This window comes from Pleurodeles waltl, chromosome 1_2 (genome assembly GCF_031143425.1).
Source record: "Pleurodeles waltl isolate 20211129_DDA chromosome 1_2, aPleWal1.hap1.20221129, whole genome shotgun sequence".
NCBI classification, from domain to species: domain Eukaryota; kingdom Metazoa; phylum Chordata; class Amphibia; order Caudata; family Salamandridae; genus Pleurodeles; species Pleurodeles waltl.
Window position 1 is genome coordinate 983,576,187 of NC_090437.1, and position 514,043 is coordinate 984,090,229.

Genomic DNA, 514,043 nt, shown 5'->3' on the forward strand with positions numbered 1-514,043 from the left:
TAGGCATAGTGGCCTCCTAACAAAAGTACTGTCATCCTTAAACCAGCAGTCTTGCCTAGAGCAAGAGTCCAAACTACGACATGGCGCCACCAACGATGGTGTTTAGGCACTAATTTATGGATACCCTGATTATCACTGTCTCACAGACAACAGGTACCCTAAGTACCATTAAACGGAGACGTCCGTGGTCTTTGGGAATATCCTCCTCAGCTGAAAAGGTAACACATGATTAGGCTGTAGGTTGTTCGAGCTCGAACTCATAAAAGGACTTACTCCCCCATTTGGTGTTCCGTTTCTCTAACAAATATGGCTAACGTCATAGAAATTCCTGAGAATGCTAGACAAGCATTAACATAACACTTACTAGCGCATGGCCTTACACCAGAAGGCGGGATGTTACTCTTATAATAGAAGCTAATTAAGCATACCAAACTGAAACATTTTACTTTTGGGTCACCTTTCCTGAGGTGGACCAAAGCATGCATGCATTCCACACATACGAAATTGCAAACGTACCTCAACGGTACCAAGCATACCAGTATCATGAAATATCGCTCACATATCAAGAGCATCAGAACTGGTTTGAAGGCGCCCTACCACATGTAATACAAAGAGTGAGACTAGGTCCTCTAAGTAATGATGGACCAACATGGCCTATGTTTGCCACATACACACCTCACCCAGGCATACCAAATCTGCAAATAGCATTTCTGCAAAATTTATATAATGAGTTAGTGACACTTAATAGACGACTAGTCCAATTCGTAATGCAAACTTTGAACACAACACCATCTCGTCCATCTCCACCAGCACCTGGTGGATACCAATTGGCTACTGGGATTAATCCACAAACAGTGCATACTATCTTGGGTAAAATACCCACAGAACGAGAGAAAATACAGTTCTGGATAGCTCAGAAAACAAACCAGCTGGAAGCTGTGTTTCCCCATACGGGACCACAGGAAAAACATAGACTTCTCACAATGTGCTTTCCCTTTGGGATGGTTCCCTTGGTGGATGACTGCGCCACATGGGGTACAGCTATATATACTACCATACATGCCGATTTACCGGAAGTGTTAAAACAAATACAGAATGAGCACGGGCTGCACCAGCCTTAGATTTGGGGATGAAATTAATGCGTAACTTTGACGCAGTTTCCTCAATAATACTCAGTGATATTAAAGGGGAAGCGGTAGCACTGGCTATACGCCAAGGTCTCCGAGAAACTCCACAATTGGAAAAGGAGAGACAGCTACCAAAAATTATTTCCTACACCTGTACTAGTATAGGGCGGGATAGTTTAGGAGACAAACCAAAGAAATTGGAATTACAAAGTACCACCCTTAAGGAAGGTACGAAGCAGGCACAAGAGGGCTCTAAAAAGTGCTGGGAAAAACTGAAAGAACTTAGGGATAGACAAAATAAGAGAGCTGATTCTCCCCACCCGGGAAACTCCGAAATGAGATACAATCTCAGAAATAGGGAAAATATAAAAACTCCTGATAGATATACTGATTCACGTCCCTCTTGTTCCTTTCAGGACGCACCGGATAGACGTAGCGAGAGAGGGGGCCGTCCTGAATACGTGAAACAAAAGAAAGACTTAACACAGTCTACAGTCAAAAAAGAAGAAAAGACTCCTCAACAGAAGCCACAGTTTAAAAAGAAAAAGGTGGCAGCACTGTCAGCTAAAAATGCCAGTACACTTGAGAACATTGTTGAGGAACCAGATGTGGGCAGTGACACTGCTAGACGGCGCAGCAGAGGTCACGATATGTCGCCAGAGTCTGAAAGATCATCCGGATGTGACAGCAACTAGCAATTTTATTGCAGTTGAGACTGCGGACGGATGCGTTCTCCCACCCAACAGGGTTTATGATTTAAAAATTCAAATAGAGGGAGACGTGGAGCGCACCATTGGTGTGATATTCTGGGATGAACTTACTAGTGATATCCTATTGGTCGAAAGAGACTGGCCACCCGAGCACGTCCGTAAGCTCCCACATGGGGAAGATGTCATTTTGCCTTCTTTCTCTAATCTTGTTCCAGAAGCAGAAAAACAAGCCTATGCTATTGAATGGGCTTTAGCGCAGGCACCTGCATTATACCGCAATCATGTGGGTTGGGACAAGGACTCTCGTTGTCATGTAATTCCTATTAGATCCACACCCCAACCTCAGCCACAGTATCCTGTTAAACATGAAGCAAAAGCTCCGGTGAGGGAGAGCCTCACTCAGCTCGAGTATCAGGGAGTAATTGAGCCCTGTACATCTGCAATGAATAACCCGTTATTCCCAGTTGCAAAGCCAAACCATTCCTACAGAATAGTTATAGATTACAGACATTGAAATAGTCATACACGTACTTATGCTATACAAAACTCACATAGCACGACACTATTAAATAATACAGTACGTAAAAAATATAAAACAACGTTAGGTATTTCTAATGGGTTTTTCTGCCAGAACTTAGCACATGAAAGTCGGGACCTGGGTGCATTCTCATTTGGCTCACAAAAACGCTTTTGTCGTTTACCCCAAGGCTATAAGAACAGCCCAGGACTATTTTCAGCCCGTGTAACATCAATATTACATGATATTGATCCCGAGACGTTATCCTACGTGGATGACATATATCTCACGGACGACGACCTCAACATTCATCTTGTAAGGGTCGATCGGATCATTTTGGGCTTTGCAGACCTCGGTTACAAATTCAACTTTAAGAAAAGTAAGATTGCCTTTCTCAGTGTATTGTTCCTGGGATACGAGCTATCGAACGAGGGGAAGAGCCTGGCCCCGCACTTTCTAGAGAAATGTGCACAATTGCACCCTCCTAACACTCTCAAGAAACTACAGTCATTACTAGATTTCTTCAACTTTGGCAGAACATACATTCCAGGCTATGCACAGAGTATCAAGCCACTTTATGACTTGACACAGCCAAACGTTTCTAGCAGACACTGGACAGTTGAACACACACGCATCCTTAGGGAATTACAACAGGACATGCTAGAAGGTAAACACTTGCACACACGTGACAATAAAATGAATTTGGTCGTCAGAATAAGTGCCATTGGATTTACTTATGTCACCTTCAATGAAGGCGACACGGTACCCAAAGCATATAAATCACATTAATACTCAAATGCAGAACAACGTTTTGCACCTACAGAAAAGATTCTGACTGCAGTTCAAATGGCTGTCATAAAGGAGAGGTCACTTGCCCAAGGGAAACGCATTATTGTCGTTACCCCGGTGCCGGCCTTAGAGGCTGTCACCAAAGCAAGCGTTCCAAAGGCTAAAGCATTACATCCACGTTGGATTCAATGGGCAACGTCTCTGACCGCCACTGATGTTGATTACATCTTTGATGCAAAACTTCAGACACAAGAGTTTCTCCAGTATGAACAGGAGTACCCCGCTCCTCTAAATATCTTGCCACTAGACAGATACCATACTGTCATCTACACTGATGGTTCAGGACAACCAGCTGTAGGTACCAAACATCAATACTCAGCCGCTTGCACAGCTGTGAGTGGTGCGATGGAGGATGGAGTTTTCCACCCTCACAACACCTAAACACAGACCCTAGGGGACTGCACAGCTCAGTTGGCTGAACTTAAAGCTCTAATATTAGCGCTAGAACACACAGAGCCAGGATGCCTGACTTTAGTAGTCTGTGACTCGTGCTACTGCGTCCAGTCATACAATGATTATCTTAATCATTGGAAGCTGAACGGGTTTAGAGATTCCAAAGTGAACACCATTAAACACAAAACATTGTGGGGGAGGGTGGCTGATCTTAAGGATAAGCTACCGTGTGTCCATGTAGTACATACATTGGGCCATCAACGTGTAGGAGTACACATTATCGGCAACACTTTGGCTGACGAAGCAGCCAAATTTGCAGGAGCTACAGCTTCTGTAGCTGCAGTGACTTGTTCACAAACGAGATTGGATAATGAAATACTGACTGCCGTAAAAGCTTCGGCTGAAGGCAAGCCCCTCCCGAAAGGATACCCTACAAATTATTCTTATCATATCAGTGCACATAATGTTGCCTACGCAACAATTTCTGAGGTTGGAGATTGAGTGATCCCCAACGAAGACCAGAGATTAGATCTAGTATAAGCAGCGCATGAGGGTGTCGCTTCTGCACATGCTGGTATTTCAGCCACAATAACACTCTTACAGAAACGCTTCTGGTGGCCTGGCCTGTGCAGACGGACAAAAAATACGCCCTTTGTTGTGACATTTGCCAGCAAATAAAAGGCTCCAATATCAAACATCCACCACAGACATCCCTCTTAGTGTCCAGCAGGCCACTACAATGTGTTTACCTGGACCATTGCGGTCCACTCCTGATGGTGCATACAAATACATCTTAGTCGCTGTAGATTCTTGTTCTAGATTCCTGTGTGTATGGCCGCACGGTCGGCTGACGGTTGAACTGTTATAAAAGACTTGTTGATCTTCATCGGTACATATGCGTTTGCAGCATTCCATTCGGACCAGGGCCCTGCATTTGCCTCTAAGGCATTCAGGGACACCATGGGGACGATGGGTGTTGAACTCCATTGCTCCTCACCATACCATCCCGAGGGAAATTCGGTCGTGGAGAGGCAGAACTGTGATCTAAAGCAGTCCTTAACAGCTTGAGTATTAGTTTCAGGCCGCAGTTGGCTTTCATCACCTATATGGGGTCCAGAGAGCACTGAATAATCTGCCAAGACGGTCCTTGGGGGGATGCACTCCTTATGAGGTTCTCTTTGGGATACCTATGCATATCCCAGATCTTGATGGCTCTGGTTTGGTGGCAGCAGAAACACCATTTGAAATAAATGAACGTCTCACTGTCTTACAGGAGCTTCAGCAATTTCGTGATGATAAATCATCTACCAGTGCTGCCACCTTAGGATTAAGGGATTTAGCGAAAACTTCGACTGGCTGGATTCCTAAAGTTGGGGATCTGGTTTGTGAGAAGACCGCTGTGAAGAAGGAATTCGGTCCATCATACAGAGCACCTGTCCCGGTCTTGGGAATTCAAGGTACCAGAACTGTCGTCTTACCACCACTGCCTGGTTCCAGAACAAACAGATTAATTTCCATTGATGACGTCAAAGTTCACCATGTGGCCGATCCTTCACAGTAGACCAAGAGGTCCCTTGGGTAGTGCCCGATCCCCTCTCCCTATCCAACAGGACATACCTCTACATAGTAGAATGAACAACACTACTACGGACTATGCAACAATGTCCAACACTGTCACAGATACCTCCTCGACCATGGGGAGGCCGGAAAACGAACTCTTGCTAGTTCCAGTTACCACTTCAATGACAACACCTGTCCAAGATTTGGTTGTTTTTTACACTAACACTACACAGACTGATGATGCGGTCTACCATGAGCCTCCATGTGAAGTGGACCAATCTACGAGTAATGCACTAGCTCCAGCATTTGCAGAGACTGCCTCTGGCTATTTCGTAGACATTGATGATTTTTCTTCAGACTCATCCACTAGTATGATTGACAATGTTTCAAAAACATGTAAGCTGTATCAATGGCTTAAAAAGAACTATTTAATCTACCCATGGAACTATTTATGGTTCTGTTTAACTGTTACTGCATTATTTTTTTGGGTTGGTTTTGTGACTGTTTTCTTTTTGCTTATAAATGGTCATTACATTCCTGAACGCTCCTCTGTCGAGCCGGTGGATGAAGTCTTAACTCCATATCATTCCTCACATAAGGTCCGAAGAGACTTGTCCCTTGTGAACATTCAGCAATACTGATTTCTGTGGGACAATGTTCCCTTTGATATATACGGGCCTACTGAGGTCAATACGGGCCTACTGAGGTGTTCAAAATATCTATGACAGATGTGGTTACATCTGATGTTGTATCTGGTGATTGGGATGTCCAAACAGTTGATTCCATGCTAACTGAAATGAAGGACTATTCCGTATTTGAAAGTGATGATGTATATGAACACACAATGAATTATGGGGAAATGTTGTGTTCGAACAATTGGGGACATTACTATCTACACCGTGCCACTAGACACAGGCTAGTATTGAACTATACACAGTGGGACCACTGTTCAACACCACCAGTGGGGAGCCCAAAACACTATACAGATAAATTTACATATTTCACTGGGCATGACATAAAAAATGCAGAGAAATATTATTTCAAATTACCTCCATCACAAATTAGGAAAATGTAGCTAAGTAACACAAAACTGGTTTATTCAGATCCCTTTGTTTCCCGGCTCACAGTTGAAGGTTACGAATACTGGAAGAGCACTATTGACTTCAAAAGTGTATGGGGAACACAAGATTGGCAAATACAGGGTAAGGAAGTTTTATTTAGAGCATGCCTGATTCCTGTGCAAATGATTTTTTTAAATGACACCATTCAACAGACATCCTGTCTGGGGTTAGCGAAAATTAAAGACATGAGCACGCCCAGTATCCCCACACCGGCGAAGTTTAATGATTGGCAATATTTACTCGATATCACTGAGGAAAGGCTAGATGCCATGGTTAAGGCTGGTACCTATAATTCTTCACTTTCCAGTCCCGGTGGGTGGTTAATATGGCCAACTGACACCAATAGATGTCAAGCACGTTTTTTTAACTCTTCAGGGGGTTTTACAACTAACAGGCCAGACCCTCGCTTTGTATCGTGTCAACACACAAGTATATTTACAACATACAGTGTGGGTAAACTGTGCCAACAATGGGTACAGACTAACACATTAGCCGCAGTTAAAAACATCTTAACACTCTTTCTGAAGATGTAGACTTGCAGGATTTTCTGCTAGTTTCTAGGAAACAGCGCTCTAAAAGGTTCCTATATGCTATGTATAATGAGATCTGGAAACTTTCACAGATAGAAGCTGCTGCACGTTTAAGGCAATTAGATAAGGAAAACTTAGAGAAGGCTTTAGCAGTTGTCGACAACGGCATGAACACTCTGTCCAACAGAATTTATTCACTATCAACATTATGTCGTCTGCTATAGATATCATTCAGACAGACATGTCCCGTTTATATCATAGACAAACACAGCTGCGTTCCATCATGCAGCTAGGTTGGACATTACAGACACTGACAAATGGCCGCATTCCATGGAAGTATGTTAACGGTAGTAAATTGTTCACTGCTTTTAATCTTTCCAGGGAACAGCAGACAATGGCTAAAAGGGAAGCTAGTTTCGCCTTGCTTCACATTGGAAAGTTAGATAAGTTGCCCTTCATGGTAGCAGAGAGTCCTTCAACAATTTGGCTCTTACATGGCATAATTAATTTGCCCATTTTGACCTTTCGTTTCTCAAATTTCTTGAAACATCTTGCATTGGGCAGGTTCGAGCAACTAGGCAATAGCTATATTAAGGAAGAGTGGGAGCTGCCCTTTGATTATAAATGTTTGAACGGCGAAACAGAGGTTTTTCTAAATGGATGCGAATGTGAGACTACTGTTAGTCATTCAATGATATGTAAGCAGGTGTCCCTTCACAGCCTTTGCAATGCTGGGGTCGCAAACTTGGCCTGTTTTCTGAAGGGTACTCCCGCCCCTTTGATTCAACCGGTATTTCATGTACTTTCCAATGGAAGTTATGTGGTACTGAGCGATCAAAGTTGTTGCGGCATGCAACCAGGAATTGCCTATCCAATCTCGGTCTCAAAGGTCGTTACGTGTTGCGGACATGTTATATTCCCCCCCAAACGAGAAATAAAAGTATTTGTATAGATACTATTAATGTAAATTATGACAAGCTGAGCAGACTAAAGGCGCTACTGTTTCAAAAACAGGTTGCGTTGACATCCACTAGAGAGACGTATGCTCTCCAGATAGCGAGATCATCAGCAGAGATACAATCCCTATTAAATACCAACTTCCCCAAGCACTTTGGAGAACTGGTATCCAGAATATTCAATGCTTCAAGCACTGCTGGGATTGTCCATTTCTTTAAGGCTGTCGGGTCTGGATTCGTGTCCATCTTCCAGACTGATTTCAGAGCCATCCCACCAGCTATCCATTCACTCTTTTCAAGTGTGTTTGGTGGTTTCCCGATTATTTTGGCATTGATTGGCAGACTACTACTGCTATTTCTTCTGATTCGCAGTGGTTGCTTCTTTCCAGCTACACAGAGCAATGGAGCCGCTCCCACCAACTCAACTATGCGTGAACGCATGGTTCGGATCTTCGATGCTCCTTGCTGGTGGAATTGGAGCATGATTGGTCGTTGTCATTTCGGCCACTTCTCTGGTGCATACAACCAGTTTTCCGCTGTGTGTGGTGCCTCTTCGAACACCTGCCTATGGTGTGTCTTGCAGTTGCACCGGCATCTCCTGTGGACCAAGAACTGCTGATGTCCCCGATGAGGGTTCATTCACGGTCATGCCCCTTGAGACTAAGGCTGCTCTGCGAGGCCACTTATGAGCCTTCGGTTCTAATATCTGCTATGGACAACGGCATTGCTGCAGGTGGACCTGCACAAGAGACTGACATGCACTACTGCTCTGTGGATCTGTTTACCCGCCCGGTGATCGATCTATCATCTGACTATGTGGACTCATTTTTTAGGTCCTTGGTTGGTGACTTCAATGACACTCTTTGAGATCATGACTATAGCAAATAATTTGAGGAATTGGCTTGCCATTCCCGATTCAAAGTATGCATTCAAATTGCCTTTACTTTGTCCAGCTGTGCTTGTCATGGTTGACATTAACATTCTCTGTATGAATTATTAACTCATATTTTTACTACCTTTTAACAATTTTTTTAACGTTTTTAGCTAGTTCTTATGCTTTTAGCTTTTTAGTCCAGAGCAATTTTAGCGTTTGGATTCATTCACCTTCGTCATACTTGTTACGGCAATGGGGAAGGTGAAGTGAATCCTAGTTTGTTTTAATGGGATAACAGGAGTTAGCTTAGCCTTTGGCTTGCAGACTCGTGCCCCTGTCACCTAGTGACTTTTAACCTACTTACCTTGCTCTGTCTTAGCCCATTTAATTATTTAATGCTTCTAAGATGGCTGCCTTGTTTATAGTTAGGCCACTTGTTATGATTTGCATTATCAGTGCCACCGCGTTAAGGCGTCAAGATCAAGTGACAAAGACAACCAAACTGTAGGTGTTCATACTTAGGGACTTTCCCTCTCCATGCTTTCGAGGGAATTGTTTATATTAATTGCCGCCCCAAGCATGCCTGTTATCTATTGTTTAGGAACAGACCTACGTCAGGGGTCCCAGTAGACCTGTATAAATACATCACACTTTAGACAGATTCTCAGAGGGATTCCGACCAGAGAGCATCGCCACCATCGCTGATATCGATGCTGCACGTCGTCTTGACGCTGACTCAGTCTTCGTGTCCCTGCGGAGTCTGAGATAGTGACCTCATTCCAAGGTAACAAGGGTTCGGGGCTCCTCTCATGGACATGGCGTTGGCAGATTAGGTTTAACATACCCAGCTCTCCTTTAGGTAGGAGGTTAGGCCTATCATGATAGGGTATTAGGACATTGTGACGGGGTAAACCCGATCACCGCAAGACGGGAGGCCGGAGTTGACGTGTCGGACTCCTCTGACACGTCATCTCCGCGTTTCCCTGTTACCGGGGAAACGCGTCCCGAGCGAGGCCGGCGTCAGGACGTTGCCGGGGAAACCTGGATAGGTTTCCCGACCCCGGATTGGCCAGAGAGGGACGGCGTCGCGAATGAAAAGCCGGTCGAGCCGGCGAGGAAGGAGAAGGAGGAAGAGACCGGAGACGACGGAGAAGAAGACGGAGACGACGGCGAACGGAGGGAGACCGAGGCAAGGGACCCGACGGCAAGCGCGGCGAGAGACCAAGAGAAGGAATACCACCTGGAGGACGGAGAGCTGGAACCAGGAAGCCGTATCGAACCCTACCTCAGCGAGGACCACCTCAACGCCCGCCACGGCCCCGGAGGGTCGTGGCTCACGAAGGTACGGTCCTTCTGGACAAATAAAGGGTGCACGGCAGGGAAGGGGACTGGGGAAGGAAACTAGGGAAGGGGTAGAGGGTGAATGGGGAAAAGAGGTGGGAGGGCACAAAAGAAGCACTAGGGACACAATAACACGCTAGTAAAATTAGTAATAAGCACTTCCCTCTATTCCGCACAGACACCACCCCCTCCCCTCTGTTATCCACCCCAGTCTGATAAATTTAATAAGAAAGACGTATCTCTTAACGTCCCACTTACCCTCGTTTTCCTTATTTCCCTTTCCGATATCCTCATGGGACGTCCGCGAGACTGACAGTACCTCCACCTAAAGAGAAGAAAAGGGGAAAACACATCAGTGACAAGAAGAACTTCGCGAGAGACTAAGAGCAACAACAGAACGAACTTTCACTTGATTTATCCTTTTGTTTAGAAAACAATAAACACTTACCTGAGCACCATAACTTCTTGTTTTAGTTGTCCTCATCTTGTTCGGTCTGTCACAGTGGTGTCAGAAGTGGGATCCTTAGGGGCCCTACGACAACCGAACAGAGTACACAATGAGTGACAACCCTTCCCTTGAGGATATGATCAAACAGCTAGCAGAAGGACAAAGACATTTGCAGCTGGTATGGGAGGCTCACCAAAGGGAAGCAAAAGAGGACAGAGAGGCTTTACAATCGGCCTTGAAAAGCCAGGCCACCATTCTGGCAAATAACCAGCTGGTACACGAAACGGCCATGACAAAATTAACCGAGACCATTGCCGCTAGTAAAGTCCACCCGAACGTTCCCAGCTCAGTATTGCAGAAATATCAAGAGGGAGAAGACCCAGAGTCTTTCTTTACTAACTTTGAAAGAGTGGCGTCGTCAGCTCAATGGCCTGAAGAACGCTGGGGACAATATGTTGCTCCATTACTAACTGGCCTCTTACAAGCAGCCTATCAGGCTGCTAATCCCGGAGGCCTCACACCCTACAAGGATATAAAATCCAGTATTTTGGAACGTGTCGGGCATGATACTGAATACTACCGGATGAAATTCCGCAACGTCAAGTGGGGACCAAATGAGGACCCCCGGACCTTTTATTTCCGGGTAAAAGATTTGGCCTTAAAATGGTTGGGGCCTATTGGCGATAGCCGTGAAGAAGTGATACAAATAATTATACTGGAACAGTACTTGGATGCTCTACCCTTAGCCACAAAACACTGGATACGACAGCATCCAAAAGTAGACACTAACACAGCAATTGATTTGGCCTGCGCGTATCATCGCTCCTCCGACATAAGAAATATACCACCACGGCCCAATATAAAATCAGTCTTGCCACCTGTAAAAACCCTCCCAAAGAATCCACTGGACAATACCGTTTCCCGTAGAATCCCGGAAGGCCCCCCTATACAGGGACCCCAATGTTACCACTGCGGAGAATGGGGACATATCGCCCGTATGTGTCCTCAGAAACACGAAGGAGGTGAGCCGATGGAAATAGGGGTTACCAGGCGTAGGGTCCTATGTACAGGGAAAGGTAACCACAAGTTCAAACAGACTGTAAAAATCAATGGACGGTATGTGTGTGCCCTCGTCGACTCCGGGTGCAGCCAGTCTGTAATAAGGGAAGACCTGATAACCACTCTGGGTTCCGAAACGAGACAGTGGGTACATATTTGTTGTGTTCACGGGGACAAGGAGCAATATCCGTTAAAAATACTACAGATAGAATGGGGGCCCTACCGGGATAGTCTCCCGATGGGGATAATGCCAAAATTGATCGAGGATTGTATCGTGGGAACAGATTACCTTCACTTTCAAGAACTATTGGATCAGGTTAGAGACTCTAAAATCTCACAGGACTGGTGGGGTGAAGCCCCGTTTTCAGGAAGTCCAATTGAATGTCCAATAACCCGTAGAAAACTGACCCGAAGGGACAAAAGAATAGAAAGAGAACAGTTCCGAAATAGTACTAGTCAGGACACTATAAGAGGAGTGGTAGCAGAATTCCACGAGGCACCTGTCAGTTTTGCTCAACAACAGAGAGAAGATCCCTCCCTATCTCACGCCTGGAGAACCGCAGTGTCAGAGGAAATGGATGAGGTGGGTCCCTACTTCCTAATAAAAAATAATCTCCTGTACCGAGTAAACACCACACGTACCGGGGAAAAAAGAAAACAACTCATAGTACCTGAATACTATAGGGATCACATCCTTACGCTCGCTCATAATCATCCGGGAGGGGGACACTTTGGGAGAGACAAAACGGAAGAATATCTCCTCAGACGATTTTACTGGCCTGGTGTTTTTGCCAACATAAGAAAATATTGTGCGCAATGTCCCAGGTGTCAACTGACGGAACCAGGTAAACCAAAAAAAGCACCACTCATACCCCTCCCCATCATAGATGTTCCGTTTAGACGGATAGGGATGGATTTGGTTGGACCCTTGGTTCCTTCTTCAAAAGGACACACTTACATACTGGTCATAGTTGATTATGCGACCCGATACCCAGAGGCTATTCCCCTAACCAGTATGACGACAAAGACCGTAGCCCAGGCGATGATAACGGTGTTTTCGCGTCTTGGTTTCCCTCAGGAAATACTCACAGATCAGGGCACTCCCTTTACGTCCACCTTGATGAAACAAGTGTGTAAAACGTTAGGCATATCTCAGATCAAAACATCCGTTTATCATCCTCAAACCGATGGTTTGGTCGAACGATATAATCGTACGATCAAAACGTTACTTCGAAAGATTGTGCACGACACAGGGAGAGACTGGGATCAGAAATTACCGTTGGTATTATACGCGATCCGAACGCACGAACAGGCTTCCACGGGGCATAGCCCATTCGAGCTAGTGTTCGGGCGACAACCACGTTCCCTTCTGGACATGGCGGTAGAGGCCTGGGAGGAAGAAGCCATGGAGGGAGGGACTCCTTTGTTGGAGTATGCTCATAACTTGAGAACGCATTTACAGGGATTATGGGACGAAGTAAAAGACAATATGGAACAGGCTCAAAGAACCCAAAAGCATTATTATGATAAGGGGAGTAAGTTAAGAGTTTTCCAACCCGATGAACAGGTCTTAATCATGCGACCCACATCCGAACATAAATTGCTGGCGAAATGGCAAGGCCCCCATAGGATCATCCGAGCCGTCTCCCCTGTAACTTACCTAGTGGAAATAACAACCAACCCCAGGAAAACCCAAATATATCATGTCAATCTTTTAAAGAAGTGGGAGACACCCGAGACACCCAACACTACCCCAAGAATAGTTAGCCTTCTGTACCCGAGTAAGGAATTGAAGATTGAATTTTGCCCTACCACCCTAGCCAAGGGGACAACCCTACCCACTATAGACGAAGCATTAACGGAAGCGGAAAAGAGGCAGGTATACCGCTTGTTACAGCAATATCACCAATTGTTTTCAGAAGACCCCGGTAGAACCACCCTAATCCGACATAAGATACGAACAAAACCCGACACAGTTGTTCGGGTCAGACCATATCGCATCCCAGCAGCAAGGAAGCAGGTTATAGAAAATGAAATACAGAAAATGTTGACCCTAGGAGTAATAGAGCCCTCTACCAGTCCCTGGTGTTCACCCGTAGTTCTTGTACCAAAACCTGACGGTACGGTCAGGTTCTGCATAGACTTCCGGAAACTTAATGAGAACTCATTATTTGACACGTATCCAATCCCTAGGGTGGACGATGTCCTAGAGAAACTAGGAAAGGCGAAATATATGTCCACAATAGATTTAACCAAAGGATATTGGCAGATACCCTTAGCCCCCGAAGATAAAGAAAAAACGGCATTTTCTACCCAGTCCGGGCTGTATCATTTTACTGTATTACCTTTTGGGCTACATGGGGCACCGGCCACTTTCCAAAGGTTAATGGAGAACATATTAAAACCATACCCTGCTTTTTCGGCGGCCTACCTGGATGATGTAGTTGTTTTTAGCGATACCTGGGTAAACCATCTGGACCATCTAAGCCAAGTTTTTAATGCACTCACCGAGGCTGGGTTGACAGCCAATCCCAAGAAATGTGTTATCGGGAAAACCGACATTTCATATCTGGGATACAGAATCAGTCAGGGAACACTTCAACCCCAAGCCCAGAAGGTGGACGCGATCTTACATGCCCCTCTCCCGAAAACTAAAAAAGACTTACGCTCTTTCTTAGGCCTAGTAGGATATTATCGGCGTTTCATACCTCACTATTCCACTCTAGCCGCTCCCCTTACGGATCTTCTGTCCAAATCTCATCCAAATCAGCTATTACCTTTCTCTGCTATTCAAACTTCCAGTTTTGAACGCTTGAGGAACTCTTTAACCAAAGAACCCATATTGTTATGCCCGGATTTTTCAAAACCCTTTCACCTTTACACTGATGCCTCCGATGTGGGGCTCGGGGGGGTTCTGACACAGCCGGGAACGGAGGGACTCGATCATCCCGTTGTGTATATCAGCCGCAAACTGGGTCTTCGGGAACGTCGTTTCCCCATAATAGAAAGGGAGTGTTTGGCCATTAAATGGGCCGTGGATTGTCTACAGTATTACCTGTTGGGCCGGCCTTTTGTACTTTTTACGGATCACGCCCCCCTCACTTGGCTTGCCGCTCATAAAGATACGAATGCCCGGATTCTCAGGTGGTTCCTTGAACTTCAACCATTCTCCTTTCAGGTCCGACATGTTCCTGGGAGTTCGCAAGTCCCTGCTGATTATCTCTCTCGCTTCCCGGTTTCCGATTCGGTCCTGGAACAGGACCTGTCTTGGGAAGGGGTATGTGACGGGGTAAACCCGATCACCGCAAGACGGGAGGCCGGAGTTGACGTGTCGGACTCCTCTGACACGTCATCTCCGCGTTTCCCTGTTACCGGGGAAACGCGTCCCGAGCAAGGCCGGCGTCAGGACGTTGCCGGGGAAACCTGGATAGGTTTCCCGACCCCGGATTGGCCAGAGAGGGACGGCGTCGCGAATGAAAAGCCGGTGGAGCCGGCGAGGAAGGAGAAGGAGGAAGAGACCGGAGACGACGGAGAAGAAGACGGAGACGACGGCGAACGGAGGGAGACCGAGGCAAGGGACCCGACGGCAAGCGCGGCGAGAGACCAAGAGAAGGAATACCACCTGGAGGACGGAGAGCTGGAACCAGGAAGCCGTATCGAACCCTACCTCAGCGAGGACCACCTCAACGCCCGCCACGGCCCCGGAGGGTCGTGGCTCACGAAGGTACGGTCCTTCTGGACAAATAAAGGGTGCACGGCAGGGAAGGGGACTGGGGAAGGAAACTAGGGAAGGGGTAGAGGGTGAATGGGGAAAAGAGGTGGGAGGGCACAAAAGAAGCACTAGGGACACAATAACACGCTAGTAAAATTAGTAATAAGCACTTCCCTCTATTCCGCACAGACACCACCCCCTCCCCTCTGTTATCCACCCCAGTCTGATAAATTTAATAAGAAAGACGTATCTCTTAACGTCCCACTTACCCTCGTTTTCCTTATTTCCCTTTCCGATATCCTCATGGGACGTCCGCGAGACTGACAGTACCTCCACCTAAAGAGAAGAAAAGGGGAAAACACATCAGTGACAAGAAGAACTTCGCGAGAGACTAAGAGCAACAACAGAACGAACTTTCACTTGATTTATCCTTTTGTTTAGAAAACAATAAACACTTACCTGAGCACCATAACTTCTTGTTTTAGTTGTCCTCATCTTGTTCGGTCTGTCACAGACATATTATACACTTTATGTCTGTTCATGTTATTGCAAGATGGTGGGGGTCTTTGTAAAAATGACGCTTGTCTTTACAATTCTGTTTCTTGCACTGTTCATTATCCTAATCATTGAAGCCCATGCAACTTATCGCAGATTGCAGTTGTGTTAAATAAAAACCATTGAAACTTTACTGCATCTTCGTTATTGCCTGTGTTTGGATGAGGCATGATGTATCTGTGAGAAAGGGGTAATCTCCGTTTAACTACGACTCTCCCTGAGATGTCATACTCTCGAGTCCATGCGTAAAGGCTGCCACAAATCTCCTTTTACTATTTGGGTTTTTGGTGAGGTGCTGCTAGTGAGCCGGAAGGGTTAGGATGACAGCTGTGACTTGTTGTTGCCTACAAACATAAGTACTGTCATCCTTTAACCAGCAGTCTTGCCTAGAGCAAGAGTCCAAACTACGACAACCTGGTGGCACTGCAGGCTCCCCCTCCTCTGGGATGTATGGGATATTCCATCACAGTACGATGTTCTGAAGCATGCAGCATGCCACAGTGATCTGATACACTTTTCCGGGTGAGTAGAGGAGGGCTCCACCATTCCTGCCCAGACACCTAAATCTGGCCTTCAGGAGCCCAAAGGTCTCCTCCAGTACCCGCAGTGTTCTTCCATGGGCCTCATTGAAGCAGACTTTCCCTGGTGTAGTTGGATTCCTTAGTGGCGTCAACAACCAAAGACGGTTTGGATATGCAGACTCTCCTGTTAAGGAATGGAACATATGTATAACAATGAGTCACTCACTTCATGATTGTAGCACCAGACATTGCACACACACAAACAGGACAGATGTCAGGCACTCTTTGGGTGCAGTTGTGACATCAGCTGGGGTGTGGTGCTGTTCTGCATTATGAAGGAATCATGGACTGAACCTGGATAACTGTCACAGACGTGAAATGAAGAGATCTGCTAAACAAACAACTTGCACATTGATGGAATGGAAGTTCTTTCTGTTGTGATATACTCGTTCATTGGCCTGCGGTGGCACCAAGCCAACATGTGTGCCATCAATGGCCCCCACCACATGTAGAATGTGTGCAAAACCATAAAAGTCAGCCTTCACATGAGCTAAGTCCTCACGTTGGGGAAACCGGACATAGCTGTCAAAGCATTTCAACATTGCTGAGAGGACATCCTTCAACATCAGACTGAACATAGGTTGGGAAAGGCCAGCAGATAGGGCCACTGTACGTTGGAAGGACCCTGTGGATAAGAAGTGCAATACTGACATGACTTGTACAATGGGTGGTATGCTGGTTGGATAACTGACAGCTGGCAACAGATCTGGCTCTGGCTGACAACATAAGTTCATTATTGTTTGCCTATCCAGTCATTAATACACTATAATGTGTCTTTGCTCCATGGTCTAAAGGTCTGGCAGTAGACGGTAGACAGGAGGTTGTCGCATACTCCTTCTCCTGGGTACCTTTGTATGACAATACATGGTTTGTATCATCAGTCATTGTGTCTACAGCAGCATACATGATGCATGTCAATGATATCATGTGACAAGGCATTTCTGAATGGATAGTCATGGCAACCAGTACACATCACAGGAGCAAATAACACAAGGGTCACATGTGATTCCCCCATGGTTTTCCAAACGTGTTCACAACATATATATGGACCAAACTCAAAGATGTGCAACACAATTGCCCCTCGAAATGTGACTGGATATCCTGACCACTAAAATGACCATCGAAGACCACTGTTAAATGGCATCTGTGCCCTGCAACATACTACAGTGGTGTTTGAGTAGAAGGACCTACATGACAAGACAGGATAAGGATGATTGTGAGGTAAAAAATCATTTTTTGCAGGTTTGATGCAGTTTCTAAAGGCCAATACAGCATTTCAGGCCGCCAAAATGGAGGCTGCTTGACATGCTCCACTGGACATTAGGAAATGCCCGCGACTGCCGACGGAAGTGGTCATGGCGGTAGACGGTTACAACCACAGCAGATGCAGCCATAGGTTAACGTCATTGCCAGTGGCGGTCATGGGCCAATGGTGGTGTCCGCTGGTGGTGCTGACCGCGTACGCGGTGGACTTGACCGACATGTTCTGCAAAACTAACTCACTTGACTCCTGACACTGCTGGCTGCAACACCTCCATGACCCTAGCTGCTGTGTGCTGCGTCTGGGAGCAATAATGCCATGTCCAGCAGGTGATAGGGCCCCTGCTTCTCACCAGAGGAGCTGGAGAGGCTGGTGACTGAGGTCCTACCCATGTATGGACAGCTCTATGGCTCACCAGAGTAGCAGGTAAGTACCTCACATGGACAATTTTCTCTGCACTTCACCATCCTTTCCCTCCTCACAGGCTAGAATGTGCCCATGTGTGCCAGTTAGACTACTTGGGTGCCTGTTGCTGCAGTCTGTGTGGCATCAATGGGATGGACAATATGCAGGTATTGGTGGTCAGTGTCATATGTTAAGTTCAGTCACATTGTATGAGGTTTTTGTGGTCCTAAATCCTCTTTGTGTTGAATGCACATAACTAGGCAAGGAGACATTACTGCCATCCACTGAAATCTCTTTCCTCATGATTGTTGTAAACGTCAGACAACATGTATGTGCATGGCAGCATGAGCTGTGTGTGCATGTTGTATGAGTCAGTTGAGAATCATGTGAGCAATGTGTATGGTGCCACAGATCTATCAAACCACATCTGCCCTTCTAAACTGTTGTTTGGAAGGCATCTCATGACTCATATTGCCCTTCAAGTTGCACACACACCACATGACAAATTTGATGGAGTGTCATGTAGGTTCTGTCAGCCTGCGGAGACCAGGGCCTGTCAAATGTATCACCCAGTATGGGACGTAGTCTAGGCTGTGGTAGAGTCACTGTGGCTATGCAACTGTGGCACTGTGCCCACTCCCTGTACCCCAGCAGATCCTGTCATGTGGCCAATATGAGGCTCTAGTGGCAAAACCTACTCTGAATCCCTCATTCCTTTGACTAGATTAGGAATGAGTTCAGAGGTAAATCATTAATCTAGTCCATATGTGCATTTACTGTCATTGTCAATGTGTGTCTTAGACTCATGACACGTCCCTTACTCCCACAGCTCTATTGTCACCTTCACACAGGTCACATGCGCCCTGTACAGGCATTTTGCACAAATGACAGTCCCCGGGAGGCCATGATTTGTGACTCTGTAGCTTTGTCACATAGCAGAAACTGTACAATGCATGCCTTTGTTTGTTGGATGCCATCCCTGTAGCATAGGCACATATGTCCAAATGAGTGCTCTGTAGTACAGAGCACAGCCCCTGAAGTGGCATGAGTCTGCATTTGGTAGGCAACATGTCCACACACGCACAAGAAAGCACTTTCTGTACCCACCATGCCAGTCCCTTGATTGTTAATCATGTGTAATGTTGAAGTTTGTACTCTTGCAGTTGCCTGTAGGGACTGTATGTAGTGAGTGAGTCTCATAGAGTGTGAATGTGTTGGTCCATTCACGCCTAAGGAGTTTACCCTTCAGCAGTCAAAAGCGGTGTGTAGTGTTTCATTGTTGCTCACAGCAGCCACAAGGGGGTGGGTACATGGCATATTACTGTCTGTCACATTGCCAAGTGAATGTGTTAGGTTCTGACAGCTCCCTCTGACTATTAGGGATGAGCCATGTATAACACAGTAGATGAGTGATTGTGTAGGTATGTCATGTGTTGTATACTGATGTGCCTTGCCTTTTGGCCCAGGGACCTAGTACACAACTGTGTACACTCCACAAACAATGTGCTCTCCAGGGACAACATATGGCTTGTTGTTGTAGAGGGTGTAAATTCTAAGCAACAGAATGTTACAGGCCAAAGGTAAGGAGGTGATGGATCACTGTCCTCAGCCATGTGTCTGGGTAAATGAGTGTTGTTGTCTGCAGCGTATGACAGGTGCTGATGGCCATCATACATATGACAGAGCATACATTGTACTTTGGGTGCAGCCACAGATCAATACTTTCCCTTGGTAAGTGGGGAATGTTCATTGACATGATAGATGTGCCTACATCCCTTTTTATTAGCAAAACATTTGTAAGCTGCTGTTTCATGCATGGTCTATCTGTGTTGATGGGATAATGTCTATATTACCTCGCACATATGTACATGGCAACCTGTGTGTGGAATAAGACATTTACAATGGGGGTACATTTCATGTTATGCCACATACAGGAGTGTGACATTGTGTCTTCCGCCAACCATATTATGACTGCTGGCGACCCTCCACCCATTTTTAGACAGAGAACCGCCAGCAGCCATACTGGCGGTCGGCAGTGTAGTGGAGGCTGCTCCACCGTCACCGCCACGTCATCAGAACATCGCCCACCAAATTACGTCCCAGTATTCGGCGTGGCGGTGTTCTGGTGATGGGGTGCTGGCGGTGGAGCAGCCCCCTTGGATCCCGTTCCCTCCCGGAGGACCACTGAAACAAGATCGTCCGTCAGGGGAGGGGGGGGGTGTTGTGTGGTGTGTGCGTGCATGAGGGTGTGCGTGTGAGTGTTTAGAGGGGGTGTGTGAGTGCGTGTATGTATGCCGGAGGTGTAATGTGTGTAGGGGAAATGTTCTGTGTATGTATGTGTGCATGTGTGTATGTATGTGTGCGTGTATGTGTGTGAGTGTGTGAGTGTGCGTGATGGGGGTATGTTTGGGGGGTCTATGGGGTAGGGGCAGGGATGGGGAGGGGGTCCTACTACCTTAGGGGGTGGTAGGGGGGGTCGTGGGTGTTGGGGGTGGACTCAGGGGAGGGGTTGGGGGAGGGTGAGACCCCAATCAGTGCCAGGGAACTAATTCCCTGCCACAGATAGTGCCTACCACCATGGATTTTGTGGTGGTTCAAAACTCCACAAAATCCATGGTGGTATGCGGGGTCATGATACCGCTGGCGGACTAGTGACCGCCGCCGGGCTGGAGACTGTTGTCTCCAGCCTGGCGGTCGTTACCACCGTGGCGGACGGTGCAGTACATTGGCGGTTTGGCATATGCCAAACCGCCAATGTCATAATGGGGCGGTAATGACCGCTGGCCTGTTTGTGGTCCTACCGCCCTCATTGCACCGTCCGCCAGGGTCGTAATGAGGGCCATAGTGTGCACAGAGTCCAGGCGTTCCCCAAGAGGCTTGACAGAGGCATTAAAAGATAATACTAATGCTCCATTTCTAGTAGTGTGGTCGGGCAGTTAGGCTTATCAGAGGGTAGTCTTAAGCATTTGTTGTACACACACAAGCAATACGTGAGAGCACACACTCAATGACAACTCCAGGCCAAAAGGTTTTTATATAGAAAAAAATATTTTCTTAATTTATTTTTCGAACCACAGGATTCAAATTGCAGGTAAGTACATTAAATGTAAGGTACTTTTCATAGGAATAGTTAGAAATTTGAACCAAAACAGTAATGTACACAGTTTTTCATAAAATGGCAACAAGCTATTTTAAAAGTGGACACTGCAAAATTCAACAGTTCCTGGGGAGGTAAGTACAGTTTTGTTAATACAGTAAGTGAAGCACTTACAAGTTCAGTCTCCGGGGCATAGGTAGCCCACTGTTGGGGGTTCAAGTCAACCCCAAACACCCAGCACCAGCACCACAGGGCCGGTCAGGTGCAGAGGTCAAAGAGGAGCCAAAATAACATGGGCGCCTATAGAGACAGGGGGTGCTCCGGTTCCGGTCTGCTGGCAGGTAAGTACCCGCGCCCTCAGGGGCAGACCAGGGGGGTTTAGTAGAGCACTGGGGGGGACCAAGTAGGCACACAAACCACACCCTCAGCGGCACAGGGGCGGCCAGGTGCAGTGGGCAAACAGGGCATCGGGTTTGTAATAGGATTCCATGGAGGGACACGGTGGTCACTCAGACATTGCATGGCAGGGCACAGGGGGCTTCCCTTTAAAGATGGTTTCTTCTTTCGTTGGTTGGACAGGTGTGCTGTCCACAGTAGTTCTTGATCCTTTGTAGTTGCAGGGCAGTCGTCTGAGTTGGCAGAGTTTCCTGAGCCCGCAGGATACGTCACTGGTGCAGGTTTTCTGAAGTTGGAGACAAGCCGGTAGGGCTGGGGCCAAAGCAGTTGTCGTCTTCCTTCTTCTCTGCAGGGTTTTCCATCTAGGCAGTCCTTCTTCTTTGTAGGTCGTCAGGAATCTGAAATCCTGCGTTCAGAGTCACCCCTAAATACTTAATTTAGGGGTGTGTTAGGGTCACAGGGCAGTAGCCAATGGCTACTGTCCTTGAGGGTGGCTACACCCTCCTTGTGCTCCCTCCCTTATGGGAGGTGAGCACATCCCTAGCCCTAATGGGCTAAATCCTCCAAAACAAGATGGAGGATTTTCCAATGAGGGGGTCACTTCAGTTCTGGTCACCTCAGGGATGGACCTGGCTGAGGGGGTGACTCCTCCTTGTTTTTCTCATTATCTCCCCGGACTTGCCACCAAAAGTGGGGGCTGCGTCCGGGGGGGCAGGCATCTCCACTAGCTGGAGTGCCCTGGGGCATTGTAACACCAGGCTTGAACCTTTGAGGCTCACTGCCAGGAGATACAGTTCCTGCAGGGGGAGGTGTGAAGCACCTCCACCCAGGACAGGCTTTGTTTGTGACCACAGAGTGCACAAAGGCACTCACCCCATGTGATCAAAAACTCATCTGAAAGTGGCAGGCTGGCACAGACCGGTCAGTCCTACACTAGCAGTTGGGCTAACATACAGGGGGCATCTCTAAGATGCCCTCTGTGTGCATGTTTCAATAAATCCCACACTGGCATCAGTGTCGGTTTATTGTGCTGAGAAGTTTGATACCAAACTTCCCAGTATTCAGTAAACCCATTATGATGCTGTGTAGTTCGTAATGACAAACTCCCAGACCATATACTTAATACTATGGCTACACTGCACTTACAATGTCTAAGAATGGACTTAGACACAGTACGGGCATATTGCTCATTCAGCTATGCCCTCACCTGTGGTATAGTGTACCTCGCTTTAGGGCTGTAAGGCCTGCTAGAGGGGTGACTTACCTATGCGACAGGCAGTGGTTTGTGGGCATGGCACCCTGAGAGGGGTGCCATGTTGCCTTTGCCTTTTTCTCCCCATCAGCACACACAAGCTGCAATGCAGTGTGCATGGGCTGAGTGAGGGGTCCCCCAGGGTGGCATAATACATGCTGCAGCCCTTAGAGACCTTCCCTGGCCACAGGGCCTTTGGTACCATGTGTACCTTTTACAAGGAATTTAACTGTGTGCCAGGGCTGTGCCAATTGTGGAAAAAAGACAGTTTTAGGGAAAGAACACTGGTGCTGGGGCCTGGTTAGCAGGGTCCCAGCACACTTTCAATCAAAGTTGGCATCAACACCAGGCAAAAAGTGGGGGTTAACCATGCCAACAGTGGCACTTTCCTACATCCTGGCATTGTGTACTGTTTGGTATGTTAAGTATTTCATCTTGTATTGTCTAGTGTGAGCATGTATGGTGTTAAACTTGCCGCCCTGATGTGGATTATGGATTCATCTAATCTGTGGCAGCTTGAGTTTGGCAGACATGGAGTGTGTTTAATTGTGGTACGTTTGCTTGCATTTGACTCTGCAGGTGTCCATTTAGTTGTGTGTACCTTGCAGCTACTTCATGTAGAGGTATGTCCTATGCAGTTGGAGTTGTATGTGCTTTGTTGACTTGCACTTCCACATTGTGCAGATAGGCATGTCATTTGAATCTAGTATTGTTTGTCCCTGAGATACATGTAGGGCCAGTTCCTGTGTTTAAGGGACATGGGCAAAGTGACATGTGTCCCATTACAGCCTCCTTCCATGAGTGCTCCTGATGGGCTCATCCCTATTTTGCAGGTATTGTTTGCATAGTGATTTTGGATATTTGTCTCTCCGGCTATTGTGCATCTCATTGCCCTTCCATTGTGTTACAATGTTGGTGATGTGTGTATCCATTGCAGGGCTGTTTACTGGGAGTGGTGTTTGTGTTCTATGCCACATCCATACATATGTGTGTTGAATGTGATGACAGTCCATGGGATGTGAGGAATGTGAGTGTGTGAGTTATATTTGTAGATGTGATGTTGGTGTGTAGTTGGTCTTGTGTGAGACAATGTTATATCCACTTCACTGTCCCAGTGCCTGAGATGAGTAGACATTTTTTTGTGTAGTGTTGTGGTGCAGTGTGAGTGACCTACCCAAAGTGGGTGTATTGTTACTGTGAATGTGTCCTTCTTTCTCTCCCATTTCGATGGGGGACACAATGACAAATGTACTTGGTGCCCGTAGCGTGACCCCCATATGATGTGGCTGACGGTGCTACAATCTATTGTTGAGCGTAATGACAGAGGTAGGTGTGTGTACTTATGGTCAGTTTTGTCCACGGCGGCCTGGATTTTTGCTCCATTAATGATCAGCAGCAGCAGCAGGGCTTGTGTGATGGGCTCCATGACGGCACTGGACGTGTAAGGCTGCCTGCAGGTGAGTTTCTCCATTCATAGTCCCCATTTCCATCTGCTGGGACGTGGTGGTTCGACTGCCACTGTCAGTATGGCAGTGTGCAACCTCATAATCTGTCCGGCGGCAACACAGGCTCCACCGGCCTGTTCGTGCTGCCACATGACCACATCGGTCTGTGCTCCTTGGCGGTGCCGTGGGGATCGCAGGGATTTTTGCTCCATAGGCCCCAGTGCCCAAGTGACTTGCTATAAGGCGGTCCGACCACCAACTTGATGGTGTTTGGATCGCCAACACAGCCGTGGCGGCCCCCAGACTGTCAAACTCGTAATGAGGCCTAAGAGAGGTATTTACAATATTCCTACACACTTTGCTGGCCAACTACTACTGTTGCAAATTTAAAAAGAATGCTAAATTATAAGAGACAGAAGAGTGATCTTTCCCTGCGCAATCTAAACACTAAAGTGACATACTAGAACTTTCTCATCTTCAAGAAACTCATGAACCCTTCCTAATATATGATAATAATAGCTCTCTCAATAAAATCCTAATATTTGCAACAGCTCACAATCTGGTTACTCTTGAGGATAATAATATTTGGATGATGGGTAGTACTTTTAAAACAACACCCATCCTTTCACCAAATATATACCATCCTTGTTTAATTTATCACAACACAATTTCATTAGTCTATGCATTACTACTTGTCAACGAATCCTCAAACTTCAATGCATTCTTCTGCAGCATTCAAAATAAAACTAGGAACAAAAGTCCTGCAAAAGTTATTATTGACTTTGAATTAGCGATGATTATTACAATCACTGGATTATACCCAGAAATACAATACAAGGATGTTTTTTTCAATTTTTGTATGTAATATGCCATAAAATACAGAAAAATCCCTAGCCGGGAATTCTATGAGACATTGTAAACTACAATTTGAACTGAAAAAATAAAAGCCTTAGCTTTTGTAGCCTCTGAACATGTAGATGAATACTATACAGTAATTACACAAATACATTATTTTACACAAAACATAGAAGCATTGGCTCCAATATTAAAATATTTTGAACAAAACTGGATTGGCCACTTAAACAGGTCAGTTTGCAGGAATCTACCTTGCTATCGAATTGAATGGTGGAGCTGCACCTCAGCCTTTTTGGAGGGGGGTGCAAAAACGAAAATTTCCATGGGGAGGTGGTATAAGTCTTTCTCCTGTGCAACAAGTAAAGCTTTTAAACTTTACATAATTTCTTGAAAATGTTGAGAAAAGAACACGGGTTTCATGAAAAGAGACAAGAACAATCTTTTTCAAATAGCCTGCAACCCAGAGTTTCCAAAAAAACAAAAAAACATGAGTGAGCAACTCCTTTCTAAACTTCAAGAATTTGTTACGTTTGGGAGTGTTGACTAGTTGAAAATGATTGCCTATGTTCTGAATCACGAACGACTAAAACTACTAAATTCAAAATACATTTTTCATTTACTCTCCTATGTACATTTTCAGAAATTCAGAAACTCAACTGGCCATATAATATATTTTAAATTATCCTACCTGTAGTTGTCTTCTTTTTTCAAGCCTTGGTAATGTGTTAAGAACCATTTCCCAAGTCTTACTAGTAATCCACAAGGGTTTTTAATTTTTTAAAAGGTCTTTCAAAAACTCGAAAAATATTTGAAAAATGTAAAAAATGCCTCGTTAAGTATGAGTCAAGATGAAAGGGGAGGAAGGTGGTGCAAATCCTGAAACGATTACACCTCCCTTTTTATCATCTCAAATACATTTTTGGGTGTTTTAAAAACCTGTTTTGAAACATTAAAAAATTCAATGCATATTATTCTTTGTAAACAAAACGCATTAAAAAAAATATGTTCCCTTTTTAAAATAAAATATTTCAAAAACTGTTCTCCTGAAATGTATTTACTTTTTATAAATATTTAATAACTATAAACTAAGAATCTTATTTACATTTAAAAAAATGAGAATATATATTCAATAATCAAATTATTGAAATTACAAATGTGAGTGTTAATTTTAATACTTTAGTATTATTAAATCCACAACTTAATCATCTATCGCTGTTACAACCCATCCTAAATATTTATTTGTAGTAATTTTTAAAACCAAATTAATTTTACTAGGAAGGCAAAGCCCCAAACCCACTTTATTTTATTTATAAAAATTTCAAAAGTTTTAAAAAAAATGTTTTTACTTTTGGCAAATATTTAATAAATATAAATTAAAAATCGTTTTTGGAACTGTTTAAAAAAAACAATGTTTTTTGATTATATGAATTATTAATTTTAGGTGCTCAAGAAGGAATTTTAATACCTGAGTATAAATACACTCTAGACCTATTTCTCTATAAACCTTACATCCCACTGTAGTATTAACAATTAAATATACTTCAATTGGGATCCAAACCTCTCCAAAACCCCCTTATTTTATTTTTCATTTTTACAAAAATTATAGCCTTTAAATTAATTTACTTTTAACACATATTCAATAAATCTATTTTATGACTATTTTATATATATGTATTCATAAATACCAACTAAAAGTATTTAAACCTGAAATTAATTAACATTTTTATATATATTTACTCCTTTACAAAATGAAAATAAAAACTAACGACATGCAAGCAAAAACATACAAGTTAAATCATGCAACGTAAAAAGTATGTGGAGTAAAGCCATGTGCAATAACTGCATGTGAACTAAACATACTTGCAAAGTAAAGACGTGAAGTAAAGGCTATGCGAAGTACAATCTACGTGGTAAACAAGACATACCATTTTCTAACTTTAGCAATACAAATATGTGACCGCTGTGTCTCCATGTACAAGCAGGAGAATGGCTCCTCCTCCCCTGGGACCCTTTATTAGGAAGAGAGATTAGTTTGATCATTTTAGTCTCTGTAATAAAGGAAATAAAACTGTGAACTTTGGAATCTCTTTTCCACCACTCTTGGATGGGCTGACAGTTTGATAGTCTGCTCAACTTTATAGTATTCATAGTGTAAAAAGCAAACAAAGAACCTGAGGCTAACTACTGTGTTACAGTGTTTCATCATTCATGAGGGACCCTTGTACACCATGCTTACGGCCACGTCTATCAATTGAGTTGGTAGGATCTTTTTCTTTTTTTAAATTATTTATATGTTTGCCAGTGTGTTTGACTGTGTTCACTGGGATCCTGCTAAACAGGACCCCAGTGATTATGCTCTCTCCTTGTAAACTTGGTTGCTGGAACCTTTTTCACCCCACATTTAGTACACTGGTGCCCCCATGTAAGTCCCTAGTATATGATACCTAAGTACCCAGGGCAGTAGGGTACCAGGGGATCCCTATGGGCTGCAGCATGTATTATTCCACCCATAGGGAGCCCATGCAAAGTGTTCTCCAGGCCTGTCACTGCAGCCTGCGTGAAAGGGTGCATGCACCCTTTCACTACCAGGTCACTGCACCATGTCAATGTAAGTCACCCCTATGGCAGGCCCTCCTAGCCCAGAGAGCAGGCTGCAAGTACCTGTGTGTGAGGGCACCCCTGCACTAGCAGAGGAGCCCCCACGAACTCCAGCCCCATTTCCCTGGACTTCGTGAGTGTGGGGATGCCATTTTATGCATGTACTGGACATGGGTCACTACCTATGTCCCGCTACCTCATGGTAACCCTCAACCTAGGCATATTTAGTATCAAACATGTCGGAATCATATCCCAATACTATTGCAGATATTGGAAGTATGATTCCATGCACTCTGGGGGCTCCTTAGAGGACCCCCAGCATTGCTACCACCAGTCTCACAGGGTTTACCAGGCAGCCCAAGCTGCTGCCACCCCACAGACAGGTGTCTGCCCCCCTGCTGATTGATCTGATCAATCTTAGAAAGGCACAACAAAGGATTTCCTTTGGGAGAGGGAGGTAACACCCTCTCCCTTTGGAAATAGGTGTGACTGGCTTGGGAGGGGTAGCCTCTCCAAGCCACTGGTTGTGCTTTGAAGGGCACAAAGTGTGCCCTCCATGCATAAACCAGTCCACCCCGGTTGAAACTGGACAATGGCCATCACCACCCCAGGTGTGGTACTCAGAGCTCCTCCAGAGGGCCCCTGGGTTCTGCCATCTTGAATCCAAGGTTGACAGGGACCTCTGGAGCATCTGAGTGGCCAGGCCAGGCAGGTGATGTCAGAGTCCCCTGCTGATAGATGCTCACCTGGCTAGGTGACCAATCCCACTTTCAAGGCTATTTAAGGTCTCTCTCTTGGGTGGGTCCTCAGATTCGGCTTGCAAGATTCCAGCAGGACCCCTCTACAACCTTCACTTCGACTTCTGGCCTCCGGAACTGCGACTGGACCCTCCAGAACCCAACAATCTGCCTCCAAGAAGAAGAACTCTTCTGCAACATTGTTTCCAGGGCTCCTACCAGCAGTTGTAACATTTCCACCAGCTGTGCATCAAGTGAGGGTGGCATGTCTTTAGTCTGCACTAGAAGAAAGAAGGAATTTCCCTTGGAGTGAAGGAGTCACTCCCCTGCATCCGCAGGCACCTACTGCAACGATGACCGGTTGCGTGGATCTCTTCTCATCCTGAGCTGCGTAGAACCTGCATCACAGGTGGTGGTCCGGAGTAGTCCTCTTGGTCCTCTGTGCCAGCTGTCCAACTTTGCCGGAGGTAAGCCCTCGCCTTCTCACGCAGGACAGTATCCCCTTGCACCACGTCTCTTGCAGCTGCCATGGCTTGTCAGCACCTCCTCCAAGGGAACTTCAGGCTACGTGCAGCTCCAGCCCTCAGCACTCCTTCCTGTTACGCACAACCCTCTGCGTGGTTCACCTGCAGTATGGGACCCTTCTTCTGTGTGCCGCATCGGCTCATTCTGCATTTTCTTTGTCTCTGTCCTGTGGGGCTCCTGTGGGTGCTACCTCCACTCCTATGGGCTCTCTGTGTTGCTGAGGGTCCCCTCTGACTCCACCTCCTGGGTTGAGTCCGCCTGGGCCCTGCTGGTCCTCGGCAGCACCACTTTTCCACTAACCGAGGCTTGTTGGTGGAATTCCTGCACCAACACCCATGTGCAATCTTCCGTCCAGCGTGGGACATCTTTTGCATCCCTCAGGAGCTCTCCTCTGGCTCCAGAGCTGCAGTACTGACCTCTTCATAACTGTCAACCAACTCCTGCATGTACAGCTGGGTGGGTAGTAGCTCCTACTCCTCCTGGACTCCACTGTGACTTTTAGACTTAGTCCCGTCTCTCCACAGGTCTTCCCCTCCAGGAATCCACTGCTGGTTTCTTCCAGGCTTGTCTGGGTGTCTTCTTTTCTTCTTTTCCTTCCTTTTGGGTGGTTTGGGGAAATTCCAGTGATTTACTACGGCTTTCCTGGTCGCTGGAGGGGGGGTAGTACTGTGTTACCTACCTCTGTGGTTTTCTAGTACTCCCAGCTCCCCTCTACATATCCCACTTACCTAGGTGGAGGTCCTGTGTTTGCATTCCAATTTTTTAGTATATGGTTTGTACTCCCCCTAGGGTCACTATTGTGTAACTGCATTTACACTGTTTTCTAACCTTTTCAATGCCTATTGCTGTTTACTAGTCTATTACCCACCTCCTATTGGACGGTTGCCCTTCTAGTACTTTGTGGTATTGTGTGGCCAAAAATAAAGTACCTTTATTGTTGTACAACTGAGTGTTTTCTTTCATGTGTGTGAGTGCTGTGTGACTACAGTGGTTTTGCATGAGCTTTGCATGTCTCCTAGATAAGCTTTGGCTGCCCATCCACAGCTACTTCTAAAGAGCCTGGCTTCTAGACACTGCCTACACTTCACTAAGAGGGGATACCTGGACCTGGTATAAGGTGTAAGTACCTTAGGTACCCACCACACACCAGGACAGCTTGCTACAATTTCAATTTTTCAAAAAAGCAAACAAAAAAACATGCTTAACATTGGTGTGGCAGTACAGGTTTCTGAGCACACTAAGTAAGAAGGAGCATGATCACAAAGTGTAGCACATAGGCAGTGAAGTTCGGTATGATTAATGAGCTACACCTTATGAGGAGAGCACTCCTGAGACATCCAATCACCATTGCAAGTACAGATGTGAGGCAAATTCCGGCCCACTCATCCCTCCCCGCTGCCATCTCCCTCAGAGATGGTGCTCCACACTAAAGTTATCCAGGAGAAGCCTCCATATAACAATTGCATCCGCAGCTCGTTCATCCTATTGGGTCAGCCTTATGTGTGCCTCCTCAGCCACCTCCCATTCGAGCAGGTCCCTCACCCAAGTGGACACTTCTGTGGATCTCGTACTCATTCACCCAATGGCCACCCTCTGCTTGGCCAGCAAGAGGGCAAGTTGAACAAACCAGAATGGGAGTCTGCGCCCTCTGGGTTGTTTTATCCCTCCTAAAAAGCAAGCCAAGGAAGTCATAGGTATCAGTATACTGGTGGCACATGTTATCTGGGGTGTCACCATCCTTCAGATGGCCTGAACTCCTGCACACTCCCAGACTAAATGCATCAAGGTAGCCCCCAACTCCCTGCATTGGGCACAACTGGCCACCCTAGTGGGATCTATCCTGTTCAGGTGATTGGGAGTCACGTAGGTATGATGTAATAAATTAAAGTGAAGCAGTTTAAAACGTTGATTGCAGGATACAGTCCGTACCAATTTGCATGCACAAACCCGGTCTGCATGTGCAATGGGTTCCCCCATTTCCCTTTCTCAGGTCCTATGGGCCACATAGGGAGCATGTACCATGCCCTCACACAACGTCATGTAGGCTAAACAAGCACCTCCCCTCTCCCTATTGATCAGGCCACCCAGAACCCTCAAAGGCTGTGGTGCTGCTGGGAACCCAACCCATAATTCTCTAACAACTCGCTCCAGCCCAGCACAGTGGAGAAACTGTCTGGACCTACCCCAAAGCTTTCCTCTGCCTCCTGGAATGTGATGAAGGTTTCTCCAGGATATAAATCACCTGCCATCTGACATCCTTCTCCACTCCATCAGTCCATAGACATAGTCTCATCTAGCGACTGAAAGGGTAGGATCATTTTTAAGGCAGCACTATCACCTAGTAATTCAACCCTTACTTCCTACCACTGTTTTCCATGATGTGTTGCATCTGTTGGCCACATGCAGTGAAAGGATAAAAACAAGCACCAAGCCCACCTTACTAATCAGTGGACACGAGGTGAAACTGGATGACTTCCCCTGCTTTCTAGCTCTGGATCTCAATATGTGATGGGCCTGAGCTGCCTGCTCGTACTCAGAGGAAGAGGAGCATGCCAAAACAGCAGGAAAGCGAGAGGATGTGGAAAGCCTTTATGGGAAGGCTCCAGGTAAGAAATGGAACAGTGGGTGGTAGCATGGAGAGGTTGGGCAGAGAAGGCTAAAAATTCAGCAGTCCTGAGAAACAGGGTTTGTAGCAGGTAACAACAAAAATGTTTTTTCATACAGCAGGCAGACGATTGAATACTTATCCTCTTTTAGTAAAATGAATACATTGTTAGGACTCACCTACCACTTCCTCTTCTTCCGCTTGCCTTCACCTGGAGCATGGGTGCATTATTTGTGCCTTTCCACTACTCATTTTTTAGGTGCTACGTTTTTCTTTTTGATTAAAAACAGCTGAATGTTTCACTAGCTCTTGCCTTCTCCTCCGCATGCTCCCATTGCGCTTTTGTCCATTTTCTTTTCCTTCCCGTTTGTTTGGTTCGGTTCCCACACATTCCATGGTGCTTCCTTCCCACTGAACCCTTGTGTGGCTTTCCCCACCCTCTGTTGCTCACCATACCCCATCTTCCTTGATTCTGCCCTCGCTCTCCGTATTGCTTGTGCGCCCCTGCTCCAAGTTGCTGTTTCTCAACCGTGTTCCTCCCTTTATGCTTGACTCCCAGAGAAGCTGAGGATATTTGGAACAGTCCACTTTCTTGACACATTTAAAAGAAGTGTTTAACCTAATTCCATGTAGTTTCAGTCTTTGCAAACAAGGGGAGGAGAGGACTATGGCCCTCATTATGACATTGGCTGTAAGTCCCGCTTACTGCCATGCCGACTGCCGCCATCATACCGCGACGGTATACCGCTACCCATATTATGACCCACACATAGCAATTCGTCACTATACAGAACCACACACCAGTCCGCCAGTCCAAAGGTCAGTGATAAACTGGCGGTAGCAAAACCCATACCGTTACGCCAACAGAACTACGCCCACAGCATTATGACCCACGAATCACCGTGGCAGACATTCAACCGCTGTGAACCATTGGTGGTACATACCGACTCGCTCAAAATACACACAACCTAATAAAACAACACTACATTGGACAATTCAAACTACACACACCTGACACCCATACACACACCACACCCACACACCCACAACACCATAAAACACCCACCCACATTACCCACATCCTTTTACGACTAACAAAAGTTGCCACTAGAGAGAAATACAGCAAGAGCACCCACAGAACCAGAGCCATAGAATACCATCACCCATACACCATCCACACACCTCACAGCACACACCCCAACACATCACCCCACACACCACACACACTACACCCATGGCACCACAAAGACACCCCAGGTTCTCAGAGGAGGAGCTAAGCGTCAAGGTGGAGGAAATCATCCGGGTACAGCCACAGCTATTCGGGTCACAGGTGCAGCAGACATCCATCGCTAGGAAGATGGAGCTATGGCGGAGAATCGTGAACAGGGTCAACACCGTGGGACAGCACCCAAGAACAAGGGATGACATCAGGAAGAGGTGGAACGACCTACAGGGGAAGGTGTGTTCCGTGGTAGCAAGACACCAGATAGCAGTACAGAGGACTGGCGGTGGACCCCCACCTCCTCCCTCACAACTAACAACATGGGAGGAGCAAGTCTTGGCAAGACTGCATCCTGAGGGCCTGGCAGGAGTAGCAGGAGGACTGGACTCTGGTAAGTCAAATCTCTATTACTATCAACCCTCCTACCTGCATGCCATCACATACCCTCACCCCCATTACCCCACCACCTCACATACACCCCACCATCACAACACACCCATCCCAGTACCAAGCACTGCATGCAACAACAATGCATGGACACCACTCACAGCCCTGCATGGACACCCATCACCAGAGCATGCACACTAGAGAGAATCACCTAGCCCACAAAATAACTACTCACACAAGACAAAGCTGCCAGGGCAATATAAACCATACACGGCAACACACCCATGCACAAGCTGACACACACAGAAACAATAACACTGCATTTACATCCCCACAGGTCCCCCACCCAACGTCACCGAAGAGAAGGTGCCAGCAACTTCCAGCCCCCCCTCCAGAAGAGGCCCACAGTCATGACAGCAGCTCTGCTTGCCTGGATCAGGATCACCAACCTGGCCCCTCAGGGACCTCTAGACAGTCGGTTACCCAGGCACAGTCCCATACCACCACAGAGCCTCCCCTCAGGAAACACCGCTATGGCACCCACCCAGCAGGCCCATACCTCTGTCCCCAGGACATGTCAATCAGCAGAGTGTCCACCACTACATGGACTCCAGGACACCCCACAAACACAGGACGATCAGGGACCTGGGGTCAGTGGCAGTGGGCACACGGTTCAGGGGACAGAGGCACAGGACAACAGGGAAGCTGGGAGGACTGCTGTGCGACAGGGGGAGGACAGGCCCAGGGAACCGACTCTCTACGAGGCACTCACCAACATCCTGGGAACATACCACCATTCCCAGGAGACAACGGTCCAGATACTGGCCAAGTTGAAAGGAGACCCAGTGGCTGCAGGAGGGACAATATCTGGGGATCACGGAAGACCTGAGGGACATCCACACCACCCTGGTCACCATTGCAGGGGTGCTGGCAGACATGGCCAACACCATGAGGGAGGCAGTGGCACACCAGCGGGCCCCTGACACTATCCACACTGATGAACAACATTCCACCTCCGCTGATGCTAGTGGACAGGAACAACAGGCCACCAGCACCCCACCCCCTGCAGAAGGAGAACCACCCCGCAAATGGTCCCTGTGATCCAGGCAGAAGCCAGAGAATATTGCCAAGACCCCACCAGGAAATAAGACTCTCCTGATTGTCACCTTTGTGTCCCACTCTGTCACTCTGTCCACCTTCAACTGCCATTGCTCCACTTCCTCTGCCCCCTTGGACAATGCACCTGTGATACAAATAGACTGGACTCTATCCTGGACTCTCCTCCACCACCCCACCAGCCTATAGCAATACCCCATCCACTTATTATTACATGAATAAACATCATTGTAAAAAATACAAGTATTGAGTCTGTCAATACTGTAGCCATTGCAATTCAACTGTACAGTCATGTATACTTAGGTATGACCTGTAGTTTGCTGCAGTCAATACACCAGGAGCCAGAGTGGGATACAGATATCTGTGAATAGACATGTCAAAGGGTACAGTAAGTGGCCTTAGTAGTGGAAACATCAGCCTGCCAGTGAAAATGTATAACACAAAACTGCAATGGTAGGTGAAGGTACAGTGTCTTACCTGTGTGTTACTGGAAGTACTGTCGAATGATTGCTGTTCTGCTGTCCACATCCTCATCCTCTGCCTCATCTTTGTCACTGTCCACAAGCTCCAACGCTGCCACACGCCCATTTCCAGCCTCATCCTCCTGCAGAAAAGGCACCTGGCGATGTAAGGCAAGGTTGTGCAACATGCAACATGCCTCAATGATCTGGCACCGCTTATTGGGTGAGTAGCACAGGGAACAACCTGTTAGATGGAGGCACCGAAACCCGGCCTTCAGGATGCCAAATGTTCTCTCTATAATTCTTCATGTTCGTCCATGTGCCTCATTGTAACGTTCCTCTGCCTTGTCCTGGAAATCCTCACTGGGGTCAGTAGCCATGAGAGGTTGGGGTAACCAGAGTCACCTGCAAATACCGAGGAATGCCAGTTAGCCAGACACTAACCCTTAGGGCCAACCCCACACCCATCTACCAACATCCACTGGGTGGGGACCATGGGCTCACCTATTGGCCACACCCGGTGCCTCTGGAGTTGAGCCATCACCTATGGGATGCTGCTATTCCTCAGGATAAAGTCATCATGCACAGACCCAGGATACATTACATTCACATGGGAGATGTACTTGTCCGCCAGGCACACTATCTGCACATTCATAGAATGAAAGCTCTTTCGATTTCTGAACACCTGTTCATTTCTCCGGGGAGGACAAAGGCAATATGTGTACCATCTATTGCCCCAATAATGTTGGGGATATGTCCCATTGCATAGAAGTCAGCTTTCACTGTGGCTAAATCCTCCACCTGGGGGAAAACGATGTAGCTGCACATGTGTTTCCTAAGGGCAGACAACACTCTGGTCAGCACGTTTGAGAACATTGGCTGTGACATTCCTGCTGCCAAGGCCACTGTCACTTGGAAGGAGCCAGTTGCCAAGAAATGAAGCACAGATAGGACTTGCACAAGAGGGGGGATCCCAGTGGGGTGACGGATAGCAGATATCAGGTCTGGCTCCAATTGGGCACACAGCTCTTGGATTGTGGCCCTATCAAGTCTGTAGGTGAGTATAATGTGCCTGTCCTCCATTGTTGCCAAGTCCACCAGGGGCCTGTACACGGGTGATGTCTCCATCTCCTATTCATCCTCAGCTGTTGTAATCTAGGGGGCAAAACGATGAGCATCTGGTCATTTTTCAACATTTCCTAAATGTACAGTGCATTGCATGATGTAACAGAAACAGTATGTTGATGTTTAGCCCCAAAATGTGGCTATGTGTGCTGTGACGCAGTTAGGTGCCATGGCCTGCTCCCCCATGAAATGGCGGCCGCCTGTCCCGTGTGGATGGACAGGTGGAAATGAGGTAATGCCGCTGATGCTGTGCGCCACTGCGGGACGCGGTCGAGTACCGCCGTGCAACTCCTCATTGGTTAACATTGAACCCTATGGGTTACAGTAGCCAATGGTGATGTAAGCCGGCGACCATTTTCTATCTGTTCACTCACTTGCTACCTGACCTTCAACAGGAGAGGACCTACACTGCAAGTGCTGTTGTGACCTGTAACTGGAACCGACCATGGTTCGTGTCACTGGGGAAAGGGCCCCTGCCTTCACTGCTGCGGAGTTGGAGAGACTAGTGGATGGGGTCCTACCCCAGGACCAAATGCTGTATGGGCCTCCAGACCAGCAGATGAGTACAATGTGAGCACGATGCATGGGGCATGAATGCATGGAGTGCTGTATGTGAGGGCCTCGTGTAATGGGGGGTGGTTGAGGGGTCCTGGGCAGCGTGCAGCATGGATGGCGGGCAATGTATGTGCGTAAGGGGATGGAAGGGATATGGTGGGCCATGAGTGCAAACAGGCTGGACACTATGACTGATACCTTTTTCTATGTTTATTTCTCTGCAGGTCAGCGCCCATCAGAAAAAGGGTATATGGCGTGCCATCGCCAAGGACATGCGGACCCTGGGGGTCTACGGCAGGCTGAGCACCCACTATCACAAACGGTGGGAGGACCTGAGACGCTGGGCACGGAAGACGACAGAGGCCCAGCTGGGGATGGCCTCCCAACAAGAAAGGGGTGCCTGTCGAACCCTGACCCCCCTGATGCTCCGCATACTGGCGGTGGCCTATCCGGAGCTGGATGGACGCTTGAGGGCATCCCAGCAGCCACAAGGGGGTGAGTACAGTTCCCAAGATACTACTTGCACGTGGTGGGGTGGTCCCTGGGTAGGGGATGTGGGCCTGTAGGTACCCCTAGGCCAGGCCAGACATTGCAAGGAAGGTTACATGTTGGGCAGGGCTGATGAACTCCACCTCCAAACAAGCTAGTGGGCATCCACTACTGGGCAGGGCTCTGTGGGTCTCAGGTATGCTGCAACTGGCATTAGGTATTACTGTCCATGGTCTGGTGACTAGCACTGTGGCTGGTAGTGCATTGCCTAGTGTGTAGGGCTGTTCCCTGTGTGTTGTGTACGCCAACGGTGGTGTTGTTGCTGCCATTGACCAAGTGTATCCTCTGTCTCTTCCCCCGTTTTTGTTTGTCATCCTATCCTTCTGTGCATTAACATCACCTGGCGGAGGAGAGGAGGAGCAGAGGCACCGGCGACGGAGGGAGCTGCATCCCACCGGGCCCAGGAGGCCGAATCCACTGACGGTGAGGGCACCAGTGGGACAGAGGGCAAGGGGAGCACCACGGCGGAGACAGGAGGGGACAGTTCTGAAAGTGATACCGCCTCTGATAGAAGCTCCCTAATGGTGGCGGACAGCTCTGTGCCCACCCCAACTACAGGTACAACCGCCACCCCATACCAGCACCGCCCTCCCAGCAGCCCCTCAGCGAGTTTCCCGTGCCCGTTCCCTCAAGAGGATGGGCATCTCCTTCGCCCCAGTTAGCTCTGCTGCCCTCAGTGAGGAGGCTGTTGACCTCCTGAGATCCATCTCTGTTGGGCAGTCAACCATAGTGAATGCCATCCTGGGCCTGGCAGGGAATTTGCAACATACAAATGCATTCCAGGAGGGCATTCACTCTGGCGTGGTGGCCCAACAGAGATCATTCCAGGCTCTGGCCTCCTCCCTGATGGCAGCCATTGTTCCTGTCTCTAGCCTCCCCCCTCCAGCTTCCTCTGCCCAGTCCCATGACCCTAAACCCCAACCTATCCCAAGCACACATTCAGACCTGCATACACCCAAGACAACACACAGGAGTGGCTCAGGCAAAACACAAGCACCACACATTATCCCACAGGCACTCACACAAACACCATCCAGATGCTGACATAACAACATCCACTGCCTCCACTGTGTCCCCCTCCTCTTCGTCATCCACCTCCCTCCCAGTAGCATCTCCACTCACACCTGCATGTACTACATCCACAACCACTGCCTCCATCACCATCACGCCTATCACTACACGCCCCTCACTGTCAGTCACCACCCCCCATCCATGCACACGTCCCCTGTGTCCTCTCCCACTATGTCTGTGCCCCCTCCTTCCAAGGTAAACAAATACAAGCACTCAGACACCCAACAGCCATCCACCTCACAACTGCATCCAGCCCATACACCTGCACCCAAACACAGCAGACAGACACCTCCTTAAACCACTCCCTCTTCCTCCACTCCCAAACCTTCACCCTCTTCCCGCCCCAGTGTCCCCAAGAAGCTTTTCCTCTCTGCCGCTGACCTCTCCCTATCCCTCCCCCACCCCATCCTTCACATCGAACCAAGGTGGGCAGAACCCAGGCTAGCAACACAGCCACCCAGTCCGCAGCCACTATAGTTTCGGCAGCTACTGAAGGTGTGAGAGGCTCCAAGGAGACACCCATCAGCACTGGCAGTGTGCCTGCACCAGCTGCCAAGGGGAAGGGCAAGGATGTACCACTAGCTGCCAAGGGTAAGGAGGAACCACCAGCTTACAAAGGGAAGGGCAAGGTGGCACCACTAGATGGCAAGGGCAAGGAGGCACCACCAGACAGCAAGGGCAAATGGCCTGTCCCTGCAGGCAGGAGGGACAAGAGGCCTGGTGCTGTGACAAAATCTGAGCCCCCAACACCAACCATGGCGCTTCAGCCGTCCGAGGCTGCAGTGTAAGGGCTGGAGCCTCCCCATACCACTGGCAGCCCCGACACCAGCACCATTGCCAGCACCGCCACCTGCACCGCCACCGGCACCACTGCCAGCAGCAGCAGCCCAGTGGGCAGACGTCTGAGGCTGCAGGGGAAGGGCTGGAGCCTCCCCCACCACTGGCAGCCCCAACACAAGCACCACTGCCAGCGCTGCCACCTGCCCCGCCATCAGCACCACTGCCAGCAGCAGCAGCCCCAGTGGGCAGCCGTCCGAGGCTGCAGGGGAATGGCTGGAGCCTCCCCCCACCACTGGCAGCACCGACACCAGCATCGGCATTGCCACCACTGTGCAGCCTTAGCCGCTGGCGGATGGTCTGTAGTCCTGCCTCCATGGGGTGTAATGCATCCTGCCCACTGCAAATCCCGTGGGTATGACACCCAAGTGAGAGACTGTGGCCTTGCACTCCAAAAGATCTGCATCACAGGGCACAATGCCCCCTCCAGAACCAGTGGAAGAAGGCATCCACTCACCCTCTCCTTGCCAGGATGAAGCACACTGGGCACAAGGCCCCCTCCAGAACCAGTGGAAGAAGGCATCCACTCACCCCCTCCTTGCTAGGATGAGGCACACTGGGCACAAGGCCCCCTCCAGAACCAGTGGAAGAAGGCATCCACTCACCCCCTCCTTGCCACGATGAAGCACACTGGGAACTATGCCCCCTCCAGAACCAGTGAAGAAGCCGCCCACTTGAGAGGACATCGCACAGGGCATATTGCCCCCTCCAGGACAAGTGGTGTTATACCATCTTCCGGCTGAGGTGCCCCCCCATTCCCCGTCCCCGGAGGTGCCTGTGTATTTTCGACCTGATGCCCCACAGTGTTCTGTCCGTGTTGATGCAGGAGTAAGATGGGGCCATGGCCTAAGTGATGTGCCTTGTGGCCCATGGACATTATGGACTGGGCAGTGTCCCTCCATTTGAATATATGTAAATACTGTTTTGAATTTTGAGGACGTTTTTCTGGATTTTTATCTTATTACACTCCCTTTCATCAATTCCAGTAGTCCTTGCATTATTCCTGAGGGGTACGGGGTCAATATGTTTTATTTCTGCATCTGGTTGTGTGTATGGTGTTGGGGTGGGGGTGTTGCATGTTTGTGTCACTCTCTTTTTCCTCCCCCTCCCCTGTGTGCTAGGCGGCAATACTCACTGTGGTCATCGTCGCCGGCGTTGGTATTCCTGGTGTAGGAGGGGGTAGACCAGCATGGGGAAGATCTGCAGTTCGGGCTCCATGGCGGCGTGGTTGTTCCCTGGGTGTCCAGAGGTGAGTCCTTTGACTTCTGATATCTGTTTCCGCCGTGCTTTTGTTGTTGTTGGTACCACCCCGGAAAGGGGGCGGATAGGCCTCTTGAAATATACAGTGGGCGGAACCCTGTCTTCTGCCTGGCTGTTGGCTGTTACCACTGCGGTGCTTGTTGCTACTGCCGTGGCGGCCGGTGTGTTAAAGTGACTGTGTTGCCGGTTTCCGCTGTGGTCATAATTCGATTTTTTTTACTGACGGCTTGTTGGCGGTATTACCGCCGCTTTATCACCGACCCTCAAGGTTGTAATGAGGGCCTATGTTTGATAAGTGATTGACCAGGAACACAAAGTTTCGCCATCTCGAACTATGTTTTATAGCGACTAAGGGCCTGATTTAGATTAAAGCAATGTGGAATGTGCTAACGCGCCACAGAATCCTATCTATTATCAATACTGAATAGTGGATTTAGCGCTAGAGGACAATGGATAGAAGAGACATAGGTTTGCGGGGATGTCACCAATGGGAGGTGTGAGGACCATCAATAACAACAGCAATCAATATTATAAAGTTTCAGTCAATAACTACACCAGTTTAGTAATTAAAAGACATGGATTTATTTCCCTATATTAACAACGCAAGTGTCATGAAAATAACTCTCAAACACAAATGATAAGCATATAAGATCAATAGCGGCTGGTTAAAACGACGTACATATCTCAATCTAATTAATACAATCAAACACATTATCTCCAAAAGAATCATACTTAATAATAAAAAAACTGGTAATAATGGCAAAGTATACATTAGTTCAGCATCAAATGATCTCAGGACAAATCATGAGCATATCAAGATTAATTCCCTAACTAACCACAAATTAGCATTACATGTTGGGTTTCATGTGAAAAGAATTTAGTAACATTAATTTAGAAAACTCTTAACTTGATTATGTTATATAAAAAATTTATCAATGTGCAGCTATAAAATCATTAGTTGAAGCTGGTACCTGGAAAGCAAGAGAGACACAATTCACATTTAATAACATACATTACCACAATAGTAGTAACAGCAAATGATCAGCTTCAGCTTGAGGACACCATCAGCTATCTCATCGGAAGATTTTGGCCTAACGACAGCTGGTCTCAAACCTTGTCTGCTCTAGAAAAATAGCATGGGATGACGAATGACAAACCCCACCTCTAATCATTCTACACAGGTTGTTATACTAAAATCTAATCAACTCCTGATTGGTCAGTCTATGGGGTGGTTTCATTTCAGCCAATCAACAACTAAATTGATGACCTAAACTTAACAAATTTATGCTAACTATAACATTTTCTTTCGATGTATCTTTACTTCTTCCATCTCGTCTGTAACTCCATTGTCTCATCGCCTCTCGAATATCTTGTTCTCAGGAAGAAACTTTTACTGTATGCTTCTACTTCCATCCTCAAGGAAAGACCAGATATTAGTAACATATCGAAACAATAGGAAATTTCAACTTATGTAATGCTCAGTTAATACATGACCTTGTAAGACATAACACTGCAACCCACTAGGAGCAGCTGTGGATACCTCTACATGAGCTTTGAAAACACTTTTAATGAAAGCTTTGAATCATGGAAAATAACCACAGAGTTTGAATATAATTTTGCTTAGCCAAGAACAGAAAAACAAACATTTCAGAAGTTTCTCGTTTTACACATTAGTTCATTACACATTTTAATATGAAAATCATTAATAAACATATTAGAAAATTCACACTCTCACAAATGGAACCCACAAAATGCACTCTGCGACTCACAGTAACGTCCCCCTACCGCCAGTAAATGTCTTCTGTTTTTTTTGCAATTATTTATTTTTGTTATATTATGTTAATTCTATCATACAGTACAATATCAAATGGTAGCGTTCCAGATAGTATATGTTAAATAATGCTAAATGGAAACCTTGACCAAAGCCATTCTCAGTATTCAAGCGCTCAACGAGGCCACAACAGAAAGCATATTTTTGGCAGAGTAAGAAAGACAGGGATAGTTGCCAATGTTTTGTATTTTTACTTGAGCACGTGAATAATTTTATCGAAGTTGAAGGTTATGTATGTAGTCGCATGTGCTGTTTTAGTCACTGTGTCGAAAAGATAGGTCCTCTTTTGTGCCCTTTGTTGACTCTCAGTCCTGATATAATAAGATGAGTACATGGAAATGGGAAGGGGGGGCAATAGAGGTAGAGAAGATAAGTGGCTGTGGGGAGAGAAAAAGCAGACAGGTCACCTGGTTACGTATGTATCATGTTGTACAAAGTGCCATATATGGTCCCATATACGATCGAACGTTGGAACCTGGTTATGTTGTCTCTAAAGGATTCTCACATGTGCTGCTATACAGAGGAGTTTTGAGGTCCATAGGCCTGGAAACGACACTGACCCCCAGTATCTGATTAAACATACTTTTGCGACTGACAACAACAAGTCCATCCATATTTGCCAATGTGAGTAGGTGCTGTCTATGTCCGATGTGTCATGTAACAAGGGCAGTTTGTCAGAGGGTTAGAAGACACAGTCAATGGAAGTGGTTAGTATACACCATCCTTCCTGCTAACACATGCAATAGATTGAAGCTTGAGATCTTGCATTTTCAACACATGTCGCTTTTGGCATTGAGAGGCATATTTATACTCTGTTTGCGCCGAATGTGCATCAAAACTTTCGACGCACATTCGTCGCAAACCTTGCCCAATATTTAAATTTTGCCACCCGAGCCCGCGAACGCCAAAATTCCGCTGTGTGCATCATTTTCTGGAAGCGGGAAACCGCCTTGCGTTAATGACATGCAAGGTAGGCGTTCCCGTCTAAAAAATGACTTAAACACCCGTGCTCCATATTTATCCAACCACGCATAAATCCCGCACGGCCGGGAGGCGGAGGCAGAAAGTGACACACAGCCCGATTTGCGTCAAAAAATAACGCCTGGGTCAGGGCAGGTGTTAAAATGGGGCAAACACACCACTACTTAAGGAAAACACACAGAAGCAACAGCAGAACTCCAAAAGGAAGACAATGAGGTGCTTTTCATCCAGCATGCACGCAGACGCAGAGCACAGGACCAACAAAAGCAGCTTCTACAACACCAGCAGGGTCCCCAAAGGCAACGCAGAAGGCAGGAGAGGATATTCCGCACCAGGACAACCCTTCTGGGACTCCGCCAACAAGACATCATCCAGAGGTACAGACTCAACTGGCAAGCCATTCAGCAGCTGCTGCGCAAAATTGAGCCACAGTTGGCACCCAGCTTGCAGACACCCCACACCATTCCACCAGAAACCAAGCTGCAAGCTGTACTCCACATGTTGGCAAGTGGCTCCTTTCAAACCACTGGTGCCCTGGTTGCCGTGATCTCACAGCCCTCATTCTCTGCCTTCTTACCTAAGGTACTGGATGCCATCATCTCCCTCACACCCCGCCACATCAGCTTCCCAAACACACAGCTGAAGCAGCAGGAGACCAAACAGGGCTTCTACCAAATCAACGGCTTCCCACACGTGCTTGGTGCCATTGACTGCACACATGGACGGCTTGTGCCACCTGCTGCAACCGCACATCTATACCGCAACAGGAAGTACACACACCACATCAATGTGCAGGCCATTGCTGATCACCGGGGATTGATCACCAACATCGTGGCAAAGTATCCTGGGAGTGTACATGATTCATTCATCTTCCGCCACTGCACCATCAATCAACACTTCCAGGATGGACGATATGGAAATGGCCTACTTGTTGGTAAGTACAGAAACCTACTTATATACACACAGCACAGCAACCCTGTAGGACACACAACACATACTCCACTACATTGACACGTGGCCAGGAAGACACTGAGGTTGTGACACTGCTAGGCATGTGTGATATCCTGACCCATTTGGATACACACCTATGGACAAATGACAGAACCAAATAACAACAGATGCCACTCCACAGACACAAGGGAACAATTTAAAACAACACAATGACAATGACATGGCCTCAACTGGCAGTACAACTTGGAAGATTAATCTTTCAATATCACACCAATAACACTCAATCAAACACCCTTCCAAACAATACGTACTGTGTAAGGGGTATGTAATGTGTTTTGCTGCAGGTCAAACACCATGACACACATAGCATGATGATGACTACAATGAAGGTGGCATGGAATCATTGAGGCTGTACCAATATCTCATATCACTCCTGCTCTCACATTGCCCACTACCAATAAGCAAGTGGACTGTGCGAAGAACACATATTGATGAGACAATATTGAAAGTGCACATTCCCACACATACGGATTGAGACAATTTCACACACACACAACAGATGTACAGGCATGTGGACCATCTGACACTCCAAATGACAACCTCACAACCAAGTTAGCCAGCTGAACTAGAACATGTTCAGTAGTATAGGTACACGTTAGAACCGGAGTCGACTTGGCAAGGGCAGAGAAATAGGTCTGCAGAGAATTTGTCACACATGTGAAATTTGTGCATCGTCAATTGTCAATACGTCAGTGCTGACAATGTATGGAGATGTGTTGTACATTGTCACCTAGCCAAATCTAAGGATCTCACTGATGTTTAACTAATTCTATTACATATGTGAAATTGGATGGGATGTCCAGGGTATATAGAAGCAACCGTGTTACCACTACTGTTGAATTGATTCTGTGTATTGAAGTATCATGTCACCCCCAGTTAAGACACATGGACACCTCTTTCACATGACATAATGCAAGGGAGTACACAATGCACTGCAACTCTACAAAAATACTGCTGACATCTGGTCAATCAGCCAAACACCCTTTTAGATAAGGAAACAACCCAATGCTGATAGTACATCCTAGAAGCCTAGGATTCCACACAATAACACAAACACAGATGAGTCACAGACAACACAATAGAACAACTGCCATGCAAAGTGATAATCATGGTGCAAGCAACATCAACATGTTCTCACTCATTTTCTCTTTCAACTGATCAGGGGTATGGGATCCAGCCATGAATCATGACCCCATTTGCAAACCCAAGCACAGCATCAGAGTGTGCCTATAATGAGGCACATCGGAGGACACGCACCATAGTCGAGAGGACCTTTGGCATCCTGAAGTCAAGATTCAGGTGCCTCAACATCACCAGAGGCAGCCTCCTATACTCACCTGAAATGGTGTGCAAAATAATTTTGACCTGTGCCATCCTGCACAACATATTTGTAAGAAGGAACATTCCCCTATATGAACCCGACCCACAAATGCCTGAAAATGAGGAAGAAGAGAATGCTGTCCATCAACATGAGGGGGACCATTCAAACACAGCTGCAGGATTGCGTCGGAGACAACATATTGTCCAAAATTTCTTTTAACTCTACTCATTCATCACCACTGTCTTACCATATGTCAATAAACACCTGTACTATTCACTATATCATGGTTTGGGTAATCATTTTTGCATAACATTATCCCTAACAATCAGAATCAGAGTGTAGCCTCATGTAGCATTGCAGAAATACAGAATAGGATACAGAAAAATCCACATCGTATTTGATGGGTATGAATGTACACCCAACTTCACACACACTGTAAATGACATATATCCTGTCCATTTCACATTTGAAGGGCAATATCAGAGGAGCACAGCTATTTGACACATACATGTTGGCAACATGGTTCATTTCAGCATGTGGCACACAACTAAGACACCATCAGTCAATAAGGTAACAAAATGCCTCATACATGAGGCAGTGGATGTGCTATAGCATTGGTGACAAGAAGTTATGACCAGACCCTTGACATCAGTAAGTGTGACATCAGCTATCTTTGCAAGGAGTATGTGTGACAAGAAATCCATATAAGCAGCAAATGGATAGCACGAGTGCCCCAGGTGTGACTAGCATTGCTCACAAGCCATCCCCTGCACATGCCATCCCAGGTCATAAGTACTGCCACTGCTATGTTCCCTGTCTCAGCCCACCCTTCTTCAGAGTACCCTGGAAATTGAATATGTGTACCCAGATAATCCCTCATCTACACACTCCCAGACTCACATTCTAAATCCAGTGTGCTTCCCTCTTTAGTATGGTATGCCATAGTCATTGTTCTTCTGTCTGCATGGACTTCTGGTTGAATAATGCACTGCCTTGTAGTCTGTAGGACCTGTAATCACCTGTACATTGCTTCCCATGTGAAAGGTACTGTTGGCCCTTTGAACTTGATTCTCACCTACAGGACTTGTGAGAGACTGAAGCTGCACACACCTGTGAGCACCTCCATGCAGACCAGCCATTTGAACATGCATTGCCCTTGCAGCTGCCTGGAACAGCATAGAAGCTGCCATTTTATGTATAACACTGTTATGCATTGCCGTATAAATCACTTGTGTAACACAGGCCTTGGGTTATTGTGTTACGTTCCAACACACAGGACAAACACAGTTTTCATTTTCCACTGTGTTGTTCCTGCTTTGACCAGTCTCAGTCTGCTCACTGTGTATTTGCCTTGTTAAATTTTTGTTCCTGATTGACCCTGCATCCTGTTAGCCTGGCTGGTTCCTGTCTTTGCGTTACCATAAAGGTTCCCTGTGGCTACATTTGTTTCATAGTTGCTTTCTAAGCCCTCACTTTCCTCCTGGGGTATTGTGTCAGGTAGGTCTACAATGAATACTCAAATACATTGTATAGCATAGTCAGTTTTCTTATTGTATCAAGGGGTGGAACTTGTCTTCAAATAGCCTAATCATGTCCCATCCCTTGTCTGGGTTTCATGTATGCATGAGTGACAAATAGTGACAGTGTACCATGGCTGTATGCATGGATTGGGTATGGTGCCTCCAGCACAACAAACAACGTCCGATAATGTGCATGAAATGTCAACACATGTTAGGACCCTGACAGTCCACACGCTGATTCACATTGTCCCCAACATATTGATGGGGCTTGTGTGGTGAATAGCTGTGAGATTAATCAGCACAGAGGCACTGATGTTCCCGGATGCATTGGGAATTTTAGAGGCCACCCTGTGTACAAATGTTGTGAGTAAACCTGCCGGTTTAAAATTCCTGATCCATTAACTTTGTCAGCACACCAAGGTTGCCCTGTAGTCAGTCTCATAACACGTCTGCAGTGCCATAGATGGACTATCCCCATGTGTGTTCTCAATTCCTCTACAGCTTTCCTTCAATTCAGCTGTGAAGGATACTTTGTAAATGCAGGAAATGGCTCCACAGACTCATGACTAGACCTGCACGTAACTGTGACAGCATGGACCCCAATAATGACTCAGGCTACACATGGCCCCAAACACTTGAACCGGACACCTTTGTGGAATTAACCACTGGAAATATGTGCACACGTGCTGCTTGGTCTGCAGGTCCTCCACTGGCACAGGAGAAACATGGCTCAGTTATATGACTTCAACTGTGGCGTGACATGACATTTGTGGATTGTATTTGGAACTCGGTTTCACAAACACCGCACCCACATAGCATTATCCAATGCCTGACTCATGGGTAGTATACAAACAAGTGCCTAGGAAGTAGTATCCAACATTCCAGGACATGTGATGGCTTAGTCTTGGAACATTGCCTTGATCAACTGTCTTTTATCTATCCTGTGCATGGTTTGTCATTGGTGATGCTTATGTCCCAAAAAACCCATGAAGTTCACACAGCATTTGTTGCTACGTGTATGACAAACACATTTCCTTTCTCATTTCCACACTGAATAGCATCTGATGATTGGACACATTGAGTCCACATGCATACACGCAGATTTGAGAAAACGTGTTTTGTGATGTTCACACAGTGGGACAACTACGTTAGTAAGAGCCAATTCACACACATTTACACATAGGCATTGAGTTACTGTATTGAGTTGCGTAGCCTTGCTTTCCTCTATTGACGCAAAACATGCCCAAACTGGATAATACCTATTTGTATTCCACACATTTGGCCATCTGTTGCGTCAGTGAAAAGTGCAAATCCGGTACAACAACTAGAGGATCATGGTCCGCAGTAGTATGATCTGTCACATGTGCTCATACACCGGAATGCACAATGTAGGTGCAATCAGTCTATCTCTTTATTGTCACACCTGTCATGTACTATTACAAATGAGAAATGACCCAAACTCAGTCAAAAACAGAAATTGTGACGCATACGCATCAAAAAAGACGCACATGCACCAAAAGATGATGCATATGCGTTGAAAAATGACGCTCATTGCCATGATAAATCCATTGCCCCTGAGCGGTAATTCCCACACTGTACCCCATGAAATTGGTTAAGCATGAAACATATTTGAAAATATGGATGCAGGGTTATTTCTAAGCATATGCTTTAAAAAAAAATGACGCACAGACTGTAAGCGTTATAATATTTTGACGCATAAGAATAAAAACGCCCCACCTTTGAGGCAGGAAGTGATGTAATAGGATATTCTGTTTACAGAATTGGTACAGTGGGTGTACTTTCACTTTCACTTTGCAGTCTGTGATATTTCCTGACTGTGTGGCTGTGTTTTGACTTGTCTCTCTGTGCATTTTGTGATTTTGTCTCCTGTGTGGTCTTTAAATTGTCTTTTTGTGTTTCCTAAGTGTCTGTGGTATCCTGAGTAAGTGAATGTTTTGTCATTTCTGGTGTATACATTTGTCTTTGTACTCTTGGGAGTCTGTTGTGGGTAGTGTTAGTTTGGGGATAGTTGGGTTGTTTTCTGTAAAAAAAAAAAAAATTCCTTCTCCTACTTTCCCTTCATTCTCCTCTGTACCCCTTTATTCCCTTTTGTTTTGCAAGCATGTTGGGTAGGCCTCATCTTGGCAGGATGGGAGAGGAGGAGCTGGCGAGATTTATTTGGCTAGTGTGCCACTTCCTACCCTTGATGATAGAAGCAGGTGGGCGTGTGATACAGAGGTATCACACAGAGGCTAGGAGGCTCCGGTGGGCAAAGGTCCTGTACCATCTCAAGCGGTTCTACAACACACCGCGCAACGACTACCAGCTGAAACACCGTTGGGCTGACCTGGTTGCCAGGGAGCAAGTCCTGCTGGACCACCTGGGGATTGTGATTGGTGGCCCTGTTGGTGAGTACAATTCAGAGTAATGTGCACATTTAAATGTTCTGTAGGGACAGTAGCAGATTTGTTCTTATGCTGCAGGCAATGTTTTTGGACATGTGGAATGCAAGTTAAACATTTCAGTTGCCGTGAGTTATACAATAATTCCTACACATTACCATCATTTGTTGACGCAAAAGCTGCACTAACTTACAAAACACAACAGGAGCCTGTAAAGTAGTGCTGCCTTCACGTCAATAGATGATGCAAATGTGGCTCTAACATATTATCTATGCATGGTCTGTGAGTGTACCAGGAAAGACATGTTTTAATCCAGATATTTTCAAGAAATAATGTGTCCCTCAATTATTTCGGATACATGTCTGAACTGGATTCTGACACATACGTAACAAGTTATAACTGACCTCAGGTAACATCCTAGACTGATATTTGGACTTTGTTGTGCCACAATGAAATTAGGGATGGATGCCAAAAGTAATGCACACGGGTTCATATCTCAATGTTTGGTGCAACTTACCATAGCTGTGGCATAAAATGAAGCAAATGATACAAATTGAGGGGTAACAACTGTCCCTGGCCCTCTGTACATTGTACCTGTGTGTTTTACATTGGTCTTAGTCACAATAGCTGGGTGAGTGGTATTGCAGTCCTCCATGAAAGTGGCTTTGCATGTCTCTCATGGATACACATGATGAGAGGAATACACTCCATGAATGAGTCTGCAAACAAATGATGGAGCATGTTTGCCACCACATGATAGTTAAGGCCACTGCATGTGTGCAGATATGTGTGTATCACTCACTGGAGTACCTGGGTCTGTACATGTTTGCAGTGGTATGTCGGATGCAGTATCATCATGTCTGAGAGGCTTGACTTTCTGATTTAGTCTTACACAAAGTATTTGTATTTGGACGTGTTGTACAGTGCAATGACATTGAGCACATTTCTCCCTTCCATGCTTTACAGGTGGACCTGCCCCCTACACTATCGGAGAGGTGGCTCGATTTGCGGACACAGACATCTCCAGTAAGTGTTGATATTTCTGCTCTGTGTTGTGTTTGCTGCTGTTGTGTGATTGACTTCTGTGTGTTGGACACATAGCAAGGTGTGATGCGCTGGTCAATGATCGGATATGTTCCTTGAGTGGAGTATCATTTTTTTCCCATCTTTGAGTTGGGCAATCATTAGCGTATAGTCATAATTTGGGATTGTAGGGCAGTCCTGTAGGCACGGCCATGTGAATAGGGATGACTTTTGTGGATAAAACTTAAATTCAGAAAATGTAGCAGAGGACCATATTTGTGATTTAGTCAGCGAGTCAGACCCTAATTCTCACAGAATAGGGATGCCAAAGTCTTACCACAGACTTCAGCTTCCCTATTCACTAATGAACATGTTTGACTGTATGTTTGACTTCCTAGCAGCATGTAGCTCCACATGTTGTGCTACGTGTATGAGGCACTTGAGTACAATGGCCTAGGTGTGCATGCAGCTCATGGCCAGATGTGTACTTGCATCTATCTGCTTGTTGTAAGTCATGTGTTACTGGTAGGAAATGATGTTGACAATTGTCTGCATTTCCAAACATACGTATGGATGGGATTGTCAAAGGTTTGGGTGTATCCTAGTTGGACATCCTCCTACCTGTGGTGGACTGCCCAAACCCATGTACAGCTGTCCAAAGCTTCCTGGGTGTCCTTGATGTTTGAAAGTATTTGTTGCTTGTCCACCCTCCCCCCCTCAGGCACAGGCGTAGGGTTGTGAAAAGTGTACCTAGGACTGATGATCCAAGTTTAATACACAGAAATGTAAATCTGTAAGTCACTTGTCCAAACCTAGGATACCCACTTATGATTAGCAACTGCATTCTATCCTGGCAATTCCATTTACAACTCGCTGATCTTGTGGCCCTTGATTGTCATCCAGAAGATAGTCATTAGTTGGCCTGTCACTGGTGGAGGACTTGCAGCATTTTATTTATGTGACAAATGGCTGAACAATGATGCATAGGTCATTCAAGTTGTTACCCATCTTTTAGAGTATTGCTGTGCTGTTTGATAGGACATGTGTAGGCTGCATTGGCATGTACTTCCTCAGGGACAATCAGTGATCTGTATGATGATATGGGGTGTTTCTGGTACATTAAATGTATTGCCTGATTTACTTCTGGAGCCATATCACACAATGAAGTACCTAATGTTTGGTTTTATATTTGTTTTAACAGCTGCCAATATGAATCCCATCCAGATTCTGGAGTTTCAGCGCAGGGCGATGCGTTACCGCCACATTTTGGATGTGGAGTCTGGGCTCCGCAACATGGCAAGGCATTATCGCCATGAAAGAGCCTCCGGAGTGTGGAGGGCATTTGCCCAAGGGGGCCCTTCCGTGACCACCACAGCCACCACCACCAGCACCACCACTACCACCCAGGTGGCACCAACCTTAGCAGGCACCTTTGCAGGACGGTCAACCTCCACTGCTCCAGGACCTGTCACAGCACCACCTGCACCTCCTCCTACAGGCATGGCACCGACAAGGGGACGTACTTCTTCAACTGGCACCAGACCACCCCTGCTGCCGTCATTGACCCAGCAGATTTTCAGCAGATGAAACGGAACTTGGACCGTATGTTGAGGAAAACGACCAGGCTGCAGCAGGAGGTGGCACAAGTGAATAGGAGGGAGCGTGCCATAAAAAAGACCCTGCGGAGGGCCAACTTGTGAACAATATACCCTTAGCCATGATTCCCTCCCCTCCCTCCTCTTTCCGGGTTCTTTTCATTAGTGGGTTTAAGGGGCTTACTGTTAGGTTAGAATAGGTTGTTAGTTTAGTTAGTAGTAGTGGGTGGGGGATGGGGGTATGATACTTTTACTATCTGTTTTTTATTATGTGTGTGGGTGGGTGGGGGATGATGTTGGGGTTTTGGGGTTTCAAAAAAGAAAAAGAAAAAAATATAAAATATAAAAATACCAAAAAATATATACTTGTTTAGTATAAGATAGTATGGCCCTAATTCTAACCTTGGCGGACGGCGGAGGCCGTCCGCCAAGGTACCGCCGTCAGAACACCGCACCGCGGTCGAAAGACCGCTGCGGTGATTCTGACATTTGACCTGGGCTGGCGGGCGGCCGCCAAAAGGCCACCCGCCAGCCCAGGGCAAATCAACCTTCCCACTAGGATGCCGGCTCAGAATTGAGCCGGCGGAGTGGGAAGGTGCGACGGGTGCAGTTGCACCCGTCGCGTATTTCAGTGTCTGCTAGGCAGACACTGAAATACTTTGTGGGGCCCTCTTACGGGGGCCCCTGCCGTGCCCATGCCATTGGCATGGGCACGGCAGGGGCCCCCAGGGGCCCCCAGGGGCCCCGCGGCACCCCCTACCGCCATCCTGTTCCTGGCGGGCGAACCGCCAGGAACAGGATGGCGGTAGGGGGTGTCAGAATCCCCCATGGCGGCGCAGCAAGGTGCGCCGCCATGGGGGATTCTAAGGGCAGCGGTAAACCGGCGGGAGACCGCCGGTTTACCCTTTCTGGATGCGGCTGAACCGCCGCGGTCAGAATGCCCTGCGGGGCACCGCCGGCCTGTCGGCGGTGCTCCCGCCGACCCTGGCCCCGGCGGTCTTAGACCGCCGGGGTCAGAATGACCCCCTATGTGTTTAGGTTAGTATATGTTGTCCTCCATGTGTCCCGTCTTAAAAGGGGGGTGAGGGGGATGTTATTTAGATCGTGTTAAATGTGAAAAGTAAGTTTAGATTAGGTTAGTTAGGGCCTGTTGTGGGTAATGTGTAGTTAGGTTAGGTTAGGTAAGGTGTTTCCCCTGCTTTTAGCTTCTGTTTTTACTGTTTAATAAATATGTAGGTAACCCTTTACAGTATGTGTCACATGCTTGGGGATCAGGGCCTTGGCATGAGTGAACAGTGTCTCTTTAGTATTTGCTTTTGTGTCCCATCCTTCAACCAAATCCCAACTGAGCTGTTACATTGGCAGCTACACCAAAGCTACTTTGCTAAGATTCTGCCATCCATTGCATCCACCACTCAAGGTTACTATGGATCCCAAAGTGTTGTTAATTTTTGATGTATGTTTTCAATGTCACATACTTTGCTACCAGAATTGGTATTGAGGACACCGTGCTAAGTCTGTCTGCAGCCTGATGTCCAAGCAAATCCTTATAAGGTGAGTGGTAGTATGCTCTCATGTAGTATGGTATACATAACTCACACCTATCATTTGTTACAATGTTCATCCCGGTTACATATATGTACGTAAACTCATACACATCCATTCATGCAGTATGGTGTGTGTAACATTTGTGTCAAATGTCACATACGTAAGTTTTGGCTTGAAGAAAAAATAGATTAGGCAATAATTTGTGGCTTAGACATCCCTTGAGGAAGCGTTATTCTGTCCAACACAGCATTATGGTGTATAGTTTCTATTTTCCTCAGAATTAACCCTCAGGAAGGGCATATGATGGTACAATCCAGACCACTGTGCATAGTTATCAGCCAACATTCTTTCAGGTCAGGTGTATTGACAATCTATAATCATTGACCTGAGGTAAACATCACTGATCTCCCTCGGAGTTGATGTGTCACATTACACAGAGACAAAGTTGTTGTGTATGTGCTATTCATTTTAAAGTGCTGTAGTGCAATATGTACATTGCCCATGATTGTGAGTCCATTAGTGTGACACCTTCCATTGTGATCCTACACAAGTGCAAAAGGACATGTCATTGGACATGCTCGGGTGAAGTGTCAGACAGTGCAGAGGGACAGGATTTGCCAATGAGTTAGTAAGAGACAATCACAGGGCAGGGTGACAAGATAAACAGTGGGCTGAAGAACAGTGCTTGAGTACAGTTGTTGCAAGACTGGCATGCTACAAAGCACAAGACCTTGGCAATAGGTGACCATGTGGCAGGGACTAGTGCTACCGGGTACTCTTACGGGTGAAGGTGATCAGTTCCAAGTCTTCATCTTCTGATGTGTGTGTTGTCTCCTCTGCCCTTGGAGGTGGTGGTTGTGAAGGGGCAACACACACCTCAGTGTTTGAAGACGTGGAGTCAGACATCCCGGTAGCTGCCAACTGTGGGGCTTTGAAGGGCAGTACTGCAGCAAGGAGGAGCTGCTGGTTCTTAAGTATAGCAGCCACATCACTGTTGTACGCAGCCAGGTCGGCCCTGAGGGGTTCAATATTGCATTCGTGCACGCGTTGACAGGATTGTTGTTGTAGGTGTTGTGTCAACTCTCTTACAGCTGTGCTGATTTCCTTCAACCTTTTTTCAAGTTCCTGCAAGATTGATGTTCGCCCTTGCATGGCTGCTGCCTGTTCTGCAGTTGACATCATGCACAAACGCACCCCCTCTAGGCTGGCTGCCGTATTTTCCATCCCCACCCGCACCTCCTTGGCCAGCTCCCGCTGCACTCCAACTACAGTTCTCTCAAAGCTGGTGCCAGTGTCGTCGGAGTCCTCCGCTGTGTTGGAGCTGGCAGGTCGTACAATTAGGGTGGTGGGTGGGTCCTCTGTGATGGCTGCTAGTTCTGTGCTCTTCCTTGTGAATGAAGTTGGGGTCTGGAGGGTTCCAAGGATATCTTGGAGGGTCTGCTGGCTGATGTTTGTCAGCTCGTCATCCATGTCATCAGGGTAGTCCTGGACAGGCATATCCGCAGGAGAGCCATCGTCCTCTGCAATGAGATATGATACAATTAGTGTGTCTGTGTTGTGGGATTTGTAATGTGACGTGCCTGCCTTCCTATTAGTTTCACATTGTGATCTTGGTTCCTGTTCATTGTTCCTGTCTTTCATGTTAGCATTCTCCCAGGCCTATGCCCCACCTGCATGTCACATGTATTGTGGTCAGTTTGGGGACTTGTCAGCATCACATCCTCTAGGGGTTGGTTCTGGCCTATTTGTGAAGTTCCACCTTCTTGTCCTACTCAACCCTCCGTCTACTTCCATTCTCATGGTGAGGCCTTTCACTGGCTGTGGGTGTTCTGATGGCACTTGCACCACACTTAACAATCTGGAACTGACCCAGTCTCAGATATTTCACATCCACCTATATGTTGCTGAGACCTAGCATATACTATGTATTGCACTGACATGGCACAATACGGGTGTCATTGGTAGTGTGTACTGCTGATGTTGAGAAATGTGTGCTACATTGGATTGCACTGATGGTCCTAGCAGTGTTCCATTTCCTCCTCTGACTGTGCAGGTGTATTTCTGTAGCCAGTTACATATGTCCTCCCTCTAAATGCTGTTGTCTGAGCAGTATGACATTTGGGATGTTGCATGGTGTCATTGGAGCTATTGTGACCCAAGCATATTGTGGACCCTGACATATGCAGCATGGGTATGACATTAGTGCTGTGTACCTCATAATGTTTATGACAATGGCTGATGTTTGTAGCAACATTTGACAGGAGTGGAACATTTGTATTGATTTCAGGGGATTGATAATGTTGTCAACCCTCTAATTTGGGTGTGTTTGATCCATGGGGACGTTACTGCCATTAGCTACTTGACCTGCACACACAGCAGAGGTGGTAGTGGCAACTGTTGTCAATGTTAAATTCCACTTGCAGAAATGGCCTGAGATTGTTAATTGGCCCTAGTTCATGTAGGGAGAATACTGGCTGACGTGTGACAGCATGCCAGTTTTACGTTGTACCCTACCCCCCTGGCCTGGCTTTACCTTTCCAACATCCTTGGCATGGCAGCATACCCCCATGCAAAGGTTGTTGGTGTAGTGTAGTGTAGTACTGTGCCCCAGGTTTCCTCTGAATGGGCCATGCCCCCGTACCGTGCCCCTTTACCCATGCCACTTCCTGAATATCATGACTTACATTCATTGTGTAGTAGGTATGTCTCCCCCCCATTGCAGTTAACAATTAGGCATTTTAGTTCCCCATACAACTTACCCTGCATCTGTGTTGGCTCCTGGTAGTCTGCGCTGTCCTGTCCTTGAATCCCTCTGGCGATCTCCTCAGGGATGACGGCTGCCACCATCTCCTCCATGTGGTCTAGGGACTCCTGCGCTGCTGGACTCCCACCTCCGGTCTGCAGTGCTGCTTTCCTGTTCCTGGCCATCCTTTCCTTAGTCCTGGGCTTGCAGTCATGCCAGCGTTTCTTGCACTCGATGACTGTTCTCCGTTCTTCTGCCACACTGTTGATCTTGTCAACAATTTGTTGCCATATTGCCTCTCTCCTACTAATTGGCAACTTTGAGGTGACAAACAGTTGGTGCTGGTGTTCCGTCACCTCTTTTACCAGAATTTTTCTGCTCCTCTGAACTGAAATGCCACTTTCTTTTCTTCTTCTCCCTGTCCTGGGTCTTGTGTGGGTCCTCCTGGCTGGTTCCTGGTCTGTTTTCATCTTCCTGGGGTCTGTGCAAGCATCTGGGATCCATTTTGGCTCTCCTTAGCACATTTTGCTGTGTTTGTGCCGCTTTTTGACACAATTGCGGCAAAAAATGGCATGTTTCCGGTTTGCGACGTCGTAACCCGGCTCACAGTCATTTTCGCCGCGCAGCTCCTCTGCTGCAGGCACAGGCTCCCAGACTGCCCTACGGCCAATCCTGATGGTGCTCAGAGAAAATGCCTAGCCTGCTGCAGCTCATAGGATCTGCATCTACTCGAGCTTCACCAGATGCATCTACTTGTGCTTCACCAGATTCGCCAATCCCAGGGGATTTTAGGGTAGAGCCAATAAGGTTTTGCGCAGATGCCCATGAAGCGCTAAATGATATAAAATGTAATGCCTATTCACTATGCATTATAAAGGACTGCAAGCTCAGTGCAAAATGGCTTTGTGTCTCACAAGCTTCCACACAAAAATTAGTAAATCTACACCTATCATTTTTCTTGTTTAAATACTATTGTTTGCTGATAGAGCCTACATCCCACTGCTATACCCCGCCCCCCACCATGTTTAAGCATGTTCACAGACATGCAGGAGAAGTGATGCACTGAAGGATCGTCGGCGGAATCACCAGTGTGAGACTAGTGAGTGAACCTTATGATAGGTATTGTGGTGGTAGTTACCTTGGGAACTGAGGAAAGTAATGTGGGGTTAGTCATTTAAAAATATTGCCTCTTCTACCTAATTTACACTGGGGGGTATTTTAAGTCAGCAGCCAAGGCAGAAAAAGGAAGATAACTGTGCAATAAACTGTACTGGCAATAATATAGTATTAAATGGCTAACCGTTTCCTGAATTTAGGGAAGTGCAAGAAAGTGTACAAAGTTACTCTGAGAATTAGGGGCATTAGAGTTCGATTGGGTGTAAGATCAAATAACTTAGTATCGAAATCATTATTTTTATGTGTAGGTATGGGCAAATGTTGGAACAAATGAATCCCTGTTTTTCAGTTTTCCATGCAAATTTCAGTTTTCATCATGGTACAAACCCCAAGCAGATTTTGGTAGTAGGAATTATGCTTTCAGTAAAACTTGATTCTTGATCTCCATAATTTCACATTTTCATTATAACATAGCCATAGCATTGTGGGGATTTTCTTAAAGCACTTCTGTTTAGTGATTCATTGCACACGAACTGTGACACTGTCACTCTGATGATGTTTGGCTGGTCCTTGGAGTTCACTCCTGAAGCTGAGAGCCTGAGGGCCTGAGCTATGCAAAGTTAGCATTGCCTTTACATCATTTTTTGACACAAAAGCGGTGCAAACTTACAAAATATCATTATATTTGGTAAGTTTACACTGCTTTTGCGTAAAAAAATTACATAAAGGCGGCGCTAACTTTTCATATATCAGGCCCTGAGCCTTCACAGGTTTTCTCACCAAGAGGTAAAGGCAACCCCGCTCAGTAGCCACGGTTCTGCCAAAACAGGAAAGCGCCTAACAGTTTGTGCCTTCCAGAAGGAGCCCCAAAAAGGACACAGCCTGCACAACAAAAAACCTTCTGAAGTCTTGAAGAGAGGGCTAAAGAGTGGCAGGTCCAGCTTGAAGTGTCGAGATGGAGCTAAGACTGGAACGTCCAATGAAGTCAGAGTCGGAATGGAGACAACAGAGTGGAGAAGGAATCAACAGGGCAAACAGTAAGTACTGGAACAAGGAACAAGGCTGTAGAACGGGCAACACAGCAAACTATAGGAAGGACAGGAGTGAGGAAACACTACAATGACCACTCGAAGTGTTGGGACACAACGTGTAGTACCAGTAGTGGCTCGCAACGAGCAGAAGGGGCGGGGCAGCGCGTGGTGGGGGGTAAAGATAAATTAAATTAATTGAAAAAAAAAAACACTTACCCCCATTGTCGCCGCCGCAGCGCTCCATCTGCTCCTCTGCTGGCTACAGGTACAGGATCCAAGCCTGCCCTTCGGCCAATTCTGACCTGCTCAGAGCAGCGTCAGGATTGGCTGGGAGCACCCAGCCAGGGTGCTCCCAGGCAGACTGGAAGTCTATGCAGGCTCTCTCCATCCTGGCAACTGTGTTGCTGGGCTGGAGAGAGCCTACTGCGCATGTGTGTTTGGCCGGCCCGAGATGGACGACCAAACATACATGCGCACTGAGGGGGAGTGCTCTGCACTCCCCCTAAATGCTCATCACAGACTGTGGCCCTTCCCCTTTTACCAAAAAACAATAATACACATAGTTTATTGTTTATTATTGTTTTTTGGTAAAAGTTTTACAGCTGTCGCTGCTGGCGGGGGCGATGCTCCTCCGTCCTAATGGAGGAGCCGCCCCTGTTTAGTACATTTCCTCCTCTTAAATAGCCAAAAGACAGCAAGTGGGGAAACATCATGTGAGGGGGCCATGACAAGTTGGGAAGGTTTATGAGATTAAATGACGGTAGCCATCTTAGATTGGGAAGTTAATATTCCTCCCTGAAGTCTTACTAGAGGAATTCTGGGAAGAGGACCTGTAGGAAGCTGGCCTGGTGTCTGGTGGGTACCTATGGTACTTACACCTTACACCACGTCCAGGTATCCCCTATCAGTTTAATATATAGTCAGTGTCTAGAAGCCATGCTCTCTAGAGGTAGCTGTGGATGAGCAGCCAAGGCTTATCTAGGAGACATGCAAAGCTCATGCAATACCACTGTAGTCACACATCACTCACACACATGAAAAAAAACACTCAGTGTTCCAAATAAAAAGGTACTTTATTTTTGTGACACAATACCAAAAAGTACTAGAGAGGCAACCCTCCAATAGGAGGTAAGTAACACACTAAATATATACACTAGTTACCAGAAATATGCATAGAAAGTGATAGAAAACAATGCAAATGCAGTTAGGCAATAGTGACCCGGGGGGAGTACAAATCATATACTAAACAAATGGAATGCAAACACAGGACCCCCACCTAGGCAAGTGGAATGTGTAGAGGGGAGCTAGGGGTACTAGGAAACCGCAAAGGTAATTACCACAGTGCCCCCTAGCGACCAGGAGAAAAGGAGTAAGTTACTGTATTTTCCCCAAACCACCCAAAAGGAAGAAAAGTAAGAAAATGCAATACCCATACAAGACTGCAAGAAACCAGCTGTGGATTCCTGAAGAGGAAGACCTGTGAAAGAAGGGGACCGAGTCCAGAAGTCACAGAAAAGTCTAGGAGGAGTAAGAGCTACTACCCACCTAGCTGTGGATGCAGGAGTTGGTTGACGGTGATATGAAGAAGGTTAGCACTGCAGCCCTGGAGTCGGTGAAGAGTTCCTGAGGGATGCAGACAATGTCTTACGCTGGAAGAAGAATTGCAGTCGGTGTTGGTGCAGGAATTCCACCACAAGCCTTGGCAAAGGCAAATGTTGTAGTTGGCGGAAAGTGGAGGTGCCAAGGACCAGCAAGGCCCAGGAGGACTCAACCCAGGAGGCAGAGTTAGAGGGGACCCTCAGCAACACAGAGAGCCCACAGGAGCAGAGGCAGCACCCACAGGAGTCCCACAGGATGGGGACACAGGAGTCGCAAAAGAGCCTAGGCAGCACAACTGGAGAAGGGTCCCACGCTGCAGGAGAACCACACAGAGGGCTGTGCATTGCAGGAAGGCGTGCTCAGGGCTGGAGCTACATGTAGCCTGAAGATCCCTTGGAGGAGATGCAAACAAGCCTTGGCAGCTGCAAGAGACGTGGTGCACAGGGGTACTGTCCTGTGTGGGAAGGCAAGGGTTTACCTCCACCAAATTGGATAGCTGGCAGAGAGGACCAAGAGGACTACTCCAGACCACCACCCGTGATGCAGGATCCACGCAGCTGAGGATGAGAGGAGATCCAGGCAGCAGGTTGTTGTTGCAGTAGGTGCCTGCGGATGCAAGAGAGTGACTTCTTCACTCCAAGAGAGATTTCTTCTTCCTTCTCGTGCAGACTGAAGACTTGCCACCCTCAGAGGATGCACAGCCGGGGAAATGTTGCAGAAGTTGGAAGGAGCCATGGAAACAATGTTTCCAGCATAGTCTTCGTCGTGAATGCAGATTGCCGTTCCTGGAGGATCCAGTTACAATTCCAGTGGCTAGAAGTCGAAGTAGAGTTTGCAGAGGAGTCCTGCTGGAATCTTGCTAGCTGAATCTGAGAACCCACCCAATAGAGAGACCCTAAATAGCCCTGAAAGGGTGATTTGTCATCTAGCCAGGTGACCACCTATCAGAAGGGGGCTCTGACGTCACCTGCCTGGCCTGGCCACTAAGATGCTCCCAGAGGTCCCTGACAACCTTGGATTCAAGATGGAAGAACCCAGGGGCCCTCTGGAGGACCTCTGGGCACCACCCCTGGGGTGATGATGGACAGGGGAGTGGTCACTCCCTTTTCCATTGTCCAGTTTTGCGCAAGAGCAGGGACTGGACCAAACATGCCTAGGTTTGGAGTTACCATTATGTAGCTGGACATAGATAGTAATCTATGTCCAGTACACGCATAAAATGGCATCCCCGCACTCACAAAGTCCATGAAAATGGCATTGAAGTTCGCGGGGGCACCTCGGCTAGTGCAGGGGTAGGCCTGCAGAACACTTTGCATGGGCTTCCGATGGGTGGCATAATACATGCTGCAGCCCATGGGGATCCCCTGGTACCCCAATGCCCTGGGTACCCTGGTACCATATACTAGGGACTTACATGGGGGCACCAGTATGCCAAATGTGGAGTGAAAATGGTACAAGTTACCAATTTAGAAGGGAGAACGCATAATCACTGGGGTCCTGGTTAGCAGGATCCTAGTGAACACAGTCAAACACACTCACAAACAGGCAAAAAGTGGAGCTAACCATGCTAAAAAGAGGCTACTTTCCTACAGGACCTAAGGAGCAGATTTTGCAAACGTGAAGTTCCTCAGGGAGAGAAGTGCTGCAAGGAACAGCACCAGTGGGCTGGCTGCCGAGCATTAAGTGAGGACATAGAAGTCAGCTGCCTGCTGCCACTGAGGCAAACCTCTCTGCACATGAGGTGCAGAGGAAGGAGTGTGTCCCACCCGCCTGAGACCAGATTTGAAAAGAGAGGTGGGTGACACGGCGGCTGCAGGAGCAGCACACCAGACACTTAATCATGGATATCCTAGATGGACCTGTGCTGCATTTCACTTTGAGTCTGATGTTCTCCACTCAGACTACTATTGTGAACAGCCAATCTGTGACAGCAGGTCCTCATTGATAAATACATCCCTACCCACTTGACCCAAAGCACAGTATGGGATATGATGGAGTTGCTAAAGCCAGTCACAGTTTACTTCTGCCATCTAATTAACCTTGTGAAACAGTGATTATGTATTAGATCACATGAAGTAAACAAATACACAGAAGATGTCCTATGTGGCAGATGTATAGACTCAATGAAGTTGAAGTTTATTTAATAGTGTTCAGTTATTTAAAACCATTACACAAACAATAAAACATAATGTTAAAATACACAGTCCACTGTAGCTCACAGTATAAAAATACAAAGATTGACATTATGCTATTCATAGAAACCATTCTATAAACAATAATAACCAAGTTCAGAGCGTACAGGAAGTTTTGGCCTAGAAAAGGCTAAAGTGCTAAAAACTGGCACCTCAATGTCTATGATAAGAGTACAAAGAGCAGCGAAGCAGAGAGAGACCTTGCAACATCTGCACCATTAGAATACGCTCTATAACATACAATGTAAAATTGCAAAGATAAAAATGCAACAATTCATAAAAACTCTGAAATCTAAAAAAATAGATAGGCACCCCTGTGTCTGTAATAAAAGTGCAAACATTTCAAAGTTTGGGGAAAAATGTCTCCTCTATGATACACATACTGATTGTAACCATCTTTTTATACTCTACCCACACTACTTCAAAGCTCTATAGCCCTTCCTCTTTCTCCCAACGGGTGACGGGCCTAGAGATGAGAAGTCAAGGATAGTGGGAGTGGACTTATAACTTCCACACAATTAAAACTCACTGTCTCCCGCTTGATTTTCAGGGGTCCATGTAAGATAGGTAACTCCTGACTGTCTATTAAAACAGCATTAACAGAGCACAGTTAACCAATCGTGCATCAGTGTTCTGTATCCTTAGGCACTGAGAGCCTACTTCCAAGTTTATCTAAAATTTTCACCATTCTGCAACTGAGCTGTACACCCTCCCCATAAAACCCAGCCGAAATCGCCGGTCTACACCTGCGCAGCTGCCTTTGGAGCTACGCTGGCCGAAGGAGAGTCTTGTGGTCTGCCACAATGCCTTTACAAAGACATATCTGGTGGATCAATGTTTCCGGCACTAGTCCACAAAGCCAGCAAATGCCTGACATGACTTCTCCTTGTTAGGGCTTCGTTGTCCATTAACTATGATTGGATTTTAATGCTTCCTTTGGTCACCCGCTTGACTGCCTGTTACGAGCTAAGATGATCCCATTGATTTATTAGACCCAGTGTTGTCAGGGAGGACTGTAGGTAAAGCTTGGCAGGAGAGCTAGACTGCGCGTTGATATCCACCCAAAGAAGTAAGCTTAGTGTGCCTTGACTTGCTGCCTTAAGTTTGGAGCACAGGTTAATAAAGATCCCATTTCTCGCACGTGACTGTCTAACCAGGCCAAAGTCGAGAAAAACCTGGGCCAGCGATGTCTAATTTGGTAGACAGAACAGAGCCTTGAAGAGCTTAGTGACCATATTGTCGGCGCTTCACTTCCAAATGTTATTGTGGGAACTAATTTTGCTTGGATGACTTTTGTTAGAGGGAGATATGTCGAACTGCCAATAGCATTTTTGACACGTTTAAATTCAGAAGACAAAGCGATTTCCAGCTGAGACTCTCCAAGTGAGGTTTAAAGGAAACATTATTGTCAACAAGGACACCCAGATATTTGTATTCACACACAGACTCTATTTTGTTGTTGCCCAGGTGCCACTAATGCCAGTGTCGTGTAGTTGCTCTGAAATACATTGTTTTAGATTTCCCCAGGTTGATGATAAGAGCATTTTCTTCTGAATATTCAGCCATGGCATTTAGAAACCTCTGTAGTCCTACTCTGGTACACTAAAAAGAATGAGATAATTGGCGTACATCAGACATGCCATGGCAGTTTCCCCAGTCTTGGAGGGTGAGAGTTAACTTTGTCCATCCTTGGCGGTAAATCAACCAGAAAGAGGTTAAAAAGAAGAGGAGCTGGTATGCACCCCTGCCGCAGGCCCTGTGAAGTTGGTATTTCTCTGGATAGTTGCACGCCATCGCCCAATTTGACGCTCACCCAGGTATTTGTGTGGAGAAGAGTTATCACTTTTAAAAAATGGGCAGGAATGCCCCACTTTGCAAACTTTGTCCATAGTTTCCCTCTATCTACACAATCAAATGAAGCCTTGAATGTATGAATGAGAGGAAGAGGAGTTTTTTGGCTTGCCCACTCTGATCGAATAATAATGACACAGCCATAAGGTTAGCAGTCATACCTACCCTTTTGGAAAAGCCTGTTTGATTAAATGGAATTAGGACGTTATCTGCAGCCCAGGGTTCTAGCTCTTCCAGGAGACCCCCAGCAAAGAACTTGGACTCGACATCTAAAAGCGCAATCAGCCGGACGTTTGCTGGATCACCTGCTGAGCTCCCCTTGAGGTTTGAGGGCATTATTGAACCTCTCCATGAATATGGAATCCTATTGGTGGCAATTGTGCTTTTGTAAAGTGCTAGAAGATGTTTTGCCCAAAAATCCAGATCTTCTTTAAATAGTGCAGCGGGGATGCTGTTGGGGTCTCCATCCGACACTTAGTGATTCTCCTTCTGTCTGCTTCCCGGAGAATTTGAAAGCTGCTGCTTGATTGTGTAGAACATCATGCAGCTCCCAGTGCCTGGTCCTGAGTTATTTTCTGGTTCGAAGAGCGCTGGCCCTGAATTGCTTCATGAATTGAAGGGCCAAAATGGCAAGAAAGGTATTGATGCTAAGTGAGGTGGACTCAGAAATGTTTATTATGGAATAAGGACGCGTTGCAGTGTTTAGGCTATTTACAAGCTTCCAGAATTGTGCATGCCTGTTTGTCTTTAGTGCATTCAGGAGCCCAGCTGCTAGACTAGATGCCACATCTCTTTGCCATTCCCACAGATGTACCCTGTAGGTGGACCTGGAGGTAGACAGCAGCGTCCTCAGGGCTGTACTTCCAGGTTCCCTCTGAAGTAAACCTAAGGCGCTGTTTAGGTTGCGTTTAAGTGTCTTTGTTTTTGTTCGCAGGCCAGATGGTGACTCTTGCCTTAAGCCAAATGACTGGTGTGGGCAGGATGCAATAAATTTGCTTGTTAACTCGCTCCAGGTGTCTTGTGCTACTGGTGCTGCTCGTCAGGGGGGAGTATGGTCTAGTATAGTGTACCACATTCACTTGGCTTTTCCTGCCAGTTCAAAAATAGTGTCTAGTGACCATTTGAGCACCTTACTGTTGTTCGTATAAGTGGCACGCTGCAATGCGTTTGTTCCATCGTAGGTCGATTGCGTGAGCAAAGTACAGTGCTTGTGGCAGAGGATCGCTTTCGCCTTTAATTTCTATTTGGAATTTTAAAACTCTATGGAACAATGAGGACAATAGTATCGTGAAGTCTATTAGTGTTCTCAACTTCTGATTATAAAACGTAAATGAGGGAGGCTGATTCATTTTATAACTGCTGTTGATGGCTCAAAGATCCATTGCTTCTAGATATTTTATTAGAAATTTCCTTGCTTGTCCCTTTTGAAGACTGCATACGTAAATTAAAAAGGGACCTGCCAGAAGATGTTCTGGGCTGCACAGGCCTCCTCAGAGAGTTCCTTGCCCAATAAATTCATGTAGAAATCCCTAGACAGGACTAGCTCGAGGCAGAGAGTGTTATCTTTCAGCTCTTCTATCTCTTTTTTTCAGATGTGCTACGGCCTCTGATTTAAAATCTTTTCCTGGTAGAATACAGACATTCACAAGAGCTAGTTGGATTGTAGAGGGGCCTTGGGCCGTGGAAAGCAAGACTATTTGTAGGTTTTTGGTTGGGGACATGTGGTGGCTCCCCTTTATAGCAGAGGGAACGTGTATAATAAGTCCCTCACTCAGACGCCCAAACCAGGCTCTCCTTGTCACAGGGACGTGATAGCTCAGGCATCCTGGTATAGCCGGTGCTGTTTCAGTCCATGTCTCCTGAAACATCATTAATTGAAATTATGTTAAATAGTTCGGCAGATTTGTATCCTCCAACTTGTCCAGCAGACCGTTAATGTTGTAAGAGCATATGATAAAGTAGGCTTGTGTTTGGGTGATTGACAATCGGCCTATTTCTTCCTGATTGTCCTGCCACTGTGCTCAGAGTTCCAGGAAGACAACTCCAGTCGTCGATGGAGAGAGGGGCCTTAGGGCAGTGCGAGGGCACTCGGGTAGCTTGCGCTGCTGGAGATTGTGGTGACTTACTTTGAGTGCTGCCAGAGATTAACTGTGGAAGCTGAGTTCCCTGGCCATGATGGTAGGAGATACGGACTTGCCGATTCAGTTGTAGGGGAAACTTGAATCCCCCAGTTCCTAAAGAAACCTCCAACTCCCAGAACTCGGTTAGCTACTTCAATAGAGGTCCAGGTCACTTTGGCTGTTTCATTTGCATGGGATGAGGATGGAGGTATTTATTCCACTGACTCCATGTAGACAGAGGTGAGATTTGCCGTCTCGGTAGCTGAATCAACAGCCGAAGAATGTTACCCCGGTTCAGCAGGTCAAATGCGCCCCTTGATTTATATTACAGGTACATGAAAGTTGGTCTGGAACATACACATAACACGAAGTCTGTACTTGCGGCTCAGGGATGGCCTGAGGTGGAAGCGTCTTGCTATAAGTTACTGATTAAAGATAGATAGTCTGTTGAGGTGCTGGTGCTTCCGGTGGAAGGTTGCTAGCCTGCAGACTCCTGCTGGTTGTTCTTTGATGTGACAGGTCTACAGACACTTCAACCGACCAAGGTTTTTTATCAAAATCTGTTGTTACAGTAAGCGATGCATTGGAAGATGCACAGCTACCAGCTTTGGGAGGGGTAGTTTGGAAGGCACCAGGCTGCCTGGGAAGTTGATTTAATGAAGAGACGAGGCTTGACTGATTTGGCATCCTAGCAGCATTGGACAGTTTTCTCTGAGAGAACTTTGTCACCACCGTATGAGGACTGGCTAGGGTGTCATCCCTGATTTCTAAGTGAGGGATGCTTGCTTGAGTCCAGGAGGAGCTTGGTGAGATGCTCTGGCGTTGCCCTTCCAAGTGGTCTCCCTGTGTCCCTGAAGTGGGACTGGATGGCAATTAAGTCCAGCCTGTTTGATTGCTAAGAAAGGAATAGATTGTCTTCCTCCTGAGGGCCTTCATCCTCTGCTTCCGCCTTTTCCGTAGGCATTTCTTCAGGGGTTGGCTGGCGAATTACTTGTAGCTGGGATATTTCTTGTGCTTGGAAGATAGTCATCAGAGTTGGTAGCTAAGCATGGGTGCTGGCTGTCCTGAGGGCTAGGGGCTTGTGGTGCTGCTTTGATGGACTCAGGTGTTCGATTGATCTCTGGAGTCTGATGTTGTCCTTTAGACTCCCTTTTGTATGGCTTGGAGGACTCCTGACACGCTGTCTGCGGAGAGGTCAAAGGAGAGAAGTGTGCAGCTCAAGACAGCAGGAGCTGACCACTTATGGTGTTGCTAGCAGTCCTAGGGTTCCCCGAGGCGTATTGTGTCAGAGCGCTTTTCAGGTTCTCAGAACCACCAATTAGTATACCTGGCTTTTCCAGGATTGAAGAGCAAGACTATATCAGTGACCAGGAGTCAGCTGATTTCTGGGCTCTGACTATCAAGTTGTTAAGAGCTGTGATTTTTCGAGTCAATCCGTGATGTAAAAACTGACAGCATTTTTAATAATTTGATTTGAGTGTCCATCTTTATGGACTGGGAGTTGGCAGCTTCAGCGGTCAGCTGGAGGGTGTTCTGGACAGCACTCAGGACCATCGCTACATCTGGCTCTACCATGGTGTCAAAGTGTGTACTGATACCAATGCGGTCCCTGGGGCTGATGCAAGATACTTCGGGTGAGCACGGTGTAGAGCTAGTATGGTTATGCCCAGTGTCCCCATCGCCATAAGTTGCTATTATTGCTTCCCACTCAAAAGCAGTGAGCGAAGAAGGGTTCTGCTGCGTGTTGCTCTCAGAGCTGCCCTGGGGTGTGGGATTGTCAGAAGGGCGCTCACCATCCGGGTTACAGACTGGGTTACAGTAGCCTTCAACAAAGATTGACCACACATTTGGTCTATTTGACTTAAGTTGGGGTGGGCATCGCTGGGACTGGTTCCTAGTGGATAGTCTTGCTTCGATTCAGCCAGTAAAAGATGACCCCAGATTTGAACTTGCCGGCTGGGCCAGCTGCATTGGTTGTGTAAGAGCCGAAAATGAAGGTGGAGAGGGAGTAGGTTTTATTAATGCAACAGATTTATCTGCATGACTGCTGGCTCCATCCTCACATAGGACCACTGTTGCGGAGCCATTTGAATGCACTTGCGCCACCGTGGATGACGTGGTTGGAAAAGTGCAGGTGCATCTGAAGTGGCTGTTTGCTTGCAGAGGGGAGTGCCCTAAGGGGCGTGCATGAGAGCAAGTCCTAACCTTTGTTGAATACCATTGTATTTCCTGGGGGACTTGCTCATCAACCCTAGTCATACCAAACTGCCCGTTATCAGCAGCAGGGGAGGCTCGTACCTCTGGGCATGAGCCAGTGTGTGGGGTCAGTGGGTGGCCGTTGGCCTTGAGGGTTATATGATGTATTTTGGGCTAGGCTGAAGGCGGCCACTTGACTAATGATGATAGGCTCCAGTGGAGACGGCAAGCCTGCGATGCTTGAGTTTGCTGCATCAATGGCCGAAACTGGATCCTTGAGAAACAGGAACTTGCTGTCAATTTTAGATTGACGCTCAGTGGCTAAAAGCATCTCTTGCAGAGACCTTATGCCTCCTTGATTAGTCTTACCCTGTGTTTCCACCTTATTTTTCGCAGTTAAGATGCTGTCCTGTAAGTGCATCACTGGGGCAATAATGTTGGCAAGATCTTCAAGTATTTCAGCTCCTCTTGCCCGAGCTAGTCTCTTTTTCTGACAAGAGATTGGGGGGCCACTGGTCTTGCCAGAGCACATGTTTAGCTGGATTGATCTGCTACCAGTCCGGGTCAGGGGTCGGGCTCCTATAGGTTCCAGCAACCTCCTGTGAGTCCTAGGCACAAAAATGTACGCCTAAAAGACTCTGCTTATTGTTATGTTGTTATGTTAAATGCTCTGCCAGATGGAGCACCCAATGTCCCTCAAAAAGCCAAATCTCTGGTGATGAATTCGCTGGATAAGCTGGATCACAAGAAGACAAGCAACAACTCTGCAGTCAAAAAAGTATAATACAAGTGCTGGTGGGTCGTAGTAGTCAAAAGAACAAACATAGGATAATTCAGGCAGGCCAGGAGAGAATAAGATGGCACCGAGTGGGCCTCACCGAGGTTCCACAAACCGCACCCAGTCCTAGCTGGGCCACTTCTGTCAAAGAACCCCCTGGGGCACACTCTCAGCAGCAGCCGACTTTGGCTGCTGCGCTTGCTCCCCCCCAAGCTCCACGTCATTGCCGCTACCTTTTTAGGGTCGAGCCTGCGTCGCATGCGCTCGCGCATGCGTATCGCAGCGAGACGCTTTAAGTATTAGAAAAGGGCTCGGAGCCCTGTCGACGTCACGTCAGTGTTTTTCATTGGTTCGTGGGCTTGCCTAATAAAATCTGCTTGCTTTCATTAGTCGAAGGCATGCATACGTCATGCCTTTTCCGGTGGCTAGCCCTCCTCGAGCGCATCGACCAAGTACAGAAAACATGTGAGGCTCGCTGTTTTCTGTCCGGCTCGTGGACTAACTTTTCTCTATTTTCCTAGCGCAATTTCGCTTGGCAGAAGTCGAGCGCTTTACACAGTTAATTGCACTTTTTCGGGTTACCTACATAAATGCACTTTTGCCGATAGGTGAAAAGTCAGGTTAGGAGTTTACAACGCTATCAGCTCTAACATGAGCAAACGCGAGACCCGTTGCATTGCAAATGCTTGTTCCTTTTGTTGACGGACAGATAAACTAACTGTCAGTAAGGCAGGTGTGCAGTGGGCAAGCAGGCTGGCGGGCAGATGTAGCAGGACCCCTTACTCACGTGCTGGTATTCTGGTGTGCGGGGACGCAAGCAGGCAGAGCGGCAGAAATACCTCAGGTAAGTCAGCAGATGGACGGACGAGCAGTGACACGGCTTAACTCAGCTTCTGCTCTGCAGTTGCCGGTTTTCTAGTTAGCAGCGACTGCTTGGGAGAGGCATGAGTGGCAGATGCCACAGTAACTCGGGACACAGGGCACGGGGGCTCAGTCACAGTCTTCCCCTTGAGTGTTTACTTCAAACATGGGCCGGAGTACATTTGCACCTGTTTGGCACATTTAGGGCTTTGGTAACTTTAGAGGTCTAGTTTTCGAATAGCAATGGACTTTCTCTCTTTTGTGGTTGTGCATTTCAATTAGCATGTCTCTCCTTAAACCCCCTCCTTAAATTTCTCTGAACCCCTCCCATTTAGGTGTAAGTACTCTCCTTAGTCCCATTTACTCCCAAAACGTATACTTATATGTGCAGAGATTTCTGCCACTGTGGCGGAGATCTTCATATAGAAAAGATAGGAGAGGTTGAGGTCCTCGTTTGCAGGTTTGCAAACAACATTGTGTGGTATTATTGTAGTACCAGTTTACATACTACAAAATGCAGGTTGTGAATAGGCCCCTCTGATGTTTTCACCACAGCCAGCTTACAAAGGTGGTCCAATTTTGGATACACCAAGCCAGTGGCCTTTCGCATTTCACAATTGTAGAGTTCTAAATCTGAATAGCATTTAGTCCTTGTCTTTTGCTTGGATGTGGATTTACATTAAAACACAAGTGTATCTGTGGCAGGCTGAACGGTAGAAACCAGACTGAAACTGAGTAGTGCGGTAAGTAAGTAAGGCTTTTTATTATTGTTCTTTTTCTTGTCTGTTTTTGTTCAAAATATTACAGGTAACTATAGAGTCTTGAGTTATGGATCTTCTTTTCTTTAAACCTGTCGTTCTCCTTCCTCCCGCCTTCCAGGTCAGTGGCTTCTGGGAAACGCGGGCGGCTCCAGTGGAATACCGGCAAGAGAAATATGAGAACGCCAAGGTAAGTAAATTGGTTATTTTGGGGGTTTCTTTTCAGATAGGAAAAGGGGAAAGGTAAGTAGGGATATAGAGGTAGAGTGTAGAGACACCCGTGCAATGTACTAAATGATTGTGATGTGCTTTACTTGACACACGGTGCTCCCGGGTAAGATGCGATAGTCAGTCTCCTTTCTTAGTTAGGCAGTCTGCCCCCTCCTTTCTTTTCCCCCCCCTATCACGTCTCCCCAGTTCCCTTCCCCTGTGGGTTTTTCCCTCTACGGTCTATCGTCCCTAGCAGGGACCGTACCTTTGTAAGCCACGACCCTCCGGGGTCGTGGCTGGTTTCTGGGTTCCGTGACTCCGGCGCTCCTTCATGTGGGTTCTCCTTCTCCTCTCCTCCGTCTTCGGTTTCTTCCTCTGGACTTGCGACGCGCTGCTCCGTTGTTCCCCGACTCGTCTCCGTCTCTCCTTCGACTCGCTCTCCTCTCCGGTCGCGTACTCCTTCCTTTTCACCGCCGGCGGCCCGGAAGACGTTGAGCGTTTCCCTGGAAACAGTGAAACGCGACCTTGACGCTGAGAGCGTTCCCATGGGAACGCGGATCTGACGTGTTGGGTTTACCCGACACGGAGTTGGTTGACTCTTCTGGTGGTGCGATCAGGGCTGCCCGATCACACACCCCATCCCAAGAACGGTCCTGATCGAGGACCGGAGAAGGGCAGGGAAACCGTGACAAGTAATCCGCAGGGCCCTGTTGCGACCCAGGGACATGGCGGACCTGGAAGGAAAAAGGCTGTAGTTCAAGGAACCAGCGCAAAATCCTAGAGTTGGAATCCTTGTGGGAGGCAAGCCAGGTAAGAGGAGCGTGATCTGTATACAGTATAAAAGGTCTACCCAAAAGGTAATATTGCAGGTTCTCCACTACCCATTTAATGGCCAAACACTCTTTCTCAATGATGGGGTAATGACACTCCCAGGGAAGAAGTTTCCTACTGATAAATACAATTGGGTGATCCCTACCCTCAGAGTCAGGCTGGGCGAGCAACCCCCCCAAGGCCCACATTGGAAGCATCTGTGTACAGATGGAAAGGCTTAGAGAAATCCGGACATTGTAAAACAGGTTCCGATGTAAGAGTGGATCGTAAATGTTCAAAACTAGCCATCTGACCCTTGGTAAAAGGCACTAACTTGTTAGGGTGATGTTTGGATAACAGATCAGTAAGGGGGGCCGCGATAGTGGAATATCCCAGTATAAATCTACGGTAGTAGCCCACCAAACCAAGGAAGGAACGCAGATCTTTCTTTGTTTTTGGGGTTGGGGCGTTTTTAATGGCTTCAACCTTTGTAGTTTGTGGTTGTAGCGTACCATTGCATATCGTATAGCCCAGGTACGATATGTCAGTTTTCCCTAATATACACTTCTTGGGATTAGCTGTCAATCCGGCACCTGCCAGTGTGGTCAAAATTTGGTTGAGATGGTGTAGATGGTCTACCCAGGTGTTGCTAAAAATAACGACATCATCTAGATAAGCAGCAGAGAATGTGTGGAAGGGTTTTAGTAACTTATCCATTAATCTCTGAAAGGTTGCCGGTGCTCCATGGAGCCCAAAGGTTAGCACCGTAAATTGATAAAGACCAGATTGAGTAGAGAAGGCTGTTTTCTCTTTATCTTCGGGGAAAAGGGGAATCTGCCAATAACCTTTAGTGAGGTCCAGCGTAGACAAATATTTAGCTCTACCTAGCTTCTCTAGGACATCATCCACTCGGGGAATAGGATAAGTGTTGAACAAGGAGATCGCATTGAGTTTGCGGAAGTCAATACAAAATCGAACTGATCCGTCGGGTTTTGGAACCAGGACTACTGGAGAGCACCAGGGACTAACCTAAGGCTCAATTACTCATAAGTCTATCATTTTGTTTATTTCTTCTTCTATGATATGTTTCCTGGCCTCGGGAATGCGATAAGGTCGTAGTCGGATAGTTTGTCCTGGAGGTGTTCTGATTTGGTGACAGATCAAGGAAGTTCTTCCGGGTATGTCAGAAAAGACATGCGGATACTGGTTTAACAAGGAGTACAACTGACCCTTCTCTGACATTGTCAGAGAAGCGTTGATACAGGGCATTTTCTCCTGTTGTTGGTTTCCAAAAGGAAACAATTCTATGTCTAATTCTTTGCAGGGGGATACAAAACGGCCCATCTCTATTGTGTCGCTACCCTCGTCCACTGGTTCCCATTTCTTGAGGAGATTCACGTGGTAAATTTGTTTTTTTTGGGGGTTGACACTTAGTTCTATGAGATAGGTGACAGGGGAAACTGCTCTAATCACCCTATAGGGCCGTTGCCATCTAGCCAATAATTTCTGTTCAGACGTGGGCCGCATGATCAGGACTTGATCATTCGGAAGAAATGTACGCAATTTATTTCCCTTATCATAATAATGTTTTTGGGTCTCTTGGGCCCTTTCCAGATGCTGTCGTACATTCTCCCACAGTTCTTGTAAGTGTGATTTAAGTTTTTGGACATACTCTAACAATGGTCGTCCTTCCTCTTCCTCCTCTTCCTCCCAGGTTTCAACGGCCATATCCAACAGAGAACGGGGTTGCCTTCCGAACACCAGTTCGAACGGGCTATGTCCCGTTGAAGCCTGTTCGTGGGTTCTAATGGCATAAAGAACTAAGGGCAATTTCTGGTCCCAATCCCTCCCCGTCTCATCGACTATCTTCTTTAACAGTGTTTTAATGGTCCGGTTATAGCGTTCAACTAGTCCGTCTGTCTGGGGATGATAAACTGCAGTTTTTATTTGAGTAATTCCTAGTACCCTACATATCTGTTTCATGAGGTTAGACATGAATGGTGTACCCTGGTCCGTGAGGATCTCTCGGGGAAACCCTGTCCGAGTGAATACCGTTATCATTGCCTGTGCTACTGTTTTAGTCGTCATGCTTGCAAGGGGAAGGGCCTCGGGGTATCTTGTAGCATAGTCTACGATAACCAAGATATAGGTGTGGCCTCTAGATGAGGGGAGTAGGGGTCAGATTAAATCCATTCCCACACTGCTAAACGGAATGTCAATGATGGGAAGGGGTAGGAGAGGTGCTTTTCTGGGTCGACCTGGTTCGGTGAGTTGACATCTAGGGCATTGCAAGCAATATTTCCTAATGTGGGCAAAAACGCCTGGCCAGTAGAACTTCCTGAGGAGATATTCCTCCGTTTTTCCCTGCCGAAATGTCCCCCTCCTGGCTGATTATGTGCTAGGAGGAGTACTTGGTCCCTATGGGTTTCTGGGACAACTAATTGGTGTTTGCGTTCCCCTGTCCGTGTAGTGGTCACCCTATAGAGAAGGTTTCTTAGTACTAGAAAATAGAGACCCACCTCGTCTCTTTCTTCAGTTTTTGCTGTTCTCCAAGCATGAGTGAGTGTAGGGTCCTCTCTCTGATGTTGACGGAAGCTGATGGGTGCTCTACAAGTCTCTGCTATAACTCTTATGGGGTGGTTACTCTCCTTGACCGCCCGAAACTTTACCCTCTCGTCTCTTTTCTCCCGACGGGAAAGTTTCCTGCGGTATGGGGGACACTCAATGGGGCTGCAAAAGAAAGGAGCCTCGTTCCACCATTCGAGGCTCTCCCGCTGGGTCTGGGTACCATTTAAGAGTTGTTGAAAATGCACGTAGTCTGTGCCTATAATACATTCTTCAATCAGTTGGTCCATAACTCCCACGGGAAGAAAGTCTTGGTGTTTACCCCACTCTATCTCTACTGTCCTAAGAGGGTATTGTTCTTTGTCGCCGTGTATACAACAGATGGTAACCCATAGATTGGAGTTCATGTCAACCGGGTCTACAAGATCTTGTCGAATGACGGACTGACTACAGCCTGAATCTATGAGGGCAGAGAGGAGGCGTCCATTGATTTTTATGGTCTGTTTAAATTTGGCGTCCCCCCCTCCTGTACATAGGACTCTGCGTCGGGTTACTCCTATCTCCATAGGCTCAACCCCCTCGGTTTTCCTGGGGCACACTCGAGCGATATGTCCTCATTCTCCACAGTTAAAACATTGAGGTCCCTGCATTGGATGACCCTCCCCTTGTTTACGTGGAAAGGGTTCTTCTAAAGGATATTTCAGGATGGGTTTTGGTGGGGGGGTGAGGGTTTTTGAGTTGGGTCGAGGTTGTAGTGCTCTCACATCGGTGGACCTGTGGTAAGCACAGGCCAAGTCTATGGCCAGGTCTGTATCTACATTTGGATGTTGCCTTATCCAATTTTTAGTGCTGGCGGGTAGGGAATCCAGGTATTGTTCGAGGATGATTGTTTTTATAACATCCTCTCTGCTAGTTCCTATCGGCCCCAACCATTTTAGTGCCAAATCTTTGACCCTAAAGTAAAAGGTTCGGGGGTCCTCACTCTGTCCCCACTTTACTTTTCGGAACTTTACTCTATAGTACTCGGTATCGTGGCCAACCCGTTCCAAAATGCTCCTTTTTATGTCCTTGTAGGAGGTGGTCCCACCTGGATTAGCCGCTTGATAAGCCGTCTGCATAAATCCTGTGAGTAGGGAAGCGATGTATTGTCCCCATCTTTCTTCCGGCCATTGGGCGGAGGAAGCTACCCTTTCAAAGTTGGTATAGAAAGAGTCCGGGTCTTCCCCCTCCTGGTATCTTTGTAGGACCGAACTGGGGACATTAGGGTGAACTTTACTGGAGGCTATTGTCTGTGTTAATTTTTTCATTGCGGTTTCATGTACAAGTTGGTTGTTCGCCAAGATAGTGGCTTGACTTTTTAGGGCGGACTGTAAGGCCTCCCTATCTTCCTTGGCCTCTCGCTGGTGAGCTTCCCACACCAACTGTAAATGGCGCTGGCCTTCTGCCAGTTGTTTGATCATGTCCTCCAGAGTAGGAGTTTCACTCATTGTCTATACCGTTCCTTAGCCTTTGGGAATAAAAGATCCCACTTCTGACACCACTGTGGCAGGTTGAACGGTATAAACCAGACTGAAACTGAGTAGTGCGGTAAGTAAGTAAGGCTTTTTATTATTGTTCTTTTTCTTGTCTGTTTTTGTTCAAAATATTACAGGTAACTATAGAGTCTTGAGTTATGGATCTTCTTTTCTTTAAACCTGTCGTTCTCCTTCCTCCCGCCTTCCAGGTCGGTGGCTTCTGGGAAACGCGGGCGGCTCCAGTGGAATACCGGCAAGAGAAATATGAGAACGCCAAGGTAAGTAAATTGGTTATTTCTGGGGTTTCTTTTCAGATAGGAAAAGGGGAAAGGTAAGTAGGGATATAGAGGTAGAGTGTAGAGACACCCGTGCAATGTACTAAATGATTGTGATGTGCTTTACTTGACACACGGTGCTCCCGGGTAAGATGCGATAGTCAGTCTCCTTTCTTAGTTAGGGAGTCTGCCCCCTCCTTTCTTTCCCCCCCCTCTCACGTCCCCCCAGTTCCCTTCCCCTGTGGGTTTTTCCCTATACGGTCTATCGTCCCTAGAAGGGACCGTACCTTTGTAAGCCACGACCCTCCGGGGTCGTGGCTGGTTTCTGGGTTCCGTGACTCCGGCGCTCCTTCGTGTGGGTTCTCCTTCTCCTCTCCTCCGTCTTCGGTTTCTTACTCCGGACTTGCGACGCGCTGCTCCGTTGTTCCCCGACTCGTCTCCGTCTCTCCTTCGACTCGCTCTCCTCTCCGGTCGCGTACTCCTTCCTTTTCACCGCCCACGGCCCGGAAGACGTTGAGCGTTTCCCTGGAAACAGGGAAACGCGACCTTGACGCTGAGAGTGTTCCCATGGGAACATGGGAACGCGGATCTGACGTGTCGGGTTTACCCGACACAGAGTTGGTTGACTCTTCTGGTGGTGCGATCGGGGCTGCCCGATCACAGTATCTCTCTGTATTTGAAAACCTACACATACATTTCAAACAACCAGTTTTGGGGGTTCAGTATGTATTTCAGCAAATGTAGTGCAAATGAGAATAGATGCTTTCAGCTGAGATGTCATAAATTGTTATTTGGAAAGAGATTCAAATCTATGTTGGCCAATTCACTTGGAAACCAATTTCTTCTGCTAATTTTCATTGGATGGACGAGATCATTGCTCTTCCAACCTAATCCATGGAATGGATCCACTACGCACAGATCCTGCTTCTATTGAGGGCCCTCTATCTTATTAAAATCAATTACGAATCCAACAGCTGCACTGTAAGAAATGAGGCAATGTTAGCTTAACAGGTTTTTGTTTAAGCCAGCAAGGAATAGCCACCATACTTCCTATTGAGCCACCCAAGACCTCTCATTGGAGTTAGTGTAGGACACTGTAGGAGGCTGGCCTGGCTTGTAGTGGGTACCAAAGGTACTTACACCTTGTGCCAGGTCCAGTTATCCCTTATTAGTAGAATAGAGGTGTTTCTAGCAGCTTAGGCTGATAGAAGGTAGCTATGGCAAAGCAGCTTAGCCTGAACTAGGAGACAGGCAAAGCTCCTACTATACCACTTACATCATATGCACAATATCATAAGAAATAACAATACACAGAGTTACTAAAAATAAAGGTACTTTTTTTTATGACAATATGCCACAAGTATCTCAGTGAGTAGCCTCAGTAAGAAGGCAAGTAATATACACAAGTTATATGTGCACAAACCCAAAACAGGTAAGTAAGAGTCAGAAAAGTAATGCAAACAGTGTAGAATTACAATAGGTTGCAATAGGCAAATATAGGTCTAGGGGCAACACAAACCATATACTCCAAAAGTGGAATGCGAATCACGAATGGACCCAAGACCTATGGGAGCTTGTAGAGGGTCGCTGGGACTGTAAGAAAACAGTCAGGGTGTCCAAGATACCCCACCCCAAGACCCTGAAAAGTAGTAGTAAAGTACACCTACTATCCCAAAAGAGCACAATAGTCGTGATAGGGGGATTCTGCAAGAACCACAAACACCAGCAGTGCACTGAAAACGGATTCCTGGACCTGAGGACCTGCAAAGCAAGGGGACCAAGTCCAATAGTCGCCACAGTGTCCATGGGGGGCAGGAGCCCAGGAAACCCCGGATGAAGGTGCAAGGAAGCTGCCTCTGGATGGAAGAAGCTTGGAATTCTGCAAGAACGAAGAGGACTAGGAACTTCTCCTTTGGATGGGAGATGTCCCACGTCGCGATGAAGGTTGCAGAAGTGCTCCCACGCAGAAATACCACAAACAAGCCTTGCTAGCTGCAAGGGTTGCAGTAGATGTTTTTGGGTGCTGCTGAGGACCAGGAAGGACCAGGATGTCGCCCCTTGGAGGAGGAGACAGAGGGGGCACACAGCAACTCAGAGAGCCCTCATAGAAGCAGGCAGCACCCACAGAAGTACCTGAACAGGCATTTGGAAGATTTGTGAACTGGAGTCCATGCAGAGTTACAAAAGAGGGTCCCACGATGTTGGAGGCCAACTCAGCGGGTTGAGCACTGCAGGACGGAGTGCTGGGGACCCAGGCTAGGCTGTGCATGAAGGAAATCCTGGAAGAGTGCACAGAGGCCAGAGCAGCTGCAAATCACGCAGTACACAGGTTTGCAGTCTAGCGTGGGGAGGCAAGGACTTACCTCCACCAAACTTGGACTGAAGGGCCACTGGACTGTGGGAGTCACTTGGGTAGAGTTCCTGTGTTCCAGGGACCACGCTCGTCAGGATGAGAGGGGACCCAGAGGACCAGTGATGCAGTCTTTTGGTGCCTGCATTAGCAGGGGGAAGATTCCGTCGACCCACGGGAGATTTCTTCTGAGCTTCTGGTGCAGGGTGAAGGCAGGCTACCCCCAGAGCATGCACTACCAGGAAACAGTCAAGAAAGCCAGCAGGATGAGGCGCTACAATGTTGCTGGTAGTCGTCTTGCTACTTTGTTGCGGTTTTGCAGGCGTACTGGAGCAGTCAGCTGTCGATCCTTGGTAGAAGTCAAAGAGGGAGATGCAGAGGAACTCTGGTGAGCTCTTGCATTCGTTATCTGAAGAATTCCCCAAAGCAGAGACCCTAAATAGCCAGAAAAGGAGGTTTGGCTACCACGAAAGGAGGATTGGCTACCAAGGAAGGTAAGAGCCTATCAGAGGGGGTCTCTGATGTCACCTGCTGGCACTGGCCACTCAGAGCAGTCCAGTGTGCCCCCAACACCTCTGTTTCCAAGATGGCAGAGGTCTGGGACACACTGGAGGAGCTCTGGGCACCTCCCTTGGGAGGTACTGGTCAGGGGAGTGGTCACTCCCCTTTCCTTTGTCCAGTTTTGCGCCAGAGCAGGGCTGGGGCGTCCCTGAACCGGTGTAGACTGGCTTATGCAGAGATGGGCACCATCTGTGCCCATCAAAGCATTTCCAGAGGCTGGGGGAGGCTACTCCTCCCCAGCCCTTCACACCTATTTCCAAAGGGAGAGGGTGTAACACCCTCTCTCAGAGGAAATCCTTTGTTCTGTCTTCCTGGGCCAGGGCTGCCTGGACCCCAGGAGGACAGAAACCTGTCTGAGGGGTTGGCAGCAGCAGCAGCTGCAGTGGAAACCCCGGAAAGGCAGTTTTGCAGTACCCAGGTTCTGTGCTAGAGACCCGGGGGATCATGGAATTGTCCCCCCAATACCAGAATGGTATTGGGGTGACAATTGCATGATCTTAGACATGTTACATGGCCATGTTCGGAGTTACCATTGTGACGCTATACATAGGTAGTGACCTATGTATAGTGCACACGTGTAATGGTGTCCCCGCACTCACAAAGTCTGGGGAATTTGCCCTGAATGATGTGGGGGCACCTTGGCTAGTGCCAGGGTGCCCACACACTAAGTAACTTGGCACCCAACCTTCACCAGGTGAAGGTTAGACATATAGGTGACTTATAAGTTACTTATGTGCAGTGTAAAATGGCTGTGAAATAATGTGGACGTTATTTCACGCAGGCTGCAGTGGCAGGCATGTGTAAGGATTGTCTGAGCTCCCTATGGGTGGCAAAAGAAATGCTGCAGCCCATAGGGATCTCCTGGAACCCCAATACCCTGGGTACCTCAGTACCATATACAAGGGAATTATATGGACGTACCAGTGTGCCAATGAGAATTGGTAAATGTAGTCACTAGCCTGCAGTGACAAATTTAGAAAGCAGAGAGAGCATAAACACTGAGGTTCTGGTTAGCAGAGCCTCAGTGATACAGTTAGGCACCACACAGGGAACACATATAGGGCACGTACTATGGGCACTGGGGTCCTGCCTGGCAGGATCCCAGTGAAACAAGGGCTAAAACAACATACATACAGTGAAATATGGGGGTAACATGCCAGGCAAGATGGTACTTTCCTACACAACCCCCCCAAACGAAGGACAATAAGACTAGCCATGACCTGATGAGTCTTCATTGTCTAAGTGGAAATATCTGGAGAGTCCATCTGCATTGGAGTGGGTACTCCCAGGTCTATGTTCCACTGTATAGTCCATTCCCTGTAGAGATATGGACCACCTCAACAATTTAGGGTTTTCACCTTTCATTTGTTTTAGCCAAAGTAGAGGTTTGTGGTCTGTCTGAACAATAAAGTGAGTGCCAAACAGGTATGGCCTCAACTTTTTCAGTTCCCAGACTACAGCAAAGGCCTCCCTCTCTATGGCAGACCAACACTTTTCTCTAGGGGTCAACCTTCTGCTGATAAAAGCAACTGGTTGATCCTGGCCCTAAGAATTCAGTTGTGATAAGACTGCCCCTACCCCTAATTCAGATGCATCAGTTTGAACAATTAATTTCTTGGAGTAAATGGGGTTTTTAGGACAGGTACAGAGCACATGGCCTGTTTGAGATCCTCAAAAGCTTTCTGACAGCTAGCTGTCCATAACACCTTTTTAGGCATTTTCCTACTTGTGAGATCATTAAGAGGGGCTGCTATGGAGCCATAATTTTTTAATGAATCTCCTGTAGTACCCTGTGAGGCCTAAAAAGGCTCTCACCTGGGTCTGAGTTGTAGGGGGAACCCAATCCATGATTGTCTGGATTTTCCCCTGTCGTGGTGCAATCTGTTCTCCACCTACCAGGTGGCCCAGATAAACCACTTTCCCCTGCCCTATCTGGCACTTTGAGGCCTTGATAGTGAGGCCTGCCTTTTGCAGGGCCTCCAAAACTTTCCAAAGGTGGACCAGGTGCTCATCCCAGGTTGAGCTAAAGACAGCAATATCATCAAGATATGCTGCATTGAAAGCCTCCAACCCTTGCAGGACTGTGTTCACCAACCTCTAAAAAGTGGCAGGTGCATTTTTCAAACCAAAGGGCATCACTGTAAATTGGTAGTGCCCTCCTATAGTAGAAAATGCAGTCTTTGGTTTAGCATCTTCTGCCAATCTGGTCTGCCAATACCCTGCAGTTAGATCAAAAGTGCTAAGATACTTGGCAGAAGCCAGTGTATCAATGAGCTCATCTGCCCTGGGTATAGGGTGAGTATCAGTTTTTGTTACCTGATTGAGACCTCTGTAGTCTACACAAAACCTCATCTCCCTCTTTCCATCTTTGGTGTGAGGTTTTGGTACAAGCACCACTGGGCTAGCCCATGGGCTTTCAGAAGGTTCAATCACCCCCAAGTCCAACATTTTCTGCACCTCTTGTTTAATGCAGTCTCTGACATGGTCAGGCTGCCTATACATTTTACTTTTGACAGGCAGGCTGTCTCCAGTGTCAATTGTGTGTTCACACCAGGATGTTGTACCTGGGACAATTGAAAAGAGGTCTGTAAATGGGCCTAGGAGTTTGATGCAGTTGTCTTTCTGTTCTGCAGACAGACAATCTGCTAAAACTACTCCCTCCACTAAGGCATCTGCTTCAGTGGTGGAAAAGAGATCAGGGAGAGGGTCACTCTCTTCTTCCTGTCCCTCATCTGTTGCCATGAGCAGGGTGGGATCAGCCCTGTCATAGTAGGGTTTCAGGCGGTTGACAAGAATCACCCTAAAGGGACTCCTGGCAGTGCCCAGGTCTACCAAATAGGTAACCTCACCCTTTTTCTCAACAATTAGATGGGGTCCACTCCATTTGTCTTGGAGTGCTCTTGGGGCCACAGGCTCCAATACTCACACCTTCTGTCCTGGTTGGTACTGGATCAGAACAGCCTTCTGGTCATGCCATTGCTCTTGCAGCTCCTGGCTGGCCTGAAGGTTTTTACTGGCCTTTTTCATGTACTCAGCCATTCTGGATCTTAGGCCAAATACATAATCCACTATGTCCTGTTTAGGAGCGTTTAAGGTTGTTCTCAACCCTCCTTCACAAGAGTGAGTGGACCTCTTACAGGGTGCCCAAAGAGGAGTTCAAAGGGGCTGAAGCCCACTCCTTTTGGGGGTACCTCGTTGTAAGCAAAAAGGAGGCAAGGTAACAGGACATCCCATCTCCTCCTGAGTTTTTCAGGGAGTCCCATTATCATACCTTTGAGAGTTTTATTAAACCTCTCTACCAGTCCATTAGTCTGTGGGTGGTAAGGGGTGGTGAACTTGTAGGTCACACCACATTCCTTCCACATTGCTTTCAAGTATGCAGACATGAAGTTGCTACCTCTGTCTGATACTACCTCTTTAGGAAAGACCTGTAGTGGTCCTTAAAGGTATGGCTTCAGGATATCTTGTGGCATGGTCCACAACTACCAAGATAAATCTATTGCCTGAAGCAGTAGGAGGGTCAAGGGGGCCAACTATGTCAACCCCTACCCTTTCAAAGGGCACCCCAACCACTGGAAGTGGAATTAGAGGGGCCTTTGGAGTGCCACCAGTCTTGCCACTGGCTTGGCAGGTCACACAAGACTTGCAAAAATCTTTGGTGTCCTCTGACATACGAGGCCAGTGAAACAAGGGGGCAAGTCTTTCCCAAGTTTTTATCTGGCCCAAATGCCCAGCCAAAGGAATGTCATGTGCAAGAGTGAGAAGAAACTCTCTGTACTGTAGGGGGATGACCAATCTCCTGGCTGCTCCAGGTTTTGGGCCCCTTGCCTCTGTGTACAAGAGGTTCTCTTCCCAGTATACTCTATGACTGTCACTGACATCCCCATTTTGCTGTTTGACAGCTTGCTGTCTGAGACCCTCCAATGTGGGACAGGTTTGCTGTGCAACACTCAGCTCTTCCCTGGCAGGCCCCCCTCCACCCAAAAGCTCAGCAGTGTCTGCTGCCAGCTCTTCTGGTGTAGGTTCTGCACAAGGAGGAAATTCCTCTTCCTCAGAAGGAGAATCATCTGTAGAGGGAGGGATAGTGGGTAGGGATTGACCCTTGCTACCCCTAACTTTAGGGAGCACTTGGTCCATTGTTCCAGGATCCAAGTTACCCTGTCCTTTTTGCTTTTTGGCTTGAGCCCTGGTTAACGCAAAAATATGCCCAGGAATGCCCAGCATTGCTGCATGAGCCTCCAACTCCACTTCTGCCCAAGCTGATGTCTCTAAATAATTCCCTAGTAGGCAGCCTACACGTAAATCTGAGGCAACCACAACTTTCTTTGGACCAGTAACCCCCCCAGTTGAGAATCATAACAGCCATGGGATGGCTAAGAGTGTTGTTATGAGCGTCTGTCACTTGGTACTGCTGACCAAGTAGGTGTTGTTCAGGGTGGACCAGTTTTTCTATCACCATAGTTACACTGGCTCCTGTGTCCCTGTAGGCCTGAACCTCTACACCATTTATTAGGAGATGTTGCTTGTACTTATCCATATTAAGGGGACAAGCAACCAAGGTGGCCAAATCAATGGCGCCCTCAGAGACTAAAATAGCCTCTGTGGTCTCCCTAACAAGACCAACCCCAACTACATTGCCAATAGTGAGCCCAGCTACACCCTTGGATTGGCTATTAGTAGTAGATTTCCCACCACCACTGCTATTACTAGGGGCACTAGAATTTGTAGCAGGGGTTGTGGTGGTGGGAGGTTTGGTGTTTTTCTTTGGACAACTGGAATCAGTTGCACAATGGCCTTTGACTTTACACAAATAACACCAAGGCTTTTTAGGTTGATTATTTGAAGAGGATTTGGACCCACCACCCCCAGAGGATTTTTGTGGGCCTGATGAAGACTCAGAATGTTTACTTTTGTCTCCACCCTTGTCAGAAGACTTACCATCCTTCTTCTTGCCATCCTTGTCACCCCCTGTATGAACTTTTCTGTTCACCCTTGTTCTGACCCACTTGTCTGCCTTCTTTCCCAATTCTTGGGAAGAGGTCAGATCCGAGTCCACTAGGTATTGGTGCAACAAGTCAGACCCACAGTTGCTCAGAATATGCTCTCTCAGAATAAGATTATACAGGCTTCCATAGTCAGATACCTTACTGCCATGTAACCACCCTTCCAAGGCCTTCACTGAACAGTCCACAAAATCTGTCCAGTCTTGAGAAGACTCTTTTCTGGTGTCTCTGAACTTAATCCTGTATTGTTCAGTGGTTAAGCCAAATCCATCCAAGAGTGCATCTTTCAATACTGTGTAGTTGTTGGCTTCACTTTCTCTAACAGTAAGGAGCCTATCCCTACCCTTTCCAGCGAAAGATAGCCACAAAATAGCAGCCCACTGCCTTTGAGGGACCAACTGTACCATACAGGCCCTCTCAAGTGCAGCAAACCACTTGTTGATGTCATCCCCCTCCTTGTAAGGGGGGACTAGCGTGTTCAGATTCCTGGAATCTTGCTCTCTAACAGGATTACTATCAAGAATACTGCTGCTGCCACCATGGGGAACTAACCCCAACCTCTGTCTTTCCTTCTCAATGTCTAGGGATTCCCTATCTAAGGCCAGCTGTTGCTGTTTAAGCTTCAGTCTGGTCTCTTCAACCCTCAACTTTTTGAGTTCCTTTTCTAACAAGTTATCCTCAGGGTGGGTGGGTTGGGAATGCTTTGACACAGATGACAAATTGGAAACTTCAGAGGGGGACCTGTCCATAACTGTCTGGGCCCTGGTAACCTGCCCTCTAGGGATAAATGATGCCCTACTGTTATGGGAACCCTTATCACTACCAGCATCACTAGGTGCCTTGCTAGGGGGCAGGCCCTCATAAGAACCCTCCCCACCCTTCTCAGGGAACTCTCCTGATTCAGACTGGGAAGCTTCCACATTTTCTAACCTCTAATTTGATGGGCCAGACTGGTTCTGGTCATCCACAACAAGCATGTTAAAAAGAAACTCTTTTGTAGGGTTCTTTCCTATAACTAAACCTCTATCTAGGCATAGACTCCTTAAACTTTTGTAGTTCAAAATGTCATAAGTAGCATTGACAGTTTTGAGAGTGGAATCTACAACAGACATGGTAGTGAAAAGGTTTAGGGATAGGGAGAAGAGAGAAAAAGTTTTAGAACTTTTGAAAGTACAGAGAAAAAACTTTTTCTAACTTTTAGAAAACTGTTAGAAGTTTTAAGAAACTTTTCAGAACTTTGCAAAAAGTTTTAGGATAGAAAAGCAAACTTTTTGGGTTAAGTGTACATACACTGAACTGTTTGGTATATGATTCTCTTATGAAAAGTACAAAATTACAAAGTGGTAAAGCAGTTACAAGTACTTATCCCACCGCTGCACAACCAATGTAGGAGGCTGGCCTGGCTTGTAGTTGGTACCAAAGGTACTTACACCTTGTGCCAGGTCCAGTTATTCCTTATAAGTAGAATAGAGGTGTTTCTAGCAGCTTAGGCTGATAGAAGGTAGCTATGGCAAAGCAGTTTAGGCTGAACTAGGAGACATGCAAAGCTCCTACTATACCACTTATATCATATGCACAATATCATAAGAAAACACAATACACAGAGTTACTAAAAATAAAGGTACTTTATTTTTATGACAATATGCCACAACTATCTCAGTGAGTACCCTCAGTAAGAAGGTAAGTAATATACACAAGTTATATGTACACAAACCCAAAACAGGTAAGTAAGAGTCAGAAAATGTAATGCAAACAGTGTAGAATTTCAATAGGTTGCAAAAGGCAAACATAGGTCTAGGGGCAATGCAAACCATATACTCCAAAAGTGGAATGCGAATCACGAATGGACCCCAGACCTATGGAGCTTGTAGAGGGTCGCTGGGACTGTAAGAAAACAGTCAGGGTGTCCAAGATACCCCACCCCAAGACCCTGAAAAGTAGGAGTAAAGTACACCTACTACCCCAAAAGAGCACAATAGTCGTGATAGGGGGATTCTGCAAGAACCACAAACACCAGCAGTGCACTGAAAATGGATTCCTGGACCTGAGGACCTGCAAAGCAAGGGGACCAAGTCTAATTGTCGCGACAGTGTCCAGGGGGGCCAGGAGCCCAGGAAACCCTGGATGAAGGTGCAAGGAGGCTGCCTCTGGATGGAAGAAGCTTGGATTTCTGCAAGAACGAAGAGGACTAGGAACTTCTCCTTTGGATGGAAGATGTCCCACGTTGCGATGAAGGTTGCAGAAGTATTCCCACGCAGAAATACTACAAACAAGCCTTGCTAGCTGCAAGGGTTGGGGTAGAGGTTTTTGGTTGCTGCTGAGGACCAGGAAGGACCAGGATATCACTCTCTGGAGGAGGGGACAGAGGGGGTGCTCAGCAACTCAGAGAGCCCTCACAGAAGCAGGCAGCACCCATAGAAGTACCTGAACAGGCACTTGGAAGATTTGTGAACCGGAGTCCATGCAGAGTTACATAAGAGGGTCCCACGACGTCGGAGGCCAACTCAGCGGGTTGAGCACTGCAGGACGGAGTGCTGGGGACCCAGGCTAGGCTGTGCATGAAGGAAATCCTGGAAGAGTGCACAGAAGCCGGAGCATCTGCAAATCATGCAGTACACAGGTTTGCAGTCTAGCGTGGGGAGGCAAGGATTTACCTTCACCAAACTTGGACTGAAAGGCCACTGGACTGTGGGAGTCACTTGGGTAGAGTTCCTGTGTTCCAGGGACCATGCTTGTCAGGATGAGAGGGGACCCAGAGGACCAGTGATGCAGTCTTTTGGTGCCTGCGTTAGCAGGGGGAAGATTCCGTCGACCCACAGGAGATTTCTTCTGAGCTTCTGGTGCAGGGTGAAGGCAGGTTACCCCCAGAGCATGCACCACCAGGAAACAGTCGTGAAAGCCGGCAGGATGAGGTGCTACAATGTTGCTGGTAGTCGTCTTGCTACTTTGTTGCGGTTTTGCAGGCATCCTGGAGCAGTCAGCAGTCGATCCTTGGTAGAAGTCGCAGAGGGAGATGCAGAGGAACTCTGGTGAGCTCTTGCATTCGTTATCTGAAGAATTCCCCAAAGCAGAGACCCTAAATAGCCAGAAAAGGAGGTTTGGCTACCAAGAAAGGAGGATTGGCTACCAAGGAAGGTAAGAGCCTATCAGAGGGGGTCTCTGACGTCACCTGCTGGCACTGGCCACTCAGAGCAGTCCAGTGTGCCCCCAACACCTCTGTTTCCAAGATGGCAAAGGTCTGGGACACACTGGAGGAGCTCTGGGCACCTCCCCTGGGAGGTACTGGTCAGGGGAGTGGTCACTCCCCTTTCCTTTGTCCAGTTTCACGCCAGAGCAGGGCTGGGGGATCCCTGAACCGGTGTAGACTGGCTTATGCAGAGATGGGCACCATCTGTGCCCATCAAAGCATTTCTAGAGGCTGAGGGAGGCTACTCCTCCCCAGCCCTTCACACCTATTTCCAAAGGGAGAGGGTGTAACACCCTCTCTCAGAGGAAATCCTTTGTTCTGCCTTCCTGGGCCTGGGCTGCCTGGACTCCAGGAGGGTAGAAACCTGTCTGAGGGGTTGGCAGCAGCAGCAGCTGCAGTGGAAACCCCAGAAAGGCAGTTTTGGCAGTACCCGGCTTCTGTGCTAGAGACCCGGGGGATCATGGAATTGTTCCCCCAATACCAGAATGGTATTGGGGTGACAATTTCATGATCTTATACATGTTACATGGCCATGTTCGGAGTTACCATTGTGACGCTATACATAGATAGTGACCTATGTATAGTGCACGCATGTAATGGTGTCCCCGCACTCACAAAGTCCGCGGAATTTGCCCTGAACAATGTGGGGGCACCTTGGCTAGTGCCAGGGTGCCCACACACTAAGTAACTTGGCACCCAACCTTCACCAGGTGAAGGTTAGACATATAGGTGACTTATAAGTTACTTATGTGCAGTCTAAAATGGCTGTGAAATAAAGTGGACGTTATTTCACGCAGGCTGCAGTGGCAGGCCTGTGTAAGGATTGTCTGAGCTCCCTATGGGTGGCAAAAGAAATGTTGCAGCCCATAGGGATCTCCTGGAACCCCAATACCCTGGGTATCTCAGTACAATATACAAGGGAATTATATGGGTGTACCAGTGTGCCAATGAGAATTGGTAAATTTAGTCACTAGCCTGCAGTGACAAATTTAGAAAGCAGAGAGAGCATAAACACTGAGGTTCTGGTTAGCAGACCCTCAGTGATACAGTTAGGCACCACACAGGGAACACATACAGGGCACATACTATGAGCACTGGGGTCCTGCCTGGCAGGATCCCAGTGACACAAGGGCTAAAACAACATACATACAGTGAAATATGAGGGTAACATGCAAGCCAAGATGGTACTTTCCTACAGACACTTTTTTGCTTCAGCCATAGGGTACCAAAAAAAGATAGTTAGCATCTCCTGGCTAGCTTTTAGTGATTTGTTCAAACTGCTTCTAATGTCCTGATCCAATCTTGTGAGGCAGCTGACCATTCTATTATCAGTTTCCGCAACCACACTTTTTCCTTTAAATAATGAGTGCAGAGCATTCAGCCTTTAAAATATTCATCACCACTTTGTCCAGGGGTTTCCTAATCCATGGTTTTCAAAATCAAACCACAGCCTCCCTAACTAGAATTTGTTTTGTTTTGTTTTTCATGTTTCTTAAGGTAGATATGTTTACCTCCCTGGTGCAATCTATCCATCAATAATCGTACTATGCAACATCAATGCCAAGTTAATTAAAAATGTCCTCATAGGTTTTGTCAGTTTCATCTTCCTCAAAAAATAAATATCAAGTATGATAATATGTTCTCCACCCTACCTCCACCTATAAACTGTGAGGAGTAGAGTGTGGTTTAATTGCCCAAATAATAGTGCTCAAATCCAATGTATGCATACTCTGTCAGACAAAACGTTGACATTTATTTATTTCAGTCTTCTTGTGCCAAATATAGATGCCCTTTTTACCACAGAGATTTTATGCATATGTTTTGTTTTTTGGAAAACAGTGCCCTCGCTCACAACAGCCACAGTCTGCTTTTCTGCTTCTATATTACTTTGTTGTTCACTTTAATCAAAGATCAAAATTGCTTAATCTCAATAGTAATTTCAACCCATCAGAGACAGAAAACATAGTGTAAAATTTAATTAAATGCATCTCCAGCCAAAATGTTGATAGCCCTGCCTTGAATAGTCTGAGAACAAAAAATCAAATTGCTATATCACTTGAATTTACAGTTTTGTACATAGAATAGCAGTGTGTATTTGATGAGCATCTATTGTCATTGTTTAGGTGTTATGTTTTCATTAATTATTGTAGTCAGCTGTTGTTCTTTGTTTATGCCTCTTCCACACCCTAGTTGTATCAAAGTGCTTAATATGATAGGATTTTATCATATTTATATTTGTAATAAAATAATTAGCACTTCTATTTTCTTTTCGTAAATATTTTGCATACCCATTTAATTTTGTCACCAGCAACTGTGGCATTATCAAAATCCACTACAGCTGTATTCACTGTGGTTTAAAGACGTTAATATAATTTAAATAGTAGCACAGAAATAAGTATAAAGCATTCTATCTACAATTCATAATTGCACATCTCATAAAATATAATTTATACATGCATGCACTTTAATAAGGAATACATCGACGGCGTATCTAAGAAAAGTGTATTTCTAATCACAGGCATGCTAGGCTTAACATATCCTGTTTGGAGACATATAACACAATTTTATATATGAATTTATGTATTTTGCTGTTTTATATAGCATGCACAAAACCTGAATGAGTAACAAAAGATTTCACATGACAACAGCTACAATACATGAGCAATTAAAGACTTACAATATGTAATGTACAGAGGACAAGTTAAAAAACTGAGAGTTACTATTAACAAAAAATATAATTCACGTAGAAAATTCACATGATATCAATTAAACCATTCTATGGTGGCCATCAACTTAGAGTCTCTCATGTTGTTACTACCAGTCTTGTTGAATTTGATAGACTTTGGTCACAAGGTTACAGTGAATTTTTTTTTGGACTCCATCAGAACATATACCTAGATTTACAGCAACTTTTACTAACACAGATTATTAGCTGTTAGTTAGTCTTCAGTGTGACGGTGCTTCCTAACTGTTTCTCTTCATAAATTGACTTAACCCTGGTGGAAACATGTTGTCATTCTTGAGATATGGAGAGGCCATTAAAGGAAACATTTTCTTCATAAGTGGTTTCTAAACAGAGTAAACAGGGCTGATTGGATGTACATTTTAAAGCCCAAAAAAGTAAACTGGAAAATGTTGCCTCACATGCATGTTTTACTTGACTATAAAAGAAGTGTTTAAAAGCCTTCCCTCAGTTGTTCCTCTTTGGGTGGTGCTTCTAGCACCCCAAATGCGCTCTGTGTAGCTGTTCCCACTCTTCTTGGCTTTTAATCATTCCAATAAACATGTGAAGCCTGTTTGTAAAACAGCTTCTTTGCTGAATGTGGATGGAAGAGGTATGCCTTCAGTGAAAAGCTGTTATGGCACTGGTGGCATTTGAACTCTTGCATTTCGTGAGGCATGCCCCATTCTGGCTTGTTCTTGGTTTAGATTCAAGCTCGCTTTGCGTCCCCGTTGTTGTAGAGGACTGTTTGCTCTAGTCTTTGCAATGGTAAACAGAACACCTTAATGTAAAGTGATTGACAATCTTTTATTCTTCTTACTCTGAACTAAGACTGTCTGGGCTCATTCTCAGAAAAGCTCCCAGGTATATGCAGTCCTGATGAAAGAACTCACCCTAAAACTTCAGAATACATGCGATGGATATTTGCCTATGCTCAGATGTGAATTTAGATCCTTGTGTGAATTCTTCTGAGTCCAGGTGTGGCGTATGGGTTTTTAGTCAGTGAACTAATTAAATTGAGTGCAGAAATGAAGGAGTATTACTGTGATTAAGCATATTTACGAACTGAAAGCAAATCATGGCACTGAACACCAATAACCAGTCTTAAAATTTTATCTGAATAAATTACCAACTGATAGCATGGTATTGGACAGCAGTAATCACTCCTAAAATGTAACTGAATTCATTTGAAATGTTCTGCTTAGCAGTTCAGTAAAAGACCAGAGGGGTCCTCATGCAGGGATTTAGATCCAGTACACATTATTTGTAACTGGTCAACTGTCATTTACACAAGTGGATGTGCATGGCATGGGCCACCCTCTCCCAATTTAACTCACATTGAAATATTGAGATAGTTAAGTACCTGTATCTGTTTCTGTGAAATCCTAGCCGAGCCAAATTATTATCCAATAATGTGTTCCGATGCTAGATGCGCTTCTGGGAAATCGTCATAATACATTGGTTGCTTTACCTGGGCCTTTGATCACGTCCTTGCAGACCCGTCAGCTAGCAACATGCACTGACGGTGACATAGAGCTAGCAGCCCACAGCATCTGGAACCTCATTTACGAGGCCCTAGGGGCAAATTTCGCCATCGGAGCATCATTTTTTTGATGCTCCGGTGGCACAGCATGCCAGCCCATATTTATAAGGCCATGCAAAGCCACTTTGCTTGGCTTTTCATGACCTTGTAAATATGGACCCCTTTCACGCATAACACTGCGTGAAAGGGACCTTCCATGGGTGTTGCTTAGGGTGGTCCCCTACAATACCCATGGAACCCGAAGGAATCTGATGCATTCCCAGATTCACAAGTCTAGGAATGTGTCTGATTCCTACTCTACCTCAGGGGTGGTGTCTGAATGACGCAACAGGGAGAAATATACACAGAAAGAGGAAAACACCTCTTGTGATTGTTTTTGTGCAGGAAGGTATCCCCACAATGCAGGCACACTTGCACCATGGTGCAAGGGTGTCTGCGTTGGTGCTAGGCAGCAATTTGTGCACCCACGCAGGGGGAGAGGACAGAAATGTGCTGTTTCTTGTAGGTAGGGCTCATTTGTGCCCTTTCCCAGTCGCCGAAGCAAAGTACTTGTTAAATGAGGCCCTAAGAGTCTAGTTCCATACTTAAAACGGGAGAGTGAAATTACAAGTTCCATGATGCTTTGCGCTCTTGTTGCGAAATTAAGACTGGCTGACGGTCACCCCGTGGAGCTCCCTTCAGCCAATTAGTGTTCCTCGTTGGTATCTTTTTGAATGCAAGTATAATGAAACGCCACAGAATAACTAAACCTTCGCTAATAGAGCTAATGTCCTTCTACAATAGATAGCCATTAGCGGGTGTCATCTGTCGCGTTCCTTTCTCGCCTTCTCCTGTATTAAAGATAAGACGACCCTGGGGTCGAATCGATAGATCACCCGTTTCAATACTGCCTCGTGGTCACCTACAGAAACGCTGGCGCTAGCAATTAACTAAAAGCCCCACGTGCTACTCCCTTTAGGGCTGCACTAAAAATAAACATTTCAAACCTTATCGTGCTTGGCCTGGCATATGACAGCTTGAGACAGAGCAGAGCATACGAGTCAAAGATAATAATCTTTGCTTTGAGAGATTTAATTTACCTCAGCGCTGAGCAGAAGCGACGTACGTGGTGAATACCAAGCAGCGCATGAGGTAATGCCGGGCGCTGAAACCCTGCTGCGCACCAAGGCCCGGTGCCTGATTCCGATGCTGTCTGGTGGCACTGGAAATAAAATGCAATGGAATTATTTTGCAGAACAGAGCCCAAGCCTTTTGCTTAGTTTCAGGAGTATTTTTAATGAAACCTTTCATTTAATTATGGTTCATACCCATCTATTTTATCACTGGAAATGGTTACATAAATCCAAAATCTATTAAAATGTAAAGTGCTTTGAAACAGTTTTGGGGGTTTCCCAGCCCAATATAAATTCAATAAGCAAAAAAATGGAATCGCTCACATCCGCTCCTCCCCCACATTACCTTCCATGTGCCCCCTTCTCCTCCTTGTCATTGCTAATGGGCTGAAAGTCGGAACCAGGAATTTTCCCAACAATGTTTTGTATATAACTCTCCCACCTCGACGGGATAAGGAAAAGAGATTATCAGCATCCCCTGCGTTTTCTTAGAATTCATGTTTCTAAATAAAACAAGGATGTTTCTGGGATGGGCTTGAGGCAGAAGGTGGTTGTGTGGGGCAGGGAGGAGGGTGGTGGAAATTATACCTGAATACTTATCACCATTCGAGAACAGAGAAAGGAGAACTTAAAAAAAGAGTCAGAGGAATTATTTTCCCCTTTAACATGCATAGAAGTGGAGGCTTTTTTTAGCTGGAGAATGCTAAAATAATGTAATTTGAAAGTCGAGAGCATCCCGCTTGCATTGGGAGTGGTGACTCATATGTACCTGTTAAGCATTGGGCACCAGTGGCCACCATTAGCCCAAGAGACTGAGACTGGAATGAGGAAGATGCTTCCTTGATGTGCGCGGTGGCGCAGCTCTGCTTCTGCGGGTTAGTTCCCTGGATGTCAGAGCGAGTTACGCAGAGGCCAATGATTGCACTTCTAGGCATGCATGGGACCTTCGGCACCCAGGTGAAGCTGTAACTAAGCTGGGAGTCGAGCATTACAGTAGGACATGCGAACATTCTGGAGTGGACAGCTACAGGCTTTAGACCTGAGCATCAAGCTAACCCAGATTGACACCGGCCGTGCTACAGAAACCTTTGAATCCCTATAAACACGTGTAACCTGTAATCATGAACATTTTAGACTTCTGAACTCAAATAAAAAATAAAAAAGAGACAGCTACATAGTAGTTGGTTCTAGGTAGTGTTCTGTGTAGTATACTGAGAAGGTATCGTGGAAGAAGTTCACAGTGCCGATGTCCACTAAGACCAATGCAGCCCTGCATTCACCCTCCAAGCTGCTGTGAATGATTGAAAGCTGTTACCTCACCGTGTGGCTACCTGTATGGCTGATGTCTGTGCCTTACTTGTTCAGGCTTCTGCGCCTACTGTCGTCATTTAAGGGGTCTCTCAACAGACTCGGTAGAGAACCTTGGCCATGTGGGTCTCTCAGCCAGTGCTCTCTTTTTCTGTTTGTCCAGGGTGGGTCAGAAGTCCTGGAGGATGGTGACACTGTGACCCAGATGGGCCTCATGCTGCTGTTGCTATCCTGGCTTTCTGCTCTGTTGGGGCATCATGGGGCTCTAAAACATGGCAGACTGGTGGGTGAGAATGTAGAGAGAGCCTGGACACCATATGTGAGGTGGCCTGGCTTCTGCTCCTACTGTAATTTAGTTGCTGAGGATCTCAGCACAAAGAAGTACGCCTGGGTCTCAGGGTTGCAGTCTGACCCTAATTCCAGTAGTGTGTGGCAGACTCATGGGTACTGCTGTCGGCTTTTGTGGCCAGGCTAGGTGTATGCCAACTGGACAGACTGTATCTAGCTCTTGTGAATGGTCCTGGTGAGGACCCTGGGCCTGGTGTAGCCGCTGTAATGATGGCACCAGGGACCCATGAAACACTGGAAGTCATAGTCTGGGCTGCTCTGTCCTCATCTTTGCTATGCCCTCCTACACTTGGAGCAATTACTTCTCCTTTGTACTTCAGAAGAACATTGCAAACCAGCAGCAGTAGACTGGTAGGACGCAGGCAGCCACAGCCTTTTGTTGAAACCAGTAGAAAACCAACAAGGTGATGGATGGCATGCTTGAATTAATCTCAGCCACTGGCAATCACTCGGGACTGCATCCAAGTCTATCATTTTTTTGCCCACCATGCCACCCCAGTTTAGACCCAGTCATATGCAAATCAGTCTTGACCCTGCTCCCCATGGGAACCGTCCAGTCTGAATTGCCAGGCCAAGTCCTTCCTGGACCAGAAACAAGCATCCTGGGACCGGTTTTGGGGTATCACCCTTAATCAGCCAGACTAGCTTGAATCCAGTGGGCACTCTGTTCAGAACGTCAACACAATCCTGGCCATAGTAAATAAGGCAGGTTTTGATGGTTCTGCTTAGAAAAATATACATATAAAGAAAGATTTATAACATATTCAAATAGGAATACTCAATTGAGCACATATGTGTCTAATCAAAAAGCCAAAATTCTGCAAGAGGTCAAAACAGTGAAGGAAGATTGACATCATGAGTTGCTCCATAGGACACTATACTGGAATAGATCAATGACATTATAAACATTGAGTTGTGTCACATGCTCTTGTTCCAGTCTCTCCAAAGTGGCTAAGGTGGGGTGGATAGATCAATCAAAACATCAGAAAATCTTAGTACCAAAGCCCTGGTACTGGGAAGTCATTAGCCCATCAAGTGTTGGAATGGAACCTCATCAATGGAATATCATCGTTAAGTCCATGTATGTGGGTCTCAAGTTTATACACCCACCACTGTTCTCTTTCCAATAGTGTTCTGGGTCCATTAAATGTATTTTTAAGTGTATCCAGAAGTACCCACCACATATCATTGGGAGTGTGATGATTGTCGAAAAAATGGACACTAAGCTTAGTAGTTGCTCGTCCACATCTGATGTTACTACGGTGTTCGTTAATCCTCACCCTTAGTGGTCTTGTCTTCATGCCTATATAATGCAAATTGCAAGGGAAAGTAATCATATAGATGCAATTACGGGTGTTACAATTAGTGTGTTTTAAAAGGCGCTATTTGCCAATGGGTTCCAAGTAAAGTGAATCTACCCGTTTAGTCAGTGGACATACAGTGCCCACAAGGAAAATGACCTAGTACTGGTGGAAGTTGCCACAATGTTGCTTGGCTGGACTGCGAATGGGCTATCCTAGGTCGAGTGTGCACAACCAAGTCCTTTATATTTTGTGTCCTCTTGAAAGCAAATAAAGGTTTAGGTATGGTCACTTTGCCACCTCTAAGTATAGACCATCGCTTGTTTATAAGCTTTTTCACAGTAATGGACAGGGGAGTGTATGTGGAAACACACGCCAATCGAGACTGAATTCTTGGGTTCAATTATCAGTAGTGCCTCTGGATGGTTGTTGCATGCCCGTTTACAGGCTATGTTGATTATCTGTTGTGGATAGTGTCTCTCTTGCAACTTTTGTGAGAGGTCATCAGCTTGTCGTTCAAAACTAGCAACATTACTGCAGTTACGACGGAGCCGTAAAAATTTACCATATGGGAAATGATTCTGTAATGCCTGGGGATGGTGGCTGTCATAAAGCAGAAGACTATTATGATCTGTAGTCTTCCGATATGTGCAGGTCTCTAATTAACCCTGATTGATCGTGATCATGAGGTCTAAAAATGAAATGCCCTTGGTGGAAACAGTAGATGTGAATTTCAAAACCATATCAAACCCGTTAATCCAGGCCGTAAAGCAATCAACCTCCTGTGTAGGGCCATGCCAGATGATCAAGATGTCATCGATATAGCGACACCATCATTTGATGTTATCAATAAATGGATTGGAGTTATTGAGTATGAATCGTTGTTCAAAATCAAACATATACAGATATGTTGACCTATAGTTGTGGTTGAAGGAACACTTTTTTCAACCCCCCCTTCTTTTGTTGGTAGAGTGATGGAACATTGTCCCCTTTTCTCTCCCTGATGTTTTTAACCTTGACCAAGAAGCCTTACAATCAATAAAATATATAGGTTTTGTAGGTTCTCGAGCCAATTTTAAGTTTTCTCTCTCCAGCTCCTCTTATTATGTAGGTTCAAATTGATCCCTACATCTTTTCAGCCTGGCATGTACTTTGAGTTAAGATCTCCGGCAAAGAGCCCCCCTGTGTGGTCCGCCAGACATTGCAGCGCCAGTCGGACGAGGAGCAAGCCCTATGACGAAGCATGACATCCAATGGATGTGTGAGGGCTCTTGTTTCTACTTTTAGGAGTGCCTCATGGATCTCTTTCTTTTCTTTTGGAACAGTGTACTTATCTGGATTGGTTAACACTTATCGTCATGACCACGAAAATCGTGAGGACCATTCCAATAGCTGGATAGTGAAGAGGTGAAGAAAAAAATGCATTGTTGTCTAAATAACAAGAGTCACTCTTATCGGACTGTAATGGTGCTCAGAGTATTGCCCTTGGAAGGGTGAATGACTGAGTTGGCATTGCCAGAATTTAACTTGTCACCTGCACACCATACAGGTATCAGGAGTGACGACTTTTTGGGCTTTCTTTGTGTTATTAACATTTAGAATATTAGGGAGGGGAGTATGTCTTTGGTAGTGAAGTGACGCCATGCGTGGCATCATTATCAGATACCCCTTGGCATATTTTGTTACATGTTCGAATTGTTTTGCTTTGTGCCTATGCTCCCATCGGGGTTAGGCTGGAGGTTTCAGGATGTGCCATAGAGAATGGACCACACGCAGTGAACGTGGATACTAATATAGCAGTGAGAACACCTCCCTTTTACTTTATTCCAGTATGTTTCACTAAAGAGCATAGCTGCAGCACCCTTTTTAGACTGAAGGCCTTGTTCACAGATTTGAAATTTGAGAGCAACACCAGCCAAAGCGAGTCCACTTTGAGGGAGACAGACAGATATTCTGCCAGGCCTGGGTAGCTCGATTCAACAGCACACTCAATATCCCCACGCCAGGAGTTATTTGTTCATCCGGTCCTGATTTCTTTCCTTACAATCTCGTGCTGTAGTCTTACATTTCGAATGGATAAGAATAAAACTTCAAGTAAAGGAACTCAACCAAAGAGAAACATTTTGAGGATAAAAACAAAACTACAAGTTCTGGAATGCAACAAAAAAAGTAAAAACAGGACTGTATGAATCTCCTACTTCTGAAATGGGACAATTGGACCGTTGCCCCAGTAGGAATGAATATGTTTTTTGTATAGCGCTCACTTCTAACCGAATTACCTCTTTGAACTCAATTTTTACCCTGGTCACAAAACCTGATCAAATGGGAAAGTCAGGATTTCAATCTGGATCTGCAATATGGTTCCTCACAAATAGCCTTCCCAAGGAGAAGATAATGCCTTCCAACAACCTTCTACGCTTTGTAGTTGTGAATATTTTGAAAATTCACACGATGTCTTTATATGCGATTCCTTCTTATTAGTAAAGTTCTGTTAAAACAGCAATTCCAAGATGCAAAAATTAGCGTGGCACGAGTTTTTCCATTGGTTTCTTTAAGTTCCCCCTCCTGTTGGTTATTGGTGAACGCTCTAAGAGCAGCTTGTGGTTATTCGTCTGGAGCACAGATTGAGAGTTTTCTAGAGGGTAGTTGTCAAGTCAAAGCGATTCTTCATAAAAAGAAAATAGAATGGGGCTTCATTTAGGAGCATAACACAGTACAGGCGTTTGGGAACTTGCAAACTAGCAGTGCACACACGAAGGCAGTTGTGACACTAGGCAGTATGCAGCACTGTGATGCGTTGTGGGCGTGTCTGGCGCGCCCAGAGTCTAAGGTACGGGTGGTGAAGGTGGGGCAGATGTGTGTTCCTCAGACGCAGAAGGAGACTGTAGGGTGCTTAATGTGCACACATGGGTTACATACATAGCTGATCTTTACAATAAATTGTTCACATTTATGTTTCTTTGAATTGTACTCAGGATGGAACATCATCATTGAATACCAGCCAGTTAGATTATTTTGCTCTGTTTTCACATACACAACACGTGCAATGTTTTCAGCGGCATTTCAAAAGTGGTTGTTGATCCCTGCACTCCCGGTGGCTCTGCCATGTCTTCCGTTTCCACCTTGTCCACATGGTGGAAGGGTACATGTGGTTATCATGGTCATTATTGCCTTCTACCTCTGCAGCAGGTGTTTGGGTCCTCGGCCCCTACAACATGGACTTTGGCGTCTCACAGTAATACATGTCCTCCAAATAGCATGGTTATGCTTGCCTTGTCCTGTCGTAGGGTTCATATAAATGTTTTTTTATTTTATTTGTAGAAGTTTGGCAAAGAGCTGGTTGATGGTGAAATTCCACTTTGTAGCACTGTAAGCAGAGAAAATGAGAATTTTTTGCTGACATTTCTTATACACCCCATCAACCAGTTCTATTGCTTTAACAGATGGCGAAGGATGATAGATTGGATATGGTCATCAGCTGGGGTCAAACTGCATCCAGAAAAGCCATTTTATTTTATAGGAGCAAGCACAGTCCAGGACCTGGTATGGGTGACAAAGGCACTGGTTTTCTTTATTCATGAGGTTGAGTGGATATGTTAATTCCGGCCCACTGATATACATCCGTAAAAAAATGTTGTACAGAGATTTTCATTTTTGATTTGTGTTTTTGGATCATTAGAGAAGTAATTTAGCTTGGTTAGACATTGCTGATCTGGAGCAAATTTGTCTGGACGACATTTTTAATAGAAGATGAAGAGACATATTTAGAAATGAAACAAATAACGATAGCTTTTAATCCTTTTCAATCCTTTTATGTATACCCCAGACAATGTTTATGATCTGAATATGAAAAAAAGGATATTTATCATTCATGTTTTAGATACATTTTCATAGTTCACTTTATTTATTTGTTTCAGCAGTCATTTGTGGTACATTTGCAAAATGTTGAACATTTGAGAAGAGTATATTGGCAGGGACATCCTTTTGTAGCACAGGTTTTGCAAGTACAAGTATGTGCAAGTTCTGTGGGCAGTGGCGGGCGCTGCAAATCTCAAGTAGGGAAATAATTTTAAAAAAACATACCTGTCCTGCCACCAACGCTGCTGGCTGCCTCGCTTCTCTTCTCTCCTGATGGTGTCCCAGCAGTCCCTGTGACACCAGCACAGGCTCCCCACACAATCCTGGCACTGCTGTCATGCTATACCTAGCATAAGAGCAGTGCTAGGATTGGTCTGAGCAGCTTGGTCTGCCTCTCAGACAGTGCATGGGAGTCTGTGCTGTTTCTCCAACCAGGCTGTACAACACAGTTGGGTTGGAGAAACCTAAGAGTGCATGTCTGTTTGGTCAGCCTAGGACAGCTGGCCAAACTCACATGTGCACTTATAAGTGCACTCCAGTGACCCTACTCCACTCTCCTCCCCCCGGCCCCTCCAGCACATGCTGGCTCAGCCAGCAGCTGAAAAATAGAACAATAATAAAATATAGTTTTATTTTTCAGCTGCTGTCTCTGAGCCAGTGGGGAGATGCTCCTTTGCCATTGCGGAGTAGCCGCCACTGTCTGTGGATACCAGCTTTAGAAGTTTTGTAGGTTTTAGCATCCCATTAATATCTTCCCAATCAATCAATCAATCAGGCAATTTGTAAAGCGCGCTACGTACCCGTGAGGGTTTCAAGGCGCTGGGGGTGGGGAGGAGGGTGCTGCTACTGCTCGAAGAGCCAAGTCTTGATGAGTTTTCTGAAGGAAAGAAGGTCCTGGGTCTGTTGTAGATCCGGCTGGAGGGTGTTCCAGGTCTTGGCGACGAGGTACGAGAATGATCTGCCGCCTGAAGATTTGCGTTGGATGCGGGGGATGGAGGCGAGGACGAGGTTAGCGGAGCGGAGATGCCTGGTGGAGGTGTAGAAGCTGAGTCTGTTGTTCAGGTATGATGGTCCGGTGTTGTGGAGTGCCTTGTGTGCGTGGGTGAGGAGCTTGAAGGTGATCCTCTTGTTGACGGGGAGCCAGTGAAGGTCTCTTGGTGGTGAGGTGGGGGGTGATGTGGCAGTGGTGAGGGATGTTGAGGATGAGTCGGGCGGAGGCGTTTTGGATGCCTTGGAGGCGTTGGAGGAGTTTGGATGGGATACCGGTGTAGAGGGCGTTGCCGTAGTCGAGTCTGCTGCTGACGAGGGCCTGGGTTACTGTTTTTCTTGTTTCTGTTGGGATCCATTTGTAAACTCTGCGAAGCATGCGGAGGGTGTTGTAGCAGGAGGAGGAGATGGCGCTGACCTGCTTTGACATGGAGAGTGAGGAGTCGAGGGTGAAGCCGAGGTTTCGTGTGCTGTCGGTGGGTGTCGGTGGGGGACTCAGCGTGGACGGCCACCATGAGTTGTCCCAGGTGGAGGGGGTGCGCCCAAGGATGAGGACCTCTGTTTTGTCCGAGTTCAGTTTTAGCCGGCTGTCTCTCACCCAGTCGGCAATGGCTTTTAGTCCCTCGTGGAGGTTGGTTTTGGCTGTGTGCAGGTCCTTGGTGAGGGAGAGGATGAGTTGGCCAAATTCACATGGATCTTTCTCTACATATGCATGATCCAAAACATTTACACATCTTCTGATCAAATAGAATGCTCTTTTAATGTGTCCACGCACAGAATATATCAGTGGAAGGTCACTTAGCGGGCTGATCTCTTGAACTCACTATACCGAAGATCTTCAAATGTGTAAAGTCAGAACTTGTTTTCCACACATGCACAAAGTCTTTTTCTATGTCTTATTTATCTATGTCTTTAAAGTCACATTCTTCTTCTGTCTCAGCAAAACCTTTTAGAAACTTTACCGGTTCAGCAGTTAAAGCTCCAAGCTTTGTTCCAATTTTGCTCATAGTGTCATCACCCGTAAGAACACTGGGCATTTCTGGGTCATGTTTCTTGTACAGAATATAAAGTGGAATTAAGGCCCTCATTACAACCCTGGTGGTAAATTCTGCTTACCGCCGTGCCGGCAGCCGCCAACATACCATGACCACGGCGGTAATCCGCTACGGGTATTATGACCCACACTGAGAAATCCGCCACTATACAGACACTCACGCAAGTCCGCCACACCAAAGGTCAGTGATAAACAGGCGATAGCAAAACCCACACCGTCACGCCAACAGGAATACGCCCACAGTATCATGACCCACGAATCAACGTGGCGGTCTTTCAACCGCGGTAAAACATTGGCGGTACACACTGCCGCACTCAAAATACACACACACTTACAAAACACAACCGCATTGGACAATTCAAAATACACACACCTAACACACATACACACACCACACTCACACACCCACAAAACTATAAAACACACACCCACATTACCCACAACCCCTTACAGAGAAGAAAATTGAAGAATCAGAGAGAGAGAAAAGCAAAGACCACACCATCATCCAGAGGCACAGAACACCGTCACACCTACACCATCCACGCACCTCACAACACACACCCCAACACATCACCCCCACACATCACCCCACACATCACCTCACACATCACCTCACACATCACTCACCCCACATCATGGCACCTCAAAGACACCCTAGGTTTTCTGAGGAGGAGCTCAGGGTCATGGTGGAGGAAGTCATCCGGGTAGAGCCACAGCTATTCGGATCACAGGTGCAGCAGACGTCCATTGCAAGGAAGATGGAGCTATGGCGGAGGATCGCCGACAGGGTCAACGCAGTGGGACAGCATCCACGAACCAGGGATGACATCAGGAAGAGGTGGAACGACCTACGGGGGAAAGTACGTTCCGTTATATCAAGACACCAGATTGCTGTACAGAGGAATGGCGGTGGATTCCCCTCCTCCTCCCCACAACTAACAACATGAGAGGAGCAAGTCTTGCTGATCATGCATCCTGAGGGCTTTGCAGGAGTAGAAGGAGGACTGGACTCTGGTAAGTCAAAGCTTTACTACTTCATCCCCCACCCTACCTGCATGCCATCACAAACCCCTACCCTCACACCCATCACTCCAACACCTCACATATACCCCACCATCACAACCCACCCAATCCAATGCCAAGCCCTGCATGCAACAACAATGCATGGACCCCCATCACAGACCTGCATGGACACCCATCACCACAGCATGCCCAGTAGAGAGACTCACCCAACCCACATAATCACCAATCACACAAGGCCAAGGCGACAGTGCAAGCACATTAATACAGGGGAACACACCCATTGCACAAGATATCACACACAGATACAATAACAATGCATTTACATCCCAACAGGACCCCTACCCAACGTCACCGGACAGGAGGTGCCAGCCATATCCAGTCCCCCCACAGAAGAGGCCCACAGTGATGACAGCAGCTCTGCACGCCTGGATCATGATGACCAGCCTGGCCCATCTGGGACCTCTGGACAGTCGTTCCCCTGCCACAGTCCCAAACCACCACAGAACTTCCCCCTCAGGAAACACCACCACAGCACCCACCCAGCGGGCCCATGCCACTGTGCCCAGGACACGTCAATCAGCAGTGTGTCCACCACTACAGGGACCCCAGGCAAACCCACTAACCCAGGACGATCAGGGACCTCGGGTCAGTGGCAGTGGGCACACGGTTCAGGGGACAGAGGCACAGGACAACAGGGAAGCTGGGAGGACTGCTGCGCGACAGGGGGAGGACAGGCCCAGGGAACCCACTCTCCACGAGGCACTCTCCAACATCATGGGAGCATACCACCATTCCCAGGAGACCATGGGCACGGTACTGCCCAAGTTTAAGGAGACCCAGCGGCTGCAGGAGGGACACTACATGGTGATCAGGGATGATCTCACCAAAATCTACACCATCCTGGTCACCATAGCAGAGGTGCTGGCTGACATGTGCAAGACCATGAGGGAAACAGTGGCACAACAAAGGGCCCCTGAGTCTAGCCAAACCGATGAACAGCCTTCCACCTCTGCTGGCGCCAGTGGACAGGAGGCCCCGCCACAGGACCAACAGGCCACCAGCACCCCACCCCCTGCAGAAGGAGAACCACCCCGCAAACGGTCCCTGCGATCCAGGCAGAAGACAGAGAACATTGCCAAGACCCCCACCAGGAAATAAGACTCTCCTGATTGTCACTCTTCTGTCCCACGCTGTCACCCTGTCCACCTAGAACTGCCATTACTCCCCTTCCTACGCCCTATTGGACAATGCACCTGTGATACCAAGAGACTCGACTCAACTATAGACCTTCCTCCATCATTACCCCAGCCCCTTGCACATACCCCTATACTCATTAGCCCCTAAATAAACACCCTTTAATCACAAACCAATCTGGAGTCAGTCTGATCTTTCACAAATGTATTATTACAACATTAGCAACAAATAGCAATGTAAATGTTAATTTACTCATACCAATGCATGACAGTTGTTGGCCAGCAGTACATGTAGCAGAAGGCAGAATATGGTACCCAGATCTGCAATAAGTAAATTCAAAGGGAACAGTCAGTGTCCATAGACAGAGGTGAAGAGGCTTACATATACAATGTCCTACAGTATTCTGAAATGCGAGGAGGAGTTACAATCTCTTATCTGTATGTCACTGGAAGTACTGCATGATGATGTTCGTTCTGTCGTCAATATTTTCTTCCTCTGCCTCCTCTTCCTCATTGTCCACAGGCTCCACCGCTGCCACAAGACCATCACCAGGCTCATCCTCCAGCAGAAAAGGCACCTGGCGTCTCAAGGCCAGGTTGTGCAACATGCAGCATGCCACGATTATCTGGCACACCTTTTTCGGTGAGTAGTATAGGGAACCACCTGTGAGATGGAGGCACCGGAATCTGGCCTTCTGGAGGCCTCTCAATAATACGCATAGTTTGCCCATGTGCCTCATTGTAGTGGTCCTCTGCCCTTGTCCTGGCATTCCTCACTGGGGTCAGTAGCCATGAGAGGTTGAGGTAACCAGAGTCACCTGCAACTGTTGAGGGATACCTGTTAGACACACACTAACCCTTAGGGACTAACCTATACCCAGTCACCTACTTATACTAATTGGGGACCTTGGGCTCACCTATTAGCCACACCCGGTGCCTCTGGAGTTGGCCCATCACATAAGGGATACTACTATTCCGAAAAATATAGGCATCATGCACAGAGCCAGGATACTTGGCATTCACATGGGAGATGTACTGGTCTGCCAAACACACCATTTGCACATTCATCGAATGGTAGCTTTTTCTATTTCTGTAGACTTGTTCATTTCTGCGGGGGGAGAGCAAATGTCACATGTGTCCATTTAATGGCACCAATGATGTTAGGGATATGTCCCAGGGCATAGAAGTCAGCTTTCAATGTGGGCAAATCCTCCACCTGGGGGAACACGATGTAGCTATGCATGTGTTTCAGCAGGGCAGACAAAACTCTGGTCAACACGTTAGAAAACATTGGCTGAGACATCCCTGATGCCATGGTCGCTGTAGTTTAAAAGGAGCCACTTGCCAGGAAATGGAGCACTGACAGGACCTGCACTAGAGGGAGGATTCCTGTGGGATATGGATAGATGACATCAGGTTTGGCTCCAATTGGGCACACAAGTCTTGGATTGTGGCACGATCAAGTCTGTATGTGATTATGATGTGTCTGTCTTCCATTGTCGACAGGTCTACAAGGGTTCTGTACACCGGAGGATGCCGCCATTTCATCATCTGCCCCAGCGGTTGTAGCCTATGGAGGAGAACGGTGAGCAGATGGTAATTTACCACATAGGTTGCACAACTGTGTCTGCAGTAATGTTAGTAAATCCGTGTGTGAAATAGTTAGTCCGTATATGTGCCAAAATGTGCTGTGACGCAGTTAGGTGCCATGCCATGTGCACCCCTGAAATGGCGGCCGCCTGACTTGTGAGGAGGGACAAGAGGAAATGAGGTAACTGCACTGGCGTTGTGCAGCGTTGCGGCAGGCGGTCAAAGACCGCCGCACAACTCAGCATTGGTTATCATTGGGCCCTATGGGTTCCAAGAGCCAATGGCCATGTATGCCGGTGGTGACGGTACGCACCACCGTGGATGTGACCGCCATTTTCTATCTGTAAACTCACTTGATACCTGACCTTCAACAGGAGAGGACCCACACTGCAAGTGCTCTGGTGACCTGTGTCTGGAAGCAACAATGGCTCATGTGTCTGGGGAAAGGGCCCCTGCCTTCACTGCGGAGGAGTTGGACAAACTGGTGGATGGGGTACTCCCCCAGTACACTCTACTCTACGGTCCTCCAGACAAACAGGTGAGTACACTGTGAGCATGATGCATAGGCAATGCCTGTTTGGAGTGGTGTGGATGGAAGCTACATGTTGGGGGGGCTGAGGGCTGCATATGAGGATGGTCAGTGTATGTGGAACTGGTGGCCAGTGAGCATGACGGTCCGGACGGGTGTGTAATTCCCTTTCCTCCTGTACTTTTCCTCTAGGTCAGTGCCCACCAGAAGAAGAATATTTGGCGTGCCATCGCCAAGGAAGTGCAGACCCTGGGGTCTATCACAGACGGAGCACCCACTGCCACAACAGATGGGAGGACCTGCGCCGCTGGAGCAAGAAGACGGCGAAGGCCCATCTGGGGCTGGCCTCCCAACGAGGAAGGGGTGCCCGTCGCACCATGACCCCCCTGATGTGCCGCATCCTGGTCGGTGGCCTATCCGGAGTTGGATGGGCACTTGAGGGCATCACAGCAGCCGCAAGGGGGTGAGTACAGTGTCATAAAGCTGAGTCTGCCCAGTTTAGGAGGAATCTGGGTTGAGGGTGTGTGCTGTGGGTGCCCCTAGGCCAGGGCGGTCATGCCATGGTAGCTCCCTTGTTTGCAGGCTCAGAAACACCCCTACCCCAATGGTACAATTGGACAGCTACTAGTGTGCAGGGTCCTGTGGGTGTCAGGTGTGCATATTTCGGCGTTAGGCATTGTAACCCATGGGGTGGTGACTATCATAGTGACTGGTTGGGCATGGCCTAGTGCACAGGGCAGCTCCGTGTGTGTTGTGTCCGCCAACGGTAGTGGTGTTGCTGGCATTGACCATGTGTGTCCTCTGTGTTCCCCCCCTTTCTTGTTTTGTCACCCTGTCCTTGTGTGCATTAGCATCATCTGGCGGAGGAGCAGAGGCACCGGTGACGGAGGGAGCTGCATCCCACATGGCCCAGGAGGGTGACTCCATGGAGGGTGAAGGCACCAGTGGGACGGAGGGCGAGGGGAGCTCCACGACGGAGATGGGAGGGGATACCAGCGACAGCGACTCGTCCTCTGATGGAAGCTCCCTGGCGGTGGCGGACACCTCTGTGCCCACCCCAACAACAGGTACAGCCGCCACCCCCCTACCAGCACCGCCCTCCCAGCAGCCCCTCAGCGTGTTTCCCGTGCCCGCTCACCCAGGAGGGTGGGCATCTCCTTCGCCCCAGGCACCTCAGGCCCTGCCCCAGTCAGCCCTGCTGCCCTCAGTGAGGAGGCTATTGATCTACTGATATCCCTCACTGTTGGGCAGTCAACCAGTCTGAATGCCATCTAGGGTGTCGAGAAGCATTTGCAGAAAACAAATGCATACTTGGAGGGCATTCATTCTGGCGTGGTGGCCCAACAGAGAACATTTCAGGCTCTGGCCTCAGCACTGATAGCAGCCATTGTCCCTGTGTCCAGCCTCCCCCCTCCAACTTCCACTACCCCGACCCAATTCCCTCTACCTCAGCCTATCCCAAGCACACCATCACACCAGCATGCACACACATCAACAGACAAAAGTGGCTCAGGAAAACATAAGCACCACACATTCCACAGGCACTCACCCAAGCACCATACCCATGCACACATACCAAGATCCACTTCCTCCACTGTGTCCCCCTCCTCCAGGTCCTTCACCTCCCTCCCACTGTCCTCTCCACTCACACCTGCATGCACTACATCATCAGCTACTGCCTCCATCACCAGCACGCCCATCACAACACACCGCTCACGTGCAATCACCACCCCCACTACCATTCACACGTCCCCTGTGTCCTCTCCCACTGTGTCAGTGAGCCCTCCTCCCAAAGTACACAAACGCAGGCACACACCTACTCAACAGCCATATACCTCACAACAACCTCCAGCCCATGCACCCAAACTCAGCAGACGTACACCTCCTACAACCACTACCTCTTCCTCCACTCCCACACCCCCTCCATCTTCCCGTCCCAGTGTGTCGAAAAAACTTTTCCTAGCTAACGTGAACCTCTTCCCTACACCTCCCCCACGTCCGTCTCCCAGGGCCAGGATGTCTAGATCCCAGCCCAGCACCTCAGCCACCACATCTGCGTCTGCTGTGATCTGTGCAAGTCGGGGTGCATCGAAGGGGGCACCCATCAGAGCTGCCAGTGTGCCACCTACAGATATGAAGGACCACCCTACTCCGCCACCTGCAAAGGTCAAAAAGGGCCCGGCTTCCAGCAGGGGAAAGTCACACCACCCACCCAGCAAGGCCTCGCCCAAACTCGGAGAGGACAGTGCCAAGGTCCCTGCAGCGACTGCCAAGGTGGGGAAGGGCCACAAGACAAAGGGCAAGTCACCTCAGGGCACGATGCCTCCTGGTGAGGGGCTGGTGACCACCATTTCGTCAGCGATGGCAGCGACCTATACCACAGTCACCACTGCCGCAACGACTGCCACCTGCACCGCCACCTGCACCACCACCTGCACAGCCGCTGCCAAAACGTCAGTCTGCAGCATCCTCCCCAAGGATCAGCCATCCGAGGCTGCCGGACACGGTATGGTGTCTTCCTCAACCACAACAGACACTTGCACCATGGCAAGCACTGGCAACATCTCCGCCGCAGCCACCGCCACCTGCACCACCATCTGCACTGCCACGTGCCCAGCAGGTACCACTCTGTCGAACGTCAGCAGCATCACCAGTGGACAGCCGTCTGAGGCTGCAGGTGACGTCCTGGACCCTGGACACGCCACTTGAGGCACCACCTCCAGCACTGGCACGACCAGCAGTTGGCTGCCTAAGTCACCGCAGGATCGAGTGTGGCTCTGCCTCCATGGAGTATCATGCTACCTGTTCCAGGTAAATCGCGTGGCTCAGACACTCAGGTGAGAGGATGTTAACTGCCACACCCCAGGTGCAGCATCACTGGGCACAATGCCCCCTCCAGAACCAGTGGAGAGATACATCCACTCACCCAATCCTTGGCAGGATGAAGCACTCTGGGCACAAAGCCCCCTCCAGAACCAGTGGAGAGATACGTTTACTCACCTAATCCTTGGCAGGATGAAGCACTCTGGGCACAAAGCCCCCTCCAGAACCTGTGTAGCGATACATCCACTCACCCAATTCTTGGCAGGATGAAGCACTCTGGGCACAATGCCCCCTCCAGAACCAGTGGAACATGTCACCCACTTAAGAGACTGTGGCTTTGCACTCCCCAGGAGCAAGCAGTGGGCAACCCACCCACTTGAGAGATTGTGGCTCTGCACTCCCCAGGACCAAGCAGTGGGCAAACCACCCACTTGAGAGACTGTGGCTTTGCACTCCCCAGGACCAAGAAGTGGGTAACCCACCCACTTGAGAGACTGTGGCTTTGCACTCCCCAGGAGCAAGCAGTGGGCAAACTACCCACTTGAGAGACTGTGGCTTTGCACTCCCCAGGACCAAGCAGTGGGCATGGAGCCCCCTCAAGGAGCAGTGGCGTCGTACCATCTTCTGGCTGAGGTGCCCCCTCTCCCCTTTCCCCTGAGGTGCCTGTGTTTTTTCGAACTGATGCCCCTGCAGTGTTCTCTCCGTTTTGAGGTAGGTGTCATGTGTGGGCTTCGCCCCTGCTTTTTGGGTCCACTGGTCCACGGACATTAACAAGGGACAGTGTACGGCCTTGTGTACTTAATGTAAATATGTGTATATACTGATTATTTGCTTTTCTCTTGATATATCTGAATGTTCCAAAATAACACTGGTTAGACTCATTTCCTTTTGTCCTTGCGTTCTTCCAGGGGGTGACGGTGTATCAGTATTGTTGTTGGATGTGTTTGTGTGTATGGTGTTGTGGGTGAGGGTGGGAGTGTTGCCGCCTTCTTTCTACTTCGTGGTGTATTAGTAGATACACCAACATGGGTAGGATCTGCAATTCGGGCTCCATGGTGTCCTGGTTCTTCGTGGAGTGTCGAGAGGTGAGTGGTTCCCCTTCGTTGTTCAGTTTCCACCGTGCTTTTGATGTCGTTGGTACCGCCCCGGAAAAGCTGGCGGATTGGTGCCTTGTAATACGGTGGGCGGTGCATTGACTTCCGCTTGTCTGTGTGCGGTGACCACTGCGGAGTTTGTTGCTACCGCCGTGGCGGTCAGAGTGTTAAAGTGGCTGTCTATTGTTGGCGTTTTCTGCCGTGGTCGTGGTTCCATTTCTTTAACCGACGGCCTGTTGGCGGTATTACCGCCGCTTTAACACTGACCGCCAGGGTTGTAATGAGGGCCTAATTGTCTTTTCTCACCTGTTCCATAACTTATCCATAACTCTGACAATCTTTGACTTATAAACATTACAACATATCTAAGTAGCACAATAATAAAATCTGTGACATTTAACAGTAAGTACAATGACTCAATTGGAAGCATTTCGAACAGCCCACTCAACATGTGGCACAACACCGAGGTCAGTTTCCTCCAATTTGCTGTTAAATTCTGGAACAATATGGCCCATACCTTTTGAATATATATCTGCAGTCACCAACTCCTCATTGACAATCATTCCACTTGCAATAATTGGAAATTCAGTGTTTACTGAATCATCAGCAATGTTTTGGCGAGTTAACATCTCCAATTTTATCTTGTTTGATGTTGATGACCAGAATTTATCAAGTTGCACAGGTATAGGTGTCAAAGTTGATGCAGGCAAGGCCAATTGTTCCACTTGTAGACATTAGTCTGATTCTCTCACATTCTTTGACAGAGAGTTCAAGATAACTGTCAAAGACAATGTGCAGTTCATGCAAGGTGCACACTGACTTTGATATCTGTAGAACAGTCTGAATTACCTCTCCGAAGTTTTGCATGGATGAAATCTTGACCATTTGCAATTGTGACATGTAGGTGGTCATTTTGACTTTGGCAGTAAAAACACCTATTGCCTCGGTGACGGCCGCCAAAATACTGCCACTGCGGCTTCCATCAGTCCGCCATATTATGAGCACTGCCGGACTTCCACCACACGAAGGGAGGAAATCGTCAGTGTTCATAGTGGCGGACGGTGGTAAGGTGGCACTGCTACCACCAGCACCGCCATGCCAGTAGAACGCCGCCAGCCATATCATAACATGTGATACGGCCTGGCGGTGTTCTGCTGGCAGGGCGCTGCTGACAGTAGCAGTACCCCTTCCCATTACCTGCCGGAAGATCTCCTCAACAAAAGTAAGTCGGGCTTCCGACAGGGAAGGGGGGTGGGAGGGTGCAGGGTGTTGTGTGTGTTTGAGTGTGTGAATGAATGTGTGAGTGTGTGTGTGAATGCGTCTGTGTGTGTTGTGTTGTTTGCATGGTTGTATGCATGTGAATGAATGCATGTAAGAATGGTGACGTGAGTGCGTCTGCATGTCAATGTGATTGTGTGTAAGAATGTGTGCAAGCATGTCTGTAAGTATGCGTGTATGAATGCGTGTATGCCAGTGTGAGTGATTGGGTATATTTGTGGTGTGTGTCTGTAGGTGTGTGTGTGTATGGGGGTTGGTGGGGTGAGCAAGAGGATCAGAGGGGGTGGGTGTGTGTGTGTTTGGATCAGGGGATGGGGTGTATGTGAATGTCAGGGGGTGAGGGGTTAGTATCTGTATGGGGGTGGGGCTTTGGATGGAGAGGGGGTGGGGGATGTCATGTGTGTATTGGGGTGTAGGGAAGCCGCCTACCAGTGACACAGAAGGAATTCTGGGCCTACACCATGGTTTTCATTGGCATTGCTAACACCACGAAAACCATGGTGGTAGGCAGGCTCATAATGCCGCCAGCAGTACTGTGCCGGAGGCCAGGCTGGAGATTGATATCTCTGGTTTGGCGGGTGATACCACCATGGCGTTATGAGTGACGTAGTGGTGGGTCAGCTGCAGCCAACCCTCCATTCTCATAATGTGGCGGTATGTACCGGCTGCCTGTTGGCGGTACAACCGCCACATTTACACTGACCGCCGGGGTCATAATGACCCCATATTCTACAACAACAGCTGTTTTCAATGAGGACACCTTTTCAAATTGAAATTCTTCAGGTGAAAGTTTTTTTTTAACTCTTGTACGAGTTTGTGACTCACTGGTTTGGTTGCATCATCTCCATCAAATAATGTGTTTGTTGGAAGAAGATCATGTGACAGAATGTCCTTGATAAATTCACACCATTCTTTTGCTACATACATCCCTCTATGTGCTTGCAAAAGGTGTTCTTTGTCATCTGTTTTGTAGTGGCTGGTTAAACGAAACTCTAACTATGGTAATTAATGCTTGGAAGTTTAGCTTTAATGATTATGTCAAACAACTTTTCTCTTTCAATGCAAATCTCTCCTGCTTCATTTCTGCATAGTTTCGATCCATGTTCCAGGACATCTAGTAGACATGTCTTTATCTTGTTATCCACATATTTTCTGGTCACAAATTTTTGTAGTTGCATAGGCTTAGTCATTTCAAAGGGTTTTCCTTGCTGCTGCATGAAATGAAGAAGGCTGTCAGCATGTCCCCCCTCTTTCCCACAAGTTTGTGGTGAGGAACAGTTTCACAATGGTCCATTAATTTTGAAAATTGTCATCTCTCTGAAAACATTGCAAATAGAAAGGACTTCATGGTAAACTAGTTGCCATTGAACAACATATTCACTTTTACATGTCTGACCAACAATTCCCTTGGAGCTTTTCTGTGATCTCTAGATCGTATGTTCCAGTTTTGTACCTGGAGCCACAGCATTGCACCTTCCTTCTCTCTTTCACCACAAAATGTCTTTGGATGAATTTTCTGTAGAGGTGTGGTTTTTCCACCTCTAGCTTCTCCATTCTTTCCAAATACCAGGACCCATATCTCAGGTAGTTTTTGCAATCAAATTTGTGAAACACAGTAATCAGTGACTCCCATGCAGCTCCCAGTCACCTTTCCAATTAGCATGTACCAGTTTTGCACTAGAGCTATCATATGTAAAACGTTGCCATAGTACTGCCAGCACAGAAGTGTCGACAATGATGGAAGAGGTTGCCCACAGGCCAACAGAAAGGCCCTACCCGTCCAACAAATAATGAAGCACTAGACCTCCGTCAGTTCCAGGGCGGGACCAACCGCCACTCAAAGCTGGGCGGAAACAAAACAAACAAAAGGAAACACTCACCAGAGCCACACAGAACACGCCGAAGCAGACATGGAGAGAGAATTGGAAATCATGCCAGTGCTGCTCCTTGTCATATACCTCCGCGACCGTGACCGCCGGAGAATATGACGACGGTAAGTACCGCACCTACTAAACAAGGGAAGAAAGGGCACAGTTACATACCCACCCACTCCACCCACCCCGCAACACACCTACAGCCCCTCACAACATCACAAGCCATACACACCTAAGGCCAAGACAACCTGCCCAAAGTGCACACATGTGCACAACACCCCCCCACAATGAAACGATGAACCACGTATCCTGAGTGTGCCAACACCAACACTGGGCACACAAACTTTATTGCAGCTCCTGTAGCAACAGATTGTCCAAATGAGGCCATTGGCCAGTCCAAATCAAAAAGGCTGATCGGCCCAAATGGCCCGAACTTGATTCCCACATGTGCACATGGTACTCCACCATAAAGGGACATCAATGGGGCAGCCAGGCACCTCAGGGAACAGGGTTAGGGGGTGGTAGGGTTGGGGACTTACATCTGGGAGGGGGAGGTTTGGGCTTCCGTTTGGGAGGTGGAAGGGGTTCTGTTTTAAGCCTTGAAAGGTGGGGGAGCGGGCTTGGACCAGGGGGTGGCAGATGGACCAGGTCCAGCACGGGGCCTCTTACTCACTGGGGAAGGGGCGCGGGAATGGGAAGGGCGGACAGGAGTGGACTTAGACGTAGAAGGAGTGGACAGGGCAAGGAGATGTGCACGTTTAGGGATGAGACAGGGTGGGCTAGTGGGTTCAAAAAGGTCTACATGGGACAGGAAGAGTTGTTTTAGGGGCAGTCAGGGTGGACCTGGAGGAAGGTGTGGGAGTGGAGGTAGAGGTAGAGGGAGTGGTTGTAAGAGGTGTAGGTGTGTGTGTGACGTGGATGCAGGTCCCTGTACAGTATGCTGAGGTCTGGTGGATGTGTGTTGGGTGGGTGTCTGGGGATGTTTGAGTGTAATGGGAGGAGGGTGGTGGACACAGTGGGACAAGACAGGCTGCCAGTGTAAATGGATGTTGTCTTGGTGTCTGCAAGTTTGGTGAGTGTGCTGCAAGTGTTACTCAAAGTCATTGTGGTGAGTGCAGGTGTGGTGTCTCGGGTGCATGACTGGATGTCTGCTGTGGTTACTGCAAGAATGGGGCCAGCAGCAGTGAATGAGGGTGCAGTGCTTGTGATTGTGCATGTAGAGGTGACAGACAGGGAGGCGGAGGAGGTGGACACAGTGGGGGAAGTGGATGTTGTTGTGTGTGTCTTTGTATGTTGGATGTGTGTATGCCTATGGTGGGAAGTGTGGTGTTTGTGTTTCTCTGTATGTTTTTTTTGTGTTGAGGTGTGTGCATGGCTGTCTGAATGTGTGCTTTGGATGGGTGAAGGGAGTGGGGTGCTGGAAGGGTTAGAGGTGGTTGGAGGGGGGATGGAAAGACCAGGGACACTGGCTGCCGTCAAAGAGGAGGCCAGAGCCTGAAAAGATCTCTGTAGGCCAGACATGGCACTGTGAATGCCTTCCAGGTATGCATTGCATTGCTGCATCTGGGATGCTAGCCCATGCATGGCATTCACGATGGTTGTCTGCCCTACAGAGATGGTCCTCAGGAGGTCAATAGCCTCCTGAGTCAGGGCAGCAGGACTGACTGGGGCTGGGGATGAGGTACCTGGGGCGAAGGAGACGCCCACCCTTCTGGGTGAGCGGGCACGGGCAACTGGGTGGGGCACAACTGGGAGGACGGTGATAGTATGGGGGTGGCGGAAGATGTCAAAGAATGGGTGGGCCCACTAGGGTCTGCCACCACCAGGGAGCTCCCATCGGAGGAGGTATCAGAGTCACTACCTCCAGTGGTAGTTGCCTCCCCGTGGTACTCCCCTCGCCCTCCAACCCACTGATCCCCTTGGCGTCGGTAGACTCTGCCTCCTTGGAACCGGGGGCCGCTGCATCCCCACTCGCCGGTGCCACTGCTCCCTCACCAGATGATGCTGATGTACACAGACAACACAAGAGTACAGGGGTGGAGAGACAAAACAGGAGAGAAAAATATTAACACCTGAATGGAAGTACATATTTGGTTCACTCATACTCTCACCCAGCTAATACACCAACATGCAGCACCTACACCTATAGCCATGCCTATGCCCCTGACTAGTGGCCACAACCCTAGTATACAACCATCTCCCACATTACAAAAAGACCTAAGGAACTGCAGACCTGCCCCTTATCATCTAATTGCCCATGGTGGCCATATTGCTATAAGACACCAGTCAGAGTCCCTGCCACTAGACAGCATACATACTACAGCACCCTCAGACATCCATCAAGGAGGCAGAAATTGGTCTCAGTACTCACCCCCTTGTGTCTGCTGTGCAGCCTTCAATCTCCCATCCAAGTCTGGATATGCCACTGCCAGAATGCGGCGCATTAAGGAGGTCAGGGCCCGACGGGCACCCCTTCCTAGTTGGGAGGACTTCCCCAGCTGGGCCTCACAGGTCTTCCTGGCCCATCGCCGCAGGTCCTCCCACTGCTTGCTGCAGTGGGTGCTCCGCCGGTTGTAGATCCCCAGGGTCTGCACCTCCCTGGCGATGGCCTGCCAGAGTCCCCTCTTCTGATGGGCACTGACCTGAAGGGGACACACAGAAAAGAAAAACAGAGGTCAGACAATGCCCATTTGATACTGCTGGCTATACATCCCCTATGGGACAGACACTTTACAACATCATCCGCCTACTCACCTGCACCTCCAGTCATCCATGTAACTTGCCATACAGGGGTAGGACCCCGTCCACCAGCTTGTCCAGTTCCTCCGTGGTCAGGCCGGGGCCCTTTCTCCTGTGACTTGTGCCATTTGAGAAACCAGAGTCAGGACATAGCAGCACACTCAGTGGAGTACTTGCATGCACGGAATCCGGGAGTCAAGTGAACCTAGGGTGATGAAATGGCGTACGCTCCGTGGCGGTGTGCACCGTCACCACCGGCGGCGATCATGATAGGCCCATATTCCCCATTGACATCCATGTTAACCAATGAATGGGTGCACAGCGGTGAACATCGCCTTACGTCATTGCAACAACCGCTAGCGGTATGAGGTCACTTCCACTACTACAAACCAGGATGACAGGGGGCTGCCATTTTGAAAGTACTACGCAGATATTTTTAGGTCATGGGACCCATGCAGGCCCTATGGACCCCAGCCCTCATTCGCATGCACAAATGAAAATTTACTCACCACAACAGTCAAGACGTATCAGTTAAGACATGTCTCTCCAGTTGTACATCCTACACTGCTTATGTGTAACCCACATGTTGGACACCAATGTTTAATACACAACAGGTTGTGCAAATGAATTAGTGTCCCTCACATGTGTTCTCTACTCCTCTTAGGTACAGACCTATGTGGTGAGGGAGGGCCCTATATGTGTACAGACCTCTTCTTGATTTGGAGACCATGGTCGAACGTCACATCATTATCAATTACAGACTCACTTGTGTTACTATCCATGAACTTTGTGCATTACTGGATCCCGTACTGAGACCAGCAAATCGGAATCTGCATGCCATCCCTACTGAAGTGCAGGTGCTCTCTGTACTCCATTTCCTGGCCACGGGCTCTTTTCAGGTGACAACAGGAATGGGTGCAGGGTTTTCACAGCCAATGTTTTGCCTTATCCTGTCCAGATTTCTGGATGCATTTGTACAACACCTGCAGACATATGTGAAGGTTCCCCAAAGTGCTGAACTACCTGCCATCAAATCAGAATGTTATGCCTTTGCCAACATTCCCCATGTGATAGGTGCCATCAATGGCACCCACATAGCTCTCATCCCCTCAAGAGTGAGTGAACAGGTGTACAGAAACAGGAAGAACTTCCACTCCATGAACATACAATTGGTGTGTACTAGAGACCAGTACATTTCACATGTAAATGCCATGTTCCCTGGATCAGTCCATGATTCTTTTGTGCTGAAGAAAAGCAGTGTGCCACACATGATGGAACAACTACGAGGGGACAGAGGATGGATCATAGGTGAGTGTGTTTGACACTTTTACTGTACATAGCTGATAGGCTGTCTGCAACTGAGGGTGTTAGTTACAGCCCTGTTTCGCCCACTTTTGCAGGTGATTCTGGCTACCCCAACATGCATTGGCTCCTGACACCAGTAAGGAATCCTAGAACAGATGCTGAGAGATATTACAGTGAGGCTCATGGACCTACTAGGTGGGTGATAGAGCACACTATAGGTCTCCTGAAGGCTAGATCCCGTGGCCTCCATCTCTCTGGGGTGTCCCTGTGCTATGGTCCTGAGAAGGTGTGTAGAATAGTGGTGGCCTGCTGCATGCTGCACAATGTGGCTGTAAGGAAATCTATCCCCCTACTGGAGGAGGAGGGTGGTGTATATCCAGACCTGCTTCCTCTGAGACGGGATGAGAGTGATGGTGATGATGAAGAGGGGGAAGAGGGGAAAGATGTTCACTCCAGGAACCAACTGATCCAACTATACTTCCAGTGACTATGAGGTACTGTTCACTGATGATGTTGTCTGCACTGCATAATGTCAGTCTGACTTATTCACTATGTGGGCTCTGTAGCCATTGGCACTTTTACATGAGTTTCAGGTGCCATGTGACATGATAATGAACATGGTGTACATTTCCGTTCACTCCACACAATGTTGTGTGTGGGGTGCCATTCACGCTTACAATTGATTCAACATAATGACAGGGGACATTGAAATTGGTGTACATGTGTTTTAATAGTTGTCAAGGATGAATTGGTGCTCTTTACAGTGATAGGGAGTGAGCTGATGGTGGATGTCCATACTGGCTACGTGGTCTCAGCGATTGGTGGCAATGGGTATTGGTCTATCTGTACCTTACAAGTTGTTGGTTTGCTATTAGCCGGTGAGGATGGTGGCACAGTGGGAGACAGTTCGTGTCAAAGTCACTTCTTTGAGGGTGCCATGGTCTTGGCAGTTGTTCCAGTGCCATATCTTGGTCCGAGGAACCATTTGAGTGTCTGGTGCTGGGCTGTACGAGTAGGGATGCTGGTCTCCTGTGTGTCCTCAGACAGTGACACCAGTCCACTTGCTGCTGCTGATGTAAATGGCTGGTCAGTGTCCTGGGCAGTAGTAGGGGCTTCCTGGCTTATGGGGTTCTCAGGCAGAGTTGGGTTGTGGTGCTGCAGCACCCCTGCAATAGTGGCCATGGTGGCATTGAGTTGTTTCCACTGCTCCATAGTCTCTTGATGTTGGGCTATCTGCAGCCTTTGACTCTGCTCCAGGGTGGCCAAGATTTGGCCCATCCTGTCTTGAGTAAGGTGGTATGCTCCCAGGACCTCTGAGATCACCTCCTGGGCTGCAGCATCCATCCTTTGGCCTCCCCCCGGGACACTGAAGCCCTCCCACTGGGCCTAGCCCCCTGTGCCTGTGTCCCCTGCACAGGTCTGGGGGTACCACTTGTTCTGGGGCCATCGTCATCCTGCCTGTTGGTAGGTGGAGACTGAGGGGGTCATTCCGACCCTGGAGGTCAAAGATCACCAGGGCCGCGAATGACAGAAGCACCGCCAACAGGCTGGCGGTGCTTCCTAGCCCATTCTGACCGCGGCGGTAAAGCCGCGGTCAGAAAACCGGGGCCGGCGGTTTCCCGCCGGTTTACCCCCGGCTGGGCGAATCCGCCAGGGCAGCGCTGCCTTGGGGATTCTGACCCCCTTCCCGCCAGCCTGTTTCTGGCGGTTTTCACCGCCAGGAAGAGGCTGGCAGGAACGGGTGTCCTATGGCCCCTGGGGGCCCCTTCACTGGCATGGGCAGTGCAGGGGTCCCCTAACAGGGCCCAGGGCGGCTTAAGTGCGACGGGTGCAACTGCACCCGTCGCACGCCCGCAACACCGCCGGCTCCATTCGGAGCCGGCTTCTGTGTTGCAGGCCTCCTTCCCGCTGGGCCGGCGGGCGCTACCTTGGATAGCGCCCGCCGGCCCAGCGGGAAGGTCAGAATGCCGGCAGCGGTCTTTTGACCGTGGAGCGGCCAAATGGCGCCCTGAGACCTCTGTACCTGTGTTCCACCAGTCTGTGGCCTAGATACAGTGGTGTGGGGTTGATTGGCATGTGAAGATGTTGTTGCCTGGCTGGTAGGTGTGTCAGTGGTGTCCTGGGTGGGGCTGCTGGAGGGTGAAAGTCCAGGACTGTGTGACGGACCAGGGCACTCCTTAGTGTCCACAGTTCCCTCTCCAGTGTCCTGAGTGGTGCCTCTCTCTCCATGTGGGGCGCTGGCACTCCTTGTCCTTTCCGTCAGGGTGGCATGGGTGGTGGTGCCTGTGGGGGGGAATGGACATGTATGTTACATTGACTAATTCGGATGAGGGTGCACAGCTTTGCCCTATTTTGTGCAGTTTATTCCCCTGTTGGGCAATGCAGGGACCGTTTGTGGGGTTGCCATTGTATTGCTCATGGGATGTGGTGGTGCACTGTGGGTGGTGTAGTGCCATTGTGATACCTTGCAGGGGTGGGTGGCTGTGCACAGGGGGAGGGATATGGGCCTATTGGTGTGTTTGTGGGCATGCAAGGTGACTGGATGTGGTCATTGAGGCCAGGGTGGGGTGTGATCCTGGTGGTAGTTGGAGGGGCGAGGTGGTGCATGCGTTAGAGGTGTGGTGGATATGGGGGGTAATTGTAGATGACTTACCCAAGTCCATTCCACCAGTGGGTCCAGTGAGGCCCTCAGGGTGCAGGATGGCTAGTACCTTTTCCTCCCAGTCGGTGTATTCAGGGGGTGTAGGTGGGGGTCCTCCACCAGCCTTCTGGACAGCCATGTGGTGCCTCGATGCCATGGACCTCACCTTCCCGCACAGGTCGTTCCATCTCTTGCGGATGTCGTCCCTCGTGTGTGGATGGTTTCCCACTGCGGTGATCTTGTTCACTATGGTCTGCCATAACTCCATCTTCCTGGTGATGGGTGTGTGCTGAACCTGTGCACCAAAGATTTGTGGCTCAACCTTGAATATCTCATCCACCATTGTTCTTAGCTCCCTTTCTGTGAAGTGTGGGTGCTCAGGCGGTGCCATGGTGTGTGTTGTGGCGTTCAGTGTCTGCGTGTACTGTTGTCAGTCTGGCTTATCCTATTGGCGTTGCAAAGGATTGTGGGGTGTGTATGTGAGTGTTTTATAGTACTGTGGATGTGTGTCAGGTGTGTGGGTTTCAAACTTGCCAATGTGTGCATTTCTTACTGTTGGGGCCCATACTTTGTTCTTTCGTCATTGCCTTTGGCCCTTGTTCTGGCTAAACCACAGATAACACATTGACGATCCTCTGCTTTCTAATCAGTAGTTGGAGGTGGACGAGGAGTAGCCATCAATCTTTTATGTGGATAGGCACTGTGTTTGGTTGTCATCACTTACTCAGAAGACCTGGATTCTTGTTGTGATTCACTGGTTTCTGCTACTTTTTGACAGTTTTTTTCCAGGCTTTTTTTCATTGTATACGACTTGTAGCACTTGTTGTTTCAATGATAAAATATTTGATCCTCTTCATCTATCAGGTTCAACCTTTTGTGAACTTCGTAATGACATATTTCTGCAGCATCTCAAACTCTCTTCTGTCCAGTTGCAGTTGATGTTAGCTTTTCTTTTGGATTAGTTTGGAATACAACTATTTTTTCTTTGTTGAAGGATTCCTCAGATTTTGTAGTTAGTATCACTCTGTCAGGAGGTAAAGATCTTCTGCTACCACCTGCTTCGCTCACGTTCACAAATTTAAATCAAGGGAAAACCTGAAACAAAAACAATATTAAAATAAATGACCAATATGATGACTAAAACACATCATTTTAGATCCGCCATTTTGGACAATGGCGAAAGGGTTGCTCTGAGGAGCTATTTTCTGTCTCTATAAGGCTACTTGACTCCCAAAACAACAACAAAATGAAGTATATATGTTGGGAACTGGCTCTGTATCTAGAACTGGCTCTGTATCTACTATATCAAATGAGATATAGTGTGCACAGAGTCCAGGGCTATCCCAGAGGCTAAAGCAGATAATACTAATGGTCTCTTTTGTGGTAGTGTGGTTGACTAATTAGGCTTATCAATGGGTAGTGCAGAACATTTGGGCCCATATTTATACTTTTTTAGTGGCGCATTTGTGCCACTTTTTGATGCAAAAGCGGCGCAAAGTTACAAAATAGAATTGTATTTTGTAAGTTTGGGCCGCTTTTGCTTAAGAAAGCGGCGCAAATGCGGCGCTAAGAAGTATAAATATAGGCCTTGTTGTACACACGCAGTCAAGAAATGAGGCACAGACTCAGGTACAGATTTATGGTTTTTGACGCAAAACTGCGCTTATGCATTTTTGCATCAATATCCTTAGCGTCTGCTAGCGCTATCCCATAGCAGGCAGCCGGACACCATATCTATGGAATGGTGCACGCAGGCACTAAGGAATGGCTAACGTCTAAGAAAAAGACGCTAGCCGGGGGGGGTGGCAGTAGAGAAAAAGGCGCTAGTGGGACAGAAACGCTAGGCTGGTTAGCACAAAAAATATGCCACTAACCAGTCTTGTGTTATTTTCTGACACACTAGCCCCCAAATATGAATCCTGTCTTTGTAAAGACAGGAGTCATGTCCACCACCCCAATGGCCAGAACAGGGGACCTGTGCCCCCGGGCAAGGCCATAAGACCCAGTGCCAGGTAGGGGGGACCATGTCAGGGGCCCCCAATGGCACACCCTAAAAAAAAGAAAACATACTTACCAAAACTTACCCAGGATGGGGTCCCCCATCCTATGGTGTCCTTCTGGTGTGGTTGGGGGTGTTCCTGGGGCTTGAGGTGGCCATCTGTGGGCTCATTCCATGGTGTTTGGCCATGGAAATGGGCCCACGGGTACCCTAATGCCTGGTCTGACCCAGGCATTAAATAATGGCGGTAAGCAGGCTTAGCGCCATTATTTGGGTCAGCCTACTCTGTGCGCATGGTTTCTGCACCAGAGTATAGATAAGCCAGTAGGGGGTTAGCGTCATATTCTGGACTGGAACGCCTACCTTGCATCTAATTAGCTCAAGGTAGTTTGCCACATCCACAACATGGTGCTAACTCCAGTATTTGATGCTAGACGGGGATAGCGTAAAAATATAAATATGGAGTTAGCTCAGCGCCTTTTTAGCGTCAATATTTTTTTCGCTAAAACGGCTCAAGCAGAGTATAAATATGCACGTCCATGACTAACTATAGGCCAAAGTATTTATACTGGAAAAATATAATTTGTTACTTTATTTCTAGAACCAAAAGGATCTTGTTGCAGGTAAGTACATTTGCAAGTATCAAGCATACGTATCAAAGGTACTTTGTTTAGATTTGGCAAATAAAACAGTTTAAGGGCAAGTGACGCTTTTCACTTTCAAAAGTTGACAGTGCTATTTTCAGAACAGTCCTGGGGTGGGAAAGTGCTAGTGCAGTTTTGAGGTAAGAACTCAATTTACAGTTCTAGCCTCCGGGGGTCAGGGATGTCCACTGGTCGGAGTTCAAGATGACCCCAAACATACACCATCAGCAACATGGGGCCGGTCGGGTGCAGAGGTCAAATTTGGTGCTGGATTTAGAATGGGATCCTATGGAGACTGGGGGCACTCAGAAACAGATCTGCTGGCAGGTAAGCACCTGCAACTTCAGAGGGCAGACCTTAGGGGTTTTGGTAAGCACTGGGGGAGGGGGGCACAGGTTAGCACGAAACACATCCCCTCAGCAGCACACGGGGCGGCCGGGTGCAGGGTGCTACCAAAGCGTCACGCTCCCAGTGCTTTTCAACAGGGGAACTCTAGGGGTCACAAAGATGCTGCAGGCTGGGTCCAGGGGGTCAGTTCCGGAAAACCACAGGCTGGTAAAGGAGGAGAGCTGCCTGCTGAACTTTGCAAGACTAGTGGTTGGATTCCACAAGGCCAGGGGGCTGCAGGTGCAGGGTCACCTTGAGGCGTCAGGTATCTTTGTCTGGTTCATTCGTAGTCAGGGGGGGTCCTCTGGATTTAGGCTGCAGGCATCATCGTGTTGGCCAGGAGGGGTCAACACATGGTGGACACAAGGTAAAAATTGCCTGGGGACCTACTCTGGTCCAGTGGGCCACCTGGGCTCGGGCCGTGGGCGTCGGGTGCAGAGTGGGCAGGACTGGTGGATCCAGGGCAGTTCTGGAGTCCTTCTGAGAGTTTCTTGTGGACAGGGCTGCTGCCCTCTGGAGGTCTTGGTCCTCTGGTGGGCAGACAGTCCTTTGGGAATTTAAAGAGGTCGCTTTACCTTCAGGATGCATCACCTTCTTGTAGCAAGGGTCTTTGAAGATGCAGACAGGCCGGTAGGGCTCAGGCAAAGTCAGTTGTCATCTGGAGTCTTCACTGGTGGGGTCGGCTTAGCAGTCCTTCTTCTTTCTTCTTGTTTCTTCTTGTTGAGGTCACCAGGAATATGGTGAGTTAGGTTCAGGGGTGCTCCTAAATACTAGATTTAGGGGTGTTACAGGAGTCAGAGGGCAGTGGCAATGGCTACTGTCCCTGAGGGTGGCTATACCCTACCTGTGGGGAGAGGGGCACACTCCTAACCCTACTGGCCCCTTCCTCCAAACCAAGATGGAGGATTCTGCAGGGAGGGGGTCACTTCAGCTCTGGACATCTTAGGGGTGGTCCTAGCTGGAGTTGTCACTTCTCCTTGTTTTACCTAATTTTCCCGCTGAAGTTGCCACCAAACATGGGGCATTGTCTGTGGGGGGTGGGCATCTGTACTAGTTGGAGTGCCCTGGGGCAATGTAACAGGAGGCCTGAGCGTTTGAGGCTCACCGCCAAGTGTTACAGTTCCTGCAAGGGGGAGGTGTGAAGCACCTCCACCCAGAGCAGGCTTTCTGGCTTCAGAGAGCACAATGGTTCTCATCCGAAATGTGTCTTTTAGTGGCAGACTGGCACAGACTGGTCAGCCTTACACTAAATGCTTGGTTAAAATACAACCATTAGATGCCTTCTGGGTGCATTGTACTATTATTCCAACACTGGCATCAGTGTGGGTTTATTGTGCTGAGACGTTTGATACCAAACTTTCCAGGCTTCAGTGAAGCCATCTAATGTCTAAGAATGGACTTATATACTGTAGGGGCATATTGCTCACGCAGCTATGCTGTCACCTGTAGTATAGTGCACCCTGCCTTAGGGCTGAAAGCCGTGCTAGAGGGGTGACTTACCTATGCCACAGACAGTGGTTGGTGGGGATGGCACCCTGAGAGGGATGCCATGCTGATTTTATCTTTTTCTCCCCACCAGCACACGCAAGCTGCAATGGCAGAAGGCATGTGGTTGGTGAGGGGTCCCTTAGTGGGGCAATACATGCTACAGCCCTTAGGGACCCTCCCTGGTTAGGGGCCCTTGGTACCACTGGCATCTTTTACAAGGGTCTCATCTGTGTGTCAGGGGTGTGCCAATCGTGGAAACAATGATACAGTTTAGGGAAAGAACACTGATGCTGGGACCCGGTTAGCAGCACCCCAGCACACCCTCAGTCAAGTCAGCATCAATATCAGGAAAAAAGTAGGGGGTAAGCACTTTCCTACTCAATCACCTCCCAAATGAAAGAGGATGAGACTAACCTTTCCCAAGAGAGTCTTCATTGTCTAAGTGGAAAAACCTAGAAAGGCCATCTGCATTGGCATGGGCAGTTTCTTGTCTATGTCTCACTGCAAAGTCCATGCCCTGTAGGGATATGGACCACCTCAACAGTTTAGGGTTCTCACATTTCATTTGCATTAGCCATCTGAGAGGTCTGTGGTCGGTTGGAACAATAAAGTGTGTACCAATCGAGTATGGTCTCAACTTTTACAGGGACCTAAACACAGCAAAGGCCCTCCTCTCAGTGGCACTCCAACGCTGCTCCCTGGGGAGCAGCCTTCTGCTAATGAAAGCAACAGGTTAGTCATGGCCATCATCATTGCTCTGAGACCCGACTGCTCCTATCCCATGTTCAGAGGCATCTGTCTGCACAATTAACTGCTTAGAGTAGTCTGGAATTTTGAGAACTGGTGCTGAGCACATTGGCTCCTTCAGGGAGCCAGAGGCCGTTTGACAGTTAAGACTCCAGTTTACCTTTTTAGGCATCGTCCTTGAAGTCAGTTCTGTGGGGGGTGGGTCAGAATGGATCCTTACCCCTTCACAAGTCTACTATAAAAACCATTCAAACCAAGGAATGCCCTGACTTATGTCTGGGTTTTTGGAGCATCCCAGTCCAGAATTGTTTGTATCTTGGGCAGTAATTGTTGCACTTGGCCTCCACATACAAGGTGGCCCAGGTATACAACAGTGCCCTACCCAATTTGCCACTTAGATGCCTTGATAGTGAAGCCTGCTGATTGCAGAGCCTACAAAACCTTCTCCAGGTGGACCAGGTGATCCTGCCAGGAGGAGCTAAAGACAGGAATATCATCAAGATATGCTGCACCGAAGGACTCCAATCCAGCAAGGACGTGATTCACCAACCTTTTGGAAGGTGGCAGGGGCATTCTTTAGACCTAAGGGCATAACAGTGAACTGATAATGCCCATCAGGTGTGGAGAATGCAGTCTTTTATTTTGCTCCATGTGCCATTCTGATTTGCCAGTACCCTGCAGGTAGGTGAAGGTACTGAGGAACTTGGATGCACCTAATTTGTGTATCAGCTCATCTGCTCTTAGTATAGGGTGTGATTCTGTCTTGGTGACAAGAGTTGAGACCTCTGTAGTACACACAAACCCCATCTATTTTTTTCTATCCTTGGACTGAGGTTTGAGGACTAAGACCACTGGGCTAGCCTAGGGACTGTCAGAGGGATCAATAACCCATAGATTCAGCATCTTGTGGACTTCCACTTTGATTCTCTCCTTGACTTGGTCAGACTTTCGATAGATCGTGGTCTTGACAGGTAAACTGTCTCCTGTGTCCATATCATGGGTACACAGGTGGTTCAGTCCAGGGGTCAAGGAGAAGAGCTGTTTAAACTGCTGCAGTACTTGCCTATAGTCAGCCTGCTGTTGAGCAGTGATGGTGTCTGAGTAGACAACTCCATCAACTGACCCATTCTTAGGGTCACTGTAGGAAAATGCCTTTGATGGCATGGTTACACCCTAACTTTTTGCCTTTTGGTGATGCTAGTTATGATTGAAAGTGTGCTAGGGCCCTGCTATCCAGGCCCCAGCACCAGTGTTCTTTCCCTAAACTGTACCCTTTGTCTCCACAATTGGAACAGCCCTGGCACACAGATAAGTCCCTTGTAAATGGTACCTCTGGTACCAAGGGCCCTGTGGCCAGGGAAGGTCTCTAAGGGCTGCAGCATGTATTATGCCACCATGGGGATGCCTCACTCAGCCTATACACACTGCCTCACAGCTTATGTGTGCTGGTGGGGAGAAAAAGACTAAGTCGACATGGCACTCCCCTCAGAGTGCCATGCCCACAACCCACTGCCTGTGGCATAGGTAAGTCACCCCTCTAGCAGGCCTTACAGCCCTAAGGCAGGGTGCACTATACCACAGGTATGGACATAGTTGCATGAGCACTATGCCCCTACAGTGTCTAAGCCAATGTCTTAGACATTGTAAGTGCAGGGTAGCCATAAAGTGTATAGTATGGGATTAATTGAGAAATGCACACAGAGGGCATCTTAGAGATGCCCTCTGTATACCAGTCCAACTACTAGTGCTAGGCTGACCAGTTTCTGCCAGCCTGCCACATCCAGGCAGGTTTCTGGTCACATTGGGTGAGTGCCTTTTTCACTCTGTGGCCAGGAACAAGGCCTGTACTGGGTGGAGGTGCTTCACACCTCCCCCTGCAGGAACTGTAACACCTGGCGGTGAGCCTCAAAGGCTCAAGCCTGGTTTTACAGCGCCCCAGGGAACTCCAGCTAGTGGAGAGGCCCGCCCTCCGGACACAGCCCCCACTTTTGGCGGCAAGTCCAGAGGAGATAATGAGAAAAACAAGGAGGAGTCACCCTCCAGTCAGGACAGCCCCTAAGGTGTCCTGAGCTGAGGTGACCCCTGCCTTAGGAAATCCTCCATCTTGTTTTGGAGGATTCCCCCCAATAGGATTAGGGATGTTCCCACCTCTGCACAGGGAGGAGGCACAAAGAGCATGTAGCCACCCTCCAGGACAGTAGCCATTGGCATTGCCCCCCAGACTTAAACACATCCCTAAATTGAGTATTTAGGGGTGACCCTGAACCCAGGAAAGCAGATTCCTGATGACCTACAACAACAAGAAGGACTACTGACCTGAAAGCCCCGCAGAGACGACGGAGACGACAACTGACTGGGCCCCAGCCCTACCGGCCTGTCTCCAAACTCAAAGAACCTGCACAGCGATGCATCCAGCGGGACCTGCGACCTCTGAGGACTCAGAGGACTGCCTTGCAACCAAAGGACCAAGAAACTCCAGTGGACAGTGGCTCTGCCCAAGAAACAACCATCTTTAAAGGGACTCCAACCTCACTCCAGAAGCGTGAGTCCCCAACACTCTGCACCTGACGCCCCCGGCTTATGTCCAGAAAAAACAACTCTGCATAGAGGACCCCCAGGCGACTGCCACAATGTGGACACCCTGAGATGACCTCCCTGCAGCCCCACAGCGACGCCTGCAGAGAGAATCCGAAGGATCAGCCGATCGCGACTGCCTGGTAACAATGGAACCCAATGCCTGGAAAAAGCACTGCACCCGCAGCCCCCAGGCCCGAGAGAAACCAACTACTGGTGCAGGAGTGACCAGCAGGCAGCCCTCATCCTTGCCCAGTTGGTGGCTGGCCCGAGAAGCACCCCTGTGTCCTCCCTGCTTCGCCGGAGTTACCCCTGGGTCTCTCCATTGATTTCTATCGACAACCCGACACCTACTTTGCACACTGCACCCAGCTGCCCCTGTGCTTCTGAAGGTGTATTTTGGGTGCCTGTTTGTGTCCCCCCAGTGCTCTACAAAACCCCCCTTGTCTGGTCCCCGAAGACGCAGGTACTTACCTGCTAGCAGACTGGAACAGGAGCACCCATATTCTTCACAGGCGCCTATGCTATCTCAGCCCTACTTTGACCTCTTCACCTGACTGGCCCTGTGTTGCTGGTACTGGGTGTTTGGGGTTGCCTTGAACCCCCAATGGTGGGCTGCCTAAGCCCCGGAGACTGAACTTGTAAGTGCTTTACTTACCTGAAAAACTAACCAATACTTAACTCCCCCGCAAACTGTTGATTTTTGCAGTGTCCACTTTTAAAATAGCTTATTTCCATGTTTGCCAAAACTGTGTACATTACTGTTTTAACCCAAAGTTCCATATTTACCTATGTCAAGCACCTTACATTTTATGTACTTACTTGAATTTTGAATTTTGTGGTTCTAAAATAAATTAAGAAAATAATATTTTTCTATATACAAACCTATTGGCCTGGAGTTGTCTTTGAGTGTGTGTTCCCATTTATTGCTTGTGTGTGTACAACAAATGCTTAACACTACCCTTTGATAAGCCTACTGCTCGACCACACTACCATAAAATAGAGCATTAGTATTATCTATTATTGCCACTATCAACCTCTAAGGCAGTGGTTCCCAACCTGTGGGCCGGGGACCCTTGGGGGTCCGTGAAGCCTCCTCAGGGTGTCCGCGGCTGCTTAAAGAATTTAATAATATTAGGTCCCAGCTATCAGTAATGACTCCTTGGGGGTCCCCGTGTTCCAATAATGATTCAGTGGGGGTCCCCGGGCTCCAGTATTGATAAAATGGGGGTCCACAGAAGTCAAAAGGTTGGGAACCACTGCTCTAAGGGGAACCCTTGGACTCTGTGCACACTATCTCTCACTTTGAGATAGTATATACAGAGCCAGCTTCCTACAGTTATGAAAAAGGAGGTCAGCAAGAGGTTCACTCTGTGCTTCCTGATCCTCATCAGTAGCCATCAGCATGGTCACATCAACCCTGTCACAGTAGAGTTTGAGGTGGTTCACATGGATCCCCCTCTTGGGTGTCCTGCTAGTGCCCAGGTCTACCAAATAGGTGACCTCACTCTTCTTTTCTAGGATAGAGTAAGGGCCACTCCATTTGTCCTGAAGTGCCCTAGGAGCCAGAGGCTCCAGAACCCATATCTTCTGCCCTGATTGGAACTCCACCAGTGCAGCCTTTTGGTCATACCTCTGTTTCTGGAGCAGTTGGCTAGCCTCAAGGGTTTTGGATGCCTTTTCCATGTACTAAGCCATCGTAGAGCGGAGGCGAAGCACATAGTCCACCACATCTTGCTTAGGCTCATGGAGAGGTCTCTTACAACCTTCCTTCACAAGTGCAAGTGGTCCCCTAATAGGATGGCCAAACAGAAGTTCACAGGGGAAAACCCTACTACCTTCTGAGGCACCTCTCTGTAGACAAAAAGCAAGCATGGCAGGAACACATCCAATCTCCTTTCGAGTTTTTCAGGGAGCCCCATGTTCATGCCCTTCAATGTCTTGTTGGACCTTTCAACAAGTCCATTGGTTTGTGGATGGTATGTGTGGTGAACTTGTAAGTCATGCCACACTCATTCCACATGGCTTTTAGGTAAGTTGACATGGAGTTTGTACCTCTGTTTTGTAGGAAAGTACTCTCTTTTTGGCATGTTTCCCCCAATTTCTGTCTGATGTCACTGTGTTTGACTGTGTCACTGGGATCCTACTAATCAGGACCCCAGTGCTTATGCTCTCTCTCTTCTAAATGTTGTCCCTGCATACTGGTAACCCAGTATTTCACCCACAATTGACATACTGGTCACCCCTTATAAGTCCCTAGTATATGGTATTTAGTACCCAGGACGTTGGGGTTCTAGGGGATCCCTATGGGCTGCAGCATTTCTTTTGCCATCCATAGGGAGCCCATGCAAAGGCTTCTAAGGGACTGCCATTGAATCTGTGTGAAATTCACAGCCATTTACACTGCACCAGGTCACTTATAAGTCACCCATATACCGGGCCTTCCAACGTTGAAGGCTGGGTGCAGAGTACCTGTGTGTGAAGGCACCCCTGCACTAGCAGAGGTGCCCCCTCATCATCCAGGACCATTTTCCCGGACTTCGTGAGTGCGGGGACGCCATTTTACACGTGCACTATACATAGGTCACTACCTATGTACAGCTTCACAATGGTAACTCTGAATCTGGCTATGTTTGGTATAAAAAATGTTGGAATCATACCCCAAGGCTTTTGCAAGCATTGGTTGTATGATTCCGTGCACACTGGGGGCTCCTTAGAGGACCCCCACTACTGCCATTACAGCCTTCTGAGGTTTTCCATGCAGCCCCAGCTGCTGCCACCTCACTGACAGATTTCTGCTTCTTGTTGCTTGACCAGCTCAAGCCCAGGAATGCAGAACAAAGGATTTCCTTTGGGAGAGGGATGTTACACCCTCTCTCCTTGGAAATAGGTGTTACAGGCATGAGAGGGGTCGCCTCCTAGAGCCTCTGGAGATGCTTTGAAGGGCACAGATGGTGCCCTCCTTGCATAATCCAGTTTACACCGGTTCAGGGACCCCCGTCCCTGCTCTGGTGTGAAACTGGACAAAGGAAAGGGGAGTGACCACTCCCCTGTCCATCAGCATCCCAGGGGTGGTGCTCAAAGCTCCTCCAGAGTGTCCCTGGGTTTTGTCATCTTGGATTCCAAGTTGGCAGGGCACTCTGGGAGCATCTGAGTGGCCAGTGCCAGCAGGTGACATCAGAGTCCTCCCCTGATAGGCGTTTACCTGTTAACTGACCGATCCCCCTTCAGGGCTATTTAGGGTCTCTCTTTTGGGTGGTTCTTCAGATTTGGATTGCAAGACTCCAGCAGGAAACCTCTGCATCCTTTACTTTACCTTCTTACTGAAGAACCTGCATCTGGACCCTCCAGGAACTCTACAACTGCAACAAAGAGGCAAAGATGGCTTCTGCAACATTGTATCTTCAGCTCCTGCCAGCAACTGCAGCTGTTTCCAGGTCGTGCATCCTCCGAGGACTGCCTGTCTTCATCCTGCACCAGAAGAACAAAGGAATCTCCCTTGAAATGAAGGAGTCACTTCCCAGCATCAGCAGGCACCCCTCTGCAGTGACGACCTGTGGCTTGGGTCCCCTCTCCTGAAGAGGTGCATGGATCCAGCAACATGGGTGGTGGGCTGAAATGGTCCCGATGGCCCAGACTGCCAGCTGTCCAATTTTGGTGGAGGTAAGAGCTTGCCTCCTCATGCAAGACAGTACCCCTGCGCATTGCGTGTTTTGCAGTTGCCAAGGCTTGTTGGCATCCATCCACGAAGTTCTTCATGCACTGTGCATCTCCAACCCCCAGCACTCCTTCCTGTGATGCACAGATTCCTGTGTGGTTCTGCGACGGCTTGGGATACCTTTGTGTAGTGCTGCGTGGGCCTCCTTTTGCACCTCCTTTGTCCCCGTGCTGTGGGACTCCTATGCATGCTTCCTGGTCTTCTGAGGGTCTCTGAGTTCCTGAGAGCCCCCTCTGTCTTCCCCTCCTGGGTAGAGGCCACCAGGTCCCTCCTGGTCCTGGGCAGCGCCTTTTTCCGGTAACTGCAAGCTTTGCATGTGCCAATGCTTGTTGGTGGAATCCAGCGATACAAACCAGACTACAGTCATCCATCCAGCGTGGGATATCATCTGCACCAACCAGGAACCCGCATCCATCTTCTTGGGTGCAGTACTGACTGTTCTTCTTCACTGATGGTTCTTCTTTTGCACCTTCATCAGGGTTAGCAGGAGCTCCTATTCTCCCTGGACTCTTCAGTGCTTCTTGGACTTGGTCCCCTTCTTCCACAGGTCTTCAGGTCAAGGAATCCATCATTGGTGTCTTGCAGTCTCTTCTATCACGTGTTCTTGTGTGTTCTAGGAAAGGTACTGTGATTTACTCCTGCTTTCCTGGGCTCTGGGGTGGGTTCTATTAATTACTTTTGGTGTTTTTAACACTCCAAGCACCCCTCTATACACTACACTTGCCTAGGTGGGAAACCGAATTTTGCATTCCACTATTTTAGTATATGCCTTGTTTTCTCCTAGGCCCATTTCTAACTATTGTGATTTTCACTATTTTCTAACTGTTTTTACAACTATTTCTGCATTCTAGTGTATATCCTGTGTATATTACTTACCTCCTATGGGAGGGTATTGTTTCTAAGATATTTTTGGCATTTGTGTCACCAAAATAAAGTACCTTTATTTTTGTAACACTGAGTACTTTCTGTCATGTGTGTGAGTACTGTGTGACTATAGTAGTATTGCATGAGCTTTGCATGTCTCCTGGTTATGCCTTGGCTGCTCATCCACACTACCCCTAGAGAGCCTGACTTTTAGACACTGACTACATTTCACTAATAAGGGATAACAGGACCTGGTATAAGGTGTAAGTACCTTAGGTACCCACTACAAACCAGGCCAGCCTCCTACATGTCAGAAACCAGCTCCGGAGAAAACCCTACCCTGGTAAGTATACAAATAAGGGCCTTGGCTACTGCATGAGCTGTAGTAGACCTGAGGGGAATTGGTTTAGGATATCTGGTAGCATGATCCACTACTACCAGTATGTACTGATTACTGAGGCTGTGGGTGGTTCAGGTGGACCCACAATGTCCACACCAACAATTTCAAAGGGAACCCACTCCACAGGTAGTGGAATGAGGGGGGCTTTAGGTGGCCACCAGCCTTGCCACTGGCTTGGCAGGTAACACAAGAGTTACAAAACTCTTTCACATTTTGGGACATATTGGGCCAGTAGAAATGGCTGACAAGCCTATTCCGTGTTTTTGTCTGTCCCAGATGCCTAGGGGGGATGCCATGGGCCAAAGTGAGGAGAAACTGTCTAAACTGCTGAGGGACTACCACACTCCTGGTTGCACCAGAATTGAGGTCTCTGGCCTCAGTGTGTAGGATTCCCTCCTCTCAATAGACCTTATGGGAGCCACCCAAGTCTCCCTTTTCCCATGCAGCTGCTTGCTGTCTCAGGCCTTCAAGAGTGGGACAGGTTCTCTGTCCTTGGCACAGCTGTTTCCTTGCGGGTCCCCCTGTTTCCCCTGGTCCCAAGAGCTCTACCAGATAGGGATCCAGCTCCGGGGACTCAGATCTCAGAGGGTAAGACTTCATGAGAAGAGGAGTCTTGGGTTTGTTGCTGTTCAGAAGCTGGTCCTTCAGTCTTCTTGCCCTTTCTCTTGGAAGGTTGGACCATTATTCCAAGCTCCAACACTTCTTTTTCACCCTGTGCTCGGCTCTGTGCTCTAGTTTTCACACACACCAGTTCAGGGATTCCCAGCATTGCTGCATGGGTTTTGAACTCTACCTCAGCCCAAGCTGAGGATGCCAGATCATTCCCTAGCAAGCATTCCACTGGGACTGCAGGAAATACCATTACCTGTTTCAGGCCAGTAAACCCTCCCCATTCTAAGGTCACCATAGCCATGGGATGGACCTTAGTTACATTGTCAGCATTGGTGACCGGATAAGTTTGTCCAGTCAGATACTGTCCTGGGGAAACCATTTTTTCTGTCACCATGGTGACACTTGCACCTGTATCCCTCAGGGCTTCCACTTTTGTCCCATTAACGAAAGGATGCTGTCTGTATTTGTTCATATTAGGGGGCCAGACAGCAAGAGTGGCAATATCTACCCCATCCTCAGAGAATCAAGTAGCTTCAGTGTGAACCCTGATTTGCTCTGGGCACACTGTTGATCCCACCTGGAGACTGGCTATACCAGTATTAACTGGAGCAGTGCTAGGGAGGTTCTTTTTGGGACAGGCTGAGTCTCCAGTTTGGTGTCCATGCTGTTTACAATTGAAACACCAGGACTTTTGGGGATCAAAGTTTTTACCCTTGTACCCATGTGAAGATTGTGAAGACGCTCAGGGCCCACCTTCCTTAGCATGTTTTAGGGCCCTTAAGAAGACTCTTTACTTTTATCTTTATGTGTCTCACCATCCTTTCCCTGGGGAGGTTTTGTAACCCTTTTCTTTTGGTCACCCCCGGTGGAAGTCTTGGTCACCCTCATCTTGACCCAATGGTCTGACTTCTTTCCCAATTCTTGGGGAGAAATTGGACTAGGTCTACCAGATATTGATGCAACTTGTCATTGAAGCAGTTACTTAAAAGATGTTTTTTCACAAATAAATTATAAAGCCCATCTTAGTCATGCATTCCACAGCCAGTTGTCCAATCATCTAGTGTTTTCACTAAGTAGTCTACAAAATCAACCCAGGACTGGCCTGAGGATTTATGAGCCCCCTGAACCTAATTCTGTACTCCTCAGTGGTGAATCCAAAGCCCTCAATCAGGATAGCTTTCATGTGGTCATAGGAGTAAGCATCTGCACCAGTGAGTGTGAGGAGCCTATCCCTACACTTGCCAGTGAAGAGTTCCCAAAGGAGATGCGCCCAATAAGACTTTTTCAATCTTCTGGTTCCACAAGCCCAGTCAAAGGCTGTGAACCACTTGGTGATGTCATCACCTTCCATATACTTAGGGACAGTCCCTTTGGGGATGTTAGAGGTATCAGAGTGATATCTGTCCCTAGCTGTTGTATTGTTGCCACCATTAATGGGTCCTAAAACCATTTCTGCTCTCTCCCTTTCTATAAACAGGAGCTGTCTCTCCAAGGCTAATCTTTTGGCCATCCTTGCTAAAAGGAGGTCCACTTCATTGAGGCTGCCCTCAATGTCCCCAGAGGAGCTGGACTCCCCTGTGGGAGATCCAGATCCTGTGAGCACTATACTTGGAGATGGGGACCTTGGGGCCCTGTCCTTCCTAGTTGGGTTAGGAGGGGGGAGTTCATCCTCCTGATCCCTAACTTGTTCCCCATCTGGGGGGAGGTCTTACTCCTCAGTAGGATGTTCCTTAGTATACTCTGCCAAGAGCTCCTGGAGCTTCACCTTGGTAGGCATGGAACCAGTTTTGATGTTTTTCAGTCTGCAGAGAGACCTTAACCCTCTCATCCCAAGATGGGGGCAAGGGGTGAGAATGAGCTCCACAACCATTTCCTTTCAGCTTCTCATTTTAGTACTAAAGTTGGGGATTACTTTTAGGAACTGAAAACGACTTTTACTAGAAATGCTGAAGGGGACTTACCAAGGTCCTAGCAGGACTTTTAAACATTTAGAAAAAATTGTCAATTCAAAAATCAGTTGAATCTAAAGGCAATTTTGGAATTTACTCATGTGATCAGATATTGGCTGAGTAGTCCAGAAAATGCAAAGTCGTAGATCCCACCGCTGCCACCAATGTAGGAAGCTGGATCTGTATATACTATATGAAACAAGAGATATAGGGGGTCATTACGACCCTGGCGAACGGTGGTATTTTGGGGAAAGGTACTGCCAATAGGCTGGCGGTACTGATCCCCAAAATATGACATTGGCGGTTTGGCTCTCCCTCCCCCTTCCGCCCGCCCGACATACACACCCCTACATGTGCACACATACACACACGCATACCCACATCCGCCCACGCATGCATACATACACGCATACCGCAACACACACTAACATACATTGAAGCACACATGCATTCACAACACACAACATACACATACACTCACATCCATGCATTCACATACGCATTCCACACGACTCACACCCGCATGCACGCATACAAAAACAGACACACCCCACACACACACACAACACCCGCCACCGCCCTCCCCTGTTGGAGAACCCGACTTACCTGCTTGCACGGGGTCCTACGCCAGGAGACGGGACGTGGTGCTGCTGCCAGCAGCGTCATCCACCAGCAGAACACTGCCAGGCCGTATCATGTGTCATGATACGGTCAGCAGCGTTCTCCTGGCGTGGCGCTGCTGCTGGCAGCAGTGCCACCTTACCGCCGTCAGCCACTATGACCGTAGCCGGTATTCCGCCAGCATTCTGGCGGAATTCTGGCTACGGTCATATTATGGTGGACGGTAGGTAGCCACGGCGACGGTCTTTTGGAGGCCATCACCGTGGCAGTAGGCAGAATTTTCCACCAATGTTAAAATGAGGGCCTTAGTGTGCACAGGGTCCAGGGGTTCTCCAGAGGCTTAACAGAGGCTAAAGTAGATAAAACTAATGCCCTCTTTTGTGGCAGTGTGGTTGAGCAGTTAGGTTTATCAGAGGGTAGTGCAAAGCATTGGTTGTACACACACAAAATCAAGAAATGAGGTACATACTCAATGACTAACTCCAGGCCAATCTATTTATATTGGAAAAATATCATTTGTTACTTTTTTTCTAGAACCAAAAGGATCTTGTTGCAGGTAAGTACATTTGCAAGTAGGTATCAAGCATACGTATCAAAGGCACTTTGTTTAGATTTGGCAAATAATACAGTTTACATGCAAGTAACACTTTTTACTTTCAAAAGTTGACAGAGCGAATTTCAGAACAGTCCTGGGGGGAGAAAAGTGTTAATGCAGTTTTGAGGTAGGTGCTCGACTTACAGTTCCAGTCTCTAGGGGTCAGGTTGTCCACTGGTCGGGGTTCAGGAGGACCCAACGTACACCATCAGCAACATGGGGACAGTCAGCTGCAGAGGTCAAACTTGATGCTGGGTTTAGAACGGGATCCTATGAAGACTAAGGGCACTCAGAAACAGATCTGCTGGTAGGTAAGTACCCGCAACTTCGGAGGGCAGACCTGGGTGGGTTTAGGTGAGCACCAGGGGGGCACTGGAGCACTAAACCCACAGCTTCAGCAGCACAGCGGCGGCTGGGTGGAGGGTACAACCACAGTGTTGGGCTCCCAATGCCTACCTTGAGGCTTTGTGTATTTTCGTCTGGTTCTCTTGTGGTCAGAGGCGTCCTCTGGATTTAGGCCACAGGCGTCTTTGTGTTGGCCAGGAGTGGTCAACCCAGGTTGGACACAAGGTCAGAATCGCCTGGGGACCTGCTCTGGACCAGTGGGCCATCTGGACTCAGGTCGTGGGCATCTGGGGCAGAGTGGGCAGGACTCGCGGATCCGGGGCGGTTCTGGAATCCTTCTGGGAGTTTCTTTTGGACAGGGCCACTGTCCTCTGGAGTTCTTGGTCCTCTGGTGAGCAGTCAGTCCTCTGGGGCTTTGGAGAGGTCGCTGGCCCTGCAGGATGTGTCACCTTCTTGGAGCAGGAGTCTTTGAACCTGCAGACAGGCCGGTAGGGCTGGGGCCAAGTCAGTTGTCATCTGGAGTCTTCACTGCTGGGGTCAGCTTAGCAGTCCTTCTTCTTTCTTCTTCTTTTTTCTTGTTGAGGTTCCCAGGAATCTGGTGAGATAGGTTCAGGTGTGCCCCTAAATACTATATTTAGGGGCATTACAGGGGTCGGAGGGCAGTACCAATGGCTACTGTCCCTGAGGGTGGCTACAGCCTTCCTGTGCCCACTCCCTTTGGGGAGGGGGGCACACTCCTAACCCTATTGGTCCCTGTCCTCCAAACCAAGATGAAGCATTCTGCAGGGAGGGGGTCACTTCAGCTTTGGACACCTTAGGGGTGGTCCTAGCTGGAGTGGTCACTCCTCCCTGTTTTACCTAATTTTCCTGCTGGAGTTGCCACCAAAAGTGGGGCTTTGTCCCGGGGGCGGGCATGTCCATTCCCTGGTGTGCCCTGGGGCACTGTAACAGGAAGCCTGAGCCTTTGAGGCTCACTGCCAAGGGTTACAGTTCCTGCAGGAGAAGGTGTGAAGCACCTCCACCCAGAGCAGGCTTTGTTTCTGGCCTCAGAGTGCACTGTACTGAAAAGTAGTACACCGTGCAGAGACTCTAGCGGATCCCCAATTGGTTTACAGAGGTAGTGTGGGTGAGCAGTTAGGCTTATCAGGGGGCAGTACTAAGCATTTGTTTTACTCGCCATGGCTATAAATGTGACACACACTGAAAGGGTAAATTAGAGACCAAATTAGAAAAATAACACTTTTTTAAATATATATTTTGAAACCAAGAACTTCCTTTACAAGTTAGTATTGTTTTTGTTATGAATTTTCACAGGTAAGTAAAACGTTCAAACCTGTGTGCCTTTACGCACAATACAATCCTATTGAAGGAAAAGTCAGAGAAGCATGAAGATAGATACGGTCCATTTCAGGAGTTCACCTTCAGGGTCTAGATTTGTAGCAGGCCAAGGTCCAGAGTACTACCAGCAGTTCTTCGGGAGGCACCCAGGTTTCATCGGGAGAAGAGTGCTGGTGAGGTTGTTGCTGGGCGTGCAATGGTGAAGGGGAGGGGGGCCTGGAAACAGGCTGCACAGGGAAACTTGGGGACAAGTTTGAGAGATCCAAAATGGGGGTTTGGGTCACAAGGGGTCTGGGAGCAAGAGGGCAAAGCTGGTTCTTCGGTACACAGGCTGGGCGGCTCAGGTGCAGAGTGATTATGGTGGCTGGGCTGGTGCGGAAAGATGCTCTTTGCGGTTAGGGCCAACAGCTGGCAGGTGCAAAACCAAGACTGCAGGGCCACTCACGAAGGGGATCTAAGTGGTGCTGATGTCCCTCAATGGCTGCTTGGTGCTGATGCAGTGGAAATCAGGAATGGAATATCATTGTTGGTGTTTGGTGCGGGACATCTGATACTCCGGGGGTTGGTGCTGCACAGCTCCAGTTGGTCTGGTGTCTTCACACTTGGTCAGGAGACAGATCTGGTCCTCCAGAGCATGAGTACCTTCTCCTGGTCATCTGCGGCATTGATCGGGCTTGGGAGCTGCAAGGCGGTGGACCGGACACTGCTTGTTGGCGGCTGCGGTATGCAGGGAAGTTGCTTTTCTACTCCAAATGAGAATGGCAGTGATTTTCAAGGTACTGGCAGGCTGCCAGAGGCTTTGGTAGTTCTCCAGCTTACAGGACGAGTAATTCTGTTGTGATTGTCGAAAGAGTTTCAAGCTGGCAAGGTTTCACGTCAAACGTTCTCAGCTCTTCTCTCATCAGGCAGTGACTCTTCTTTGTCCTTCTTCTCTTGATCCATTGAATCTGAGTTCTTGGGGTCAGGGGTGCCACCTAAATACTCAGTTTAGGGTAGGGGATTGCCAGGTGCCAACCAATGGGTTGCCTACCATTAGGGTGACTACACCCTCTATATGACCACTTCCGGTGGGAAAAGTGGGCTTAACCCTGACCCTAGAATGCTAATTCCGTCCAAAACAGGAAGGAAGGATTTGAAAAATGATGTCCACATCAGCTAGTCCACCTTAGGAGTGGGACTGGCATGATGTTGGCACATCTCCTAATTTACTGATTTTCCTGCCTGTCTTGCTGCCAAGAAGTGGGGTCAGGACAGGGAGGTGGTCATCTCCGCCATCTGGAGAGACCTGGGTCACATAACAAATGTGGCTTGGCCTTTGAAGCTTCCCACCCTTAAATGCACATCGTGCAGGGAGGAGGTGTCAACACCAGCACCCAGTTCCTGGTCTCTGAGAGTATAGGCTCTCACCTCAGGAGGTCAGAAATGTGTCTATGGTGGCTGAACTGGTTGAGACCAGTCTGTTAAAACACTAGCAGTCGGTTGGTTTTTCAGGAGGCACCTCTAAGGTGCCCTCTGAGTGCATGTATTAATAAATTTATCACTGGAATCAGTGAGGGTTTATTCATATGAGATGTTTGATACTAAACTTCCCTATGTTCGACAATCGACAAAGACATAACAGGGGCATGTCTGTTCATGCATATATGCCCTCCCTTGTAATATAATGTACCCTGCCTTAGGGCTGGAAGGCCTGCTGTAGGGGTGACTTACAGATATTACAGGCAGTGTTTTAGGGGAATTGGAATACAAGTTTGTGCCATGTTGTGTTTTCAATTTTGGGAGCACCTTGTCACACAGTCTGCATGTGTTTGGTGCTGGGTCCCTTGGAGTGGTACAAGTTGTGCAGCAGGGGCCCTCTTAAGTACCTATGCCCTGGGTACCAGTGGTACCATTTACTAGGGAATTACAGAGGTGCTAAAGGGCCTGGTCACTTTGGGATCAAGAGACCAGGAGGGTCATTCTGACCCTGGCGGCCGGTGGCCGCCAGGGCCACCGACCACGGGAGCACCGCCAACAGGCTGGCGGTGCTCCAATGAGCATTCTGACCGCGGCGGTTCAGCCGCGGTCAGAAGCGGAAAGTCAGCGGTCTCCCGCTGACTTTCCGCTGCTCTTTGGAATCCTCCATGGCTGCGGAGCGCGCTCCGCAGCCATGAGGATTCTGACCCCCCCTACCGCCATCCAGTTCATGGCGGGAAAGCCGCCATGAACAGGATGGCGGTAGGGGGGGTCGCGGGGCCCCTGGGGGCCCCTGCCGTGCCCATGCCAATGGCATGGGCACGGCAGGGGCCCCCGTAAGAGGGCCCCGAAAAGTATTTCAGTGTCTGCCTTGCAGACACTGAAATACGCGACGGGTGCCACTGCACCCGTCGCACCTTCCCACTCCGCCGGCTCGATTACGAGCCGGCATCCTCGTGGGAAGGTCGTTTTCCCCTGGGCTGGCGGGCGGTTTTACTGGAACCGCCTGCCAGCCCAGGGGAAAACTCGAAATACCCGCCACGGTCTTTTGATCGCGGCGCGGTAATTTGGAGGGCGGGATCCTGGCGGGCGGCCTCCGCCGCCCGCCAGGGTCATAATGAGGCCCCAGGTGTCTTGTTTTGGGAAAGTGACACTGGCACTGGGGACCTGGTTATCAGGAACTACTGCACTTCAGTCAAAGTTGCACCTAAAAACCAGGCAAAAAGTGTGGGGGTACACTTCAGTCAAAGTTGCAACTAAAAACCAGACAAAAAGTGTGGGGGTATTGCAACCAGAACCCAGCTCCCTACATCCAACACCAGACCTATTGACTTTGCAAATGCTTCTCATAGTTTGTATCTTGCTTCCATAAACTGAAACATGCTGATATATTTTGTATGATTGTAACTATTTATGTTTTTTCATGTTTTGGTGACTCTGGCTATTTGTGGAAATGTCGAACCTGTGGATTATTTATAACTAGGAATCAAAACCTTCACTTCTCAGTCACTCACTTTTTTTTCAAAACAAACGTTTTAAATCATCGAGTTACACAGTTACGATTACGTTAGATGCAGTGTTTGTCTTTGCGCTGCTTTAACAAGTTGTGAATGTTTCCTAGGTCTGGCTTACGGACAGATTCTGCGATAATTTGACTGAAACGGATCAGATCTTGTACCTATTTTTCCATAGAAATCTGGAACGTTTGCCAGGCACAGCTCCTTCTCCACGTCATTCGGGAGGCTTCTATGTCAGGTGTCCTGATATATGGAGTATATCTGCAAAAGCATTCTTTGGGACGCTTAGGTTGCTTGGAGGCCCTGAGGGTGTCCGAAAACATTTTTCCAGGGGTACATACAAACAACATTGTTAGGACGCTGCTTAAATGCCTTTTTTCTTTTCAGGTATAACCAGTGAGAGCATGAGGTGAATTACTTTGAAAAGCAAGAGGACATTTCTAGTTCGACAATGCATTTACAACGCAGGAAGGCTACCAATGCGTTGAAGCAAAAGCTTGATGACGTCTTCAAATGCAAAATGAGTGTCACTATCTCCCTCCTGCCTAGCTGCCTGGAGGACTTTCAAGGGCTTCCTTGCTGGATGCAGTGGAGACGTTCTCCTTCATGCGGCAATGTGCCAGTTAGACTGCTTCTCTGATGCACTTGCCTGGGATGGTGCCCAAAGTATGGAACGTAACATTGCCAATTCTCAGACATAAAGAAAAAAACAATTTTGTAAATGCAGTCACGCAGTGTCTCAGCACCTTGGGGTTCATGTCTGAAAGCATGAACTGCATTCATAACCACACAGCTGGCAGCGCGAGGGCGCGGGCCAGAAGGACATTTGGCCAGGTCTTCAAGCTCAGATCTAGGCACTTGTTCTTTGGTTAATATCTGATATAGTGAAAAGCATTTGGTCTTTAGAGGTATTGGAGAGGGTCTGATATCAGGTGATATTAACAGAGACCCACACCCAGAGGGGGCTAATGGGGCTGGCGTGGTAAACGGTGCCAAGGCCCGGTAGCGGAAGTCTCCGCAGGGGATGAGGGACTAAAGCCAGGAGATCCCATCCCTCCTCCTCAGGTGTAAAATAGAGGGGTGAAGGGCAAAGGCCGCCAAAACCAAAGGAGTTGTGCGAAACCTCCAGCCCATGCATCCTGCCCATATTAAGGGGATTACTGCCCCTACCCAGCCACTGTTTGTGCTGGGGGGGCACCACTGGACATCTTTGATTTATGATGACCGTTGTGGTGATTGACGATTGGTCAAGGCAACAGACGTGCACGACGATTTATGACTTCAGTAAGTTGAAGCAGGTGGCAATGTGCAAAAATGATGAATAAAGCTGCAGCCAATAACTTCCAAAACATATTCAGAGTATAGGGTTTCAATTGCGAGTGGAGTGGCCACGTGCAAAGTTTTTAACAGAGGCCTGCACCGAGAGGCGGCTAAAGGGGCTGGCCTGGTGAACGCGCCAAAGCCTGTTAACGGAGGTCCCCGAAGGCGACGAGGGACAAAAGCCAGGAAATCACACCCGCCTCCTCAGGTGATAACGAGAGAGGTGAACGGCAAGGGGTGCCAAACCCAAAGGAGTGGCGCAAAACCACTGGCTAATGGGAGGGCTGAGTGGGATTTGAAATCAAAACCCACCCACCCACACTCAGCAAACAAAGATTGTACCAGCAACAAAGGGGTAAAGAAGGCAGTTGAATGGAGCTTAAATAGTTTGAGAGGCCACCACAGGGTGGCAGACCTGGTACTTAACTTGGGACACCTCATGGCAGGCTAAGGTGGTCAGAGAGGGGAGAGGTCACAGAACGCGGTACTCGCAGCCCGTGCCCACCGGTCGGCAGATCACACCGAATAAGCAAGGTAGCGAGTTGGGCCTAAAAAAGAGATGGTGGAATAACCCTCCCTCACATAGACAGTGAAGCTCCATCTCAGGGGCCCCAGTCATCAGCAATAAACTCCAGATTGATGCAGGGAAAAGGGCGACTTTATTATTCATCATAAATGTGTCTGTAAGTTTGATTTATGACTTAATTGATGGCTGTTTGAGTGATTTATGACTTGAGTTATGACCCTGTGTCAATCTGAACATTGTAGTTTATGGCATGTTCTACAGTGATATGAATTTGAATAATACTGAGACTGTAAATTGTGCAATTTTTTTAGAACTGTCCTTTAAAAGCAGACCCTTCACAGCTCAGCTGGTAACGCCCTTGCAATACCACTCAAAAAGAATAAATGTGTGTCATCAGGAATCTTCCAGTGATTCCTTAAAATAAAAGCCAATACGGGCTTCCAGGTACCCTTTACATTTGCAGATTGACCAGTTGTGCACATTTACATTTCTTTCAGGCATGCAGGCACCCTGGCAGGAAAGCTTGTTTAGCTGCCTGCCCCTTCCTCAGGTGCACAACACTGGATACTCCATTCCTTACACTTCAGCGAAAGCATTCCAGCTCTAGAAATTACCCGTCCTGGGACAGTTATCTTTTCACAAAAAGTAGGCGAACTGTTTTCCTTAAATTACAAAAGTGTATCCACTCATGCCCCTCAGATCCCGCCCACTTCGACTGCTTGGCAGTTATACTAAGGGAACTCAAACAGGGCGAAACGTCTCAGTGTTTGCTGCACTTCCTTTGGAGAAGTGTATCTTTGGCTGACCCACGTCATGCTTTAAGTGGGTCGAGACTTTGATTACATAATTCAAATCATTTACTTGGGCTCATTAAAGCAACAAACGGTGGAGTTTCCCAGTGTTACTTTACATACACACAGCTTCTGTCTTCGCCCCGATTCTTGCGTGAAATCTCTTTATAGAGGTGTGCTGATAGGAGAGGTGCCGACATCCATGAGCTATGTTTGTTTTTTTGCTCCTTTTCTCAACTTTGATTTCAGATTACGTGCCAGTTTATAGTTGAAAACCACTGACAAAGTTTGATTTGACAGCACCCTCTGCTGGTAGACAAAGAAGTAGCAAAAGTTGTCTAACGAAGGAGAATAAATACATTTAACTTCCCACCTCAAAAAGTTTTCTCGAAAGACTATTTATTAACAATAATGTGGAGAGCTGCAATTTTTAGTTTCACATTTCGCAAAGTCCAATGGAATGTTCTGCAACTTCCTGAAAGTTTCAAAGTTTTCCACTTTGCCACATTTGTCTGACAATTTTAAGTTTTGAAATGATTTGATGTAAAAAGATTAACTTGTAGAGAGAGCAAATTCTTCATACAGTATTTATTGTGCTTGGGAACATTCTACAAAAGGTATACTTGCAGGTACATGCATGTAACATTGGCTGGGTTCGATGAGAGTGAAAATGACCTTCACTATGGTACGATTACCTCACAATGCACAAAAACACGTGAGAAGGCAAAGCTCTAAATGGGCCATCTGCAGACTTTGCAAAAGTATAAGTTTGAACTGTGCAGAACTCTGCAGGTTAAAAAATGCACATTTCCCGTTGGGATGCTGCACCAATTAAAATCTCAGGTGTAAAATGTCCAAAACGGCCCAGAGAAGCAATTAGAATTTGCACTGTTTTAGGGCCTCCTGTGCTCTTTGGTGTTACAGAAATGCCTGCAGATATTAGTGCAGCCTCATTTGTAAAAGTAGTGCACCGACATACAGGTAATACCCCTGCAATATAAAAGGAACTTTTTCTCACTTTCGTGGAAGCTTACGTTCTTATAGGTGCAAGAGCTTAAGGGCGTTCATTGGCATGCTGTGTGCGCTTACGAGGTCCACACAGCTAGACAGCCTATCAAGAGACATCCTTTCGAAGGTAGCACAGAGGATCCCAAAGACCCACCTGGTGCCCATCAATGGAGTCAGAGGTGAATTCAAAGTCTACACCCACCCTGGTGGTGCATGAACTCCCCACCAAAAGATGACCAGCGTTGTTGGTACAGACAGTGACCATGCAGCAGGAGCACTGCTGTCAGGATCTCAGCAGGGGCACCCTCGCCCTTGAGCCCCCGGCTGCACGTCTCCTTGTGGGGACTGTCCTGGCCCTCCACACGATTCAACAATCCTGTGAGTGAGCAGACACTCCATGCTTCTGTGCTGTACTGTCTACACCACAAACTGCAACTCCCATAGTTACCGCATGAACTGCAGACACAACATTGTTTTGTCAATTGCGTACACAGCATGGCCTATCTTGTGCGCCCAACGAGGGTTTGCATGGTGCAACCTGGGATTGTTATCCTGTGGACAATTAGGGTCTCGGGCATTGGTGTGTAATCACTTCTATTGCACTAAAAGAATATTGTAGGTACAGTTGGAACCACATTCTGACCTGCAGATGAATATAAATGTAAGGTAAAGTTTACTAGGCCTATTTGATGAACTACTTCTAATTTAGATGATTGTCAGCTTCTGAAGTCACTCGACCACAGGGCAGGGTAGTGTTAAGAAATGTATATAGAAGGGTCATATGTGTGCCATCAACTGTAAGACACAGATCCCATATGGAAGTAAATAATCTTGAAAAGGATGCTAACTAATCTTTTTTATCAATTTCCAAAAACGTTAAACCAAAGTGTCATAAAGTTAAACTTCTAGAACTTGAGCGGAGGTAATGGGCTGGATGGAGATGGCAGGCAGGTTCAGCCAGGTGGGTGGGCTAACATGAGAAAACAATCAGCCACTACTTGCATTTCTTAGCTAAGGAAAAATGCCCTGCAAGTGACAGTCAATAGAAAACTATTGCTTTGCGTAGGCATATAAATTCAGTTCTGTGTTCCGATAGAGCTCCATCCTTGTGGAAAAGGCATCTAGCGATTATAAGGAGCTTGGCAATCTAAGTGGCACAGAGATCACTCCTAGCTTTGAGACCTTAATCAGCCTGTCACGGGGGCACGGCAGCCAGCAACAGGTTGGTGGAAACGGTGCTAGTGGTAATTGTAACGTGGAGTGGTTCAACGAAGAGTGTGGCAAGTTAAAATATGCACTTTCAATGGCGCTGAAAACCAGGCATGGAACTCCTGATTGGGAAAGCCAGCTAAAATGGTTAAGACAGAAATAAAAGCTCCCTATCAAATTTAAGAAAAGCCAAGTTCAAGTTAAGGCCTGGAAGGCGTTCATGGCAGCCATAGGACAGAAAAACACCAAGCGTTTTAGGGAGCTAGTGTGGTGGGGATCACATGGGACCACCAGGCAGATTGAAAATGTTATTACATCCCTCCCCTGGTTCCTCCATTTCTCAACACTTTACAGATTCCTAAGTCACGCTAGCCCGAGCATCAAGGGCCCAGCAATGGGGAAGGGAGAACACCAGACTCATACCTGTCCAGCAGAGGAGACTCAAAGCACCCAATTTTGAACAATACCATAAGACAGAACTAGAAAAAGGGAATTCTGCGAGAGGGAGGTACGATTAGCAATTCTCAGCCAGAAACCAAACAAGGCACAAGGTCCCAACGGGGTCTCAGCGGAGATGCGGAGATTAAGTACTAGGCACCTGTACTGACTACAGTGCATAATGCAATCTGGTTCGAGGAGTACGTTTCAGCGTCCTGGAAGTCTGCAATAATTGTGCCTTTGCATAAGAAAGGTCTACGGAATGACCCCTCCAACTACCGCCCAATTTCACTGCTGAATGTAGCAGGGAAAATATTTGCGAAACTACTGCATACCTGCCTAGATGACTGGTTAAGTGAAAATAAGGTGACCAATATTGCACAAGCTGGGTTCCAGAGACTGCAAGGAAGGATCGACCAGGGCATGCAGTTATTTAACATACCCTATCCCAGCCATAGTAAAGTTGGATTGTAGCTGAGTGAAAAAGGCATTTTTAGATCACTTTCTCACTTTCACTGCACTTTTTAGAATTTTTGTTCACGGATCCCTAATAGTTTCCTGAACTTATGTGGAAACTACCCCCTTGGTTATGGGAATAAGGAAACCCCATGCTGATGCTATTAGCTATGAGTACACCGGAGTAATAATATACTTGTGGTAGAAAATAGCTGGTGAGGGTCTCCCAAAAGAAACTAAAGGGACTCCTTGGTGACTACTGGGACAAGTGGTTACACTCCTGTTGATATTAAAAGATTGTTAGTTGGGAAGCTGAGTGGTAACCTGATACCTCTACCTCTCCTGTTTAATTCTGGTGTTATTTAATATCTGGCTAAAATATACCAGTGTTAAAAAAAAAGCTAAGCTGTATCTGATGTTTGTAGACCTAAAAGCAGCATTTTATACTGTAAACCGTGATCTTCTCTGGAAAAATTATTAAAGCAGGGCTATCCAGTAAAACTAGTGGCAGCTATTGAGGTGCTATATAATAACATCTTGTCCATCAGATACGGTCGAAAAGGGGAAGTCACGGAGAGCTTTGGCATAAACATCGGGGTCATACAAGGGTATGTGTTGCCCCAGCATTGTTTAACATCTTCCTTAACAGTGTCACTGATTTCTTGGGAGCCCTAAATCTCAATGTCCCAGTTAGAAGGGGCAAACAAAATTGAAATCCTGCTTTTAGCGGATGACGCAGTCCTTTTATCCCGCACTGAACTGGCCATGCATAAGCTCCTGCACGCACTGGAGATTTGCTGCACAAAAAAGGGCCTGAAGATCTGTACAGCGAAAACAAAGTAAATGATCGTTAAAGGAAGTGTTAAGCTGAAGAGTCCTTTTAAAATTCATGGAACACCTCTGGTCCATGTCAACCACTATAACTATTTAGGAGTGAGATCTGACTCCAAGTTGGCCTGGTTCCCTCAATTAAACATAGACGAGGCATCACTGAGCCAATATGCCGATGGGGTTCTTGGTTTTGCCAGGAGCCAGAGGAGTGGGCTGAATGCCCTTTCCCTTGAAGCCTACAGAGCACAAGCCCTTGCTGCAGGGCTGTATGGAACAGAGGTATGGGGATATAAAAATGTAAAAGGGCGAGTTAAAAGAGAGCACTGCTTTTTGTGCTGCTTCCCTGCGCTTGGTCTTCGAATCCCAATGGATGCTCTACTGGAGGTGTACTAGATCTAATGAGCAGCAGGTAACACTTTGCCCAAGTTTATATTGGATAAAGGTATGGACCACACCTGAGTTGGAAACTTACTTGGATACAGTGTGAGAGGTTTGGTCTCTAGACAAACAAGTCCAGCTACCTTGGTACAGTCATGTGACCAATACTCTGCATACCATAGGATGTTCTGAATGTTGAGCTGAACTAGATAAAATGACAAAAGGAACCGGGCAATATGTGAAGGAAAGGTTCTGGCACCTTGTGTCAATTAACCAGTCAGGACGAAAGCTGGAGCTGCTTCGGACACTCAAACCCCTTTCCTCTTTTGAACTTTATATGGACAAAACTACCCCCCCCCCCTTCAAGGCGACATTGTATGTTAACTTTAGGTTAGGCACCTTGCCAGTGAAACAGTACACTAGGTAGTGGCATAAGGGTGGGACTAGCACATCTAACTGTGGTTCTGACCTGGGGGGGGGGGGGGGGTTGGCAGAGTCCAATATACACTTTGGGCCTGATTCTAACTTTGGAGGACGGTGTTAAACCGTCCCAAAAGTGGCGGATATACCACCTACCGTATTACGAGTTCCATAGGATATAATGGACTCGTAATACGGTAGGTGGTATATCCGCCACTTTTGGGACGGTTTAACACCGTCCTCCAAAGTTAGAATCAGGCCCTTTATGTTGTTCTGCACCTTTTCAGCAGAGGCCAGAAGAGAATGTCTCCACCCGCTCTTCCATGCCATAAGAAGCTGCAAGGATGCCTTGTCTCTCTGTGTGCATACTGATTTGGAGCAAGTTGTTACCCAAGCATGCATATATTTAGCCTGGCAGTGGCACCAGTAGGGCTATAGAGGAGTTTCAATTTAAATATTAACTCATTCAATTGAAATGTTTTGTTTGTTTAGGTGCTACTGTGAAATAGGCATGGACAAGAGAAGGAATCCAATGGTCAGTCATTGATAGATAGCTTATAGTGCCAGGATCATCTAAAATGCTTATTTAATTGAGCCCTGCTGGTAAAAAAATGAGAACCTTGTAACGAAAGCCACTTTTGATGGCTGTATAAATACATGTATATGATCATGTCTTAGCTAAATAGTTTAACACAATTCTATTCTAGCAGGACACCTGGTGCAACGTAATGTCACAGTATGTCTTATGACGATTCATTGATTCCTGGGCTGTTCAAAGTTGATGCATTAGCATTTAATGTTATGAATGGTAAGATGATTGTGCGAAGCACCCTCAATTTGAATGCATTTTTACCCCTATTTTCGTTCTGTTTTAGGTAAATATGTGAAGAGTGAATCTAGGCAGGCATGGAAATAGGGACCCCACAACCAATGCTCTTTTGTCAGTCATATTTTTATATGACTATGCGCAATGTATGCCCATGGCCCAAAGCAAAGCACAAGGTAGGATCTCAGGTGCATTAGTATATCTTTTAGAAGCCTTCTTGCCCAAAGGGCTGTTTGAGATCTGCAAACTAGCACTTTTGCCATCAAATGCCAGGGCCACTGTGCGAAGCACTTCTAAGTTGCATGAATTGCTTTACTTGTTTTATGTCTTTTAGTTAGAATTGATTCGGGCTAGTTGCAATAAAGTGATTATACTTACTGTAGTATGTGTCCAGGAGGAACATTCTTGCAGGTACTGAACGGTATCAGCAACCTAGTACTAGATGCATTCCAGGATGCTTACAATGAATTGGCTGTCCTGTAGCTAAAGTCTCGAAATTTTCCCAAGCACTAAGGTACTTACACTTTTCATGTTAGTTGGGTCTTCTTCTAGAATTGTGTATGACGCTTACGTTTTATTCCTTGCTCACTTTTAATGTTTATATACTTTTTATGTTTTTATACTGTGAAGTTGTTTTAGAATGTAAGATATAGTGTATTTCATGTACATTGTATAGCCTAGCTATGTCAGTCTAACACAATAAATAACTTTGACTAACATGGACCCGTAATTCTGTGCTGGATTCCACTGTGGCTGTCACACTCTGAAAGCTGTTGTTAGGCTGACCTTTTTGGACTAGGCCTGGCTACTGCCCAAGAAATGCCAAAATAGGGTAGCCAACTTTCCATTATCACTTTGCAGGAAATTTGCCAATGCAGATACACCAGATGTTTGTTGGCGTGAAAGGATGACTTTGAGTCTTGCAACTTTTTAGGGTTTCATTCCATAGCCATCTTCTCTACATCAGGCCCTTGTTAAAAATATACATTAGATAGATATTGAGCCAAAAAAAGATCTCACAATCTAGTTCTGTCTTTCCCCATTATATAAAAATACTAGGGGAGCTTAGAATTAGATCCAATACTTGTAGCAAGTACTATAAAAACACATGAACAGGACCCCTAACAAGGTGGGCAGTTCACTTGGGTGGGGGTAAGCACCACTACTGCATATGGTGCAAAAGGTAACTTTAAGCCATGGAGCTAGGAGACTTGAATATTTAATCCCAGCTTTACCACTTTACCTAAAAGCGATGGACATGAGCAATGCATAATTCAGGGCAGGGCTCACAGCACAGTGACATTTCCCAGAAAAGAGTATATTACCTTAGCATTTCTATTACAATTACTGCCCCTCAGTAGTGGTCTAGTGGGAAGTTGGGAGACATGCCTTTTTAATCCTGGTTTCCCTTACGGCCAAAATGTGTGCTGTTGGGCAATCACTTCTTAAACGCATTCTCCTGCGCTCATGTTTTGCTACGTTTGGGAGTCTTTCGAATTAATCTTAAAGCACCTAAAAGTGTGTAGTTAGAATAATAAAAGTGGACAGGATGTTACCCTGGGGGGTGAGAGGGCAGGGAGTTAGATAGCACTCATTTTTGTTGTCTATTCACCAAAAAAGTAATATGGCAAGTAGTATTCTCGGGTCTTCTACCTTACCAAAATGTTTGATCTTGTACAAATTACACTCCCTTCTGTGCCCTAATTTGACAGTAGGTGAGCCGTCTGAATCAGGCTGAGTGAAAGAAATAAACACTAAGGTCATAGTCCCAGGACAGGCCTTGCCGTAGGTACCCACTTTTGACAACAGCAGCTATAAAGGGGTCTAGGTTCCTGAAGCTGGGTTGTGCGGGACCCCTATGCTTCAGCTTGACCCCCCAATCGCGCAGTGAACAAACGCTCACTGCAGACCTGCACTTCGTAATTACTCATAGAGGGCTGAAAGGAGGGAAAGCGCCGCATTGCCAGGCGGTGTGTGGTTTCCTGCCAGGCAGCTCAAATTCCCCTAATAAGCTTTCGTCCTGCTTGCTGTGGAGCCAGCAGAATGCAGGGCATTTGACTTTTGCCCAAAGGCGGTCACCAGATGCAAGCCCTGCGGCGCAGGCTCCCCTGCCTCATTCACAGGCAGCGAGCTTGGCCAGTCCACACCAGGGAGTGTGTGGGGTGCTGGCAGGAAGCATAATTGTTTCGTGTAGCAGCTTGTGGGGCTCATGGCACCGCGGAGGGGCACATGGGAACTCTTCCCAGAGTGGTTAGAATGGCAGGTGGGCACGCCTGGAGCACAGAGTCTCTCTGTGTATGAAGCTTGTAAGAACTGGAAGTTGACTGACCCTGTCATACTACCCACGAGGCAACGCAACAAAACCAGCCTGGCCCCCCAGTCTTCATGCACCCACTCCCTACTCTTGCTTGGTAGAAGCATTGTGGACAAGAACTGCAATGAATACTGTCTGGAGCATGTTTTGCAGCACCTCACCACGACTGCTGACCCAGCTCAACTCTACTGTCTCTGCAGAGCAAGCTGCCTGGCCCAGCAGACCCATCCTTGCACAACAGGCCACCTTCCTCCTCAATGCCCCCACTATCTGGCCCAGCAGGCTCATCCTGCCAAAACAGGCCTCCTTCCTCCTCCAGGCCCCACTATCTGGCCCAGCAGACCCATCCTTCCACAACAGGCTGCACTCAGGCATCAGAAACTAGCCTGGTTGATGAGGGGTGATAACTCGAAACCGGTCCCAGGATGCTTGTGTCCGGTCCAAAGAGGCCCTGGCCTGACAGTTCAGGCTGGACTTTTTCCCATGTGGAGCAGGGTCAAGACTGATTTGCATATTGCTGGGTCCAAACTGGGTTGTCATGGTGGTAAAGCAAAAAAGCAACAGAAAGTACCTGTGCACCTTCCTTGACCCAGCAAGCCCATCCTCCCAAAACAGGCTTTGCTCAGGCACCACACACACACACTCCCCCATGACCGCCTCTGATCCCCTCCCCCACAAACATCCTCTGGACCAGCAGACCCATTCCTCCAAAACAGGATTTCCTCAGGGATCAATACCCTGCCCTTAACTCCCTCCATTACCTGTCCCAGAAGGCCCATTCTTCCAAAACAGACCTTCCTCAGGCATTAATCCTTTACACACACATGCCCAGCAGACCCATCCCTCCTAAACAGACTTTTCTCAGGCATCAATACCTACCTGTCTCTCCCTCTATTACCTGGCCCAGCAGGCCCATCCTTCCAAAACAGGCTTCCTCATGCATCAACAGTCTGTCCCTCTCTCCCTCCTTTTCATGGCCCAGTAGGCCCATCTTTTCAAAATAAACTTTCCTCAGGCATCAATAATCTGCCCCAACACACTACCTGGCCCAGCAGGCCCATTCTTCCACAACATGCTTTGCTCGGGCATCAAGTAATATGGGCCCCCTACTTGGCCCACCATGCCCATTTTTTCACAACATGCTTTACTTAGCATCAATGACCAGGGCCTCCTCTACCTTCTCTTGTACCCATGGGTTTACAGCAACAAAAGACAAGTTAAGGCTACCTGTGCGCAATGGGAGGTTCCAGATCCTGGCTGGGCAGAGGGGCGAGTGTGTCTGTGTGACTTTATCTTTCTGTTTGTCTACCTAGGGTCTGTATGCCTTTTCTTGCATCAATATATCTGTGTGTGTGTGTGTAGTAGTAATGGGTGATTTGTGTGTGCCTGCCTAGATAGACACCCTTCTTCAGTGTGCCCAGTGATGTCATGTGTGACCACTTCATCTATTTCTGGCTGTGTAACCACCAGCAATCTGAATTCCTGGTTCCATTAAAAGAATGGAGCTTCAGGTACAACGTGCAACGTTGTCTAAAGAGCAGGGTCTGTCGGAGTTTCTCCAACATAGCATGGGACCGTTTCTCAACTATGCATTGCTCTATTTCAGCCCGATAGTGTCCATACACCTCTGTGTTTATGTGTATGTGTGAAACTGGTCCCGTGTGAAATGGTCATGGATTTGAGCTAGTTTCCACCACATGTAATATGCTTAAGCGTGTATCCCATCTAGAATTATTACTGGAAGTCTATGATAACATGTCAACCTACAAGTTAAACAGTCATGAAAAGAGGGATCCCCAGTTCTCGCATAGCGTGCTATGGGTCAGGGTCTAAAATGGACCGGTAGTTACATGCAGGATCTAGGTATAAAAGTAGTTAATGAAATAGCTTCGGTGGCCCAGAGTGTCTCTTGCAGCAGATCTACGGACGTTTAGGAAATGATGAGTAGAGGATCTGATGCTAATGCGAACATTTCTAGGAAAGTAATATGTTAATGAGTGTGCATTGCCGAGGCTTTTGTATGTTTTCTCCTGTTTCCCTATTTGAGAACCAGAAATACTTAAGGAACGTTTTGCAATGTATTCACGTTTCTGGTTAGCACACCATGGTGGATGCGTTCCATGCTACATAATGATAAGCCAAAGAGCACATAGTATTCATAGATAACTAGTGAAGTCATAAAACAGTAGTTAAAACAGCACTCATAGAGTTCTCTGAGCAAAATTCCAAGTTTCAGGTAAGCAGAATCACTTGTTTTTGTAATGTTCTGCCTTGAGAGATTTGACTTCAGGCCCTTTGTTCCTTTATGTTCACTTGTCTGTGTTCCAACTGCCTGGTCACAACAATTGTCTATTACTATGATGCGACACTATTCTTGCTTCAAGTTTGAGTTGCCTGCAAGTGCATCATATTAGCTTATCTCTAATTCAGACTATCTTAAGTGGGAACATACTTCTGATCTCTTTTGAAATTCATGTCACCTGCCGAGTACACGTTTTAAGGCATGGGAAGCATGATCGCAAGAGTAACTCAAAAACAATGGCACGATATTCTTAGGTGCACCTTAGGCGGTTACATTTTGTAAATAAAGTAACACATCTTTTTCAGATGATGGCGTTTAGAAACAAAGGAAGACTGGCTCATTTTCGGGCAGTGTGTGTATGAATCACTTTGGGGGATTTTCCAAAGGCATGGGTAGAACGCTTCATCTGTTGAGCATCAGTCTTCATTGTAGGAAGCTGGCTCTGTATATACTATATCAAAATGAGATATAGTGTGCACAGAGTCCAGGGGTTCCCCACGCGGCTTGACAGAGGCCATTATAGATAATACTAATGCTCTATTTGTGGTAGTGTGGTCGAGCAGTTAGGCTTAGCAGAGGGTAGTGTTAAGCATTTGTTGTACACACACAAGCAGTAAGTGAAAACAGACACTCAATGACCAATAGGTTTTTATGTAGAAAAACATTCTTTCTTAATTTATCTCTAGAACCACAAGATTCATTTAGCAGGTAAGTACATTAAATGAAAGGTACTTTGCATAGTAATACTTAGAACTTTGAATGGAATCAACAATGTACACAGTTCTCTTTAAAATGGCAAAAAGCTATTTAAAAGTGGACACTGCATTTTTCAACAGTTCCTGGGGGAGGTAAGTAAAGTACAGTTCTTGAGGTAAGTAACAAACTTACGGGTTCAGCCTCCAGGGCATAGGTAGCCCACTGTTGGGGGTTCCAGATAACCCCAAACACCCAGCACCAGCAACACAGAGCCGATTAGGTGCAGAGGTCAAACAGGAGCCAAAATAATGTGGGCCTCTATGGAGACAGGGGGTACTCGGGTTCCAGGCTGCTTGCAGGTAAGTACCCACGTTGTCCGAGGGAAGACCATGGGGTTTAGAGAAGTACTGGAGGGGCCCAAAGTAGGCACCAAACACACACCCTCACCAGCACTGGAGCAGCCGGGTGCAGGGTGCGAACAGGGCGTCGGGTTCCCAATGGAACTCAATGGGCGGACCTGGGGGTCACTTAGGCGCTGCAGATAGAGCACAGTGGGGCTTATCGGGCAAGCCCCCAACTGGTCAGGGAGGAGGGCCGCCTGCTGGTCACTGCTGCACTGGTGGTTGGTTTTTCTCGAGTCTAGGGGCTGCGGGTGCAGTGCTTCTCCAGGCGTCGGATATCTTCGCTCCATGCAGTCCTGGTCAGGTGGCGTCGTGGAGGGGTGGAGAGGTCAGCCCACGGTGGACACTAGGTCGGAATCACCTGAAGGTCATCTCTGGCTGTTGGATAGTGCACCCTGCCTTAGGGCTGTAAGGCCAGCTAGAGGGGTAACCTACCTATGCATACACAGACACACACCCACACAACACCCTCCCACCCCCCTCCCCTAACGGACAATCGACTTACCTGCTCCGTTGATCCTCCAGGAGGGGACGGGAGCCATGGGGGCTGCTCCGCCGACACCACACTGCCAACAGAACACCGCCACGCCGAATCACAGGACGTGATTCGGTGGGCGGGGTTCTGTTGGCATGGCGGTGGAGGTGGCGCAACCTCCACTTCCCCGCCGCCCGCCAGTATGGCTGTTGGCGGCTCTCCATCGGAAAAAGGACGGAGAGCAGCCAACAGTCATAATACGCCGAGCGGCAAACCGCCACTACTGGCGGTCTTCCGCACGGCGGTCCCTCGGCGGTCTTGTAAAAAGACCGCTGAGGTTGTAATGACCACCCTTGTCTCAGTTATGGTGTGTATGGTGTTTGAATATTATTGAGGCTTTTTTGTTCTTCTTCCGCACTTATAACATTTTTAAGTCGGGTCTTTGCAACCGAGATTCTCATGGAAGTGCATTTTAGGCACTGCTTTTTTTCAAGCAGAAATCCACAATTGAGCAGTGGAGATTAAACAGTGACCAATATGACATTCATATTTCGATGGATAAAATCACGTACTGTGCCAAAGTGGAGCATCTTTCATCAAGCGGGAGTTTCTTGAAGACATCTGTAGTTTCTTAAGAACCAGTCAATGGGGGAAGGGTGTCCTCGGTATTGGCATTCAACACCTAAGAGGATAAGGTTACACTGGGACAGTTTTCTGTCAGTAGGACTAGAAAAATGAAGAATTCCTGTCCCACACTACAGAAGAGCAGCGAATGGCTCTCTGCGCAGTACAACAGATCCACTTTTGTCATAGGGTCTCGTTAATTAAGAAATATACAAAACACTATGGTGACCTATTCTGATACCTGCAGCTTCTGTAACCTAAGACCGATGTTATGTTAAGGGCATTTAGTGTAGCGCAACGACTCACTCCCGAAGGAGTATCTTGGCGCTGGCAGAGTCAAGACAAAGCAGTAAGTCACAACAGCTAGGTTTTCAGGTGTTTTTGAAGCTTATGAAGTCTATACAGGAGCTAATATATAAAGGAAGCCTGTTCCATTAGTCAGGGGCAATGTATGAAAAAGATTGACTGCCATATCTGGACATTTACACAATAGCAGTTTGTCTTTAGATTTTAGGTTTCTACTAGGGCAGTAAAAAGTGAGTTTCTGTCATAGATATACTGGACTCTTACCAGTCAGGGACTTATAAGTCAGGCAGAGAATTTTGAACAGGGATCTTTTCCTGATTAGGAGCCAGAGGAGAGCTATAAGCAAGGGGGCCGGTGTGAGCCTGCAGGAGTTTATTTACCAGGTGGGCAGCTGTGTTCTGAATGACCTGCATTTTAGAAAGAAGGGAATCATTGGCTGGTGACTGTAAGACGTTTCGATAGTCAAGGTGACTGATTATTAAAGCCTGAGTTGGAGTTTTCCTAGATCTTAGCAGGAGCCACTGAGATACTTTCCTGAGTAGGCACATGGTGCCAAAACAGGCACCACAATGGGATGTAACCTGATCCTTCAAGGACAGGTTTCCTTCAAGAAGAACATCTAGATTTATACCCATCTTACTAGGAGAAGGCACACGTCCTAGCTCAGAGGGCCACCGGTCATTTGACCAGTATGTCTGAGCTTTCTCCAAACAGCAGCTGTAGACAGTTGTCGGTCATCCAAGTGGCAATTTTCTCAAGCAGATGCTAAATCTGTGTTGAATATTTTCTGGGTTATGCCCGAAGGAGATGATAAATTTGGTATCATCTGCATGTGAAAGTATTATAACCATAAAAAATCAAAAGTGCTATGCGCCGTTGGCTGTGTCCTAGCACTTTTCTCCCCCCACCCGCCCTCTGTGCTGTCTCACCTCTCTCCCTCCAGTACTGGTTGCTTTTTTTAAAACTTTCAGCCATATTGCACAGCAGTCCTGCTGCTGTAAAACATGGCTAAAAACATTGACAAAGCCAATTCCTCAAGTAGGCAAGACCTATTGGTGTTGCCAATGCTTGTTGTTAGAGAAACATCTTTGTACCTGCTTTCTTTAAGGTACTGGTAAGAGATGTGGTCAAGGTGCTGACCTTGAAACCTGGGTTCAATTCGTAATTTCTAACAGAATAAGTGTCAGGGCCAAAGATTTTGTTGGCACGCTGGTGGAGCAGTCGAATACTATGGTTGTCAAATTCCAGACAACCAAGAGTCAGTACCTATCACTCGCATTGGAGGCTATTTGGTGTTTGGCGGGATGTAGCACGGTCTGCCAGAAGAGTGGTGGCATGCACTGTACTTCCCTGGCGGACTACAGAAACACAGCAGATCCTGTAATGGCACTATAGGTTTGCTGAGCGGCCACCATGTTTCATACGACACTGAGCAAACATTTTTGTTTTGCAAAACAAACTCCAAGCAAGAGTTTGTTTTTGAAAAACAAAAAAAACTAATAGCGTTAACACCTAGTGAATTTTCTCCTATTGATTTGGGGGCAATTTAAATGTTTTGCTGTGGGGGAACCTCAAGGTTTATTCCTGGTGGTCCAGAATAGGAAACAAAAGTATGTCAGATTGTCCACTCTAAAAAAAATATATATATATGTCTTTGTGAAGGGACACTTTAAGGATTTTAGGGACCCTCGGCCAAACATATTTTGGGGGCCTCTGTTCAGTACAGCTTTGACTTTATGATCCGATTGAGCTCTTTCACGCCCTCTTCGGCCAGGTCACTGACAGTGCACAGGCACACTGGTCCAAATTCTGAATATATTTATATGTAATATTCAGGGATAATTATGTTTATTTTCAATATGACAATTGAACTCTGAGACTCTCCCATTTCTCATATGTGAGGTTCTTCTATGATCTAATAGAAACATTTTAATGGGTGTTGCATGAAACATACATAACATTTTTCTGCAAAATGTTTGTAATCAACTCCCACATATCACCTGTAGGAAAGTGTCTTTTTTGGTACAGTTACCCCCCACGTTTTGCCTGATATTGATGCTGACTTGACTGAGAGAGTGCTGGGATCCTGCTAACCAGGCCACAGCACCAGTGTTCTTTCCCAAAAATGTACCATTGTTTCCACAATTGGCAAACCCCTTGCACACAGTTAAGTCCCTTGTAAAAAGTGCCCATGGTACCAAGGGCCCTGTGGCCAGTGAAGGTCCCCAAGGTCTGCAGCATGTATTATGCCACCCAGGAGGAACCCTCACCAAGCACATGTACACTTCCATTGTAGCTTGTGTGTGTTGGTGGGGAGAAAAAGACAAAGTCGACATGGCACACCTCTCAGGGTGCCATGCCCATAAACCACTGTCTGTGGCATAGGTAAGTCACCCATCTAGCAGGCCTTACAGCCCTAAAGCAGGGTGAACTATACCACAGGTGAGGGCATATCTGCATGAGCAATATGCCCCTACAGTGTCTAAGTCCATTCTTGGGCATTCTAAGTGCAGTGTGGCTATATAAAATACATGGGCTGGGAGTTTTTTCATTACGAACTCCACAGCTCCATGATGGCTTCACTGAAGCCTGGAAAGTTTGGTATCAAATTTCTCAGCACAATAAACCCACACTGATGCCAGTGTGGGATTTATTTGAAAATGCACCCAGAGGGCACCTTAGAGATGCCCCCTGTATTTTAGCCAAACGTCTACTGCAGGACTGACCAGTCTGTGCCAGCCTACCACTCCCAGACGGGTTTCTGATCACATGGGGTGAGAGCCTTTATGCTCTCTGTGGCCAAAAACAAAACCTGCACTGGGTGGAGATGCTTCACACGTCCCCACTGCAGGAACTGTAACACCCGGCAGTGAGCCTCAAAGACTCGGGCCTCTTGTGGCAGGTTGCAGTGCCCCAGGGCACTCCAGCTAGTGGAGATGCCCCCCCCCCAGACAAAGCCCCACTTTTGGCAGCAAGTCTGGCGGGAAAGTTAGGAAAAACAAGGAAGAGTGGCCACTTCAGCTGGGACCACCCTTAAAGTGTCAAGAACTGAAGTGACCCTCTCCTTGCAAAATCCTCCATCTTGGATTGGAAGGTAGGAACCAATTGGGTTAGGTCTGTGTCCCCCTCCCCAAAGGGAGTCGACACCGGAGGCGGTAGACACCCTCAGGGACAGTAGCCATTTGGTACTGCCATCTGACCCCTATATCACCCCTAAATCCATGATTTTGATTTAAGGGCTCCCCTGCACCTAGCTCGTCAGATTCCTGGTGGCCTCAAGAAGATGAAAAGAAGATAGAAGAAGGACTGCTAATCTGACCCCCAGCAGAGAAGACTGAAGATACCAACTGACTTGGCCCCAGCCGTATAGGCCTGTCTGAAGCCCTGCTACAAAAAAGGTGAGGCATCTTACAGGACCAGTGACCTATTAAAAGCCTCAAGAGTACTGCCTGCACCCCAGAGCACTAAGATCTCCCCTGGACAGCAGCCCTGTCCAGAAAAAAACACCAACAAAGGACTCCAGAACCGCCCCGGATCCGCGAGTCCTGCCCTCTCTGCACCCAACGCCTACGGCGCAAGTCCAGGTGCCCCAACCAACAAGAGCTGGTACCCAGGCGATTCTGACCTAGTGTCCACCCTGGGTTGACCCCTCCTGTCCAACACAATGACATCTGCAACCTAAATCCAGTGCCCTTCCCCGACTGCCAGATGAAAATTCCCGACGCCCAAAGGTACTCCTGCACCCGCGACCCCATGGCCTTGGGGAATCCGACCACCGGTCCAGCGACATCCAGCAGGCAGCCCTCCCCCTTGTCCAGCCTGTGGTTTTCCAGAACTGGCCCCCTGGTCCTAGCCTACAGCATCTTTGTGACCCTTGGGGTACCCCTATTGAAAAGCATTGAGAGCCTGACGCTGTGTTTGCACCCTGCAACTGGCTGCCCCAGTGCTGTTGAGGGTCTGTGTTTGGTGCCGACCTGTGGCTCCCCCGGTGCTCGCCTAAACCCCCTAGGTCTGCCCTCAAAGACGCAGGTACTTCAGTGCAGACTGCCTTCCGCCATGACGCCAAACGCCAGTGGAGAGAGGTCACTTCCACCTGTCCCTGCATACAGGACAGGCAGACCTGCAAACAGGCCTGATACCGAGTGCCCCAGTCTCCATAAGAGCCCATGTTAAATCTACATCAACTTTGACCTCTGCACCCAGCCGGCTCATTTTGCTGGTGGTGGGTGTTTGGGGTTAACTTGAACCTCAACCTGTGGACATTCAAACCCTCAGAGACTGGAACTCTAAGTTGTGTACTTACCTCAAAAAACTGTAATAACTTTTCTTCCCCCATAACTGTTTCAGAAAATTGCACTGTCAGCTTTTTAAACAGATTATTGCTATTTACTTGTAAACCATTTAACTTGCCAAATTGAGCCAAAGTGGTGTTGATACATATATTTATACTTACTTGCAAATGTACTTACCTGCAAACTAAATCTTGTGGTTCTAAAAATAAAGTAATAAAATACATTACAAGTAACAAAATATATTTTTGCTATATAAAAACAATTGGTCTGGAGTTAGTAATTGAATGTGTGCTTCATTTATTGCCTGTGTGTGTACAACAAATGCTTTGCACTACCCTCTGATAAGCCTAACTGCTCAACCACATCACCACAAAAAAGAACATTAGTATTATCTACTTTAGCCTCTGATAAATGTCTAAGGAACCCCATGACTCTGTGCACACTATGGCCCTCATTATAACATGCTGTCCGCCAGGCTGGCAGTGAAGACCGCCAAATTTTGACCATGGTGGTGATCCCTTCCATATACAGCCAATGTACTACCCGAACCGCAAGTGCGGTCTATTGACTGACTACAGCGGTAGCCATCTTCAGGCTAGAGGAACACCATTCACCGTCCACCGTATTATGACATAGCAGACCACCAGGATTTCTGGGACGGGACCACCGCCACCAAAAGCCTGGCGGAAACAAATCATCTAAGCGGACACACTCACCTCCAAGGACACAGAGGAGTCCGCGGTTGCCATGGAACCCAAACTGGAAACCCTGCCAATGCTGTACCACGCGATGGCAGTCCAGGAGCAGCAATGCCAATGGAGACGATGACAGTGAGTACAGCCGCATAGCACACAAGGGAGGGAGGGGAGAGTGACACACCCACACGCACAACACACACCATACATGCATACCACACACCGAGAACTATCTGCAAAGAAATCCAACAACATAAGCCAGGAGCAAGGAAAGCCAGGACACATACCTTTGGTCCAACCACTGTAATTCGGTGGGAACAGCGACCTCAATAAAAAATAACATGTACAGAAAGGGCCATTGGCCAGTCCAATGTCTTCAGAAACCCACAGGGCAACGTCCAAGGCCCAGCCTGACTCCTGACAGCCCAAAGGCATCATGGTGATGGTAGGCAGGCACCTAAGGGGGCACGGGGTCGGGAGCGGTGGGGGGGGTTTCTTGGGAGGGTGGCCCTTGGACTTGGGTTTGGGAGTGGGCGGGTCCTTGCTCCGTTGCTTAGGGGGCAGAGGTGTCTGTTTGGAGCAGGGGGCCAGAATGTCACCCTTGTGCCCCTTAGTGGCAGGTTTAGCTGCAGGGGGAGGGAGGGACATGAGTGGAATGGGAGCTGGAGGTACTGGGCTGGGCGAGAGAGAGCTTCCTCTTAGGGGCAGGGTGGGAGGAGGAGGGAAGAGGTCAAGGTGGGAAAGGAAAACTTTCTTAGGTTCCATGGGGTGGGTTGTGGGAGGAGGTTTGGGACTGGAGGCACGGATAGTAGTTGTAGGAGGAGTAGATGTGCTGGACTGGGTTGCAGGTGCATGGACGGTGTGCGTGTGTGAGGTGGATGGCTGTTGGTTGTCTGTGTGGGAGCATTTATGTGTTTTTGGCGGGGCCGACATGGTGCGAGAGAACAAACAGGATGTGTGTATATATGTTGTGGTGGTGTCTGGAAGTGAGGTGGGTATGCTGTATGAGGTTGTGATGATGGTGGTGGTGACTGCGCATGTGGTTAATGGGGTGCTAGTCTGCATGTCTGATGTTGTGGTGACTGTGGGCAAGGCTGTAGAGGTGGCAGGACCTGTGACTGAAGATGCAGTGCTTGCAGGTGTGGGTGTTGATGTGACTGTGAGGGAAGAGGAGGAGGGGAGACAGTGGAGGCAGTGGCTGTTGTGTGTTTATGTGTGTGGCTGTGTGTGTGCTTGTGGAGTAAAGTGTGGTGCCTGTGCTTGTCTGTGCAAGTTCTGTCTCTTGTTGTGGGTGCATGCTGGTCTGATTGTGTGCGTGGGATAGGTGGGGGAGAGGGCTTTGGGACTGGGAACAGGCAGTTGGAGGGGGGACGGAAGAACCAGGGACACTGGCTGCCATCAAAGAGGAGGCCAGAGCCTGAAACGATCTCTGTAGGTCGACCAAGCCACCGTGAGTGCCCTCCAGGATGCTAGTCAATGGATGGCATTCGCTATGGTTGACTGCCCAAAAGAGATCGATCTCAATAGGCTCCTCACTGAGGGCACAGGGCTGACTGGGGCAGGGCCTCAGGTGCCTGGACGAAGGAGACGCCCACCCTCCTTGATGAGTGGGCACGGGCAACTGGGTGGGGGGCTACAGGGAGGGCAGAGCTGGTACAGGGGTGCCTGAAGATGATGTAGCTGGGGTGGTCCCAGAGGAGTCCGCCACCACCAGGAAGCTTCCATCGGAGGAGGAATCTGAGTCAGATATCATAGCTCCTGTCTCCCCCGTGGTGCTCCCCTCGCCCTTTAACCCACTGGTCGCCTTGGAGTCGCTGGTCTATGCATTCTGGGTCTCATGGACTGCAGCTTCCCCACTCCCTGGTGCCCCTGATCCTTCGCCAGATGATGCTAATGCACACAAGGGCAGGATGAGAAAAGAGAGAGGGTGGGGGAGAAAGAAAGGGAGCACAGGGTCAATTACAGCAACAACAGCGCATATGGCATACACATCACAACACTCACTGGGACTAACACTGTGCAGTATGAACCACAATGACAAACCATTACCTGGGAACAACAGCAGAAATGAACCCAAACACTACCATCTGCACACATACTGGGACTCACTAAGCCACGTCTGCCATGGTGTGCCAGCTACTTGACAATTCCAAATTAACATACCACCCTACATTGCTTGCTAAGCAGGACTCCACAAGAATAGCTAAACCGGCATATTGGGGCATCCACTGACTAGAACCTTGCACCCAAACACCATGGCAGGCAACAAAAAAGAATACCACACAGGTTGTACTCACCCCCTTGTGGCTGCTGTGCTGCCCTCAAGCGCCCATCCAACTCAGGATTGGCCACCGCCAGTATGCGGGCCATTAGGGGGTCAGGGTCCGACGTGCACCCCTCCCTCATTGGGAGGCCGTCACCAGCTGGGCCGCCGAGGTCTTCCAGGCCCAGTGTCTCAGATCCTCCCACCGTTTCCTGCAGTGGGTGCTCCGCTGGCTATGGACCCCCAGGGTACGCACGTCCTTGGCGATGGCACGCCACAACCCTTTCTTCTGATGGGCCCTGACCTGCATCGGGAACACAGGCAGAAGGAAACCATGAACTCAACAATCCATTCTGTAACAGAAATGGCTTACATACTGCATCGATCCCGCATAAAGCCCACACATAACCTGTATCTCTGCATACACATTGCATGCATCAAAAATACACACCCCAAATGACACACCACCAGCACACACATACATCTTCATACACCCATGTTACATCCAATGTACCCATAAGGTACTCACCTGTTGGTCTCGAGGCCCATACAACATATAAGGGTAGAACTCCATCCACAAGCTTCTCCAACTCCTCGAATGTGAAGGCTAGGGCCCTTTCCCCTGTATCATGGACCACCGCAGGTTCCAGACACAGGACACAGCAGCACACGCAGTGGACATGTTGATCTCTAGAGAGTCAGGAATCAAGTGAAGTGGGACAGAGAAAATGGCAGTCACATCCACGGCAGCGAACACTGTCACCGCCGGTGTTGATCATCATTGGTTCCTGTGCTTCCTAGACCTCCATGTTAACCAATGAGGAGTTGCACGCCAGTGCAGACTGCCTTCCACCATGACGCCAAACGTCGGCGGAGTGAGGTCACTTCCACCTGTCCCTGCATACAGGACAGGCGTTGTCAATTCCCAATGCTGGTACTCATGGCGAACAATTTAATGTGCGTCATAGGTACAAAACTTGACAATTCCAGTCTGCTACATTATTACATACTCAGTGTACTGTTATATTGTGTGTCCATACTTCCTGTATTCACACACATCGAATGTTTGGTTAACTTAGATACCTACTACTGCAGAGGAGGCGACAAGCACCCATGTACAGACCCCTAGTGGACTTGGCTACACTGGAGGAACAGCACATCATTATCACCTTTCGTCTGGACAGGGCCACAATACCTGAGCTGTGTCAACAATTGGAGCCAGTTCTGATTCCTGCTATCTGTAGCACTACAGCAATACCACCTGCAGTACAGGTACTGTCAGTGCTCCACTTCCTGGTAAGTGGTTCCTTCCAGGTGACTGTGGGCTTGGCTGCAGGAATGTCACAGCCAATGTTTTCGATTGTGCTTGGGAGAGTTTTGGCTGCCTTGCTAAAACACATGGGCAACTACATATCATTCCCTCAGAATGGAGATTTACCCACTGTGAAGGCTGGATCCTATGCCATGGGACACACACCACATGTGATTGGGGCCATTGAAGGGGCCCATATTTCCTTGGTCCCTCCCAGGACAAATGAGCAGGTCTACAGGAATAGGAAGAGTTACCACTCTATAAATGTCCAGATGGTGTGTCTTGCATTTCCCACATCACTGCCAAGTTTCCTGAATCTGTGCATGATGCCTATGTGTTGAGGAATAGCAGTGTCCCACAGGTGATGCACGGCTACAGAGGCAGAGAGTGTGGCTCATAGGTGAGCTTGAGTCTTCACCCAAAGTATGTTAATGCATGCCACCAGAACACATTATAAATGTGTAATGTGTGTCCCTCACTACTTCCAAGAGACTCTGGCTACCCAAACATGTCTTGGCTGTTGACACCAGTCAGGAATCCGAGGACAGGGGCAGAAATTCAGTACAATGAGGCACATGGGCGTACCAGGAGGTTTACTGAACGTACATTTGGCTACTGAAAGCCAGGTTCCAGTGCCTCCATGTAACTGGTGGATCCCTATACTATGCCCCTAAGAAGGTCTGCCAGATAGTGGTGGCTTGCTGCAAGCTGCACAATTTGGCACTCGGTGCCATGTGCCCTACCTGCAGGAGGAGGGGGAAGACAATGCACCTGTGGCAGCAGAGGACACTGAAGATAGTGAGGAGGAGGATGTGGACAACAGGACACATATGATACAGCAGTACTTCCACTGACACTCAGGTAAGACTGTACTACTGTTCATACCTCCATTAAAGTTATGTGCTGTGTGGCTGCTGTGTTGTGCCAAGCACTACCTTTACATCTCAATTGACTGTCACTTATGCTTTCCCTTTTTGCAGATGTTGGTGTGTTCACAACTTTATACTGATGTGATGACTACATACTAATTACACACATTTGTTGGATGGAATCACACATTACAGGACATGTACACAGGATAATACAGTTTGAAACATTGCATATTGTTGTATGATAAAGCACAGACACTTCAGTTGTGTCCAAGGGTGTTTATTGTAGTGACAAAAAGGATGGGACAATGTAATATGGTGGTTGATGGTGGACAAAAACGTCTGTGTGGTGGCCCAGTTGGTTTGTTGCACAGGTCTAGTAGCCATGGAGCCATTGGAAAAGGAGCAATGGCAGTCCAAAGTGATCAGTGGGAGACAGGGAAGACATCCGGGAGGGGCTCATTTCCTGGCGGTGGTTTGGGTCTTGGCAACAGTCTCCGGTATCTGTCTGGGTCGCAGGGAATGTGTGTGGGGTGGTTCTTCTGCTGCAGAGGGAGGGGTGCTGGTGGCCTGTGAGTCCTGTAGCAGGTCCTCCTGTCCACTAGCTGCAGCAGATGTGTAGGGCTGGTCAGTACACTGGCTAGTGGAAGGGGCCCGCTGTTGTGTTATGTACCCCCGCATTATGGTAGCCATGTCACCCAGCACCCCTGCAATGGTGGCCATGTTAGCATTTCAAGCCTGCAACTGCTGCATGACCTCCTGGTGGCGTACCTCCCACAGCCCCTGGTTGTCCTGCAAGATGGTAATTACCTGGCCCATCCTGTCCTGGGATTGTTGGTAGGCCCCCAGGACATGTGCGAGTGCCTCCCGGGCAGTTAGTTCCCTGGGTTGGGCCTCCCTCTGGCGCACAGCTAACCTCCCACTGGCCCTGGCCCCCTGTGCCTGTGTCCCCTGAATGGTGTGCCCACTCCCACTTACACCAGGGCCTTCATTGTGTTGCCTTTGGGGCGTCGGCTCGGGTCCCTGTACAGGTGGGCACACAAGTGATCAACGTGTTCTGGGGACAGAGGTTTGAGGACGTTGGGTGTCTGCTGTAGTGTTGGAGTCGGATGGGGGGGCCCTGTGGTGGACTGGGTGTGGGATGTGGAAGCTGACTGACCAGTGGTGCCAGACGGGCCAAGGACATCACCCAGATCGGGACATCCAGAGTTGCTGTCATCACTGAGGGCATCTTCTGGTGGGGGACTGGGTTGCCGTGGCACATGCTCGCCGCTGACATTGGCTGAGGTACCTGTGGAAATGTGAAAGATTTGTTACAGTCATTGTCTGTCACATATTCAGCATTTGCTTTCCCTGTGGGTTGGGTGTTATCCTCCCACCTTTGGTCGGTGTATGCTGGTGGATTGTGGGATTGGCAGTACTAAAGCTGGCCATGCATTACTGTTATGTGTGCATGCTGAGCTGGGAGAAGTGTGCCTGCACTGGGTAAAACATGCAGGAGTACATAATTAAGGGTGGTTATGGGGTTGGTTCATTGTATGGGATGGAGTGGGGTGAAGGGAGTCAGGGTGAGGTTGTGACATGCCATGCAGGTATCAGTGGTGGTAGAGTAGCAATGGTGAATTACAGGTGTCCAGCCCTCCAGTGATTCCACTGTTGCCATCTGGATGCAGGATTGCCAAGACCTTCTCCTCCCATACTGTGAACTGTGGGGGAGGAGGCAGGGGTCCACCACCAGTCTTCATGATGGCAATTTGATATCTGGAGGCCACTGCACGCCCCTTCCCTCGTAGGTCGTTACACCTCTTGTGAGTGTCGTACCTTGTGCGTGGATATGTTCTCATGGAGTTCGCCCTTTCCACAAATCTCTTCCAGAGCTCCATCTTCCTGGCAATGGTTATCTGCTGGACCTGTGCACCGAACAGCTGTGGCTATACCCTGATGATATCCTCCACCATCATTGCAACTCTTCATCTGTGAAATGGGGATTCTTCTGTGGGGACATGCCTATTGTGTGGTGGGTGTAGTGTGTGTGTTGTGCAGAGTGTGATAGGTGTTGAGGTATGGTGTGGTGTGTGATGCGTGAAAGGTAAATAGGTGGCTGTGGTTTATGTGTGCAGTTCTTGTATGATCTTTTGCTGGCAAGGTGTAGTTAGTTGGCTGACCACAGTTGAGTGTCCGCTGTGGTGATTGGTGGTCCATAATTTTGAGGGGGGTGTATTGATGGCATGGCGGGGAGGGTGGTGGGACCAACAGTTTTTAGCCTCCGTTGGGTCTGGCGGAATTGTTGTTGTGGCTGGTTTCAGTTGGTTTTGTGCTTGTGTGTCATAATCTGACAGGTGGTCTGTTGGGGGCTGTCACCACGGCGGTCTTCAGAAAAGACCACCAATGTCATAATGAGTCCAATATCTCATTTTGATATAGTATATAGAGAGCCATCTTCCTACACTGGCGGATCAGCAGTGGGTTCTACAACTTTGCATTTGCTGGACTACTCCGCCAATACTTGATCACATGACAAAATTCCAAAATTTCCTTTAGTAACTGATTATTGAATTTGGCAAATTTTTCAAATTTTTTAAAAGTCCTCGTAGGACCTTGGTTTAGTCCCCTCTAGCATTTCTTTTTTAGATTTAAACGTTACTCTAGTTAGGGGTAAGAAGTAGAAGTAGGTTGTAGTTCCTAAACGTAATCCCCAACTTTAGTAAAATAATGAGCAGCACAGAGGACATGGTTGTGGAGCTCAACCTCACCCCCCTACCTCCATTTAGGGATGGGTGAGTTAAGGTCCCTCTGCAGACTGAAAAAGATGAAAACAGGATCCAACCCTACCAAGGGCAAGCTCCGGGAGCTCTTGGCAGAGTATACAAGGGACCACCCTGCTGAAGAGGAAGACCTCCCCTCAGATAGGGAAAATGTTAGCGATGAGGAAGATAAACTCCCCCCACCTCACCTAACTAGGGAGATCAGGGCCCCAATGCCCCTATCTCCAAGCATAGTGCTCACAGGACCTGGATCATCCACAGGGGAGTACAGTTTCTCTGGGAATACTGAGGGCAGCCTCAATGAAGAGAATCTCTTTTTAGCAAGGATGGCCAAAAGATTAGCTTTGGAGTGACAACTCCTAGCTATAGAGAGGGAGAGAACAGAAATGGGCTTAGCACTCATTAATGGTGGCAGCAATCTAAATAGGGTCATAGAGCATTCTGATGGCCTACAAATCCCCAATGGGATTGTCTCATAATATGACATCACCAAGTGGTTCACAGCCTTTGACAAATCTTGTGCAACCAGAAAACTAAACAAATCTCATTGGGAAGCTCTCCTTTGGGAACTGTTTACTAGTAAGTGTAGAGATAGGTTCCTCACACTCATTGGTGCAGATGCTGAATCCTATGACCACATGAAGGCTACCCTGATTGCGGGCTCTGAATGCACCACTGAGGAGTATAGAATTAGGTTCAGGGGGGCTCACAAAACCTCAAGCCAGCTCTTGGTTGATTTTGTAGACTACTCAGTGAAAACACTAGAGGTTGGATAACTGGAAGTGGAATGCATGACTATGAAGGGCTTTAGAATTTGTTTATGAAAGAACATCTTCTATGTAACTGCTTCAATTACAAGTCGCATCAACATCTGGTATACCTAGGTCCAACTTCTCCCTAAGAACTGGGAAAGAAGGCAGACCACTGGGTCAAGACAAGGGTGACTAAAACTTCCACTGGGGTGACCAAAAGAAAGGGGTTACAAAGGCTCCACAAGGGAAGGGTGGTGAGCCAACTGAGAAAAAAAGTAAAGAGTCTTCTCAAGGGCCCCAAAAACATAGACACCAATCTGGAGACTTGGCTTGTCCCAAAAAGAACCTCCCTAGCACTGCTCCAGTTAATACTGGTATAGCCAGTCTCCAGGTGGGATCAACAGTGTGCCCAGAGAAAATTAGGGTTCACACTCAAGCTACTTTAGTCTCTGAGGGTGGGTTAGATGTTGCCACACATGCTGTCTGGCTCCCTAACATGCAAAAATACAGACAGCATCTCTTGATTAATGGGACAAAGGTAGAAGCCCTGAGGGATACAGGTGCTAGTGTCACCATGGTGATAGGGAAAACTGGTTTCCCCAGGACAGTATTGGCTGGACAAACTTATCCAGTTACCAAGGCTGACAATGTAACTAAGGTCCATCCCATGGCTATGAAGACCTTAGATTGGGGAGGGGTTACTGGCCTGAAACAGGTAGTGGTCTCTTCTGCAATCCTAGTGGAATGCTTGCTAGGGAAAGATCTGGAGTCCTTTGCTTGGGCTGAGGTAGCACTCAAAACCCATGCTGCCATTCTGGGAATCCCTGAGATGGTGTGTAGAAACACAAAACTAAACACAGGGTGAAAAAGAAGTGTTGGAGCCCGTAATAATGGCCCAACCTTCCCAGAGAAAGGGCAAGAAGACTGGGGGACCAGCTTCTGAGCAGCAAAAGAAACAAGACCTCTCTTCTCAGGAAAACGTCTTATCCTCTGAGGGAACCAAGTCCATGGAGCTGGATATCAGGTAGAGCTCTTGGGCCCAGGAGGACCCTCAAGGGAACAGCTCTGCCCGGGATAAAAGACTTGTCCCACTCTTGAAGGCCTGAGGCAGCAAGCAGCTGCACAGGAAAAGGGAGATGTCAGTGGCTCACACAGGGTCTATTGGGAAGATGGACTTCAATACACTGAGGCCAGAGATCCTAAACCTGGTGCAACCAGGAGAGTGGTAGTGCCTCAGCAGTTTAGGGAGTTCATCCTAACTTTTGCCTATGACAGCACCATAGCTGGGCATCTGGGACAAACAAAAACATGGAATAGGCTTGTCAGCCATTTCTACTGGCCCAATATGTCTCAGAAGGTGAAGAAAGTTTTGTTACTCCTTTGTCACCTGACAAACCAGTGGTGAGGCAGGTGGCCACCCAAAGGCCCCCCTCATTCCACTTCCTGTGGTGGGAGGGTTGGTGTGGACATTGTGGGTCCACTTAAGGCACCCACAGACTCAGGAAACCAGTACATACTGGTATAGTAGATCATGCTACCAGGTATCCTGAAGCAATTCCCCTTAGGTCTACTACAGCGCCTGCAGTAGCTAAGACCCTGACTGGTATATTTACCAGAGTATAGTTTCCTAAGGAGGCAGTTTCTGACAGAGGCACACACTTCATGTCCACCTACCTAAAACACATGTGGAATGAGTGTGGGGTGACTTTTAAGTTCACCACACCATACCATCCATAAACCAATGGGATTTAACAAGACATTGAAGGTCATGATAATGGGGCACCCGGAAAAACTCAAAAGGAGCACAAGAGGAGATAGGATGCCCTCCTGCCATGCTTGTTTTTCACCTACAGGGAGGTGCCTCAGAAGGGAGTAGGGCTTTCCCCCTTTGAACTTCCGTTTGGCCACCCTGTTAGAGGACCACTTGCACTTGTAAAAGAAGGCTGGGAGAGACCTCTCTATGAGGCTACACAAGATGTAATGGACTATGTGCTTGGCCTCCACTCAAGGATGGCGGAGTACGTGGAAAAGGCATCCAAAAACCTTGAGGCCACTTCAGGATAGATGAAGTGGCCCTTACCCTATCCTAGAAAAGAAGAGTGAGGTCACCTACTTGGTAGACCTAGGCACCAGCAGGACGCCCTAGAGGGTGATCCATGTAAACCACCTAAAACTCTGTTGTGACAGGGCAGATGCAACCATGCTGATGGGCCATTTGATGAAGCTGTCTACTCAGACACCCTCACTGCCCAACAGTAAGCTGGCTGCAAGAAAATCCTACAGCAGTTTGCTAGGCTCTTCTCTTTGACCCCTGGACAGACCCACCTGTGTACTCATGGTGTGGACACAGAAGACAGTTTACCTGTCAACAAAAATCTATAGACAGTCTGACCAAATCAAATAGAGCATCAAAGTGGAAGTCCACAAGATGGTGTACTTAGGAGTTATTGAACCCTCTGACAGTCCCTGGGCTAGCCCAGTGGAATTGGTCCCCAAACCTCATTCCAAGGATGGCAAGAAAGAGATGAGGTAGTGTGTGGACTACAGAAGTCTCAACTCTGCCACCAAGATAGATGCTCACCCTATACCAAGAGCAGATGAACTTATAGTAAAAATGGGTGTAGCTAAATTCCTCAGTACCTTTAACTTAACTGCAGGATAGCACTGGGAGCAGCATTTTCTACACCTGATGGGCATTCTCAGTTTACGTTTATGCCCTTTGGCTTAAAGAATGCCCCACCCTCCCCCACTTTCCAAAGGTTGGTGAATCAAGCACTTGCTGGTTTGGAGTCCTTTAGTGCAGCATATCTAGATGAAATTGCTGTCTTAAGTTTCTCCTGGCAGGATCATCTAGCCGTTACAGCTCGTGGAGTGCGAGAGGGGTGGGGCGGCACGTGGGGGGGGAGGAATAAACATTTAATTAATAATAAAAAACGCACACTTACCTTGATTGCCGCCGCTGCACCGGTCCATCCGCTCCCCTGTCTCTGCTGCAGGCACAGGCTCCCAGCCTGCCCTCCGGCCAATCCTGACGCTGCTCGGAGCAGCATCAGGATTGGCTCAGAGCGCCCAGCCAGGGCATTTCCAGGCAGACTGGGAGCCTGTGCATGCTCTCTCCAGCCCAGCAACTGTGTTGCTGGGCTGGAGAGAGCCTACTGCGCAGTGAGGAGGAGTGCTGTGGAATGAGTGACTCAAGTCAGGGCATACATTGGCTTGACTGGTTACTATAGGAGGTCTGTGAAGGGGTATGGAACCATTGTGACCCCCCTCACAGAACTGACATCAAAGAAAATGCCCAGAAAAGTAAACTGGACTCTTGACTGTTAAAAGGCCGTTGACACCCAGAAGGAGGCAATGTGCTCAGCACCTGTTCTCAAAGCTCCAGATTATTCTAAGCAGTTCATTGTGCAGACAGATACCTCTGAACATTGGACTGGAGCAGTCCTGTACCAGACCAATGATGATGGTCATGAACAGACTGTTGCTTTTATTAGCAGGAGGTTACTCCCAATGGAGCAGTGTTGGAGTGCCCTTGAGAGGGAGGCATTTGCTGTGGTTAGGTCACTGATAAAGCTAAGACCATACTTGTTTGGTACTCACTTTATAGTTCACACTGACCACAGACCTCTAAGAAGGCTGATGCAAATGAAAGGTGAGAACCCTAAACTTTCGAGGTGGTCCACCCCCCTACAGGGAATGGACTTTTCAGTGGAACACAGACCTGGGACTGCCCATGCAGATGGCCTTTCTAGGTTCTTCCACTTAGACAATGAAGTCTCTGTTGGGCAAGGTTTGTCTCATCCTCTTTCGTTTGGGAGGGGGTTTGTAAGAAAGTGCCCTTTTTGGCTTGGTTACCCTCCCTCTACTTTTTGCCTGATATTGATGCTGACTTGACTGAGAGTGTGCTAGGATTCTGCTGTAGAAAGTGCCCATGATGCCAAGGGCCCTGTGGCCAGGTAGGGTCCCCAAGGGCTACAGCATGTATTATGCCACCCTGGGGGACCCCTCACCAAGCACATGTACACTGCCATTGCAGACTGTGTGTGTTGGTGGGGAGAAAAACACAAAGTCGACAAACCACTGCCTGTGGCGTAGGTAAGTCACTCCTCTAGCAGGCCTTACAGACCTAAGGCAGGGTGCACTACACCACAGGTGAGGGCATAGCTGCATGAGCAATATGCCCCTACAGTGTCTATGTCCAATCTTAGACCCTGTAAGTGCAGTATTGCCATATTGAGTACATGGGCTGGGAGTTTGTCATTACGAACTCCACAGCTCCATGATGGCTTCACTGAATACTGGGAAGTTTGGTATCAAACTTCTCAGCTCAATAAACCTGCACTGATGCCAGTGTTCGATTTATTGTCAAATGCACATAGAAGGTATTTTAGAGATGCCCCCTGAATTTCACCCAACTCTCTAGTATGTGGCTGACCAGTCTATGTCAGCCTGCCACAGCCAGACGAGTTTCTGACCCCATGGGGTGAGAGCCTTTGTGCTCTCAGGAGTCAGGGCAAAGCCTGCTCTGGGTGGCGGTGCATCACACCTCCACCTGAAGGAACAGCAACACTTGTTGGTGAGCCTCAAAGGCTTCTGCCTTTCATTCTGCTGCCCCAGGGCACTCTAGCTAGTGGAAATGCCTGCCCCCCGGACCAAGCCACACTTTTGGCAGCAGGTCCAGTAGGAAAATTAGTAAACACCAGGAGGAGTGTCCACCCCAGCTGGGACCTCCCCTAGGGTACCCAGAGCTAAGGTGAACCCCTCCTGGCATAATCCTCAATCTTGTTTTGGAGGGTAATAGCAATAGGTTTAGGCATGTACCCCTCTCCCCAAAGGGAGTGGGCACAGGAAGGGTGTAGCCACCTTCAGCGTCAGTAGCCATTGGCTACTGCCCTCTGACCCCTGTAACACCCCTAAATCTAGTATTTAGGGGCACCCCTGAACCTTACTCTTCAGATTCCTGGTGACCTGAAAGAAGAAGAAGGACTGAAGGGCCTTTCCAGCAGAGAAGACTCCAGACGACAATTGACATGGCCCCAGCCCCAGCCCCACCGGCCTGTCTGTAGCTTCAAGAGTCCTTCTACAAAAAGGCAGCACATCCTGTAAGACCAGCTGCCTCTACAAACCCCCAGAGGACTGCCTGCCTACCCAAGGAACAAGATCTCCCAAGGACAGCGGCCCTGTCCACAAAAGAAACCTCCAAGAAGGACTCCAAACCCTCCCGGATTCGTGAGTCCTGCCCACTCTGCACCCGACGCCCACGGCTTGAGTCCAGGTGGCCCACAGGTCCAGAGAAGGTCCCCGGTGATTCTGACCTTGAGTCCACCCTGGGTTGACCCCTTCTGACCAACACAATGACGTCTGCAGTCTAAATCCAGAGGACTCCCCTGACCGAGACCGGCTATGGTGAAGACTTCCATACGTCTAAAGGTACACCAGCACCCGCAGCCCCCTGGCCTTGGGGAACCCAACTGATGGTCCAGCAACATCCAGTGGGCTCTCTACTTACCTGCCTGGCCGTTGGTTTTCTTCAGCCAACTTCCTGGACCAAGCCTGAAGTCTCTATGTGACCGCCGGGGTTCCTCTATTAAAAAGCATTGGGTGCCCGATGCTGCGATTGCACCCTCACCCGGCAGCCCCGTGTTGCTGAGGATGTGTGTTTGGTGCTGACCTGTGCTCCCCTCCCCCCCCCCGGTGCTGATCTAAACACCCAGGGTGTACCCTGAAGTTGCATGTACTTACCTGCAAGCCGTTTCATTCTAAGTGACCCCAGTCCCCATAGGGTTCCATTGGGCACCAGGCAACAACTTTGAACTCTGCACCCCTCCAGCCCCGTGTTGCTGGTTGTGCGCTCTTGGTGTCTTCCTAAACTTTGCTCTCAAAGTCTGGGATCATAAGTCAAGTATCTACCTGCAAACTGTGTTGATACTTTTCCTCCCCTAGGACTGCATTGCTTTCTATGAAAATTGCACTGTACACTTTTAAAAACTGAAAAGTATTACTTACCTGAAAACTGTTTGCGAATTCTAAACAAAGTGCATTTTATACTTGAAAGTGATACATTCCTGAAACTCTGCTTATTTGCAACAAAGTTCCTTTTGGTTCTAGAAATAAAGTAACAAAGTATATTTTTTGATACATAAATCATTGGCCTGGAGTTAGTCATTGAGTGTGTGAGCCATTTCTTGATGTGTGTGTACAACAAATGGTTAGCACTACCCTCTGATAAGCCTAACTGCGCGACCGCACTACCACAAAAGAGAGCATCACTATTATCTACTTTAGCCTCTGTAAAGCCTCTGGGGTTCCTCTGGACTCTGTGCACACTATACATTACTTTGGCCAGCTTCCTATACAAGGGATCACAGTTACTGCCCTCTGCTTGCCCCCTGCATCCCATGGAACTGATTTTTCTACTCCTTTCTTCAGAGGGGACAGTGTCAGTGAATCAGTGAAAATGAATGAGTGAATCAGAGTGAGTGAGATTAAGTGGGAATGAAAGAGTAGGAGCTAGCACAATTGACAGTAAGTCAGAGAAAGACTGAGTGCAAGGGAGTGAAAAGGAGTGAGAGAGTAATAGGCAGTACAATAGATTGACAGAATGAATGAGTGCAAGAGAGTTAGAGAGGTGACTTGCCCTTATAAGCGTCAGGGCTCCACCCTCCTTTTTTGACTTCTTTTTATTATGCTAATACTGCATAATAGTTGTTTATTTACTATTAGTGTAATGAAAATGAAGCCCAAGGAGCTGGGGGACCTTCGCTGACAGCTGTGGTAATTACAATGAAATATGTCTAAATGTATTTTGCGTGCTTGCAGGTGAGTAGAAGTAAGAGCAGATGAGTAAGTGTGTCTGTGTGAGCAAGTGTCTGTGCGTTAAAGCAAGTGAGTGAAAGGCAGTGAGTGTGAATGACTGAACATGAGGGACAGATTTATCAAGACTTTGAGGCGGTGCAGAGTAATGTAAAATGGTGCAAAGTCTGATAAACTATTTTCTTTCCACAGGCTAAACATTGTGCTGATAAGCACCTTTAAGGTACCACAACTAGAACTTTACGCTACTTTGTATCAAGGGAATGGGCATTTGGTGCTACCTGGGTGTACCTCCGGTACAACCCATGATTTTGGCAGAAAGCACTATCTACTAACATTGTTAGATAGGGCTTTGCACCACAAAACTAAAATCTTCTTGATGAAGGAGTTAAATTTCTCCCAACGTTTCAATTGGTGCATGTGTACTGCACTGTGCAGCACACATCTATTGTGTGAAAAGTTTTAAAGTTTGTCTAAGCATAGTATTGTGTACTGGAAGGGCAACCTTTCCGTACAATACCCCTGCAAGACATCACACAACCCTCTCACCATGATACAAAGTTGCGTGTGTGGTGCTAGGCAGCCTGTGTGAGAGATGAGGGCAGTACTGCCATATGTTAGTAGATATGGTTCTGCAATGCTCTTTCCCCCAGCTCAACACAGCACAGCAACATTGGCTGCTGCACTGAATAGCACTATTATTTTGTAAATGTGCCCCTTAATGTCAGTGAGTAAGAGAAAGAGTGACTACAAGCGAATGAGAGTGAGTGGATGAAACTGACTGAGTAAGAATGAGTGTGAGGAACAGTGAGGAAGAATGAGAGAGTGGAAGAGAGCAAGTAAAACTGGGGGAGAAAGAGGGAGTCAAAATGAGAATGAGTAAGAGTGAGTGCAAATGACCTTGAGTGACAAAGAATGAGTGAGTCACAGTAAGAGTGAATCAGTGAAAATGAATGAGTGAGTGAGGATAAGTGGGAATGAAAGAGTAGGAGCTAGCACAATTGATTGTAAGTCAGAGAAAGACTGAGTGCAAGAGAGTGAAAAGGAGTGAGAGAGTAATAGGCAGTACAATAGACTGACAATGAATGAGTGCAAGTGAGTTAGAGAGTGTGAGTGAGAAACAGTGTAAATAAGTGAATGTCAGTGAGAATGAATGAGAATGTGGTGTTATACTAGCTGCTGTTGGCCCTGGCATACCTAAGGTAATTTTTGCCTTAAAGAGGCATCCATGGCAAAACGCTTGTTCTGGCACACTGAGGGCAATTGTTTGCATGGCGGGCATCAGTAATACATTATTGGCAAAGTAGGGAACAGTAGAGGTTATACTTGGCATATGGGGACATCCACGACGAAATGGTGGTGTTGGCATAATGTATGTAATTCTATGCACAGGAGGACATTTGATGAATGGCACTAATGGCAAAATGATAGCACTGGCAAATTATATGTATGTTTTGGCCTAAAGAGGCATCCCTGGCATATTAGGGAGAAAAATGCTGGCCCTAGCATAATGGAGGTAATTTGTGACATGTGATGGCTTTTTAGCACAATCATGTTAAAACTGTGCTTTATAATGAACTATCTGACCCCTTCAAAATGTCCTTAGAGGAAGAACACCTGTCCCCAAAAAAACCTTCCTAGAAGACATCAGGCCCACTTGTTTCACTCTATTGCTGCAATCCAGAGCAAGTATTACAGCCTACCACTTTCAGAAATCACCAACCGCCACTTTCAGAACAGAAGGGACAGTGCCTTGATGAGCACTGTTTACGTTATGTGACTTCCACTGGAACATTAAGCTTTAGGTTTTGTAAATAAAATTAATTCAGCAGTGCAATGTGCACTCTTCCGATTAAATTAAAAAATACCTAAACCAAGCATTTTTAAACAAGTTGTTGCAATGCGAATATATAGAAAGTTAAGTGTTTGAAAAAACCTTCAAGTCTGTGCTTCTCAAAAGTGATAGTGCCTTTCAAATTATCTGAAATCAAAATGTGTATCATGGTTTATATGTAATACATGTTATATGTCACATATCTATTGTTTAGTTAAATCATTTTCTTTACTCTCCCTATGATTTATCAATACATTTTTCACTGCACTGTACATTAGGGGGATTATTAAATATATGCACTCTCACCTAGAGTGAGGTAGTACCATAAAAGTGGTTTTCCAGTTTCAGAGCAACTATCTGTGAGCACTGGACTTTTGTCAATCTACATGCAAAGGAACTGTTTCAATCATATAGGTTACACTAAGCTGTTGCATTGCATGGCAGTTGTCCATCCAGAAGCATGCACACAGTTGGGCCATCACAATCACCAAATATGAATCCACCAGCAATGCCAAAACCTGCCACAAGACATCTCTTTGTCATTGGATCCCGTCAACAACAAGAAAGTGCTTACCTCTGCTCCAACAACATCAGGAAATGATGTGCTTTCTCTGCTCTGTTCAAATAGAGAGATGTGTTATCTAATTCAGCAGCTGCTGATCTGTTCTGCTCTGCTCTGCTGTGTGGTTATTTTCACAAGCCATCTTTGGCCTTGTTCAATCACCGAAGCCTAAACAATGTTCAACCTTTTAACTCAGTTGAGAGCTCCCATCCACATCACCAGCAAAAAGAAGCAAAGGTGACCGGGCTGGATCACTATGCAAGAAAGTAACTGTACCGCTTTCCTTTTTTTTTTTTTTTTAGAAGAAATAGTTTTTTCTGGGGGTTGGGGGGCACATCACACTTTTTATCTTCTTCATCTTTTTCCACCCTGCCACAATAATCAGGAAATTATATAATTTGTCTAATTCAAGTATATATTTCATTGTGCATAAAGCCCTTGTTTATAATCCTCACCTATGATGTTGCACGTTGTAATGAATGTTTATTTAATGTACCTTTCTTATCCAGTGGGGGTGTTGTTAGGTTCATGTCGTCCAGCGCAGAGACCCCTATTTCATTTCTGTTTGAAGAAATGTTATTGAACATGTGACAAGCGGTGAATGGCTATTTTATCAAATGCACATTTCTGGCATGTGTTTTTATTCTGCAAATGTATAATAACCATGTGTGAGCAAGATCAATCAAAACACACTCAGTGATAATGTAGTAACTATTAATTTCAGAAATTACTCCAGGAATGTCATAATTCTGATGATTGTTTCCATTCATAACTGTGATTATATCTATTTAATCACTTGCTTTTAGGCTTCTTTATTTTAGTTTTAGGTTCTAGAAAACATAAATGTAGACCCCAATTTGTGCAGGCAGAGACACCATTTGTCATAGGCCTGTCTAGCAATTGGCGGTATTTAACTTCCTAAGTCTAAAACATATTCGCGTTTATCTTCCTGAGGAACTGTAAATATGTAACATCTTTTTAAACTTTAAATGTATCATATCCTTTTGTCAATGATGTAGAAAAAACAAACCCAGGGCAAAATCAGTCTGGGACAGGTGCCTTTTTCAAGGTCAAATACCACCCATACCTCAATGTAGTCTATCTTGATGTATTTTTACCTTAGTAGTACATCCACTGATGCATATTACTAGCATTCCTAAGGTAATGTTGGAAATTCCCTCTTAGATAAGACACAGTATAAAAAGGATGCCACTTGACCACTTGTCAGACGGGAAACTTCTCCAAGGTCACAGATGCAGATCCAGATGAGCACCTGATTCCAGAAGCCTCCTGCAAGACTCGCCAAGGTTCTACCTGTATAAACTGGTGGCAGGATTGTGTTCTCGTACAGATGCAATCTCCTAGCTCTTGGCCTTGTGCTTGAAATAGCTGACAAGCTATTCCAAACAGACAATAAACCTTGTTGTCAAGGTATGTGCACCACTTCCAAAGCTTAGTATGTATTCACCTTTTGGAATTAGCATAGTGCTTTGAGATAGCACAGAGAGGGTGTTAACTGATGACATGTTTTTGATGTTATTGAAAAGCTTATTTTTAAAACATAATATATTGAAATTCATATTCTATTTCTAGTGAGCTTGAGTGTGTAAATCATTAATGAGTGATTGCTTGGATTAACATGGCCCCCTGTTAGTAAGCAAAAAGCCTTGACACCACCTCAGTTATGTATTGGGTGAGGTTCAACGAGGTAACAATAACCTGTCTTTCACATTCAATTTGGTGCACTGAACAAAGTTCACTTGTGTCACCCGTGAGTGTGAAAACTAGCCTATAGAACGGAGCCAAAGACTCAGTTTATTCTCCAGCCCATCCTCCAGGTGTAACTGCCACTCATGATGTGCTAGACACTGACGGCTGACCTTGATGACATTCAATGATCCTACTAGGTGATTTTCCACCAGTAAACTTACCTGGCAGTCCAGCCATTTCCAAAGGTGCAGGGCCTCCTGGACGCCCCGTCCAGGTTATTGCAGTACCACATGGCAGAGGGATTGTCCATAAGCACCTGTACCAGTCTCTCCTTGATGAACGGAAGCAATATTGTCAATGATAAGTGGATGGCCCCTAGCTCCAGAAGGCTGATTTGGAGTCAGAACTCACCTGGTCGCTCTCCCAGATGACCAGCCCGACCCAGAAATGATGCAAGAGTCACCACTGGCATCTCTGGGTGGGGAAGGGATAGAGTCTTGTCGCTGACCCAATTGCTGTCCAGCAACCAGCACTGCAGATCTTTTGCAACCTCCTCTGAAATCTGAACGGGGTTAGAGAGGTCCCTTGATGTTGGGCCCACTGAGACTTCAAATCCTACTGCAGAGCTCGCATATGTCTCATGGTGTGCGTTAACAAGCAGGATACAAAAGGTCATCAGTCCCAGCAGCCTCAGAGTTGACCTCACCACCATGAGTCCCAGCAGCATCATTGATGACCTCACTGAAATCCAAGACCAAGGTTGAAAGATTGGGATCATAGCCTGAATGTCCTGGACACTCTGTCCCAGGGAAAAGGCACAAAACCAAAAGGTGTCCAGAAGAAGAAGGGAAGAGTCTGAGAAGGAGACAGGTGTGATTTCAGGATGTTGATAGTAAGTCCCAAAGATGTGAGGAGGATCATCACAGCCAGTCATAGAGGTAGAGGTAGAGGAAGCCTGCAACCCATGACCTGCGAAGATGTGCTACCACAGCCATCACTTTCAGGAACACCCAAGGGGTACTGGCGGGACCAAAGGGGGCACAACAAAATGAAAATGCTGCTGTCACACTACGAACTGCAAGTATCACAATAGGCCTGCAGGATGTGTATATGGAAATAGGAATCCTGCAGGTCTAACACCACCATCCAGTCTCCAAGGTTGACGTCAGCCAAGACCTGGGCCAGTGTGAACATCTTGAATTTTTTCTTCTAGAAGAAGCCATTGGGAGATTGTAGGTATACAATGGGATGAATTATTCCATCCTTCTCAGGCACCAGAAAGTAGGAGGGAAAAATAACCACATCCGACTTTTGGCATAGGCAACCTTTCAGTAGCCGCTTTGGCCTAAAGGCTTTGCACTTCCTTCCCCACGAAACAGAAATATGGTCCTCCATCAGTCATTAGGGAGACAGAGGAAGGTGGATGGTAGGAAAAAGAAAAGAAAGGAAAGAGGAGTAGGGCATATCCCTTCAGAGCAATTTGCAGGACCCACCTATCTAATGTTAAGGTTTGCAAACCCAACACAACTCATTGGATCTGCCTCTCACTAGGTGGCTGTGGTCAACAAAGAGAATGATAAAGGGGTTTGGTAGGTGGGGCTGCAGAAGAGGCGATGGAATGGTTGGCCCATTGACACTGACCACGGGGGCAGTTGGCACCACCACCTTGACTGCAAAATTGATAGGCACCTTGTTGAGGTTGGACTGTCTGACGGTATAGGGTACCTCTCTTGAAGCCACAAAAGGAGTGATATGGCTGATGCAGTTATCGAGGTGTGGCAGATAAGCCCAGAGAGTGTGCCATGTCCTACTCTCCTTGAAACTGTTGAGAGCAGAATCTGCTTTGTCCCCAAACAATTGAGTCACATCAAAAGGCATGCCCATGCATGACAAACGGATATTGCCTGAAAAACCAGTTGACAACAGCAAAACGTAGAGGGCAAGTATTTACTCATCACCATGTCTTAAGAAACACTCTCCTCAGCGGCAGGACCATGGGGTGAGAGGAGATATCAGACCACTGGCTTCCTGCCGGTCATCATACCAATCCCTTTTATGTAAATGCTGTCCAATCTTATCACATGCATTGTAGTCTTATCCAAATCCAGATCCGTCCCAAACAGGCAATGCAGGGCGTATGTTCTTCCTTGCGGAGTTGGCAGAACAAGTGGAGGAAGGGCGGCCTCTGCAGTGGCTGAGTGCGGCCTCGTTCTAGGTCAAACTGGTGCAGAGTGAGAGAGAGAAATAAGTACAACGACTTCCAGTGTTGATGGAGCTGGCATCAATATTGAAGTGCAAAGAACTGGCATGGATCGTGGAGGCAGAGTCAGAACTGAAGGTTAGGATTGCTCCAGGAAGGTCTTGGATGGTCTCTTGGGGTCCAGCTGGCGGCAAGGGCAAACCTGATAGCAGTATTCCAAATGGAGACCCTCTCAGATCCACAGGGCCAGAGGGAGTTGGTAAGGATCTAAGGAGTCTGAACATGGCTCACAGAATTCTTCAATTTGTTTCAGAGTGGGAGAGAGCCCCCGAAACTCAAGTTATGTAATAGGTTCTGAAGTCCATTGACTTCGGGAACGATATCAAGATGCATGGTGCCACCTTCTCAGGAGAGCGATAGTGGTGGGAAGGGGCTGAGTACTACTTAGATTTATTTTTAAAACAATATTTTTATTACGTTTGGCAAACAAAACAGTAACAATCTGTCACTCATTATACATTTGAAATTTCTTGTCCCAGGCTATTACATTTGTGATTATTTTTGGCGCAGGATTAATCTAAAGTATACAATAGGACTTCCATGCTGCCAGCTTTTCTCCCATTTCTTGGGGAAGCCCCTCTCCTCATAGACCACCTTCTCTGCTTGCATACACCTTTCTATATCCTTCTCCCATTCTACCACTTCCAAAACCACCTGGGCCCCCCACCGTTTGTCTATATTTTGATTCATGGATATAAGACTCAGTGCAACCCACAATTGTGGGTATTTTGGTATTGTGTCACCCACCCTATATGTTCAGCACAAACCACTTAGCTGTTGTTCTAGAATACTATGCTCTGTGGAGGATGCAGAGTTTTATAATCCTGAACCCTGCATTGATAGATGTTTCGCTTGGGACCCTGAGGGTCTCCTCCCTCTGTAATTCTCCTACATCTAGTTCCCAGTCTGATTTTAGTTTCTGGAGGACGTCCAGGGAGTTCTTGAGCAATTTTTTGTAAATGAGTGATGTTGCAGCCTTAGTCAGGGGGTCTACCAGCAACCTGTTTTCCAGGGGGGCCACTTCCACCAACTCTGTGCCTTTTGGAATGCTTTAGAGCATGGCTTGTCTCTCTTGGAGGTATTTGAAGTACTCAGTGGTTGCTAGCTTGTAATCCATCTTGAAAGTTTAAAAAGGGGACAACTCCCCCCTTTGCCCCAGGTCTCTTACCTTGGAGATACCTATGAAATCCCTCTCTGCAAACGCCTTCAAGGCTCCCACAACTTGTAATGTATCTCTATCCCATAGTGGCATCTGTTCCCTCAGGGTAATGATCCATCCAAGAAATGCTGTCCCCTCTTTACAGATGCCCACTTTTGTTGCCGTATGTGTTGGCAGTAGCCTCTGGTGTTTCTTTCCCTATATAGTATTGTGGGGTAGCCTCAGTTTCCCATCACATGCCTATTGGCTGTAATATCTGGTACATGACATTTGGCTAAGGTATGCACCATCAAATACCCCCCTGGTTAGTTTCTGCATTGCTATGCATGGGGGACCACCATTCCAAAGCAGGAGGCGCATTTCGGCCTCAACCTTACAAAAGAAGTCTGCCAGCACCAGAAATGGTGAGCATATAGAATTCTTGACAAAGCCAACATCTGAAAGAGGGTCGCTCTTCCCAGTAATGATAGTAGCAGACCTCAAAAAAGCCTAACATCCTCTTTAAATATGTCCAGAAGACTGTAGTGGTTTATCTTCATAAAGTGATTGCTTCATAGCTGCCAAGATATGTATTTATTAATTTTATTTGCCTTTTTCAAAACAAGCAAGGACTACATCAACATTGTGCTCAACGATGCCACATACCCTTGATCAGATCAGCTGTGCAATAGCATTGTTACAAGTGCAGACATTAAAACCACACAAGGCAATCCCATTGCCCACAAGACCCCACCCTCTACGTCTCCTCCAGGACTGCCAGCAAATATGTAGTGAGGGGACCCCCAAATGTCTTTTGGCCTCGAAGGCTGTGGTAGCTCATCTACATATAGTTCCAGTTGGTCCCTGAAGTATGCCAGAAGTGAGAGCCACTGCCGTTTGGTGGGCACTGCTCATTTGCCCCAGTGCAGAGCAATTCTCCACTTTCCCAACAACAGAGCCACTACCACAAACTTACAATTGTCCAGTTGCAATTCTGCGGCCAGTCCCTGCAAACACACTCTGTGGCTACAGTCCACCAGCTCCAACAGCATAGGTGCCCGAGCCTCTGTAATATGCTTCCAGAATATACTGACAGGAGCTCACAACCAGACCAGATGCAGTCTGGTATTCCACATCGCACACCTGTTCGTATCCCCCCTCAAACCATATGAGCATAACTTAACAGGTGTATAGTACATTTGGTGTAGATACTTAGGGGCATATCTGAGAGCCACTAGCTTAATTTCAATGCCATATTAGTGTCATTTATGCTAATGTGGCATTAGAAGGCCAAAAATGCCATCACTATTTGCAAAGTGGTGCAATGCATGCATTGCACCACTTTGTAACCCTTTGCACTACATTAAGCCTGTTGAGACGGGCCACTCACCTGAAAAGCAGGATGTCTGCAGGGGCGATGGTATGCCCTGACCTCCTGGAACACCTCTCTGCACTTCCTGGTGGACACAGAAACCCCGGCAGGTGTGCCAAAAGGAAAGGGGGAGTGGAAGAGAAAGAGACAAAACACTGCCATGTCTTGCCGGTCCAGCCAGGCATCCTGTATCTTCGGGGGCAGGTCGTTGTTGACAGTAGTTGATAGTAGAGTTAGTGCACTCAACTTCCTTGAAACTGAATCTCTCGTTCTGATATGGGCGCGGGAGCGGTAGAAGAACACCGGGATGCTCCAGCACCTTTCTTGGATAATAATAACTGTTGGCACAATTACTAACACTGCATTACCAAAAACCCAAACTGAGTACCATAACAATAAGTACTGCGACACTAGGGCTGGATTCACAGAGATTCACTTTGCACACTACAATTAGAACTGTGGATGCACTTATCATGCACAAGAAAGACAAACAGGGGCATTCATTTTATCACATACAACTTTCCTGCATGTATGGGGTTAAACTAAAAGGAACAAAAACAATCCAAGAAATACAAATGCCCACTGTGGGTTTAAATAGTTAGGGTGGCACAGTTTGGTTTGGTTTCACTGTGTGTGTGAAAAGCCCTTCAAAAGCAAATTCCTCAAACCTGAAACACAGGCATGAATGACACAATTTAAATATAAGAGTTAGGCTATTGGAGAAAGAAAAGTCACGTAAGTGCTCTTTTAAAATTGCACTGTCACTTTTTGTAGTACTTGAGCTCAAGCAGATTTCCTGAAGCACATTTAGGCAAGTAACTACAATAATAATGTAGAATGTTCAGAAATGCATTTGTGTCTTCAGGATAAGCACTCTGCCAAAATACGAGGTCTGAAATACACCAGCTGTTCTAGGAAAGCGCAGCGCTCAAAGAACAAATTCCCTGGAGAATACTAGTCACTTAGCTGCAGTCTTTTCCGGAGTGCTGGATGAATGCCTGGTGTCAGCTGGTACAGGAACGAAGAAAATAATTGCCTCAAAAGTCCTGAATACGAGGATGACAGCAGGGGCTGGACTGCCAAATCAGATGCTGAGATCAGGAAGCAAAACAAAGCCAAACAGGGAGGCATGCTTTACTCTGCTATTTATGGCCAATCAGGAAAGCAGTTGAGTTTCCACATGTGGATGAGTCACCACACCCAATTAGAAGCACATGCCTACACCACATTCAATTAGAAGTACATGTCTACACCTGCTCACATTAGCAAACAAGCACTGGTAAAACAAGCATTGATAAAACCAATTGTGTAACAGTGCACTTTATGTTTACTTAGAAACAAGAAGGTTTAACCAAGAACAGAGATATGATTTAACCCTAATCACTGGGGATGCTGACAGATAATGCAGGAGGCACCTTGGGGATTCCTGACAATGCCTGCAGCCGGCATAATGTATGCAAGGGAGGGTGCCATTTTTTCAGCATTTTTAACACTTGCTCATAGCAGGCATTAAAAGGAAGCTTCCATTGCTTACAATGGGCCTCTGGGAGCTTTGCAGAATTAGCGTCAGAATTTCCTGCAAAGTGCTGGACTAGCATCAACAGTTCTGATGCTAGTCCCCTAATTACCGCCATGATGCACCGTATTTTAAATACTGTGCACACATGGTGGTGTTAGGGGGGGCACTAAGGGGTGCAAGAAAAGTGGTGCTGCACTGTGTGCAGCGCCACTTTTCTTAAATAGCCCCCTTAAAGTGTATGATGCATAAGTTACATATGGATGTAAGCATGCTCATCTGTGTGCAGAAAAATTCCCAATCAACCAGTTCCATTGGCCTATCAAGTACTTCATTCCACCTCTCCAGGTCTCAATCTGAGGTTGTTGGTCTATCTGTTTGCACCACATCATATAGTTTAGTGCAAGGTTTATGGGACTACCCGGTAACCCTGGCACCTGGGTGAGATAATAATTAAAACACAAATGGTCCTTAAGGGGGAAATATAACCCTAGACGTCCACAGCAACAGTTATAAACAAACCTTCTTTAGATGGGTTGCATTTAGGTTTAAATCTTTCTATTGATTTTATCGAAATAGTATAGCAATTCAAAACACTCACTTACAACCAGAGGCCGGTGTGGGGCAATAAGAAATGAAGAACATTAGTAAGAGATAGAAAAGACTGAGTGGAGGGTCTATGCTGTAGAGCTGATGTCTATGGCCGTGTGACTAATGTGCGTGTCGTAGCATGTGGGTATGCAGAGTCCTCATCTGTTATATGTAGGGCTAAGCTGACACTGGAGTTGTGGGAGTAAAAGGGAGTACCTGTAGGTAAAAGGGGCTTGTAAGTTCCACAAATTCTTGTGAGAGATATGACAAACAAGGTCCCCATGTTTTGTCAAATTGGGGGAGTCTTTCTTCAGCTGTGGCTGTTAATTTCTCCATGCTTAATAGATCCCATAGTCTGTGCAGTCAGTGTAAGTGTGTAGGTATGGTGTCCATGCCCCATTGTGCTAGTAACACCTGCTTTGCGGCACAGCGGGCTAGTGTGATGGCTCATCCCCGAAATGATTTCAGTGGGTAGGCCCCGGAGGAATGAACTCAGGAACCTAGTTATCTGTATATTATACATCTTGTCAAGGGCATCCAGGACCTCAGTCCAGTAGCGATGGAGCTACGGGCATCTCCAAATGAAGTGGATCAGTCTCCCTTCTTGGGTGCAACCCCACCCAGCAGCACGCTTCCCCATCCCTCTTCCATTTGGACACTCTTGCTGGTGTGTAATACCAATAATACACAATTCTTAGCAAGGTTTCCTGCCCTGTAACACATTGGGATGAGGAAGTAGTCCGTTTAAATGTCTGACCACTCCCGAGTTGTAAAAGAGCGTTCGCACTCCTTCTCCCATCAACGTTGTGCCGATTATTTTGAAGAGGGTTGTGTGTTGTTCAGGAAGGTGTACAAGTCGGAAAGAATACGCTTGTCAGAGCTTCTAGTTAGAAGTAATTTCTCAAATGGGAGCAGGGGACGTCTCGCGTGAGGCGTAATAGAAGACTGTGTAACCCAATGACCAATAGCGAAGTGCTGCCACCGGGCAGTTTCCGGTAGGGCCATAGTGTTGTTGAAGTTGGGCAAAGGTCAGTATGCCTGATTCATCGAACACATCCCCAATCCTTTTACAAGTTGCCTGTTGCCACAACAGTAGCTAGAATCCTGACATGCTAGGGGAAAATCTGGATTACTTATAATTGGAGTGAAAGGGGAGATGTGAGTGGACAGCCTTTTACTTGTCTGTAGTCTGTCCCATACTCCCACAGTGGCTCTGAGAATAGGGGAGATATATACTCCTGGTGGCCTATGTGATTTAGGAAGCCATTGTATCATCCATATATGTATGCCAGCAACTGCCTGATCTATAAAGCACCAATGTTTTTCCGTGTGGATTCCACTACGTATCGCAATTGGGCTGCCTGGTAATAATGGGTTAGGTGAGGAATCCCCAGACCTCCCATCCCCAATGGTAGGTAGGTCTGCTTCTTGGCTATACGCGCTTTCTTCCTTTCCCATATGAACTCTTCAATGTGTCTTTGTAGTTTAACTAAAATCTGGGGAGGAAGGGCCAGGGGTAACGTCTGCATTACATAGGGTATTTTGGGTAAGAGGGTCATTTTGACTGCTGTGATGCGGCCTAACCAAGAAAGCGCATAAGCTTTCCAATTGTGTAGATCAGTACGTGTTTTCGCTAATAAGGCACCATAATTTGAGATGGCAGTTTGAACTGTAGTGGAGTGAATGCGTAGTCCCAAGTATCCCACTCCCCCTGTGGCCCAGGCAAATGGAAATTTTTGTTGCAGAGCTGTCTGCGTTGCCGCAGAAATTGTTAAATTTAGGACTCGTGATTTTGTAGGTTCACCTTAAATCCAGAAGCCTTCCCAAAAACCTCTAGTTCATCCATCAGTGAAGGCAAGGACCGAAGGGGAAGTGTCAGAGTTATCATGACATCATCTATATATAATGCTAATTTATGTTCCAGTCCCCCCATTAGGATACCTGCTATCAGGGGGTTTTGTCGAATTCGCTCTGCCATGGGTTCCATGTATAGCGCAAAAAGTAGTGGGGACAGAGGACAGCCCTGTCGAGTGTCTCTGGTCACCGGAAAGGGAGATTACATTAGTCAATTAACCCCAACCAATGCCTTAGGTCCATTGTAGCTGCACTGTATCCAAGCTATGAATTGCCCGCCCAGGCCCACCTTTCGCAGCACTGCAAACAGGTAAGGCCAGTGTACCCGGTCGAATGCCTTCTCGGCATCTATAGATAGCATTAGTGCTGGTATACAGGAATGCTGGGTTTAATCTAGCAAGTGGCATATACATTTTGTGTTGTCGCTGCAATTGCGTTCAGGAATAAACCTGGCTTGGTCTGGTTCTACAATGCCTTGCATATAAGGGGCCAGTCGATTTGCTAAGATAAAGGTGAAAATGATGAGCAGTACAGTGGATCCTTACCCGGCATGGGTAGGACCATAATCGTGGCAAGTTTTATGGACTCGGTGAGGGAACCCGTGTCACTGAAGGAATTATATAAATGTGTAAAGATTTGAGCCAATTGGTTAGCAAATAGTTTATAAAACTCAGAGGGGTATCCATCCCTCCCACGGGCCTTGCCAGGTTGAAGGCGTGAAATCACTGAGAGCACCTCATCCAATTTTATGTCCTGGTTCAGTTGCCGATCATTTATAGTAGGCAGTCTCTATAGTGGTACCCGTTCCAGGTAGGACGTATACTCCTCTTCTACTAGGGGGTCAGTGGTGTAAAGTTGGGCATAGAATTCTTCAAAAGCTTGAACTATTTGATCATCATGATCAATGTGCCCTCCTCGCTGTCCCATCAATGCCTCCACCATTTGTTGTGTTGTCCTTGCCCGTAAGCGATGTGCCAAAAGACGGCCCGCTTTGTTGCTCCCCCATAGTACTTTTGTTTAGTGCGGATCAGAGCATATGTTGCTCTATCCATGTCCAGTGCCCATAATTGTTTGCGTGACGTGTTCAATTGTCTGCATGTTTTGTAGGATCCTGATCGTTTGTGTTCCACTTCTAATCCTTTTACCTGTCGTTCGACTGCAGCCCTTTTATCTCTCTGGTCCCTATTGAGATGAGTCGCTATTGCAATTAGCTGGCCGTGAAGGACTGATTTTAACGCGTCCCAGAGTACTGCTATGGGAGTGTCATTATGTTCTAAGTATTTAGTAATGGCACCAGTCAATTCGGAGATGTGTGTTTCACTAGAGAGGAGTCAGAGGTTGAGACATCAAGTGTGCTTTTTGGAGGCTAGGCTAGGTGAGGATGCAGTTATATGGAGTGAAGCGTGGTCCGAGAGTGCCGCTGTACCTATGCCTACTTGTGTGACAGATTGCAAAAATTGTGGTGTGGCTAGGTATAGATCAATGCGTGCATATGTCTGTCGAGCTGCAGAATAGAAAGTGCAATCCCTCTCTGTGGGATGGTAGTGCCGCCAGACATCCGTTAGGCCATAATCTGCTAATGTCTCCAAACTCTGCTTCGAAAATGCCCCTGTTTGTCCCACTCACTGCACTGATCGATCCAGATTGGTGTCTGGCACTAAGTTAAAGTCCCCTCCAATGAGCACAGCCCTATCTGCAGTGACCATCACCTTGTCTAAGGCCACTAATATAAAAGCCTCTTGATGGTCATTAGGCACATATAGAGTAGCCACCGTGAAAGTATGTGAATGTAGTGCAATGTTAAGTGCCAGTAATCTGCCAGGGATGTCAGCTTGAATCTGGGTGACTTTATCTGGAAAGTGGGTTGCGATCAGGATGCCCACACCTGTATTTTTCCCTGTTCTAGATGAGAAGTATTGTCTATCAAACCACTTGGATCTTAAATGTTTCCAGTCAGCTTGCACCAAGTGTGTTTCCTGTACCAGGCATATATCACACCCCGAGTCTCAGATAGAGGCTAGAAATGCTAGGTGCTTTGAATGTGCGTTAAGCCCCCGTATATTGTAACTAATGTGTATCATTATCGAGTCAGCGCGCAGGTGCGTAACTGTGAGGTGTGTCCCTGACCACTGGAGAATAGCCACCTAGTATACCATGTGCAACTATGTACCAATGAAGGCTCATAGTAGGTAGAAGGAAAGGTGGGGAGAAATAACATAGGGTATCAAACATATCAACATAAATAAAAACGAATGCGGTCTTACCCAGTACTGCTGCAAACCAGTAAAGTAGGGTCAATGGCAAGGCATCCCGGTCCAAAGGCAGCCTTCCTTCATGGGGTGCAAGTCCCCGCCGCCGGCTTATGTTGCCCTAGAAACAGGAGACGGACCTCCCCAGGACCACATCAGATAGCATCTGGGAAGCAGTAAAGTGGGTCCGCAGGTGGGCCTTTCGCTAGTTCAGAGCCATTCCGGTATCTCACAGTCATTGTCCATTTTGGGTGTTCGCTCCTGGTGGTTCAGTTGTGTGAGTACAGCTTCCCGTTCACTACGGCTCCCCATTGCAATTGGCCCAGCTGTCCTCCCCCTCCTCTTTCTTGCTAGGTGCCTGGAGGGCGCCAATGCACCCGATGAGCTGAGTTGCGACAAGTGTGGTTCTTCCTAATTTTGATTCTTGGTTATGGGCAATATTTCTTGTGCTTCTTCCAGTGTGCGCACACTGTGAGTCTCAGCTTCCCAAATGATTGTGAGGTGAAAAGCGTGGCCCCAGCGGTAGCACACTTCTCCTTTTTTAGGAACTCCGTGGCTGGTTGTAGTTGGCGGCGGCGCTGTAGTGTTATGGGCGAGAGGTCTTGATAGAGTGATATCTTATTACTCTCAAAGTATATGAGATTGCGGTCGCATGCTGCTGCCATGATGATTTATTTTTGCCTGTAGTAGTGCAAGCACGTTAAAATGTTTTGTGGTTGCCCTGGGGATGTAGCCGGTCTTCCAGCCCTATGAACTGTGTCTATGGTGATCTCTTGTGGTGTGTGTTCTGGGGCAATATGGTGAAACAATCGATGAGTATAATCTTCCAGGTACCCTCCGGCTGCTTGCAATGGGACTCCTTCAATTCTAATGTTGGCTCTCCGAGACCGGTTTTCAAGGTCTTCCACCTGATATCGAAGTTCCGCGTTTTTGTCCTGTAGCTCCAATAGTTCACGTTGGTGTCCATCTAGCTCTTTCCCTTGTGTATCACTGGTTCGCTCAAGGGTATCTACCCGGTCTCCCAATTCATTCATGTCTTTTGTCAGTTCCTTGATGTCTTTTGCAAGGTGCTGCTTAAGTATAGCGATATCTGCACTTATTGCTCCAAAGAGGGTCTCCAGGAAAGTGAGTGTAACTGGTTCAGCTTCATTGGGTGATATGGCGGTGTCTCCCAGCGCGTTAGATGGCTCCGGCTGAGTATCTTCCTCTGACTGGTCTGCTTTTTACCTGGGGTATTTGTAAGTCTCTGATCAAGGCCTCCTTCTTATTGGAGCAGGGGCCCACCATGTTCCCTCCTGTAGCTGAGGCACTTAGTCGAGTTACTGAGCAACAATCCACCACTGGTATCCTTGTGCCTTTTCGCTGTATACACTGCCTCTCAAGCGCTGATGTGGCCCTCTGGTCTGTGCAGGCCACTGTATTCCCTGCTACACGGGTTGCAGGGACTGCTCCCCTGGCTGGGGTTATGCGTCCCTACTGGAGCCAGTGGGTGCTTCAGTGCTCGTGCCTTCTGTCTCGCTCTATATTCAGAGCTGCTCCCAGTAGTTCTGAAAAGGTGTTGTCACTAGTCTCATTCCCTCCGTGTCCCCTTTGCTTTCTGCAGCACTGGCCCTGGTATCACCACGCAGCATCTTTTGTTGCCGGGGGACTGCAGCAAGCAATCTCTAAAGCATGCTCCTAGTGGGACAGGTCTACCTCACGCATGGAGTCTTTAGCTGTCATAGGTAGGATCGCTGTACGTAATCAGGGACTGCTTTCTATATGAAGGGAGGCAGCAGGCCTCCGATCGCGCTTACCGCCAGGCAGCTGCCATCTTAGGGTCAGGCGCAACGTGACGCGCCTCCGCGGGTACTTTGTAATAGAGGCTTGGGGGGCTTCCTCCGGCGCCTTCCGCGCTCCCCCCTCCTTCAACAGTGCTCCAGGTGCCCCTCGGTCAAGCGGGGGGACAGGAAAGGTCCAGCCTCCACTAATAATCTCCGTCTGTTGGTGGTGCTGGGAGACTTCACTCCCGTCCGGGCGCCATCTTGGCAACGCCCGACAGGTCGCATTTAAACAAACGGATTTATTAGAGAACCCATCCTATTCAAATCAGAAACTTAATTCAGTTCTGAGTAACATACATATAACAGGTGTTCCTAAGGGTGTAACGGCAGAGTGCAAGTGATCAAGCAAATAAATAGTGCGCAAGTGCTATACATGATGCAAATATGTAATTGTGACTGCAAGAGACATATAGACAGAGCAAACAGCAATTGAAAATGCAATTGAAAATGTGAGTGTCAGACTCCTCAGTTGAATTTTAAAAACGAGTCCACTGGATCTCAAGATGTCCTCAGTATTTCGCAATTGTGCACTTATGGCTCTCAACACTCCTGCCTGTGCACTATTGCAGCCCCCTCACCAATTGTGACCTTGAAGACTTCCCATTGTGTACTTGTCCTATCCATAGATCCAACATTCCTCAGAATATTTAACAATAGCTGAGCGGAGCCCAATCCGGAACACAGGCTCCAGGAGCTCTGTCTCTTGGAATCTCCACGTGAATTGGGTGGGAGTATGGGTGGAGATTGAGATCACTAACTTTATGAGTGCATGGTCAGACAGTGCCTTAGGCAGGTGTGCGACTTCTGTCGTGCAGGTACAAATCCTTCGGGACACTAACCAGTAATGCAGTAGAGACCATGACCCATGTGCAGAGCAGGTGAATGTACCTTCATGTTGCGGTTGGTGTCAAAGCCTCCATATGTCCTACGTCTACAATATCATAGTCGTCCATTCTATCCTGTATAACCCTGGCGGAGTGCTTGGCATGCCAATCTTTCTTGGCTGACCAGCCAAGCACGTGGTATAAATATTTGTTCAGATCTCCCCCCCACATATAATAGATGTTGGTGGAAAAGTGTGGCTGTGGCACCAAAGTGTCATATAAAAACCAGGGTCATCCATGTTGGGACCATTCGTATTTACCAGGTTATAGGAGTACTGCAGAGGCTCTAAGTGCTATTGCAAAGAGCACCTGGTCATCCACCATGGAGTGAACAACTTTGTTTTATCAGAATCATGATGCCTCTGGGGTATGAAGAGTAGAAAGAGACCAATCTATACACTGCGCGGGGGCACCAATAGCTATCTCTGTATGATGTGTTAAGTGCGTCTCTTGCAAGAATACAATCACAGATATGATGTTTGATGAGATAGGAGAGTACCGGTTGGGTTTTGCAAGGGCTGATGAGCCCCTGTATATTCCAAGTCAGGAGGGCTACGTGTCCTCAGGACTGAGCCATAATAATAGCATATGGTTGATCTCAGCACTATGGATCGGGACAGTTAGTGTGTGATGCACACAAATAGCATAGTAATAGTAACACCGTGGTGGCATCTGAAACAACAAGCGAACAAACCTCCCTTCTCTCACTTCAGCATACCAAACATACTAAAGACATCCCCACAACCTAGGAACAAAAACATTGTAAGCAAAATCATAACATTATACATCATAGCATATAACATACTGTCACTCATAAAGACCATACAGGTTGTACCCTTAGAGGGGATGCCAGGTTAACAGTGCTCCCCCAGGGGTCTGGAGGAGGCCTGGAACAACAGCAGTTCATCAACCGACGTGGGCGATCCGGGCAGCTAGGGCACTTTGCACTGCAGGAAGAACCGGGCTCCCCTCTGCCTCACTGAGGCCCCAAATCTCAGAGCAGAAAAGAAGCAGCAAGTGCAGTAACCAATTCTCATGTACAGTGGTAAGTGTCATCCATGATAGTCTATGCGAAGGCGCACCGGGTAGAAAATGGCATAGGAGATTTTGGCCATTTGCAGTTGTTTCTTGATGGGTAAAAACTCCCTGCAGGCTGCCTGCACTGCCATCGTAAAGTCGGGAAAGTAGGCTATCTGGTTTCCCTGGTATGGAAGTTCCTTCTTCTCACGAGCCAACCAGAGCACTGTATCACGATCATGGTAATTTAACAATTTCACTATAATTTGGCTCAGAGGTGCCCTGGGGGCAGCCGTGCCATAGGTAATCAATGAGCTTTCTCCACCACCAATAGGTGCGACTGGTTTTCAGGGCCAAAAAGCATGGTGAGCAGCATTTCCAGATAGATCTCCATTTTGCTCGTGTTGGTGGATTTCAGGATGCCAGTGATGCGCCGATTATCACTGTGTAAGCGCACTTCTAAATCTTCATTCTTGGCCTGCATGACAGTCAGTACCTTCTCCATGTTAATTACATTTTGTACTCACAGATTGTAGGTCATCCTTCGCTGTAGATAGCCACGGCTCTGCTGCCGTGATTCGTGTCATCTGTTTTTTGAGTTCCGCTGATGTGGTCCATTCGTAGGTTCAAACAGTCAATTTTCCCATCAATGGACTAGAGACTCTGCTGCATGGCCGTTGTAGGAATGCCATCAGACTGCTTTGAAGGCACATTTGGTGCCCTCAGTACAAAATCGGTTTCCTCCAGAGGAGGAGCTCTGGCACGAAAACACACAAAGGGCATAGGACTGACCATCCCCCTGCCCAGCTCCACCCCTAGGGAGGTGCCCAGAGCTCTGTCAAGTGGCCACTTGATTTTGCCATCTTGAAAACAAGAAGAGCAGAGGACCCTGGGAGTATCTGATGGGTCACTCCCTGACCCCCTGTGATAGGTGAGTCACTGCAGTAGATGTCCAACTCCCTTCCTGGGTTACTTAGGGCTTCCCTGAGGGTGGGACCCTAGATGTGCCTGCAAGATTCTTTTTCAAGACACTTCTGTAACATGGACCCTGGAGTCTGCTGCTGGACTTCACCGGGAACCAAGAGAAGACTGCAACTAGTAAGGGGGCTACTACTGCAACGTTGTCCCTGGGTATTGCAAGGACTCTGCAACTGCAGTGGCCATGCATCCTCCAGAGTCACAAGGACTCTGCCTGCACTAAGGACAGCAAGAAGGAATCTCCCTTGGAGTGAAGATGTCACTCCCCTGCATCCGCAGGCACCTCAATGACAATGGCCGGTTTGCTGTTCCACAGACTCTTCAAGGCTGTACAAAACACAGGTGGTGGTGGTTCTATGGCTCTCCAGAGGTCTAACCTGTCTCTTTGCAACTGGGAAGATTGTGGTCCCTCGTTGAAGCTGCTTGGATGAAACCCCTGTGCACAGCATCTGTTTGTCGTTGCCAAGACTTGTTGGCTCTTCAGTCCAAGGATGACCTAACTCCAAGAAGCCTCAAGCAGCACACAAGTCCAAGACCAGCATCCTTCCTGAAACTCCTGCAACGTGGGCATCCACCGTCTTTGTGCTGCTGAGGCCTCCCTTTGATTCCATGTGCCTGCTGCCAGAGGGTCCTCCGGGGTCTCCATCAATTCCTGCTGGCTCTTCTTCTTGCTGAGGGCTGGCCCTAAATTGCATGTAAAGGATGAGTCCCTTGGACCTTGCTGGTCCCTACTTCTGCAACTTTTCTTGCACCATATCTTTTGCATTTGCCAAGGCTTGTTGGTGGTCATGCTGGCCACTGACCCCTTTGCCATTCGACAACTGGCATGGGACAACTCATGGATGAATCCTGGGATCCTTATGCACTGCCTGGACTTGACAGCTGCATCTTCAAGACCTCCATCCTACAGTGTAGTATCCGCAAGAAGGGTGGATATTGCCCTCCTCCACCCCCTGGGTGACTCCAGGTGGCTTGAACTCTGTCCCCTCTATCCATAAGTAATCCTCATCCGGAATCCATACCTGGGTTCCACCTACCTGGTCCCCGGGTCACTGTAGCAGCTGGACAGCCGGGGTCCCCATTGACTTAAACGGGAGGTTCTGACAGTGGGTTCCCTGGTGTAGGTACTCCACTTCTCTCTGTGTCCACAGGCGGGGGCACTCAAACCTTCCTTCTCCCAATAGGTTTCCTCAGTCGAAAACTACATCTGCGAATTCCCTGTGTTATCCTATGGACACCTGACCTGGGGTAACATCTTTGCACACGGGCGCCTGCGGAAAACCTAGTTACATACATCTGGAGTTTTAGTACTTCCCCTGTCCTGAAGATCCTTGGGTGTCAGTCTTGGTTAGTTGTGACTTTTTCATCCCATTGTTTAGTATATGGTTTGGCCCCCATAGGGCCCATGTTATTTTATGCTTTTACTTACCTGTTTCTAAGTATATGTTTGTGGTGTGTGTGTAAATGTGTATATATATATATATATATATATATATATAAATATATATATATATATATATTTGCAAAAAAGAAGAGAGAACTCTGGGTAGTTCCCAAGTTTAGGTGGAGAGCTGATCTAGTAAGGAGCACCCTGCAACACCAGCAACACTAGATTTGCTCACCTCAAATGTCTGTAAATCTAGCAAAGTTTTTAAGCACTGGATCAGCACAGTCGAGCTAGATAGTGACAAAGGCCCGTATTTATACTTTTTTAGCGCCGCATTTGTGTCGTTTTTTGACGCAAAATCGGCGCAAACTTCCAAAATGCAATTACATTTTGGAAGTTTGCGCTGATTTTGCGTCAAAAAACGACGCAAATGCAGCGCTAAAAAAGTATAAATACGGGCCAAAGTCTTTTGCCATTTGTACAGCAAAGGCTTTAAGCATAGGTTTGACACAGTGTCAACCTTGCCAAGCTGTAAAATGACAAAAGACATTTACCACTCCAGGCACACTATTACAGCTTTGGACTGGTAAAATACAATCCAAGCCAACCTGGAATGAGTAAAAGCAACCCCTGACACGCGTTTCGCTCTCATTAGAGCTCATCAGAGAGGTTTAGCTTTGTCCAGACACAAAGGAGCATCCAGTATAAGTCAAAACAAATCCCTTTCAGGGTTAGAGTGACACATAAATTATGCAAAAAAGAAGAGAGAACTCTGGGTAGTTCCCAAGTTTAGGTGGAGAGCAGCTCTAGTAAGGAGCACCCTACAACAGCAGCGACACTCTAGATTTGCTCACCTCAAATGTCTAGTTATCTAGCAAAGTTTTTAAGCATTGGATCAGCACAGTGCTATCCACGCCGAGCTAGATAGTGACGAAGTCTTTTGCTATTTGTACAGCAAAGTCTTTAAGCATAGGTTTGACACAGTGTCAAGCTGTAAAATGACATTTTTTGCATAATTTATGTGTCACTCTAACCCTGAAAGGTGAGAAATGTATGGCATTAGGGGTATGGTAGTTTTTGATATTTGATATTGAGTCATTATTCTCAATTCTCTGTACTTAAATGCAACTTATAATACTGTAGACCAGTGCTTCATTTTCACTACCATGCCATCACTAAATGCCATACATTTCTCACCCTTGGAGGGATGCAAATTAAATTGGTTTGAACGATGATATTTGAATATACTCATAAATTAGCTTTGTAGTGTTAATAAGGAGGCTTTAAAACATTTATAAGTGGGTGTTGTAAAATGTTGTCTCTTTAAGGGGTTCAGAATGTGTATATAAACACTGAGAAAGGGGCATGACCGGAAATGCCTGTGAACAAGGACGTAATGACCGAAACGCGTCGGGCGTTTGTATTTTTCCTTTTATGTTGATTGAGCCCAGCATTAAATGAGTTTGAAAATGAAGACCTTTGGAGTGAGGTCCTTCCTTTCGTCAAACAAAGGAATTGTCTATATTTCATAACGGATGTCCTACTGTGAAACCAGAACCGCCAGAAAACGAAGTGCGCCAGAACACGCCATTGCAGGACGAACACTGTTTGGATCAATATATATATATATATATATATATATATATATATATATATATATACGATTAGGAAATATACCAAAGTTAGTTTGGTACCTGTTTTAATAAATGATACATCATTTTTTCGAACACTGGTGTGGTTCTTTCTTTTGTGAACATTACAGACTGACTTTTGTGGTATTTCCAATTGTTCTACACCCTTTCCGATAAGCCTTAGCTGCTCTCCAAAGCTACCTTAAGAGAGATTTGGTTTTTTGGAACCACTAACACTATCACTAAGGGTTGCCTGGACTAAGTACAGAATGCCTCACCTATAGGTGTACACCATATACTGAGTCATCCTCCTACAGCCATCAGCATGATCTCCAGTGCGGTGGGACCCTGGGATCCCACCTCTCGTTCCTAACGGGGGCTTGGTAGAGCACTGAGACTCAAAATACAGGAGTGTTTGGCTGCACCAGCACAATCGTTGGGCACCGCCACAAATTGCTGTCCGCGGACCAGTTTATGCAGTGCACAGCAGGCTGCAGCCGAGCAGCGCAGGAGTGCAATGAGGAGAGACAGACTGCAGGCTTCCCCACCAACACACGCGTCATGTCTAGGACATGGGGCCCCCCACAGCCAGGTTCCGAAATGGAGTCTCTCCAATAAATACCTCTGTGTTAGACTGTGAAATACAGGAGGGGGCTCCTGAGTTCGGAAATGCTCAGGGGGTCAAGAGTCTACTCTAATGGGCGTGAGTATACTCAGTTAACCTTCATCTTCGTCAGTAGCTGCTGATAGAGTAGTTGCACCCATTTCAGGTAGCCCGAGCCGAAGCCCAGTTTCTCTAGAATTTCAAACAGGAAAGACCACTTCAGCGCATCAAATGCCATTGTGGCATCCAGCTAGAGCACTAGCGTTTGATCTTGGACTCCATCTAGAAGTTCCAGGACCCCATAGACGACACAGGTTAAGCCTAGTCCCTCTATTGTGCATGAATCCCGATTGGCCTGCATATTTCAGGGTCAGTATGACCCACTTAAGCTTGGCTTCGAGCATCTTGGCCAGCACTCTTGGCCTCAATATTTAGAAGGGAGATGGGTCTGTAGTAGGTGCATTCATCTCGGGGCATACCCTCTTTTGGAACGACCTACTACTGTGGCCAGCTTTTGATCAGGTGGGAAGACGCCCCCCTATTCACCTCTAAGAACATTTGGATCATGTTTGGGACAAGTCAGGACGCCAGAGCCTCGTAGAGTTTAATGGGTAGACAGTTGGGTCCCACAGACTTCAATGTTCGCATTGCACCAAAGGCGGCCGTAATTTCCGTGACCTCTATATCAGGGTCTAGGACCTGTCTGTTTTTGTGAGAGCGGCTGGGGAGTTGTGTGTCTGTAAGGAAGCTCTGAATATCATCAAGGGATTTAGTTACCGCAGGGATATACACTCTGCTGCAGTACACTGCAAAGGCTTCTACTATTCCTAGGTTCTCCTGCCCTGTTACTCCATCTGAGTTCTTTATTTCTATGACCTAATTTCTCACCTGGTATCTGCGCTGCGGCCAGGCCAGGAGTTTCCACAATTTGTCACCTACTTCACAGAGTCTGCATTGTGAGGATACACGGGTCACTACCTTTGCCTTCCACCAAATCTCTGTATCTCAGTTCCAGCCTGTGGTACATATCCTCTCTCTCCTGTTGTATATGGAGTCATTTTAAGTGAAGCATCTCAGTTTCTAGCTTGGTCAAACAAGCATTTGTTGTCTCCTTCGCCCCCATTATTAGCCAGATGATGTGTCCCTCACCATTGACTTGGGGGGATGCCTGTTTTTTAAATTTAAAAAAATAGAGCTTGGTGTCAGTTCAGAGTTTTCCTACCAAGTCTTTGTTTTTCATGTACTAGGAGTCAATAGGATGGAGTTCCCCCATACTCTACCCTCAAATCCACCTATAGCAGGGAGTAGTCTGATATACCTCCAGCTAGATGGGTAGGCTTTACAAATTTTACCAAGTGTTGATGCTGCTTCAGCAAGCAATTATTTATGAGATGTGTGAACCAAGTAAAATATTGTCGCTGCTTTGGATTTTGGGCTCGCCATATATCAGCCAGTTCAAGTGCTTCAATGAAGTTTGGCATGGGGACGGGGCGAGTCCTGATTTCCCTAGTGCCTCCTCTAGCCCATTCCTTGCTGCCCAATGAGTTAAGTTTGCCTCCTGGGATTAGAGTGCCTGGGGTAAATGCAGTAGGAGGGCGCCCAAATCATGTAGAGCTTGTGCATGGAGTGTAGGGGGGACGTATATGGAGCAGATTCAGCATGGTGTTGTCCCATTGTCTCAGTTGTACCACATATCTGCCTTGGTGGTTGTGCCACACCCTCTGGGAAACAGACAGGGTCTATTTCTTCAGTAGAAATCCCACACCTCTCGAGTCAGACGTATGATCTGTGTGCCATGACCTGATATCCATATTAGTCTAGCGTCTTAAAATGGTTCAGTTCCAAGTAGATTTCCTGCAGTTTTACAATATCAGGGGCCTGTTGGTTAAGGAATTGTAGCACAGTTCACCTTTTTTATCTGTCTAGCCAGGCCACTGACATTCCAGGATATGACTTTTAGAATATTAATGTGGGCCATGTCGATGTGACATATCTAGGGCCATCAAGTGGTCATTGATCTTATTCCCGCCCATGTGCTTCTGCACAGTGTTCGAGGGCGGGCTGAGTTGACTTGTGTAGATAACTAATTGGTGACTAAAAACACATAACACCTTATTAAAATGATCAGATCCCATTCGTAAAATGCTTAGCAGGCTTCAAAATGCCCGTTTCCCCAACTCGCAGAGTGCCTGTAGCCCCATGAAAAATGTGACTTACAGTTGGGTTGTGTGCTCGCCTTTAGTTCAAATAATGTTCCTCCCCTCGACTTACCTCACCACCCCTCTTCCGGATGTCAGAGTCTCTTGTTCCTCCAAGCCCTCTCATATTGATCAATCAGCACTTTAAGTAGTATTTGACTGTTGTTGTGCAGATGTTGTGCACCCCACTAGGGCCCTTGGGTGGCTTCTGCTGTATTCTGATGTGTTTCGTCTGCTGGCATTCTTTTCGTGTCTCGCTGGTGAGCTGGGGACGACCATCCTGTGCCAATTCTACACTGGGGAGTTGTCTTGTATGTTCTGTATGATTGGTATTGTGACTAGCTGGGCACCAGCCCTCAAGCCACTCCTAGGCCTCTCTCGAGGTTCCAAAGTGCCAGGTCTTAACCTCCGCTATCAAACGCATTAGTTCTCTGTACTGTAGGGATTGCATTTATTTATTGTATGTCTCCAATGTCTCGATTTTAGTTTTCATTGTTAACTTAGCATCTTTCTACGATGGTAGTTCTAACATGTTTTTTTCCTAACACGAGCAAATGCCACACATACATTTATTCAGACACTGCTGTTATGTAGTCCACACGGTTAGTACCAGGGACAGATATTAGGAGACAGCTCTTTACCCCCAGACTAAATAATGTTTTTCTGAGTCTCATGGCGAACGTGATAAAGTCTGTGCTTAATTATTTTATCAACGTCAGTGCTGAGGTCAGCTAAGAGGCACTTCACGCTGGAGTTATCGTGGAGAGCTGCGAATGAGAATAGAGTCTTGCAGGCCCAGTTTGATCACCGAGACAGATTGCGTTCATTACATGCACTGTATGGAAAGCCGTGCAGAGAGTGCAGCGGATTCCCAATTGGTTTGCAGAGGCAAAAGTAGATAGGATTATGCTGTATTTTATGGTTGTGGGGGCGAGCACTTAGGCTTATCAGAGGGGAGTGCTACGCATTTGTTGTTCTCACACAGGCAATAAATGAGACACACACTCAAAGAATAATTACAAGACCAGATTAGAAAAATAACTGTTCTTTTCATATAGGTTTCATACCCAAAAACCTCATAATCAGGTAAGTAGACAGAACCACATCAACAGGTCACTCCAGGCGGCAAAGGGGCAGCAGGGTTCAGGGGTGCAGTAAGGCGTCAGGTGCCAATGGGAGTTGGTTACCATGAAAAACAGACTGCAGGATCTGGCTATGAAGCCAGTCAGGGACAACAAGCAGGTAGGATGCAGATGTGGGGTGCTCAGGGATGTAGGTGCAACTTTGGTCCTGTTCTCCAGGGCCAAGGGGCGACGGATGGAGGGGTGTCCTTAGGCATCAGGTTTTTCTGCCCAGGAGCACTCGTTGTCAGGGGGTCCTGTGTGTTGAGGCTGAAGGCATCATCGGGGAGCCCAACAGGGGTGGACCCAGGGTGAACTTGATCTCAGAGGAGCCGGACGTTTTTTTTGGCACCAGTGACCCACTTCAGATTGGGTCAGGGTCGACGGGTGCAGGGGGTTCTGGAGGTGTCAGGTTTTCTCTCACCACAAGGCCTCAGAAGAGGGAGTCTGAGTGCAGAGGCTGCAGACGACTTGGGGGAGTCCAAGATGGATGAGACCATGATGGACTCGGACTCTACACATTACATACAACAATGCCCTTAAAAGGAAAGGCCAACAAAATTATCTATACAACATAGAACAACATAGGTGAAAAACTATTTATTCATATAAATATATATTCTCATTCATGTACTTATACATCTAATAAACATCTTAATATATTCATCCTTTACGGTTTGTTTGAATAACGCTCAGTTTTTCGAGGGCTCTGAAAACAAATGAAGAATGTTTGGAAGTGATCAGAGACACGTCTTATGAGGAGGAATTGTAGTTTAGAATCAGATTCAATCTACTGATAAGTAGAGAAATAAAAAGTGACGGAGCCAGAGGATATATTAAGGGACTCCCATCAGTTTAGTCCTGAAGAAGACCCATTGCGGAGCTCTAAATTGGCCCAAGATATTGAGGGGTCGAAACGTCGACGTGTATGTCATAGTTCGGATTGGTTTCTGCATAGGATTTTTGGAGGACTGAAGGAAGTGATTTAGACTCCTTGGGGATTTGGAATGGAGTCAATGCAGCAAAGAAAGAACCAACCGACTGTTTTTAATGTTTTCTGTATAGGGTTTTGATCTATTTGAATATGTATTAATTTTCTTTCTATTTATCACGAGCACTCTTTCTCACACTGCCTGCCTTTCGGTGTGCTGTTTATTGGATGAATATATTAAGATGTTTTTAGATGTATAAGTACATGAATGAGAATATATATTTATATGAATAAATAGTTTTTCACCTATGTTGTTCTATGTTGTATAGATAATTTTGTTGGCCTTTCCTTTTAAGGGCATTGTTGTATGTAATGTTTATTCTCCACCCAGCCCTTTGGGTTTATGAGTTACCCTCTGTGGTTTATAAGGACTCGGACTCTAGACAGCTGAGGAGCCTTGCTGGCACCATTGGCTGGCTTTACCTCGGGTCGTGGACGTCAGGTGCAGTAGTAACTTTGGGTGTTGGGTCTTTGCTGTTCTGGAGGCTGCAGAGTCCTTTCTTGAGCTTTGGTTGCAGAGCAGTTCTGCTGCCCACAGGAGTCTTTAGTCTTTATGGAAGGCAGGCAGTCCTCCTGGGTTTCTTGAAGCTTAGCTGCAAGATGAGTCTTTTTGGGAAGAGTCCATCGAGGTTAGCAGGCAGGCTGGGAGAGGGGGGGGTTGAGCAAGGAGGTGGTTGGTACCAGGTCAGCTGCTTCTTTTCCTCTTCTGCAGGTGCAACTCTTCTTTGCCCTTTACTTATTAGGTCATGAGGATCTCAATTCTAGGGTTCAGGTTGCCACTTAAATACACAATTTAGGGGTGTTACTGTTAAAGGAGTGTCAGGTGGAAATCAATGGGCTACCCACCTTTATGGTGACTACACCCTTTCTATGACCATTTCAGCTGGGAAGTGGACCTAACCTTAGTGGCCTAATTCCTTCCAAACAAGATGGAGGAATTTGAAAAGTGGTCTCCACTTCAGCTCGTCTACCTTAGGGGTGGGACTGGCATGAACTGGGCACACCTAATCTGCCTAATTTTCCTGCCTGTGCTGCTGCCAAAAGTGTGAGGGGGGTGCCAGTCATCTCTGCCATTTGGAGAGACCTGTGTAACATTACAAAGGCAGCTAGGCCTTTGAAACTCCTAGCTCTGGAATGTCCATCCTGCCTGGGTGAGGTGCTAACACCACCACCCAGAGCAGGCATTTGTTTCTGCCCCTCGAGAGCACTGGTTCTCAACTTGGGGGGCCAGAAAATGGTCTAAGGTGGCTGAACTGGTCAATCAACCCCCATTGTAGCTAGTAGGTTTTCAGGGGCACCTCTAAGGTGCCTGCTGGGTGCATTTATTAATAAATCCGTCACTGGAATCAGTGAGGGTTTATAAATCTGGGATGTTTGATACCTAACATTCCAGTTTTCAGAGAAGCCATCTGTAAGAAAATGGCTCCCTGTTGCAGTTACCCCCCACTTTTTGCCTGATACTGATGCGTGACTTGACTGAGAAGTGTGCTGGGTCCCTGCTAACCAGACCCCAGCACCAGTGCTCTTTCACCTCAAATGTACCATTGTTTCAACAATTGGCACACCCCTGGCACACAGATAAGTCCTTTGTAAAAGGTACCAGTGGTACCAAGGGCTCTGTGACCAGGCAATGTCCCTAAGGGCTGCAGCATATGTTGTGCCACTCTAAGGGACCCCTCACCTAACACATTTACACTGCCATTGTAGATTGTGTGTGTTGGTGGGGAGAAAAAGACAAAGTCGACATGGCATCCCCCTCAGGATGCCATGCCCACAAAATACTGCCTGTGGCATAGGTAAGTCACCCTTCTAGCAGGCCTTACAGCCCTAAGGCAGGGTGCACTATACCACAGGTGAGGGCATGGCTGCATGAGCAATATGCCCCTACAGTGTCTAAGTCTAATCTTAGACATTGTAAGTACAGTGTGGCCATATTAAGTATATGGTCTGGGAGTTTGTCAAAAACGAACTCCACAGCTCCATAATGGCTACACTGAATACTGGGAAGTTTGGTATCAAACTTCTCAGAATAATAAACCCACACTGATGTCAGCGTTGGATTTATTAAAAAAATGCACACAGAGGGCATCTTAGAGATGCCCCCTGTATTTTACCCAATCCTTCAGTGCAGGACTGACTGGTCTGTGCCAGCCTGCTGCTGAGAGACGAGTTTCTGACCCCCCTGGGGTGAGAGCCTTTGTGCTCTCTGAGGACAGAAACAAAAGCCTGCAATGGGTGGAGGTGCTTACCACCTACCCCCTGCAGGAACTGTACCAACTATCCGTGAGCCTCAAAGGCTCAGGCTTCGTGTTACAATGCCCCAGGGCACTCCAGCTAGTGGAGATGCCCTCTCCCTGGACACAGCCCCCACTTTTGGCGGCAAGTCCAGGGGAGATAATGAGAAAAGAAAGGAGGAGTCACCCACCAGTCAGGACAGCCCCTAAGGTGCCCTAGCTGAGGTGACCCCTTCCTTTAGAAATCACCCATCTTGGTTTTGGAGGATTCCCCCAATCGTATTAGGGATGTGCCCCCCTCCCCACAGGGAGGAGGCACAAAGATGGTGTGGCCACCCTCAAGGACAGTAGCCATTGGCTACTGCCCTCCCAGACCTAAACACACCCCTAAATTCAGTATTTAGGGGCACCCCAGATCCCAGGAAATCAGATTCCTGCAACCTGAAGAAACAAGAAGGACTGCTGACCTACAAACATGTAGAGAAGGAGGAAGATGACAACTGCTTTGGCCCCAGCCCTACTGGCCTGTCTCCAACTTCGAAAACCTGCTCCAGCGACGCATCCAACAGGGACCAGCGACCTCTGAAGCCTCGGAGGACTGCCCTGGACTAAAGGACCAAGAAACTCCAGTGAACAGCGGCTCTGTTCAAAACCAGCTACTTCTTTGCAACAAAGAAGCAACTTTCAAAGACTGCATGTTTCCTGCAGGAAGCGTGAGACTTCACACTCTGCACCTGATGCCCCCGGCTCAAGATCCAGAGAACAAACACCTCAGGGAGGACTCCCCTGCGACTGCGAGCCCGTGAGTAACCAGAGATGACCCTCCTAAGCCCCCACAGTGGCGCCTGCAGAGAGAATCCAGAGGCTCCCCCTGACTGTGACTGCCTTTAACAAGAGACTCAACGCCTGGAACCAACACTGCACCCGCAGCCCCCAGGAACTGAAGGAACCGGACTTCAATGCAGGAGTGACCCCCAGGCAACCCTCTGCCTAGCCCAGGTGGTGGCTGTCTCGAGAAGCCCCCCCTGTGCCTGCCTGCACCGCTAGAGTGACCCCCAGGTCCCTCCATTGTTTTCTATCTAAAACCCGGCGCCTGCTTTGCACACTGCACCCGGCCGCCCCTCTTCCGCTGAGGGTGTGTTTTGTGTGCCTACTTGGGTCCCCCACAGTGCTCTACAAAACCTCACTGGTCTGTCCCCCGAGGACGCAGGTACTTACCTGCTGGCAGACTGGAACCAGAGCACCCCTGTTCTCCATAGGCACCTATGTGTTTTGGGCACCTCTTTGACCTCTGCACCTGACCGGCCCTGAGCTACTGGTGTGGTAACTTTGGGGTTGCCTTGAACCCCCAACGGTGGGCTGCCTATGCCCCAGGACTGAGACTTGTAAGTGTTTTACTTACCTCCTAATCTAACCTTTACTTACCTCCCCCAGGAACTGTTGATTTTTGCACTGTGTCCACTTTGAAAATAGCTTATTGCCATTTTTACAAAGACTGTATGTGATATTGCTTTTATTCAAAGTTCCTAAAGTATCTAAGTGAAGTACCTTACATTTAAAGTGTTTACTGTAAATCTTGAATCTGTGGTTCTTAAAATAAACTAAGAAAATATATTTTTCAATATAAAAACCTATTGGCCTAGAGTATGTCTTTGAGTGTGTGTTCCTCATTTATTGCCTGTTTTTGTACAACAAATGCTTAACACTACCCTCTGATAAGTCTGCTGCTCGACCACACTACCACAAAATAGAGCATTAGAATTATCTACTTTTGCCACTCTCTTACCTCTAAGGGGAACCCTTGGACTCTGTGCACACTACTTCTTACTTTGAAATAGTAAATACAGAGCCAACTTCCTACACCATCATGTAGCTGGGAAACTTGTAGTAACTAGTGTCGAGCAGACGTAGTTAAAATGGTTTCCCTGTTCACTAACTATGTCTAAGAATCAACAGAGACATAGCAGGGGCATATCTGCTCATGCATGTATGCCCTCTCATACGTCGTGATGCACCCTGCCTTAGGGGTGACTTATACCTGGCACATGTAGTGGTAGGGGACCTAACATAGAGGTGTGTGACAGGTCGTGTTTTCATTTTTACCTGCACCAACACACCCAGTCTGCAATGGCAGCACTGTGTGGGTTTGGTGAGGGGTCCCTGCGGGTGGCACAACTGCTGCCGCAGCCCTCAGGGACCTTCCTTAGTACCCTATGCACGAGGGGTACTTTCCTACACACTGAGGTGAGCTTCTTGAAATATCACACCAGGGTATGGTGTTAAATCATTTCAACTAAGTATGGCAGAATATTCTCACTAGTATAGGACGCTTAGTGCTAGGTAGAAGTAACTTTAGGTGCAAAACAATAGGGTTGAATTATTTGTGTTTTTCACCATTCTAATAATGCTTGTTACAGTAATGTGTTTCATCTGTTCAAAAATTTCAATTCATGTTTTGATTACAAGGATTAGACGTTTACAATAAACTTTTGATAGAGTATTGTTCTATCCTTTGTGAAACTTTGGGCTTGCAAAAATGACATATGAAAGGGTATATCTGTTTCAACTAATTCCTTGGGAATCAGAGTAGTCAAGTTCAAGGTTGCAGACAGCATCTGTAACTCTGGAAGGTTAGGAATTTAGATGTGTTACTTTGAGCTAGCCAAACCAACATTTAGTGATTATATAAGAATACTGAGTCTATATATTATGAAGTTTTGTCTATCCAATACACAGTTCTATTGGATTTGTAGAAACTGTGCAACATCGCGCTTCAAGTTCCTTCATAACCTGTTCACAGTTGCATCTTTGTCTTTGCACTTTCAATGTAAATTCTGGGAAGAACCCAACAGTCGGTTTTCGAATGGAATGTCCGCTTCCGTTCATGCAGCTTGAATATTAGTGTTTCAATCTCGATGATTGGATATATGGGCAATGATCATCCTAGGTGAGGCCCCAGGGTGGGGAGGCACTGGGGCCTGGTGGGTCCATTCACCTGTAAAGAAGTTGGACAGCCTTTAGGGTTTCAGTGCTTTGGGTTCTAAGGTACTCTAGGAGGAGTACCGCACTCTGGTCCTCCTCCAGTTCCAGGACCCACACTACATGTATATTGCTCCTCCTTGACCATCCCACCTAATTGTCCATTTTTGCCGGGATGGTTTAATTCTCTACGATGAGGCACGCCACCACGGCCAAAGAGATTTGGTGTCTGTTTGCAGCCTGTCCAGGAAGAGTTCCATTTGTGTCAATCCATCATTGAGGTTCCTAAAATCAGCCTGAAGGAGGGATATCTAGGTGGTAACCATGTCTATTTTTGGTTCCAGCATGCCCTTAACGCTCTGTATTGCGTCTATATTTCCCAGAGGGAGGTCTCCACACATGCAGTTGGAGTCTGCATCTCTGGGTTCCCTGCCTCCTCCCGCAACCCCGGAGCCAGTCTGGGTGCTGGTATAGTCATGGCATACCCGTCTATTTTGTTCTGCTGGATGCCCTTCTCCCACCACATCCAGTCAGGCTTCTACAGGCTGGCTAACTAATGGGGGTCCCTGACCTTGCTGCCTCTGGTCAACTTGGAAAGAATGTGGGTCTAGCCATGTCTGCTGATGCACGGGGTGTGAGGAGCTTTATGTGCTGGTGCCTCCTCCTCATCTGCTTAATCCTCCGGTGTCCCCTATGTTACACTGCCACCCCTGCAGGGAGGGGGGGTGGACTGGGCTCCCACCCTGTTTCTCAGTTCCAAGACACGTAGAGGAGGAAGTGTAAGGAAGGCAAACCAACTCCAAGCTTTGTGAAGGAGACCACCTACCCAGGGACAGCCATACGGATCCTCTTTTGCCCCACCTCCTGTTTCTGAACAACACCTATTTATCTCACTGGTGAGCTCCTCTGCCTTTTCGGGCTGCTTTCTGGGCTCTGCATGGCCCCTATCAGTGTGCTGTATCTTCCATATAGGGCTCTGCCATCTTAGCTGCAAGTCAGATGCAATAAATTCCCTCGTGGAGGGGGGGGGCACCACCCCCTCCGCATACCTGCGGCAGATGGGGGCCTATGCCTCTTCCACCTCTAGCGGGTGATGCCTTTCTGCACCCTCATGACTGCACTCCAAGCTTTCCAGGTCCCACCGGTCTCTCTCCCAGCAGCCCCAGGCCAACGCCAGCCCCTAGCCCGTGTGGCCCATTTTGGCTCAGTTCAGGCTTTACATTGCATGGCCAGTCTTAATCTTGGCTCTTTGTTGATCCCACCGGTGCTCAATATTATCTTTGCCGGAGAGGCCTTCCTCCAGATGCTGGGTTGTCTCTGCCCCCACCACTGCAGATTGATGTACCTGCCTCTCCAACTGTTGGTGCCCGTGTCTACAGCACTGCTGTGCTCCTCCCAGCTAGGCTATACCACTCACTTGTTATTTTTCTCTATGCCATCCCAGACAGCGAGTCTCCAAGGACAACACCCAAGTCTTTGTTTCTGGCTGGGGGAGACTGGGTAGTAGTCGGGTCAGATGATTGAACAGGGGGTTTATGTTGTAGGTAGTCAAAGAGGTCCTAGCAAGCAGCCATGTTGCTTAGGGGTTGGCTGCGCCTCACTGCTTAGATTTCTTGTGCATTTTCTCTGGCATACCTAATGACTGACCGAGATGAAGACGGATTTCTGGAATTACTTCTGCATCTCGTACAGGACTGGGGCAGATTTTTTTATTTGGACCAGTCTCGTTGGAGGGTCTTCTGTTCCTTGGCAATGTAAAGTTTCACCTCGTGGTCTGAAATGGCCTTCAGGTTCATCGAGGCGCAATAACAACAGGCCTTAGGGTCACGACTCGACCCGAGGCACCACAGGAAAATCTGATGAAGGTCTGAGACAGACATTTGTTTTCCACAGTCCTCAGAGGGCTTAAAAACTGCGATTTTAGGAGGTGACATTCCCCTCACACAATGAAATTAGAAAGATTCTTAATAGGTACAGATCTCAGAGACTAGAAATCACTTCAGATCGGCATCTGGAGGCGCGGAAAGAAAGGAATTGACATCAGTATGTAGGAGTGGTGCCATATAGACTCAACCTATCAGCACACAGAAGTACTGCTGAGAATTCTCCGGATCCAGTTTGACTCCTGGGGAATATTCAAAATGCGAGGAATCTGTGGCTAGAAGTCTCACCCAGAAAAGCAACACGTTACCTGTATTTCCTTCGCAGATCCCAGGCTTTATGATAACTCAGAATATAACCACTGGATCTGTAAACAAATTCTTCTGCTTTGGGACAATAATCTTTACCTTGAGTCAACTAAATTATCGCAAGTGCACTTTTGGTGCACCAGTGTTGAACGATGACTATTTTTGCTACCAGTAATCCCAATGCCACGACTAATCTGGTAGCGCAATGCCCTCCCTACTTATCCATAAGTCCCAGAATAGCCATTTGGAGACCAGGATAATCTGGTTGCCATCAACTCTAGACAGCATTTCATGTACACAGAACCAGTAGTGCTTTATGACCAGGCATTCCCATACTGCGTGAAAGAGTGTACCCCGGTTACCCCCACACATTAGGTATCAGGGGTTCAATCTCTGTCTCATCTTGCTTAGCCTAGTTGGGCTAAAGTAAACCTGGTGAAAATATTTCAGCTGGATGGGTCACAGGCGCATGGATGCTGGGAAGATATCTGCTTTGTGCCACATCTGATTCCCCTACATCCTGAGCTCAGCATTCTTGAAGGTGCGTGAGCAGGTCGAGTGCTATTAAATCAATGCTCAAAAAAATCTTACAAAGCCATTTAGGCCCAGATTTACAGAATAGGCACAGAATGCAGTGCAGCAGCCAAAAAAGATGCTTTGCGTTGCGTGACAGGGAGGGAGCAGGAGAGCGCCGGATCTACAAAGATATGGCATTCTCCTTCCTCTCCCTAGCGCCAGTGCTGATTTCAGCTCCAGTGCACCTCGCACACACACTGCGCCATAGTGCAAGGGTGTGTGCATGAGTCTAGCATAGGTTTTCTACTGGACGGGGTTACCCTTCCAGTACACAATACTATATTTAGACACACTTTAAAACTTTTCCTACTTTCAATGTGGGCTGCACAGTGCAGCACGCATTCAAAGTTGGAAAGGAGAAATGAAAACACTTCTTTCAATGCTTGCTTTTGGATGGTGTTAACTGTTGGTGCAAAATCCTGCCTACTATTGTTTGTAGATAGGGTTTTGCTTCAAAAGGCATGGGTAGATCCATGGGAACGCCCATGTCCCACCCATGTAATGCCCCCTTGGCGCTAAGTAACACAAACCAGTGCTTTGCGCTGCTTTCCATTACTTTTAGGATGCTTTCCAGAGTAAAGCAAGTTTTGCACTGGAAAGTGAATTAGGAAGAAAAAAAACATTTTTTACTGGTTAGCGTTACTTTTGCGGCACTAACCTAGCGCAAAATGTTTGTAAATCCCCCCCCCCCCCCCCCCCACATTGCCCAAGTGCTCCATGGTAATTCTCAATTCTAGTGTATTGTGTTCAGGAAAGGTTGTGAGGTCTTTGGTATCTGCCTTCAGAGCATGGCAGATCTGTAGAATAATTTTGGCATGTCATATGATTCTGCTAGGTATGTGAAGAAGTGAATGTAGTTCCTGTCTCAAATGTCACCTAGCCTCGATATCCCAATTAGACGCCATGGGTGGAATCCTGGTAGTTAGTCCGCCTGTATGCTTGAACCAAGTTCCATACCCTAGTGGTGTTTTGGCAGTCAGAACCCCTTGCATCCATTTCAACACAGGGCTACGTGTCAGCATTTCAACATGTTTGTAGTGGTGACCGGGAAAAGTTCCAACCATTTATTTGGATCATATGAAAGTTGCAGGACTCCTCTTCTATTAATCCATTCTAGTTCTGTGCCAGTGCAGGGGTCTTCTTGGTTGGCATAAAGCCAGTCATTAATGGGCAATACTTGACAGACCCAATTATACAGCTTAATATCCACCAACTTCAGTCCCCCATCATATAGGGATAGTACACACTTCCTAAACACAATTCTGGGTTGTTTCCATGCCCATAATAGGTTGGGAATGCAAAGTGGACTGACTGCAGAGCAGTCATCGAAATGTCATATGGAACGTTTTAAAAACGTATATTAATTAAGGGCCCAAGATCATCATCCTAAACAAGTTGCCTCTGCCTGCCACAGAGAGTTGGAGTGAGCTCCATCCCCTCACCGCCTGCAAAGGTAGAATAAAAAGCAGAGTCACATTCAGATCCAAGGCCCACTGTTCACCCTAAGTGCATGCCCAGGTATTTGAAATGGTCCATGGCCAGTTGTTGGCTCACCAACGCCCTCAACTCACCTGTGAGCTCCGAAGAGATACACAGGGGGACCTGTTCCAACAAACAATAAGGACTGAGACTTTCCCAGAGATACAAAGTATCTGCATCAGCCAGGGCAATGATGACTCAGGGTTTTGGATGTAAATTAGCGTGTCATTGGCCTACAATGAGACTATGCTTTCAGGAAGTGACCTCTGCAAACCCACATAATTGGGCATCCCGGAAGATCTATTCTGCCAGTGGTTGAATAACTATTGTGGAGAGGAGAGAGAGAGAGATCACTTCTGCATCTTTCCCCACTATATACTGATTGGGGGAGGGGGTAGGGGATGGGGAGCAGGGATCCCTTAACTCGATCCGTACCATAGGTGGGCATTTAACACTTGTATATATTGTCTGTATGTTTTGTGTAGATAAGAAACAGAGCCTTAACTCCATCTTGTGAAGTGACTCCATTTTGTGTCACTCAGCTAAATGAGCATGCAGAAAATAAAAGATGGTTTAAGCCATGTGTGTCAGTACATAAATTAGTTATAAGCCGTAGGCAGAAAAAGAACACAAACAGCTCCAAGAAACAGAATGGGTTATCTAGAAGCAGCAGCAGACCGAAAGCCCAGGAAGTTTAAGGCATCATTATCAAAAAAGATAAAGGCTGAGAAAGATATCACATGACTAACAGATATGCTTGCCAGTCTGTAACATATGCATCAGCTATTGTATTCAATGCCTGTTGAACTGTATATATATTGGACACAGTCAGATGATCTTTGAGACACTCTGTTGTACATGACTGTGCATGCAGCACTACAGTGGGTCTCCAGGCCGTCAAATAAATCCTGAGAACCCAAGATGGAAGGCTATTATAATTTTTAAGGGAAGAGGGAGGAAAATTGTCCAGAGCTGACAGTTGGGCTGAAGTTCATAAGTTCTAGCAGTCAGAACATGAAGAGCCAATGCACCGAGCTGAATGCATTCCTGAAATCTACCAGTACAATGGCCCTATCAGTTCTGGACTTTCTAAGTCATGTAAGGACCACATGCAGCCTCTGGATACAGCATGGTGTGCCCCGTCCCGCTCTGGCAAAGATAACATTGAGAATTGGTGGGACAGCGCACACCACACTGGGGAGGTCACCAATTCCATGTTTGTTATTGGTTATAAGGATGTGTATGTGCTCTGCAAAATGTGGGTCAACAAACCTAACATGCGCTCAGACACCACATTAGAATTCAGCCCTGATCCATTATTCCACTCCAGCCCGAGTTGTGCAGGTGCCTGGTCAGACATGGCAAAAGTACGAGCCTTGTTTAGGCAACCAATGTTGATAGCCGATAAGAAGAAATAGTCAATCTTAGTTTTAGATTCGTAGGATGCAGAGTAATGCGTGAAAGTCCTATCATGTAAGTGTGTCACCCACCAGGTGTCAATAATGATGAACAATTGTGTCCACTCAATCAATGAAAGGGATCTACAAGTGGCGTGAGATCCCTTAGTCACCAGGACAGGGTCCATAACAGTAATACAATCCCTTCCTGCCACAATGATTGCAACTGGTAAGTGAAGTCATGGCATTCAAAGTGCTGCCCATCAAGGCATTTGGTGCATACACCGAAACATATTAATATAGACCTACCAAAGGTATGGTATGGTGTATCGCTCAAGGCTGTCAGTCTGTGCTAGAGACCTGTGATGGGAAATATTTGTGGAGTACCGCCGTGCCTCTGGAGCCACTAGTGTACCCCAAGTGGTAGACTCTAGTGTAGCCATATTGTGTTAAGATCATGCACCTGTTGCCTAGTAAAAGGCTTTCCTGCATGACAAAATATCGGTAGAGCATGTCATTTGAGGTATTGAGAAACTGCTCTTCTCTCTACCTTATTTAATCCAGTCATGTTCCAGGAGATCAGGCTAAAAGTATCTTGCAACAGTGTTTTGGGGTTTTCCAGCCATCGTTGGCATAGATGGACATGGTGTGGACTCCTGCTTATGGAAGCAAAGCAAAACATAAGAATAACTAGAAACACCCCCACCCACCACACTTCCTTAACTGAAGTGACCCAACCTATGAACCATAATCTGGGGGATGTGGCCGTGCAGGGAGCCATCCAAGTGTCACACATTAACTAAGGCTAAGTATAGCCAACCCATCAATCTGGTGTATGCTGCACTGGAGGAGCTACCTAGGAAGCCACCCCATTCCTACTGGTTCTTTTACTGAGTAATGAGAGAAGGTTTGAGAGGTACTTAAAAGAATACATTGTCTGCCAAATCCATGTCTATGACCTCAAGAGGACTGGGTTGTTCACTGCATCAGTGTCTGTCTCTGCACCAGCCCTCTGAAAAAGCCCCTGAACGACCAGAACCTATGCGAAAATTGTGTGGCAGGGGTCATCAGCCCCATGGAACAAGATGAAACTCTGCTGTCTTTAAAGCATTCGAAAGCTGAGCATGCCTTCTCTCTGAAGAGGCGAGACCCATCTAAAGGCAGGTGTACAAAGTACAATACTGGTACTAATTGTCCTATCCAAGCAATCCATGGTATCCAGACCTTTATGCATAACATACTTAGCTGCCCATCATGTATGGTGTGGAACAAAGAGGCCACAAGATCTTCCAGGACGGGCAGCAACAGCTCATGGCTATGTCACAAAGGGCATGTGTTTTGCTGCCCTAGAATATTTCAGTTGCAGAAGAAAAATTTACTTTGCCAAAAGTATAAATCCTTTTGGATTCTCTATATGGAGGAGTGTTTGGAAATCGATTAGGATTCATCTTACTGGTCGAAGAATGCACAATAAGGCTCTCTTGAGTGGGGTCCTTGAGAAAATCAAGGTTTTCAGGTGCTGTTCTAGAACAGCTGGCCAATTGCATCTTCAAAAGTGGGCAAGAACTTTGTTTCGCTGAAGTGGCTACCAGAGAATCTGTGAGAGCATCTTTATATGAAAGCAAAGACTCAAATATTGTTGTACAGGCTGTAGAATTTCAAGCAAAACATTCATATTAATCTCAATGACGGCAGCTATATTTCCAGTACCTCTGCTGCCCTCTGAACCACCACTGCAATTTAGGCACACTTCTGTATGTGGCCCATGTGGCATGTCAAGCCATGTCTCATCAGAAGTATCAAGCCCAATGTGTTATGTAAATCAAGGTAAATGATTTACCTGGATAGCACATCACCCTCTTTCATCTTAAACATCTGTGGGTGCACGCTGCTCTGGCATGGGATCAGAATCAGACCTCTGTTGATAGCTGCGTTTCTACACAGGCTTAGAATCAGGGAGCATAACAATGGGTTGCACCTCTGTATGCACACAGTGTGACATCAGTTAATCTCAGGTCAACCTCAATTTGGGATCTGGCATGGGCATCAGCAATGGACCACCCAGGCACTAGTGCCATTGTCTGGGTGGTGGAAACGGCGTGGATCGGGGTGCTAGAGTGGAGGTCTGAACTAGAGTATGCACAGAGCCCAGTAAAGAATCCAAGGGGATAAATGGCATCAGAGACAGGACCCACCAGCAGCGACTGAAGGCACCTGGAATTTCATGGGAGCCAAAGGTGCAGCAGAAGGAGCCAGAGCGTACTGAAAATTTGCAGCGTGGCCTTTATCAAATCCTTGATTTGAGGATGAGCCTGTACCCATATTCCAGCTCCAGTATACACTCTTCTTCATGCCCCCTAAACTCTGGAACTACCTGCCTCTTTCATCTAAACTTACCAATGATTACATCCCCAGTTGTACATCTTTGAAAACCTCTTTATTTTCAGCTTCCTTCTAATTCACCTACTCCGTTCCTACTAGCTGTTACTGATCAGTGCAAGTATGATCGGCTGGGTGTCAGCACACTCTATAAGTACAACAGAACGCAATGTTAGTTGCAGACCACTGTATATAGACAACATTGAGACCTAACCTCCTCTTTAGAAAAAGCTCTACTGTAACTTTACTGGCCGTCACTGTGATGGGATGGAAGTTTTCCATGCGTAATGAAAGGGTGTGTCCTTCGCCCTGATTGTCCAACTGCATGCGAAATCGGTATCCTACAAATGCTTCTTTTGCCATGGTTTTTAGAAACAAAGTGCACGGAGACTTGCTAATCAGACCTTAGTGCCAATGCTTTTGACCTTTAAAAGTGTAATGGTAAATTGGCTATACCCAATTCACTTACCTTAACTTACTGATATGTCCTTAGTATATGGTACTAAAGGTACCCAGGGACTGTAATTTAAAGTGTCCCTCAGGGCCTGCAGCACTTTTTGTGCAACCTTGAGTACGATCAAGGAAACATTTCCCCCAGCCTGCCTGGAAACTGGTAAAGCGGTTTAAAACTGCTGATTCTACTTTGCCACTTAAAACAATGGCAAAGCCCAAACCTCCCTTTTTGATATGCTTAAGTCACCACTACAGCAGGCCTATCGAGACTTACGTCAGTGTGTAGCATGTGAGAAAGAAGAACATGTGTATTACATGTTCGGACAGTAAAAACTTGCAATTGTTTTTACTGTGAGAGATCGAAGTAGACTCGTTGGCAAGTACTGGATTACACTCTAACAACTCAGCTCTGCTAAATTCTGAATGGGACAATTAAAGTTGGTACTTCAAGGTATCTAACAAATGGTTACATTAAACTTGCCTTGATGCCCAAGTCAAATTTAAATTGACTTTTTGCTGCATGCAACTTTTAGAAAGTTGTAACTCTGTTACTCATGTTGCTTAGTGGCCATTTGCAGATGCTGGCCATGAGACAACCTTCTGCCGCCTAGGGAAACGATTCCCATGACAGGTAACAATGGAGGCCTGCCACTCAAGGAGGTGTTACCTCCTCCTCACAGGAAGCCCCACAGTGTTAACCCAAAAGGTGAGCTTCAATGGGGAAGCCACCTGCGAAGGGAAAATGGTGAACACATGCGAGAGGGGCAGGTTGGCGTCGGGAACAAAGAGGGGAAAGCATTGGCCCAACCAGTTTTTTCCATGGGGGTCGCACCCCCCAGGAAGCCACACCTCAGGGGCAGGCTACAGAGCTACACATAACAAAGGAGGGCTCCTGACCTCTTGGGAGTGGGAAGGATAGAGCATCCTGGGATATCTAGATGTCACACTTCACAGAAAATTGTCATCGGAGGAGAGAAAACCAAGCAGCCCATTGGCTAGTGACTGCGACCTTCCCAAGGGTACTTTCTGGGCATAAGAGAGGCACCCTTGACCCCCAGAACTCAGACCTCTCTTGAACTAGATAAGAGGAGACCGAAGTAGGATTACTCTATTGATCTTGGACCTGGTACAGAAAGACAGCACTGAAGTTGGACTACACCTGCTGCTCCTTGGGCTCGCGAAGGAAAGGACTGTGCCGGCTGTGTCCTGCTCAAGGAGATGTCCCCAGGTCCCAGCCAGTAACAGAGACTTCAAGAGTCAGTTGGCTCACTTCCTGTTCGAAACGCAGGACCACAAAAGCAGAAGAAGCCTGTCTGGTGAGTTAGTAGCCAAGATCACTGTTCCTCACCCTCGTACAGCCTTGAAGACCAAGACTAGACACTCAAAAGCTGCGCCCATGTCTGCTGGACCTGGCAGAGTCGGTGGAGTGTGGTTTGGTCACCCTGAGGGAGAGCTATCGCCAAAAGAAGGAAACCTCTGACTTTGTTCTGACCAGCGACCAGTAATCCAGTGACGCCTGGATTTTTCCTGAACCCAGGAGGACGTTGACCCCTGTGGCCAAAGTTGCTCCCCCCAAGACCGAGGCCCAAGCAGTAGCCCCAAGAAGACCTCCGACGACTATCATCTTCAGCATCCCTTATCCCTTGGATCAGGATCACTGGATGGAAGTTAATGGCAACTGGCCACTAGTGCTGGAACTGGACTCCAGACTGTCTTTATTTCATTTAATTAAGCTTTATTTCAGGCACCAGGGAATAAAAGCACAAACATTCACAAACAATAAAATACAAATGATAAGAACATACAAATCTAAAATAAATAAGAAAAGGACCGTGTATATGACCTATGACACTACTTTTAGGCATACGATAATGAAACAACTGTTCTATAAATAAAAACATGAAAACTGCAGTGTAAAAATACACCAATGTCCAAATCAACTGCCCAAGCATTTCAAATCTAATTGTATAAGGAGATACTATTCCTCCTGATTAGCCATGTCGCACTAAGGAATTTTGCGACAGATGGCTAACATTGGTCACGACTCAGTCTTCAGAATGCAAAGGGCAGTAGAGTGACTGCAGACACCCAGCAGCCTACAAGCTGGAACTCACCATTTTTTAACGCAGAGAAATATGCTGGGCAGGGATCTAAAACATGGGATAAACTCTTGTCCTTGTTGTTACAGGCTGGGCAAACAATGGCTTCCCCCATCCAACCAGTTTGAAGTAAATTACCTTAAAGGTAAGGCACCTACATGGAACTATAAGTAAAATTTCCTGTCTAAGGGAGCCAAACTATGATCCCAAAACACTTCATAACTGTTCTCACTTTAAAAATCATGAAGTCAGACAATAATTTTGAATGAAGAGCAGCCTCCAACTCTCCCGTTGCTGTAGCCAACCAATAACACTTTTTTAAACCATCTATTGAAGGAACATTACCAGACACTGGACAATCCCAAAATTCAGGTAACCCCAATGAATAAAGTGCTTTCGTGATGCTCCTAAACCAAGGTACTTTAGTGAAGGAGTCTGCTTTCCGACCAGCCTGCAAGACTCCTACATAATGTGATAATTCAGGGGTAGTCCATAAGCGCCTCCAAAAAAGAAGGGGACACAGACTTGCTTTCCCTTCCATCCTTCTGATTCCCAGATAATTGAATAATGGAAACAACAGGCTACGTGGTGGTAGAGCAACTAAACTTCTCACAAAATCATTCTCTATTCTAGATAACTCATCAATATTAGACAACACGCACAGCTCTGCACTATAAAGGCTGAAGCAACATCTTTAGCTTCACAAATCTGTAGGGCTAATCTTATAGTTTTCGTGTATGAGACTGCATGTTCCTTCAATAAAGACCCCTTGATCTGCTTCTGCTTAATAGCAGTCTTGTTGATATGCATCCGTCAGGACATGCTTTCCACTAAAATGCATGCTCAAGGTCATGCTTTCCACTACAGTCATGCCTACGAATGCAAAGGAGTCAACAAATTCAAGGGAAGTGGGAGGGGGGAGTTCTGCCCAAAAGGATACTTCCCTTAAAAGACTTACGCTGGCCTTGATCTGTCCATCTAAAACGTGTGTAGGTGTTCTCCTGTAAGCAAACTAATAGTGAGAGAATGTGAGAGGGCAACTCCATATCTGATCGTCCCTTGCTGTGGCTTATGGAAGGCCTTAAGTCAAACGCAGACTTTAAATCAACAAAAGCTAGGAGAAAACTTTTTCCGAAAGCCAGCCTGAAATGGGCTAAGGATACCAAGATCTGTTATCCATTCCTGAATCTTACCCAGAACACATCTACAAAAGATTTTCTGCACACAGTCTAGGAGAATAATAGGCCTATAATTGCTCAGCAGCGAGCTATCCCTTTTTATATATTGGTACTACAACCCCACCACTCCAGGTATCAGGAATTGGAGCCCCTGCAGCAACTCCATTGGCTATTGCAAGAATATAACAAGACCATAACTCCTTATCTGTCAAAAAAAGATCCACCGGTACACCATCAGGATCAAAGGCCCTACCATGCTAAGTTGCCTCAAGTGATAACACAATATCAGACAATGCAAACATCTGAGTGTCAAAAGGTCCAGACGGGCCAGAGAAAACAGAAATCTGCCCTTGCACTTCACAACTGGAATCACAGGAATATAAAAGACTAAAATGATCAACCCAATCAGCCAGGGCAATATTTGTAGTGAATTACAATGCACTCATATTTGAGCCTCTGGCAATCATTGACCAGAATTTAAAGGAGTCCTTAGACAGGACTGAGTCATTTAATGCATCCCACCTCTGATCATCCCAGGTTCACTTAGCTTTTGAAATAGCAGCCTTACGCACCTTCCTACGAATGATGGTGAAAACGGAAATGGTCTTGGATTTGATCGCTCCGATCAATGAAGAATTTAAAGTTTGGCAGCCCTTATTAAACTAAGAGTGATTCCCAATCATTCTATTGCTTCTCATCTTAACAGGGACAGAAACAAACCCCGCCACCGTCTCAAACAAAATCATCATGTGTTTTGATCAGTTGCTCATAATTACGATTATCAGTGTAGTCCTCCTCAACACGTCAAAGCACAAACTGAAAATAGAATTCACGGAGCTTAATATGTCAGGGCGTGCAGCCACCTGCTGCCACTTCAAATGATGTGTATTGTTAAAGTACATCCCTGGCAGACATTGCAGCACCTGAATCAACAAAAACAGCCCGCCCCCTCCGCTCCACCACAGGTGACGCTGCAGGCAGTCCCAGCGCAGCGGGTTGCTGACGGTACTTCATAGTGTGACTATGCTGGGCCACACCTCCTCGGTGGAGCACTCTGCTATTGCGCCTCCTGGTCCTCTGGGGTCCAAGTGGGCACCTTAACAATGACCCCAAAGGTGATGCTGCAGGCAGACTGTCTTTATAGCAAAGGTAATGTTCCAGGCCCCTTGACTGGCTCCCTGCCAGAGTTTGCCACCCAAAGTAATTCTAAGTAATCGCATCCACCCTTGATGTAACTTTTTGCTGAAAAAGTTTCTAAATGTCAGCTTTATTTAGTGTGTGTCAATGCTTGTTTGTGGTTCAGACAAAAGTCTTGATTTATTGTTTGTTTAAAAATCTATACCTCCAGAACCCTCCACTGGATCTGTTTCGGTTTGGTGTCCATAAATTCATAAAAATACAAACTATTTTTATAAATTGGTATTGGAATTATTAAGAGTTGTGTTTTTTTCTTTTTTAATTGTTTTGGGGGCAGTTAAATGTTTTACACGTGTTCCTTAGCTGAAGCCTGATTGCTCAAAGCCTCAGCTAGCCAGGATTGAGCTAAGTTTGACACGCCAAGCCTGACTGGTCCTATAGGGGTGGGAAGTGTATTACACAGCGAGGTCTCACAACCACAGCATACAGCAATCCCCATTTCTCCACATCAGTGGCAGCAGTCTGATCCAGAACTTGTGTTTGGAAGTACCATACAGCCGTTAAGTTTAATACTACCAAGAACATACAGAGGTGACACCTAAAAAGTTCTCATATTTTTCAAAGAGTGGTCGAGTCCCATAGGCTCCAAAGACACAATTTCCAAGAGCTTGCTATCTTTTCAAAAGTTGCAAAAAGTTTTGATAACGATTAAACTAAGTTCCAAAAGTTTGAAAATGTTTTTGTAAGTCACTTCAAGCAGAGAAACATGGAGCTCGACCTGGCCAATCTGTCCACCCTCAAGAGAGATGAGCTGAGGGCACCATGCAGAGACAGGAGGATCAACATGGGGGCTCAAACAAGGAAGTATGACGCGTATAAGTGCCTTCAAGGCTTGAGAGAAAGCCCCCAAAGATTCAACAGTATTGGAGAAGGAAATGCCCCAAAGCAGTGGGGAAGATGAGGAAAAGGAGATGGATGACGGGACTGTCATTGAAAGAGAGAGGGATGATGTCCCCGCCCTGAACACCAGGCGACCTCCAGAGCAAGTAGCATGAGGTACTCCCTCATCAGCAGATCATCACTTCAGGAAGAGATAGCAACGCTGAAGCTGGAGGAGAGAGCTCAGGCCCTGGAGGGAAAAAAAAAAAAACAAACATAGCTGGCCCTTGAAGAAACTAGGCTGAAGCTGGTCATGAGGCCCAGATAGAATGGTGGCAGCAACAAGGTGACTGAAGTATCTGAGAAAGGTTCCCAAGAGGTGAGAATGCCCAAAGGGATTGTGCCTAGATATGTCCAGTGGGATGACTTAGATACGTGGCTGGGATGCTATAAGAGTGCTCTTAAAATGGGGAAGGGGGTGGCACACAACACTGGGAGCCACTACTCTGAAAGTTAGTTCCAATACCTGGCAGGGGTAGGTGACTCACACTTGATGAGGTAGCAGAATTCGACATGAAAACAGCACTTATAGAACTGTTTGGTTCTACTCCTGAGGAGTACACACAAAGTCCAGTAAAGTTAAGTACCAAACACAAGGGAGCAAAAGAGACATGGGTGAACCTTGTAGACACCTCAGTAAATGAAATGGATGGCTAAGTAAAGGGCATATGAGTGGACACCTATGGAGGGCTCTACAATTTGATAGTCATGGAGCACATAATTACTAATTGTTTCTCAAAGAAGTTGCATCATCATCAAGTGGATTCCTAACTGTCTAGCCCAAGAGAGTTGGGCAAGATGGCTGATGAGTGGGTTCAGACCAAGATACCCAAAAAGTCCTAGACTACAAGAAAGGAGGTCAGCCCCCCCCCCTTCATGGATGGAAAGGAGGGGGTAAAAATAAAAAGAGAGAAACTTTCAAAGAGTCCCCAAAAGATGCCCATTGGGGAGGCCAGAGACACATTCCATTCTGGGGAGTGAGAGGTGGACCTGGGAAAGATTTTTGTCTTTTCAAAGGCTGGGGTGTGCTTTGACTGAAGACAGACAGGGCACTAGAGGTGAGAGTCAGCATGCACCAAAAAGGCACCCACTGGTGACCATTCCAAAGACATGGTTGGTGTAGAGATGGGAGGGGGAGGTTGAAGTTGTACCCAGAGAGGGTACAACTAGTTTCCTTGGGTGGGGAGAACATTGAACTTTTGGCCCACTGGCCTCCCAGTATGGAAAAGTCCAGGCAGTGGCCTGAAAGGAATGAAGTAGAAGTAAAGCCTCTGAGGGATATGGAAGCTGGAAATACCATGGTCACGGCTAAGCTGATTTTCCCAGACTACATCCTAACAGAAGAGGTGTATCGAGTAGCCGTTGCTGACAATATCACCAAGTCTCTTCCCATGGGTGTGGCAGACTTTGAATGGAGAGGTATTACTGGCCCAAAGATAGTAGCCATGTCCCCTGCCATCCAAGTAATCTGTCTGCTGGGCAATGACCTTGAGACTTTTGCCTGGGCAGAAGTAGTAAGACAGACTTATGCAGCAAAGCTGGGTCTCTCTGAGTGGGTGTGTGGCTCCACAAGAACACAAAAGCCCCTGAGGGAAAGTCACGGGACCCTGGAGCCTGAAACCATAGACCAGGTCCCTAGCACTAAGAGAAGGGACAGGAAGGCTAACAAGCCCCTTCCAAACGTCCACAGGCCCAGAAGGTGCCTATTTCTCAGGGTGAAGGCCAGATGCCTGAAGATGAGGCTGCCTCCTTGGTAAAATTACTGGAGCTCGCAGAGCTCCAGGAGGTCCCTCCAGGGTGGACTTGAGCCAGAGAAGACAGACTTGTCTCACTCTTGAGGACCTGAAGCAGTTAGCTGTCAGACAGGAACAAGGGGATGCAGGTGGTACCCATGAGGTATACTGGGAGGAGGGGCTCCTGTATAGTGAGGCAGAGGACCCACAAACCAGGTGCAAGCAGCACAGTGGTGGTCCCACCACCAATACATAGTTCCTCCTTAACCTGGCCCATTATACCTACTTGCAAAAACAACAAGGTGATGGATGGAATGCTTGACTTTATTTCAGCTACTGGCAATCCCTCAGGAAGCAACCCAGCCCATTGTTTTATGCCCACCATGCCGTCTCAGTTTGGACCCAACCAATTGCAAATCAGTCTTGACCATGTACCTCATGGAAATAGTCCAGCCAGAACTGCCAGGCCTGGTCCTCCCTGAACCAGAGCACAAGCAACCCAGAACCAGTTTTGCCCTTATTATGGGCTCTTTAGCCAGGCATAGCTTGGTTCCAGTGGCACAGTGAGCCCGGGACTCACATCTGGGCATACCCAGCAAACTTAGGGCATCAAATGCAAAAACTACAAGGTGATGGATGGAATGCTTGGATTAATCTCAGCCACTGGCAATCACCCAGTCTGCATCCCAAGCCATCATTTTTTGCCCACCATGCCACTTTAGTTTGGGCCCGCCATATGCAAATCAGGCTTGACCCTGCTCCTCATGGGAGCAGTCCACCCCGAACTGGCAGGCCTGGTGCTCCTTGAACCAGAACACAAGCAACACAGGACTGGTCCTAGGTGTGGCTTCAAATTCAGTACTCTGGCAGCAGAGTTCTGAATTTGTTGGAGTCTTTTTCATAGTTAATAAAAGTGATTTATGGAAAAGCTCCCAAGTCTCAGAGGGAGTGAAGAGGAAAAATGCGGGCTAGGGCTCATCTTCCTCCAAATCTCCAAAATGACCCAGAAACTTACATTGTTTCATAGGGAACAATATAGGTTTCTGGGTCATTTTGGAGAGTTAAAGGTATAGATAAACAGTGACACCCAGATGGTGCAGAGGGTAGATTCTGTGCCTCTTCCTAGACAGAATCTTGTTTGGAAGTCAGAGTTATCACATTTGGGTGAATACTGCTCTTTATGTCAGTTTGACCAGGAAAGGTCCATTTGTAATGGATCTGTAGTTTGGGTCATGAGCATTCAGGTTTGTTTTCTTTAATAATAGGCGTATGTATGGCTTTTTTTTTTTTTTTGTTAAGTCTTCTGGAAAGACTCTTTTTGTTGAAGAATTATTGATAAATGTTCAGACTGGTGTCGCAGCAGAGGTAGTTAAAATAATTTTCTTGAAGATTTATGGTGGACAAGGATCAGAAGGGCAGCAGGCTAACCTGCTTGCTTTGACAAGATGCATAAATTCCATCTCCGACAGCTGTTTGAAGGAATGCAAATGCTGCATTAGCCGACCTGCTAAGGGGTTTGTTGGTGCTGGTGGTTGTCCTTTGTTAGAAATATGTTTGCTTTGGATGTGTAATAATGTGCCAGTTTGTCAGTACATACTTGAGGATTTGGATTGGACATTTAGGTTTTTGAAACACAGTGAGAATTTTATGAAATTCTATGGGTCCTTTGATGAGTTGAGTTGATGGGGTTGGGCGGACTTCCTTCCCTTCCTTGCCCGCTTTCGTTCTCTTTTTGAGAGGGTCCGAGTTGTGGGAAACTCAGGGTTCCCAGGCTTATTGTTGGACTGTAGCGGAGGATGATTCACCATGGGTTCCCAGTGGACACTTGCTAGTTTGCGGCTGTCAGCCAATATTCTCTCCTCACTTAAAAACGATGAGACGGGCGCAAGGGAGGAAAGGGGCTGCTGCTCTTTTTGTTTCTGCTCCCTCGGAGTAGATTTTAGCATGGTGGCGAGTGGTTTAGGCCATGTATGTTCATCCTTCCGGGTGGAGCGGATTTCTTGAAGTATTCCCTCTAAGATTTGCGGCAGTTGAGATATCTTTTCTACTACCTCTTTACAGGAACAAATTGTATAGTCATTAGTGAGTGACTTGCGCCCGTGTTATAAGTGCGTTTAATTTTTCCAACTTACTGTCAATCCCGGAGACAAATACTGCCAGGGTGTTTAGCAAGTCAACTTGAATGTCCGTTTTGTTTGAATAAAATTGCAGCGCCATGACCGTTGCTTGCATTGAATTTAGGATTGCAGCCCACATTTCTTCTGACCTGTCTGCCACAGGGGCTTGTGACTAAGTCGGGCTCTTGATTACCACTTGATAGAACTTTGTTTATAGTTTTATGGGGGACTTTCTGTGCAGCTGTCACTATTTCTGTTTTTACTGGCCTGTTTGTGATGACCTGTTCTATACCCCAGAGGTCCTGTTCTTCTTTTTCACAGTTATACATTGGGAATGAGTGAAGTTTTGGACTTTGACAGAATGGGCCACCTTCCTGAGATTCTTGTTCTAAATGTTCTGCGATTGCTACCAGTTCTGAGTCCAGGATGGGTAGTTTCGCTGGACTAGATGTCCATTGGTATTTAGTGGCGTTTAGGGGTTTATTACATAGAGTTAAGTCTTGCCTAGGATTGTAGAGGGATCCTGGTGAAGGGGTAGCTGGCATTGCATTGTCCTGAACTATACTTGATGCGTCTACTTTCGTGGGGTGATTTTTCCTGATCACTACTGTTGGCGATGGGGAGGGGGTGGGGGGGGGGGATAATTCATTCTGAGTTTCTTTTCGCTGCTTCCTTGCTGTTGCCGGTCTTGGCTGGGTGGGGTTATTTCCCCAAAACTTGTTTGGGTTGGAGCCAGGGAGTCGAACCTTTTTCTGGTGGCAATGGTACCAGCAGTAGGGAAATAATCGGTTATTTTGTGATGCTTGGGAGAGGCTACGGTCTCTGGAACCCCCTCCGGCGGAGTCGCCGGTTTCCAAAAGCCGGGCTCCCCCCAGATCGTTTCTTCCATGCTGGAAGTTTGGTCGCCTCCCCCGCGTGTGCCCTTTGTTAGGTTTTGCCTCCTGCATGGGAGGGGGTGGGGGAGATCCTGTTCGCTGCTTGCTCTCCTTTTGGGGGTTGCTTCATCCAGAGCCAGGTCTCCCTTCCTTTTTCTCTTTCCTTGTTTTGCTGGACGGTTGGTAATACTGCCTCGTGCTTTGCCTGATCTCATGATCGGTATGTTTTGCTGCCTTGGAGCAGGATGATTTTGGGCGGGCTGTTGGAGTGCATACAAATGGATATGGCTTTGGTTCTCAGGTAGGAAGAGGTGATCCCAAAACACACAAATAGAAAGTTCTTATGGTGAGCCAGCAGATTTTGAACGGATAATGCCCTTGCAGGAGGCTATGATGCAGACTGGTTGCAGCAGATATATATCTTACTAGTTGATATATCTCCAAAAACGCACTCTGACTCATGAGGCTCCATCTTCCCATGCATACACAGCTCCTACAAGCAGTAGCATCCAATGCAAGAATGAGCAGGGGGTCAACACATTTTCATAAGTTGTTTTTCTGCTTCCAAATGACAGAATATAGGAGAAATGCCAAAATTAATTTGCTTTTGCAGCTTGCTAACAAACACACTAGGATGCTGTTAAAGCTTAAAACAATAATATACTACAGGTGTCATAGGAATGATAATCTGACAAGGACCAAGGTTTGTACCTCATGAAACTGGGCTCTGCATTTAATTAATTTAGGTGAGGCTTGCTGGTCATCTCTCAAAATTTCATGTTACTTATGCCCGATAGGCAACAGTAGATAATTTCAAGATGATCAAAATATTAAATGTTCTTTCTTTGGCCGCTCATAATGTCTTGGTGGAGAATACTTCTCTAAAATTAGTACATTTGTTAATTAGAGACTGGTAGTATGACAGTTTCGAGTGGTTAGTGGATTGATCTTGCTTTTGGCATGCTATTTTGTACAGCTCCTTGATCAAGTTTATGCAATACAGGAAGACCTTCTGGATATTCAGACCTACCATGTTAGTGCTCTACTACATGTGATTTAATAGGTTATGCTGGATGCACAATGTTAATTGCAATTAGTTTCCTTTTACACGCTTTCTCCCTTCACTTTCTTGTGAAGGTGAGAACTGAACTAATATGCTATTTCTAAACTAAGGGCCTGATTTAAAGTTTGGCGGATGGTTTACTCAGTCACAAATGTGACATATATCCCGTCCGCCATATTTTGATTCCCATAGGATACAATGGGAAAGTAATACAGCAGATGGGATATCCGTCATGTTTGTGATGGAGTAATCCCACCCACCAAACTCTAAATCAGGCCTCAAGTATATAGCATAGATTAGTACAATTTAGCTTTCTTCGCCAGAGACTATTATGACTGGGAATGAAATATTTACAGCCATAAACCTGTAGTCACAAGGACCTCAATCTTCTATTATTTTCCCAGGCAAAGCTGGAAGCTAAGAAATCAAAGTTACATAGCTCATATTCGTTTTGTTTGTAGCAGTCTGCATAGTGAAGGAAAGTTTCAGGATTGGTATTTGCACTTCCCATTGAACCAAATCATTTAATGATGTGACGCTATGCTGATTATAAAAAAAACCCTGAACACTAAGAAAACATTCAATTGCACAGCTGGGAGTTCTTGTATAACAAACCTACTGAAAGGAATTAACAGCAGTTAATTTCTCTAAAAGCTTACCATAGGACAAGGAAAAGTTCCATACTACAACACCTTTAGAGTATGACCACAAGCACATTTTTTCAGCAGTTATTTGAACCTCTTCCAGGAACCTACAAAAAAGCTCAATGATAGATTAGGATTTAAGCCTCAGATAAATCATGACTGTAAATGCACAAAGTAAGGAATTCAGCTACGGAAAACACCAGAATAATCAGCTAGTTAGTTATGCATGTGAATGAAAACAAACTTGAGCATGCCCTGTGCGCTACTTCTAATACGCAGCCTAGGTTGACCTCTGACAAAGACCAACAGTTACTTCATAATGAAATAACTAAGTTATGGAAATGTACTTGCTTTTTATTTTTTAAAGCATATTGAACAGTTTGGCTAGGAGCTCTTACCAATATATATTTTCGATTATGTAAAAAAAAAAAAAACGATTCAGAAATGTTAATATTTCAGTTTTTTTATTTTATTTGTGTACACTTTTATTAACACGCTTACAAAAAAAAGTAACATTCAAACATTTGGAAAATTAAATAACTCTGGAAGCAGAACTCCCAAGATTTCGATTTTCTTACATACAAATGACAAGTCAGAGCAGTTGGCACAAAAATAAATCACATTCAAATAAAACCTTTACTACTGTATCAACTATAACTTAAGTAAACCATAGGCACTGGTATGTCATATCCACATAGTCATACTTAAAAAAAAAAAAAAAAAACATCTCAAATCTCTCAAAGCATACAAAGTCCTTGTATTTGCTGATCCAGAGAACTGGTAATGCATTAGGTCTCCTGCACCATACCTTACTTCCGAAACACAAGAAGAATTGACTAAATGAGATACTTTTTGTTTAAAAAATGATATTTCATTTGACAAGCGTCCCTGGTTGTATTACAACAGACAAACTAGGGATGACATTTTAGGTGTACTTCTTACTTTTACTTAGGCAATGAGTAGCCCTGATTTCGTCTATGTTTTCAGACTCAAGAGATGTGAACTAGAAAGATGGACAGTAAAGTAACACAGACTACAGGTACACAATCCCGGGGTACGGACTGCAAAAAACACTTATTGATGCCAAACAAATCTGAGTTGCTAGAAACATTAAATTTATGAGCATTATAACAAATGCAACAATGGCCCCAGTGCAAGGCATTTCTGGATTAAAGTCCAATGGATTAAGGGCCTTGGATGTGTGATTCTACAATGCCTTTTTACACAAGAAAATCTCATTATTGATGATGTTTCATGAAAACTATGTTAGTCAATTTTAAAACTTTTCTAGTTAAAAGTACAAATATCTAATCTTTGAAGAAAAGGGAATGAAAGGTTCAACTATCACCAATTTTAGGATGAACTGTTTAATACCCGCATTTTTTCTCAATTATACTGAAGTCTATGAAATATCACAGACATACCTAAACTTATTAAATTCCCGTCAAACAGTATTGGAGAATGAGATATGCTTAGAAATAATCAGACTAATCAGAAACGCTGTGGATTTTGTTGCAGGTTGCAAAATATAAGTGAGCCATAAACACAAAAATCCTTTGAGTTTTGTGTGACATATGCTGCTGCAACTGACTTTACTCTGCAAATGCACTATGAAAGGGATACCCCTGCAAACTAATCTCAGTGCTAGGCAGTGCAAATTATTTCTTCACCCACAAATGGCCAAAACTAAGAGCAGTCCCTCCATACAACAGCAGGTGTTTGCCACCAGTTTGCTCTAGTCATGAAGTGCCACAGTTTCAACCTGGTATGGGTTAAGTTTATTTTCATTTTTTTCCCCACAGAAGATTTTTCTAAATCTTACTTTGCCTCATGAGCCTTGCCAATCAGTAATGTCCATGCTTGTTGTTATTTAGGACGATCAAAATATGTGGGCGAAGTGTATTCTGTGTGATGGACTAGTGGATTTTACACATGGCACATTAAGGAAACAGTCTCAGGGTCACCTCAGAGTTGGCACGTTTTACATCAGTGGATACAATCATCTGCCATGTGGTCTTCTGTGTGAGACGAGGAAACCTTCAGTGAATTGTTAACCCAATTATAGATTGCATTTCATTGAATACAGTCTTTTCTGCTGTTTCGCGTGTCAATACTGCGATCCAGTGAGTTGCCACTTTTAAAGCAACGTCTCATGGCTTTCAATTTAGAAATATGTAAACATTGAACAATGTTAACTTATAGGTTTCTGAATGTTAGTAAACTTGTAATCATGCCTAATTTCTCACAAATGAAACAGAAGGTTTATTGAAGGCTTGGCAGCCCCTTTAGTGTATATAACCATTTCAACTCTTTGAAATGACTAAACCCTCAACTTATTTTGAGCGCTTGGTTATGTAAGGGGATACTACATCACCACCAATGGTCCAAGTTTGTCGTTCCTTATTATTAAACAAATGAATCAATTAGGTTGTACCACATTAGCATCAGAGAATACTTTTTTTGGTGAACAAATACACAGTTGAAATTTGAATACCAATTACCATGGATATGTAAGGCATAGTATATTATAGAAATAATAGAAATGTACAAAAAATATTCCTATTTACAATCTAATTAAGCTCATTCAAACCTATTCCCAAGACAGCGATCAGAACTAGGATTTAGAGGCCTACGTGTCATACCATGAAGCAGTAACAAAATGAATGTCATTTGGTTTCACAAGTAAAACATTGGTTCCACGTTACTCAAATGATACAAGTGCATAGTTTGTCAAGTATTAACAATTAAGTCCTCCTGTGGCTGAAAACACTACACTAAAAATATCTTCTGCAGTAATTCTCAACAGGAACATTTCCTATGAAAAGAGGATTTGTCTTTTCTCTGTTGAACGAATTTCTGTAAGTGAGACACTCTTTAACGACCAGAGTCCCCTTACAGCTGGCTGCAGAGCATACACTAATTGCAGGCCTTGATACACAATTTTCTACAGCTCATCCGTACCCACAGGTACAAAGTTGTTCAGTCAAGATCATTTGTGAGTGTGTAACTATAGACGTTTTAAATGTTACCTCCGAAACTGAACACACATGTGGAAAAAAAACACAATTAACATGTACCAGAGCCCACATCCAAGGAGATCCACTGACTATTACAATAAATTCCTCCACAGGAAAACAGGCCCAGGACATTGCTTAGTTTTCTAAACTCACCTAACATTCTTTAAAAGAAAAAATGTAAACAAAGTAAAATTAATTTCCAAATTTTATAAAAACTCCTCCTAAACAATTTCCTGGACTGGTGGTTTTATGAAGAAATTGAACTAGCATGCACACATTTCTGGGTCTTTTAACCAAGAGCACAATAGAATAAAGGCAAGACTTTGAACAGCAATAGTAGAATCCCCACTAGATTCTTATTTCGAGGATACAAAGCATTTTACTTTAACAAGAACACAAAAAACATGTATGCCCTCAATAGCTGAAGTTAACATACAAAGGAAAGAGTAACAGTGGCAAGAAAACAAGGAAAAAGTAGTGCTTTATCTTCTGAGAAAGGCTGCACTGTGCTGATGGGATATTACTTGAACTTTTACCTCTGTATTCGATCTGGAAACGTAATAAGACCTATCTGAAACAGCTAATTTAGGTTGTAGTACTTGGCAGCGAAATCAACAGGCAACCCACTATTCCAAAAAGCTGCTATTTTATTGGTTTAAAATATTTTGGCTCATGCTCAATAGAAGAATTAAAAAACTGAAAAGCTTATGCTGCACTGTTAGGCCAAAAAATATCAGCTTAATAAAAACAACTGCAAAAAGTTTAGTTTCAGCCTCAGATATGGCCAACAGGATAAAACCATTTGGAAACTCTCTTTCACCCTAATTAAACAAACGTCTACAGAAGCTAGTTCAAGAACAACAACATTGCCCGTGTTGGATCAGGATAAGAAGTTCTCATTCAAGACTAATAGAGCTATTAGAGAAATCAACAAAAAAAAAACTTGAGGGCCAAGTGGATATAAACATTATGGTCAGGAGCATTCAAATCATTGGTACCTGAGAAGGGTAATTCGGTCTCTTGAAAAGGTACATTTCCCAGTCAGATCGGGGCCTGTGTCAAAGTACAACTCCAAACTGATTGTAATATTTAACGGTTTTAAAAAGAGAAATGAAAATAAGCAATGCATCTTTTTGGTTTAAATGCTTTTAATACCTTACAGAGGGATATTCTTTCCAAAACTGTTTGTTTACACTAATGTTCCCCCAACAGCCCTGGGAAGAAAAGTAACTCGTTTGGTACCGTTTACTTTGGACCTCTGATGCTATTAGTAATGATTCCAGCACCAAAAAACGATTGTAGCCCTGGTCAGATATTCGTGTGAAACTGAAAAAACCTGATGAAATGATTTTCCACCCAGTGACTATTTGCTCAATTAGTAATGTTGACTACTATTTATAATTTGTTGTGATTCACTCATTTTGGGGAGTCCCATAATCCCCAAGAAGCAGCCATAGAAATGTATGATTATTGTAGATACTTAGGCAAACTTACTGCCCACTATGCAAACCAATCTGTCGGAGAACACATGTCAAAATGTGCAGAGGCATATATTTTAACTTTTTCCCCCAAACAGAGAAAATTAATCTTTTCCATTGAGGACCTTCTTCATTTCAATTAATGAAGGTTTTCCTGTTGCCATTCAATACGAAGAAAAAGGCTGATTGCACAATGGTTGTGAATACCCACAAAATTGGAGTTGTGACCAACATTTTTGCTTCACAATAGGCCAGTAACGCCCAAAGTGCTACTACTGATGAGCAGTGGGACGAGAGACAAATGTGGGACATGTGAGACGAAGGTGAAACAAATTGAATCAGGTGTGTTTATCTTAACCTGTTCTGCTTACTGAAACAGACGTGAATGGGGAACACCATTCCTTACAATTCTTGGCACTACAGGGAATGACGTTACGCCTGTCTTGGGCCACATACTGAATCGGTTAGGAGGCAATTCAAAAGTATCAATTCATAACTGGTTCAGTACTTACTACCTCACAGGTTTGCGACTTACTAACTTACAGAAAATATACTGCCTTTGGAAACGATAGATGGGGCTACTTAACAAAAAAAGTGTTTACCACTAAAGCATATTTTTTCATCTTGTTGATCAACTGAAGTATAAAAATAGTTCTGTTAATGAATGTCTAAAGGGGAAAGTCCAACGTGTAAGTTTCTCTCTCAACATTTAAACATTCCATCTGGCTATAAACGTTGCGAGATCTGCGTTGGATATGAATAGTCCTTTATAAAGATTATGCAGGATACAAATAGAGTCACTCACTCAAGGGATCAAGCCCTCTACCTAAGGAACAGACTGACTAAACAGGTCAATTACTCATTACAAACCGGTCCTATTTTTGTAGAGCTATAGAGCCAAGTCTAATGATATCTTAGCAATTGTTTGATTTTTTTCATGAAAGTGTGCTCATATGAACGGACAGATCCATTTACCAAGGATCAGTGAAGGTAACAATTAAACAGGTTTCTGCCCTTGCAAATCAACCTTACACGAACAGCTGAATACGTTTGTAGGAAGCAAACGAATCGAGTAATAGACAATCTAAAAAAATCAGACTAACCCTATTTCATGGAAGTAATTCCTGTAGCGGGATCAATAGCTTGGCATAACTAAAACATTTGACTTTGTGATGGCCACAAACCCAAAACTGATAACGTGACCATGCTCAGATGAGTCCACTATTGGTGTATCAGTGGAAGGCAAGGTTAGATCAGGTATGCAAACTGCATTACAAAGGAACACACAGTACACCGAAATCTATTGACTCTGAAAAGTGTATGCAAGTGAGAAAGATGATTAGAGGGGACTGTAAATTTTTAAAATAGTACATTTTAAAAAAATACAGTGTAAAATACAATGATGGTATTTTATGGTTGCAGCCAAGGGTTGTAACTGAATAATCAGAACAGGAACTCATAAGGTGTGATACAGGTTGATCCCTCCATCTGATGACAACAGGTTTCCTTTGTGTCAACAAGATTATCTAGAAAGTCTACAAAAACTGGTAATTGAGCAGTTGTGTTAAACTGTGGCAGCAATTATTGCCTGATTCAGTGGACTGGTCTTGACTCACAACAAATTTGACATGTCTCTTACTACAGAAGCTCAGAAGTATTTGCTTCATGATCCTTCGTCTATTAAATCCACCTATAATTGAGGGGAAAGTTGGTAGAATTTCTTTAAATGTATCAGAACAAGAAAGAAACAAATGTTTTTTTCAAAGTGCTTCCATTCATACCCTGAAGAAGGTGCTTAATGCAGATTGGTTAATCATGTTGATGGTTTCAGATTAGAATCTATAGTACTATTGATCCTGTATGTTACTGTTTGTGATCGACTTTGGCATCTAAAGTGAACCTGATCCAAACAAACTCAGTAAGTTGTGTAGGAGGTGCTAAGTCTATCCCCTTTACAAAGAGGAGCGTGTCATTGAGTACATAGAGGATTAGGGCTTTTTTGCCTTGCTTTGACTTCTGAGGGGTACTCACTTGACTCAAATACAGACACAGGCCAAGTAACGGAAGAAAGTAGCAAGCCATTATGCTAGTACCAAAGCTTTTCCTGGCTGCCGTATTGCATTTTATATCCAGTACATTTCAATTGTATCTGATTTCCTGCAAAATGTGGTGAAGTCAGTCTCCTTCAGCTAGCCACATCTTGCTCTGTGCCTCTGGATTTCAAGCAACATTTGGGAATCATGGGACAGGTTAACTAGATGGCGGTTTCCAAAACTCAACAGGTGATGTGTGGGGCAACCATAGAGAAAAGCCTGTTGCGTTTGGTGCTGATCTTCAAGTCAGACTGCAGAAGCATATGCCATTCCAACTTGACAAACAGAGGAGCTTTAATAGCATTCCTGTCAGGTGCATGGGCCTTGTAACAAGGAAACAAAAGAAAATCTCAAGGCTGGCTCAGAGCATTGAGCCTCAGGATATAAAACAAATATCAGTTGAGAGAAAAGCAGGTTCCAAATCTAAATGAACAGCAGCATCGAGGGAAAGTCTGCAGGAGGCAAAAAGGAGGGCAATTGTCAGCAGCTGCACAAATAACTATCCCTGCGTCTTGCTGGTTTTAACTTTGAGTCAGAAGCAATACCCAGATGCACCTCTGGGTTGTGCACGTTTCCCAGAAGAGCGTTATTTTAGTGAGCAGGACGGAGTAACATTAAGGTAATCTCTGCCGTGGGTTCAAAGTTTCAGCAACACTGAGAAAGAAGCACTGATATCCACACACTGAACAATATGTATGAAATGACAATGGTGGAGCCACAAATGTTGGGACTCAGTTTGTGAAAAACTGAAACAAATAAATTTCCATATGGGCATTTCTCTCAATGAACAGCTGAAGACGTTTGTAGGAAGCCAACATATGGCTACATATGACAAGTTCACGGGTCTTAAATTCATACCCTTTTATATTGCATATCCATATCTGCTCTTGATCAGAGCTGCCATGACTGTCCTCCTATTGAGTCAATAAGAGAAAGGAATTTAAAGACAGGCAAAGTAACATGTTCTACACCGGATAGCACAATTATTGACTGTCACAAAACTGGGTTATGATAATCAAAAGAAACCCAAATCTTCGGGATTTTGCGTAGAGAATATAGCTTTTCATGGTTTGATGGGAGTACCATTTGCTTTGGAATCTTTACAAAGATATAACAGGAACACATTCCTGAAATTAAAAAAAATAAAAAATACCCTGAAAGAGTAAATTTAAAAAAAGTGCAACACAGCGCAGTACGATTTCTAAGGTTCTTTTTGTTTTTGTTCTTATAACATGCAATATCTAAAGTCTGCTTTAGTTATACATCAAACTGATCACTCTCAGAACAGATGGGGCAAGCAGAGGTATCCAAACTTTACCCTGCAGCTTATTTTGCCATGTTTAGTGCTGCTTGTGTCAGCCTGCTACACTCCATGATGAAGGAACAAGGAAATACTTTTAAACCTTTAAAATGTGTCATAGTCACAAAAGACATGACAGAATGTACAGAAATATCCCATGCGCTTAGAATGTTCTATAACACAGCAACCTGATACATCAAATCTTTCAAAGGCACATTATGAGTAAAAATATTATATGTTGAAAACATGGACTAAATAAAACTCAATTTAGATGAAAAGATGCATCATCTTAAATACAAAAAAGTTAACTAAAATACACAGATTACACATTGCCATACTTCATCTTGCGATGGGACTCCTACAAAAGGTTAAAGATAGTAAGAGAAACAGAGAGAACTTTGAGACATTCAAAGACATACGGCTCAGTTGTAGAAGATTGATGGTACTAAGTTTGCAGAATTGATCTCTTCATTTGAGTCAATCACGATCAAATTGAATGGGGGACCTGCCTTTTCTTCAATTTTAAGTAATAACTGTACAGAATTCAGATGAGGAAAAGATTTTTTTTTTTTACATTTCCGGATTAGTACACTTTTATAAATACTTTTGGCAAACGATTTTATATATTTTAACCTTCAGGAAGAAGACTCACAATCTGTTATCTGAGCATTTACAGGTCTTAAAATGTCTTTGCATATAAGGTAGAAGTTGATGCTGCCAGATTAAACAGTTCAAACAGCTTTAAAGTTAGAAATAAAAATATAAATTAGCTCTGCTATAAAAAATACTTAAAAGAAAGATTGGAAAAATCTGTCACACAAACGCATATTCTGCTAAAAGCAGGGGACATGATTAATTAATTCAGAGCTGCAACTGGCATGAGAGCTGCACTTGTAATATAGAGTATACGTTTTGCATTATTTGTCAAAACCACAGAAGTAAAATGTACTGTAGTCTGGTACCTTAACTGATGGTCTTGGTTAAAGAAAAGGACTCCCGGCTGGATCCTGAATGTCAATCACTAGGAAGCAATGAACCGTAACTCTAGAGCCAGGAGAAATACTATTTTGAAAGATCATTAACCAAAGCAAAGCCCTTTTGCGATTAAAAAAATACCCACTTTCCGTTGATATGTAAGTGCAACATAAGGATGGAGGCGGGGTAGGCAATCATGTTTATCTACCTTTAACTTACACCTCAAGAAAAAAGGGGGAAAAAATCCCGTGAAGATCGTTTTCTATAACAAAACTTCAAAGGAAAGTAAAAGTCTACTTACCACTTTTACAACCATGACTGTATAAGGCAGTGTTTCACTTGCACAGTACCAGCTTGTAATTGGATACCTGTATGCATTTGGTATTCGTTTCACTGATAAGATTGCAAAACACAAAGGGATTGAACGAGCGAATTTCAGGCAATCTGGGATTACCATTTCACTGATGTATTTCAAAATGGTAATTCTCTTTGGCATTAACTAATTCTAATTACATCCAAACACTGGCCATCTGCCATCAAATTTCAAACTTGACTGAAATTCTACAAAGCAAAATAATGATATCGTATCCATGAAAAGTGATTGTATAAGTATAAAATATTGATGGTAAATGTCAATAAAGTGCTGCTTTATAATCTCTGCCCAATTGTGCTATTTAACGACAGAGTGCTTTCGGAGTTCACCCCCAAAAGTCAGATTTAAAATGTCAATAGCTTGGCAAGGTAAGGATGCGTCCATCAAGCTGGGATCTGCCAGTGTACAGTTCAATAACAACCATCTTTCCAGCTCTCATCTTTCATGCCGCCATATGTTCTAGGAGCCACCAATGATCTGGAAAAAGTAATAAAGACATTAACTTATATACAGAGCCACAACTCCTACCAAACCAGTCAAAATAACCAAAAGTAAGCACGTTAATTCACATTTTCCATTTCAGATCTATTTTCAGACAACTTATATTTAATGGTTCCTGAAAATTGATCTGATTCAGGGTGTATAAGAAATGTGCCAGGGCTTTACTGACCCACATATTCATTTTGAACTAGAAATAGCTTTGGTGTGCATATGCTTTCCTGGCTACATTATCCTTTAAACTGCCCACTATTACCTGAATACTGTCACAATGTATCTATTCTTTTGTGAGAGTTTCCTTAACAGCTTACAATGTTTCGACAAACAAGTGTGGAAGGAAGGGCTTTGTGTAGTTTCTTGAAAGACTCTTTGGTGCCAAGTGGAAAGAACAAACCATAATAACGCCTTGGTGTCACAAAATATCAAAATTTCAGCTGTCAGTGATAAGGACCACTGTTTCCATTTCAAAACATTAGTATTCTAATCACATTAGATGGAATAATTTAATTTGTTTTCTAACGCCTTTGATTTATATGTATGTTTTGTAAATTTACAATATAATGATCCCAATGAGTGGAGAATCTGTCTACCCAGGAAAATCCAACACATGATGCAAGAAAAAAAGAGCCTCTGCTTTAGGCCGCAAAGATATACCCTAGGGTCTGGCCTAAAGATGGTAAGAGTCTAACAGTTATGTTGAATGTTGTTGAGAGCACATTTTAAGTATACCTAAGGCTCAAATGTTTTGGAAACTTTAAGACAAAAGGCACATTTTTCAATCCATTGAGGAGAGTAAAGTTCTGATATTCACAAGTTTGTTGGCAAATTTTGGCACGTGCCTCTAACGATGCAGATTTCGTCAGACTACAGGCCAGATGGGAAGAGCCTGGTGGAAGACACCTATGGATCAAAATTTGATAAAAGTCTACAGTGCAGCTCTTCAAACAGGTGTGTTGGGGAACTTCCCAGTTGGGAGAGATGGTGTTGGATGACTTCAAAGAACATGGATTTTTTTCCTGAAAGCAAGGTGGTGGGCTTCCATATAGGCATCATAGTTGGACCTTTTTGTGGCTGGGGTCCTTTTCTCATGTTGAGCAACAGAGATCTGGAGCAGGTTTTTGTAGAATGAGGTTAGGGAGCAGCCAGAGGAAAGTACTGTATTTTGTTGGAATGTGTGGGTCTGGAGATGAAACAGGCATGGATAAAGGGATACTTAAGTGATTTCTAGAGATGGAATACCTTGGCAGAAGGTTAACTTGATACCACAGAACAAGCTCAAGAACAAGATAAACTGTCTGAAAGGGTGGTAGCCACGGTGTGCCCACAACGTTAGCATTACTGATCCTCTCAAAAACAATGAAAATAGATTATGCAAAAATAATATCAGAATTTACTGACTTTATCCTGGGGCCAAACTAGAGTCTCACGTTGGGCACTGTTTCAGTAAGATAACAGAAAGCGTGAATTCTAACACTGAACTGTATAGTCTTTTCTATACTTTAGGTACGGCAAATGTTCACTTCTGATGAAAGGTTGTACTTTTCGAGCTTAAGAAGTCTATCATGGCGGCTGTGAGGGAGAAGATCCAATTTCAGGGAGACAAGACTGTGCGATTTCAAGACGTTTTGTCAGCAACAGCTGCGAGGAGGAATGATTTAGGCAATTTAACATTAACTCAATGAAAAAGGGCAGAACTGTATAATTGAGGGCTCAGCCCGCCACATTTTCTCTGTGGAAGACAAATCACAGTTGATGTGCACACCTGCAGATACCTGCAAGCTTCTCAACACTGAGCACATTTAACTACAGATCAGTTCATAAGGTTTATTATTTCCGTGCGTGAATGGTCGCAGCTCTATTTTATCTTAGTGGCATTACTGTTTTCATATCTCCTTTTAATACAAATGTGTTGCTACCCACTTCTGCGAGGTCCGGCAAGAGGCCTATATTGTGGTGTTTAAAGATGATGCCCATTTAAATTTATTTTTTTTTAGGTATTGTGCAGTTACTTTTTGTGTAGTTGAGGCTGTGTTTGTGGAATGTATGTTTTTATATGTTTGTTCTTTTTTGTTGCATTTGTGCAGAGCCTGGGGTGTTTGTGTAGTGAATGGTGGGCAGCACTAATAGCAAGTCTGTGTGACTAATGTTTTAAGATTTGTTTCTCTTCTGAATGACCTCCCACAAAGCTCTATTAGTTTTGTTATCCACTTGTAGTTGGGGACCCAGATGATTTGATTTTAGGCTTCATATTACCAATAACGGCATTATCAGAACTGAATGGCTAACCTTAAGGTACCCAAGTTAAATGCTAAGGTTTTGAAGACACCTATTAAGCGACGAGATGTCTTAAGGTGGGTCCATTCCAAGGAAACAAACAGCATTCTTCTCCAAGAGATTTATAACTTGAAAAACGATTAGCCAAAGTTGTGCTCCTATTGGTAACCATCATTTATACTTCCATGGTCCAAAGAGTGGCACAGCTATATGGTTGAGGAGGGGGCTACTACTCACACCTGACCAATCGTCTAGAATTTACTTGGGATGTTGGTAGGCATACAAGGAGATTTATATGGGCTGAACTTCTCACACTTTTCTCGACAAGGATGAGAACCAGTTTCATTCCTAGATTTATCCAAATACTGCTGCATTCAAGGTGGGCCATTTGCTGATTGGTGGAGATTTCAACTTTTTCAGAACATCATTTAATGAATGAAATTGAGGATTTAGGGCTTCTTTAGTTGACTAGCTCTACACAGCTCAAAAAGGGATTGCAAGTTTTACTCTCAGGTCCACAAGCCTTATTCAAGAATAAAGTTTGTTCTGCTCAACAGGTTGGCCTTCGAGAAGGCCCAGGATTTCTCTATTCAGATTGGGGTGCCTTTTGATCATGTCTATGTAGCGATGACATGCATAATTCACCTACCCAGTCCTCTCCATTGAGATGTGTGACATCTTAATGAGATGGTCTTCAGAGACGTGGCTCTTCGCAGTATTGTGGCGAATGCTATCAATCACTAATTTGAAGGAAATTACATAGGGGAGAAGTGGCATGAGGTTCTTTGGAATGCTGCAAAAGCAGTGGTGGTGGTAGTGGGAGGGAGCACATTTCTTCAACTTGAAACTTTTTTTAAAGTGCCAGGGATAAGAGACTGGAGGTTGGGTTTCTCGTGCCAATTTTGGAGCCTGGGTCCCCAAATAAAAGCAGATAACAAAACCAATAAAGCTCTGTGGCAGACACTACGGTTTATTTTATCAAGACTAAACAGAACAAATACAAACCATGGTAATATGTTTTATATTTTTTAAAGGCTTGTTGCTTAAATGGCTCATATAAAACAAAACAAATGACATACTAAAGAGAGTGAGCCTTTACTTTGATATGACGTCAATATTGTGCTAAGCAACATTCTAACAATTAAATTTAAATGTAAAATATGCCGAACAGTGAGAGAAGAGCATGCAATTGTGTATGGATCAAGGAAGATCCATTTATTTATAGATGTAATTTCAATTATTTTTCTCATGACATAGATACTCACCTGCGTACAGGCTGTGCAAGTTTACTGCGAGGCATTGGTATCCCCCCACCAGTAGGGGCACTCGGTCTTGGTAAGCCACTTCTTAGTCCTGCTGCTGGAGGTCTGCTGGCAGGGTTTGTTAAGCCTGTTGTTGGAGCAGCAGAGGGTCCTGGGGGTGGGTTGCTGTGACCAACTTGTGCTGCTTCTTGACCACAAACATAGCCAGGACCCTGGTTACTGAATGCTTTTACTGGCTGACGAAGGGTCAAAGGAGAAGGAGCTGCAGGCGACCGGAATTTATTTGGAGAAGGTACTGAAATTAAGTGGAAGTCAAATCAATCAACATAAAAAAAAATGCACACATGTCCAAAGTTGTACACAGCAGTGGTTCTCAATAAATTTCATGGGATAATTTACCGGTTTAGATCACTAAACATGAAAGATGAAGAGGTGAAAAAGTCGCAAATTAATCACTCCATTTCTGAAATCTTTCAGCCACCTATGTATTGAGTGCTACTGTTGGTGGGATATAATTTTGTTGTATGCAGCTACCGCAAAACATCTTTCCAGCCAGAGCTGAACTTCTTCAGGACTTTTATCTTTTATTAAGGTCACAGGTACAGGAATTAGAATCTGAGAAGTAGACCTACAACATACATCAAGTTAGTGAAATCTGTAGTGCTACACTGGCTGAAAGCAAAGCAGGTTAACTGAACACAGTCAAGTAAGACAGATTTACTTATTCTACAGCTTTTCTCCATTAAAAAGGTCACTGCAATTTAAAAAAATATCTGCAATCATGTTATTAGTTGACCAAATCCATACAGAATTCTGTTAAGGACACAGAATGACTGCACAGTACCATATGTGGTGAACAATGAACTGAAATAGCCCTGGAATCTTTCAGAAACGATCATAAAAAACAGCATGGCACAATAAACCAGACTAAATAAATAAAGGGAGTGTAAAAGAAGAACTTGAGCAGTAAGTAATACGTGATTAAAAATGGAAGCATCCCCTGGGGCACATTCCAACAACAGAGCACACATTCTTCATTGTGACAAATGAAAAAGGGTAAGTCTCAAGACCAGAAGCTCCCATGGACAATACCATAACCCAATGCTAGACGTTAGCAGTCGGGGTGGAACTAAGGTGCAGAAACAAAAGAGAATACTAAACTGTAAAGTAAACCTCAATCATATGATCAAGAGATACAGTGCACCAAACAGATATCAGCCTTCGTAGTATGAAAAGGCATATGTTAAGGGGGCCCTTAACACACATATAGGACCAACACCCTTGTTGCCAACAATTGTTAAAGCACTAATAGTACCAACGGTCAGTTGCAAACGGTGACCTCTGAGATGCACAAAACTTTAACATTTGGTTGAATAGGTTATTTAGTTGGAAATGAGTCAAAATATAAAGAATATGACAAGAAAATCAGTATGAGTGAGTGGTGAAAGAGGGCTATAAGAAGGTTAATTAAACAAAACTAACAGAAAACAGAAACATCTTTCAACAAGCTGTGCACCTGCATTAAGTCCTATGCAGAGTGAGTAAAAAAGTAACATCATCCAATGGTAAAATAATGGGCGATTTAACCCTTCCAGAGATGCTATAAGGAAACAAGGGTTAACCCATCAATGACTTCATAAGGCTGGAAAGAGTAAAAAAAAATTACTAATGCAAACCAGCTGGCAGAGAATACCTCAAGCATCTTTAAAAATATTTTGCTTTCTAATTTTGCATGGCTATTAACCAGACCGCCACTCAATCACTACACAACAACAACCATAATATGTAGGAGCATTTGAATGCCAATGATCCAGTGACAACTTACAAACTTACAATGAAAATGTAGCACACAACCTTGGTGAAATTCGACATGACATAAAACCACTGCTGACAAAACATACGCACAGAAAACAAAGTCCCACTTGATCCCGGACTTCTCTTTCACACCAATGCTTGAATCTGCAGAGGATAACCATAGAAGTCTATAAATCTCCACCCAGTTAAATCCCAAGGGGGTAAGACCTCTTGAGCCTGCCAATAACTCATATGACAACCCTGTACTCAAAAAAGAGGCAGTTCCATCCCAACCATTCTCAATTAAGTCACAGTGTTGGCTGAGCTGAAATAAGTCACAATAAACTGTCAACAATCACTATAGGACGACGATCATTGAATTTTCACTAATTCGAAGAGCTCTCAGGATTGCATTGTTTGTTTCCTCCTCCAACTATGTTCCTCCCTCACTGATGGAAAAATTGCCTAATTGATATGATAATCACCAGTGAATGCATCCTTGAGACTGAGACCCATATCCAACAGTGCACAGGTCAAACACCCACAAGATCCCTTTGTCTCAGACCTCATAGACTCTAATGCACTGGACCTCCTTTCCTCAGTGAAACCTGGCTCAACCCCACATCAGCACCAGCATTGCAGCAGTTATCATCGCTGGATACAAAATCCTGCACCAGGATAGACCCCATAATCCAGGAGGACTCACCATCAGCTACAGAGGCACTGTCAAGTGCAACTCTTACACTGACCCATAAGGCACTTTTTTGGAATACATGCACTTCAAGCTTATGACTGACAGTAAAATGACTATCAAAGGCACCCTTGCTTACTGACCACCATTACACCTCGCACCCTCCTCACTGATTTCACTGCACCACTCGCCATGGCCACCAAAGACTTCATACTCCTAGGCAATCTCAACTTTCAACTCAACGATCCCATGGACTTCACATCCACAGACTTGCTTGAAAGTCTACAGAACACTGGCTTTAATCAGTTTGTACATTGCTCTACCCACATCGTCTGACACAGCCTGTCCCCATCTTCTTCAGCAACAAGGTTAAAGTCAGCCACATTCACTCACGTACACAGACCATTCCATCTTCTGCTGCTGGATCTAAGTTACAGAAACTGAATGTCTCAACACCCTCCAACTAAACTACCCAGACTCCACTAACTACTGCATCAATTATACCAAATACCAATCACTTCAACAACTGGACCATCACCTGGCGCCCCTGGAAAACACCAAACCAAAAACAAGCTAGCTGGTACAACGCTGACCTCAGAGAATTAAAAACAAATTGCAAACAACTCAAAAGGAAATGGGGAACCAACTGGGGAACCACTGCAAAAAACAACTACAAATCCACACAGACACTATCACCATCAAGTAAAAGAGACCAAGAAAAAGGCCTGACCCTGAGAATCTAATCTAGCTCCAAATATTGCAAGGAACTTTGCCATTATCAAAGAATTCATCCACCCAACAACTGCAACCCAAAGCATCACCCCTACACAAGAACTCTCCAACAACCTCTGACTTCTACAAAAAAAAAGCAATGGGAGCTACAGCAACTTGGAACCCCAGACCCCCCCCACCCCCTTGAACTTCCCAGCCTGTTAACCTCTTCAATCAAAGACTACCAACTGACAGCGCAGAACCCTCCATTCATCGTGGTCACTGCAGCAATAATAAAGATAGTCCACTCATCGGCTCCCCTAGATCCCTGCTCCTACCAAATCTACAACCTGGGAAGAGTCACAATCAGCGCTGCACTCCCTTCCATCATCAACACCTCCCTCAAAACAGATAGCTAGAAACATGCCAAAAATCACAGACCTACTCAAAAAACCCTCAGCCAACCCTGAAGTACTCAGCAACTACCAACCGATCCCACTGCTCCCCTTCTGAGACAAAGTCATTGAGAATATCATCAACAGACAATTCTTGAACCACCTAGAACATCACAAACTCCTGGACGACTTGCAACCTTTATTCCGAAACGACCACAGCATCTAAACAGCCTTCATCGCTGCCACAGACAACGTACACATCATCCTCGAATGTGGACAGATTGCTGCCCTCATCATGCTCAATCTCTTTTCCACCATACACATCACCAGAGTACACACAGCAGGAATACAAAGACCAGCACTCAAATGGATAACTTCCTTCCTCTCCGGAAGAGCACAACAAGTAAGGCTCTCACTGTTCTCATCAGAACCCAAGGATCTCATCTGCGGAGTCCCACAGGGATGACACCACAGAGCCCCATATTTTTCAGCATATACAGGATTCCTCTGGCAAACATCAGATCTCGTGGAATAGACATAATTTCCTATGCCAAAGAATCCAAGATAATTTTTTCCCTCTCAGACCACACTATCACCACCAAGACAAACTTCAAACAATGGATGACCAGTGTGGGCAATTGTTTGAAAGAAAACTGCCTCAAACTCAACACCGGCAAAATTGAAGTACTGATCTTCGGGAACAAGTGCTCACATTATGGGCTGCCGATCTTGGACCCACACCCACCCCAAACGACCATGATAGGAACATAGACCTCATCCTGGACACCAACCTCACCATGAATTCCCCAGTCAACACCATTACCTCCTCATGCTTCCACATCCTCTGCACGTTATATAAAATGTTCAAGTGGCTCTCAATGGACATCAGATGCAGCCAAACAGACTTTAATCACACGCAGATTGCACTACGGTAACACACTATGCCAGCATCCCAACCCATCTCTTTCACAGACTTCAAATCATCCAGAACGCTGCTGCTAGACTCATACTCAACCTCCTGGGCCAAACCTACACCACATGACCCCTCAGTGAGCTCCACTGGTTCTCCATCATGAAGCGCTGCCAGTTCAAACATCTCACAAATGCATTCAAGTGTTTGTCACCATGCAGACTGAAGGATGAATCCTTCCTAGATAGATTGAACATGTGGATGTGCTAGGGTTTAAACTAGCTTAACTGACGAGGGCGTGTGCTCATGGAATCTGGAAAGGACATATGCCCTAGTGTTTATAGACAATGGTGTGACTACAAATGCTTCATGAAAAGGAGATGTAAGGAAAACAAGGAATGCCCTAGGATCTAAGGGGATCTGGGATTTATAACTGCCACAGAAACCAGTAATCCCTATTGAAGGCAATTATTTAGAAAGTATTTGTTAAAAATATTTATTTATTGATCAACACTCCATAAAAACTCATTCCAGTGAATAACATAAGGTATACATCCATACGGTCAAGACAAGGACAGTAAAGTATTTCATTTATGAGCTCGTACGGTATAGTTGAAGGTGTTTGGAGCAGACAGATATGGAATCGGCATCTTGACAGGGCAAGGTGAAACAAAAGCCTGAAGAAGGAAACAGCTGGGTCAAAGAAAACCGTTTGATCCGTCTTTGGCAGTATTGGCTACTGTAAATGAGTGTCTGTACACGGATATCCCTGCATACTGTGGGATACAGGTGAGTTACGACCCATATAGATCCCAGACCCTGTCCCATACAGGTCCCTACAGGGCTCATTATATCACTACTATGATTGGAATTGCCAAAAAATTATTTGTCTTTGACAACCAGTAATATTTACTGATTAAAGATACACCAATGGGAGGGATTTTTCTATACTTTTTAGAACAACCTTCAGTCGTTAGCAATCTGTTTTAGATTAATCCATTAAAACAATATGTATAGTGTTGGAAACAATACACTAATGAGATTTGGCAAGAAACCCAAAGACTTAAGTGATTTTCTTGATTGGCTCGATCACAACTGCAAGTGTACATGTTTACCATGCATTCTAATAGTTCATACATGTAATTCTTAGACCTTGAAGTGTGGGTTGAAAAAAATCATTTATATCCCTCTCTATATAGGAAACCAACAGAGAGAAATAGTTTGCTCTTATACTTCCAACAGGAACCAGAAAGACAGTGACCCAAGCCCTCGTCAGTAGCAGACTCGACTACGGCAACGCACCCTACACAGGCATCCCAACAAAAGACATCAAACGACTCCAACGCATCCAGAACGCATCCGCCCGCCTGATCCTCGACATACCCCGCCGATGTCACATCTCCCCTCACCTGAAGGACCTCCACTGGCTCCCCGTGGACAAGAGGATCACCTTTAAACTCCTCACCCACGCACACAAGGCTCTACAAAACACCAGACCCGCCTACCTGAACACCAAACTCAACTTCTACGTTCCCTCACGTCAACTACGCTCTGCCAACCTTGCCCTCGCCATCGTCCCCCGAATCCAGCGCAAGACCTCTGGCGGCAGATCCTTCTCCTACCTCGCCCCCAAAACCTGGAACTTACTCCCGACCTCACTGCGCCAGACCCAGGACCTCCTCACCTTCAGGAGACTCCTCAAGACATGGCTCTTCGAACGATAGCAGCACACCCCCCCCCCCCCTAGCGCCTCAAAACCCTAACGGGTACATAGCGCGCTTTATAAATTATTGATTGATTGATTGATACTTCAGCAACCTTCCCAGATCCCTTCAAGACTCTTTGCCCTATGGACAATTTCTCAGAATTGGCCACAATTGTGAACTTAAAATAGACTTCTTTAAAGAAGCTGCTGTTCTTTCTTAGAAGCTGCAACAGAAGGGACAAGTTTGTCACCTTGTCCATCTCCCTATGAGAAATGCTTAGAGTTGCCCCAGTGATGTACCCCTGACGTTACGGGAGAAAAAAAAAACACCAAAAGAATGGTTTGTGTCACCACTTTCTGACCAGCCTCCATATTTATCATTACATTAAACAAAAACAAAAAAAACTGGATAATTTTATCAGCAGGGGAGCTGAAAAAGTTACTTACCTTTAGTAACATTTTCTGGTAAAACCACAAATTTCCCATCTTGTGAAATTTCCCAGGAGCCAGGATGAATCTGGAAACTCTTCAGCTATTCTCTCACCCATCGACAGGTGGCATTCTACAGCTTCAAGTCTGATCTTTCCACTTCAGTTAGGATGTTGGTTAGATAGAGTATCTACAGGAAAAGTTGTTACAGTAGGTAAGTAACTTGTTCTTCTGACAGAGACTTCTAACCGCAGACTTCACACCTTATGAATAGATACCAAAGCAGTCCACCTCCTATAATGGTTGGTCTGTGAAATGGCTTGGACCAGGACATTCTGCTGGATAGATCAGAGGAAGTGCCCATCCTGCCAGACCGGTCTACCCAGACAGGGATGCTTTGTGAACCTATGGAGAGATGCCCACATCGCAGCCAATCAGATGTCCAGAACTAGCATACCACACAACCACACACCAACACAATGGTAGCAAGCCTTCGCTCTGGTGCCATGGGCGCCAAGCCTTCTGGGGGCTGTTTCTTGGCCAGCCCACAACAAATCTTGATGCATAATACTTTTCTTCTAGAGATGATCCTCTTTTTCCACTGCTTTGTCTTGGCCACAGAAAAATCACTGAAAAGTTGGTCATCCTGTTGGTAGTCTCTGGTTCAGTACACATAGAAAGCTGAGTGCCCTCATAGGGTAAGGGTGGTGAAGCCATTCTCTCTCGTTGGAGGGGTGAGGTGGTGCAAAGAAAATCGGCAAGGTGATACATGGCCCAATGTGGAAGGGCGTAACTACCTTAAGCAGAAGATGTGCTTTTTTTTTTGGAGGACTTCTTTTTTCTGGGAAGAAAGACCTATGTTGAAACTACAGACAAAGCCTGGAGTTTGCTCACTCACCTTTCCCATGTCGTAGGGATGAAAAATGCAGTGGTAACAGAAAGTTAAGGAGACAATCATGCATGGGTTCGAAGGGTATGCACATCAGACAAGTGAGAACCAAATTTAGGTTGCACTGTGGCATCACTAACTGTGTTGGCAGAACATATAGACAGCCTTCAAAAATGCATCACAACAGGTGATTTGGAAAGCGATGGTTGATCCAATAAACAAAGGAAGACCGCAAAATCTCAAAGGAAATCCTTAACTGTTCCACAGCAAGGTCGTGCTGGGCTAGATACAAAAATAAATGAGAAAACATCCCATAACTGCACATTTAGAGGTTAGATGCGAATGAAGGAACACCAAGCAACAAAGTTCTCCCACTGTCCTTTATGAACAGATTTTATGGATGGATGCTAGGCTGACAAGATGGTACCAACAACCTCGGGAGGAAGATTGAAAGCAATAACTGTCACCGCTTAATCTCCATGCATGGAGGTGTAGGTTGAGAAGGCTTGAGTGCAAAACTCAGCCCTCCTGCTGTGACAGGAGTCCTCCTGAAGGTGCAGTCAGACTGGACCAGCATGCTCATGGCCAGAAGTTACAAGTACCACACTCTCCTCACACAATCTGGGGCCACTAGGATGACCTGTACTTAGTCTTTCTTGATCTTTTTCAGTGCACTGGGAAGGAGAGGTAGGGGTGAAAAGGCAAACAGGGGTCCCAGCACCCAGTGACGGTCCGAGAGAATACTGCTTTGGAAAATCCAAAGCTCAAAAATATGAACATAGTGTTCTCAGCAGAAGCAAACAGTTCAAGCAAGGGTTCTCCTTACTGCTGGAAGATCCTGTGCCATCTTAAAGTGTACCTGCACTTTGTGATCCGCTGGGCAATGATGGCTGATTTTGTCCACACTAGCATCTGAATCTCTTTTAACTGCTGGCAGGGTTTTCGTGGAGTGCTCCTGCTGCGAAAACCCTGGTGGAAAGCCAGCTCCAAATGCCATCGGTAGTCTTCATTGGACCACTGAGGCAGTACAGGCGGGGATGTAGCGGGTTGGCAGAGGCCAACCCGCAAGACTCATTATGTGGCGGTCTTCACCACCAGCCCATCGGCAGTGAAACCGCCTCTGTGGCCCTGGCGGTCTTCTCATAATGCGGGTCATAGTCACTGCTAGAGGCCCAAGGCCTATTGGCACAGATTCCACAGCCCCACACTGCCCCGCTTGCTACAAAACCACATAGCAGTTGTGTTGTCTGTGGGAATCTACAGCCAGTCCCCCTCGATGGTTGGAAAGAATGCCTTCACTGGCTAGCAAATTACTTGCAACTCCAACATGTTGTGATTCCGCCAGAGTTGTTTAGGACCTAGTTGTTCCATTACATATTCATCACGACGATTAGCTCTGGGTGAGGTATGGAGAGAGGTCTGCTGGTCCAATCGCAATCAAGTAGCCACCATTGCAGGTCTTTCACAGTCTCCTATAACAGCTGGATGAAATCCAATGTATTGCCTTGGTGCAGAGCCCACTGATACTTCAAATCCTACTGCAGAGCCACATGTGCTACAGAAGGTGGTCCAAAAGCAAGACGCAGGAGACCAAAAAGCCTTAACGTCACTCTCGCTGAGACCCAGGTGAAGGGTTAAAACATTGTGATAACAAACTTGAATGTCCTGGACTTGTTGAAGGGGACACCTGACTCTGAAGATGATGATGATCTTAGTCCATGATGACACAGATGAAAGGGAGCTGTTGTGAAGGAGTCAGGTGTGAATTTAGCACATTGATGGAAAAGCTCAACATCAAAAATCGGCAGTTGTCTGAAGGTGGCCTAGGACTGCTTAAGGACTTGGGCCAGGGTGAGCATTTTTGAGCCTGTTCTTCCAGAGGAAGAAGTTCAGAGGATGAAGGTCCAGGATATGGCAGAGGCCTCCACCCCTTCTTGGCACCAGAAAGTAAAAGGAGCAGCAACCTGCCCCAATCCCTGGCACAGACACACTCTTTATTGATCCCTTGGCCCAAAACTCTGTGGAATATGGACAATTGGTCCTGTGGGAGGTGTTGTGGTGTGGATGGTATGTCTGTTGGATAGGCTAGGAAGGGTTGGGGGGTAACTTAATCTGCAGCACCCATTAGTTTGACGTAATGCTCTGCCATCCGGGGACGTAAAAGGTGACCTGCTTCTCATCAGGCTATCATGTACTGCCAATGCGGTTGAGCAGACATTGCTCCTGGTGGTCTAGATGCTGTCAACCTACTCCATGGCCTCACTTTCGAAAGGACTGGGAGGTCTGTGGCTGCTGAAGCACATATTGATGTTGCCTCTTCAGGAAAGCCCCTGCTGAAGTCTTTAAAAGGGCACTGTTGTGGGGGAGCTGCTGAGCAGGCTGAGCAATCCCTAGAGAGAGGGCAGTGGCCTTGCTCTCTAAGTCTCTCCAAGGCAGAATCAGCCTTCACACCAAATAGCCAAGAGCCATCAAAGGGCATATCCATTAGGGGTTGCTGAACATCCAAGGAAAACCTTGTTGAGTGAAGGTCACTGGTTTCGGCTACCCTATCCAGGCAGTCAGTATTGCCCAGACTTGAAAGTTTGTGTACTTCACTGTGTCCTGGCCCTCAGAAATAAGACACTGTAAAGTCAATCTGATGCCTTCCTGAACAGCTGGCAAGATGCCTACCACCCTGCCCCTCGAAGTGTGCAAGTACCTCCCCAGGAGGTATAAGGTGCTGTTAGACCTAAGGGCAAGAACGGTATTGGAAAATGTGTGTTTCATGAATGTTGCTATTCCTTTGGATTCTCGGTCAGGTAGGGTCATAGTGAAGGACTGGGGTTTTAGCAGCGGGTTGACACCACTAAACTCATTGGGGTGGGGAGGTGTAGGAGAAAATCCTGGTCCCACGTAGCAGGCTTTCCTCATCTTACCACTTGCATATCACTTAGGTGCAAAGCCCTGATTTTGCCCAGGTGCCCACCAGAACAGCAGTAAGTGCCTCATTAAAAGGCAACAGAGGTTGGTCTAACCTGGAGGTCAGAACCTCAGCGAGGACATTCATTTTTACTTTTAGCCTGGGCAGATTCAGGCCAAGGACTTATGACACCCTCCTGATCACTGTAGCAAAGGAGGCAGAGTCTTCTGTAGCCATTGCCAGGTTTGGGAGAATAATTCAATGTCTGGTAAGAGGTCCATACCACTAGCATCCTGAAGGTTGTTTCCCCCATACATGTCGTCCCTAAAGTCACCATTCTAGTAATCAAATTGGTGAGGTACGTCTGATACTGTTGTGTTTCAGAGTGTAGGGGCACAGCTTTGGAATCCAAGAAAACTATCGGAGCCATGGACGATGTCAGTGGCATGGTAATGGCATCAAAGCTTGGGCTGGTGGCATCAGGGCTGACTTCGGGTGGAGGTACAGTGGCAAGGCTGGCATTGGGGACGCACCTGTTGACAGGTTCATGAAAGCCATCCTCTTTGGAGCCTAAAGTCGCTCCAGCAGGATCCGGTGTGTTGGCAAAGACTTTCTCTGCAGCCTCTGTGAGCTGTGGAATTTGTCTGCGATTGCAGTCTTCTCAAGGGAAAGGGTGAGCGAAAACACTGCTGGAGTCCATTACGCGGACTGTCTCCATAGCCTGGGCCATTGCGTGATTTCTAATGGTGAGTGTGTAGGGGCAACTAAGGCTCATGCTACAACTATCTTATGCTTCTTATGGGATATCTTCTACTTACCTCAGCTAAGCAACTTTAATTTGAAACATTTATGCATGTCGCCTCGGGAACAAGAGAATGTCTGTTCACCTCAAACAAGACTGCTTCTTCTTATGGAGTTCAGCGATGGCTAACGTGGCTTAGAGGCCACGGATGGCTTTAGGATTTTTCCTTGTGCAGCAAGGACACAGGTCAGAAGTGTGTGAGGTGCAGAGGCACCAGAGGCACACGTTGTGGGTATCTTTCACCATCATTTGTCAGTGGCAGTCACAGCTTAAAACCTGTCAATTAAGGGTCCATATTTTGCACACAGTGAAGTGTTTAGAAAGAAAATAAAGTTTTCCTGAACAAAATATTCTGTCTGCAAATAGCACTGCTATCTCCGGATTTACATCTGAAAGCACGGAAGGAAAGGACAGTCGGCCAGTGGAGGTAGCGCATATACGGGGGCCCCCCCCAACATCATATCAGGAGTGGACAGATCAGACGCAGTGCTGCACAACGCCACCTGTTGACTCGTAATGGTATCGCTGAAAAATTTATGTCTGGCACCAATGGCGAAACTTACAAGATGAGGAGCCTGCGGTTAAAAGTCTATCTGTAACTTGAACCTAGATTTGCTTTCGTGAAATAATTTTAAAAACCTAGTAAGGGTGGCACTCTGGTCTAAGGATGCCACTAAAAGTCTTGATGCATGGGGTCTGCAACCTCTAGTCGAGCATCACAGGTAGGGTCTGTGGCCTCCACAGAGGAAACAGTAGGAGTAGAGACAGGATGAAGGGCAAATAAATTGCTATGCGCCTCCCACGCGTTTCACTAGGCTGTGCTAATGGAATTTATTACCTTTGCATAACACTGCATCTAGCCCCCCCTCCACCCTGCCCCTCAATGGCTGGTCATTATCCTGGTAGCAAAGGTGTGCTATCGCATCATGTACCCCATGATGGCGGTTACTTCTGTCCCCGGTTAGTCAGGATCTCATGTGGTACCAATCCTTCAGACCTTCTCGCCGCTAACTTGTTTGTACAGCTGAACATTACAGTCAGTATATAGACCCCTTCCTTCCAAAGGCAAGTGGTGATAGTCTTATTGGTTAGGGGCTGGGGGTGAGGGTATGGAGCAGCCCACCTCTCAGTCACCATGCCGGGCCACAGACACATATCAGGGGTGTGACCTCCAGTCATAGAAAGCCGCTATCCACATGCCACCATTGCTCAGTTTTTTATTTGTAAGGGGCTAGATGTCCACCGCCGGGGCTCGTGGCTTCCCAGGAATGCTGCTTTCAGGGTATCTCACAGTTCTTCACTCCATCAAGTTGCTTTTATTCACAGATAGCAGATGCTTAACAGGAAGTTATGGGACTAGGCCACAAATTTGCCGAAAGTTCCAAGGGTGCAACCATTTTGTCCAGCTCCTAACCATGCTCCCCTACCACCTCATTCTTTATAATTTTATTCTCCTTTCCACTCTCAACCAACTGGCTATTTGTTTCTGCATCGCAGCTCAGATGCAATGTGCTTTACCCTTACTGTTTTCATCATTTCCAGATAGCTGCCATGTGGAGCATCCTCATGACGGGTCCTGCTTTTCCAGTCTAGTTACTCCTCTTGTATTTTGAATATCCAGCCTAGCTCCGCCTGCCTGCTCCGAATGATTTTTTTTATTAGTTTATCATGTATGAGCGTAGAGCACGTTTGTTGCTAATACGTAATTAAAGTCTTGATTACTTGATGATTATAGTTAATATATTTTTTAACAAATACTTTCTAAATAATTGAAATTAAGTGTATATTAACAATGATGAAAAGGAGATGTACACTGTACACACATCAATTATAAAAAGAAGAGAAGTTTAAGCTATTGATAAAAATAAGTAAAGTATAAAATTATATGTTTTTGTTTAATTGTGCATAAGCCAATTTTTTTGAAGTACTTTTTGACAATTAGTTGGTAGGATTATGGCCATGAATAAGGCTGAAGAGTGAGTGAAATTATAGGCCGCGGTTGGGACTCTTCCTCACAAAGCTGTATAATAAGTCAAATACTCTAGAAATAGACTGCAAGTATATGCCTGATAACTCATTGCTGGATGTGGTAACCCAGCCAAATAACTGCCATATAACTGTTGGGCTCAAAGCAAAATGGGCCAACAGTCTGGATAAGATACCTGTTGCTCTTATTGTTAGTGGGGCTGCTACCTCCTATGCTTGTTTTGTTTATATGGGGGTTAAAGGACTAAGACTGGGAAGACAGGTGCCTATAGTTAAACCCTTTTTAAAAGGTAAATTGTAAATACCCTGAAGTCACATTGTTTAATGTCTCTTAATCAAACAATTCTAAACGTTTTTTACATTTTGGTCCTTTGGTCCTACTGAGAATGTAAGATTGGATTGAAGTGGGATCATAAAATATGCTGGCTTTAGGGAAAGTTTACTATGCCATGGATCAGGGTTTAGTGTTACTAACTGCAAGGTATTTGACTTAGGGAACAAGCAAAGTATATTGGCATTTTGTTGAATTCTCTAGTTTTCGATAGAGGTCATAAGCCTCTTCTTTGTAAGAAGCTGAAAAAATAGGTTTACTCCTCTCTGGCCTTTTTTGTACAAAGTGGGTCCTGGTGGAGTTGAGGGCATTGTGGATGATTGGTCAGTCGAATATCTGTTGAAAATGGTTTAAAGAAAGGATACGTTCTTGTTCAATCCCTGTTCATCTGTTTATGTCCAATCTTCTGAGTGAGCTGCATAACTTGAGCCTTAGCATGAGATCACTGCTGTACGATGACAACTTGGTTATTACACCCCAGTGAGGCTTCAAAGACAGTTGACAGCCCTTGTGAGATATAGCTTGATAATCAAAGTAAACACTGTTGGGATGATAATGGTGGCTGGAATGGGCACAATCAGGTGCTCATGGTCCTGGTGGTTGAAATATCCAAGTTTGGACACCGTTCCAGATTACGCACATTGGAATTTAAACTCCGCAGATCCTTGAACTATAACTTCAAGTAATCAACATAGGTCCAAGTAAAAATGGTCCAAGTAATCAATATAGTTCACTCTGGCACTACATGGACTGGCTAGGCTTAATATAATAACAGGGGAAGATGGGAGGGTATTCTCGTTTCCATCATCAAGTCTACTAATGTCAAATGGCATCACTACATTTTATTGGTGAAGATTTGCTTTTATTATGTGGCTGGAGGAATTATGAACAATTAGAAGGTAAATGCTTGAAAAGTATTTAGTCTACACCAATGGACCACCGTTTAGTTTGTGGATATAACTTGAATTTGGTCCACTGATATGAAAGTTAAGGTTAAATAACTCACCTGGGCTTGTTCAAATGAACTGTGGTAAGGCAGGGAAATAGGCAGAAACATGGTAAAAGAAATGAAATTTCCATAGAATAGAAAGACATAGCCCACAACAGCCCTTCAGTAGCCAGAAGAAAAAGGGAATGAGAAAAGGAGAGGGTGTTAAATGAGACTCATGACCGATTATGTCTATGAAGTAAGAAGACTACTGCACAAATTTATAGAACCTTATGTTCGAGTATGCTTAAAATATTTGCCTGAGTTCCCTGACATGTCCACAGAGAACTTCTTCTTAAATGGCAATTAAGCATTCACAAAGGAATTTGATCCAAAGTATTAAGAACACTAATGCCCCCTGAATTTGTGACTGAGGTCCTTATGACATGGCACCACCATGGTGGTGTAGGCACTAATTTTACGAATCTGCTGAGTCTCTCTGTCTCACACACACTAAAGGTACTCTAAGTACCATTACACAGAGACATCCATGGTCTTAGGGGCAATCCTTCTCAGCTAAAAAGGAAGTACCTATCTTGGCTGTTGGTTGTTGAAGCTTGAACCATAAAAGGACTTTTCCCCCTGTTGGCGTTGCCAACCCTAACATTTATTCTTTAATACGGCAAATCCTGTAAACATCATGGATAACTGCAGATATCCACTCACACAGTTTCTCGTTGCTATGCGAAAGTCCTTTGGACACATTTTTAGCTCTGCTTTTATGATAACAATGTATAGTAACAGAAAGGATAGCATGAAGTTAATTCTTAATTTGGAAACTAAGGCATTTGTGTGGGGATTGGGTTTATCTTGCTGTAAAGTTTACTCAATTTGGTTATGCTGGAATTCTTAATCATCATTTATAACATTTGTGATGTATTCTTTTGCATACTTTTATGTACTGATGGTATAGTTTCTAGCTATGTTTACATTTTTTTTTAAATAAACATACATATTTATAGGTGTATATAAACCTTTGCAACATAGTTCAATAGATTAGTCCCTATGATTAATGAGGATAGTGGTAGCAAGCTGTTACGTTGCTTTCAAACTCTGTGAGTCTCCCTCTCATTGCATTGGTTTCTTAGTTCTGTATTTTCTTCCAGTGAGAAAACATCATAGTATATATTTGTTTTAAATCTAGTTTGCCAGTTGTCCAAACTTTTAGAGCAAGGCTTACAAGCAGAAACAAACACTAGGGTCCCATCAAGGTTAACCATGAAGCTACTATGCTGGTTGCAGACAAAGCTGTTGCCTCCTTCAATATCCTTTGTCTCATGAATGCATTAATGACAGAGCCCCCAAAATATATCGGCAACAACCATGCTACATCCCTTTGCCTCTGACCACTTCTTAGCACTAGCTCACACAGAACAACTAAGCTAAAGGAGGCGGATCATTTACAATCCAAGGACCAAGAATTTTGACACCTTGCCTGCAGAAGTGATTCAAGATCATGTTTTCCGAGTCCTGCATGAACCCACACTTTACCAGGAAATGCTTGAGATACTACATATTTTGGCTGAGCCATGCTACATAAGCATTTCACTGATTCATTCAAGAATATCAGTAAACCTCCTGTCAGATACCATTGGGGGACTTCAGGATTAGCCCTACAATGGTTCTGCAAACTGGGTAAAGTACAACCTCTCCAGTACTTCACTCTCAGCGGTAGCAAGCCATCACAGGTTTTTCACAAACTCAAGACTCAACAACCACTCAGAGGCGCAATAACTGAAAGTCCAATAGAGTACTCAACTTAGGAAGAAAAGTACTTTAATAAACATAACTGAAATACCACACAGATTACAGCAATAGGTTCAATGATAACATTGGTGCTGGAATTACCACACCTTGGAATTCCGTCCTCCCCTTCCAAGAGAGTCCATTCTCTCCTGACTACAGGCAGGTCCTCTTTTAGGTTAGAGTTTTATGTGGCATGAATTAAGGCTCAGGTGCAGACACCCCTGTACAATGACGGTTGCGCTAGGTTCAGTAAAGCCCCCTTGATAGAGTATCTACGGATCCTCCCTCCACAGGGCCCCGTACTCTAGTTCACAAGCACTTAATGCATGTACCACATAGGCCACATACATAAACCCACAACATACACTTGGGATGTTAGCACTAGGATTATGGTTAGTACACAGAAGTGGAACTATACACAGGTGGGCCGGTAGCTGATCACTCCATAGACAGATACAAACACAACAACTAATTTATAAAATATAATATGCAGGACCACCACCCTACATGCAAAAATCATGACAGACAGTAGTCCACTATCAGCCAAATGAGGGCACGGTCAGTGGGCCCTTCCAGATCACAGGACAGGTCAAGACCTCACTCATGTCAAGGGTCAGGATTATTGAGAGGCTACAAACAAAATTAAAAAACAGGATGGCTGATAGTCTTAGTGTGCGTCTGAGGGCAGGGGAACAACAAATACTGTATGTCATGCAGGAGACATTACTGTTCAAGCATTTACCAAGTGGGACACTGTAATTTCCAAAAGTCAAAACCGAACAGCCTTAAAGAAAACTGTTCTTTTTGAATCAATGTTTCTTTGCCAATCTCGCCTTGCCTTATACCAACGCAACTTGCTTTGTAATCCATTATTTTACTGTTTGGAAAATTCAACCAATTGAGTAGCCTGGTCAAGGAGGATTGTGATGTGATACTTGGCTTTTTCAGAATGTTTGAATGTTACCTGATGACTTAAGTGTGAGCAAAGAGTTGGACATACCACTCCTGCGATAAGGGCCTCAGGATGTTCCTGTTTGAGGTCTTCATGATAAACTGACCACACCTGAGTAAAGAGACATCAATGCTCCAGCCACATTTTGATGCACATCAATCATAATTTATCAAGCACCATGGCAGAAACTGAGCCAGTACAGAAGAACTATTCAGGCCAAGCTCAGCTGAACAAACAAACTAACAAGCATTAGCAAAACTAATGAATCTTCCCATGGCAAGACTACAATGTTTTGTAAAACACAGTAAAGTTTAAACGTAGTTAAAAAGTAAAAATGCCACTGTGTAAAGGTGATATGAATATGGTTGGGAATTTTTTTTTAACAAAAATGAATCACACAAATTAAAAAAAAAAAAAGATTTGCATACAAGCTTTGGACCTGTAGTAGATTACTTTTTAGACAGATGTGCACAAGTAAAATCAAGTCCTCCCACTGTGGAGAAAATTGTTGAAATGTGCTGCCTCTAACAGTATGCAAACTTTGAATTACACTTTAATAGACCACTGGAAGACAAGGGTTGATTGAAAGACCCTGTAGGTATGAATATATGTATGTATTTTCATTTTGATTTTGGGAAACATTAGGCTGGTGAAACAACTAAAGCTGTCCCTAAACCGGACCTAAGAAAGGGATCTGGAAATTATCGGTTTCATAGCAGCCATTTAATAATCTTTTACAGCTATGTTAAAATTCCACATTAACATGTTAGTTAAGAAACGGCAAAGGTCAAAGAAAAACGCACAAAGTGTGGAATGTAGGCGTTTTACAATAAAATGTCATTCTTTTAATACATTCACCACTTTAAAATAATAAGCGTACAAATAACATACTGGCTGAGACTTGAGGTCGAGGTACTCCTCCGTTTGGCACTTGCAAATTTGAGTCACAGCTTCTACTGTTTTTCACAGGCTCAGCTGTTTGGATACCAGATGTCCTCGATAAGTTTGGAAGACTACGCCTTAGCTTTTCTGAATAAATAAAGAAAAATGATTGTAATATATTTCCTTAAAATAAGCATTTCAATGCTCCATTCCAATGCTGACATTGCAATTAAATAATAAGGATAAATTATCAGTGCATTTAATGTCTTTTTAATAATGAAAGAATGTGTAGTCCTACAGGACAGCTCACACAAAAAAGATAATTGTGTTTCTGGCTATATGTGGCACCTTACAAATTCCAAAAAGAAAAAAGTTACCTGCCTATAACCAATGTTCCCCAGTACTGGTATTGTTTAAAGATTCACATGCTTGAATCATTCCTGCTGTCGACCTTGGAGTCCCACGGTAGACATTGTGATACAATACAAGACAATGTCAAACATACACAGAAAAGATTTAACGTAATCACAACGCAGTCCATTGCTATAATTGTAAAAGATACAAAATTCAGCCAATCAGAGCAAAGCATAACCTTTGTTCCTCACCCAGGCCCCCATAGTTCATATTTTGTAGGACAAGTGTTACAGCAATGTTTTGTACACAGGTGCACCTGTGTTGGGGATAGAGCGTGGGCCACATGTGACTCTAAGAAAGATACCAATGCCGGAGAATGTCAGTTATAGGTAAGTTATTCTTTCTCTTCAAAATTATATCTTTCATAGATTCACATGCTTGATCCAGAATAGCAAGCAGCTAGTACAAATCAAGTATTATTTAGCAGTTGGAGGGTACCGATGACTAAACAAGCTTACCTCACTGAAATAGAGGACAAAGAACCACTACTCCGATTGCTTGCGTTGAGCCTAGACCAGGGGTCTCCAACCTTTATTGTAATAAGAGCTACTTATGCTCAATTAAACCATACTATGCTAATATTATTACTAGTGCTGTAGGACAAGTTACTTACCTTGGGTAATGCCTTATCAGGTAGAGACAATCTCTAGTTGCAGATTCCTTACTTTAGAATTTCCCCCAGACGTCAGTCTAGATCTGGAGACTTTTCACAAGCAGTACCACTGCATACCATTAGGAGGTGTCAATCAGCTTTGCGTCCATTGTCAGCATTGTGAGCGCCAGATATGATGTCACGGGTCCTATATAGGCACCACCCCGGCGCACTGACGTCAGTTTCTTTTCAAGACTTTCCAGGCCAGAAGCACAGAGCCATGAGAAACACCGACCACTGGTGCGACAAAAGTAGGGCCCTGAAAAGGGTGTCACTGACTCTAGAAATCAGTTTGCAGAGTGGGAAGGATGGGTGAGTCAGTAAGGAATCTGCAACTAGATACTGTTACTCCCAGATAAGGTGTTACCGAAGGTAAGTTACTTGTTCATCTGACGGAGAAATGTAGTTGCAGATTCCTTATCTTAGAATAGATATCCAAGCAATACCATCCCCAGAGGTGGGACTGCGAACCAAGATCAACCAGAAAGTCCTGCAGGATCGAACAGGCAAAGTGGCCGTCCCTACAGACCTGACTGTCCACACAGTACTGTTTAGAAAATCGTGTGCAGAGATGCCCACGTTGCCAACTGACAAACGTCCAGGACTGGAACTCTGCGTGTTAATGCAGTTGTTGCAGCTTTAGCTCTGGTAGAATGAGCACACAAACCCTGAGGGGGTTGCTTCTTAGCCAGTGCATAGCACATTTTAATGCAGAGTACAACCCATCTGGAGATGGTTCTCCTCTGCACTGCCTGACCTTTCTTCACACCCACATAACCAACAAATAGTTGCTCATCCACCCAAAACTCTTTGGTACGATCAATGTAGAATGCCAATGCTCTTTTTGAGTCCAGACAATGGAGTCTCCTCTTCTTTAGAAGGATGTGAGGGTGTTTAAAAAGTAGGCAAGGTAATGGATTCACCTACATGGAAGGCCATTACCACTTTAGGCAGAAAGGTGTGAAGCACCACTTTGTCAGGATAGATGGAAAGGTAGGGCGGATTAGATGGCAATGCATGCAGCTCACTCACCCTGCACGCAGATGTAATGGCCACAATGAAGGCTGCTTTCAAATTGAGAAGCTTGAGAGGACAATTGTCAAGAGGTTCGAAAGGAGCACACAACAGGAATGTCAAAAACAAATTCAAGTCACATTGGGGCATAATGAATGAGGATGGAGAAAACATGAGAGAGTGATATAGAGCGAGAGAGAGAGCGAGGAGCACAAAAGGGGTCAACAAACTTGTCTGTGCCACAATTTTTTCCAATGAAAGGTGGACAGACTCCTGGCTGCCAAGGTTATATTACAATCTTTGGGTGGAAGGTCAAAAGCTGTCAGCTTTCGCCGCTTAATGTCCATGCAAGAAGGTGGAGACTGGACGGGTTTGGGTGGAGAATCCTCTGTTGCTGCTGCAACAGAAGATCCTCCTAAAGGGACATTCTGATCCGAGGATCGATGGCCATTCTCAAAAGCTCAGGATACCAGACTCTTCATGCCTTGTATGGAGCCACAAGGATTACTTGGGCCCGGTTGTTGTTGATCTTCTTGAGAACTCTGGGAAGAAGTGATAAGGGCGGAAAGGCGTACAGGAGGCTAGAGTTCCAGTTGAGTCAAAAAGCATCACCAAGTGATTTCCGCCATGGAAACTCCAATGTGCAATACTATTGAGATTGCACGTTCTGTGCAGAGGCGAACAGATCTAACCAAGGCTCTCCCCACTGCTAAGGAGACCTTGTGTCACCTTCGGATGGAGACGCCATTCATGATCGATTAAGCACTGTTGGCTGAGTTCGTCCACTCTGATGTTCGGAGAGCCCCCAAATGTTGAACCACCACCGCAGTGCTTTCTGACAAAGGGTCTACGACCTCACCCTGCCCTGCTGATTGAAGTCCCACAAGGCTGTGGTGTTGTCTATGAACACCTATACTACATTCCTTTTGAGAGAGGGAAGAGGGAGCGAGGGAAGAAATGCTTTCAATGCTAGCCTGATCACCTGTAGCGCCAGCAGGCTGATGTGGAGTGCAGACTCTGCTGGTGACCAGATGCCTCCAACCACTGCCTCTTCCAAGTGGCCACCCCATCCCAGGAGTGACGCATCTGTCAGTTTGTTTGCCACCACTGTAGATCTTGCGCAGTTTCCTCTGAGATCTAGAACGTGTCAGAGAGACTCCCATGATGCTGCACCCACTGGAACATCAGGTCCCACTGCACAGCCCGCATATGCCATTTGCCATGTGTCACTAGCAGGATACTGGAGGTCATGAGGTCTAGCAGACTCAGAGCCATTCTCACCAAAATCCAGGATAGAGACTGAAATATCAGTATTGTAGTCTGAATATCCGGCCGCTCGGTAGGATAAGCCAGAAAATGCACAACTGTGCTGAATAACGTCATGAAAGGGAGCGTCTGAGAGGGAGTCAGGTGTGACTATGGCACGTTTATAGTGAGCCCCAGCGAATGCAAGAGGTCCGCCATAGTCTGAAGGTGGGAGACAACAGTCTGGGGCGAGCTCACCTTCCAACGCTACCATTAGGTCTCCTGGGTTGAAGACAGATAAAACCTGAGCCAGCATGAGCACGTTCAACTCCTCCTTCTTGAGAAAGAAATTTAAGGACCTAGGATAGGGAGGATGCCCTTGTTCTTTTTGGGCACCAGAAAGTAGTGGGAATAGCAAACTGACCTACTTCTGTCTGGCACAGGGACCCTCTCTATGGCTCCCTTGCCCAAAAGAGCTGTAACTTCCTCGCGGAGAAGTACCAAGTAATCCTCCGTCATCCGATTATAGGACGGTGGCATGGATGGAGGGGTAGTCTTGAAGGGAAGGGGGTAGCCCCTTCGGACTATGTGCAAAACCCACTTGCCTGACATGATGTACTGCCAGGGGAGCAGGTGATGGAGGAGCCCACCTCTAACTGGTCCCTGGTGGGGAAGTGTCACACTAGGAAGTTTTGGAGGCAGCTGCACAGTGGGGTGAAGGTGGGGAGGGGTTCTGGCCAGAACGCTGGCTCCCTGATCCACAAGGATGGTGAATCCCACATCTCTGTCCACGCAGAAGCTGGGCAGCCTGCAAGGCATGGTGGCTAGAGGGACACAGACATGGTAGGGTGCCTCTTCCGTAGCTACCAAAGAGGCGAAAAGCAGACTGAGTGGGACGAGGGGCCGCCGCGATCGATCGCCGAGTCTGCTTTCTCTCTGAAGAGACATGTGCCATCACATGGCATGTCCAGAAGGTTAGTTTGGACATCCCCCAAAAAGCCAGACGTCTTCATCCAGGCGTGGCACCTAAGGCCTACTGTCGATGCAACCGCTCTGCCCAGTGTGTTGGTCGTGTCAAGGCCAGATCAGATCATGAACTTTGCTGCATCTCTTCCATATGCAACAGCTTGAGAGAGTACAGCCTGGGCCTCCTCGGAACTATGGCAGCACTTGCACAACTGTATCCTACAGGTTGTGGGAGTAATGGCCCAAAAAGCATGTGGTGTTCACAGACCGAAATGCCAGGCTGGAGAAAGAAATTATCTTCTTTGCAAGTTGGTCCAGCCTTTTGAATTCCCTATCCGGGTGTGCAGAAAAGAATGCGGCCTGGGATGTGGAGGCTTGGATAACCAAGCTTTCAAGGTTAGGGTGCTGCATCAGGAACACTGGGTCAGTTGCAGCAGGTCGATGGCAGTGGGCACTAGTCCTGCTCACATGAGCCTCTGTGTTGGGTTTGGACCAGGTACCTAGCAGGGCATCAGTAAGGGCTTCATTAAAGGGCAAAAGGGGTTCAGAGAATGAAGCCCCAGGCTGAAGCACCTCTGTCAGGAGATTAGTCCCGACTGCCACCAATGGCAGCTTAAGGCTCAGGACCTCAGCCGCTCTTCGCACTACCATGGAATATGACGCTCCCTCCTCCATAGCCACGGTCGGAAGAGAAAGCATGCCAGTGTCAGGGGAAGTATCCAGACCACTGGCTTCCACCAGGTCCATACGCAAGTCCACAGGGTCCTGTACCTGGTATTCTAGAGGGTCCACCGACCCCTTCCATTCTTCACCATACCCCAACCCATGAGAATAATGTTGTTTAGGATCCGACATAGGGGCAAGGGTCTGAATCAGCCTACTGTGATGCTGATATGGCTCTGTGTTGAAGTCGGCAATGCGGATGGGGTCGACACCGCCCGCAAGCGGTGTCAGGAGCGTTGACTTCAGAACTGGCATTGGGGAAGGTTGAGTTGGTATGAGCGACGCTGGTTCGGATCCAAGAATGGATCCATGGGTGCCCCCTGGAGCAGAGGCGGAAGCCATCTGTGTGGAACACAAGGGGGCAGCTTACGACCCACATGGCCAGAGGGTGATCAGGCGGGGTCAGACTGTCCAAAGATGAGGCACATGGCCTCATAAAACTGAGTTAGGCATGGGTCACTCTGGCTTCTGGATATTCAGGGAGGCGTGGAGCCGACCAAGACGCAGGCTCCGAGGATGGAGGCCTAGAACTAAGACACTCCTTTTCCCTCATCTTGTCGGCCGACGGCTGAGGGCGACGTTAAAGAACGTTTGTTCTTCAACTTCCTCTTGTGCCTCAACTTACTCAAGAGTCCAGAGGACTTGGAGTGGGACAATGATGAATGGGGCTCTGCAATCGATCCCGGGATCTTCCTTTTGGCCGAGACCTATGTGGAGCTGAGGACGGGGCCACAAGGAGCTTTAGGGACCACTCCTTCAAAGATTTCAAATTCATGGGCTGGTACTCAGCAGGAGTTCGCGTTGTGGTTGCACTCCAGAAAACCACAGGCACGAGGTGTGGATCCGTCAAGGACATCGCCAGATGACAGGATCTGCAAGGCTTGAGCCTGGTCTTACGTAAAGAGATCCTTGATGCACTAGGAGTGTAGAAAATTATTCGATAAAAAGTCGAAAAAGACCAATCAAAAATAGACTGAGTTGGTAGCTCTTCATCAGATCAGCGCTAGGCTGGCACAGAAAAAAAAGAACTGATATCAGTGTGCTAGGGTGGCATCTATGTAGGATCGGCGATGTCATACTGACGGAGCCGATCGATGCCACCTAACAGAGTGCAGGGGTACTGCTTGAGAAAAATCTCCAGAACCAGACTGATTCCAGGGGGGAATTCTAAGGTAAGGAATCTGCAACTGCAAGTCTCTATCAGATCTAATGAACACATCAGACAAGATTACATGTGTGGGCACCCTATGCAGGATTACCAGCAACGGCCATCTCTGCGAGGTGTTGCCAGCAGTGATCACTTCAGTGAATCAGGCAGGGTTGCCGGAAGCAATGTTAAAATGGCTTTGTCTATTTGGAACGTCTTTAAATGGGTAATATATAGCACTGATCCTTCTAGTTGATTTAGGGATAAAAGAAAGACAACCCCCAGAAAAGATACTTTGCCCTACTGGTTCAAAAGGAGTTTATCAGTTGAGATGGCACTACCTTTAGCTGCCATGAAGGGGGAGGCTGTCTTATTGCTGGGAAGACAGCTGTTTCCATGTTCTTTTCAAACATGAAATGACAGCCTAATGGACCCTGAATGAAGCATGACTCTGTCCTGACTTTGTCAAGTGCAGACAGTATGGTAAAATCTATGTAGGTTGTTAGGAGATAGGATGCAATGATTCTCAGTACACCAGATGCAAAAATGTTTAAATTTTTCTGTGTATATTTTATTGGTGGATCCCGCTCTTGCTTTGGACAAGATTGCTTTGCAGTCTAGCATGTCTAGCAGTTGCAGCCAAGCCGAATTTTCAGCTAGTGTGTTTCTGGGTGGAGAATCTGCTCATTGTAACAAGACAGCAGGTTCTAGACACCAAATCTACCTGAGGCTTTTCTGAGAAAATCAGTAACTTTGTGAATCAATACTGCCTGGGCCACCATGAAGCGATTAGGATGATATGGCACAGTTTTCACCTTATTTTTATTTTGGATATCACCTCTGGAATCAAAGTAATTGGATGAAATGTACACAAATGTTCCTCCCATGATCCTGGAATGGACTGCCTGGTACTGGTGTTTCCAGTTCTGGTTGGTAGCAAACTGATCTTGCTTTGGTTTTCCCCAACAATTAAATACACTTACTAGTTCGGTTTGATTTAACTCCCACTTGCAATATTCCTTTGTTGATCTGTTGACCCAAGAGTTGGTTAGGTCTGGAAGATGCTCTGCCTCCATCTGAACATGATGTTGTACTTCCCAATCCGATATCTTCTGCGCCTCCTTAGACAATATGAGAGACTGTGTCCTCCCTTGTTTGTTGATATTACACATGCTTATAGTGTTGTCCGTACATATCAGTAATAAAGATGTTGATATGCATTTGAGCACCTTTGGTTGTTCATCTGCAACTGACCTGTAGCTCTCACAGGCACGTGCCCCAACCCTCTCTTTAGGAGTCTTGTCATAACAAAATGGGCTTCTTCCTGGAGAACGAAAAGTCCAACTGTGGCCTGAAGCCCCCAAGTTAGAGCCTTTTTAATTTGACACTACCTGTACAGGGTCATCAAATGAACCAATTTTCTGCAAACACTGCTTGTAAACGCCTCCTAACTGGCCTTAAGTGAAGGCGACAGTGTGGGATCAAAGGGATGCAGGATGACATCACCCCAAAAATGACTTGAAAATTGGCACAGTGGTTGATTTTTTCTTTTTGGAGATGTGCAGCCACTCCTTTCAGGGGAGATGTATTTTTCTTCACATGTGAATGCTTTGTTTGCAAATGATAACGGTGACTGACACTTTGAATCTTAAATATCTTTGATGAGTGGGGTGCATAGGGACATGAAAGTACGCTTCCTGTAGGTCCAACAAGGTCATATAATCTTTGCTTTGGAAAAGTTGTAGAACCTTCGGTGTGTAACCATGATGAATTTCTGTTTTTTTCAAAAATTTGATGAGATTTCAAAAATCTAATATGGGTCTCTGCTCTCTTGATTTTTCCTTGTTAGGAAAAAAATAAAGTAAAAGCTGAAATTCCTTTGTGACTTTGAACCCAGTTCTATAGCCTCTTTATTTGAACATGATGATGATTTCCTATTGTAATAGACAGAGATGTCCATGGGGCATATTCTGTAGTAGAGGTAGAAGGGTTTGGGATAATTTCAGAGTGTAACCATGTTTTGTAAGGTCCAACGCTCAGTAGAATGATGCTATGTTGGCCCACTTTTTGCAATCAAGTGATCTTGGCATCTATATGTGCATTCCGATGTTTTGTGTCAGTCACCAACTTGTAATTTACTTCTCCATCCCTCTGCGTGGGGAGTGTTTATGGTAGGATGTGGATGTTGGGTCCCTATACTATTGTCGGTAGGGTTGGCGGTAGTGCAGGTCAAATGGCAGGATACTGCTGATATTTATAAAGCTGGTAGTCTCCTCTATATGAGTATATGCCTATTCCTCTTCGCATACTTCTTGAAAGGGCTGTGGGTGTCTTTGTTGAAGGACACCAAGATCTTGCCGTCTCAGCACCTGAATTAATAGACTGAGGGCCTCATCACCATGATGACCAAACAAAGCTTCACGATCATACAGTATAGCTAAGATTTTGCTCTGTACTTCTGGTCTGAAAGAAGTAGATTACAACCAACTCTGCCTTTACAACACAACTGCTCCAGCCAGTTGCCTGAAGTATGTTGAAGTGATATCCATAACAGTATCAATTATTGCTGAAGATATCTGCTTTCGTCTCAGCTGCTTTGTCTGCTAACAAATGTTTTATATATGGTCAAATATACCAACATCTGTTGGTCATATCTAGGGACTATCACTAAGTAATTGGAACCTCTGATGGCAGTAGCTGCTGGGCTGAGAAGTGGATGACAATATTATCCAGCCTCCTGCTTCTATGTCCAGTGGTGCTGCACAAGGCAAAGTTGGATTTCTGAAGCATCTTTCAGCAGGCCTCATGACAACTGAATCTGCATGGAGGTGACCAATGAGAATGGTGTTTTCCATATTTGTTTTAATTAGTTTGGCTGGTAAGAGACTCTAGTGTCCAGGTTACCTGACGAAGTGGTCTCTTATGGTTTTTTTGTCTTTTGAGGTGGATCTTCACAGACTGACAATTGTACCTCAGAAACTGTCTTTGAAGGATGATCAGCGAGTGAACGCACCCTTTGAGAACATTTCCCAACTCAGCAAGAGGAGTCTTCACCTACTTTCTTAGAAGACTGGACACCAGCTTTGGACTTCTGAAGCCATTATAACAGTCTTGCTGCCCTGTCTTTTAAAGTTTTTGTAGAAAATGTTCTACAATGTTTTCCCAATCATTTGCTTTATATACTGAATGAAGGCAATCTATTCACTACATGTTGGGGTCCTCTGAATGGAAGCTCGTTTTTTAGTAAGTTCCATATGGTCTTAATAGCCCTGAAAGGTTCAAACATTACCTGATTTATTGGGCTTCGTAAGCTGATGAGACAATGTCAAATCCTTCAGAAATACTGAGAGAAATATAAATAAAGACACTTATATGAATAAGTGAGCAGAGCTCAAGGGGATTCCCTTCACAGAGGATGTCCTGGGTGGGGAGCGGTGAAGACTTCTTTGCTCGGATTGGGTGATATATGGATCTTTTATAATAATGTGAATGGGCAACAGATGTAGTTATGTGAACGTTTTAACGTTTATATTTAAAACTAGTGTTCAGCTATCTGATGTTAAGCTGTGTCTCCCATGGGACTCCCAGCTCAACGATTGAGATGATTGAAGCATGTGACTATGCAAGATCTAATATTGGAGAATTAATGCTTATGAATGCTGCGTTTTGCAAGTATGTTACTGTCCCAGTATCTCAATGCAGTTTTGAGTTAAACAAAGTGTTGTATTAGCTTTCAGACACTATATCTGTAACAGAAAGCTACTATCAGTTCTGAAGTGATTTTTACTGGCCATTGTTTGTGCTATCTGGTAAGTGATAATGTTGCAATATCTGAAACAATCTTACAATAACAGAACCAGCTTTCATTCAAAAGACTTATTTATTAAATGTAAAGATCTGAACATAAAGAATCAAAGTGCACTTACCTTGCCTTTTACCAAACCGAAAGCTTATTAAAGATATGTGTGGGAAAGATTCTAGTTTGTTACGAAAATAAAAGCATTTAAAATGGTGCCTAACTGATTGGAACTGTTCCTACTCTTTCTAAAATATCTACAAGAGAAGTTATTTGGGAATATAACTTTTTCAGCACTCAAGCAGGATCCAGCTTCTGTTTTACACACATTCTAACCAAAGCAGACATTGACTTTACAGCAATAGGTCTTACAGATAACTAATAGCTGTGGTGTAAAGCAGCATGGCTGTGCAGCATGGCAAAAAGTAAAAGAAAAGTGGTATGATGCAGCCAGTGTGGGGTGGGAGGGAAAAAGCAACACGGACAATGATGACAGGGAAGAGTTTAAAAACAAAATATATACTACCTCAATCACAGTGCGAGCAGCAGAAAGCAACTACTCACCATGAAGCAATCAGTACTTGGTTCATGCTCAAAACAGAAGAGGAAGTGAGAGCAGCACATGCTGGACAATTAGGAAGCAATAAATACGACTGGCAATTAAGTCAAGAAATGGAAAGCAATGGGCAGACTTCAAGCTCCTTATAGTAAACAAAATGTCTTGCAAGTGGCAGTACAAGCGTGCTATTTTAAGCGAGACCTAACAAGTAGTGTCTGAAAAAACAAGCCACGGAAGGACACAGTAATGCATCCATACTCCAAGGGAACGACAAACACAAGAACTGGAAGGAAAGCCCACAAAGCTAATGAACAAGACGCATTCAAGTAACAATAACAATGAAGCCAGCCAATGGTAAGCAATGGGTGGGCTCTAAGCCCACTGTAAGATAACAATGTCTCGCAACAAACAGTGCATGGGATATAACACTCATTAGTATGCCATTGTAGAATAGCTGGAGTTCTTGTATTTGAAACAAATTGATACCAGAATCTAAATCCATGGGTTTATAAATACGCCACTTCTTATCCACCATATTTTGGGCAATATTGAACCACTGAGGTAGACAAGGTCCAGTATTTGTAAAACTATAGTAGAACTATATGTGCAATTTTTAAATATAACTTTTAGATAACTTGGTGTGTGAAATTTGTGTCAATTTAGATATCCCAACTACTTGAAATAACATTTGATGTTTCTATTGGACTACCTCAGAATAGAAAATAAAACACTTTTGGAATTTACGCACAAGTTAATCAACCTAATGAGATTTATTGACTAATTTTAATAAAGTTTCACTAAACAGTGTTAAGACTACAAAAATTACAAACGGCTTCAAAAAGGGTATTAGCCGCCAGATTCTAGTGTAATGAACTGCATGATACCAGGAAGTGATACAAAAATATTGTCAGACAGAAATTTTGTGATTTAAAAATCGTTCATAAAAAGAGCACCCTATTATAGTTAATAGCAAATATACACCCAATGGAGCAATATATTTGGAAACAATCTTTAGGGCAACATTTTTGCTACTGACATTCTGCCGAGCAACTCAAAGCAATGCCCTTCAGGTGAACCCAATGTCAGAAGGAATAGACAAAATAAAGTGCCTGGACATCTTGGTTTAAGTGGCATTTATATGAAAAAATTGCTTTTTACAGATTTCCTTAGAATGCTAGCCTTTTTCTGTTTAAGTTTCACTGTCAAGCTGGAAAACAAAGCTTTAGCAAAGGGTCAGGAATTCCAAGTTCATATTAAAAACCAGAACACAGACCACGGGATGCAGATAGGCAGTATCAGGCAAGACAAAATTAGATGTGTGGAGCAAATGTACACCCCCAAAGTAAAAGGCAAAAAAACATAGTTTGTCACTTTTTACACTTAGAAGCTATGCTAAAGCTTTAGTTCAACAATGTGTACCTATTCCAGCCCTATCACCATGTAGCAGACTACTGAACATTTAATTACAGGATATAGAAGTAATTTGTGAAGAAGAATACTGAGTCTGCGAATCATGAATAATTAATTAAAACAATGGGGTCTTGGAATAAAATACAAAACATCTGTCGGACTCTTCGGCCTACATAGGAAACTTGCCCTTCAGTAGCCAGACCACGCACGTAATCAGCAATTTGCTAAATAGGTGTCAAACCTTGACAGGAAAGCAAACATGAAAAGCAAGGCAAATAAATAATGCTGAGGTATATGGTTACCCTCTCCAGATACCAATTAAAGGTTCACCCAAAGGGCACAATAACAAAAAGTCTTGCCCCCAAAAGACAGAAGGCTTGTGACCTTTTCAATCCCACAGAAAGGTAGCCAAACTCCTAGAACGTCATCTGTTTTACTCCAGCCTTTCTACACTTGGTGATCTTGGATAAATCACTTCATCTAATAGTGCCTCAGTTACCATATATGCCAGAGTTATAAGCATTTTAAAATGTAGGTAATGGCTAAATGAGGAACCGTGTGCTAAAGTTAACCCCAGCATAGATAACACTAAGACACAGTTTCCAAAGGGCTTTTCTAAATCTAAAGAGGCAGAGCCGCTGTTCATCTCCTTCCACAGTTTCTCCCATGACAAGTGCCAGATGTCTTAGATTTAAGGCCATCAGTCTCTTATGTATAAAACCACACTTAATATCCTTGTTCAACAATGATAACAGTCTGTACGTCTTGTAACCTTGCAGCTCTTTGTTGGGTTTTCAAACTATCACAATTAAAGACTCTCTTGCATTGACGTAGGGAACAGTCCTCTTGGTTCTACCTCTTCCAATACTACTGGAGGTGTTCAGATCCACCCCCCACTCTCTCAGTTCAAATCTGTAATGGCCTGAGCTAACTGTGCTGCTTCTAAGGCGATCGCCAGTGGCACAATGCCTCTCCATTACAAAGATACATGGCGAAGTTTTTATGCTTTGTACTGAATTCATAGTTTCTTCAATAACAGGTGGCCTCCATGTACACTGTTTATAAATACAGGGAGTGCAGAATTATTAGGCAAATGAGTATTTTGACCACATCATCCTCTTTATGCATGTTGTCTTACTCCAAGCTGTATAGGCTCGAAAGCCTACTACCAATTAAGCATATTAGGTGATGTGCATCTCTGTAATGAGAAGGGGTGTGGTCTAATGACATCAACACCCTATATCAGGTGTGCATAATTATTAGGCAACTTCCTTTCCTTTGGCAAAATGGGTCAAAAGAAGGACTTGACAGGCTCAGAAAAGTCAAAAATAGTGAGATATCTTGCAGAGGGATGCAGCACTCTTAAAATTGCAAAGCTTCTGAAGCGTGATCATCGAACAATCAAGCGTTTCATTCAAAATAGTCAACAGGGTCGCAAGAAGCGTGTGGAAAAACCAAGGCGCAAAATAACTGCCCATGAACTGAGAAAAGTCAAGCGTGCAGCTGCCACGATGCCACTTGCCACCAGTTTGGCCATATTTCAGAGCTGCAACATCACTGGAGTGCCCAAAAGCACAAGGTGTGCAATACTCAGAGACATGGCCAAGGTAAGAAAGGCTGAAAGACGACCACCACTGAACAAGACACACAAGCTGAAACGTCAAGACTGGGCCAAGAAATATCTCAAGACTGATTTTTCTAAGGTTTTATGGACTGATGAAATGAGAGTGAGTCTTGATGGGCCAGATGGATGGGCCCGTGGCTGGATTGGTAAAGGGCAGAGAGCTCCAGTCCGACTCAGACGCCAGCAAGGTGGAGGTGGAATACTGGTTTGGGCTGGTATCATCAAAGATGAGCTTGTGGGGCCTTTTCGGGTTGAGGATGGAGTCAAGCTCAACTCCCAGTCCTACTGCCAGTTCCTGGAAGACACCTTCTTCAAGCAGTGGTACAGGAAGAAGTCTGCATCCTTCAAGAAAAACATGATTTTCATGCAGGACAATTCTCCATCACACGCGTCCAAGTACTCCACAGCGTGGCTGGCAAGAAAGGGTATAAAAGAAGGAAATCTAATGACATGGCCTCCTTGTTCACCTGATCTGAACCCCATTGAGAACCTGTGGTCCATCATCAAATGTGAGATTTACAAGGAGGGAAAACAGTACACCTCTCTGAACAGTGTCTGGGAGGCTGTGGTTGCTGCTGCACGCAATGTTGATGGTGAACAGATCAAAACACTGACAGAATCCATGGATGGCAGGCTTTTGAGTGTCCTTGCAAAGAAAGGTGGCTATATTGGTCACTGATTTGTTTTTGTTTTGTTTTTGAATGTCAGAAATGTATATTTGTGAATGTTGAGATGTTATATTGGTTTCACTGGTAATAATAAATAATTGAAATGGGTATATATTTTTTTTTGTTAAGTTGCCTAATAATTATGCACAGTGATAGTCGCCTGCACACACAGATATCCCCCTAACATAGCTAAAACTAAAAACAAACTAAAAACTACTTCCAAAAATATTCAGTTTTGATATTAATGAGTTTTTTGGGTTCATTGAGAACATGGTTGTTGTTCAATAATAAAATTAATCCTCAAAAATACAACTTGCCTAATAATTCTGCACTCCCTGTATGTTTGATAGACATTATTCATACCTTCCTGTACATATATCCCGTATTCTTAGCCATTCCTAACTTACAAGAGATAATATATGTGGGTTGGTTCTACCTTTTGAAGAAGCTATGTTGGCAAATTAGCTCCCTTATCACCCCCTACCTGAACAGTTGTCACCAAGACCGGTGTTGATATTATTCCAACATCTCTGTCAATGTCCCTACCGGTAGTTTTTCTCAGGTTAATTTATCAGGCAGTGTGGGGCTAGTCAAAGGTTTGATTCCCCTAACATGAAACGGTCTGTTCCCTTATGGTGATGCGACTGTCAAGTGACCTGCATGCAGATGCTGCTGTGGTTAATGCATAATGCTTTGTAATAACTTTTATGTATTCCCACACTGTACTCTGGGACGAGCCCATGCTCTAATTTCTTATTATAAAAAACAAAAAACAAACATGCTTGCTTTTCTACCCAATCTCATTCGGAACTCTGTGTGTCAAAATACTTTTTGGTAGAGGTTGCATGTCAGTACTGTAGGTCATAAACCACAATATCTGCATTTAAGCAGCAAGACCATGTTAAGCGTCTTATCGAATAACATTATGCCATATGCCCGACCCCATCTGGCAGAGGGTGGTTGGTGTCTGGAGCAAGAAGTGGGGTAATGGGCCTTAGCTATGGGTGCTGAGGTGTTTGCCTGATGTCCCCAGGCCAATCCTATTATGGGCTCTACAAACTGGGCCAAGTACTTGACTCTCAGTGATAGTTCTGGTGAGCAGTCACAGGCATCTAAAGGAAGTAGTGTGAGGGTGCCTCAAGCTCAGAACCTAACAATTACCCTTACATTGCATTAATGGATTGTCCAACCCAGCATTACTTTGTTAAAGAAAATTACTTTAATAAACTGAGAAAACGATACTACTCAAGACAGGCAACAGATAACAATGTTTCACTGGTGTGGGGGAACTGCACTCAGGGCTACCGTTTCCCTTTCCTCCTTCCTTTTTATCTCTCCCCTTTTCCAGGTTCAAGTTCTTTTTGAGCAAGTATCGGGCAGAGGAGCAGGTTACCACTTTTACTAGTTTGTTCGCTGAGTTCCCTGAGCACTCCCTACATGTTATTTTCTCACCACAATGGACTATCACTTTATCCTCTGCGGCTGACATGAACCACCACCATGTGTCTGGTTCACTCCCTCTCTCCCCAAGGATGGGGTGGGGGGGCTGAATGAAGGTGCACCAGGAAGGCAACACATGCAGCAGTGGAGGCAGCCACCTGGAGTATGGCAGGGCTTCAGGGGGTGAAGGTCAAAGGACTTAGTAAAGGGCACAGGACTGCCTAGGTGAAGGTTGCAGTGGTAATGTTTACTGAGGCACAGCAGCACAGACTACACAAGCACATTTTCACAATGCTGTATTTCTTTGCTGGGACAGCTTGTGTGGAGACACTGTGTTCATGTTCCGTAGAACACGCTGATCACTCTCCTCAATCCTGTGTGGACGGTCTTCATGCTTCCAGGGACATTCCGCTTTTGGATCTCCCTGGACAATGACACCACCACAGCAGGGTTGGTAATAGTCTCATCTCAGCAGTCAAGTTCATGTCCAGGAGCAACAGGAGAAGGGAACAGCTGCATCATTCCAAAAAAGACACTAGTAAAAGTCCTCTCACCTCAGGGAAACTGGCTGTCAGGCAGACAACAGTGTTCATTGCACAACTGTCCTCGAAATACTGTGGCTCAGCCCCTTCCTTGGTCAAAGAGAACTTGGAACTCGAACAACAGTAAGTCAGTGGCTCGCACTTTTATACAGTCAAAGCAGACATGGGATGTGGAATTTCAGCAGTGTTCTCAGGTGGTTCTTTCATGTGTCCTCTCAAGGCTGACCTCCAGACACAGCCTTTGAACACAGTGAGGCAGCAGAGTAGTCTCCAGTCTGGAGTTCTATTACAGAGGCACAAAGAAGTGTTAACCTGTTTGCACTTGTCTATCAACAGCCTCAAAAAACAGTTCTCAGGAAAAAGACAAAAGGCTGGCCTCGCCTGAAGGACTGATTAATAGAGACTGAAGTCCCATTGGTGCCCCTCACGACCATCTGAATGGCAGTGTTCAGGAAGACTAATCATCAGCCCTCTCAGGAAAAGGACCTAATATATTTCTAGAGGATCATTGCTTCCTCTTTCCCCACTTCAGGGCCTACTTTCTCGAGCTTCAAGTGTGCCAGCAATACACATCCACTGTTTGAGAAAACAACCTCACCTTCATCTTGTGTACAGAAATAGGTCAGGAGATTTCAAAATGTAACTCACAGGTCTCCATGACTCTGATTCACTCACACACACAATGCATGTACCATACAGGCCACATACAGAAACATGCACAAGGTACATTTGGGATGTTAATGCTAGAATTTGGGTTAGCACATAGAAGGGGAACTGTATATGAGTGGGTCTGTAGGCCTCCACTATGGTGGCATAGAAAACAAATATCTGGTTACAACTTCTGATTAAAAAAACACACTATACTGCTACTACCTCCCAACATGATAAATCCCATACCAGTGATGGGACCCACACTATGACAAACCATTCTTCCTCAGTTTTTGCACAGTTCAACTTCTGGTGTAGTAACCTAAGATTAAAAAAGGCCATGGGATTCACACACCTTTTGTAACTTAGTTTTCCAGTACTGCTCCAATTCCCTTAATTGAAACATCTCTCTTTTCCCAAAGGGTTGACTGTCGTAAGGGATCTTCAAATGCAGCTACATTACACAATGGTCTGTTCAGTTATTGAAAAACGATGACACTTCAGTCCAAATACAAAAATACAATGGTCACGTAGTTTTCTACAAAGTTGTTGTAGTAAGTAGTGAGTTGTAAAAAGTCTTTCACTTGTGTTGGGGTAGTCAGCACCTTCCACTTCAATACTGACTGAATCTAGACATCCAACAGCTGAATCATCCAATAGAGTACAGTGGGCTACCTCACCTGGCACTTGGTTTCCTTTATGATCAGTTTTACCCAGGAATCCTGACAACACCAGTTCTATATGCTTCACGGTGTCCTTTCATAAAATGCTGAATATGAACATTTCATCCAGGTAAGCCATGCAGAACTCTTTTAGCTCTGCAAGAACATGGTACACCAGGTACTGGAAAGCTGCAAGAGCATTTTTCGAATCGAAGGCCATTAACCTAAAATGTACTTACCCTTCTGGAGTTAAAAAAATGTTGTCTTCTCCTTGGCAATCCACACAAAAACAATTTGCCAGTAGCCGCTGAAGTCCTTTGCAGCACCCAGCTGGAACACAGACTTCTTGGAGCTGGGGATCAGATGTGCATCTGTATCCATTACTGTGTAGAGTGGTTTGAAGTTCACACAAAAGCACGTTTGTGATACCGTGCTAAGACTCCAGCTATGTCGGGATGGCTATGAAATCTCTCAATCACTCCCAAGATAAACATCATGACCACAACACTCTTAATGCATTCCTGGACTCACTAAGGCATGCAATAAATGTTGCTTTTGACAGGCAGATTGGCTCCTGGGTCAATCTCTTTGACAGAGACAGCTATTAAACCTTGGACTCCGAACAGGTAGGAGAATCGTCCCAGTACCTACCTACATTCTATCTGCTACTCAGGAACGAACTCAGGGCAAGTTGAACCTTTTCCACAGATCCATGTCTCATGTCACTCAGGTCAGAAAGAGACTCACTGTCTTCCTCAAATTCCTCTGCCACATCCATGATGTTCATTGTGTCATCTCTCCAATAATAAGGCTTCAGCCAGTTGACATGGAGTACGCTTCTGGGTTCCTGTGTCTACTAATTAGTTTCCCAGAAATACTTTCTGCACTACCTTATTTGGCCCACACTGCTTATTACTACAAAGCTCTGGGACAAATGGACTTCAGCACCAACACCTCATGACTTCTGATATTCAGTCAGCATCACTTTCTTGTCACACAAACCGTTCTTGAGCTCCTGGTTAGCCTAAGGTTTTTGTTTTTTTGCCTGACCCATCAAGCTCCTGAGGCCAAACAAAAAAGTCCATCTTGATGTGACTACGGAGTTTCTTTCCATCCTTCTCTGATCAAGGCAAGCAGCAACACACTGGGTGCCCAAACCTAAGTTCAAATGTTCTAAAACCTACTCCTTTCTGTGGAATTCCCAGTTGAGCAAAGACAAGACATAACAGAAGATCCTAATTCATCCTGATACGTTCTGGTAGAGCTTCCAAAATGCTCTTAAACCTCTCCACTAATCTTGTGGTTTGTCACATCTTGCTCTCATATCAGAAAAGTTGAAATTGGTTACTCTAGTTGAAATTCAACTCTGGGAAAAAATGTCTAGGAGTGAACTAGCTACCACCTTTGCAGTTGTGCTCCTCAGGGGTAGTGCTTCTGGATACCTGATAGCATGACCCACCACAACCAAGATTTGGAAAACGTTACTTACCCAATGCGCATTTGTTAGTGACATGTAGTGATGTAGATTGACATGCTCTGCATAGTTCTGCCATCTAGTGTTTGGTACGGAAGATTGAGTGTTTTTTCTTTGAAAAGTCTTGAGTTGCGAGATATAATGACTCCTCTTGCTGGTAATGAGCATGGGCATTGACTCCGTTAGTCTGTTTTCTCACAGGCCAGTGAGAATGGAGTGTAGTGAAAGAGAAAGAAAAGAGATGATCCTGCAAATAAAGGTATGAATATTGTGCAAGAAAACTGCAAAGGCCAAAGGTGTCTGAGGAGGGGGCTGGGTACATGTGAACCTACAGCACTACATGCCACAAACAGATGCTTACTGGGTAAGTAACGTTTTCCATTTGATGCCATGCGTGGCTGTAGATACACATGCTCTGCATGGACTGTAAAGGAGTGCCTCTTCAAAGAGGTGGCCTGGAATAGTGTAAGTAGCACTGGCTATCCTACATTACCTTGTTGGCATGCTAACACAACCATACAATAATGCTTAGTGAAGGTGTGTGGTGTAAACCATGTAGCCACCTTGCCAGTAATAGGAATGTGACCTAAAAAGACCATTGTTGCTCCTTTCTTCTGAGTGGAGTGTACTCTAGAAGGAATAGGTAAAGGCCTTTTGGCTTTAGCATATCACGTCTGGATACATTTACAGGTCTGGATACATTTAACAATCCACCTAGCTATCCGGATTTAGATATAGGGGGGAAGGCAACAAAGAGTTGTTTAGTTTTCATACAATTTTTAGTTCACAAGTACACAAGCACTCTATGTCTAATGTGTGGATACCTCTTTCAGCAACAAAATCTGGATGTGGAAAGAAGACTGGAAATTGAATGGTTTGATTCAAGTGAAACTGAGATACCACTTTTGATATGGTTTATTTGGACTGGAGCAAATAACTACTTTATCCTTGTGTATTTGGAAAAAAGGATCTTGCAGGGTTAAGGTCTGGCGCTCAATAACATGCTTAAGTGAAGTGACCGCAATTAAGAATGCCACAGTCTACAACAGAAATTGAAGAGGACATGAATGTAGAGGTTCAAATGGTGGACCCATGAGCCTAGTGAGTACAATGTTAAGATTCCAAGAAGGCACTGGAGTACCCTTGGCGGAATCACGCTCTTAAGTCCTTCCATAAAAACTTTAATGACCGGAATCTTGAAAAGCGAACAATGCAGTTTGCTTTGAAGCTATGCACATATAGCTGCTAGATGTAGTCTTATGGAAGCATACACTATGTTTGTTTTTTACAAATGAAGATGGTATGAAAGAGTACACTGCACTAATAATTTGAAGGGGTCCCATTGTTTGGATAGACTGTAGCAGACAAAATGTTTCCATTTTGCTACATAATATGCTCTAGTAGTGGGTTTAACTTGCCTCTAAGGCTATTCATGCATTCCTGAGGTAGCTTAAGATATCCAAACACTTTGACTTCAAGAGCCATATCACAAGATTTAATTCCTTGGGATTTGGGTGCCTGATTAGACCATGGTTTTGAATGAGAAGGTCTTGGCTGAGGGGACGCTTCTCGCGAGGAACCACTGATAGTTCCAGAAGAGTGGTGGACCACGGTTGTCTGGCCCATTTGGAGGCCACTAGTATCAATGTGAGGGATGTTTACCTGAGCTTCCGAACCAGAAACGGAAGGAGCAGGCGAGGCAGAAAAGTTTAGGCAAATATCCCTGACCAATTCATCTATAGATCCTTGCCCTTGGACTGAGGATGTGTGAACCTGGGAGTGAAGAGTAGGCATTTTGTGTTTTCTTTTGTTGTGAAAATAGGTCTGTGTCTGTGCACCCCCACTTTTCCAAGTAGGGTAGCTGGACTTGTGGGTCTAGTCCCCACTCATGGACTTGCTGCCGCATCCCACGGAGATCGGCAAAGTTACTGTGTGTCCCTGGGAGATGTTCTGCTAGCAGGTGAATGCCAGATTGTCTGAGATAGGCGACACAGTTGTAGAGAGTGTGCTCCCCCCGTTTCTACACATAGAACATGGTTGTCATGTTGTAGGTGCATATTAGGACACTTTCTTGATGAGGTTAATCGTTAATGCTTTGAGCGTTAGGTGAACAGCTAGAAGCTCTAGGTATCTGATGTGCTTAGTGTGATATTTGGGATCCCAGAGACCTTGGACAGCAAGATCCTGAAGGTAAGAGTCCCACCCTGTCTGAGATGCATCATTGTAAGAATGATCTGTGGAACAGGGTCTATAAAAGGCCGCCCTTTTAAGAGATTGGTTCTGGTCTACCACTGCAGAGAGAAATATGGTCTATGTCTACAAACACTAGATCCTCTAGCTGACCGTGTGCCTGAGACCACTGGCATGCTAGACATTCCTGCAACTGGCACATGTGGAGACAGGAATGTGGCACTTTGGCATGACCCATTTTATCTGTGAATTGGTGTTTGGGGGGGGGGCGGGTGGATGGGGTGCTGGTCAAAATACGAAAGTTGTGTTTGAAAGTTTTGTATCTTTGCTGCATTGGGATAAGCGAAACAGAGTTGGTCAAAATATTAAAGTTGTGTTTGAAAGTTTTGTATCCTCGCTGTGTTGGGATATGTGAAACAGAGTTTGTGTTCAGAACTGTCCCGAGATAGGGTTGGAGCTGAAGAGGTCGCAGATGAGATTTTGATAGTGGAACCTATTTGATGAAGCAAGTCTAGGGTGACTTGAGGGTGATGTAGACACTGTTTGAGAGTGCTGGTTTTGATAAGCCAGTTGACAGATATGGGAAAATGTGAATATTTTGTCTGTGTATGTGAGCTGCAACCATTGTTGGACACTTTTTGAACACACATGGGGCAGTAGTTACTCCAAAGGAGATTACTTTGAACTGGTAGTGTTCTCCTGCTATCACAAATCTGAGATACTTGTGATGCGCTGGGTGTATAGGAATGTGAAAGTAGGCTTCCTTTAAATCTAGTGCTGAAAGGAAATTGCCTTGCTGAAGCAGTGGGATCACGTCCTGAAATGTGACCATGTGAAAATGCTCTGACAGGATGTAATGGTTTAAAGGCCTGAGATCTAGAATAGGCCTTAATGACCCGTCCTTTTTGGAGATGAGAAGATACAGGGAATATACCCAGTTACCTGATGTTGAGGAACGGGTTCTATAGTTCCTTTGTTCAGTAGAGCCTGCACTACACCTCTTTGAGCAGAATGATATTTTCTGATGAAAGTTTGTGAGTGCGAAGGGGGATGTTTGGAGGTGTGGTAATGAGCTTCAAACAGTACCCATGTTGGATAATATCCAACAGCCTTTGATCTGCTATGATAGTTTGCCATGTCTGAAAAAACTGTTGTAGATGACCTCCAGTCACTGTTTTGAGGCAGTGGAGGAACCTCTAGCGGAGTGTGTCTTACCACAGTCTCTGTTATTACTTTCCCTGTAGGGACCTTTGTAAAAGTCTCTACGGGAGGATGAATGAGGTAGTCCCTTTTGATCAGAGTACAAAGTGTCTGTGGTTATTGTTTTGGAGACCGATTTATATAGTGGCCTACAAAAAGCTCTGCAAGAACCAGGGGTTTGCAGGGCATCTCTGAACAGGGCCACTTCAATGTCTAGTTTTCATCTTTTCAAGCGCCTGAGCAATCTGTAGGCCGAAGAGGTCCTTCCTGTCTAAAGGTACATTGAGTATTATTTTCTGTACCTCAGGTTTGAAGCCAGAAATGCAAAGCCACGCTTGCCAGTGCAATAGGACACTGGTATTGATGCCCTGTGTGGCCAAGTCAGAAGCAATTAAAATGGTTAGAGATAAGCAGGACTTCGCTGATAATTTCTTGGCCATCCTCCTTTTGTGCCTCTCTGGGAAATATTGGAGGAGCTCCTCCATCTCATCCCAGTGGGCACAGTCATACCTGGCAAGCAGGCCTTGAGTGTTAGCGATAAGCCAATGGTTGGCTTGAGCAGCAACCTGCTTTCCAGAGGCATCAGTTAGCTTGCTCTCCTTACCAGGAGCCGGAGCATCGCTAGATGCTTGCGAACTGGCTCTCTTCCGTGCACTAGACACCACAAAGGAATCTGCAGGAATCTGTCCTCTAATAACAACAAGGTCTGAAGGAGAGGCTTTGCATTTTGTCTCCACACGCGGCATGATGATACGTGCCCTGGCAGGATCCTTAAAAATATTATCTACATGTTTCATCATTCCCTTAAGCATGATAAGTAATTGTGTGGTTCTGTGGGATGTAGAGAGGGTTTGAAAGAGGAAATCATCCTCGATCAGCTCTTTGTCTAGGGGCACCCAATGATAAGTGACCGCCCTCCCAATGAGCTCCTGAAAGGAGATAGCATCATCTGGTGGGGAAGGTCTCACCGGAGAGACATCTGTGTCAGTGTAAGGGTCAACATCATAATGAGACTATGGGTCTCTGTCTTGTGGGAAATCACAGTATCATCCTCTGCTCCCTCAACATCATGAAAATGGTAGGGGGAGACTTGAGGTGAATTATCAAGGGTGTCACCCTGAGAATGAGGTGGTGAAGGGGAGGGTGGTGGTGTATTTGATGGTGGCGAAGAAGGCAAAGGAGGGTGTATGTTACCAGAGTTTCTATCCATCCTTTTGTATTTGGTAGAAGACATAGGTACGTTGATGCCCTCTTCAAAAGTAAGCTGCCTCTCAGAAGGTGTTTAGGTTTAAGATCTCTTTTTTTGATTTTTAAAGAAAATAAGAACAGTACAACTTCTCCCACCTACAACCACTGGCAGGTGGGGGGGTACAGGGGAAAAGAGGGAGGGGAAGACAGAAGGAATGGGAAGGGGAGGCACATTATTTGCAGTAAAACAGTTATGTCACTCAATGGGTATACTTAAGGTGTACATTGCAGGCAGGGAATCCCCTGTTGGGAGCATGTCAGCCTGATTACTGAGGAGTCCTGACAGGACTCGTCAGGCGGAGGATGCGCATGTATGATGGGCATGTTAGTCCCTAAATTCATCTGCATATACTGGATACAAGGACCCCAGATTTTATCAAAGAGGGGCCAGCAAGCCAGTCGCTGCTGTCAATTTTTCCATACCCATGAGGGCCAATAATTTGTGCAGCCAATCAGTATGAGTGGGAATGGTCTCCGAGCCCCATTGCGAAAGTAGTAGTTGTTTAGCAGCCCCCAAAGCCAAAGTGATAGCCCGACCCTTAGGTGTGCGAACTGGATATGTTTGAGGGTTGGGAAGGCCCAGTAGCACGTAGCTTGGGAACAGTGGTATGCGAGTGTCATGTGTCGTCTAGCACTTGGAGGCTGGAGTGCCAAAAAGTGGCGATTTTCGGGCAGTGCCACAATATGTGACTAAGTGTGCCTTCCTGTCCGCACCAACGCCACCTACGCCATCGCCATGCACCCTCCACTTGGCCCTCCGTGCAGGTGTATAATACATGTAATGGGCTATTTTCAGAAACATTTCTTTGGTATTCTTGGTGCGTGCTGTGACTCATGCCCAGTGAAGGACATCTTGCCACTCTCTGTCTGTAAATGTGCGCTCGCATTCCATTTCCCATCTGCGCCTCACTGGTGTTGTGGAGAGGGCGGCTGGTGTGAGCAGCAAGGCGTAAATGTCAGATGGTAGTCGCTTGTCCGTATCTCTCTTAGCAACCATTGTTCAAATCGTGTGAGGGGTCACTTGCGTGCGGGCATATCGCAGGGGAGGTTACCCAGTGGTGGACGGCCATGTATTGCCAGTATGTGGATGCCAGGAGACCGTACCCTGCTTGAAGAAGGTTGAAGTTCACGACTCCCTCCTCAAAGAGGTCGCCTATCCTCTTTCAGTTTGAGTCCTGCCAGGGTGTAAAGGCGGGGTCGCTAAGTGCGGGGGAAAGTCTGGATTACCGATGAGCAGTGTCTGTGGGGAGACTGGTGTGGATAGCCCTTTCGCAACCTGTACCTTACCCCATGAGCCCACTGTAGCCCTCAAGATAGGGAAGACATACAGCCCTGGTGATCGATGTTTCTTTGGCAGCCACGGTACCTTCCAGATGTGGATTCCTGCCACAGCCTGGTTGATAAAGCACCAGTATTTCTCCGTAAGGGGTTGGGTCCATTCAACCATGTACTGCAGCTGTGCAGCATAGTAGTAGCTCAACAGGTGTGGAACTCCCAACCCTCCTGAGGTCTGCAGGAAGTAGGCCTGGGCCTTTGACATTCTGGCCCTCTTACCACTTCACATGTACTCCCAGATAAGTGCTTGCAATTTGTCTAGTAGGCTAGGGGGTGGTTGTAACGGCATGGTCTGCATTAGGTAAAGTATTTTAGGCAGAAGTGTCATCTTGACAGCAGCTAGGCGGCCTAGCCAGGAGAGACCGTGTGCCTTCCATCTCGCTAAGTCTGAGCGAGCGGTGTTTAGTACCCTATTGTAGTTATGGTCTACTGTTGCCCCTAATGTGGGAAGTATCCACAGGCCCAAGTACGTAATCCCATGTGTGGTCCACGAGAAGGGGAGATTAGCCTCCAAGGGAGCCCTTTCAGCTTCAGGAATAGTGAGGTTCAATATGGGCGATTTAGTGACATTGGTTTTGATACCTAATGCCTTACTGGAGGCCGTCAGCTCCGCCATGACCCTAGGGAGAGAAGTCTGAGGCTGGGTCAGGTGGAGGAGCACATTGTCTGCGTAGAGGGCCAGTTTGTGTGATCTACCACCCATTGGCACGCCAAATATATCTGGGTGTTGCCGTATGTGCTCAGCAAAGGGCTCCATATATAAGGGAAACAATAGAGGCGAAGGGAGGCATCCTTGTTGAGTGCCCCTTGAGATAGGAAATTTCCGGGACAGTCCAACATTCACGACTACCATAGCTCTAGGTTTATCATAATTGCATCAGATCCACTCGTGGAACCTGGGGCCAAATCAGATTTGCCTTACAACCGCATGTAGATACTACCAGTGCACCCGGTCAAAGGCTTTCTTCGCATCAATAGAGAGGAGGAGGAGGAGGGGTGGAATATAAGAGTGGTGGCCCTTGTCCAGCAGGTGGCATAATCTCTTAGTGCTGTTGCTACAGGACCGCTCGGGGATGAACCCGGTTTGGCCCGGGTTTACCAGATCCTGCATGTAAGGGTTCAGTGTATGGGCTAAGATACCCGTAAAGATGTTAGCGTTCACATTTAATAATGTGATGGGTCGGTAGGAGGAGCATAGTTGCAGATCGTTCCCTGGTTTGGGAATAACTGTCACCATACCCAGTTGCATCGTAGGGGTGAGGGGGTGGGATGAACCCAGCGAGTTATACAACCGGGCCAGCACAGGGGCTAGCTGGGTTCCAAAAGACCTATAAAATTCTGCTCCAAAACCATCCGCACCTGGTGCTTTACCTGTTTGCAGATGGTGTATGGTTGTGAGGACTTCCGTGGGTGTGATTTCCCTTTCTAAGGTGGCGCGGTCTACAGGTGGGATCCAGGGCAGAGGAGCAGATGGCCCTCCATGCAGTTATGGTCGAGCTCCTCCGCACAGTATTAGTCCGAGTAAAACCGCCCAAACTGATGAAGGATCAGTTCTTCCTGACATGTCAGGATGCCATCAGGTAGCCTCTGTTCTGCCACCGGTCACTCCGTGGCCTGTGCATGAAGTTGGTAGGCCAGCAGGCGGCCCACCCTGTCTCCTCCAGCATAGAACTTTTGCCAAGTCCGGAGTATGGCATACTCCGCCTTATCCTCATCCAAGGCCCGTAATTGTTTCCGATGTGTGTTGAGCTGCCTCCTCACTGCTAGGGACCCAGCCCGACTATGTGACACCTCCAGGGCCCTTATATTGTCTTTGAGTTGTTGACGCTTATTACGGAGTGCGATATTTAGTCTTGCTGCTATCGCTATGAACTGACCTCTGATGACTGCTTTAAGGGCTTCCAATAGGGTTGTGATATTGGTTGTGGGGGTATAATTTATAGTTAGAAAGTGGCTTATGTTCCCTATTTCCGCCAAAATATCCTCATATGCTAAAAGTCTTGTGTTAAGATGCCAGTGTTGTCTACTTGGGGTGTGAGCGGGAAGAGCAAGGGACAGTGTGAGTGGGGAGTGATCGGAGATTGAGGCCACCCCAATTGCAGAACTGGTAGCCAGGTTGGTAACACGTGGGGTGGTGAGGAAAAGGTCTATACGGGCATATGTATGGTGGGCGGCTCAAAAAAAAGGAGTATGTTCTATCAGCTGGATGCTGCTGGTGCCAGATGTCAGTCAGTCAGTCCTGCCCCTTCAAGCCATTCCTGAAAACCCCTTGAGAAGGCTCCAGTCTGGCCATATTTCTCGATGGACTTTTCTAATAGGGGATCTGGGACTATATTAAAGTCTCTACCTACTACAGTGTCCTCGTCAGGTGTTGCCAGGATCTTCCCCAGTGCATCTTTTAGGAAGAATTCCTGGTGTTCATTCGTCCCGTAGATATTAGCTATTATCAGCCTGCACCCTCGTATGTCAATATGGAGGGAGAGAAGCCACCCAGGAATCTCAGCCTGCACGCGGATTACCTTCCCTGGAAAGTTTGTGTGCAGGAGAATAGCCACTCCCGCGGACCCGACGAGTGGAACTGTTGGTCAAACCAGCGTGACCTCAGACTTTTCCAGGCTTTGCAGAGTAAGTGAGTTTCCTGTAGTAGACATATATAATTCTTCATGTCCCTAAGCTACAGTTGAAGGCCTGTCTCTTCACTGGGGCATTAAGGCCCCTTAAGTTAAGACTAAGTAGGGTTATCATTGGGGAGGTGAATGAGTGTCGCTATACTGTATGCCATATGACCAATTCATTATGGGAGCGTCCCGATGTGTGAGCCCATGAATGATGAGGAGGAAAGGTGTCGCCCCATCTGGGCCAATGTGGGAAGGTAGTGAAAAAGGACAATCAACATGGGGTGAACTTTTAAAAGCGTTTCCCGCTGGCCCGTGTCGAGAGTCTGAGCTCCGCCATCCGGTGTCTCAGTCTACTGTACTTTGCCTTTACCAGATTGCAGAATGGCCACTCAAGTTCCCCAACAAGCAGCATCTTGTAGACCGGGGGTTGGGGGAGTCCCATACGGTGAGCCGGTTCATATCATTGGTCATAGTCCACTTCTGATACGCTATCACGGCTGCATAGGCTTCTGAGCAGTGCCCCCCTCTCCTTTTGGCTCTCGACTGTTGTAGGTTTATGACATTTATTTTGTGTGTCTTCGAGCGTCCACTGTCAGCTTGTGGCGACTGTAACTGTAATGCCATCTGCTGGGTTTGTTCTCAGAGGTGCGGCAGCTTCCCATCTAAGCCCTGCGCCTCTTTCAGTGTACAGATGCTGCAGGGTTTCATTCTGCCAGCTAAAGTGAAGGTTAAAGGGGTGGCCCCACTTATATCTAATACCTTTCTCTCAGAGGATGTCCGTCACAGGCTGAAGCGTTTTACGGCACTGCAACGTCAGCATCGGTAAGTCCTGAAACATGCCAATACGGTGGCCCTCAAACTCAAACGATGTTTTGTCATGGACTGCTGCCATTATGGCCTCTTGTTGTTTATTGTAATGCAGACAGGTTAGTTTGTCCTGGGTCTGACCCGGAGAGCAAGCAGGACGGCCAGCTCTTTGTGTTCTGTCGAGCACAATGTTCTGATCTTTCCATGTCAGGGACACGTGGTGAAAGTCGCACCACAAAATCCTTCAGGGCCCCCGTCACCGCCAGTGCTGGTACTCCTTTTACACAAATGTTAGATGGACACAATCTGTTCCCTAAGTCATCCAGTTGATACTGCAGTTCTTGCCCTGTAGGCTGAGGAGTTCTCTCCTGTGGCAGTCCAGTTCCTCTTTGCGTGCGATGTGTGTCTGTTCCAGCATGTCCATGTGTCAACTACCTCTCTCTTAAGGTCCTTAACATCTGCTGCTATTTCCTGCTTCAGTGTGGCAAAATCTTCACGTAGAGACCCAAAAAGCTGTTCCATGAACGCTTTCATCAGGGCGCCTCCCTGCTCTGCCGTCTCTCCTCCCTCCGTCGCCGGGACCCCAGACCGAGTTGCTTTTTTGGCAAGGGTTTTATTAAAGAAGTCTTTAAGGGGGCTCAACTTGTTGTGTCTCTGGGATGCTATCCCTGTTAATCTGTGGAATGTTATAGGTCCTATCCGTACCCCAGTCCTCCGGTTGTGGACTTAGCCCGCTCGCTGCCCCAGGAGTCTCGATCGCACTGGTGTCTTCAATGGCTATATTATTCCACAGATGAGCGGGGGACCAATGGCCTAAGCAGTGTCCAGGGCAAAGTATTCCAACAGACAGACAGGGGGCGGGCCCCAGCAAGCGAGGCAGCCGCGACGGTGAAGCCGCTGCCACCGCACAAGCACAGGGCCCACACTAGCTCCAATTGATCCTTGTTCAGTTCCACCCAGGGCCCGCTCATAAAATGCCAGCTTCCTCTAGACTGTGCTCGCCAAACACTCAGCCTACAAGACTCCGGTGTTTGCTTGCTAATTGGGCCGCACTTGGCGTTGCGGGCCCGGACCAGCTTCACTATGCGTTACTGCGGCGGGCGGTCACACCTCCAGCAGAAGTCTCTGCACAGACCTTCTCCTTGGCCCTGGCCGGGGCTCCTCACCTGTGTCCCCCTGCTCTGGCTCCTGGCCCGCGTTGTCCAAATGCTCACACAGCCCACGCCGGCAGCCACACAGGGCCCCTGTTCCAGGAACGTCTGTCCTCTCTTGCCCGCACGCGCCCTGCGCGGCTCTCCTGGTCCGCAGGCCTCCTGGGCCTGCTTGATGGGCAGGGCTGGCTGGGGCGTTACACACACCCATCGGCTGAAGACTGCACATTCACTGCGTAGACATCCTCAACCCCGCTTCTCCGCTAGGCGTCTCCTCAGCGGGGGTTCTTCGTCCACGCTCCCCTACGCTATCCACCCGGTCCGCAGCATCTGCTCCAGTCAGCCCGGGCTCCCTCACTCTCCGTTCTGGCATCTGCCCAGGCCCGCAGCCCAACGGGGCCCATCCACCGGACCGCCACATCCACTGCGCGGCAGCGTCAAGCCTCCCTGCACGGCGGCCCAACAATGAACGAGCGCAGGTCTCACCTTTCCCTCCTCGGGTCTCAACCCACTAGGCTGCAATCTACTTGCTGCATCACTTGCGGCCCGTCAGGCCTACTCCACGGCCCTTCAGCAGGGCTGCGGGCAACCTGGAGCGCGTCTCCCTGACCCAAGCTGAACCTTGGGGCTTCCAGGAGACACAGGGGGAGCCCGATCCAGTCTTTCCCACAGACCGATGGCAGAGCTCCGAAGGAACGCTCCCACTCGGCGGCCATTTTAACCATGCCCCTCTTAGAAGGTATTTAAAGGACAGATTTAACCAGAACACGTCCAAGTCTGTGGTTGGATTTGAAGTAGCATTTGTTCAGTATCCAGTTGCTGCTTCATTTTGTGGCGGATAGGCTTAATTGAAGTATTGACTTTAAATTTTCTCGGTGCCGAAGCGCTCTTCTGTTTCAATCCCAAAACTGTCCTTACCAAGGCAGGAAGTGGCCTTTTTGGCACCTGGATCATCAAAGCTGAGTAGAAGGCTTACATTTTCAGAGCCGAAGCTGGTGGTGTTCGGCTCCATACTGAGATGATATGCTTAGGCTTACTTTTCGGAGCTGAGCTTGGTGGTGGCTTCCGAATAAATCTTTTGGTGCCAACCGTGGCCAGACTGCAGTGGCAGTCCAGTAGCCTTTGCTTCAGTGCAAGTGGTTGCCTTTATGGCTGTTGCAGGGGAGCCAGTACTCACATTTTCTTGAGCTAGAGCAAGGTCTTGCACTTCAAGGACTGAGTCCACGTCAGACTATGAATCATCAACTGAAAAGGCCTCCTCCTCGGCAGCAGAGACGTCTTGTAGTTCCTGTTCTGGCTCAGCCATGATGTCTTGTAGCCTGCAGATGTCTGGGGTCTCTTCAATCTTCAGTTGCTGCACCTCACCACGACAGGCCCTTCGATCTCTCAGGGTCTTTTTAGATCAATAGGATTTACAAGCCTTGCAGTCCTCCTCCTTGTGGTCTGGAAACAAACAGAGGTTGCAGACCTGGTGCTGGTCAGACTTCACGCGGCATTCAGGGCAGGAACAGGCAGTAGACCATTCCATTAGAATTTCATTCTCCTCTGTCGGAATGTGTTGTTCTGACAGGTAGTTTCATCAGGTCTTGTAACGCAAAGGATAGGTTATACATCTTTGTAGGAAGCTGGCTCTGTACATATTATATCAAAATGAGATAAAGACCCTCATTACAACCCTGGCGGTAAATGCCACTTACCGGCGTGCAGAAGACCGCCAACATACCGCTGCGGCCGCGGAATTCCGCTACAGCTATTACGACCCACAGCTCGGAATCCGCCATAATACAGACACCCACACAAGTCTGCCACACCAAAGGTCAGTGATAAATTGGCAAAAACAAAACAGACACCGTCACGCCAACAGGAATACACCCACACTATCACGACCCACGAATCCACGCAGCGGTCTTTCGACCGCGGTATTCCACTGGCGGTACACACCGCCGCGCTCAAAATACACACACATTTACAAAACACAGCCACATTGGACAATTCTAAATACACGCACCTGATATACATACACACACCACACCCAATCCAATATAAAACACCCAACCACAAACCCTTACTACCAGAATTCTGATACCACACCCGAAAGACACCACCATCAACAACACCAGCATCCACAGACACAACACCATCACTTACACAACATCCACGCACCTCAAACAACACACAGCACATCCCTTCAAACATCACAATACACACCACCTCACACATCACCCATACCACATCATGGCACCTCAACGACACCCCAGGTTCACTGAGGAGGAGATCAGTGTCATGGTGGAGGAAATCGTCCGGATAGAGCCACAGATATTCGGATCACAGGTTCAGTACACCTCCATTCCAAGGACGATGGAGCTATGGCGCAGAATCGTCGACAAGGTCAACGCAGTGGGACAGCATCCAAGAACTAGGGATGATATCAGGAAGAGGTGGAACGACCTACGGGGGAAGGTGCGTTCTGTGGTCTCCAGACACCAGATTGCTGTACAGAGGACTGGCGGTAGACCCCCCCACCTCCTTCCCCACAACTAACAACATGGGAGGAGCAGGTCTTGGCATTACTGCATCCTGAGGGCCTCGCAGGAGTAGCAGGAAGACTCGACTCTGGTAAGTCAAAGCTTTACTATTATATCCCCCACCCTACCTGCATGCCATCACATACTCCCACCCTCATCCCTATCACTCCAACATCTCACATATGCCCCACTATCACAACCCACCCATCCCAACACCAATCCCTGCATGCAACACCAATGCAACCAAAATATCACACAAGGACCAAGACAAGAATGCAAGCACTGGAGTACAGGGTCACTCACCCATTGCACACGACAGCACACAAAGATGCAATAATCATGCCTTTACACCCCTGCAGGACCCCAACCCAACGTCACCGGACAGGAGGTACCAGACATATCCAGTCCCCCCCCCCAGAAGATACCCACAGTGATGACAGCAGCTCTGCACAACTGGATCAAGATGACCAGCCCAGCCCATCCCATCAGGGACCTCGGGACAGTTGGTTCCCCTGACACTGGCACAAGCCACCACAGAGCCTCCCCCCTCAGGAAACATCAGCACAGCACCCACCCAGCGGGCCGATCCCTCTGTCCCCAGGACACGTCAATCAGCAGTGTGTCCACCACTACAGGGAACCCAGGCAAACCCACTAACCCGAGACAATCAGGGACCTGGGGGCAGTGGCAGTGGGCACAAGGTTCAGGGGACAGAGGCTCAGGGAAACTGGGAGGACTGCTGTGCGACAGGGGGGGACAGGCCCAGGGAACCCACTCTCCACGAGGCCCTCTCCAACATCATGGGAGCTTACCATCGTTCCCAGGAGACTATGGCAACAGTACTGGTCAAGCTTCAGGAGACCAAGCGGCTGCAGGAGGAACACTACCTTCTGATCAGGGAGGACCTGAAGTCCATTAACAACACCCTGGCCACCAGTGTAGGGGTGCTACAAGACCTTGTCAACACCAGGAGGGACACTGTGGCACAACAAGGTGCCCCTGATACTAGCCTGGACGATGAACAGCCCTCCACCTCTGCCGGCGCTAGTGGACAGGAGGCACGCCACAGGAACACGACACCAGCACCCCACCCCCTGCAGATGGAGAACCACCCCGCAAACGGTCCCTGAGATCCAGGAACAAGACAGAGAACACTGCCAAGACCCCTGCCAGGAAATTAGACCCCCCTGAATGTCATCCTTCTATCCCACTTTGTCACCCTGTCCTTCCTTCAACTGCCATTGCCCCACTTTCTATGCCCCTTTGGACAATGCACCTGTGAAACAAATATACTGGACTCTGCCATGGACGTTCCTTCACCATCCCTCCCTGCCCATTTTACAACCCCCTCCACTTATTTGAACAGAAATAAACACACTTTAATAACAAAACAATCTGGAGTCAGTCTGTGCTTTCACAAACGTGTAATTGCAAGAACCATGGAATATAGCAATGTCAATTTAATTGTTCATATACCGATGTAACACAGCTGTAGGGCTGGAGGAAATATAGCAGAGGGCACAAAATGGGACCCACCTCTGGGAAATGGAAAGCCAGAGTGACAAGTAAGGGTCCATACACTGAGTGTAAATGACAGACTTATGCTAGCTCCAACAATAGTATGAGATGTGGGAGGCAGTGACATCTTCTAACTGTGACTCACTGGAAGTATTGCATGATTATGTTGTTTCTGTTGTCGATATCCTCTTCTTCAGCCTCCTCTTCTTCACTGTCCACAGGTTCCACAGCTGCCACAAGACCACCAGCTGGACCATGCTTCTGCAGAAAAGGCACCTGCCGTTGCAAAGCCAGGTTGTGCAGCATACAGCAGACCAAGATGATCTGGCACACCTTCTTTGGTGAGTAGTAGAGAGAACCACCTGTCATATGGAGGCACCGGAACCTGGCCTTCAGGAGGCCGAAGGTGTGTTCAATCACTCTCCTAGTTTGCCCATGTGCCTCATTGTAGCGTTCCTCTGCCCTTGTCCTGGGATTTCTCACTGGGGTCAGTAGCCATGACAGGTTGGGGTAACCAGAGTCACCTCCAAATATCGAGGGACAACTGTTAGACACACACTAACCCGTAGGAACAACCCCATATCCAGAAAACTATTCACACTCTATAGGGCCCTTATCCGCACCTATTAGCCACAAACTGTGCCTCTGGAGTTTCCCCATCACATAAGGTATGCTGCTATTCCTCAGAATGTAAGCGTCATGCACTGAGCCAGGAAATTTGGCATTCACATGGGAGATGTACTGGTCGGATGCCGCCATATCATCACCTGCCCCAGCAGATGTGCCTTATGGAGGAGCACAGCGAGCAGAGAGTCAGCCAACACTGAGGTATCACAAATGTCATTTGCACACATTTATTAATCCGCAATGTGCCTGTTACTGTGTGTATTCAAGGCCTACATTGGTGTGACGCAGTTAGATCAATGCCATGTGGCCCCCTGAAATGGCGGCTGCCTGATCTGTAAGGTGGGACAAGGGGATATGAGGTAACTGCGCTGGCGTTGTACACCATTGCGGTAGGCGATCGAAGACCGCGGCGCAATCCTGCATTGGTTAACATTGGACTCTATGGGTCCGAGGAGCTAATGACTATGTACGCCGGCGGTGATGGTACGCACCGCCGCGGACGTGACCGTTATTTTCTGTCTGTTCACTCACTTGATACCTGACCTTCAACAGGAGAGGACCTACACTGCAAGTGCTGCTGTGACCTCAGTCTGGAAGCGACGATGGCTTATGTGTCTGGGGAAAGGGCCCCTGCCTTCACTTCGGAGGAGTTGGAGAAACTAGTGGATGGGGTCCTTCCCCAGTACACACAACTGTACGGTCCTCCAGACAAACAGGTGAGTACACTGTGAGCATGCTGCATGGGCAATGCCTGTTTGGAGTGGTGAGGATAGAAGGTAAATGGTGGCCGGGGGGGGGGGGGGGGACTGAGGCCTGCATGTGCGGACACTGAGTGTATGCGTCAGGGCAAGGGTGGGAACGTGGGCCAATGAGTATGACGGTCCAGACCGGTAAAGATTTTCTATTTCCCCTGTACTATTCCTCTAGGTCAGCGCCCACATGAAGAAGGCTATTTGGCGTCTCATCGCCAAGGACGTCCGGACCCTGGGGGTCCACCACAGACGGAGCACCCACTGCCGGAAAAGATGGGAGGACCTTCGCTGCTGGAGCAAGACTGCGGGGGAGGCCCAGCTGGGGATGGCCTCCCAACGTGGGAGGGGTGCCCGTAGCACCATAACCCCCCTGATGTTCCAGATCCTGGCGGTGGCGTATGCGGAGTTGGATGGGTACTTGAGGGCATCACAGCAGCCACATGGGGGTGAGTGCACTATCATTCAGCTGACACTGCGCGCATTACGAGGTGTCTGGGTGGGGGAGGTGGGGAGTGGGTTCCCCTAGGCCAGGGCGAGCTTGGTAGGCAAGGTTCCTTGTGAGGCAGGCTCAGTGGCACCCCAACCCCACTAGTGGTTAGTGCCATCTACACCTAGTCAGGCTTCTGTGACTTCCATGTGTGCAGCAATCGGGCTTAGGCCTTGTACCCCATGGGGGGGGATGATTAATCTAGGAACTATAAGTGCATGGCGTAGTGCAGAGGGCTGCTGTGTCTGTAGTGTTCGCCAACGGTAGTGGTGTTGCATGCACTGAACTTGTCTTTCTTCTGTCTCCCCCCCCCCCCCTTTTTGTGGTCTCCCTGTTCTTGTGCGCAATAGCATCATCAGGCGGAGGAGCATTGGCACCGGAGCAGGAGGGAGCTGCATCCCACTTGGCCCTGGAGGGCGAAACCACCACCAGTGGGACGGAGACAGGGACAGGAGCAGACAGCAGTGACAGCGACTCCTCCTCTGATGGGAGCTCCCTTTTGGTGGCACCCCTCTGTGCCCTCCGCATCAACAGGTACAGCTGCGACATCCTCAGCCAGTGGCACCACCGCAGACATGGCTACCATCCCCACTGGTCAGTCGTCCGAGGCTGGTGGTGAGTTCCAGGACCCTGGGCAGCTTCCATGAAGCATCACTCTCATCACAGTTGTCACCTGCATATGGAATGCGAAGCCGCAGCAGTGTGGGGTATTTCGCTGCCTCCGTGGCTTATCATGCTACCTGTACCTCGGCAATCTGGTGGCACACACACCCAGGTGAGGGACTTATACTGGCCACACTGCATGTGGAGCACTCTGTGCACCAGGCCCCCTCCAGAACCAGTGGAGAAAGGCATCCACTACCTCAGTCCTTGGCAGGATGAAGCACTCTGGGCACCAAGCCTCCTCCAGGACCAGTGGAGCAAGGCATCCACTACCTCAGTCCTTGGCAGGATGAAGCCCTCTGGGCACAAAGCCCCCTCCAGAACCAGTGGAGAGCTATATCCACTACCTCAGTCCTTGGCAGGATGAAGCACTCTGGGCACAAAGCCCCCTCCAGAACCAGTGGAGAGATACATCCACTACCTCAGTCCTTTGCAAGATGAAGCACTCTGGGCACAAAACCCCCTCCAGAACCAGTGGAGACTGTTATCCACTTTAGAGACTGTGGCTTTGCATTCCCCAGGATACATCAATGGGCAAACCACCCACTGAAAAGACGAGAGACTGTGGCTTTGCACTTACCATGATAAAGCAGTGGGCAAACCACCCATTTGAGATACTTGAGAGACTGTGGCTTTGCACTCCCAAGGATAAGGCAGTGGGCAAAACACCCACTGGAGAGACTTGAGAGATTGTGGCTTTGCACTCCCCAGGATACATCAATAGGCAAACCACCCACTGAAAAGACTTGAGAGTCTGTGGCTTTGCACTCCCCAGGATAAAGCAGTGGGCAAACCACCCACTTGAGAGACTGTGGCTTTGCACTCCCCAGGATAAAGCAGTGGGCAAACCACCCACTGGAGAGACTTGAGAGACTGGCTTAGCACTCCCTAGGATACATCAATGGGCAAACCACCCACTGAAAAGACTTGAGAGAATGTGGCTTTGCACTCCCCAGGATAAAGCAGTGGGCAAACCACCCACTTGAGACTTGAGAGACTGTGGCTTTTCATTCCCCAGGATAAAGCAGTGGCGAAACCACCCACTGGAGAGACTTGAGAGACTGGCTTTGCACTACCCAGGATACATCAATGGGCAAACAACCCACTGAAAAGACTTGAGAGACCGTGGCTTTGCACTCCCCAGGATACATCAATGGGCAGGGAGCCCCCTCGTGGTGCAGTGGCGTCGTGCGTTCATCAGACTGAGGTGCAATCTGCAATTCGAGCTCCATGGCGTCCTGGTTCCTCGTGGGGTGTGGAGAGGTGAGTGTTTTCCCTTCTGTGTACTTTTTTCCGCCGTGTTTTTATTCATGTTGGTTCCGCCCCGGAAAAGGTGGCGGATAGCCATGTTGTGATAGGCGGGAGACAATGTAACGCCCACCCTGTTTGTTTGTACCGCTGTTGCGGTCGGAGTGTTAAAGTGGCTGTCTATGTTGGCGGTTTCCGCCATGGTCGTAATCCCATTTTTTTTCCGCCGGCCTGTTGGCGGTATTACCGCCGCTTTAACACAGACTGCCAGGGTTGTAATGAGGGTCATAGTGTGCACAGAGTCCAGGGGTTCCCCAAGAGGCTTGACAGAGGCAATAATAGATAATACTAATGCTCTATTTGTGGTATGGGTGAGCAGTAAGGCTTATCAGACGGTAGTGTTAAGCATTTGTTGTACACACACAAGCAATAAGTGAAAACACACACCCAATTACTTAATTCGAGGCCAATAGGTTTTTATATAGAAAAATATTCTTTTGTTAATTTATTTTTAGAACCACAAGATTCATTTAGCAGGTAAGTACATCAAATGAAAGGTATGTTGCATAGTAATAATTAGGACTTTGAATAGATTCAATATTGTACACAGTTTTCTTTAAAATGGCAAAAAGCTATTTTAAAAGTGGACACTGCAATTTTCAACAGTTCCTGGTGGAGGTACGTAAAGTACAGTTTCTAAGGTAAGTTCCACATTACATGTTCAGTCTCTGGAGCATATGTAGCCCGCCGGGGCATAGTTAGCCCGCCGTTGGGGGTTCAAGGCAACCCCAAACACCCAGCACCAGAAACACAGGGCCGGGCAGGTGTTGAGGTCAAGCAGGAGCCAAAATAACGTGGGCGCCTATGGAGACAAGGGGTACTCTGGTTTCAGTCTGCTTGCAGGTAAGTACCCATGTTGTCGGAGGGCGGACCAGGAGGGTTTGGAGGAGTACTGGAGGGGGCCCAAGCAGACAGAAATTACCCTCAGCGGCACGGGGGCAGCAGCGGGCAGTGTGCAAACAGGGCACCGGGTTCTCAATAGAACTCCAAGGAGGGAACCCGGGGGTCACTTAGGAGCTGCAGGCAGGGAACAGGGGGGCCTATCGGGCAAGCCACCGAATGGGGGAGGGTCGCTTGCTGGTAGATGCTGCACCGGTGGTTAGTTGTTCTCGGGCCTGGGGGCTGCAGGTGCAGTGCTTCTCCAGGCGACTTATATCGTCGACCCAGGCAGTCGTGGTCAGGGGGGCCTCAGGATTCCCTCTGCAGACGTCGTAGTGGGGGTGCAGAGAGGTCAGCCCAGGGTGGACATGTCGGAGTCGCCTGGGGTCCTATCTGGATAGTTGGTTTCTCTGGACATGGGCCAGGGGCATTGGGTGCAGAATAGTTGTATTCACGCTTCTGGAGTGAGGTGAGAGTCCCTTTAAAGTTGGTTTCTTGGTTTTCTTTTTGGACAGGTCCGCTATCCACAGGAGTTTCTTGGTTCTCGGTGATGCAGACAGTCCCCTGGAGGCTTTTCAGGGGTTGTTGATCCTGCAGAACGCGTTACTTCTTTTCTTGCAGCTTTTTAAAGCAGGAGATGGGCCGGTAGGGCTGAGGAAGAGTCAGCTGGTGTCTCCTCCTCTTCTCTGAGGGGGTTTCAGATCAGCAGTCCTTCTTTCTTGAGGTCATAAGGAATCTGAAGAGCTGGGTTTAGAGTCGTCTCTAAATAATAAAATTAGGGGTGTGTTAGAGTCAGAGGGCAGTAGCCAATGGCTACTGTCCCTGAGGGTGGCTACACCCTCCTTGTGCCACTCCTTCTGGAAAGGGGGGCACATCGCTATTGGTCCTAATCCTCCAAAGCGAGATGGAGGATTTCTCAAGAAGGGGGTCACTTCAGCTCTGGACACCTTAGGGGTGGTCCTGGCTGAGGGGGGTGACTCCTCGTTTTTCTCATTATCCCTCCGGACTTGCCACCAAAAGTGGGGGCTCCTCCGGGGGGCGGGTATCTCCACTAGCCCAGAGGCACTGTAACACCAGGCTTGAGCCTTTGAGGCTCACCGCCAGGTGTAACAGTTCCGGCAGGGGGAGGTGTGAAGTACCTCCACCCAGGACAGGCTTTGTTTCTGACCACAGAGTGCACAAAGGCACTCACCCCATGTGGTCAGAAACTCATCTGGAAGTGGCAGTCCGGCACGGACCGGTCAGCCTTGCGCTAGCAGTTGGGTTAACATACAGGGGCATCTCTAAGATGCCATCTCTGTGCATTTTGTCAATGAATTCCACACTGGCATCAGCGTGGGTTTATTGTGCTGTGAAGTTTGATACCAAACTTCCCAGTATTCAGTAAAGCCATTATGGGGCTGTGGAGTTCGTAAGGACAGACTCCCAGACCATGTACTCAGTATGGCTACCCTGTACTTAAAATGTCTAAGAATTGACTTTGACACTGTAGGGGCATAGTGCTCATGCAGCTATGCCCTCACCTGTGGTATAGTGCACCCTGCCTTAGGGCTGTAAGGCCTGCTAGAGGGTGACTTACCTATTCCACAGGCACTGAGAGGTGGGCATGGCACTCCGAGGGGAGTGCCATGTTGACTTTGTCTTTTCTTCCCACTAGCACACACAAGCTGCAAGGCAGTGTGCATGTACTGAGTGAGGGGTCCCTGGGGGAGGCATAATACATGCTGCAGCCCTTAGGGACCTTTCCTGGCCACAGGGCCCTTGGTGCTAGGGGTACCTTTTACAAAGGACTCAACTGTGTGCCAGGGCTGTGCCAATTGTGGAAACAAAGGTACAGTTTTAGGGAAAGAATACTGGTGCAGGGTCCCAGCGCACTTCCAATGAAAGCTGGCATCAACACTTGGCAAAAAGTGGGGGGTGATCATGCCAACAGTGGCATTTTCCTACAATGTTCGAAAGATAGACAGTATGCGAGGTATCCCTAACAGAACAGTCCGAAAATGATCTCGAACCAGAGCGAAGCTAAAACATGACCGGACCAGGCGGCGGAAGAAAACAATCTAACAATGGAGTTGATACCCATGTGCATTACCAGCAAGAGGAGGAGTCATTATACCTCGGGACTAGAAGACTTTGAGGAAAAGCAACTTGCAACCTGCAACCTTCCGGACCCGACACTAAATGGCAGAAGTATGCAGTACATGTGTATCTACAGCCACATGCCATCAAACACTTGTTACCTGACACTGATAAAAGACCAAAAGGAAAATGTTTACTGTCCCCAAGTAACCTACTCAATCTACTCAAGAGGCAGAAGTAAAGGTAGCTGTAACATCCATCATCAGTAGTTAACTTATTGTAGAAGCAACTGCTACTGAGGTGGGGAATGGAGGCAGTCTCAGAAGAGTTCCCCTGGCCCTGGCTTCAGCAATAATGATCGGAAGGAGCGTAAGAATTAAACCAAGCCTGAAACTGTGATCACTGGAACAGACTGACAACCTCAGCTATGTAATCTTTCCAAAAACCTTCAGTCATTGTGTTACTGTGAACGGTACCAGTATCAGATATCTAGTGCCTGGAAATCAAACTGGCATCAATTGCTTCCCTCTGTCGCACACTCTACCAAGAAAACTGCTGACCCACTACTGCTCAGTTCCAATGCAAGGCACACAGTGATGAGGTGTTTTTTTTCTTCTTTTTTAACTGAGACAGGTGATGTAGGCCTTGAGCTTTTCAGCCACAGAATTCTGTTTCCTGCAAAAACACAGCTTTAACCTAGGCGGGAGTGAGAAAACCACTGAGGTGGCTCTGGGTAAAGGAGGAAAGTTTAAAAAGCAATAACCTGTAACTCTGTAACACAGGGTGAGGGTACCCAAGCAAGCCAGCTGTAGTTATGTTGAGCATTCCCAAGAAGGACTTATCTTCCACCCACCACTGTTTCTTGTAAACTCAAAAGCAGAGCTCCTCCACACTGGTAAGTGACTCCGTTCCAACTCCGCAAAATCTAAGCACATGCAACTAATGCAACATCTGAGCAGATAAGACAGCATATGGATGGATTGCAGCAGTTGTAGACAATACTGTAGTCCCTCTCACAGCAGTGTCTCCTGAGGCCGCTTTCCACAGACATTCTTGATGAGCACCAGTCTTGACTCCAAAGCTATACTTACTATCTCCCACCTTGTCGGTAAAATTATCATAGAAGCTCTTGATAAACAGAACTATCAGCTGCGGTATGCCACAGTCTTTTACTGTATACAAGAGGTTGTATCAGTGGATACTGTCAAAGGCTTTATCAAATCAACAAAGTAGATGTATTATTTGTCTCTGCTACTTCACACATTGCTCTATGATGCTGCGTACAGTAAGAATCTCATCAAAAAACCCAGAACATACTGTATAATGATCTTCATCAGAATGTTACTCATGAATGACAGAAGGGTGATTTCACGCCAGCTGTTACAGCTGGTTAATGCTCCTTGCTTTAGAATCTTGAAGATGATGCCCTGGTACCAGTTATGTGGTACTTTCTTTCCCTCCCAAATCAATGTAAACAGTGGTTGGAGGATGTGGCTGATGTTTCTGGGTCTGCCTTGAGAATTTCTGCACAGGGCTACATTCGCTGTGGGGCCATTTTGTAATAACAGTTAGGGCAGGTCACACCTTCTCAAGCTCATAAAGTGAGTCTGTGCATTTTGAAGTCCTCGAAACTAAGAATTTTCTCTTCGTAACTCCACTTTATGGAATTTTCTGCATGTTACAAAGACAACATTGAAATGCTACATGGAAAACAATTTGTAACATGATTTTTCCCCTGCTTAACCTAACTATTGGTTCATCCTGCTCCTAAGTACTCTCTTCTACTGTTTGCCAGTAAATGCTGAGGGGACACTTGAAGAATAAGTCCTGTAAATAAATATCTTCATATTAACAGAAGGGCTTTTGTGAGATCCTCAGTGCCAACATGAATAAGTCTGAATTTATTTAATCACACTAGAATGGTCAATGGTTTAGAAAGTAGACAGGTTTAAGGTGCTCACAACTATAGTCTTTCAATGCTTATTTAACTTTTGGGCCTGACACCCAAGGTTCGCACTATTCATGAGCACAAGACATTCAGTGTAAAAGGATTTCCTGGTCTCTCCCTGACCACTACCTTTCTATGGTCAGTCTGATGGGTAGGTAACAATGTGGAGTTGTGACAGACACCAATAATAGATGTAGGACTGTAAAAGATAAGGTGGGGACTTTTGGTACGAGAGTGAATGGGAGTTATCTTATCATGCTCTCAATTTGTTAAACAATACAAATAACTTTTATGAAAAGGACAAGGGATTTATTATACAAGGTCTGTTTCAGTTGAACAAACTGAATAGGAGGAATATGTTCATAACAGCAATTATGTAACCGATATACAAATTCAGGAGTATGAGGAAATGCAGGGGTGTATTCTTGTTAATTGGATGGAGCCAGGCATGGGTGACCTATGGGACAGGGGATTAAGGAGTTTATTCCTTGTTTGGTAGGCATACCACATGGCCATATGAACCAAGTGTGGTAACACATGCTTTTTTCCAAAATGATCCTATTTGTTTCCTCCCAATAAATTTGATGCATAGCTACAACATCCCATAAGCAAGAAAAAGTTAATTTCACTGGAATTAACCATCATTTAAGTGCAGATTTACAAGGCATATCCTAAACTAGAATAATGTCCTAGTTATTTTAAAACTCATGTACCCAAAGTACAAGTGGAATATAGACGAGTTCACATAAAAATGGGGACGGCTGAGAATTGACTTGCCACATAAATTCTTACTTATACCCTAGGCTCATTATAGGCTGTGACAGAAATAAAACACTCTGCATTATAGCAGAACCCATATGTGTGTGTCCATGATCAGGAATTGGTTACAGTGGTAAAGGACTCCACATAATGTGACGTAAAGCTATGGAATGATGACAGTCGGATGAAATTAATAAGTTACTTACCTTCTGCAATACACCCTCCGGGGAACACACTATGTACTCACAGATTCCTCACCTTATGGATTTCCCCAGGAGCCATACTGGACCCGGAAACTCAAAAAGCAATGCTCCTGCATGTCGTTAGGTGACTCCACTCCGTCTATCCACGCCACTCCGTAAGTGACAAATGGGGTCACATATACGCACTACCCATGTGCGTCGTCAGTTTCTTCGTAGGCTTGCCTGCGACATCAGACACAGAGCCCAGAAGCTGAATGGATAGATTGGTGTGCAGATTCCTATGTTGGGACCTTTCCAGACCATTCCACAGAACGGGGAGGCAGAGAGGGATTAGCAGCTAGATAAAGTATCCACCAGAAAAAGTGAAAGTATGTAATTTGTTCTCCTGATGAATACTTCAATTTGCAAATTCCTTCCCAAAGCAGTACCTCTCCACGCGTAGATCGAGAAGGAATAGCAGAGCACAGCCCTGTTGGAAAATTTGAAGAATCCACCTGTCGAATGCGATGCTCTGCCACCTCTGATGGTTGAGGCTGACCCTGCCTCTCACTGGATGGCTGTGTCCCACTAAGGGCAAAAAAGGTTTTCTAGTTGTTGCTGGAGAGGCAGGAGATTGAGACGTACGCTTACACTGATGGCCTGGTTGTTACTTGTTGGGCCCACTGCCCTGGCCTCAAAAGGGCTGGAAGACCTTTTGTGCAGACAGCAGGGCCTAATGCTGTCAATACAGCAGGCCCCTGGCATGTCCTCAAAAAGGAAGAAACTGTTGGGGTATTGCCGGACTGGTGCTGTAACAGCATAAACGGTTTGGGCTAATGAAGTCCCCAGATATTTTGTGAATGCTGTTAAGATCTTATCAACTATGTCCCACAGTGAATGGTTGAAACATCATAGAAGGCAGCAGGTGATGACTGACCTGAAAGCAAGAGTAGCCTATGAGATCATTCTATTTCCAAACGTCTCTACAGTTTGGACTAGTAGGAGGTGGAGTTGTATAGGCTTTAAGATTCACTCGGTCTGCACCGCCATACTCTTTGGATTTGGATGCTGGGCTAAAAAACATTCAGGGTTGCCTGGCCCTCGTCTATGGTGCCTGTTACCTAGCAATTGAACGGAGGGCCAAAACGCGACATTGCTCATGTGCCCAAGAACATATCAGTGAGGGCATCATTGAAGGGTAGAAGAGGTACGGGTAAGCACTTGCCCAAGCTGAAGGACCTCAGTAAGAACATTTGTTTTTACCTCCACAATGACTTCAGCAGCGCTGCTAGTCCGGAGGGCTAGGAGGAACAACCCAGTATCAGGCAATGTATCCATTCCACTAGCATCTTGTAGATCAAAGTACCAGTCATCCTTATTTTGGGGGGGAGGGAGGAACATTTCCCCCATCACCTTCACTGTCATCTCCATATGACTGACAGTCCGTGTGAGCCAAAAGGCTGGTGCAGTGTCTGGGTGACATGTTCCCTTGACACTGAAAGAATTTAGAATGAAATATTTTTTCTAGAATGAAGAAAAAGAGGAGTGGAGCTCGGGATCCACGTCTGAAGGTGCGGAAAGAAAAATAAAAAAAAAGGAACAGACGTCAGTGCATAGGGCGACTTCCAGACATGTAGAGTCCCCTTGGCACAAGACCCATCATCGCACACCATCTGGTTGCTGTTGTACTACATGGTGGTCTTTTTGTCCATGAGAACCTATACCCCCCCCTGCTCCTTGATAGTTGGGAAGAATGCTTTCAGTGCCAATCAAATCGCTTGCACCTTCAGTAGGTTGATGTGGAGGAGAGCTTCCACTGGAGACCAGAGTCCTCTGAACTCCACCTCTCCCAAATGACCATCCCTCCCAGCAATGATGCATCTGTCACACTGGATAGCTTAGAGGGGAGGAAGGGAGCAGGCTCTACCAATGGTCCAACTGCAGTCATGATGGCAGAACCTTTGCAGCCTCATACGACTCCTGTATGTACTCTGACAAGTCCCCTTAGTGCTGATCTCACTGAGACTTCAGAACCCACTGCAGAGCTCGCATGTGACACACAGCAGGATGCAGGAGGCCAAAAAGCCCTGAAGACTCTGAACTGCTAATACTGAGATCCAGGTCAAAGTCTGAAACATCAGAATCCTAGCACAAATGCACCGGACTCGGTGAGTCAGAGGGAAGTCTTGGAAGAGTATTGTATCCAAGATGGCTCTGATGAAGAGAATAAGGTGACTGTGGCACGTTGATGGGAAAACCCAATTATGTCAACAGGTCATCTGGTGGTGGTTTACGCCTGACTGATATGAGCCCACCTTCAGTAGTCCGCCATCGAGATATAGGAAGACTGGTATTCCAAGCCTCCGCAGATGGGCTGAGACCACCACCATTACCTTGGTGAACTCCCAACAAGTACTGGTAAGGCTAAATGGAAAAATGGAGAACTGAAAGTGCTTCTAGAATACCTGAAACTACAGATAAAATCTGTGGGACTGCAAGATGGGGATGTGGAAATAAGTGTCCTGCTAAAGTCACCAACCAGTCTCCTGTACCAAGGGCAGACCGACCATGGGTCAAGGTTAGCATTTAGAACTTGCTCTTCCGGAGGAAGTGGTTAAGAGGGCAAATATCTAGGATGGAGTGGAGGGCTGCCACCCTTATTCGGCATCAGACTATAATAGGAGTAGCAACAAGACCTGATCTCTGATGTCGGCATCCTCTATACTGCTCCCCTGGCCAGGAAAGCCTGAGCTTCTCGTCGGAATATGGACAAGAGGACATGTGGAAGGTGTTGTAGTTTGGGTGGCATGTCTGGGGGATAAGACAGGAGGGGCAGGGAAGATCAATGTTCCACAATCTGGAGCGCCTGTACATCAGCAGAGATCGTTGATGTCCTCCATCCAGGGAAGTGAAAGGTGACCTGACCACCTACAGAGTGATAGTGAGTTGCTGAGGACAGATGTGAGAGGCTTTGCAGCATCTGCAGTGACAGCAGTTGGGGTTCGTGTAGCCCCTGGGGGTCTGGACATGGTTGGTGTGTTCCCTGGCTTCTATCATGAATGCGGTGGGAGTCCAGTTATAGTTGAGGCACATACAGTCTTTACTTGTAGTCCCTTCCAGAGCTTTGAAATGGGTGCTGCCTTTCATGTGCACTGGTGATCTGGCATTGCAAAGTCCAGCGAGCGGGTAGTGGCCTTGCTCTCTTTAAATCGTTTGAAGGTAGAGTATGACTTTGCCCTGAACAGCTGAGAGCCATTGAAAGGCATGTCTGTGAAGGAGTGACAAACACTGGAGGAGAATCCCATGGATTGAATCCAGGTGTGCCACCTGATTATCATGCTGGTTCCAACCGCCCTACCCAGGTAGTCATACGTGTCCATCCCAGGTTCTAGAATATTTCGCCGCATCCAAGATAATCTGTGGCATAATAGGCTGGATGTCTTTGGGAACAGCTGGCAGATGTCCTTCACTCTGTCCCAAAATGCGTGCAAATATCTGCCACGCAAGGCTGGCGGCATAGAATGCTTGGACCATTCTGCTCTCCAGAGTGTGGTGTTTTAGCAACAAGTCCGGTTCTCTGGAAGCAGGCCTGTGCCACCTTCCTACCTGACAATTTACTGAGGGGGGCAGATCCTAGTTTCACCCAGGTACCAATCAGAACTTCCATCAAGGCCTCATTAAAAAGGAAAAGTAGGTTATTGGCTGGCTTGTTTGTCCCGGGCTCAAAACCTGTGTTGCATTAGTCTTTACTTTTTGAGTTGGCAGGGAGACGTCCAGACCTGCCGCCCTCATTATTGTGAAGGCGGCGGATTCCTCAGTAGCCACGGCCGGGTTAGGAGAGGACAGGCCTACATCTGGTGAATTGTCCAAACGCTGGATTCCTGAAAACCCTTCAAAGTTATTCTCACCACCATATGCTCCATGGTCATCATCATTGCCATCATCCCCATAAATACGCTGGGGAACATAGGTGTCAGGCTTAAATGGACATTTTGAGAAGGTATGACAAGGAGAAATGGGTCTCTGAGTCAGAAGGAAAAATTAGATCAATTCCTGGGGTCGGTTTCTGTGTCGGCACCCATGCCACTAGCATCAGACGTGACACTGACGGCAGCATCAGTCGTTGCACAGAGGGTTGGGGGCTGTGCATGGCAAATGGCCCAGAATTGGCAGTGCCAAAGCTTAGGAAGGACCAGCTTCTGTTCAAGGGCACAGTCGGCATCAACGACAAATCTACAGATGCTAAACATACTCAAGACCGTCTGGGATCCCTGGGTCCCAAAGGGACCCCCTGAGGTAGCAAAAATCTTGTATATGGCCTTCTTCAGCTCCTGGAGCAGTTGCATTTTCGTTAGCCACTTAGATTGGTGCCAAAACAGCACCAGAGTCACAATCTGTTCTGCAGGGGGAATAACTGGAATGACTACACAGCCTAGAGGTGCCTGGGGCATGGCATGACTGAATGGTGGGAATGCCTGAAGGAGGGAGACACGTTTTGACTTCTCCCTGCAATATGGGGGGAGACAGAGCCACACAATATCACTTGATGACTCGCACAGAGTTGCAATAATAGTTTCCTGATCCAGTCTGGAGCCAGGGGAAATTCGGAAGGTGAGGAATCTGCATTTAGAAGTCTTTCAGAAATTAATATACGTTAAAAAAATGCAGCAAGTCACTGAAAAAGACACAGTTAAAGTGACATTATGATATGTGAATAGAAATCGCAACACTAGACACAAGGATCCTTGCCTCACATTCGTCATATGTCCTTACTTTGCTTTATTGTTTTTGTATTTGAGCCTCGACAAAAAATGTGAATATAAAAAAGCTAAATTATGGTAGCAAAAAAACGTAAATCCCACTCAAATACTCCATTTACAGTTAGCTGAGCAAACCAAACTCGTCCGAATGCACACTGCTTAGGACGTCACACATAATACTAGAAGTCACATCAGTGACATGACTGGTATGTGTTGTGCTCCCTGCAGTCTCCGTACACCATCCCTGACACTTCAGTTTCAGGACAGGGTTCGGTGCCTGGTATTCTTTAATGGTCACTCCAATAAAATGAATTTGAGGTGGTGCTTGATAAATCAGATCTGTGAAGCCTGCAGACCCACGATTGGATTTGTGAACCCCAATCGAACGAGATGATAAAATGGTCCCTCTGCCAATTTTTTTTTTTTTTTCTTTTCATAAATTCCTTAACAGTTTTACTTCAAACTGAAAAATAAACCCAAATCTCTGTAACGTTCTAGTTTCACTAAGTATTATGTAATATTGTTCAGCGATTTATACTGTAGCAGAAAGGAAAAACTAATATGGGAAATGATAACGAAAAAGCAAAGTAGGCCCCTACAAAATCATGACCTCCGGGAAGAAAGATTGTATATCTACTGATTTTAATGTAAATACTGCTAGAATATATTCTTAGCAACTAAACTAGTACAGTATGTCTGTTCAAACAATTATACGGTCACTAAACCTGAAAATAAAAATAATATATAAATATAATAGGTAAAGAAAATTAGAAATAAAAAAATGAATTTGGGTAAACCTAATCGGCTACAGTGCAGCCTAATATAGACACTTCTGTCAATCACCATCCTAATTTACTCTAAACAGTGGTACCCAGGAAAACATACTTACACTACTTAAAGATACTGGGTAAAAATAAAAGATTTCTGATATATATATATATATATATATATATATATATATATATTTATATTTTTTTTATTTTTATTTTTTAAAGGAGGATGTGCCAGATAATATAAATAAATGAATGTCAAAGTCTCGTCCTCTCCGCTCCCAACCTACTTTTCAAAGATAAAAAGGCATCATAGCCTTCATCTTTAGTAAGCATCCCAGAATCAACATGGGTAAACTAACAAGGCTGTGTTACACTTACAGGTCCACGATCTAAGAAGTATCTCATATTCAACTCAAAGTGCCACATTTCATGGAAACCGACATGACGCATAAGTATATATGGAATGTGACACGCTAACAGTTTTAAGATGTTAAAGGAATGTAATAATACCTCCTAAACATAAAAGACTAAGGGCCAGATGTATCAAGAAACCGAATTGCATTTCTTAAATAGCGAATTTTAAGAAATCGCTATTTAAGAAATGCAAAATGGTATATATGAATTTGCTATTAGCGAATCGCAAATAGAGAATCCGACCTAATGTTTTTGCATTTCCCAAATTGCAAATTCCAGTTAGGAATTCACAAATTAGGAAATGCAAATCCCACGGTGCTGGGGGCCTAAGGCCCCCTTCTGCTGCACCCCAAAAAAATGTTAAGGGCATATGTGCGCTACATGTCAATTTAAAAAATGCATTTATAATGCATTTTTTAACTTTTGCACATGGTTACCACCAAACTTGACTTTGTGGTAATTGCATTTCCTAAATGCCCAATTTGCATTTAGGAAATGCTTGATACATGTGCTTTGGAAATTTAGAGAATCGCAATTTGCGATTCTCTAAATGGGGGTTGCAATTTTAAGGAATCGCTAATTTAGCGATTTCTTAAAATTGCACTGCGAATGCCTTTCATACATTGCAAAAGGCATTTTGCACCTGCAAACGGCCAAATTTTGCAATTCGCACCGTTTGCGAATGCAAAAAAGCTCGATACATCTGGCCCTAAATCCAGAAAAAACTAATTTCATCACATGATAAAAGTGGTGGTCAATTAAGAATGTACATTTAAATAAATATAAAAAACGGAACCAGAGCTTCAAAGGCCCCATACTAGAAGATCAAATAAGATGTATCAACCTTTATAACAGCGCACCTGTCCCCACGTACTCATTTTTTAAATTTAGACAAAACAAATATACCGACGGCTTTCAATTTATAGTCAGAAAACACACAGGTGCTAGAACTGGATCATGGACCATGCCTACGGGCTGCAGTTGACAAATAAAAAATAAAAAATAATAATAATAATTTGAAGGTTAGTTCAAATACAATTTTCTAATGGATAACTGTTCTCATTAACTGGTTGACCATGCTATGTGAAGGTCACTGCCAAATCAAAAGTGCTTTACGAAAGTTGATCAAACAGGTTTCAATAAAATAATGGACTGAAAAAACACCTAATCTACAGCGAGAAATTTGTGAAGTACACACCAATGGCTTGCAGATTTCTTTAATTTATGTCAATAAGAGCTAGGGCTGATTAACGGCTGGATAAATGACACTAAAAAACGAAACCGCCTTTTCTCGGCCCTGCAGGTCACAGGTCTAGAATATGTATTCCTAGCAATGGAATCCTACCCATTACTTACACACTCACCCCTCCTTGATCTTCATCCATCAACCTGCCACATACCCTCAGGTTTAAACAATGTCTCAAAAACACAAACCTTCATTTTTGATTGTGCTAATCTGCTGCTCCGAAGCATGACCTTGCAGCGACAGGCGAGGCTGCTGTAAGCGACTGATGCTAGGCTGGGGAGACGCTCTGCTGTATTCCAGCCCCCGAGAAGGGGATCTAGAACGGGGAGAATTCCTGGGTGACTGTCTTGGCGATGGTCGAGGCGAATTCCGCGGCGAAGGAGTGAACCTGTTAACAGATGGGTGCAATGCATGATGTATGCTGTCTTCTTCATCTTCTAAACTTTGAGCATCAAGTTCCTGATCACTAAATGTGCCTCGTCTCAAGGAGTTACAAGATGACCCAGAACTACGCCGAGACGTTGTGGCTGCATATTCTTGCCGCAAACCTGCAACATATAAAAACTTTTCTTAATCGATTAAGGTGGAAATAGGTGGATATCATTAAACTATAAAAAGCAGCAAGATACTCAGAACCTTGTAGTCTCCTCAATACCCGACACTCTGACTGCATTTTTTAAAGAACTTTCAGCCATTTCTTTCATACAGAGCAAAACTGGAACAGATGAGGAGACTCACTTTTTACAGATATGAAAATATCAATAATCTCTCAAGTATCCTTCTTTATAAAAAAAAAAATAAAAAAACTTACGAAATGGCGTAGGTCAGTGCGTTGGCTTACTTGGTTTATTTCTCTATGAAAGTGAATCTTTATCAGAGTCAGAAACAACATTATTCAGTCTAGCTAGACCATAAAAGTGTAAAAGCAATAAATCCATACAGCTATTACAAGCCACAGTAAGATCATCCAAATACAGGCAAATAAGAAAAGTACGCCAATTGCTAGAGTCACGGTTGCCCTCTGCTTGATAGCCCACTGAATTGTCAGTTACATTTTCACATAGTGAAGTGTCTATAAATAATTAAAAGCTGCTATGCAATATCAGATGTTTGCTATTTTTAAAAGAAGGTAACAAGTAGCGTTTTCTCCGCAATTAATAAAATTGATATAAGAACATAAAAATGAATCGTGCCTACTGCTGAATGATTGTCGCACGGACAGGCAGGTAGGCTGCAGAAGCAAGAGCCCTGACAAGGAAAGGCAGCCACAAAGGGGCACTGTGCATAGTTTGAGCCAGACTAAAACATCTGTGGTGCTGGTTACACACCCATGTTAGGTAATGTTCAATGCCAGTGTTTACACAAATCCGCATATACGCCAGGACAGTTGGCATTATCAACCACCCTTCGAATTCTCTCTTCCATTCGACTGGCTAAAAAAAAATTCTTTAGAGAGGTGTGGGAGACAACTGTCCCACTGATAGAAGCAAACAGGTCTTCCCGTCCCAGGCTTAGGCAAGCGTTCGGAATGTACCCTAGCCAGGAAATTGGCAGGCATAGGCCAAGTTTGAGACAGTCAGCAAGGACAGCCCTCTTGAATGAAACCTGGCTCCTAGACCAAATTCTACGCCACAAGAGGAATGGTTGCAACCGTATCAAGTCATTTATGTGCACAATAACATCCTCAGAGTGGCATACAAAAGATCTGGTGCTTCTGGAGTTAGAGTAGCCTTTTAATAAAACCATTCTGAAATGTTTCCAGACTCGGCCAATCATTATTGCTCCATAACCCAGACCCACTGGAGGCAACAGCCACATGGCCACAAGTTCCTTAATAGGCTTATGGTCCAATCTGCGGGAAAAAGTAAGGAGAGCCTCAACAGCTTTAGCAAATGCAGTGGCTCTATTAGACTTTAGCGGGCCCCCATGCTAAATGGGTATCAAAGGGAATACCCAAGTACAACAACAGGGGCACAGTGCTAACCTTAGAGCAGTTAAGTACAAAGGAGGTGCTTTTCCTTTTTCTTCGCACCTAAGATCGTAACATGCGGCTTGGCCTGATTGACCCTAAGATCCAAGTTGGTCATAAACTGACAAAACAATCAGGCTGGCATTGTAGACCGATTGCTGTCCTGGCCATTAGGACAGTGTCATCAGGGTAGATTAACATGGGAACACTATGGTCACCTATGCAGGGGCAGTGGGCCTGGAGTTCAAGCAGATTCTCCTCCAGGTCATTTACATACAATGAGAATAGGAACAAGGGCAGAACACAGTCCTAACGTGCGCCCTTTGCCAGGTTAAAGCCTGAAGTTGTCTCTCCACCCGGGTCATATCTCAAACTGGCAGTGACCTCAATATTAAGCTCTAAAAAAAAATTGGCAATGTACTGGTCGACTCCCATCAATGATATGGGGCGGTAGCATTGCAGGACCAACACATAAGCAGGACCGTCACCAATGCTGCATTGAGGACACTGGTCAAGAGGGGGGCCCATAATGAGGTAGTAGCCTTGAACATGTCTGAAGGTATCCCACCTGGGCCTGACGCACACCCGACCGGGCAACTAACTATTGTCAGCAGGACCTCACTCAATTCTTTCTTGGGAAGCTGGGGGTGTCAGCAGTGACTGAGTGTGCAGGGGAACCTAAGAAAGGCCCAGCTGGGTCGATAATGGAAAGAACTGACTGAAGTCTCTATAGCTGCGCCCTCATACAGCTTCATTAAGTGGGACCCAGAGGTCAGAGAGGATTACAGTGTCAATATTGGGGCTTTTGGCTATCTCCAAGTAGATGCGATTAACTACAGCTCAAAATGCCTTCATCTCCCTTAGCTTGCTTGCTTGCTTAGGATAAGAGAGAAAAAAGCTTCCTCTCTGATAGCTTTCTTCCCAACTCCTTTATATGGATCTACAACTTCAAACCACTTCCTGAGCTCTGGGTTTCTTATTTAGGGCAGCTTACAGCTGCTTATGCTTCTTGGTGCAGTCAAGATCGAACCAGTTGGTGGGTGGCTGGCTACCTGACATAACCGGGACCAAAAATAGCTTATAGGCCCTGCTGCAAATTCTACTGACGCTCTCCAGAAGCTCCAAGCCACAACCCTTCCTATAGTCATCAACTTGATATTTTAGGAAATCCGTGAGCGAAGACACCACAAGCTGAGTTAGAATGAAAATGTCACTTACCCAGTGTACATCTGTTCGTGGCATTAGTCGCTGCAGATTCACATGTTGTGCATAGCCCGCCATCTGGTGTTGGGTCGGAGTGTTACAAGTTGTTTTTCTTCGAAGAAGTCTTTCGAGTCACGAGACCGAGGGACTCCTCCTCTTTTGCTTCCATTGCGCATGGGCATCGACTCCATCTTCGATTGTTTTCCCCGCAGAGGGTGAGGTAGGAGTTGTGTGTGTTAGTAATAGTGCCCATGCAATGGAGTGAATAAGTATGTACCAATTAAGGTTTAAATAATATATTTACAAATGTACAAAGTTGAAGATAACTTCCAAACGGCTACAGGCTCCCGGGGAGGCGGGTGGGCACATGTGAATCTGCAGCGACTAATGCCACGAACAGATGTACACTGGGTAAGTGACATTTTCAGTTCGATGGCATGTGTAGCTGCAGATACACATGTTGTGCATAGACTAGTAAGCAGTTATCTCCCCAAAAGCGGTGGCTCAGCCTGTAGGAGTGGAAGTAGTCTGAAATAAAGTTCTTAGTACGGCTTGACCTGCTGTGGCTTGTTGTGCGGATAGCACGTCTACACAGTAGTGCTTAGTAAATGTGTGAGGCGTAGACCATGTGGCTGCCTTACATATCTCGTGCATTGGAATATTCCCTAGGAAGGCCATGCTAGCGCCTTTCTTTCGGGTTGAGTGTGCCCTTGGTGTAATGGGCAGCTCCCTTTTTGCTTTAAGGTAGCAGATTTGGATGCACTTAACTATCCATCTGGCTATCCCCTGTTTTGATATTGGGTTTCCTGTATGAGGTTTTTGGAATGCAATAAACAGTTGTTTTGTTTTTCTGATTTCTTTTGTTCTGTCAATGTAGTACATTAGTGCTCTTCTGATGTCTAGTGTATGTAGTGCCCTTTCAGCTACCGAGTCTGGCTGTGTGAAGAACACTGGTAGTTCTACCGTTTGATTTAAGTGGAACGGTGAAATAACCTTTGGTAGAAATTTAGGATTGGTTCTTAGGACTACCTTATTTCTGTGTATTTGGATAAAAGCTTCTTGTATTGTAAACGCCTGAATTTCACTTACTCTCCTTAGAGATGTGATGGCGATGAGAAATGCAACCTTCCAGGTTAGGAATTGTATTTCGCAAGAATGCATGGGTTCAAAAGGTGGACCCATGAGTCTTGTTAAGACGATGTTGAGGTTCCATGAAGGAACGGGTGGTGTCCTTGGTGGTATAATTCTTTTGAGGCCTTCCATAAACGCTTTAATGACAGGTATCCTAAATAGTGAAGTTGAATGGGTAATCTGCAGGTATGCAGATATTGCTGCGAGGTGTATTTTAATGGAAGAGAAGGCCAGGTTCGATTTTTGTAAGTGTAGTAAGTAACCCACTACATCCTTTGGAGATGCGTGTAATGGTTGAATTTGATTATTATGGCAGTAGCAAACAAACCTTTTCCATTTGCTTGCATAGCAGTGTCTAGTGGATGGTCTTCTAGCTTGCTTTATGACTTCCATACATTCTTGGGTGAGGTTTAAGTGTCCGAATTCTAGGATTTCAGGAGCCAGATTGCTAGATTCAGCGATGCTGGGTTTGGATGCCTGATCTGTTGTTTGTGTTGTGTTAACAGATCTGGCCTGTTGGGTAACTTGACGTGGGGTACTACTGATAGGTCTAGCAGTGTTGTGTACCAAGGTTGCCTTGCCCATGTTGGTGCTATCAGTATGAGTTTGAGTTTGTTTTGACTCAATTTGTTTACTAGATATGGAAGGAGAGGGAGAGGGGGAAAAGCGTACGCAAATATCCCTGACCAGTTCATCCATAGGGCATTGCCTTGAGACTGCCTGTGTGGGTATCTGGATGTGAAGTTTTGGCATTTTGCGTTCTCCTTTGTTGCAAATAAGTCTATTTGAGGTGTTCCCCAAATTTTGAAGTAAGTGTTTAGAATTTGGGGGTGAATTTCCCATTCGTGGACCTGTTGGTGATCTCGAGAGAGATTGTCTGCAAGTTGATTCTGGATCCCTGGAATAAACTGTGCTATTAGGCGAATGTGGTTGTGAATTGCCCATTGCCATATTTTTTGTGCCAGGAGGCACAGCTGTGTCGAGTGTGTCCCCCCCTGTTTGTTTAGATAATACATTGTTGTCATGTCTGTTTTGACAAGAATGTACTTGTGGGTTATGATGGGTTGGAATGCTTTTAACGCTAGGAAAACTGCTAGCAGTTCGAGGTGATTTATATGCAGCTTTGTTTGATGTACGTCCCATTGTCCTTGGATGCTGTGTTGATTGAGGTGTGCTCCCCACCCTGTCATAGAAGCATCTGTTGTTATCACGTATTGTGGCACTGGGACTTGGAAAGGCCGCCCTTTGTTTAAATTTATACTGTTCCACCAAAGAAGCGAGATGTATGTTTGGCGGTCTATCAACACCAGATCTAGAAGGTGACCCTGTGCTTGTGACCATTGTGATGCTAGGCACTGTTGTAAGGGCCTCATGTGCAGTCTTGCGTTCGGGACAATGGCTATGCATGAGGACATCATGCCTAGGAGTTGTAATACCATCTTTGCCTGTATTTTTTGTGTTGGATACATGGTTTGTATAACTTTTAGGACATTTTGAACCCTTTGTGGACTTGGAGTGGCTATTCCCCTTGTTGTGTCTATTGTTGCTCCTAGGTATTGCTGTACTTTGCACGGCAGAATGTGTGATTTTGCATAGTTGACGGAGAAACCGAGTTTGTAGAGGGTTTGTATGACCTGATCTGTGTGGTGTGAACACTTTGTCAGTGAGTTGGTCTTGATTAGCCAATCGTCTAGATACGGGAATACGTGTATTTGCTGCCTTCTGATGTGTGCAGCTACTACTGCTAGGCATTTTGTAAAGACTCTTGGTGCGGTTGTTATACCGAACGGCAATACTTTGAATTGGTAATGTATTCCTTTGAATACGAACCTTAGGTATTTCCTGTGCGAGGGATGTACCGGTATGTGGAAATACGCGTCTTTGAGATCTAAGGTTGTCATGTAGTCTTGTTGCTTTAGCAATGGTAACACTTCTTGTAGCGTGACCATGCGAAAGTGTTCTGATTTGATGTAGGTGTTTAGTGTTCTGAGATCTAGGATTGGTCTCAGTGTTTTGTCCTTTTTTGGTATTAGAAAGTACAGTGAGTAAACTACCAGGTACCAGTTCTATTGCGTTCTTTTGCAGTAATGCTTGAACTTCTAGTTCCAGATGGTCTGAATGCTGTTTTGAGATATTCTGTGTTTTTGGTGGTATATTTGGAGGGATTTGGAGAAATTCTATGCAATAACCATGTTGGATAATTGCGAAGTGTGAGAAAGTAGCCTCTTTCTAGCCTTATTACCCCCACTTTTGGCCTGTTTGTGAGTGTATGTCAGGGTGTTTTCACTGTCTCACTGGGATCCTGCCAGCCAGGGCCCAGTGCTCATGTTTTCAGTATGTTTGTTATGTGTCACTGGGACCCTGCTAGTCAGGACCCCAGTGCTCATAAGGTTGTGGCCTATATGTATGTGTTCCCTGTGTGGTGCCTAACTGTCTCACTGTGGCTCTGCTAACCAGAACCTCAGTGGTTATGCTCTCTCATTTATTTCAAATTGTCACTGACAGGCTAGTGACCAATTTTACCAATTTACATTGGCTTACTGGAACACCCTTATAATTCCCTAGTATATGGTACTGAGGTACCCAGGGTATTGGGGTTCCAGGAGATCCCTATGGGCTGCAGCATTTCTTTTGCCACCCATAGGGAGCTCTGACAATTCTTACACAGGCCTGCCACTGCAGCCTGAGTGAAATAACGTCCACGTTATTTCACAGCCATTTTACACTGCACTTAAGTAACTTATAAGTCACCTATATGTCTAACCTTTACCTGGTAAAGGTTAGGTGCAAAGTTACTTAGTGTGAGGGCACCCTGGCACTAGCCAAGGTGCCCCCACATTGTTCAGGGCCAATTCCCCGGACTTTGTGAGTGCGGGGACACCATTACACGCGTGCACTACATATAGGTCACTACCTATATGTAGCTTCACAATGGTAACTCAGAATATGGCCATGTAACATGTCTATGATCATGGAATTGCCCCCTCTATGCCATCCTGGCATAGTTGGCACAATCCCATGATCCCAGTGGTCTGTAGCACAGACCCTGGTACTGCCAAACTGCCCTTCCTGGGGTTTCACTGCAGCTGCTGCTGCTGCCAACCCCTCAGACAGGCATCTGCCCTCCTGGGGTCCAGCCAGGCCTGGCCCAGGATGGCAGAACAAAGAACTTCCTCTGAGAGAGGGTGTGACACCCTCTCCCTTTGGAAAATGGTGTGAAGGCAGGGGAGGAGTAGCCTCCCCCAGCCTCTGGAAATGCTTTGTTGGGCACAGAGGTGCCCAATTCTGCATAAGCCAGTCTACACCGGTTCAGGGGACCCCTTAGCCCTGCTCTGGCGCGAAACTGGACAAAGGAAAGGGGAGTGACCACTCCCCTGACCTGCACCTCCCCTGGGAGGTGTCCAGAGCTCCTCCAGTGTGCTCCAGACCTCTGCCATCTTGGAAACAGAGGTGCTGCTGGCACACTGGACTGCTCTGAGTGGCCAGTGCCACCAGGTGACGTCAGAGACTCCTTGTGATAGGCTCCTTCAGGTGTTGCTAGCCTATCCTCTCTCCTAGGTGGCCAAACCCTCTTTTCTGGCTATTTAGAGTCTCTGTCTCTGGGGAAACTTCAGATAACGAATGCAAGAGCTCATCCGAGTTCCTCTGCATCTCTCTCTTCACCTTCTGATAAGGAATCGACTGCTGACCGCGCTGGAAGCCTGCAAACCTGCAACATAGTAGCAAAGACGACTACTGCAACTCTGTAACGCTGATCCTGCCGCCTTCTCGACTGTTTTCCTGCTTGTGCATGCTGTGGGGGTAGTCTGCCTCCTCTCTGCACCAGAAGCTCCGAAGAAATCTCCCGTGGGTCGACGGAATCTTCCCCCTGCAACCGCAGGCACCAAAAAGCTGCATTACCGGTCCCTTGGGTCTCCTCTCAGCACGACGAGCGAGGTCCCTCGAATCCAGCGACTCTGTCCAAGTGACCCCCACAGTCCAGTGACTCTTCAGTCCAAGTTTGGTGGAGGTAAGTCCTTGCCTCACATCGCTGGGCTGCATTGCTGGGAACCGCGACTTTGCAGCTACTCCGGCCCCTGTGCACTTCCGGCGGAAATCCTTTGTGCACAGCCAAGCCTGGGTCCACGGCACTCTAACCTGCATTGCACGACTTTCTAAGTTGGTCTCCGGCGACGTGGGACTCCTTTGTGCAACTTCGGCGAGCACCGTTTCACGCATCCTCGTAGTGCCTGTTTCTGGCACTTCTCCGGGTGCTACCTGCTTCAGTGAGGGCTCTTTGTCTTGCTCGACGTCCCCTCTCTCTTCAGGTCCAATTTGCGACCTCCTGGTCCCTCCTGGGCCCCAGCAGCGTCCAAAAACGCCAAACGCACGATTTGCGACTAGCAAGGCTTGTTGGCGTCCTTTCGGCGGGAAAACACTTCTGCACGACTCTCCAAGGCGCGAGGGATCCGTCCACCAAAGGGGAAGTCTCTAGCCCTTTTCGTTCCTGCAGAAACCTCGGCTTCTTCTGTCCAGTAGAAGCTTCTTTGCACCCGCAGCTGGCATTTCCTGGGCATTTGCCCATCTCCGACTTGCTTGTGACTTTTGGACTTGGTCCCCTTGTTCCACAGGTACCCTAGATTGGAAATCCACAGTTGTTGCATTGCTGGTTTGTGTCTTTCCTGCATTATTCCTCTAACACGAATTCTTTGTCCTTAGGGGAACTTTAGTGCACTTTGCACTCACTTTTCAGGGTCTTGGGGAGGGTTATTTTTCTAACTCTCACTATTTTCTAATAGTCCCAGCGACCCTCTACAAGGTCACATAGGTTTGGGGTCCATTCGTGGTTCGCATTCCACTTTTGGAGTATATGGTTTGTGTTGCCCCTATCCCTATGTTTCCCCATTGCATCCTATTGTAACTATACATTGTTTGCACTGTTTTCTAAGACTATACTGCATATTTTTGCTATTGTGTATATATATCTTGGGTATATTTCCTATCCTCTCACTGAGGGTACACTCTAAGATACTTTGGCATATTGTCATAAAAATAAAGTACCTTTATTTTTAGTATAACTGTGTATTGTGTTTTCTTATGATATTGTGCATATGACACTAAGTGGTACTGTAGTAGCTTCACACGTCTCCTAGTTCAGCCTAAGCTGCTCTGCTAAGCTACCATTATCTATCAGCCTAAGCTGCTAGACACCCTATACACTAATAAGGGATACCTGGGCCTGGTGCAAGGTGCAAGTACCCCTTGGTACTCACTACAAGCCAGTCCAGCCTCCTACACCAAGACCCAAGTGTCTGTTGTTATTTCCTCCCAAGATTGGTAATACTGACTTATTCTTCCCCCCACTGGTGTTGTGTGGAGGGGATGAGTGACCTGTGAGTCACTGTTTGGTTGCAGGTGTTTTTGGGCTTTGAAATTTTCCCCTGTTTCTAGGGAATTGTCCTCCTCTGTACTGGCCCCGAAAGCCTCCCCTTTGGTACTGTCCCTGGTAGGTAGATGGTGTTGAATGTGAGGTACTGGCTTGTGTGGCCTGACCCCGAAACCCCCCTCTGAAGGTTGTTTTGCGGAAGGTGCCGAAAGTGCCTCTGCCCTGCGGGGAATAGAGTGCGCCCATGGCCTTGGCAGTGTCAGTGTCCTTTTTTAGCTTCTCAATTGCCGTGTCCACTTCAGGTCCGAACAATTGTTGCTCATTGAATGGCATATTGAGCACCGCTTGCTGTATCTCCGGTTTAAAGCCAGATGTTCGTAACCACGCGTGCCTTCTTATGGTTACTGCTGTGTTAATTGTTCTTGCAGCTGTGTCCGCTGCATCCATAGAGGAGCGTATTTGGTTATTGGAGATGTTTTGTCCCTCCTCAACCACCTGTTTCGCCCTTTTTTGTAAATCTTTGGGTAGATGCTCGATGAGGTGCTGCATCTCGTCCCAATGGGCCCTGTCATATCGCGCTAGGAGCGCTTGAGAGTTAGCGATGCGCCACTGGTTTGCAGCTTGTACTGCGACCCTTTTTCCGGCTGCGTCGAACTTGCGGCTTTCTTTATCCGGAGGTGGTGCATCGCCTGATGTGTGAGAGTTGGCTCTCTTGCGAGCTGCCCCTACTACAACCGAATCTGGTGGCAGCTGTGAGGTGATGAAAGCAGGGTCTGTGGGCGGTGCTTTATATTTTTTTTCCACCCTTGGTGTTATAGCCCTACTCTTGACAGGCTCTTTGAAGATTTGCTTTGCGTGCCTTAGCATTCCTGGGAGCATAGGCAGGCTCTGGTAGGTGCTATGGGTGGAGGAGAGGGTGTTGAAAAGGAAGTCATCCTCGACAGGTTCCGAGTGTAGCGACACGTTATGGAACTCTGCTGCCCTAGCTACCACTTGTGAATACGCTGTGCTGTCCTCTGGTGGTGAGGGCTTGGTAGGATACGCCTCCGGACTGTTGTCTGACACTGGGGCGTCGTATAGGTCCCAAGCGTCCTGGTCATCTTGGCTCATGGTGGTGTGAGCCGGTGAGTGGGACGGAGTCTGTGCCGGTGATATGTGAGTTACAGGTGGAGGAGAGGGTGGCGGAGTTACCTTCTTCACCACTTTTGTTTGTGGTGCTTGTTCCTGTGTTTGGAACTCAAGTCTCCTTTTTCTCCTAATAGGGGGAAGGGTGCTGATCTTCCCTGTTCCACTCTGTATGAAGATCCGCTTTTGAGTGTGGTCTACTTCAGTGGACTGTAACTCTTCCTCGAATCTATGTTTGCGCAATTGAGAGGACAGTGACTGCTCCTCAGAATAGGAGCTGGTAGTTGGCTCGGTTGCCGGTCGTTTCGGCACCGAAACTATGTCCTTACTCGTTTTCGGCTCCGAGGCGACTTTTCTCTTTTTTGGAGTCGAAACTTCTCGGCGTCGATCCTCCTCGGTGCCGCTGTCTCTGCGTCGAGCAGCTTCGGCTCCGCTGTCTCGGCGTCGATCTTTGGTCGGCAGCACTTTCTCGGTCTCGAGTATGCTGCGTGCCTGTGTCTCGACCCGAGTCGGACGATCTCGGCACTAGTTCGGCCTTTTTCGGTGCCGATGGGCGGTCACCGATTTTATGGGTTGAGCCATGGCCTGTTGGGAGTGGCGTCCCCTGGGCCTTGTCTGTTTTCTTGTGTGCTGGCTTCGACGTCTTACTCACTGTTTCTTGGACGTCGAATTCCTCCGAGTCCGATTCATGGATAGAGAAGGCTTCCTCTTCTTCTCCTTGTTCCTCGAACTCTCGGTGTCCTGTCGGCGTGGACGACATCTGTAATCTTCTGGCTCGCCGGTCACGGAGCGTTTTTCGGGATCGAAACGCACGACAGGCCTCACAAGTTTCTTCCTTGTGCTCGGGCGACAGGCACAGGTTACAGACCAAATGTTGGTCTGTATATGGGTATTTGTTGTGGCATTTAGGACAGAATCGGAACGGGGTCCGTTCCATCAGCCTCGATGTTACACACGGTCGGGCCGACCAGGCCCCGACGTGGGATTGAACTTACCCCGAAGGGCTACCGGAGCTCTTCACGATTCGATGTCGATTCTATCTAACCCGATCCCGAACGCAACAATACCGACGTAATTTTCCGAGTTTTTAACTATCTTTCCGTTCCGAAACCCGGAGCGAAAAGGAACACGCCCGAACCCGATGGCGGAAAGAAAACAATCGAAGATGGAGTCGACGCCCATGCGCAATGGAAGCAAAAGAGGAGGAGTCCCTCGGTCTCGTGACTCGAAAGACTTCTTCGAAGAAAAACAACTTGTAACACTCCGACCCAACACCAGATGGCGGGCTATGCACAACATGTGAATCTGCAGCTACACATGCCATCGAACAGATGGTTTCATCAATCTTTGCCTAGTTTTTAATCTCCCCATGATTCCTAGAGAATGTCAAAGGGAGGGGATAATTCACAACAGCCTTGACAGGAAAGAGCGAGGCATGCAGTGAAAGGGCCAGCCGTCTATGGTCACTCAGTGGAGAGTCAGCAAGTCTACAGTCCAGCACCTATTCTCTCAGTGTCTAGAAAAAAGAATAAAATCTATGTGACTTGGGGTACCCCTCTCAACATAACTGGGTGTGGTGACTGGTACTGTGCTTAAGAAATCATAATAGAAAATTAAATTAAGTTTAGCCAACAATATGTTAAGTGCGTCCTCCTGACGGTAGTGAACAAAATGGGTGAAAGGGTCCCAACAGTTGTCCGCCAGACCACAGATGCTGGCAGTAGAGTACTGACAAGGTCTGAGATTGAATTACCCCACTAGTACCACAGCATCATCCCCGTGGATGGTTCTAGTACACTTTTCAATATCCCCTGACAAATGAGCCTACAAAATCAGTGTTGACACTGGAGCAGGATCATCTGATAATGCACAGTCATAATGTGACCACACCGCCTAGGAAGCTGAGAGAAATAAAAGTGATAAGAGTTTGGAAGTACTACCCACCCAGGGGACTCGGCTGACAAGATTGAAGTGGCTCTGGAGTAGTACAGAGCCTTCTAGTCTGCTATTAACGCAGTGAACCACCTTATTAGCTAGTTGATTGTGGTCCTCATGCATACCACTGCTCGGGTGAAGGGGTGGGGCTTTCAGTGTGTCCACAAAAGGAATTGCCTGGGGTGGGAGATGCAGCTTGTGGGCCCGTAGGATTGGGGGGTGAAGAGGGGCAGTGGTTGATGAGTAGGGTCACTACTAACCGTCCTGGTGGTTCAGCCCCAGATGGTTAAGTCCATATCGCGCCCCATGTTCCAGAGGAAACATGTGTGCCCGTTCTTGATGCAGTAATGGGCCTGTTCTGCCTGGGACATCCTACTCTTCCCACGGTGGTAACACCCAGACTACCCTGGGGTGCGGATGATACCAGTGGTGCTGCGAAGATGGTGGTTTCTGTAAGTACAGATAGCTGACAGCTTTCTTTACAATGTGTTAACACAGCATCACTTGACTTAGTGAACGCTTCCTCCACCTTCTCCAAGCAGAACATGATATGGACCAATGCATCTGTGAAAGAAGACATCACGCTCCAAACTACCTCCCCTGCAATATCTGCCAAGGTTGTCTTCAGGTGATTTGAGGTAAAAAGACTAGAGTCTGAGAGTGAGTCAGCGGGTAGGGTGAAAGTCACAGCTGGGGATCCAGAACACTGACGTTTTGACTTGGTCCGTCTATCAACCCATTTCCTTTTGCCTCCCAGGCTTCTGGACTTACCTATATCTTTTTATCAATCCTAGGGCAAGACTCTACGTGACGTAGCCAGCCATTAATTATAAATCACAACAATATAGAACAGTACACAATTTCTACATCACCACAGGCAAAATACTAACTTTGTCAAATATACAATACGTTTGATATCCCTCCATTATTAAAGGAGTATATTTCTAATTGGACTAAATTTGTACTTTAAATTCAGTGCTTATTTCTTTGTAGTCAACAAGTACAATGATAATTACTTTTTTGGCAATACGGGCTGCAAGGCTGATCATTCTTACTTCATTTATGGAGGTGCAGTGGCAACAAAGCATCTTCTTCCTACATTAATACCGAAATGGTTGGTTTTTAATACAAACATTACCTCTTGATGGACTGTTTCAGGAATAATACTGGAATATTTTTACTTCTGTTTGTCATCTTTACTACGTCTTTCTACTTGCGTTTTGCAAAGCCAGACATCAATGTATTTGCTAATGATATTTAATAGCATACAGTAGAGAAATGCCTTCCTAGGCATGGTTACCCCCTAACCTTTTGCCTTTTGTTGATGCCAGTTATGATTGAAAGTGTGCTGGGACCCTGCTAACCAGGCCCCAGCACAAGTGTTTCCCCAATTGGCACAGCCCTGGCAGACAGATAAGTCCCTTGTAAATGGTACCCCTGGTGCCAAGGGCTATGTGGCCAGGGAAGGTCTCTAAGGACTGCAACATGTATTATGCCACCCTGGGGACCGCTCACTCAGCACAGGCACACTGCCTCCCAGCTTTTGTGTGCTGGTGGGGAGAAAATGACTAAGTCGACATGGCACTCCCCTCAGAGTGCCATGCCCTTAACCCACTGCCTGTGGCATAGGTAAGTTAACCCTTCTAGCAAGTCTTACAGCCTTAAGGCTGAAATCTGGGAAATCAAACTTCTCAGCACAATAAATGTACATTGATGCCAGTGTGAAATGTATTGTAAAATACATCCAGAGGGCATCTTAGAGATGCCCCATGAATACCAGTCCGACTCAGTGCTAGGCTGACCAGTTTCTGCTAGCCTGCCACAACCAGACGAGTTTCTGGCCACATGGGGTGAGTGCCTTTGTCACTCTGTGGCCAGGAACAAAGCTTGCACTGGGTGGATGTGATTCTCACATCCCCCTGCAGGAACTGTAACACCTGTCGGTGAGCCTCAAAGGCTTCTGCCTGTTACAGCACCCCAGGACATCCCAGCTAGTGGAGATGCCCGCCCCTCCGGACACAGCCCCCACTTTTGACAGCAAATCCAGAGGAGATAATGAGGAAAAACAAGGAGAAGTCACCTATCAGTCAGGACAGCCCCTAAGGTGCCCTGAGCTGAGGTGACCCCTTGCCTTTAGAAATCTTCCATCTTGAGGTTGGAGGATTCCCGCAATAGGATTAGGGATGTGCCTCCCTCCCCCCATGGAGGAGGCACAAAGAGGGTGTAGCCACCCAAGGACAGTAGCCATTGGCTACTGGCCCCCAGACCTAAATGCAGGCCTGAACCCAGGAAATCAGATTCCTGCAACCTGAAGAAAGAAGAAGGACTGTTGACCTGAAAGCCCCACAGAGACGACGGAGACACCAACTGACTTGGCCCCAGCCCTACCGGTCTGTCTTCAGACTCAAAGACCCTGCACAGCAACGCATCCGACGGGACCAGCGACCTCTGAGGACTGCCCTGCACCTAAAGGGCCAAGAAACTCCAGAGAACAGTGGCACTGTTCAGAAACTGCAACAACTTTGCGACTTTAAAGCAACTTTTAAAGAGACTCCACTTCCCACCAGAAGCATGAGTCTTCACACTCTGCACCCGCTGCCCCCGGCTCGAGTTTGGAGAAACCAACACCGCAGAGAGGACTCCCAGATGACTCCAACGATGTGGACACCCTAAGACAACCCCCCTGGACCCCCACAGCGACGCCTGCAGAGAGGATCCAGAGGCTCCCCCTGACCGCGACTGCCTGGTAACAAAGGTACCTGACACCTGGACCAAGCACTGCACCCACAGTCCCCAGGACAGAGAGGAACCACCTACCAGTGCAGGAGTGACCAGCAGACGGCCCTCATCCTAGCCCAGTCGGTGGCTGAGCCGAGAAGCCCCCCGTGCCCCGTCTGCATCGCGTAAGTGACCCCCGGGTCCCTCCATTGCTTTCAATAGCAAACCCGATGCCTACTTAAGTCCACTGCACCCGGCCGCCCCTGTGCCGCTGAGGGTGTGTTTTGTAGGCTTGTGTGTCCACCCCCCAGTGCTCTACAAAACCCCCCTGGTCTGCTCCCCGAGGACACAGGTACCCATTAGTAAGCAGACTAGGACCGGAGAAACCCTGTTCTTCATAGGCGCCTATGTATTTTGGGCCCTCCTTTGACCTCTGCACTGACCTGCCCTGTGTTGCTGATACTGTGGCTTTGGGGTTGCCTTGAACCACCAACGGTGGGCTGCCTATGCTCAGGAGACGGACTGTGTAAATGCTTTACTTACCCGAGAAACCTAACCAAACTTACCTCCTGCCAGGAACGGTTGATTTTTGCACTGTGTCCACTTTTAAAACAGCTTATGGCCATTTTAACCAAAACTGTGTGTACTACTGTTTTAAATCAAAGTTCTATACTTACCTGTGTGAAGTACCTTACATTTTATGTAGTAGAAGGAAAACCACGGCACATCCGTGACGACACCATTCACATACTGGCTCCAACGCAACATGGACAGCCTGAAGACTTACCATGGTCTCAGGCAGTAAACTCTACACATACTATAAATTATACACCCTGCTGTACGGTTCAGTTTTTCTTGGAAATTTATCAAGAGCAACCTCTTAATTCGTATACTACAAGACTTACTGAGGTCGCAGTCTTTGAACTCTACCCATATTACCACCTGTACACCATACTGTACGGCTCAGTTTTTTCTTGGATTCTATCAGGATTAAACATCTAGTCCATACACTGCAAGCCTTGAAAAAGTCAAGGATGACGAAACACGTGTCGGCTGTTTTTACAAAAATGTGAAAAATGTACAGTGCTTCCATACTACATATCCAGTGCATTTCATGATATCAGAGGATTTTTACCCTGATCTGATACAAAGGAATAAAAAAGTCTTTTCCACCTTGATCCTGGGATGTGCCGTGGTTTTCCTTCTACTACATGGACTGTGACCCCTTGGTGACATCTTACCGCACCCTGTGGCTGGGTGTACTACCACTTGAGCATCTCCGCGTGTCCAATTGGACATACCATCATGAACCTACAATATTTAGGACAATAGAAACTTTGGATGTGCGCACCATTTATACACAGCCACAAATCTCTGTTGATATCTTACATTTTATGTAGTTACCTCAAATCTTGAATCTTGTGGTTCTAAAATAAATTAATAAAATATATTTTTCTATATAAGAACTATTGACCTGGAGTTAAGTCTTTGAGTGTGTGTTCCTCATTTATTGCCTGTGTGCGTGCAACAAATGCTTAACGCTACCCTCTGATAAGCCTACTGCTCGACCACACTACCACAAAATAGAGCATTAGTATTATCTAATTTTGCCACTATCAACCTCTAAGGGGAACCCTTGGACTCTGTGCACACTATCTCTCACTTTGAGATAGTATATACAGAGCCAACTTCCTACATGTACAATACAATAAAAGAAAGAAAAAAATGTCTTGCAGATATTACTTCCTCCTATTTGTAGTTCTCATCATAGATTTCTTCACATTTACTGTTTCACTTTCTCCCTAAACAAATTGTTATATCAGCAGAAGTTCTTTTTCACCAAAAAAAATGAAAAAATGATTTCCAGTGGCTCCATCACTCCTAATCTTTGCTCTCCCTTCTTCACTCATGGCCTTGAGAACTGCTTCTGTCACAGGAAGGACTTCACCAAAATGATGCTTTTACTTTTAAAATCGTGTGTGGAAGCCCTGCAAGGTGGCCATGCCACCTACTGGTGCATCCAAAACCATCTCTGACCAGTTCTGCCATGCTTTTTGTGATGTACAGCTGCAGATTTTAATTTTTATTTAAAGTGTTTTGGAAAGCTCAAAATACACACATGAAAGGTCCAGCTTTCAGACTTATAGTGAAAACGGCCAGGTTTTCAGTGTTTTACGCTGGTTCCCGAGGGATGCCTACTAGTAATAAGTTCAGGAGTAAAGGTCCTGGCACTCTGAAGGTGGGACTGCCCAATTTCTTGTTTAAATTTAGGGACTTCTAAAAACCATTGGCCAATAAATCTTACAATGCTGTGAGGAAAATATTTTGAATTTCTTAGCCAGTAAGAACGTTGCTTTGGGGATAGAAAATGAAGTGAATGGCAGGTGTCACTTGCAAGTAATGGGAGCACAGTGAGGCAAAGGGAGGTAGCTCAAATGTGATGTTTTGCTATAGCAAGGCACAATAAGGTTCTAGCTGCAGCATTCAGAATATGGCGTATTCTCGTATTTGGTAGGGGGTGATGGACCAAATTGCTGAGGTCCAGGTGGGATTTTACATGGGCTTTTAGAACCATGAGTTTAAGGAAAGAGAGGAAAAGAAGGCATTTTACACAATGCCCTCAGGTTAAAGAACACAGACTTTATGGTGGAAAACGCTTGATTTTTCATAGTCTGTTCTTTGTCTTAGATTGTACTGAAATTCTTTACTACGCAAATTCAGGTGGTGCTCTGACAAATGCTTTACAATGGGATGGCTGGATGAGCATTATTAAAGAGGGTGTTCAAAGGCCAACTACCTGCATTACCATGAAAGTATTTTACTCCCTATGTGCTCACTCTTTTTCTTTAGGGTCAAGCGTGCAAGTGCTGCAGCCTGTTGTAATCACTCTGTGGGATTTTAACCATGCCCACTCTTGTTATTCATTCTTTGTTGTGCTTCATTTTTATTGGTGCATTTTGTGAAATGTCCCTCCTTTGTGTGCTGAGTTCTCGCCCCAGGTGATTTAACTAAGTGAACATTTCTGTTGGCCATTTTGGTTTGCCTTTCATCCCAGCCGCAATCCTTTCTAGAAATTCACGCAGGGAGCCAATAACTCTCACGCTCATGGTGGCGGTGGCACGTTGAATCGGCTTGCTTAGGTCAACTGTTTTACTTTTCATTTTCAATTAATGTGGCAAGAAAAGTCCAGTTAGGAATTTACAATGCTAATAGCTCTAACTCAAGCAAACGTGAGACCCATTGAATTGCAAATGCTTAATTTTACTGCAACTCCTTTTACTCCTTTTTTTTAGTCCAAATTCTCAGAAACATGAAAGAAATGGGGAAAGTGCCTTTGTGAACAATACGAACGCAGTTACCACCAACAAAGGCTTTCATTGAAAGATATAATTGAAAAAGCATTATTCATACATATTGCTATGACTACACACCTATGTATGTCCTAGAGCAGTAATGCCGGAAAGGGGGTATAGACCAAGGTAGGGGTACATCATTGCTGGCCAAGTCAAACAGACCAACAGCTACTCCCGACATCATGTACAGGTGGGACTGAAGCTTAACAAGGCATTTAGAAGGACAGGTAAACAGGATAGAGGTCAAAGAGTTACGACCAGACTCAATAGTGTGTAGCCAGAGTGTCCGTGTCAGCTAGATAATGTCCCCAAATCCCACTGGGCATGTTTAGTTGGCCTTGGACTTTGTAAACTACTTGTAAGCAGGAGACGATCTACGACAATTCTGCATACCACCCTGACTCTGCTATTGTGGGCAGCAAAGGTGATCTCCAGTGGCGTAAAAAGTAGATGTCAGCAGTGGCTAAGGCTGTCACTATTCGCCTCTGACGAATGTCAGGGGGGTGGTGGTGGAAAGAGGGGGGTTTGGGGTGGGGGAGGTGCAGTATGAGCCACGTAAAGCTTTTTAAGTACAGAAAATTACTGTATTTGAGTATCTAGTAGCAATGATCACATTTTCTCCATTTAGTCTCTATTTCGCTTACACTGCCAAAATAGTACAGTGATCGATAGGGTTTGTTTAGAAAAGAGATGATCAACGTGTAAACTGCACTATACTGACACTGGTCCCCGTAATGATTCTCAAGGCTTGATATAATACATGATGGGTGCAAAGGTGGGCCACATGGTTACACCTCCAAGTTTACCATGGAAGCGATGGGCCATTTAACAATATTTTCAGTGATACCACTCCAGTAAGGCAAAATCAAAGTTCAGAGTATCGAAGGACATGTGTGCCTTCTGCAATAAGCTGATTTGCGCGAGTGTGAACCCGTTCAATTTCCAACATGTCCAGTGTATCCTTTTGCCCCTGTTAAAAATGCCTGCGTTGTTACAGAGGGACTGTAAGGAATGTACTATAGGGTACACGACTATTCTCCTAAGTGCAATTTTCCAGATAGTATGAATTACATGTATTACAGGTTTAACAGTAAGGGGTAGTGATTTGGGTGTAAAGATATGAAAAATTGACCTGGTTCAAAGCAACATGTTTCAGCAACATCAAAGCCACAGAGGGGGAGATTAAGCATTGTGCTATATGCAGACGATATACTTCTCTTGCAAAAAGCTGGAGGACTAACTATCACCACTGCTGCAGGCACTATCGAAACTAAATGTTAACTGGGAGAAATCTGAAATATTTCTGTTAACATCAGTTGGGTACACATGCACAGTGGAATGTCCCCAAGACTCTGTTAAATACCTGAAAATAAACACACCCAGGAAAAAGGTGATCAGTCTTTGTGACATCTATGTAAAGTATTATGTGTTCATAAAGCAGTAACCAAATTGAAATGCACAACAATAAAAATACCCAAAAGAATTAGAAAAATAGAGTAAAAACAACAAAAATCCAAGAAGGGCAAATTAATTTTTAAAGATTTAAGTAAAAATAGTGCCAAGAAGCACATAGTGCCAATGATAGCCAATGGTCACTGTAGGCCAGGAATTAGGCGCAATTTGATGCTGACCACAATGGAGCACTAGTCAGGTACACTAGCTACATTCCTCCTGGTCAAAGATTTGATCTTTTGGCTTTAGCTCGTTGTAGGAAAGTGACTCTTCTGACCTAGTCACCCCCACTTTTTGCCTTGTTTCTGTTGTAATTTCGACTGGAAGTGCACTGGGTTCCTGCTAACCAGGTCCCCAGTGCCAGATCTATTTCCACCAAAACTGCACACTTGGTTTTCCCAATTGGCAAAACCTTTGGTATCTACTATAAGTTCCTAGTAAATGGAACCGCTGGGTGCCTGGGGTAGTAAAGAGGGCCAGCAAGGGCTGCAGAACTAATCAGCCCACCGTAAGTGACTCCTCACCAAGCACATGACAGGCTGCCATTGCAGGCTGCATGTCGTGGTGCAGACAGAAGTGGAAACATGATATGGCACACAGCTATGTCTTTGTTGATTCTCAGACACAGTAATTGACCAGGGAAGCCATTTTGAAAACATTTGCTGGGCACTGGTCAATATCAGTTCTTCAGCTACATGATGGCTTCACTGAAAAAACGGATGTTTGGTATCAAACATCTCGAATTGGTGAGCCCACACTGATGCCAATGTTGGATCCACTAACATCTGCACCCAGACAGCACCTTAGAGGTGCCCCCAGAAATTCTACCAGCTACTGGTGTGTTCACTGAACAGTTCAGCCACCCCAGCCACGTTTCTGACCCTCAAAGGGGACAGCCAGCACTCTCGAGGGCCAGAGACAAAAGCGTGGGCTAGGCGGGGGTGTTAACACCTCACCCAGGCAGGATGGACATTCCAGGGTGGGAAGCTTTAAAGGCCTAGCCACCTCTGGAATACAGGTCATCTCTGCTAGCTGGAGAAACTTGGGTCGCCTTTATAATGCCTCCAGATGTCAGAGATAACTGACACTCCTGTCCTGACCCCACTTTTGGTGGCAGAACAGGTGGGAAAATTAGGCAGATTAGGTGTGTCCACTTCATTTCAGTCCCACCCCTAAGGTGGACGAGCTAAAGCGGACACTACTTCCATCTTAGTTGGAAGGAATTATGCGACTAGGGTTAGGATTATGCCCACTTCCCAGCAGAAGTGCTCATAGAAAGGGTGTAGTCACCCTAAAGGTGGTCAAGCTCATTGGCTAGCAACTGGCACTCCCTGTAACACCCCTAAATTGATTATTCAGGTGGCACCCCTGAACCCTAGAGCTCAGATTCTGATGAGCTAAGAACAAAAGAACAAAGAAGAGACGCACTAGCAGAACAGTAGAAGAAGGAGCAGCTGAGCAGGTAACAACCCCGCCGGCATGTCTGCACTCCTCGACCGACTCTGTACCAAAAGATGCCCCATCATGCAGCTGAACCTCCTGAAACCTGAGAGGACTGCCTGCCTTTGAAAAAAACTAAACTCTCCCATTAGGAGCGGACCTCCTCTCCAAACAACTTCCAGGAAAGTCCAGACACCTGATGGCATCACTGCACCCACAGTCACTGACCACAGTTGGAGTGGACCTCCAGTACCAGCAAGGTCCCCCCAGCTGTCCAGAGACCAAGTTCATTGTGGTTTCACCCCTTCAGGACTCCCTGAAAGCGCCTGCAGCCTCTGCACGCAGCCCCCCTCTCCTGCAGCTACTAGAGTAAGTGAACCTGACACCTAAAGCAAACACAGCACCCGTTGCCACCGGCTCGAGTTGGAGTGGACCCTTGGTGTCAACAACGTCCCCCAGCTCTCCTGAGCTCCAGTCCACTGTGGTTTCACCCCTCCTGGACTCCCTGACGACACCTGCAGCCTTAAACCACAGGACCCCACAACCATGAGTGCTCCAGGACAAGAAAACCTGACACCAAAGGATACCCTTGCATCCTTAGCCCCTGGGCCTTGTAGAAGAAGATAAAAGGAGCTCATTTATGTGACTTAACTGTTGGTTGCCCCTTCTGGCCCCCAAGCGAGAGTCTGCTGCCTAAATCCACAGAGACCAATCCCCACTGAAATACACTGGGCACCACATGCATACTGCACCTCTGTAAATGACCAACCCAGTACTGCCCGGAGTGACCTGTTGGTGTGGTCTTGCTCAGTACTTACTTTAAGTCTACAACGTTGGTCCTGTGAGGCGTCAATAAGTGCTTGTTTGCAGACTGTTTTTCCTCCCATAGTTTAACACCGAAGAACTCTGAAATTACACTGTCGGTTTTTGCGACTAAAAAGTATTGATGCTTAAAATCATACTTACCTGCTAACTAAATTCTAAGGTTCAAACATGGATATAAAAAGAAGTGTTATTTTTCTAATTTGGTCTCAGATTTATTCTTTGAGGGTGCGTCATTTATTGCCTCTGTGAGTACAGTAAATGCCTAACTGATAAGCCTAACTGCTCACCCACACTACCACAAAACAGAGCATGAACCTCTAATTATTGAAATGCCTCTGGGGGGTAATATATTATTAGGCCTTATCTGTCACCCTTGGGGGCACACCTGCCTATTTTAATTAGGCCGATCTGCCCCCAAGAGGGGGCAGAAACAAATAGGCAATATTTTTATTTTTTACTGATAGCGACAGACCCCTTAGGCAAGGGTCACTCCCCTGGGGGGCAAATTTATTTTAGGCCATTTCTGCCCCCATTAGGGGCAGATCGGCCTATTTCTATAAGGCCGATCTGCCCCCAGGGGGCACTTTTTGGACTTTGGGACCCTGCCATGTAGAAAAATCTCTGAGACCCAGACACATCCGAAAACTAAACATCTGGGTGAGCCCACGGTGGTGTGCTTCACATGCACCCCACACCATTTTCCTACCCATAATACCCTGCAAACCTCCAAAATAGCTTGAAATCACACATTTTCCCCACATTTTTGTGGTGGAACCTTCCGGAATCTGCAGGAATCCACAAAATTCTTACCACCCAGCATTGTCACATCTATACCGATAAAAATTCTGCCCCACTTGTCAGCCTAAAAATGTTTTTTCCAAACTACCCTTTGGCCCCACTTTGGATCACCCTCAATTTTGACATGTTTTTGGCTCTTCCCTGTCACAGGCACTTGGCCCACCTACACAAGTGAGGTATCATTTTCATCGGGCTACTGAGGGGAATAGGTTTGCTAGGTTTCCCTTGGTGCCGACTGAGCTGCAGGCCAAAATCCACAGCTAGGCACTTTGCAAAAAACAGGTCAGTTTATTTGGGAAAATGTGATGTGGCCAAGTTGTGTTTCCGGTCGCGGGCATTAAGCCTACCCACGCAAGTGAGGTACATTTTTATTGGGAGTCTTGGGGGAACACAAAATAGCAGACCAACTGTTATTGCCCCTTGTATTTCTCTCAATTTTTTCCTTCCAAATGTAAGAAAGTGTGTAAAAAAGACGTCTTTTTGAGAAATGCCCTGTAATTCACATGCTAGTATTGGGACCCCAGAATTCAGAGATGTGCAAAGAACCACTGCTTCTCAACACCTTATCTTGTGGGTTATGAGGGTCTAAGCGCGAACTGCCCCAAATAGTTTAAAAAAAACAAAAAAAAACTGCCACCTGAGGGAGAAAAGGCCTGGCATCGAAGGGGTTAAACCATTCAAGGGCCGAATCCACCTTAGCTCCAAATAGTCTTGACCCATCAGATGGTATATCCATCAGGGCATTCTGAACATTGGTGGAGGAACCCAAACCTCTCAAACATGCATGTCTCCTCATAGCAACTGATGTCCCTATTGCCCTAGCCACAGAGTCTGCAGTATCCAGTCCAGATTGTATGACCTGCTTCTCGGCAGCCTGACTAGCACTCAAACGCTCTGAAAAATGCCCTTGTAAATCATCTGGTAACTTAAGAAGGACCGATCTAGCTGAGTCCATAAGGGCATCTATATATCAACACTTCAAACATGTGGCATTTACTGATTTTAATGCCAGGATACCAGAGGAAAAGACCTTCTTAGCAATCTGTCCCATCCTTTTCGATTCCCTCTTCCCAGGGGCTGAATGAAAGGATCCAGGAGCAGACCTGGAAGACTAAGAAGCCTGTTACCACCAGACTCTCTGATGCTGACTCAGGAACCCAGGATCTCCAGGAGCAATCTTATATCTCCTAGCTATTGTCCTTGACACAGCCACTTCAAGCCCCTCAAAGTCCTGATTTGGGGAGATAATCTCACCTTCCTCGATGTCCCGACCTTGATGCGAGGCTAGATATTGCTTCTCTTCCAGGTGCCTCAAAGTTTACCTTATGGATCTTAGCCTCTACTCCACCAAAGGCATCGGAAGAGCACAGGCTGACGTCAGTGACTACGGAACTGGCACTGGCTACCTAGGAACTGGAGATGCAGATTGTACTGAGGAGTGATGCGACGTCGGCTGAGACCTCTCCAACGTTGGTACAATCTCCACTGGCGCCAATGATTCCTGCCAAGGATCAGTCAGCAGTGGAGACATCTTCTGCGGCACCAGCGAAGGCCAGGGCACTGGGACAAAGGTTAAGAAGGGCAGGAATGGAGCCTGCTGGTACAGTTCCGGGAAATCTTCCAATGAAAACGACATTGTATCCGTGGGGCCAGCCAGCGCACCTGCGGGAGTCACGGCCATGGCAAAAATGCCATACATGGCATTTAGAAAATGGAACTGTTCTGCCCCATGAGCAGGAAAGCTTGGAAACTCTTGCACCGGTTTAGAAGGATGAGAAGGGCCAGATGCCAGCGGAATCTCTTCCTGATCCGGGGGAGTCACCAGAGAAAATTGTAGCAGCCCCACCGGCGAAGCCTGAATCTCCACTAGCGTTGGTGTCGGGGAACCTTCGGGTGACTTTGGGGAAGGCGTACAAACCTGTGGAATCACATCCCTGGAAGACCGGCACCGCAGACAATGACGCTGTCTTTTCTTGTGCTCCTTCCTGGACGACCTCGACGAGCGACATGATGGTGACTCCGAGTGAGGCCAGGATCTCAGATGACTCAGACTTTCTTTCTTTGCTTTCGCAAGAAACCGCTTCGCTTCTCTTCCCTTTAATGCTTTGGGGTTCATGCTCTGACACAACAAACACTCCCCGACTTTGTGGTCCGAACTCAAGGACCACAAATAGTCCACATGCGGGTCAGTCACAGACATTTGACCCCCGCACCGTCTACATTGCTTGAAACCTGGTTTCTTCACAGGAGGCATTGTCTCAAATAGGACTAAAGATGACTTCCCTTCGATACAGAGTATCACAAACGGAGAGCTAAGAAAAAACATTACACGTCGAAGTAATGGAAAAATGGGAACTGACGTCAGCACACTGGCAAGGACTTCTTACTGCTCCCTCTGATGACGTCAGACGAAGTTGCGTGCAGAGCTGTAGCATTATGACGTCCTCTATGTGGAGAGCTATGGAAAAGTTTCAGTCGCTTGCAGCTCACTGGGATATTCAAAAGGTGAGGAATCCACTGGTAGAGATATCCATCAGATGAACAAGTTACTTACGTTTGGTAATGCTCTTTTCTGGTATACACCCATTCTAACTTCAGATTCCGTACCTTGTGAATACCCAAAGGCACCAGACAGGATCTAGCAATTTTTCTCAGCAATTTCCTTGTGTGCTGGTATTTGGTGCAGTGGAGTTCTGCGCGGGAAGTGTTGTCGGGCCACAATATAACCGCCACCTCCGTGCACTGATGTCAGTTTCTTTCTGAAATCTCTGTAGAGATGAATGCAGAGACTTCAATAAACAGAATGTGCCAGTGTGCAAATCTCTAATTGAAATCTTTTTAATATGAACCAAGGGAGTCCATTCCGCAGAAGTGGTAGGAGGTTGGGCCAGTGAGAAATCTGCAGTTAAAGAGTATCCACCAGAAATAGGGTTACCAAAACTGGTAACTTGTTCTTCTGAAGGATACTTCTAACCTCAGATTCCTCACCTTGTGAATAGATACAGTGGTGGGTCTCTGGAATGGATCACACTAGAAAATACACCAGGACCAAACAGGTAAAGTGTCCCTTCAGTCAGACCTAGCTATCCAAATAGTAGTGGGTTTGTGAATGTAGGCAATAGCTGATCTTAATACAAAAAACAATCCACCTGGAGGTCGTCTCTCTCTCAATGGCCTTTCCTTTCTTCACACGGGAACCCCCAATGAAAAGGCAGTCATCTATATGATGGTTCATATGCCATCAATGGAGAAATACAGAACTCTCTTAGAGTCTAGGCAATGGAGTCTTTCCTACTCCCTGATTGATGGGGAGGTGTAAAGAACATCAGCAGTGTAACAGACTGCTCTATGTGGAAAGGGTGTGGGGGGCAACTTTTAGAAGGACCGTTACCTTATCCCGCAGTAAACAGCTTGACCGGAAAGAAGATAGTGTACAGTTGTTGAACAAAGTGTACTTGTAGCTCACTCACATGAAACAACGTTATTGCTATGTGAAACACTGATTTAGGGTTAGCAACCTTAGAGCACAACTGTGCACTGGTTCAAATGGGGAAACATTAAGGGGGTGCACATTAAAAATATGACACCCAAAATCACATCTCATTGGGGCACACAAAAGGTTTTGATGGAAACATCTGGGTGAGGCCTTTTAAGAAATGCATCACAAGTGGTGATTTAAACAGAGATATGTGATCAGGTAAACACAGAAAGACCGATACGGCTGACAACCTTTCACAGTTGCCAAAGCAGGACCTTGCTGGGGCAAGGAAAGGTAAAAAAAAAAAAAGAAGGGCGCCAGATAACTGGGATGGCAGGGGCTGGATATGTCCAGAATAGCAGAACACAAGAAACTGTTCGCAGTGTCCCTCATAGATGGTTTTGGTGGAGGCACACCTGACAACCGGAATAGCATTTACTATCTCAGGAGGAAGGTCAAAAGCAATTATTTGTCACTGCTCAATCTCCAAGTGTGGAGGAATAAATTGTGCAGGTTCTACCCTGCTGCTATGACAGAAGATCCTCCAGAAGTCACAACCTGATCGGAGGATAGACACTCATGGCCAAAAGTTTTGGGCACCACACTCTTCTGACCAAACCCAGAGCAACAGGATGACTTGAGCCGAGTCATTCCTGATCTTCAACAGAACTTTGGGCAGGAGAGCTAGAGACGAAAAGGCATACATGAGTCCTGAACTCCAGTTCGACCGAAAGGCAACTTCGAAGGATGACTGCCTTGGGAACTCCAGTGAGAAAGTTTAAACACTGTGTTCTCAGCAGTGGTGAGAAGATTGAGAAAGGATTCTCACCACTGCTGGAAGACCCCCTGTGGTATCTCAGAGTGTAGCCGCCAGGCAACGCAGCTGAGATCATCCAGCCGGGTGTTTAAAGATCATGCCTGGGTTTGTACTGCCAGGAAAATGCGATGATGACTCAGCCAGTTCCAGACGTGCCGAGCCTCTTAACAAAGGACCCATGGCCCCACCGCACCCAGATTGCCTGAAACTCCAACAAGTTAAAGGGTGCAGGCACCCTTTCTACAGCTCACTTCTCCAAGAAAGTGTGAATATCTTGCTAGAGAATGGAAAAGTGGTCCTCTGGTAGCCTTTGTGGTGCAGGTGGCACATCTGGAGGGGTGGACAGGAAGGGCAGGGCATAACCCCACAGGACAATTTAAGGCACCCATCTGACTGATGTGATACTTTGCCACCCATGGTGATCTTAAATTACCCAGACTGGGTAATAGAGCACCAATGAGGGAAAACTAAAAAGGTTTTGTTGCCCCGGTGATGGATCCAGAAAGGAGGTATGGGGGGAAATGGGAATGATGGAGACTAGGTAGTTTGTTGCCACTGGAAGCCTCGACCCTGCTGACCGGATCTCCAACCTCTACATTTAAAGGTCTAAGAGGTCTGTTGTAATGGACCTCTACTGTATCCCATCTCTGAAGCCTTGAAACAACAATACTGTTGGGGGAACAACCACATGGTGCAAGGACGGGCGAGCGCACTGTTCTCTGAAACACTCTAATGCTGTGTCTGCCTAGTTTCCAGAGAGACGGGTGCCAATAAAAAAGCATGTCCATGAGGGAATGTGGGACATAACTGGAGGAGCCCAGGGATCTAATCCATGCATGGCACCGAGGCACCACAGTGGTACCAACTGCCCTACCAAGACAGTCAGTAGTGTCCAGGTCCAACCGATCACATACTTTGTCATGTCTTGGCCATCCTGGATTATTTGTTGTAAGTTGGCAAAAAGGTAGTTTGGGACTTTGGGAAAGATTGTTGTTCACCATGCATGTGGGTAACGCCCCAGGAAGCAATGGGAATTAAGGCTTGGCTGGCAGAGAAGAGTAGCTGTTTCAAGAATGCACCGCACGTCTCAACTACCTGTCCAGCAGAATGGTTGGAAACTCATTTGTGTTTACCCAGCTGGTGGAAGCCTTGAGCCTCTTTGATACGGAGTACTGAAGGAGAACAGGTGGGTATCCCGGTGCCATCCATTGAGCTATTTGTCTGCTGATAAGGAGGTAAGATCCAGGCTTTGTCCAGGTCCCCAAGAGTGTGTCAGTGAGGGCCTCAAAATGAAGGAGTGGTTCCAAAGAAGTCTGCCCTGGCTGTAGACTTTAGTAACTACATTTGTTTTAACCACCCCCAAGGAAAGCTGGAGGCCAAGAACTTCTGCCGCCTTTTTGATTACCATGGTGAAGGAGGCCGATTGCTCTACAGAGCAGCCAGGTGGGCCATTGAAGCTAGTGTGAGGAGAGGTGTCAAGGCCACAGTACCCCATGGGAGGTCTAGACAAGGATTCTTGCAATTCGTCGTCATCAATGCATGTGGCCCCCAGGTATGAGAATCTATGAGGCAGCAGAAATGTGGCAGAGTCAGAGTGGGGTTGTGCAAGAAGTCAAGGTGGATGTAACTTCGATTGATGATGCAAGGGATTCTCTTATGAGCCTGAAAGGATTATGAGCTCTCCCTCCAGTGTTGGCGGCAGCACCGCATGGGGAACGGTTTCATATTCGTTGAGGTAGGCGGAGTCGAGGCTGGTGTCGCCCTGAAAGCTAGGGCAAACCCCACAGCAGGGTTGAGAGGTGCATTCGATGCGGGACGAACCAGACAGGAGGTCCCCTCAGATCCATAGTGCACCTAGGTGTGTCAGATGGCAACGGTAGTGTGGGTCAGTCACTGACATCTGTTTTGCGGCAATCCTTACAGTGTTAAAACCCCATTGTTTTAGTAGGGGAGACATGTGCCTGGCACACTGGACATATTTCATAAAAACTTCTGTCAAGTGACAGAAATTGAAGGAGCGCTAAGGTGCGTAAAGAAAGCAACTGATGATGCGTGGATGTGGCATTTATACTGCGGCCCAACATCACAGGGTGGGAAAGAATCAATGTGGAGCTGAACGAAGTCACCTATCCGTGCGTAAGGAAACTGGTAAGAAAATCTCCAGATCCAGCCTGGGGTATTCACAAGGTTAGGAGTCTGTGGTTACAACTATTCATCAGAAAAGAGGCTTCCCTAGTTCAAGGGGGAGATGTCGATGGCAACATGCACAGTAACATTTTGAGAAGGCTTATGTAGGGACGTTGGGTTGCTTGTTTGATATCCTCCAGAGGTGCCCTTTCTGAGCAACCCTAGCCTTTTTTCAGACGAAGGATCAGAATGTGATATGCTCATATCCTTGACATACTTCGAAGCATTAGCCCACCCATACAGCAGCTCACTAGATGTATTTGTTTATTTCTGGATGTGGAATGCTGTGAAAGCATTATACCCCTCATTCCCCGAGGAGCCTGTAGCCTTAGACCCACTCACTAGTAACATCAGATTGGATGGAATGGGGAAACTTATAACGCAAATATACAAATGGTTTACCACAAACAGGGCCGATGAAGTAGTGCCTACGATGGAGAAGTGGGCAGCTCAGATAGTGGAACAGTGGTCATTTGTAAAATGGTGCTATTGTGTTGCTCACATTTCCACTAACTACAGGCACTGTTTAATACATTATACATTTTTATAATAAAAATGTATGACACCTGAGAAAGTATACAGAATAAATCCTGAGGTGAAACCTATGCATCCTACATGTAAATTGTCACATGCACGGTTTATACACCTAGCGTGGGAGTGTCCTGTTTGTTTCTCTTTTGGCAGGCTGTTGGCGCGGAACTCAGCAAAATGGTATCCTAAAATGAGCTGATTACACCACTGGTTCTCATTTGTCATCTTACAGTACTGTTGTTATTAACAAAGAGACAAGTGGTATTGGGGTGGCTGATGAGGCTTATGCAGGAACTGGTTAACTTTATCCGATCTGAAATTTGGTGTACAAATAACCCTGAGGTATAAGCTATATTGCACTTAGACATTTGAGGACCAATTGGTGAGTATTACAAAGAACACTGAGCAACTCTGCTCCACACAGAACAGGACTGAACACCAGCAAGAACAAGGTCTATATCTGCTGTGGTCTATGTACACTTTGAAAGGGGGTGGTTGCCCAAAATACCCTGCAGACTTTAAAAAAAGAAAATGTGGAGATGCATAAATAATAGTGGACCTGAGGCTGGTCTATGCACTGTAATCTAGATACCTTGGTGTAAGGCAAATAGCCTTTACATTTGATGCTATGCAACAGAAATGATATCGGTGGCAAATTAGGGGATTTTTTCCTTTTCTTTCGTGTTTGTGCTATACAATTCGAAAATTAAATAAATACCACATTTTTAAAAATGTGTACAGAAAACGGGACATCAGTCCTGTATACATTTGCTTTTCCTTTTGCCTGAAGTGTGGGTTTGTAATAAATATGTTGAAATATTTTATTTTACACCAGGAGTATGTAGAAGTACGTTTTCCACCAGAAAAGCTGAAAGGCTGTGGCACATTCTGCTAATTATTACCAATCACTAATCATGCTCCATGTTGCAGGTTTATGTAATGTGTAGAAAATCCCCTTTTAAGGGGAAGCCAAGGGACTCCGGGGAAGTCGAGGTACTTCAAGCAAGCCGAAGTACCATCTGGAGGACCTACTGCATAGGATACTACAGGGACTCACCGTCTTTCTGTTTGAATCGGGTTGGATTAAGGTGAACAAAAAAACAGGGAACTGGATATAGCGCCACCCTTTCTCAAAAGTCTGTTGTGTATCTTACAAGAAGGGAGGTTACAATGAGAATATGAGTACAAAAGGTATGAAATATCTAAGGTACATTTTTTAAACAATAAGAGACAGTTAACTCATTTTTATTTGCAAGCATGCTTTTGTGGTTTGTTAAGAATGAACTGTTCATTAACTTTCAGCTGAGAGAAGGGTCGGCGCTTTATTATGACAGAAGGTGTAAGCTTCACTGAGTTTGATATTAACGCCTTTGTTGACGTCCCTAACTACATAATGTAATGTGCTATAAATTAGCTGCATGTTTAGAATAGACTTGAGTGAACTTTTACTGGCGGCATAAAAGGGCTCAACCAGGTGTGAAGTGTAATAAAAGCCGTGGGAGGGTAAAGCTCTTCCAGAAAGAGCTATGTTCCTAAAGCCCAATTCTTCCCCCTTGAGTGAGATCACACAACCCTATTCTTTTACAGAAATCCATGTCGATGCAATAAATTTGCTAGAACTGGTTTCCTATGCCACTTTCAGTGCTGAGAACTTAATTCGGTCGCATCCAAAATCACTGAGAGCATAACTAAGGCAAAGGAGAGCCACATCACTAAATGGCTGGCTTCTGAACTTAACAGGTCAACGCAGTCTCCTCCTCCAATACCCTCCGCATGCTCCGCAGAATCTACAAGTGGATCCCTACGGAAACCAGAAAAACTGTGACCCAAGCCCTCGTCAGCAGCAGACTTGACTATGGCAAAGCACTCTACACAGGCATCCCAAAAAAAGACATCCAACGACTCCAACGCATCCAGAACGCATCCGCCAGATTGATCCTCGACATACTCCGCCGTTGCCACATCTCCCACCACCTGAAGGACCTCCACTGGCTCCCCGTGGACAAGAGGATCACCTTCAAACTTCTCACCCACGCGCAAAAAGCACTACACAACGCTGGACCCGCCTACCTGAACAACAGACTCAACTTCTACGTCCCCCCCCCGCCAACTCCGCTCCACCAACCTCTCACTCGCCACCGTTCCCCGAATCCAGTGCAAGACCTCCGGCGGCAGATCCTTCTCCTACCTCGCCGCCAAGACCTGGAACTCACTCGCCACCTCCCTGCGCCAGACCCAGGACCTCCTCACCTTCAGGAGACTCCTCAAGACATGGCTCTTCAACCGATAGCAGCTACCCCCCCCCCCAGCGCCTTGAAATCCTAACGGGTACATAGCGCGCATTATAAGTGCTTTGATTGATTGATTGAACTTAGTGTCATGGCGGTTATCACGTACCAGAATCATTATCACCTTGAAAACCAGCAAATAGCCAGCAAGGGTCAATAGACTTAATCAAAGCACTAGCCAGGACGAGGGCGGGTACTCTAAGCACATATACAATTAGATTTCACAGAATAGAACACAGAAAAATTCTCTCACCAAAGCGACTCAAGAGGATGGTTTAAATATGAGGCCAAGGGACTACTTACTTTCTTCTTGCATCCGAGCTAGAATCTGTACATCTGTGACATCATTTAGCTTGTACCCTGAGCCAACTGAGTCTTCATCTATCTCAGACGTGCTTAACTCGCTGTCAACTGAAGACTGTGGACTGACTGGAGGATTTCTTTCAGACGACCCTTTGTAATGGCCTGTGAAGCAAAAATAAAAAGGCAACGTTAAGATAAATACATGGCTCACCAACTACGAGGTTTTGAACTTAGTTACTGTGCACAAGTAGAATAAAACGCCCAGAAGCACCGTGTGCAGTATATCAAAATAAGTCGGAGTCCAAATCGGCGGGAGTAATTTTCAGACTATAAATGGACTCGATAGTAATACAAGAAAGCATGTAGTTCAGGCAATGGAATGCAAAGAGTTAGAGATAACAAAATGGAAAGGATGACTCACTTGTTATACCTGAACACTGCTTTGTTTTATGAAAAATACTATGCTTCCGGCTCTAAACACGGTCAAGGCAATCTCAACCACGAACTAAAGTTTGCTGGCGCGGTTGTTTTAGCCAACCAACTAACTATTCTGTTCCAAGACGTACACGAGTGACAAGCTATGGATAAAGACAGAACCCTACCACAGCAACTGAGCTAAACCTAGTGAACAAGTACTAGGCTTTTTTTATTCCCACATAACATGTTCAGTGTGCAAAGACTTTAATTGTACAGTTGTGGGGCAATCACAAACAACTTGTGAGTAACTATGTCCTCCTGCTATATAAATACAAGAATAAGAGTTTAATTATTTACATATTTGTAGAAAAATGGCTCCTTGTTGCAGTTACCCTACACTTTGTGCCTGATAATGATGCAGACTTCACAGAGTGTGCTGGGACCCTCCTAACCAGACCATTGTTTCCGCAACTGACACACCTCTGGCACACAGATAAGTCCCTTGTAAAAGGTAGCAGTGGTACCAAGGGCCCTGTGACCACGGAAGGTCCCTAATGGCTGCAGCATGTTTCGTGGCACCCCAAGGGTCCCCTCACCCAACACATGCACACTGCCATTGCAGATTGTGTGTGTTGGTGGGGAGAAAAAGACAAAGTCGACATGGCATCCCCCTCAGGATGACATGCCCACAAAACACTGCCTGTGGCATAGGTAGGTCACCCCTCTAGCAGGCATTAAAGCCCTAAGGCAGGGTGCACTATACCACAGGTAAAGGCATAGCTGCATGATCAATATGCCTCTATAGTGTCTAAGTCTATTCTTAGACATTGTAAGTACAGTGTGGCCATATTAAGTATATGGTCTGAGAGTTTGTCAAAACGAACTCCACAGTTCCATAATGGCTACACTGAATACTGGGAAGTTTGGTATCAAACGTCTCAGAATAATAAACCCACATTAATGCCAATGTTGGATTCATTAAAAATGCACACAGAGGGCATCTTAGAGATGCCCCCTTTACTTTACCCAATCCTTCAGTGCAGGACTGACTGGTCTGCGCCAGTCTGCCACAGAGACGAGTTGCTGACCCCCTGGGGGGATAGCCTTTGTGATCTCTGGGGCCAGAAACAAACCCTGCACTGGGTGGAGGTGCTTCACACCTCCCACCTGCAGGAACTGTAACACCTTGCAGTGAGCCTCAAAGGCTCAGTCCTGGTGTTACAATGCCCCCAAGGCACTCCAGCCAGTGGAGGTGCCCGCCCCCTCCCAGACGAGCCCCCACTTTTGGTGGCAAGTCCAGAGGGATCATGAGAAAAACAAGGGGGAGTCACTCCACCAGCCAGGTCCACCCCTAAGGTGACATTTTGCTTTGGAGGAGTAGGATCGATAGGGATGTGACCCCCTCCCCACAGGGAGTGGGCACAAGGAGGGTGTAGCCACCCTCAGGGACAGTAGCCATTGGCTACTGCCCCCTGGCCCTAACACACCCCTAGATTTAGCATTTAGGGGTGACCCTGAACACAGATCATCAGATTCCTGACGACCTCAAGAAAGAAGGACTGCTGGGCTGAAAACCCCACAGAGAAGAGAAGGAGACACCAACTGACTCGGCCCCAGCCCTACCGGCACGTCTCCTACTTCGAAAATCTGCAAGAAAAGAAGCAACACGTTCTGCAGAACCAGCGACCCCTGAAAAACCTCCAGGGGACTGCCTGCATCATCCAGGAGCAAGAAACTCTTGGACAGCAGATCTGCCCAAAGAAAAGACCAAGAAACCAACTTTAAAGGGACTCTCACCTCACTCCTGAAGCGTGAGTCCAACTGCTCTGCACCCAAAGCCCCCGGCCCATGTCCAGAGAAACCAACTATCCAGAGATGACCCCCCCAGGTGACTCAGACGACGTGTCTACTCTGGGCTGGCTTCTCTGCACCCCCACGACGACGCCTGAAGAGGGAATCCCAAGGAGCGACTGCCCGGGACGAAGATATCCGACACCTGGAGAAGCACTGCACCCGCAGCCCCCATGCCTGGGAGAAACCAACCACTGGTGCAGCAATGACCAGCAGGCGGCCCTCACTCTTGCCCAGTCGGTGGCTTGCCAGAGAGGCCCCCCTGTGCCCTACCTGCAGCGCCTAAGTGACCCCCGGGTCCCTCCATAGAGTTCTATTGAGAACCAGATGCCCTGTTGGCACATTTCACCTGGCAGCCCCGATGCCGCTGAGGGTGTGGTTTTTGTGCCTAATTGGGGCCCCTCCAGTACTCCTCCAAACCCTCCTGGTCTGCCCTCTGACAATGCGCCCTACTTACCTGCAAGCAGACTGGAACCGGAGTACCCCCTGTCTCCATAGGCGCCCACGTTATTTTGGCTCCTGTTTGACCTCTGCACCTGACCGGCCATGTGTTGCTGGTGCTTTTCTATATAAAAACCTATTGGCCTGGAGTTAAGTCAATGAGTGTGTGTTTTCATGTACTGATTGTGTGTGAACAACAAATGCTTAACACTACCCTGTGATAAGCCTAACTGCTCGACCACACTACCACAAATTGAGCATTAGTATTATCTATTATTGCCTCGGTCAAGCCTCTTGGGGAACCCCTGGACTCTGTACCATACAAAATGAGATATAGTGTGCACATACAGAGCCAGCTTCCTACAATATTTCACTACTTATTAAAATAAAAAAAGTATTTCACATTAACTCCAGATAACACCGGGTAAACACGTCCTAAACTTTAAACATGATAGAAAAGCATGTTTTACTTTATTTCCAAGCCTTAAAAAGTGTAAAGTGCAGGGAATGTATTGTACACTGTTTAATGATCTAACATGAAAAACACAAGCTTGTTTCTGTAGCTCAATAGTGTGTGATGCTAAAAGTTTCATTATGTTTCTGGTTATAGTTCCACATCTCTCCTGTAGGAAGAATGGTGCTGCGAAAGAAGATAATGATCAGCAGAATTATTTATCAATATCAAATGTAGACCATTGAATGATCCATAGAGATCTTAAAGGCGACTGGACTAGCTATATCTGCACCGACAATGAATGAAAATATTCAGAGAAGCACCAAACACATTTAACTACAAATAGGAGAAAGGTAGGCTGAAAGCACCAAATATCTTGCATATCACAACTGTGTATTAAAATGGACTGGATCAACTTGAAAGCATCAAAACAGATAACTAATCATAGGACAGCTGACTGACCCTTAATCCTTTAACATATGCTATGGCTCGATAAAATAATCCTATTGGATATTCCACATCTGCCAATGTGTAAAAAGTATAGATTTCAGAAACTAAGATTAAAACCAGATATTTAGACTGGGAACACAGAGTAGTATCTGAACAAGTTATGTAGATCAGGTGACTATGGAAAACCGTAAATAATCATTCTGTATTAGAATTAATCAATTATGGGCTCAGTTATGCTGTGAAACCAAGAGCGGTATAATACCGGACATGTTTTAGATGCATTAGTGTTCTGTACTGCAGGTTTTTTGTTTTTTTTTTGTAATGGAAAGTTATGGTGTTTACTGTTTTAAACACAATAAAAACAGATACAGATTAAAACTCGATGTACATGGTATCAGGATTGGTTTTTTTTCCCAAAAAGGGAATGACCATGTCAGACATCTACATCACTGGAAAAGAAGCAGTAAGAACATACGAGTTATATAGATCCATAACGGTAGGGAGAGTCCTATTTATAGCTTTTAAAAAATAAAGAGGGGGCGAACAAGCTACTTACCTTCAGTAACACCTTATGTAGTACAGACAATATCGAGATGCAGATTCCTTACCTTTGAATTTCTCCCAGGCATCAGACTGGATCCGGAGAATTTTCATGAACAGTAGCCCTATACGCTGTTAGGTGATTCAACCAGCTCTGCGTCCGTCGTCTGTGTCGTCCGCACCGGATATGATACTGCGGTTCCTATATAGGAGCCACCTAGGCGTGCTGACGTCAGCTTCTTTTCATGACTTTCCACACCAGAAGCGCAGCGCCATGAAGAACACAGACTACTAGTGCCTCAAAACTAAGGCCCTGAAAGGGGAGTCTCTGCCCCCTAGAAACCAGTTAACAGGTCGTGGAAGATGGGAGAGTCGGTAAGGATTCTACACCTACGTATTGTCTCTACCAGATAAGGCGTTACCGAAGGTAAGTAACTTGTTCATCTGATAGAGACTTCTAGTTGCACATTTCTTAACTTTGAATAGATACCCAAGCAATGCCATCCCAAGAGGTGGGACTGCCCACCAAGATAATATCAGAAAGACCTGCAGGGCCAAACGGGCAACGTACCCGACCCTACAGACCTGACTGTCCAGGCAGTAGTGTTTGGTGAACATGTGCAGAGATACCCACGCTGCTCCTGACAGATGTCAAGGACTGGAAACCCACACACTAAAGCACTGGTTGCAGCTGTAGCTCAGGTAGGATGAGAGTGCAAATCTTCAGGCTTTTTGGCCTGTGAGTAGCAGATCTTAATGCAGTGTATGACCCATGACAGTGGAGGCTTCTGCACTGGCCGACCCTTCTTTGCACCCACCCCACTTAACCAAAAAAATTAGTTGATCATCCACTCTTTTGGGTAGAACGTCATCACTCTTTTTTTGGGTCCAGGCTGTGGAGTCACTCCTCTTCCTTAGAAGGATGTGGGTGTGTGTAAAAAGTAGGCAAGGCGATAGATTGATCTACATGAAAAGGCAGAACACAGGCCCTAGTGCGAAGCAGCACTTTGTCAGGATAGATGGAAAGGCAGGGTGGCTTAGATGACCATGTTTGCAGCTCATTCCCCTGCAGACAGACAATTGCAACAAGGAAGGCAGTTTTCAAAGTGAGAAGACTAAGAGGACAATTATGAAAAAGCTCAAAAAGACCGCACATCAGAAATGGCAAAACCAAATTCAGATCCCACTGGAGTATAATGAATGAGGATGGAGAAAAAAGATGTGCAAGACCGCAGAGGAACTTATGTACAATAGGGGACTTGAACAAAGAGGGTTGATCAGGCAACCTCAAAAAGGCAGAAATAGCAGATAGATAACCTTTAAGAATGCCCATAGCAGAGCCCTGCTAGGCCAAAGAAAGGATAAGCCACAGGCCCTTAGAGAGATGGTCAATAGCATTGTCTGTGCACTATACCACAAATTTATTCCATCAACTGGCATATAATGTTTTGGTGGAAGGATGCTTGGCTGCCAAGAGTACGTTACAGACTTCAGGAGGAAGGTTAAAAGCTGTCAACTGTTGTCGCTCCATCTCCATGCAGGAAGGCAGAGAGTGGACGGGTTCTGTGCAGACCCCTACCCTACTTCTGCAGCAGAAGATCCTCCCAAAGGGGCATTCTGATCGTAGAATTGATGAACATGCTCAGCAGCTCCGGATACCAGGCTCTCCATGCCTAGTCCGGAGCCACAAGGATTACTTGGGCCCAGTCATTCTTGATCTTCTTGAGAAATATGGACAGAAGTGCAATGGGCAGAAAGGCGTACAGGAGGCCTGAGTTCCACTCAAGATGAAAAGCATTTTGCAGCGATTGCCGCCTTGGAAACTCCAACACGTAGAACTGCTGACACTGGGCACTCTCTACAGAGGCAAACAGATCTAACCAAGATTCACCCCACTGCTGAAAGAGACCTGGTGCCACCTCCAGATGGAGACAAAATTTTCAGCTGAGTTAGTCTGCTTTGCGTTCACAGAGCCTGCCAGATGTTGAACCATAGGGGATGTGCCCTGCTGTTCCAGCCATGTCGAGAGGAGCAGAGCATCCTGACAAAGGGTCCATGACCCCCACCCTGCACCGAGTGTTGCAGTACCACATGGCAGTGGTGTTGTCCATAAACACCTGCACCATCTTTAAACAGAAGAAATGCTTTCAATGCTAGCCAGATCGCATGAAGCTCCAACAGGTTGATATGGAGTCCAAATTCCGCTGGGACCAGATGCCTCTGATCTTCACCGCTCCCAGATGCCTGAATTATCCCAGGAGTAACACATCTGTCACTACTGTCAGATCTGGTTGGGGAAGAGAGGGATCTGCATCTGACCCATTGCGGTTTGTTAACCACCACAGCAGATCTTTCACAGTCCCCTCTAAGAGCTGGGCCTTGTTGGAGAGATTCCCCTGATGCTCTGCCCAAAGGAACTTCAAGTCCCACTGCAGAGCCCACATCTGCCACCTAGCATGAGTCACCAGCAGGATCCAGAAGTCCATGACGCCCAGCAGACTCAGAGTCATCCTCACCGAAATCCAGGATAGAGACTGAAACATCGGTATCACAGCCTGAATATCCTGGGCTCTCCCCTCGGGAGGATAAGTCCGAAACTGCACTGTGCCCGGAATAGCTCTGATGAAAGGGAACGTCTGAGAGGGAGTCAGGTGAGACTTCAGCACGATTATAGTGAACCTCAGCAAATGCAGGAGGTTCACTGTACTCTGGAGTTGGGAGAAGACAACCTAGGGTGATCTCGCCTTCAACAGCCAGTCGTCGAGACCCGGGAAAACTGGAACCCCTGATCCAACACAGATGAGCTGTGACCACTGCCATCATCTTGGTGAACATCCAAGGGGCACCGTTGAGGCTAAAGGGGAGCACAGTAAATTGAAAATGCTTGTGGCCTACCATGAACCACAAGTAATGTCTGTGGGCAGACAGGGGGGAAATGTGAAAATAAGCGTCCTTTAGGTCCAATGCTACCATCCAGTCTCCTGCGTCCATGACAGACAGAACCTGAGCCAAAGAGAGCATCTTGAGCTTCTCCTTCTTGAGGAAGCGATTGAGGGATGAAAGGTCAAGGATAGGGCAGAAGCCCTTGCCCTTTTTGGGTACCACAAAGTAGTGGAATAGCAACCACGACCTACATCTGGCATGGCAACCTATGGGTGCCCTTCTGTGCCAATGCTGAAGCCACCAGCGCAGAACCAGAAGGGGCCCCTTCTGACTCCACTGTGCCCAAAGGCGCTTCAGCAGTACTGAACTGCTGAAAAATTAGGTGCATGGCCTCATAAAACTAAGTTGGGCAGGGGGTCATTCCGGCTCCTAAAAACTCAGTAGGTGTGGAGTTGGGCCCAGACACAGGCACTGCAGAGCAAGATCTAGAACGTCAATGCTCTCTTGGTAGCTGACAGATAAGGAGAAATAGAAGAAGGCTTAAACTTCTTAGATTTCTTCTTGTGCCTCGACTTAGCCGATCACCCAAGGACGTGGAGTGGGACAGACGATGGAGAATTCCACAACAGAACCCAGGACCTTTCTCTTCACAGAGATCTAAACTTGCAGAGTCAAACGTCGGGCAAACACCAGCTTCAGGGACTGCTCCTTCAAAGCCTTTGGATGCATGGCCTGACACTCAAAGCACGACTTTGTGCGTCTTTAGTGCCTGGAGTGCCGCCATGACCTGAAGTCATCGCCCGATGACGAGAACTGCAGGACTTAAACCCGGTCTTCCTCAATAATGTCCTCAACGTACCAAGATTGGAAAACTCAAAAAATAAAATAATTGAGACACAGTCGAAAAAAGCCAGTAAAAAAAATGACTGAGGGGTAGCTCTCTTCGGATCAACGCTAGCTGGCATAGAAAGAAAATAACGGATGTCAGCTCACCATGGCGGTGCCACCTAATGGCACAGAAGGGTACTGCTCCCGAAAAATCTCCAGATCAAGTCTGAAGTGTGGGGAAAAATTCGAATGTAAGGAATCTGCAACTAGAAGTCTTTATCAGACACAAGAGTTATGAGGAGAGCCAGATTGGATATTGATCATAAGGGTGTTGATTGATTTCACAGCAAATACCAAATATGCTGAGGAAATACACCATACATGTTCCCATTGTTCTTTCTTATTAACTTTCACTCAAGCATTCGGAGGAGTCTTGAAGTTGAAACCTCCTTAAAGCTGTCTGTTGCAGACTTTAACAATATTTGTGGATCCTCCTTGTACTTGCACCGTAATGTAGTACATATGACCAAACTCGACCAGTGCAAGGACAAATAGGAGTCCCAAATATTGTTAAGATCTGCAACAGACACACCACTTCAAGGTGTTTCCGACTTTGAGACTTCCTACTGCTTAAGTGAGAGTTAAAAGAAAGAAATGACAAACTTGTCATAACCTTGATACACATATGTTTGGAGAAGTTTTGCAGCATGAGATTAATATGAATTGCCCTGATAAAGTTCTGGTGAAAGAACGAAATGTGTTGGCTGGGCTGATCAAGTGATTTTTCAATAAAGTCTGATTCGTTAAATGAGGACAAGGCTTTGTCTTGGTTATCAATTTGGAATCATGTAAAAAGAATTGCTCCATGGTGAACGATACTGTCAAAATGAAGTGATATATATCAACAGGAACACTTAGTGTGTTTCCTCCACATATATGGTATTTTCTTCACTTTATTTGGTCATTGAGTCAACATGACCCATGAATGGCTAATCACCCATTACTGAATAAATACAGTTGCATTTGCAAGGCTATTAGCACAGCATTGTTGCCTGTTTGTGCCTTTAGAATTTAGCCGATTCCACAGCGAGTAATAGGAATTAGGAGGAGGGAAGCAATCAAAAGAGGCACTTTCTATCAAGGAATGCAAGCAGGAACTGCCAAAGAGGGTGAAGTTGGATATTTTGTTGTTGGAAAGAAATAGAACAGCTAACAAAATTGTCAGGAAGGAGGTGTGGAATGACCTTTGCAGAAGGAGAGAGAAGAGAAAAAAAAGAAAAAACAATTGGATGATGATGGCACTTTGGCACAGTATAGGTGGATCAGGTATGTCAAATCACTGTTTGCAACTTGTGAGGGTCAACAGATATGTAATTGTATAAGCAAGAAGATAATTATGTCTCCAGGTTCTCTCAAGCATTTTACAAGAATGCTTGATCAAGGTAAGATTGATTGTGCACCGTGGAAAGCAAGGCTGTTTATGTGTGGATCAGCCTATTTTAACAGAAAAGATTGACTGAACCGTGGTCGTCATCCAAGAATTAAAATGATTAGCCTTCTCAACCATTATGTCAGTAAAGGAGTTATTGTTCCAATGGGGAAGGGTTTCAAATTAATGTTAGGGGATGATCACTTTAAAAATGTATAGCTCAAAGGGGATGAATGGGAATTATCAGATTGGCGGCTATTAAAAGGTGGTCTGTTCAGCCTAGCTGCAGGGGAAGGAGCACCAGGACTTTATCAAAAGAAAAGAAATTATGATCTATCAGATGGCCTGCACAATAAGTAGGCGAATAAACTTTTGAGGGTTGAGCCCATGATCGGACAACTCTGTGCAAAGATGGAAAGTGGAGGGTAAGATGTGTTATCACACAGAGATTGACATCTACCATTACAAATATAAATTTAGAAGTAGTTAGCAGCCAAGAAGACAAGTAATCTCCCAATTCAGTATAAAACTCAGAAAAAGATTCAGTCAGGCGAAAGAACATTGTCAAGGTATAGAAGACTGCAGGCCTACATGAAACAGAGCAAATTAAGAATCCTGCTAAAGAAAAAGCATTGATCGGAGGTTGAGTAGATAATATAGGAGTTGTGGAAAATAAGTGACACCTTCTTCAGGGCGGTTAAGACGATCCAAATGGTGAATTTAACTCCGAGAAATTACGATAGCAAGGTCAAAAGCCGACGTGGGGGTTAACCACGTTTCTAGTAGGTAAAAAATGTCAAAGGACTCATCCATTACCAGACTGTAAATTCCTTGGGCATGTTTGGGTAATGAAAAAAAGTTGAGAAGGTTAGATTTTAAAATGGTAAAAGCTATAAGGGGAGTTAAAAGAAGAAGAGAACGAGTTAATGGGTAAAGAAGTGAGGGATGTGGGCCGGTTGAGTGAGGTTCAGAAGGGGACGCAAATAGGTAGAGGATCGTACAGGGCACTTGTTATGGCATACAGCAGATTGAGTGCAATTCCAGAGAGGTGAAGCTGCAACAGTGGTTGGGTTGGATAGCGACTAGGCCTGGGCCCACCTGAGGCTCAGACGGGCAATAACTTGCTTGCCTTTGGTGTGCCAGACACAAAAGGATGTAGAGTTGAGGGAGTGAAAAAGATAAACAAGAGAAAAATGCCAGTATCTCAATAATTCTTTAGGCATACAACACATGAAAATTGCTCAAATTTTCATGATATATATGCCTTTCAATACATGAAAACAGCGCCATACGCTTGTATTTGGACAACAATAAGAGGTCTTTGATCCACTGCAGCTTTTCTGAGGAAAAACTGCATCACGTCTAACAAGGCAAATATAATAGTGCCTGCATTATAAACCTCACCTGTGTTGCTTGGAAGTACCAGCTGCTTTACCACTGGAAGCCTCGCTGGCGTAGAAGAAGGAGAGTTAAAACCACTGCTGTATGGACTACCACTTAGATTTGGACTGCAAGTGCTGGAGTAACTGGCAGAGTTGTAAGGGTTGCTGTAAAAACTCTGTCGTTTAGTAGCTGTGGAGACACAAAAAAATGACAGTGTTCGAATATCAGCAGAATTTACAAAGCATATTTAATTTTAATAGAACATGTGCCAAGAACAAATTAACGCCGTCACTACTGAAAGGGTATATTAGACTGTGAAGCAATCAAGTAATAAAATGGTATGTTCTAAACGGACACTTGACTGTTTTTTTCCATTTATGCGGGTAATAGTTGCTTGGAATAGCTCCTCTGGAAGATGAGTTTCTAATAATTTCATGATCCATTTTAGTAAGAGCATATTTTGCTGCTTAAGCACTCATTTTTAACCGTAAGACTATTTAATGAGCATCACAATGAAAATGGTTGTATGCATTACATCAAGTCGTACATCAGAAGATAAACAGCAATAAATAACAGAAAATATGTTGAACTTAACTCAGAACTCCGTGTCCTCCAAGGGTTTACAATAATTATCACACCTGGCAAAACTGGATACCACTGGGACTGGAATTTATCAGATGCCATGACAAAATTACCCCCTTAAAATAGGACATAATGAGGACTTTGATGCTTTCTCCACTAAAATCTGAATGCACCGGTATTTAATGAGTATTTTCACCAGTCAAATGTTGGCAGGTCTGACATGTTGAAATTTATCTGGAAAAAATGATGGAGTGTAATAGAGGGAACGTGTAATCATGAGAGACAGTAAAGAACTAGCCAATAGTAATGCAGTCCTATGAAACAGAATAACAGTAAAATTAAACAAGCTTTCAATGAAGCATGTTTGCAAGAAGTGTGAACGCCTTGGCCACCTGTCGTTAAAAAGTTTAGAGTATAATTTTATGACTGCTAACCAAGAGTGCTGATCAGTACATTACCGCGAATAACATGTTTTTGAACGCCGTTTATGCTCCCATGGCTATCGCACTGTGCTCTGCAAAACTGATGTTTGCACTGAAAATAAAAAACTATTTTTAAAAAGTAGATGATTCATTCACAAAGTGGATGAGCAATAAAAATGCCTTTAAATCTTGTTTAACTTGTCACATTCGCTATGTGTTCAGAAGGGAATGTCCAATGTCAGCCAGCTTATGTCTTCTTACAAATTGCTGCTCATTTTAATATTGGAGATTGTTGTAAACGTTTCTCTTTCTTACTGCAAAGTCAGTGGATTCTGTAAAGTGATCTATTTGACCAGTGTACCGGGTTACAGGGAGTGTGAAATAAAAAGGTTGTAGGACGTCAGCCAACATTGAATAGCCTGTAAATGAACTACACAATATTTCAAACTACATCAGCAGCACGAAAAGCACATTTTTTGTAATTCTGAAGTGCAATTAAAACAATATTTTAATAGGATCAAAACTAATTAGAACACTTTACTTGGTGGTGTGCAAATGAAAAATATTTCCTGAAACCAGATTTCCACACGTTATCGCTTAAAAGCTTTATATTATCTGTAGAACAGCATATCACTGTGAAATCCTGTGGCGATCTCATTGGAAATTGTGCTGTCTCTAAATTGCAGCGCACTACTAGATCATGCTTTAGTAATATATTGAGTAAAAGTGAGTTTTTGAACATGAGCTGAGAAACATTCCTGCCACCGCTCTGATGATAATGCTATTGGTGAGCTAAGAGGCAAGTCAGGGATCGGCATATCCTATATGTGGGCTAGATTCTTATTAGACATAGAGCAAAAGTTTAGTTGATCAAACGTGTTTTTGTACCGCAGAAAAACTGAACTCACATACTTAAATGTGCTCACTATTTAAAGGTGCTCACATAAGTGATAATGAGGAAATAAGTGACTCAGTGAAATATAATATTTGCTTAGGATCATGCAATTTGAAACCAGTTTATGGGTCAAATGCATTAGAGTGAGTCAGAGTAGATTATGTCAGGAACGGAGGCGAGGATTATGCTTTTCTTGCTTTACCACTTTATTAACAGCAGCCGGTAGGAAAACTACATTTCCCTTGAGCAGAGGGGAAATCCAACAATTAACAATAAACTGACAGCCAACCAACAGTTCGTGTGCCATGTACACGGTCTACAGTCCTTCACCTCTGTTGCCACCTCCTCTTTATTTGATGCTCCCGCAGCAGAGATAAGTGCCTCTGGCCCTAGGCCGATCTTTCCATACTTTCTACTGTTTGTTTCTTCGCTGATTTATGATATTGCCTGTTTTTTTACACAGTGAAAGTGTTTTCTTCTGCTGGTAACCTTTCATTGCAGGGCGCGGCCGCGGATACCCTCGTTGCTCCTCCGCTACCACTAAAGTAGTTACAGCGCACTGAAGTGCCTGGGGGCTCATGCGGTGTGGTCCTCCAACCACCAGAGGGCACTGTAACTACTGCCCAGAATATGTGTTTTTTTCTTGGGGCACTCGACTAGTGCGTTCAGAAAGTGACACCATCAGAGAAGCAACACTACTGGCCTGGTGCTCACAACTGTGCCTTGTCGTCCGCCCGTCTGGGGCACTATGCCCCGCACCGGGGTCTGTAATTAAAATGTGCAAACAGCGCACTCTCCCTGTCAGACACCAGCCCAGGTGGTAATGCCCACATAAATTGAAACAGGCACTTTGGTGTCCGTGAGCCCTCTGTACACTGCATTGGCCCCTGGACCTACCTGATTTGCAGGCCGCCTTCTCCTGATATGGAGCATTGGGCCACTTAAATTGGATTGGGAAACCGTTATTTCTGCCACTGCCCTCCATACTCTGTCCTGGTAACCCCAGGCCATTAAACCACCCTCTGCACCTCCCTGGTAGTCCAGGTCTTATTCCTTGCTCCTGTATACCCCGGTAACCATAAAGGCACCATGAGTGACATTGAAGAGTCTTACACACATCGATGAGCATTTCGGTGAAATCATGGATGCCTCCATCTGGAAAGCAGTTCAGCTGGGGGTTGGCCCCCCTGGAACAGAAACTACTACAGTACGCAGAACTCTGCGACAAACCCCTCCTGCGAAAGGAAGACTCCCAGGGGCTCACGCCCCCGCTACCTCCAGGCCATGCTACCAAACATTCACCACCTCCTAAACGGAAGAGGGATCCCAACCCAGGGGTTGACCTGAACGCCTTTGATAGGCTAAAGCGGGCCTTTATGGGTCAGGATCAATCACAAGAGACAAACCATCTAATCCCAGGCTTTTCGGGGCCTCTCCAGCCCCCGCAGGCACCTTCCCACCCCCCCCCCCCCCCGGACACTGACTCCCAGTCTTGCTCAGATGGGGACCAGGATGAAAGGTCCTGCCCATGGCACCCCTCCTGAAAAATTCCTGATGCCCCTCCAGGTGATGTTCCTCAGGAGACAGACGACTTGCTTGAGCCAGAGCTATGGATCCATCCACATTTGGCAGAATAGACTCCCGCCAACAAGGTTGTCTGTAGGGCTTTGTGAGCCACTCAACAAGGAAGTCTGTAATCGCCTGCACACTGAATGCTTTCACCCATCTCTAGGCAATAAAGTGGCACTGACCCCAGAAATAGATAAGAGCATAGCAACTTTCTTAGGAGTTTATGCGCGATCAACAGGTACTGGCACGCCTGCCAGGACAAACTGTTGGATGTCTCAGGTCCTCTAACATGCAACTTAGACATGGCTGAGGATGCAAGGGCATCAGGCACTTTGATCCCCGGACATTCTATCTGGCTGGGCCCAGAAGGCTATTATCTTTTTGGGGAATGCTAACTACGCAATTTCGGCAAAGAGACACCATTGGATAGACCGTAAACTGGGCTGACTTTGCTGCATCAGAGGCAGGTCCCATCCGTCAAGGCGGATTGTTCAGTGATCCCTTTGTCCAACAACTCAGCAAGTTCGTCCAGACGTTTAACTCGTTGGACAAGGCACAGACATCAATCAAACGTATCTTCACACCCCGGGTTTTCACGGGGGCTAGCCCAGGCAGGTGGCGCTCGGCCAGCCGCTCTCAACTTCCAGACTCAAGCAAGGGTCACAGCCGGAAGAATGGGCAATATGATGACACTTCCAAGTTCGGCACCTTCTACTCCACCACACCCTACCCCAAGTAAAGGGATGCACGAGGAGGCCACAGAGGCGGGGGCTCCTCCCAAAGTAAGTGCCCAATCTTTTCCTTGCACACACTGGGTCGTAGGGTGTGGCACTTTCTTCCCAACTGGGCGGCTCTCATCTTCAATGCCTGGGTGCTACAAACCATTCAGGGTATCCATATAGAGTTTTTAGGCTCACCTGTTCAGGTGTGACCTCCCTCTCCACTCATCTTTTCCATCACAGACAGGAAGTTGGTGGATTGGGAGGTATCCAAACTACTTCAGAAGGGCGCAGTTGCCAGAACATCTCATCCGGCTAGTTTCCTCAGCAACCTTTTTCTCGTGGGAAAGAGTGATGGTAGGCCAACGACTGGACATCAATTTAAAGGAATTCAATGAGTGGTTGGTCTAGCGCTACTTCAAGATGGAAGGAATCCATCTACTACAGGACATCCCCCAGCCCAACAATTGGATGGAGCATCTGGACCTCAAGGGCAATCCCAATTATTTTTCCCCTCACTGCCTATTCCTCCAGTCTTAATGACAGGGGCAAACCTTTGAATTCACGACCCTTCGATTCGGCTTCTCTTCCACCCCATGGTGCTTTACGAAGGTAATGTATCCTGTGGTAGAGTTTCTCAGGGCTTGGGAGGTCCGCTTGTTTGTTTACCTGGACAACCTCCTCATGATGGACCAGCCACCTCAGCCTCTGCTCTCACACCTCCAGATGGCAATTTCTCTTGTGTAGTCCCTTAACTTCATTATCAACAAACCAAAGTCCGTCCTCTCTCATACCCAAAATCTGGTGTTTTTAGGCTTTGTGGTGGACTCAGTACAAGCCACCCTCAGCCTCCCCTCTTAGAAGATGAGCAAGATCAGACACTAGCTGCACTGGCTTGTGGTCAAGAAATCAACTCCCCCCCCCCCCCCCCCCACCACATTGTGAGGGTAGTTGGCCCGTTGTCTTCCTCCATCCAGGCCATATTTCTGGGCTCTCTTCACTATCCCACCCTACATCTCCAGGCCATCCACCTCCAATAAGGCCTTGCATACTCTCAGGTAGCACTCCTGGCAGACGATGCTCTATAGAAAATACAGTGGTAGCTCGATAACAGAAGCCTGGACTGGCCGTGTAAATTTCGGCTCCCTTCTTGACCTAGTCATAGAATCTTATGCCAATGGTTCAGGATGGTGTACACACTGTGGTGAGATCTCCACAGGAGGACTACAGTCAGTTCAAGAAAAATCTTTACATATCAACTGCCTTGAGCTCCTGATCATTCACAGTGAAATGCTGGACCAAAAATCAAGTAAAATGCTGTGTCCTACTCAAGATGGGCACATCTTGAGGTGAGACATAAAAACCACCTGGAGGGCACCCGTTCCAAGACTCTCTTGGATCTGGCCAGGTCCTTCTGGGAGTATTGCCTTTCTCATCAAATCTCTGTGATGGTGGAACATCTCCTGGAAGTAGCCAATCGGATCGCAGATTGGCATTCCAGACACCTGAAGGACATGAAACCCTCCCTCTTTCAGGCCCTTCAGTCCTGATGGGGCCCATTCTCGATAGACCTGTCTGCGTCACGCCTAGATCATCACTTTTCCAGGTACTTCAGCTGGTGGCCGGACCCAGGAACGACGGCCACAGACGAGTTTCTTTAGGACTGGCACCCAGAACAAGGGAATGCCTTTCCCACATTCGCCATGATAACTTGCCTCTCGGCCCAGGTATGGAGCCAACATGTGGAACTAATGTTGATAACTCCAGTTTGGAGAGCTCACGCTTGGTATCCAGTTCTACTGGAACTTTCTTGTGATTTTCCAATCCCTCTACCCCACCTCCTGGATCTTCTCAGAGATCCAGACGGGACTCCTCGTCCTCTAGTGCAGGAGGGCTCTCTGTTGCTTATGACCTGAAGGATTACAAGGAGCGCTGGAAAGTCCCAGGAATTTCGGGATAGGATATGACATTCCTCTCCAAGGAGTGGGGGAACAACACCATGAAGCGCTATTGGTCGGCAGGGTCTCAATGCTGGGCTTAGTGTCACAGGCGATACCTGGATCTGGTGGGGACCGATGTCATACACATCCTGAATTTCCTGACCTCGTTGGCCTTAGGGGAGTCTAGCTTAGAGATCAATTAACACCTTCAGGTCTGTGATCTCATCAGGACATACACCAGTGGGAGAGCACCCATTTGTGAGGAAACGTATGAGAGGTATTTGCTTGTCCATGCCGCCAGAACCTAGGTATTCAGCATTTTGGAATGTTGACCAAGATCCCAATCTCTTTCTTTTCTGGTCAGCCAACAAATACCTCATATGCCGATAAAGGTATGGGAAATCATTTGGGTTCTCCTCTTTTCCTCATTCAGGATCTGACGGGTCCAAGCAGGACTGAAGGCAGTGACGGGTTGTTTTCGGTCGCAGGATGAAAGAGGAGGTGACAACAGCGGTGAAGGACTGTATATGGCACATGGACTGTTGACTGGCTGCCAGTTTATTGTTAATTGTTGGATATCGCCACTGCTCATGGGAAATGTAGTTTTCTTACCGGCTGTAGTGAATAAAGTGGTGAAGAAAGAAAAGCATAATCCTCGCCTATCTGTCCTTAACAGAATTGAAACTTTGTTACGATAGCTAGGAGATTTTTCATTACTTAAGTCATTAGATCTGCAAGTACAGTAAAAGTTTTTTGTTTTTTCAAGGCCTGAAGATGTAACTTTTCAGGACTAAAGGCATTTGGCAGAAGTGAATGTTTTCCTCTGTATATGCATATGAATTTGTGTTGGGCCTGTGAAGTATCAACATTCCCAGTTACGAGTGGATTTGGAGAGCTCTGTGGTCCTTGTGGCAAGTTTGGTTCTTCTATGGTCATCTTTGTGCTGCTCAATAAGAAGGTTCCCTTACTGGTTGCTCTGTGGGTAGATTGTGCTGCGGGAGCATCGCCCTGGTTTCAAGCAGTACAAAGGGAACAATGACAGTCCCAACACAATGGATGCTGCATGTTTAGTAGCAGAAAGAAACCTTGAGGAAAGCCTGGTATTTCCTGGCTAGGGCGGCAGTCACATATTTTGTCTTTCCTATACATTAACCAGAATAGGGATGTTCATTTTTGAATAGCTGCTTGCTGTTCAAGTATCATCAATAACTGAAGTATTAATGTGTAAAGGAAACAAGCAAGCACTGCCAATGCTAACAGGTTTGGCTGAACTATGTTCCTTTTCACTGATGAGTTTAGGCACACAAGGACTTATAAAAGAACCTCAGCCACTCAACCCTGCACTCTTGCATCCATTCATCTACCTATTCACAGTTCTACAATAAAACACTCACTCAAAAATCATATACAAGATAAATGTAAAGAATAAAAGTAAAAAAAGAAAATACTCTGCTGCATATGCATGTGGGGCATGTGCTTGCAATAAAGTAAAGAATTAAACATAGCACTTGAGAAAGCATTCTTGAATGATACTGTGTGCATAGTAAGAATAACCAACTCTTAATGGCATATTGCTTTAAATTATGCTTTTCACAATAATTATTCCAGTCCAACTGCAATTCTCATACTCTTTCTTAATTAACAGATCACATCCCTGCACTAGACTTAACTTGTCCTAATTAACTAATCAGGCCCATAGTCTTTATCACGGATGTGTGCCCATAGCCAACTCAGGCTTACTGTCTTGAGCATAAGCTTTCCCAGAAGGCAACCATCAGGCATAGCCGTACAAGTACATGCAAAAATATGCAAACCTACAGATTGTGTAACAATATGCAGCTCATTCTAAGGATGACAATAGTGGAACTCTTCTACCCCAATTGTTTGTGAAAAAAATGAATGGAACACAAAAACCGTAGTAGTCTGTGAGGTCCCTTGCGACAAAACACCTCTCTACATGCTTTAAACAGAGTGTAATAATAACTTACCAATAAAGACACACTTGTTTTAACATATGCTTTGCATAAAAATAAGTTGTGTCCATTACCTTTGTAGTACCTTTTCACAATGAACAAATCAGACATACGGCATCTGACATAGGCCTCTTCTTTAGTGCTGGTTAGTCACCATAACCAACTCAAGCCTGCTGTGTTCGGCATAAACTTTCCCACAAGGCAGCAATCACATATGAAGTCATAAAATAACAATTTTGTGCAAAATTACAGAAAGTAAAACAATATACAGATCCTCCTGTGAGCGCCTAATTTGGATGCTCATATTACAAATCCACCCCCATGGTTTGTCAGAGACTGCCATCAACACCAAATGTAGTCATCTGTGAGATTCCACGTAACAAAATACCGGTCAGGAGAATTTTAACAGTGTAAAAATAACTCACTGTTAAAGGTATTTTCACTTTAACATATGATTTTCACAGTAAATGATCTGAGTTACTGCCTTGTGTGACATTTCATAATGAACAAATCAGCCTTGAGCAACTGCTTGTCAACATAATCAACTCTGGCCTGCTTTAAGCATGAGCTGTTTAACAAGACAAAAAGTGTAAAGATAGTACCTTCCAGTGGAAGCACATTTGCTTCTATCCAATCAAAACATGTATAGAGGAAGAACACGTGGGCAAAAGCTATATCACTCTCACAGGGCTGCTTCTTAAAGCACTCTTTCTATAAGATCTGGCAACAGCTATAATGTCAAGACAAAAGCACTATGCAGCTTTGATAAGCACACTGTGCCCTACAATAAAGAGGTGGCATGGATAATTGTCAACTGTTTGCATCTTACTACTGGGGTGTGCTCACATCAATGCCTTGGGGGTACTACATGAACATGAGGACACAATATTGACGTACTGTCAGTGTTCAGGTTCTTGGGTGCATGTATTTGCATTTATATGGATATACAAAAGATCTTAATATTTTGTTTACTGCATAGAAACTTGGGTACATGCATAGAATGTTTTTCTGAGGAGCACAAGACTAATGCCAATCACCAATCGAGACTGGAAAAAACACTAAGCTTTGGGTTTCGGTTGCCTGCTACTCGGCATAAAGAGCTTCAGGGGCTTGTCACTGGACTGTAAGTACTATATAAATGCAATTACAATATAATACAATACAGGGGTATGTGCATTACTGAAAATGCCAAAGCATCAACAAGAATATTCCTTTATTGTTGACACTCTCTTTATATCATTACATTTTTAGGGGTGGACAGCGCAGCTGTCGCTGGATCGTAGGTGATCAACAAAGAGCTTTCAAAGTAGTACTGAGAGAGGGGCGTAGGCTCCACCTACATGTTGGCTTTCACCAGTACAAGATTTCATTGGCAATAAGTTGTGTGGTGTCACTGAAAAGAGTGCTTGTGTCCCACGTTTTGGTTTGTGGCAAAGGGAATACACAATACAGAATGGCCGAGTTGGTTATGGTGGCAAGCCAATGATCATGGCTATATAGCTGATCTGTTTATTAGTAAATGTTACAATACATAATATAGGCCTGACAGTTATTGTGAAAAGCATATGTTAATTTCAATGCGTTTAGGGATGGATGCAATTACTCTTTAAGTCTGCAGAAAATGATTTTGTAACAGCATCTCACAAACTGCTGTAATAGACTAGGATTTTGGTGATGATTATCCCTATGACAAACTGTGGCTACAAATGTCTTGCCCCCTTACGAGAGACTATTTTGCTTACCCTACTATAATTTTGTACCCCTTGGCCATTTTATGATTGTGCCCCTGATAGTTGCTCTGCGTGGAAGTTTATGCTGAAAACAGCAGACTGAGCTGGTCATAGCGACAAGATATAAACTGGATTAATCTAATGGGAAAAGTTATGGCTGATGCAATAGACTGATCTCTTTTTTATGAAAGTTTATGCTAGAGACAGTAGGACTTGCTTATTTACTCTAAAATGTATTTCTTAAAACCAGTAGGCATTTAACAATGGGTTAAATACCATTGTGCTTCAAACTGTAGGCAGGTATTTTAATACATGTAGTCTCATATTTTATAATAGTAGGTAAAGGTGATGGCCATCAATTCTGACAAACCATGGACGTTTTCACTGTGATGATTCTCGTTATGCCCTACTGACATGGATTGCATATTGGTTTTTCAAACTGTATTTTTCTACATACTTGTAACTGTATGGTATAATGGTATAGCATAATGGTTGCCAGTTTATGCCAACTTGAATATGCCTATCATGGTTATGGTGCCAAGTCAATAGTGAAGGCTATATGCCTTATTTGGTTCATTGGGAACAGTTATGCCAGGTTCCTTAGGTTTGATATATTTAGTATGAAATGTGACAAAGCCAGTAGGCCTGCTTACTCACTATGTAACATATCTGTTATCTGCTAATTAGCTTTTAAGGATAGTTTGTTTTTACACATTGTGGCAAAGACTGTAGGCAGATATTATGATGTATTTAATCTTGTGTGAAAGTTTATGTCCAAAACAATAGGTCAGAGATGATTATGGTGACAAGCCAGTAATAAAGGTTTATATGGATAGAGTTTCATAATAAGATATAGATAGGTTTATATAGATTACCATAGGAGGCAAGAGCTTTTGCGTTGGTTACTCCCTCTGACCAACGTTACAAATGATTTGAACTGTGAGAATCCTTGTTAGGCTCCCTTAGGAGAAATTAGTATTTTGCTTTGCCAGATGTCATATTGTAGACTCTCATAATTGTATGCCTGATGATTGCCTTGTGGGAAAACGTAAGCTCAATACAATAAGCCTGAGTTGGATATAGTAGCAAGCCAATGTCAACAGCTATAGGCCTGATCGGCTCACTAGGAAAAGCTATTTCAGATGCAATAGGTCTGATCTATTTAAAAAGAAAGGTTACAACAAAGGCAGTAGGCTTGATTTATTTACTATGAAACATGTTAAAGCCAGTAAGTCTTTAAGCATGGAATATTTTTTTACATTTGTTAAAGCCTATGGTCAGGTATTTTTTTTTTTTTTTTAACCCTCAGTCACCACTACAGGGGAGGATTATGGTTTTGGTTGATCGCCTTTGACTGCTCTAGGGGTAGAAGATTTGCACTGTAATAATTCTAGCTAGAATCTCTTTGGAAGACTTGACATGCTTATTTATTTGTTGGGATCTTGTAATAAAATCATAAAAAATTAACCAAAATAATAATAAAATATATATATATATACACACACACAGACAAAAGTATTAATATTACCCACTGGCAGGCAACAGTAGGTAGCTATAGTTAAGACCTAGTTTACATAGAAAAAGCTTTTTTTTGTTTGACGATTCTACATGAAAATTTCAAAACTGATGTACCAGTCAATTCAGCTGCTGTCTGGAAAGGTTCAGGGAGATTTGTCAAGCGAAGGCTGAGGATGGGAGGGGTCCCAAAATGCATTTTCCCCGTGCAATTTCCAATAGGGATTTCAGACCAGACTACAGTCCAAACCGCTGTATGGAATTACACCAAAGTTGGCAGAAAGCTAGATCTTGGTCCATTTTGTGATGTGGTGTAAATCTGTTTAGTAGTTTTGGAGTTAATAAAGTAAAAAGATTTTTGTATTTCTATTTTGTATTTCTAGAGATGTGAATCCCCGTATCAACAGCAATGCAATGATTGGCTGGCCGCAACCTGACAGGAAAGTTGCAGTCGACATTTTGTGATTCAGGACATGGTTCTGGGGTTGGAAGAGGGGGGAAATACAATATAAGAGGTCAGGACAGAGGTCTCCTGATCCCATAGGATTGATGTAGGGGTCTTATAGGAAGCTCTCATAGGCAGGAAATTGCCCAAAAACGTTTTTTAGGGGGTGCGGAGATCTGCTGACCCTCCACAACGCTCAGCGCCCCCATCCTGCGTGTGAATGAACGATGCATCTGTGGATCCAGACACTAATAAAAAAAATACACCCACTCACACAATTACACACCCACAAAACCACTACCCACAGACCCACACACACCCACAAAACCACTACCACACTCACATACAAATTTTCGCTCACTCAGACCCACAAAACCACTACCACCCCTACTCACAGACCCACACAACCACTACAACACCCACCCACTCACAAAAACTAATTTACACACTCAAATCCACGAAATCACCACCATGCCCGCTCATACCCACACCCACCAATTCACACACACCCCACTCGAAGACCCACAAAAACCAGTACCACAGACCCACACCCCCACTCGCCCATTTATACACACCCACACATCCACATGCAGACCCACAAACCCACTACCATTATTCCCTCACAGACCCTTACACCCACTCGCACTCTTTCATGCTCTCACATCTCATTCACAGACCCACAAAACTACTAGCACACCCCCCTCACAGACCCATACATTCACTCATACACCCTTACAGTCACTGATACATCCACTCAGAGACCCACATAACCGCTCACACACCACTCAAAGGCCCACACAGACACTCACAAATCCACATACACACCTATACAGCCACTAACATTCACTCACAGGACCACACAGGAACTTACAAAACCACTCACACCCCCATACAGAAACCTTAGATCTGCAGAGCTCTTGCAGATCCTCCCACAATATAAAAGTCAGACCCCTTATTTGGCTGGGGATCCATGGTGGAGAATTCTTTTTTAGAAAAAAGGATTTGAACATGAAAAGAGACAGCCTTTGGGAAAAGGGATGGCTCTGAAAAGAGCCTTTGTGTTTATGATGTGTAAGTTACATTTATTTACACATAGAACAGGATGCGGTCTTCCAAGCCGTTGAGGAACACCCTTTAGACTGTGGTCTCAGAAAAATGCAGAAAATGTTATTGGCATGCTTCCTGGATTTCTCTATCTGTGGACAAAATTCAGTTGAGCACTGCCATTTTGGACTTTGGCAAACGTCGGCGAACACCAAAGAGTATGTGGGAAAAGTGACAAATTTACCAAAGGTACCCTTAATTAGGACTTCCAGTCCTACCTTGGTAATTGTGCCTATGCCACTGCCACCTCAGTGCACAATCATGAGGTCTGGATGTTGGCAATCCTCAATCCTTTCAAGCAAATGCAGTAACTGATGCGACTTTAACCCTCTCTGTCCAACCCAGGTAATGTCTACATTAGGTAAACCTAGATCCCTGTCAATGCCACTCTTTCTAGGCCGCTCTCTGGTTTAAAACAAAAAACTATGTCCCACAATCCAGACTATGACCATTTTGGAGATAAGCAGGAAAAGCACACAGGAAAAGGTTGCAGCAGAATGAGACTGTTTTGAAGATGAAAGGCAGTTAAAATGGAGAAAAGCAACTAAAATATAAAAACGCATATTCGAATGTATGAAGCTGTTCAGGGAACTAAAATTAGGTAGTGACTTTATGGATAAATAAATGTAACCAACTCAGTGATTGGCTTTGGAAAAATGAAAAGAAGTTACATTGTTTAAGATATGCTTGGAACTGCAAACAGTCAACCACACCTGTCACAGTTAATGGGAAGCTAGTCTACTGTTGAGAGAAAGTCTTGTGATATTCTGACCTACTGGTAGGCAGAGACTATTTGGAACCATGGTTACTATGGAAACTGAGCTAAAAATACGGGGGAAGGGAACAAAAGACTGAAGTATGAAAATGAAAAGCAGACTGGTGTACAAAAATTGCTCAGCAGGGAGTTCATCATGTTATTGACAATATTTTACAAACTAAAATATAAATGAAAAGCATTAACAGCAGATTGCTGAATGCTTTTAAGGGCTGCAGTGTGGATCCACGGATCTACCATGGACCAAAATGGGGGGGGGGGGGGGGGGGAGAGGGGGCTTCTTCACAGGAAACATGAAGAGGGATAACAAATAGTGACCATTTATTAGTGGTATAACAAAAATAAAAGATTAAAGGAACTCTGATTTGCTAAGTACAGCAGTATGAGGGATAGCACACTGGGAAGGGTAGCCATTATTGGTGCTTTTCTACGGAGAGTGGAGGAGGATTGACATATTCTGACTTGAGGTTTGCAGTGGAAAACATATGTTAACAGAAAAGAACATAAGAGTTGCACAACAGGAAATAAATTTTTACAGGTATGTGAATTAGGTAGTACTATAAAAAAGTACATTTAAAAACACCTCTAAGTGTATATAAGTTGAAAGAAAAGGTGTAGCTTATAGACACTACAGTAAAAGGTAAAAGAGAAGGAGGTTAGATGACAACATTAAGTAAAATGCAGGGAGTAGCAAAGAAGGAAGAGAAATTGATATACTAAAAATATACTTGTTTTATTAAGCCAGTATGAATGAATCTGTTTGAAATTAGACGTAGGTTCATGCTCATAGCATGTAATTTGCACCCACTAACACAGTCCGGTAGGCACTTACACACCAAGTTACACTCCTACAAAAGCACGTATGTAACCCATTAGTCATATACAAAGACAGTCAGTGACACACCCAGTCACATTCTCATAAAACCATTCACACATACCCATTTACTCACCTATAAATACAATTACATAATCATTCACAGATGTATGCAGGCACTGTCACACCAAAACAGCTAATTATGTACCCAGCACTTACATGCCCAGTTATACATCCAGCCACCCATCCACATGTCTACTCACACACCTACTTACAAAAGTACAGAATCGCTCAAACACCCAGTCAGACAGCAACAAAGGCACTTAAACATCCACTCACATAACCCCACATTGCACCTATGTATCCACTACTCAGAGCCACTTGCACACACAGTTACACACCCAAACACTCACTAACACAGCCAGTTACCAATCATACAGCCACTAAAATACCCATTTAGACTCCCATGCAGTCACTAACACACCCAGTCACACACCCACAGAGCTAGTTACACATCTAGTAACACACCCATAGGGGCACTGATACACACACTCACATATCCACTCAACCACTGACAAATACAGTCACCCTCATGTACAGCCACTCATATACCCACTGATACTCACAAACCCAGACACTTACACAGCCTGTTACTCACTGACATAACTACTTATCTAGCTACTGACTTGCTTATAGTATGTAATGGAATAGTATGTAATGTAAAGTTAAATGTATTCTAATTTTCTTTTCAGTCACGCACTTGTGTTTAAACAGGAACGGAAGATACAACGGTGACATGAAAAACAAGCAATTGCACGGCAATGGGTCTCGTTTTTGCTTGAGTTAGAGCTACTAGCGTTGTAAATTCATAACTGGACTTCTCTTGCTACATAAATTGAAAATGAAAAGTAAAACAGCTGACATAAGCAAGCCGATTCAAAGCGCCACGGCCACGAGAGGAAAGGAGAGGCACAAAAGGAAAAAAAAAAGTTTGCTCGCAGTGAAAAGTATCAGCAAAAGTGCAATTATCCATGTAACAGAGTTGATGGCCAAAGCAGTAACCAAACTTCCCCAAGGAGGGACAAATGTAAAACATTTACCAATGATAACAAAGGAAATTTGAAAGGCAAGCCGGTAAACGAGTGATAGTGATGGGCATGTGGTGAGAGTGGTTAAAAGCGTCCCACAGATGGTCCAGCTGCTGATGATGATGATGATGCACCACTTTACCTATCTCATATGTTGTGATATATCCTTCTATGTATGGTTTTCAGGTGTTTCCAAATAGAGTATGTGCAATGTGAACACTTTTTCCCCAAAAGCCTTGACAGTTTTTTGCTGCATATATTGCATTGGACAGATTTTAAGAAGAACTCTTCTCCTGAAGGGATGGAGATGCTAGAGGAATTATTTGATGGTGGCAAGTCTTCTTCTTCCTCTTCCCTTCTATCGTCAGCAGAAGACATCTTAACTTTCAAACACTCTTCTATTGAAGGAAAGCCAGAAAACGATGAAGCTGCAGTTTTGAGTATCTCTAGAGAGATGTGAAATCCAAATTAACTGATTTAGGGTATGGTTTGCAACGTGGGTGGGTAGAGACTTAGTGTATCCAATGAGAAGTTCATGTTTGCGTGTGTTCTTGGAACTGCAGCAGATTCGTGGATTCATAAAATGAATACAAAAAAAAAAGGAGAGAGAAATACTTGCTGTATTGCATTTATATAAAGTCTGCATAATTTACCTTATGTTGTTTTGTTAATTGTTACTTTTAAAATGTATAGTAAGAATAAGCGTGCAAATAAAACGTATTTACAAACTTGTGAACATGTATATTACTGAACTGAATATATGGGTGACATTGTAGTACAATTTATACTAAAGAACAGTGAAATTCACTGAAGAAAAAGAAAGGTTACAGGGACGTTATTATTAGGAAATGGCATTAAAAAAACATGGTGAAATTCACTGGGAAAAAAAAAGAAAGGTTACAAGTACGTTATAGTTAGGCTCAGATTTTGCACACACAAAACCATAGAAATCCAAGTTCTAGTTATCTGAGCTATAATAAACTATAACTTACGACGCAATGCACTTATGACCTCACATATTACATCACGCATGACATGATCAGAGACATATTATATATATATATCTCCATCCAATGTGAAGAATTACTAGGGAAAGTTTCCATATTTCCATGGGAAAGAATTTTTTTGCTTCTTTAATAACTGGCATAATTTCATGAATCTGAACAAAGTTTTCCACAAAAAAAGGAAAATAATCATCTTCTTTGGCTCCTTCATAGAAAGTTTAAGGCGATCTGTTCAAACGGGAGACAAAAACAATGATTCACTGTGTCCATTCCCAGAGGAACATTTGCTCTCTAATACAGAAAACCAGCTGAATTAAAAACACCAAAGTTAGAGATTTATGGACTGTTGGTGTCCAAATAAGCTACTATTGGTCCATTCAAACTGGACGGGCATATCATGATTGGCTCGCAACAAGATGGAATATATATTGTTGCAGTCATCACAGGACTTGGGGTAGAAAAATGAAAGGCCACATATGGAGGGTAGGGTGGGCAGATCATGAGCCCCAGCGACATGGTGGGCAAGGGAAATCCCAAACGGAACCCCCTTAAGTAAAAATATAGACATGTCAAGTTGTGGGTACCAAAAAAAGCGGAGGTCCGGTTACAGATCATCTCCCACAACCCACTGCCAATGTGCAAGCTGTAGGCCACTCATAATAGGTGCTGGACATTGTTAGACCTGACAGCCTTAGGGTGGTCAACCCTAACTTTTTGCCTGCCTCCCTCTACTTTTTTAGATACTGTTTTTGCTGGTTTTAAGACTCTGCGCTCTTTACCACTGCTAACCAGTGCTAAAGTGCATATGCTCTCTCCCTATAAACATGGTAACATTGGATCATACCCAATTAGACTATTTTATGTACTTGTAAGTCCCTAGTAGAGTGCACTATATGTGCCCAGAGCCTGTAGATTAAATGCTACTAGTGGGCCTGAAGACCTGATTGTGCCACCCACTTAAGTAGTCCCTTAACCTTGTCTCAGGCCTGCCATTGCAAGGCCTGTGTGTGCAGTTTCACTGCCAATTCGACTTGGTATTTAAAAGTACTTGCCAAGCCTAAAACTCCCCGTTTTCTACATATAAGACACCCCTAAGATATGCCCTGGGTAACCCATAGAGCAGGGTGCTGTGTAGGCAAAAGGCAGGACATGTACATGTGTAGTTTATATGTCCTGGTAGTGTAAAACTCCTAAATTCGTTTTTACACTGCTGTGAGGCCTGCTCCCTTCCCTTCATAGGCTAACATTGGGGCTGCCCTCATACATTGTTTGAGTGGTAGCTGCTGATCTGATAGGAGTAGGAAGGTCATATTTAGTATGGCCAGAATGGTGATGCAAAATCCTGCTGACTGGTGAAGTTGGATTTAATATTACTATTTTAGAAATGCCACTTTTAGAAAGTGAGCATTTCTCTGCACTTATATCCTTCTGTGCCTCACAATCCACGTCTGGCTGGGTTTAGTTGAGAGCTCCCTGGTGCATTCACTCAGACACACCCCAAACACAGGATTCCCAGCCTCACTTGCATATATCTGCATTTTGAAAGGGACTTCGGGGCTTGGAGGGTGGAGGGCCAGACAATTGCATGTCAAAGGACAGTAGCCTGCCCTCACACAAAGGACTGCCACACCCACTACTGGGACCCTGGCAGACAGGATTGAACTGAAGGGGACCTTGTGCACTTCTAAGCCACTCTTTGAAGTCTCCCCCACTTCAAAGGCACATTTGGGTATATATTATCAGGGCCTCTGCCCCTACCAACTCAGACACTTCCTGGAGAAGAAACTGGAACCAGAACCTGCATCCTGCCAAGAAGAACAGCCTGGCTGTCCAAAGGACTCACCTGTCTGCTTTCTGTGAAAGACTGCTGCCTTGCTGTTGCCCTGCTGCCTTGCTGCTCACTGGCTGTGGTGAAGAAGTGCTCTCCAAGGGCTTGGATAGAGCTTGCCTCCTGTTCCCTGAAGTCTTAGTACCAAAAAGACTTCATCTCTACAAGAAGAACTCCTTGTGCGATGCACAGCCTGCACTGCGGTGAAAATTTTACTGCACGCCAATCCGGAACGACACAGCCCGACTTCGCAACGAGAAGATTGACACAGCGCCAGCAACCGGAAATTCGACGCACAGCCGAACCAGAAGGATGCAGCCCGACTTCAAGGGAGGAATCGACGCATCACCTGCCGTGCGGTAGAAAATTTTACGCAACGCCCACTGAATCGACGGAGCTCCTGTGACTTCGTCCTGCCAGCACAGGAAATCCACTCATCGTCCCCGGGGCGTCTGAAAACCCCGCAACCCGAAGAGGATCCACGACCGAGCGCCGGAAAAATCAACACACAGCCGTCCCTGCGTGAAAACTAAACGACGCATCGCCATGTGCGGCCAGAGAAATCGACGCACACCTCTTTGTTTCCACGCTTCTCTCCTCTGCGGTTCTTTGCAAAGATTTTTCACGCGAACCAGGTACTTTGTGCTTGAAAGAGAGTGTTTGCTTTTAAATTACATATTAATCGTTTTGACCTGCATTTATCCAGATAAATATTATATATTTTTCTAAACACTGTGTGGTGTATTTTTGTGGTGCTATATGGTGTTATTGTATGATTTATTGCACAAATACTTTACACTTTGCCTTCTAAGTTAAGCCTGACTGCTCAGTGCCAAGCTACCAGAGGGTGGGCACAGGATAATTTGGATTGTGTGTGACTTACCCTGACTAGAGTGAGGGTCCTTGCTTGGACAGGGGGTAACGAGTGCCAACCAAAGACCCCATTTCTAATAGACGTCTGCAGTGGACTGGGTGCAGGGCCAATCCACCACTGCCGATGGCTGAAGGCTGGGCGAAGCAAACAGGTTGGGCTCCTGGGGATGATTGGGCGAATCGACAAAGGCAGGGGCAGCAGTATTGGGACACCTGTTTCCCAATACCTGTTAAGGCACTGCATTCAGAGCCTGGATGGAGCCTGTGTGCAGCAGGGGCTTAGGTGCCCGGGTTGGGTTGGTGCAGGGCCTTGCTAGAGGCCCTGCTCTGAACCCTTTGGCGTTGGGCACCAACAAAGGATTTGGATACCCCTTGGGGGATGAGTGCAGGGCCTGATCGTAAGTTGGGCACCCACTTCTGAACCTGGTACTTTAGGCCAGCAAAGCGTGAGACAATCTTAAGGGTCTGACTGGTGTGTAATAATGGAAGTGATGAGAGATATTTAGGCTCAGAGGTAAAAGAAATGCTTGGCGTGCTCAATATCACATTGCATCCAATAAAGCCCGACTCTCTTGGGTTGGAATTTATTGGCTGCAATTATCACTCAATTATATGCTTTTACCCAATTTGGGGAGCAACAAGCAGATGTTGGCGTTTGCCATGCTAAAATCTGCACATTCCTTTATTTACTAGGCATTTTTCGCCAGAAAATATCAGCAGGTTTTAACTGCCAAAATTTCCATTCTAATACTCTTAATTCTGATATGGGCGGTAGCAGAAGTTACCGCACAGACCTGAATTTAACAGCCCACTTGTAATGAGGGCCTAGGTCTTTGTGTGCTTTCTGGTTCCTCAACACGCTTCGAGAATTCCAGTGAATTTTGGATTCTTTGAAATGTCAGTACTAAATTAACGCTATGCAGAAAATGAAACACCTCCTCTTTAGGGAAGGGTTAAATTCAAACATGGAGTAGATAAAAATAAAAAAAAGCTTTGTTGTTTAGGAAAGGCCCCTGTATTACCTTAGCCATTCAATTCAAAGTTTTTTAGTAGGGAATGTTCGTTTTTGTGCTCCAACTACATTTACAAGGAACAGCTGCTAGTTAAATGTTTTTGCTGCTATGGCAAAATGTAATATAAAACTATTAAGCATAATGAGTCATGACACTTGGGGAGAGTGTGAAGTAAAAAAGGCTTTACCGAAAGGGTGAGGTCACAATGTCCATTCTTTATATAAATCCGTTTCATCATCATGTTGACACACAGCCAACAATTAGATCATGAGACTGGTTGCAGACGTCTGAACATTTTTCGGTTCAGAAGTTGAATGGAGAATTTGAATATGATCCTAAAGAAGCGTATACATTAGGCTCATTTTAAATCCTGTCCCACACTGGTTTTACTGTAGTTCAGAGGCAAGATGACCATGCCACGTCAACGACACTATTTGGGTTAGTGTTTTAATAACAAAGTATCTGAACAAGCAAGGTCGCAAAAAGTAGACAAAAAAAGGCCAGATACGTACTTTAAATGGGAAACTCCTCATAGGCTTTTCATTTTGCACATAATTCCACCTAAAGTGTATGAAACGAAATTCACAGTTTCTAACCTGGCTAAATATACCAGAACAAGCTCAAAAGTATAAGACTGACATGTGGCTCCTCACAGCTCGGGACTCTCTTCTCCAATGCTATAGACAGCACGTAGACGTCCAGGATGTTACTAATGCCCAGCTTAGGACGACAGAAGGGGCAAATAAGAGCCTTCTCCCAGTTCATCTTTGGTGGGGACCGAAGCAGAAATGCTTTCCAGTATCCCCTTTCCAGCGATGCTTCTCTCTAACAGATCCCTGCTTATACATTACAAATGGACACCGATCGGTGAGCAGAGATCCCGACACCAAAGATGTCTTGTTTATTTTTTCTGTGGAGGGCAAAGCCTCGGACCCAAGGCATGGGTTGATCCGATCCACTCCACTCCACTGTTTCCCAGCACCATTATACCCCCCCCCCAAAAAATAAATAAATAAGAGGGCTGTGTTGGGCTGGAGCAAAATGCGAATGGCAAAATAGGAGAATTGGGGATAAAGTGGGCTCACCCTTTCCCCCTGAAGTATACTGTGGTGGGTGCAAGTAAAATGCGACTAATACAGTAAATGATTAATGGCTGAAGAGGGCTGACATTAGACTATCCTGTAGTGGAACAAGCAAAATGTAAAAGAATGAGTATCTGATCAATGGCAAAAGTTGACTCATCCCCATCCCATTATAAATGATACGGTGGATGGAAGAAAAATGTAAATGGCACAAGAACGGATCCCAATGGCTGTCCACATTGCCCTAGGCTGTAGCCAAGGCAGAGGGGCACATGGTGCACGTGGCTAATTGTATTCTGCCCACACACAAAGTAATTTCTTTCAGTGCCAAGACCATCTCCAGCAGTATGATACCTTACTACGCGGGCTGCCAATTTGAAGTGATTTTTGTTCAATTATTTCCACTTTTCGCTACTTCGAAGAACTTCTTTGCATTGCAGCATGGAGACAACAAAGCATGTTTTCCCTTTTATTGGCCCAATTGTCATTACTACACAGTTGCACAGCAATACACTCACTTTCGGCTCATATCATACACTCAGCAGTCTATCTGGGACATAATATATGAGGAGGAATGTTTTTTACAGTTAAGAGGCATGATGGCCGGTACTGATACTGCATACGAGGCTAATCTGTTGGAGTATACATCTTCCGCCACATGAAGGAGGACTATCTTGGGGGTCTGGCTTCACCACATATGCCAACATCAATCCCAGAGAAGTAAGCACCACCTCCCCAGTATGGCTGAAACAGAGCGCAGCTCCACACGGAATTGTAGTAAGTCTCCCTCCACCAAGGAGCAGCGAAGGCAGAACGGGGAGGTCACCGCCCCAACCTTCTACAGTCTATGTCTTGTGAAATATACACTATGGAGATATTTAAAATGAAGAAGGCACAGACTGGCTGCAATCATCGACTCCCTCAGGGTTGCTCTTGCTTCCCTCCACCCATCCTCCTCAAGGGGACTCAGGTCTTGCTCACAGGTTGCGCACAGATTATCAAAGGAGTCTGCAGTATTAGCAATCAGTATGTGATATACCGGAGTTATCTTGTGGGCACCCATCTTATGCCATTTTGCTTTTTTAATCGCAATACCATCGGAGAACCGAGGTATTGTGACTAAGGAGGCAACAAAACATAAAAAAATAAAAAAAAGTCATCCAGTGATAGATAGATAGATATATATATATATATATATATATATGGAAAATGTCACTTACCCAGTGTACATCTGTTCGTGGCATTAGTCGCTGCAGATTCACATGCTGTGCACATCCCGCCATCTGGTGTTGGGCTCGGAGCGTTACAAGTTGTTTTTCTCCGAAGAAGTCTTTTCGAGTCACGAGATCGAGGGACTCCTCCCATTTCGGCTCCATTGCGCATGGGCGTCGACTCCATCTTAGATTGTTTTCCCCGCAGAGGGTGAGGTAGGAGTTGTGTATGCTAGTAATAGTGCCCATGCAATGGAGTGAATACATAATGTATTTTAAAGTAATATATTTACAAATTTACAGATGTTCAAGATCAACTTCTAAACGGCTACAGGCTCCTGGGGAGGCGGGTGGGCGCATGTGAATCTGCAGCGACTAATGCCACGAACAGATGTACACTGGGTAAGTGACAGTTTCCGTTCGATGGCATGTGTAGCTGCAGATACACATGCTGTGCATAGACTAGTAAGCAGTTATCTCCCCAAAAGCGGTGGTTCAGCCTGTAGGAGTTGAAGTTGTTTGAAACAATGTTCGTAGTACTGCTTGGCCTACTGTGGCTTGTTGTGCCGTTAGCACATCTACACAGTAGTGTTTGGTAAATGTATGAGGCGTAGACCATGTAGCTGCCTTACATATTTCGGTCATTGGAATATTTCCTAGAAAGGCCATGGTAGCGCCTTTCTTTCTAGTTGAGTGTGCCTTTGGTGTAATAGGCAGTTCTCTTTTTGCTTTAAGATAACAGGTTTGAATGCATTTAACTATCCATCTAGCAATGCCTTGTTTAGAAATTGGATTTCCTGTATGAGGTTTTTGGAAAGCAATAAATAATTGTTTTGTTTTCCGAATTAGTTTTGTTCTGTCAATTTAGTACATTAACGCTCTTTTGATGTCTAATGTATGCAGTGCTCTTTCAGCCACAGAGTCTGGCTGTGGGAAGAACACTGGTAATTCTACTGTTTGATTTAAGTGGAACGGTGATATGACTTTTGGTAAAAATTTAGGATTTGTCCGTAGAACTACTTTATGCTTGTGTATTTGAATAAATGGTTCTTGTATGGTAAATGCTTGAATCTCACTTACTCTTCTTAAAGATGTGATGGCAATTAAAAATGCAACTTTCCATGTTAAGTATTGCATTTCACAAGAGTGCATGGGCTCAAAAGGTGGACCCATGAGTCGTGTTAAGACAATGTTGAGGTTCCATGATGGAACTGGTGGTGTTCTTGGTGGTATAATTCTCTTTAGGCCTTCCATAAATGCTTTTATGACTGGCATCCTAAATAGAGAAGTTGAGTGCGTAATTTGTAGGTAAGCTGAAATTGCTGTAAGATGCATCTTAATGGAAGAAAAAGCTAGCTTTGACTTTTGCAAATGTAGTAAGTATCCTACGATGTCTTTGGCAGATGCGTGTAAGGGTTGAATTTGATTATTATGGCAGTAATAAACAAATCTTTTACACTTATTTGCATAGCAATGTCTAGTGGTAGGTTTCCTAGCTTGTTTTATGACCTCCATACATTCTTGTGTAAGGTCTAAGTGTCCGAACTCTAGGACTTCAAGAGCCAGATTGCTAGATTCAGCGATGCTGGATTTGGGTGTCTGATCTGTTGTTTGTGTTGCGTTAACAGATCTGGTATGTTTGGTAGTTTGACATGAGGCACTACTGAGAGGTCTAGTACTGTTGTGTACCAAGGTTGTCTTGCCCATGTTGGTGCTATTAGTATGAGTTTGAGTTTGTTTTGACTCAACTTGTTTACTAGATATGGAAGGAGTGGGAGAGGGGGAAAAGCGTAAGCAAATATCCCTGACCAGCTCATCCATAACGCATTGTCCTGAGACTGATCTTGTGGGTACCTGGATGCGAAGTTTTGGCATTTTGCGTTTTCCTTTGTTGCAAATAGATCTATTTGTGGTGTTCCCCAACTGTGGAAGTAAGTATTCAGTATTTGGGGTGAATCTCCCATTCGTGGATCTGTTGGTGATCCCGAGAGAGATTGTCTGCTAACTGATTCTGAATTCCTGGAATAAATTGTGCTATTAGACGAATGTGGTTGTGAATCGCCCAATGCCATATTCTCTGTGCCAGGAGACACAACTGTGTTAAGTGTGTCCCTCCCTGTTTGTTTAGGTAATACATAGTTGTCATGTTGTCTGTTTTGACAAGAATGTGTTTGTGGCTTATTATGGGTTGAAATGCTTTCAGCGCTAGAAATACTGCCAATAGTTCCAAGTGATTTATGTGAAACTGTTTTTGGGGAGTGTCCCATTGTCCTTGGATGCTGTATTGATTGAGGTGTGCTCCCCACCCTATCATGGAGGCATCTGTTGTTATTACATATTGTGGCACTGAGTCTTGGAAAGGCCGCCCTTGGTTTAAATTTATACTGTTCCACCATTGAAGCGAGATGTATGTTTGGCGGTCTACCAACACCAGATCTAGAAGTTGACCCTGTGCCTGTGACCACTGTGATGCTAGGCACTGTTGTAAGGGCCGCATGTGCAACCTTGCGTTTGGGACAATGGCTATGCATGGGGACATCATGCCTAGGAGTTTCATCACCATTTTGACTTGTATTTTTTGTTTTGGATACATGGCCTGTATTACATTGTGAAATGCCTGAACCCTTTGTGGACTTGGAGTGGCAATCCCTTTTGCTGTGTTGATTGTAGCCCCTAAGTATTGCTGTGTTTGACACGGCAGAAGGTGTGACTTTGTGTAGTTGATTGAGAAACCTAGTTTGTGGAGGGTTTCTATGACATACTTTGTGTGTTGTGAACACCTTTTTAGCGTGTTGGTTTTGATTAACCAATCGTCTAGGTACGGGAACACATGTATTTGCTGCCTTCTGATATGTGCAGCTACAACTGCTAGGCACTTTGTAAAAACTCTTGGCGCAGTTGTTATTCCGAATGGCAACACCTTGAATTGGTAATGTACCCCTTGGAATACAAACCTTAAGTACTTTCTGTGTGAAGGATGAATTGGTATATGGAAATATGCATCCTGTAGGTGTAGTGTTGTCATGTAGTCTTGTTGTTTGAGCAGTGGGATTACGTCTTGTAATGTCACCATGTGAAAGTGATCTGATTTGATGTAGGTATTTAAAGTTCTGAGATCTAATATAGGTCTTAGACTCTTGTCTTTTTTGGGTATGAGAAAGTACAGAGAGTAAACTCCTGTTCCTTTCTGGTGTTCTGGTACTAATTCTATTGCTTCTTTCAGTAGCAATGCTTGAACTTCTAGTCCTAGAAGATCTATATGTTGTTTTGACATATTGTGTGTTTTCGGTGGGACGTTTGGAGGGAATTTGAGAAATTCTATGCAATAACCATGCTGGATAATTGCCAGTACCCAAGTGTCTGTTGTTATCTCCTCCCAATGTTTGTAAAATTGGCTTATTCTCCCCCCCACAGGTGTTATGTGTTGGGGATGTGTGACTTGGAAGTCACTGCTTGTTTTGAGGGGTTTTGGGGCTTTGGAACTTCCCTATATTTTTTTGGAATTGTCCCCCTCTATATTGCCCCCGAAAACGTCCCCGCTGATATTGGCTTTGATAAGTGGGCCTTGCTTGTGAGGTTGTGGGTTCTGTGCTTTGTCCTCGAAACCCCCCTCTAAACTGTGTTTTTTTAAATGTGCCTCTGCTCTGTGGGGAGTAGAGTGCGCCCATGGCTTTGGCCGTGTCAGTGTCTTTTTTAAGTTTTTCGATCGCAGTGTCCACCTCCGGCCCAAACAACTGCTGTCCGTTGAATGGCATATTCAGCACAGCTTGCTGTATTTCTGGTTTAAATCCTGATGTACGCAGCCATGCATGTCTCCTTATTATTACTGCTGTGTTGACTGTTCTAGCAGCTGTGTCTGCAGCGTCCATTGCTGACCGTATCTGATTGTTGGAGATACTCTGTCCTTCTTCTACTACCTGCTGCGCTCTCTTTTGGAACTCCTTGGGCAAATGTTCTATAAAGTGTTGCATTTCGTCCCAATGGGCCCTATCGTATCTAGCCAACAAAGCCTGTGAATTGGCAATACGCCACTGGTTTGCTGCCTGTGTCGCCACCCTCTTGCCTGCTGCGTCGAATTTTCTACTTTCTTTATCTGGAGGTGGTGCATCTCCTGAAGTATGTGAGTTCGCTCTTTTGCGCGCTGCCCCTACTATCAAATCAATCAATCAATCATTCGCATTTATAAAGCGCGCTACTCACCCATTAAGGGTCTCAAGGCGCTGGGGGTGGGGGGGGGGGGGTGGGGGGGGGACAGGGTGTCAGTGCTCAAAGAGCCAGGTTTCGAGCTGCCTTCTGAAGGAGAGGTGATCAGGTATGGCGCGAAGGTGGCTGGGCAGAGAGTTCCAGGTCTTTGCTGCCATGAAAGAGAAGGATCTTCCTCCGGCGGTTGCGGGGGACGGCTGCCAGGGCTTGTCCGGTCGAGCGTAGCGTGCGCGGAGGAGTGTAGAAGGAGACGCGGTTGTTCATGAGTTTGGGTCCGAGGTTGTGCAATGCTTTGTGTGCGTGGGTGAGGAGTCTGAAGGTGATCCTCTTGTTGACTGGGAGCCAGTGGAGTTTCTTCAGGTGTCCGGAGATGTGGTGTATGTCCAGGATGAGTCGTGCGGCCGCGTTCTGGATCCGTTGAAGTTTCTTCTGCAGCTTGTTGGTGATGCCGACGTACAGAGTGTTCCCGTAGTCCAAGCGGCTGGTGACGAGGGCGTGGGTGACGGTCTTCCTGGTGTCGATGGGGATCCAGCGGAAGATCTTGCGGAGCATGCGGAGGGTGTTGAAGCATGCTGAGGTCACTGAGTTGACCTGTCTGGTCATGGAGAGGGATGAGTCCAGGATGAAGCCGAGGTTGCCTGCGTGGTTGGTGGGCTGGGGAGTGCTGCCTAGGGCGGGAGGCCACCAAGAGTCGTCCCAGGCGGTGGGAGTAGGGCCGAGGATGAGGACCTCCGTTTTCTCTGTGTTCAGTTTCAGCCGGCTGTCTGTCATCCAGTTCACTACTTCCTTCATACCGTCGTGTAGTCTGGTCCTTGCTGAGGTGGGGTTGTTGGTGAGGGATAAGATGAGCTGGGTGTCGTCGGCATAGGATATGAGGTCGAGTCCGTGTTTGCGTGCGATGTTCGCTACGGGGGTCATGTAGACGTTGAAGAGAGTGGGGCTGAGGGAGGATCCTTGGGGTACGCCGCAGATGATCTCCGTGGCTGTAGATCTGAAGGGGGGGAGGCGGACTCTCTGGGTTCTTACGGAGAGGAAGGAGATGATCCATTCCAGGGCCTTGCCTCTGATGCCGGCGTTGCTGAGGCGGCGTATTAGGGTACGGTGGCAGACGGTGTCGAAGGCCGCAGAGAGGTCCAGGAGTATGAGCGCCACAGTTTCTCCCTTGTCGGTCAAGGATCTGATGTCATCCGTGGCTGCGATGAGGGAGGTTTCGGTGCTGTGGTTAGCTCTGAAGCCGAACTGTGTGGGGTCGAGGGAGTCGTTGGCTTCCAGGGCGGTGGTGAGTTGGGCGTTGACGATTTTCTCAATCACTTTGGCGGGGAACAGCAGGAGAGAGATTGGCCGGAAGTTTTTGAGTTCGGTAGGGTCTGCTGTAGGTTTCTTTAAGAGGGCGTTGAGCTCTGCGTGTTTCCAGCTCTCTGGGAAGGTGGCGGAGGTGAGAGATGCGTTGATGACGTCCCGGAGGTGGGGGGCGATGATGTTGTCGGCTTTGTTGTAGATGTGGTGTGGGCAGGGGTCGGATGGAGATCCAGAGTGGATCGAGTTCATGACGCGGGTGGTTTCCTCGCTGGTGGTTGGGGTCCAGGTGAGGATGGTGGTGTCGTTGGTGGTAGGTTCCGGTGGAGGGTTCGTGTTGTTTGTGGTGAAGCTGTTGTAGATGTCGGTGATCTTGTGGTGGAAGAAGGCTGCGAGGGAGTCGCAGAGGTCTTGTGAGGGAGGGATGGAGTTGTTTTCTGCGTCGGGGTTGGAGAGCTCTTTGACGATTCCAAATAGTTCTTTGCTGTTGTGGACGTTGTTGTCAAGTCTGTTCTGGTAGGCTGTTTTTCGTGCGGCGCGGAGGCGTTGGTGGTGTTGGCGGGTGGCGTCCTTAAGGGCTGACATGTTCTCTTCGTTCTGGTTGAGGCGCCATGTCTTCTCGCGGGTGCGGCATTCTTTCTTGGAGTCCTTGAGGTCGGGGGTGAACCAGGAGTTTTTTTTGTGGTTGTTGGTGTTAGCTTGGGTCTTCAGGGGGGCCAGGTGGGTGGCGCAGTCGGAGATCCAGCTCGTGAGGTTGTTGGCGGCTTCGTTGGGCTCTGTGGTGCTGGTGGGTTGTTTCTGAGCGAGGGTCGATGTGAGTTGTTCCGTGGTGGTTCGATTCCATTGTCTTCTTGGTGGTTGCTGGGTGTGGTGGTGCACGGTGGTCTTCTTGAAGTTGAAGTGGACACAGCTGTGGTCCGACCAGGTGAGTCCGGTGGTGTGGCTGAAGGAGATGTGTTTGCTGGAGGAGAAGATGGGGTCGAGCGTATGTCTGGCGTGGTGGGTGGGGGTGTTGACTAGCTGTTTCAGTCCCAGGTTGGCGAGGTTGTCCAGTAAGGCCGTGGTGTTGTTGTCGGTGTGGTTCTCCAGGTGAAAGTTGAGGTCCCCTAGGAGGATGTAGTTGGTGGATGATAGTGCGTGAGGGTTGACAAAGTCTGCGATGTCTTCGCTGAACTTGGTCCGTGGTCCCGGTGGTCTGTACATGAGGGTGCCTCTGAGGGTGGTCTTGGGGTCGCTGTGGATCGCGAAGTGGAGGTGTTCGGCGTCGGGGAGTGAGTTGTCGGTGTATGTCGAGATACGGATGGAGCTTTTGTGTGCGATGGCGATGCCTCCTCCGGTGCGGTTGGTGCGGTCTTTCCGGATGATTTTGTAGCCGTCGGGGATGGCTATGGCAATGTCGGGTGCCGAGGAGGGGTTCATCCAGGTCTCGGTGAGGAAGGCGATGTCCGGGTTCGTTGAGTTGATGAGGTTACACAGTTCGATGGCGTGCCTGTGGACGGATCGGGTGTTGACCAGGATGCAGTGGAGATTGCATCCGGGGGAGTCGATTTTGACGGGAGCGGTGCGAGTCCGTAGACAGTTGAAGCGGCAGTTTCTGCAGGTAAAAGGGCCGTGGGTTCGTTTCGGGGTGGCGCGGTAGCAGCCTGGCATGCGGCCGGGGTTGAGGCTGGCTAGGGTGGTGGAGTCGTAGGTTTGGCGGGGGTTGCGGGGGCCAGGGGTATGGGCGCGGTCCAGGCGCGGACGGGCGCAGACGGGCTTGCCTTAGGCGCGCCTTCGCCACGCCAGCGGCGCGGCCGCCATTTAAGGGGGTAGCCTGGGAGGAGGGGTCAGCTGGGAGGCGGGAGGGTAGGCGGAGCGGCGAAAGGCGGGAAAAAGCGGGAGAGGCGAGGAGCAGAAGGCGGGAAAAAACGGCGAGAAAAAGGCCTGAAAAAGGACGAGGCAGCCTACTACAACTGAATCCGGTGTTAGCTCTTGTGTGATGTACACGGGGTCTGTTGGTGGCGGTTTATATTTTTTCTCCACTCTTGGAGTAATGGCCCTTCCTTTTACAGGCTCTTCAAACACTTGTTTGGAGTGTTTTAGCATTCCGGGTAGCATAGGAAGACTTTGATAGTGGCGGTGTGTGGACGACAGTGTGTTAAAAAGAAAGTCGTCTTCAATGGGCTCAGCATGCAGGCTGACATTATGAAATGCCGCTGCTCTCGACACCACCTGTGCGTAGGCTGTACTATCCTCTGGTGGCGACGGTCTAGCTGGATAACATTCAGGACTATTATCTGACACTGGTGCGTCATAAAGGGCCCATGCGTCAGGGTCATCTTGACTCATTCCTGTATGAGTTGGGGATTGCATCAATGGTGGAGTGGCCACCGGTGATGGTTGCGGAGAGCATTGTGGAGATGGTGGCGGGGTTACTTGTTTAGCCACCTTTGCCTGTGGCTGCTTGTCCTTTTCCTGAAAGGCAAGTTTGCGTTTCATTTTAATCGGAGGGAGAATACTGATCTTTCCTGTTTCTTTTTGGATATGGAGCCTTCTTTGTGTATAGTCTGGCTCTATTGTTTCCAATTCCTGTCCAAATCTATGTGTCTTCATTTGTGTGGACAGTCCTTGTTCCTCAGTATAGGAACTTGTTTTCGGTTCCGAGGCCGGATGTTTCGGTATCGAAACCTTTTCAGCTGCTTTTTTCAGTTCCGACGAAAGCTTCTTTACTTTCGGCGTCGTGGTCTCTCGGTGCCGGCCCATTTCGGTGCTGCTATCTCGGTGCCGAATCTGCTCTGAGACACTATCTCGAGCCCGAGATTGCTGTGTGGCGGTATCTCGACCGGAGTCGGATGACTTCGCCACCAGCGTGCCCTTTTTCGGTGCCGATGATCGGTCACCTATTTTTCGGGTTAAGCCATGGCCTGTTGGCGGTGGCGTCCCCTGGGCTTTAGTGGTTTTTTCGTGAGTTTTGTGTTTCGACGTATTACTCACGGTTTTTGGCGTTTCTTCGGGATCGATCTCATCCGAGTCCAATTCCTGGATGGAGAATGTTTCTTCCTCTTCCTCGAAACGCTCTTGTCCTGTCGGCGCTGACGCCATTTGCAGTCTCCTTGCTCTTCGGTCTCTTAGTGTCTTCCTGGACCGAAACGCTCGACAGGCTTCACAAGTATCTTCCTTGTGTTCCGGCGACAAACACAAGTTACAGACCAGATGCTGATCTGTAAATGGATACTTGTTATGGCATTTTGGGCAGAAGCTGAATGGGGTCCGTTCCATCAGCCTTGAAGAGACACGTGGCCGGGCCCGACCAGGACCCGACGGAGGATCGAAAAAACCCCAAAGGGCCACCGGAGCTCTTCAAAAGTCGGTGTCGATCTGTTGTAACTAACCCGATACTGAACGCAAACAATACCGATGAATTTTCCGAGATTCTAACTAACTTTCCGACCCGAAACACGGAGCAAAAAGGAACACGTCCAAACCCGATGGCGTAAAAAAAACAATCTAAGATGGAGTCGACGCCCAATGGAGCCAAAATGGGAGGAGTCCCTCGATCTCGTGACTCGAAAAGACTTCTTCGAAGAAAAACAACTTGTAACACTCCGAGCCCAACACCAGATGGCGGTATGTGCACAGCATGTGTATCTGCAGCTACACATGCCATCGAACATATAGATATATATAGTTTTTGTAAACTTTTTTTCAGAACAGGCGACAATACCCTAGTACTATACTAGTTGCCACATTTCATTTCAAGTTGCGACCAGCCAATCAGAGCATTCGCTCCTGCGATGTAGCTGAAGGGAAAAAAACGCCCCCCTCGGCCAATCAGATCGATCTATTTCTTTCTGAAGTTGCATGATCCTGGGGATATCGTGAGAATCCTGTGAACCCATCCGTACCATAAATACACAGTTTTTGAACCTTAACTTCTGAAAAACTACTGAACGGATTTACACCCAAAATTGTAAAAAGCACGTTTTCTAAACCAAAAAAAGCCTCCTTTCTGAGTTTCGCTTATAACGTCTCTGACACGGTCTTCAGAATCTGTGCTCCCTTTGTATATGCCCTTTTCTCAGTCGCACTTTAAAGCACCTCTTAACATGTCTGCACAATTCTAGACAATACATAGCAGCCTTACCATGGAACTCAAAGGTGGGGAAAAAAGATAACTTTGAAAAAAAAAAAAAAACTTCACACATTTTGTTTTATGGTTATTGATGGCAGAAATTAATATATAAAACTGCAAAACTCATGAAATTTCCCAGTTATGGCTTTGTTATACCTGCAGTGCAATCAAACATCACAAATCAAAGGAAGTGCTCATGACAGTACCCCCGATGTAACAGATGACTACACAAAACGCAAACTAACTCAGGAGTGGGATGACATACTAACTTACCTTTGGTTGTTCAACAGGACACCCCATGACGAAGGACCACTTGAGGTCCGAAAAGCACTGGGGAAGGGGTACTGAATGCACTAATGGTTATTTCACCACAAACACAACGATGGATTAACAAATAAACAGTTGAACAACACATCTGGAGTAAACAGATTTAATTTATTGTTTTCAGTGAAAATTAGAACCTAAACATTTTGAATAAATGCATCACAATAGGAAGCCCAGTGGAGTACCAAGAAGAGTGGTGCTAGTGGAGAGTCTCGAATCAGGATCAGTGCTTTACACAGATTTCAACCTGCAAGTAGGATCAGAAGGACACACCCACAAGCATACTATCACAGGACTAATCTGTTAAGCAGAGAATTAAAACAGATGACGGGTTGGGGTGTTGGGGGAGAGTGTGTGTCTGTGTCTGTGTCTGTGTCTGTGTCTGTTTTTGGGATGGGAGTTATAGCTTGTGCTGCAGGTGTGAGCCATGGACTGCAGAGCACAACATAACTGGGGAAATGTTATGGGTTTTTCGATTCATATTTTGTAACCTTAACTTAGTGAATGTCAGAGGTTTTTAAACATACATTATGGTGCTACTATGCTATGACCAAAGCTAACCGTAACTTTACATTAACTCTGTTTTTGATAGAAAGATGAGTGTTAAGTGGTGGTTGGGAGGCTATAGGTGGTAGATGTGGCCATTCCCCAGGGACTTTTTTTTTTATATAAAGTTACAGGGATGGTGGTGCATGTGACCCCCCACGCTCCCATGAGCCTTGTCAGGCCACTAGGGACCAATCCCCCAGGGCCTTTTATTTTTTATTAAGGGAGAGGAGGCCCGGGGGGGGGGGGGGGGAGTTGAGAGTCTGTGTGCCCCCCCCTTCCTTTTTTTAATTAATGGGGCAAGGGACCGTGCCGCCCCTCTGTGAGCCTCATTAGGACCTGGGGACCCCATCCCCTAGGGCCTTTATTTTAATTAAGGGAGGGGGGGGCCATGTGACCCCCACTCTCCCCCAGCCTCATTATTAGCTGTGCTCGTTATTGGGTTTGCTAATGTTTTTTTTAGCTACGTTGCAAATGGGTGAAAGTAATGTGAAAAGATGTATGACTCAGCCAGCCTCGTCTGCGTTCTAGCATATTTTTTTCTTAGTTTCAGTTATGCTGCACTGCAGCTAGCACTGCTGTATAATATGGCTAAAGACATTGACAAAGCCAATAGATTTCGTATAGGAGAGACCTATTGGCTTTGCCAATGCTTGGTTTGGAATGCCATATGATAATTTTTAAGTATTTATATAGTGTTTACAAGAGCTGTAGTGCTTATGTTATAGGACAGAGAATGTTCTTGTAGGCCTTGAAAAATCTACTCGCTCACTAGCTATGTGTGTGTGAGATTTTATCAGGTCGAATTATTTTTTGGACCTACTGGTCCATTGTGGCAAGTGAACTTGAGCTGGAAAGGAATAGGTGTTCTATTCATTCAGAAAATGAATGAGCAATAAATATTCCTTTAAATCTTGTTTTATCTTGAGTGCTGCTTATCTTACCCTGAAAAATGGGGTTTACTTTTTTTTTGTTTTACTACAGTTAGAGGATTTTGTAAAGTGAGCCGACAATCATTATGAAGCAAAAGGCGATCAGTTTTTATAATACACAACATCAAAATAGCTTTTAAATAGTACAAATATTTCAAAATATATCAGGAATTACAAATTAGCTTTTTTGTAATTTAGACGTGTGATGCAGTGATTTAAACAGGGGTAAAACATATCAATTTGCAGAAACTCGATTTCCAAACATTACTGTTTGTACACTATACTTTTATCAGTAAAACTGCATCTCATTTGGAAATTTTGTGACTGTTTTAATGCAATATGTGTTGACTGGAAATGACAGCATGCTACCACTTCATGCTTTAGTTACATCTCCATTAAAAGTGACGGTTTTGAACCATAATTCGAAAAAGATTCTTGCCCCGCCCGATGACAATGCTGTCAATGAACTAACAGGAAAGTCAGAGGTCATATGTTTTGTATGTGCGGTTAGATTTGTATTATATATGGAACAAACATTTAGTCTATTAAACAAGAGTTTTTTTGTACAGCAGACATTCTGCACTCACATACTGAAAGGTGCTATTATGTGATAATGAAGAAAATGGCAGTTCTGTGAACTGAAATATTTGTCTAGGATTACATAATTTGAAACCAGTTTAGGGGTCAAGAGCATTACAGTTAGGTTGCGTAGATTATTTAAATCACTTGCTCTGCAGGTCTGGTAACATTGTTATGGTTTTTCAAGGCCTGCTCTGCCAAGGTGTTACTGAATCCAGATTCAGAAGCATTTTAGGACCATACAAAAACTATGAAAATGTGCCAATCAACCAGTGCTCAGTGGAGTTCCTAGAGCTTTTGGCCTCTGTGCCACTGCACCTGCTGCCCCATCAAAATCATAGCCTTAGTGCCTGCAAAGTCATTGAGCTTGTGGCTGCTTGCTCAGTAGTAACATATAGCAATAATCAGTACTCAGTGGTTTTCCTAGAGCGTTTGACCCCTGTGCCAATGCACCTGCGGCACCGTTCAAATCATGGACCTAGTGCCTGCAAGGTAACTGCCCTTGTTACTGCTTGCTCAGTAGTAACATATAGCAATAAATTGGTGCTCAGTGGGCTTCCTAGAGCTTCTGGCCCCAATGCCACTGCACATGCTGCACCGTCCAAATGAAGGCCCTAGTGCTGGCAAGGTAACATGAGGAAATAGTTTATATCCAGTAGTATATGGGTTCCGGAAAAGGCACAGTTGGAGACAGAATACATAATTATTTTGTAGGTTAAAAAAAACAATTGCTTTCATAAAAAGTGCCTTTAAACCTATCCAACTCTCCAAAATGAGTTGCCACAGATGTCATAAATAAAATATATGCTTTACAAATCAAAGTGAAAACCAAGCGTTGCTCAATTGCATTACAATGTGGCTGGCTCTTTCCTGTGAAAAGATCTTATTCTGTGCTTGACAGTGAGTGAGCATAAACCATGTAAATCGCCCAAGATCACCATGTCAGGCTGAAGCTGAAACAGAAATGTAGGTTTGTACTTTTTTCCTAAAAAGGCAGTTTCACAAATTAAATTGACTCGCCAAAGAAGAAGAATTTGCAAAAAAATTTTTAATATTTTGTGAGCATGAAAAATGAGACACCTTTTGAGATGGCTATGTCTACAATAAAAATTTAAAATAGGGCACAAACAGGCTCCATGGAAAAAGTAGTAGCATTCCTCTGTCCAATAAATGCTGAACTTTGAAGTCAGCAAAAAGCAAAATAACCAGGCTCCCACAATAACAATGCTTGACATTTCACCTCATTCTTTGAATGCCCAGCAAACAAGATAAGAACAAGATTTAAAGGCCTGCCAACAGAAAATTACTTCCAAAAACTATTCAGTGAAAACTGCTTTCTCTTTGGGACTAACTGAACCTGGACAGCCTAAACCCAATAAAGCCACCAAATGGGAAGCAAGAAAACGTGAGTTACAAACCACAAAGCTAATGGCAAGCGACAAGTAGAATGCATCTCCAGGTTAACTTTCTGAAACACCCCAAGATGCCTTTTGCATGCCACACAGCTGCGCTGTATGGGAGAGGCTATGGCCTAAAAAGCAAAGCCTGTGGACCAAGATCTAGCTTCCTGCCAAATTTGGTCTAATTCCGTACTGCAGTTTTTGCTGGAGCCAGTCGTAAAGAACTCTACTGAAAATGCAAGGGGATTTTGTGTTTTGGGAGTCCCCTTTTTGTATTCAGTCCCGCTTGATGAATCACCCCAAAATTTTCCAGGAAAGAGCTACATGTTTTTTTAGAGAGGTTTTGTGAAGATTCGTCAAACGGGGCCAAAGTTATAAGCAAACCAAAAAACACTTTCAATGGAAATACAAACCTACCTATAACTACCTAGTGACAAATATATCTAGGTAGTTATACGGAAAATGTCACTTACCCAGTGTACATCTGTTCGTGGCATGGGACGCTGCAGATTCACATGCTGTGCATTATCCTGCCATCTAGTGTTGGGCTCGGAGTGTTACAAGTTGTTTTTCTTCGAAGAAGTCTTTTTGAGTCACGAGACCGAGGGACTCCTCCCTCTCGGCTCCATTGCGCATGGGCGTCGACTCCATCTTAGATTGTTTTCCCCGCAGAGGGTGAGGTAGGAGTTGTGTATATCGTAAAAGTGCCCATGCAATGGAGTGAGTATGTATGTACATAATGTGTATAAAAAATATTATATATTTACACATTTATAAATGTACAAGTTTCATCAACTTATAACGGCTACAGGCTCCTGGGGAGGCGGGAGGGCGCATGTGATTCTGCAGCATCCCATGCCACGAACAGATGTACACTGGGTAAGTGACATTTTCCTTCGATGGCATGTGTAGCTGCAGATACACATGCTGTGCATAGACTAGTAAGCAGTTATCTCCCCAAAAGCGGTGGTTTAGCCTGTAGGAGTTGAAGTTGTTTGAAATAATGTTCGTAATACAGCCTGTCCTACTGTGGCTTGTTGTGTTGTTAACACATCTACACAGTAATGTTTTGTGAATGTATGAGACGTAGACCATGTGGCTGCCTTACAGATTTCTGTCATAGGTATATTTCCTAGAAGGGCCATTGTGGCGCCTTTCTTCCTAGTGGAGTGCGCCTTTGGCGTAATAGGCAGATCTCTTTTTGCTTTAATATAGCAGGTCTGAATACATTTGACTATCCATCTGGCAATGCCTTGTTTGGATATTGGATTTCCTGCATGAGGTTTTTGAAAGGCTACAAACAATTGTTTTGTCTTTCAAAATTGTTTTGTTCTATCAATGTAATACATTAATGCTCTTTTGATGTCTAGCGTATGTGAGGCTCTTTGGGCTACTGAGTCTGGTTGTGGAAAAAAGACTGGAAAAAGACTGGAAAAAAGACTGGGAGTTCCAAAGTTTGGTTTAGGTGGAACAGTGATATAACTTTTGGTAAGAACTTTGAATTTGTCCGGAGAACCACTTTGTTTATGTATTTGTATAAAGGGTTCTTGTATGGTGAATGCTTGAATTTCACTTACCCTTCTAAGAGATGTGATAGCTATTAGGAAGGCTACTTTCCAGGTTAAGTATTGTATCTCACAAGAGTGCATGGGTTCAAATGGTGGACCCATGAGTCGTGTTAATACAATTTTGAGGTTCCACAAGGGAACTGGTGGTGTTCTTGGGGGTATGATTCTCTTTAGACCCTCCATAAATGCTTTGATGACTGGGATTCTAAAGAGTGATGTTGAATGTGTAATCTGCAGATAGGCAGATATTGCTGTGAGATATATTTTGATAGAAGAAAAGACTAGGTTTGATTTTTGTAAGTGTAATAAATAGCTTACAATGTTTTTTGCAGAAGCGTGTAGTGGTTGAATTTGATTATGATGGCAATAATAAACAAATATTTTCCATTTGTTTGCGTAACAATGTCTTGTAGTAGGTTTTCTAGCTTGCTTAAATACCTCCATACATTCCTGTGGAAGGTCTAAATGTCCAAACTCTAAGACTTCAGGAGCCAGATTGCTATATTGAGCGATGCTGGATTCGGGTGTCTGATCTGTTGCTTGTGTTGAGTTAACAGATCTGGTCTGTTTGGTAGTTTGATATGAGGTACTACTGACAGGTCTAGTAGTGTTGTGTACCATGGTTGGCGAGCCCATGTTGGTGCTATCAGTATTAGTTTGAGTCTGTTTTGACTCAATTTGTTTACAAGATAAGGAAGGAGTGGGAGAGGGGGAAAAGCGTAGGCAAATATCCCTGACCAACTCATCCATAACGCATTGCCCTTGGACTGAGGGTGTGGATACCTGGACGCGAAGTTTTGGCATTTTGCATTTTCTTTTGTTGCAAATAGGTCTATTTTTGGTATTCCCCAGCTTAGAAAGTAAGTTTTTAGTATCTGGGGAAGAATTTCCCATTCATGTGTTTGTTGGTGATCTCGACTGAGATTGTCGGCTAACTGGTTTTGAATCCTTGGGATATACTGTGCTATTAGGCGAATGTGATTGTGAATCGCCCAATGCCAAATTTTTTGTGCTAAGAGACACAGTTGTGATGAGTGTGTCCCTCCCTGTTTGGGGTAATACATTGATGTCATGTTGTCTGTTTTGACAAGAATGTGCTTGTGGGCTATTAGCGGTTGAAATGCTTTCAATGCTAGAAACACCGCTAACAGCTCTAGATGATTTATATGCAGTTGCCTTTGTTGAGCGTCCCATTGTCCCTGTATACTGTGCTGGTTGAGGTGTGCTCCACACCCTATCATGGAAGCATCTGTTGTGATCACGTATTGAGGCACAGGATCTTGGAATGGCCGCCCTTGGTTTAAATTTATAGGATTCCACCATTGAAGCGAGGAGTGTGTTTGGTGGTCTATCAACACTAGATCTTGAAGTTGACCCTGTGCTTGTGTCCATTGTGTTGCTAGGCATTGTTGTAAGGGCCGCATGTGTAGTCTTGCGTTTGGGACAATGGCTATGCATGAAGACATCATGCCTAGGAGTTTCATTACAAACCTCACTTGATAGTGTTGGTTTGGGTGCATGTTTAGTATTACATTTTGGAAGGCTTGTAACCTTTGTGGACTTGGAGTGGCAATCCCTTTTTGTGTGTTGATTATTGCTCCTAAGTATGGTTGTATTTGACACGGCTGTAGATGTGATTTTTGGTAGTTTATAGAGAACCCTAATTTGTGAAGGGTTTCTATGACGTATTTTGTGTGTAGAAGACACTGTTGCTGAGTGCTGGTTTTTATTAACCAATCGTCTAAGTAAGGGAATACGTGCATGTGCTGACTCCTGATGTGAGCAGCTACTACTGCAAGGCATTTTGTGAATACCCTTGGGGCTGTTATGCCGAACGGTAACACTTTGAATTGGTAATGCACGCCTTGGATTACAAACCTCAAGTATTTCCTGTGGGAAGGATGTATGGGTATGTGGAAATAAGCATCCTTGAGATCTAATGTTGACATGTAGTCCTGTTGTTTGAGCAAGGGAATCACGTCTTGAAGTGTCACCATGTGAAAATGATCTGATTTGATGTAAAGATTTAGGGGGTCATTCCGACCCTGGCGGTCCATGACCGCCAGGGCCGGGGACCACGGAAGCACCGCCAACAGGCTGGCGGTGCTTCCAGGGCCATTCTGACCGTGGCGGTAAAGCCGCGGTCAGAAAAGGGGATCCGCCGGTTTCCCGCCGGTTTCCCGCTGGTTTTCCCCTGGCCCTGTGAATCCTCCATGGCGGCGCTGCTTGCAGCGCCGCCATGGGGATTCCGACCCCCTTCCCGCCATCCTGTTTCTGGTGGCTTTTACCGCCAGGAACAGGATGGCGGGAACGGGTGTCGTGGGGCCCCTGGGGGCCCCTGCACTGCCCATGCCTCTGGCATGGGCAGTGCAGGGGCCCCCTAACAGGGCCCCTCCATGATTTTCACTGTCTGCTTAGCAGACAGTGAAAATCGCGACGGGTGCTACTGCACCCGTCGCACCCCTGCAACACCGCCGGCTCCATTCGGAGCCGGCTTCTATGTTGCAGGGGCTTTCCCGCTGGGCCGGCGGGCGCCCTTTTGGCGGTCGCCCGCCGGGCCAGCGGGAAAGCCAGAATGGCATCCGCGGTCTTCTGACCGCGGAGCGGCCATTTGGCGGTGACCGCATGGCGGGCGGCGGTCCGGTCAGAATGACCGCCTTAGTGTTCTGAGGTCTAATATGGGTCTCAGTGTTTTGTCCTTTTTTGGAATTAGGAAATACAGGGAGTAAACACCTGTTCCTTTTTGATGGTTGGGTACTAGTTCTATTGCTTCTTTTAGTTGTAACAGATCTTAGTGTTGTTTGGACATGTTGTGTGCTCTTGGAGGCACATCTGGTGGCAAATGTAGGAATTCTATGCAATAACCATGTTGGATAATGGCTAGGACCCACGCTTCCGTAGTTATGTGTTCCCAGTTTTGGTAATAAGCCGTGAGTCTCCCCCCCACTGGTGTTGTGTGGTGGGGGTTTGTGACGTTGAAGTCACTGTTTAGTTTGTGGGGGCTCTGGAATTTCCCTCTTGTTTTAGGGAACTGTCCACCCCTATATTGTCCTCGAAAACCTCCTCTCTGATATTGGCCCTGATATGTGGGTCTGACTTGTGAGGTGGAAGGCTCTGTGGTCTGGGCCCGAAACCCCCCTCTAAAGTGCGGCTTCCTAAAAGTGCCTCTGCTCTGTGGGGAGCAGAGCGCGCCCATGGCTTTGGCCGTGTCAGTGTCTTTCTTCAGTTTGTCTATCGCTGTATCCACCTCCGGCCCAAACAATTGTTGTCCGTTGAAAGGCATATTCAGCACAGCCTGCTGGATTTCTGGCTTAAATCCGGAAGTCCGTAGCCACGCGCGTCTCCGAATGGTTACCGCCGTGTTTACTGTCCTGGCCACTGTGTCTGCTGAGTCCATAGCCAACCTTATTTGGTTGTTGGAGATAGTTTGGCCCTCCTCGACAACCTGTTGGGCACGTTTCTGGAACTCTTTGGGAAGGTGTTGAATGAGATGTTGCATTTCATCCCAATGTGCCCTGTCGTATCTTGCCGGTAGAGCTTGCGAATTGGCAATTTGCCATTGATTGGCTGCCTGTGCTGACACCCTCTTGCCTGCTGCATCGAATTTCCGACTTTCTTTGTCGGGCGGTGGTGCGTCTCCAGAAGTTTGTGAGTTTGCCCTTTTCCGGGCTGCTCCTACTACCACCGAATCAGGAGTTAACTGTTGTGTAATGTACACAGGGTCCGTAGGGGGAGGTTTATATTTCTCCACCCTAGGTGTGATGGCTCTGCTCTTGACTGGGACTTGAAACACCTGTTTGGCGTGTTTTAACATGCCTGGTAACATTGGCAAACTTTGGTATTGGCTGTGCGTAGATGACAGGGTGTTGAACAAGAAGTCATCTTCTATGGGCTCTGCATGCAATGCTACATTATGAAAAGTAGCTGCCCTGGAAACCACCTGCATGTAAGCAGTACTGTCCTCAGGTGGTGATGGCCTTGCTGGGTAGCAATCCGGACTATTATCTGAGACCGGTGCATCATACAAATAGCATCCGGGTCATCTTGGCTCATCCCTGTGTGCGTTGGTAACTGCATCATTGGGGGTGTTGCTACTGGGGACAGATGCGGCGAGTGCAGTGGTGATGGCTGTGCAGAAAACTGTGGTGGTGTTTTTTATTTAGCCACTTTTGCTTTTGGCTGCATTTCCGCCTCATGGAAAGCGAGCTTCCGCTTCAACTTTATTGGAGGAAGAGTTCTGATGTTCCCGTGTCTTTTTGTATATGGAGCCTCCTCAGGGTATGGTCTGGCTCTCCCATGCCCAGTTCTTGTTCAAACCTGTGGCCTTGTAATTGTGTGAAAAGGCCTTGTTCGTCTGTATAGGAGCCGTGTTTCGGCTCCGAGGCTGCATGTTTCAGCACCGAAACCTTTTCGGCAGTCTTTTTCGGTTCTGAGGAAACCTTTTTAGCTTTCGGGGTGCCAATCTCTTGGTGTTGAGTCTGGTCGGAGCCGGTATCTCGGTGCCGAGTCTGTTCGGAGCCAGTATCTCGACCGGAGTCGGATGTCTTTGGCTGCTGGGATGCCTTTTTCGGTGCCGATGTTTGGTCACTGTTTTCGGGTAAAGCCATGGCCTGTCGGCGGTGGCATCCCCTTGGCCTTCATGATTTTCAAGTGAGTTTTTGCCAGGGCTGGTTTACTCACGGTTTGTTGCGTCTTCGGCTGCTCACTCTCGGGACTCGTCCGAGTCCGAATCTCGAATGAAAAATGTCTCCTCTTCTTCGACGTCGGTGTGTCCGGCCGGTGTCGACGCCATCTGAAGTCTTCGAGCTCTACGATCCGGCAGTGTCTTCTTGGATCGAAATGCCCGACAGGCCTCGCAAGTATCCTCTTTGTGTTCGGGGGACAAACACAGATTACAGACCAAGTGTTGGTCTGTATAAGGATACTTTGCGTGGCAGTTGGGGCGGAAGGGGGTCCGTCCATGAGCTTTGAAGATGGACGTGGTCGGGCCGACCAGGCCCCGCCGAGGAGTGGAAGCCCCAAAGGGCTGCCGGAGCTCTTCTTTCTTCGGTGTTGATGTGCTAGCACTAACCCGGTACCGAGCGCAAACAATACCGTCGAATTTTCCGATGGATAACTTTCTTTTCCGAACCGAAACACGGAGCGAAGAGGAACACGTCCGAACCCGATGGCGGAAAGAAAACAATCTAAGATGGAGTCGACGCCCATGCGCAATAGAGCCGAAAGGGAGGAGTCCCTCGGTCTCGTGACTCGAAAAGACTTCTTCGAAGAAAAACAACTTGTAACACTCCGAGCCCAACACTAGATGGCAGGATAATGCACAGCATGTGTATCTGCAGCTACACATGCCATCGAACACACACATATATATATATATATATATATATATATATATATATACACACACACACACACACACACACACACACACACATATATATATATATTTATACACAAACACATATACACGGTTAAAGGTATGTTATAGTTAGGTGCAAATGTCAGTTAAAACCTTCTGTTTTAAAACAAACAAAACCACTCAAAGTCATAAGTCATAGTTATCTCAAGTAACTTTAACTCGTGCCGTAAAGTAACTAACTTGCGTCCTTTCAATGTACTGCTAATTATCTTCTATGTTACATCACTTGTGACATTTTGTATAACATAATTAATAACATGACTACAACATCTTAAATGATATAATTCAGTGGTTCCCAACCTTTTGACTTCCGTGGACCCCCACTTTATGATTAATGGAACCTGGGGACCCTCACTAAATCGTTATTGGAGTCCAGGGACCCCCCACTAAGTCATTACTGAAAGCTGGGGACCTAATCTGTTAATATTCTTTAAATGTTTAAGCAGTCGCGGACCCCCTGAGGAGGCTTCGCGGACCCCCAGGGGTCCCCAGACCACAGGTTGGGAACCTCTGATATAATTGATGACAACACTGCATGACAGGGGTGGAAGTTATAGTTCCTTTAGGGCACAAGTTAAAGTTAATGTGGAATAAATATAACTTGTGAATTTCAGTGGTTTTGTATGCTTAAAAAAGGTATGTTTAACTGATTTTCAGCTAACTAGATGCACCTTTAACCTTTGTTTTTTTCAGTGAATTTCAGTGAAGATTTTCGTTTTTTTATTCATGCAAAGCAAGATATTACTCCTGTATCTAATTATAACATAAATTTAAACGTTAGGTTTTTTGCAGAGAATTTCTATGTCTTTTTTTCCATAAGATAATATTTTATACAGAACGCCAAACCCACCATGATCATGATCTTCAGCCGTATTCAGCCTTCAGTTGTTGCCCACAGAGCCCGGCCTACGGCCAGGCCCTGCGTCCAAACCCTCACTGGCAGTTAACCCACACCATGCAAGGCCTTCGGCTATGCCCAGCATGAGGTTTGCCACAGGGTCTGGCCTGTGACAAGGGGCAGCCTATTGCAACATCCTGCATTGAATCCCTCCTCTGCAGCCAACCCCAAGCTCTACATGACCTTCGGCCACGTGTGGAATTGGGTCAGCTGCCAGTCAGGTCCTGCGCCAAACTCCCTCCCCACCCCCCCCTCCAAACCGCACTTGAGCCATGAAGAGAGGTAGGGTTGAGCGCTTGGCCTGGATGTCATTTTGAGCAAGGCAGACATACTGACTCTGCCAAAGGATCAGAACACAAAAATATAACAAGCATTTGCAATGCAATAGGTCTCGCATTTTGAGTTAGAGCTATTGGCATTGTAAATTCAGAACTGGACTTTTCTTGCCACATAAATTGGGCAAGCCTCCCTTTTAATTTTGTCTTTTCCTGCCATGTTTTGGTAGTCACTGGTGGCTACTGATATCAGAAATCACAAACCCTTGAGGAGAGACGAGATGACTACTACTGGAAAAGTATTTTATTTTTATTTTAACAGAATGAAAAGTCCTGCAAGAATTCTTGCCTCACATTTCAATGAGCAGAGCAGCCTGAGAAGATTTAAGGCCCTAATAAAGGAGATAAGCAATGCTCTGTATGCGATGTCCTTATTGCTGGCAGGGAGGGATACTAGAGAGAGAGAGAGACTCCAGATGCCACGCTAAGCAAGTTTCACATCATTGCTTCTAGGTTTAGCTACATTCTACCAGAAAGGACATACTATGGCTTTTGTGAGCAGCGAGCTCAACGACTGGGTGTTTCTTTTGTAAAACAAGCTTATTTTGGGAGGCAGAGGCAAACAAAGACATCACTGGAATAAAGCAAAAACAAATGTCAGTGACATGGGAGGAGATGAGAGGAACAGAATGTTCCAATAAAACGCAGGCAGCTACCAGCCTAAAATACCCACAGTGAAAGGGGAGCACCAAAGAAATAAACATAGTCAGTGATAGCAACAGATAAACCAAAGTGGAATACAGTAGCTGGCCACTGCTCTGAAACAGAAAAAGGAGGGAGAAAAAGGTATAACTACCCACAAACAAGCAAGAATTTTTAAAGGACACTGCAAACAACAAATTAAAACACTTTAAGCCATACGACGTATACTAAAAGTATACACAAGTTCAAACGCTTACACTCGGCTTAAAGAGTGGGCGATTAGCTTCATGAAGGAAGTCAGGATATCAACATATGCAAAGCACACGTATTGTCTTAAAAATGTAGTACATTTTCATTCCAAAAAATCGTCTTTAAAAAAAAAAAAAGGAGGGGCTCTGCAGACCAGCTGAAGAACACAGAGCTCCAGCTAGGAGTGCTTTAAAAAAATATAGTACCCTCTACTGGGGTCATAGTTTTAGTGACCTAGGAATCTTACTGTTACTTATTTGTTTTAATGTTGCTGGGGGGCTGCTGCACTACCTGTAGTCCCACACAATAATAAAACATGATTGGTGGTGTTCTGTCCCTTCTAGGGACACCACCAAGCTCCAAAGACAAACACAAACTTTAAAAAGCACTTGGAGAGCATTATAGGGCACATCATGCAAGGAGCAGTGGATAATAAATTAGCAGACCCTGCTGCTCATTTGTTATTTATCTATTAATTTTTTGGGCATCCCGCTGTCCACCCAGGACACCGCCATCTTTATTATTTGTTGTAGGCCATGGAGGGAACGCAATGGCTTCCATGGCCCTGCAGGCTCCCTGCAAATGGACCCAGGGGCTGTGCAGAAGCCAGCAATGTTTGCAGCAAACACAAAACACAAAAAGAAACAATAAAACTAAAAACACACACACTAGGGTGCCCCACAACATCGAATTCATGAGAGGGTTGGGGTAGGGGTGGGGGGAGCCCCAGGGTCCCAAAAAGCACCTTGCAAGCAGCCCCAAGGGAATTGCGTTCCCTCCATGGCCTACAACAAATAATAAAGATGGCGGTGTCCTGGGTGGACAGCGGGATGCCCAAAAAATTAATAGATAAATAACAAATGAGCAGCAGGGTCTGCTAATTTATTATCCACTGCTCCTTGCATGATGTGCCCTATAATGCTCTCCAAGTGCTTTTTAAAGTTTGTGTTTGTCTTTGGAGATTGGTGGTGTCCCTAGAAGGGACAGAACACCACAAATCATGTTTTATTATTGGGTGGGACTACAGGTAGTGCAGCAACATTAAAACAAATAAGTAACAGTAAGATTCCTAGGTCACTAAAACTATGACCCCAGTAGAGGGTACTTTTATAATTATTAACAAATTTGTTGTAAAACTGTTCAGTTATTTGAGCTGTAGGGGTGTATAAATATCCTATGGAAAAACAAATGTGTAAAACACATTATGAAGCCTACCCCAGTATTTCTAGGCACCTGCTTGATTGATGACCCTGAAACCTTTCAGGAAAAAGCTGAAGTGGATGAACCTTTTTTTGTTTTTCAAGTTCATCATAGGTAAAGTTCTTAGGAAAACAAAAAAATGCATCTCCTATGGGAATATAATCCTAACTATAACTACCCAATGGCGACAGGTAGTGGGTGGCAGTAGTCACTGGGTAGCTCTACCTAGGATACGTTACAGAGAAAAAGCTTTTTTTTTTTTTTTAGTTCGCTAATGACTTTGGCGATATTTAATGAATTGTCACCAAACCTTTAAATAAAATTCATCCTGTGCAGCTTCTTTTTGTAAAGTTTCAGGGTGATCTATTAAAAGTGGGGCCAGAGAAAATTTGGGGAAGGGGGGGGGGGGGGGGAATCTGAAAGGCATTTTTCCCATGAAGTTTGGGACCAGAGATAACACAAAAACTGCTGAACGTAGTTACATCAAATTTGGCAGAAAGCTAAATCTTGGTCCAGAAAGGGTGCGTTTGTGATCTGGTGTAAGATGGTCGGTAGTTTGAGAAATTAAGTTTAAAAATACTGGTATATTTCACACCTCTGATCTTTCACTGTGGATCTGTTGATCTAACTCTAACTGGCTGACCGCAACTAACCACAGTAGATCGGTGAACCCGCGAGGCCGAATGCAGGATCCTAGAGGCTGGAGACAGCATGAAAAAAATGTTGCGTCCGTCATATTAGGACTAGGGAACTCAGTCCCAAAGTGCTAGACTTTTTTTTATTTTAAAACATAATGGGGAAGGGTAGGTGAATATCACCACCCTCTGGGCCATATGGGGAGAGTGGTCCCAGACCGTCAGATAAAAACGGTGTTTTAAACATGCAAAACTACTGAAATTCACCAGCTATAGACATCTCAAATAACTATAACTCATGCACTCAATTAACTATAACTCCAACCTCAACCATGCACTAATTATGTAGCATGTTTGATGACATCATTGCTAACATCACTAACATTTGAAATTACATTACTGATGACAACACTGTGCATAGCAGAGGCGCAAGTTCTAGTTATCTGAGATAATTAGAACTAGTGAAGTAATGAAGTAAGACAAGGCATTAATATTTGTTAACGTGCACAGATACCCATGTAGCAGCCTGACCGATGTCCAGGACAGGTACCCTACCCGTTAATGTGGAGATGGTCCGTTTCTGCACAGCTTTGCCCTGGCAAGCCCAAAGAAGAGCTGGTCATCCACCCTCTTTTGTGCGGTCAGTATAGAAGGAAAGAGCCCTTTTAGGTTCTAGGCGATGGAGTCTCACCTCCTCCTTACAAGGATGAGGCATAGCATAGTAAGCAGGACGACTAATGCTCTGGCCAAAGTGGAAGGGGGTGACCACCTTCAGAAGTAGGGAGGGATATGTCTGAAGAACTAGTTTGTTAGGTGTTTGGAGGGCGGACCGGCAAAGCCTGAAGCTCATGGACTCTCCTGGTTGTTGTAATGGCAATCAAGACAACAGTTTGAATAGTCAGGTGCTACAGAGGACAACTATGTAGTGGCTCAAATGAGGTACACATTAGTTAAGTTAGATTCACATGAAGTCCCACTGGGGCATAACAAATGGCACAGGAAAAAACAAGTGTTGCAGGCCGTCGGAAAGAAATCACAACTGGTGACAAACAGGGAGGGTTGGTCCAGCAGCAGCAGGAAGGTTGAAGTGATGGCCACATACCTTTGCCAGGCTAATGAAAGAAAAACAAAACAAATCTCTGCTCCTTCTGGCATGAAGAACACCATGGCACAAACTAATCCTAAAGGAAAGTATAGATGGTCTTAGTAGGATACCTGAATGCCAAGATGATGACATGGGAGTAAGATAAAAAAAAAAAGAAAACTCTCAAGTGCCGCCACTCAACATCCATGCATGAAGGTGGTGAGTGTTCAAGTACAGGCGATGAACCTTGCCCTGTTGCTGCGACAGGAGGTCTTCCCAAAGGGGCAGCTGACCAGAGAAGAAATGCTCATGGTCAGGAGTTCTAGAAATTACATTCTCCAAGCCCATTCCAGATCCACTAGAATGACTTGGGCCCAGCCGGTCCTGATCTTCTTGAGAGCTCTGAGTAGTAATGGTATTGACAGAAAATTCTATAGGTGTCCCGCGCTCCACTTGAGGCAGAATGTGTCACTGTGGAAGAGCTGCCTTGGAACATCGAGTGCGTGTTAGTGCAGACATTGCCCACTCTCTGCGGTAGCCAACAGATCGATCCAAGGTTCTTCACACTCACGGAAGAGACCATGTACCACCTCTGTGTGCGAATGCAATTTGTAGTCCCCCAGCCATCGGCAGCTGAGCTTTCCACCTCGGTGTTAAAAGAGCCCACCAGGGGCTGCATGACTAGGAAAATGTCCTGGGGCTCCAGCCAACAGTCCAGGATCCACCTCTGCCACATTTGTTGCAATACCACGTGCTGCCCATGAACCAGTCTCTCCATGATGAATGGAAGAAAGGGTTTTAACGCCTAGCGGATCGCTCTTAGTTCCAACTGACTGACATGGAGCTGAGACTCTGCCAGAGACCAGAGACCTCTGATCTCCATCTCTCCCAGGTGGCCACCCTAACCCAGACACAACACATCTGTCACCACTGTGAGTTCTGACTGGGAAAGGAAGGAGGCTCTGCTGCTGGCCTAACTGCAGTTTGTCAGCTAACACTGCAGATCTTTCGCAGTTCCCTTCGATTTAAGGACCAGGCCGAAAAGATTCCCTGATGCTGTGCCCATGGGGACTTCAGATCCCACTACAGAGCCCATATATTCCACCGGCCATGCTTTGCCAACACAATGTAGGAGGCTATGAGACCCAGCAGCCTCAGAGTCAGTCTCAGCAAAATCCAAGATAGAGGCTGAAAAAGCAGAATCATAGCCTGAATATAGTGGGTTCACCGCCCCAGGGGATAGGCGCAGAACAGCACTGTGTCCAGAATGACTCAGATGAAAGAGCATCTGGGAGGAAGTCTGGTGTGATAGCGAATCCCACTGAATGCAAGCGGTACGCCGTAGTCTGGAGGTGAGTGGCAATTGCCTGGGCCAAGCCCACCTTCAGTAGTGAGTTATCAAGGTAGGGGAAGACTGGAACCCCTCTGCAGATGGGCTGCAACCACCATCACTTTCGTGAACACCAGAGGAGCACTGCTAAGGCCTAAGGAGAGCACAACGGGCTGAAAGTGCTTGTGATCCACTTTGAAGCGAAGGTAACGTCTGTCGGTAGGCAGGACGGGAATATGAAGATACACGTCCTGCAGGTCCAACATCCAGTCTCCAGGATACAGAGCAGACAGAACCTGAGCCAACGTGAAGGTTTTGAACATCCCTTTCCACAGAAAGACAAAGAGAGGGAGCAGGTCTAGACTTTAGTGGAAGTCTGTCCTTCTTTGGCCCCAGAAAGCAGCAGGAATATCGACCACGCCCTACTACTGGCACAGGCAACCTCTCAATGGCTCCCATGGCCATAAGAGCCTGCACTTCCTGCCGGAGTAAGGTGAGATGGTCTTTGGTCAACTGTGGAATGGTGGCAATTGATGGGGAGTGTTCACGAATGGCAGGGCATAAATCTTCTGCACAGTCTTAAGCACCTACTGCTGTGATGTTACAGCCGATCATAGGGGCAGGTGAGGCAGGAGACAGGACAGCCATCCTTTTTGGGCACTGCAACCCTGTCCCCGAAAGGACTGGGCAGGCTACTGTAGCAGGTAGAGCTGGTACTGCGGTGCTCAAAGTTGCCCTTCAATGGTCATGGAAGGGTCGAAAAGACTGCTGCTGCATCTGGGTCAAAAAGGAAAGGCTAAAAGATCTACTAGTGACCCTAATCTTGTGGAAGTATTCCAGCACCACATCAGCCTTGTCGCCAAATACGCAAGAGCAATCGAAAGGCATGTCAATCAGTGAAGTCTGGACATCCCTTGAAAACTCAGTGGACCTTAACCAGACTTGGTGATGCAGCAGCACCACCACAGTAGCCAGGGCTCTGCCCAGGGAGTATGTAGTATCCAGTGTGCAGCATATGGTAAACTTTGCTGCGTCTCTGACATCCAACAAAGCTTGGTTAACATGGGGATTGGACCTCCTCTAACAGCATCAGAAGCAGCTGGGCAACTGAGTCCCACAACATATTGTAGCATTGGCCCAAGGAGCATGTTGTGCTTACCAACTGCAAGAGAAGGCTGGTAGAAGGGAAAATGTGCTCCCCAAAGGTACCCAAGACTCTTGGATTCCCAATTTAGTGGAGTGGTAGGAAACATGCTTGGGTTGACTTAAGCAGTGGAGGCCTACCACCACAAGGCTCTCCTGGGAAGGGTCTTAGGAGTGGAAGCCTGGGTTTAAGGGGAGGGATGACTGACGGGCAATAATTTGATGCACAGGAGCACCTAAGCATAGATTAGCCCAAGCCCTCAGGAGAAAGTCGATTAAAGTTTCATTAAAGGGGACAAGGGAACTCACCCCAGGCTGAAGCACCTCTGTCAAGAGAGTCTTGACCATGACAGCAGACAGCTAAAGGTCGAAGACCTCTGCTGCCCTGTGCATCACTGTGGCAAAGGATGTGCCTTCCTCCGAAGTCTCGCAGTCGACAGTGAGATAAAACAAGGGTCTTGTTTATTTTAAATTAATGGTATTCGGCTTCTGAGACTCAGCGTGTAATATCCAGGCGATGTCTTATTTGTCCTAAGATGAGATTCCGTTGCTTGTGCTAGAGCTAATGAGCTTTTAACAAGTGGGCATTTTGTTCAGTTCTAGGTGATAACAGCCTCTACTGCAACAACACTTTCTTTATAAACTGATCTAAAACACTAACAGCAGTTAAGTGAAAAACATAGTGTGAATCCTATAAATGCACCGTTGTTCACGTAAGTGCCAGAAGGTGGGTGTGGGGGAAACTCTAAATGGGGATTGCCCTATATAATTAAGGGTGTGGCTTAATTGGAAATGTAACTATAAATATATATATATATATAACTGTAAATGTAACATGTAAACTAAATTCCTGTGTTTCTCATAGTGTGCCATCCAATCAGTATTTTGGATCCTCTTTAAAATGTCCATTACTGCATCCAAATATATAACACAATTGAAATGTACACCTAAAACCAGCCAGGACTGATAGTTTTGTCAATGGTCGTTAGCTGTTTAAGATAAATAAGTAATAATAATCAAGAAGTTGTAAATAGTTTTGTTTTTTTCTAAATCTGCAATTCAATTGCGATACTGTGAACTAAACAAAATCGAGGCCTATGTAAGGGGTAGTGGTCTTCAGAGTGTCTCAGTCACTCCTGTTGTGCTCACTATGTTAGACATGTATGCGCTTTTTGTCTCCATATCTCATCCAGCCCATCCATCTCACCCATCTGCATATTTTATACCTCATCTTTTTCATCTTCACATTTACTTAGCTGTAAACAACGCATTTCCTTTTACTTTCACCTTGTCAATAAGTTAACTACTGTGTTGCTCCACACACATTTGCACAGAATCACAACTAGATTACATGACTATTGACCCGTGCGCTCTGTAGAGAGGCCAAGCACTGGATGACCATGTATTGCAAACACAGTTTCGACCCACTGACAAGCACAGTGGGGAACTCTACAGCCTTCAGCTTCAACTCAATAACTCTCAGTTATGGCCCTTTATAAACACCTGGAGACGCCTCAGTTCAAAGAATGCACTATAAAAGTGTAATCATAATTAATACAAAATAGCTAACACTCTTAGTAAATACAAGATTAAATAAAACGTGAAATATGAACAGGCACTAAATCGCTAACAGGGATTTCCTTGTTTGACATTCATCATTCACAGCACTGCATTTAAAGTCACAGATATAGAGCTTGAACGGGAACTGATTCAATGTCTGTTCTTTACTACAACCAGCTCGGAGATGCGGACAACCTAAAGCCATGGAAACAAACATTATAGTCCATTTCCAAACACAAGAGGTTTTTTTTGTACAGTGCACATGCTGAACGTACGTATGTGAAGGTTATCTCATGTGATGATGAAGAAAATAAAACATTTGTCTAGGACCACACAATTTGGTCAAGCAAGGGAATTTGGGACTGTTCCCAGGGTTTCTGGTTTCACACTGTAATATACAGCCAATAAATGGGGGTCTGCAGGGGGTAAAAACAGGATACAGGGGTGGTGCAAACAGTTATGAGGAGCAGGCGTGGCGGGTAGCCAAAGCAGTCACAAACATTTGTGGTGTGCAGAAACTATCACTGTGAACATTGAAGCTACCCTGGAGTATGTACTACTGGTGGACTGGGGAAAAAATATACAATGTTACTATTTTGCAATGGTTGTGTAATCTATCTTAATAAACAGATCCAAATATAAAATGACTGATTTCTTTTTGGTAAAATTGTTTAGGAGCAGCAAGCACAAGTCCTCAACTGTATGTATCGCACAAGCACAAGTCCTCAACTGTATGTATTGCTCTTAATGTATTCTGGGCACTTACAAAGTGGAAAAGCTTCACTTTGTGCTTCAATCAATCAGGAATTTGTAAAGTGCACTACTCACCCGTGAGGGACTCAAGGTGCTGAAAGAGGGGATTGGGAAGGGGGGGGAGAGGGGGAGGGACAGGGAGGAGAGGTGCTGCTACTGCTCCAGCAGCCAGGTCTGGAGAAGTTTCCTGTAAGTAAGAAGGTCTTTGGTCTGGCACAGGTGGGTGTGAAGAGTGTTCCACGTATTGGCAGCAAGGTGTGAGAATGATCTACCGCCGGTTGTAGTTCTGCGGGCGCGTGGGACGGTTGCGAGGGCAAGGTCGGCGGAGCGGAGATGCCGGGTCGGGGTGTAGAAGGAGAGCCGTCTGTTGAGGTAGTCTGGTCCGGTATTGTGCAGTGCTTTTTGAGTGTGGGTAAGGAGTTTGAAGGTGATTCTATTGTTGACTGGGAGCCAGTGCAGGTTTCTCAGGTGGTCTGTGATGTGGCAGTGGCGGGGGATGTCCAGGATGAGGTGTGCGGAGGCGTTCTGGTTGCGTTGCAGCCTCTTCTGGAGTTTGGCTGTGGTTCCTGTGTAGAGGGTATTGCCGTAGTCCAGTTTGCTGCTTAGGAGGGTTTGGGTGACTGTTCTTCTGGTTTCGGTGGGTATCCATTTGTAGATCTTTTGGAACATGCAGAGGGATTGAAGCAGGAGGAGGAGATGGCGTTGACTTGCTGGGTCATGGATAATGAGGAGTCCAAGATGAATCCTAGGTTGCGTGCGCAGTCTGTGGGAGTCAGAGTGGCTAAGAGAGTGGCAGGCCACCAGGAGTCATCCCATGCAGAGGGGCTAAACTGCCCTGGCTAGCAACACAGGCAAAACATCAGTCACAAGCAATGGGACACGATGAAGAATAGGTGACAGAGAATGCAGTAATTCTTGGCTTTCAAACAAAGCAAGAGATTGCAATATTAAACATTTGCCCTGTAAATGACTGTGAACACAGTTTTCGTATGATGAATTCAGCTGCTCCCTTTGAAGCCATGCTGGAGGAAAGATTGGGAGGAAGGTGCCAAATGCCAGCTGAGCCTGAAAATCAGAGGAGTCTATACTGATCTTCTAGTAGGTCAGTCATCATGGGAAACCTTTAACCTTCACTGCTCATGAAGTGATGCACAGACCACTGGAGATAACACTTCATGCAAAAACAAAGGTAAACAGGCCAATGAATTAAAGTGTGCTTTTTCATCTTCACTGAGTTTAGACATCAGTGCCTCTTATTAAGATTGGTTTAAGATTAATCTGCCAGATGTAGTATTGCTTCGCAATGGGGTTTCATGGTGGCCTCAATATGTATTTTCCAATATATTTGATATAATGTCCTGACCCCCCACCTAATATGGAGTAAACAATAGTGCCTCTGTCTATAACAATGCCTGAGCCAAATTAAAAGACCCACACTGGGAATGCACACAGGTGAAGAGACGGGGACAAGGGCATGCTGAGAGGCAGGTACACTCATGATGGAGCACATAACAGAGATAGGTTAAGACCTGACTGACCACAAGTATCAAGACTAAAACAAAGAACTTCACTCTAGAGAAAGACAAGGGGAAGTGACTAGGATGTCAACAGAGCTTGGCTTACTCAGGGAGAGACTAGGGAGCAGCACCTATGGAGAGAGACTGGGCTCAAGGTCCATATCATTGTCTACTTTTTGTACTGTGGTGGCACGGAAGGTGTCTGTACACTTCTTTCTTATATCGTTAGTTCATACATGATCCTTAAAAATCTCAGAGTGAGAGCATGTTTTGAAGACAGCAAAGCTCAGAGGTACAAAGAGGCAATTACTGTCCTGAGTTTACAAGCTCTGCTGTCCATAGTACAAGCATTCAATTGGAGAGTTTGAATTAATGTATCGACTGAAAACCCAAAAATGAAACCCACAGAAGCCCTTCTGCAGCACAGAAAAGTGGATCATGATGCAGCCCAAGGTATTTTAGTGTGCGATCCTACTACAGACCTACTGCATGTCATTCCTGCCAGCCAGGAACCTGTAGCATGTAGTTCATACTCATATTAAACTGAGTGATTTCTGTGCAGGACCTGTTGGGTCTTCCCCTTGGTGCATACTGCAGAGTAGCCCTGGCTTGAGGACCCCTAGAGTGGGTGGTTACTGGTTATGAAAGTGCTTGGGTGTGGCAGTTTGTTGTTTCTGCTTATCAATACTTGTTGAGTTGGTTATTGCTTGGTGCAGCAGTGTGCTTTAGATACTGTTAGAAATTGGGTTTCTAGTTGGCTAGGGTATGTACCTAAGCCAGGCAGATCCCACCACTCTAGTCAGGGTAGGGGAGCTACACTCCCAAGTTAACCCCTGCTCACCCCCTTAGTAGCTTGGCCAGAACAGCCAGGTTTTCCCGGTCATAATGTGTTTGCAAAAACAAACAAACATTTCCACATTACACATGTCATGAAAACAGACCCTCCCAAAGCATATAAGGCAGATCCTGAAATCTACTTGTTATCCTCACAGGGCAAAAACGACATATACCATAATATCAGGTCATGAAATGCAGCATAAATATTGATGGCATAAAATATACATCAAGCAGTTGCCCCCAAAACACCTTCTGCACGAAGCCCACCACGCATCTGCGGGTCTCTTATGGGTCCTACGTTAGGTGGAGACCCACCACATTAAGTACTTCAGCTCCTGTGCTCCTACAACTAATTACATTGCTGAAGAGGCTCGGCAAGGATGGGACCTCTGTCAAGGGTTCTCAATCGTCCAGCCAGTCCACAAGTAATGCCCCACAAAAAAGCATGCCACACACACCTCCAACGTCTGTGAGAAGACCTCTCCCGATCCCCCCCCATGTACAGTGTTGACAATGTGGCTTCACATGAGCACGCAGCACAGCCACTGAAAGACAAGCACAAACCTCCTCCTCTCAGGACACAGGCGGCAGCCTCCCAGGACCTGCTGCAGGGCCACAACACTCCTCTGCCCTTTGCGGGTGATGTCGGTCTCACAGGGTTGTGGGAGGGCTACTGGAGCCGCGGCAGTGAGAGCACAACAGCAGGATTGGGTGCCTGCTTGTCCCCCGAGGGCACCAGGGAGTGTGCGCTTCGTCCGCACGCTAGTGGCTGTCCCTGCTGCACTCCTCCCTGGCCCTCCTGGACTGGGGAAAGGTGCTGCTGTGTCACACAGGGGCACGCAGCCACAGGGACAGCAGGGGTGCTCACCACGTGCCCCCTGTAGGCTGACAGCAGCACTCCAGTAAAAGATTATAGCACTCACCAGGCACTATGACTTGAAGGGCCAGGGACAGTAGTTGCATCAAGGAAATCCTATGCTGGCCTCTGGGAGATCACTGAGGGCACACAGAAACAAGGTACCAGTGGCAGGCCAGCACATCAGGGTCCTTGGGGTGATGTGGCAGTCCCTCTCGTCACCCAGCAGACCTAATGGCGGTTCCTGGCAGCACAACAATCCTCTGGTGCAGTATGCAGAACCAGAAGCATCTGGTTACAAGTCCAAGCAGTGTCTAAAAACATGGGGCTACAGCCCCTGTACTTATGCTCAAAATGTCTGATCTAGGGGGCAGTTCAAAAGAACTTAAGAAGTGCACTACATCCCCTTTCAACCCCAGCCCTGGCTCCAGACATCAGTAGGGAGTACATAAGCCCTTTGAGTGAGGGCAGAACACAGCGCATACAAATGTAAATGCGCCCCACCTCACACTCTCCCAACCCAAGAAAACCACTCAGTATGCAGATGTAATCCTACTACACCTCCATCCTCTCTGTTTTATGGCTGTCTGGAAAGTATGCACAAAGCCCAGCTGCCACTCTACCCCAGACGTGAATTGGAGACAGACTACAAACCACCAGAGTCATAAGCAGAGTGAAATGCCAACTTTCTCAACGTGGCATTTCCACAATGGTAATAAAAAATCCACCTACACCAATAAGCAGGATTTCTCACTATGATTCCAAACATACCAAACATGCACACACTAATCTTCATAGATCAGAAATTACCACTTAAATACCTTTAAGGGAATTCTTAATGCCAACGTATGACAGGGGCAGCCTTCACAGCAGTGAGAAACCAAATGGGCTCTTTGTCACTACCAGGACATGCCACAAAATGAAGGCACATGTCCCACCTTTTACCTATGCAGCACCCTGCCCATAGGGCTACCTAGGGCCTACTTTAGGGGTGATCTATATGCAGTAAAAGGTGAGTTCCAGGCTTGGCAAGTAATTTTAGATGCCCAGCCAATGTGGCAGTAAACTGCATATGCAGGCCTGAGACAAGTTTGAAAGGCTACTTCTGTGGGTGGTGCAAGTTGCGCTGCAAGCCCACCAGTAGCATTTAATTTACAGTCCCTGGCTATATGGGATAAAACTGTACAAGAGATTAATAGGTAAATTATTAGTGCCAAACAGGTGTAAGCCAATCATACCAAGTTTAAGGGAGAGAGCACATGCACTTTAGCACTGGTCAGCAGTGATAAAGTGCCCAGAGTCCTAAAGCCAAACAAAGAGGGTCAGAAAAACAGGAAGAGGAAGGCAAAATGTTTGGGGATGACCCTGTAAAAAGGGCCAGGTCCAGCAGATATTTATTACGATTGTTTGTTTTTATGGGTGCTCATTGAAATGGTTTCTACAGCTCTTAACTTTCTTAACTTAGAGCAAATAGCTAATTTATTCCAGGTTTATTTCTTTCAATCCTTAGACCGTTTATACTATTACAAGGTCAGGTGTACAAGTACCAGAAAGCAAAAAAAAAAAAAGCTAGAGAGGATGATGAGTTCACACATAGAGCTGGAGTGTTCTTTGAGAAATGCATGTGTAAAATGTTGTGCTTTTAGGGGCGAGAACCCTACCAAGCCCCCTCTGCCACCCTTCCCTGCCTTTGAGACAGCTGTGCTCACGCACTGCACTTGCTGGTTCAGACAAACTAATGGATTCATTTAATGCTCCAACAACTTTCAAATTTCACCAGCTGCTCAAATTGGCTATGTGACTAATAAAGTAGATTTGGAAATATTCAGGGGTCGCGTTCAGTTTCCAAACCTATTTTTTTTATGCTGCAGAGGATATCTAAGCTCCACATTGTGACTTTAATATGCACAGCACAAGTCTACAACGACTCGTTGTCTTACAGACATAATGTAAGACAGGAAAAGAGTGTAAATAATATATTATACAGAATGCATGTCAAACAAAAAACTTTTTTTCCTCTAGTAGAAAACAAATGGTCTGAAACCATCACTTCCAAAGTCACACAGGGTGCTAGATGCTCTCAATATATCACATTATAAATACACTTTTTAATTCCACAGTCACTTCATTCATTCATTCAAGACAGAGGAAAGAATTCTCGTTAAGCGAACCATGGGCGGATCACTGCAAATATAAACTTGTATTTATGTTTCACAAGCATTTATGAGGCTACTTCCCAATGGTTCCAAGCTCAATATACAGTACAACCTCTTCAACTCCAACCAAGTGTCTAATAACATCCTACATAGTTCGGTACAAGATGTTCCATTACATGAAATCAATAGAAGTAAAAGCAGTCATAAAAAATATATTAACAATGTTATGTTATAAACATTTCAAGCAATATTTAAAATTCAGGTACACTGAAATGCAATATTAAAAATAAACCAATATGGGATCAAGCTGCTCACTAGAACTGAGGGAGGTGAGTAATATCTGTTGTATCTTTTTACATCTCAACTTTTATAATTTATTCATTTCTTTGATAATGACATTATGGCTTGTATTGAGTATTAAAAGCTATAAAATTCCCAGTGAAAGGCTGTTTTTTCAGCACATACACGGTGACCCTCAGTGATTCACTCACCTGACATTGTCTGCTCAAGCCTGTGCATTATTGACTTTTTTGCGGACTCTATTTCAGGACTGGGATTATCCAGTACCTGCCGGCACCAAACCAATGGACTTGTGGACTGCTGCAATGGGGTCAGTTTTTTTTTCGGCGATGTGTACAGCCTAGGAAGACAAACAAAACCATGAAATGCTAATAAAATAGCAAACACACATGAATTAACACAAATCCCTCAGTAAAAGCGCAACAAAAATCAGGACTCTGTTGGAGGACATAATTATATATATATTAATTAATAGGATACGTAATAAACAAAAAAAGTCATCTAATAAAGAAAACAGATAAATACAACATTTAATAGATAATTAGTTTGTGTTCTCTATATTGCAACAAGTGAGCGTTGGGCAATAAATATCATATGGTTGACTGACAAGTGTGTCTCACTTCAGCTCTTGACAACTAACTCACAATTCCTAAAAGAAAATTTAAAAAAATTAAAAATAGGAGCTGAGTTGTTGGCTTGCTGTCATGAACGAGCTGAGCAAAAGACATCCAAACCACTTGACCAAAGTAACCTTCTTTAACACGGACAGCAATCTTAATAGGAAAGTGATTAAAAATATAATGTACGAAAAACAAGAAGGCCCACCAAAATGATGGCCACTGTAGGTCAAATGAAAAGACAGACGATCTACGCCAGTACAAATGGAGCTTCTACTCCAGGACATGATTTGAGACAAAATTGAGCTCACCCAAAACTTGGTTAAAAGGGACCGTTTCCAGGCATTTCTCGCCAGGAGAGGTAATGCCTAAGACCATTATTAACTCTGATGGGGTAGATAACCTCTTAAAGTCAGTTTATCCAATTTCCTTCACTCCCTGGTGACAAAGACAGATCTTATAAATAGTTCCTTGACCTTACCGCGCTCACCCTTACCCAACTTATGAGGAGAGCAAAACAGGTCAGCCTTGCCCAGTGCCTCTGTGGTGGCTCTTTATATAACCCAGCCATGAGATTTTGTGACCACTGTCACAACCTAAACAATTTAAGGTCATCTCACGGTTACGTGATGTATGCTGGTTGCTCCAGACGGCCATCCATAGGAGTGGGACACATTATATATGATCTTCCACATAAAATAAACCCTGTTCCTCATGGAGGAAAAACTGTGAGCAACTTGGGCCAAGACCTAGTAATCTTGTACAGAAACGATTATCCTCCTGCTGAAGTTTTGAGCAGTCCTGATAAGACCTCCAACAGAGGGAGTGTAGGCTTATTCCCCACTCGAGCTGCCAGCCCAAACAGATCCCCTACTAATCGATTAAAACGCAAACAAAAGGTTTACAAGGCATGGTAACTAACTATTCCTTGAATCCTCTAGCTATGGAAACTCGCTAACATGTATGATGATTTTACCCTTGATGGATATTTGCCTGAATTTACAGTTTTGCTTCTAAAAAAAACAAAGAGTGGGACTCAGTGATATTAGTTTCAAAATCAAGGTTGCCCATAAATACAACAAAGGCATCAATAAGGCCATCCTAAGATCTTCTGGAGTGCGGGAAAGCAAGACCACGTCATCAGCATAGAGTAGGGCTGGGATGAAGGTCGATTTCACCTTGGGTATTTCCTTTCCCTGTGATAATAAAAACCTATTTAAACCATTAACATAGAAAAGAAATAAAATAGGGGACAAGACACAGCCCTGGAGAACTTCCTATGACAGGCTAAAGGTATCTGTTCATTACCCTCAGTCCCGTATCTTACAGAAGCACTGACCCAGTTATGCAAAGAGTGAAGAAAATCCACCAAAGGTAAATTTAGGGCAACACTAACTAATATGTTCCATAGCTAAGACCAATTAACACAATGAAATGGGCTACTGACGTCTATAAAAGCCACATAAAAGTGGTCCTACTATGCAATCACTTACTTCCCTACAATAAGGTGCAAATTTAAACAGTGTTCCAACGTCCCCAAGCCTCCCCTGAAACCATACTGAGCAGCACAAAGGGGGCATTTTGCTCCACTCAAGTCCTCAATTCTGTGCAAAATAATGCCCGCCACAATCTTAACCACGGAATACAAGAACAAAATCAGCCTGTAACAACGATTACCTTTCTTAAGTACAGGCACGATTGGGACAGTTTGCCAGGAAGTAGAGATGCCAAGGGAAGCTGCTGTGTTTATAACATTACAACAATGTTACGATCATGCACTCCTGAAATTATTTAAACGTCTTCATAGTTCAAAATGTTTGTCTCTCTCTGTGCTGCCCAGAAAGTGCCACGTCTCATCAGAGCTCTCTAAACTGTATGTGTTGTTGCATGTGCTGGCAAGGAGTACCCTATTGCCGGCAACTGGGTTCACTTCGCTTCAAACCTTCTGGGGTCTTTTCATTCCAAATTATACCGATTTATCTCCAATTTTTCTGCTTTAACCTTTTTTGTTTATTTCATGTATTTAAAGATCCACTGTCTTTAATCCATTAAACAGTGTGGATTAACATCCATCTAGATTTTATACAACTGATCACCCATAAATGAATTCACATTCCATTTTCAGCGCCATCAATTGAAACAATAACCTAATCCCAATGCATTTTGGGTTCAATAACCATTCATCAGGGGTATCTGAAAACTCTCCGCCTGACACTGTTCTACAGTGCAACATTTTACAATCAATGGAGACCTCATGATACCAAAGATCTATGGATGCATGCGCATCATGCTTTATGATGTGACCATGTCAAGTATAACAAACTGGGTGTCTTTCTGAAAATTTAACACCAACTGAAAACCACAAAGATTTAACTGTGGTGATTAGATACAATACCTCAAACCATGCCACCAACAGTTTGGCATCACACACTGTTTCAAAATCCACCCTGAAGTCAATGTGCTCCATGCATAACTCACCTAAGTGGTTAAAAGTGAACTCAAACAAATATGTGCCGCTAACTGCCTACGAATTAAACCACTTTGACTTGCATGGCTGCATTTAAAAAATATATACAGGGAGTGCAGAATTATTAGGCAAGTTGTATTTTTGAGGATTAATTTTATTATTGAACAACAACCATGTTCTCAATGAACCCAAAAAACTAATTAATATCAAAGCTGAATATTTTTGGAAGTAGTTTTTAGTTTGTTTTTAGTTTTAGCTATGTTAGGGGGATATCTGTGTGTGCAGGTGACTATTACTGTGCATAATTATTAGGCAACTTAACAAAAAACAAATATATACCCATTTCAATTATTTATTATTACCAGTGAAACCAATATAACATCTCAACATTCACAAATATACATTTCTGACATTCAAAAACAAAACAAAAACAAATCAGTGACCAATATAGCCACCTTTCTTTGCAAGGACACTCAAAAGCCTGCCATCCATGGATTCTGTCAGCGTTTTGATCTGTTCACCATCAACATTGCGTGCAGCAGCAACCACAGCCTCCCAGACACTGTTCAGAGAGGTGTACTGTTTTCCCTCCTTGTAAAGCTCACATTTGATGATGGACCACAGGTTCTCAATGGGGTTCAGATCAGGTGAACAAGGAGGCCATGTCATTAGATTTCCTTCTTTTATACCCTTTCTTGCCAGCCACGCTGTGGAGTACTTGGACGCGTGTGATGGAGCATTGCCCTGCATGAAAATCATGTTTTTCTTGAAGGATGCAGACTTCTTCCTGTACCACTGCTTGAAGAAGGTGTCTTCCAGGAACTGGCAGTAGGACTGGGAGTTGAGCTTGACTCCATCCTCAACCCGAAAAGGCCCCACAAGCTCATCTTTGATGATACCAGCCCAAACCAGTACTCCACCTCCACCTTGCTGGCGTCTGAGTCGGACTGGAGCTCTCTGCCCTTTACCAATCCAGCCACGGGCCCATCCATCTGGCCCATCAAGACTCACTCTCATTTCATCAGTCCATAAAACCTTTGAAAAATCAGTCTTGAGATATTTCTTGGCCCAGTCTTGACGTTTCAGCTTGTGTGTCTTGTTCAGTGGTGGTCGTCTTTCAGCCTTTCTTACCTTGGCCATGTCTCTGAGTATTGCACACCTTGTGCTTTTGGGCACTCCAGTGATGTTGCAGCTCTGAAATATGGCCAAACTGGTGGCAAGTGGCATCGTGGCAGCTGCACGCTTGACTTTTCTCAGTTCATGGGCAGTTATTTTGCGCCTTGGTTTTTCCACACGCTTCTTGCGACCCTGTTGACTATTTTGAATGAAACGCTTGATTGTTCGATGATCACGCTTCAGAAGCTTTGCAATTTTAAGAGTGCTGCATCCCTCTGCAAGATATCTCACTATTTTTTACTTTTCTGAGCCTGTCAAGTCCTTCTTTTGACCCATTTTGCCAAAGGAAAGGAAGTTGCCTAATAATTATGCACACCTGATATAGGGTGTTGATGTCATTAGACCACACCCCTTCTCATTACAGAGATGCACATCACCTAATATGCTTAATTGGTAGTAGGCTTTCGAGCCTATACAGCTTGGAGTAAGACAACATGCATAAAGAGGATGATGTGGTCAAAATACTCATTTGCCTAATAATTCTGCACTCCCTGTATATATTCCGTAGATTAATGGGCAGCGTACTGACCATCATTTTTGGCTTCCATGATTTCAATACCTCATTATCAGTGAGCCACAGGCAACATTCATCATGCGGTCTTTCGCAAATTATGTGCTCATGCCACAGTTGGTACGTACAACATTCAATAATACTTACTTAGAAAGATTAAATGCACCCAGCTAATAGGACCGCTCATCAGTCTACCGGTGTTTAGCGAGCGCTGCTATGCCATAACATGCTCCTGTTTCTGCCTGTGAAAAGGTGGTTCGCCGCGTACCCCAAAGTGAATCCACCAGCTTTTAACACTGTCCATCCACCTGCCCATGGAACTTCTTCAAGGCCTTGCCTACCCATTTTCTCAAAAACGATATCTTCCATTGCTATGCGTGCAAGCTACAAAAAGTAGCACTCAATCAGACTCTACCGATGCGCAACACTTAACCAGTGGCTACTGTGAAGTCTACTAGCAAGATGACTAAACAAATACATTATCTGAACAGTATGATGCATGGCTTATAAATGGAAAGAATAATAATGGTAAAATGAACTTAACAGAAACAAAATGCTGGGAATGTTACATGCAACTCGAAATTTGCACATTCTCATACTAAATAATGTAACTGATGTGTTTGAAGGAAACAAGAAAACAAGTATACTCTAACTTATCATTCATCCCTTTGGGTTGCATGCTATTGAGTCTCTTAATCCAATAGAATACCTTCTGAGGCAGCTTCTTTTGATGATCACTATTTCCCTTCACTTGTGCAACCTCCAAAATCTGGAATCTTAATTGATTAATGTTATGACCCGTCTCCTGCCAATGTACAGCCACATTAGAAGTGGTAACTTTATTGCATATGTTGCTTTCATGTTGCTATCCTTACCTTTATCTTTCTCTCTGTTTTACTCACATTTACTTTTCCACAGGGCCATTTCAACGCATAGATAACATTCCTACTGTTACAATCTGCAGAGTGTTTTAGTTTTATGAGAATACATTCATGGGATGTATTACAGTGTCTCCTGCAATAACATTATTGCAATGTACACAGTTCAAACACTTTTGAGTTCCCTTAAATGGATCGTCCTGTTTCTGTTTCCTGATCTATATCATTTTTTTCAAATTTCTTGAGCGGCTATGAGCAAATAAATGTTTTGACAGTACAATCCCTGAAAATCTGGTTCATTGGTCAGAATTGCCCATCTTTTTTTGATGATTTTCCTAATGGAATGAGCCTTGGTGGGATATTTAAGGACACAAACCAATTTTGGGAATTTTCTTCTGCTGTTTTTTCCAACAAGTTCTTTCTTTGTAAAGCAGGACTCGAAAAATCCACTGGACCACTCGCATTGTGAGGTCGAGCTATTTTTAATACTTACTGGAGATGACACTGAACAGGTGTTCTGCTCAGTTGAAAAGTGGAGGGGCAATATAAGATGCCTTTAAATCTTGTTCTTATGTCACATTTGCTCTGTGTTCACAGACAGAGGTCAAAAGTCAGTTTTTCTTACAATTAATTGTCCTTCTGACTACAGAGTTCCAGGACTTTGTAAGGTGAACTGTGGGACCTGCTACTTAGAATGTAAAGAAATAAAAAAAGAAAAACAAAAAAAGAAATAGGGTGTCAGGTTTTTCCTAACACACAACATTTAAATGACTAAGTCAACTGTGCAAACATTTCGAAATATATTTCAGTAGTTGTGAAAGCCCTTTTTTAATATTTCTGTATGATGAAAACATATTTTAATAGGGTGAAAACAAGCCAGAATACTTTACACGTTGATGTGCAAAGGATATGTTTTCTGAAACCCAGTTTTCACAGATTACTGATAAAACTATATAGTGTATTAGCAAAGCTGCAAGTTAGTGGAAAGGTTTTAGCAATTCTATAATCCTTGTCAAACCACCCTGATTTAGGAGCAGCTTCAGCCCTAGAATGGCCTAAGATGATATTTCTGATAGCTAAATTCAGAACCCTGAATGAGTCTAGAAGGTTAGAAGGCAGGGGGTTAAAGGTTAACAGACTGAAAAAGACATCAAGTTTAGACCAAACAAGTGAACTCAACAGGGTAGCGATATGGATAGCCCTCCAACTTAACCTTAATCCACTATCCTTCTCAGACAGACCAGATACACCCAGAGAATGAGGGGGGGGGGGGTTTGAATACAGCCTGGTAGGTTAAGGGTGAGCTTAATAGGATTGTGATCGCTAAAACTATTTTCAATCACCCCTCTCGAATTAGCCAATGGTTCTAGACTCCTGGAAATAAAAATAATTTATGACTGAGATTTTGCCCCAACCAACAAAAGGGGAAGGCTGTTTGTGGAGGTCTCCAAAGATGTCCACTGTGCTAGGTAGATGAAAGTGGCATACGATGTTGAGCAACTTCAGGCCCCTGTGATCAGAAGCTTGAGTACATAATAGATTAGCATTTTTCAGAAAGGGATCATGTAATGTAGAATTTGTGTTGATCTTGGCATTAAAATCAGCCCACGTAAAAACGATTGGAAAGGCTCAAGGCCTCTATTTTAGAAACAATAAGACCTTGAACATGATATCCCTCTGCCATCCTACATTAAAGACTGTATTATAGAAGTTAATAATAAGGAAGAAGTTACACGTATTAAGTAAAACAATCCACAAAATTTGGATCCCGCCATGGTTGCAAACAATTAGGACAACCCTTTAAAATTGGTAAATTCTAATAGAAATGGATAGACCACCTGCGCTCTCCGACCAGGTGAAACAGCAGCAGCAACTTAAAAAAAAAATTGAAAGCTATCCCACAAAATTTCCTTTGAGGACTAAGGGCCATATGTATGAACACATTTTCCCATAGACACAGAATGGGCAAAACCCTTTGATACATCTGGCCCAAGTCTCTTGTAACATTATGATGTCAACCTTGGTGACAAAATCCAGCTATGCTGAGTCCTGCTGATTAGACCAGATACCAGTGATATTCCAACTAATAAGCTTTGTGACAGGCCCACTGACGAAAACCAAGTCTTTTGAAACAGGTCCTGTAGAGAAATGTTGTGGAACTTTGATAGCTTTATTACATTCTTAGATGGGATAGGCGCCGATGCTAGTCAGTCACTGGAATCCTAGTCCAACAAAGGAGAAAATTGGTGTGAGGTTGGAATCGGAGGTCGAACAAACCACAGGAGGAAAACGTAAAAGGACAAGCAGCACCCTGAGTTGCAATTGTTTATATATATATTTTTAAAAACTCTAACGGAAGAAAGTTAATGAAGCTCACCAAAGGATTATCCTTCTTATTGCTTGAAATTAAATGGCGGGCTAAACTCTGATGCTTACAACTGATGACTATACAGTCTCCTTTCAGGTTCATAGACGCGGGCCAATCCACCCTACTCTCCTTACAAAGATTATGTCATTGTACTAATTAATGTTAGAGTTCAGGTTTAGAGCTAATCAATGACACCTTATTCTTAAGTTGGATGAATGATTCCTCTGTTTGGGGGGACAAGGGTGCAATCCTGTAACATATGGACCACAATCACGAGGGAAATTCAAACATGGCTGATAGACTACGTCACACTGAGTAGTAGCTTTGTCGTCACAAACAGAAGTGGAACACAGGCCCTCAAACACCTGTAGAGTTCCATTCAACGACCTTGAGGTACCATCTATTGTATAGGCTGGTGGTTAACTGTTGGAAAGTCCATTACACACGGATGATGAGTGCCCGTCCGCCCTGGTCACACAAGTGGCAGCAGTCACAGGCCTGCAGCCAGCAGCTGAACTAACGGAACTTGCCGGACTAGTGGCTGTGGTTTTCATTTCCCTGTTGCATAACCTGGTTAGATCTAAGACAGTAGTCTCCAGGATCCTCAAGCGTTCCACTAAGGGGATTACACAAGCAACATCAATAGCCTTACCTTTGTCTAGCACCTCATTCAAGGTGAGGTTGGAGTCACCTAAAACAACCGGCCAGAGAGTTCTTATCTATGCACCTCTGTGTGCTAAGCTTTGAGCTACAGACGCTATGGTTTCCTTTTGACAGGGGTCCCCACTCTTGATGCAACTGACTCACTGAAATCACCTCTAGGTGTTAAATGATCCTGGGACACCTCATGCATGGTTCCCTTTGATGATGGGCAGTGTATAACCAGGGGGGTCACTAGACCTAGTACATTTTTGGTAATCTAAGTGCCGTGGGAGGTTATTAAAGCATTCCCCCAAGTCCAAAGAAAAACACCTCTCTGCAAGGTCAACCTCTTTCGAAATGACCCCAACTGCTATTGCCAGAAAGGAGTCCAAAGTGATGCAGTGGTGGTTGCTAGCTTTGTCATTATCCTTGCTCCCAGCTAAATTTCTCTTCCCCATAATCCTCCACACACTGCCCCAAATAGGGTACGATTATCTTATTGAAAAAAGGAGATAAACTGATGCGATCATAGGGAAAAGATAGTCAGTAACTGAGAGTATTGTCCCAAGTGTGGAGAAAGGCTTAGTCAAATAAAATAATATTTAAGGTAACTGGCGACTCACAGCTGGAACGACTAAAGCCAGACGCCAAGAGGAGTGGGCCTTTTCTGGCAGATGACTGGTGAAGATGGGTCTGGTCTTAGCCAGGGCATGTCCCGCAACTTTTTATTGTGTTATTAAAGAGTTCCTTTTAGCAAGCCCCTCCTCCTGGATAAGGTGGTGATCCCTGGGGGTTGCAGTCCCCCCTGCAGCACAGGAAGGCAGGCAAAGTTGCATCTTGCAGCTCTTTACTGCACTAATAAGTGCTCCTTTCACCAAGTCCCTCCTCCTGGGCAAGGCGGTGATTCTTGGGGATTGTAGCCCCGCGCAACACGGGAAGGCGGGTAAAGTGGCATTTCACACCAACGGTTCCATATTGCACTAATAAGTGCGCCTCTCACCAAGTGCCTCCTCCAGGGCAAGGCAGTGATTCCTGGGGATTGGTGTTACGCCCCAATCCCCTCTGCCCCCTTCCAACAGCACGGCAGCACAGGAAGGCAGACAAAGTACCGTCCCCAGTCTCATACATAACTAGATGATCATCCCCAGCCATACAAAAGGATGAATGAGGGAATTAGGAGGTTTTTAGGCCCAAATATTTATTTAAAAATGATACTCTTTCTCAAATGTATATGGGTTAGACAGTATGTACTGTATAGGTTACAAGCAATATGTTTTGACCTGTACTCAAAAGTATTTAGGTAACTCAGTTTCCAACAAAGTTGATCTTTGCTCTGCAACAGAAAATATCCTTCTGTGCACCAGCATATACATGGGCTCTCAAACAACCAAATGTTTCAACACATTGTGTGGTATATAGGATTTCCATCACAATTTCAAGAATGCACTTTAAAATAAAGTTAATGTCTCGATTTTCCCCAGAACTTCTCAGAATTAATAAGGGAGACAAGAAATAATAGATGAAAATGTTGACCAAGACTTCTGGTATCTCAGATGAAGGCCTTACCCAAACCACAATCTTGTTTTCACAGTTAGTGTCCCTGCTGCTTGCTGGAAATATTTGCACAGCATCGTGGAAGTCCTAATGTTACACAGACAACTAAATGTAAAGAATAGAACTGCAAGAACCAATCTCAACAATCTAGAATTATTCAAGGTGCATTCCAGGGCATTCTTTTTAAGCTCATTTGTGCAAGGGTCAGCTAGATGAAAGGTGATCTTTAAATGTTCTGTGTACCAAAATGTACTCTTCAAGAAAAGGCAGAGCATTAAGAATGTCAGTTTCAGAAGGGACGTGTTCTTCTCAATACACGAGAAAAATGAAATACCACACTATATGTTTTATGAATAAATCAAACAACTAATCTTTCTGTACATTGTTTTAAACAACGTTGGAAGTGTCAAGGACCTCACATCACCATGGTACTAAGTGGCGCTATGTAAATCTTACGTAATCGCATAGATAGTCTTACTAGTTGAATGTGTTGAAAACAATGTACAAGCAAATCATGATGCAATCAATGATCTACTTGCATATATAGTGAAAAGAATCGTAAGTAAATACATTTCCATAGCGATAGAACCGGACACCAGTCAAACTGGAAGCAACCTATTGTAAACAGACGGGCAGGAGAGAGAGGACTAGGGCCACCTTTAATGGCAATTTGAGAATACAAGTTTATGATTCCCACTTTAGTTCTTACAAGCCGTTCTTTCTCAGGTATCCAACCCCGTTCAGCTATGACAAAGTGCTGCAAGAAACCAATATCAGAATCGGCTGGCACTAGACACAAAATTTAATTTTCCGAGTTCCATCCTGGCTAATCAATTTTGATAACATTTATAATTAATGACAATGCAATAACGGAGAGAGTCACCCTTTCAAAAGCCCAATTCTGTGAAAAGGATAGTCAGGCCCTATTCGTAAAGGGGGAGGGGCTATAGGACAGACAGGGCTAAGGGCTGCAACAGTGGTGCTTGAGGTACTTTGATACTGGTGTTCTAAGGTCTGACGACCTATAACTCTGCAGACTGTGAATAAGTACCCCTTCTTAGACTTCACTCTGGGCAGGAAGGGCATGCAGTCAAATGCTTCTTAGGGAGGCACTGTGGGCCGAGGCGGCAAGTGTTTAGAACTCAACAATTAATCAACAGACACAACAATGTACTGTCCAGCCTAACTCATTTTTTAGTTATTGCCTTTTGCTATGAGGTTAAACATGTCAATCGGGTTCACAGTAACCTTCTTTACAATCTTCAGTGCTACTGGAGTTTTCTAATGTCTCAGAAGTTATTTTGTGAAAGATGTGATGCCTTCCTAAATTTCTCAGCAACAGTATCCAAGGGCAGTCACACTAGCGGTCTTCAGTGCCATAGCTCCTGTGTCACACATTTTCCTCGCCCGGCATCCATTCTTACTTTGTCTGGGGACAGAAGTCTTAGGAGCTGAAGCATGATTTCTCCTGACATATGACACAAAGACAGTCTCTTTACAGGCCTGATTTTGAACAAATAGGGGTCTTGTGAAGGTGGTGTATATTTCTTTAGGAGGTGCACTGTTGCTGCCTTCACAGAGGCATGTGTAAAACACTACTGCCAATTCCAGCTCAAAAGGGAGAAGTGGTGTTGTTAGGCCTCCATAATCAATGACAGTTGTTTATGGTGTGTTTACGGGAGTTAAGCTTCAATGCACCTCTCACTAGAATCTCATGAACGGTGGTGATGTTATCTAATGGAAAGCCTCTTGTTGGAGAACCTGCAGGTGATGATTGGGTGCATCTCTACTGTCTAAAGATGACCAGAAAGAAGATCAAAGATTGAGATCTATGACGCATTCACGTCCTGGCTGTGTAGAAGTCCACACTCTTTGAAGGGACAATTTTGAGTCAGAGGTGGGGAACGAACACACTGTAGCATAACCGGCATCTTTCTAATTGGAGATTTTGTTGTTGAGCACAATACCATCCTAGAAGGTGGAGGGAAATCATCCTCAGCAGGCATAATGAAGCAAATGCTGTGGAGATGGCAGTCCCTCAGGTATCGATCTTTGCCTTTACATTGATCTTTCAAGTGAGATAGTTAACTTCCAAAATTACGACATCGGTTTAGGAGACATCAAAAGCACTGTGAAGGTGAATCCATCGCTAGCAATTGTTGAGGTGACTTCAAGTGGACATTGTGTACCAACAAAGAGGGGGATGCCTTTATAAGCTTATATCGCTTTTACAGTGAAAGAGAAGCCACTGAACATTTGGAATACTTCTAAAGAGAAGACTTGAAAGAATGGTGATGGTGACAACACCTTGTCATTGAACTGGTCTGATACTGTGTATGTCGGGACCAATTCTTTTGACAGTAATACCATGATCTTCAGAGGAGTGTCAACATCAAGAACGACGATGGTGATGTCCTTTTCCGCACTTTCCTGACATTCACCACCAGATCACTCTATGGAGGTGCACTAGAGTGGGTGGCACATTATCAGTAGAACCCTCATGCTATCTGGAGTTCTGTTAATGTCTCATCTTTTTTTCCTTATTAGCCGTTCGATCTTCCAGCTGACCTCAAAGACTTAATCCTTTTCTGGCTTCCAAAATCCTTTGTCTCATTTCTTTTCTTTTAACAACATTTCCAGTCTTTCACTGAAAAAGAGGGGAGAAACACCACAAACACTATGGGGCCTGATTAAGAGTTCGGCCGACGGATTTGCCGGTCCGCCGAGGAGGTTGTCGTCATAGTGGCTGCCTCCACGACAGGCCCGTTAAGAGTTTCCCACTAGGTTGCATGGGCAATGCAGGGGCCCCCTGCACCTGTTCTCCGCCAGCCTTTTCATGGCAGTGTTACCGTCATGAAATCGCTGGCGAAGAACAAAGCCGTAATGTCCAGGGCAGCGCTGCCCTGGCAGATTAGGACCACCACAATGACTAATCCCGGCGGTGCGGACAGTCCGACTGCGGCATGACAACCGCAATCATAATGTGGTGTTCGAACCGCCCCATTTGGCAGCGATCAGTACGCCACCGCGAGTCTGTGGTCAAGAGGCCGGCAGCCTTGTAATGACCGCCTATGTGTCCCAAAAAAGGAGCATTTGACAAAAGAAAAGACATTCTGACAGGAATAACATGAAAAATATGTCAAAGGGTTTTACTTGCCCTGTCAAAGAAGTCACATTGAAGCAGAAAATTAAAGCTTGAGATAAAAGTCTCTGAAAATATGATGTGTAAACCAAGTCTTCCAGAGTCCTCACGTGATTCAGAAAAAAGAGCTTACCCTATAGGTCAACTAGAGCCTTTAAAAGGACTGGAGATCCTTTTCAGGTCTTCTAAAGCGAACCTATCAGGCTGCACTTTTCCCTGTTAGTCATGCAGGCAGCAGTTGTCTTCCTAGGTGCTGCAATCTAACTCTGAGAAAAGTTTTTTTTAAGAAAGTCTAAAATGTGGAAATTTTTGCCTAGAATTGGCGGTCACCACTAGGTAGTTGACTAGCGCATGGAACGATTCAGGGTGATCTGTCAAGTGGGGGCCAAGAAAAAGGGAGGTTCCAAAACACAAAATCCCCATATATTTTCCATAGACCTCTTTAGGCAGTGCAACAGCAAAAACTGCTGAACGGAATTACAACAAGATCAGCAGTAAGCTAGATCTTGGCACGCAGATTTTGCTTTTTGTGATTTGGTGTAGATCGGTACAGCAGTTTCTCAGAAATTAAGGTTGAAAAATAATTGCATACTTGGAGGTTGGGTCTGCGAGGTGGGAGGGCAATTTAAAAACAGAGTGTTCTCGTTACACCAGGGAACTTTATTTTCCTTGTGCCATCTTGCTCCTACACGAGTGAGACTCCAGCGAGAGGTCCGACTGGCTGCCAGCAACATACGAAAAATGTTGTTGGCAGCCACTACAGGACTCAAGAACTTAGTCACCCGTCCTGAAATTTGAAAAAACAACAAATAGTATAAGAGAGCCGACTAAGAACACCCTTAACCTAGGCCCCATACGGCTTTGATGATATCAGTGATAATATAAATTATGTTACAGAATATGTTGTGAGCTATGTAACATGTGGGGTCAAAAGCAGTGCACGGTGGGGGTGCAAGTTATATTTTGCCCTGCTGACTATGGCTGGTGAATTTCTGTTGTTTTTTTTCAATTCAAACCGTCAAGATGTGGGCCCCGGGCTCACTATACCACTGGATTCAAGCTAGTCCGGCTGAAACCAGTCATAGGATGCTTGTTTTTGGCCCATGGAGGACCTGGCCTAGCAGTTTGGGCTGGACTGTTCACATGGAGAACATGCGGGCTGGGTCCAAACTGAGGTGGCGTGGTGAGCAAAAGAATTGATGGATTAAACCCAGATCTGTGATAGGGGTGAATAACTGATTGGTTCCGCATTCCATCCATCATTTGCGTTTGTTTGCTTAAGTTAATTACACGTCACTTACATGGCTAATATGTCAAATAATTAAACAGTTGGGAAGATAAGTTTCATATGTTAAGGTGAACAATCTTAACATTTCATGTAAACTAGACCTCAAGCCAAGTGCACCAGTGTTAGACAAACTGCTATTTCTTCTACTCCTGCACTAAGCCTGGAACTCAAGTCCTGCTATTGTGCTTGGATCAACATACTGTAGAGTCATCCTTGATGCTTGCCAATCCCAATACACAATCTTTGGCAGCTTGCCTTATCTTTGCTAAGGGTGCAAACAGTATCCAATTCCCGGTCCACTATCTATTGCCTGTCTGACCCGCTACTGCTAATGCACAGATATGCAGCCCTAGCAATGCACTTGATGCAGCGGAAACTTCAGTGCTGTCCCGCATGTCACAGAAGGTATCCATATGTGACTGTTCATTAATACTTTGGTTAACATACTGCATAGTTTGATTGTAGAAAGATGCACTTAAGTCATTTTAAATGTGCAATTTGTTCAAAGTAATGTTTTAAACCCTGATGGTATCAAGGTGTACCTAAATGTTTGAATGATTAAACTGATATTATGATGAAATTTAGATTCTAGACTATTAGTGTGTGCTGAAACAATAGAATTTCTAATGATTAATTATTTAAATACGTGTGCAAAAATAGAAAAATGCAGTTTTCATGACTGAGCAGAAAGAAAATGCTAAGTAATTTCATAATGTGAGCTTTCTTTCAGGCTTTGTTCCTATGAGAAGACTAGTTTTGGTAATAGACCCCTATTGTTTTACAACACAAATAACTAATAAAAAATAGAAGGCTGTTGACCTGAACAACCAGTTCACAGATAACATATGAAAGAAAAACTATATTGCCGGCACACAGACACAATTATATTATCTATGCACTGATTGATGATAATTCATATACTTAATTATGTAATATAAATATATGATAAATGATAATAGTAAATCAGTTCCGTAGATTATTTACATCTCTAGACATGTGTACGGCTCCACAAAAAGTTTCATCTGTTTATTTTTGGTTGCCTTTAAATATACATTAGCGCAGAGAACGCCAGCTCAAGTTTACATACTTAGAATCTCCAAGATATCCAATTCCCTAGTCTGTAGGAGAGAGCTATGATCAGGACATTATTTATTTACGTATGGACACATATGACATTACTCCGGTATGGGGTCGCTCCCTAAGATGGCTTCAGGTGTGCCACACTTCTATCATAAATTCTGAAGGTTAGAGCTCTAGTTATTCCTTAGAACTCTGTGGGTGGCTACAGTAGAACACTGGGGAATCAAGTTACAGGTTGCTGCTTCTGCTGGAAGTACATATTTTACTCAGAATGTTAGACTTTGTTCTCAAAAGGTAGACGAAAATAGGTTCATTTATAGAAATTCTGCTGTCATTTTAGCTTTTTGTGCACTTTAAGTTGTCTCTCAAACATGATTTATCAAATCGCAGCAGACATTCACCATTTTTCACTAGGTAACTTCATTTTAAAAACACACCACTGCTAGCGCGCCTGGTCCTTAGTAAGTAAACTTACAAGGGGACGCGCATAGGCCGATGAATCTCTGGATTCGCATGGAGTATCCTAGCTATTGTGTGACTAATGTGCATCAATAATCAATATACAAATCAATAATCTATAAGCAAAAACATGAATCATCTGTGAATGGCGTCAACATCTCATGAATAACCACGACTCAATTATACATTTTATCAATTTTATTTCCCTATTTGTTACAATTCTAAGTCATAAGGTTAAATCAAACTTTATTCAATTCACTGAAGGTTAATTCAATAGTGACCACCAATAACATAACCTAATCAGGACTTCAGAAAACATGCGTTCTAATGCCTTAACATATACCAATAAAGAAGAATGTGTTAACATGAATAGGTGAAATAAGCAAATCAGTCCATCAATCATTTGTCACTGTATATGTCAACGTCTCAGAATAGGAACCCTACCTAACCCAGATTAGCATTAGCATGTGGGACTTCATGAGAAAACAATTTAGAACATGAATTAAGAAAAACATCTAGCTAGAAGAAAAACTATAAAACAGCGCAGTTGGTACCTAAAAAGAAAAGGCACAAAAGTCAATCAGTCACATTGTCATAGCCGAGTATCCACGGTATGGATCAGCAACAAAGTCAGTCTTCGTCTTCAGGTCATCAATCGATCAGCAACGCATCAGGCTCAAAGAAGCATGAGCCCAATGACAGAATCTCGAATCTCTTAACGTCCACGCCTAACCTCGAACATCTATTCTCTCCATTGGTTCTGAAGTTTTCCCCCTTTGTCACGACATTATATTAAAGTCACCCAATCCATCCCCTAATTCCTAATTGGTAAATTAATCACCCTATACGACGCTAGCCAATGATTTTTATTTTACAAATCTATGAATTCTAATATTTCGCTGTTCTCAGGGTGTCGATTGGTTCACTGTATGATGTCATCATCCGGCTCATCAGGTATCGAAAATGTTGCATCTTCTTCTCCAGTCAGTGTCTCTATTGTTTGAGTCCTGGGAAAGTACATCTTGTCTGCTTTACACTGAATTGGTTAGATTCTCTAGTCCCCATCTCCTGTCCGTCTGTTCATTTCAAAATATTCTAACTAAGCAAATTTTATCAACACAAGTGGTTCAGGGTCAGTTCAACACATCAGCTTTCTACACTGCATGATTATTCATCTCCTGCATGAGGCCTGGCAGAACTAGGCCACAACTTCGACTAAGTTAGCTCTACAATAAAATGTAAAACATACATTAGATAACTCAATATGACATATTACATTATTATTACGCATTTTCAACATTTTCACATATTTTTAGTCAATTTAATTCATGAATTTTGATGACCACTCTCCGTGGGCACATTTTTAAACGTGCACATTATTTTTCTACATTAATTTTCTCTACATATTATTATTCGAAATGCATAAACACTCATTATTCATTTTAATTAACATATCTGCTTCAGTATCACAAGTCCTTAAATTAATATGGCACCATAAACAAATGATTTTATAGAGCAACTAAAATGTGTGCTCCTTTCTGTGGCCCTCAAAACCTCCTATTCACTACAGTGCATTTCAATGGTCACCATGACCCAGAGTTCAGTAAAGGTTTCCACAACATGTTGTCCATGTACTGACCAGCCAATCAATGAAGATTCCTTTGTCCCCTTCCCCTACATACCGCATGCGGGCCAGGACAATCCGCCCACCTCTTTAAATGCAAAATTCTCAAAAAACAGCTGAACTGAGTTATATCAAGTAACAGAAGCAAGCTCTGAGTAAAGTTACAACTTTCTGCCAAATTGGTGTAATTCCATTCCGCTGTTTTTTTCTTTATCACTTGCCAAAACGTCCTATTGTAATGAACAATGGAAATCAATGTTTTGGACCCCACCTCTTAATCTTGGTCCCGTTTGACGGATCGCAACAAAACTTTTCAGCTTCTTTCTGGATTGAATGAACTTTTTTGAGAATGTTTTTCAAGATTCGTCAAACGGTGACAACGTTATTTGCGAAACAAAAACATTCTTCCTATGGAAATTCTATAACTAGACACTTGCTCTCCATCTGTCCATTTCTCACTACCTCTTGCCACATCTTTCTACAGGTATCTGATTTGTAAAGGGTTTATTGACAATATAGGTGAAGAACACTGCAGCGTTTACATTTATAAAGAATGCTCTCCAATACTGATGTTATTCCCATTCATTTTAATGACTAAGTACAACATGTGGTTACTGTTATTAATGTGATAATTCCCTCACAAAATCAGTATGTCTGCCTTATGTATACTGACTCTTAATACTATGATATTGCAGATAGTGTAAGTGGGATGTGATTATAGGGTTCAGGGCCCATTAGAGGGGTAATGTGATAGGAGGATGTCACCAAAAGGTACATCCAACTACCTGAATGTATATATGTGCAATTTAACACACAGTATTTAAGAGAGAGAGAGACCGAGAGAGAAAAAGAGAGAGAGAGAGAGAGAGAGAGAGAGAGAGAGAAAGAAAGCAGGTACTGGACAATAATTTATTGAGCGCTGTTGCATGTCAGCAAACTGGGGTTACTAGCCCACACCACCACCCCTGATTAAGCCTTGCTCTGCATCGCCACGTTGATTGAGTTAATTGCTACAATGGGGGACTTGGTTCCCAGTAAGGAGACAATAGCACCCCTGTGAAGGACTCACATCCACACAACTAATAACCTAATTTGTTACAATGAACTAGCAAAAAGCAATTTGTTAGGGAAAGAAAAAAAAAAGGCATTTTATGAATTGGATTCTAGGAAGCAGAAATCATTTTGAAAATTTCCATTCAACAGTTTCTCAGTAATGGTATTCGATTAAATATGTTTTCTATCAAATCAAGTACACCAGTCAAATACTGCATACTGTAATTTGAGGTCACGAGTTGTAACAAAAAACAAGGTGATGAAAGGAATGCTTGAATTAACCTCAGCCACTGATGATCGCCCAGGCCACATCCCAGTCCATTGTTTATTGCCCACTATGCCACTTTCTTGCCAGAGAATCTATGCAAATCTGCATTGGTCCCGATAGTCTAACCAGGTCAAACCCACACCACAGAAGAACCCGAGCAATCCTTGACCGGTTTCAGCCTACCCAATCCTCGACATTGAGGAACAGTTTGAGTCCTGTGGCACAGCTAGCATGGGACCCACTTATGGCTGTACCCATCACATTTAGGGAATCTATTGTAACAACAAGTATTGGCAAAGTAAATAAATAATAGTCTCTTCTGTATTTTTTATGATTTGTTATTTCGACTATTACAAGTTCTAATGCTTCCACAAGTTCATCAACAGGTTCTCCAAGTTGTTGTGCATATTGGAAAAATGTATTTCTCTCCAACATCACTTCTTTGATTAAATATTTTGTCCAACGATGGTGTTTAATTCGTCTAACAGTCTCTGCCTCACCTCCCTCGTCACCAGTATGTATTTTGCCCTCCTCAACTATTAGATTTTGAGGCGTGCTTCTCCTCGCAGGAACCAAATAATGCACCAGGAGTGCTTTATTCATTTTAGAGGTGAATACAACTCCATCAATTGCTTCTAAATGTAGTTTAAACGTCCCTTTGCAAGGTTGTCAATTCACTAGAGGTGTCCATGGCACAGCTAGGAAAGGTGCTGAATGTATACCCCCTTTGATATTGTGGCATAAAGATGTTGTTACACTACATGAGTTAAAATGTTGTCACCTGTTCAATTCCATTGCTGATCACGCTTCATGGTTGGGACAGACACGTTTTATTATCGTATTTCTTTTTTTCTCCAACATAGCCTTTAGTGTTGCTTACTGGAATAACTTACTTTTTCCGAAGTCTGTCAGGTCGTTGGTGGTTGAAAGTTATGGTCTCAAGTTTTCTTCCTAGCAGTTTAATCTGTTATTACAACAGGACGTGCAATGTATAGTAGGATGCGTTTCATGATGCCTGGCGCAGATGCTTTTGTTAGTGCTTCTCCAAAATAGTCAGTGACGTACAGACACAGTGTGAAATGTGCATGCACAAGAGCAGTATGTCGTCAGCAGGAGTCCAAAGACTGTGTCTGCGGTGCTTGACCTTTGTGTCAGGATGTTTTTTCACCAATGAGTGTTAAATTCAAACAGGGTGGGAAATCTCTGCCAGCAGTCACCCACCCATCCGATACTGGTTTCTTGTATGGGATTTCTTCAAAAATGCCAGTCTTCAAGTAACATATTAGGTCCAAGTTTGGTCTGCTCCCTCAGGGGGAAATGGTAGACTAGAATCCACCAGTAGCAGCAATGCAGATGAAGCCTGTTGCAACTTAAATTAATTCAGTTCAGGATCTGTAACCAATTTATTTAGAGGTGTAAAAACTCTAGTACTGGCACTCATCCAAGGAGACCAATGACCTCAAAGAATGTTCACTCTTAAACTGCCATAAAAGCTCTGTATCTATGTATTACCATTAAGATGAAAAACATAGTAGGATGGCACACCATCACCAACTATGTACATGATAAACACAAAAACCCAACACAGCTCCATGGCAAACACACCTTAGGCGCTGCCCAGTGAATGCTGATCTTTAAGGTAGCAACTTTATGCTGTTTAGGTCTGTAGACATTATTGGTTTTCTTTTCTAGGAGGACAGCATGCAATTCTCTTGTGAGTCAAGCTATAACATTGAGAAACGTTGCTGGGATGTGGTAGGTGCAGAGGGAGGTAATTTAGGGATTGCTCTAGAGCATAAAGTCCTGTTAATGCCAAGCTCTCATAGTTCCTATGCTCGAGTGGGACATGCCTTGTTTAAGATTGCCACGGGGATGAAAAATGAATGCTTAATGTGATCAGACCAGCCAAATGATGCATGTACCAGATCGAGGCTTATTTTGAATAAATTAAAGTCCAAGACACAACCACCAGCATGGATAGAGTCCTTTATATAGCGGACGAAGCCCCATCATTTAAGCAAATTAAAAAAGAAAGCCAGGCTGTGTATCGTCCATTCAAAGTGTTCAATCAAAATTACTTGGCTAGAAGATAGGGTGTGAGACAGGCTTTCTGCAAAGGGGTTTGGCTAAGTATACTTCGTAATCCAGAAACCAGTACCATATTGTGAATGCGAGTGAGCTTGAAACATTAGCCACCCACAAGCTAACCATGTTTTAGAGCCCTCTGTCTAGGAGAGTCGTCCAAAGAGGCTACCTCTAGCAAAAGGACCTTGTAAAAGAATGTTATATCTGGCAGCAACTGCAGCAAACATATTAGAACCAAATAACTCCTGCAATGCGGTTTCCTCCAAGAACAGTAAGTCAAGATCCACAAACCACAAAAAAAATAGAAAAATTGACTACCTCTTAGAAAAATTTAAAAACTGCAGTCAAAAATAGATTTTTTTTGTTTAAATACAACTGTGCTTGTTCCGGAAACCTGGTGGTGCAAGCACAGCAAACCTTTAGTTGATGTCACTTTTAGAAGAAAAAATATTTACTTTCTTGTGCAGTACTTTAATACCATACTCGCGCAAAAAAAAAAAAAAAATAATAATAATAATAACACAAAATGTATCTATATCTTGGCTATTTTCTCGTTCCCTTAAGGGGAATACACCATTCTAGGGTGCCTTTGCAATCCCCAGGATGTTGGGGGGAAACGGACCACAATTTGGCGTGGATACCTTATGTGGGGAAAAAGTTATGAAGACGTCGATCGCAAGGTACACCAAATAGCAAAGCAAGCATTTACTGTGCAATGTGTCTTGCATTTGCTCAAGTTAGAGCTATTATCATTGTAAACTCCTAACCGGACTTTTGCCACAAGAATTGAAAATGAAAAGTAAATCAGTTTCACATAAGCGAGTCAATTCACAGCGCCACGGCCGTGAAGAAGTTCGCTCGCAGTCAAATGCATCGGCAAAAGTGCAATTAACCATGTAACAGGGACGATGGCCGAGGCGGTAACTAAACCTCCCCAAAGTGTGGACAAACAAACCATTTACCACTGTAATCAAAGGATTTTTTAAGGGCAAGCCCACGAACGAGTGATAGTGATGGGCGTGAGGTGGGCGTTGTTAAAAGCCCAGATACATACCAACATGTCGGAAAAAAGCAGGCTTGCGCGCTGCTATGCTCGATCTAAAAAGGACTTCGCATTCTAAGGCGAAAAGGCTTAGACGTTAAGGGGTTAAAGCACAAATCAGTTTAAGACAAATAGTTATTAATGAAAGATCACTGTGCGAAAGTGAAAGGAAATGCAAAGTGGTTTAAGTTGGGCTGCAGTGCCTTTTTTTGACAAGGTGAAATGATTTACGTTGTTTAACGCACTGGTTAGATTACACGCATTTCCACTAGCAAAACTGGATTAATTGTCATACCAATAGAGTAAATTGAAATGTTGCTAGGTAAACACCCATTCAGCAGGAAGGGACTGGCCCACAGGGCAAACAAGCAGTGCCCGAACTGCTGGTCTGACAAGTCAGGGTGCGGGCCGTTTTAGGCTCTTTGTGGGTATCGTTCAACGTTTGATGGGGCGGTTTTCATTACAGATTTCCCCGAGATTAAAACTAACACTGCCTGCACAAAGCTCAAACTCCCACGGTCTTCTATACCTCGCAAAACACTTATCCAGCCAATTCTTACAAAAGCAAAACGAAGCCAATTTGCAAACATGGGCACATTTTAAGTTATCTAATTCACTAATTGGGTGGGGGTGGGGGGTGGAGGACTTTTACTCTATTTTCTGTCAAAGTCTGACCCTACAATTCCGTCTTGTAAACAGGATACTGAAAGAAAATAACACCATAGAGCAAATTAATTTATATCCGTGGTACTAAAGCCATGCTTGAAACCAAGGGCATTCTGTGCCTAAAAACTTTAATTTGGATCCCTCATCGTAGCACAAGGAGGACACCCCGGTACAGAGAAGGCTCTTCAGCTTTCTTGGAGATCACGGAGGTCTTCGTTCGAGCAGCCATGCAGTCGGCCAGCTGGAAACCGGGGACTCTTAGCTTGCAGGCACAATTCCGACAGCATGAGATAATGGAAAGAAAATACCACTTTTAGTCCACGAATGTAATGCAAAAGGGGCTCGGCAGAATGTACAAGCCGAGGAGACAGTACCGTTAATAAAAAGGTCAATATTAAAGGCAGAAAGCCTGTTACCAAGCATATAATGCTTAAAAGGATGAGTAAGAATATTTTTGACTACATTAGATTTATGAAAATACTGGATTGTGTGCACTGCTCAATACCGACTTAGCAAAGTAACAAGTACCTAAGTATAAGTGATATCATTGATGAGGCAGTGCCATTTTCAAAATGTAGGGTATTCAGAATGACACCGAGCCAAGCTGCATCATAATATTCCCGGTACCGAAGCCATTTATGAAAGCACTCCTAGCACACACTGTTCATTTAGTGAAAACAAAAACTAATTCAGATTTTACAAACACTAGTCTTCCTAAATACTTACTGTATTTACACAGAAGGCAAACCTCAAGTGTATATATTACACTACATCTGTAACACACTAACAAATCAGCCCCCTTCAACAAGCACACTGGCAAAACACATGATTGTAATCTACGAGTTGTTGTTAGTGGTTTACAGACTAACTCATTTGAGCTTTGCAAGAATATACAAGAGCAACACACACACTACTGACATCTGAATCTTGATAGCACCATTCTACAATTTTTAGGTCTCAGCTCTAGACAGCACGTATGTGCGGTTTCGAAGAGACCTGCTGTATCTACTTTGTGGGCTTATAGCCCACCTAGAGGGTTCCCATTTGCTGGCACCATCGTCACTCCATTTTGCGTTTTCCCAATCTGTGAAGGACATGCATACGTCATCCCTTTTACAGTGTTTAGACCTCTCCCGAGAGCAACTGCCAACTATTCTCATCATATGAAGCAGCCAGTTGTTAAGCATTCTTGAGGGACTACTTTTTTTTACAAACGGGTGAGCAGTCCCACCACACGTAAGGAGTGCTACTGTTAATTAGCCATGAGCACCATTTTTATTTTTTTAAATCCTATTGTATGCACGGTTTAAATTCACTCCCTCTGGGAGTTTGATTATGGTTTTAACTGGTTTGGAGTTACATGTGAGTTACGTGGATGGAAGTTTGTCATGGTTTATAACTGTGGGAACAGAGAGTCGCCACCTTCCTTGTTTTCAGGTGTGCTGTGTGTAAGGGGCTTCAGACTCCGTGGCGGCTATGTGCAGCTTCTCAGCAAAGTGACCTTTTTTCTTGTTTTGTTCATTAGAGGTTCTCTTCCACCTCCCTCTTTGTTACTTGCCTGCAAAATCCAGCAAAATGTCATCTGAGAGCTCTGCGGGCCCATTTGTGGATGTTAGCTTCCAGTGCCGTTTGAGGATGTCAATGGTCGTGCCACGGCACAACTCCTGGTACACACAAGGGTCAAGTGGTTTTATGGCCTTTATTAGTCCGGGCTTGGCACACCTTGCGCTATTGCGATACCCTTTCCTCGCCCCATGCCACCCTAATGTATATATTTCTGTTCCCCTAGGTCAAAAGTTTTTCTCTTTTCACCGGGCATGCACATTTACTTGTTTTTAGCATAACTTTCAGCCATGCTGGTCAGCACCTGTGCTGCTATTCAACACAGCTAAAAGATATCGTCAACACCAAAAACTCTTGCATTGCAAGACCTATTGGCTTGGTCAGTGCTCGTTTCCTATATTGTCCCTCTCTGTCCAACATTTCTTCACAGACCAGAGAAGTGACTAAATTACAGTGGGTAACATTAGTATGCTGCTTTCATTAACTGTTTTTGAAGGGCAGCTGAAGAATGCATTCCTAACTAGCAAGTGGTATTAACATATATTAATAACCTTGTTAAGCAGCCAAGGGCATGCAGCAGCAGGATCAATGCCTTTCAAGGTCTGTGCAGGAGCAGAACAAGTATTGGAAAAGCCAACAGGCCTCACCTAAGTGAAATCTATTGGCATTGTGTGGCATGAGGAGGCACTGTTTGGCATGGAATGACTGTGTGGTGTGCAGTGGGTGGCACTGTCTGGAGTGGAACTGAGTGAAGTGGAATTGAATATAGTGGACCTATGTGGAGTGAAGAAGAACTGTGTGAAGAATGTGTGCGGCGTGGAGTGGAACTGTGTGTGTAGTGTGGAGGATTGTGTGGCCTGAAATGTAGTTGTGTGAAGTGGAGTGGAATTGTGCGGAGTGGAGCTGCATGCACAGAGTGAAATTGTGTGACGTAGAATTGCGTACACAGAAATCAAGTGGTGTGAAATTGTGTGCAGTGGAGGCGAATGGTCTGGCATGGAGTTGCGTGGAATTGTGCCTCAGACTGGATTTGTGTGGTGTGGGTGAAATTGTGCTGGACAAAATTGGGTAGTGTGTAGGGGAATTGTGCGGTGTGGAGTGAAACTATTGGTTGAAAATGTGTGTGAGAAACTGTGTGCTATGGTCTGAAATTGTGTGGAGTGAACAAGTGTGGCGTGGAAACTTGTGTGGCATGGAGTGTGGAACTGTGTGGACTGGAGAGAAACTGAACTGGAGAGGAACTGTGTGGAGTGGAACTGTATAGAGTGTAGTGGAATTGTGTCGAGTAGAGTGAAATTGTGTGATATAAACTTGCATGCATAGTGTGAAATTGTGTGGTGTGGGTGAAATTGTGTGGCATAGAGTGTAGAATTGTGTGGAGTGAAGAGGAAATGAGTGTAGCAGAACTGTGTGGAGAGGCCTGGAATTGTGTGGAGTGGAGTGAAATTGTGTGGCAAAATTGTGTGACATAGAACTGAATGGAGTGGAACTGTGTGACATGAAATTCTTTGGAGTGGAATTGTGTGCTGTAGAATAATGTGGCACAGAGTAGAATTGTGTGGCTGGCAGTGGAACTGTGTGGCATGAAGTGTGATTGTGTGGAGTAGAACTGTGTGGCTTGAGGTGGAATTGCGTGGCTTGAGGTGGAATTGTGTGGAGTGGAGTGAAATTGTGTGGAGTGGAATTCTGTGGTATGAATTGTTTGGGGTGGAGTTAAACGGAGTGGTGTGGAATTGCATGGAGGGAGTGGAATTAGGTGGCACAGAATTGTGTGGGATGGAAATGTTTGGCGTGCCGTGAAATTGTGTGTAGTGGAATGGCATTGTGTGCAGTGGAATTATGTGGAATGGAGTGGAATTGTGTGGAATGGAGGGGAACTGTGTGGAATGGAGGGGAACTGTGTGGAATGGAGGGGAACTGTGTGGAATGGAGGGGAACTGTGTGGAATGGAGGGGAACTGTGTGGAATGGAGGGGAATTGTATGACCTGCAATTGCGTGGTTTGAAGTGGAGGTTAATTGTTTGGAATGGAGTGGAATTGTGTGGTGTGGAGTGGAAATGTGTGGAATTGAGAGTAAATGTGTGGCATGGAGTGAAAGTGATTTGAGAGGAACTGAGCAAAGTGGAACCGAGTGAAGCAAAGTGGAATTGTGTGGCATGCCATAGAACTGTGCAGCGTCGAGTGGAATTTTGCAGCCTGGAGTGGAATTGCATAACATGGAGAGGAACTGTGTGGGACTGAACTGCATGGAGTGGAACTGTGTGGCATGAAATTGTGTGGCGTGGAGTGGAATTGTGCGGAGAGGAGTGGAAATAAGTGGCATGGAGTAGAACTGTCTGGAGTATAATGGAATTATGTGGGAAGGAATCATGTGGTTTTTAATTGTGTGGGATGCAATTTGTGGGATGGAGTGCAACTCTGTGACGTATATTTAGTGTTAATTCCATAGGCCAGGATGTTCCTTCTTCAAGGACCCTAAACTAAAAGTCTTTGTGCAATTGAACCTATTGCTACTTACAAAACTTCTCATGAGAACGGAACCTAAAGAAAAACTTGCCCTAGAGAAAGAAAAATTTATTTTGCAGTCATGTAAAGTGATGAATCAAACTCTGCAGGCCTTGTTTAAGCTAACATAAAAAATCAAATGCATAACAATCATTGCAATTTAAAAAAAAAATAAACAAACTCAACATTAATATTTTATTAGTGGAGACAATACATAGGACTTTAAATTGTAAATGTCAGTACTTTTCAGTAAATGTGACAAGTATAAATATTTCATTCCTACACACATCTTTAAACTCCTAAATCACTCATTAAACATTAGAAAACTAAATGTTTCAAAACACGCAATTAGTTTAGAATCTGAATTATACTTTGATATCACTTTTATTTAATTAACATGTTCTTTAATAAAAAGGGCACACTTGTGACCAGCAGAAAATAAAAACATTAGCACATTTAATATGCATGTTAGTGAGCTTTTCTATGTTAGGTAGTTAAAAGTGAAACATAGATCGTCACCTTCTCCTGATCCTGGGTCACTAAAAGCATTACCAACATTTTCTCTCCAAAACACGCTCCTCCACGCTTAGCTTTACTAAAATTCCCTGACCCGTCCATGCAGTTGTTTATGCTCCCTTCTTGCAGCAGAACTCTGGAACACTCGCTTACTATCCGTTCTGTTGCCAATCTACAATCTACAGTTCGAGAAAGCACTGAAAACTTTTCTCTTCTCGCATCCCCTGTAAATCTCAGCGCGCTTACCTCTTCCCGACACCCTCGGCGCTACCTTACCATCCTGGGTGACATTTCACGCTTCAGGCAATCATCATCATCATCATCTATGTCAGTGCAAGGTGAAACAATACCTTTTTTTATATTTTTTTATTAGACACGAAGCTTTTACAAAAAGCATTGGCTAGATGAGAACAGTTAGTCCTGTATCTGTGTTTCAGGGTATCCCGTTGTGCTAAAAGTTCTGAATTATAATAATTATGAAGACTCCTGCCCCTTGTTTAGGTGCTGCTTTACTTCATTTTCACAGTATGAACTCTGGAACGTTTGTGCTTCTGTTTGCATGGTCGGCCACGGTTTTTTGGGTCAGGATTGCTGTTTAGATAGAGAAAGACAATCATATATTTCACTTTACGGTCAGCAATCAAGTCTACACGAGGCTTACATAAGGGCTCTGTTAAAGGGCATCTACGTTCTTTTCACCATTAAGTCTGTGCAGACTTTTTGAGAGCTATTGAAAGCTGCTCCTGTTTTTAATTTGGTGTTAACCAAATGAGCTTAGATACTTGTGAAATTTCTGTAAGGATGCACGGCAGCTCGCTGCAGTAACAACGCACACAACAGCAAGGAGCTCTTCAACATCATGAATGAACTCTCCAACCCCAGCTCCAGCACAAACGACATCCCACCTTCACAAGACTTGTGCAACTCCCTCGCCGCCTTCTTCCACCACAGGATCACAGCTTGAAAGCTTGTGGGCCGGAATATGAATTGGTTAGCTGGAGCAACTGCAGCGAAGGGCGTTATCTTGTTGCTCTGCGAGTCCTGTATTTCGTTTTCTTGACATGCAATGAAGACTGAAGAATCCACATCATGAGCAGCCCTCTTTACAATACATTCAATTCGGCTTCACACAAACAGGTGGCATACAAAAAACATCTACAACAAGCAGCATTACGTTTTATCTAGGCTGAGAAAGACTGGTCGGCCTCAGTAACATTTGTGCAACTATGATGTTTATTAGAGGATTATGTGCTTATCTGGAGCTTTTTTTACGTGCCCCAAATCCATTTTTAACAAGAAAAGTACCTTGATGTTAACAATAACATACAATCTGTATCGTCCTGGATATTTCCATACAGAGTCATTACCAAAAAGGCTACTTTCGGTATAGTGCAGAAAAGGTATCTGCTAGCAAAAGTTTTTACTGCCCTACTTATAATGTGGAGCTATAGGCACAGGAGCAGCAATCATTTGAGGAGTGTACGAGTTACTGTATGGTTGCATGGGACTGTCTCTACAACGCTGGCAGCACCTGCGATGTCACTGTGGACTGTCCAGGGATGCTTACGGAACTGAATTGAACAGGTGCTGGACGGTGCTCTACTGACCACTATCCTTGTAGGATTCACCACCTCTTGAAAATCCCAGAGTTGTTTGCTAACAATCCTTCTCAAGTCCTTCGTCCTCCTAATTAGGAGGCAGGCTCGTGGCCGAAAGTGGCTTAGCATACAGATTCGTAAAGCAAAAGAATCACCTGAATGAGAGAATCACTTATTAAATGTCAAAACTCCCAAGTACGCTGCTGACCGAGTTGTGGCATTTATTTCAACCGGACAACGGACAGGTAGAATGCGGAGAACCAGCAAAGTGAATACGTTGTATACTTGATGCCAGACGTAAAGAGTTCTGCCGACACTCAATGGTTAGGCCACCTAACCATTGGGACCCTGCATCCTCTGGCATAGTTTTCAGATGCAAATTGCTAAGAACAGTTTGACTATCACACTGGATCTCTCATTCCGGTAACAGATTTAAGCCCTCCTTTCTCAAAGTCAAGTGAAGAACCACAGTCCTGTCCTCTCATAACGATTAATAAGAAACACCTTAGAGTGTTTATTCTAAACTAAATACACAGTGAAAACCGACTAAATAAACTGAGAACTACAACGGCAAAAGGGGTTAATGGTAGCATAAATAAAAGGCTGGATTTTTACAAATCACAAAGCAGCATGTGAGTTATCTCTTGCCCATCTGTTCAACCAAAATAACTGTGATATCACTACTCTGAATACTGAATTAATATATCGAACGGGGCCTTAAAATATGCAAATCTAGGAAAGCAAATAGCTAGCTAACCTCCGTCTAACTTCAAAACGTATGGACACGTTGGAGGCAGAAACGTCTAAGTACTATGTACGGCATGCAAAACGCAGATACAACCTTTGCAGGTAACAAAGGTTTGTATTATTCTCTGGTTGGCTGGAAGCACGGTCCACGAATTCTGGCCCCTTATCCTCCCTTCGGTGAGCTAGACCCCTCTGTCTTACAGAACACAGCAAGCACAATTTTAGCGGCAAGGCAGAGTGTTCAGAGGAGGTAGGCAATTCAGAGCCGAAGAGGAAAGAGAGCCTACAACCAAGATCTGAATTTCGCATTGAAAATGGAAAGAAAGCCTGCATAGTAACTGTACAATAAATCGAGTGCAAATACAAAAAGTCAGAGTACTCAACCCAAATGGCACATCACAGAAAGTGAACTTTGTAAAGCTTTGTCAAAGCAATGAATGGTGTAAACACAATCAGCACGGAAGTCAGCTAAGATTAGACCAAAGTATGCCATTCTGTAGGCGCAATGCATTCCTTCAAACCCACACAAAGTGCAGAAAGGCAGAGGGAACAAAGTGCGTTACATTTTCACGATCCAACCTCGCACACGAAGGCGCATCCATAATTGTATCGATTCAAAGATGCGATCACTTGATCAATTTTTTTTAAAAAATATTATTATTATTTTTTTAAATCAGGACGATCACGCGGTTTCTTCAGTTGACAGGCGAGAGTACGACATGAAAGCTCTTCTGCACCACACGTGTATCTATATCGTTTCAGCTGGAACTGAAAGCACCCAAAAACTTAAATTAATGACTGCGAGTAAACATTTTGAGGATAAATGGGGAATCAATGTTACTGCAGCGAGCTGCCGTGCATCCTTACAGAAATTTCACAAGTATCTAAGCTCATTTGGTTAACACCAAATTAAAAACAGGAGCAGCTTTCAATAGCTCTCAAAAAGTCTGCACAGACTTAAGGGTGAAAAGAACGTAGATGCCCTTTAACAGAGCCATTATGTAAGCCTCGTGTAGACTTGATTGCTGACCGTAAAGTGAAATATATGATTGTCTTTCTCTATCTAAACAGCAATCCTGACCCAAAAAACCGTGGCCGACCATGCAAACAGAAGCACAAACGTTCCAGAGTTCATACTGTGAAAATGAAGTAAAGCAGCACCTAAACAAGGGGCAGGAGTCTTCATAATTATTATAATTCAGAACTTTTAGCACAACGGGATACCCTGAAACACAGATACAGGACTAACTGTTCTCATCTAGCCAATGCTTTTTGTAAAAGCTTTGTGTCTAATAAAAAAATATAAAAAAAAGGTATTGTTTCACCTTGCACTGACATAGATGATGATGATGATTGCCTGAAGCGTGAAATGTCACCCAGGATGGTAAGGTAGCGCCGAGGGTGTCGGGAAGAGGTAAGCGCGCTGAGATCTAAAGGGGATGCGAGAAGAGGAAAGTTTTCAGTGCTTTCTCGAACTGTAGATTGTAGATTGGCAACAGAACGGATAGTAAGCGAGTGTTCCAGAGTTCTGCTGCAAGAAGGGAGCATAAACAACTGCATGGACGGGTCAGGGAATTTTAGTAAAGCTAAGCGTGGAGGAGCGTGTTGGAGAGAAAATGTTGGTAATGCTTTTAGTGACCCAGGCATCAGGAGAAGGTGACGATCTATGTTTCACTTTTAACTACCTAACATAGAAAAGCTCACTAACATGCATATTAAATGTGCTAATGTTTTTATTTTCTGCTGGTCACAAGTGTGCCCTTTTTATTAAACAACATGTTAATGAAATAAAAGTGATATCAAAGTATAATTCAGATTCTAAACGAATTGCGTGTTTTGAAACAAATTTAGTTTTCTAATGTTTAATGAGTGATTTAGGAGTTTAAAGATGTGTAGGAATGAAATATTTATACTTGTCACATTTACTGAAAAGTACTGACATTTACAATTTAAAGTCATATGTATTGTCTCCACTAATAAAATATTAATGTTGTTTGTTTATTTTTTTTTAAATTGCAATGATTGTAATGCATTTGATTTTTTATGTTAGCTTAAACAAGGCCTGCAGAGTTTGATTCATCACTTTACATGACTGCAAAATAAATTTTTCTTTCTCTAGGGCAAGTTTTTCTTTAGGTTCCGTTCTCATGAGAAGTTTTGTAAGTAGCAATAGGTTCAATTGCACAAAGACTTTTAGTTTAGGGTCCTTGAAGAAGGAACATCCTGGCCTATGGAATTAACACTAAATAAATTGTTGCCACTACTAAATGGGGTCACATGGAAGGAAGATGTTAAAAAAAAAAAAAAAAAAGTCATGAGAATTTGACAAACTGCTGAAAAGTGGAGATATTGATTTATTCTTATTGTATGATGCCCCTCTAGCGTGACCTGAAGTGATGCCAAAATACCAATCTGAACATTTTATGAGTTTTGAAATACCAATGGATTTTGGAACTTTAGGGCAGTCCTCTGGAGTTCTCTTGAGCCTTGGAGAGACTTCTTCTGTCACCTGATGCTTGCTGATGCCTTGTTGACCTGACGCTTTGCTGATAAAGAATCCCTGAATGCTGTTCCCTTGGAGAGGTATACTGATTTGCATTGTCCCTTGACATGTCATTTTTCTACAACAGAATTCATATTCTGACACGCACTCTTTGTTTTTCTAGCTAGTGTTCTGTAGCCAAAGTTATATTTTTTTTCAAATCATTTTTGTATGTTTGCCCACATGTGTTTGTCCCCACACATGTATTTCCTAATGTGGTTAGCTGTAGGGTCCTCATTGTGCCCAGCTAATGAAACTGAACTATAATGAATTTATTTGATCAATGCCTTTGTATTGAAATTCGACATTCGTTTCAGTGTCACAGATACTGTCATTAATGACATGTATGACTCTTCATGAATCCTAATTGGGTTGATGTTAATTCGTTTGAATCTATTTTGTTGCTTTGGGCAGCGTATGGTGTTTATATAGCTTTACAATTTTGGTTTTACTCACTGTTTTTATGACACTAACTTGGTGGTTGTAAATAAAGCTCTGAAACTTTAGTCAGATTTGAGTTTTCCTTCCGTGGCCACATTGGTCATGGTGTCTAAATTGAGTGTGGTGTTGATGTAAATTGGTTTATGGTTCACCATACTACTTACTGGGTCAACAGATCCATCCGACCTCCAAGACGCATCGGATACCTGGTAAGTGAGGTGAAAAAAGCATCCACAAGCAGGTATATTTTGGGGGGGCGGGCACAAAGTTTGAAATTTATCTTGTAGGAAACATGGGCCTGAATGCTGAAAGGTACTGTGTATTACACAGAGTGACTTCAACGCAATGCGGGATGTAAATAACAGTTTTTGAGGTGCACAGGACACTGCTGGTGAAGTTTTGGGAAGGGACCTCGAGTAAAAAAATAAATTAAAAAAAATAAAAATTAAAAAAATAAGAACGTCAAGAAGCATCTAATCTGCCTTCTAGCATAAGCTAGTGCTACTAGACAGGAACCCATTAATGGGGCAGGGAGGTCAGTGGCCGCATGTGTGAAGCTGTAGTGTCTTCTAAAGTTTAGTTAGAGTGACCATTTCCAATTTGGTTCTCCTAGGATATCTTACACCAAAGTGAATAATCTCACTCAAAGACAGCGGTAGAAGTGTGTTCTTCATAAATACACATTAGTGATCTCTGTTCCGGCTGATTATTTCTATATATTGATCTTTAATATAATACTGCTTTTGCAGCAAAACATAACATGGCTTCTCTGCTATCTAACCCAAGAAGGAGTCCTGATCAACCACAACATTATCAATCTGATTGACGATCTGAGAGTAAGATTCTCCTCTGAGAAAATTCTAATCTGTGATTAGACAACTGTTTCTTGTCTTCTCATTTTTTTTCAACTATATGTTCAAAATGGGTTTTGAGTCAAGCATTCAGGGGGAATCCATTGCAAAGGGAAATTAATGGATGGATGTTTGGCAAAAACTCAACTATTATTTCGTTTAATTTACTAACGGTGTTGACAAAGACATTTTTAACAGTTCGGCCAACAGATTTTTTGGTACACAAGAGTTACATAAGGACTAGTAATAATCATCTGCAGCAGTAAATGTTAACGAATTGAGCCACAATCTTAAACAGCTTTGGTGTCAAGTACTGGAAATGGCACATACTATTCACAGGGAAGGAAAGGGATCAAACACATATCGCTACAGCGTGAGGCATTCTGGATATAGCAATCAGACTCTTTACAACAAACATTGGCACTTGTTTTGTCTAAAGTTAATGGCTTATACAGCTGAAAGACTGGTGTGAAAATAAGAGTCATCCAAATCAGTATGTAAAGCATCATGGAAAAAAAAAAACAGGTTTAACATAAGTGAGCAGGAAGAACGACCTAAGAAGCGAAGGACAAAGAAGAGATGCACCTGCACAAGAAGAAAAGAAGAAGCAGCTGACTAGATACCAGCCCCACCGGCCTGCCTGCTGACCTCAACTGCCTCTGCCCAAAAAGATGGCTCAGTCTACAGCTGAGTCTCCAAGAAACCCAAGAGGACTGCTTACTTTCAATGAAGACTCAAGACTCCAGTGAGCAGTGGATCTGCTTTCCAAGAAAGGACTCTGCAGCCTCCAGAACAGCAAGGACTTGACACCCAAAGTGACCTCTGCACCCGACGTGAAACCAACGGTGCAGCAAGCTGTCCATTGTTACTTTTCACAGTTACATTCCAAGTTTTGCGGAGTGTTGGACTTTTAATCCTCATGTCCAAGAAAACAGTTTTTTCAGGACGCTTGTTCTTACTTGCAGGCTACCACGCAGGAGTGGTTCCTAATTTCAGTAAAGGGTAATATTCACTGTTTGGGTCATTGAAATCCCCTTTGAAGGAAAAGGGGCATGCTCCACAGCAAGATATTACAACACATGCCACTCACACCACTGCATTAGACCCCATGGATTGCTTCTAGACATTCACATTGTATTAATGACTATCAATAGGGTAACACACTACATAAGGAGAAATAACATTTTTTTGTACTTCGCTTCCAACCATACAGACATTGCTCTAATAAGGGAAACCCACCTAACCCATACAGAACTGGAAAATCTGAAGAGAGACAGGTGGGAAAAATGGTCTTTGTCATGCACCAAACCCATCAACAGATGCAGTAGCATCAGTTGCATGCAGTAAGGGAAGAGTAGTGATTAGCTTTCTTAAATTACCAGAACGTGAGCTGAAACTTCAGGTCTTTACATCTACTATAAAAGCAGGATCCAGATAAGGGTGATGATATTTGGGTCAAGACAGAGTTCTTTTAAGAGCTTTTGATAGAGATGACAGAGTTTAGCAAAAACAAAATAATAATAGGCAGCACTCTATGATAGGCCATGTATTAATCAGACCATGGAAACCAGACTTACAACCAGAGACAGAAGAAACTCCAAAACCTACTATATGACTGGAGGTGTGGAGACTAACACCCTTGGGACAGAGTACACTTTCTTATCCTGTGTTGAAGCTACGTAGACCTTTCTCTTGTAGCCCACTCTGCAATGCCGAATATGAAATATGAGAGAGCAGCATCTCTGAGCATTCTCCAGTAACAGTGACTTTGTCCAAGGTACTGTTAGCACCCTTTAATAAACTATGGAGAATTAACTCCTTATTCAGACACCACGGAAAGAAGACAATACTGTAAAATCATCTAGATGATTACTTTTCACTAAATGAAGTATCAGTCAACTCAAAACGTCCAGTGGGTGTCAGGGAAAACTTAAATCAATGGTGCATTTATGAGGGACTCAGCTATTTGGTGTAAACAAGGTAAATAAAAACAAGAACACTTTGAGAAACCAGTATACAATTTAACATTGCAATACAAGAGAGCTGTCTCAGCAGCAACATTGGGAGAACTGATTATTGACAAATATGAGTTAATGGGGTTCTTTACCACCCAGACGGAATACATCCTCTCTACAATAAAATGAAAACAATACAACATGGAGTAACAGCAAGTGGGCTCCTCGCACAACTTCCCAAAAAATAATCCTTGTTGTGCATTCCTGTCATTAGAAATGATGAATCCACTGGAATCCAATACTTGCGGAGACATGACTAACATGGCGGGTCAATACACAAGTCATCCAAAATAAATCTGCACCTATATGCGAAAGCATCTGTCTGGAGAAATGCAAAACTCCAAACTGAAGGCTTTGACTTTTATTTGAATGAGTTGGCTAGGATGGAAATTCAATGAATTAGCGACTTGGCGACTGAGGGCCGCTGCAAGCTATTTTCTTAATTATAAATGAAACTTGGCTGCATACATATCAACAAAGGAAGCACATACAACAAATAGACTGTGTTAGGGCAGTGGTAGTATATATAAATTGCAAGCCTTCATTATTCCTATTTGGACGTTCCTTGATGAACTGGGACAGTGTAAAAGAATAGTTGCGGGTTTGTAGGAATCAAAGACTCAAGGTGTTCCAACTCCACAGATCAAACTTTTAGGACTAAATAGGAGAAACCTACTCCACCTTTCACATGAGTTTACATACAAAGAATGATCAACTATTTTATTTCGTCAAGGTAAAAACCTAAGGAAGGCCAGGTTAAATCTCATTTTTTTTTTTAAATCAAAATCATGCACGAAAGGCTCCTGTCCTCCAAAAAGATTACAGAAAGCATGTCTTTGAACTGCTTCTAATTGCTGGAGATGTACAAAGCACAGGCAGATTGCAACATAATCCACGTTAAAGGGACCTGCCTTGCGCTCTCACCATTTTGACAGCAAGTGCATACTGAGATGACAACGACAGTTGTCAGCTCCTCCATTCATGCAACATGTCTTTTTCACCTTAGGACTGATGAGACGCAGAAGTGATGGTTTGCTACGTTTACAGCAGTGGTAACGATGTGCATTTTCACGAGGTGGAAAACCGTCCATTCTGCCTCTAGAAGGAATTGGCTAGTTAAGATAATGGCAAGAGATAAGAGGCTAATATTAGACAGCTTCCTTCGAGTCGCCCGTAACAAAGACTGCACGTTATAAAAGATCTAGTGATAGTGGCTATACACAATATTAATAATGCATTAATAACATTCTGAGAGTGATACAATTATTGGATTTCAGATACCGGGACAACATGTCATGCAATTCTCTCAGATGCGTCGGTGATGAGACCAACAACCAAGAACACAGTAGTAAATAATATTCTGAGATCTAAAGAGCACAGACTTAGCTTTACTGTACAGAGCAGTGGTTCCCAAACTTTTGACTTCTGTGGACCCCCTCTTTATCATTAATGGAACCCAGGGACCCCCACTGAATCATCATTGGAATCCAGTGACCCCCACTGAGTCATTATTGGATGATTGGGGCCTAGTTTGTCAAATATTTTTCATTTTTTTAAGCAGTCGTGGACCCCCCTGAGAAGGCTTTGTGGACCCCCAGGCGTCCCAGGACCACAGGTTGGGAACCACTGGTATAGAGAATTGCAGAATATATGCTCTGAGGAACTTGTGTGTTATGCCTATGAATAACTTTTCCAGTTGAGTGATGCAAGGCGACCCTGCCAATACGACTATGCTTGGCAGAACTAGTCCTATGGGTTGATATCTGTAAATTAGAGTTTCCACTTGCCACCTACTGGTGAGGGAATGTTGTTGGCAGTGCTCGAGGAGGCAATGCAGGACGCTACAGACACATATCTCTTGGCTCCTAGTACATTTATTATGCAAATAATATTGGAGGTCTCGGTTTGTTCCTTGTGAGTGTGTTAGCATTACGTTTAATAAAATTGTAATAAAGAATAATTTATTACAAAAGATGATTTCACTGGGAGTGGAGGCCACGCTACTATTTCCATCTAACTGAGAATCTGAGCTGAAGGAGGCACTTCAAATATCACATCCAGAAAGGGGCTTAGTGAGCTGTAAAAAGGAAGGCTTTAACCCCTTCCAGCCGCCTGTTACCTTTATCCCTCTCGCATAAATTGCAAGGGTGGAGACATTTCCGGAAGTTTTAAACGGCCGCAGTTTATTAATTACAGTTCACATTACAAAGCTCATAAAACATCTCAACATGTGGTCATACATATGCACCAGTTTTCATGGTCGCCTATATGTCCTGAAGAACTTGGATTCTTTTCATCATTATGCCTGTCATCAGCCTTTTTAGGGTCGAGCCTGCGTTGCATGCGCTCGCGCATGCGTTTCGCAGCAAGACTCTTTTGTATTTAGAAAAGGGCTCGGAGCCCTGTCAACTTCACATCAGTGTTTATTGGTTGGTGGGCTTCCCTAATAAAATCTGCTTGCTTTCATTAGTCGAAGGCACGCATATGTCATGCCTTTTCCGGTGGCTAGCCCTCCTCCAGCGCAGCGACCAAGTACAGAAAACATGCGAGGCTCGCTGTTTTCCATCGGGCTCGTGGACTTTTTTTTCTCTAATTTACGAGCCCGATCTCGCTTGGCAGAAGTCGAGCGCTTTACATACTTGATTTCACTCTTTCGGGTTATGTACATAAATGCACTTTTGCCCGATAGGTGAAAAGTCGGGTTAGGAGTTTACAACGCGATCAGCTCCAACATGAGCAAATGAGAGACCCGTTGCATTGTAAATGCTTGTTTGCACAGCCGCTTGTGTACTGACCACTCTGGGACTTCAGTGTAAGATGGCAGCTAGGCTTCCCTTGCTACCAAGTCTCAGTGGGCGCTCCCTGGTCTTGCCCGGGCTACAAGTGCTATGTCTGCCCGCTGCTGTCTTGATGCAAAAGGAGGCTCCATGCCCTCCTTTTGAAATTGAAGTCGGCTCAGTCATCTCTCCTGATTGATGGCTTTAAACCATGCCTACCAATCGCCGGTGCTCCTTTTCTTGGGCTTCTGGGCCTCCCGCTACGCCAGTCTTGCCATCGAGAGGAGGTTGCTCAGGCCCCCATCTGGTCCAGCCTTTCCTCCCCGGCCCGTGGTCTGCCTGAATGACAGCAATGTGTGTCATGTGCGGATTAAGAGGCACATTTCACTGTTTTGTCGGTGTGATTGTCCCACAGGAGGGATAAAGGGGATATCTGATATTGTTCAAGTGAAGGCTTTAGTTAATTTCCTTCTGGTGCCTTTTTTTAGGTTTCATCTAACCCGCCTATCCTAGGGCTTGCCCGCTTCTTCTGGATAGTCCTTATCCTGGTCGCAAATTAAATGGGCCCTATTACTTGCACCGTTCCACTGCTCCTTTAGGCGCAGCTTATTTCTTTTTCGTTAAGCACTCTATAATAGTGCATGTGTTTTCCAGCTGTCTCTCATGTGAACTTCATGTTCCTGTTTCTCACGTGTTTCTCCCCTTGTTCTCCCTTGCTCAGATAGGATTCTTGATTCCAGAACCCCTCCTTCATTGTCTTTGTGCTTCCCCATCCCCGCCCACCCTCCAATGTCCGTGTGCTTACCTCCCACTCACCCTCCACTGTGTGCACCCCACCCACCAACCCTCCTTTGTCTGGGTACTTCCCCATCCCCCCCTTTTGTTTTCCATTAACTTCACTAACCCCACTCACCCACCCTCCACTGTCAATATGCCCCCTCCAATCCCTCGCCCTCAGTTGACTGTGTGCTTCCTTACTGTTGTCTGTCCACAGTCCAGCTCTCCTCTCACCCGCTTCCTGATCTCCAGCACCCCCTCCCTGTTGTCACGTCCCTCATCCCTTTTTTGTTGTTGTTTTTTTTTTTTTTAAGAAAAGGCATTAGAGCTATATTTAAAAAAACGTGCATTTCACATGACTTGTATTTACTAATCTATTTCGAACTGGTAAAAAAAAAAAAAAAAAAAAAAAAAACGGCTCCCCTCATTTTGTAGGCGCGATAGACGCATGATCTATATTTTTTGTTTTAACATAATTTTTCATCCATGCTGTGCAGAGTGGCTAAAAATCATTGCCAAAGCCAATAGGTCTCACAAAATGAAACCTACTGGCTTTGCCAATGATTGTGTACTTGGGAATGGGCCCTCGCGGATATGTTGGGATGCAGCAAGATTAACTAGTGCTTTGAAAGCTCAAAATTAACACTAGTGCTTGAACTGCTATGAAGTTATGTTCTTCGTACTGAAGAACACTGCATCGTTACTGCGGTTACTGTATGTTGCTTTTCTTTGTACTTATAACCATTACAGCACACAAGGTTCTTTAATACCACAAAGAAGCAATAGCACCAAATAATGAGGCGGGGAGGAGGATGTTTTTGAATCAGCTGGTCGACTGTGAGATTGACTGAAATGACATATTAATGACAGCTTTGAGCTCGTGGGCTGCTTTTCCCTGGCTTCGTGGCACTCCGTTTACAAAGAGGATGCTGCCGTGGCAAATCTTAAAACCACATTCTGCGCCTCCTCCCTACAGAAACGGACCACATTTAATAACGAAATTTTGATTCATAGCCTTTGTGCATTTGGCACACATTAGCGGACAATGCTTTTGTAAATATGACCTAAAATGCTTAAAACCTGGGTCACCTTCATCTCGTAGCTCTTAAGGGGCTATCCAAAATATATGCGTTTTCCATTTCCTTGCTCCTAGTTCGTAATTTCCTCTTGAGTGATCTGTTTCGGAGCGTAAATGTCTCACAAGAACTCCGAGACTAGATGAGTGGCGCCACTAATCACTCAATTAGAGTAACTTGCAAGCGTTTTGTATCCCGACTTCTTGCCTGGTGTACCTTTTTTCATGCAACTGACTCAGGATTGGCCAACATGCAAGGCTATGAGTGGGCAGGGTCCAATACCCGAAAGTGATTAAATTGGACTCTGAAACGGGTCCTCATCGGGCTCCATAGTTCAAGTCCTTAAATTTATTAGCAAGAACACTGAACGATTTCTGAACAATGAATGCGATAAGCTAACCACATGACAGCGCTTTAGATCCTATTTATATTTCACGTTTAACTTAATTTTTCAGTCCCTAAGATTGTTAGCTATTTCCAGGAGGTTATGTTTCTGTATTTTATCATGTACCATATTACTTTTTTGTTGTTGTTTTTTTTATAGTGTTTCCTCCAGAGGCCCTATTACATATAGGGGGCCCTTTGCTGTTTGCGTCATGGTGCATCTTTAAGCAGGTGCGCCAGGTGCAAATAGGGAATGTGTACCCTATTATGTTGGATGCTATGCTCTGGGGCAGCAGCGCATTCAAGACAAATACGGGGCGCCTGTCTAAAAGCTGCTTTCTGTTTCTCTGTGCAGGCGGCAACCCATATACACTTTTAAGAGAGTTTAGAGATCCCCTTGCATGTGGGTGCAATAAGTGAATGCACCCGCCTGCAAGGGGATGTATGGGGGACCACCTTTTTGTGGCACACCCTATTGTGGAGCACTTTCATTGCTTCCTAAAGGCATGTTTGCATCTACGCCGGCGTCTGTAATGTGGTGCAGGCGCAAAGGCAAAGACATACCCTTATTTCCATGGGGCCAGTCACCCATGCAAATGGAGTAACGCTCTCTAATGACAGCACGGGCACTACATGTGCACCAGCGCTATCTCTATTACAGAAGGGGCCACACAAGCGTTTGCAGCTCTTCTATAATACCCACGTGCCCCGGGGGTGAACAATACAGGCACAAACGCCCGTCATGCCCCCCAGGGGCACTTCTGTGATGGGCCACGATTGAGCGCTCTTGAGTAGAGGCTGAAGGTAGTGAGAGTTTTCTAAAGGGCCAGTCAGTGAATCAAAAAGGTGTAAGGGATATACAGTCATCCAATCCCTGGCCTCTCTGCAGACCACAGAGCAACGGCAACGTACTCCAGTTGCAAGTGTGATTCTGTGCAAATGTGTACGAAGAAGGTACAGTGTCAAAATAGTGACAAAATGAAAGCAAGAGAAAATGCAGCGCTTATAGTCGAGCGGGTGTGTTGTATGTTTGGGGGGGCGGTAAAGTGAAAGATGTGAGGAAACGCATTCAGGAGAGACTGAAAAGAGGGTACTGAAAAGGAAAGAGATACAGACGGACGAGATGTGAACATCATGAGAGTGACAAACACATTGAAGACAACTATCCCTTGCACAGGCTCAGTAATTTTTTATTCAGTCTCACAATTTTAGAGCTGAAATATTGTCAATATTACTTACAACAAAATTGTTCTACATTTTTCCATTGTTCCATATTTATATTAAACAGCTACCAATCATTGCCAAAGCTAATAGTCCTAATTTTCGGTGCATATCAGTTGTTGTGTTTTATATCTGGATCCATAACAGAAAGCTGATACAGGAACCAAAAATAACAGTCAAGGTGGCACACTAGGGAATCAAAGAAATTTAGTTTACTCGTTTAAACCACATTCTTAGCTACACAGGCCATGCCCCTTTTAGAGATCCCTCGACTTTAAATTTTTTTATTTTTTATTTTAAATCACACTTCAAGCCCTGGTAATAGGCACAGTTATTTTGCAAGGATTAAGGTTAGTATACGAGGAAAAAAACTGCATAAGTTTGCACACCGTCAGGGGTACGAATCTCTTTATAGGTGCTGCACTACAATACCACTGAAAATATACCCCTACACAGATACAAACAGTTTGCTTCCAGGTTTCTTGAAAGTTAGGGTCGATCTCCTCAGCATCAGAGGGGATATATCAATTTTTAACTGCATCTGAATTCCACTCCTCAAAACTGCATAATCTGGTGAAGAATCAATCAGAAAAATATATACTTTGCAGAAATGTAATGGACTCAAGTGAGTGAATGTTAACAGTTGCGATGTTCTGTGTACTGTTCCAGGAGTGAAAGGTCGAGGTAAGCCAAGAAAGGACATTCTCTAACAACCTCTGCTAAATTAAGGAATTTCAAACAAACCCATAAACATTGCTTTCTGCTAGTGGGCGATTACTCGACCCTACTCGCCTCATGTATATTGACACACCCTCCCACGTTCAAGTAGGTAGACTGACATCAGCTTCATTCCCTTGCTAATGGGGCACAAGGCAGAGCTGCCCCTTATCTTCACTGCTCCTCACAATTCCAGTGGATCCCCGTGGTATACGGCGCCAAAGCTGCAGCATGGAGCATTGCTCTGGCCAGCACAATGCATGTCACCTCACTATACCCAGACGTCATGTTGCTGCATCTCAGAGATGCTCATATGGGATGTCCCACTATCAGTTTGGTTCTACGGAAATTTGGAGACAGCTTGGTTGTGAATTAACTGGGCATAATTGTGCATTTTCCCCTTCAGGAGAGGTACTCCTCAATGAACAATAGCTTTTGGTGGTGGCCGGATCCCATGTCAGGAAAACATATTTCAGTATTTGGGCATCAGAATCTATCACACTGACCTGGTTCACGTCCAAATATCGTCGCAAACCCAGATTAAATTTTGGAAAGGTCTTCCACTGGCAACTTTGGGAAAAAAGTCTTATCCAAGATGGTAAAGCTTCCATGGTTGCTTTACTACTTTGCAAATGTCCTGATTGCTCCCCTAAGGAAGTTCTTCCACAAACTTGACAGCATGTTTTGTGACCCGATCTGGGGAGCTGAACACCTCCATATACCACTTAATAAACTTCAGTTGCTGGTAGGCAAGGATGGTATGGGGGCTCCCTCCTCAGAACAATACTACCTAACAGCTCAACTCCAATGGCTGGCTCTCTAGCCACTTCTTTGGGAGCATAGGTACAAGTTGGAGACTGATTAATCTGGGAGTTGTACTTCAACTCCTCCTACCCCAAACTAAATTGTGCCCTGCATCCCTAGATCGATAGCACCAATCAGACAATGTGTCAGCCGAATATTCCAACTTACGCAACATGTCCGACAGTACGCTCCTGAGATACCCCTCTGGGGGTTGCTCAGTAGCACAGGCCTCTTTACACTTATAGACTTTCAGCAATGGCATGATAAAAACGTTTGAACCCTTGGAGACCTCTTCTGAGATGGCCAATTTCTTACATTTAATCAACACCTTAGAGAACATGGGATTCCACTGGGAAAATTCTTAATGCACAAACAGCTCTAGTGGACCTGCAACCTTCTGTGGGGAATCACCTGGGAAGAATCACTAACAGGTGCAATGATCCAAAATATACTAGCCAAGGGCATAGGATGGTACTTAATCACCTGGTTATACAAAGCCTTAAAAAAAAAGCACATCCTCGCTCTACTCGGACAACTTCGAGAGTCCTGGGAGGTGGGTTTCACAATTCATAGTGGGTGTTTGCACTGGAATATCCTCCCCAAGTGTCCAAAAATGTAAGACTTAAGAATGCCCAGTTTGCCATTCTACATAGAGCATATCTTACCTCTGCCACACTGAATCTGATTTACCCGAGTGCACAGCTTTCTTGCTCCCGTTATCGCTCAGACACTGCTGACCTTTGCCACATCATACGGTCTTGCCCTTCACCAGGGCCATACTGGTGAGCGGTACTGACCAGCATAACTGGCAATACACACTGTGGCGGTCTGGACTCCTGGGAGGGCACTGCCCTTGAAGTTTATTGGCACTCTAAATAGAGCCAAGTGGCTACCTAATGTGCAGAGCTTCTGCTCTTACTGACCAAGAGGGCAATCACTCTGAAACGGAGCACACAAGTGCTTCCCCCACCTGCACTCTTGGGGTGCATGCTAGCCTGTTAACATGAAAGCACAGCGATTCGTAGGGATCTCCGCAAGCACCATATGGATGGAAAGGGATGCCATGCTGATTGAATGCCTCCTTCCCACCCTATACAGGAACCTCACATGCATGCTGCACTGGGAGGCCTAACACCCATGCGAGCATAATCCTTCACCTAGTACTGGAAGCACTGACCTACCAATTCGGCCCATAGGAATACACTTGCCTCCGGTATCTCTTCTCACAGCACGGATCCTGCGAATAATTAGATCTGCTCTCCTTTGATGTTGCCTTCCCTGGCTTTCCCAGACAATAGCAGTTTCTTAAATGGCCACTCCCATGCCAATATGATGTTTTTTTTATGTTTCCTTTCTTCCTAGATACAATTCCCCGCAGCTGAGAATTATTCCCGACTACTGGTTAAAGTGGAAACTGTGCAATTTCATCCTATAGCTATTTCCTAAACTACCAGTTAAACTGCCTACTGTAATTTGCCTGTTTTGTTAATGCTTTCTGCTCTAGCGCCTTGCTCCTAACAAATAACAAATAAATAAACTGCCTGAAAGTCAAGTCAGAAATAATGTTTAAAAACTCTCATTGTATAACATCACGGATAGAGACAATCCCAATCATTTCCAAAAGAGCAAGCTACCCTAGTTAATGCAACCTCATGTCTGGAAAACATCACAAATGGAAGTCCCATTATGTACTAGCATGAAGGAAACAGGGGAAGCCTCGAACATTACCCAAAGGATAGATGGCTCTTGCCTTCAACATCCTGGAACAATTAAGCATCAATCAATTTCACGCAAAAAACAGATTTGTAGTCAACCATTATAACCACTAAAAAGGCATTTGCCCAACAAAGAACCACCACCCCCGCCTGCAGGGCCCGTTCTAGAATTTTTGGGGCATTGTGCAGAAAGGCAATGTGTGACTCCCTCGAATTTGCATACAGTGAGTTGGGACTGACTGGAGGACTACTAGGATATCATTCTTGAACGAAGGACAATTTCCTGTGCCTGCAGCCAGTGTCCTTCCACTGGCCGCCGCTTGGTACAGGTACGTTTACATTTTTTAAAATCTTGCAATCCTTAAGAGTATGTGTTTACAGGGCCTCTCTATCCTACACATCCCTCCAGCCCTGTCCCTCCCATGTCCTTGTTTGCCCGGTTCCTCCCACCCCTTCCCACTTTTTTGTTGCTGTCCATTCCAGCCCCTCGAGTTTCTCCACAAGCCTTGGAACAAAAAGTGCTATGACGGCCAGCACTTTGTTTTTATTTACAGTAGGCCATCTGTAACTCCTTCTGTGCCAAGGATGTAATGATTATGTCCTCGGCTGCAGGGCTGCACGTCTGCAGGGCTGCTGCATCCTGAGACTGACCCAAGGGGAAAGCGCTGACGTTTCCCAGTGGGCCATCTATCCACAGGCCCTCACCAGCGATGACAACAGAAATCCCCTCTCGGCAATCTGATGTCATCATATGCTGCCAGGGATGTGCCTTTTAGGTGAGATCCTTCTCTGGGGTGGTGGATGGGAGGAAAGGAAAGAGCTTTTCCTTTCCCCGGTGCCTGTTTTGAATGGATTCCTGCTCCACGAATGCAGGCGAGGCCCACGATTGTGGAACAAGGATCCATTCACTCGACCACAAGGGATTTTTTTTGTTGATTTATGGGAGGCGACCCCTTAGGCAAGGGTCGTTCCCCGTGGGAGAATTATCAATCTGTGTTTCCATCCCCCGGGGGCTAGATCGGCTGGTTTTTCGGCTGATCTGCCCAACCTGCAGGGGGATGCGGGGGGCGGACTCACTAGAGCCAGGGATTTATTTGTAATGATTTCTTAGGGCAGTGACTCCTTGGGCAAGGGTCGCTACCCTGACCTGAGGGCAATATGTTCTTCTGTGTTTCGGACCCCCTGGAGCTATATCAGCAGTTTTTTTTCCAGCTGATCTGGCCCTCATGGGGGAGATGGGGGGGGAGAAATCGAAACACACTAGGCGCCAGGGATTTATTTGTAATATTTTTTAGGGCAAGGGTCACTGGAGTTCAGCTGATGGTCTGCATATACTTGGGTATGTGAGGGCTAGCGCTTGGCTGGCAATGTGCGTGGACTGGGCCTTGATTGGCAGTGTGTGTGAAGTGGCGCTTTGCGGGCCATGCCCGTGAAGTGGCATTTGGCTGACTGTGTGTGGCTAGCATCTGAATGGTGACTGGCAGACATCACAGTGTTTTATAATGTTAACTGTTTTATTGTTTGTCAACATTTGTGATCGTAATGTTATTTCTCCTTTTTATTCTAGTGCAAAGCTTTCGATTTCCTTTGGTATGACTCATGCTTCACGTTTCAGCACTGGCAGATCTGCAGTTTGGGCAGTTGCAAGTGTTTTGTAAGAAACAACTTTTATTTTATTTGTTTACTGTTTACTCTAAAGGTGTATCAATGATCTGCATGAATGTGTTTTCTGGAAATGTAATAATAGCAGCATATGTAGCCTCTGTTTGAATGTGTGTGGAATGTTCCTTGTATTTGTGCACAAAGTGTATTGTGTTGTTGTGTGTAGTTTTGTTTATCCTTTTTAGTAAGATATCGTCAGTGCTTGCTGTGTCTTTGCAGAGTAGGTGCTGGTGAGTCTAGCGGGCTCTAGCAAGGCATTTACCGTGTATAGGTCTAAGTGTGCTTTGATTTGATTGATTTTACCTTACAATTGCTCTATGCCAATGATCGTACTTTTTGTTTGATCAAGCCACACTTCTTTATTACTTATTTTAGACTGTGCTGGGTATTGTTAACTTGTTTGTCAAGTTACTTAGTAAGGATTATGACAAGCCGCATGATGACCACTAAGCAGGTTGTTGGAATGCTTTTAAATCTTCCTCTGACCAGGATTATGAGACTGACTCTGCATCTGAGGCAGAGGAGGAAGGCCACAATTCTGGCAGTGAATTTTCTGTCCGAGAAGAATCATCTGATGATGAAGCCACTCTGTGTGGATCAAATGCCTCTTTTAGAGGAAGACACTGATGTGCTAAATCCAACCAATATGTGTGTGTAATTGATGTATATATGGTTGTGCAGTAGTCTTTTCTGTTTTTCTCTGCCAGGGTGTACACTGTCTCTTGTTGTGCATGTTGTAATATGCTGGCCCCTCGGCTAGTGGTGTGGGTGTGTGTGTCATGTATGAAATGTGTGTGAACGGCCTGTAATGCGGTTGGTGCCTTGTCGTGGCTTTACAGCCACGAGCTGGGAGTCACTGGTTCAGTTTGTTTTTTGGACTTTCAGTTACTAACGATGCATTTCATTTTTGTGAAATTTCTTGTTAATAAAATTTGATCTATTGAACCATCACATGCCCACCCAGTATTTCTGGTCATGAAATAAACCTGCTCCACTGTAATCAAGTGTGAAAGCACACCCCTGACAACCTAGGTGTCTCGGGTGGGACCCCAATGATGAAGCATGCCACCAACTAGATTGGTGGGTGAGGGGTCTTTTTAACAAAACCTAAGAGCGTTTTTATCCCAATTTGAGTGTGTGAGGTATCATTTTTGTCAGGAGACTGGGGGAACTCTCGGTAGTAGGAAAATTGTGCTAGCGCGTGGAGATCGTACTCACAAATGTGAGTGACATGTGCTTTTTTTTTTAGCTACATTTGAGGTTTGCAGGGGATTCTGGGTTAGAAAACATTGGGCGATCCACACAAGCCACAACTCGCTGGACTCACCCAGGTGTCTAGTTTTCAAGAATGTTTGGGTTTGGTAGATTTCCCTAGATGACCACCGAGCCCGGGACCAAAAACTCAGATGCCCCCCTCCTTCCCCTGGGTGTTTAGTTTTAAAATATGTACAGGTTTGCTAGGTTTCCCTAAGTGCCAGCTGAGCTAGAGGCCAAAATCCACAGCTAGACACTTTATGAAAAGCGCATGCGTTTTCAGTGTGAAAATGTGACGTGTCCACATTGCGTTTTGTGGTATGTCCTGTCGTAGGCACTAGGCCTACCCACACAAGTGAGGTACCATTGTTATCGGGAGACTCGGGGGAATGCTGGGTGAAAAGCAGTTTAGGGCTCCCCTCAGATTCCACAAGTTTCCATCACCAAAATGTGAGGAACAAGTGTTTTTTAGCCACATTTTGAGATTTGCAAAGGATTCTGGGTGACAGACCCTGGTGAAAGCCCACTAGTTATCTCATTCTGGATTTCCCTAGGTGTCTTATTTTCAAAAGTATATAGGTTTCTCTAGGTGCTAGAAAGCTACAGCCCAGCCACCGCTAGGCACTTGGCCAAAAACGAGTCAGTTTTCAGTGTAAAAATGTGATGTCCACGTTGCGTTTTGGGGAATTTCCAGTTGTGGGCACTAGGCCCACCCATACAAGTGAGGTACCATTTTTGTCAGGAGACTTGTGGGAATAGATAATAGAAGAATAAGGGTTATTGCCAATTGTCTTTCTCTACATTTGTGCCTTCCAAATGTAAGACTGTGTGTAAGAAAGCCATTTTGAGAAAGGCCCTGTAATTCACGTGCTAGTATGGGTACCCCTGAATGCAGGGATGTGCAAATAACCAGTTTCTAAACTCCATATCTTGTGCCCATTTCCGAAATACATAGGCTTCCTTTTTTCACTCTACTTTTTACCAAAGTAATTGCTGTATACCCGGTATACAATGAAAGGCCACTGCAAGGTGCAGCTCATTTATTGGCTCTGGGTAACTTGGATTGTTGATGAACCTAGATGCCCTATATATCCCCACAACCAGAAGGGTCCAGCAGACTTAACAGTGTATCACTTTCAAAAATCTGCCATAGCTGGAAAAAGTTACAGAAGAAAGCATAAACAGAGATGGGTTATTTTTTTTAATAACTCAATTATAATATTTTTTTATTTCACCTGTTACTTTCTATGGGAAAGCCTGGAAAGATCTACACAAATGGACCCTTGCTGAATTCAGAATTTTGTCTACTTATCAGAAATGTTTCGCTGTCCGGGATGCACCATTGGTTTCCTACCCATTTCTGTCACTAACTGGAAGGAGGTTGAAAGCACACAAAATAGTAAAAATGTTGTATGTCGCAGTGCAATGCCAAAACAGTGTACAAAAATGTATTTTTCTGATTCCAGTCTGCTTGTTCCTGAAAGCTGGGAAGATAGTGATGTTAACACCTCAAACTCTTTGTTGATGTCATTTCAGGGGGAAAAAAACAGATGCTTTCTTCTCCAGCGCTTTGTTCCTATTTTTCCCAAAAAAGCCACATTTTAGCTGTATTTTGGCTAACGTCTCTGCCTCCTCCAGGGGAACCCACAAGCTCCGAGTACCTTTAGAATCCCTAGGGCGCTGGAAAAGAATGACGCAAATTTGATGTGGATAGCTTATGTGGACAAAAAGGTATGGGCGCCTAAGCGTGACCTATCCCAAATAGCCAAAAAAAGGCTTGGCACAGGAAGGAGAAAAGGCCTGGCAGCGAAGGGGTTAAAAACATTAACAAAACTAAATAGTTCCTACAGAGCTATCTGGGTATGTTAATGTTTTGTTTTTTTAAAGATTTTGCACAGCAGCAGCTGTGCAACATCGCTTAAAGTAAATAAAAACATAGCGCTATGGAGCAGTCACCACTGGTCACGTCATAGTGCTCTGTTTTTATTTACTACTGTGCAACATCTTTAAAACACGGCCAATGTCAATAGGTCTCCCATAGGTGAAACCTATTGGCTATGCTAATGCTTTTTTTTTTTTGTTTGTTTGTTTTAAACACACCTGTGTCTCTTTACTGAAGGTGGTCTGGCTGCAGGAGTGCAGATCCACTGTAGATCGTGAGCTCGTCATCCAAGTAAGCAGGGGTGCTGGTTATGATGGATTTTTACATAAAGCAGAGGGCTTTGAAGGTGGTAGTAGCTGGCAAGGAGGCTATGTTGTTCCACATGTCAATAACAGGGAAAAAATACTCCCTGGTGTCTAGTGGGCCTCTCTGCTGAGAAAGACCTCAAAGAAAAGGCCTTTCCTTTGATGCCTTTCTCGGCCCCTCCTCCAATCCGCGCTGGAAGCTGGGTAGGCCTCTGATGAGGTCCGCGCGTAATCGTGTACTGACGTCATCAGACGCCGTGGGGGTAGAAGGGGAAGCAATTCCCCTTCCATTCCTGCAGTGGGGGCGCAGAGGAGAGGCTCATGGGAGGAGCATTAGCGTCTTCCCCCAACACCCCATTCTCCCCCATGAGCCAGTCCCAGGATGTAACGGTTACCTCCATAGTGCCTCAGCGCCGCAGCCGAGGACGTAACCGTTATGTCCTTGGCTGCAAAGGGGTTAGCAAACCCCATAAGAAGACATTTTTACATTGTGAACTCCGTGACATACACTATAGGAACTCTCACAAATGCAATGAGAAAGAGTTGCCAACTCCGAGAAGTACAATAGGAGGTGTTTTTACAATGTGATCTGACATACAAAAGGAAGGGCAGTACACTGTGAAAATCATTTAATAGTAGCAGGGTATTACATTACAAACTCTCGCACATGTATTGGATTCGTGAAATGCACAAATGTCGGAAGGATCATGGCACTAGAGAGAGTGGCAAGCAACACAGATCATAGTTTAAAAATCCAGGCTTTCATTGCTTTTCTGAACTTCTTATGGCATATCATTTCTCAGAGAGTCGGAGGAAGAGAGTTGCAGATCATAGAAATTTTGTATGAAATGGCTGATCCACCTTGACAGATTTTTTTTTTTTATCTTTGGAATGTGCTGTAGAGAGGCCTTTGTGAATTGGAGAGTGCAATTTGGAACACAATTGTTTAGTTGTTGCAAGAATACTGGATTATTCAAAGGTAATACCTTAAAGCACAACCAGAGGTTTTTAAAAATCACGTACTTCTGAATAGACCACCATTTATCAGCTTATTAAGGTTGAAATAAATGGATGTAAAGCAAGGGCATTTGAGTGGCAGCCTGGTAGACACATTTTTAACCCGTTGCACAGAATGACTAGTAGCTGTTAGCATTCATTCATCATAGATCTGAGGAATGTAGCTTGTTTAATTGGTACTGAGGAGTTAATTGAAATTAGTTCAAGAGATTATCAGTTAGTCCTTTATTTGCCCTTTTAATTTCTTTTTGTTTCAGTAAGGAGATGTCTTTCTACCTCTTCTTTAAGAAGACATTGGTTTTATTTGTTTTTATACTCTTTTTATGGTCTGTTCTTGCTTATGTTCCTCTAATTTCAATTGGAAAAATGAAGCCTTGGCCTTAAATATAGTTTTCATGTATTTCCCATTTTTGACATTTGAATTGGGTGAAAACTGCCTTGTTTCCATTTCTTTTCCATTTTTCTCACAACCTTCTTCTTTTGATGGAATTCTCCTAAAACTGTGTTGCTCTAACTTTTGTTTTCCTCTATTTTGAGAATGGTTGTAGATTTGTCATCAAGGGAAGTGGGAGTAATGTTGTAGAGTTTTGTTAATCCCAAGACTGTTTGGGTGATGGACTGGATTTGATATTTGCAAGCGGTTGCAGATAAGCTGTCATAACTTTTTTTTTTTTTTTTTTTTTTTAAGATATCTAGGCCAAATTTACATATTTTTTCCCAATATGTTGTGGATTCTAAATGTATGCATGACTTTTATTTGTAATTTTTTTTTTTTTTTTAAGGCAAGAGAGTGCTATGTAAACTGTTGTTTTCTAAAAAAAAAAATTGTATCAACAAGTGTTTTCGCTCAGCTAAATGTGCCCTCTTGCTGGCTTTCAGAACTAGGCAGAGTTGAGTTGGTCTTTCCTATTTTTGGTGGTTTCTACTTACTTACAGTATGTTGTGGAAATAGGTGTGATAGTCATGCGAGATCCCGAAGAACTATACATTTATAAAAAATACATTTGGAATTAAGCAATGGGTGAATTCTATATATTAATCTTGGTTTTCCCATACAAATTAATGTTTAAAATAAACTAATGAAAATAATTAAGAAATAGTAGGCATAGGTGACAGTGTTTTTATCTATAATTGTTTGCCTCAGTGGCCAATTTACTACAGTAATATACTGTTATGGTAATTAGATTATTGTGGTCGCAGGATCTATAGTGTCTGTTGGTTGTGCAAAAACATGCACAACTCGGAGCTATCAACTGAGCTGCAGCTTATAAAGCGTTTCATTGTGTACAGCCCATGTATCGGTTTATATGGTAAAATCCAGCGACTGAACAATTGATATGAAGAAATTCTATGCATTTTGTAAATAAATGTCCCCAAAGGTTATGAGTTCAGAAATGGTGCTTATTTGTGCAATCTGGAATTTGAGATACCCTCATATCCTGTGATTCAGAGGGCATTTGCAAAATGCGTTTTGGTGCACAAAGGCTTACATGTGGAAGCCAGAAATGGAGATATATTGAGTGGATAATAACAATTATTCTACTATTTTGTTTCCACACTTCTGATAAAAATGGTAGCCAACTTGTGTGTCTGGGCCTCTCGCCCACAACAGGAAAACCACCAAAAATACGACCAGGAAGCAAAAGAAACTTTCCTTTCACATTGTCCGTCTAGTGATGTGGGTAGCTCTGGTATTTGGGCCATGAGTCCTGCATTTGTCTGGTACCTAGGGAATCATACCAACCCCAGATATTTCTGAAAGCTAGACACCAAGATGACTCTAGGGTGGTGTGGCTTGCCCACAATGCTTTTTTAAGCAGAATGCTCTGCAAACACTGGCTAAAATCATGGATTTCACTCACATGTTTGTGAGGGAATATTTATGAATTTGTGGGAATCCACAAAATGTCTAACACCCAGTCTTTCCACATTCACCAGTTAAAAATTATAACCCCGGTTTGTGGTAGGACCTATTTTACCATGTACGGACCATTAAAAACCTGGACTGTGTAAAGTCAGTGTAGTGTTAGTGCGGTTCTCATGCATTTAAAGTTTTGATTTATTCCTGTTGCATGCTTCAGGCCCACCCACACATGTGAGGTAGCATATTTCTTGGAAAAGAGGTGGGGCTGCAGGATAGTAAGATTTGTCATTCGCTGAAAGTGCTTGTGTTGTCTGTTGCATTGATGATGGCAAAATTGCATTTTTGACCCATACTTTGACATTTGCAGGGCATTCTGGGTAAGAAAATAGGCTATGATCCATGCACGTCACTTGATTCCACATGGGCTCAAGTGTTCAGAGATGTCCAGGGTTGGTAGGGTTTCCTTTGTGCTGGCCAGCCCCAGGTCCACGTGCAGCTGCCATCCGCCAAAGAAAGAGAGGGGAAATTCTGTGTTTATCAGCGGAGTTGTGACATTTGCAGGGCATTCTAGGTAAGGTAGCATGTTGGGATCCATGCAAGCCACACCTTCTTGCTGCCTCGAAGAGAAAGACTAGGGTATTTTTCCCAATCTGCCTACCCCAGGGAAACAGAAAGCCCACACACTCCAGGTCTGCCTTCCCCAGGAGGAGCAGAAAGCCCACTAGATTCAGGGAATTAAAATCAAGTGGTGGGGTGGTTGTGGGGGAGGGGGAGATGAGTTGGCTGTCTCGCAACTATTTGCTTTGCAGCTGTAGCATGTGGGAATATGTGTCCCCAGGCTTTCAAGGAAACAATAGTATATAGACCAGCATTGGCACACCCAATAGATCTTGCCCATGCAAGAGCTATGGCCTTGCCAATGTGTTTTAGCCATGTTGTACACCAGCGTGGCTGCTGTTCAGCATGGCTAAATGTTTGTGCTGCAGAATGCCCTAGTGTTGCAGCGTGTCATAGTGTTGTAGATTAAAGTGGAGTGGTGCAGAGTGCAGTAGCATGGAGTGGCTCAGCATCGTAGTGTTGTGAATTAGAGTGAAGTGATTGTGGAGAGGTGTAGAGTGGAGTGCAGGGGCATATAGTTGTGTGTGGTGCAGTTGCATAGCATAGAGTGGGGTGTGGTGGAGTTACATAGAGTGGAGTTGAGCGGAGTCACATGGAGTGTTGTGGAGTTACGCTGCATGAAGTGTCGTGGAGTAGCATAAAGTTGAGTTCTGGAGTGTTATGTCGTGGCCTGGAGTGTCATGGTGTAGAGTGGGATGGAGTGGAGTGGCTCAGTGGTCTAGACTGTTGTGATTTGTGGTGCTTTGTGTTGTGTCGCAAAGTACAGTGGAGTGGGGTAGAGTGGCACTGTGTGGAGTGGGTCATGTGGCACTGTGTGGAGTGGGTCATGTGGCACTGTGTGGAGTGGGTCACGTGGCACTGTGTGGAGTGGGTCACGTGGCACTGTGTGGAGTTGGGTAGATTGGCATAGTGCAGTGGAGTTGGGTAGATTGGCATAGTGCAGTGGAGTTGGGTAGATTGGCATGGTGCAGTGGAGTTGGGTAGATTGGCATGGTGCAGTGGAGTTGGGTAGATTGGCATGGTGCAGTGGAGTTGAGTAGATTGGCATAGTGTAGTGGAGTTGGGTAGAATAGTGTAGAATGGTTTGAGGTTGAATGGCATCATCGTAGAGTATTGTAGATGAGTGACGTATAGTGTGTTGGCATAAGTGTAGTGGTGCATAGTAGAGTGGCATAGACTTCGGGGACATATAATGTAATGGTGTAGAGTTGAGTATAGTGGCGTGGAGTGCTGCAGAGTACAGTGGCATGAAGTACAGTGACGTAGAGTGGAGTGACGCAGAGTAGAGGTGACATAAAAGTATTGTAACCACATAAATGTATGCTAATATTTAGATGTTTTAAAGGTGGCAGAGGGAGTTGACAAAGCCTTGTTTTCATGACTCTGGGCAATTGCCGCTGAACCCTTTTACCCTTCAAATCATTGCATTCTGGTATTTTCACATTTAACAGTGCAAGCTTGGGATGAAAATGCTAATCACTGTCCGAGAACATGAGGGGAGTTGCCCCTTGGGCAAGGGCCGCTCCTCAGAGGGTCAAATTATTTTTATGTCATTTCTGCCCACCCTGGGGGCAGAAACCCCCTAGTCACCAGGGATCTTTTTTTTTTTGTTTTTTTTTTTTAAATGTGGGGAGTGACCCCTTTGGGAAGGGTCACTCCGCGGGGGCAAAATTACTTTTAGGCCATTTCTGCCACCCCTTGGGGGCAGATCGACCTATTTCTATTAGGCCGATCTGCCCCCAGGGGGGCAGAAACCACTTAGGCACTAGGGATTGGTGTGAGTGTATGTGTGTTTTGGTTGGAGGGGCAGCCCTTTAGGGCAAGGGTCGCTCACCATGGGGGTACATTAATGTTGGCCATATCTGCCCCCCTTGGGGGCAGATCAGCCTATTTTTGGAAGGCCAATCTACCCCCAAGGGGGGCAGAAAGCCCACCAGAGACCAGGGAAGATTTGTTTTTCTCCAAAAACAAGAGGGTGGGGGTATGGCCCAAATAACTGGCCCAAAGTTGTTCTGCGCACCAGTGGGCAGATAGGGCAATTACCCCCGTTCCACACCCGGTAGGGGGGGGGGGGGTCAGAAAGTCTACTAGATGCCAGGGAATTAAAAAAAAAAAAAAATGTTTAATTGTGGGGTGGTGGCTACCAACCAGTTTGGGCCTGGTTATGCCCCCACCCCAAATGAAGGAGCTAACAGTCTTTCAGCTCTTCCCCCACACACTAAAACATCTTATCCCACGGCAAGCAAAAGGACATTTGATTATTTTGGGTTTTGGTTGTACATTTTAGCCAATAGAGCTTGGCTAACTCTCAAAAATCGTCCCACTTGGACTGGTGAGGGCTGCACTTTTTGGACTTTGGGATGCTGCCATGTAGAAGAATCCACAAGACCTAGACACATAGGAAAACTAAAGATCTGGGTGTGTCCAGGGTGGTGTACTTCACATGCACCCCACACCATTTTTTTACCCACAATGCCCTGAAAACCTCCAACTTTGCTGGAAATCACACATTTTTGTGATGGAACATTCCGGAATCTGCAGGAATCCGCAAAATTCCTACCACCCAACATTGTCTCATCTATAGCGATAAAGATTCTGCCCCACTTGTCAGCCTAAATATTTTTTATTTTTCCTCTACTGCCCCCTTTTGGACCGCTTTGGTTCCCCCTCAGTTTCAACATGTTTTTGGCTCTTCCCTGTCACAGGCACTTGGCCCACCTACACAAGTGAGGTATCATTTTTACCGGCAGACGGAGGGGAACGTTGGGTGGTAGGAAATGAGTCCCGGTGCGGTGATCCCACACAGAAATGTAGGAAAAATGTTATCTTTTTTTTAGCTAAATTTGAGCTTTGCTGAGGATTCTGGGTAGGAAAGCACTGAGGGATCCACGCAAGTCACACCTCCCTGGACTCCCTCGGGTGTCTAGTTTTCAGAAATGTTTGAGTTTGGTAGGTTTCCCTGTATGGCTGCTGAGCCCAGGACCAAAAACGCAGGTGCCCCTGCCCCAACAAAAACAGGTAGTTTTGTGTTTGATAATTTTGATGTGTCCAGATAGTGTTTTGGGGAATTTCCTTTTGCGGGCACTAGGCCTACGCCACACAAGTGAGGTACCAGTTTTATCGGAAGACTTGGAGGAACGTTGGGTGGAAGGAAATTTGTGGCTCCTCTCAGATTCCAGAACTTTCTCTCACCAAAATGTGAGGAAAAAGTGTTTTTTGGCCAATTTTTGAGGTTTGCAAAGGATTCTGGGTAACATAACCTGGTGAGAGCCCCAAGTCACCCCATCCTAGATTCCCCTAGATGTCTAGTTTTCAAAAGTGCACAGGTTTGGTAGGTTCCCCTAGGTGCCGGCTGAGCTACAGGCCAAAATCTACAGCTAGGGACTCTGCAAAAAACACGTCAGATTTCAGTGTAAAAATGAAATGTCCATGTTGCGTTTCCTTCGCGAGCATTAGGCATACCCACGCAAGTGAGGTACCATTTTTAATCGGGAAACTTGGGGGAACACAGAACGGCAAAACAAGTGTTATTGCCCCTTGTCTTTCTCTACATTATTTCCTTCCAAATGTAAGAGAGTGTGTAAAATAAAAAAGACGTCCATTTGAGAAATGCCCTGTAATTCACATGCTAGTATGGGCACCCTGGAATTCAGAGATGTGCAAATAACTACTGCTTCTCAACACCTTATCTTGTGCCCTTTTTGGAAATACAAAGGTTTTCTTGATACCTATTTTTCACTCTTTATATTTCTCTAAATGAATTGCTGTATACCCGGTATAGAATAAAAACCCATTGCAAGGTGAAGCTCCTTTATTGGCCCTGGGTACCTAGGGTTCTATATATCCCCGCAACCAGAAGAGTCCAGCAGGCGTAACGGTATATTGCTTTAAAAAAATCTGACATCGCAGGAAAAAGTTACAGAGTTAAACGAGGAGAAAAATGGCTGTTTTTTCCCACCTTAATTTCAATATTTTTTTATTTTAGCTGTTATTTTCTGTAGGAAACCCTTGTAAGATCTACACACATTACCACTTGCTGAATTCAGAATTTCGTCTACTTTTTAGAAAGGTTTAGCTTTCAGAGATCCAGCACTGGGTTCACATCCATTTCTGTCACTAACTGGAAGGAGGCTGAAAGCACAAAAAAAATAGTAAAAATGGGGTACGTTCCAGTAAAATGCCAAAATTGTGTTGAAAATTGGGTTTTCTGATTCAAGTCTGCCTGTTCATGAAAGCTAGGAAGATGGTGATTTTAGTACTGCAAACCCTTTGTTGATGCCATTTTCAGGGGCAAAAACCACAAGCCTTCTTCTGCAGCCCTTTTTCCCATTCTGTTTCTTTTTTTAAAACGAATTTTTTGCTGTATTTTGGCAAAAAAAATTGTCTCCTTCAGGGGAACCCACAAAGTCTTGGTACGTCTAAAATCCCTAGTATGTTGGAAAAAAAGGACGCAAATTTGGCATGGGTAGCTTATGTGGACAAAACGTTATGAGGGCCTAAGTGCAAACTGCCCCAAATAGCCAAAAAAAAAAAAGGCTTGGCACCTAAGTGGGAAAAGGCCTGGCAGCGAAGGGGTTAAAAAGTTCAGAATGAAAATCCATTCATACTACATTGATCCGAGCGCTCAAAATGTAAAACGCCTTCCTGTTTTATTTGAGAACTCTAGTTCAGAATGCCCCAGGGTTCTTTTGCTACAAGGCCACAATTGTGTCAATGTGGTCTTTCGCCTGTGGTGTCCTGAAGCTTCTGTACCACAGTCCCTCAAACAAGGGACAAAATGCCAATTTTTGCACTAGCATCACAGGACAGTGAAGGATAGCAGTCGGAGGCTAACTCTGGGGAAGGGAGGGATGTGGGCTAGAAAATCAAAACTCAGTAACACACATAAACAACAAATCAATGTTGAGGTAGTGCTTCTCTAAAAAGGAAACTACTGCAATGATCACACAACTAAATACTATGCATAAATTACAAATATTTACATGATCTCAAATGGAGTAGCAAATTGAACTTTCTTCTAAGAGGCCCACAGATTCACAGGCTGCAAATCACACACACCAAAGAAAAATCGCAAGAGGTAACTAATCTGGTACGTCTAGTCTAGTCCTGTTATCTGTGTGGTACCAAGTGACAATATATGCACCAACAGGCTGTAACCGTAAAAAAAAACAAAAAAGGAAAAAATAAAAATAAAACGATATGGGTCTTTTGCAATAGCTTTTTATGATCAACAAGGCTAGGACTAGAGGCTACAATAAATCATTTAAAAAGTAAAATGAGAAGGGCACAGCTTTTGTCACCACATTTAATAATCAATAAATGGCTTTCATATGAACACAGAAATTACAATTTTTTCCTCTGCCTACAAAGAACCATTAAGCATTTTATATGGACCCAAACTACACAATGAAATGAACGGGAGGTCTCCCTTTAAAACACCAAGCATTTACTGAGGGCAGCAATAAAGGTGACATCTGTACAAACCCCCTTCCTACGTTTATCAGAGTTGACAAAGTAAACCCCATTCTTTTTTATCATTTTATTAACAATATGGTAAGAACATACCATGTAGCAATAGGTATCTTAGAAGGAGTATTGCAAAAAATACATTTTGAGGCATAACTAACTGTCATAGCATGCAACTCCCAAGTTCAAAACCCTGCTCCAGACTCTTCCAGGCCTACTAGGGGATCTCAGTGTGATGTACTCAGATCAGTAGCAGTTCCCAGAAGAGGATTGGCACATATGTTTTCCCTGTAGGTGTTCCAATGTCCCCAAACCTTTATCCATTTCTGCGGGCAACGACCACCCTCATATGTCACCTTCTCTGACGCCATGCACCAGTCCATGTTCCTTTTCCAGTCTCTCACCTCTGGTGCAGGTGGCATCCCCACATAGCCTCACAATATTACTCTTGGCGACTATCAATCCAAGTGTCATCCACAATACCTCTGCCCTTCCGAAAGTCTGTATCGCCTCATATGTTTAGTAGACATGATTTTGTTGAGGCTTCTATAATACTGCCACACACCTCATTCATGCAGGTGATTACGGAGGCCCAGTAAACTTACATCGCCGGGCACTCCATATGATATACATGAAGGAATCTTCCAGCTCACATCTCAGGCATCGAACGTCCCTCAATCTACCCATTTTTACTTTAACTGAACATAGTAGTTCATTGTGGTGAGCTGTGCTGCCCAGTGATATTTCCTTATGTCTGGAAGGGAAATCCCTCCGTCGTACCAGCGCCTGGTCAGCTTGGCCAGAACTATCCATGGCGGACCTCGGTCCTATAACAAGGATTTAAGTTTGCTGTCAATGGCTCTATAGTATTTTGAGGGTACTGGGTAGGGACTGTTGTGTAAAATGTATAAAAACCGCAGGAGGGACAACATCTTAAAAAGGGCAGCCCGGCCCAGCAGGGACAGTGGGAGAGCCCTCCAGTGTTAACGTCATGCTCGAGGTCAGTCAGGAGTGGCAGGAGGTTACTGGAACGGAAGCGTATCAGGTCTGTGATTGTGTAGATACCCAGATACTCGCCACCCTCGTTCACTACTTCAGCTGTGCAGCAATTGGCATGGTGCCCCTTTGAGGTATATGGTAGATTTCGCCCAGTTTACTGGGTATTCTGAGTACTGTCCAAATTGAGTCACTATGTGCACAATACGGTCTTGTTTTTTTTGGGGGGGTCTGCCTCGTATAGTAGAATATCGTCGCATAAAGCAATATTCTATCTTCCCACTGATCTGTCTTGCGGAGCCAACAGATCAGGGGTCCTGTCACACCCAAGCCTCCAAATGGTTCCAGGACCAAGAAAAACCCATTCTTGTTGTACATATCAAATAGTTTCAAGTATAAAGTCTCTTCCGTTGATGTTTGTCATGGGCTGACAGTGTTACGCTCCTTTCTATTGCATAGGTCAGAGCGCACAAAGCAAAACCTTGTTTTAATGCAGTTGTCAAATGGTCCCCAATGTAAATCCTCTGCCTATAGTGTTTGGCAAGGAGTTCACAATGTAAAATCTCTTGTTAGTGCTTTAATCAAATTCATGCTCTAAAACCTCTTGCAATTGTATCAGAAAGACAGTTCACAATATGAAGCTGCATTGTATTTTTTTGGCAAGCAGTTCCACAAAAGCCTATTGGATTTAACATATGCTTTTCACAATAATTATTACAGGTCTTTTCCAATTCACATATTATTTTATAGTAAAGATCAGACTCTGTGCATCTGACATAACTTTCCCAACTAACCAATTAGACCTGCTGCCTTGACAATTGGCTGATCACCATAACCCAGTTAGGCCTACAGTACACACTATAATCTGTGCAAACAAGCATTCCTTTGCAGCAGTAGTACACAACTTAAGTCAAATCAAATCCAGTAGGGAGGACCTCAACGTGTGAGTAGCACCAAAGACCTACTCTGAAAAACGCTTCCTAAAGTCCTTATTCTGTTGATCACATAAGGTATGGCAACAGCTGTGTTGTTACGCCAGATCTAAAAGTCCACTTCAGACACTGGAAAGAGCAACAATTTAGCCCTATAAAGGGCTTCCTTTTTCTGGGCAAAACTCAGGAGGGCAGGGTTAGTAATGCAGCTGAAATAACACATTAATAACAGACTGCTAGACTAACTTTACTAGGCCTCAGAGAAGGATGCAACACCAAATTTCAACCGTATCAGTCACTGATGACATAGTACAGGTTCTAGGTAAAGGAGAGCCATGTATTATCCTCATCTGTCCTGTACCTCACTGCCGTATTGGACAGTCAACCACAAAATGATAGTTATTAAATATTCCACAGATAAGGATGGGGATAGATGGCACAGTACTGAAACAGATAAAGAAATATCTGCAAAAAAGATCAAGTATAGAAGGATTTCCTCTCCTCAAATTCATCACCTCCTCATAACCTGGCTACAAGGCTCAATAATACCGCCACACAATTTAACATATGTGAAACTACTCAAATGATAAGAGAAACTGGCATAAATACCGATCAATATGTTGACAATACTCAGGTGCACCTTAAAATTAGCTGTGACAAGACCATGCTAATCTGAAAAATATATTTTGCTATCGCAAACATCACTCTCCAATCACTTCCTAAAGTTCAGCCTACACAAACTGGATTCCTACTCATCTCACCAAACAGCATGATCTCTGACCCCAACTGGATCGTGGACACAATCCCACCAGAAGTTAGACCAACACTAGTAACTAAAGTCAAACCCAGACATTTAAACATATAACAACCGACTTTTAAATCATGTTAATATTACAAAAAAAGAACAATTTACAAAATGTGCTCTCTGAACAAGATCTCAAAATCTTAGTTCACTCATAATTTATGAGTAACTTGGACAGTAGTACAACCTTACTCACTGGCCTTCCAAAATCAAGATTACTGCCCCAAAAGTGGTACTAAACGTTTCAATGAAGCTAGACACAAACACAAAACAGAACACATCTCCCCAGTCCTGGGATCATTGAACTGGTTCCCTTTAGAGAAACACAGCACACCCAGAACAGCAGGTATAATATTTAATGCTGAACATAACACCCTTCCCTCCTCAGTTACCCAGCTCAAAAAACTGCACATGCTTGGAGAATGCAGAAATGTTAAAAACAAAAAGACAGTCTAGTACATGAAATCGCAAACTTCTGAAACCAGTTATTCACCGGGACTGCACCTCGGATCAGGCACAAAATTAGTCCAGAGATGAAAATGCGCGTTCATACATGGCCTACAACAGAGAAACAAGAGAATTCCATTCCCTATGCTAATACACCTTTACACCTCCTCATTATCCCTGGAATTGACTGGCTTTTGAATTAAGTCCCTAAAGTTCACCTTTCGTTACACATTTTTCAATGTTGACTGTACGGTTACATGACCATGTTTCTTCCAAAGGCTATTTTATTGTGGTCTTCTCTAGCAGCTGTTCTGAGCATTGTAGTCAACATACTATAATATTAGTGGCACAAAAATTCATCCCATAATGCTTTGCATGGCATTACTTTTACAAAACATTTTTGCTCATAACTCAGGCTGTGGTGGTCTTAGGACGATGAGACCACCTTCGAAATGCTCTGTCTATATCACCTCTGGGTCCCCACACTACGCTAGTGGAGACCCCTAAATAACAACCACTCAGTTTCTTTTAAGCTTTGTCATGGCTACAACTTTTGTTTTACAGCTGGGAGAATTTTTGTTTTAAAGGCCTTGTTTGGAATATCATTACAGTAGGCCTACTAATTCTAAAAATGCCCTCTAGGGGCTAAGGACAGGGTTACACTGCATTACTTTCTCCTGTTTTTCTTATGGTGTTATCCCCTCTAGGGGCTAACAATATGGTTACATTACCATTTTCTTACAAATGATATTTTCGTTATAGTACCTTCTAGGGGCTGTTTTGAGTATTACATTCTAATACCAAAAGTTTATTTCTAATAAAGGTTTATATGATAATTGTAATAAGTAGAGATTATGAAAACATTACAATTATGACCATACTTCAGGCCAACTTAACATCCTTATTAAACTATGACGGTTTGAACACTCTTTTTGTTTGGGTGACCCTTCTAGTTTATTTCTCCTCTTTGGCTGTCTTATGCCTTTTTTGTGGGAACTCTAATGGTGAGGTGGTGAAAGTGGTATTCTATTGGAATTAGCATGGTAGATTTAAATTAGGATGCTAAATACCAACATTTTCATTTTTTGCTGCAGAGAAAAGAAGGTGGTAAATGGAAGTGCTTTCGTCTTATGCAGGGCCACTTGAATTATTTGGCAGGAAAAGACGTAATTATGAGGTAGGGTTGACCAGTTTATGTGGCAAGAAAAGTCCAGTTACAAATTTACAATGCCAATAGCTCCAACTCAAGCAAATGCGAGATCTATTGCATTGCAAATGATTGTTATAAATAGCATGGCTTGTCTTTCAAACATTTTTCACTCAGAAAACTCAAACAAATTTTAAAGGAAATAAGTAAGCATTAGAATATAAAGGAAACACTACCCAAGGCCTAATTTATTTTCCACAGGATTCAACCATTTTCACTACTCCACTTGCTCAGGAAGCAGATTTATAGGCCTCCAGGAAAGGTACTGTACTGAGTACAGCTTACAATCTCAATGCCAGATGAGCGAGTGCTGCAAACGGCCCATCTCCCAGCACCATGAAAGTCTTTGTGTGCCAAACTGTGAGATTTGTAGAATGCAGGAGAAAAAAGAAAACAAACCCCTAAAGCCAATTTTTCAGTCATAACCTAACTAACATATACTTGTTGCTGTGCTTTTACAGACAAGCTGGGAAGGGTGAGGTGCAACACAGCACAAGGTGGTATTTGAGGTGGGAAGTAGCACAAGAGGGAGAAAGCCAGCAAACACATGCGCACGTATGGCCTTCTGAATGAAAAAGAAAAACAATTGTACCTTAGATGTGAGCAAAAGAAGGATACAGGTCAGCCAATGTGAAGGATTGCAATGAAGCTATTCTCCAGGGGAGGGAAAAACACAAGAAAAGGAAGGCAAGCCATCAAATAAAGAAGCACATTCGTGACAGTGACAATAAAGCCAACCAATAGTAAGCAATGGGGAAGTTGTATTTCTACTGTAAACTCACAAATAATCTTTCCAGCCAGATAGCTTGCACTGCCTAGTAGGCTTGACCTATAAAGGACCTCACCCGTCAAAGTGGCATGCTCCATCACGGGAGCCCTCATCACCACAGATCCAATCTCTGGTGTCTGTGATACTGCACGGAGCTGTTCAGAAGGGTTTTTTTAAATATATATTTTATTACCTGCTAGTAAGTCATGCAAGTGGGGACTGAAAAAAGTTAAACATTTGTCCAGAGAGGCAAATATGTTATATTGGTGCTTCTCAGTCACAGCAATAAAAACAAGGGTCATGTACTAAGCAGATCCTTGGTATTAATTGAGTGTTGACATGTTTTTGCCCATGTGATAGGCCCAAGAAGGTCCAGGGCATTCTACAAGACCAGAATCCTTTGTTTTTTTAATATGAAATATAAATAGTTCTCTGCTATCTCCATAAAGTCCTATCAAGGGCAAGGTCTCAGAAGAGAATAAAAAGCATTGTCTTGTATTGTGACAAACTATGTTATGAATAAAATACAATTTTGGTTATAAAAAAAAAGCACTGTCTTACATATCTGTTTGCATAATAGTTTGAGACCTATACTATAATTAGAATGTGGGCCATCAGGCTCAATTAGTTCACGAGTCGGGTACCAAGCGTCTTGTGAGCGATGTCATTACCACACACGGTCGATCTTTTAAAAATGTCTCTGTTGTATCAAAGCGTCTAATACCACTGGGGCTACAAGCAATGGTATGAAGGGAACTGTCATTAATGGTGGATTCTAGGTTCCTTTGGACTATTAAAACTATATTATAATTTCTGGAGATGTTTGGATATTTAAATTAGCCTAACCTAGATCCAAAAACTAGATTTTGGGCAAGAAATCAACAAAGAAATACTTTGGTTTGGGTTTTTGAGTAAATATGCGTTTCAAGGATGGAATGGTGGTTTAAAGCTCTGAATTGCAGATAAAGGGGTGTGTTTTTTTTTTTTAATCCATGGAGGAAACCAATGGGAGTTGGTAATATGAATTAATCAATGGGCTAAGGATCAAGGTTCAGTAGAGTGTCAACTCATTATGAATGGAAGGTGAGACAATTTGCCAAGATGTTTACTAGTAAGGTAATGAAGCTCAGTAATTTCTCACACAAGATTAAACTTTAACAGGGAACAAATGCATGTTGGACAAAGTTGTCCAGAGTATACAAAAGTCTGAATGGAACTGAGAGATATTCTAGGCGAGTTGATGGAGGATGGAATCATTAAAGAGGATAAATCCTTTGAGTGGATGTCAATTATGGTCTTGGCCAGGAAGGCTGACAATAGTTTGAGATTATGTGAGTTTGAGAGCACTTATTCCCTTGTTACTAGCGGTCACCCACTGTCAAAGATTAAGGAATGTATCACTAATCTGAAGGGTGCCAACGTGTTTTCTAACATCAGATTGTGTTACTTCCAGAATCAAAGTTTCTAACTGCCATGCCTCACCCCTTAAGGTCTGTTCACTTAAAAATTATGCAACTCAGCCTAGCTGAACAGAAACATCTGTTTTTCAGAGAGTGGTGTACCACATTTCAAGTGGTAGAACATTTTGTAAAATGTTTCCAAAATTATTAATATTCTCAAGGAATAAAATTAGCATTTGAAAAAGGATGAAACTTGTTTGAAAGGCTGCAGAAGAATGGTTTGACTAAAAAAATAAAAATAAAAAATAAAAAAATGAATAAGTACTAGTCATTCCAAAGATGTGAAGACTATCAGGGACACATGATTGCGGGTGGGAGAAGGGGGAGAAATACAGCTAATTCAGAATGCTTCCTCTCCAGACTCCAAGAAGAAGCCGTTATTTGTTGCAGGATTGTGCCAAAAATACATTCGGTCATAATTTTGCTAAGACTGGACCATTGTGGATATTAGTGACAAAAGTTAAAGTATGACTGGACCAGCAACACTGCATTTGAAAAAAAATCTAATTGGACGGCATGAATTTGACAAACCTTTTAGTGTGTCGGTTAGATGTTCTGACTGGATGCCAGCATGTATTATTTGGGAGCAATTTTGGCCCAGAAACCAGTAAAGAGGAAAGGCAATGTGGCATTTTCTTCATGTATGTTAAGTATCAAGAAAAGAAAATACGCTGTTATGGAAAACGAATTGCTAACGTGTGCCCAATTGAAAACTTCAGAAATAATATTTGGGGTATTTAGTTTGAATAAAGGTCTGATCACAAGCCATTAGTAGTAATTTTGTCTTCTGGTGGTTATATGATTGTGTTTGATATAATAGGAGTATAGTCTCCGTTTTTTTATGGTTATGGGGGAAATGTATTATGGCTGTTTATCGGGACTTCTATGTGATTCTAATTGCATTGATTCTGGGGCTGATAATAATGATATGTATGTGGTGACTACCATCCCGGAAGTGGTGGCTGAAAAGTTCAGATGTATACATAAGAATGAAACAGGAGAAGCTGAGGGTAATAACGTAATTTTAGTCTGTTAAGAGGTTTATAATGAGGGATTGGCATGACCATAAAATAACTATGAGCTATTCATGTTATCTAGTAGCAGGTGAGTTAGAGTTGGAGAAAAACTGCAGTTCAAAGCAGGAAGTTGTGTCTCGCTGAAAGGGATTCACAAGAAGGTTTTGTGTTCCTCATAAAGATCATATGGTCATGTCCTCCACAAAAGTTGTTTTTTGTAGGCAGAGTGTTGAAACTGTAGACAAGTGGGTGAAAGAATATTCGGAGTGTTATGACATCGAAAGATGCTTGAAAACTAAAACACCACCACTCACTCCACTAGCATGGCATCTCTATCCTTGGACGAAAATAGCTTTTTGATATTTCTGGATGATTCATAGTTATCTAGTGATTTCCTAATTTACCTGACTTGTGGTAGATACATAAATCTAACTGGGGTTCTCCACAATAATAATAGGGAGACAGTGGGTACCCAAATCAAGCAGTTGGAAAGAATCAGAATATCTTCTGTGAAGCTTAAATATTATGTGAACTTAGCCTAAATAATTTTACGAAATTTCAAACCTTTGTTTTCAAGGGAAATAAGGTTACATTTAACTTTGCTTTGACTTTCCTTTATCCTTTTAGAACTTTTTTGCCTGCTATTTGTTTTATTATGGAGTGTTATTGCCTCTTCGTGTTCTCCTTTGGAATGTGGCAGGAGTCTGACATCTTGATACAAAAGTTAATTGTTGATACAGTTGATGTGCCTGTATTTACATGTCCTTATATTGTATTACAGCATATGTGTAGCACAAAAGTATGCTGTCTTTGCTCTGAGACTATGTGGGAAGTGTTTACATTGCGTGGATAATGACCACCGGGGAAACTTGTTGTGTTATGGGATGCAGCATGTGGAGATGTGATGAAGAGGAAGTGAAAGACAGACACTTTTTTTTTTTAATAATCTGTAGTATGGTAACAGCTCATAATCCGCCTATACTGGAGCGGAAAGCTTTTTTAAAATTATTATTTATGTTCAGAATTTCTACGTTGACTGTGGTAGGTCATTCATTTTGAGGATCTTAAGAATCCAGGGAAGTAAGAGAAGTGGAGAAAGTGAGGGTGAATCAGAGATCTGCTTGGATAGAATGTTTGAGTTCTCCTTTGCTTCACCGGCATTATGAAATTTTCCAAGAACTATTGAGCTAAAATAACCTTTTTTTCCTTATTTGATGCCAGTGCTCAGAGTAATATTAGGGATAGCAGTGTTGAATAGGTTAGGCCTGAAAATTCAAGCAATGTGTAGCAGAATTCGTCAGTCATCACAGATCTGTTTAGTTAGTAATGAATAAAGTGGGCTGGTGTAGACTATATGTGTCTTTCAGTTGTGAGCAAGTTTCTACAGGTCTTTTAATACATGATATGCCTGTCCCACTGACAAAGAGGGTTCAAATAAGGTATTGGTATATGGTATTAAATGGTGATATTAGAATGACTTGCGGGACTGTCACAAAGACTAGAGTTTTAAGCACAAAAAGTAGTTTCTGAAGTAAGAGGTCCGATGGTGAAGAATGATGTAGGCCTTATAGTTTGTGTTGCAGTAGAGAATGTATTCAGGTCAGTAAATATTCAATATAGCCCTGAAAAAGTCACTGTTGTGACGAAACAAGTGTTGGATTTGTGTTCTAACAACACATGTATGATACAGGCTACCACTATACGTGGCCTATGATTGCTCCAACTACAGGAAATATTTATTGACCTGAATAAATTCTCTACTAGAACACGAACTATAAGGAATACATCATTCTTCACCATCGGACCTCTTACATCAGAAACTACTTTTGTGCTTATAATTGTATGTGCTTATGAGTGCTGTGGTCTTAGCTGTATCTTTGTACTTTATTTTATGTTTGTCTTTATGGATCAAATAACTTTTGCCTCATAGTAGGTAGGGCAATTGACCACTGTAGCCCCAATCGAATTAGACCTACTTTGAGATTATTTTGGACACAAGGAGGTGCAGTTTTTTTGCCATTACTACTACTATACACAATTGTATACAAAGACTAGAGTAACTGCCCTCCATCTTGAAACGATCAAGCACTAAACTTAGCTCAAATGATGTCAGTGTTATCATTTAGGGTCGGGAAATACACAAATAGCCAATGGCTTGAAGCGAGTTAAGCGAAAGTTCACTATAACTGTATGTTAAGGTACTAGATATAATATGTCCGGTGGTTACAGCAACAGATAAAGATATCTGTAGGTGAGAACTAATAATCAACACTATTCAGCACATAACTATTTACTTAATCAACAAACCAAGAAGACATTTTTCATCATCCAAGCGCTTTGAAAATCATGTCAAATTGAAGATGAAGTTAAGAAAAGAAAGCTTAATGAACAAAAAGTACGTGTCAAGAAGCAAAGGTGGGTGTATAGACGAAAATAAAGCAGGAGGAGTAAAACGTTTACGCCAGAGAACCTGGGACATGGGAATACAAATGGGGAAGAGGGGTAAAATGCCACATGGCGATTGTGACTGAGGGAAGTATAGAGCGTTGACATACCAGATGGTGTGAGGCAAAAGTAAACGAACCAGGCATAAATGAGTAAAGATGGGGCCTGTCGGAGAGACATGAGTGTGACAAAAAAAGGTTCTGGTCAGAAGCGCTTAGTGTCGACAGGACGACTGCCTGCCCGAGGGCAAACGAGCACCAAAGAGAGTGCACAATTCAATCTTGGGAGGTATAGAAATGTACAAAATTAGTTGGATTAAGCACAATTGGAAAAAAAAGGGAAGGAGAGCGAGAATGGCATCCAGAGAAGAGAAGAGAAGCACAGGGAAAGTACGGCTACGCGGTAGTTAACACACAGTGCCAGCTGTAACAACAGAGTGAAGAGACACACAAAAGGGTGCTAGATAGAAAAAGGGGGACTACATGATGCATAACGTGCTAAGAAACGAAGCAATACAGGGTGTGAAATATTCATATAGGAACATGTGCCCCACCAGCTCTCCTCTTGCTCGAAGTCTATCAGTCTCTCCATCTCCTCGAGCCGCAAGGGCTTCACTTCGTCTAGAAGGGAATGGTCCAGTTCGGGCTCCGGGGGTGTCGGTACCTCTTGGAGCCTCCTGTTAAACGGTAGTTCTTCTTCAGAATACGATCCAGGGCTGCCGAACCCCCCGCCAGAGCCCAGCAGCGCCCGAGCCACAGGACCTGAACCAAGAAGTGCCGCTGCTGCTACCACAGCAGCTGGGTGAGACAGCCGTGGACCAGGGGCACCTGCAGCCGGCGGCGGGGAGAGCACCGGGCCGGCAGTGCTGCGGCTCCGTAGCTGCTCGTTCTGCTTCTCCAGCTTCTTTACCAGCTCCTGCAGCTTCCGCACCTCCGCGTCCGCACTCAGGTTGGAGTTGATGTCCTCCATGGCAAAGGTAGCGATGCGGACCCTGCCGCCCTCTCGCTGGGTTTCCGCGCCCTCTCTTATGTTAGTGTCTTTCTCCCTGGTACCCAGCTGTCCCTGCCGCTCCCAGGGCGGTCACTCCCCGAGGGCAAATCCAGTTCTCTTCCTGCAATCGCTCTTTCCAGGCTCTCTAATACCAGGGCTGTTACTACTATTCCAAGTGCGGCTCCTATCTATCCGGATATCACAAGTCCTCACGCCACAGCTGTCAGTTCTTCTGATTGTCCCTACCCCGGGGAGAGACTCCCTCCCCGACTGTCACTGGGCATTGCCCGGCCACCGCCCATCGTCCATGCCACCGGCCCCAATGCAGCGGGCGGACCCCGCACAACTTCCAACACCCAAACCGGCCTGCCAGCGTCGGCCTACGGTGGCCCGGAGGGGCCAGGCCACTCCCACTCGGAGTTCTGCTGGCGATAGGGTGACGCCATCTTTCTAAAGGCGACAGTTAGAAGTGCCAAACATGGAGGGGATGAGTATCAGCAGCAACGGGTACAAACCCTCTCCAGACGTTGAATAACACGCGTTGTACACGTCGAAAGCACAGCTTTAGCCCTGAAGTTACAAGCTGTCGGTTAGAAAAAGCCATAAACATAGAGAAGGGACTAAAAGAGTAGGCAGCTTCATCTAGAGAGTAAATATGGTGGCCATGGTAGAACGAATGTATTTTACGAACATTGCTCTGGAGTGATATTATATCAACACAGGGTTATTCAATTGTGATTTTTATATATATATATATATATATATATATATATATATATATATATATATATATATATATATCTTTTTTATTCTTCTTCTTCTTTTATTTTTTTTACTTATTACTATAACTTAACTGTTGTCAATGGTCACTTCCTTTCGCGTTAAAATGTAGCATCGTTCCTAAAGCAAAATTGACGCTTTGACTAACGGGATATGCTGGAACCGACTCTTCGAAGTCCACCCTTTCATTTCCAGAACTTTCAGTGGCAGGCGCAGCAGACAGTGCAGCTGTCTGCATCGGAATTCGGGGACGCGGCATCATAGCTTTCACAACGACGCCCAGGGCACATATTTTGCTTCTGCTCTCCACGGCTAGAAGTTTTTTTTTTTTTTTTAGCATAAATACTGTAGGGTATTATTGCCAGATCATACAAGGGATTCCAACAGTTCACATCTTTCTGACTGAGATTGAAAGTTTGCATCTTAATATGTGGCAGTTCTGTATCTGTGGTGTTTTATACTGTGGCAAAGGGGGTTTGAAAGGTAAACCAGACCTGTCAAGTCACTCTCATTTGTACTGCCTCTCTAGTGTATGTCATAATATAGTTGTTTGCAAGCGTTATTCCATTATGCTTTACCTCACCCTGTCCTTGGGCCTGTGTTGTAGTGTCTTCCCCAGCCCAGAAGCACGCAGATCAATTACGCCACACGGGAGCTGCAGTCAAACATTACTTTGTTCCTCAGCATACACAAACACACTGTGCATCACATCACACTTTCCGTTAACCACACTTTAACACCTCGCCTGTACATTATGTACTTCCTGTTCAGAGTCCACCCAGATCCAAAGGATTCTAGTGCGCATAACATCAAGATGCTACATCTCCCTCTTTGTTAAATAAAAAGGTGGCACAACTCACCAAAATCACATTTCCTCAATTAGCCAGCGAGGGGCTCACACTTGTCTGCCGGCTCAGGTGATCCGATATGATTGAGGTCCAGCGTGATCGGCCAACTGCACCATAATCTCATGCTCTAGAGCCGGACCTATGGGCTGGGTCGCTTCCCGTACGGTTCCAAGACTCGACAAGTATTGTGGTAGGTGTTTGATATGTGATGTTTTCCAAGTGAGGGATGCATGTGCTATCACCATATGTCCTTTGCACGTCATTACCTGTAGCATAAGCAGCAAAGGAGTGTCGGTTTCCTCTGAGTTTTTGCTTAACCATATCCCAGTCTCCTTCATCAAAAACTATCTCCGGGGCATAGCAATGCTAATCTGCATATGTTTTCATTTTTCTTTTCCGAGGCACACTGATGTCTTGAATCGTGTCAGTATTCAATGATCGATCTGGGGTTTATTGAGGTAGTTTTATACTGATAGCTCTCCCAAATAGCACGGTGTCTGGACTCTCACCAATTGTGGAGTGAGGAGTTGATTGATATGCCCAGAGGGCCTGACACATGGCTTGGTTCAAATCGATTCTCTACATGGATACTCACTGATTGAGGGTGCCCATGAATCGTTCAGCTACACCACTGGATTGGGGCCCGAGGCGTGTACTCTTCTGGTGTTTGACATTGACTCAGATGAGAAATTCTTTGAACTTTTCACTGTTAAAGGGCGGGCCATTATCCGATTTGAGGACTTTGGGGATGCCCCGCATTGCAAAGATGTAATCAAGCCATTCTACTAATTTGTCATGGGTTGTTGAAGCTAGGTCTTCCACCAAAGGAATCATGAATATTCGTCTATGACTAGATTGTGTCCATTTCCTAAAGGCCCAAAAAGTCAACTGCAACTCTGTCCCAGGCATGGGCAGGAAAATCAGACATTGTCACTCAGTATTGCATCACCTTGAGAGACAAACAGCTGCAAATGTGGCATGCCTTCACCTCTTTCTCGACTCGCTCATATAGCCAAGGGAACCACATTCGATCTCTTAATGCTCTATTTGTAGCTACAATACCACGGTGTCCTTCATGGGCCAGCTCAATGACCCGCTGTCTGAGGCTTCCAGGTATGACAGTTCTCGAGCCTCGTAGTATTACGCCGTCCTGGGCGACTGCTAACTCATCCTGTACATTTTTTAACTTTTGACGAGGGGCTGGCTATTTCTCCTGCATGATCGCATGGTAATCAGTTGTTTCATTATGTTCATGTCTTTACCTGCATTGGTGACAGCTATGATTTGTTCCACAGCCAGTGCTGCTGGAGTTCACAATAAATTTGAGATATGCTTCAGCTGTCTTGGATATCGATGATACTGCGGCACTCCTGAAAAGTAATGGCCATTGTGTTGAGCAGGTATCGACCCTAGCCGTACCGAGCTCGCATCAACCGTTATTTCAGCATGTAACTTGGGGTCAAAGTAGGCCATATCTGGTGCATTCTCAATTGCATGTCTAATGTCTTTAAAATTCTGGTTGCATTCCAGAAACCACTGGAACTGTACATTTCGGTATGTCAAGTCTCTTAATGGGGCACTCACTGTAGCAAAATTGTGGCTGTATCTTGAGCAGTAACTGGCTATGCCTAAAAAGGATCGCAACAAGGTGACGTCTGGTGGGGGGAGGTTGACAGTGCTTGCACCTTTTCTGGATCTGGAGTAATTCCCCCGTCAGAGGATATGTGCCCAAAGAATATGAGTTTGGCTTTGTGAAACTCACACTTTGTGGCATTCAGAATGAGACCTGCATCAGTGAGTAGCTGGCATACTTGGGTAAGAGTTTTGTTGTGTTCTTTTTGTGTTCTCCCAAAAATTAGTATGTCATCACTGTAATTGAAAGTGTTTATAACAGGTTGGATCACTCAGCGAATAACATCCTGCTATATTTCAGCAGCCAAAGATACTCCAAAACTCAGTCTCCTATATCTGAACAAACCAACATGAGTTGAAAAGGTAGTAATTTACCTGCAGGTCTTTCCAACTTGAATCAATGGTATCCTTTATTCAGGTCAAGGCAGTAAGACACTTTGACTTCGTTCAATTGCATGATCATGTCCACTGTGCATACCAAGGTGTCTCTCCCTCACAATGGCTTTGTTTACATGTTGCATATCAACGCAAATGTGCACTGCTCCACTACTGTCCTTTTTTGGTACTACTACTGTGGGCGAAACCCATGGTGTAAGAACTGTGGGGCGTTCGATTATCTCATGTTTTAAGAGGGCTTCCAACACTTTCTCTACCGCTTCTTGTAGATTGAAAGCAACTCTGCATTGATGTGAAGCTGTACTTTCACTTTCTTAAGTTTTCCCAGGCCATGGAACAGCGACTGGAAATTTACAAAGTCCCTTGTAGAACATGAATGATGGCTCGCATCAATGTCTTTTTGTGTCGCATTGTCACTGTAAAGGACCCTTGGATTTTCAATGGCTCAGAAGTAGCTCAGGTATACACCATTGTGTTTGATGGAGTGAGGCCAGGCACAGGGGATAGGCTGCTAAACCTTTCTGCTGGCATAATATTAATCAACGCGCCACTGTCCATGATGAAAGTTATTGGATGATCGTTCACTTTCAACTTGATCTTGGGACAGAGTCCAAATGACGTTTGTCGCTCTGCTTGGTGAACTTTCTTTGAACTGTGATATTCTTTACATGTAGCCAACCCCACATGTGCACGCCTTCTTTTGGTGGATATCATCAGTGCACATTCATTTTCTTCGCTGGTGCTAGATAATGATGTTGATTTGTACTTGATGACAATTTATTTTGCCTGGTTCCTACTTGTCGTAGCTAATGTTGCTTTTCTGTATAAGGGGCATGGCACAAATGCTTCTGGAACTTTCTCATGGCCAATTTCCCTTGTCGTTGTGACACACTTGAGTTTTCTTTGGCTCAGCACACAGTTATGAAATGGTTCTCTTTTCCACAACCTTTGCAAACTTGTCCTACACGTGGACACTCACCTTAATGGGGAAACAAAAATCCACATCAAAAGCATAGTTTTGTTTTCTTTGAAGACTTTGACCTATATGTATTTGTTTATGCTTGTACTTGCCTTTTACCATCAGTGCCGATTCATGGCATGCTGTTCCTGCTTCCATGTCAGCAGCTTGTCAATCTGCTCGTCCTGCTCTCACAGCAATCAGCATTTTCTCTAGTCTGTGTGTTTCTCTTAGCAGGCGCATTCCAAATGAATTTGAAAGGCAGCTGTAGGAAACTGGCACTTGTTGCAGTTACCCCCTCCCCACTTTTTGCCTGATATTGATGCTGACTCAACTGAGAGTGTGCTGGGATCCTGCTAATCAGGCCCCAGCACCAGTGTTCGTGCCCTAAAAATGTACCATTGTTTCCACAATTGGCACATCTCTGGCAGACAACTCCCTTGTAAAAGGTGCCAGTGGTACCAAGGGCCCTGTGACCAGGGAGAATCCCTAAGGGCTGCAGCATGTGTTGTGCCACCCTAAGGGACCTAACACATGCACACTGCCATAGCAGATTGTGTGTGTTGGTGGGGAGAAAAAGGAAAAGTCGACATGACATCCCCCTCAGGGTGCCATGCCAACAAAGCACTGCCTGTGGCATAGGTAAGTCACCCCTCTAGCAGCCCATGCAGCCCTAAGGCAGTGTGCACTATACCACAGGTGAGGGCATAGCTGCATGAGCAATATGCCCCAGCAGTGTCTAAGTATATTCTTAGACATTGTAAGTGCAGTGTGGCCATATTAAGTATATGCAAAAAATCAAAATATCCAACAGGGATAAATCTAAACCAAGTATCTAAGCAAAAAACTCAATTTTTTACTGAGTAGTAATTTCTTTATTACAAATAAATCAATTTAATCATAGTGTCAACAAATCGCCTATACACCTAGAAAAATAATGCACAATCAAACTATATACAAATCAAAAACAACCCTTAACAACCATACAAGCCCTGTGAAACATAAAAATGAAAGCTGCTTAACCATCAGGTGGCAAGCAGTCATGAATCCAGGTAGTGACAGTTGTGGGAGGAAAGTATCCTGTTCCAGTGAGGGAAATCAATCACTGGAATAAAAGTCCGAACCACTCCCCAAATTATTAAATCCAAATGTTTCAAAAATTCCAACCGTCACTCCTTACTACGGTATAGTCGACGCGTTTTGGCCTAAACAACTACGGCCTCCTCAGGACAATGAAGACAGTGCCTGTATATATAACACAAAAAATTACCAGCCAGAAATTACAATCAGAACAACCAAGAAATACCGCCAGGTGTGAGGACCACACCTGTTCACCAACAACACCTCATGTGTGCATAAACCGAAAAGTAAATAAATTTAGAAGTGAGATCAAAAAACTAAAAAAATTATATATACAAAAAGTCAAGCTACACCCCCTCTCAAGTACATTTTGTTAATTAAAAAGGAAGAGTCAATCCAAGAGGTATGCCACACAAGACTTACAAATTTATAAACAAAATGATAATACTGAAGAAAGAAAGTCACATATCATCCTCCGGAAATTAATCACAACAATAATCATCATACTTAAATATAAATGGAAAGAAAAACTGAGAGACGCGTAACTCAAGGGACTAACCTTAGCTTGGAAAGTTCATTGCAAGCGCAAGCAGTAATTTAAATAAGAAAGCAGCCGGACTCATGCTGTAAAAGATAAAGTAACATACGCTTAGTGAAACAGGCTTGAAGAAATCGCACAAGCCTGTCAAACGCGGGCGCGTCAAAGTGCGCAGCGCCTACTTGATTTTCAAGAAGTTTCCAGCCTTCTGTAAACAAAAATGAAGGCTTCGCCGTGAGACACGCTAAAACGGCGTGCATTTAAATAAGCTGCACCTCGGGCCGTCACCTAAGCTACACGTCCTCGATCAACATAAAAAACATAAAAAAGGGGACTGAGCGTGCTGCTTGTATTACATCACGAATGTGGAGGCCATTTTGAAGTGTGCAAGAAGCATATAAATAACTCAAAACATACTAAAGGAACAGAATTGCTTGACATAGATTAGATTACTACCAGATTAAATGAAAAGCATTTCAGTTACAATACATATTATCAAATTAATGACAATAAAAAACGATTACAAATATAATACAAACACCAAAAAATCCATAAGCAAACTGCACAAAGATTACATAATTCGGGGACTTATAATGGATAAAGACTCATGAATGGGACCTCTGCCACACTTATTATTGATAGAGCGTATCACATCGATCTCTATCTTAACAAAATGTATTATTTTAGAAACATTCAATTTATCCTATATACAATACAAACCCCAACATATAACATTAACAAATTACATTAAACTAACTTGGTATACAACTCTTGGACTGACTCTGTCCAACATATTCCACATCACATAAAGTGTAAAGTTAGAGCCACTATGGAACAGTTTATTAGGATTTAATTAAGGCCCGCATCTCAGATAAATCATTTAGCCCCCGTCTAGCCGTCCCAAATCTTTCTATCAGGCCAGCTTCCATTTTATCCAAAGCGGAAGCTAGTAGGATATCTGTTTTTGTTTTGTCCACTACATATAAAATAGACCATTTGATGTCATCTGGACGATGGTCCTGTTCCATGTAGTGGTCAACCAGAGGGGCTCCTCGTACTTTGCATCTGATCCTGGACATGTGTTGAAGTATACGTGTTTTAGCCGGTTGTGTCGTCTGGCCAATATAGGTAAGTGAACACGGGCAAGTGATACAATATATCACATGGCGTGTATTGCAGTTTGAAAAGCAATGTTGGTGGTGTATTTTACCATTCAACTGCACCTGTATACTTTTTTCTGTATATTGGCACGCCAGGCAGTTCATGCATGGAAAATGGCCAATGATAGGGGGTAGGGATAGCATACTTCTCAGATCGATTTTCTTCTTACTGTTCGAAGTGAACGGAGCATGTACTAAGGAATCATAGATGTTACGGCCTCTTTTAAAAGCGAAGAGGGGTTTATCTAAGCCTAAAGGGAGGAGCAACTTCCAATTTTTTTCAATAATGGCTCTAACCCGATTCGCATTAGGGTTATATGGTAGTACGCTGGTCAAGGGGCACACCCTATTTTTTAACTTGGGTACTAACAGGTGTTCCCGTGAAGTGTACCATGCTCGTTTGCATGCACCCTTAACAATTTTCTTGGGGTAGCCCCTGTTCAACAATCTAGAAATCAGAGCTTCTGCGTTCTGAAAATAATCTTCTTTGGTGGTACAGTTACGACGAATTCAGAGAAATTGGCCATAGGGTAAATTTTCCTTAAGAGAACGAGGGTGATTTCTTGAAAAATGAAGTAAGATGTTTCTATCGGTAGGTTTTTTGTATAAGCTCACCGAAATGTGGTCTTCACAGGATTGGATCCATAGATCCAAGAAATTGATTCATTTAGAGTCAGAGGACAACGTAAACTTAAGATTAGGTGTTAAATGATTAATCCAATCATGAAACAAGGAAAGGGCTTCCTGGTCACCTTCCCAGATCACAAAGGTGTCATCAATGTATTTTAACCATGTTTTAATATGGTTTTTGAGGGGATTATTTAGGTCAAAAATCCATTTGTCTTCAAAAAATTACATCACAAGATTTGCAATTTCTGGGGCAAAATTGCACCCCATCGCTACGCCCTTAACTTGCAGGTACATCTCATTATCAAATGAAAATACATTGTTTTTTAAACACAGTGTGCGCCAGAGCAAGCAGAAATGAAGAGGGGACCTTGTGAGGAAGAGGTCTTTGATCTAGATATACCTTCATTATTTGTAATGCCTAATTTTGTGGAATATTAGTGTAAAGTGCCTCTATGTCTAAAGTCACTAACGTTTGTGTTCTTTTGTTAACGCGTCCGTCTATGTTAATTTTATACACATAACGACTCGTTTTAGGCCGATGAATCTTTGGACCCAGTGGTGAGACACCGTAAGACGAGATAACTGATCAATATATCAATCAATATGTCAATAACATTGTCAACATATATCACCACAATATATTTCACTTTAGACATCAATAAACCTTCGACGCAACCATGACCTTTCAGTCATGAATAACCACACCTTAATGGAGTTTTGTGTATTTTATTCCCTATTGATTACAATCTAATAGCAAATGTATTAATCTCAAAACCAAGAAGCAAAAGAACATAATCACAAGGCGGCATCTACTATAAGTTTTCAACAAAGCAAAGATCACAAACATAGGATAATCATATAAAGGTAGACAAATCAAAAGGCATAGAACCTCGTAGAAGTCTTAGTTCAGCATAGCACCATGTCAGTCACGTCAGTTACGTCAGTCAAGAAGAACGCCTCATCTAACCACTGATTAGCATTAGCATGTTGGGCTTCATGCAAAACAATTTAAACATCAATTTGGAAAAATGTCTAACTAACGTCTCTAATCAAAAACACACAGCAGTTGGTACCTAGAAAGAAAAGGCAACATAAGTGAATTTTCATTAGCAACAATATAATTACCCTCTTCGGAATAGGTCAGCATACAGGGTCAGTCTTCGTCTACAGGACATCAGTTAGATCGCCGTCAGTCTATCTAAGCTAAGGGCAAGGGACACTTCCCTCATAAGGAAGAAAGTGTAATGGGGCAGTCTATGGGTGAGGATGGTTCTGTCTAAGTCTCAAATCACCAAATAGAGTGACAGAGTTTCTGGATGCAATCGATATCATTCCCTACCTAATGCCGCTTGTCTCTTGTGTCATGAGTTTTTATCCCTTTTTCGAAATACATTCCCCCAAAATTCTATTGGACGGTCACTACACCCCACTATCTGTAACCTATCAAATTATACATTAAGTAATGCATTTGTCATTTTACGATATTTCTTGAGTTTCTAATTGGTCTTCATAGTTGACGTTTTTCGTAGGTGGCATATCCGGGGTTACTTCATTTTCTGGCACACATATCAGGTCAAGAGTTCTCTTCTCTGTGCTTTAATGTCCTTGAAAGTGTCCATGTTTGTTTCGAACTCCATAATTTTTATACTAAAGCTGCTAGCATGCGGATGAGAAAATCTAGCATTGTTGCAAATAAGTGAAGAAAAGAACAATTGCTGGGTCATGGCCTTTTGCAAGTCAGCACACTGGAGAAACGGAAAAATACGCTTTAATATGAGAGCTACACAGCTAGTTTTCGACTCTCGCTAACTTAAGATGTATGAATTCTAATAAATGCAGTCTTTATACGTGTTAATATTTTCAGTTACTCATAATACAAACAATTATTTCTTACAGTCGACAATAGTTTACGCATATGAAAAATTCTCCACGTTTAGAATACGTTTCAATGAATAATATTATTAATGCAGCATTGTTAAACATAAGCATTTCACATCTATAATAGGTAATATTTAAACTACGCTCTCTCACTTTCATTGAAGGGATTACCTTCAAGTTTATTAATCAGGTGCATAGTGTCCCGCACATATGCTTTTGTATTATACACTAATGGTTTGAGGAAGAAATCCACATATTGGGCCAAAGGTTCCAGTAAGGAACCACAGGCCGCAATAATTGGTCTCCCCGGAGGATTAGAGGCATCTTTATGTATCTTCGGGAGAATGTAGAGAAGGGGAATGGGTGATTGTTTTTGATTTAGAAAGTCATATTCTTTCTTGCATATCCAACCCTCTCTGAGTGCTTTGTCAGTGATGGTAGTAATGATGGCTGTCAATCTGGGTGTGGGATCTTCTGTAGTCAAACGGTAGTGGTCCCTGTTGTTAAGTTGGCGATGTATCTCCATGCTATATTTATCTTTGTCTAATATCACTATGCCGCCACCTTTATCGGCTGGCTTAATGATGATGTTCTCATTTAATGACAATAAAAGAATAGCATTATTCTCTTCTTTGGAGCAATTAGATTTAAACGATATTTTAGTGTTGTTAAGTAAGTCAGTTTCACGAAGGACCACGTCTTCAAAAATTAGTACTTCCCGAGGCATATGAATAGTATTGGGGCAAAAAGTAGATTTTATATGTAGCCCACTAACGTTAGCTTCATTAAGAGGCATATCATCTATGTTATCTCGAAAGAAGGACCGTAACCTTACTTTACGCAAAAATCGTAAAACTTCGGTTTTAGTGTCAACTGGGTCTTGAAGTTTGGTAGGAACAAAGGACAGACCTTTATTTAGTACCTCTTGCTCTTTGCCTGAAAGAGCATGAGTAGACAAATTGTGAACAGGTATCATATCTGGAACCATGTTGATTATCTTCTGTATATTCTTTTCCTGGTACGGAATTCTCCTTGTGGGATATACAGATATCTGTTCTGGTCTTGATATTGGAATCTGACTCGTGCACCTCCCCCTCTACCTCTGTCGAAAAAAGGTTGAGTAGTGGGGTGTGCGGGGCCAGAAAAAGATTCAGATAAAAATGTTCTGTATCTGAATCCGAAGAAGTATCAGAAAAAGTGATAAATCTCCTATGTGAACGAGATTGAAATTGTAAATTCAAGTTACTGGGGTTGTTGTATTTATAGAAATCTTCTATTAAGTATATGGTCTGGGAGATTGTCATTACAAACTCCACAGTTCCATAATGGCTTCACTGAATACTGGGAAGTTTGGTATCAAACGTCTCAGCACAATAAACCCCCACTAATGCCAGTGTGGGATTTATTCAACAGTGCACACAGAGGGCATCTTAGAGATGCCCCCTGTAGTTTACCCAATCCTCTAATGTAGGACTGACTGGTCTGTGACAGCCTGCCGCAAGCAGACAAGTTTCTGACCCCATGGGGTGAGGGCCTTTGTGCTTTCTGAGGCCAGAAACAAAGCCTGCCCCCTGCAGGAACTGTAACACCTGGCGGTGAGCCTCAAAGGCTCAGGCCTCGTGTTACAGTGCCCCAGGGCATTCCAGCTAGTGGAGATGCCCGCCCCCCAGACAAAGCTCCACTTTTGGCAGCCAGTTCGACAGGAAACGTAAGAAAAACAAGGAGGGGTGACCACTTTAGCTGGGACCACCCCTGAGGTGCCCAGATAGGAAGTGGCCCCCTCCCTGCAGAATCCTCCATCTTGGTTTGGAGGACAGGGACCAATAGGGATAGGAATGTGCCTTCCTCTCCAAAGGGAGTGGACACAAGGAGGGTGTAGCCACCCTCAGGAAGAGTAGCCATTGGCTACTGCCCTCTGACTCATGTAACACCCCTAAATCTTGTATTTTAGGGCTTCCTTAAACCCAACACACCAGATTCCTGGTGACCTACAAAAAGAAGAAGGACTCTAAGCTGAAACCCTCAGCAGAGAAGAAGAAAGACGACAACTGCTTTGGCCCCAGCCCTACCAGCCTGTCTCTTGCTTCAAAGAACCTACAAACTACCAGCGACGTGTCCTGCAGGACCATTGAACTCTGTCCAACTCCAGAGGACTGCCCTGTACTGAAAAGGACCAAGAACTCCTGAGGACAGCTGCTCTGTCTAAAGAAACTAACAACCAAGGGCTCCCACCTCACTCCGGATATGTGAGTCTTGACCCCTGTGCACCTGACGCACACGGCCCGTGTCCAGGTGGTCCACCCAGCATAAGAGTGTCCCCATGCAATTGCGAGTAAGTGCCCACCCTGGGTTGACCTCTCCACGACGAGACCTGCAGAGGAAATCCCGAGGACCCCCTGACTGGGAAGCTCCGGATGAAGATATCCGACACCTAAGAACGCACTGCACCCGCAGCTTCCAGGCTTGGAGAAACCGACCCCTGGTACCTCAACGTTCAGCAGGCGGCCTTCCTCCCTGTCCGACCAGTGGTGTGCCCAAGACAACACCCTGGACCTCGCCTGCAGCCTCTGAGTGACCCCTGGGGTCTCCTCATAGACCAGCATTGGAAACCCAACGTTCTGTTTGCACCCTGCACCTGGCTGCCCCTGTGCAGTTGAGGGTGTGTGTTTGGTGCCTACTTATGGCCCCTGCAGTGCTCTTCTAATCCCCATTGGTCTGCCCTCTGAGCCGCTGGTACTTATTTGCAGACAGGCCTAATTCCAAGTACCCCCTGTCTCCATAGGAGCCCACGTTAAATTTGCTCAACTTTGACCTCTGTACCCAGCCAGCCCCATGTTGCTGGTGGTGGGTGTTTGGGGTTAACTTGAACCCCAGCTGGTGGACTTCCTAAAACCCAGAGACTGAAACTGTAAATGTTGTACTTACCTGTAAACCGACCTAACATTTCGTCCCCCCAGGAACTGTGTCTGAAAGTTGTATTGTGTCCATTTTTTAAAACAGATTATTACCAATAATTCAAAAACTCTATTACTTACCTATTTCAAACCAAGTACTGCTGATCCCTGTGTGAAATAAGAACCATTTAAGGTACTTACCTGCAGTTTGAATCTTGTGGTTCTAAAAATAAATTAAGAAAATATATTTTTGCTATATAAAAACCATTGGTCTGGAGTTAAGTCATTGTGTGTGCTTCTTCTATTTTCTGTGGGTGTACAACAAATGCTTTGCACTACCCTCTGATAAGCCTAACTGCTCGACCACACTACCACAAAAGAGAGCATTGGTATTATCTACTTTAGCCTCTGTTAAGCCTCTGGGGAAAATCTGGGCTCTGGGCACACTATATTTCCCTTTGAAATAGTATATACAGAACCAGCCTCCTACATTGGTGGATCAGCATTGGGGTCTACAACTTTGCATTTGCTGGACTACTCAGCCAATACCTGATCACACAACTACATTCCAAAATTGCCCTTAGAAAACTGATTTTTGAATTTGACTATTCTTTTCTAAATTTTTAAAAGAAAGTCCTGCTAGGGCCTTGGTTAAATCCCCTTAGGATCTTTTTATTAAGTTTAAAAGTTATTTTTAAGATAGAATTTATTTACTAGAAGTAGTTTTTAGTTTCTTAAAAAGTAATCCCAACTTTTAGTAACATAATGAGCAGCTCAGAGGATATGGTTGTGGGACTCAACCTCACCCCTTACCTCCATCTAGGGATGGCAGAGTTAAGGTCCCTCTGTAAGCTGAAAAAGATTAGAATTGGTTCCAACCCTACCAAGGTCAAGCTCCAGGAGCTCTTGGCAGAGTACACCACAGGCCACCCTGCTGAGGAGCAAGAACTCCACTCAGACAGGGAAGTTGTTAGAGATGAGGAGGATGACCTCCCCCTCCTCATCTAACAAGGGAGACCAGGGTCCCCAGACCCCTGTCTCCAAGGATAGAACTCACTGGATCTGGATCGTCCACAGGGGAGTTCAGCTCCTCTGGGAACATTGAGGGCAGCCTCAATGAAGAGGACATCCTTTTAGCAAGGATGGCCAAAAGGTTAGCTTTGGAGCAACAACTCTTAGCTATAGAAAGGGGGAGAACAGAAATGGGCTTAGCACCCATTAATGGTGGCAGCAATATAAATAGGGTAAGAGAGAATACCGATATCCTAAAAATCCCCAAAGAGATTGTCTCAAAATATGAAGAGGGTGATTATATCACCAAGTGGTTCACAGCTTTTGAGAGGGCCTGTGCAACCAGAAAAGTAAACAGATCTTACTAGGGCGCTCTCCTTTAGGAACTGTTCACTGGTATGTATAGGGATAGACTCCTCACACTCTCTGGTAAAGATGCAGAATCCTATGACCACATGAAGGCTACCCTGATTGAGGGCTTTGGATTCTCCACTGGGGAGTATAGGATTAGGTTCAGGGGGGGGCTCACAAAACCTTGAGCCAGACCCGGGTTGATTTTGTTGACTACTCAGTGAAAACACTAGATGGTTGGATAACTGACAGTGGAGTGCATGACTATGATGGGCTGTATAATTTGTTTATGAAGGAACAGCTGTTTATTAACTGCTTCAATGACAAGTTGCATCAACATCTGGTATACCTAGGTCCAATTTCTCCCCAAGAATTGGGAAAGAAGGCAGACAATTTTGTCAAGACTAGGGTAACAAGACTTCTACTTGGGGTGACCAAAAGAAAGAGGTTACAAAGCCTCCCCAGGAGAAAGTGGGTGACACTCCTAGAAATAAAGAAAAAGATTCCTCAGTAGGCTCACAAAAACCTGTCCAGGTGGATGGGCCCCAATACACATCCCAAAACAAAAGTGGGTACCAGGACAAGAACTGGGATGCCACTAAGACATGGTGCCACAACTGTAGACAGACAGGGAACCACACCAAGGACACTTCGTGTCCCAAAAACAAACCCCCTGGCAAAAACCCAGGGGTGACCAGTGTAGCCGTTGGGGATGACTCCTTAGATGAGGAGGTCCTCATAGCCTTCAACTGGAAAATGGGCCCAACAGGTGAGTTGGAGGTTACAGAGAGAAGTAGACACTTCCACCACCTACTGATGAATGAAATCCCAGCCACTGCCCTGAGAGACACTTGCGCCAGTCACACTATTATGCATGACAGGCTGGTGCTCTAAAACCAGTACATCCCAGGTGAGACTGCCAGAGTAAGGGTTAGCCCAGAAAAGGTCACTAACAGGCCTGTGGCTTTAGACGTGGCCCCTAGAAGTGGGTGGGACTTTTAGCTGGGGAAGGGTGGTAGTCAGTACAGACCTCCCCCTTGATTGTCTCCTTGGAAATGACTACCCAGAGGTTAGTCAGAGCCCCAGAGAGGAGCTGGCCCAGTACCAGCGCTTGCCCAAGGATTCTGGAGGTACTGCCCCTGCAGTGTCTAAAGGTAGGCCCCAGAAGAGAAAAAAGAGAAAACAGTGCAGGAAAGGTGGACAACCTTTAGCCAAGGCTCCAGTAAGACAAGGAGATTCTGCCCCAGTAGGGGAGAACTCCAAAAGTGGCCCTGGTAAAGTCTAACCTGACCCACAAGAAGTCCTGACTAGTCAGGCAACTGTTAAGCATGAGTGGGTGACTCCTCAGCTAACAGAAGAAAGAGTGGAAGGAGGGTGTTTACTACAAGATGTAGCAACCCCCCACTCTAATACAGCAGACAGGCACCCTGAACCCAAAGAAGCCTGTAACGCAGCCTCTTCCCTTGTTGGTGAAGAGCTAAAGGTGTGGTTCTGGGCACTGGCAACTGTCAGTGGCCTCTGCTGGGTGTTACCCTTTATGGCTGCACTGGCCTTGGCATGGTGGTCTGACCCCATGCCAAATAGGAAGATAGGCCCCCTGACCCTGTTGGTCATGGTGGGGTTACTCCAGCCGTGGGTAACCTCTTTGGATAAGCTAGGGGTGACCCTGGCTAAGATAGGATTAGCAGAGGTGGATACCTCTAGCCCCAAGATAAAAAAGGATAGGTGAAGGCACTTAAGATACAGACAAGAAGCAATTCAGACTGGGTCCTATCACTGTTGAGGTAGGTCCATTCCCCAGAGGGAATGACCTAGACAGGAGGATGTAAGGCAGAGTAGGCCCTGCAACAGCCTTTTTCTGTACTCCTCCTCGCCTGACAGACTAGGAAGACTCTCCCAGGTTTGGCTGAGTCTCCTGGCCTGTGGGCTGGGGGCGGGACTTGTGTAAGAAAATGGCACTTGTTGCAGTGTCTACCCTCCCCCACGTTTTGCCTGATATTGATGCTGACTCGACTGAGAGTGTGCTGGGATCCTGCTAACCTGGCCCCAGCACCAGTGTTCTTTCCCTAAAAATGTACCATTGTTTCCACAATTGGCATACCTCTGGCACACAGATAAGTCCCTTGTAAAAGGTACCAGTGGTACCAAGGGACCTGTGACCAGGGAGGGTCCCTAAGGGCTGCAGCATGTTTTGTGCCACCCTAAGGGACCTCTCACCTAATACATGCACACTGCCATTGCAGATTGTGTGTGTTGATGGGGAGAAAAAGGAAAAGTCGACATGGCATCCCCCTCAGGGTGCCACGCCCACAAAACACTGCCTGTAGCATAGGTAGTAGGCCTTACAGCCCTAAGGCAGGGCGCACTATACCACAGGTGAGGGCATAGCTACATGAGTAATATGCCCATACAGTGTCTAAGTCCATTCTTAGACATTGTAAGTGCTGTTTGGCCATATTAAGTATATGGTCTGGGAGTTTGTCATTACAAATTCAACAGTTCCATAATGGCTTCCTGCATACTGGGATGTATGGTATCAAACTTCTCAGCAAGCACAATTAACCCCCTCTGATGCCAGTGTGGGATTTATAACAAAATGCACACAGAGGGCATCTTAGAGATGCTTCCTGTATTTTACCCAATCCTCTAGTGTAGGACTGACTGGTCTGTGGCAGCCTGCTACTAGCAGACGAGTTTCTGACCCCATGGGTTGAGGGCCTTTGTGCTCTCTGAGGCCAGAAACAAAGCCTGCTCTGGGTGGAGGTGCTTCACTCCACCCCCTGCAGGAACTGTAACACCTGGCAGTGAGCCGCAAATGCTCAGGCCTCGTTTTACAGTGCCCCAGGGTACTCCAGCTAGTGGAGATACCCGCCCCCGGACAAAGCCCCACTTTTGGCAGCCAGTTCGATGGGAAACTTAAGAAAAACAAGGAGGAGTGACCACTTCAGCTGGGACCACCCCTAAGGTGTCCAGAGCTGAAGTGATCCCCTCCCTGCAGAATCCTCCATCGTGGTTTGGAGGACAGGTATCAATAGGGATAGGAATGCACCCTCCTCCCCAAAGGGAGTGGACACAAGGAGGGTGTAGCCACCCTCAGGGACAGTAGCCATTGATTACTGCCCTCTGACCCCTGTAACACCCCTAAATCTTGTATTTAAGGGCTTCCCTGAACCCAATTCATCAGATTCCTGGGGACCTACAAGAAGAAGAAGGACTGCTAAGCTGAAGCCTCCAGTAGAGAAGAAGGAAGATGACAACTGCAGTGGCCCCAGCCCTACCAGCCTGTCTTCTGCTTCAAAAAACCTAGAAACTACTTGTGACGCATCCAGCGGGACCAGCGACTTCTGTCCAACTCCAGAGGACTGCCCTGCACCGAAAAGGACCAAGAACTCCTGAGGACAGCGGCATTGTCTAAAGAAACTAACAACCAAGGACTCCCACCTCACTCGGGATGCGTGAGTCCCAACCTCACTCGGGATGCATGAGTCTTGACCCCCTGTGCACCTGACACCCACGGCCCGTGTCCAGGTGGTCCACCTAGCAAGAGAGGGTCCCCAGGCGATTGCGAGCAAGTGCCCACCCTGAGTTGACCTCTCCACCCCTCCACAACGACGCCTGCAGAGGGAATCCCGAGGGCCCCCCAGACCGCAAAGCTCCAGACAAAGATATCTGATGCCTAAGAACACACTGCACCCGCAGCCCCCAGACCTTGAAGAAACCGACCCCTGGTACCTCAACGTTCGGCAGGCGGCCCTCCTACCTGTCCAACCGGTGGTGTGCCCGAGATACCCACCTGGACCTTGCCTGCAGCCTCTGAGTGACGCCCGGGGTCTCCTCATAGACCAGCATTGGAAACCTGACGTCCTGTTTGCCCCCTGCACCCGGCCGCCCCTGTGCCACTGAGGGTGTGTGTTTCGGCCTACTTGTGGCCCCTCCAGTGCTCTTCTAAATTCCACTGGTGTGCCCTCCGAGCCGCAGGTATTTACCTGCAGGGAGGCCTGATTCCAAGTACCCCCTTCTCTATAGGAGCCCACATCAAATTGTGACCTCTGCACCCGGCGGGCCCGTGTTGCTGGTGGTGGGTTTTGGGGGTTAACTTGAACCCCAACCGGTGGAGTTCCTAAAACCCGGAGACTGAAACGGCAAGTGGTATACTTACCTGTAAGCACCTAACATTTCTTCCCCCCAGGAACTGTTTCTGAAAATTGTACTGTGTCCATTTTTAAAACAGATTGATGCCAATAATTCAAAACCTGTATTACTTACCTATTTCAAACCAAGTACTCTTGATACCTGTGTGAAATAAGAAACTTTTAAGGTACTTACCTGCAACTTGAATCTTGTGGTTCTAAAAATAAATTAAGAAAATATATTTTTGCTATATAAAAAACATTGGCCTGGAGTTATGTCATTGAGTGTGTGCTGCTTCTATTTTCTGTGTGTGTACAACAAATGCTTTGCACTACCCTCTGATAAGCCTAACTGCTCGACCACACTACGACGAAAGAAAGCATTAGTATTATCTACTTTAGCCTTTGTTAACCCACTGGGGAACCCCTGGACTCTGTGCACACTATGGCCCTCATTATGACCCTGGCAGTCTTCTGACCGCCGGGGTTAATGTGGCGGTATTACCGGCAGCAGGCTGGCGGTACACACTGCCACATTAAGAGATTGGCGAGATGGCTGCAGCCAACCCGCCACTTCTCCTCTCATACCGCCATGGCGGTATGAGCCACCGGGCCGGAGATGTCAATCTCCAGCTCGGTTGCCAACATAGTACTGCCCATGGCATTATGAGCCGGCCTACCACCATGATTTTTATGGCGTTGCTAACGCCATGAAAACATGGTGATAGGCCCTACTGGTGACAGGGAATTCCTTCCCTGTCACTGGTAGGCAGCACTCCCACAATCCCCCAACACTCACCTAACGCCCCGCACCCCCCTCCATCCAAACTCCCCTACACTCACCCCCTCATACACACACTAACCCCTCACCCCCAATACACAAACTAACCCCCCACTCCCCTCCGATCCACTCACTCACCCTGCCAGCCCCTCTGATACATTCACACACACCCCCACCCCATACACACACCTGCAGACACGCACACACCTGCAGACACGCACTCACCACACAACCGACCCCCACCCCCCACAGCCACACACGTACACATCAACCCCCCTAACCCCATCCCACCTACAGTCACAGCACCCCTCACCCCACACCTCCCTTCTCCGCATACATGCACACACACACACGCACCATGCATGCACCCATTCACTTACACTGGCATACATGCATACTTCCAGACACAAACACATTCTTACACACAATCACACTGACATGCAGACATGCACTCACTTCACTATTCTTACACGCATACACTCACACGCATACAGCACAACATTCACAGATGCATTCACACACACACACAAACGTTTATGCACACACTACCCTCCCCTGTCAGACGCCCAACTTGCCTTGTCCGGCGAGGGGGTCATCCAGCAGGGAACAGAAAGGGAACCGAAAGGGGTACTTCTACCGCCAGAAGCGCTCCGCCAGCAGAACACCACCAGGCTGTATTTCTGGTCATAATACGGCTGACAGAGTCCTTCTGGTGGGGCAGTGCTGGTGTTAGCAGCGCCAGCTTACCACTGTCCATCACCATAAGCACTGCTGTATTTCCGCCTTTATTGTGGTGGAAGTGAGGCAGTGCTCATAATATGGCAGACGGATGGTAGCTGCCGTGGCAGTATGTTGGCGGTTGTCACTTCGCTGGCGGTAGGGGGCATTTACCGCCAATGTCATAATGAGGCCCTATATTTCACCAACCTGTTGTCATGTTGGGTTGAAGCTATTCCTTTCATAGTCGACATTCGGCATTAGATTGAACTTCACATCTATTGCTTCATGTTCTTTTTGATAGATTTTACATCAGTCTGAGATTTTCTTTAGCACTTCTTTCACTCCATTGCCTTCAATGTTTTTTTAAAATATTTGATGATCTTCTTGTCGTCTTCTTCCTCTAGTGCATCTTTGAAGTCATCCAGTGTTTCGATTCACGCTGCCTCCCTGGCACCGATGTTTTGTTTCTTAGAAGTGTTGAAAGCTTATGGTAGCTTTAGGAACACAGCAGCATTGTATTTTGTGCTCCCTTCTGCCACCATTGAAAGCATGTGCTGTTTAGAAAACTTTCGCCCTGCAGGGTGGCACTGACAACTCCTGCAAACAGTGGTCGCTGCAGGAGTATGCTCCGTAGTATGCTTGAGTCACCCTTGACCGTGAGTACATTTTCTGTTTTCCGTGTCTTCCTGATGTGACTGCTATTTCTTGCTTCCTCTGAATAATCATTCTGTAGTTGGTGCACAGATCAGTGTCTCTCTAGTCCATCTCATCAGCGATTTTGGCAGGCATTTTGAATGTGCTCCTCTGCAAGGCCTTCAATCTCTTCTGTGGCTGTGTACAGGCTGGAGCTGGGCTTTGACTTCACATGTGACAGTCACAGACTGTTCTGTATCGATTCTGGGCACACGTGGCATTCACACACAGTTTGCTGTATCATTGCAAACTCTCAGGGAGAGCAGTCTTGTCCTCCTGGGCACATACTTGTCGCCAATTGTATCATCTTCTCAATCCAGGAGCATACAGATGAATCGCGCCACACAGGAGCTGCGGTCAAATATTACTTTATACCTCAGCATATACTAACACACTGTGCATTATATCATACCTTCCGTTAACTAAACCTTAACACCGCCCCATATATTAAGTACTTCCTGTTCAGAGTCCACCCAGAGCCATGAGGATTCTAATGCACATAACATCAAGATGCTACAGCTTGCAATGTTCTGTTGCTGTTGGTGATTTGACCTGTGGTGCCCCCATAAAGCACTTAACCAGTTGGCTGCTAATCCTTACCCCGCTGGAGCTAGGCCCTTTTTTTAATGTTTTGAGGTAGTTTGTGCTTAAACCGTCATATCTTTTTCTACAAAAAGTATACAAGCCAAATTTGTGTCCTTCTTTTCCAATTTCCTGGATTTTAAAGGTACCCAGGGTTTGAGATTCTTCTGGCGGAAACCAAGAAAATAGCCAGTATATAGCTGCATTAAAAAAATAGAAAGCAAGTGCTGTACAACAAAGCATATGGTTTTATTTCTACAAATAGATGCAAGAGTAGACCTACCGTGCTAGACTTACTATCTTCCCAGCTTCTAGGAAGCAGAGATGCATCAAAGACACTTTTTTACCATGGTTTTTGAATTTTTCCAAGAATTAGTCCATTTTTTGTATGCAAGTAAAGGCGTCTTATCTCAACATCTATGCACAGCAAGTGCACCTGAAGAGCCACAGAAAGAAATCGGAAGTCATGCAACTCAATATCCCAAACCCTTCACCAATTATGGTGGATGGAGAGGACCTAGTCATGACTAAGCAGTTCACCTACCTGTGCAGTACTATCATACACAACAGAGAGGCAGTCAATGGCATCAAGAACAGACAGAACATCTTCAGGATATTTAGCAATGTGTGGAGGTCGTCCCAGTATAGCACCATCACAAAGCTTATACCTTACCACAGCTGTGTTCTGTCAACACTCGTGCGTGGATCAAAATGCTGGCCGATGATGAAAAGCGACATCACCAAACTATCAGCATTCCACACCAGTAGTAGTAGTAATCTTTATTGTTTAGTTAATGAAAACCTCAACAATCAGCTTATTGTATACAATATATAAAATTCCATAAAATCCTTTCAAACACATATCTATAATCATATTTATACAACTTGAGAGGTCCGTGGTGCGGTTGGTGTTACATGCTGACTGAATGTGTGCATCCCGAGGACCTGCTGTTATACCTATGGGCTTCTCCTCTGAATTAGAAATGCGCCTAGTTTACCTTATTGGCTGGGCCATCTTAAAATTGTCCTTTCATGTGCTATAAAATTGTCAAAACATTGATACACAATTAATAAAATGATTGAAGACTTAAAAGATGAAAGAAAAAAAAACGCTAAAATTATTTGATCTTGTCAATTAAAAGTGTGTCCTTGATAGCAGATTTACGTTAGTGATGTGGATGGTCAAAAATTTGATAAATCTACAGATTGACTGCGGATCATGAGGGTCAAACATTGACATCACTGCTGGCCGACACCAGTAACCTGAGAATAATCCTACACATTTTTTTGTCTGAAAACCACCTATAACCAGGGACTTCTCACTAGATGCAAGCAAGAGAGGATGGACACCTTCCTTATGAGAAAAAGATGGAGAAGGTTAGGACACACCATCAGAAGAGAAAAAGACTCCTTCACTAGAACAGCTCTCCACTGGACTACAAAAAACAAACACAAGAGAGGCAGGCCAAATAACACCTGGAGGAGAACAGTGAAAACAGAAATTAAGACCCTAAACCACAGTTGTGGCACCTTAGAGCAACTTCCCCAAGACAGACAGAAGTGGCGATACCTCATTGCTGTCATACATACCAGTCGGCATAACAGGCAGTAAGTAATAAGTAAGTAAGCCAATTTTTCCAAATTTTAGTCATGTAAACTTTCAGTTTGTGGTAGAAATAGATGTAAAACACATGGATGACCCCAGAAAGCTATAGATATCTAAAAACTAAACAAAGTTCTGAATTTAGCAAGGGGTCATTTGTGTCGATTACTCAGGGGTTTCCCAAAGAAACTAATAGTTGAAATAAAAAATAATGAAAATAAGTTGAAAAATATAGTTGTTAGTTACATTTTCAATGATATTCTTTGTCACAATGGCAAATTTAAAAAAGCAATATACCAATACATCAGATAGACACATCTGGTCACAAGGATGTATAGGGTCTGTGAGTTCTCCAAAAACATGCACTACCTAGAGCCAACAACTGAACTTCAACTTCTAACAATTTTTCATTGTTGAACAACCATTCAGCAGTTAATATGGTAAAGTATAATGAATGACAAATGGGTATAAAGGAAACATGCGTGTGGTCCTTTCAGTTCACCAGGCTGCCTTTTAGCTTAGCATCTTCTGCAAGTGTGTTCCAGCATTTGATGACTGGAATTTTGACGGATTTGAGTAATGTTGTCTTCTTCCAAGATTACATTTTAGTCTTTAAAAGCACAGTGGATGAGAATAATGAATTTGTCAATGGCATTACTATCATGTGATTCAGAGAGCATTTTGCAAATGTCTGCTTTCTTGCACTTTAGTTTACATTTGAAAGCCGGAAATACAGAGAATTCTAATTGATAATAACACATGTTCTACCATTCTGATTCCACAATCTTCTAATAACAACAGTACCCTACTTATATGACTGGACTTAGCGGCCTCGCCACAAAACACCTTACAGTGTGACCTGGAGACATCACATTTCATTCGGTAAAATCAACACATTTTTTCAAAATGTGAGTAGCTGCGGAATTCAGCCCCTAGCTTAGCCACCACTCTGAACACCTACCAAACTCAGATATTTCTGAAAACTAGATACCCAACGGAGTACAGAGTGGTGTGACTCATATGGATCCCTTGACATTTTTTACACAGAAAGCTTTGCAGACCTCGAACTTTGGCTAAAACACCCATTTTCTTCATGCTTTGTGAAAGAAAAGCTGGAAGCTGCAGAAATCCCCACAATTTCTACCCTTCAGTGTTCCCACAAATCACTCGATGAATATGTGTGGCTGGGCCTAGCACCTGTGACACAAAACACTCTAAAATACGACTTGCAGACATCAAACAATTGGAGAGAAAAATTATTAGGTTTAGCAATCTGGGTAACACGCAGGCAAGCATATCAAAACAAGACATTTCTGAAAACTAAGACACAGGAGAATTCAGGATTGTGTGACTTACATGGATCCCACAATGTTTTTGTTCCCAGACGGTGTTGGCCAAAAAACATGTATTTCTTCCCATTTCTGTGAGGGACCATTCTGGAAATTGAAAGGATCCACAAAATTCCTGCTATCTCAGTATGGCTTTTTATTGTTGTTTGGACAAAGAAGACTGCCGGGAACCTTTGGTTTTGTGTGAATCAAAGATCCCAGAACCAAAACATAGTGACTGACTGTTTTTCCCTACCCACTATTATTTAATGGTACTAATTTTAAAGGGTGTAAGGTATTTTCTTAACTAGATCTCAAAAGTGCCTATCACCAGTTGCAGTTGCATCCAGACACCAAGCATTTATAACACCTGGAAGCATTTTTCAGTTTACCAGGCTACTTCTTGGCCTAGCATCTTCTGCATGTGTGTTCCAGCATTTGATGACTGGAATTTTGAAGGATTTGCTTAATGTTGTCTAAAATTACATTTTAGTCTTTGAAAGAACAGAGGATGAAAATAATGTAATTTTGGATAAGGTGTTAACACAATTGTCTGAAACTTGGATGACCTTGCAAAAAGAGAAGTCAAGTTTCTGGAAAAGGAAGTAGAATACCTCAGCAGAGGAAGTAAAACCTAAAGCCAATCTAGTTACTGCTATTTTGAATGCTAGTGTTCCCTGTGATAGGGACCAAAAGGACCATTTATGGGTCTATGGGTCTGTTAGAATATTATTCAAAATTTGTGAAAGCTGTGGATCTCTGATAGTTGTTAAGAAAAGGTGTCGAATTTACACAGCAGGAAGCTCAACACCAAGCATTTCAAAGCACAAAGCACAAGCAGGTATTCTTACACCATTTGACATAAATAGAAAATCTGCAGTTACAGTGGATGTAAGTGAGTCAGGAACTGGGACAGGTCTTTTTCAGAGAGAGGTTGGCAAAGAAGTGACAGTCGCTCGTGCTTCTCAGACATCAAACACTGCAGAAAAAAATATTCTGTCATTAAAAAGAAGCATTAGCGGCAGATTGGGACACAGAATATTTTAGAACCTATATTTGGGGAACTTTTATTATATTAAGAACTGATCATAAACCTCTTTTGAAAATTGTAAGACGTGGGGACACAGAGAAAAGGTCAGCTAGTTTGGCACAATTTGGTGTCAGGCTACAGAACTTTACCTACACATTGGAATATATCCCTGGGTGGAGGAATTGTGTAGCAGACTGCTTATCACTATTTTCTAATAGTTGTGAACCTGTTAAAGAGTTTGAGGCAAAAGAAGTGGTAACATGTCAACGGTGCCAGTGAACAGATACATGATGCACTTACCACAACAAAGTGTATTGCTGAAATGGATATGGATGGAATAATGAAAAAGCGATAGAGATGATTCAAGGTGGAGCACGTAGAGATAGTTTAGTACAGATGAGGGTTAGGCCTTATTTCAAGATTGTGGATGAGTTGTCTAAAGAATGTCGCAATCAGTTGGTGATGAGGCAAGATACATTTGTGCCTCCTCATGGTGTAAGGAACAAACTAGTTACTTTAGCACATCAAGGTCATTTGGGACAAACTATTACAAAAAAGACTTAAAGATGGATTTTGTTGGCCAGGTATGGAGGCAAAAGTATCAAGGAGGGTGGTTGATTGCATTGTATGTAAAGAGTGTAACAAGATGCCAAAGGTCAAAGCATATTGAGGATTCCGATGCACTGTGGGTAAAGGTTTATATGGACTTAATTGGTCCTTTTACTATGTCACCAGAAGCCAACGATTTGCAGTTGTTATTGTGGACATGCATTTCAAGTGGTTGGAAGAGGTCTTCATGAAGAGGATTACCACAACTAGCACCACAAGAGTCTTAAAGGAGTTTTTTAGATGGAAGGAGTGCCTCAGTATGTGTTCACAGATAATGGCACACAATTGGCCTCAATCAGGATGAGAGCGGTTTTAGAAGAATATGTTATTAAACATGTTACGACTTTACTTTCTAACCCCTCCCCCAATCTAATGGTCTAGTGGAAAGGACACATAGGTTGGTAAAGGGCATAATGCAAATGGCATACAAGAGTAGATGTGGAGAAGGCTATGAGAGACATGGTATGGGTGTTTCATACTACAGTGAATGATAGGACTGCAGTGACTCAGTTTTCCAGTATGAGCTGTATAAAGGGTGGTTCAAATATGGTAGCTTGTTGGCTGAAAGAAATGGTGAAAAGTAATAATGAGGAGGTGGAACTAAGAATGACAAGAGGTAGAACTGGTTGCAAAATGAAGTGCAACCAGCCGCACAAAGTAGCGAGGAATAACCAAACATTGTAGTGTAGTGAACAAGAAGTCCCACTCATGGGAATTAAATGCCTTTCTGGCATCAAGGAAGATCGCTGCAGCCTTCGGATCAACTTGATTCAATCGGGTGAAAAGTGCATGGAGATTATGGGTCCGTGATGTGGCCGGAACAAAGCCTGCTTGGTCAGGCAGAACCAAGTTGGGCAGAAGTAGTGAATGCCGATTTGCCAGGATTTTTGCTAGGATTATACTATTGCAGTCATCAGCGATAGTGGCCGATAAAAATCACATTCAGTGTCAGGCTTGTTGGACAGAAGTAGTGTGACAATAATGTCTTCCTGCATGGAATCAGGCAATTCCCCTCTCTCAAGTGCTTCTACATGCACAGCATGTAGACGGGGCACCAGCAGATCACCATACATTTTATGCAGCTCAGCAGGGAGCCCATCCGAGCCCGGCATCTTGCTATTAGTAGTTCTTTAATGGCATTAGTAATTTCTCCAAGAGTTATGGGACATGCCAGAACGTGCCTCTGGGCATCACTTAGCCAGGCCAGCGTAACCTTACCTAGATGTTTCACAATAGTTTTGGAGACATGTTGCTTACGCAAAGCATACAACGTCTTAAAGTAATCTGAAAACACACCCCCAATGTCTTCCAAAGCATACTATAACTCGTCCTCTGAATTGCGAATTTGCGTCACTGTTTCCTAAGGTTTTCTTATTGCATACCAAAGCTTTCCCTGGTCTGCCTCCCTCACAGTATATGCATTCCTACACATATAATTTCCTAAATAGTGGGGGTCTCCCTGTCCGCATTATCATTGTATTCTGAGATCCTGCTGCTTTCGGAGTTCTGGGGCGGGGTGGAGTCAGAAACCATTCTAGTTTCTAGCGGTTAGAACTCCACTCAGCTTGGTGAGGTGAGAACACAATGTTCGCAAAACTCCACTCTGCTCTGAAATGCATTCCAAAATCCATCCCCCTCTAGGCACCACCTTGAAGGCTTTCCATACAGAGGCATGCATATCTTCAGAGCCCTAATTGTCATGAAAATAGCGGTCAATCACTGTACTAAGATCCTCTTTGTAAACAGGGTGCAGAAATGTGTAAGTTGGGAATGGCCACAGGGGGCAGTCCGAGTGAGCCTGGGAGGCTAAAAGCGCTGCAAGACCAAATGGTCAGAAAATGTACCGGCTAAGTGTACAACATCCTCAGTGCTTGAGCTAAAAACAAATCTAACCTTGACCACATTTCATGTACCCCTGAATAAAATGTGCCTTGTTGGAGATCAGGATTCCTAAGACTCCGGCCATCTCTCGAGCATCCATCTTCAATAATGTTAAGCGCCACAGCAGAGTTTGCGTGACCTCGAGCTGGTGAGTACAATCTAGCTAAGCGTGGGTCAACAATTGTGTTAAAATCACCCCCACCAGACTACGGGTCCAGCGTGTTCTGGTTTCACAAGAGCCCATAGTTCACGATTGAAGTTCAGATCATCTGTATTGGGACGTATGTGTTAACTAGAATCAAAGGATGTGCTGCCTGCAACTCCCGCAGAATTATAAATCTACCCTCGGGGTCGGTCACTGTGTGCACCAGACAAAACGGTGTACCTTGTTTAATAAGAATAGCAACCCCTCTGGCATAGAAAGAGTATGAGGCAGTATAAACCAGGGTGCAGTGGCGGCCCGTCCTTTAGGGTGGAGGGGCCACGCCCCCCCCACCCCATGAAGAGTGTCTGTCAGGCTGAACAAAGGTCAGCCTGACAGACACTCTTCATGTTCAGGTCAGGCAGCCAGGAGCAGACATGCGCGATTTGCGCAGACTCCTGGCTGCCTGAGCTGAACTTTGCTGGGCTGAGGAGATCACGACCCCTATGGGCGTGACCTCCTCGGCCCAGCAAAGGTGCCTCGAGGCCCTCCCCTGGGTGACGAGGAAAGCGTCACCCATTGACACTCTCCCTGGGCGCTTCAGGTTTAAGGCCTGAAGTGCCCAGGGCGAGTGTCAATCAGTGACACTTCGTCACAGAGTGGGGTGGGGTCAGCAGTCTCACTGACCCCATCCCACTCTGTGACGAGGCTGGGACTGCTGCCTTCCCTCATTGGCTGACCTCAGGTCAGCCAATGAGGGAAGGCAGCAGTCTCAACCTTCCTGGGACCTCCGAGGCTGAAGGTAAGTGTGTGTGTGTGTGTATGTATGTATGTATGTTCTGTTTTACATTGAATGTTTGGTGCGCGCGTGCATGTTTGAGTGTTATGAGTTTTGTTAATGGATGTGAGTGCGTGTGTGTGTGAAAGAATGAATGTGTGTGATCTTGTAAAATGAATGTTAGGTGCGTGCGTGTATGTTTGAATGGAAGGAGTGTTGTTAATGGATGAGCGTGCGTGCATGAGTGTCTGTGTGTGAAAGAATGAGCCTGTGTGTGTGTGTGTTTGTGTGTGTGCCCCGCTCGCCCCCCTCCCAAAGCTGCCGCCCGCCACTGCCAGGGTGCTTATTTAGGAAGCAAACCGGGAGTCCATCCAGGAACCAAGTGCTACATCATATCTCTGCAAATAAGGGGCAATTTTTGTCTGCGTTTTCTCTGGCTGTTGAGCCCCCGCACCTAGCAACTTAGCAGGGAGTACGTTCGTCCCACTAATTAGTACTGGCTAGCTATGTCATTAATCAGAAAGAAATTATGACTTGTCCTTACCTGTAAAGTGCCATGCATACGAATACAGACCTCCATTGGGCCACAGCAACATAACAGAGAGAAAAAATTGCCATACTGATCCCCTAAACAAACAGACTCCCCACCCATTCCAGCCCCCAAACATTGCTGATGAATTGCACCCCCTCTCAATTTTCAAAGAATTAGAACAGATTGATCTGGAAATGTCATTAATTAGCAATCCAACACATCAATGTAATAGAATTCCCACACTGAAGTTTACCAGCGGATGGTGGTCAAATCCTGGTGTATCAACCATGGTGGTCCGGCATCATAAATGTCAGGTTTGCTGGGTTAACATAGTATCAGTTAGTATCCAGTGAAATAACTCCCAGGGTAGTAACCTATTGGACTGGGGAAGCCATTAAACCCCATGCAGTGTCCAATGGCAATCTCCCATATACAGGCTATTGGGACCCCCTGGAGCCTCGGATCCGGGTCACCGGATCCGAGGCAGCAAGGGATCAATCAGCCACCCTGTCACACTGCTGGGCACCGGACAAGCAAAGTTTTTTGATGTAGGCAGCCGTCTGCTGTGGCTCAGTGAAAAGCTTGTCGGTTCCTTGATGAGAAAAGTGTAGCTGTGCCGGGTATAATATAGCATATTGTATGTGGAGGTCTTGGAGTTTCTTCTTGACCAGCAGGAATGGATGGCGCGCCTCCTGGGTCGCCAAAGTGAAATCAGGGTATAATGATAGATGGTCACCGTGATACTGCAGGTCAGCCGGAGTGCAGGGTCTGTATCTTGGTAATCTAGCAGTTTGGCTATAATAGGTGGAGCAGGTGCCCCTGGAGGAGGCCAGGTAGCTAATGATGTATGCGCTCATTAAACAGGAAACATCTTGGAGAAAGATTCTGCACCGAAGGCTGCCATAAGTAGAGACTCAACAAAGGTTTCCATCTTCCCTGTGTTGGTTTATTCAGCTACTCTTAGGATGCACAAGTTATTCTGCCTAGATCTGGCCTCAAGATCCTCATTTTTAGCTTTAACCACTTCCAGGACTTGATCCATTTGGAGCAGTTTCTATTTACCCAATTGCCTTCAAATCTTCCACAGAGGAGATGCGGTGCGCCACTTCTGTGAGACGACCTTCATGCTTCTCCAACCTGGCAGCGATAGTGTCCATCTTGAAATTCAACTTGTCTATTTTTTTTATCATCACAGTGATGCTAGGCTGCAAGTGTTGTACCAGTTGCTTGACCTCTAGGAAGTCTGATTCTGGGGCCATTTCAGATGGTGGGTCTTCAACTTCCATCTGCCTATGCACCTCACGCCCTTCAAACTGCAGCTTCGACTGCTTGGAGTCAGAGGTTTTCCCCATAGTACGCCATGAAGCCTCAGAGCCACTGATCCACAGTATAGGTTATATCACAAACACGGCAACCATTTCCTCCTTGTGGCCGCACAGCGACCATATGCCAAAGCTGTAAGCTGCAACACCAGGGCCCAAGTTCAAGGCCCACTTCACACACCCCACACTCCTCTGCACTTGCACTGCAGGTGAACCGTCGCACAATATTACTCAGGTCAACACGCTAGGCAGGTACAGGAGGCCTCCTTTCTAGGATGCCAGGAGTGCATTTATTCTACATAGGTCATTATCCCACCACCAGGCACTGTGAGACACAGCTAACAGCTCTCCACAGCACCCAACCCCTCTCCTTACTTATGGCCCTCTGTACATCCACAGCGCCAGGATCTTCCACCACCCTTCACAGGTCTCCTCAGCACTGAGCTGTCTCAAAGCATCCCAGTGCCGCTGAAGTCCCCAACAGGCCTGACTAGCATTTACGCTGGTGCCTCTATTTTTTCAGCGCACCCACAGCCTTGCAGCTTGAATCCTGCCAGTAATTATGAAAAAGGCACAGCAGACTCGCACCTGTGTTCAAAACACCATAGGCAGCCTCAGGGCCCCAGGACTCAGGATCGCAGTGTTGAAGAGCACGCTCTGCAGCAGTTATGCCACAGCCAC

General features: G+C 45.5%; 1 protein-coding gene and 1 long non-coding RNA gene across 2 annotated transcripts; both read right to left on the reverse strand.

The window, feature by feature from the left end:
- Positions 1-10,233: 10,233 nt before the first annotated feature.
- On the reverse strand, positions 10,234-15,535 carry LOC138295941 (uncharacterized). Its single transcript, XR_011203717.1, has 3 exons — positions 15,467-15,535; positions 10,427-10,510; positions 10,234-10,303 (listed from the first exon to the last, which is right to left on the reverse strand). It is a non-coding gene; the product is annotated as an uncharacterized lncRNA (long non-coding RNA).
- Positions 15,536-238,364: 222,829 nt separating this feature from the next.
- SLAIN2 (SLAIN motif family member 2) lies at positions 238,365-483,452 on the reverse strand. The gene is made up of 8 exons (XM_069201609.1): positions 482,639-483,452; positions 412,966-413,114; positions 354,341-354,508; positions 343,644-343,805; positions 310,914-311,273; positions 260,282-260,419; positions 242,166-242,457; positions 238,365-238,605 (listed from the first exon to the last, which is right to left on the reverse strand). The coding sequence occupies exons 1-8, from the start codon at positions 483,052-483,054 to the stop codon at positions 238,539-238,541; spliced, it is 1,752 nt and encodes a 583-aa protein (XP_069057710.1). The 5' UTR covers positions 483,055-483,452; the 3' UTR covers positions 238,365-238,538.
- Between the last annotated feature and the right edge of the window lie 30,591 nt (positions 483,453-514,043).

Coding starts and splice junctions, on each gene's coding strand:
- SLAIN2 (XM_069201609.1), bottom strand. CDS start 483,054: ATGGAGGACATCAACTCCAACCTGAGTGCGGACGCGGAGGTGCGGAAG. Junction 343,806..354,340: donor GGTACTTCCAAGCAACACAG/GTGAGGTTTATA, acceptor TTTGCTTCACAG/GCCATTACAAAGGGTCGTCT. Junction 260,420..310,913: donor TAGCACAATCAAAAATGAAG/GTTTGTGTTTTT, acceptor TTATTTATTCAG/AAAAGCTAAGGCGTAGTCTT.